The sequence below is a fragment of the Prorops nasuta genome, unplaced genomic scaffold (genome assembly GCF_024137725.1).
Source record: "Prorops nasuta isolate Cenicafe-Biocafe unplaced genomic scaffold, Cenicafe_Pnas_1.2 PNAS00002, whole genome shotgun sequence".
NCBI classification, from domain to species: domain Eukaryota; kingdom Metazoa; phylum Arthropoda; class Insecta; order Hymenoptera; family Bethylidae; genus Prorops; species Prorops nasuta.
The window spans coordinates 6,017,340-6,581,157 of NW_027116799.1; the positions used below are offsets into that span (position 1 = coordinate 6,017,340).

General features: G+C 39.2%; 47 protein-coding genes and 4 long non-coding RNA genes across 107 annotated transcripts; 25 read left to right on the plus strand and 26 right to left on the minus strand.

The window, feature by feature from the left end:
• Window positions 1–667: 667 nt before the first annotated feature.
• On the plus strand, window positions 668–2,549 carry LOC136776763 (valine-rich protein-like). Its single transcript, XM_066732589.1, has 2 exons — window positions 668–695; window positions 806–2,549. The coding sequence occupies exons 1-2, from the start codon at window positions 684–686 to the stop codon at window positions 1,982–1,984; spliced, it is 1,191 nt and encodes a 396-aa protein (XP_066588686.1). The 5' UTR covers window positions 668–683; the 3' UTR covers window positions 1,985–2,549.
• Window positions 2,550–10,193: 7,644 nt separating this feature from the next.
• Cdc10 (cyclin-dependent kinase 10) lies at window positions 10,194–12,404 on the plus strand. Its single transcript, XM_066734644.1, has 6 exons — window positions 10,194–10,218; window positions 10,334–10,494; window positions 10,572–11,172; window positions 11,241–11,537; window positions 11,609–11,742; window positions 12,000–12,404. The coding sequence occupies exons 1-6, from the start codon at window positions 10,209–10,211 to the stop codon at window positions 12,033–12,035; spliced, it is 1,239 nt and encodes a 412-aa protein (XP_066590741.1). The 5' UTR covers window positions 10,194–10,208; the 3' UTR covers window positions 12,036–12,404.
• Window positions 12,405–12,607: 203 nt separating this feature from the next.
• Phk-3 (Pherokine 3) lies at window positions 12,608–14,067 on the minus strand. The gene is made up of 2 exons (XM_066734669.1): window positions 13,330–14,067; window positions 12,608–12,857 (listed from the first exon to the last, which is right to left on the minus strand). Exons 1-2 carry the CDS (start codon window positions 13,508–13,510, stop codon window positions 12,670–12,672), a joined length of 369 nt encoding a protein of 122 aa, XP_066590766.1. The 5' UTR covers window positions 13,511–14,067; the 3' UTR covers window positions 12,608–12,669.
• A 414-nt stretch (window positions 14,068–14,481) lies between these two features.
• Window positions 14,482–15,370, minus strand: LOC136778060 (ejaculatory bulb-specific protein 3-like). The gene is made up of 2 exons (XM_066734675.1): window positions 15,060–15,370; window positions 14,482–14,813 (listed from the first exon to the last, which is right to left on the minus strand). Exons 1-2 carry the CDS (start codon window positions 15,220–15,222, stop codon window positions 14,659–14,661), a joined length of 318 nt encoding a protein of 105 aa, XP_066590772.1. The 5' UTR covers window positions 15,223–15,370; the 3' UTR covers window positions 14,482–14,658.
• LOC136778081 (uncharacterized) lies at window positions 15,253–15,631 on the plus strand. The gene is made up of 2 exons (XR_010823366.1): window positions 15,253–15,358; window positions 15,435–15,631. It is a non-coding gene; the product is annotated as an uncharacterized lncRNA (long non-coding RNA).
• On the minus strand, window positions 15,612–17,338 carry Rrp42 (exosome complex component Rrp42). The gene is made up of 7 exons (XM_066734653.1): window positions 17,111–17,338; window positions 16,937–17,018; window positions 16,665–16,861; window positions 16,335–16,500; window positions 16,071–16,265; window positions 15,847–16,002; window positions 15,612–15,768 (listed from the first exon to the last, which is right to left on the minus strand). Exons 2-7 carry the CDS (start codon window positions 16,991–16,993, stop codon window positions 15,664–15,666), a joined length of 876 nt encoding a protein of 291 aa, XP_066590750.1. The 5' UTR covers window positions 16,994–17,018; window positions 17,111–17,338; the 3' UTR covers window positions 15,612–15,663.
• Window positions 17,339–17,505: 167 nt separating this feature from the next.
• On the plus strand, window positions 17,506–18,627 carry ND-B17 (NADH dehydrogenase (ubiquinone) B17 subunit). The gene is made up of 4 exons (XM_066734663.1): window positions 17,506–17,648; window positions 17,849–18,173; window positions 18,241–18,342; window positions 18,429–18,627. The coding sequence occupies exons 2-4, from the start codon at window positions 17,874–17,876 to the stop codon at window positions 18,561–18,563; spliced, it is 537 nt and encodes a 178-aa protein (XP_066590760.1). The 5' UTR covers window positions 17,506–17,648; window positions 17,849–17,873; the 3' UTR covers window positions 18,564–18,627.
• A 60-nt stretch (window positions 18,628–18,687) lies between these two features.
• kcc (solute carrier family 12 member kcc) lies at window positions 18,688–82,336 on the minus strand. Of its 6 annotated transcripts, none has more exons than XM_066734598.1 (15): window positions 81,208–82,336; window positions 72,478–72,525; window positions 30,094–30,197; window positions 28,496–28,759; window positions 28,052–28,237; window positions 27,736–27,971; window positions 27,422–27,615; window positions 27,112–27,273; window positions 26,297–27,020; window positions 25,522–26,236; window positions 25,343–25,450; window positions 25,087–25,146; window positions 24,271–24,569; window positions 24,007–24,146; window positions 18,688–23,935 (listed from the first exon to the last, which is right to left on the minus strand). In XM_066734598.1, the coding sequence occupies exons 1-15, from the start codon at window positions 81,299–81,301 to the stop codon at window positions 23,844–23,846; spliced, it is 3,426 nt and encodes a 1,141-aa protein (XP_066590695.1). In that variant the 5' UTR covers window positions 81,302–82,336; the 3' UTR covers window positions 18,688–23,843. The 6 variants fall into 6 exon arrangements, with proteins under 6 accessions (XP_066590695.1, XP_066590730.1, XP_066590726.1 ...); XM_066734633.1 differs by lacking the exons at window positions 72,478–72,525; window positions 81,208–82,336 and adding exons at window positions 63,450–63,623; window positions 66,541–66,632; XM_066734629.1 differs by lacking the exons at window positions 72,478–72,525; window positions 81,208–82,336 and adding exons at window positions 63,450–63,664; window positions 66,541–66,556.
• On the minus strand, window positions 75,998–79,105 carry LOC136778069 (uncharacterized). Of its 3 annotated transcripts, none has more exons than XR_010823364.1 (3): window positions 78,229–79,105; window positions 77,557–78,013; window positions 75,998–77,472 (listed from the first exon to the last, which is right to left on the minus strand). It is a non-coding gene; the product is annotated as an uncharacterized lncRNA (long non-coding RNA). The 3 variants fall into 3 exon arrangements; XR_010823363.1 differs by having other exon boundaries at window positions 77,557–77,914; window positions 78,014–79,105; XR_010823365.1 differs by having other exon boundaries at window positions 77,557–77,675; window positions 77,758–79,105.
• Window positions 82,337–83,177: 841 nt separating the features above from the next.
• Window positions 83,178–88,021, plus strand: Brd7-9 (Bromodomain containing 7/9). Of its 4 annotated transcripts, XM_066731698.1 has the most exons (4): window positions 83,758–84,050; window positions 84,613–84,712; window positions 85,417–87,099; window positions 87,182–88,021. In XM_066731698.1, the coding sequence occupies exons 3-4, from the start codon at window positions 85,527–85,529 to the stop codon at window positions 87,835–87,837; spliced, it is 2,229 nt and encodes a 742-aa protein (XP_066587795.1). In that variant the 5' UTR covers window positions 83,758–84,050; window positions 84,613–84,712; window positions 85,417–85,526; the 3' UTR covers window positions 87,838–88,021. The 4 variants fall into 4 exon arrangements, with proteins under 4 accessions (XP_066587802.1, XP_066587777.1, XP_066587795.1 ...); XM_066731705.1 differs by lacking the exons at window positions 83,758–84,050; window positions 84,613–84,712 and adding an exon at window positions 83,178–83,263; XM_066731680.1 differs by lacking the exon at window positions 84,613–84,712 and having other exon boundaries at window positions 83,747–84,050.
• A 7,939-nt stretch (window positions 88,022–95,960) lies between these two features.
• Window positions 95,961–148,479, plus strand: LOC136779413 (uncharacterized). 3 transcript variants are annotated; one of them, XM_066737000.1, is made up of 5 exons: window positions 95,961–96,280; window positions 140,614–140,852; window positions 142,125–142,600; window positions 142,685–143,023; window positions 143,467–148,479. In XM_066737000.1, exons 2-5 carry the CDS (start codon window positions 140,685–140,687, stop codon window positions 143,936–143,938), a joined length of 1,455 nt encoding a protein of 484 aa, XP_066593097.1. In that variant the 5' UTR covers window positions 95,961–96,280; window positions 140,614–140,684; the 3' UTR covers window positions 143,939–148,479. The 3 variants fall into 3 exon arrangements, with proteins under 3 accessions (XP_066593097.1, XP_066593105.1, XP_066593114.1); XM_066737008.1 differs by lacking the exon at window positions 95,961–96,280 and adding an exon at window positions 96,305–96,791; XM_066737017.1 differs by lacking the exon at window positions 95,961–96,280 and adding an exon at window positions 126,467–126,654.
• On the minus strand, window positions 132,365–135,509 carry LOC136780487 (outer dynein arm-docking complex subunit 4-like). The gene is made up of 7 exons (XM_066738870.1): window positions 135,325–135,509; window positions 134,665–134,892; window positions 134,269–134,364; window positions 134,087–134,111; window positions 133,944–133,973; window positions 133,278–133,813; window positions 132,365–133,172 (listed from the first exon to the last, which is right to left on the minus strand). The coding sequence occupies exons 1-7, from the start codon at window positions 135,507–135,509 to the stop codon at window positions 132,365–132,367; spliced, it is 1,908 nt and encodes a 635-aa protein (XP_066594967.1).
• Window positions 136,486–139,501, minus strand: LOC136780494 (outer dynein arm-docking complex subunit 4-like). The gene is made up of 5 exons (XM_066738882.1): window positions 139,246–139,501; window positions 138,867–139,142; window positions 137,732–138,158; window positions 137,254–137,517; window positions 136,486–137,113 (listed from the first exon to the last, which is right to left on the minus strand). The coding sequence occupies exons 1-5, from the start codon at window positions 139,499–139,501 to the stop codon at window positions 136,486–136,488; spliced, it is 1,851 nt and encodes a 616-aa protein (XP_066594979.1).
• Window positions 148,480–149,427: 948 nt separating the features above from the next.
• On the plus strand, window positions 149,428–152,024 carry Rift (Riboflavin transporter). Of its 2 annotated transcripts, none has more exons than XM_066732624.1 (3): window positions 149,428–149,676; window positions 149,753–150,298; window positions 150,362–152,024. In XM_066732624.1, exons 2-3 carry the CDS (start codon window positions 150,087–150,089, stop codon window positions 151,443–151,445), a joined length of 1,296 nt encoding a protein of 431 aa, XP_066588721.1. In that variant the 5' UTR covers window positions 149,428–149,676; window positions 149,753–150,086; the 3' UTR covers window positions 151,446–152,024. The 2 variants fall into 2 exon arrangements, with proteins under 2 accessions (XP_066588721.1, XP_066588731.1); XM_066732634.1 differs by having other exon boundaries at window positions 150,374–152,024.
• Window positions 152,025–152,166: 142 nt separating this feature from the next.
• ATPsynB (ATP synthase subunit b, mitochondrial) lies at window positions 152,167–153,629 on the minus strand. The gene is made up of 4 exons (XM_066732655.1): window positions 153,469–153,629; window positions 152,989–153,150; window positions 152,530–152,882; window positions 152,167–152,461 (listed from the first exon to the last, which is right to left on the minus strand). Exons 1-4 carry the CDS (start codon window positions 153,494–153,496, stop codon window positions 152,285–152,287), a joined length of 720 nt encoding a protein of 239 aa, XP_066588752.1. The 5' UTR covers window positions 153,497–153,629; the 3' UTR covers window positions 152,167–152,284.
• Window positions 153,630–154,661: 1,032 nt separating this feature from the next.
• Prosalpha5 (proteasome alpha5 subunit) lies at window positions 154,662–156,805 on the minus strand. Its single transcript, XM_066732645.1, has 3 exons — window positions 156,653–156,805; window positions 155,337–155,897; window positions 154,662–155,235 (listed from the first exon to the last, which is right to left on the minus strand). Exons 2-3 carry the CDS (start codon window positions 155,895–155,897, stop codon window positions 155,068–155,070), a joined length of 729 nt encoding a protein of 242 aa, XP_066588742.1. The 5' UTR covers window positions 156,653–156,805; the 3' UTR covers window positions 154,662–155,067.
• Window positions 156,806–156,861: 56 nt separating this feature from the next.
• LOC136776804 (uncharacterized) lies at window positions 156,862–161,297 on the plus strand. 3 transcript variants are annotated; one of them, XR_010823151.1, is made up of 6 exons: window positions 156,862–157,470; window positions 157,547–157,728; window positions 157,817–157,910; window positions 157,976–158,135; window positions 158,346–158,476; window positions 158,561–161,297. It is a non-coding gene; the product is annotated as an uncharacterized lncRNA (long non-coding RNA). The 3 variants fall into 3 exon arrangements; XR_010823152.1 differs by having other exon boundaries at window positions 158,717–161,297; XR_010823150.1 differs by lacking the exon at window positions 158,561–161,297 and having other exon boundaries at window positions 156,868–157,470; window positions 158,346–158,549.
• A 74-nt stretch (window positions 161,298–161,371) lies between these two features.
• Window positions 161,372–241,694, minus strand: sano (serrano). 4 transcript variants are annotated; one of them, XM_066730215.1, is made up of 6 exons: window positions 241,479–241,694; window positions 220,397–220,443; window positions 180,573–181,955; window positions 180,063–180,490; window positions 179,776–179,978; window positions 161,372–161,821 (listed from the first exon to the last, which is right to left on the minus strand). In XM_066730215.1, exons 3-5 carry the CDS (start codon window positions 181,878–181,880, stop codon window positions 179,786–179,788), a joined length of 1,929 nt encoding a protein of 642 aa, XP_066586312.1. In that variant the 5' UTR covers window positions 181,881–181,955; window positions 220,397–220,443; window positions 241,479–241,694; the 3' UTR covers window positions 161,372–161,821; window positions 179,776–179,785. The 4 variants fall into 4 exon arrangements, with proteins under 4 accessions (XP_066586312.1, XP_066586295.1, XP_066586304.1 ...); XM_066730198.1 differs by having other exon boundaries at window positions 241,186–241,694; XM_066730207.1 differs by having other exon boundaries at window positions 241,486–241,507.
• Window positions 241,695–252,720: 11,026 nt separating this feature from the next.
• RpS11 (ribosomal protein S11) lies at window positions 252,721–254,207 on the plus strand. The gene is made up of 5 exons (XM_066731459.1): window positions 252,721–252,820; window positions 253,111–253,236; window positions 253,314–253,519; window positions 253,710–253,858; window positions 254,084–254,207. Exons 1-4 carry the CDS (start codon window positions 252,809–252,811, stop codon window positions 253,831–253,833), a joined length of 468 nt encoding a protein of 155 aa, XP_066587556.1. The 5' UTR covers window positions 252,721–252,808; the 3' UTR covers window positions 253,834–253,858; window positions 254,084–254,207.
• A 152-nt stretch (window positions 254,208–254,359) lies between these two features.
• Window positions 254,360–255,879, minus strand: LOC136776089 (lysM and putative peptidoglycan-binding domain-containing protein 4). The gene is made up of 3 exons (XM_066731447.1): window positions 255,688–255,879; window positions 255,399–255,609; window positions 254,360–255,271 (listed from the first exon to the last, which is right to left on the minus strand). The coding sequence occupies exons 1-3, from the start codon at window positions 255,735–255,737 to the stop codon at window positions 254,762–254,764; spliced, it is 771 nt and encodes a 256-aa protein (XP_066587544.1). The 5' UTR covers window positions 255,738–255,879; the 3' UTR covers window positions 254,360–254,761.
• Window positions 255,880–255,981: 102 nt separating this feature from the next.
• LOC136776104 (cytochrome c oxidase assembly factor 5) lies at window positions 255,982–257,024 on the plus strand. 2 transcript variants are annotated; one of them, XM_066731472.1, is made up of 4 exons: window positions 255,982–256,227; window positions 256,329–256,461; window positions 256,702–256,803; window positions 256,884–257,024. In XM_066731472.1, the coding sequence occupies exons 1-4, from the start codon at window positions 256,217–256,219 to the stop codon at window positions 256,950–256,952; spliced, it is 315 nt and encodes a 104-aa protein (XP_066587569.1). In that variant the 5' UTR covers window positions 255,982–256,216; the 3' UTR covers window positions 256,953–257,024. The 2 variants fall into 2 exon arrangements, with proteins under 2 accessions (XP_066587569.1, XP_066587578.1); XM_066731481.1 differs by having other exon boundaries at window positions 255,986–256,204.
• A 59-nt stretch (window positions 257,025–257,083) lies between these two features.
• Window positions 257,084–263,073, minus strand: LOC136776080 (uncharacterized). 2 transcript variants are annotated; one of them, XM_066731436.1, is made up of 6 exons: window positions 262,492–263,073; window positions 260,347–260,555; window positions 260,026–260,187; window positions 259,352–259,589; window positions 258,980–259,273; window positions 257,084–258,899 (listed from the first exon to the last, which is right to left on the minus strand). In XM_066731436.1, exons 1-6 carry the CDS (start codon window positions 262,529–262,531, stop codon window positions 258,685–258,687), a joined length of 1,158 nt encoding a protein of 385 aa, XP_066587533.1. In that variant the 5' UTR covers window positions 262,532–263,073; the 3' UTR covers window positions 257,084–258,684. The 2 variants fall into 2 exon arrangements, with proteins under 2 accessions (XP_066587533.1, XP_066587522.1); XM_066731425.1 differs by lacking the exon at window positions 262,492–263,073 and adding an exon at window positions 260,869–262,453.
• A 5,906-nt stretch (window positions 263,074–268,979) lies between these two features.
• Window positions 268,980–308,494, plus strand: LBR (lamin B receptor). 6 transcript variants are annotated; one of them, XM_066742677.1, is made up of 10 exons: window positions 268,980–268,995; window positions 302,234–302,383; window positions 305,450–305,610; window positions 305,683–305,908; window positions 306,064–306,371; window positions 306,454–306,793; window positions 306,867–307,165; window positions 307,241–307,491; window positions 307,580–307,704; window positions 307,779–308,494. In XM_066742677.1, exons 3-10 carry the CDS (start codon window positions 305,464–305,466, stop codon window positions 308,072–308,074), a joined length of 1,992 nt encoding a protein of 663 aa, XP_066598774.1. In that variant the 5' UTR covers window positions 268,980–268,995; window positions 302,234–302,383; window positions 305,450–305,463; the 3' UTR covers window positions 308,075–308,494. The 6 variants fall into 6 exon arrangements, with proteins under 6 accessions (XP_066598774.1, XP_066598783.1, XP_066598809.1 ...); XM_066742712.1 differs by lacking the exon at window positions 268,980–268,995 and having other exon boundaries at window positions 302,305–302,383; window positions 306,064–306,222; window positions 306,298–306,371; window positions 307,779–308,493; XM_066742686.1 differs by lacking the exons at window positions 268,980–268,995; window positions 302,234–302,383 and adding an exon at window positions 299,202–299,603.
• LOC136782879 (monocarboxylate transporter 12) lies at window positions 269,856–285,592 on the minus strand. 6 transcript variants are annotated; one of them, XM_066742628.1, is made up of 13 exons: window positions 284,525–285,592; window positions 275,689–275,843; window positions 275,501–275,630; window positions 274,552–274,756; window positions 274,342–274,482; window positions 274,044–274,232; window positions 273,728–273,971; window positions 273,446–273,650; window positions 273,158–273,334; window positions 272,841–273,063; window positions 272,485–272,724; window positions 271,833–271,958; window positions 269,856–271,560 (listed from the first exon to the last, which is right to left on the minus strand). In XM_066742628.1, exons 3-13 carry the CDS (start codon window positions 275,615–275,617, stop codon window positions 271,403–271,405), a joined length of 2,025 nt encoding a protein of 674 aa, XP_066598725.1. In that variant the 5' UTR covers window positions 275,618–275,630; window positions 275,689–275,843; window positions 284,525–285,592; the 3' UTR covers window positions 269,856–271,402. The 6 variants fall into 6 exon arrangements, with proteins under 6 accessions (XP_066598725.1, XP_066598733.1, XP_066598707.1 ...); XM_066742636.1 differs by lacking the exon at window positions 275,689–275,843; XM_066742610.1 differs by lacking the exons at window positions 275,689–275,843; window positions 284,525–285,592 and adding an exon at window positions 283,942–284,504.
• On the minus strand, window positions 286,694–302,240 carry LOC136782851 (monocarboxylate transporter 9). Of its 6 annotated transcripts, XM_066742553.1 has the most exons (12): window positions 302,090–302,240; window positions 301,715–302,017; window positions 291,658–291,958; window positions 291,405–291,548; window positions 291,121–291,326; window positions 290,823–291,051; window positions 290,262–290,695; window positions 289,953–290,181; window positions 289,696–289,871; window positions 289,382–289,604; window positions 289,037–289,284; window positions 286,694–288,929 (listed from the first exon to the last, which is right to left on the minus strand). In XM_066742553.1, the coding sequence occupies exons 2-12, from the start codon at window positions 301,802–301,804 to the stop codon at window positions 288,780–288,782; spliced, it is 2,430 nt and encodes an 809-aa protein (XP_066598650.1). In that variant the 5' UTR covers window positions 301,805–302,017; window positions 302,090–302,240; the 3' UTR covers window positions 286,694–288,779. The 6 variants fall into 6 exon arrangements, with proteins under 6 accessions (XP_066598650.1, XP_066598658.1, XP_066598685.1 ...); XM_066742561.1 differs by having other exon boundaries at window positions 290,262–290,715; window positions 290,825–291,051; window positions 301,715–302,240; XM_066742588.1 differs by lacking the exons at window positions 301,715–302,017; window positions 302,090–302,240 and adding an exon at window positions 299,721–300,124.
• A 436-nt stretch (window positions 308,495–308,930) lies between the features above and the next one.
• On the plus strand, window positions 308,931–310,725 carry PSMG1 (Proteasome assembly chaperone 1). Its single transcript, XM_066734840.1, has 5 exons — window positions 308,931–309,648; window positions 309,764–309,843; window positions 309,920–310,083; window positions 310,153–310,348; window positions 310,537–310,725. Exons 1-5 carry the CDS (start codon window positions 309,560–309,562, stop codon window positions 310,722–310,724), a joined length of 717 nt encoding a protein of 238 aa, XP_066590937.1. The 5' UTR covers window positions 308,931–309,559; the 3' UTR covers window position 310,725.
• A 53-nt stretch (window positions 310,726–310,778) lies between these two features.
• Window positions 310,779–313,112, minus strand: CycK (cyclin K). Of its 2 annotated transcripts, none has more exons than XM_066734818.1 (7): window positions 313,033–313,112; window positions 312,730–312,961; window positions 312,487–312,618; window positions 312,263–312,426; window positions 312,019–312,191; window positions 311,680–311,826; window positions 310,779–311,318 (listed from the first exon to the last, which is right to left on the minus strand). In XM_066734818.1, exons 2-7 carry the CDS (start codon window positions 312,946–312,948, stop codon window positions 310,918–310,920), a joined length of 1,236 nt encoding a protein of 411 aa, XP_066590915.1. In that variant the 5' UTR covers window positions 312,949–312,961; window positions 313,033–313,112; the 3' UTR covers window positions 310,779–310,917. The 2 variants fall into 2 exon arrangements, with proteins under 2 accessions (XP_066590915.1, XP_066590924.1); XM_066734827.1 differs by having other exon boundaries at window positions 312,730–312,979; window positions 313,033–313,079.
• A 389-nt stretch (window positions 313,113–313,501) lies between these two features.
• On the plus strand, window positions 313,502–314,581 carry Srp9 (signal recognition particle 9). Of its 2 annotated transcripts, XR_010823383.1 has the most exons (4): window positions 313,502–313,645; window positions 313,916–313,984; window positions 314,080–314,303; window positions 314,383–314,581. XR_010823383.1 is itself a non-coding variant. In XM_066734858.1 (3 exons), exons 1-3 carry the CDS (start codon window positions 313,574–313,576, stop codon window positions 314,173–314,175), a joined length of 237 nt encoding a protein of 78 aa, XP_066590955.1. In that variant the 5' UTR covers window positions 313,502–313,573; the 3' UTR covers window positions 314,176–314,318. The 2 variants fall into 2 exon arrangements, 1 of the variants encoding a protein (XP_066590955.1); XM_066734858.1 differs by lacking the exon at window positions 314,383–314,581 and having other exon boundaries at window positions 314,080–314,318.
• On the minus strand, window positions 314,271–365,682 carry LOC136778184 (band 4.1-like protein 4). Its single transcript, XM_066734808.1, has 17 exons — window positions 365,387–365,682; window positions 364,416–364,758; window positions 359,956–360,169; window positions 335,872–335,976; window positions 335,194–335,333; window positions 328,400–328,497; window positions 319,813–319,933; window positions 319,477–319,564; window positions 319,275–319,391; window positions 318,657–319,169; window positions 318,350–318,570; window positions 316,877–316,952; window positions 316,708–316,793; window positions 316,192–316,344; window positions 315,100–315,370; window positions 314,590–314,696; window positions 314,271–314,410 (listed from the first exon to the last, which is right to left on the minus strand). Exons 3-17 carry the CDS (start codon window positions 360,067–360,069, stop codon window positions 314,374–314,376), a joined length of 2,247 nt encoding a protein of 748 aa, XP_066590905.1. The 5' UTR covers window positions 360,070–360,169; window positions 364,416–364,758; window positions 365,387–365,682; the 3' UTR covers window positions 314,271–314,373.
• Window positions 365,683–366,786: 1,104 nt separating this feature from the next.
• Window positions 366,787–393,154, plus strand: LOC136783282 (thyroid receptor-interacting protein 11-like). The gene is made up of 13 exons (XM_066743326.1): window positions 366,787–367,078; window positions 367,289–367,368; window positions 368,667–368,741; window positions 386,222–386,374; window positions 386,447–386,554; window positions 386,643–386,922; window positions 387,007–389,718; window positions 389,792–389,895; window positions 389,960–390,059; window positions 392,025–392,106; window positions 392,176–392,365; window positions 392,433–392,528; window positions 392,596–393,154. Exons 1-13 carry the CDS (start codon window positions 366,958–366,960, stop codon window positions 392,746–392,748), a joined length of 4,254 nt encoding a protein of 1,417 aa, XP_066599423.1. The 5' UTR covers window positions 366,787–366,957; the 3' UTR covers window positions 392,749–393,154.
• A 68-nt stretch (window positions 393,155–393,222) lies between these two features.
• Window positions 393,223–394,093, minus strand: LOC136783285 (protein lethal(2)essential for life-like). Its single transcript, XM_066743336.1, has one exon. It carries the CDS (start codon window positions 393,958–393,960, stop codon window positions 393,358–393,360), a length of 603 nt encoding a protein of 200 aa, XP_066599433.1. The 5' UTR covers window positions 393,961–394,093; the 3' UTR covers window positions 393,223–393,357.
• Window positions 394,094–395,262: 1,169 nt separating this feature from the next.
• Window positions 395,263–396,407, minus strand: LOC136780279 (protein lethal(2)essential for life-like). Its single transcript, XM_066738556.1, has one exon. The coding sequence runs from the start codon at window positions 396,173–396,175 to the stop codon at window positions 395,459–395,461; it is 717 nt and encodes a 238-aa protein (XP_066594653.1). The 5' UTR covers window positions 396,176–396,407; the 3' UTR covers window positions 395,263–395,458.
• A 323-nt stretch (window positions 396,408–396,730) lies between these two features.
• Window positions 396,731–397,653, minus strand: LOC136780302 (protein lethal(2)essential for life-like). 2 transcript variants are annotated; one of them, XM_066738588.1, is made up of 2 exons: window positions 397,516–397,653; window positions 396,731–397,444 (listed from the first exon to the last, which is right to left on the minus strand). In XM_066738588.1, exon 2 carries the CDS (start codon window positions 397,432–397,434, stop codon window positions 396,868–396,870), a length of 567 nt encoding a protein of 188 aa, XP_066594685.1. In that variant the 5' UTR covers window positions 397,435–397,444; window positions 397,516–397,653; the 3' UTR covers window positions 396,731–396,867. The 2 variants fall into 2 exon arrangements, with proteins under 2 accessions (XP_066594685.1, XP_066594695.1); XM_066738598.1 differs by having other exon boundaries at window positions 396,731–397,441; window positions 397,516–397,629.
• A 139-nt stretch (window positions 397,654–397,792) lies between these two features.
• On the minus strand, window positions 397,793–399,276 carry LOC136780287 (protein lethal(2)essential for life-like). Its single transcript, XM_066738567.1, has one exon. It carries the CDS (start codon window positions 398,587–398,589, stop codon window positions 397,954–397,956), a length of 636 nt encoding a protein of 211 aa, XP_066594664.1. The 5' UTR covers window positions 398,590–399,276; the 3' UTR covers window positions 397,793–397,953.
• A 603-nt stretch (window positions 399,277–399,879) lies between these two features.
• Window positions 399,880–400,936, plus strand: LOC136780291 (protein lethal(2)essential for life-like). Its single transcript, XM_066738578.1, has 2 exons — window positions 399,880–400,354; window positions 400,443–400,936. The coding sequence occupies exons 1-2, from the start codon at window positions 400,021–400,023 to the stop codon at window positions 400,691–400,693; spliced, it is 585 nt and encodes a 194-aa protein (XP_066594675.1). The 5' UTR covers window positions 399,880–400,020; the 3' UTR covers window positions 400,694–400,936.
• A 1,014-nt stretch (window positions 400,937–401,950) lies between these two features.
• On the minus strand, window positions 401,951–402,919 carry LOC136780312 (protein lethal(2)essential for life-like). Its single transcript, XM_066738610.1, has one exon. It carries the CDS (start codon window positions 402,802–402,804, stop codon window positions 402,205–402,207), a length of 600 nt encoding a protein of 199 aa, XP_066594707.1. The 5' UTR covers window positions 402,805–402,919; the 3' UTR covers window positions 401,951–402,204.
• A 925-nt stretch (window positions 402,920–403,844) lies between these two features.
• LOC136779912 (protein lethal(2)essential for life-like) lies at window positions 403,845–405,706 on the plus strand. Its single transcript, XM_066737860.1, has one exon. The coding sequence runs from the start codon at window positions 404,148–404,150 to the stop codon at window positions 404,787–404,789; it is 642 nt and encodes a 213-aa protein (XP_066593957.1). The 5' UTR covers window positions 403,845–404,147; the 3' UTR covers window positions 404,790–405,706.
• A 92-nt stretch (window positions 405,707–405,798) lies between these two features.
• Window positions 405,799–407,607, plus strand: LOC136779896 (uncharacterized). Its single transcript, XM_066737824.1, has one exon. It carries the CDS (start codon window positions 406,161–406,163, stop codon window positions 407,112–407,114), a length of 954 nt encoding a protein of 317 aa, XP_066593921.1. The 5' UTR covers window positions 405,799–406,160; the 3' UTR covers window positions 407,115–407,607.
• A 237-nt stretch (window positions 407,608–407,844) lies between these two features.
• Window positions 407,845–410,628, minus strand: crim (QVR superfamily protein crim). The gene is made up of 3 exons (XM_066737898.1): window positions 410,404–410,628; window positions 410,159–410,293; window positions 407,845–410,080 (listed from the first exon to the last, which is right to left on the minus strand). Exons 1-3 carry the CDS (start codon window positions 410,456–410,458, stop codon window positions 409,800–409,802), a joined length of 471 nt encoding a protein of 156 aa, XP_066593995.1. The 5' UTR covers window positions 410,459–410,628; the 3' UTR covers window positions 407,845–409,799.
• Window positions 410,629–410,708: 80 nt separating this feature from the next.
• LOC136779921 (inactive phospholipid phosphatase 7) lies at window positions 410,709–411,830 on the plus strand. The gene is made up of 4 exons (XM_066737872.1): window positions 410,709–410,904; window positions 410,991–411,116; window positions 411,204–411,303; window positions 411,361–411,830. The coding sequence occupies exons 1-4, from the start codon at window positions 410,887–410,889 to the stop codon at window positions 411,753–411,755; spliced, it is 639 nt and encodes a 212-aa protein (XP_066593969.1). The 5' UTR covers window positions 410,709–410,886; the 3' UTR covers window positions 411,756–411,830.
• Window positions 411,831–411,916: 86 nt separating this feature from the next.
• mRpL23 (mitochondrial ribosomal protein L23) lies at window positions 411,917–412,788 on the plus strand. Its single transcript, XM_066737885.1, has 3 exons — window positions 411,917–412,079; window positions 412,179–412,458; window positions 412,535–412,788. Exons 1-3 carry the CDS (start codon window positions 412,066–412,068, stop codon window positions 412,682–412,684), a joined length of 444 nt encoding a protein of 147 aa, XP_066593982.1. The 5' UTR covers window positions 411,917–412,065; the 3' UTR covers window positions 412,685–412,788.
• Window positions 412,789–413,285: 497 nt separating this feature from the next.
• On the plus strand, window positions 413,286–415,496 carry TTLL1B (Tubulin tyrosine ligase-like 1B). Of its 3 annotated transcripts, none has more exons than XR_010823686.1 (9): window positions 413,286–413,681; window positions 413,770–413,901; window positions 413,979–414,044; window positions 414,125–414,303; window positions 414,348–414,534; window positions 414,600–414,801; window positions 414,864–415,084; window positions 415,178–415,287; window positions 415,356–415,496. XR_010823686.1 is itself a non-coding variant. In XM_066737798.1 (9 exons), the coding sequence occupies exons 1-9, from the start codon at window positions 413,608–413,610 to the stop codon at window positions 415,486–415,488; spliced, it is 1,314 nt and encodes a 437-aa protein (XP_066593895.1). In that variant the 5' UTR covers window positions 413,286–413,607; the 3' UTR covers window positions 415,489–415,496. The 3 variants fall into 3 exon arrangements, 2 of the variants coding, with proteins under 2 accessions (XP_066593895.1, XP_066593904.1); XM_066737798.1 differs by having other exon boundaries at window positions 414,864–415,094; XM_066737807.1 differs by having other exon boundaries at window positions 413,286–413,517; window positions 414,864–415,094.
• Window positions 415,497–416,691: 1,195 nt separating this feature from the next.
• On the minus strand, window positions 416,692–425,187 carry arr (low-density lipoprotein receptor-related protein 6). 2 transcript variants are annotated; one of them, XM_066737725.1, is made up of 8 exons: window positions 424,778–425,187; window positions 420,129–422,091; window positions 419,767–420,051; window positions 418,080–419,701; window positions 417,830–418,003; window positions 417,491–417,715; window positions 416,924–417,361; window positions 416,692–416,824 (listed from the first exon to the last, which is right to left on the minus strand). In XM_066737725.1, the coding sequence occupies exons 1-7, from the start codon at window positions 424,845–424,847 to the stop codon at window positions 416,988–416,990; spliced, it is 4,713 nt and encodes a 1,570-aa protein (XP_066593822.1). In that variant the 5' UTR covers window positions 424,848–425,187; the 3' UTR covers window positions 416,692–416,824; window positions 416,924–416,987. The 2 variants fall into 2 exon arrangements, with proteins under 2 accessions (XP_066593822.1, XP_066593813.1); XM_066737716.1 differs by having other exon boundaries at window positions 417,491–418,003.
• A 196-nt stretch (window positions 425,188–425,383) lies between these two features.
• LOC136779866 (germ cell nuclear acidic-1 protein-like) lies at window positions 425,384–428,760 on the plus strand. Of its 3 annotated transcripts, none has more exons than XM_066737777.1 (9): window positions 425,384–425,492; window positions 425,635–425,773; window positions 425,839–426,867; window positions 426,935–427,136; window positions 427,203–427,749; window positions 427,818–427,930; window positions 427,999–428,106; window positions 428,181–428,404; window positions 428,640–428,760. In XM_066737777.1, exons 2-9 carry the CDS (start codon window positions 425,710–425,712, stop codon window positions 428,645–428,647), a joined length of 2,295 nt encoding a protein of 764 aa, XP_066593874.1. In that variant the 5' UTR covers window positions 425,384–425,492; window positions 425,635–425,709; the 3' UTR covers window positions 428,648–428,760. The 3 variants fall into 3 exon arrangements, with proteins under 3 accessions (XP_066593874.1, XP_066593883.1, XP_066593866.1); XM_066737786.1 differs by having other exon boundaries at window positions 428,648–428,713; XM_066737769.1 differs by having other exon boundaries at window positions 428,181–428,749.
• Window positions 428,761–429,086: 326 nt separating this feature from the next.
• On the plus strand, window positions 429,087–437,237 carry yem (yemanuclein). 3 transcript variants are annotated; one of them, XM_066737740.1, is made up of 12 exons: window positions 429,087–429,386; window positions 431,093–431,212; window positions 431,314–431,415; window positions 431,542–431,799; window positions 431,896–432,064; window positions 432,165–432,648; window positions 432,720–432,881; window positions 432,949–433,029; window positions 433,173–433,208; window positions 433,473–433,589; window positions 433,682–433,858; window positions 434,553–437,237. In XM_066737740.1, the coding sequence occupies exons 1-12, from the start codon at window positions 429,195–429,197 to the stop codon at window positions 435,820–435,822; spliced, it is 3,168 nt and encodes a 1,055-aa protein (XP_066593837.1). In that variant the 5' UTR covers window positions 429,087–429,194; the 3' UTR covers window positions 435,823–437,237. The 3 variants fall into 3 exon arrangements, with proteins under 3 accessions (XP_066593837.1, XP_066593846.1, XP_066593854.1); XM_066737749.1 differs by having other exon boundaries at window positions 431,896–432,052; XM_066737757.1 differs by lacking the exon at window positions 433,173–433,208.
• A 20-nt stretch (window positions 437,238–437,257) lies between these two features.
• LOC136779901 (component of gems protein 1-like) lies at window positions 437,258–438,280 on the plus strand. 2 transcript variants are annotated; one of them, XM_066737847.1, is made up of 3 exons: window positions 437,258–437,847; window positions 437,916–438,050; window positions 438,150–438,280. In XM_066737847.1, the coding sequence occupies exons 1-3, from the start codon at window positions 437,258–437,260 to the stop codon at window positions 438,229–438,231; spliced, it is 807 nt and encodes a 268-aa protein (XP_066593944.1). In that variant the 3' UTR covers window positions 438,232–438,280. The 2 variants fall into 2 exon arrangements, with proteins under 2 accessions (XP_066593944.1, XP_066593935.1); XM_066737838.1 differs by having other exon boundaries at window positions 437,916–438,278.
• A 664-nt stretch (window positions 438,281–438,944) lies between these two features.
• REPTOR-BP (REPTOR-binding partner) lies at window positions 438,945–445,288 on the plus strand. 4 transcript variants are annotated; one of them, XM_066732356.1, is made up of 4 exons: window positions 438,945–439,134; window positions 443,104–443,212; window positions 444,072–444,193; window positions 444,464–445,288. In XM_066732356.1, the coding sequence occupies exons 1-4, from the start codon at window positions 439,096–439,098 to the stop codon at window positions 444,563–444,565; spliced, it is 372 nt and encodes a 123-aa protein (XP_066588453.1). In that variant the 5' UTR covers window positions 438,945–439,095; the 3' UTR covers window positions 444,566–445,288. The 4 variants fall into 4 exon arrangements, with proteins under 4 accessions (XP_066588453.1, XP_066588462.1, XP_066588436.1 ...); XM_066732365.1 differs by having other exon boundaries at window positions 443,104–443,197; XM_066732339.1 differs by lacking the exon at window positions 438,945–439,134 and adding an exon at window positions 439,597–439,849.
• Window positions 445,289–446,866: 1,578 nt separating this feature from the next.
• Window positions 446,867–476,387, minus strand: LOC136776636 (dipeptidase 1). Its single transcript, XM_066732328.1, has 11 exons — window positions 476,196–476,387; window positions 473,219–474,766; window positions 465,711–465,864; window positions 462,620–462,752; window positions 460,658–460,808; window positions 459,691–459,760; window positions 456,489–456,665; window positions 456,319–456,403; window positions 455,425–455,500; window positions 450,876–451,011; window positions 446,867–449,361 (listed from the first exon to the last, which is right to left on the minus strand). The coding sequence occupies exons 2-11, from the start codon at window positions 473,341–473,343 to the stop codon at window positions 449,248–449,250; spliced, it is 1,221 nt and encodes a 406-aa protein (XP_066588425.1). The 5' UTR covers window positions 473,344–474,766; window positions 476,196–476,387; the 3' UTR covers window positions 446,867–449,247.
• An 8,733-nt stretch (window positions 476,388–485,120) lies between these two features.
• On the minus strand, window positions 485,121–487,214 carry LOC136780500 (sarcoplasmic reticulum histidine-rich calcium-binding protein-like). Its single transcript, XM_066738897.1, has 3 exons — window positions 487,160–487,214; window positions 486,966–487,105; window positions 485,121–486,890 (listed from the first exon to the last, which is right to left on the minus strand). The coding sequence occupies exons 1-3, from the start codon at window positions 487,212–487,214 to the stop codon at window positions 485,121–485,123; spliced, it is 1,965 nt and encodes a 654-aa protein (XP_066594994.1).
• A 45,987-nt stretch (window positions 487,215–533,201) lies between these two features.
• Window positions 533,202–535,408, plus strand: LOC136783025 (uncharacterized). The gene is made up of 3 exons (XR_010824211.1): window positions 533,202–533,517; window positions 533,842–534,036; window positions 534,094–535,408. It is a non-coding gene; the product is annotated as an uncharacterized lncRNA (long non-coding RNA).
• A 134-nt stretch (window positions 535,409–535,542) lies between these two features.
• Window positions 535,543–559,623, minus strand: Mdr49 (Multi drug resistance 49). 8 transcript variants are annotated; one of them, XM_066742777.1, is made up of 17 exons: window positions 559,229–559,623; window positions 555,297–555,404; window positions 554,438–554,775; window positions 553,763–554,042; window positions 544,398–544,531; window positions 543,999–544,068; window positions 543,683–543,764; window positions 543,393–543,586; window positions 542,883–543,131; window positions 541,917–542,754; window positions 541,302–541,505; window positions 540,521–540,872; window positions 540,220–540,447; window positions 539,187–540,136; window positions 538,708–539,109; window positions 538,463–538,609; window positions 535,543–537,400 (listed from the first exon to the last, which is right to left on the minus strand). In XM_066742777.1, exons 5-17 carry the CDS (start codon window positions 544,507–544,509, stop codon window positions 537,197–537,199), a joined length of 4,032 nt encoding a protein of 1,343 aa, XP_066598874.1. In that variant the 5' UTR covers window positions 544,510–544,531; window positions 553,763–554,042; window positions 554,438–554,775; window positions 555,297–555,404; window positions 559,229–559,623; the 3' UTR covers window positions 535,543–537,196. The 8 variants fall into 8 exon arrangements, with proteins under 8 accessions (XP_066598874.1, XP_066598908.1, XP_066598896.1 ...); XM_066742811.1 differs by lacking the exon at window positions 543,999–544,068 and having other exon boundaries at window positions 559,229–559,619; XM_066742799.1 differs by lacking the exons at window positions 553,763–554,042; window positions 554,438–554,775; window positions 555,297–555,404; window positions 559,229–559,623 and adding exons at window positions 549,177–549,339; window positions 550,955–551,041; window positions 551,127–551,320.
• Window positions 559,624–563,818: the final 4,195 nt, after the last annotated feature.

A 563,818-nucleotide genomic window follows, 5' to 3' on the forward strand; every position in this document is an offset into this window, starting at 1 on the left:
CAGAGGAGGTTCCTGGAGGATGAAATAAGAGCAGAGATTGAGAGAATTTTCGAAGGATTATTCGTACGAGTGATCGATCGACGAATAACATTTTCTTCAAACAACGTTCATAGTTTAGCATAAAACAAGAGAATCTTCAAAGAAATACCGTTAAATGTTAGCGGCTCGCTTTTGCTTTCGTGGCTTTAATTATAATTGGAAACTTTGATGTTGCGTGTACAGGCTCAGCCGAGCGTGAATCCGAAATCGTGCGCGGTTGTACATTTTTCATTTTTCTCCTTTCGGCGCGACAATTGGATCCGCAGCAGAATTTTTACGAAGAATCCTGTGCCGTTGGGAAAATGTATTATTCGACTGGGAAACTGACTGCAGAAACGGCTCGTATGCCGTATAAAGGCGCCGTACATTCGAGGGATTTCCCAGGTATATACTGTTATGCGATATCCGCCGAAATTGGGTATGTACGTACGATCGCCTCTCATTTCCCGTATACGCAGTCTCCCAGACTGACTGGCAGGCGTCGTTTTTGCAAATGCAAACCAAACGCTGCATATAATATAAGCGCGAGGAGGTGCAGGGAAAGTGGCCGGCTATTATAGCGCTGGGTATATAAGGCTCAGCCTAGAAAACCAAGCGGTTCAGTCAGTGGTTAAAGCCACGTGAAAACACACGCGAACTCAAGAATGAACATTAAGGTAAGTGATCTCGATTGTGTGTGGATTATATATATATATATATATATATATGTATGTGGAGAGAAAGAGAAAGAGCTATGAGCAATAAGGGAAAATTGTGTTCATCACAGATCACCGTAGCAGTAGCCCTAGTGGCATTGACCTGCACAGCAGTGAGATGCAGCGAAGAGGCCGCGCAAGAGTCATCCGAGTCAGAGTCGAAGCAGGATTCATCGGCGAAGGCCGCGGAAACCACCGAGAAGAAGACGGAGAAGCGAGGATTGTACCACAGCTACGGGGACCTGGGTAGCAGCTACGGGGGTGGATACGGGGGTGGATACGGGGGTGGATATGGAGGAGGAGGTCTGGAGAGCCACGGGGGGGAGGAACATCACCACGAGCACATTAAGACCGTGACCGTGGTGAAGAAGGTCCCGGTACCCTACGAAGTTACGAAGCACGTGCCTTATCTAGTGGAGAAGCACGTGCCCTACGAGGTGAAGGTCGGCGTGCCTCAACCGTACACTGTGGAGAAGCACGTGCCTTACCCGGTGAAGGTGTTCGTTAAGGTACCGGTGCACGTGCCTCAGCCTTACACCGTTGAGAAGAAAGTGCCCTACGAGGTCAAAGTGCCCGTGGACAAGCCCTACGAGGTCAAGGTCTTCGTTCCTCAGCCCTACACTGTGGAGAAGCACGTTCCGGTGCCCGTGAAGGTTCCGGTACCACAGCCCTACACAGTCGAGAAGCACGTGCCCTATCCGGTAAAAGTGAAGATACCGGTACCACAGCCATATCCGGTGGAGAAGCCCGTGCCCTACGAGGTCAAAGTCCCAGTGGACAAGCCCTACACAGTGCACGTACCCAAACCTTACCCGGTACCAGTAGACAAACCCTATCCCGTGCCCGTGGAGAAGCCGGTACCCTACGAGGTGAAGGTGCCCGTGGAAAAACCATATCCGGTCCCCGTGGAGAAGCCTTATCCGGTACCGGTGAAAGTGCTCGTGCCTCAGCCGTACACAGTCCACAAGCACGTTCCCTATCCCGTGGAGAAACCCGTGCCCTATCCCGTCAAGGTGTACGTTGACAAACCGTACGTCGTCGAGAAAGAGGTACCGGTACCGGTTGAGAAAGAGGTACCAGTGCCAGTAAAGGTACCGGTACCGGTACCGGTGCACGTTAAACACGAGGAGCAACACGAGTACGGTGGTGGTGGTGGTGGTGGAGGCTATGGAGCCGTCGAATACTCCGGTGGATACGAGCATTCGTCCTTCTCCGACGGTGGACACGGTTTCTCCGGTTATCATGGCTGAAGCGGTTTATCCCATTCCTCCTTCAAAACATCTCCACTCCATTCACTCGCGTGCTCGGCTCATTTTCGCACCGAGAGAATCAATTTCCAAATATGCTCGTCTCTATCCTCACCTCCCAACATAGATCTCACTCGTCATATATATAGATATATATGTACCATATCTATATGATCCCTTTTTAATTTCTCTCTCTCTCTCTCTTTAAGATAAAAGTAATCATTCGGTAAACATACCATATAGGAACGAGCAACTATGAAATTCTTGTTTTGCAATTCTTTCTTTCTCTTTCTTTTCTATTTTTTCACTTGGTCGAGAGGATAGCTGCGCGCTCATTCTATTTATTGTTCGGAATAAATTGCTGTGGTTACGCGCGGTAACTATGTATATCGAGCGAAATCTATCTTCATTACAGAGATTACTGTCTCGCTTCAACAATTCACCTTTCCTTTTTCTCCTCTGCGAAATGGCTCGGGCATAGATCAGCGCCGAGTGGCGTCTACAACAGTTTTCATCTCCAAAGATAAGGGCTGATCAGGTATGTACATGCCAGACATTTTTGTACAGACCCGAACGAAGCTGGCAGTACGCATCGCTGTGAAACATGGCGCAACGAAAATCTTGTACCTAAATAAGTTATCATGTACGAAAGTCGACGAATTTTTGTATCAAAGACTATAAATAAATACTCATCTCTATTACAACCAAATTTTTTCTCTTTACAAAATACCTTTTCTATATATATATTTATATTATTACCATACCTAGAGAAGGAGGAAGAAGAAGATTATACCAGTTAATTTTTGCAACTTCTTTGAAATAGAAAAAAAAGAAGAAAACACGTGAGATTCAAACTCTCGTCAAGCTTCGAATTCCGTCGATATATTTCCGCATATATAACGAATCGTCCATCTTTGTTTTTGCTCGACGGAGAGTGGACTGCCGAAGACAACCATTTTTTCTGTCGAATTTCACGTATGAAAAATGAAGAGAAGGCGTTGCTTTCTCGCGCGCATTAATCTGCGGGGAATCTTGCGATACTTTCTCCCGCGGAGTTTCTGCGTTTCGAACCACATTTTTCGCAGCGTTCTCTTCTTCGGAAAAAAAATCTCGTGCGTGAAGCAGGAAGTCAATCGTCGATCGAGAGTGATTCGCGGATTCCTGCATCTGGTTCCGCTCGCTATAAGGAGAGAGGAGATATCGGGCGGGGTTTCCGGTTCCGGAAGTGCGTCGAATACCGGCGGAGGTGCGGAAGGTAATTCGTCACGGTCCAATGGAACTTCCAGGAAGACTTTCGATCAGAAGCGAATCTTAATCGTTATGGCCACGGAGCCGTGCCGCGGTAATTATAACAGCTGGCCGGGGATCGAACTCCGAAAGCTCTTGTGTACTTTCTCCGTTGCCCTCCGCAGTCAATATGGACGCGCACGGCCCGGCGCGAACCATAATATAAACATAGCTATAACTATATGTATATACAACAACCTCGCAGAGCGTTACCGGTTATTCAACAGTCTGGAAATTTCGAGACTCGCGGTCACGGCAGATTTATTCCAGATCCAAACGCTATACTCCCCCCCCCCCCCCTCTCTCTAATTCCCGGCTCGATCAGCTGATCCCCCCCTCACGGCGAGTCGTTCGACTCGATGGAATTCGAGCAAACGATCGATTTCTTTGGAAAAGGATCAACGCGAGATTCGATCGGTGTGTTTTTATCGGAGGATTTCTGAAAGTCAATATGGCGCTGGGAAAGTTGCGCAAGCCGATAGTTCCAGGCTGTCGCTATATTACATCTTACAATGTTTACTAAATTGCGAGAATCGTCGCAAATTGCCTCCCTTTCAAAACTGTCGGGCACGCGGCTAAAATGCCCGAGTTACGTAAAGCTTTTGCCTTACGTTCGCAGAATGTGGAATGAGAATCTCATTAGTCGGTTAACGTAATCAAATGGCGGAGGCACACCGATTGTCCCGATGAGTAATATCAAGTCCGAACGTGTTGCAAGAGGAGCAACAAGTTTCGCTTCCTCGTTATTACCGAGGCACGGATAGAAAACCGGAAGCCTTAAAGATACTAACGTAGGAAGGCAGTTGTGATATTTATGTATAAGGAGCTATAATTCACGCACGGTAGAATCGTCGCGATTTTTTTCCACTTTCTCGAAAGCAGTCGCTCAACAGCCTCTCCGGCGAGATGACCAAAACACGACGCCGTGGGGAGCGCGTGCTGCTTAACCGGTACAGTTCTCGATGCTGATGTACGTCAGCATCTTCGACTCCTCAGCCTTCTCTTGGCTATTCACTGTGTAATTTCATTTAGCGCCGCGTCACGAAGAAAGTTGCGCTTGTTTTTACGCAAATTATTCGCCAGACTGCACTGAGAAAAAGCTCCGCTCCATGTCCGATCAACAACAGTTCCTACACTTATATATATATATATATATATATATATACACACACACACATGTGTATATCGATTCGTTTCGTCTGACTTTTTCAATCTCTTGCTAATTGGAACGTTTTCCTTGACAAACCAGCAATAACCCTTCTACTTATGCATGCATATATATCAGAAAATGTAACTTGGTAATCCAGGTGTTTTTGCGTGTTAAGAGCGTAACTATAGGTTTAAAAACTTAATTTTAATTTTTAAAAAATAAAGACGATTATAATCGATCAAGTTTTTATTATTTGTTTTTTAAATCTGGAAAATATCATCCGATTTTGCATTTGTTTTTGCGTAAACATTGGAAGTGGATCTATGCAACAATGATTTTTCCCATAAAATTAGTTCAAAATTAGACCTTATATTTTTACTCAGGTTTATAGTGCAAGCATAAGAAGCAAATTATCCAATTATCGCGTTTCGCGAAGGAATCAATGATTGCAATGGGATTCGATCGAGGAGTCCAGTTGAAGGCATCGTTCGCAAGGGTATTGCATAGTCTCTCAAGCTGATCCAAGTGAAAGTACATAAACAGCGATGATGGTCCGCTGACTATGATGTGGTATCATTGCTGTACGAACGTTTGCTGAAACTAACAACTATCCATAAATATAGATCCATAGATTAGCATCTAACCGACTATATTAATTAATTAACTTCTAGCGTATTTTAATGTTTGAAACTTACCGATCGATAATCTCCACAATTACAGGGAATAAATTAAATTATCACTCTTTTGAAAGCATAAATAAAGCATTGCATAAATATTTAATAAAATAACAAAAATAATAATAATGACGTTTATCAGCAAGGTTATTTATCAAGACTACAGCAGGGACTCTTTTGTGGAGGAATTTAAAAATTTTGTGAGAATCATCAGAGGGATATCACGTTACGTTGGATCTTCTTAGTTGTTGAATCGTATCGCCGTAGATGATACCATACCTCGCGTATACTACTACACTTACTACGCATGGTAGGAATTGGTTTGTTTGCCCTATAGAGGACGGAGAAGCCTCTTATCCATCGTTGCGGGTGTGTCGGGCGCAACTGTGAAGCGAAGGCAATTATCGTAGCAAAACTTGAACGTTCCTGTGATGCGAGCAAGAGAGGGAGAGAGAGAGAAGGAGAGAGAGCGAGCAGCGAGTGTTTGGCGCCTGATACGACGGGTCAGGTCCCTTGGGATTCTCAGGGACTCAAACGGGACTATCCCGCCTCTCATTGCAGTTAATTACAGAGTCCTTCTCGGTCCTCATCCCACCTCTCCTCCTGTTAGCCTCAGCTAGGAAACACTTCTCTCCTTGAACTCGTGTCGCCAAAACTCCGCAGCAACGCCGCGTCCTGGCTACAACTCCTTATTATTCAAAAATCGATCACACCCCGCTCAACGTTCCGTATATCCTTATCACGACTAATATATGCGGAAGGACGTTAAGTTATGACGATATTTAAAATGTAACAAGGAATATTCTTGTCGGAACTGATATCTTGTCGGCTGCGGGGCGGCCATCTTGAATTTTCTCATTTAAAAGAGAAAAACTCGTATATACCTTTTATTTTTTTGTATACACATAGCTTTGATTACGCTTCGGTTCGAGTGGTTTTTTAATTAAAAGCGTGATAATGGAGGAAGAAAGCGGCGAGGATGGTACGGTCATAGAGATGAGTTTGCGTTGAATGCGCGTATCCGAAATCAATAATTAATTTTGACGGGTTGCCTGGGACGTCGAAAGCTGCTGGCCTGCGAAAATAACTGCAGGATGACGTTCGGCACTGCGATGCTCCGATAAAACGTCCCTTTTTATCCCGTTCTCTCGGCTGCCAGATTATTGGATATTATTCCATTTCAAGCGTTCAATCCCGCTACGATTCGCTCGCTTGGATTCCCACGGGGGAATCCCCTTACTCTCGTTGATTGTGGGAGGAGCTTAAAATATACACCTATACTATATATATCCTATAGAATTACGTATACACGTTTGTAAGTGTATATATCTGTGTATATTTTAAACAGGAATTGACTGGATCGCTTCACCAACCGCTCACCACATTTTGCCAGTCAAAAGTTGCGTTCATGCATCCATAACTTTTTCAGTCGAATCCAATACCTACCTTAAATTATTCAAAAATAAACTTTTCTATTTTGTTTTTATAGGATTTATTATTGTTGCTTTAATGTTTATTTTATCTTCGTTATACTTTCATAAGCTTTTCCATATTAATCGTTATTACTCTTTACGGTGATATTTTGATTTTGAACATTTGTTTTTGAATTTGCGTCTCGATAATGCTTTTGTAGATTTCATGAGTGTTGTACAATTACTGCTAGTAGTTTGAAGAAAACTGCGTGATCTTTATTCGCGGTTTTTTTTAAATTCCCATTGTTATCTACGGTAGGAAGTGGCAAGTTAAAATTTCAACTAGAGGTAATATTATCACCTACCTTACCACCGGAGGTTTTTTTCCCACGGTACCTATTGAGTTTCGCGGTGGGTAGGAGAATGACCTTTAAAGGATAAAATGTCCTAACGATAAAATGACCTAAAAACGCTAACTTCACGTTGGTTAAAAGCCGGTATTGCAGATTACCGACCGGATCGTCCGAATTTCCTAAATTTGAGTAGCTGGCAACGCTGGACTGTCAAACGTCAGTAAATAGAGACAGAGGTTATGCACAGTAGGGAAAAATTCTGGATCTGTCAGATAAGTATTTTAAATGAATAAATGAAAATGAATGAATTACTTTGTGGGTATTTCTTACATTTTACAGAAGAGCTACGAGAGGAAACATTTAAAATATTATGATGTCATGGAAGATGAGGAGGTATTCATAGAATTTGCTAAGCAACATATTTTGAAATATTTAAGAGCCGAACCACAATAGGATTATTTGTTATCCACACTGACAGTCTTTGGATAAACGAGAGAGAGAAGGTTATGCTACTCGAATAATGTTAGGATATTAATACTGTGCCTGGATTGCATATTGCTGCCAAAGAGTTTTTGGTTTAGCAGCCTTCGTGTTGAATAATGCCTATAAAGAAGGCATGTTTTCAAGAGGTCTATTATATAGGGGAGATCGTTTTTCTCGTGTAATTTTGGTAGTGAGTATAAACTTAAAACTTTTCAATCTGGAACAAGCTTATGCAGAATTAATGCAAATTACTTGTATAGTTATTTGAGCAAATAAATTCTTTTTAGAAGCTCTATCAAACATATACCTTTTGCTTGGATATAATGTTATATGTTTTTTGTAGATTTGTTGAGAAGAAAAGATGTGAGATTACCTTTCGAACAGTCTTTGGAAACTGCAGAAGCTACCTGACAAATATGTTTGCAATCTCACTGAGGTAAAAGAATGAGATATCTTGGTGAATTTTGTAAAATACAATTCTATAGAAATGTCCCAGTTACTTTTGATAAGAAGAAAGACCAATTAATTTTATTGAAACAATCTGTGTGTGTGTGCTATAATATTTATTACTTTTCTTAGATACAATGATGAAATAAATTTCTGATTGCCTGGCCTCTATTGTGGAGAACCTGATTCAGAAATAACTACTACTAGACTCGAGGAATCGAATATAAACCTTACTAGAAGAAATTGGAATATTAATGTAAACCATTGCATGCTGTGCATTTCTCTCAAATAGAAATTATTCATTCTATCATGATAAATACTTCATAATTTTAACTGAACTTTGTTAAATGACTGTTTCAATTTTTCATATTATTCTGTAGATTTCACAATTTACCTGATGGAAGAAAAATATGATTAGAGGAATTCTAAACTACTAATAGAAGCATTATAAATTTCCAGTGCTATTATTACACGAATTTTCTGAAATAGCTGCCTATAATTGGGGATATACAGAGTGTCCACATTTTAAATGTTGAAAAATCAGGAATTTTTGGTTCGAAAGTAATGACTTAAAAAGACCCTCGATTAAAAAATACATTTTGTGCATTAAGTGGAACTTAGAAGAGTGTTTGCAGATTAAATTTAAAAAACGCATGTTCCAATATTTATAATTGCGGTGTGGCAAATTTATGGTCAGATATATAAGAACCTTTGTGTCTTTTACCTTCATATATATCTGACCATAAATTTGCCACACCGCAATTATAAATATTGGAACATGCGTTTTTTAAATTTAATCTGCAAACACTCTTCTAAGTTCCACTTAATGCACAAAATGTATTTTTTAATCGAGGGTCTTTTTAAGTCATTACTTTCGAACCAAAAATTCCTGATTTTTCAACATTTAAAATGTGGACACTCTGTATATCCCCAATTATAGGCAGCTATTTCAGAAAATTCGTGTAATAATAGCACTGGAAATTTATAATGCTTCTATTAGTAGTTTAGAATTCCTCTAATCATATTTTTCTTCCATCAGGTAAATTGTGAAATCTACAGAATAATATGAAAAATTGAAACAGTCATTTAACAAAGTTTAGTTAAAATTATGAAGTATTTATCATGATAGAATGAATAATTTCTATTTGAGAGAAATGCACAGCATGCAATGGTTTACATTAATATTCCAATTTCTTCTAGTAAGGTTTATATTCGATTCCTCGAGTCTAGTAGTAGTTATTTCTGAATCAGGTTCTCCACAATAGAGGCCAGGCAATCAGAAATTTATTTCATCATTGTATCTAAGAAAAGTAATAAATATTATAGCACACACACACAGATTGTTTCAATAAAATTAATTGGTCTTTCTTCTTATCAAAAGTAACTGGGACATTTCTATAGAATTGTATTTTACAAAATTCACCAAGATATCTCATTCTTTTACCTCAGTGAGATTGCAAACATATTTGTCAGGTAGCTTCTGCAGTTTCCAAAGACTGTTCGAAAGGTAATCTCACATCTTTTCTTCTCAACAAATCTACAAAAAACATATAACATTATATCCAAGCAAAAGGTATATGTTTGATAGAGCTTCTAAAAAGAATTTATTTGCTCAAATAACTATACAAGTAATTTGCATTAATTCTGCATAAGCTTGTTCCAGATTGAAAAGTTTTAAGTTTATACTCACTACCAAAATTACACGAGAAAAACGATCTCCCCTATATAATAGACCTCTTGAAAACATGCCTTCTTTATAGGCATTATTCAACACGAAGACTGCTAAAGCAAAAACTGTTTGGTAGCAATATGCAATCCAGGCACAGTATTAATATCCTAACATTATTCGAGCATCATAACCTTCTCTCTCTCGTTTATCCAAAGACTGTCAGTGTGGATAACAAATAATCCTATTGTGGTTCGGCTCTTAAATATTTCAAAATATGTTGTTTAGCAAATTCTATGAATACCTCCTCATCTTCCATGACATCATAATATTTTAAATGTTTCCTCTCGTAGCTCTTCTGTAAAATGTAAGAAATACCCACAAAGTAATTCATTCATTTTCATTTATTCATTTAAAATACTTATCTGACAGATCCAGAATTTTTCTCTACTGTGCATAACCTCTGACTCTATTTACTGACGTTTGACAGTCCAGCGTTGCCAGCTACTCAAATTTAGGAAATTCGGACGATTCGGTCGGTAATCTGCAATACCGGCTTTTAACCAATGTGAAGCTGGCGTTTTTAGGTCATTTTATCGTTAGGACATCTTTAGGTCATTCTCCTACCCACCGCACGCTTGAGAATTTTCACATCGTTGTTGATTTAACCGGGTTTTAATTTTTTTAAAGAAACTAACGTATTTTATAAAGTTTTCTCTTCTGACCATAGGCAGTTTTATATTTTTAATACTAATATGACGAAAGGTAAGTATTTCTTTTTTTAATTGGTATAAACGATTTTCAGTTTTTCTAGGTTATGTTTCAGCCGCGTTGTATAAACGATGCAAAAAGGTTATTTTTCGATGTTTTTAATTTTTAGACGAGAGTATTGGTATAGAAAAGCAGCCAACGGAATCTAATGACACAGATAAGAAAGCCTCATTAGAAGCAGGGCCTGATCCTACAGCCCCGATAACTCGGAAGGGAATTCTAACATCATTTTTGACTGGGAAGCCTATGGAAATACCGGAAGAAGACATTGTAATTAAACTCCACAACGATATTCATTAGTAATTTATTTGTTTTATTGAAAATTTCAAATAATCATTCTTTTCCAGCTTGGAAAGTGCCGGTTTGTGTCTGAATTTGAAAAATTAAATCGTATTGGAGAAGGTACTTATGGGATTGTATACCGAGCAAGAGACACTAAAAATGACAAAGTTGTAGCTTTGAAAAAAGTACGAATGGAGCATGAAAAAGATGGACTACCAGTCAGTGGGCTTAGAGAAATTTCAGTTTTACTATCTTGCCGACATGAAAATATCGTGCATTTAAAAGAAGTTGTAGTAGGCAGGAGTTTAGAGAGCATATTTTTAGCAATGGAATATTGTGAGCAGGATTTAGCTAGCTTATTGGATAATATGCAAACTCCATTTTCTGAAAGTCAGGTCAAATGCATTATGCTTCAAGTACTAAGAGGGCTTCGTTATTTACACCATAATTTCGTTGTTCATAGAGATTTAAAAGTATCTAATCTCTTAATGACTGATAAAGGCTGTGTAAAAATTGCTGACTTTGGATTAGCCAGATGGTTTGGATTACCTTTAAAACCAATGACACCTAGTGTCGTAACTTTATGGTATAGAGCCCCAGAATTATTATTACAAGCAAAAACACAAACCACTTCTGTTGACATGTGGGCAGCAGGCTGTATTTTAGGTAAAAGATCAATAATGCAGCATGTTATGTTATACTCATAAGATAAAGCAATGATTATACTTTTATAGGAGAACTACTGGGACATAGGCCACTTTTGCCAGGAAGATCAGAAATCCAGCAGCTAGAATTAATTGTAGACCTCCTCGGTACTCCAAGTGAGGCTATCTGGCCAGAATTTAATTCCCTTCCAGCCTTACAAAATTTCACATTGAAGCAACAACCATACAACAATTTAAAGCAAAGATTTCCATGGTTAAGTGCTGCTGGTTTAAGGCTGCTCAACTTTTTATTCATGTATGATCCAAAAAAGAGAGCCACTGCAGAAGAATGCTTGCAGAGTAGTTATTTCAAGGAAGCACCTTCGCGTATGTAGATAAATTTTTTCTCATAATGAGCATAACTCTTTTTTCAATGTTTTAATGATATTTTTTTGTAGCTTGTGATCCTAAACTGATGCCTACATTCCCCCAGCATAGAAATATGAAAAAAGTAAACCAAACCAAGGAAATTCGTGAACCCGAAGTAGCAGCTCCTGATCAAACTAATAACCTTCCTGCTATCTCAGATCTTGTAAGTTTAGATTCCTTTTAAGTATATATTGCCACATTTTTAATTTACACTGTATGATTTATTTAGCTTTCCGACTTTTTTCATTGATTTGTTTTAAAATTGCGTAAAAATTCGGATTGGCAAGCAAAATTTCAGAAATAAGTTTCGTCAGCTTTTTTAAATAAAGTGCACGTGTTTTATTTGGTTAAGTTATGTTTAACTGATTTCACGAGCTGTAAACATTGTTTATTGCTAAACAGCACGATTTTCTTTTCTAGCTGGGATCTCTAGTCAAAAAGATGCGTGCGGACTGATCAGAGGTTTCAGAACCACAAACATTTTCAGCGATTAACCCTTCTCCGACGCAATCCCAAATTTCGTGCTTAGACTTTAAAAGAGAAGATAATGTATAGTAGTTACATTTATGGATATAGGTTTATAAGTTTTAATAATGAGAGGCATGCCCAAGGATTACAAAAGAAATACCATCATTAATTTTCTACACGCGTTACACAATTTAATATGCATCGCTATCTTAACGCTGTCGCAGCGAATAATGTTTACGAAGAATGTCATTGATTCAGTTCATAAAATATTTCAATAACGTCCCTCGTGTATAAGGTTGGATAAATGCATTTTCAGTATTGATATAGCTATTATATATTAATAAATCACATTTGACCATGGACAATTCTGTCTATTCAATTATTATAAAGATGATGCTTAGTTAGGCTTTGATTTTTCAGAGTTTTATCATTAGAAATTCATTACGTTATAAGATTTTGGAGGATGATGATAGGAACGACGACCAATGCTGATTGAAAAATTTCTAGTGAGATTTTTCTCAAAGAATTCTCGAGGCTTATTAAATAAAATTTGCTAATATAATTTAAATATGAGATTTATTTGTAGGCCTTAATTCTAAGATATAAATACATTGCTTATTTCCTAAACTTTTTTAGCAGTCAAGCCCTCATAACGCTTTTTATATTCGCCTTGTGGGTCGTATTTTGCTACTAGCCGATCCCAGTCTCGAGGTCTCTTACTTCGAAGGTGATTAATTACTTTCTCCGCCGTTTGTTTTTGTTTTTCGTTACATTTCGAGCAGCCACTCTGGAGAGCATCAGGCAGCGTTTCTAGAAATGAAATCAATTAAATTAAAAATCACTTAATATATATTTGGTCTAGGGTAAAGTTTTTATTAATTACTTAAATTAAGGAAAATTTAATACAAAAATCTACTTTGCGTTAAAACATTCTTTTGTTATTTTTCTAATGAACGTTCCATTGGAGTTTTGGGCGATTTAATGGAAAGTGTTAGTATAACTGTAAAAAGAGAACTATTTGACTAAAGAGTGGTTGGGACGCGAGAAAGTTAAAGTCACTTCTTATGCAATCAAGAGAGTGTGTTGAACTCTGTTGCAATCACCAGCAGATGCATATACGAGCTTCTCAAATGAAGAAATTGTGCTAAATTGCATAATCTTCATAATTACTCCAAGCTCAACAAATGAATGTCTAAATAATGTCCCAGTTTGCCAGGTGAAATAACAAGAGCATCCTCGATTCAAGTTGTTGATTATTATTGATGAATAAAGGTGTGCTTACTTTTTAATTCTCGCCCCTCGGCAGTGCAGGAGCCTTCATCCAACATGCATTTAATATAGTTTGTTAAGACTCGTCCATTCTGCAGGATGTTATCAACGTTAACATCATCGTACTTGCTAGGATACTTTTCCGCTGCCAGTGTCACTGCCACGATAGCCAGGAAAATTATCATCACCTTCATAATGACTCTTATTTTTTTTTAATTATAAATAAAAAAACAAATTCGTTTTAACAGAGTAACGTTGACTGAAAGTAACTACGGATATACTTTTTTTAATGTTGCACGACAGAAGGTACGCGTTAAAATGACATCGAGGCGAGTTTGTCCTTTTATATTAGTCGAGGGAGCTGGGGGGGTCTCGACTTTTACGGGTGTCTGACTGGATACACGAAAAATACTCGGAATCCAGTAACCCGGAATTGTATCTTTATTTAAACAAGCTTTTCAATATATTGGACCGCCGTTATCTTGCGTCATCATTTTGTAACAGATCAATGGAAGGTTTTCTTCTGATAATTCCAATTTTCGTTTGCCATGAGATACGAGATTCTTTCTTGATTCTGGCATCGTTAGAATCGCTTAGTAATTGATATGTGAGGTGCATCAGGACTTTGACCTACTTTGTCTTACACTGTAGGAGAGTAGAAACTCTTCGTGAAAAACCTTATCAAAAATTACCTTGGATGTTCCTCTCGATCAAACCTGCTCGAATGTTATTTTTAAAATGTTTTGAGTGATAAATGTTACTCACGAGAAAATTCAGTAATTTCACTGAGAACATTAATAATCAGTTTTACATTTTTTTGATTTAATTGATGTAATCTTGAGACGATCATTACGCAACGGTCACTACTACTATTATAGTAAATAACGCAGAAAAATCTACACGGACTATTAATTACATGAAAATGAATTCCATGAATCAGTATAATTTGATTGCTGCAGAGATTAAGCTTGGCAATATTAGTATTTACAAGATTAATCAAAATCTCGCAAGCCTCTCTAACGATGTATGAGTGAAAGTGATTTCAGTTCTCCCAGCAAGAAAGTATAAGAATTTTTGGCGAGAATATTCGACATTTGATAGAAAAATTTCAAAATACGAAAGAATATAAATTAGAGAGGGGATTCTTACACAAGTAAAAGAGATATTATCTGACTCAAATAATTTATATTTTCTGTAAATACAATCATTTTTAGAGTTTATGAATTGTTGTCAAAACAATATATAAATTACATAAACTGCGGAAATTTTAATATCATCGTCTTGTTTTTCAGAGAATTTTCTTCGTCAATAATATTATGTTAAATAAATAGTTATTTTTTTTTCAATAATAACGACGAGGATTGGTATACATTTCTACTATTTGATTCCATTCGATGGGATGTTGACGCTGCATGAATTCAACTAATTTACGTGCATTTCTTGCCTGTCTTTGGGTGCAACGACGACAATCATTGTTCAATACTTCCGGCAGGAGTCCTGTAATTAATTCATTAAAGCCCGCGTAATTAAATATATAAAACAGCTGTTTATTTTTACTAGAAATGAATTTTTTTTATGTTATGAAATAAAAGGTCTTTATGAGACCTTTAATCAATTGTAATAAACCGTACGTTCTCTTTGTCAATTTATTTAATAATAATTTTATGATAGTAACTTTGCTAATGAAGACTGAACTTTCGCAGTTTATACTATGCTTTAATAACTTCAGTTTGTTTCTCTCACCTCTGATTTGCCTGCCAATTGCGTCACAGTGTCCTTGCTGGAGGACACATCTAATTTCCTTGGACACTAAGCGCTGGTCCATCAGTAAACCAGAAACATCCTGGGATTGGCAAAAGCCTGCCAGGCCGATAACGAGTAAAGCCACGAAAATCTTCACCTGCATGTCGATAATTTTAAAATTCTACTTTAACCTTGTAGCTTTGTGTGCCTACGAAGGACTGTGACTCGTATTGTTCCTCACCGTCCTTTTATACTTGATATACTTGTCAGTTAGTTATTATTGTAGCGTGTAAACACAAGTACGAAACGAACTTATTTAAATGATGATTTAATGCGACGGTTCCCTTTGGAAAGTGAATTCCTAAATTGTTTCAGGTGCTGCTAATATTGGTTTCAGTAATTTTACTAATCACTTTAATAACGGTATAGAAGCGCCTGGATATTATACTTAACATGTTGCCCTATACTAAAATACTTTAAAACATATTACGAAAATCAATTAACTTTTAGGAGCGTAAATGTAACGTATAAGGAGAATTAAAAGTAATAAACGGAAAATATATTAAAAATTATTTTTTTATTTTTGATTTATATAAAAATTCTTTTACCGAAGAAATCCAATAATTGGTCGTTTTGGACCAAGTTCTCTTTCCTTTTTCAATGCATTCATTAATCCTAAATTCAATTGTTTTCCTACTGCACTACCCATCTATTGAATCAATTAATTATGTTAATATTAGTAAGATCTTGTGTTCTTATACAGGCAATCTTATAAAATATCACTTACCTCGAATACTTTTTCTAAAGTAGATGGTTGTAAACTAGAGCTACCAACTTTAATTACCGATGTAACTTTGCCATTTGGCATAACTGACATGACGATACTAGCTGAACTACACATTTCCTCTTCTGTTGTTGGATCAACCACAAGATTATCTCCAATCTAGAAAATGTTGTGATATAGTCAAAAGTTTCTGTAATTCCTTTAGTAATTTTACTAATGATACCTACTTTACAAACAGTCACAATAGCTGGGAAATTAGTGTCATGAAGAGTTATGTTGTCATAAGGATCATCAGACAATTGAATATCTGCTTCACCACCATCTAATGTGGCTGCTGTTATTCTAGGAATCTCTGTACTGTAAAGACCACCTTTCACAGCTGCTCCAATAACATCATACAAATTACCACCACATTCTAAAATCTGAAATACATTTGAGAAATGAGTCCACCTGTGTCTCTTATGATAATTTCAACAAAGGTATCTACTTACTAATACATCAATATACATTTTCCAACATTTTTTATGTGATATTATGCTTAATGACTTTAAATCAAATGCATAAGGGGATTGATAAGCTGATACAAGAATATTACTTATCTCTGTCGCCAGATCATCTCCACCTTTTCCTTCAAATTGAGGAGTAGCATTAGCAGAGCTAAAATATATTACAAGAACTTTTTATAAATGGTTAGTTTAACGTTAAACCTACTGACAAATGTATTACATGTGTGTATTTACATTTAAAAAGGTTAATTTGAATGCTCAATGGTAGGTATATTGTTAAGTAGAAAATCGTTAAATAATTTTTTATTAAATTACCAATCAACAAAAAACTCTAATTTTCCTTCGTGAGGTCTCTCTGGTATTGGTGTATCAATCTCTAATTTGACGCTCACCAATACATCAGTATTTCCCATGCGTATCCTTGCAGAACCATTAGCTTGTGGTAATATTTTTGTTTCTATCTCCATTGATCTATACTCACAGCGTCGCCTGCCATCATTTCTAAAGTCAGCCTAAAATTTATAAAAATTATGTTGTAAGACATTTATAAAATAAATTGTAATATTTAATCCTTATACTTTACTCACATCTAAACCATGAAGAATAAATGTTTTTTCTGCTAAACTCAAGGGAATTTTCGCCATTTTAACATGTATCTATTTACATTTACTAAAAAGAGACATTTATCACATGATTAATGTAATAATAATTAAGTTTAAATTGAGATCTTCTCTGGTTATGTTTATAATTTAAAAACTCACGTGTGATACAGTGTTAACCTATAACTTGTTTATTTTGGTTTGTTGGGTTTGGTTAATCATAAGTAAGGGCTCCGCTAAGCAAAAGCTGTTTACAGAACGCTGCAGAACGCGCCGTGTATAATTTCAGTTTTTTGTCACGATGTTTGCCATGAGTGTCATGACAGACAAAGTGTAATTGCTTTTTGACAAAGGAAGTAAAGAGAGATGATAGATTTGACATGCATTCTGAAGGGCCGTTTTTAAATTCTTTATTAGAGGTGTTTAAAATCTGCCTATATATAGTTGAGTAAAATTTAGTTGCATGCAATTACAGCTAGTGATGCCGCAGTCCGCTAAATAATTTTCAAAATTTACTGAAATGGACCAATCATGACACGTATTTTACTAAGCAGCGCTTAATTTATTAAGCGCTGGGTCGAGTTGCTGATGCCCGCTGAACTCCGCTGAAGGTAGTCAGCGTAAGTAGTGCAAACAGACAACCAGTATGTGTGATGATGATTGTGATGTAAGATTATAAAAAATCTTTGATTACCAAAAGGTTAGTTGCTCAAAATATTAACAGCATTTAACATTAATTTATAAGTATAGATAATTTCTCTGTATGTATGAATTATGTTCAAGAAAAAAATACGTTCCACTTAAAAAATAGCAATTATAATCAGAAATGAAGGTTATTTTATGAGTTAAGTAATCGCAATTTATCATATAATTTAATTGTTTATATGATTATCTTTGTAGGAGTAGTTTTGTTAAATATTCAACTATGGGGGCAGATTCTTCAAAAGAGCTTACAACTAAGCAGGATGGCCCAAAATGGGTATCATCATCTAGTGGAGGTGTCGAACCAAGAGGCATTGAGGGTCGTGTGGCCCACCAAAGAGAAAGATCCTTTTATATGACAGATTTAGATCGTGCTTGGCGTAAGAAATGGCTGCAAGACCAAATATTGGATCCTGATGAGCCAAAAGTACCAGAAAATTATTATAAATTAAGGTACAACATAATTAGAAGGTTTTACAAATATCCAATGAACCAGTTTGAGACAGCATTAAGTAAAGTTATGGTAAGTCTTACATAAAAGTAGTATAAAGGCTTTGAGAAGATTATTTTTATTTTAAAAATATTTGTAGTCTGCTGATGCAGCAAAAGGAGTACGATATTGCACTTCTTCAGCCATTGGTACAATTTTCGCTGCATATGCTATTCTATACTATTATAAATATAATAAAAGGGTAATTATACTATTATTTTCTTAATTAAGATTTATTAATATGGCTTAATATTTTTTAACTGAAATCCAATTATCTGATATTTACAGACTTGGGACAATAATGGAGTTGGTTGGGCTATAACGATCTCACCTACAAGAATGTTTCCTGATGATCCGAATTATCCAAATGTGAAACCTGTAAAGCAATATGCTACATTTGGTTTTGAAAATTCTCCTATATAAATATGAAGCTTTTGTTTTACGTAGTTGTAAATATTAAATTAATAAATTATATGTTAAAAAATGAGCTCGACAGTAATATTATTAATAGAAATACATACCTACAGTAATATTTAAAAAAACATGGAATGCACTCGGAATTTCAAAATACTTTTGTTTGTAGATATATTATTTATTTATTTAACCACTTTTGCGTAGTTTTACTTTTTTTCGTTCATATACTTCATCTTTCTTAATAGACAATTACAAGTAATTCCTATTAACTAGAGGTGCATAGGTAGATAATTCATAGGTATTTCACAGTATTGACTCTATATTCTATTTTAGATGACTAAAGACTTTATCTACAAATATATTATTTTTATTTTTTATATATATGTATATTAGGGTGGCCATAAAAAAAGAAATTTTTTTCCGGTGCTTTTATTTTGTTAAGAATGATGCAAAAATAGGAACCGAATTTTATTAGATTTTTTTGAAGCCGTTAAATGGTGCCGATATCGTTTTTAAAGTTAAAAATCCGATGTTCTTCCACTTCTTCGAGGTTAGATGTAAACCAAAATTCCAATAAGCTTTTAATTTGTCAAAAATTATAAAAAAAAAGAGATCCTCGAATTTATAGAATTTTTAAAGCCGTTAAAATGTGCCAATATCGATTTTAAAATTAAAAATTTAGATTTATTGAAAACGATTTAACGAAATTATAAATTAATATTGTGTTTTGAAAAGTCCTTTAGTTAAATTACAAGAAAATGTAATAAAAAAAACATTAATCCAGCACAATATTAATTTATAATTTTGTTAAATCGTTTTCAATAAATCTAAATTTTTAATTTTAAAAACGATATCGGCACTATGTAACGGCTTCAAAAAAATCTAAAAAAATTTGATTCCTATTTTTTCATCATTCTTAACAAAATAAAAGCACCGGAAAAAATTTTCTTTTTTTATTGCCACCCTAATGTATATATAGTATATATATATAGTATATACGGAGTCCGCGCCACTTAAAAGACCTAAGAAAACGTATATCCCTGTAACCATAAGAAATGTTAAAGTTTTGCATAGGACCTTTCCGAAAAATTTTATTATTTGCATTCAAATAGGTCTTATGCAACATTATTATATCTTTAATAGTTCTACTTTAATAGATAAATCTAAATGTTTCCTTACGTGCATGCTTTGCGCCGTTTTAAGTGGTGAACCTTACATATGCTGAATGCAAATAGTAAAAAGTTTCAAAAAGGTTCGATGCAAAAATTTAATAACTGTTATTGTTACAGGGAGACATACATCTTTATGTATCTATGCTCTGGGGCTTTTTAAGTGACGGACCCTGTATATACATCTTTTTATTTATATATTTATATACTGGAGCGTCCAAGCAACTAGCCACCGGTTGTGCGCTAAACATTTATCGCATAAACGCTTTTTGCAAATGAATCTGTGGACTTAAAGACAGAAAGGAAAAATCCAGTTTAAAACTATAAGATAAAAGAGAAAAAAGAAAGCGCGTATAAAGATACAATTTTCTATTAATGATAACCCTTCAATTTTGTCCAATTTAAAACTTTAACGTTTTATAGTTTGAGAATTATTCTTGTGAATTGCAAAATTTACTTTGGTGAAAACAATAAGTCACTGAGAGAATACGCTACAAAATTCATCACAATATTTTGATATAAAATAAAGGGTTAAAGGGACAAAATTGGTAATACTCTAAGTAATGAGCGAGGAGAACTCGAATAAAATAAGTGCTTTTCAATGCGACAAATGCTACGCGCGCACTCGATGGCTATGATTTTTCTTAGACGCTCCCATATGTATACTTTATAATAACATCATTGTTTTTTTTACGCTAGAATCTCATTCCGTATGGGAATCATTAGATCATTCTTCTATCCGAAGTTAAAAGAAACCACTCGTTTCTGCAAGTGAATGCAATCTTGTTTTTTTTTTAATCTTTCTTATAAGAGGAGCTTTGGTAAAGTTTCGATTACAGACAAGTTAAAAGTATAGAATCTTCGCTTGATTTGACACATGAGATTTGAGGTTTTCGAGCAGAACTGGCGCTTAGCTCGCAATTCACAGCCTAGTGGTGATTTAATTTCGGGATGCTGCGCGTTTTGAACGAGCAACATTAAATGCCATATCTTGCGATCGCGCATCCACTGCACCGCCAAGCTCGCAGCTGTTTGTTATATATTACATTAATTTAATAGAACTTTCTCTTCTTTGTCTCTAATTTTTTTTCCTACACTGTTGGCCCAGACCAAGCGCAGCTTCCCTCTCTCATTCCCCTATGAAAAACACGATAATCTGATGAATTTTTATCTATCTATGTTTTTTTATATACAATATAGCAACTTATCTGCGGAATAGTGTCCTCGCAATAAATCTCTCATACCCAACATCCGTGGCATAAACTATCTCTAGTCAATGCCTATTAAATATTATATATATATAATATATATATAATATATATGTAATCACTAATCAGTAACATAGTCAAAATAATAAAGTAGATAATCGCAACATCGTAGACATTAGATGGTAATAAGTTTAAAAATCTATCGATTATTTCCTAATGCCAGCTCCGTATGAAATATATATGGTTGTGTGACGATGCAGCACAGTGTGAACGTTATTCGAGTCACGTATATTGCTTATATTTTTTCTTGTTTCTTCATCTCGCGTTATGTTCTCTCTCTTTTTTCCGCATCAAGGTTCGAGCTGGTCGATTATAAGTACTACGTTGGTGTTAAAAAGTTGTATAACAAAAGGTAAAAAAAAAATGGGTAAAACATCTTCGCTAATTGCAAGTCGCGTGTAAATAGTTCGTCGTGCTTAAAAGTATAGCGTGAAATCCTCTTTCCCCCCTTCTCTCCACCGTGCCATCTTTTCTATCCTACTTAATCCAGCTTTCCTTCGCACTCGTTATTCTTTCATTAATGTACAATGACGAGGAGGTAGATGAATGATAAAGACAGGTTCAGCTCGAAAAAGGTACTCGAATGCGACAGAATATCTCGTTTACGTAAAAGGATCTCGCTGCGGAAATAGATATAGAGGGGACATTGGGGAGCAATCGTCCCTGCAACGGACAAAGTGTTCCCCGAAACGATCCTTAAACTATCGTCGTGCAAGAGAAATCTTGCTTTAAGTATCCCTATGAAGGACCATGATCAGTCACGAAAAGTTCTTATAATTAATACACTTTCATGTCATATTTTAATGCTGCATAGTTCAACGTGTGCTTATCTATTTACTATTGCCGATAGAGAGAGAGAGAGTATGTGTTTGTATATTATATATAATACGTTTGTGTGTGTGTGTGTGGGTGTGTTTGCATACGCGCGTGAGCATGCATTTTGAAACTATCCTCAAAATTCGGGGGGTCCCAATTTTCCTCACCAATCACAACGATTCATCTGGAAAGTTTGCAGTAACGTTATTAATGTGATTATAGTGTATCTTTGTGTTTTTTTATTTCTTGGACACCGATTAAAGTAGTAATATACGCACAGATAAGATTAGACTTTCCTCTACGAGATTCTGTAATCATAGAATTATCATTCTTCCCATGTACAAACTATTATTTATTATTATTGTTGTTATTATTATTTTTTGTATCATTAGATAGTACCTAGCTAAAATGATGAAGCGTCAAAACATTGTCGTGTCAGATTTCACGCGTACGCAGTAATATGCCTTAATTATATAATAATTATAGTTTTATATAATCGCAGTATAGAAATCTCTTAGGTATATATAATGCAATTATATATAATATGTATATGTATGTATATATGTCGATCGAGTTACAAAGTGTGCCGGAATGGGAATGAAAATTTTAGCGTCAAACGATTCTGCACGGTCTCCTTTTATATCCAATTCCGAAACAAATTGTAATAATTGTAGCAATAAGATTCGATGAAAGCCGATGAGAGTTTGTAAAAGGCTTTAGACATATATTCTCTTCCTTCAAGACGCGTCAATATTGTACGATGTAACACTTGGTGTCATCAATTCGCAGTTAAGACTTGGTTTACGGACCAGTATAGGCCATGGACAGTAAAAAAACGCGAGCAAATTATTACATACTTTTTACTTTTCCCTTTCATCCCTCCCCCACCCCCCTTTTTATTTCATTTGAATTTCACCCACTCGCGAAAGTCAGTCAGAGGAATTCGCTAGAGACTCAGTCCCGAAAATCGTTTTGAGCTCTCAGATTTTGCTCCTATATCAAATACAGAGTGTATATCATTATCATCATAATGATAATAATAATAATGATTATAATTGTAATAATAAATCGGTGTACTCTAGCGGACTTTAATCTAGACTACTACTATAGTTCACCTAAAAGCGGTACAGGATCATCAGTACTAATTCTAGAGATCTAAACGACGAAGCATGTAGAAAAATGAGCCTCTCGCGTCTTTGGTTAAACGCGAAGCATTTAGAAAGTATTCTGGCAGTGGTTTCGTAGATGCTTCGACCTTAGCCGCAGACCAAAATTTTGATTTCAGCTTCCTTCTTTCCTCCCGACGAGATTGCCAGGGACCAGAATTTATACCAAAAGTTTGTTTGCTTGTGTGCCTATGTAAGAGACGAAAGGCGCTGTCCGGTACTATAAGTATACGAGTGTATATTGACACAGTGAGAGAGTGAGTGAGTTTTCTCCTGAATTTGGCGAGATCCCCGATCGACGCATTCGGCCAGTCCACTATATACAATTCGAGGAGCTCGAGTAGGTTCAACGGAAGAGGCCCGAACAGGGGCCCAAAGGTATGATCCACGGACCATGAGAAAATGCGTTGAATTTAATTTCTCTATAGGTGAAATGTTGCTCGACCCAATTTTCTATAGTATACTCGTTGCAATAGCTATAATATCGTACAGGATTCTCTCGAAATTCAATCAAAGTAAATTTATCCTTTGGCATGTCACTTTTGGCTTTAAATCGTTGCTGGCCTCATTCCCAAGGTAAGCAAACCTCCTAATGGACTACGCATCACGCAGGTTTCTGGGATTCTATCTTACATCGGACTCTCCGCTAACTTTCATCAAATCACTTGGTAAAATTGTGTTAGCTAATTCCCCCCACCACTCGAATCCCTGTCATCCTGAATTTTATAACGCGTAACGCAATTGATCGCGCAGAAAATGGCACAAAAGTAGCGTGTTCTTGAAAGTGAAGCCGTGCAGATCCTGAAGAAGTAAGGTAGATCTTCCGTGCTTCTCGGAAACGTCCTTGACTTCAAGCTTTCTCAGTTCAGTTCATGAGTAGATCGTGATTACCTCGCGTCCTCCTCCCTTCACCATTAATACCCTTTCCAATCCCTCGGTAAGCACCTCCAAGTACTCCATATCTGTGTATTGGTTTTCGTTAAGGAGCACTGCGATCGATTGGAAAGAATTCTTAAAAATTTCAAAAGGATACAGTTTGACTCGCGTTCCAGCTTCGTCTCTCGCGGGGGTCCTGGCAGGTTCAATATGACCAGCTGAGCGTCATGACTCTTATTGACAATCACCTGATTCAGTTTGACCGATGTGTTCATTCGTCTCACGACTCCTTCGTCTCTGTAAATTAATATTATTAGAAAATCCAAAAAATTTGAAAGGGAGATGGGAAGAGAGAGAGAGAGAGAGAATGAGAATGGGGAGGGAGGTAAAAAATTATTTAATTTTATTATGTTGAACGCACGGAGTGATCGCTGGCAGTTTCTTAGCTTGGGCACTCGGAGACTTGTTATCCGGTGGATCATCATTTTTCTCCGTAGTCTCCTTATCAGTAATCTCCTTGCTTTCCTCTTTTTTCTCCTCTTTTTCTTCCTCCTTGGCATCTCCAGAACTCTCGGATTTCTTCTTCTGCTCGTCGTCTTTAATGAGCTTTTCCTCCGCCTCGTCTCCCGCGCTCGGAGTCTCGCTTCCTGGCTCCTCGAATCTAACCTTGGTTGCGACCTTCACGTCGACGTTGTGATGATGATCCACGATCGCTTGTACCTGGTTCACAAATAATCCCTTTAGTTTACGAGCGTACTGACAGCGAAATCTTCTTCTTCAGCAGCAGCAGCAAAGAACAATTCAAGTCATATACGACCAGAAATATTAGCCGAAAGCATTAGGTCTGTCTAATTGAATAAAAAAAAAAATAAAATAAAAAAAGAATTCACATCTATAAAAGCATTCGAACGGAAGCTTCATGATGAACGTGCTAGTCAAGCCGAAACGGGGTGGAGTGGGAGTTCCACATTTAGTGAGAGAAATGAGATAATCGGTGAATATATCGAAACGAATATATATATATATATATATATACTATGTATATATGTATACATATTAATTTGTGAGGCATGAGAATGACGATGAAGTTTTGCTTTAATCGATTTGCAATGAGGTTACGATGGATGAGTATTACGACATGTTCATGAATGATTTTCGGATGCACATTGAAAGAACAATATGGGTATTGAACAATCAATTTTGAGAAGACATGGAACTCCGGGGTGATCTGACAAACCAGAGGTAATTTTTCTTCGCCAGGTACCTCGTTGAAGTCCGCCAATGTTTGTCCCTTATCCTTGACAAGCACGAAAAAACAGACACAAGACCAATCAGTAATCACCCAGGAAAAACTGTAGCTTACATTATTAATCTCAGACAGCGGTTAAGAATTTTGTCAACAAGTTTTTCCTTTTTCTATTATTATTTACAGCCAATTTTTGCAGAATATCAATAGAAGGGACTATTCGGGAGTGATCGGTACTAGAGCTTACCACGCCCAGGCTTTCCCTCTGGTTCAGTCGCAGCTCTCGAAGTATTTGGTTTCTCTGTTCCATTATGAGTGTACGTTCATACGTGTAAGCTGAAATATCCTTGTCCATCTTAAAACAGATAAATAAAACTTTAATATTTTAATAGAATTAAGGCGAATTATTGTAGGATATCTGCTAACCATTTCTACAACTTCGACTTCAGCTTCGATTCTCAAGTCGTAGAGGAATTTCTTCAGATCCTTCTTCATCTGAATAGAGTTGTCCTCCATCTGTGCCACGGTGAAAATCCTCATCTTGCAGTTCTTCCAGGTCCTGTGTTGCTTCAGCAAGAACGGTAGGAGCATGAGGAGCCCACCGTCGTGAACGATCCACCACACGTCAATATTGCCAACGACCTTCTCGGTGGAGTCGGGGAAGAAGTTGATGCCCTTGGGTACTAGAAGAGCCATTCTTGCAGCAGTCACGCTTCTCACCGTCTGCAAGAACACTCTCCAACTCCTTTCGTCCTGCGACTGTCTCCAACCATATGGCCAGCCCAGGATCACAGTGTTCGGTTTCATCCCACCCAATCCGGTGGTCTGTATTAGACAGCTCAATCCATCAGCGATATTTCTCGTGACCAGAACATCCACAAAGCCCTTGACTTTCTCTTCTGTAATGGTCTTCCGGAGATTTCTCTTGGCTGCCAGAGCTTCCCCTGAATTCTGAGCATAATCTCCACTGATGCAGCTTACAGATATCGTCAAACCCTTGCCTGCTTTAAGCTGACTGGCAAAAGCAAACTGTTTTCTATATTTCGGTACCAGATCGTCCGTTAGCTTGGCCAGGATGAGAATCTGAGGACGCCAGTTTTTGGTATGCGGTGGACCCTCTTCGAGTCTCAGGAGAGAGTATCTAGGAAGAATATAAAGATAAGTCATTGACTATTAAAGAAGAATATATTTAATAAATTACCTTGCTGCAGAAAGAGCGAGACCACTGATTCCATCTCCCCATTCTTTTTCAGCACCCCTGTACTCGATGTACTTGTAGATGAGACCAGCCATTCCCATGGCCAAGAGAGCGTAATACCAACTAGTCATGAACATAATGGCAATGCACAAGGATAGTCCCAAGACGGAGAGGCTCCAGTGGTAATATTTGAATCTGGGCCTCCAGTTGGGTGTTCTGAGAAGGGTTTGGACGGCACAGGCCAGATTGACAAATCCATAGCACATAAGGAAGAACATGGAGAGTAGCGGGGCCAGATAGTCGACATTGCCTAATAAAATACCACATTGGCAGATGATCAGAGTTAAGAGCAAGGCTCTCCTAGGTTCTCCGGAAGCTGAACTAGCAGCGAAAGGAGAGAGGAAGGGGATGATGCTATCCTTGGCTATAGCCTGGAGTAACCTTGGAGCTCCTGTCAAAGACTGTAGGCCAGCTCCTAGGGTCGAAAGGAAGGATCCTACCAGAATCACCCACTGATTTGGCCAAGCTATATTGGCCACCACCAGTTTACCACCGATACTCTGACCAAATTTATCACGCAGCAGAAGGTTATCCACGGTACCTGCGAATAGCATTACACTAGAGAGGTAAACTGTGGAGGTTGTCAGGATAGCACAAATTGTTCCTATCGGTATCGACTTCTGGGCATCCGCAAGGTCACCTGATCTATTCGATCCGGCCATGATTCCTGAAATAATTCAAATCATGTTCTCCAATCAATTTAAGAACTATGTTTTTATAAATAGATTAATTTACTGTTTTTTTATTGTCAATCTCACCTGTGACCGATGGGAAGAAAATACCAATGAGAATGGTGAATGTAGTGGTGAGGTCGACTTGAATCTGATTGAAGGAACTTCCAGACATCTTGTCAACGTCCTTAGGATTCTTACCATAGGCGATGAATTGGCCTTCTTCTTGGAAGTTGCTCCAGATGTTTTCTGTCATAAAGATTAATTAATACAAGGTTCTCGTCGTTAATTAGAGAATATGTACAAACGAGAATCCTTGTCTACGGACCAATGATTATTTATCCACGTAGACGAGTCATGTTTTGTATAGGATTGTTAGATGGCTTTAAACTGTTACCTTTGAACACTCCACTGGCGAGACCACGAATACCATTGATGATGGTCAAGTTGTTCTGAAGGTAGTAAGGGTCGCAGTTTCTGGAACTCGTCGTGTTTCCACAATAGAGTCGATGAAGATGGCCACTAACGTTCTTATTACAGTCGTTCGACACGTCCAGATCTTTCAGTAATTTGTTGCCCAAAATGCACATTCTGAGAAGGAAAGCGAGTAAGAATAAATATATTTTGAGATAGATATAGATAGATAAAGAGATAGAAACAATTTAAGAAAAAATTGTGTTCTCTTGATGATGAGAACGTACGAGAACTCACTTGAGGTTTTCGTTTCCATTGATATTGACGAAGAGACCAACGTATACGGCTATAATGGAGCATATCACGCAGCCTAAGGCAACCGTGGCGAATTTGTTGACGAATTTTACTCCTACGGAGACGATAACGCCCATGGTACATAGCAATATTGTACCATAAACTCGAAAATTGTTTTCCATTATATTTGCATCCTTGGTGAAGTCACCGAAGATACTCAACGATGGCGCCATATATGTCTGAATAGATTGAATAGAAATTCGTGAATTTTCCTATTGTCCCATATTATTTGAACAATGTTTTATCGATTGGTCCTTACCAATACTATTTCAACAGCTCCGATAATGTACATGGCTGCTGCCAGCGTGGTACCAGTGTAGAACAACATTCCCACTGCGCCACCAAATTCTGGTCCTAAACTTCTGGATATCATGAAGTAGGACCCTCCGGCAGGCACCACACCGTTCGTGGCAATGGCGCTCATACTAATTGCTGTCAGCATGGTCTGAAATAGTCGAGCAAAACTTGTCTCAATAGAAATTATATACGCCTGGTATTATATTTGCAAACTCAATTTAAAGGAAGTTCTGTAATAATAAAAGTTTGGATCGCGGGAACAATGAAATTATACACGAAAAGTCCAACGGTAAAAATTGCACTCATCTCGAGTAGAAATTAAACTTTTGAGATGATGACATTGTGGAGGAAATTGAGAGAAGGGTCGAGGGTCAAACTTTTTTTCTCTTTCTCTGTGTAAACTTACAACGCAGCAGCAGCAAAACACAATTAGGAAGCCTTGAATGGCACCAGCCGTGCCAACGACCCACGTGAGACGAATGAAGAGAATAACACCGAAAATATTCTGAATGCAAGGTAGGAAGACACCGATGAGGGTTCCCATCCTCGCTCCGCCGGACGCGGGAGCTCCAGGTTTGCTATCGGGATCAGTCGCAGCTGGAATCGTGTTGCTGTAGTTGGCCAAACTGTTGATGAAAGTTGAGATCCGTGGCCGATCCTCCAATTCCTCCTGAAAAGACAGAAAGTAACGTGGAGTTTCGTCAAAAGCTTCCTTCTCTATACTTTTGCGCCAAGTTTGCTTAATCGTCGACCTATACCACTCGTTAGCAACATTTTAACCGCAACTGCGCTATCGAAACTTACAAAACGCGATAAATTACTTAGAGCGTTGTTAAATCCCGCGGGATTTTCCAGAAAGGCTTTAATTTTTAATGGGCAAGATGCATAATGGTGATTGTGCGATATTTGGCATACGGCAAATTCGTGCATTAGCAATTATTAATGGATGACGCCCGTGCAAGGAGAAGGAGGGGGAAGGGTTCTGTGCGTTGAAATGGCAATGCCGTGCTGACGGTAATCCCACAAATCGGATTAACACGCTAGCCAGTTTCCGCCTGCCGTACTGTGGAATCCCCTATATATATATATATATATATATATATATGTATATGTAGTATTTATATATAGTATATACATATATCATTACACCTTTTTTCCTATACAACCAAGCGTAAAAAACTATTAACGCTGCGCGAATCCCTAAGCGAACCGGAGTATTCTCCACAAAACTCGGGGTTGGTACTTGGGGAAAATGACGTGGAATTCAAAACTCAAAATGTTCAATTCTGCGGAATAAACTCTTTTTGAAAGAGAGAGATTTCTATAGAAATCTTTAGAATCTCATCAACGAAATGGATTTTTCAAGGAAGAACCTTGCAAATTGATTTAAATTATATACATATACGCGAATAAAGTTGAATTTATCTAAGAAATTTTGATGGTTTGGATTCCGTGAAGACTAGTATCGTTATGCAAGAAATTTCACAAATTTTCTCTTCTTTATACAATAAGTAGAAAAGATGGTCTAGAAATATCGTAAGGATAATCATTTTATTCGGCAAGTTTAATTGAAAACGAGATTCGTTATCATCAGAGTTAAGTCTAAAAATACTCTTCGAGTTGTGGAGCCTTTTCAAAGGAGTACAGGTATACGGTAATAATGGGCCGAGAAACAAGATGCTGATTCGGAGAGGTGAAACCTCGATTTAGCTTTCTCTCCTCTTATCAGTGGTATTCCGTTCAGATTCGATTTCCTCGATACCTACAGTTCTCGAGTATCGTATATATACTAGATAAGAAAACTGGAACGCGAAAATCGGTCATTATCGACAGGAATAAAAAAAAAATCATTCTGTCATGATTCTTGGATCGGTATGATTAGAAAAATGGTCTATTGCAATTTTAATTGAGAAAATTGCGAAGATTGTCTTCCCTTAAGAGCATATTTTGTTATCTTACTTTCAAGCTCCCTTATCTGCTGCAAAATATATTTTAGGTACTTACGCTGTAAAGGTAGAGATTGGTCTCATATCCAGACTTTTTCTCCGAGTTCCCGCTACCCACGCTCCCGATTGGTTCGCCATCTCCTCCTGCACCCCCTCCATCACCTGCACAAAAAACACTTAAATTTATATAGACGTAAAAACAAGAGAACTATATACTACGTGATATAATAAATATGTCTGCAAGGAAAGGAGAGCAGTGAAATAAAGCAAGTAGAGAATTTTTTTATATATAATAGTATAATTTATAATATAAGGTTTCGTACTGGGAGATTAACAAATCAAATATCAATTTCGTTTTCTGGCATGGGGAGAGTATCGTTAATACCGAAGGGGAGAAATTGTTGATAAAAGTTTGGTGGAAGTGACTAACGAGCGTGTGTGCCAGTTGGATAAACGCCAGTACTGCACGTAAATTCTATCAAAAGTTAAAGGTCTATCCAGCGAGAGAACGTATAATGTCTTAAGTTTTCCCCAGTGAGATTTTCCTCGAGTAATAATTGCAGCTAGTTACAGCTACTAACAGAACGAATTTATTTCTTATTTTCGCCTTATCACTCGAGCGCCAGTTTGAAGAAAAACGTGTATAAAGAGTGGAAATTCTAAACGTTTTAAATGCCTTTTGCTACTTTTTTCAAGAAACCAATAAAACTGTATTATCAAGTATTGTAACGTTATATATTTGCGAATACTGCAGACAACCTTTGAACGAGCTTAATACTTAGAATGTTTTCAAGGTTATTGGCAATGGTAAAGTGAAATACATTTTAGAAAAAATGACATTTTTGAAGAAATTGGCACTTGGAAAGTTTGGCATTTCCACTCTTTATATATACATATATAGTTTTATAGAGACTATCATCCAGTTTTATACTATATGGTGGATACTACACACATTGTGGATTTTCCAATCAGTAGTTTGGAAGTGCGTATCGTAACTGGGGCAATTCTATTATAAATTCTTTTTGCGTTTAACGGGACAATTAACTCAAGTGGGCGTTTTATTAGTTCACGTCTATCAGACCGAGCGAATCTCTTGTAATAATATCAAATGCAGTTTACGCGAGTACCAGGAACTATAATTCTGCCGTCCTCAAAGGATGATCCTTGTTTGCGATAATCTCTAACAATAAAACTCATCTATTCATATACCACGGGCTAAATAGAAATTGCGAAATGTGGAGAACTGCGACGGTGGATTAGAAATTGGTTTTTATTCGTCAAGATTACAGAAGTTGTAAGAGATTTGATCTTGAAGCAGCGAAGAGTCGTATAATAAGGTATTCGTTGGGCGAGGTAAAATTTTTTTGCAACAGCCAGAATAAAACTGGATCAAGTGGAAAAAGACGAAGCAAAAAAAGGGATGAGAGGAGGGAAGAGTGAGACAGATGAGGGGGGGGGGGGGTATTCGGATGAAACTAAATAGTGTCAGTAAATATGGTATATAAAAGTGAGTCTTTTTAACGAAGCAAGTATCGCACGTGGTATCGTTTTTGTCTTTAATGGCGTCTCCATTAATTTTTAATGACCATGAGAGAAGAAAAACTGCATCGCGGCTCTACATGTAACTAAGCTGGTAGCTATCATAAATGTTATTACTGTGTGCCTCCAACTAAACGAGAGCACAGTCCGCCATTATTGGCCAAATAATCGGGTTAAATTCTTCTCACGCTCATTCACTCCTAATTGTTCTCATTCGCTAATTTTCATTTTCGTCAAAACCCTTGTCAATATTTAATCATCGTTTCCTCGATAACAATTTTTCACCGACTATAATGATTGATTTCGCACGAGCTACCAGGCTCGCGCCAAGATCGGACAATTAAAAACAATTGGTTCGGTATCATTCGCTCCTGATTGTTCTAGCTCGCTAATTTTCATTTTCCCAAAAATCATTGTCAATATTTAATCGTCCTTGCCTCCACAAAAGTTTTTCACGGACTGTACTGATTGATTTCGCACGAATTACCGAGCTCGAGCCACGATCGGACGATTAAAACAAACATATAGTTCAGTATCATTTACTTCCGATCGTTCTCATTCGCTAATTTTCATTCTCGTCTGCAAAATCCCTGTCAATATTTAATCGTCCTTGCCTCGATAACAATATTTCACAGAAAATTATATAACGATTGATTTCGCAAGAATTCTCCGGCCAAAAGCCGACAATTAAAAGCGAATGGTTCGGTATATCGATTTACGCTTGACACAAGTTTTCTTAAGTTATTTTCGAGGGTCAAATCGAGTAGAGGATAAAATTGAGAGAAATGAAAGTGTATTGAGAAAACTTATGAAACTTGATATTAGCTGTTGTCGTTTGGAGTCTGTCGGATGACATAACTTGCGCGTGTTTGAGGTAAGTTGTAGCGAATGTTCCGCAAAACGATATTATTCCGTGCCCGTGGCCGCTGCGGTACTCCGAGGATTGGCTGGGGAATGTCAATAGTGTAGCTGCAACTGCGAAGACATCCCCAATTCCTTTTTATCGCCGCACCTTCCACACACACATACATATAAACGTATCTCTATCGCATTTTCCACGATAAAATCTCTCCACTTTCGCTTTTCTCCCTTGAATCTCTTATGAATAAATTATATGGAATTCCTCCTCCTCGCAAATTGCCCCCACACTTTCCCTGGCTAAGAAAAAATCGTATTTCGTTGAATGAATTTAAGGTAAATTAAAAAAAAAGGTAATTTATTCCCATTTCGATATCGGGATGAACATCGGTAATTCACTAATTTCTTCAAGAGGTTTCTTTGCCAAGCAGCGAAAATTCGATTTGTCAAAGGGAAATTGGACGATACAATCGATCGAATCCTGGTTTATTTCCATCCCTATATTTCCCAATGGGGATCGTATACTTTCACTTTTTTTACGCTAATAGATTTCCTTTTTGTTCTCGTCGACTCGAGGCTGAATTATTTATAGACCATTCTCAAACGTCTTTTATCATCTCGCGCGAAAAATGCTGAGCGTGTATCAGTGGAATGTCACCGTTTCCACGAAGCACAAGATTTTCTAGTAATAATGATAATGTAATTATCATTTGAGTCAAATACATAAGAATAGGGAGGATTAACGATACGATTGAATCGGATGAAATGATGAAGATAAAAAATAGCAATTTCGGGAGACTACGCGGTTCGCTGCTTTCAGAAGGAAATGACGTTGGCTTATTATCAAGATAATAAAGCAGGAGCGTGTCAGGAATAACAAGAACGAATTATAACCTGGTAGATAAAATGAAATAAATTCAAATGAAAATGTCATTTCTCGTTGGATAACTAAATAGCATAATCGCATACATTCCCCCCTCACTCTTTCTCTCTCTCTCTCTCTCCCTCTCTCCCTTCCCCTCTTTCACACTTTTCTATTCATCTCGGCCTGAAAGCTCTTGTTTCCTCATATGGGTCAATATAGGTCGTGCACAGCCAGTGGTCTGGAAATGTGCATTTTCCCATAAACATTGGAGTTCATTTTTGCTTTTCATAAAATTCTGCAATGTTAAAGGAGGACTGAGATAAATTGAGGAAGATGGAGTAAAAGAAACGATATCTTTCAAGCTAGACTCCAGGATATTAATAACAGGAGGAGGCACCACACATCCTCGAAAAGTACGTGCGTGCGAAAAACCTCAGTTGCTCCCATATGGCATGTTCCACTTTTGTATTTAACGTTTTCCTATGTATACTGTAGAGTGTACTACTGAAGGCACATCGGAGCATGGACGTAAAAGAACTCACTTACCTCCGTAGCACTAAGAGATATCATTTATTTTCTTATGACGTTTTTGAAGACCCAATTTATTTGCATTTGGAAAGGTCTTAGAAAAAATTTATATATCTTTTGTAGTTTCGACAATAAGTGAACTTTTACGTTCGTATTCTGGTTGGTTTTTAGTGGTACACCCTGTACATAGTATATATACCACCGTGAATTACTTATTCTTCCGGATCAGCTTCCTACCCTGTGTTGCATTCATTTGTTCTTGGAAAATTAAACGTGTACTTTCTACGCTATACAAGTACTAAAACAAACACAATGTAGCGAAATTGTGTAGCTGTAATCGTATACGAAAAAGTCAACCTAAAAGTGATAAATATTGTCGATAGAGATAGCGCTGCTAATACACATATGTATATTAGTAAACATTCTCATTAAATTGTTTGAATTGTACTTTCGTAGCGTATACCCACTAAAAACAACTTTCAAAATACCTCATTAATTACAGCTAATTATTTTACGTGCTATCTCGAAGAGAGATGAATTTTTTAGAAAAAATGTACGGAAGCTTGATTGAACTCATTAATCAGATATATACGGTATTAGGAAACGATACTTCCTTTTAAAAATGTATCATCGATTATTTAAGGAGCATGGTCTGCAAACAAGATATATTTAGCCCTCCTTGAACTCGTTGTTTAGTCACGATAATTATAGGCGATACTTACCGAGTGAACCCACATTATGCTCACCCTCATATAACTCACCCTGCAAACATCCTGCATGATCGGTCATTCAATCGTAATTTCGTTTCGCAGAAAGAATTAATTCTTGCATATGAATAACTTCTAATCGATTTTATTATTTTAGTGGATCTGCTTACAAGTATTTGGTATTTTCTAGAAGTCATGGAGAGTAATCAATGGTTGAAGGAGAACCACTTTCGATTGGTAAGTTGATGGATTAATCGAGAATGACAAGTAGAAAAGTATTGTTGGTTTTCTTATACTATGTTGTATACTATATATGTATGTGGAAGGAGGGACTTTGTGCTTCTAGTTCGATAAATCAAAAAACGTAATGTGCATGTAACAAGTCCTTTCAAACACAGTGCATTCATCCCTTTAGCATGTGAAAAATGAAAAAGTCTTGCTTTATTCATGAATTCGACATTTGCCTGCATTGTTATATAAATAAACCGAATTTGTTCCAATTATTCGTCGAGACAGGTTGAAAAGTTGTCAGCTCATTCTTGATTAAAACTAATTTCTCGCACGATCACTGAATTGGAATGTTTAGTTTGCTTGGCTCAGCCAGAGTTTTCGGATGTTTAATTCCTGTCGCGTAGTCTTTAAAAGAGACGAACAGAATCAGCACAAGCCAATACTTGCCAAGTCCCATTTTCATTCAACCCAACTCCTACAGGATTCGCCGATCCTTTTTTTGCACTCACTTTTTCCACCCAGCCAATAAATTCCCTTTACAGCACGCTTATTACTTTTTTCTCTCTCGCTTACGTGTACATACACGTGGAATCCGAAGCTCGTCCAATTGTCTTATTACACAACTCTTTTGAAATAAATAAAAAAGCATTAACCTTTATTATTCGCACCACAATCGATATACTTATCACAATTATATTAAAAATAAACTCTGTACAATCACGATCGATTATAATCCCCGACCCACCTACGTACAGCACTTGATTTATTGAAATCTCTTTTCTACTTTTCATTATACTCTGTCTCTCAAATCAAAAGGAGATTAATCGTCACTGTGTCGTGTTAATTTGAAAATTATTATTGGAATAAATTTCTATATCATAAATTTAACCACGATTATACATTACAAGTGCAATAGGGGGGGGGGGGGGGAGGTTAAAATGAACCAAGGTAAATTTCATACTGATTTTTTTTCTTCTGATAAACGTAAAAGCAACATGGAAGATGTAAGAGGTAGATTTTGGGGCCAGGTAAAGAGAAAGAGAAGAGGGTAGCACTTTGTTGATTCGACCAAATTTGGCGTAGAGTGGATGGCCGAGTTGCAATAAGAACGTGTCGCGCGGACTGTGCTTAAACGAGATTAGGACAAGGGCAAGCGGAGGGTTAAGTAGTTTCCATTGTAAGGATGCTCTGCGCGCGATGTGACGAAGTCACCTCCTCCAATCCCCTGCCAACCCTCTGACTCGCATACAAGCACCCCCCTCCCCTTAGGTCTTACGTAAGATCGTCATTTAGTCGAGCCGCACTAAGCGAAAGCGGTTTAAAACTCCCAGAGCTTAATTTTTTCCTCGGCTTAGGACAGTTAAACGTTCAAAATAAATAGCTTAATGCAACGAACGAACACGTCCATGAACAATCGTCGTTGTTTTATCAATTGAAACAGCTGAATAATTTCTGGTAACGAGGTAATAAAATTCAGTTTACGATTTTATGAGATGTATACATATACTGTGTACATAGTATAAATATCGTGTAGTAAAAATTATGCTCTGTAATAATTGAGCTACCGATAGAATTGCTAATATACAGTTTACAAGGTTTGGGATTAATTCGAGCTAAACAGAAAGCAATATTTAGATATTGTAATTAGGAATGAAAAATTCTTGTATAATTTTTGAATATTGTTAATATTTATCGAGTTACATGACAATATGTTTAGACAAGGAGTCTATAGAATTATAATGAAGCTCGATAAATGTTAATAATATTAACAAAATTCACAAAAGTTTGTAGTATTTATTACCATATCTATACAAAATTATTTTCCCTATTTTCAAAACTGTTAATATTTAACGAGCTGCATAATTTATGTAGGCTATCGACCTAGGGCATTCAGATCTAGACAAATTTTTATGTACTTTGCTTGAAAAATGTTGGCAATATGAAAACAATTTATTAGAGTTTTCCATCGTTATTATCATATCCACAAAAAGCTCTCATATATTTTGTTAATGTTATTAGTGTTTACAGCGATGAGCTGCATAATAATTTATGTATACTCCTGACCTAAACATATTTCAATCTAACTTGGAATACATTAAAGATATTGAAAAATTATACAAGACTTTTTTTACTTATTATAAATTTCAGTATCTACACATTGATTTCCAGTTGACGCGAATTAACCTCAAACCTTGTACAGGTTACAAAAATGGCGAGATATTTGATGATTGACATTTTCCTGCTGGATGGAGACAAGTTCCAGCGAGTTTTACGCTTCAATCGTTTCCACAATTGTCCATTATTTAAATTTCATCTCCGCAGTAGCTTTTACCCTGGATATCTATCTTCGCGAGAACTTCCAATTTCCCTATCGCGTATACCGTAGGACGAGTAACGAGAAACTTTCGTACAGTTTCTTCGACTTGTTCGCGAGAAATCGACAAGTTTTGCTAAACTCTGCGGGCTCCAGAGTATTGGCCCTGTTAGCGTAGAGAACTTCGTTAGGCTCAACAATATCGGTTCTTTTCACTTATTTATGTAGTTAATCAAATAATTCTTCTATATTTTTCTTGCAAAGAATCTGGCAATGATCAAATCATTTAATTGCTGATGATCAAGAGACGTGGTATATGTATAGTTTCCAAGTTATTGCAAGCATATACACATACATATAGTTTGTATATAGCAGTTAAAAATAATTGTGTTGATTTATCTCATAACAATAAACTATTTATATTACATAATGCGGAGAATGTGGGTAGAATGTGGGCAATTCTATAAAAATATTCCCTTTCACATGGTAAATTATGTGCAGTGGAACAATAATCGGCACCTGACGCCACCGCAATAAACTTTAATGTCGAATAATACGGTGGAGGTTGTGTTGTGCGTTGGTAAGTGCGCGTTTCTCGGGAATTCGTCGTAATTTATGGACGACCAGCATCGAATTGGAACACCATTGTTGCCACTGTGCTCTTAAAAACCGCTGGACGTTCCAGCAGCGTATATATATAGACCACTTTTTATTCTGGACCCGCCATTTTTCCTTCCAGCAAATCTATCTGCTCGATTTCACCATAAGTCGCGCACTCTATTGCTATGTGTAAGAAAACCCAAGTCCATTTTTCAATCTCTTCTCATGACTTCGCTTTAAATTTCGATCTTTCTCTGACATCTCACTGATGATTAAAACTATGGTTTTTAGTTATAATGCAGTTTTTTGTATATAAACCTCGTTTTTCTATCAATATAATGTTTTTGCAAATATTGCAGAATGGTTCCAGAGATAAATCGATATGACAAAGCTGATGATTGGAATTCTGCTAGTAGGTTCTTTCTTCGTGTGTATTCAGAGTTGACTGGGGAGTTGATTTGATTATAGTTACACACATTGTGAATACCAACGTAATTTGGTTTGCAAAGTGGACGGGTTGATTTACACGTTTATTCCAACGACCCATTGGCCCAGTGTCCAGGCCACCGACAAGATTTACCGGCACGTCCATATTCCAAGTGCAGCTTGGACTCAGAATACAGAGGCCATTGTGTTCGTCAAACCAGTGAAAATCGTTGCAATAATAACCCCTCCCCCCCCCCCCCTCACCCTCTTATGTCATCAGAAAATTATCGAGAACAATTGAAATATCCAAACGAACGTTGCGTTTATCTTAATTATAAGTATGAAATTGTTCAGAGAAACTTGGAAGTCAATAATTTAGCGGCTATAAGAAAGCAATATAAATACTTGATAAATGTAGAATAATAATAGGAGCTGTCTGGTTGAACAAATTTTGCAGACTTTTTGCAAATGTTCTTCCGCATCCGAGTGCAATAAATTATCCTCGGTCTTTCCATTTTCGCGTGCAATCTCGCGAGAATTCATGCTGAAAGCCTGGCAGAATCCGAGGTCTAAAAATTTCCTGTGGGATTACTGTCCTCTTCCCGAACAAATCTCATCTGGAATAACAGGAGGTGCGTCCCTGTGTAAAGTGTCACCTATAGTGGTACAAAACTGGAACGACGATTTGCCTCATCTCTGAAAGTCATTTGAACTCTATATGAGATAACTAGAAACTTATGATTCATTCAGAATAATTTACTTAAAAACGAGAATACCTCTATTCTCTCGCTGAAATACTTTTTTCTGACTGAAAATGCTTGGACGTCTATTAATACAGGAAGATCGATTGAGTCGTACAAAATCGAGAAATTTGGAAAGGGATGGAAATACGAAGAAAAATATTCTAATAAATTTGTGTTTTAACACCACTAGTTCAAGAGTAATTAACGAGTAGATTTTACTAATTGCGTAGGAGTCTTATTGGTCGGGATCGGTAGGTCGATCTGATTAGTTTGGTTAGGTGATAAATTCAAGCCAAAAGTTCTTAAATCGAACTAAGATGTAGGTCTCGATTTTCCTAGTAAACGTAAGTAGAACGTGGAGAACTGTGTATAACAAAATTCTACGTTATAAAAATGAAGGGAAAAAACATGCCCAAAAAAACTGTAATAATAAAAGTTTAACTTTTATAAATTACGCTAAACGTTCTAGCAATTATTATTAATGGATTGTCTACATTTTTATGATGAAAATATGTCCAAACACGATACATACACGAATATTGTTGCACTGAATCCACAGAGCCAATTAAAAATTAATTACACTAAAAACAATCGTATTTATGTCATGTTTGGCCTCATTTTCGTTGTAAAAATGTGTGCTATCGACTAATAGTACGATTTTAAGTTCGTGTAATGAAAATTGTATAATTTAAAACTTTTATTATCAGTTTATCTGAACTTATTTGAGGTATCTTTTTTTATTTGTTCAGTTACGGAATTTAGGGTAGGAATAGCCAACTGACCAAAACGATCGGATTGACCTACCGATTACAGACAATGGGACCACCTTGCTATTAGGAAATTTTGATCTTTAATTACTCTTGAACCAGGAATATGCCTCGAAAAAGAAATATTCGGATTTTTTCCATTAAATTCCCTTTCCTAGTTGTGGTCCTCGATTTTTTTATCAGAATTTAACCAACCACCCTGTATGATTCATTTGAAATAACTTTTTTAAAAACGAGATTGTTCCTTTTTTCTCGCTGGAGCACTTTTCATTGATTGAAAAGGTTTGAACGTCTATTGATATATTGTGACAGAGTTTTATATATCGCAAGTAATGTTGGGATTTGGATGGCGGGTTGCGTGAAAAGCAACTTGAAGTGGCCAATGGACGGTGGGCGGGGTCTTGTCTATAAGGCACATCGAGTATTGCTTTTAAGGTCACAGAAGAATTGAATTTTTCAAAATAAACCAATCTTACATCAGAGGAATACTGATCTGTCCGATTATATCGAAGATTAAAATTGACTTTCCTAGCCGCAAACTCACTCCGACCTTCCTTCTCCGAATTCTTTATCGGAATTTGCCAGGGAGACCGGAAGTTGGCAACTTCTTCTCCCTGGAGAACTTGGTCTCTCCCTCTCTATCTTTCTGTCTCTCGCAAAGATCCAAATTCCCTTATAACGTTATTAAAGCCGTTCAACTTTGCACGAATCTTCCTCTTATAATTACACCAAAAATCATCCCCTAACAAGAAACCTGAAATATCCTCCGCAAGATCTACCGTAAAATAACCAGAAGTTTCGCCAGGGTGTAATTTCAAAAGCAAAGTAGACTCGTCCAAAAAATGGTCCCTCTTTCGAATTTCGAGGTTGTCGTATTATGTAACAAATTACAAAAAAAACTAGCATCCAAATAATTCAGCAATGCTGAATACGTTCTCCAGAGGAAAATATAAACTTCGGGAGGGAATTAAAATTTGATTGCGGGCTGGAATATAAATTGAAAAAAACATATCGTACCGGCCTCAAGACGAGCTGGCGAGCCACCGGAGGTAGCTTTGCCAGGTGATTTCTGCTGCGATTCGCTCATGGTGCCCCGTCGTCTGCACTACACCAGGACTTTTCCTGGTTTTTTCTGACAGTCTCTATTTGAGTAGTAGTGTAGAGGGGGGGGGGGAGGGAGTGAGCCTCGCCCTCCAACCGATCCTTTCACGGCTAAAGAAAGGTAGCACGTGCTATCACCTGGCAGCAAGCCTCTCTCATCGGCCACACTATGATCGAGGATCCACACTGCTGGCCTCACTGCCTCCTCACAACTACTTCTTAACTCAAAGTGTCCTGGACACGTTGAATTGCCACGGTTCTCATGATTCGCTCAGCCTCCTCCCCGAGGAATAACGAAAGTTGCTGTGTTGGGGGTTTCCCTGAGAGTGGTCCAGTTGTGTTTACTATTCGTAGTACGTCGACCGAGTGTACAAGCGATTGGGGGTGCTGACGAAACTGCGAGGTGTAGGTGGCCAAGGGGTGGCAAGGGGTGGACGACCGGCTGCGGCTGTAGGTCAGCGTCTCTTCCTCTACGCTCGAATTTTGCTGCGGAGAACCTGGAGTACCCAGCCCCTCTCTCTCTCTCTGTCTCTCCCTCTCTCACGAAACAGTGTGGTGGTTTCACTCCCTAACCTACCAAAACCAATCACGAATTGAGCCGAAGCTTTGCTCCTCTCGCGAGGAAGACCATCTCAGGCACGATTAAATCTCTCCTCCGATATGAACACTTGGTGGAGGACACTGGGGAGAGCGCGAGGCACCGTGTGCACCGAATTCGCTTGGCACGCGTGATAAGAGGGTAGTTTCCCTCGCGGAAAACGAGGAAAGGTCGACTGACACCGACTACGCCTGGGTTGGAAACGAGCACTCCCGGCTTTCCCAGGGCTCCCTCTCCCATGCCAGATACAGCGCGCCAGCGCGCAGCCTACTCTCTTCCCTCCTCTTTGGTCCTCCTCGTCGTTTCATCCCTCTCGATCCAAGCTTTGCATCCATCTCTCTTTCCTTTTAGTCCTCCTCTTCGTTTCTCCCTCTCCCCCCCTCTCTCTCTCTCTCTTTAGTCCTCATCATCGTTTCGTTCCTCTCGATCCAAGCTTTGCATCCATCCTCCTCCCTCCCCTACTCTTCATCTCTCTTCCGTCTAGCCGAACTTTCCTCCCCTCGAGCATCCTTTTCCCTCATCTTCGATCCCTTCTGCTTCCAGTTTCCTCTCCTTTTACAATATTCCATTCGGCGCCCTCTTTCTCCCCTCGCTTCTCGATCTCGCTTTTCACAAAAAAATTCTCTTGCTTCGAGTGGTGCATGAGTTTTCGTGCATGGCATATCAGCTACTTAATATTTCTCATTCAGCGAGCGGCGGGGGTGGGAGAAGGGGGTAGGTGGTGGTGTTGGTGGTGGTGGGGAAATTACTATGGGGCGTAGACCCTTTCTTTCTTATCACTAGCACGCGCGATAGCCTTCTTTGGTTTTTTCTTTTTCGATTTCTCTCCCCCTCCCCTAATGCCCTCGACTCGCCCCTCTTGGTGCTCGCTTCCTCCCAAGTCCCGGGAGCAGCTCGTCCGCTTTTCCCCCTTCGGTCGCGCCTGCGTCCTTCGCGCGTTCAACGCTTTTCTATGATATCGTGCTCTGCCTGAATTTCTACCCCCCCCCCCCTCTCTCTTTCTCCTTGCCGAATACTCCTAGCACGAGGTCACCCGGACTCGCAGAGATCTCGCCGTCGCACACCTCCCTTTTTAATCCCCTCGATCACCAGACATTCAAATGCAATAATCCATTAATCCCCTTGACTCGCATTCTCCGCGCACTAAAAAACCCTCTCCAACGTGTTTTGCCTGCTTGGACCACACTCGGTACTTCTCACATGCAACGAGTTTTCTCGCTCGCTGATTGGACCGTGGAATTTTTCAGTCGACGAAAATTTTAGTTTCCTCCTAGTCACGTACCATGGGGGCTATGAAGATAAATTTTATCGCGCTGCCGCCGTTGTGGCGGAGCGATTTTTCAGACTGCTGGAAAAACCTTCTCAGTGCTGCGTACGAAGAATGCTTGAAGGGAATAAAAGGCGGACGGGATAGGTATCCTTAGCAAAAGCCACTGTCGAGAGTCCCGGAGTCGTCTGACTGGACTTCCAGACGATACAAATCAACCGAGAGTCCGGAAATTATATAATACTGAGTGTCATCGGCTCATGCTCCATTGTGTAATCTATTCGATCGATTTATGTTGTATATATTTATATGTTTATGCAAGCGATAATAATTTGCAAAAAAATATCGAAATGAGACGATCAAGATCAGCCGAGAGTTTAGGAATTGTATAATACCAAGTGTCATCGGCTTATGCTGCACCACCATATAAGCGATCCGATCGATATATGTATATATATATTCTATATATGAGCGTGATAATAATATATGAGAAAATATACGGAAGCAATTAATAAGGTATTGTGAAGAAATTTTGTTCTTAATAGTAATAAAAGACTGATGAGTTTATTCTGTATCTTCTTGAAACTATCACTATCTTTTTAAACTGTTCTTAATTACAATAAATTATAATTAAATTAATGAATATTCATTGTTTTTAATCACACGTTTAATTAGTGCCAAAAGATTGTTGGATTTGATTAATTTATAATAACTCTCTAATAGATTAATATTAGGTAATATTTCTCGCTGTACATATTTTACAAAATTAGTAAAATATTTTCTACCTTCAATTTCCATCTCCGCTTCTCATTTTTTATCATGATTGTGTCGTAGGCTGTGACAAAAAATAACGCTCATTGAAAGGTTGACGACGGAAGAAAATGCGAGTCGAGGCAGCCTTGTGTACCTTTGACGCGAATGCGGTGTGAAATGGAAAAGCAAATACTTCTGGTACTTGCACAGAAAGCATATCTTTCTGTTTGGCCCACAAAATAAAAATCAAGGAATGATTTAAACAAATTATTAGGCTTTCTGTGAAATGCCAGAAATTCCACGAGGAGATTTCACGACTGAACAATTTGCTTTAAACACCCGTACGGATTTCGCAATTTGGCGCGAATTCTCAAATAAATTTAACAAAGTATCGCGCAACTAGTTGGGAATAATATTACGTAGTACGGCTTAAAGCTCGCGAACTATGAAGATCTGTTAACGTTGACAAATATTTTTTACCTTTGGTTAAAATAGTGCAGAAAAAACGAAACCTTCGCTTATATAATGTACGCGAGCTATGAATCCCTGTGGGATTTTACAGAGACTGCGGAAAGTTTGCGCCAGGCTATTTTTCGTCACAGGTTATGAGCGGATAGTGGTCCCTTTCGAAAGCTCGCGTGAGAGGAAACGATGTGGAAGGCCTATGGCGGTAGCTAATGATGAGCTTGAAAAGTTTGCCTAGCCGACTAATAAAGTTGTTACGCGGAGCACATGAAATTTTGCAAGGTAAAGAATCACGAGATATACATAGAATAAGTTTATGAAAAAAAATTAAATTATCAACTTAACAAGGTAGTAGCTATTAAAACTACAAGGAGAATTTACGTAATAAATTATTAATAGTCAAAAAGAATTGAGTGAAAGTTATTTCAACTATGATTTTTCTTTTGGTACAAGCGAGGTATGATATATTTTCATGAATTTTTTAGAGCTTGAATAAAGAATTTTCAGATGATTTCAGAGTAGTGAATGAAGTAGAGTGAGAGGGGAAGGAGGGGGAAGGTTAGGTGGATCATGCAGGGCAGGGCAGTCCAGGATAGAAGCCGGTAGCAGCAGCAGCGGTATAACGGCAGCAGGAGAGGAGCTTACGGATCGGTGGCGTCGCTATGACGTCACAACCACCCCCCTGTGACGTAAAACCCAGGCAGCGTTACGTTACGCAAGCGTCGGCAGGCAAGGGTGCGCCGTTATCACCCACTGCCCTACTTTACCACCCCAAGTCTCCTCCCTCCCCACTCAACCTCTTCTCAATCTCTTTCGAAGCTTCTCCTGCTGCGCGACGACCCTCCTCACCCCTTCCCTACCTTATTATGGTACCTACACCTTCTCCATTTTTAGCTCCGATACATCTTTTGCCCTTTGGATCATTAATAAATCTTCTTGATGTTAAGTAACAGTTATTTCTCTCCGCAATGATAAACATAATGAAAGTTACGCCGATTTTAATAATTCTTTCGCAGGTCGATGTACAGGCAAATGCTGTATATGATATTTATGAGTAAAAAATATCAGACACCATATAAGAACTGCTTTAAAAGTTTATTTTTTGAAGGAAATAGTATACTCCGGTTTTTCTTTGATGTTCTGTTAGTATAGGGACCATGCATACTACAGTACAATTATTTAAGGTGAGACTGTGTAACTGTATACATGTACGCAAAAAGTTTGTCAAAAATTACAGAATTGACCAATGGACAGTGCTGGCTGTATGCAGATTTGGTACTTTACATTCTGGTTTCATTGTTACTGTATGGTGTGCACGGTTTTTGTAAAGGCCACCGAGAATTCTCTTCTCCTAATATAGAATGGGCTCCCTAGTCTCAAGGTGGACTAGCTCTTTCGTGCTACTTCCTAAAAAATTCTTTTTCACATTTCTTTCTATTTTTCACCCCCCTTCCCCTCTTTAAATACCCGACGATTTTTATTCTTCTTAACCCCTTCCCTCATTTCATTTGCACGTTTTTGTAAATCTAAGTGTATACATAAACTACAATGTATAGTGCAGAAAAGTTTCAAGTGCTTTTTACAATGGAAACTAAAGCTAACAGCTTATTCGGGAACGCGTTCATTATACACCGGTACCTATAACATTTAACAAAGTATCATGAAAAGAAAACACGTCAAGCTTTTTTACAATGATATAGTTTAGTTGTATTTTTAGCTTCCAGAGATCAATGTTCATCATTCTGTACTCACCCAGACCACATACATCCATTCCAAGCACCAGAAACGAAATAGAGCGGAATTGTTCAAAAGGATTTAATGTTTAAATTGAATGTCTTGTTGTCTACTATATATATAGAATAAAGTAAGCTAAGGTTGGCTTAATAGGAAGTGATAACGCAGTCATAGGTCTGCGCTAATTTTAGCTGGCTAGATTGACAAAGTTTAAAGTTTAGTCGTTAAATATTTACACGTATGTACAGTGTATAATATACAGTATATGTATTCAATCCTTCGCTTATGACTGAAATTGTCAATAAATAAATGAGATAAGATTAATTAAAGCAAATCCAGGGAGTAAACTGAGCCAAATTGATGTAGTAATTGAAGTAACGTTAATTGGAGGGGAAAAGTGGGAAGAAAGAATTGATATCGACTTTTGTTATTTATTTATTTCGTCGTTGAAAAGGGACGAAAATGGAGAGGCTTGGCGATTGAGCATTTTGAGCAGGAAATTGATTTGTGTTTTCCAAGAGGTTGCCCAGAATGGTTGTCGATCCACCCTCGAAAGAATCAAGGAATTTCAGGGAGGACAGCCCCCCGAGCTTGCGCCCTCATCTTCAGCTATTCAAGCGCCATAAAGCACTAGCTGCACCCCCGGGCCATCCGGATTACGGGCTCGCCACATACAAAAACCCTTCGAATCCCACCCTTATCTGGGTCAAAGATATGCACGCTTACTACCTTCCTACATTCCAATTTTACGTTCTGCATCGTTTTCCTCGGCCAAACCATACGCTAAAATAAAACAAACACAACAACATTCTACACATGGCTGTACAGGGTGTGCCACTTAACTCAACCCAGAGCGGGGACGTAAAACTTGATTTATCTTCGTAAATATAAGAGATATCGATTTTTTTCATAAGACCCTTCTGAAAGTACTTTCTACCTTAATCAAAAAAGGTTATATGTAAAAAATTGATATCTTTTATAGTTACGAAGGTAAACGAAATTTTACGTCCAACCTATATGGAAAAAATTAACTGACACACCCTTTTTAGCAACCTTTGCTAAAGAAAAGTTTTTTTTTATTTTTGCTTCGTTGTTTCTTCTTAACTATACATATATTATGAGATGCTTCACGATTCGTGATTAAAGTGCAGAAGATATATGAAGCTTCTCGGAAAAGAAAATTATTTTAATAGCAAAGACTATAACTCTTTCCGTAATTTATTATGATTAAGAGATTTTTAATCGCAGTTTTTGGTGAGGGATGTGACAAAAATTAGGAACACGTTTAAGCAAATGATTCTCGTAGTTAAGAAAATGGCTGGTGGGAACACGATGCCCCATATTTCTCAGAGAAACACGAGCTGTCTGGAGGGAGGGAGTAAAACTTCCCTCCGATAATTTCAAAGGAAGGTCAATTGGGTTCACGTTTTGTCCTGTTATGCACATACAACGATGTACTCGATCAACTTTAGCCCCCTCCCCCAGTCCCTTTTTCTAAAAAAAAATTTCTTCAATCTCTCTTCAACACGTGACGTAATCACAAATTAGGGAAGAAGGAAGAGTTTATAAAGTAACACGAGCCCCTATCTTCGATCTTTTTAAATTGTTACATTCAAAAAGGCTGTCAGCTTGAATATTTACCAAGAGCACAGGATTCTATATTGGGTCTGACCAAGACGATCCGTTTCTACTGGGGATTTCGATAAATTGCAAGGAGAAAAAATGGAATAAATCAATGAAAGCATTTGCCAAGTTCGTTAACGTTGCAGCCTCGCGTATAATCATTGAGCATCGGAGCAATTAATCTACTAAATAAAATCAGATAATTTTAAAGAAGGGATAACTGGACGAGCTGGAAAAATTAATTGACGTGCATTAATTATTGACACGACGTGACTGCTTATAAAAATTTGAAGCTTAGGAAGCGAACCTGAATAAAGCGGACTGTGCAATGATGTAATATGGCCAAGCCGAGACGAATACTACCGTTTATATTAATTGATAATAATGGCCTTGTAATGGCACCACTATTAAGTCGGTATGTATTTCTAACGAACCAACGTATATAACTGTCATAAGTGTAATTAGTCGTTAAAAAATACATCTTTGCAGGGAGAATAAATCGTTCGTCTTTCCTTAAGCGAATCTCAAATAATTCCTCTTTATTGGATGTATAAGAATTATGTTGCTCCAGTTACTCCATTGTTTAAGATGATTTTGTTCCTTCGTCGGATGGTTCGGAAGTATCGAAGAAAAGCTTTTATTTCCTGATGTATTTTAGTGCAAGCTTGGTAATATCTCACGGAACAAATTCCGTTCCGAATTCCATCGTTAGACGTAACAGACTGGCTAAGATTGCTTAATACACAGAGCCACGAAACGAACTACCATTGCGATAGATTGCATTTTTCTTTCACGTCTTCTTAGTACACGTTATTCACTTATATTCTTTGGTACAACAATAACATTTATTGCTTTCGCGATATCTCGCTAAACGATTGATAACCATTCCCGCAATTTTCTTCAAAAACATTCTCTCTTAATAATAAAACGAGTGTATATATATACATATGTACACAGTAGTATCGCTGCAAGTGCGGAAGACGCGTACTCGAAATTTTCCACGATTTTCAGCTTGCCTATAAATTTTCCTCTCGACTAGGATCCTTCGTGTTGGGATCCTGGCTTCTCCGTAGTTCTCCATGTAGGATCTAACAACAGGACACATTTTATGCCCTCGTTACGTAGCTTGCTTGTCGGTGAAATAAAATTTCATGACATCAACCACCAACCCAATCCACCCTGAAATATTCAAATTCCTCTGTGAAAATAATAGTCATGAAACGTAATGAGTAGGAATGCCTAGGGAATTTCTCCTTTATTATTTTTAAATATTTTTTTTTCTGTAATTAAATAACGTTGCAATAAACAACACAATAAAGCTTGGAAAATTCGCTTGACACCTTGTAAAGTCCCTAGAGGTTATTATATTCCATTTTCATTCCGTTCCAATCTTGTATCTCGGCTCTTCATCCCTCAAAGGGTCCTCGCGTTACGAGTGCCGCTACTTTCAATGTCAATTTTCAATTCAAGTAATCTCCTTGAAACGCCAGCTCGCTTTGGAGCACCCTGTACACCTGGGGAATATACCGGGTGCATCGTGCGGTAATAAAGTGTATATACACTACACACGCGGATTGGAGACGCAGACTCCGCTCTATCGATCCAAACTGGAAAGAGAGAAGTAGTTAGGAAAGCTGCGAGCCTGACGAAGACGAAAATGTAGCCGGAGAGAAGAAAAACAAACAATATGAAATTCATCGAGAGGGAATAATTAATTTCATATAAATTTCTCTCTTTTTTATGTGCTCCAAACTCTCTCTCTCTCTCTCTCTCTCTCTCTCTCCGAGCCGTGGCTGAGCTCGTAAGTCCTTCGCAATTTCACTTCCGCAGGTTTACAATCACACAACGTAAGCCCTTTGGTTTTTACACATGTAAACACACCGAGGGTTATAACGTGGAGTGTTCGGGACACGTGGACGGACAGAATTCAGAGGAAAAGGGATTTCGAACATGATTGGGATAATCTGGAGGAGATGGTGTAGAAAAAAAAGAAAGAGGAGAAAAAAAAACAAGCGGATGGGGTAATAGTAATGTAAATAGCCTTGGCTCTCCCTTAAAGGCTCTCGACTGTAGTTCCTCTCTCCCTGGTACCCCAGTCCCATCATCTCTAATTACAAAACGCTCTTATAGTGTTATTATAGGTATACTCCTGTATACCAATCTGTCAAGACTGTACAAAAAATATACAAGCCTCAGAGTTACCCTCGCAAGAAGTCTGACGAGCAGTGGCAAGAGTTCGATAATGAAAAATCTTTGCAAATTGAAGAAATTTAAGGGAGGGGGGGGGGGGGGGGTTGATGAGATTGTAGAAACGGATCGGTGAACGCGTGCAAGACGGTTGATAAAAATTCATGAGGTTCTCTCCTATGAGACTATTACTTCCGGGTGTCTTGGGACAGGGTGGTGGAAATGACCTTTGGAATTAGATCTGGAGAGGTCATGGGTCATACCTGCAGGTAAGCTTTTGCTGGCGCCTGCACGCGATATCATAGAGCGGCAATTAAGTTTTCACGATAAACGTGAGAGATCGTGTAATTGGAACGTGGAATTTCATGGTGGCGGTGCGATCGGGCGTCGAGTTTATCGGATATCTAAACCCTATCCGGAAGGCTACGCTCCTCCGATTACACGTCAACGCGGATAGACCGGAACTTTAAAGCTGCCTGATCAATTTCTCTAATTAGAAAAGCAACGCTTCACACTTTATACGTACCATTGAATTTCTCCTGCTTTTTTTTTTAATATTATCAGTGGTTGGAGCTTGGTTGAAATGAAGAGAAAACACAAACGTTCGTTAATTCTACAAAAGGTATAGAAATTTATGTGGTGTATGTGTGTGTATAATGCGTAAATCTGACGTAATGCGAGCAGATCTGGAGTAACATACTGCAGGGAATGATCGTAAGCTAGCTGGTTTCGATTGAAACTCGAGGGAAGCTGCGTCGTGAATTTGACGCGGTAAGGTTGGAGAGAGGAAATATCGAAAGTGGCCCGTTCGACTGCACGCGATTATCACCGGGAAGGGAGAGAGCGAGGCAAATTGGATTTAAAGGAGGATCTTTCCAATTGCACGTAAACCCGAATCCGCTATTCTCTGCTCACTACACTTTTCCCGTTTTCAAATAAATTCCACACACACACACACATATAAAATTCGAATCCCAATTATTTACTCATTGTTCATCAGAACAATGCTTAATTAATTGTTTTTCGAGCAGTTTAATTAACGAATCCACAGGAAATTATAATCGTTCGACCGAACGAAACTTTAGGGATGGGAGGAATTTGAATATCGAGGAGGGAAGATAAGATTCAACTGGACAAATGGGGGAATGCGTGTGTGCGCAAGCGATGGACTTCCGGTTTGCTGTGTGTAAATCTGGCAGAGCTTACGAAGCTGCAATCAGAGAAACTGCTGGGCTTAATGCTCCACTACACTTTGGCCCCAGCTGACAGTGTGTTTAATGACGATCGTCCATCGATCGTCCACCATATCCATCCAACCAATCTCGAACGTAGTATATATAGTACAGACTGCATTCACAAAATATCCAGGCACCGGGATCCGTGCAGCTTTTTCGTATTAACGATGAACGAGTGAACGAGGCGAGTGAGAAATGTTAAATTTTACAGAAACATGGAAAAGTTTGAATCATTGGTCGAATAAATTGAATTTCGACTGGCGTGTGTATTATACCGCAGTTGAGAACTGTCGCTAGACTCGTGTCCACGGAAGAAAACTTTAGGGATCGAGAGAGATTTTCTCGCGAGACCAACAAGGAAATCCAAATGGCGGTAAGGCGGTGGAAAAGCCAGGGAATTTTCCCAACTTACCAAGACAAACGCGATTGTTCAAGTTCGCACGTACAAACTTCATACGCGAAGTGGCTTAGTCACATGATGTGCTCCACTTTCCGTTACACTAACATCTCTACATCTTCCACGTATACGTGCTTCCTATTATTACGTCCATTATTTTCACTCGCTATACTTTAGCTCTCTAAGAACACCTGTGTGACATTGCGAAAGCTATAACGATTAGATATAGTAAATATTTGTTGTGGCAGATTTCTTATACGTGTTATGTATGACGAGTAAATTGTACAACTCGGTGCAAATCTTTCGTTCTATGTATGTGTGTGTGGATTCACTTACCGGTGCATTACTGTGGCATAGAACAGCGTGGAATGTAGTATATGGATATATAGGGTGTACTTTTGTCGATAGTCAATATTTTAAACATAGATTTCTTGAATAAATTCGGGTCATTAAACCTAATTTAAGTTTTTATTCATTGTGTGTAATTTTGGAGTTATTTCAGTTTTTGGTTTAGTAAATAATGCTGCTTCATACACAAAGGTAAAAGTAATAAACAAAAGTGATGAGGCGAGAGAGAAAAGCAAATATACACCTGACCTATTTGTTTTTCACATTGAAGCAGTGTTATTGGTTAAAACTAAAATATTATTCAATTATAAAACATGGTATGTAATGGAAAAAAATTATATTGGACTGATTTGGCTGGAAATATTCAAAAAGTCCCTGTTTAATATATTGAACATCGAAAGGTGTACACCCTGTATAGTTTAACTGTACATATATAGGGATAGTCATAAATAAAATTTGCAACTTCTTATAATCTTCGGCTCCATTTAAGTTTCGGAAAAATGCTGAGTCAGGTCAATTTTAACTCGAAAAGGGACCAAATTTTATCTTAGTTTCAAAGTTATTTTCACATCCCTCTGGAACCTAGAGCGACCCCTTCAAAAAATTTTAACAGAAAGAAGGGTCGAGTGACGCGTTATTTTGAAGCTACTTTCATTATTTATGATGATCTATGTATTTTGTTTTAATTTTTAATAATTTCTTTTAAAGAATGACAAAATTGCTTCAAGCTCATTGAAAATTTAAAAACTGTCAATCCTGCATGCGAACACTCTTATTCAAATTTTAAAAAAACTTTTTAGCATGCATGAAGTTTAAAAAATGTCATCTTATTCCACTAATGTAATTATTTTTTAAAGTAACAAAATATTTTGTCTGAGAATGATAAAGCTACCATCTCATAGATGGTTGTATACAGAATGAAAACAGTTTCATAATAATATTTCCATGTTATTATTTCATTTTTTAAGTGGCTCTGTTTGCTAAAGGGATGCAGAGAGAACTTTGCAATCAAAATAAAATTCAGCCCTCCTTCGCATTAAACCCTACCAGTCTCAGAATTTTTTCAAAACATAAATAAATTTGGAGACTTTAAGAAAATCAAATTTTAATTGGGACACACTGTATATAACAGAGATCCATTCAGCTTTATGCGTTGTACGTTTCACTATTTAGCTTAGCTTATTAGACATTTCCATTACCCTTGCATCAGAGTGAACAGTGCCAGGTGGATTATTCCTTTGTAAGGAACTCTCATTACTGAATCCACTACTCACACTTCATGACATTTCCCAAATTTCATTGGCTACTGGCTCAGTAATTTGCAAACTTTGCAAGCTTGTCTGTGATTTAGCATTTCTCTTGAAAAAAAGATTGAGAAATGTTTAATTTGCGTTAATCAGGGCGTTTGGTTGGTAAAGCTGGACCGAAAGAGTGTCAACGGGCCAAGGGTGGTATGAGGGACCATTAGAGATTCTCACTGATTGAGAAAAAATTAATCGAGTGACGCGTCAAGCTTCCAATTATCGATGATCGATTGTCATTGCATAGCAACTTGTCGTTCTGTTTCCTTACCCACGAAAATATCAGAGTACACGCTCGTTCGACTTTCTATTTTCATAAAATATATATATATACCGAGTCGTACTACCGCTTGTCAATCCAATTCAATCCCGATTGAATGGAAAGAAGCAAAGCTTCGAGTAGATGAGCTTTTGAATTAAAAAATATAATTAAAGTCCCTGACGTTAATTGTAACAAATTTCAAGCTCTTCGAATATCGGTATTCCATGACGAGTCGCCGAGCTTTCAAAGTATCAGCATTTAATTTATAAGCAAGCCAGCAGCGATCCGAGAAAATTCCCTCAAGGGAAAATAATTAACGAAATATTGATGTGGAATGGAACGAGTAGAAAGAGAGGAGTTCTTATATACGGAGTAATAAAACGGATTTTTTACTCGAAGGAGCAATAGAGGAGGAGGGGGGAGAGTTTTTCAATTTTTAAAAGTCACGAGAGTGAGTATAGCAGGAGAGATAAAACAGGGGTGAAGTGCAGGCGCTTCTCTCGGTCTGGATATGTAAATAGTGGAAAACTGTGGCGGAAAAGTTTTGTGTAAACAGAGAGACGTCACTCTTTGGCAAACTAGAGAATTTCTCAGACCTCGCTCGATCCATTATTTTACCTCACACGACTAATTTTTTTCACTAATTCATTTCCCTCGACTATTCCCATATAATTTGTTGCCAAACTTTTCATTAAGGTCCGTTAGCCTCCTCGTCCAGTTTTCCTTGAAATTCCACATCAACATACCGGAAAACAAAAGGGAAAATTGCGAAACATCGTTTAATACAAGCTTTGTGACAATTTAGGTCGTACTTTTCAAGCTTTGTGCTCATTATTCCTCTTTATAGAATCCTGGGTAATTCAGTTTTATATGATATTTAATGTTTTCTCTTCCTATCTCTTTCTCTCTCTCTCTCTCTCTTTCCTTTGAAGATCCAACTACACAAATTTCCATGTTTTCGTGATTAGCTTAATAATCTTGCCTTCTGAAGATTGAGTTAAACAGATACTTTCTAAACGCTAGGGCAAGTTTTAGGTTATCGTTAAAGTTGTAAAAAGAAAGAATTTTTATACAAGCTGTTCTGAGAAAAAATGTTAATTTTAATTGTTTAAAAAAATTCAAAATACCATGACTTAAAATATTGTATAAATTTGATAATTACTGTATTGAAATGTATGGGTTTAATTCTGTTATCAAATCTGACAAACTTTACGAAACTACTATAGTTACGGAGCAATATATTAGTTTTATGTATACGATTCGTGGCAGAAGAAGACGTGACGCTAGTAGATCATGAATTGGCATGGCTATCGATTCGAAGAACAAAACACGGAGTTTGCGACGTGACAGTACGAGTCGAAACAAGTGTTTCGATCTATTTATAAATACACGTTTCCAATGTGTGTGGCTGAGAACGCGCAGCAGGAAGAAAATTAGCGTCGGTTTTAGACAAAAGCTCGATCAATAAAAATCCTCTTTTTTCCAGCTGCTTGTTTGAGTACAACCCCTTAAAATCCATTAAAGTATAAACGCAATTATTTACAAAAAAAGAACAAAATAATATCTCGTTAGTTTATTTGATAATGAAAGCAGAAGTTTTCAATGAATGAATAATTTGTTAATTTCACATTGGTAGGTCGGTTCTAGAATTGAAAGATTTTGCAATGAAAATTCGAAGAGGGTCTCCCATTACCCTGGCAATATCCGGACGACCAGTGCCTACGAGAATCGGATCGAGCGGGAAAAGCCTGTACCGAAGCTCCTCCGAGCATGTTCTCCCCAACAAATTGACAAATTGAAAGGCAATCAGATCCCAATAGAGTCCAATCGAGATAACTGGACGATTTTTTCCACCTGCATCCTTACGACCAAGCTATATACTATAACAATAAGTACGATATACTGCTATTAGAAAATCCAATAGACGCAGTTATCGTACGAAGGATACAAAAATTTATCGTTTATAAACAGTTTGACTTTTATGTATTTGTATAATACATATATATATATATATATCTTTCTTATCAGTGCGATGCTTGACCGACCAGTTTGAAAAGGGAATCAGCAGCTTTTTAAAGAGAGCTCCGAGGTAATTCGTGCCTTCGCCTTGGCACAAGGTCAGGAAAATCAATAGGAAAGCAGACAACGAGGTAACGATGCCATGCACTGATAGTATACGTATACCTATACCTACATATATTATGTATACATACACTACCTGCTCTGTGTACTGTATCACACACCGTAAACTTCTCCTCTCCACTTTGTGCGTATATATCGTTCTCTTTCCGCTTCCTTCCCATAAAATATTCCTGACACCCCTCACCAGCCAACTTTTACAAATGCCCCATAAACTTCATTTATGCATATTACCCCTACTAAATTTAATCTCGAAAAAAAAGAAAAAAAAAATTCCAATCGAATCAACTTTACGATTCAATGAACTTTATGAAGAAATTGATGGAGTAATTTGTTAGGAATTCGCATCGTTGCAGCGAATAGATAAATAAAGCGCATATGCATAGATGGAATCTGGAATAGATCCGACGAATTTTCGTTGCTCTTACTTACGTGATAAATATCAATCGTGGGAATCCCTGAAATTTCCAATGGAGAATCCGGCATATGCGAAACTATGTCGCTAATAAACTTGACCCACATCGTAGCAATACGATATAATGAGTCATCAAATGCCAAGGATAGCCAGTGTATATATAATATATATACCTATATAGAATGGATAACCCCCGGTCATAAAGTCTAATTCGAAGAGTAATTATTGAACTTATACTTGAAATTGTTCCCTTTACAACGACATTACGCTACAAAGGACGAATATATAAAATATATAGTGTATTAGGCTGTAAAATTTGCAAGGCTCTGTTTTAATCACACGTTTAATATAATGACATACTAAATAATATAATTAATCGTAAATTTTTATCATTTGCACAGTCTCAATTATAATTGAACTTAAAAATGTGAAATTATTCCCTGTACAATTGCATTATGTCATTAAGGACAAATACACACTCGTAAAATATACAATATTTTAAAGCAAATTTCAAAAGTCCTATTGTAATGGCATACTTCATACAGTGCAATAACCTGAAAATATACGTGCTCGTAAAATTTTATCAATTGCACAGTCTCAATTAAGAGGAAGCTTCCGTTATTACGCGAGGGAGGGCATAAAGAAATCCGATATACTCGTATTGAACTGATGATATTTGCAAATAATATTTCTCTATGTAATTTGCTCATCCAACCGCCCGTCAGATGGGAAAAACTTATCGAGAGGGAAGTTGAAATTAACGGAAAGGTCGATTTGCCTTCGATCAATAATCTAATCACCGAGCGAAGCTAAGCGAGTCAATTTCGCGAATCCCGCGATCGGTTTTATCAGACAATTACACGGCTTCGTTAAAACAACGACCAATGCGGCATTGGCCAAGTTTGCGATCAAAATTCGCGCGTAGGTAAATTGCTTGGATGATTACGTGACTCTCCTAAGAGGAATTATCCTTAATTTCTGTAAATAAAGCACCTAAACTGCAGAAAATTCTCTAAATTGGCCAGGATCAAAGATTATCTTGTCTAATTATCGAGCAGAATCGATTTGAACTATTTTTCATTATTCAAAAATGCAGGCAAGGTGAACATTTCACGCTCCAGGTCTTCGGAATACGAGAATTAAAAGGGTCATAATTGCAGTAATTAATTAGTGCAGACGATAATGAGATAGATGAGCTTGAACTTTCGTTGCTCGAAGAAGGGAGAAGAATTAGTGTTGGAAGCTGTGGCAGAAATTTCAGTATCCCTGATGCAGCTCATTACACTGAGAAAAAATTTCAACCATTTTTCAACCGATGAACAATTTGTCATTACAACAATAATGAAAATTTATCTATATAATGCATAATTCGTTATATCAATAATTATTCATTGTTATAATGAAAAATGGTGGGAGATTTTTTTTCGGTGAATAATTAGGGTAAAATTAAAGTTGTGTGAACCTGGTAAATTTTTGTTTTCTTTGATAAGAGTGATATGGATGGATACCTTGGCTTCTTGAGAGACCAAGAAACATGCATCATTCATGAAACGTGAATAATTCAACTTGGACAGTTTCCCTAGTTAACGCTCTGGTCGATTGCTGCACCCAGCAGGAAATTCGAAGGACGAAAGTAAAGTTTCCTCGCACGTGCGACATATAGCATACCATCTGCAGCTCATTGAGAATACTGGAAAATATTCAATTCGAACGCTATTCCATAAATTACTTACCAATAAGGATTTACAGAGAATAAATAAAAATCCTTAATGTCCTTAGGAGTGTGATAACGAAAATATGTAAAAAAAAAAAACAGCATCTTATTTTGAAATTTGGTTGTAGTAACACGTGAATTTCTTGTGGTAGTTTTAGCAAAAGGAAAGATGGTTGGTGGATGGTTTTAATGAAGAGGAATCCTTAGGTGGCTTGGTAAAGAGGATTCTGGGAGCACAGCTCCTCTGAGAAATTCATTAATCGGAGGAGCAATTAGCTTTATCCTCCACCCAGTCCTCCTCCCTACCAACAATCATCCATTTTCAATTCAATACATAGGTACTACATTCTATGGAGAAGTTTACCCTTTCGAAATTTAACTCCCAAAACTTTATCAAAGACGTTGAGAACAGTTTATATATATATATATATATAAACAACGCAAAGATTTTCTTAAACCTGTAATTATATTGTTCTCGCTGAGTAGTAAAATTGGAAAACTTTGGAGGATCGAAAACAGAACAAATCGATTTTTACACAAATGTGTTTGGATAGTAGTTATCAGTTAACTTATTTAAACAGATGATATACTTATTTGAGAGCAATTTTCTTCGACAAAATCGAATAATTTTAAATTTTATTATGCATTTTTTCCACAAATTTCATAATTCATATCACAGATATTTATTTTAATAAATTTATATTATAATACACATTTTGTCTTATATCAGATTATAAGATTAGACGAAAGATGTGACACATACATAGTATGGTATCTATCATCGAATTGTCATTAGCATTATTACTATATATCATTCATTCAGGAAGTTTGGCCTGAAACATAAATCATAATTGATATTGCAGTGTATTTATATATAGTTCCAGCAATATTCGTGTATGCGTTTAAAGCTGCTGTAGCAGAAACTGAGGTAAGGATTAAAGTTGGTCGCGGTCGAATGTGAATAATGAATAGAGAGGGTAGAGGGTAAGATTTACGAGGTTTTAGCGCAGCGAGAAACGATAATGCACAGATGCGTAATTGCATAGCTTTCATTTAGGCCCTTTAGGACTAGGGATGCAAAAAAGTTGTACTCATTAGCGAATGACACAATCAAATAATTTCGTTTCTTCGCTTCTCTAAAGCCTCACTACTGCTTTTCACACTCGACCTCGTTTTAACTAAGAATATGGTGCGACGATAGCAGTGGCCTTCTATCGCTTAAAGCCGATATATATATAACGTAATAAACACGTGCGAACTTATTGCAAAAAAATAATTGCAAAGCTCATACAAAGCATTGTGAATTTATTTCCACTAACGAACAAAACCCCCCGGCCTATTTGCAACGTCAAATGCAATTAATGTCTTAATGCAGCAATATGAATGAAAATTGTTTCCTGAGCAGCACGTCATTCGTATCTGAAAAATCAGAGTCGAGCGTCAATTAATTCGTCGAGCGTTTGAAGCATCGATAACCATTCCAATATCTAGTTACATTTACAATCAGTCACACATTTTTTTTACCTCACTGAAAGATTCAATTGGTTTACAAGTTGAAAAATTAGAAATTTAAAAGCGTGATTGATGAATTGTTATTTCGATTGTATTTCAAACGTTTTCCTTTTAAATATTGGCATTTCTTGAAAATATCAAACCCTCTCTTTTGTGATTAAATCATTAAATAATTTCAATGTTTCTTTACAAAAGAACAAAGTTTAGTTGTTAGTACACTATATAATAGTTATGTATATATCTTTATTGTGGTTTGGGAAAAGATAGAAAAGATGGAGTAAAGAAAGGAAAAAGTGAAGTGGATTTGTTTGGATGAGAAGAAAGAAAGATGTCTTCGAATGGCTTATCCGGAAGTGGAGGCTTTTCTCCCTTTCAATTCCCTTTCGCTTTTCTCCTTTTCTTCGACCGATTTCTCGCCTAGAGAATTAGGCATACTTCAGCCTCCCCCCCCCCCTTTCAATCCTCATTACACAAAGACGCAAATGGAAGGACCGGATATGGTGAATTCGTTAATGAAACCTTCGAGGACGCCACTCCCACTCGTTCTCCCTCACCACCCCCTCATTTCCTTAAGACAGAATTTTTAATTAACACTCGGTTATACAAAAACTCGCATTTCTTATGATAAAAAAAGCAGAAGAAAAGAACCCGTTCAATATCGCGTTATAAAAATAGAATGGAGCATTTTTGAGGTTATGCCACGTGGCTTTAAATTTGGTAGGAACAGCTGAAAAGGTTGAGGTCGACTATCGGAATTATTTTCTACGGTTGGCCGCTTAAGATTAACGATCGACCGATTTAACTGGCGCCTAGCCTCCCGTCACGCGCGGCTGGCTAAACATATATCTGCTCCACTCGATGCCCGAAAGCTCCGTAGCGCCATATCCCTGATTTTCCAGTTTACAATTTCAACCCCCTTTAACTTGCTTTAATTCACATTTCTACTACTGACACAGTATATTTTCAACTTTCATTTTTCATCACGATAATTTTCCAATTAAACTCATTAGCACTGATTGGTCGTTTCTGTCCAAAGTTTCACTATACACACTCGCATCCCCTGCCGTTCTTAATGTTTTCTTCCCTTAAAAGCAACGTAGCGTTGTATGTATCCCTGATTTGCCAACAATCTATAAACATTCTTTTTAAAATGCTAAAATTCACATTTCTAATACTGACACAGTACATTTTCAACTTTCATTTTTCATCATAATAATTTTCCAATTGAACCCATTAGCGCTGATTGGTCGTTTTTATACAAAGTTTCACTACACACGCATCCCCTGCAATTCTTAATATTTTCTTCCCTCAGAAACAACGTAGCGTTGTGTGTATCCTTGATTTTACAATACAATCTGAACTTTCTTTAACACGCTTAAATTCACATTTCTACTACTGATATAGTACATTTTCAACTTTCATCTCCCATCAGGATGATTTTCCAATTGAACACATTAGCCACCGATTTGTCATTTTCATCAAAAGTTTCGCTACACACTCGTATCACCTGCACAGTTCTTTTTTCTCACTTCGAAAGCTTCGTTTTTTTATGTCGATAATACGTCATTGAATTTCCTTAAAGAGCTAGCTCCTCGTTAATCAAAGCGATCATTAATATCGGGAAGATTGAAAGCACTCGCCAGGAAACTCCAAGTAGGCCACCGAGTATTTCCCAAGCTCGAGTTAAAACTTATCAAAATTTAATTCCCTATTGAAAAAGCTAAGCTCGAAAGCTCTAACAACGGAATTCCAAAGTTCATCTCACGTTCGCACTTTCGGCCAGAACTTTTCATTCGAGAAGTCATGCAAACTGGACGAGATCGTAACGGCCCTAATATATATTATATATCTGTACGTAACAGCAGAATATATAATATAAAAACTGTGATCTAAAAAAATACTTAAAACAATACGACATGAGCTTAAAAATATGAGCCAATCACTTTTGAGAATTTCAGAGATATTCGTTGAAATTTTTAATGTAATATAATTAGTTAATTTTTTTGTACTTTTTTTCCAAACTTTTACTACTTTAAATATTTTCGTGTGCCATATAACCATAACTAAATTTTAAATTTCACGATTATTGCCAAACGTCAACGATATAAAATAATTCTGATCGAGACCAAAAACTTTTCTTGCGCAACATATAAATCTCATCGATCCAATTTTCTCGAGAGGAAAAATTGCTAAAACGTGCTGAGATATACGAGTGATTTTTAATGTGTGTGTAGATGTTAGAAAGGTATAGATGTATCTCTCTCCTGTATCTTGTCGTATCGATAGAATTGTTCGAGGATAGGATTAAAAGTTAAAAGTAGTAAAAAGCTCGAGTCTGACCTCGCGATGGCGGCACGGTTGTTTCCAACATTTGAAAGCTCCGCAGAAGCGTTTGGAAGCTTTGCAGGGATGGACAAGAGCTGGAATATTTTCCTTTCACTCGGGGGGAGGAGGGAGGAGTGTATGAACAGTTGTAATCCACGGATTTCTTCTCGCAGAATTCCACCATTGTCCTTGGCTTTCCACGTTTGCACCCCCTCCCCCTCCCCCAGGCTAAATCGAAATCCACGATATTCTTTCATCCACCATATATATATATATATATATGCATGCCACACCCAACCAGACTGTTTAATTAAATCATATCAATCTTTTCCCCTTATCATGCTTCCGAAAATTAAGCGAAGCTGCGTATACAACATCCCCATTATTTATACCAAGTATATTACGTTAAGAATTAAGTAACAAAATTAAACTGATTAAAAGAATGATTATCGATTTCTAAATTTACCATAGATGAAAAGAAGATCTAGCCGAGTCGAAAAATAAAGTTTATCTTCGAATTAAAAACAGATGAGAGCCAGGTCAAAAACTGAATTTTTAGAACTGGTTTTGTCCTGATTTGGGACAAACCGACGGAAAATCAGGTTTTATTTTTCGACTCGAGTGAGAAATAAAATTATTAGAAGGATTGGTCTTGCAAGAGTTGTGGAGAAATTTGTTCGAGTGGCTATTTTCGTAAAGTGAGATTTGCTAGTGGGGTCGGGAGAATTTCATACATATATATATATATATATATTGTGGTTTATCTGGCGGCTCGCGCGATAATCGCTCGAATGGTTTTCAAGTAGAAAGCCGACTGCAGAAGCTGATGGAGGCTGCTGAAGCGAAAGAAAGTAAGGCGACACGGATTTAGTGCAGCGAGGAAACATTGAGATACGAAACCGTAAAAGCGACTATATCTCTCCCAACGGATATTTACGAGCGCCCTCGAGAACTCGACACTCCCAGCTTGCACGATTCTTTTCATTCTGCCTTCGTTACCTGATAATTCCCATAAACTCCATCGCGCCAACTGCTGGCTCACTCTAACTCCATAAGCATTTATTTGCTCTCTTTCAATCCGATCGATCCACCTTTATCAACTTGTCTCATAAATACATTCTCACAATTTATCTCACCAGTTACTCACCTTCGCCTGCAGTTTAACGGCTAATTTAACTTTGCCTCGCCAAAAAATCATCTTTGCAGAGTGCCATTATTTAATTTCCTTATAGATACAGGCATATACTTATAACACACACACACACACACACACAGCTTAAAATCGATTTTCATCCTTCCTGCCAAAAATGTTAATATAATTTATTTTAAGCTAGATTGACAAAGTTCACCCAGGGCGCTTTCTAGAGGGTGTCAAAAAGTTGGCATGGAATTCTACATTGTAACGTATAGGTCAAGTTATGGTGAATGCTCGCTAGCTGCAGCCGAATACGAGCGAAATGTACGTCATTTGGCACGAAATCAAAAAATCTCGTAGAGCGTGTCGAGCTTTCGTTTTGAGAGGGAGCAAAGTTAGCGAACGCGCTCGTTTCAGACCAGATTAAGGCGTAATTGGGAAAAAAGGTGGGAATATTCAAAGCACCGAGTGTCTTCCTCCCCTTCTCGTTTTCTCGTTCCATCCCTATTAAAGTTTCGAGAATTCCCCTCGCTGCGGATCTCGGCCTATCCTTCGAGAACAGCTCTCTATTTGCCAACCCCTTAAAAATTTTTTCTTCCCACCCAAGGCTCTCCTAAAATATATCCTATCGATTCAAAAAATTCTTCTCATTCTTTTATCATACAGACTCGTTAAATTATCTCGCTTGACTGGTTTGTAAAATCAATTGGCAGAACTGTTTCGTTGGGAAATTGTTTAATTCTAGGAGGGGGTGGGGGGAGTGAAGAGCACGAAGGTTAATCAAAGTTTAGATTTGTTCCTTATTTGCGATTTAATCTTCAACCTTGAGCTGAGCTGAATTATTCTGCTATACTATATATATACTGTCAGAAACATATGAAATATGCACTTGTTTTTGTCTCCATCGCGTATTATACAGGTGCTTTTTTTATTGCGCAACACACAGCTTGGCTATAAGAAAAACTGCCTCTGTGGTAGAAATTATATAATAATAATATTCGAAGAGAGCACACAGGCACTTTACGAGATTTTCATTATAATTCTAGAAAGGATTGCTCGAGCATTCCATACATTTATTTATCAAAATTCTATTCGCCTTAAACGATTTTTCCCATGCATGAATTTATGTACCCACTCGCTGCATTTCTTGTTCCTTCCATGCAACGAGCAGAATATAGAGATAAATAATCGGTCATTCCCTCTATTCCCTTATTTCTCTGGGTTTGATCCAATATGCGAGTAATAAAACATGAGTAATAATACAGATCCTTCATAACTTTTTCTCCAGCGTAATAAACGAATAATATACGTATGAATATACTTGCCTTCGAGGAGGTCCTCGTTCTTCACCAGGATCAACGGAATCGCACCGGAAACACTCATTTCCAACTCGCAAGATTTTCACCAGGAAATATCAAACGCAGGTACCAACATCCACAAAAAAGACTACCGATCGATTTGTAAATCCTCACTTTTTGCCACAATCACAGCAAAGTATCCTTGGAAAAACAGAAATATAATTCGCACAGGAAATATCCTCCTGAAATTTTTAGCACTCCGATATTCCTCGGGGGATCAATCAACGACTGATCATTTTTCGTTGAGACAAGGATACTGTGGTAATACTAAAAAAAAAGGTTTTTCCTTGGGGAGGTTTTTGCTATAGGAGCGAGCCTCTGGCAAAGAGGGAGAGGTATAATTATCTTTAATGGAAGAACAATTTTCTCGAAGCACCGAGAAACTTGATGATAAAGCACGGAGATTCAACCGATATCTGGCTAATTCTGAACGATTTCATTAGTTTCCTGCGAAACTTGTAATTTTCAATTTGTAATCGATCTGGTTTACCTCTGCCAACTGATATTTATCCTTTAATTTACACCCAGCTTTCCTGCACTCTACTCTAATACATATTTTTTACCAGACCTTATGAAAAAAGTTTCAGATGGTTGGAAAACTTGACGAGATTGGGTCAATCTGGCTCTCCCGGAATAATTTCATTCCAATCACTGCACGATATTGCATTCGATCCTCATCGAACTACGATCGGATCGATGCGGAAGAGAAAATTATCAAAGAAACGCAATGCTCCTGTGTACAGAGATATGAAAATTATTGCGAGTTGAGCGAATAAAAGAAAAGATGAAAGGGGATGTGGTAGAATTCAAGGTTCAACGAAACCGATCAGTCAGTTGGAAGTTCGATCGGTTGGGAAAAACTCGAAGAGCACAGGAGTCAGTGAGTATTCGGGTCAAACGTGACGCGCTACGTGTCGTCTTTTCTACGCACGATACGTTTCCTACTGATCGAAGGAAGCTATTCGATCTCCCACGCACTTGATCGATTTTTAATTCCCCCTTCCCCCTTTTCCACGTGTAAAAAGCCGTCGTGCACTAGAAATGCTGAGCCAACGCCATCAGGTATACATAATCGTCATATAATAAATAAATTAAACAAAAGGAACCAATGAAAATTGTAGTTGGAATTTTTTATCTCCCTCCTTTAATCTTATAACTAAATATATATATATATATATATCCAGTTCTCGCTGGGTAAGAAGAATAAACCTTTAGAGAATATATACGAGACACTTAAATATTTCTATAATAAGAGGAAGAAGATTAGCTTTTGCTTTCACGCTTGCCAAATTGAATTATTAATGGTTAGATAAGGCTAATATTAGTCACGAGAGTGCATTGGTGTTATCATCGCGTGCCGCGTATATATTTAGGCCGATCCTGCATCTTTTAATTTTCATCTTTCATTTTCCATTAGTAGGTACGCGAGTAATTTTCTAATTTAATATACCCCTGAGAAAATATAGGAAAACGGTTATAAATAAATTACAGAGATTCTCGAATGATCCAGAATGATTCAATGGAACTCGTTCCTTTTTAATCAGCGCGCTTTCATTCGTTGCCAAGCAATGCCACTTGAAGGAACTTAGTAAGCCGCGTAATTCAACTTTCAGCAGCAGCAGCAACAAGTTGATTAGTTTTGGCCACTTTATGCGCCCGGGCGAGCTGAATGCGCTCAATTCCGGCCGGGTTAAAATCATTTCTCCCTCGCACGCCGTTCCTCCAACGGCGACAAGAGAGAATATTAGCCGCGAGTCTAGCTCCCTAGGATCAAAATCGTCCCCATGCGCGACTACGTCTCTCTCTCTCTCTCTCTCTATCTCCGGTCGACGCGAGACTCCTTCCTCTTCAGCAAAGAATTTTATTAATAGAGCATAAATAGCAGCGAGAGAAAAATCAATGCCAAGTACACTGCACTGGATATTCGAGATCCTTGTGTGTATAATGCACTAACACTGCTGGAGATGTAGAGTGAAGAAAGATATGAATCACAGATAGAGAGAGAGAGAGAGAGAGAGAGAGAGAGTAATATAGTGCAGAGCTGCAGGAAATTAAATCAGACTGGAATGTAATTTTTTGGAAGAAATAAATGTGTAATGAAGAATGTCGAAAAATCACTGGTTATAGTAGAATTCGTTGTAAAGGGCCGAGGATGAAAGAAAATATTAGTCACGAGACGAGTTTTCTAGGATCAAAGTTTTCCTTACGCGTGACTGCGTCTCTTGAATCGACGAGTCTTTTCTTCTCAGGAAAGAATTAATAAAGCATAAATAGCAGCGAGATAAAAATCAACGCTGAGTACACTGCACTGGATATTCGAGATCCTTGTGTATATAATACACAAATACTGCTGGAGATATTGAGTGAAGATAGATATTAAAATCACAGGGTAAAATAGAGGAGTTATAGGAAACGAGAGAAGGTTGGAATATAAAAATTCAATTTTTTAGGGAAAATAAATATTTAATAGAGAATCGTGGAAAATAAACATAGAATAATCAATTGAAAAGTAAATATTAGAGGCGCGAGTTGAATTCTCTAGGATCGAAAATGTCCTTACTCGCGGCTACGCCTCTCGAATCGACAAGATTTCCTCGCCAGTAAAGAATTAATAAAGCATAAAAAACAACGAGATAACGATCAACGCGAAGTACACTGCACTGGACATCCGAGATCCTTGTGTATATAATACACAAACACTGTTGGAGATGTAGGGTGAGGAAAGATATTAATCACAGGGTGAAATAGTGGATCTATAGGAAAGGAGAGGAGGCTGGAATACAAAAATCCCCCTTTTGTTTCGTTTTTTTTTTGGAGGAAAGAAATATTTAATGAGGGTTTTAGCGTAGGGCTGAAATAACGAACGTGAAAGGATAAATGTCTCGTGACGTAATTGGGAGGGTGAAACGCGCGAAGAATGGGTCGAGAATTCAACGAGGAACCAGTGTAAATATTGAAAGGAATAATAATAAACCGGTTGGAAAGAAAAATAAGGAGGGAGTGTGTGTAAGGGGTGGGGGGTGGAAGTGCGGAAGGGGGTTGTTCGGGGCAATGATACCTCGGGTGAGCCGCGAAGGGTGAGAGGGATGAAATCAGGTGAGAGATTCTGTTGGCAGAGGCAAAGAACGGCAGACGAGCGGGCAGGCAGGCAGGAGACCGAAGCACGAGTGGTTTTCGCGTTTTACTCGGCAGGCCAGAGGGTTCTGCCCCACTCACCTGGTATCCGCGTAGGGTGCGCACCTACTACCACCTTCTCCAGCCTATCTATCTACCTAGCAGTGTAGCTACTCCGCCAGTGCCGCCCACTAAAAGCCACCCCACCAGCAGCTTCACCCTTCGTTCGCCCGTTAGACACACTTACAGCACCCCAACCCCCCCCCCCCCCCTCCCCCACTTTGCTCCGCCACCCCCGACCTCTTCGCCTGCGAACCTCTTCTCTTCTCTTCTCTTCTCTCTCTTCTTTCTGCATATCGACCACGCACGCTTCCAACTCTTCGATTACCAAGCCCCTCGTCAACCTTCATCCATATCCACCCCCTCCCTCGAGACTTTCTTAAAAAAGCAAATAAAGAAAGGCAAAATCGTACCATAGATATCCAAAAATAAAATTCCTATACACTCTCTCGAATCACTAGAGAATTCCTGTATCCCTCTCCTCTGTTCTTCTATCTGTAAATCGACCACGCACACTTCCAACTCTTGGATTACCAAGCTCCTCATAAACCCTCGCCATCCACCCCCTTCCTCCCAAGTTTGTTAAAAAAAAACAAATAAAGGGAAGAAAAATCATAGATATCCAAAAATAAATTTCCTGCACACTCTCTCGAATCACTAGAGAATTTTGATCCTACGTGCTGTGAATTTTTCACACGGTTCTCCCTCGCCTCTCCCTTGAACGCTCCAAGGTATCGAGGTCGCGACTAGTATATATCCAGGATTGCAGCTGATGTGTGTAAACGTGAGATTCATATACGTATAGCTGTACTTCGGGATGACATCACGTGTATCACGTGACTTCTGTCAGTACCTGCAAACTACACGAGCAGACCTGCCAGGAATATCGAATTCCAGTACATAGAACCGCGTGGAATAAAACACAAGCCCTGATATAGCATGCCCACCCCCCCCCCCTCTCCCTCAGTGAGAAACCTTGCTCCAAACGGATCTACCCTTTCCTTCGACCACTGATCCATAAATCATCGCAGTCATTACGCGTAGTTAGTATTGTCTCAACGAATCGATACAACAACGATGTTTCTAATGTCGTTATGAACGAACGGAGATCGAGATCTACAACGCGTGGGATTATTATTGAATCAAAAAGAAAAGCTTCGTCGTTATGGATAATTGTATTCGTCTTGTTTAGCATTTTACGATAATGCCTGCAGCGGTAATTTTCGATATTCAGAGGGTGATGAAATTAGTTTGGCAAAGTGACAAAAGGAGCAAATCGGGCGGGCGTAAAATCGTTTTGGTGCAGCTGCTCACGAGCATACACTCCCACATACACGTGCATGGTACGTACGGAGAAAAAAGCAAACGTGTAAATTTCGCCGCTGACTTAATTCAACGATCGATCCTGCCTGTGACGACTGATGTTTTCATCGTTGATCGCAGCTTTTAATTCATTCGACGATCGCCTTCAAGATCTTCCGCGGAATATAATAATAAGGCGAGGTAGAATTTTAAGGCCTGCATGATCGATCGCATAAAAATCCTGTATAATCTCGCAGCTTATATAGCTTGTCTTCGAGTTTATTTTTTAACCAATAGCCCCGTTCGTGCATTTTTCATAATTCCCATAAAATTTCATATTTTCGTTTCTCCTTTTTTTAAAGGTGATCCTGAAACGATGCGTATCATTGGCTGATATCGGAATTTCTGAAGAGTACGTCATGTAACCTATTCCCGCGCGACTATCGATCATATATTGCACACTAATGCAAATGATGATAAAATTCAGGTTAATTCTTTCCCACCTCCCGGCACCTCGGTCGATGAGAAAAATTACCAAATCCATTATTTTCGGGTGGAATTAATTTTTTCATAAAACGCGTTAAGATATTCAATTTTTATCAATTTTGTTGCAGGTGCAAGGATGCAGGCGTCTAGTACATATAGGTTTTGGCCATTGGTAGCTGTGCAGCCTCTTCGAGGGCAAAGGCTTTTCACGGCTCTCATCAATTCTCGGGAAAACGATTTTCAATCCTCGTTGGCTTCGTCGAAAGTGGATGTCACGGAATTTTCTGGTAATCCTTTTCACTTCGTTTTGCTTGGAAAATGAACCGTGTTTTGCGAATGGTTACTAATATGAAAACGAGGGGGGGGAGGAGGGTGTATCGAGAAATAAATAGAAATTTTTTGTAATTAATCATTTTTATCGTAACTCTATTTCTTGCATCGTCCTGCGCTCTGAAAGGAATCTATGAAATAAAATTCCTAAATCGCAATTAAAACGTTGATTGCACAAAATCAGAATAATCTTAAAAATACAATTCTTTATTATCATTATAAAATTAAAAGATTCTATAAAGCAATAGAATGATTTTCTTGATGGATTGAGTTAAGTATTAAAAATTATTTAAAAAATCAGCTGTCTTCATTTTTAGTCGGAAAGCTTCTATGGCCTAGTATAATCGATTTGTGAATATTCTAAATTCGTGTATTACTCTGCTTTTGCTGTCGGTGCCCCGATTACTCTGGTACGTTTGAAAAGGGAAATTTAGGCTAATACGAATTTAGAATTTTTTCAAGTTCTAGTCTAGTTTATAATACGAAACATGAAATTCCTCTTTGAAGCGGCTCTAGTCGCGTTAGACAGCTAACTATACACAATAAACACGAATAAACTGATGATGCATGTGAACAATAGAAGCCTTTGAGTCTATAATACGTTAAACACACATACAAGCACATAAAGAGAGAATATACAGAAATACTGTAAAGATCTGCAGGCAGGAAAATTCACTAATAATCATGAATCTGAAATTGTATAATCCTGTAGTTTTCCATTGGAGAATCATATAATAACCAGGTTATTATGGTCCCTTGCATCCCTGGGATATTAATAAATCAAGCTGACTGTTGATTTTCTAATAAATTTAACATGGAACAAATTTACGTAATTAGAGAAGAAATAATTATTTAATATAAAAGCTACCGCGAGTGTGTTGCTGCCAGAAATTTTTAATTTCCAACGAGTTAGCAGCGAATTATAATTTCCCAAAGTTTCCACCAGACTCTCGCGTGCGATAGTTTTTTATTACACAATTTATTACATTGGTTAAGAGGAAGAGAGGCCGGCCACCCGCCCACATCGAGCTGTTTTGTTTTTTCTGGCGTCGTGTCAGTCACGTGACACTGCAAGGCCCTGAACTGGGCCGAGGTTCATTGTCTGTGACCTTAGTGTGCAGCCTTATTCATAAATGCAGAGGCCTCGATTGTTAACTGGCCGGCAGCATGCAATCCACATCCCCACCGATATACCTTTCAACCCCCACTAGTCCCATTCGATCCCCAGTCATACCTGCACCTTCCAAGCCCCGCAATCGTTTATAAGCGTCACGCCACATGGAAAATGTCTCATCCCCCTTCCAGCAACCCTTCCAACTGGAATATCTTCAGAAATTCAACCTGCTGTATACCAGAGTTGCATGAAAAAATAATTATAGGACGAAAGGTTAAAATAGCACGAAAAATTCAATTTTAATGAAATATTTCAAGGGAGATTGTGGCGAGATAAGTCTTGAAGAAAAATGAATTTTCCGAAGCAAGAGAAACCCTTGATCGACCCTTGGATTTTAGAAGGTTACGGATGATCCGAAATTAGAAAGAGGATCGCACCCGCATATTTCATCAAGCGAAGATGAAAACGATAAAGACTGTCTTATAGCATAAGTGAAGCACGAAGGTCTAGGGTATTCGTTGCGTGCTCTACTCCTCTCCCTCCAATTCCCCCTACCCCCTCCTCTAACCTTAACTATGCTTAAAATCTGCATTCGCTCCGACCACCATTCTTCCCACATCTCAACCCCGTCACTTTAATCTCCTCCAAAAATTCACCGAGACAGTGAACTTTCCCCTCGACGAGTCACAGTTATCTTTGCCGCACGGTCTCCGTGAAATTTTAACGAGCAGCCCCAATTAGCCCCCTCCCCCCTCCTACTACACCCCGAGAATTATTTTCATTGCTTTGTCAACCCTCTCCAGCTTTAATAAACACGACCGTAGAAATTTATGCGGATGACATCTTTTTCTTTTTTCCTTGTTTCTCTACCAAGGTAATACTCAGTCGAGACGTGATTAAACACGACACGAATTTTCTCATAAATTAGTGATTAAATGAAAAATAATTACCAAGGTGAAATTAACGAAGGATGGGAGATGAATAATGCGAAAGTTGAAATTATTGGAGGATACGATTTAAATTTGTGAAAGGATGGAATTTGTGATTGGTAGATTTAATTTTGCTGCTTGGACTGGAGGCTTAATTTTGTTGGAGAAAATTTAATTCGGTGAGTGGTGTCGTGGTTCACTGCTCGAGGACAGAGGTTTCCTCGCTTTGTCTCTTTGTCTTTCTTCTCAGGCTAGACTTTCTTTCTCTTTCTCTTTCTGTCTCTAAAAAGAGAACATTCTCTCGAAACAAGCCTGGTAACGAATCAAGCTAATAAAATTTCAAGATTCATTCAACCTGTAACATATCCCCCGATCAAACGATAAATAATGCTTGATTAATTCAATTATTATAGCAATTATTCGATTAATTGTCAGATTTTATACTCCAACGATTAACGCGGGTTTCTACTCGATATGAAATTATCGCACTGGAACTAAGGATGGCTGTGCAGGACTGTTCCGCTCCATTTCACTGGGTCATTCATAGCCTCCATAAACGGTACATTTACGGTACATGTCGTTACTCGTAATTATGAATAATTATATATAACATGGCTGCAGAAAATTGGATCAGTATCTTTTGACGTCCTTATAAATTATTAACAACATTGTCCGGTGCATTCAGTATCTTTTATCAGCCTGATGAGCAAAGTCCTTGTAACGTAATTCAAAATTTACGAGGAAGTATTTTCCAACAAAGTTTTACCTCTTTCACTTTTTTATAGCTTAGAGAAAGCGATAAAAATTTCACGATTAACGTTGATGCAATTGGATGTTCGGTGGGCAGTCGATTACGCGATAAGCTTCGATGCAATTTATCAAAATGACGATGGAATCGGGGAAGAAGAGGAAGAGAAGAGGGCGAGCTGAAATGTCGCGCTATGCAAACAAACTTATACGTTGCTTTTATCGTGATGCTTGGTCGAAATGTCAAAGGACTTTTGGAAAGAGGCAAGAAAGCAGGAAGTCAGCCCCGCACGTATTATCCAACGGGGCATAAGAATGCACTTTGCTCCAATAAGTAAAATATCATAGCAAGAGAGGAATTTCTGATAAAAAAAAAACAAAGACTGCAGTTTTAAAATTATAATACGCCTTCGTAAAGGACCTATCGTTTTATCTATTTTTCATCGTCATATATATAGGTAACATGTATAAAATTATTAATAAACATTCGTAATTTCCTCCATCCAATTAACTAAAAATTGTTAAATTTTTGAGCTTTAAGTCTATCCGCGAGAGGGGGGTTAAAAATTGGAGGGAAGTTGATTTTAAAGAAGATAAAAAAGAAGAAGAAACTGGGTCGAGGGTACAAAACCGACGCGCGCCAATTTATCGTCAACGACGACTGAACAACAATCGGTGATTCGGGTCAGATGCGACTCATCGCCGGTGCAACCGGAAGTCACGTGGTCTCAAAGCCGTGATATTCGCAAAATTTCACTTCTCTCCCTGTAAGATATATATATATATATGTATATAACTATCAAAAGTTTTCTATTTAATTTCAGTTTCTTTATTTCCAAAAACAGAACGCTGCAAGAACTGTCGGACGCGCGACTGTGTGCGAATATAATAATTTTTCTTTCTTATCACTCACAAGATTTGGAAGCGACGAGAAGTTCCAGCTGAGTTCCATTGACTGCATCTGCAAGAAAGATATAGGTAGGATAATTAACAAATTAAAATTCACTGATATTATATACCGAATTATATTATCGCTATAAAATTTAATATTGATAATTTACTATAGCAAAATTATAAACGTTCTCTCACGTGGGTTTCTTTGCAATTATGCTTTTTTTATATAAGGGTTGAAAATCGAGGTGCGTATAGGGCAAGTGGCGATCTGTAGTGGATGAAGCAAGGCCTTGAAAGAGCCATGTAAAGAATGTGCACGTGTGTGTGTGTGGGGAGATGTGAGGTGGTAGGGGTGAATGTGGGTGAAACGCAGAAAAAGGCCTCGACAAGAGCGAAGAGCTGCTGACGCGCCCGTGTATAGCTTAACTTCTGCACCCCGATAGGTCGATGAAACCCTCCCAGTGAAATGTGCACTCATCGATGCGCCTTAAACCATCAACTATAAATATATACTAAGCAAATGCATATATAAATATATTATGCAATACACTTCATCAACAAACACTTTCCTAATTCTTAGCGAAGAAACTTGGAAAAACTACAACTTTTTACTTACCCAACTTTCTCACCTCCATGAAACATTCATTATGTTTCATATATATATGTATACATATGTCGTTTGTCGTACGTGTGTATATTGCCACAATGTTGCATAATTTTTTTGACACTCCAGCTGCAGTGACGAATATTGAAAATGCTTGACACTTGAGCTGCCAAATTTTTAGGGTACCTAGTTTTTCATCCCCCCACCCCTTGCTTCATAAACTAGTGCAGAATGTCCCACATAAGTCATCGAGAAATTTCCCTCCCCGAAACTATTTGGAAAATACAGTGGAGATCGATGGACAATCGGCTGGCACTGTGGGTGTTATAATTAAATTTGTGGATTTGTCCATTGAAATGAAACCGACCCAATTAAGGAATCACTCGATTTAATATAATAATGGCATTGCGATTATTTAATATAAACTGTCTAGTGGTGCAAGGTTCGTAAGAAAAATGGTATTCCAAATGAGAATTACAAATTGCTTTAAAATATCGATTTGTGACGAAGAGTTTTTAAAATTATTTTTCGAGAGGGAAATTAAACCGATCCAATTAAGAAACCACTCGATTTAATACAATATAATGACATTGAGATTATTTTATATAAACCATCCATTGGTGAAAAGTTTGCAAGATAAATGGGATATTCAGAATGAGAATTAAAAATTGCCTTAAAGTATCGATTTGTGAAGAGTTTGAAATATTATTTTTCGAGAATTCTACTATCAAGAAATTTCTCTTTTGTCAAGTGGGGACGATCGTGCGATGCATTGAACAGTAAATCTTGCCAGTGTCTTTTCTTGGTCGAGTGATCTGGAGCAGTCGTTATTCAACGTTCGGAAAACTGATAAGGATCCCTCCAGAGCCACGAAGTTTAATACAGTTTGCTGATGGTGAGCAAAAGCTGGGAATCAACGAATACTGTATTTTGCTTACCATCAATTTTTAAACTGATTATCTTACGTTTCCCTGCTCACCCTCTCTCTCTCTCTCTCTCTCTCTCTCTCTCTCTCTCCCGTTGACTACTGCACTACAGCCCCTCATAATTTTCATAATAATTTCTCCATTCCGAATGCATTAAGGAATTAGGAATAAAATTGAATGCATATTTATAAGCTTTGCAATCCTTGCAATCGCCAAGTGATACGAATAATCGATATTGCAAATTAGGACAAAGAAAAGAGAGCAAATGAAATTGGGATTTATAAACCGTCTTAGCCTTTGATATATAGTCTCTTTTAAGATATTTCTTCCCTTACATGAATAATCCAAGTGGATTAATAAAACTTGCACAAAACTTATGTACTGTATTATTGATTTATTTTACATTACTTATTTTGAATGTTTAACGTCAAATGAGATAATAATAAGAGCAGAGTTTCCAAGAAGATGACATGATCAAAATATACAAAGGAGAGGGGGTGGTATGGTTTTCAATCATCCCTTAATTATTTCGCAAGAGGGGAAATTTTACGAGAAAAATATGGCAAAATTATCGCAGAGTCGACAGTTTACTGCAGGCGAAGATAGAGATTGGCTGGTTAATTTAAGGATGAAGGATGTAGCGGTTTATGATGAAACTTGGAGTTCTGGTTCGTTGCTATTGCAGGGTTTTCTAACGAGAAGGAGGAGAGAAACGCGCGGTGCATCGAAAGGAGGCAAGTTTGTAATTTGCGAAATCAAAGGGCAGTGCGACATTGGGCAAATGAGAATGGCGGGAACGGCGCGTGCACGCTGGTAACTTTCAGAGAATCAAGCGGGACTCTAATTCGACACGGATCTCTCGCCAATTGTAAGTGGATGAAACCGGTACGTGACGCACCAATTTCTTCCAGGATTTTCTTTGCATCTTTCCTCGACAAGCCGCGAAATTTCCAACACTTAAAAATCTATCCTCTCTCAAATCAATTTTCTTAGCTCAATCGGATTTTAAAATTCTATTTTTACTATTATACAGGTTTTACAAGTGAAAGTACAGTAGAGCCTGGTCGTAAGAACTCGTTTTCTCGGATATTGTAACAGATAAACAATTTTTTATTTACAATATTTTAAAATACAAATAGAAAGGGCGCTTAAAAAAGTAACCAATGACAAATATAAATTATCACATCCATGCTTCATCATGCATTTAGTACGATACACCCTGTATAGCTGCATCATTTTTTCATTTTCAAGGTTACAGGAAGAAATAATTAATTTCGTGTTACACATTCACAGAACTCTGCAGAAATACCAAGGTTTAGAATTCAAGTTCATTCGAAGCTATATATTTTGATACATATAGCACACTCGTAAGGAAAGATCTGCTCCAATTTGATTGCTTTGCAGCTCGCCGATGTCTTCTTGATTCTCCAGATTACACGGTATACCTCTTCCTTCCAGCTGAACCCTATATACAGGCTGAATGCGCAAGGACGAGGAGAGAGTCTGCTGCTTTTACGCATCCAAGGTCCTTTTTCTAACTCTGAGAAATTCCGACCACTAATGCCAACTCGCATTAGCCAAGATTATGCTCAATTTGCTCGCATTCAGTCTTTCAATTTACTCCCCCCCAATCAGAGATTCTCCGTCTCATCATTTATCTTCAGCATCCCCCGATGCTCTCAGAAATATTACAAAAGGTGCTTTCACCAAAAAATCCTGCATGCTGCCATAATCCAAAGGATGTATTTTATCGATCGAACGAACGAACGACTATATCGACTTGGACCCAGCGTCTGTTCCAGAGGCTGACACGAATTCCACACTGATGCGTTCCTCTATAACTATTCGATTGAACGTGTCACCGCTCTCCAACTTTGTTCCAAACTTCCCTCTCCGACAATCGTACATCTCCCATCAGTGAGTGCCGAGCCGTCGTTTCCTTAGTAAAGTCATCGGACTCGTGAAAAGCGTGAAAGACAATTTCTAAAATGAAAACTCTTATTGGATTTTTGAAAATTTATTTATTGCCAAATGTTTATCGTGTTACAATTAATTTGCTTTGTTAAGTGGTAAAATTGATGTCTGGTTGCAGCTGTATCAGAACGATACCGGAGGAATTGACGGTAAAAAGATTAAAGTATAATAAGAGATGTTTGAAACGCCTGGCAACAGAAACGGTTTTATTATTGGTTCAATTACGACGCTGTTGTTTTCATTGACACTCCTGGAATGATCTGGTTAAAGTGGCTCGGATTGTAAATATTATTGGGATGATTCAACCGACTGGATTTTTGCGTCCAACGCTCTCTCGCCTTAGAGGCGACGTAACCGTTTGTAATCGTAGCACTCTAATCAGTTGTTTGTTCAAAAGTAACTCCTTCTATGAGATAATATTAACGCATTGCTCGCGTGTACACAATACCAACCCGTATGTATGTATATATATGTGTTTTACCGAATATTTTTATTCATTGATCTCATATAACAAAATTGACCATTCACGAACTCAGCCTGATTGATAAAGAGCGCTGTTATATAGACTTGACTGAAAATGGCAAGTAAAATTTGTATGTAAGGCTGTCAATGGTCTATAAGTTTCTGTCTCTGCCGAACAATCGTGAATTTGTCATTGGAGAATCGATAAACGTTGAATTTCTATTGTTAGTATAACTATATAGGGGAGAGGGGGCAATAATAGGTGAGGGAGAAAGAAATGCTTAAATAAAGCATCGAATAAAGGAGGAATAGCATTAGGCGAAGCAAATGATAAGACAAATTTTAATTACAGACCTTGCTGAGTCAATTATTATTATATATAACTACGAGAGAATTTTATAGAGAGGAAAATTGTCGGGATACTTTTGTGGAATTTCCAGTAAGAAATTCCTGATTAAAGTATGCCCGCAAATCTAAGTTCGAATCAGGAAAAGAGCATCAATATTTATGAGAGCCGTGTAGTTGTAGGAATATAGTATAATATTATTAACCCTCAATGCTGTAATGAAGAACAGCGGTAGAATTTTAATTAACGCTAAAACTCATTTTTACGTTTTGTCTATTAATTATTATTAAGGATTTTTTCATTTTCCAATAATCGCATGACGAACAAGAAGTGACTGACGATTTAAATGGAGCTCTGAATCATATTTTAAAATTCAGATAGGTGAGACTGCTGGTCTTTTATTTTCAGCCATTTGGAAATTGATGTCAAGTATTCGGTTCCACGGAGACTGTACAAATCAAGGTTGCCAATTTACATGACAATCGATATTCAATGTTCGTGTTCGAAACTACACGGTTTTCAGGAGTATTTGTAATTTGGTCCAATGATTTTTCTTAGGATTTTTTTGTAAGAAGAAATCCTAAAAATACTCTTAATGCTTCGTGCGTTGATAGTGCGTTGACGTAACTCTCTGTTGACAAACGTAGGCACCAGCTTGTTGGCGAACTGCCAGATAGTATAATCATGAAAGATCGCTAGTAGCTGGAAGCGAAAATGTGTAGGTTCAAACAACAATTTCGCCAGCAATTCTGGATGCAAAGAGATTCTGAAATCCGTCTCATTTACCTCGAGACCAGACTGTTAGAGGGCTCTTACCACAGGGATCTCTCGCATTTCCTCGGAATGCACCTCGAGTCTTGAACCAGATTTATCTTATGCCTCCACTTTTTTCCAACCTCTGCCTTCTGCAAAAAAGAAATAAAAACAAAAGAAAAATACTCAGATTTAAAGCTCGCTCAGTCACGAACAGGATGTAATTTATCGGACCACTTCGTTTGAAAGGTGTAATTCCATTGTTTTCATTGTAACACAACCAACATTACCACTCGGAGATCGAAGCTTGTGAAAAAGCTCGCCTCTTCCATCAAAAGGCTGTACTAATATATTGCGATAATCGTTTGGGCGAACGGTACGGTAATTCCGGCTGGAACATTTAATTGAAGTTAGGTGGAGTGATGAATATTAGCAGTAGCCCACGGGCCCTGGAATCGATGCGGAATCGAAGCAGCAATTTTATTCTAACCTAAAAAAAGAACGTTGAACAGACGAAGAGCAACAAAAATAATGGCTGCAACGTTTTTAATGATAGCTCGTTAGTTTTAAACGGGGAGAATGTTGTGCTCGAAGCGACGAGACTGAAACTTTTGAAATGAAAGAATGCGTTCGTCAATAAATTCCGCGAACAGTATCGTTCAGATGACACTGACAATACTGGCATTAATTATCGGCTGTACGTACGTTTCCGAATCGCAAACTCTCTGAAGGGACTGTAGGGGCTTTTGCAAACAGCTGATCGTGTAAGAAACATGCATTATACCAAAATACGGACCATCGCGATAAGAGCTGGCTAATTACGCTCTTTCAGTACCAACCCACTCTGAGCACTTAGCGCGAGACTTTCATCGCTTTTATTATGGGTCCCAGTCAGCCTGCTTAATTCTCGAACCAAGGACCAGTAGGCAATTTCCTAGACGGGTAAAAAAGGGCTTTTCTTGTTTATAGTTCGCCTGACGCGCGTCGATGGCGCCACCAATCTCGGATCCGTTTTCTTCCACCCATATGTATAATCTACGAACGCTTAGATTTTGCCAGATCAACAGAAGCTTATTAGGTTATGTATGTAGCAAATGGCAATCCGGACCAATCAGACCTTTGCTCGGCTCGTAACTTGAGTTACATGACGCGTTTAATGGCAGAGCTACCCAAATCGATTTCAGTCAACTCATGCATGCATTATCAAGCAAACAGCAGTGTTTGCTTATAAATGTATGTATGAATGTGTCGCCACTGATCAAGTCGCTTTCTCCCACATTTAGATACAATACTGCACGAAGTAAGGAGGAAGGAATGGGTATGTGTGCGTTTGCATTTTTATCAGTCGAAAGAGTGCTGGTTTGCTTACAGTGAACTGTGGTATGCATATCGTGGGACGTATCCAGACGTATCGGTAAAAGCGTCGCGCTACGCCACAGGTGAAGGAGAGGGGAAATTTCAAACCATTGGCAGTTGGCAGGGGGAAGCCTGGGGAAGAGCACAAGCTTAACGCGTGTACAGCGGGAGGGGACGAAAAGGGGTGCGATTATCGACCTCTGCCACACCGACCTTTGTAGCTACTGGGCTAGGATGCAGCTGCCCCCAAGTTAGCTTTCTCAAACTCCAGCTATAAAGGTCCTCATCAAGAATACAGTATATATACTCCATTACTACGTTTCTTTTACCATCTATGTTTACTTCCGTAAAATGACCAAGTTTTTGTTACCTCGCCAGATGCGCGACATCATCCATCTTATGGATGTAAAAACGAAATTTACGCAAAAAGGACGGTAGTCGAGAGTTTGCTTAATTCCACCCTTTGTTGAGAATTTTATTTCGGTCTAGTAAATCAGGATGTCTCGTTTCGTGAAACTTTCAGGTATAAAGCTGATAGAAGCCTTACAAGGAAACTTAGCTAATCCCAGCCAGTAATGTAGAGGAGCGAGAACTTGTATCCCCGCTTGAATTTCTAAGGGTAGACGAAGTAAAGTTTATTTTCTAGTGAAAATATTTCTTGGTTTCTCTAGCACCGTTGGCCGCGTAATCGAATGTTGTGGTTACAATCTGACCTGAGAGCCTCTACAGGCTTTTTTTGGAAAATGCGATAATAAAATCAATGCAGACTGAGAAATTTTATTGGGTAATTGAAGTAAGATGACGAGGAAAGCATCAATATGATATATGTATATATATGTATATATATATATATATATATATATATAATAATCGATGTGTACGTTGCGATCATTTTTTACGAATCCTTCAACAAACACAATTTATACTATGTAATCCGCATCTTAAAATAAGGTTCAAGGCTAATCATTAAATCCGGTTACAAGTTCATAGATCGGTCTCCATAATCCTGAATATCGGATAGATTTATAAATTATATATGAAAATAAAAATACTGGTAAAACTTGAAAAACCGAGGAAAATGAGTTGAGCTGCCGCGACGTCGTTTTGACATAAATTCAATACTTTTAAGAGCTGGTTGCATGGGCCTAAAAATATTGCATGAGTCAGTGGATGAAAAAACTGAACAGTTCGCAACCACGATATTGCGTTAGATTGAATCTACGCGCGACCAAGAAGCATTCGGTTTAGCATGTTCATCATTATTATGAACAGTTGTCATTGGCAGATGGATTCTAATGATGTATTGCTCTCTTGTATATCGGCAGTTTCAGGTTATTACAACTAGAGCAGTAAGCGGTTACTGTCAGCTACCCTGTTGCATCTTAAAGCCATTTGACAAGCTATTTACAAGCACGCGTTATGATCTTCATTGCATCCGAGCGAGCCCGTTTGCTTAGATTTATTTTTACATATGTCCTAAAGAAGTAAATAACCCTGTTTTATTTTTTACTTCAGGTGATTTATTTTGATTCAACTTAATTGTTTTTAAGCGATGCGAATGCAAATTGAATTTGCTACGACATATTCGACATATTTTACTGTCATCGACGAATGAAAAAAAATTCGATCATAGTTCACAAACTTTCCTGTGTCGCTTGAAATTATTGGAACCCAATAAATGCACATATGCATGATGTGTATGTGCGTCACGATTTATATCGCTTGGGATGCGACGCTGCCGAATTTTCACGTCAGTCGAATAATCGATTATTACGACCCTGAAGCTGAAACTGGTTATTACCAGCCAATCAACTTTAATCTTGATACTTCTTATTCAATTTTCTTGTCGTGCCACGACAAGAAGAGATTGGATCGAGTCAAAAATACCATTTCCATCTAAGATCGGTATGAAGCTCGATCAATAACCAATTAACCCTTTACCCTTTGCTTTCTCTCTTATCGATTACTTCAGTGCATAAATCGTATCATTCTCCGTTGAACGGAGCGCAGACTTTGCATATCATTAAATATTCTTAGCTAAATTACATTACTTACAGCTGAGAACGAATTTAGCGTGCTGAAGCCTCTTTTGAATGCTGTGTTATTCTGTCAATGTTGACAAATTGGTAACAGCTCATTAACTTAATTCTAATGAAATTACTGAAACTCGGTTAAAGCTAACGATTGTTAAGAGCGTTTAAATGTAAAATAAAGGCACGGAAGGAATTACGAAAGGAACTTCATGATTCGCTGGAATGAAACGTAAATGTTTACGGTTTAGGGTATTAGTGGTAGGATGAAAACAGTACCTCTCCCACTAATACTCACCGTAGTCATGCACCGGTGACTGTTGCTCTTGAAAATTTTGTTGTTCGTAGGGTGGTGACATTTTATTGGCAGGCGTGACTCTAAATCGTTCCATATTTGCGCACAAGTTTTGCCTGGCAAGTAGCAACGTTAAAAGCTATTAAACACCACCGGCAGCGACACCTTCACAAAAACACTGTACTTGTCAGCTCTCTCGAGGAAGCTTCGTTCAGTCTTTTAGTTCCAGGCCTAGCCACACGTCACAACACTGCACTTTCCAGTACTGCGATTGGCGAATACACGCTCCATTCGCCGGCACGGTATCAGAAGCGCGCCGACCAGCGTCGCAAACCGCTCTGAAAATCCTAAAGAAATAAAGATATAACTCGGCCGTGAACTATACGGGCTTCGCTTGCGATCCTTTCTTCTTGTATGTAAACAACAGAAGGAGTCTTCTAAAGTCTTTGTCCTTCGTGAGTCGCGAATGTTTCTTTCTCTACCGATTCACTTCTTTCACTATCACTCTGTTGAGTCACGTTGCATTTGTTTCTCTTTCTCCCCACTACTCTGATTTTCTTTCTCTTACTCTCCCAGTAGTCCTTTCTTTCTCTTGCTCTCTCTCTCTCTCCCTCTCTCTTCTATCTATCTTACTCGCACCATGTGATACTAGCGCTTTGTGGCTTTCGAATGTCACAAGCCGGCAAAGATTATTTCTCATTAAGCCAGTTATAGTTAAACGATACACGCCGAACGATCTGTCAACTCCTAGTAGAAGCGCCCTCGGAGGGAGTACGATGAATCAGAACACATCCCGCTCTTTCGACAAACCTTTTCAACGAATGACCACGTGTCTGCTAAATTGGCTTTAATTCTCTTTACTTTCTCAAATTTTCACCAAAAATTCCAAAGATTCCTGAGCTTCATTGAGAATAATGCGACTATCTAGACTTTCCACAACTTTATGAAAGAACAGATGAGCTTTGTATGCGTTTTATCTGTTTCTTTGTCTCTCTTTCTCTTTCTCTCCCTCTTCTTCCCATGGTGCACGCCCACTTGTCAGTCGGCCTCCTCGTGCACGCAAACTAAACCAGACCACGTGTGCGTGCATCGCTTCCACGAAACACATTCGTGTTTTTTGTTTAAATGAAATTTAAAAATCTAAATTCCAAGAAATTTAAATGTAACATAAAATTAAAAAATTCTTAGTCTTTCCAGCAAGCCATTTTTTTTAATTTATAGATAATTAGACGTGTTTGTATTGCTGGATAAAGATCAATTGTTCTAGAATTCTTTCAGTTAATGTAACGGAGCTCGACCAGCTGCTTGAACAGATACTGTTAATACACCGAAAGGTAGATATTGCCGAGAAGGTACAATAGGGTGTTTGCGAACTACAGCAATTATGCCTGATGCCAACTGACGGAGCTCCATCGGTCACCTGCAGTATCCTGACATAGAGGGCAGCAGGAAACGGAGCTTCCCTTGGTGAAATGGAGAGAAAACCCTTTTTTTAAAAGAATCAAATATTTTTGAGTTCTAAAACTATGTTTATCTATTAAGATAAAAACAAACAAAATACACTATTATTAACTGCTTGTAAATAATTTTCGTAATATGATAAATACCAATTTTTATACCTATTTTGCAATTCAAAAATTTCAAAATGTAATAAATAAAGCAATGCAAATTTTTTAATACTTTAGCTCTTTTTATTAAACGTCTCTGAGCTTTTTCCATCATTCTTCGAATTTCTAGCTTGTTGTATATGATACTGGAATTATTGACCATTTGGAGATAACTCCATATATGTACAAATATTGCTTCTTAGAAACGCATTACAGTATTTTCCATCAGTATATATATTTTAAAACATCTCCAAGATAAAATTTGGAGTATACCTGCAATAAGCAGAGAATATTCGTGATCTTGTGTGCAAATATGGCCGTGTGTGAGTATGCACTTCCTTTTTTTTTTAAGTCAGAAGAACGCATTTCTCTCGGCGTTTCGTTTCGTCCAAACAGCTGATCGACGCCCTGTTTTTAATTACACTTCGCTTCGGTTCATTGTTACTACCGAGGTAAGTTTCATAAGATCCAAAAAACTCCAGCAAAACCCCTGCAATCCTAAAATGCTTCGGTACATTAACTTGGTTCAGAAACTGCAACAGACGCTTCTTACAATTTCTTTCGAGTACCTCATCGTCCATTGCACATAGTCCCATTGGCATATCACGTACCTTTTGTAGGTTAGGTATTCCGGTACTCCTTTCCTGAAATCTTCAAAATATTTTACCAACTTTCATCATTTTTCCAAGCTTTTTTAAATCGTTAACTCAACATACTTTAGGCTAAATGCTTGCTTACGCTATTTAATTTTGTTTAACATTGGGTTTTTTCATTTGCATTAAAAATTTTCATACAAGGACGAAACCGAACATCGATATCATTGCGATTTGGTCTCCTAAAACCTTTCTTAAAATAACGGTCATAGCTTAGAGATCTTGGAGGCTGTATTAAAAAAGACAATTGGAGATTCTAGATCTAATCATTTTGAGAGCTTTGTATCGCGCGGTTTCTGAAGGACGCGCCGCCATTTTAACTTAGCATCTAAGGAGAAGAAGAGACAGAAATAATATGGGAGAGTGTATCCTGGGTAACGAAATCTTCAATGGCCGTTTTGCCAGACTAGAAAACAGATCACGGCATACTGATCAGCCTGAATTACAGCCACATTTTAGACAATTATTAGCGTGGAGACTAAGATTATTTCGATTTATTCAGTGATTTTAATCGTCAAGCTGTGGCCAAACGTGAATAACATGGGCTCCAAGAAGCACAAAAAACACAAACGTGAGAGGCATGAAGGTGAGAATCAAAAAATTAAACGAAGCAGCACGTAACTCATATTGCATTTATCGACAATATTCTGGATTTCGTAATAAAAACAAACGTGTGATACCTTTTCCTTCTCGTGATTGATACTGTTTCATTCTGCTGCTCTCATTTCTGCATTCCCTCATTTCATGGCGAATAACAACTTTCATATATTAAGTAAATAAAATATTTCACTCCATCAAAGCCAATAAATTATTTGTCATGGAGTTAACTCCACGTGAATTTATTCCCAAGAGATATTAAGCCAAGAAGGTCCAATTAACTATACTCATAGAATATTTCTATTTAATGCTGACATATATCACAATTCATTCGTTTTTGTTTCATTCTGGTTGTGTTGCTTTCTTGTATTTGGCTTATGTTATTTGATATCTTTAAATATCATTCTGACTACTTTAGGATTCAAATGAAAGTGCATTAATGTTTCTGCTTCTCACTTGCCTGTGATAGGCAATGATTTTAATAGAATAAAGTGCAAAAATTCTTTATTGTTTTCATTCGAATCCTTCTCATACTCATAGTTTATGCACAGGAATTTTGACTGCGTTTTCACCATGGACAAACTGAGAGTGAGGTTGGAGTAGAAGTGAGGTGGATTCTAAAGGTTCCACCAAGGAAGGTGCGACGTGGAAGTAAGTGACGTGTAACTACGGACCTAGACTGGTTGCACGACAGAGGCTAGCTGTGCTTCCATAATTATACATTAGTCCCAGCAAAATTCCATTTTTGTCTTATGAAGAATAAAATTGAAGTGCAACACGAAGGAAAAAATGCATGCTCCGTTTAAAAAATACCAGATGGGTAAAAATTCATTGAGGAAGTACATGTGGATAATGAAGATCTGTTGCGCTTCAAACATAAATTCCTGCCTGTTATATATAATGGCATACAGTTGCCATAAATGCTTTGCTTTACCTCTATACAAGGTATTTAAATTTCAATTTTTGCTCCCTCTTGATTACTGTGACAATAAAAGTTAATTTATTGCTGATTTCTATTAAGGTTTATTTAATTTAGTACGAGCTACTTCCATCTCGCTTCCAGTTTGTTGTATGTGAAAACAAGGTCACTGTCCTGAAATATTATCATATCTACATTATCATTCAAAGCATTCCTACCCTCTCTTTAATACCCAGTAGATTTCATTAATTTCTATTGCAGACAATCAAATACATTTGTGTTTCAATTATGCTGTATCCTGCACAGTACATCACTTGAGCAATTTTCTGTTTGCATGCAGCAACATTTACAGCTTAATGCTTCCGAATTAAAGTATATAAGAGGTCAAGCAAACCAATTAAGTAAGAAAAGACTAATGTAAGATTATCTTTAACAGAAGGACAATTTTCAACAACGGATCGGCCTCCGACGTTAAAGCTAATTTTGAAAGTAGGAGGAAGTAGTGGGACACCTGAATACGGTAACGAGTCGCCCAATCAAGCAACAATGTTGTCCCAGCATTATCAGCAGCAGCTAGGACTGAATTATTCAGTCACCCAAGGAGAATCTGAGTACGATAGATACATGGGCCACAAGAAATTGAAGAAGAAAAAGAAGAAGAAGGACAAGAGACACAAGCACCATCATAAGGATAAGAAGAGGAGAAGGGAAGAGTCCAGTCAGGAATCTGTTGGAGATGCCGATGAGAGTTTGGCCGAACCTCCCAAAAAAATTCCAAATCAGCTAATGACTGCCAGACCAGTCAGTGCTGAACACAGGACTCCTAGCCAGTTGAGCTCACTTTCACCACACCGAGAGCCAAGGACTTGCGTTCTAAGAAAAATAGCCGAACGAACTCCTCTGCAACGATTATTGGAGCATCTGCTGAGGTCCATGGAGAAACGAGACCCTCAGCAATTCTTTGCCTGGCCAGTGACAGACAATATTGCTCCTGGCTATTCTCAGATCATCACGAATCCCATGGACTTCAGTACGATCAAACAGAAAATAGACGACAACAATTATCAAAACTTAAATGAATTTGTGGACGATTTCAAATTAATGTGCGACAACGCTACTACATACAACCAGCCAGACACTATTTATTATAAAGCAGCTAAAAAGCTATTACACGTTGGTTTGAAAATGGTCACGCCAGAAAAATTGAGACAACTGAGGCCAGTTTTAACATACATGCATGATATATCCAAGGAAGAGCTGGGGTTCGAGTTGGGTGTGGAGGATCCGAACAATCCAGATTTGTTGATAACGGAAGAGCAAATAGAGAAGGAGCGAGAGCAGGAGGAGCGAAACGAGGAAGCTGAAGAGTTGAGGAAAGAGAACCAAAGGAAGATGAGATTGGCCAATTTGGGCAAATTCGAAGCGATACCTGACGACCTTACTCCGGAAGAAATTCTGAAGCAAGCTAGGAGCGCGGCTAAAGCAGCTGCGGAAAAACTCAGTTTGAAGAGACTCAACTCCAAAATGGGCTTCCTCAGACAGAAGAAAGATGGAACTACCAGTCTTCAGATTATCGTACCAGGGGACGGTGTTATTCCCGGAACGAATCAGAGGCCGGTGTCCCTAGGTCAGTTAATTGGAAAATTAAACCATGGAACTGGTGCCTTGGCAGGTTTTCGCGAGGATAGAAGAAACATGTCAAAGCCTGTTAAACCATTATATTACGGAGCCTTTGGCTCTTATGCACCTAGCTACGACTCTACATTCTCCAATTTAACAAAGGAGGAAACTGATCTGGTTTACCAAACTTATGGGGATGAGACAGCGGTTCAATACGCCGAATCCATTCTGGACTTTGCCAAGGACTGCGATTACACGTTAACGATGGTGGATGATTTGCTAGATATTTTAACTGGTGGGGACCATCGAAAGACGAAGAAATTATTGGAGGAAAAGAGAAGACTCAAGGAAGAGGAAGAGAAGATCAAACATCTTCTGGAGAAACCAATTCAAGATGTTAATAAAAACAATGCGCTACTAGACAAAGTTAAGGTTGATATCGATCAACTTAAGACTCTCACTGACCTCGGCATTGATGTAAACTTTTTGGAAAATTTAGGTAATGTTGAGAAAATATTTATTCTTAATATCTTTTACCATTTGTGACTAATTTATGTTTTTTTGTTTCTATATACTTTTAGAAGAAGAGATGAAATTCAGCGAAGAACGCACGGTCCTTCAAGGTCGTTTGGATGATACAGCAGATATGCTGGGAAGATTAAAGCAGATTCAGCACTCTCGTCTTTCGGCTCCGCCACCAGCACATTTGTCAAATGTTCCCAAAGCGCCTGAAGTGGAAACAGCTCTAGCGGATAAGATAACGGATAATTTGACGGAAATAGCGAAGAAGCTTCCTCCTTCCGCAATTGCTCCAGTAGATGGACTAAGAAGAGCGATGGGCATTGCGCCGTTAGGTGGTCCCGAGCCCATGGAAGTAGACCCTATCACTCATAACCCAACAATCGTCACAGAGAACAGTCTATTAACGCAAGACACGGCCAATCAAGTCCCTGGAAACTTACTCAGCGATCAGTCGGCATTGCAAGCCACAAATTTGCTGAGTCCGGCTACTCCGCAGACACAGATGGCTCTGAGCTCACAACTAAACCCTAATGAACCACCGATTCAAATCCAGATCGGTATGAATCAACCTCAGACGCTGTTAACTTCCACAGAACCTTCCGGCGTTCCTGATCTAGAATCCGAGCTTCGAGAATTCCTCGAGAGCGATCCTACATTAGGGCACTCTCCGCTTCATGATGACAAAACTCTGGAAGATATTTTGTCCGAATCGTAATCTTAGACTTGTATTATTTAGAGGAGTCCTATTTAAAGTAATAATTGCAAGCAATTGTACATTTTGCTACTGTTCAGTGTAATTTAAATCAATATTGTGTTTAGAATGATTAAATTAAATGTAAGGATTAAAAACTTTATAAAAATCCGTTGTAAATACATGAAACAAAAGCTATTAATATAAGTAGTCCTATCTTATTTATCGTCTTATTATTTAACCCTTAAGTGGCACACTATCTCGGTAAAACGTGAGTGGAATACTAAGACTACCACAGAGTTTAAGAAAAATAAGGCATTACCGAAGAAAAAGCACTACCTTGAGTTAATTACAAAAAATCTTGAGTGCTTTTCAAATCTGAAATTCGGTTAAGGAAACTTTTTAAAGTCAAAACTCAATTTTAAATACTCTCTTGCAAAAATTCAGAAAGAAAAGTTATTATTAATCATGTTAGTAATCACTAAATTAATGTTAGAATCATTTTGATCTCATATGCCATGACGGGTTAATCTCGTTGATAATTGGATTTCAATGCGAAATCATCGTTTCTCATTTTATCGGCAATCGAGAACCAAATTGAAGCTTTCCAATTTTCTCGCGGAATCTCACTAATTCGACTCATATTCTGAGTGCGCGGGTTCGATATCGGATAAACGAAGAGGCAAAAAAATAAATGGACAACTTTTTTCCATCTGGTAATGGAAGGCCACTCGTATCTGGAGCGTGTCGAGTTTTATTTATTGTTACTTAACCACAGTCAACCTTGACTTACCTACTGATGATAAATTAATCCAACCCCCCGGAGCCGGCGCAGTCTCCCTTGGATCAGTTTAGAAAACAAATTACTGTACGAATGACAAGAGACACGAGAATTTTCACGAGCCATAATTTATAACTCATAAAAAGATAGTGTTTTGTAATTTTCTTCAAGGCTTTTCCGAATTATTGTAGGTCTTATCTTTATGGGGTAAAAGTGGAGATGAATGTTGTAAAAGTTGCAGCAAGTTTCGTTTATGATGCTAGGAGGGTACGAGTTTAAATATTGAGATTATTTTATACAAATAATTTCCCTTGTATATTGCATATGGATACAAACATATATTCTACTGATTTATTATATTTTATTAATATTGCAAACTGATGTAAACTTTTAATCTTTTTAGGTAACGATAACTCATCATCCAATTAAGTTATACCTAAGAACAGGATGTCGTACAGATACCTCAAGATCATACCCATAAGAACCTGCCAATTGAGTGACGCCATTATGAAAAAATGAAAAAAAAAATGCGCATGCTGAGAATCAGTTTCATCTGCGGCAAAAAAGATAAAAATCCGCAAATCCTTTACCAGGGCTTCACCATGTTGATCTTTTTTGAACGTTACATAACGTGGAAATAAATGGACGGTCTTAATTAGAGCGCAAATCAGTAAAAATGATCCTTATCTCAAAGCGACTGGCACCCGACAACTTGATTTTCTGAAAAAATACCTGAAATTTAATGCTCAAAGTGACAGTGACGAGTTAATTAAATGAACGATGCTACACGCTCATTTTAAAAGTCTTTTTTTAATTTTTCTTTGAATTAAGAGAAAAAGGATAAAAGTTAGCAGATAATTGTATGCGTGAAATTCTCAAATTGAATTATTCGATACAACCTATTTACCGAAAGAGATTCTTCATCCGAGTGCATCGATTCTGTAAGCCCGCTGATGGAGGCTAACTTTATTGGATCGTGTATTTTCATTTGCGGTCTGGAAATTCTGCATCAGGCAGCATTGCGATTGCACAATTCAATTTAAGTATGGCAATTTCTTGAAAGATAATGGTAATATTTGTAATTTAAGAGGATGCTTAGTTAGAGAAATTTAAATCGAGTTTAATTTTCAGGACCAACGAGATGGGGGCTGTAGGATTTTGCAGCTAATATTCCACTTTCTGTGCAGACAGGCTCAATGAGGGAAAGAATGGTCCACAACGATAGAAAATGACTAGCAATTTCTCAATAGATTTGTTACAGTATACAAGAGCTTTTACTCTTAGGAAAAACACTTCCTCACATTTAAAAAGATTTCCTTCGCAATGTTCTGCTTTAACTCGAAACATCTCGATCAATCTCGTTGAAATATTTATCACGCTGAAAAAGATTAAAATATTATTTGTGAATGTTGCTGGATTCTTTTGTGGTAAGAGATCTGATTTGAGTTTCATCAAGTTCTTTTGAGTATTAATCCCTCTGGAGAGTGCAGATGGTATGTATCCTAAAAAATTTAGGAGCAACGCTCCGGTTGCCTGGAAACGTAGAATAGCTACTGCGAGATATTCCATGGTCACTCAGTATAAACCCGAGCGAACTCTAATTGGAGAATGATGTATATTGAGCATGTGGAATCGATCGCCGGTAAATTGCTTGCAGCTCACCTGGACTGGCCGAAAAAAGAGTTTTACCCTCCACATATATAATTATCTCCATCCGCTGCAAATTTGTCATCAACCATACTCCCACTTTCGACCCAACAGATCTCGCGATATTAACCCTAATGAAATTTCCACGATAAATTAATTCCGTAAAAATAAATCGTTTGACCTAAAAATTTCTTATTTGCAAATGACAATTCTGTAATTTTAGATTATTTTAAGAGGGCGCGAAGCTTGGGTAAATTATTCCAAGCTCCTTTCAAAGAAGCTGACTTTTCCATGCTTGTTAAAATACCCCCCTCCCCCCCCCCCTACACAAATTTTCTCCATCATTAACCACGTTTTTGCGTGTTTTTTCAGTTACTCCGTGGTTCGGCAATTAAAAAGTTTTACGTTACGTTTTAAAAGTTCAACGCTTAAAGAATGCGTCGTGTGAAAAAGGAAATTCTGATATGGCACCCAGCAGAATCTTGAAGAGGAGAAATACCGATTTTTTGAAGCAGAAGATATGACAAGAATGTTGAGGAAATTATGTCGAGATATAAACGATAACCTTATACAATTAGTTTAATTTCTTAACGAGGCTGCAATGCCTGATAAAGACAAACTTGAAGCTGCATCATTCGAGGGAAATTAATTAAAATTTTATACCCTGCCTTTGCCGATAAATAACATTGTCTTCGTAAATCGATCAAACGAATCGTTATCCTGCGAGACAAGAACCAAAGGAAGAATTAATTGTGAAGGAAATATGCGAAAAGACTGAATTGAATTGAATTTAATTCAATTCAATTGAACGGAGAAACCGAGATATTTGGAGGAGAAAAGAAAACAGAAAACAAACTCGCGATTTATTTGTAGCCATCGACGCACCGGTTGTATGGTAAGTTGAACTAATAATTATTAAAAAGTGCTCGGTAGCTGGCACATAAAGCGAGGCGTTGCTAATAATAGCGGATGTTTTGGATACTGCGAGAAACTAAGAGAAAGTGGAGCAGTAATAAAGCGTGTGCAGAAAATCTGAGCAAGTAGTAGAAGCAACCTGTCTGAGTCAGACGGAGAAGGTAGAGTATTTTCCCTTGCGTTCCTTTCTCATCGAATAAAAGCTGGGAACGAGGAAACTGTTCTCGAAATTGAATGCCACACGAGGAAATTTTTAACTTTCTCTTTCTCTGATCAAACTCGATCGAACTTTTTCACTTTTCTCACTACATTTACATCAATTTGACATTTCATCCGCAATTTGCCAGGCCGGTTAAATATAGCTGGCTCGATTTCAACAGCAGTGTTACGTCATTTATGGCCTGAGATTTTCTCATTAAAACAGGCGTTTTGTTTTTCCCGCAAAACCAGCGAAATTTAGTTGCGACCCAATTCATTTAAGCGCCAACTAAATTCTCCCTCGGGTATACATGTGTATATAGTATATATAAACTATATGTAAACCTCTTTCATTTAACATTACCCTCAAATCCACCGGATCAAATTAATCTAATTAATCCCCTAATCAGCTTTCTGGTGCATTTTCATGGTTTACCTGAGCAATTCGATTAGAAACGATTTCCGTTCGTCATTGTCGAAGGAAAAATGGCACTGTTGTTCGTGGTAAACATTGAATAAAGTGTACACGTGGGAGTGAATGTTGTGATAGCGAATAAATCGAAAGCTGGAAGATAAATAATTGACTCGCGCAGGTAGCAGGTGCGAATTGCGAAACTGATCATGGATTTGACAGTGTGGAAATAGTGAAGCAATGTGTGTGAGTATAAATGTCAAAAACTAGCCGATTTTTTTGGTTTACTCTAGCGATAAAAGCTGCAATTGAAATCATTTTTTTTAATATTGTTCAATTCCTTAAAACTATCGGTATTCTCAATCTCTCCCCCCCCTCTTTTTAACTAATTTCAAACTTGGACTATACTTTTCGATCCTTTATCTTTCGCTCTTTATCACAGCTACAATTTTGCTGAGAAAATTTAACGCTTCCCAGGGAAATACAGACTTCTTTAGCATAAGAGACAGTGTGGAAGGAATGGACCTATGTATATGTAACTAGTCGATTGTTTAGCTTCATCCTAGAAATAAAAAGTTGAAAAAATGTTTTTGTTAATTTCGATCAAATTCTTAAAACTATCGACCTTCTTCGACTACTTTGAAGTTTCGAGTACAAAACTCGGCCCTTTTTCTTCAGCTTCTCGCGAATTACAGTTTTGTCGAGAAAATTTATCGTTTCCCTGGGAGGTGTAGACTGGATTAGCAAGAAAGAAAATGTGAGAGAAGTAGACCTATATATATATATATATATATATATATATATCTAAGTATAACGCCAAAAACTAGCCAATTTTTTTCTTCGTCCCAGCGATGAAAACTATACTTCAAATTGATTTAGTTAAGTTTGTTCAAATTTCTGAAACTATCGTCTTTCTTCGACCCTCTCACCCTCCTTTCGACCACTTCCAAGCTTCAAGTATACAACTCGATCCTTTTTCTTCCGCTTCGCGACAGACACAATTCTGTCGCGAAAATTTAACGCTTTCTTGGGAGATGCAAGCTGGATTTAATATTAAAGCTGCTATTTCGTAGTCCAATGGTTCTCTTCAAATGTAAACACACGTTTATAAAAAATCCTCTATACATTTAGTGTTAATATGAGAGACTGTGAAAGCAGTAGACGTGTGAGTATAAAGCTAAAAATTAGAAAATTGTTTTATTTTATCCTAGATATGAAAGCTGTCCTCCAAATTGATTGTATTAATTTCACTTAAATTCGTAAAGTTATCGTCACTCCCCCCCCCTTCACCCCACTTTTCGACCACTTCCAAGCCTTCAATAAACAACTCGATCCTTTTCCTTTCGCCTTACACGAGACACAATTTTGTCGCGAGAATTTAACGCTTCCCAGGGAGATGCAGGCTGGATTTAGCAGGAAAGCATGACAGGCGTGCATAATTTCGGGAAATAATGCATGAAAGGGCTGCCAAGGTTCTTATCTAGCGAAGCACATGTAAATAGCTACAATGGAAGGTAATTTTTTCTCCTAGTTCCCATCAAGCCCCAAGGTAGTCCTGCTCGCTATTGTAAATCAATGCACGCCTTTGTTATCATCGGCTTTGCTCGTTCTCCTTTTGTTCAGGACCGCAGGATACGCCTTCTGCCTGAAGACAACGGTCATCAAGAAAAATTCTGAAAAAAAAAACAAAAGAGCTCACAAAAGGTAAGGAAAACAATATATTTACCGTCAGTTCTTCTTACTCGACAGTTATTGCTAATAAGACTTTATATAATAAATAAAAAATTCCCTTGCATTATTCTGATTCTCATTAAAAATGTTGTAGGTTTGTTTAACAGTATAATGAAGAGATGGAAAATTCAAGGTCCTCTCGTATCAAGAGACAGCTCCAACTATGATGCTATTCCTTTTCCTCTGTTATTCCTGCAGGACGACGTTAAATAAAATCGATAGCTATTCTCAATCGAGTGTGCATTCCCTTTTATTGCACGGCCACTGTGGAAATATACCTGATGAGCGACACAATTTGCCTTGATGAAACTCTCTACGTCACTCTGATTTCACTCGATAATTATTTTCTTATAACGGCAAACTTGGCAAATTCGAGTTATTCTCCGCGAATTCAAAATTTGCAAATATATTTTAACGAAAAAGAGGAGGGGGTAGTTTATGAAAAAAGAGGAAAGAGGAAATGTTTGTATTTGTGCTTTTGCCGATAGTTCGGGTTTATTTCAAAAAACAAAACTTCGGTTTTACACTATATATGTGTGTAATATATATATATATATATATATATACGTAGAGTAGTGTTATTAAAACCGCGAGTTGGAGGGATACGTACACACCGTCGCACCGTTTCAGTTTTTCACGATGAATATCGGTTTTTTTCACACATCGCGTATCTTTTCTCCAGGCGCAGAAAAATCGCGATTGCCGCAATAATACTGACCTTTAAACGAACTGAAATAGTCCGAGCATAAATATTCCTGGTGTAGGGGTTGGTATAACTCACTTCTATACTAAAACTATACATCCTTGCTCAAAAATAAGCTTCTCAATAAATTGACTAAAATCATAAAATGCAATGTTTTCTTAACAAAAAAAAGCCTTAACTCCAGTCTTTGTAATTTTCTTTTATTGTTGCACTGTATTAGACACATACAATTTTAATCCTTATTATCTTCTTAACTATTCAAGCGGTACCAATTTATTGAGTAAGACTTTTGTGGATGTGTATCGAAAGAAATTGCAAACTTCTTAATATCTTTTATGGAGTAATGAAAATAAACAGAATTTAACGACCATGGTCTAGGATAATTTTAAGTGGTACACCCTATATTATATCACGTTACGTGTAGAGCGCAGGTGTATTGTTAAGCAATGTCAAAGTTCGTGGTCCCTATATAAGAAAGGTTATTTGAAAAGAATTAGCATCTTTTTATCAAGATTTTTCGTGGTCTCGAGGAAAGGATACGGTATAGTAATATGGAGAATGGAGAATCATTGGAAGATAATGCATTAAGAACAAACTAGTATCGAATATGAGCAAGATTCTACAAGAGTCCATTCCCATTTCAACGTCTTACCTTAAAGGGGAGCCTTCTCTCCACTTTCCTGTACACTTCCCATTCCGGCGTTTAAAATCGTTTCTACCCTTCGAATGAATGACATAAAATTCACAAACGACATAAGCAATTTAAACCACAAAATGTACAAATTCGATTGGTTTTTAAGCAACCCTTAAACGCAGTTATACAATAAAAATTCAACGAGCAATAACAATCGCGAATAAAAATATCCGCTTGTCACAAACGATAATTGCATGTTCTCTCAATTGGTTTGAAAAAGTTGATAAAAAATATTTTTTCACGAACAAACCAATTTCTGACCAATATCTATTATTATTTTCTTGATGAAAATTGAGCAAACTGTTTCTCGAAGATGGATGGATATTCATAATGGGAAAGCGAGAGAATGAAGAGGAACGAGAAGAGCTGTGTACTTTTAAAAAGGAATTGGCTTGTTTATAAACAGTGCACGGTTTAACAGTTTCTACTTCGTTGTCCTTATTGCAATACAGCGAAGGTGTTCGTCGCGTCAGTGTAACCGCCTTGCACAGGGTGAGTTTTAAAAAATACAAGCAATAACAATCCTGAATATAAGCCTCACTTGCATCACAGTTGTTAATTGTCTACTGTCTACTCTCTTCAGCAGTTGCTTGGAAAAGTTGATAAAAGATATCTGCTCCCAAAAAAATAAATATTTTAACACACTTATATTTTTTTTATATTCTCACCAGCATTTGGTCCGAAAAAGTTGATAAAAAATATCTTCCCCTAAAAAAATCAATTTCTTAGCACACTTATTATTTTCTTCAGGAAAATTGAGCAAAATGGTTCTCCAAGATCGATGGTTATCCTTATTAGAAATGTGAGAGAAAGAAGCGTGATGGGGAAGGGGGGTGGGGGTTAAAAAGGAATTGGCTTGTTTATAAACAATGCAAGGTGCAACAGTTTCTAGTTGGTCGTCCTTGCAATGGAGCGAAGGTGTTCGTCGCATCGGTGTAATCGGTTGCAGGGGGTGAGTTTTACCTGGATGACGCCTGCGCGGTTGTAGGCAAAAGAGAAGGGGGAGCGAAGACCTGGCCGGGTCGAGGCGTCGGGACGCTGCCGGCCGTCAGAGTGGCGTCGCGTGGGTGCGTCGACGGAGCCTCGTCGACGCCAGTCGCGATCCTCCGCGCGCGCACCAGGTGTCCATCAGCTGGCACGTCTCAACACGAAACTTGTAAAATTCCTGAATCACAATAACACACTCTCCCCCCTCTAATCCTATACCAGTTTCACACGCCACAGAATTCAAACGAAATTTTCCAAGCACCAGTGAAACCTCCCAAAGAAGTCCGGGGAGCGAGTCCTGTGAAATTGGCAGTTGGCAACCCTTGCAGGATTCCCATTGTGAACTGAAATTCTCCAATATCCAAAACTACCATCAGGGATCATCCTCGTTCGCACGCTGTAAGATTTTTTCCGCACGGTTTTCGTACTTTCCCAGCTGCACATAGAACCTCGCAATATCCTGGAATAATAATGTCCTTGAACCGCGGTTGCTTCACCCCGAGACTCCAAAATCTCCAATTTATCGCGAAGGTTATTTCGCAGTATCTGCTGGCTGTGGTTCACGTAGGAGTTTCCTCAAGACATTTTCTGCGAAACTCACCCCCTCCACCCTTTAACGTACTGTATCGTAAACACCACAACGCGTTTAATTAGGAATATTTTCTCCAGTATAGTTGTATAATAACTGACAGAATTAATATATCGAGGGGAAAGAATATTCAGGAGGCGTTTGGTTCACCAGGTCAATAACCTCGATTGATTCGTATATTCTGAAATTCCTTGCGGAGGAATTCCAGGAGTCCGTAATTTTGCGTCGCTTGAGCGCCCCAAGGACTATTTACATATGAGTTTCGCAGGAGTCTCCTGGTCTTGGCAACGCGGGAAAGAACGCCGTGCGGTGGCGTAACAGGTATGTATAGGCTAACGCGCATCCACAGGAATCTACAGCGGTGTCCTGACATTATCGGATTACCTTGCCCCTGTAATCGCAACTGTAATGGGCTAAAACTAAGTCTAATCTTTGATTACATGAAAATTGTACTAATCCACTTCAAAACGCTTGACTCGTTGCTTTATACGTAATATATTGGACACGTTAATATATTGAAACAAAAAGCTCATTGTTTATTAATCGCTGGTAAACGCAAATTATTTAAGCCGACCAAAGCTAATTAATGGAAACAGGATTAAAGGGAATAGCATCGAGGAATTGTTTAATTGATTTGTATAAACAAGCAGAAAGGGTGCACGTACCTGACTGTGCATTAATTTCTAGGAAAAAGAACAATGGAGGAAATTGTTTCAGGAGAATTAGAGGATAAATAATCTCTGATTAGATACAAATTGCAATAAACTCTTTGATAACGTTTGACTCTTTGCTTTATATAATATATTCATATTTATTGAAACTAAAAGATAACCATTGATTACTCTCTCTGATAATCGAAAATTATTTTAACCGACCAAAATTAAATAATAATAAGATTAAAGAGAATAGTATCAAACAAATTAATCATTGACTGTTGTGAAAACAAGCAAAACGAGTGTACATATCTGTTTGTACATAAATTTGCAGGATGAAAAACGATTGACAGAGAATAGTTGTGGGAGGAGTAAGGGATGAAGAATGTTCGATTAATGTGGAATTGGTATATAAATCGGTATAAATAACGCAGAATTTATGCAGGGTATACATGCATACATATATATATATATATATATATATATATATAACGTCGATTGAAGCGAGGGTGTAATCTATCGGAGATTTGACTGTGAGCTTTGGCCAATGAGCTATTATCATATCGGGGCTTGTATACGATCATCTGCACGAATTATCTGGCGGTCCACAGATGTCAGATAAAACTACAAGACCCAAACTGCTTTTTTATGACCAACTGTAATCAAAGAAACGCAATTAATTTCCCAATTCACATTACCAGATATTTATGAAGGGCGTGTGTGTATATATATATATATATATATAACGTCAATTAAAGCAAAAGTGTAATTTATCAGTAATTTGACCATGAGCTGTGATCAATGAGCTTTTACCAATCGAAGTTTGTGTACGATCATCTGCACGAATTGTCTGGCAAGCCACAAATGTCAAATATAACTACCAGACCTAAATTGTTACTTTACGTCCAATTATAATAAAAAGTTATTCGATCAATTTCCCAATTAACCATTACAAACTAGCTGAATGCGATCGTTCCTCCCCCTCTTAAATCGATGCGTTATAAAAGCAACGTTCTTCGATAAACGTCGATTAGAATATTCAATGCTTCATCATACTGTCACCAAATTGCACCTCGTCGTCCAACTGTTTGATATCGAGAAAACTTTGACTAGTCTTCGAATAGAATAAAACTTTTTATCGCGCATTGCGTCATGAATTTCCCACGGTAAGCTAGGAATGATCGCCAGAGATTTTTATTATATACATATATAGCGACGAAGATCTGAATAAAAGCGTGCAAGCAGGTAGAGATCAAGCGAGCTTTTTATCTGCCAGATTGTAATAAATATATACCCTATTTTATAATGTTGTTTCGGCTGTTTACGACCGAGACGAGTCCAATGTATGATGCAAAAGTACTCGCATTTGTTTGCATTTAGGTCCGTGTAGATTTTATATCGAGATACTCCGTGACCAAGGCAATTCCATTGGCCACGGACTGGGATAAAGCACGCTATGTATATTAGCTCGACCAAAGCGTTACGACACTTTCGCACAATGAATGGATTCGCCACGAGTGATATTGTGCGATTTCTGCATGCTGAATAAATTTTGTCCAGACAGAAATCGTAGAGGCAAAGAACTGGAAAGTTTTAAAGCTGTGTACTTTTAAAGCGGCTACTTTGGAAAAATATGTTGGCGGTTTGGTTAAGCCCCGATATCGTAAAATAAAGGAAATCTTTTGAAAGGGTTACACGCGCGGTTGTAAAGGGGGGATGAATAATCTTGTATCGAAACTCAATATTTTACTTGCAAACGACAGGATAATCTGGGCTGAATTTGGAGTTTTTAATTATTGACGTATGCGACGTATGCAATAATGGTATGTGAGGTTAAAAATAGAGAACAGAGGAAAGTGGGTCGTTTGATAATCGAGTCAAGGTAGGCAAGCGGAGACCACAACAGGTTAAAATTGACAATTGTGGAGTATGAAAGTATTCGACGCGGTATCAGTCATGAAAAATCTTTGCAAGTGCCGCGCTGGGTCTTATGAGGGAGCAAATGACAGTGGACTAGGGTATTTCAGGACTTGATGGACGTGTGCAATGGCTTTAAGTGCTACTAAACTGGCGGAATACTTGTTGAATGGCGGAAACAGTGGCTCGGCTCGATAGGGTCTCCGCATACACTTTACAATGTCGAATAGCGAGCAACCTTTAGCTTAACTACGTGCCATGAATTTCTCACGCAACCCCACAACCTTTTTAAGTGTGTGAGTGTGTGTGTGTGTGTACCAGAGTCCGCAAACACCATTCCGAATTATAATAACGCACCCTATCTCACCGAAAATATGATTTATATCTCTCCTCTTACCCAGCGTGTCCCGCAAAATGTAATATTTATTTAGAGGACTTGCTTTATTTATTCTCAACATACATTTATTCATCCTTCTGGCAACGATCGTGAAAATTAATTATATGAAAGTAGAAAAAGAGACGTAACAATCCTCTTAAAAGAAAATTAAACGGTTTATTAAGAAATAATTTAATTAGTTCGCTATAGACTGATTTTTTTTAATTAATAAATTAGCTGCTTTCGTGTGACGAGTAATCCTTCGTTTCTCGAACAAGAAATAGGAGAATTTTGTAGCCGTTTCTCATGATCATGATTCTTTAGTATATCTTGAAATCGGACAATTACTATCTTTTGAAAGAGTGATTTTGGTTGAAATGGTTCGGATAAATTTTACGGTCAGTTCAGAGTTGGGCTTACACGTTTTATTTTATTCACGTGGCACTCCGTTCCAGAAACGATTTCGGGCCGTGGTGTAAGGCATTTTTCCGTGACTATTGATTTTTTAGGGGGGTACTACCGGAAGTGTAATGACTACGTAGTTTTATGTAGCTTGGCTTACGACTAGAGTTACTATCATCGTTACGGCCTATACAATACGTGTCCCTCAGTACATTATAATATCCTAGGCTTCTTACTTCAGCCGCAGCGTCCTTCGCCGTGGTTTTCTTTTTCTTTCGCGTTAGTATAGAGAGCGCGACATTAATTGGATACGATATTCCCTAAGGCCCCCCCCCCCCCCAGTCATCCCACCTAGCGTGGAGCCTCCCATAACAAGACATTTCCCTGGAAAATCCGCAATTTTCTCGTACTTTTAAAGAGCTGCTAAAATTTTTCTACGACATTTCTCCCCCCCCCCCCCCCCTCCCACTCTTTCTCTTGTTAACAAAAAGATAACCCCTTCATTCATGATATTCTCTGCAAAAATACTACTGCTGAAATCCTACGGCGAAAAAAATCTTTTCGCAGAGTCGAGATCGCGTATAGAAATTGTAAAAGTTCGTAGAAGAAAATTAAGGAAGAATTTTAGGATTGTTTGAGAAGCGGAAGAATTTTTTTATTGCCCGAGAAAAACATGGCAAATAAAAAGGGGAAAATAAATGTAATATAATACAAAGGATGCTGGGAAATGTTGGAGGAATTTCGTAGGTGTCGCGCAAGAATATGCAGGATCTCGTAGGAGTTTAAAAAATGGCGATAAGAAACGTGAAATGTCGAGGCGCTAGAAATTTAGCTTCTAAATTTACTTATGGAATTATGCGAGCCTGAATTTTTTCCTCTGGCGAGAGAGCTGCATATTTTATTATATTACACCAAGGAAAAGAAGTACTGCTAAAGTTTCTTCTTCCACCTCCTTTCTTTATCTCACTTCTTCGAGAATCTGTGGATGAAGGTTTTCTTTACTGCAAGAATTCGAATCTTTCATTCCGCGTATCGTTAAAGTTTTACTAAAAGACCTCAAATCTCTGAGGAAGCAATGAAAATTTGTTTAATCGATCTATATAATAGTTCTTGAGAAATGAATACGAAGCATATTCTTATAAGTAGACTTATACCGCTAAAGGTCTTTATTGGAAGAATTTGAATCTCTCTCTTATCTCGTATCGTTAAAGTTTTATTAAAAAAACCTGAAATCTGTGATGAGAATTTGTTTAATCCACCCATATAATAATTCTTGAGAAATGAATACGAAGCATATTCCTATAAGTAGACTTATAACACTAAAGGCCTTTATTGGAAGATTTTGAATCTTTCATTCCTCCCAATGTTAAAATGTTATAACTAAAAAGCCTCGAATTTCTGAGAAGCATTGAAAAATTGTTTAATCGATCTATATAACAGTTTTCGATAAAGATTTACGAAGCACATTCTTCGGAGTAGATTTATAACAGTATAAAAATGTCCTTTTATTGGTTACGAGATCGATTACAATTTCTCAGGGGCACCAGGGGGATTTGGTTTCTTATCCTATGACTGAGAAAGCGTATAGTATAGGATGAAAAAAGAAAGAAAGAAAGAAAGAAAGAAAGATCTCTTCGGGTCGTGCTGGCACGTGCCAGGAGTTGAAGTAGTATTGGCAGCGAGGTCCATGTCGAGATTTCTTGTTGAAAGTAGCCAGCCTTTGAGTTATCGTGCAGCATGCTAGCCCTCTGGTAGAATATACAAATCTCTACCAGTGTGCATCACCGATGGAGAAAAGTGGCTACCGTACGGAAGTGGAGGACCTGGTCAAAAGCTGGCTGTGATCTCAAAAGCGAGGGTAAAAAATCGGAGATAAGAGGAAGCCCAACGAGGGAGTAAAAGGGATGTAATAAAAACCCGAAAAAAAGCGAGAAAAAAGAAAGGGCACTGGAGTCGCGGAATGTACCGGAAGTGGTGGGTTGGAAAATGCAGCTTAGACAAAAACCTGGCCAACGAGGCTCGCCGGGAGAAAAGCAGACGAGTAATGGAAAATTCTCGCAATATGAAACTCGAAACAAGAGCAAAGGGCGCGAAAGCAGTGGTAAAATGCACCGGAACTTGAGGACTTCCGGTCTGAATAAGAGAAAACAAAAGAATCCTATGAAGTATGATTGTTTGTATATAGGAAGAAACTAGCTATGATTAAAATTCATAATGTGCCAGCGAATTATTTATTAAAAGAAAATGTTTATTCGGCGAGGAGATGCATGGGATTTGATCGTGAAAAATAAGAGGGCAGGGTCTTAATAATTTTTCACGAGATTTTCATCGAGATTATATATATAGGATACATATATAAAGATTTTTGTTCTTGAAGATATTACGCGTGGTTTTGAGTACTCATACATTTTACAGGGCACGTGGTCTACGTCAATTTCGAGCGTTCTCGCAACTCTCTTTCGTGAAGAACGTGACAGCCATTGTTAGAGGTTCTCAATGTGGCTAAATGCACGCCTAACTTTCCTCAGGCTTCCTTCAAAGAGCTCCCAACATATATCCGCCGCACCATTTTGCATTCGCCACGACTAACGATGCCCGCATTTCACAAAATACCTTTTACTATCCTAAACTATATGACGAGTTACAAACGTATCTCGGAACAACGCTCTCTTATTTATCAAATAAGATCTGTTCTCCCCTTTTAAAATTGTCCTTCTTGCTTTTTAGCTCCATCCACGTTTTATTCATTGCAAATGCATGGTTTCTGCTTACTCGATTTAACTACATTAATTAAATTACTAATTTTAATTGTAGTTGGTCGACAATTTCACAATTCGTGAGTGGAACTAACCACTATGTTTATGCGAAAACGTTAAAATTCCATTATTAATGGTCGCTGTTATTTATTAAATAAGATATCCCCCCCCCCCCCCTTTATAATTGTCCCTCCAATATTTTACCTCCATCTACGTTTTATTTATTGCAATTTCATGGTTTCTGCTTACCCAACTCGCCAACTTTAAATTACCAGTTTTAATACTATAAGGTATACGATTCCAAAATTCGCGTAAGTGGAACTATATTAAGTGTTTCCACGAAAGTTAAAAAATGTTGTTATCAAAGCATTCTATTATTTATTAAATAAGATATTCTCTAGTTTTATTATTGTTTTTCCACCGTTTTATCTCCACTTACATTTTATTCATCACATTTGCATAATTCCTGTTTACCCAACTCACCAACTTCAAATTACTAATTTTAATACGAGGTATACGATTTCAAAATTCGTGAGTGGAACTATTAAGCGTTTCTACGAAAGCTAAAAAATTTCTTTATCAAAGCCATCTATTATTTATTAAATAAAATAAACTTCATCTTTAAAATTGTCCTTCCTCCATTTTCCCTCCATTTACATTTTATTCCTTGCAATTGCATAGTTCCTGCTTACCCCGCAACTCACCCCAACTTCAAATTACTAATTTTAATACGAGGTATAGATTTCAAAATTCGTGAGTGGAACTATTTAGCTTTTCTGCGAAAGCTAGAAAACTTCGTTATCAAAGCTTTCTATTATTTATTAAATAAAATAAACTTCACCTTTAAAATTGTCCTTCCTCCATTTTACCTCCATTCACATTTTATTCATTGCAATTGCATAGTTCCTGCTTACCTAACTCGCCAACTTCAAACTACAAATTTTAGTACGAGGTATACGGTTCTAAAAGTCGTGAGTGGAACTATCAAGCGTACGCGAGAGCGCAAAAATTTCTTTATGATTGCAGAAGATCCTTCATTTCCGGTGAATAAACACAATTAATATGAGGGACGATACGATCCGATAAAGTTCGTGACCAACAAAGTGAGAGTTTATTTTGCTGCGGGAGCAAATATTTGCGAGAATTTCTCGAGGTTCGCAATATCGGTACCTTCATTCCTGATTCCACGGGGATTCCCCTTTCCCTCGTCCCTCGCCGCTCTGGTGGCGACGCTCCAACAATATACTTGCAAGACGAACCTCCAGGATCCTTCGGGAACGTCAGATGGCTATTAAAATCGAAAGCACGTGTCGCCAAAGGGACACGAACCCAGCAGCCGGATAAAGCGAGGAATTTTCTTCAATTCACCGTCAATACAGGAATTCAATTAAATTTCGACAAAAGTTTATTATCAACTAATTTAAAATATTATTCTTCTGATCCATTGAATATTATTCTTTCGATAAATTGATTGGTGTGTGTGTGTGTGTGTGATACATTATATGTATTTATATATATATATATATATGTAATGAGAAAATATAGCACTTATCTCATTATCTGAAAGGATGAAAAAGTACAAAGTCAGGAATTTTTCGATAAAACGCTTTGCCAGTCTCTCCCTTTGAGGTGGCTACCAAGTTTCGCCGATGAAAAACTGCTTTCCGCTTGTGCTAGTCGGATTAATTTTTCAGAATTTTTCCTCAATAAGTCTCTCGATCAATTTCCCTATCTGATAAAATTCTCTATAATAAATTCTCCCACCACCAACTTTCCTGCGCTTTGCCGATAAATCTCGTGAGTAATTATCGTTGCGAATTTCTCCGAAGAACTTGCTAGAATTTAATTAATTAATTTTCAGGTCGATTATTAATAAATATCCGAAAAATATATTTCGCCATATTAGACAGGACAAATTTATTTATGCTCGTGCATTGTAAAATTAACTTTTTTCCCCGACTAAACAACTTGAGAATCCTCACAATCACGTATATTAACAACTTTCTAGGGATAATTTATAAATGATATTTATAACATTTTCAATACGTTTTGTGTAATCTTGAAGAATTATTTCCAAACTCGTGATTGGAACGGAATGTTTAGGACTTGGCTGAAGTTTACAACAAGATGATCTCGGCGCAAGGCTGAAAATGCCATGAAGTCCTCGAAGTACTCATGCGGCAAACTTTGTCACTTGGTGATTGATAAGTGCCATTATGAAGCTTCTTATCGTCTATTACCAATCATTAGTGGCTGTAACAATGCTAAATTTCCACAACGTGGATCCAATCTAATCATGGATGCAAATTAATAAGCAAACACGTTATTGCAATAAAGTTCCACGTTGTCTTGAGGACCAAAGAATTATTCTTCTTAAAGAAAATAATCAGTTGAATTAAATTAAACTAATTCGCTGTACACTGAAATACTAATTGATAAAAAAATCAACATGAAGTTAATTAATCACTGGATATATACTTCGATAATACGCTCATGAATAACGATTTTAAAAGTAATATAAATCCCGTTTGAAATATTTCGAAAAAAAAGCTTCTTACCAGGTGCATTTGGTATATAAGATCTACGTAAAAAGGATTCCAGTCCGGCTGAATATCCTTGGGACACGAGACGCATATTTTCTTAGAAGAAAATCAGGTATCGATTACGCGAACCACCACCAGCGCTGCATTAGACGTGTGTGTATTGCATATTCAAGCCCTGTGCTCTGGAAGAGCATAAAATTGGCTACATCAGCCCGCAGTATTCGTAGAAAAATTGGTAGGACGATTTTAAAGCTGACCTAGCCAGACTATCATAGACGAAGAGGTAGAAGAAAAAAAATCATAATAACATATCTCGAGTCTCGTATCGTACTACTTGTATTTCTTCTTTATTAACCTCGTCTCCAATTGATTCGAGAAGTACATGGCTTTTATTCCGACTAAAATTGTTATTGTATAAATCGATCGAGAACAAATTTCTAAATTGTAGTTTGCTTCGAATAAAAGACGGGAAAGCTTACATACTGTTTTGTTATTAAAGTGGACAAAGCTTCGTATGATTTTTGTTTTAAATTGCTGAATAGTAAGGGAAATAAATTCGATTTCAATAATGTGACGTTACGGTGAAAACATCCACTGCTGGTGCGAGCACTAAAGTGCAATTGCAGTTGCAACAAAAAGCTACGATCTTCCAAGTTCTAGGAAGCAGAAATTGTCTTGGTAAAAATCCCATATGCCATATACGTATAATATATAAAAGAGAGTACATAAATTTTATTGAAAAAATGTATTTTGGTTTGTGACCAAATATATGTATTTGATTTTAGCTTCAAGAGAGAATGGTCTTATTTTGCACGCGAGATTGAATTTTGAATATAAATGGAAAAGCTTCGATTTGCAGGTTAAATTTCAATATTTATAGAAAAACTGTGATTTAAAATTAGAGACGCGAAATGTACAGGTGTTCCACATATTGGAATTTTGAGCGATTCTCTGACTTTATAGCGGTATCGTCGGCATAAGTGTCTGCTCTCGCGCAAGGTGCTATCACTTTTCGTTGAAAGTGTCAGGCAATTCGTAAGGAAATCATACTCTTAAACGTAGCAGTCGTTGGATAACCTAGGTAATCGTCCCCGAGCGTTTTCTTACACTATTGCAGCGTGAACTTCGACCTAGTTTACCTCCTGGAGATCCATTTTCTATTCATTCATGCCCTCTTACGACTCTCTTACATCCCTCTAGCAGTTTGCAAAAATTCCACCATCGATTCTTCAAAATCCTCCAACTTTTATCAGCAATAGCACTCTTTCCAAAGCATTGCCATTAAAATTTCCACGAAATTTTATTAAATAGCGAATATATAAATATGACAAAACTTTGAATTTTGTAGACTGCATGAACAGTAATGATCAACAATTTTCTATTATTTTCTCTTTTAACCAATTACAGTATATAGTGTATAAAATGAGAAAAAGCATAGTTTTAGAATGATGAATTCAGTATTTTATGCGTTTCAGGATTTTAGAACCAAAGACCTATTTTTTACGAAGCAATTCATAATATATATCTATTCTATGGAGAGTAGTTAACGGAGTATTTTTCAAAAGGTTCGTTTCAAATCGGTTGTATTTTTTAAAAGATATAAAAGTTTGAAGTTGTAGAAAAATAGCAGCATTTCACACGAGAAATGACTAAAATCTGTGAAAATCACTGTTTTTGCTAAACTTCAAACTGCCATATCTTCTAATATTTACAACTGGTGTTGACCGAACTTTTTGAAAAATACTCAGTTAATTACCCTTAAAAATGATATACCTTGCAGTGCATAAAAAAATTGTCCTTCATTTTTAAAAATGGCAATTTTTTAAGTCGTTATTTTTCTACTAAATCACTTCTTTTCAAAATGCTAATACACGTAAACTGGTAAATCGTTATTCTAAAATTACATTCTCCCATTTATTTTAAGCATTATTTGTGGGCGTTTGGTTGAGCTAAGGGTTGTCAAAAAAAAAGCGATCGATTACTGCGTAAATAAAACATTTTTCAACGTAGTATAATTTCTATTGTCAGTGCGATGGAAATCTATCGAATTTCAATATTTTCTGCACTTACTAACATTTTGCTTGAATTTTACGGTTGGAAAGCAATTATTACTATAGTGTTGCATGGTAGCACAGAAGCCACAGATATAGCCAATTCAGCCAGTTATCCGCAATGGATCTGTTAGAATGTTTCATTGTGGGGAGTATTTTGGCACGTGAGCTATGTAAACACAGGATCGAAACACTTGGAATCGCCCAGGGCAAATCCATTGTAGGAATCTCGGCAATCAGTCGCCAAATACCTAATAATCCCGCTCCGATTGATCGAAACCCTGCAAAAAATCTGCTATAAAACTTAACAGCTAAAAATTACTCACTTTCGATCGAATCAATTTCTTACGACCTTGTGCTAACTACCATAAATAGCAGAGAACTGAATAATTTTAAGATTAATTAATTAGGTATGAAATTATGCCGGATTTTTTTTACAAATTATAACAAAACCTGTAATGGATTGGATTAAGTCTGGAGAAATTCAGTAGATGGATAATTTATTTTAATTTAATTCGCCAATTTAAATTATCAACACATTCATGTGAATAATTGATTAGTGAATAGCTATATACTTCACACCAGTTACTATGTACATATATGTGTGTGTACATTTGATAAATAAATTATTTTAAATTCTAGCCCTTATAAAACGTTTACATTTTCTCGTTTCTATACTATTATTATTATTATGAAGTTTGAAAAGTCGTAAAAATAAGAAATAGTCGATTGAAATACGGTTTCAAAAGCTGGTTATTGAGACGTGTGAGAGGAATAATGAATTTTCATCATTGTATCGCATCGGAAGGTTAATGGGCCAAACATATTGGCCGATCGATATAAATTTTATGTTGGCTGTTTTATTGCCAGCCAAAATTCTTCTGATTAATGGGAAAACTCTTTATTACGTACGTCACACGCTTCAACCGATATTGGTAGAATGTGCTAATAACGCCTTCCTCCAACATTATTTTCAAATCGATGCATGTTTATAAAAATAAATAAAAACATGCGCTTTTTTGCTTTTCTTAATTTATAATATGGAAGTGTTTAATTGACCTTGAAAGGTCATACGAAGGTGAAAACGATTTTTCCAAACACAAACCCCTATATTTATTTAATGCATAATCTTGTAGCTTATTTCAAGAACTTTCCAAAACTCTTTCGAATTTATCATTCCATCCAGTCGTTTACGAGATATTACGATTTGACATAGCACATAGGTGTGGGGTTAGCTTAAGTAGTGTGGGTTATTGCTAAGCATACACGTATACTTATTCGATGATTCGCTCACCTACTTATAATTTCAAATCGAAATATCTCGTAAACGACTGGACGAAATGATAAATTCGAAAGTGTTTTTGAAAGCTCTTGAGATAAGCAACGAACGTGCAATAAAAATAAGAAATAGATTATATACATTAAAAGGAAATCGTTTTGACCTTTGCGTTATCTTTCCGTGATCTCCCAAGGTCCAATGGTTACTACCATAATACAAATAGTTTGGAAAAAACAAAAAAAAATACTTTTTGTAATATAACGTATTGTTTTTAAAATAACGTGGGTAGGGATTTTACAAAGATTCTTTTGTTCTCTTTTCACTGTACCATATCAACAGGTTAGATATATTTTATTGCGTGTTAGCCACATAAGCAGTAGAAAAAAAATCCGAGTTTTCAAAAGGGAAACTTGATAACCAAATTCTACAAAAATTATGTTTCAACCTTTATAACGAGGAACTTTGTATTTTACGTATATCGATTTACGATTCCTTTGTTTCCTTTGAAATTCATTTGAGATGTGTAGTATTTTCAAGGGCATCTCCAGTTGCCCTTTGCTTCGCGATACTCAGTGAAAATTCCGTCGCGTTTTTGCATGCGTTTTGATTACAACTGGAAATAACAATAAATTCCGGTTACAGAGCGAACGAATGTAAATACAATCGAACGTTGCACGAATCCTGTTTGATTCCGAGCTCTGGCATTTGCCAGCGGATAAACTTTGCGGAATGATTTTGTTTCGGCTTTCGATAAGAGATCAATTCCAGTATAATTCTTGTAAAAAACAAGATTGTAAAGTCAAACTCCCTTACTACGTCGTGTTTATTGGATGGAAGATCGACTCGGTATAGAAAAATATCGATAAACAAATTACTGCAGCAGCATAGAATACATATAAAAATGGAGAAATTATTATTATGGTTTTGTGGAGCAAAGTTGAAGAGAACTGAGAAAAGATATTATAAAGAGGAGAAGTCTGCAGGGGATATAAAAATGGAGAAAAATTACGAGAGAGGGGAAAACGTGGAAAAAGTTTGTCTGCAGAGAATCGAAAATCATGCTTGAACTGGTAAGCTTTTTCAGAGTAACAAGGCGTCGCGATTCGGCTTCGCTTCTCTCTCTCTCTCAGTACTAGTGTTATAACAACATCCAAGTGTCCGAGAGGAAACTATAGGAACCTGCGAAAAGTTGAAGAAAAACTTGCCGCTAACTCGATGACATGGTCAGCGATTTAGTCGAAACTCTCTGAGACGCGAAAATAAACGGCTCGTTTCATCTTTAACCCTTATGCTACTCGTTAGAAAAGCATTTTTATCCTTTGGCTTTCCTCACTCGCAGGAGAATCACATCGTATCTCGTAGAAAAATTTTAAAGGAAGATATATAACAAATATTTGTGCAGATAATTGAGCCACTGCTCGAAATTGAATGATTCGATAAGTTAAGCTCAATTTCTCACTGTAGTTTTGATAGAGAGCCACTGAAATTCGTGGTTTTTGCCAATCACTCGAGTGTGGCGTTTACCTTTTACCCTTATGCTCCTCGTTAGAAAAGCGTTTTTAACTTTTAGCCTTCGACTCTTAAAGAAGAATTATATCAGCTTTCGTATTAAAAACTTGGAAGCAGTTATTTAACAAATATTTATACAGATAATTGAACCATTACTGGAAATGAAATGATTCGATAAGTTAAGCTCAATTTATCGTAATAGTTTCGATCTGGAGATTGGACAGAGATACCGAAGTTTGCGGCTTCCACCAATCTTTGGAGTGTGACATTTATCTTTAACCCTTATGCTGCTCGTTCGAAAGCATTTTTGCTCTTCAGCCTTTGTCACTCGCAGGAGAATCACGTCAGCTTTTGAATGCAAATTTTAAAAGAAGAAGTTTAACAAATATTTGTACGGATAATTGAACCACTTCTCGCAATTAAATGATTCGATAAGTTAAGCTGAATTTGCTGCTGTAGTTTTGATAGAGAGCCACTGAAATTCGCGGTTTCTGCCAATTGCTGGAGTGTGACGTTTCTGGCTAAAGTGCTTGTACAAAGTTCGGTTCTGGAGCTAACGATGTTCTCGTCATACGTTAATGTGTTGTGTGTGTGTGTGTGGGCTTGGTTTTGGTTATTTATTATATTTATATTCTCACTATTTACGTTCTGCAAAAGTTATTACACTATTTGAATCAACATTGTAATACTTATATTTATATATATGTATATAGGATTTTTGTAAAAAATTCTATATATGACGTAGATTTTATTTTCAATTTGCTTTCGCCATGAATGAACGGTCCATTATCCGAGATAAAAATTAAATTTCAATTAAAAATCGCATGTCTATAACTATAATAGTTTCATCTCAAACGGCTGGAACAGTTAAAACGAAAAGTTTCAGGTTGCATGAGTTTAAACGGAAAGTCGAGAACAGGTGGTGTAAAATTAAGAAAGCTACGGAAGCGAATGAAATTTTACTCTTCTATGTGAAATTTTCACGCAGCTCTATTCAGAGTGTGGGGAATTTAAAAGAAATGCGGTTTTAAGGTGAGGAGAACTTTTGAAAGGGGAGGTGGGGGAACTATTAAGGGAATATGTATCCCTTTACTCACAAATGTTTCTCCTGTTCGTTTCCCCATCCGGTCTTCAAAGTCTGTTTACACGCCGGGTCACAAAGTGATATGAGATATATAACAGTCTACCTATCTCTCAGACACAGACCTATTTCGAAATTTGATCTCCTCTAAAAAATTAAATTTTTCCATATAGTCTCAAAGCTTATCATATCTCTAAAGACTCGACAATTTTCTTTCGACCAATTTGACAATTGGAAAGGATATTTCATGGTCTTCGATGATCAATTTGTTGTTGGGACAAGTGTATAGAGCTTTGAGATAAGATCGATCTTTCGGCTCACCTGGCCAATTTGATTCTAGCTTACCGCGTGTAAATCTCCCTAAGACTTTTTCGTTTCATTGCTTTCAATGGTCAAACTGGTCGAATAGCAGTTTTTCCAACAAAAGCTAAGGTAGCTTTGAAATATTCTTATCTTGGGAACTCATTTATCTTTGCGTTTGCTCGGGGGCTCTCAAATCTTTCTTACGCTTTTGTTTGTCTCTATAAGCTTTCGTTTTGATACTCCCCCTCGTCCCTCTTTGTGAGAATGGAAGAGGCTCGTGAAAGAAATAAATTCGATCAGCGATAATGTCGCACGAAAAGGACAAAGGATTCCAGTCTCGGAGGAAACTTCACACACAGGCGAGCTTCGAGCTTCACATATTATAGTTCTCCTCGAAAGTAAGCCCAGCTTGATCATCCTGAATTAACGAAAATCACATAGTACATATTTAACCTGTTTAGATAAATTATATAGTAAAATATATATTACTATAAATTATAGAACTTTTCATTCTAACTTCTTAAAACGGTTTAAAGTAGGGGTTTATATAGTACGTAATAGTGTTGGAGCTGTATAATGGGGAAGTCTAAAATCGATCAATAACCAATTCTCTTTCCACTAGAAATGCCTGTAACGAACGAAACAGTTCGTTAGGCCAGAATGGCGAGGCTTGCCTATTCGTGGTGGATTTAATCTGACAGAAAAAGGAGAAGAGGAAAAACGTGGAATCGCTTAATCCTATATATATATATATATATATATACAAACTTGACCTATACCAACATTGCTTATTTTTTTATCAATTTTAATTCAATTTCTCCATTCCCCTCCCCCCTAATTTCTTGCCAATTAATCGTCGTTGCTTTCTATAAACTTCACGTGTTATTTCATTATACGAATCGTTCCTAAGTAAAGTATAATGGGAACCAAGAAGGACTTCCCCAGGCTGATGGAAACTTGGAGAACGTATCCAGTTCTGTCTAAAGTTGACTTGTTTAGCTTGGAGACTTTGGTAACGTAACAAAGGGAATGAGTTATTTGTATTCGGTAGCATAATCGACCAGAATTCCTTTGTTTACGTGACAATCGACGATTTCCTCACATATACAGTTGAAACTCGCCATCAATGAACTCCGAGAATTTTCCAAGTTTACGAAGCTCATCAAAACTTATGACTACGCTAATTTCGTATAGAGTTTCCTAATCAAGTTGAAACCTGCGCCTCTTCCACTCCCTCCTATAGACACCGTACGAGAAACAAATAACGAGGTTCGTAGTCTTCAGTCCTGAATCGATTCATCAATTATTTCTTGAGTCTCGTTAAAGCGTGTACCTTGCACGCTTCGAGTGGAGGACTTTATATTTCATCCGCAACTAGCTACACCCCCCCCCCCTCCTTATCCCGCAACTTTAATATATTATTATCCGTATTACGGAATTTTCTAGCAGACTATTTTTTATTCCTTGTCCCACTACACAAAACGACTTTTTTACAGCAAAGCAACGAAGCTACCATTATTCGTGTTGAAAATTCGAGAAAATAAAAAGCATTTGTAGATCGCACTGTGAATATATAAGCGTTACGTACGACGTACCTCGAGTGCGCTCGAGACGGAAAACTTGGTTCTTGAAGAATAAGCAACTAAACCCCGGGCTAGAGTTCCCTCGGGAAACAAGCTGATGGGCGAGCCCGGAAAATGAATCGCTTCATCCTCGCAGTTTGGCTTGTTGGCTTTTGCCACGACGACTCGTCAACGACATTTTAGCGGGAAGATGGAAACGTGTCAAATTTTTCTTTCTCTCTCCCTGTAATTGTAATGATAATGTTTGGAGGTGGGGAACAAATTGTGCAAATGGATATGCGTTGACGCGATGGAAGAAACTAGAAAATAAATTGCTTCATCCTCGCATTTTGGCTCGTTGTCGTTTACCACGACTCGTCAACGACGATTTAGCGAGGAAGAGATAAAAGCGTTAAATGCTCCTTTTTATAGCGTAAAGATAATGACAATTTTTTATGATGGGAAAAGAATTCTCCTATCGGATATGCATTGATGCAATGGAAGAAACTGAAAAATAAATTGCTTCATCCTCGAAATTTAACTTTTATCATGATCCTTCATTCACGATTTAGCCAAGAAGAAATAAACGCGTTAAACATTTTTTTTATTGCTCTAATTATAATGATAATTGGTTCTGATGGGGGAAGAATTTTCCAATTGGATATGCGTTGACGCAGTGGAAAACTCGAGCGGTTACCGTATTACCTTCTGAAATTAGACTCTGCAGTGGCGACTCGTGACGTGTCAAGGTCGAGCGCGAGTGACCTCGGAGAAACTTGCGTAGGTATATACTCGCCAGTCAAGCTCAAGACTCCCTCCCTCCCTCTCTCTGTCTCTCTCTCTCTTTTGCTCAAAACTCTCTCTTTCTCGCCCTCCCTTTTTCATCCAGCAGCTTCGTTTCACTCCGCGGCTTAAGCCATAATCTTCGCGAGAAACCTCCGCGTATTCCAGATATCTGCAGTTGGATTACCGAGAAACTTTACCAATTCGCACCTGTAAACCTCAATTACAATCGCGCAGAATTAATCTTGATTGGTTAATCAAGAAAATATCGAGGAAATTGCTTTCAACGAAAATTGATATTTTTTCCTGAAATTAGAAATTGAATACTCTTCTTCGGGGTAGAATTACCTTATGAATTTTTTTCTCAATGCTCCTTCAAGATTATTCGCTCTATATATGTCCAGTCTTTACAATATCTGGTTCTAATGGAAGTACCAACGTGATACGTATTATCTACGATACACGTATATATATATATATATATATATATATATATATTCAGGTTCTCTTCACTCCAGTAGCCTTAAAAATGAACTATTGCGCTTGCGCGATACGTTTGATCCGTTATTATTATTTTTCTTTTCTATTTTTTACCCTTTCAACATTCTATGATGAATGACTTGCACAGTGGTGCATCTCTCTACGTCACTTTGATTCGAAGTAAATCACTTTCGGTGGACGTTACTTCCTCTGCGCTCACACAATGAAATTCCAAAATCTCTCCATCTCTCTCTCTCTTATTGTACCACTCTATCGTACACTCTCAATCTCCCGACCGGACGTGGCAAATAAATGATATGTTACGCGAAATGAATTATTCCGTGCGATATTCATTCACCTAAAGAGGCCATGAATCTTACATGACTCTTGCGAGGACGCCAAATGGATTGTACTAAAAACTTTAGCGAATTACGTGGAAAGCTAACGGAGTCGCAAGACTTGTAATTCAAAACGACGAAATCTATTCAATTTTTGTGCTTCTATAATTGTTTTTATATAGACTCTATTAACAAAATAGAAGAGAAGAAGGAAAATAATTAAATTCTTTCGCCAAGTATGATTTTTACGACGGAATAATAGCTATAGTGCAATGAGGTCGAAAGAGTGGGACTATATTAACACTTTTCAGGCTAATTGTGATACCGTCGAATAGTTTCCTAAAGTTTCTACTCTCTCGTTCGGTGGATGGTTGAAAAAGCTGAAGCGGCCGCCGGTTGCACAGCACACAGGCTTCGGCCAAAGAAAGGTGAGGGTAAAAATAGAGGGTGGGACGAAATTGCTCATGGAGAATCCTCAAAACTTGATAAAACGTTATTACCTGCTTGCGAAAGAAAGTAAAAATTTGCAATGATCTACCAGTGAAAATTCGCGAAGAATTTAAATTTCTTCTCTCTGTGTTGGGTCTCCATGGAGAAATAAAGGATGGAAATCAAGAGAATAAAGATAAAAAAACCTGGATGGATGGTGGAAAAAACTTTAAAATGAGTTTTATATTATTTTGGATTGGATATGGATGTAATTGGTGAGGGTGAATAGAAAAGAGTACAAAGATTAACTATAGTCTATATATATACAATAGAGGGTAGTGTGGTCTAGAATGGGAATATTTCGAGGACGAAATTATCTTTGGACAGGATGGAAATAGCATTGATCGCGCGAGTTCATCAGAGAACAGCGAAGTGGCGCGGAGTGCAACCAACTGGAACTGGGAGGTTAGCGTAAGGTGGTGGAGGCGGAGGGGGAGGAGGGGGGTAATACGAGTGGAATTGGTGGGAGGAGTTTAGGGGAAGTAGAGCTATGGCAGGATATGAAGAGGAACGGCTTGCTAGGCCAAGTGCAGAACCACGAAGAACGCGAGCCACGCATTGATCCTGCGGCCATCCCCCTTTCATCCCCCTTTCAACCCTTCCCACCACTCGCTGATTAAACGCTATTAATATCGCTGCTATATCAATTTTTCTCAGCCTCTATAACGATACACCGTCATCAGTCTTCCCATCATTTGTCACTCTTTCATTATTCCAGTGACACTCGACGAAATTTTTTCTAATCGAACAATCAATCTGCCTTATTTTTTTCTATCGACGAATTACGTCCTTTTAGGAGAGAGAGAGAGGGGGGGGGACCAATGAATCAGTAATGGAATTTTTGACAGCTATGACATTTTCACTGCGTTTTTTCCCTCGCATATAATACTGCAGGTATATTTTCGATGCGGGAAAAGCCTGCGTCACTAGAAAATTCGAGGTCAACGCGCATGTATAACGGGACAGTGTTATATGTATGTATATATATATATATAGGTACTATTTACCTGTGCAAATACGACGTGATTTCCTTATCAGTATTCAATTCGATCGATACACTTATAAATTTTATCATTCCCTTTAGATTCCTCGAGAATATTATAATTTTTTTGAGCACTTTTTTTCTCTTTTTTCTCTTGCTTTCCAGTTAATGAGATTTCTCAACAACCGTAGTCCTCGCGACAAGGAGCTTTATTTAACTCGTGGTAAATCAGGGATTTTCAAGAGCGCGCTGATTTATCTGGAAGAGTTTTCAATCATTCTCCAGGGAAAGTCGATTTCACCGGTGGAATGGGACAAATGAATATTGTGTTTATTAAAGGTTTGCCATGAATGTTAAGTCGGGACTTAACGCGAGCTTTCGAGCTTCCCAGTTGCAGATCCGACATCCATCTTCGGCTTAAAATCTGAGCTTCGAGCGGAAGCACTTCCATTGTGCAAATACCCTGGCTGCGCAGGCTAAACAACCTCACCGTGGAAACGCATTTGCATTCACTGTTGAAAAACCCTAATTCGATTCGAAAACAATCCTAAAGGATTTCGCCTTGAAAGCATCGAAACCGATCGATGTACAAGCGTTTTAAGATACCTATAGAGCATATACCGGGTGACCGGTTGGTTAAGACCAAAGGCAAAAATTAGGATGGCATAATTAATTGAAAAAAAAACTTTTTTTACAAATTTTAAATCTAGTGCCTGTCGAAGAAATTACTAGGGAATAAAAAATACTTAATGTAAGGCTTCGTATTAGTTGAATCATCATTCGTGAAAAATCTGACCAATGGGAGAAGGTCGTTGGTTTGTTCTATCAATAGAAACTGTCGAAATAAATAATGTTTGATCCTCGATAACTTTTTTACTAAGAGTTAGTTTTGAAATCATCCAAAAAAATTGTTTCTTATAATTATTCATATTACCTAAATTTACACGAATGACAATAGTTAGCCTCTCACCCTGTATATATATATATATTATTATGCTTTACCATATAGAATCGAGTACTAATTGCACGGGTAGCTCTCGATTTCGAACCAAGGGAGAAAGGGCTGATGGGAGAAAAAGAATTTGCTGCTGACGAAAGCAATTTTTCTATATCTTGCATCAATATCGCAGTTTCTCGGATTTCACTAGACCGTGTACGGAAGAGGGTGGCTCTGCAGGGGGGTTGAAAGCAATTTTCTCGTGCGGCGGCGTACGTAACGACTGGGCGACGCATCGCGGAATCGAACGAAAATGAGAATAAACGCGGAGTCCCCAAAGTGCATCCGGACGGAGATACGGACGGTATTTGGAAAAGTTGCGGGCTGGGAAAGGGTTGGTTGGGGGGGAACTTGTGTGTAGAGAAAGAAAGAAAGAGTCGAAGGGAGACGAAGGGAGAGAGCTTACAAAAGGTAAAGCTGAGCCGGAAGAAGCCTGCCTGGGAAAGAGGTATAAGAATTGGCCGTAGAGGGGGTTCAGGGGGTTTAGAAGTCTGGGCCGATGGGATGAAAGCGCATCTCAGAGACAACCCATTGGGCCAAGAAGGCAAAGCTGCCTGCTTGAAAGATGCTGGGACGCGCAGATCGATTATGGCCGATTCAACTATACAATTCTACATTATACCTCGAATCTCATCCGTCTTCCACAAAATTACCTACAACTACCTACAACCGATAACAATAACCACAATATAACTGCAATAATGCCAACTCGAACTATATTCCAGTATTTGCTCGATCAAAGCATTTCTATATATATATATGTAAACACGACCAATTTTTACAAGACCATTTTCCCCCCATCCTTGCGAAAACCTAATTTTTATGAACTCGTTTATTATTTCTAAAGGGAAATCAATTTTTATGCATTTTTTTCTATACCTAAAGGTAGTAAATAGAGTGCGAAGTACTGCATCTTTCGAATATGAAAATGGCGATAGAAATCGGTAGTTTTAGTCTGGAATTATAGTCAGTCGTAAAACCAGGTTAGTGTAGTGAGACAGCTACCGTTAAACGAGTAAACTAATGCATTTTATAGCACATGACTCGGTTATTTTGCATGGGATACCGTCAGAATTTAACGCGAGCTTTAATTAATTTTAAATTATCGCAGGAATTTCATTAGGATCGCGTTGAAGCAAACAATTTCAACAGGGACGGTAATAGAAATGATAATGGGACAATTGTAACCTAAATTAGCTATAGCGATTGCAAATAATGAGTACACGTGGCTGTGCGAAATTAGCGGATGCCGAAATATAGTGTGGCCTGTACCCCAGTCAAGTCCAGCGCGTGGTTGTTCGTGTTAGGGTTGATGATTATATCATTATATATCGTAGGAGGGCCCTTGACGGAAGCGCAACCCATGTTATTAACCTTAACTTCTGTAACGAGCAGGGAATTCTCTTATATTGGTGTAACTACCGTATAGGGTACGTGTCACCTACGCCTCACGAATTTTTATTGTTAATCAAGCGGAAATCGCGAAGAAAAGCATGCATAATATTTCGCGACGAATAATAAGCCGCAGAATTAATTGGGAGATGAGTAGCAACCCACAAGTCCGTGCCATTAATTTTTCCACGATTTAAATTGCATAGGAAAATATGAAAGTTTAGCAATTACATGACATGACCATGGATGAAGGGGCGGTAGTTTGATAAAATGGAGAGATATTCGACGAAGATAAATAAGGACTGAAAATTCATCAGAGGCCATGTTTGGAGTAGCCAGTCACGAGTAAACTGCATTGAGACAAAGAGAGTGGCCTGGGAGAAAGCACTCGCAAAATCTATATTTGCTCTTTACATAGGAAGCTGCGGTTTAGCTGTAAACCCGCTTTGATATATTTCTCCTATATAGCATCCGAAATTTGAAAAATAATTTTTAGCTTTTTTATCTTTGCTTTTTCATGTTATAAGCCTCTTCCTCTTTCTCGGATATTATAAAATAGACGATTGGCACGAAACTTCCGATAGTTGCGTTATTAATAATAAAGCTCAACTTAAGGGAATATCATCCCACCGAGTCTATCGAATATACAAGGTGTACCATAAAGGGTGCAGTTGAGTATGAACGTAGGAATCACAATTTATCCATAAGAAATACGTATTTGTTTTACAAGACACCTTTTAGAAACTCCTACGTATTTGCACTCCGAAAGGTCGTACAAGCAAAAATAGATATCTTTTATAGTGTCTCGAAGATAAGTAAATTTCTATGTAGGTGATTTCATAGACCTAGAGTGGTACACCCTGTATAGGTTGAATTTCCACGCCATAACTTTCCACCTTGCTGCCTGCATTAGCTCCAGAAATAAATCGTTCGAGTCAGAACCCAACGATATTGAGAAAATACTTTCTGTGCGAGTATTCCAATCAAATAATTGCACGAATCTCGAGATAACGGGCTTAATCTATTTGGTAGATCTCACGAAATCCACTTCTCATGATTTTAAGATCCAGCCTTTCTTCTTAAACGCAATTAATCGTTTCCGAGAGAAGCCACCGGATAGATAAAATGGCCAAATTTAATTGGGCCACACGTTCGCCTCAAATTACCAATATAATTGTATCGATTTATTTTAAATCGATGGACGACAAAACGAAGCACGCAAATTGGCATAAACCGCGTTGAAATTTACTTGGCATCTCGTTCCAACGCGAATCCACGCTGGATTTCCGCGGGGATATGCTGCATAATTGGAACGTACTATAATACGATCGACTCTACGCTATTGGATATTAATTGCAGGCTTCGTGAGAATTTTTTCCTCCAAAATTATTATTATGTGCATGGGATATTAATCGATAAAAAGCCAATCGATTTGTGCTGTTTAAATACGGATATCCGGGCCATCTGTTCTGATCGCCAGTCCGTCCTATATAATATCCATAAGTATCTCGGTAAACAATCCCGTTAATTCAGTCGTCGGATCGATAGTGACGACAATTGTCAGCGCTCTAGAGTCATCAAACATTCATCAATATTTATTACCCTCGCTAATCATCTATGCTAATGTAAGCGGGACTGCTAAAACGTTTGGATTATCACTTATTTTAATGGCTTTTCCTACGCTGCTGGATCCCTCGCGTCTCTTTCACTTAATCGTCATAATAAATTTTGAAAATCCCTCGAATCTTCAGCTCGAAACTCGTTCAAACGCAATTAATTCGTATAGAATTTCTTCTTAGAATCGAATTATTTCTAAAAGACATCTTTTAGACAGAAAATGTTATATATATGTGTAAAAGATATAAAGGGTACTAAATTGTAGGAAACTGCTGAGAGAGTTTTTACGAGTGGTTTTAAAGAGAACTTTCTCGCGAGAATTCTTTCAGAGGTGGAATAATTAACTTGTCAAATGCGCTTGGGCCATACGTTCTAGTTGAGAGGAGCATACCTCGAGGAATTTAAGCGACGCGACTGCTTCAAGATAAGGGCCCGTGCGAGAGGAGCGTTCTTGCATCACCTATATGTGTGTGGTGGGTACTTGCTTCCTCTAACAAGCTGAAGAATTTAATTTGTCTAATGGCAAAAGATCACCAGTCCTATATATATAATGTAATGAGCTCAAATTACTTCGAAGCATTATCCTTACTATTTGCTCAAACCTTATTACGACAAGTGTTTTTTCAAATGGACTATTTTCAAATTCTCAACAATTCATTTTGTTAGTAACAATAGACTCTAATTAAATCGCCTTTGATAAGTTTTTATTATATTTTGAGTGTAAAGAATTTAATATTTATAAAAAATTAAGAATTAAAACAAGCGTTCTTTATATTCCGAAAAGCGTTTTATAGTTGAAATTAGTATACTTTGAGAAAACATTTTTCAGAAATATTCAATGTTGCATTATTATACGTAGGTCAGTGGTTAAAAGTTTAAAAGTTTCGTAAGAACATGAATAATTCTTGGTTTGTATTTATTTTCCTATTATGCATGAAGGTATTTTCATTTACGAATATTAATGGAAAATGATTAATGTATTGATCATCGGGCGTTCAAACGCGTTAGGCTTGATTGAAAGGATTGAGGGGTCCGATTGAAATTTATCGATTAATTCGTTTGAAAATTGGAGCAATTTGGAATATAATTAGAGTGTCATCGTGCCCTCTGCGATGGTATAGGTTTAACTAAAAAAAATATCGTCATTAGTAGGGTAGTACCTACCATCAGCCAGTCATCATCAGTTTGCTCAGGCGTATTAACAGAAACGTTGCATTCGATGATAAGGGGATGAAATCATCATTAGTAATGTCATCTGTGGTAACCTCGTTAGCATATCTCGTCGGTTTAATTCCTTAATTTATTCCAGTATAAGCCAAACTTTCTTAGCGAGTCACGATTAGTCCAGCCGAAACTAATACTTCATGATGTATATATATATATATATATATATATATATATGTGTGTACAGAGAAATATAATATTTTAAAAAATTCTTTCCTGTAAATATTCTATAGAATTCGATTAGAGTTTAGAAATAATTCATTCGAAGGCAGCTTTTTGTATCAAAGTTGAAATTCACGAAATTTCTGTGAAAACATTGCAGACTATCGGCTTTGAGAAAGCGATGAATCCATCTTGTAAGGGAGGATTGATGATATTTCCACGGATTTGATTAACGAGGCCGGAAGTCATAGCAAATAGGAAGCGCTGAGTTGAAAACTTCTCATCGTCACAGACTCACCTGGTGCAAACCAGCAGCCTTGAGTTATCGATCCAAAGCTCGAATTACTTCTCACCCTCTCTCTCTCTCTCTCCCAAGTAATAATAATACAACGCACTCGTTTTAAGACTCACAGATATAGAAATGTGGCTTTAAATCAATATAACTGTGGAAATACATTATAACAGCTATATAACTTATATTACTCGAGAAATTTCACAGTTTCTACTTCATGAATCATGCCAATTTTAAAATCTGTTTTTTCAGAATTTTATATATCAAGACTACAAATTTACACGACAAACTTAGATAGTTCTAACCTTGAATTTTAAGCTATTTTTCTTGTATATTAATTGAAGTAACAGTGGAAGAATTATTACCATTCGTTGTAAGATTATCCTTAATTACTTGGACATTTTGAAGATTTACACTGGTGCCTTGACGATAATTCAAGGGGATGCTGAGTAGGGCAGATGATAATTTAAGCGCATTGCGCCACTAAACTGCTGTATACATATATATATATATATATATATCAAAATGGTTCATGATTCCCTTTTAACGTTTATTGCACTTTCGTTAGAGGTATATACAACTGCACTTTAAAAATTTCCTTTTAAAGCAAACTTTACACTTCTAATTCGTAAAAACCAGAATTATTAAATCGAATGCTCCTAACTCTAATTATCTTTAAATAATGATACTTCAGATCAATTACGAGTATTTTTTACACTATAAAAGTGTACTTTAAAAAATTATGAAATATTACACTTTGATTTTTATTAATTGTCTCTTCTTATAAACATTTATTGTAATTAACTCATTTGTTGCATTTTCTTTTTTTTTTTTTTTTAGAGAAAAGATGACAAATCAATCGTGTTCATGTGCACAAGTAGAAACTAGGACAGTGCTGGTAAACTGTTTCCTTTTATTCCGGAAAACTTTCATCCTTGATGTGTCACCCATTGACTCTATCAAAGCTAAACGCTAGAACGTGCAATCTCATGAAAATTTCATTAATCGAGCGGTAATATAATCTTCCAAGTTTCTAAAAAGTGAACCATACCTCGTCTATTTAACTGCAAAAAATGGAAGATCATGCTGCCCATTGACAAAAAGATCATTGGATTCTTTCATAATTTCTTACTTTTTGAAATTACGCTGCTGGCTTATTATGTTATGGATGGGAGCTTTTCATTAATTTCTTCTCAAACGAAATGCATCTTCGCTTTAATTAAATGATTTTAATCTTTTAAAGACCGAACCTGAGTAAAAAACTTGGACTAAAGTATTTTCCCTTCTATTTTCCCTTTTTTCAGAATTATAACCAGCGATGGAGCTTTCAGAGATTATGCACAGAGACTATAGTATAACGTTACACTTTGTGCCGATAAATTATCAACACAAGTAGGTAATTCGTACTACGAGCTTTCTACTTATTTATCGATTTGTCAACGTCTGGCTGCTATAAAATACAAGTGTACCAGCCTTTGGCTATTTTATAAAACTCAAGAAGAGAAAACTCTTCATATTGTGTGCTTCTGATTTATTCTCGAGCAAAAGTCACTTGGCTGGACACTCTCCAAGGCTGGGAAACTTTAACCCAGTCCCTATTTTGTCGATAGAAAATTGCTGTGTGTTCTTTATCCAATAGTCTCATTATAGTTTACGAAGTGGCTTTTATATCAAACATAAAGCAAACGTTTATCGAATAACGATCAAATTGAAAAGCAGTGTACGTGATAAAAGTATCATGAAGATTTCCGGAGTCTCGGATTGTTCGAGGCAAGCGTAAACCATGCAAAGCAGCTAAGACGATTTTTTAACGAGGGAATATTTTCTCTCAATGATATTTCTCGCACGTGAGACATTAGGGAATATGATTCTACGTTGACGGAGATTGCATTCAGGTGGCAGTTGGATGGGAATTTCCTCATATCCCGGAGGACACGACGCAAACTTTCTTTTTCGAAAGATTCGCAGACGGTCGACGCGTGGCAAAAATATATATATATATGTATAATAAACATGCAAAACGCGCACAACGCCATGCAGGGTTTTTACACAAGTTTTGCGAGACACTAAGGGCCTGTTCGTCCGGGCTAAAATGGCCAACACAGATATTCTCTCAAGCTCCCAGCACTCGCACCCTCTCCCCTATTTTGCCAATGACTTTTTGCTATTTAAGTTGCGAATAGTTTGACCTGCTTACCAATAAAAATTAAAGGGAAACATTTGGGGCAAACTGTGCATGTGGTTGTGAATAATTGAAAATTTTTATTGGGGAGTTTGCTGAAAGGAGTTGTGGATTATAGGTTGTTCCAAAATGGCGTCCAACTAGTGGACATGACGTTTGATCTTATAGATCCCAAAATAGTCCCAAAGGTCCATTCGATATAGCCTGTTGCTCCCCTCCTGGCAGCAGCAGCATTCGCTGCAACAGTTGGCTAGAATGAGACTCCTTCTGTGTGTCCTGTGCCAGTTAACACCCAACCAACTTTTCTTCTCTATTGTCTCGCGGCTATAAAATCTCCCCTCGTACCATCCCCTCCAAACTGTATTTTTACACTCGTTTCACTAATTTTCTTCCCTCCATTAAACACTGCATCCATCTTCTCTCGTTACACCCTCTCACACATAGAGACTGCTTTCTAAAAGCAAACGCTCGCTTTGGCTACACTCTCGCAACACTCTTTGAAAGCAGAATATCCAATTTTCCAAAATTTTCAAGAAATATTCTCGTATATTTTTCAGTCGAGTATAAAAAATTCTATTTTATACAGAATTTTATATATTACCATAAAATTTCTCAGTAAGCAATTTACACGACTAAGACGAAGCAAGTGCAGGACAGAGGAATATTGATCTGCAGGTTGTCAGAGAAGTTTCAAACGATAGAAGGTTGTAAAAAAGAAAAAAGGTATGGTCCCACCAAGTTTAATTCATGGCTTAATAAGCTGGAAGTAATGAAGAAGGATTTATTGCTGATGAACTTGACGAAACTCTGTATATTAATAAAAGAGTTTTAATCTAAAAACATCCAAGAATTCAATTTCGCTGCGCACTTATAGCTTAAAGCTCTGATTTGCGAAACGAGGATTATTGAACGTTTGAATTTTTACTCAACCATATTGCAGAATTTCACGAGGCAGCGTTAAGTATCTCGTATATGCATAATACCAAACGAATCTAATTAGACTCGAGTTACCATACGCCAGTATCAATTTTGCAATTTAACGTTGAAGGCGCCAGGAATTATCCACACGCAAACACTTAAACACGAAGGAAAGAAACAAAGAAACAAAAACAAAAAGAAAGAGTTGTATAAAACCTAACGTGTTACTTTGAGAGCCATGGAAAATTACACAGGCTTCATTAGCTTTCTACGTTTCTCTCAATGGGCTTAATTATATCGTAAAAAGCGTCGACGGCAGTTACAAGGTTGACACTTTGACACGAGCGAGGAGGGAAGATTTTGTTGACAAAGGGTGAATAAAATTTAGGGGGATTTTGGAGCTCCGAGGCACGTCATGAGCGAAGAGATTGGAAGTTTTAGGATCGTGGAGCTTTGAAAGCTGAAACACAGCACCCCGTTCGGAAGGTTTCGAGGTCAGCGTCGGCAGGACATCTGGCGCGCGGACCTGCTGGTTCGTTGATTCGTACGCTATTCGTCCCTGCACGCGCTGGCGATCAATACTCACCTGGCCGAGACCAGAGCACATGCTGCTACATTTACTCTCCTTTTTTCAATATCAATTCCTTCACTCATCTCATTCCCCATCTCCATACTGCACTGCGCTCGTAAATTAACGGGACTCTAATTCCAGTCTGAGAAATCGTAAATTTTCCTTCGAGAAGACGAATAACCTCAAAGCTAATGAATCCTTTTGAGATCGTACGGCAAATTTTTTGGAATTCTCGGAGGGAAAATATAAAACAGGTCGGAAGGCAATTTGCGGTGCTGCATCATTAAGTAGAAAAATCCGCAATGTCCCATAGGTAAAGAGTGGAATTTGAAAAAAGAATAGTTTAGTGGGAAAAGAAATGGATCCTGCACACAGCTTCGCGAAATATAGTAAATCCATCCTTCATTTATATATATATATATATACATATGTATGTACTGAGGGATGAAATGGCATTGGAAGTATTGTAATCTGCACTATCTGCAAGGTAAACTAACTGTGTTATACACGTGTGGAAAATGGGGACCACCTGCGGTCACCATTTCTTGTGCATCGTCCCTTATTGGCTGTACTGGTACGAGATAATCCGAGTTAAAAATATGGTGCTTTCTTATTTCCTGTACAGCCTGTTGGAAATTTTCATGCGCATTAAATTGACAATAATTTTCAAAATTAATAATACACTATTCAAAAAGTAGCTTGACTGTTTAAATATGCTATACTAGCACTGGAATAGGTAAATCAGTGGGTTTTTAATGAGATAAAACAATGACCTCCTATAGAGCCCTAATCAAAAAGTTTCGAGCTAGCATATATATAGTATACCAGTAATTTTGCAGTTGCAATGTTGAGTGAAATTTGCTACAGCTACATAAGATTCAAGGAGAAATACAAACGTGTTAATAATTGTACAGGGAGGTAGCAAGAAATGTTAGAAAAATAAATGCAGGAGTAGTTCTCTAGCTTAATGTTGATTGCACAAGTACAAATGGGCCTTTGGAAGGCAATAGGACTGCAAGTTGTAAGTAAGTATAGGCTCTAGTAGTTTCTGAACATTCAGCAATTCCAGAAAGGATTCCAGGCCTCGATTATCCGGAGATTGCTCGGGTACCATTTTCACCTGAGCACCCTCATCAACCAACCATTTGTTCTTACTAAACCAAATCTGAGGTTGTCGCTCATAATTAACTCTGATCACTTATCCATTGGTATAAGGAGAGGGGGGAGGGGCACCAGCAGCAGCAACCCTACGAGCAACATAAATTACAATATTCATCGTTGTGCAGGCTAAAGAAAACTCTCGAGGTCGTTGCAAAGTAATCCAAGTAGTTGTTCCTCATTTAATAATCAAATCGTGCAAAGTTAATGTAGAAAAATTCGACGATATTTTTGTGATATGAATTTTTAATTAAAAAACGTCGATCCTTTATTAATAACCATAGCCAACAATAAAATTTTAGCTGGAATGGATATTTAAAAAATTTTTGGGTCAAATCGATAAGCAAACTATTTAGCTTTACTATATTTATAAGCTAATCATTTATAATTCATTAACGCTTGTATTTTTTATTTATCGTAGAAACAAATCTTTTATTTTGAAGAGAGGGGGGGGGGGGGGAGAAAGAGAGAGAGAAAGACGTAAACATTGTGATATATATTTGATAAAATCTATGCGTGCGAGCTTTCTAGCCTTGCTCCAACACTTTACCTGAATCTACAATCAGATTTTTTACGATGGTGTTACGGTGCTATAATAGGCTGAAATTATTAATAAAACTGAATATAAAAATTGCTAGTTATCTGCACAGGGCGCGATACTGTAATATTGTTCTTCCCTGTAGAATTAGTGTAGGTAGGCGTACGCATATATTTTTATTGCTATTAAATAGCTAAAGTAATGATGATATTTGATGTGCTACTTGCAGTAAAAAACAAATGATTTTAATTATTATTGCAATATCTTTCTATCGTAAACTTTTTCACCTTTATATTTAAACTTTGGAGAGACGAATCATTTCTGACACTTTTTATATAATTTCATAAAATTTTTAAAACTGTTAGCAATAGTTTAATGTTACTTACACTACGATATACAAATAAGATAAGAGTACTTGGTACGTGAACAAAATTGATGCGTGCACTTTTGTCCACAAATAGAAAAATTTTAAAAACCGATGAATTTAATAGGATGTTAAAATTGAGAGTGTTTTTTAAGCTGAAATAAATATTAGAAAAGCCACAGAAAAGATATCCGTTATTGGCTGACCTATATTAAGTACAGCAAACTTTTCCTCGCAACGAAACTTGATGAACTACAGAGCCTTCGGTTATAATGTTTACATCAGGCTTCACCCCTCTCCCCCTCTTCACACTAAAACAATACAATATAACTATATATCGCGTAGTTCTAATAGCGAGAGATTCAATTTCTAATTAAAATCCGTAAAAATACGTTTAAATTCCCTCTCCCTGAACCGGGAACTCCACCACTGAAAATCTGACTATAAAAACCAGCTAAAAACTCCAAGTCCTGTAAAACTGTAATTTTCAGTAAATTATTGATGGTCGCATTTTGTCCTAAGTCCAATTAAATCCCGTATTTAAGTACGGAGGTAGAAGAACGAGACGAAAATTTATTAAGCGCATCGCAGTCCTTAGTATATAGATAAAGGAAATGTTTATTTTCCGAAGAAAAGCGTCCGACAAGTCTTTCTGCCTGCAAGCCTATTCCGCAGGCAATTTGACATAAAAAAACAGGCTATGCGAATCTCGTTTCGCCCGAGACTCCGCTTTAGCTTGGTTTACCGTAGCAGCTTGAGGAGTCCAGAAAACAGATGATAGGGAAAATACTTATGGGGGATGAAAGTATACGAGGGGTGGTTAGGTGGATGGGTCGAAGGTCGACAACGAAGTTGAGGTCAAGGGTGAATTATGCAAGTTGGGAGACATGCGTATCACACACTGCGGCAGATTTCCATGTTTTTTATTTTTTCTTAAATATCGTTACATCTTTATATGGTCTTTAAACCCGTCGAAGTTAGGAGAATTTTGCTTACAAAGAATACCATCATGCTTCATCCTATTTTACACCGATATTCGCTCTAAAATTCTCTTCGCTATTGCAAGATATATCCAAGACACCTTTTTCTTTCTTACATCTTTTCGGTTTATTTAATTTTCAAAATTTATCCATCCTCTCAATATATTTTATTTTTAGATATATCCTTTTTTAGAAAGACAAAATCAAAGCTATTAATAAAGTACTAATAATTAACTCTACAATTCTTTTTATTAGTGTTATCCAAAAGGACTTTTTTATCTTCATTCTTAAATCTTTTCAATTTATTAAATGAACTTATTAAGAATGTATCAAACTTCCCAATACAATTTATTTTTAGTTGTCCTTTTCTAAGAAGAAATAATAACAAGATTGATAAAGAAATCTTTGTCAATTGGTCTAGGGTTAGTTATATCTAACATGGAACAGAAAAAGATAAGGAATAACTGTCGTTGTGCTTCGAGAGGGTTCTACAGGACTCGTTGAAAGGATCAGCTTTGTGTGCTTAGAAGAAAAAGCACCACTTGAGAGGTTCAAGAGAAAAGACACGAGAATCTTTAAGGAAAAAGATAGGAACAATAGGCCATGTGTTATAGTATAACTGTGTCCTCGAACGACAAATTAGGACTGATGAAGGATCGAACTGCTAAAGGAGTATCCAACCAGCGAAGAATCCCTCGCGAGGATAATTAAAGGATGTATCAGAGCAAACTGTACAACAATTGAAAATTAAAGAGAATAATCGACGCGGGTTCGGTTTAAAAAAATACAAAAATATAAAAGTTCAATACACGAGGCTGAAAGTTATCGAAAATAACGAGGACAGCGTTGAAACTCGAGTGGGCTTCCACAAAATCGCGGAAAATTAGTTGAAAGGATTCGGCAAAAGTTTCGTTAGTCCAGTTCGCTCCATTTACGGCTAGGATCGATGTAACGAACAATCCTAGTAGCTTTATGTAACACATAGACGCGCAGGGAACTTGGCATAAATTTCTCTGCCAAACTTCCGTCCAGCGAAGCTCGGTTCCGCTGATACCAAGCGACTATAAAATGCAAATGACGACCACAGTGTATAAAAGTATTATCAAGCCAGAGTCTGGAGTTCTGACGAAGCTGAAAAAAGTGGCGAAGCATTTTGGGATTGCAGGTTCCATATTTGCTCAGCCATTTTATTCTCAATTTCCCTCTATTCCACATCCCTTTCGCAAAGCCCTTCGAATCAAAGACCACTAATCCCTATCGACTAGAATTTATATAGACACGAATGCGATTAAAATAAATAAAACGTGTATATATATATATATATATATATATATATTGTACAGTGTATATAGAATCGCGTGAAATGGATGTGAATGGTTGGCGAGAGTAATTCTCTTATTTATCGAAAACATCCCTTGTTATCTCTAAGCTCCTTAGCGTCCGCGATACTTTCGCCAATAAAGCTCGCAAGCTCGCACGCTTTGAACTTTTAAGTTACGACGTTCTTCGTTTTATGTCAATACACTGGATGCCAAGGGCTCTCCGTTGCGGATCTTTTCAATATATTTGCCACAAGAATGGCCACGAGAATAATGGAACTGACGTTAATACGCGCAGTTTTATTCAACGCGTCACGTCAACCACGCCATTAAATCCTTCATGCATCTTTTCTCCCCCTCGATAAAACCAACGATTTTCATATTTATTCCTCCACTCGATATTAAATGCAGCGTAGGTACTCATTGCTACATACTTTTCCTCGAATAATGTACAAAGTATACGTCTATATACCAACCCAACGCGAAAATTGATCGTTCACGAGTCGTCGGTCTTACGAGATTTATATCGAACAGGATATTGTGTCTTACATGACCAATGTGTAATACGACGAGGAATTTGTAATTCGTGTTTGAGGCAATTGTCCAATTTGTGCTTAATGTGTGGTGTAGCATTATACGCGTTATAACCTCAATTAAAATTGATCGTTTTAGTCTTATGTCCGTTATATTGTGTGTATCGTCGCTTGTCTCGCCGTATCTAAGTCGCTCGTAAATTAAGAGGGGCTTAAGAGAAATTGCACGTGTCAAGATATACGTAGAAAATTCCTTCGAGAAACCGTTACATTATCACGTCGTAATATCCCCGGATCATTTACCGAGGCCACTATTTTCTACAAAGTTATTTCAAACAATTTTAAGGGATCTTTATGCTTCGATGTACTTTATTCAATTTTTTCATGAAACATAAACAACGTATCTCTTGAAAGCTCGATGGACAGGAAAGGAGAGAATTTTTTCTTCCTTGGTAAAAAACGAAATAAATGTTTATTTTTTGCCACATTTTACTTGGATTATTACAATAAATTCATGGTATGGACTTTTCGATCAGACTGTTTTAAACGGTTTAATTGCCACGTACACTTGCCTCGCTGATTAATCGATGAAACAGGATCAGCAGTTGTAGTAGCTACTTGTCAATGAAATTAGTTGAAAACCCTATCGAGTCAATTTTGCATTTTAGTGAATTACCGCACGATAGAAACGTGTTAAACGCAAATGGAATTGACGGGGGTAGAGTTAAAAGCCACCGTAATGGAGTTAAACTATCGTAAGAATTTTTAATAAATCACCGAGTTAATCGGTGGCCTGTTGATATGGAAACACATTGCATAACAATGGGCTCAAGAAATAAAGTAGCAATATAATAAATTAAATTTGCTAGGTTTGTTCGATCAATAAACTTCGGACAAAATAAAATTAGTTTATTCATGAAAAATTTAATCATTCAATTATTATTTAAATATATGTATACCTACAAATTTATTATCGTTTAATGAAAGAAAATCAAACGAACCTCGAGTATTTTTCCATGAAAGCTTCTTCGTGTTTTTTCCTGCAGAATCTGTCTACGAGTGCTGGCCATTGTTAAGCTCTATCGGTCAGTGATGGTTGACTGAATATTCATTTTTATTCTTTAGCAGTGAATATCCAGACTACTATTTCTATATCCCTCACTCATCGTTTATCCTTTTCAAAGTTTCTTTCTCTATATATTATAAAATTCATCCTGCACAGGGTACTGTTTAATTTTTCGCACGACCTGGAATCAAAGATAAATCACAATTAGCAGCACTACCAGAGGAAGTTGAAAAAAAAGTGGACAAAGCGGGGGGGGGGGGGTGAGCAATAAGCTCCCTCGAGACTTTTAAGAGTTTAATTGATCTTTCGTGTTTTATCAATCGCCGTTTTATCAAACGTCAAATTCAATGCCTATCCAATAATGATATGGATCTCTTTTAATCGAATAATATATTATTAATCACAAACAATATTATAATCATATCACTCTTAAAAAGTACTAAATCGAATTTTCTCGAATGATTATAATTTTGACAAACGAATCGAGGGGACTTAGCTTCTCCGCATCGGTGATTCAGGGGTGACGATTCTACGTACAAGGAATGGGCGGTTTCAGCCTCGTACATTGTGCAATCTGCAACCGAATCAGGAACGAATTTCTCGTGACCAATGCAGGAGGACTTGGGAGCTCTAATTTCCTAGTGCACATTCAATTTCGACGCTCTAGCGGAGAATAATGATTTTTTCCTCGGGGAGAAGAGCGAGTTTTGCAAACTGACGAATAAATCGCGATCCTCTTGATGGATATTAGTGAAGGCTGCTTGCACGTTGGTTTGATCTTGGAGTGGCATTCAAAGCAATATAAAAACGGAATGAAGCAAATAATTTGTTTCTGTCCAGGAATAGATTACAAGTAAAGAGATATTTCTGAAAGAAATGTTTACTACTTTTTATTCTAATAACATTTAGTTATTCAAAATATGTAAAAATTCTAATCAGCTAAATACAAATCCAATAATATGTATATTTTTATAAATTGTTTCATATACTTGAAAATAACAATTAATATTCGCTCATTTCTAGTAATGTTTTTTATTTTCAAATAAATACAGGTTTAAATAAATGGATTTCTTTAATTTAAGTAAATTTTTTTTTCAGTGTATTAGAGTCGGAAATTATGTATGTCATATTAGTCGTGGAGCTTTTGAACGAATCCACGCTTGGCTTTTGTTCTAATTGGGCCTCCCTCGATAAACGTTCCTTATCGTCCTTGACCAAAGTCCAGGTTCTTCCTGTCTCCACGCCCGAGAGGTAGCCAGTGCATTCTGAAAATTGCAGATCCTCCATTACTAATGTCGATTTACCACCAGTCAATTTCACTTTACCCAGGTCACTTTCTTCTTTCCCACTCTCATCGTCCTCCGAATTGGATATTGGATCGTTCCAGTATTTCATGCTACCGTTGTAATCTAACATGGCCAAGGGCGGCTTCTTCGACGAGATAAAACTGCTCATTTTCTCACAGGTCCTCTCGAAATCATTCTTGTACTTAGAGATTAATGCAGGCAATGGCGAATCATCGCTGAAAATCCCCCTGGATTTTTTCCAAGACCTCCCTGTCGTGATGCTGGATTCTCCGCTCTCGTACAAATTTTCCAACGACTTTCCCTCGCCAAAAGTCCTCTTTTTCAAGAAATCAAGAACGTCTTTGGTCAAATCAGTGATGTATGTTAATTTTTCTTCGTCCCGTTCTTCCAGGGCTAGTTTAGCTGATATTTTCAAAGGCTCCACTGCTTCTCCTAATCTGTTTAGTTTGATTAAGCTCTGACCACGAAGAAGCTCCCCGTATATACTCCATTTTCTCGAAGAAGCTTCCTCCGCCATTTCCAAACATTGCTTTCCCATTTCCAAAGCTTTCCCATAATTTCCAATCTCAAAGTGGCATCTAATGGCAGAATTAATGAAAATTTTTTCCTTGTTTCGTTGAACTTAAAATATTTTCTTCGAACGATTAATGAAAGATCAAGAATATTTATATATATATAGCAACCTTCCAATATCATGCAAAACCCAAGCTTTGGGAAGTGGATGCGATAAGGTAGCGGCCATTTTATTCAGAACTATGGAAGTTGCATGAAAATGTCCAAAAGTTACATGAATTTTTCCTAACGTGACTATGGACAGGCAAATCAGAGCAGGATCTTTCGAAAGCTTAGCCATAAAGGCCATTTTGGCAGTGGAATTTACAGCTAGATCGTGTCTGGAAAGTGCCACGTGGGCCAAAGCCTGCAAGCGCAGAGCTTTCACGTGGAATTTCAGCTCCAGCAGTGTCGTTGATCGGGATAGAAAGTCCTTGGAGCTTTTCAAGACCTTCCACATATCCCCTGCCTCAAAGCTTGACTCCAGCTTCTTTAGTGCCAACGAGGCCTCGACTTTTCGTCTTTTGCCACGCGAAACTCGAGCTTTTACCGGTGGCCCCGAAGTTTTTGTCCTCCAATAGCTCTTGTGATCATCGAAATATCTGCAAAATAATCTGCTCTTAACAATTTTCTTTTCATTTTTAAAGCAAATCTTTGACGAACAATGCTATTTCAAATTCGTATATCACCATTGGCATTTCTCGTTTTTCAAATCAACTAATAGCATGTCGCGTGAAGTAGGGAAAGCATATTTAAATTATGATAACGACGTTCCCATTATCTGACTGTACTATTACTCGCACAGTTTTTCTTTTCCAACCTTCAATCTTTAATCAACATGATTGAATTAAAACTTGTTTAATGCTATCATGGCGGAGAGAAACTTTCTTTAAACGTTATTTAATCTTCTTTATTTATTGAAGCTCTTCATTTAAAATACCACGCAATAATTTAATAAAGCTAAGCTATAATATTGTGATAGAAGTTTAGGATTGAATAAGCTTTAATTCAGCTTTGCTTATTAAAGATTTATTTTTGGAACATAAAATTGCTGGGAAGGAGAGATTCAATTTAAAAAGCTCAATGTGAACTTCGCTTAGCCCTCAAATTACAGAATATTACGCGTTTCCTTTGTGAAAAAAAACTTTAATTTGAATAATATTTTCATAAAACTTAATTTCCAACAAATATTTCAAATTGTCGTTTAAATGAGATACCCTGTGTGTACACGAATATTATCACGAAAAAAACAACGCAAGATTTTCTAAAATAACTCCCATCGCAACGAGGAAGGAATTAAATTAATTGCAAAAGAGATAAGGATTTTTCTAAAAAATATTGTGTTATGAGAATAAAAAAGTTGGAGTTTTGATAGGCCCAATCGAGTTGATTGGATATTTTTACAATATTTCAACTTTTAATGGGGCAGGAGTTAAGCAGTGGCGCTACGGAGATAAAAGCCGGAGCTTTCGAGAATGAAAGTTCGACACAAAGAAATGTTTTTATTCGAGAGGATACCTGAGGACGTCGGAGACGGTGGACGGATTGGGAGATTGCTTCAGTCGATTCAGTGCTTTCAGAGCTGTCAATTCGGGCCGCGAGCTTTCAGCTTTCCCAATAGAACTTAGATCATTCCAGGAGCTTATTGCTGCCTCGGTTTTCCTCGCTGCCAAATTGTGACTGCCGTCACGCGGGTATACACTTCCTGCTCGATGATATAAAACCAGAGCACCTTCCAAATCTCCCCTACCACATGTCAACATTATTTTTCTTACGTTTAAACATTTTCTCACATTTATCACGAATCGACGAAATTCGATTTAGCCTCGAACGAAACATTTCGTAAATAAAAACTACCCTCTTCAAGATATTCCAATTGGAAGGATGGATGTCGAAATTATAAAAACTCCATAAAACTGCAAATCGCAGCTGCAGGTTAGAGTTTATTTTCCTGCAGTGGAATTTTTATGAGACTTGCTCGAGCTTTATTTGCTACGTCCACCCCCCACCCTCTACAATCCTATCATCTATTATCAGACCAGACCTTTACTTAATTAAAGTGTTTAACGACCCAATGGTGTCACGTTCCGAGAAAACTCGAGTGTTACAAAAACTATATATAGTGACGATTATATTGCCAGCCGTGTGTTTTAATTCGTTTCATCCTAAATAACTAACCTCTGATAAAGCTCGTCAGCCTCGCGATGGAGGGCTTTCGAAAATATTCGATCATTGGTGCTCCCACCTTTGAAGTTTTTATCCGTTTGGGCGTCTCTGGCACGAATTTCAGCGTTCTCGACTAGTTTTTTCATTTCTTCGATATCATCCAGCTCCTTTTGCAAAGCTTCGTTCATTTTGCCCATTTCTAATACTTTTCTGATTTCCCGACCTCCGCTGCAAAATAAACTACAAATCGATGTAAACTAAGTCTTTCTTTCAACGTTGACTTTTACCACTGCGAGTGAGAGAGAAAGAGAGAGATGGAGGTCTCTGTCAATTGTTTTCCAACCAATCGATACAAGTGAAGAACTCTATCAATGGAACACGTGTTAAAGTTTTCAGACAAATATGCTTTTTATTCAAATTAAATTCCACTGCCTTGTAGATTCATGTATTTTTAGGAGATTATTGGTGGAGGGGGGAGAGTTAATTTTAGGTTACACAGTTATATCGTTCGTATCGATCGATCTAGCAATGATTACAATCCTACTACTGTATTACACATTACACGTTACCAAGAACAGAAACTGATCAGCTTCTATGGTCTTATAGCTAAACAGAAATTGCAAGCTCGTGTCCTGTGGCACAAGGCCAAGGATGAACCTGTTATTCTAACTAGCCACTGTGTACCACTACTACACTACTACTACACAGTGTTGTGTGCATTACACCCCTGTTGTGTTCCACACAGAAATGGTTTGTTCGTATACAGCCCACTTGATCCACGCTCAGTCGAATTCACAAAAGCTCATCCACATAGGACAAAAGCAGCGATATGCAAATTTTAATAACAATATTATAAATTCATCAGAAACCTCTCCTCCTGCACTGCTCCTTCCATTTCATCAATTATTATAAAACACCTCTCGACTCGAACAAAAAACCAAATTTAAATCATTCATTCATAAATGATTCATAAGCATCACAATTCTCCACTTCCTATATACCATGCATATGCTGAATTATAATGAAAAATCAGACACACGTGTGCAAATAAAGCTCGCAACATACGTTTAGGACACACAATAACATATTTACATTAATATAAAATATAACCAATTATAAATAATTGACAGTTATTTGACAAACGTGTTGACTAATTCGTACGAGCTAGAATAATTAATACTTGTCGAAATCAATGTAACCGAGCTTTCTCTTTTTAAGAGAATCGAATTCTTTGAACAATGCTAATCGAGCTTTCATCTGTCGATCCTTGGGTGGTATCATTTTAATGGATTTTCTTTTACTGGGGAGCTTAGTTTCGTAAATTCGTGGTTCGTAGCCAGGCATGATCGACATCCTCCTTTCAGTGGGCATGGAGTTCATAGCTCGCAACAAAAAGTCCACTTCGGATTTCATGTCCTCCGGCATCAGACGTATAATCATTTGCTGCCTGACCGAAATTCCGTCGATTTCCAAAAATTTGTCAATCTTCGAGTCTTCGAGCATCTTCACTATTCTCTCGTAAAAATCGATCAGAAAATCGATCCCCAATTTTTGTGCACAGGAAAGAGCCAATAGCGCGTATTCCTTCGCCTCGTTTTTATTACGTTGATCCATCTCCATTTTCATCATCAGGTGGTGAGAGTTCAATGCCCACTTGACATTTTTTGCCAATACCGCTTTTTCCAGTGCTTTCTTTGCGTAGAATCTGGCTAGGTCGAAGCGTCGAATCTCAGTGAGGTACTTGGTGAACTCGTGGAAGAGCCAGGCTAGCTCCAGGGGTCGATACGCCATTGCTAATCTCCTGAAATTTTATTTATTATATTTATACGAATTTCTATATAGAAAATTAGATCTTGACTATTCGATGAGCTCTTGCCTTGTAATTTATTAATTATTTAGACGAGAGGAATAATTAGTGTAAATTTGTGTAGTCTTATATACCTTTTGAAGACTTTCATGGCCTTCTTCTTGTTCGCGGTTCGTACCCATGCAATATCGGTTTGTCTTGGCAATGACGTCACATGAATTCCCAGATGATGTTTGAGGAAGATATCCTTGGAAAGTTCATCCTCGAAACACGTGACGTTCCTCGTGTCAACGTACACCCGTGCGACCATTTTATACACTTCATCCAGGCATTTGTCTCGTTCAGGAAACATTCGTTTTGAATAGGAATCAAATTCATCTTTGATTCTGTCGACTAAACTGCAAGTTGGCAGAGAAATGACTGAAGATGATTAATAAATTCCAAGAAAAAAGATTGAACTCGTGACGAATGATGTGTATGTATGTGTGGGGAAAGGGAAAATCGGTGAGTGGTATGAATTGCTAATGGAAATCTGAAGAATCTGAAAGAGGAGTGATAGAGAATCTAATAGAAGTTTTCTGAGTGGTTCGCTATTTCAATTTCAGATTTTACCTGAAAAAACGAATGTAGTCCCTAGTCATTCTTGCCTTGAACAGCTTCCTCAATAAGAAATCAGCTTTTATCACGATGTTCTGTTTTCTAAGATTTTTATCATAGTTCATCCTGCATCTGTGGCCAAGGGGGATTTTTCTCTTTTCGAAAATCGACACGTAAAGTGGCATTCTCGTCCGCATAATATCTTGTCTGTAGCAAGATTTTTTATGCGTCCTGGCCACGTAATATATCATCCAATCCCCTGACTCTTTATTATGCGATTTCAGGAGATTTGGATTGTCCATCAAGTATTCTGCGAAAAACTTGTCCACTGCCAGTTCACCCAAAATTTTTGTGGCGAATAGATGATGTAATTTTTTCAAGTAAGCTTCACGCTGTGCTTCCTTGTCATTCACCTTAAATTTCGATTCGTCTTCTCCGATACCTGCGTCAAAGATTGCACTTTTCCCTCAATTGCTGCGATAATACATATGTACAGGCTCTACCAGGTAAAAGGTCCCAAACCATGAATTTAATATTCCTTTTATCTTTGAAACTAAAAGAGATATATGTTTATTGTATAAGACCTTTCCGAGTGCAAATCAAAAGACTCTTCAAAAAGGTCTTACACAAAAAATTGATATCTTTAAAGATAACAAAGTTCAACAAAATTTTATGTCCTGGCACAGGATCCTTTTATCCGGAGGCCCCTATATAGTGCACAAGAATCAGGAATAAAATTGGTTTGAACAGAAGCATTTATCGAGTTAATTTATACGTATATTTAACGTAAAAGTTTGTTCTTGTCAAACTCGCCATTATTTTCGTGGATACAGGGAACCGGAAGTTGGATGAAAATAGATGTGAAACTTGTCGTGTGAGAGGTAAGCAAAGGCTAATTACATCCGTAGGGGCTGAAGAACACAAAGTTCAATCCTGCTTTGGAAAGTGGATAAAGTTTCGCGATAGGAAAAGGATTTCTCATCCCAACGCCTACCACCGGAAGTTGTTTCGGTGGAAAATCGACCGATGACAAAAGTTGGCCCACCCACAAAGTCAATTTGCTAACAGGCTGACATTGTACTACACTTATTATCGGAGTGACTCCCTCGTTGATTAAAAATCAATTTGGATTAACGAGCGAAAGGTTCACCTTCGAATTCATCCTCCTCCTCGCCGAGCCTCGAAATCAGGTATTCCCGATGTTCCTCGAGTTTTTGGATCCAAGGATGAAGCAGCCAAAGTGCGACAGGGGATGTGTTTTTCCCCACGCAATTATTCACTGCTTCTATCGCCTGATAAACGCCCCATTCGAAGGGCATTTTACGTTTCCTCAGTCCATCGTGCGAATGTATCAAGCTATATCCAAATTCACCGATCTTGAACAACGTGTGGACTTTCAGGAATTTCACTTGATAGTTGTTTGGTGCTGAATACGAAATGATAATATATTTTATTATATTAAATCAGCTGATGTAATAAAATAATATGTTATACATATAATAACACAGTAGGTTTTTTGGCAATAGTACCAATATTTAAAGCCTTTGTTGCAATCTCATTCGCCTCGATGTACCTAGTAAATTCTGACAGAGCATTGCAATATCCCACAAGTGTTCTGACGTCATCTTGCTTGGCGAATTTCAACGATTTTTGGAAAACTCCGATTGCATCGCGATATTTCCCCAAGTGAGTGAGGCGAATCGCCCATTCCCTGTAAACATTGGCATCCTGGAAACCCTCCTCTGCCTCCACCTCTTGTTTCCCTCCTATCCTCAGCAGCAACATCCTTTAGCTGAGATACAATTATAAAGGAAACCAAAGCAAACCACTCCAATTTGCTGCTTTAACCTAAAGAACAGTGTACCAGCCTTGTAAAATCTAATTTAGCCACAAGCTTTTTGCAAATTCTTACCTGTACTACTTGTATTGTGATTTTGCGATGAATGATGATTGACTGAAAAATTTATAGCCGTGGGGAAAATAACGAATGGAGTATTGATCTAATTAGACTGAAAATTTACACTGATTCGATCACACGCCATTGCGAAATAATAAATAATAAGAGTAGGCAACTTCTCATTGTGAGTTGTAGAAATGTAGGTGGAAAGAGGGGGGGGGGGGGGAGTGTTGAGGGAGGGAGAAGCTTGCATAGAGGCGTATTTCAAAGTAAGTTGGAAAGCTCGCGCGCGCAAGAGAGAGAGGCTTTCGCTAAAAGCGAGTACCGATTAATGCCATAAAGGACAGGGTGCATCAAATATTTAGCACATCAAAGAGGATTATTATATAGTTCAGCTTAATAATTTCCACTGAATAATTATTTATGCATATTAAAAGAGATATATGCATATGCACATTCGCAGCAATTCTTTCACCAGAAAACTAAATTATTAGGGCCACAGCACAAAAAAAAACTTAAATAAACTTAAGCATTGAGATAAAAATGGACCACAACCACAATTTAGCCATTACTGAAATTCTCAACTATAATTTGCCCGTTTTCATCTCACTGTTTCAGTTTTGCTTAAGATTTTCTGTGTGCCATATGGTCCTTACTTGGCAAGTGCTATTCGGCTATTTGTTATACGTGTATATATAAGTATGCTAATACAATAGTATAAAGATAAGACTGTGTAGTTGTGTATATACATACTGTGTCAATACTATACCCACCATTTAATTTTGTTATATTTTCTTGGATGTTTATTCAGCTACACATTCTTACTTTAAATATTAAATTTGCATTGTTATTAACCGAGCGAAGCATACATTGTTAATTAAAGTAATTCGAATAAAACATAAACAGGATTTTGCAGTAAAATTTTATTTTTATACATATCGATTTGAGAAAAACGCTTCAGTGAAATCAAACTAACATAAATCATGTTTTTCTTTTACAGAAATTCTCTGGCCAGTATCCAAAGTATCACACTGTGAGGAAAATAATTAACTGTATTTACGGGATGCGGTGATGGCGCTGCTTTATAGATTCGCGCAGTTGCCAGACCGCGGTGGCACGCGAGTCTTTTCCTTCGTGGTTACGAGAAGCGTCGTCAGGGATCCCGAAAGGGACGTCACCAGTAAGGAGTTGGTCTGCGGTTTTCAGAGATGGGCTGTGGCGTTTTCCAGAGGCGACAAGGTAAACTATGATAATATTCTGTACATACAATGTCTTATACATACACTGCCGGTCAAAAGTTTAAGACCACTTGAGAAATTTGGCTCAAAAACAGTTACCTCTTTAAATGCCCATAACTTTTCAATGAGAAAAGATAGCAGAAAATTCAAAACACCATAAGAAAGGTGATGAAATTCTACATATGATGGAATTACTTTCATTCGCCAGAAGCTTATAATTTACGAATATCCATTAAATGAAATAGGTGTAAAATTTTTAATTTTTAATTTTTTGTTTCGCAAATTCAACTGCTTCTACCACTTACAAGAATTGTGGTACGTATCTGAAACTTTGGTGACATAAAGCTCAAAGTTTTAGCTTTAATTTGAGCCATCAAACGTAACGATATTCATCGTATTTCCTTATTTTCATAACGTTTTTCTGAGTAATGTCGAGAAAAATTGTTGACCGAAAAACAACTGCCCAAGCATTTAAGACAATTTCAGATCGAAGAATCCGTCGGTATTAACGACTTATTCTACTTATTCCATATTGCACTTTTATTCAATTAAAAGTAATATGATAATTGTAAATCTTCGAATTAATAAAATATATTTGGTTAATTATTACTCTACATTTGTTGATTTAATCTAAAATTGAATAGTGCTTTGTGTTAATTGAATAAAAGTGCAATATGGAATAAGTAGAATAAGTCGTTAATACCGACGGATTCTTCGATCTGAAATTGTCTTGAATGCTTGGGCAGTTGTTTTTCGGTCAACAATTTTTCTCGACATTACTCAGAAAAACGTTATGAAAATAAGGAAATACGATGAATATCGTTACGTTTGATGGCTCAAATTAAAGCTAAAACTTTGAGCTTTATGTCACCGAAGTTTCAGATACGTACCACAATTCTCGTAAGTGGTAGAAGCAGTTGAATTTGCGAAACAAAAAATTAAAAATTAAAAATTTTACACCTATTTCATTTAATGGATATTCGTAAATTATAAGCTTCTGGCGAATGAAAGTAATTCCATCATATGTAGAATTTCATCACCTTTCTTATGGTGTTTTGAATTTTCTGCTATCTTTTCTCATTGAAAAGTTATGGGCATTTAAAGAGGTAACTGTTTTTGAGCCAAATTTCTCAAGTGGTCTTAAACTTTTGACCGGCAGTGTACATATATATATATATCATACCATTATACATAATAAAACAGTATTTTTCTCCAAACCTCTTTTTCTTAATAATAAAATAAAAGAAAAACAAACTCTCTTCTCGAATTTCAGGTCCTCGGCGCTTATCTGGTTTGGCGAGGTGCATCCCGGGATCTTCGAGTATACGTGGACTTTACGTTCACTCTACTGAACCGGGAACACTTCTCCATGAACGAGGGCTTCTCCGGGAAGCGCGTGAAATTCACTTACGAAGCTCCTGCACAGGGCAACCGTAACTACATAGCAGTCTCCGATCTGTACAGCCGCAACTTTGCAGATCCCAATGGTGAATTCCAGCTGGAATTGTCGATGACGAATATCCGGACGGTCTATATGGCCGAGGTACGAATGCCGACTGGAGTTTTCACGGCTGGCCAATCGAAGCCCCAGAAACTCGAGACCGGATACTTTACCTTCGGGGGCTTCGACTGGCACTTGGTCATCTATCCCCATGGGAACGTGGAGTCCGAGGGATGTAGAGCCCAGGAGGGCAGACTCAGCGTTTATCTCATGAGGCTCACCGGCTTCGATCACCGTTGCAGGGTCAGGTTGGTACAGAAAATTGTCTGGACGGGGAAATAATCCAAGAAATTTCTTCGGCTATGTGGTTTCACACACAAACACACACGCAGGTACAGCGTGGCTCTTGGAGAGGGAGACAGAAGAATCGATTCCGGTCAGATAGACGAGTTGTCCGATGCGGAGGGTCGTGGTTACGGATGGCATCCTCGGGACAGGTGGTCGGACATCGCTCATAAAGGTGTCCTTCGAGTGTCCTTGGAGATGGTGGAGGCCCGCACGATATCGGAAGTCGCCGTGCAGACAATGGGCGGCTCCTCGCTGCTACCAACTGCTCCCTGCTACGACAGGGACAAACAGGCTTGGGCCATTCGTGCCGACCTTCACTCTGACACCGTCAGACTTCACCTGGTCTACAAGGACATCCACAACGTTCCACGAAATCACCTGAGGTCACTTGGAACTTTGCGCACAGTATATAATAGAGTGAAGTGGTTGAGACGTCGTGGAATTGAAACATTTAAATTCATTTGTTTATTTAATTATAGATACGTCAATTTATTGCAAGATCTCTTTGAAAGTAAATACAAAGGAGCTTTAAAAATTTTCTATAAAAGAACATTGATATCTATCATAGTCACAGAGATAAAAGTTCTTTTATATTTGTATATGTGCTCCGGAACGTCTCAAGTACTTCATTCATCCCTCGTAACAGTTATAGTGTCAGAAACCTTCCTGGACTCAATTTGACACGTTGGAACGTTTTAGAAAGGTTTTCGGTACATACACGTTATACGAGACATTATCGCTGTTCTTCAAGTTCTCCGAAATGGGAACACTAGTACGCAGGGATATGACAGCACAATGTGTGTTTATTATTTACAATTACCTATAGGTACGTGAGTTGGTCGGCTTACCTGATGCGAGGCGAGGAGCCCCACGTGGAGGCCATAGGGCTCCCCGGGGCACCGTTCAGTCGTTACTACGCCCAGGAATCCACCGATGAGGGGATCATCATGGAGACAAGTTTGGGAGTGAACGAGGTCAAGGACAACCAGTGTCCATTCCTCACGGACAAAGGTCAGCTTCGGATCCGTTTGGAGTGGAACGAGAGCCACTTGCTGTTCCAGGCGACTTACCACAAGTACGACGACGTTTGTCGAGTGCACAATCAGCAGATGCGTCGAGAAATAGCGTCCCTGCAGGCTGAGAATTACAGCTTGGAGCGGCAGCTCTTCAGCTACCAGAAGAGTCTCGCGTTTGCCCAAGCACAGCAACAGCAGCAGCAGCAGCAAGGTCAAACTACTCAAGGTCACGCAGCGGGTCAACTGGAAAGATCGGCGTCGACGGACACGGAATACGCCTGACAAGTGGATTATTACGCGGAATCCTTACCAACTGGTTACAGACGTCAACTTCCGGTGGTCCAGGAGAACGATAGCAGGGTTCACCTGAACCTCGCGAGGATCATGGACAGGAGGCTGAGCAACGTTCAGTTGCAGCAACAAATGGTCCAGAGGAGCGAGAACAGCTCGCCGAGGCACAGCATAGGTCAGGAGTCGAATAACGCGAAGAGCATCGTTCACCAGCCTAAGTCTTCAAGGTCGAGCAGGGCGGACAGCACGTATTCGGAGAGGGATAACTACGCCTACGCTCACTATTATTACCCGGCTTACCCGGGAGGTCCAGGGGTCCACAAACGACGCAGGACCACCTTCTGGGAAACCCTCACGGGGTTCGTTTGTTCCCTTGGTGCTCTCGCCACTAGGGCTGCCAAGATGGCCGCCAGAAAGGGCGACGCGCTTTGAGAACCGTTCACACGCCGATTTCTCTAAATCAATTCCACCTCCCCCCATTCACCCTTTTAGTACGTGTGCTACGACCGCACACACGTGACGCAATTTCCTCTTATCTCGAACCTCCTATCGACCATTATCGCGGAGTAGCCTGTTTCGCTCGCTCAGAAACTGGATAAAGAGCGAGTGCGAGCGATTTTGAAATTCATATGTAGATTATATATGCTGGTGAGGCTGTTATTTTTTTTATTTTTGATTACTAGATATACCTTATACACCTGTTTATGTATACAGTAGTTATGAGATAATCGTTCAAAGATTGATCCTTATACTACTTTTTGTTTTGTTTTTATGCTGTACCTATATAATTTTTAATTCGTAACTCAAAGTTCTGCGGTGGGTTTGACGAATTTATTTGTGGAATTTTTATCGTTATCCCGCGGAGAGTGCAACGCAATATGACCCGGAATCCCCGCGAATTGCCAAGCTGCTCAGGACGCGACGAGAGTTGATAATGCAAATAGCCAAGCTTAAACGGCTGGGTACATAACTTTACTTTCGTCTACTTGCTTCTTATATAGAACCAAAGCGGGATATAAGATTGGAGCATGGCATAACTAAAAATGAAAACTTGTGGGAACGTTATTTTTTATTTTGTTCTTTTGAGAAAAGTTGGAACTGGCGAGAGAATTGTGCTATATGTGCAGTGGAAAAGGCGAAACTTCTCTAGCAAAATTGTATTAGTATATTACAATTATATTATAAATATGGTAGAGACGAAAATAAAACGTTTCTCTCCTATTAAACTCTATAAGAGCACACCGATACACACGCGTACTACGACCAAATTGATTGAATTGATTTTTTCTCAGACGAGATGACATTTGTTCATTGAATTGTTTTAAATTTATTTTTAATTATTTTTTTCGTCCTGTGAGAGTATGGGAAAAGGTATATACACACCATTATACTGTTTCTATCTACTATCGTCAATCTATACCCTGAAGAATATTAATATTTTCGTTCAAAGTTTTTCTCACCTTCCTATTTTGCTTTGACTAAATAAAATAATCATAGGGATCGGTTTGTTATTCAGCATTGGGACGCAGTATATACTATATTATTCACGAGAAATATATGTAAATTTAACAATATTAGAGATACAGTTGTTATATATAGATAGACGATAGGAGAAAATAAAATTCTTTAGAGTGTGCGAGATAGTTTCGGCTAAATGACCAGGTAACACGAAACTATTATAAATTAATATTTTTGTTTTAAAAATTGCTCTTACCTTGCGTTGCTAATTTTATCGAACATAAGAACGCGTGGATACCCAAACAAATACTGTCTCCGACTATATCTTAAGCAATCGAATAAATAAATAATAGTATAAAATGATTATATATATATATATATAGATAATAAAGAATAATTAAAAATTATAAGCTTCGTGAAAGTACACAAATATCTTCTATGACATTATGTATTTAATTTAATTAATTAGTTAATAAGGCAATGGGAATGTGTGTCTGCGAAATATATTATGCAATAATGAGAACTCTCATAAATAATATGTAATCTTAGAATTGGATTAATGAGATTAATTTATCATTGATGCCGAATGACTTTCCTCCTAATCTCAACAGAACTAATACTATACGAAGTAAGCACTGACCTAGCCAAACAAAAAACATATCCTCGCTAGAAGTTCACAAAGATTCTGTATAACTTTGTATATATACGTGTACTTACAGAAGGAGAAGGGGAATCAACAAATTATAAGATGGTGAGTGAATTATAAAAATTTCAATTATGAATCTTTCTGCGAATTTCATCTGTGTACCTGTATATGAGGACAAAAGTGCTGTACCTACTATATTAGTGAGATATATAAGAAAAAAAAGACAAAAAAATTACATTTATCGCACGCATTAATATTATAATCTGCTTGTACAATCCACCTATCGCAATGAGAGCGCTTCTATATTTTCCAGGCTTGGACGCGCAATTCTATTAAATAGTGTTATAGCAAAGAATATTTGTATATAGCTCGTTGATTTTCAAGCAGTTCCGTATATAATTATATTACCATATAGTGCAGATATTTATAGCATCGTTACGTCGCTGTTAAATTATACATTTTAACAGGAATATATTTTGCAAGTCAAATAGCAAAAGTTATACACTTATATTATTAATTAATAGAAAGAAAAAATGTATTTCAGATAAGTGTCGTTAAATTTTTAAAAATATACCTAGATAAGATATCTTTTATGATTTTTAAGTCTGTTTTCACTCGCTACGATTTTTCAGGAGAGCCTTGTCCTAATTTGTCTTATATATGATGTTCACGATATTTACGATGATTCTTGTAAAGAGAGGTATTAAATGGAGAATTTTTTCAAAGAGGAAAAGAGAGATTTTATCATTTGTTTGCTAATATAAATTTCGCTGCTGTACAAAGCAAAAATTTTCTACTAATATCTACTGATTATTATGATATGTTTACCAGAAGTATTGGTAAATTAATACTGTTTCTTCATTATCGAGAAAAAAATCTGTGCGATTATGGTAGAAGCTGTGACAATCCTATAGCTCTCGCTATAAAATGAATGCGTATATATATATATATATATATATATATATATCAATGCGACTTCTTCGTTTAACCCAAAAAAAAAAAATAAAAGGAAATAAGAATCACACAACAAAAATAACTTTTCCTTTAACTGTGACACATTTTTCCTGATAATATTTCCAGGAACAGTGAATTCCCAATTTTCTTTTTCTTTAACCTTTGACTGTATACCGACGTGATAGTTCAGCGATGCACCTATGAATTTGTGTGTGGTCTGACATAAAACCATAAAACACACAATCCTGAAATGATAATTTTTTCTAATTATTTATTCTAAAATATATAGCATGTAATATCTTTTATACCACATCAGATTAATAAAATAGATCAAACTCCGATGAATAACTGAAAGGAAGAGAACAATGCGATCATAAGCAAAAATATAGAGACGTCATTTAAATAATCAAACAAAAAATCAATAAGTTGTTCCCAGCTGAGTCTATCGGACCACCGTGTCGATAGTTAAAGATTAATTAATGAACTACTGTTTGGGGCCTTGTGTCGATAAGGCAATGCGGAAGTTGCACTGATACATAGCAATATATAATAATTGCGAATTACGCAAAAAGTATTTTTTTTTTCTTATTTTCGTCCACTTGTCACTTTTATAGCGACGCAATGCTTGTTCGATATACGTATGTACTATATATATTAACAAAGCTTTTCCTTGATGTGTATGTACAGTGTAAACATCTGTACCAAAGTGCCATTGCTGTTCTCAAATTATACAAATATTTATAACTCGAAAGAAAAAGAATATTCTTATTCTCACAATCGTATAACGACGTATTGTACTATCATTCATTCGTAATCAAAACTTACAAACTGACTCAGCAATGGTTTTGTCGAGCTCGTCATTTAAATTGTCATCACGTATCAGATTTATTAGAGAATAGTTTTCTTGACTTTTGAGATACAGGCAAGACCGTACAGTAGTCAAAATCACATGCGAATTTGTAATTCATTAAATAAAACAGATTGCAATTTATTTTGCGGTTAAGGTGGCCAACTTTGCTGTAAATGTACACGACAGTATCTCGACGGAATATATATATATATATATTTATATATATATATATTTATATATATATATATATATGTATATATACTTGCCGTCGAGACACTCTACTGTGTCTCTTATCATAAACTACGATACAAGAACAGCAATGGCCCTCCGGTTAAGGAAATATAATAATAATGAAAACTATCAATAAAGAAGCATATATTAGATAGTTCAAGAATTAATATTTCTTGCCTATTAAATAGGGAACTCTTTTTCAATTAATGTACTTTCATACTTTCTAAGCACACATATGTAAACACCTTTGGCGACCCTTTTTCATCCGTGTGAATCCCTACAATATGTGAACATATAAACATTTCTCAACAATTTTGAGACACATGCTAATATAATGTACTTAAACCATCTGTGAGTCTGTCTCGTCTTTTATAAAGTTCTTGCTATATTCAATCTTTGTCTATATTTATTACTCTGTTTTTTATCTCTTATTAATTTGTATCCTCTCAACCAATTCTCATTAGTACCAAAGTTTGCAGCGTATCGCTTTCAATTTATCTCTTATTGGCATTTAAATAATAAAGATCACTCATTCACTCTGTCTGGATTCGCTCATTAACTGCACAAGACTGGCAGTATGAAAAAATCTATAAAATGTTATATAATATTAAATTAAAATTTCAAACCTATCAGTATACTCGCGTTGATAAACGAACGTGGTTTCTATGAATAGTAATATGATAATTATTATGACGTCATATAGCGTGTAAAAAATTTGTACTAACAATTCATTATTAAGGAGGTCTCGATCTTTTTTTCTTATATAAAAACTCTAATTATCCAATTTTACTCAAAACAATGTATCATATGTGTATATATCAATTTTATTGGTGTGTTTAGCTTTGGGAAAATTTTAAAATGATTCGTCATCTAGAATTAGAGATAATTGACCAAACCTCGGTATGTCTGGCGTCATAAGAGTTCATGTAAAAGTGCCTGAAAAATTGGACATTTTATAATCAATTATCTTTATTTCTGGCCAATCAATCATTTATAAATTTTTTCAGAGCTAAATACAAAATTAATATTGGTGTCTATTAAATTGTTTTGTGTAAAGTTTGCACATTAATTGTTAATTTTATAAACGAACGAATCTCCTTAATTAAAACAAGAGGCATACAGTATAGCTGCATGTGTTAATTGCCTCAACTGTCATACATGTAATTTTTCTTATCTTTAAAGATCTAATTTTATTGATAGTCACTGTCTGTAGATTATATAAATTGATCAATGAAACTGCAGATTAAATTTGATGTATTTGTGACTCTAATACATATAAACTGATATACTTGATTAACATAGCATCATAAGGGGGGGATTTCAATTGATAAGTGACACGTATGCCACTGTGCCAGCCATTGAGCCACTTGCATTTAGTAACTTCGTTTTAATATTTAGTTTAATTCGGCCAAGTGTACGGTGCGGAGGTAAATTATCATCTAGACAAATTGTCTATTTTTTCGAGAATTATATAATTGCAATGAGAATTTAAGATTCTTATCAGTGAGCAGATAAGCATTTTATATACTATATATATCATCACAAGAAGGTTCAACATAAAGTTGTTTGAATTTTTTTCGAGACCAAAATGTGAGAAACTATCAATTTTTGATAAGTGAAAAGTATTCTTCTGATGGATTATTAGTTTATAATTAATTTTCCTTAGGTACGTAATGATTTGACATCGCAATTGGAGCAATCGCTCATCATACGAGGAGGTTATGGTTAATCCATCAGTAAAAATTACTGAAATGATTAATCCAACACTAGTCTTTTCAGTTTTATGATTAAAATAACAAAATTTGGTTGGATTAGGGCAAATTAAGCAATCTTAATGTTTATTAAACCTTCCTATTTCACTTTTAATTTTTATTGCCAAAGACTTGATTACTAATTGCATTCCATGGTCATTTGCTTAGCCAAATTTATATAGTTATCATAAACAGAAACATACTAATACTTAATTGATAAATGTATGTAATTGATTGATTAATAAAAAAATGCTGAGCAAACGATTAAGCAATCGAAGATTGACCGTGGACGTTTTGGCACTAATGTTTGGACTCAGTGCCTGGATAGGAATCAATGGTATTTATGTTCAGTTACCATTAATAATTAATACTGCTCCAGAAGGATGGAGCCTACCTGCATACATGGTTATGCTAGTTCAATTTGCTAATTTAGGTCCAATATTATATACGCTTTATATAAAGTAAGTATTATAAAATTGTAGCATATTATATAAACATTGATCATTTGGAATTAATTGATTAAGTTCTCTTTGCAGGTATACCAATTGGGCTCATGATAATTTTATAATTTATGGGCTATTAGCAGCAGCTACAACAACAACGTTTATATTAGCATTTCTTTACACAAGAACATCAATAATATTTGGTGGTGAACATTCAACTGCTCTACTTTCTTTGATGTTCGTGACAGCCATTGTAGGATGCACAAGCTCAGTTTTGTTCATGCCATACATGAGAAATTATCGAGAAATATATTTAGTGTCTTATTTGGTAGGAGAAGGATTAAGTGGGTTTATTCCAAGCTTAGTAGCTTTGATTCAAGGAGTGGGAGGAAATGTTAAATGCAATGATATTACAAAACCAGGGTCAGATTTATTAGAATTTGAGTTACAGTATCCTGAACCTATGTTCTCAACCTTTGTATTTTTCATTTTCCTTGGATCCTTGCTATTCTTAAGTTTACTTTCTTTCGTGGGCTTAAACAAATTACCAGTTGCCTTGGGAGAACTTGTGAAATTACCTGGAAGTATGGAAACATTACCGACAGACACAAAAGCACCACCCAGCTATAAAACTAATGCTGGGTGGACAATGCCAAAACATACATATTGTTATTTATTAACTTTGATGGCAGGAGTTAGTTGCTTGGGCCATGGAACACTTCCAAGTATACAATCTTTTTCGTGCATGCCTTATGGGAATTTAGCATATCATTTGACAGTAACTTTGTCAGCAATAGCTAGTCCATTAGCCATGTCTTTAGGGTTCATTATAAAAAATCCTAAGATTAATATTTTAAATGGCCTCACATGCCTTATTTTAATATTCTCTGGATTTATTTATTATTTAGCGCTGAAGTCTCCCACCCCACCTTTGCAAGATAGCTGGCTTGGGCTATTAATTGTTGTGGTTTCTTGGATAACTGTTAGCGGTCTAATAGGATTTGTTAAAATGGGTATAACGACTCTTTTCCGGCCTGACCCTGGACGAGGTCTTTATTATACTGGTGTAGCCACTCAGGTTGGTTCCTTGATAGGCGCGGTTACAACTTTTGTTTTAGTCAATCATGTAAAACTATTTCAATCGTATTATCCTTGCCCACATTAATGGGCCAGTGATATTTAATGTTTTTCTGTACAGTTTAATTTCCTTGTATAAAACACAGCATACAGTTAAACTTATTGTGATAGAATAGATAATGGCTCATTAGTTTTATTACTTTTATTCCACGCAATCAGTTTTAATTATCTATAGAAAAGCCCATGAAACAAATCCTTTCAGGGATTTTTTTAATCTAATTTAGAATATTTTTTATTAAATAAAACACGATTGAGGCCTAATAAATACAGATGAATATAATGTATATATGGATAGAAGAGGTAACAGGAGATTTATATTTGTACATATTGGAAATGTTGTGTAAAGTTAGAATATGAAAATTTTATAAATATATAAATTGGAAATATGAATGCAGGTCATTCATATTTATCTATTTGCATTATGCAAAGTCTACTGGTTATAAACTGTTGTACTTAAACTATTGTATTATATGGGTTTTACTTATTGAATTAAACTTGTATTGTGGTTTCAACAAATCTGTTCAAATCGTTTGATTTATTGTTTGTAGCAAATTTAACTTTTACATATATATAATAATAAATTATATCGTTACTTTCAAGTTATAATTTAATTATGCAACAGTATTTTAATGAACTTTATTTATTAGCAAAGCAACTATTTTCGATGCAATATTTTTTTAAGGTAATCCTGACTGTTTTAATAGTTATAAATTGTACATTTGTTTTCAATAAAACAAAAGTAACGATAATTATTTTTGAACATAGTATTTATTGAGTTACTCATTAATTCTGGTATAATATTTTACAAATTCTTGCAATGAGTTGCAACCAAAATGGTGTATATTTATGACTATTTAATTTTCCATTTTAAGCCTTTTGGGATAGAGCATCTAAATCTTTAATACACTGCTGAAGATTAGCTTTCTCTTGATCAGGGGTAATAGCTTTTAAAACATTACTGATGACCCATTGGACCATATGCTTATGAGCAATTCTGCGTTCAATAGTTGCAAGTTGCAATTGGTAGTCCAATCGTTTCTTAACCTGTAAACACTTTTGTAAGTAAATACAGCAAAAACAAATTAGAAAAAGGTACTTAATTTTCACAGCACCTCACTGTACACTTTGTTCAATCTTTCTCTATAAGCAGCTTCCAATTGCATTTTAATATTTTCTCTCTTAATATCTAAAATCAAGAACTGTAAAGCACTCCTCTCTTTTTCCTTATTTTGTTCCTGAATAGAGTCTTCTAATGATTGAAGTTGAGCTGTTCTATTTCCAGTATAATGCTCCTCAACGTCTTTAACTTCCTTATCTAAATATTGTTTCAGTGATGGACCAAACTTTTTAATCATAACTACTGATATAAGCAACAATGACAATGAGTTAAAAAACTCATGCTCTAAAATGTAGATTTCCTTGGAAAGCAAATATGTGGCTAGACCACCCCCGAAAACATAAGGACCTAAAATATTATAAATTATACATATAAAAATATATCTCTGGTATTATAATCTTCACTGTGATATTTAAATTTAAATATAAATATGGTAAAAAGAAGTTTGAATTACCAGTTACACCAGTTTTTGGGTAAAAGAATGTAAACCATTCCTCCGGAATAAACCCATATCTAACTGGAGAGGGATCAATCAGGCGTTTTCGTCTTTGATATAAAGAGGAGGTGGCAGATGAACTGTTTTGAACCGCACAAGCCACCGTAGGCAGTGCTTGGGCTGAAAAAATGAAATACATTACATAAATGAACACATAACCTAACATCGTTCATAAAAATTATCTAATAAGCAACAAGTATCACAATATATTTAACTTAAATAATTATTTAAATAATGTATAAGGGTCAACTAATAAGTCCAGCATTTGCTGGTAATAATTATTACTTTTTAATTTACAAAATTTTATTACATAATAAAGAAAAAGGTTTGAAGAAACAGCACGATGACAGATACTTGCTACTAAAGTTTTTATTGTATGAGATTACCCAATGATTAAATTTTAACATTTGGAATGAAAGGTCAATACTCTTTACTTACTATTTCGCAGCGCTAATCTGGATAACATTTTTACTGCTCTTCAATTATCCAAAAGTTTCGTTAAATTTTCTCTTACTGTATATACCTAATGGCCACCACGGCGCAACGCAGCGCGCAAGCCATAAGGATTTTTATCGTCTTTTACTTTTAGGTTGGATTCAGTCGAAAAGTAATCCTATTGGTCCACTTTGTTCGTTGGTGTTATTGTCTGCCCTATTTTGCTAGTGTCGGCGGTAATTTTGAATTTAAAGTATTAAATGCTTCCTTTTGTACTCGAATTGTATTGTTCGTGAATTTTATTTTGGATACTGTTTTGCTTTCATTTTCCAGCGTGGCCAAAAAAATAGTTATATGAGAAAGCTATGCGTTTATTATTTTAGGAATCGAAGATTTTGTTTGTTAATAAATACAAGTTAAAAGAGCTCTATCTATTCGCTATGTGCACACCTACACATTGGTAGTCAGGTAAGAATGTGTAGTAATGCATATGCATAATATCAGCGCTGACTGTCGGTAAATTTTGTAATTTTTGCCGGACTTTTTTTGTTTATGTATATTGCTACACATTCTTACCTGACTGCCAACGTGTAGGTGTGCACATAGCGAATAATTTAGATGAGAGTTTATGTGTAATTATTTAGATTCGTCCGCATTTATTTTCGACATTTATTCTACCACTGATATAAAAATCTTGCCATTGAACAAAACACTTAAATTTTAAGCTTATAGGAAATCGGCACTATTTTTAATAATCTTTAAATCTAATAGTTCGCCTTTTAGTTTTAATGCCTTTTTTGTTTTTTCCATTTATGATATTTCCAGAAACAGCGATTACATCATTTTCAGACCCATCCACGAATTCGGGAGATATTCTCGTTTTTATATCGAGTTTTGTATTGCGAATACCTTAAAAAGTACGCGAAGAACGGAAAACTTGTTCAAACAAGTTTTTCGCATCTCATGTATCTTTGTAGATATTCGCCTGGAGTACTTTGTATAAAAATAGTCTAAATATTCCGCGAACCGTACCGCGGATAAATTTTGATATTCGAGGTATGGTCTTATGATGCAGCAATAATTTGAAAGCTCAGCTCTCTTAGTAAAGATTGCTGCACATGTTTGATTATATAGAACATTAAGATTATGAATTTCTCCAAAATTAATAAAAGTGCCAAATAACAAAAAGCAAATAATTTTATCCATATGCAATTAGTTTATTAGCTAAATAAGTATGGATTTAAAGAAATTACAGATTACAAGTTAGTGTGCTAACAAATGTATGTAATTGGTTAAAGATTATTTGATGAAGGCGGATTTCTTGGAATGGGATGGGGACATGCCAGAACTGAATCCTACTGGGGGTTCTTTCGATGGTTGGAGATGGTGGACAAGCTAAATTTATTGATTTCAGAATGTAAGTACAAGATTTATTATGAGTATCGACTGCATTACCTATTAATGCTAAACTATTTAATATTGTATTTCAATAAAAAGATGAAAATATTTAAAAAATATATAAAAAAATGTTTTATCAAAATTTTAAAGTTTTATTCAATATCCCATATACTAATCTTAATTTTGAAAATTTTACATTAAAAGTTAAGCAATATCTTTGATCACCTCTTGTAACTCAGCTTTTGTAAACATATGAAATAGTTGTCCAGGTGTCATTGTCATAACTTCAATATTTGTATCATTTAGCTTCTCTTCCATCACCTGCTTTAATATTGTAAGTGCTGCTTTAGTTGCTTCCTTTAGTGTCATAGACTGTTAACAAATTAAAATAAGATTATATATGATTAATACAAAAATATTCTCTCTTGTCACTCTCTGAATATATAAAAATTAAATTAAACTAGAAGCATTACTTTGTGATAAATTTCTTGAAGATTTTGTTGAGCACCTTCGCTTCCTGAACCAATAGCTTTAGCATCAAATTGAACAAATGTACCCGAAGGATCCATATGATAAAGTTGAGAACCCTTTTCATCAATACCAGCGAAAAGCATTGCAACACCAAATGGTCTTGACATGGCACTACCATCATCATCACTATCACCAAATTGGATAGCCAAATTTGATACTGCCTGTGCTGTAGATTCTACGCTCATTCTCTCATTGTAAACAAACCAATGATTTTGACATTCAACACGAGCTCGGTCAATCATTGTTCTTGAATCTGCCATTAGGCCAGAAGCTGCACAACCAATATGTTTGTCAATCTCTACAATTTTTTCAACAGTTGTAGGCTCCATCAAGGGTGAAGTTATACGCTTTTCTACTGCTAAAATTACACCTTCAGAGGTTGCAATTCCAATGGCAGTGGATCCAAGTTTAATAGCTTCTATAGCATATTCGACTTGAAATAACCTGCCTTCAGGTGAAAAAGTATTAACACCACGATCATATTCTGAACGAGTTAGAAACATCTGTAAATTAAAGACATTTGTGCTTATATAGTGCATAATATAAATTTTTTTATATATTTTTCATATTCAATGTGAAATGGTTAAATGTAAGTTATATTTATGGCTAAACATACAATAGCCTTTTATTTCTAAGATTTGTATTTCATTTTTAATAATATTTTAAAATAACAGTGAGCTACAAAGATATAAAGCAAACATTTCTTAAAATACGGAAATAAATCTGCTTGTAAGATCTAAGTTTTGTAATAAAAATTTGTATTTAAATATATTTAAATCATTTATTAAAGACTCTTATTTTAAAGTATTAAAAGAATCTTATAAACCACTACTGACTTAATTAACATAAACTCTACCAGTCTCATATATCCAACATCTTTAGCCAAAAAAGAAAGCAAATTAAATTATGTTATCAACTAGAATTTACAATTTCATGCTGAATGAAATCAATGATTAATGTGATTTATTCAATTTTTATTATAAATTATACTGTGATAATTACTACCAAAAAAATTTAACTGCAACCCTTTTTACTATATAGATTTCAAAATTAAACATAGTCTGGAGCATAAAACTTGTCAATCTGACCGGTTATAAAGTTCCTTAAACTGATTAATTATTAAGCTCAGAAAGATGAAGCAGGCAGGTATTGGTAAATTCATTATTACAAAAATACTAATTTAACTTGAAGTATCAGTTGCATTTATTTTCTTTAATTCTTTTAATGCAAAAATAATTTTTAAGTTTATTTGACTTACCTTTGAATTTTTTCTTACTTTTCAGATTCAGGGTAAATCTATACTTAAATGATGAATGTTTAGGTTAAACCAACGTTAATCATCAAAATGGTAAGTTGAATTGAGTTGAATCAGAGGTTAGGGTTGCATTCCGATTCCGAGCCGAGTCACGTCTAATGCACGTCATGTTTGCATGGTGGTGGGGGTACGATTCCTAAATGCATAAAAAAAAAGCAGGAAAGTATCCACTTTTCTCATATGTAATGTGTTATAAAAAAATAATGAATAAACAAAAAGTATTATCAAATCTGTGTATGTAAGCAACAAATTCAAAAATTGTTTAAAGAGGATGCAGGGATAATTCTTTCTACGTAAATGTATGATGGAATCTTAGAAGGAGAATGTGAACGTGTGTTTAAAACAGAGAATATAGAAAATATTTCTCCAGTGAATAGTACTAAGAACAATAACGGAAATTTTTTATTTATGGATACAATATAGCGAAGGAAACATCTGAGTTTCCTTCAATTGATTTAGATGTTGTTAAAACTGACATGGAATCGTTTTTGTGCCAATGGGCTACATTGGCCGTGTTTCAAAATTCACTGGCAGTAGTACTGTCAGTACTGTCATTTCTATGTAGATATGTGATAAAATGTAGAAATTTCAGTGCCGGTAATACTAGCACTTGTCAGTGGATTTTTTTAAACACAGCTATTCTATGGAATACCACATAATGCATTAGATTTATTATTAAGAAAACTTAGAAACCACCAGTGCTTCGAGGATTCACCATTGGATGGGAAAATGTTATTAAATATACTATGTAGAAATCAATCGTATGTTATTTTATTATAAATAATTACAAAAGCTTATTAATTTATGTGTCTATTAATCAATACAAAATATTTTTAGGTTGTGTGGATCTTTGAGCGATATACCAGGAAGTTTAAGGCAAGATGAAGAGAAAAGTATATCTAGATCAACCATTCCTAGACCAAGTTAATATGGGCATTGATTAATTAAAATAATTATTTGCATTTAGATTTTAAAAGTTTTATGATTAGAAAAGTGATAGAGATGGATATTAGACTTAGGTCAGTAGAAAAATGTTTAAACAAAGTAATGAAAACTGAAATAATGATATACAACAACCTAGTCATGTAAATATTGTACATAATGCAGACTTTAAGAAGGAGTTTCCAATTGGGACTGAAGAGAGCAGTTGCAAATATTTGAAAAAAGATTAAAGGAGAGCCAACTATATAAGACTGCATTGGTAAATGTCTTATATTTTGTTATAACCTTTACAAGATGTTTGATCCATTATTTCAATTTGTTCAGGTTTTATACATATCAAGATTAATAACCAATAGTCTATCTTCATCAGTGACTGATATTTTAAGAACAATGTTTACCAATAATCTTGCTAAAAAATATTGTTGGTTTGTAAAAAAGCAAAAAGAGGCTTTGAAAGATCTGTATATTGGAGAAATAATATTAGGTTTGTATAGTCATAAATAATAGAGTTAAATTGTATTAATTGAATGGGGAGTTAGGTTTACTGAAGTATAAAATAGCTTTTGTTCTAGAATTTGAATTTTTTAAATAAATTATGATAATTGTTTTAGATATCCATTAGTTCATCTCACAGATTGTACTATGTATTAATTTACTTAAAATTAAATAATTTTTAATATCACATATTTTTTAGTTATACTGTTGGATAAATTTCAAAATACCATAGAAACTGAAATTTTAGCACCTATTAAATCTTGGTTGGTGCATGCTTCTGAAAGAAAAATTAAAGAAAGCAAATAGATTTACGTTTTTGTACTATGATCTGTAAGTATTTTCCTCATGTTATCTAGAATAAATGTAAAATGATTATATACTTAAAATATAATTTATACATTCTGAATTTAATAGTCATCAATATAGATTTTACGAGTATAACATCTTCCTTTTCTGTCATTTCGTGAACAAAATTGACGTCACATTATCGCTCTGTGCATGCGTGAATGATCATTTTAAAGCGCTGATTATTTAAATAAAAGAGTACAGAACGTGCTGGGACTGCTTTAGGTTAGGACGATGATATGCCACAGTTCCAGGTCAGTTCAGGGCCACTTAGCGCTGATGCAAATTAACTGAATTGACCAATAATGACGCGTACTCTATTGAACGCTGGGTTGCTTAAACTCGAAGATTACGTCAACAGAAATGGAATAGGCTGGACTCGGTTAAAAATTTGGCACCATTTCGCTGGCAAACTTTGTAGCTGGATTCTGGAACTTATTCTGCAATGTTTCTTTCTTATAGAATGTTTGTAGGATATTAAAAATTCAGGAAGAATAACATTTTTCTTTCATTGTAATTTTTATTGAAACACTTTTTAGAGTACATGCACTATCCTAAATAAGCATTAAAGAAAAGTATAAAAAATGAACAACTGCTTATAGAATCACAAAGTGGATGTGTTTACTCATAGTTCTTAAATATATCAACGTACGTTCGAAGGCACAACGATCCTCGACCCTTACGTATTGTGCATCTTGCCAAAAAACAATCGAACTGTTACAATTTTATAAAGTTAAATGAAGAAAGAAAACTCGTATTGTTAACGTTAATATTTAAAAATTCGTGGGAAAGTATAATTGAATTATTGATAGCTGAGTACTGTCAATTATTGCAGCTACCACCCGAATAAAATGAAACAGTTATGAAATGCAAATGAAGGAGATACCTTTAAAGGCTTAATTATAATGTCATGGCAAAATTGCACTGGTCAGAAGGTCTCTGTACGGAATAATTATTCAAATGGAATAATTACAAAGCATATAGAGTCCCATCGTAAAGGGGACCGAGTGTCTTCTTCAAATTCATTACACAATACGTTTATCATAGTAATAGAATGTATCAATCTGAATGTATAACAGCTAAAACTTATTTTACAGAGCTTATTTATAATTAGGGATTATTAATATAAACCGATTAGAAATTTTTTCAAGTGAACAATGCAGAAAAATAAGTAGTAGTAGTAGAGTAAGAAGAAGATGAAGAAGAAAGAGAAGAAGATGAAATTGAAAAACAGTTTTTAGCATTGATTTCGATAGGTACTCTTACGTGGTAATATTTTTAATAAACGGACGTCTGAGATAAGGCCACTTTTGAATGTGTAAATATTCGAAAAGTAATATGGGCACTGTATTAACCTACAGCTGACATTTGCTTATCGTTATCACTTTTCTATTTTCTCGTAAAAATAAAGCACATGTTTAAAAGGCCATAAAGTGTACTGAGCTGATGTAAAATTGTAAAATTTCTAGCCTATACTATTGCAATCTTAAAATGTACTTAAATAATAATCACAAAAATGAGACCTAGGTCCAAACGCGTCCTTTGGTTAGGATCATTATAGCCAAAAGGCGGTCTCGAACCTGACTTCTGATCAGAGTGTAAATGATAATATTTATAAGTAGAGCGCTGAAACACTGAGACCATTGAATATAAATGCAGCAAAGATACGTCTGTAAAGTACTTTTCAACATGCTTATAGCCTGGCATGAGTATTGAAACTTATAAATCGATAATCAACATTGGTGTAAGTATGACAAGCTCGATGACTGATTGGCACTGCAGCGTTTAAGCATGAAGAAAGAAGAATTACAAGAAGAAGAGGCGCTTATGCATTAACAACGAGCAAACGCGTCGATAAATCGTGCTTGCCCGAGCTGCAATGGATTATCGCATTGAACAATTTCATCATTCGCGCCTAAAATCACTCGAGTCATGAAAAATCTATTACACTATCATGATTCAGCCAATCATCGACTGGCCTACCGTAAAATCTCTTATTGCCTGCAGGCTTGAAACTCGCGAGACGCGTGCAACTTGAACGAAATTCGTTTGATTAAGACCTTTCCTTAATGAGATACAAAGTAACTTATATCACTAATTAATAAACTAATGCGTAAGGTATGACTTAAGTACAACGACAAAACTTGGTCATTATTATGGCATTTTTATCCTTAATTACAGCGCGATTTGCGGGATAAACAAAGAGAACGCGTCTGCCTTTAAACGTCTACTACTACTCCGCGAGACTTTAATATTTGATCCTGATGTTCGCACATCGCGAGATGGCCTATTATTATAATCATATCGTTATTTCTATCAATGTTAATCGTATTGTTATTATTCTTAAGATTATAGCATACGCAAGGAATAAAGAGAGATGAATGGCCGAAAGGCGCTGTCAGCATCGATCTTTAGCGCCGAATCGTTGGATTTTATCCGTTTGGTTGAGCAGGTGTTGGTGGTGGTGGTACGATAAAAGAATTCGTGCGCGAGTGTGTGTGCGTGTACGTGTTGCGTTCTTATCGAGCTTTCTCTCTCTCTCTCTCTCTCTCTCTCTCTCTCTCTCTCTCTCTCTCTCTCCTCGGGATGTTTCCACTCTCCCCCAGTTATCCAAACCATTCCGCGTAACGTATACAAGCGGAGCGCAACTTTTGGACTGCGCGTCATCGATTGATTATCCTCATTCTTATTATTCGTGCGAGTCAACGCGGCGCAGAGAGTGCAGCTTGCACAAACTCGTCGCGCGCACCCTCGGCGTGCATCCTCGTTGACCAATAGCGTGACTCACGCAGTCAAAAATGCGCCGTCAAAGAGAAACTTGCTCCCTCCTCCCCCCCCTCCTCCTCCACCTCCTCTTCCCCAACCCCCCCGAGAGTAACCTGGACCAACGTCCAATGTACACGCATGCACGCACGCACGCAGATCCAAGCAAGCACTCATCCAACGAGGCACGCGTCACCTTTTTTATTCCCCTTTTATATTTGCCTCAAATTACACCGGACGACTCTGCCAATTCAATTACCCAGGCTGAAACACCTATTAAGACGAGTCAAACAAGTTTTTCACAGCCCACTCTCCTGCACTCTTTTCTCTCTCTCTCTCTCTGCCCTGCAATTATATTTTCTACAACATAATTTTCATTCTCCTCGATTTCAGTTGAAATTCTATTGTTGCGCGCAGCGAAGGAAAATGGCGTTCACGGGGTTAATTAGCTTGGGAGTGATCGACCAACGAGTTCCTCGTCTTCCTCTCCTGCTTGAATTCTGCTGGCGAAATTTCATCGCTGGAAGATGCCCGATCCGGTCTCTTCTGCCCTTCGTCGCTCGGAATCTGAAAGCAAATTGATGTAATTTAATAATCGTCGATGTATTCGCGCAGGAGGTTGCCCGCAGTTGTTATTAGCTCGTTATATAGATATAGTTTCACCGTATCTCCTCGGTGCGTATAACGACGATACGCCTGATCGCCGACGACCATGCAAATTTTGTATATATATAGGTGTATGTAACGTGGGTGTGCGTGCCCCCTATACAGCGATATAAAAATATTTCCATGGCGAACAGTGAAAGATTTGAAAGAGCACTTTAAATATTCGAGCTTGTAATCAGCAAAATGCCTCGTAATTCTTTGATGCTGGCGCGCGGCTATTGCGAGGGTGACGTTAACCATAATTGCGCAATAGTCGTAACTTCGGCCCACTAAAGCGGCTAAGTAAGAGAGTCGCTAGAAATTTCCCGTAAATTTTATATTCAGTCTTTGATAAGCACTTGTGGAGAGCGCGTCCCTCGTGCAAAAGGACGATAAAGTACGATCGATATTTCGCCACAGGAATCGAGATAATCAATTCTCGACCGTTCGGCTTAGCTAAAATTAATAATCGGTCCGTGAAACGCTCGTAATTCTTTGTTCCTCCTTCGCGCTACGTGTAATATATATATATATATACAACGATATGTTGTATTATCCACACGGTATAATCACGATCTATTTACGGCCGCTTAAGTGGAAAAACAAATAAGTCGAGGCGGGACTCTAGCAATGGCTTCGTTAAATTGATCGAATGAAAAATGCGAGGCACATAGCTGGGCTCCGGGGACTCGTCGGGGTCAATGACCTTTCCGTACGTTCACGGCCGAAAACCGAAAAGACCCCCGAGCCACTCTCCAAACGCTCGCCAGGAGAAAAATACGTGCTGCGGCGTACAAACTCGCCGAGCGGGCCTATAAAGCGTACTTTATGCATGCATGGCCGCGCGGTTCCTTAAGCCGCGCAGGATCCTCGATGAAAGAGTGGAAAAAAAGAAGAGCTTGTGTAACGAAACAGGAATTGTATTAAATATTTTCTTCCGCGTCGCTGCCATGCAAATTTAATTATAACACTGAAAAACAGTGGGAAAGCAGTTGCGAGTTTGGGATTTGCAATTTTTTTTTATCTGGATAAGAGGTTGGGACATTCGGTGGAGTCTGGTGCAATGACCCGGAGTTTGCTTTATACTTAGCCCTTTGAGTTATTCGGTTGCGCTCTAAGTACGAGTGCAAACAGTTGCGAGTTGAATTTTAAAAAAATTATCAAAGCTTACATCATTTTACGGAGAGGAAGTGTTAAGAGTTTGTTTTATATTTAGCCCTTTATCTGATTGCACTCCTACATACGAATAGAAACAGTTGCGAGTCGAATTTTAAAAAAGTGATCAAAGGTTAAATCATTCTGTGGATGCTGGATGGGAACTATCAACAGTTTGATTTAAATTTAACCCTTTGAGTTATCTGGTCGCACTCTAATAAGGTCGGTACCAACAAAAAGAATTAAAACTCAGTACGGTCTTGGCTAAGATCAATTGTCTCACTTTAACCTTCGATACAACACTTGACTCGATCTTCACCTTAAGTATTTACTATGCTAAAATTCGATAGTTTAGTTTATCGAAACCCTTCTAAGTACGAACGTAAAAAAAGTCCCTAGACAAAATTTAAAAAAATGACCAAAGGTTAAATGATTCTACGCAGGAGAACTATCAAAGGTTTGTCTTCTTTCAGTGATCAGGTTGCACTGAAAGCGCTGGTATAAAAACAATTGCGAGTAAACCTGTAAAAAAGTGGGCAAAAGGTTAAATCATTCCGTATAAAAGGGGGGTTTGGTGCAACGACCCTGCAGAGTTTGCTTTATACTTGGCCCTTTACGTCCGGTTGCACTCTACGTGCGCGCTGATCTTTTCGAAAGCAGCACTTTCCTTTCTCTGAGCTACCTTCCTGCAGGACTAAGCTCCTTCTCTCCCACCGAGAGTTTCAATATAATGTTAACGCCACACTGAGCCCGAAGAATTTCACTTGATATTCTCGGCGCGTCCTCGTAAAACAGACCTCGACATAACATTATACTCGTGTAAAGCTGAATAGCTGCAGCAGACAAGTATGTACGAGGGACTCGTCTTAGTCTCTTTCTAAACGAAAATTTCAGAGAGGAAAGAAAAACTCGGTGGAGAATGGGCGGTGATGATTTCATGGTTGCGATAGTGCAGGTGCTTGTTGAACGAGTTATCGCGTCACACGCGTAACTATATGGCGTCTTTACAAAGTCAGCAGGCAGTGTGCGTTCGAACCAACGGAGAAACGAGTCCGTCCAGCATATGTTTTTTCTTTGATAGATCAAGACGAGTCGATCGAGAAATATCATAGGATTATGCGCCAATGATAAAATATTGGCAATTGCTTCTCCTCGAGGTAAACTCCAGTCTCTCGGAGAGATGAAGGAAAAAGTGGCTGGAAAAAAGGGGTAGTAATTTTGTTGCTATAATTCTTGAACAACTTATGACGTCACTCGTGTAGCTGTATACAGTCTTTGTACAAAGTTGGTAGGTAGTACAGTTTCGGCCATTAATCTTGCGTCAGGCGAGGGGAAGTAGAAATTAGAGGGGTGAAGGGATATCTAGGGAGTTTGTCCGTAGCTGTCAAATGGCGCGATTAACCCTTAATTTTGGATTGTAAACAAAAGTAATGTTTTCGGAAAACGATTGCGGAAAAGAAGGAAGAATTTTAATACATAACAGAGAAGAAGAAATATATCAGATGAGTATAAATTAATAAAAAAAATGAAAATTATTGTGAATTTTTAAGAAAATATACTTTGTGGTTTTTTTATTTTTGTTACAGGTGAAATCCTGTTATGATGGCTTTCTATTAAGGAAAAAAGTTCTTATAAACAAATAAGTGCAAAAGCATTAAGATATGAAGCATTTCTTTGTGGCCCAGTCATTTCGATAATTGTGACTTAATGTTATAATAGTGAATGTGTAAGCGATTAGTGTATATACAACAAACTCTTATTGTAAATTTAATAATCTTGTATGACAGTTTTAATTGCTATTATTTTAAATTAAAGCTAGTTTAATTAACATATTATTTTTATTTCATCCCTTTCTCAAAATTCTAAACACACATGGTAATTACCTATTCTTGTAGTAGTCATATATTCGTTAAAATACTTACAAAATTACAACTGTTTTATATTTGTAAAGCATAGCTTTTTGTTGCAATGATTTTTATTATTCAATGTGAGAAAAATTGCATTGGGTTTAGGTAAATGTCTTATTTATCCGCCACATCCTTCCATATCTTATGCGACATTTATTTGGCTCTGTTACACTATTTTCTTCTAGTCTACAACATATAACATTAATTTTTTATTCATTTATACATACACACAGATCTGACAATACTACTCCTGAGTTCATCTTGTTTTCAGCTTCAAATAGTTTTCCAACTACACGCATGGATATCCATTTTGAATATAGAATACTTATTTCATTTCATCTATTATGATATTGTTAAGATTGATAGAAAGATATCAATTCTTTGCAAATGATATTTTATATATCTAGTAACTGGATTAATTAAGGTTTTAGAACAGATAAATTTCACAAACAAATAGGACTAACAAAATATGTATTATATATTGAGGAAGGATATCCAAATGTGAATTATTTGAAGCTAAAAGCAAGATGATTTCAGCAGTATACTTAAATGTACTGGAGAACAACATCCTCTCAAATATAAATCCTATGGAAGAGATGCCAAACATTATAAGTAAAATAATTCAAGTGTTCATTCTTCAAATTTAATAGAACAATGGTTTACCAATCATCTTGACATTTATAAGATTAATTATTCAATAGAATAGCCATATCTGAGTGTATATAAAAATAGCAAAAAAATATTGGTATATTTTGAAAACTAAAAGAAAGAACTAACAAGGCAAATAAATATTACATAAGATATGGAAGGATGTGGCGGATCAATAAGACATTTGCCTAAACCCAATGCAATTTGTCTCACATTGAATAATAAAAATCATTGCAACAAACAGCTATGCTTTACAAATATAAACAGCTGTAATTCTGTAAGTAATTTAACGAATATATGACTACTACAAGAATAGGTAATTACCATGTGTGTTTAGAATTTTGTGAAAGGGATGAAATAAAAATAATATGTTAATTAAACTAGCTTTAATTTAAAATAATAGCAATTAAAACATTGTCATACAAGATTATTAAATTTACAATAAGAGTTTGTTGTATATACACTAATCGCTTACACATTCACTATCATAACATTAAGTCACAATTATCGAAATGACTGGGCCACACAGAAATACTTCATATCTTAATGCTTTTGCACTTATTTGTTTATAAGAACTTTTTTCCTTAATAGAAAGCCATCATAACAGGATTTCACCTGTAACAAAAATAAAATAGCCACAAAGTATATTTTCTTAAAAATTCACAATAATTTTCATTTTTTTTATTAATTTATACTCATTTGATATATTTCTTCTTCTCTGTTATGTATTAAAATTCTTCCTTCTTTTCCGCAATCGTTTTCCGAAAATATTACTTTTGTTTACAATCCATAATTGAGGGTTAATCGCGCCATTTGACAGCTACGGACAAACTCCCTAGATATCCCTTCACCCCTTTAATTTCTACTTCCCCTCGCCTGACGCAAGATTAATGGCCGAAACTGTATGCGTTAAGAATCTCTTCGGCAATTGTTTTTTCTTTGATAAATCAAGACGAATTTATATCTAGAAATATCATAGGATTACGTACCAATGATGAAATATTGGCAATTGTTGATTCTCGAGGTAAACTCGAGTCTCTCAGAGACGAAGGAAAAAGTGGCTGTAAAAAGGGGTGGTAATTTTGTTGCTACGATTCTTAAACAACTTATGACGTCACACACGTAATTATATACAGTCTTTGTGTGTGTGCACAAAATCAGTACACAGTACTCGTTACGAATCCAGAACCAAACCTCTTCAGCAACTGTGTTTTCTTTCATAAATCGATACGAATCGATCTATAAATAACGCAGGATTAAGAGGCAAATATTACAAACGAGCGATCGACAATTTCCAAACAAACAAATATCTGCCCAAAGACAAAAAACAAGTCCAGAGAAAAAAGGGGGTGGTAATTTTGTTGCTATGATTCTCAAACGAGTTATTACGTCACGCTACTATAAACCAGTGTCATTAGAAACTGACTACGCGATGCTGCGAGTTTGACTCGTTTAGCAGCTGTTTCGCTGTGACAGCCGATGAATTTTTGCTCGGAGATGAGAGAGTAGATGAACTGGTCGATCGAGTATGCTCGGATTATGAGAGAGTCAACGATCCATCGAGCGAATAATTCTTTGGAATAAAATGGGAAAATATTTAGCGATCGATTGTATCGGAGAGTAGGGGGCGCGAGGGACTTCCGGTACGACCTCTGCTCGGGAAACAAGGCCGTGGAGGTCGTTGCACGCGTGCAGCAAGTGTTCTACGTCGATCGCTCCTTCCGTAAAAGCGTTCGTACTCGTCCACGCACGGCATAGCATGGCCAACCTCCAGCCCAGCCCAGCCAACCAAGCAACTCCTCTGTGTCGGATAAACGCAGGCTAATGAGTACAGGAAAATCGACTATCGGTACGCTTGCGAGTCGAGTAGTCAGCATGGTACAGTCCATCCCAGCAAACTCTTGTTTTCCTTCGGTGAAAATCACCATTGAGCTATGACGAGTCGATAGGACTGAATAAATGTTAGGTGAAAAATGGAACAAGGAAATTCTGTAGTAATTAAACGACTGTGTGTGGAAATTTAACGTACAGAATACTGTTGCAGAGGCGAAGAGTGCGAAGAAATTATCTCGTTTCAGATAAAATCGACAGGGAGCGTCGAATAAGAAATAATTCAATAACGATATACTTAATTGATCGAGCTTTGGCAATAGCGATATATTTTGAATAAATTTATTGCTGCGAGCGAAGCATCGTAATTTTTGTCTTTCTCTATACTTTATATATATATATATATATAAAAAATGGAAAAAAGTGTGGAACTTGTTCGCGCATTCTCGTTAGGCGCAATAAATTAACAATATCACACGCTTGCACTCGGTGGTAATTAATTTAATCGGTATAATAACGACTTTTGCAGTGCTCGCAAGTTACATTATCCCTTGGATAGAGGTGTAGGGTGGTTGTGTAGCTGGCTGGATGGTACATACTACGCGAGGCGACCAATATAATTATTCCTATACGGTAAGTGTCAATAAAGGAGAGCTGCTCTTGTAATGGAGGTGACGCAAGTGAAGAACGTGCTTCGATCCAAGCGTTCGTTTAACTTTTGCTCGCATCAGGATCCTCCGGATAAAGCGAGATTCGCTACCAGAATAAAGAGAATTGCGATTGCATGCAGCAGCAGTCGATCACTCGAATGTAGATTAACATGGATCGTCACGACATTCGTATATATATATATACACTCCTATATCATTCTTATTTCCACACACAGCTGTAATTTATGTTTTCTTTTATCCTACATTTCATTTGTATAATCACGATAAACCTGCACGTTTCTCTTTCTCTCGCTTTTCCTCCGAGCTGCACGAACATTTCTAAATTGCTCGTGCGTGCGTTTTCAGGTCGTTACAAATTTCCTACGATTCGGTATATTAGTGTACTATATGTATGGATACAGGGGACAATTTTGTTATTGCAACTTTAAAATACATAGACAGTTTGTGTATATATATATATATATATATATAACGAAGGTCACATTTAATCATCCGGCAGTTATGGTCGCTCGACGGCGCGCCGGTAGACGAGAAAGAGATGTTTCGAATTAATTACGGGCTTCCATTTCCGCTCTAAACTAAAGCTTCGGACGCTAGCGCGCGTTTACGATGCATAAATTTGCGCTCGCTGAACCTTTCGGCACTTGGCCGTAACTCATTTTTACGACACTCTCTCCTCTTATCTTTCCAGAACGCGCCGCGATTAGATCTGGTATTATTGAGAGGAGAAACGCTAATGCGATCCGTGCTCCAGCGACCCATCGAAAACCAAGATTTACGGACTAATCTATATTTTCCCGAACAACGCCTTCTTATATTCCACTATTTCAAATCTATTTACACCTTTGCCATTTAGCCTTCTAACCTGATTTATTGGATACTCAAATTCTTCTTTAGAAAAATTATACGAGACAAATTCTCTTATTGTTGCATATATATAATATTATTCTGTGATAATAAATAACTATTAACAGCAATAATTGTCAATTTATTCTTTTGCAAACAACATTCGATATATATCTCCAAAAGAGAACAAAAATGATATATATATATATATCCTACACAATACAATAAATATCACAAGGATTGCCAATCTACCACCTAATATATACATCCTACCTACATAATACATTCTGTAAAAAGGACGATTCGCAAAGCGTCGTGTTCTCGGTAACTCGACGAGGTTACGTCAGTCAGGATACTCGTGACGTCACGTGACGCGGTGGAGCGTAATTTCACGTGGATCGTAGGTGGCTGCGCGACGCGAGTCGAGTCGAAGGGAAAGCGGGATCAAAGCGATCAAGTACGGAGCGGAGAGGAAAGGATATATATATATCTCTCTCTCTCTCTCTCTCTTTCAAGAGAGAGAGAGAGAGAGAGAGAGAGAGAGAGAGCGCGCGCGCGCGCATTGGTCCCATTCGGATAATAACCTGCACGGACGATTTGACTGAAATGGCAGAATCGAATTTTACGCTCGATATGCTGATTTCTCGAGTTACGTTCGATCTCCGAGCACGATACTGCGCCAGAGCGCTGAATCGGCTCGCTCGCTGTGCGGTTGAGCGGCCGAGCAGCTTTTCTCAGGGGAATCGACATTTGTGCCAGTAATTATTCTCGTGCCAGTGCGGCAGGGTTGCTCGAGGGCGTAGCGTAGCGCGGTGAGATCACGCGAATATCGCGTATCTCCAGCGCGCGGCGCGCGCGAGAGAGCAACGTCGCGAGGTCACGTCGATAAATAGAAAAGCGAGCGAGTCAAAAGATTGGCTAATAACAGTCATTTAGCTCGCTGAACGCCAGCAACTATGTTTCTTATTGCGATCGGACAAATGTTCATTAAAGGAACTCTCGCGGTTGACCGAGAGAGTATAAGAATCTCCAGAGGCCCCAGCAGCTTCGCTCGTCAATTTCTTTCATCCCTCTCTGCGCCAACCGTAAAATCTTCCACGCGCACAACCTATACTATAATTAGCCAAGCGTCGATGTATTATTCGGCTGTCAATAAATTATTTACTTCAATGCTCCTGTCCGTTCCTTATCTCCAAGGATGTTTCATTTAAAATATGGCAAATTCTATTGCGCTTCGCATTGCTCCAACCATTTCTCTCTCTCTCTCTCTCTCCCTTATCTTGCTTTATCACTCTTGTTGGTGCGTGGGAGTAGCTGCCTCGTATAATTATACATTTGTCAATGCGTCGTTTAACCTCTGATGTATGTTCGTGGTGGTCAGAATCGATTGGAGAACAATAAAAATTGTTGGTATATATATATATATATATATGTAAAAAGCTTTTAAATTTATCGATAATGATTTTAGTCTTATTAAGTTTTTTCGCGAGAAATTTGTTGCAATTTCTTCTTTTTCTCTATATAGATTTATAGAAATACCTAATTGCGTTTTGATGTCAATACTTTTCTTAAAAAAATAAAGTGTATTTTTGCGAGTATCATATTGAACAATTTCAATTAATTTCCCATCTCCCTCGCGTTATTTTCATAAAATATCTGCTTTTCTTCCTTATTTGTCTCTGCATAATTCGCGCTTCAGCTTTATTATCCGTAATTACGATTCTTCCAGATTCCGTATTGATTTTCTTTGACGGCGTTACGTCCCGTTAAGAATCTCTACTTTTTACCAGCGAAGAATCTTCGCCGGAGATTTCGGTTAATTTACTATGGCGGCTGCTGATTGGCACTTAATTATCGCTGATCGTTCGGTAAAGCGAGCGGGGTCGTTTCATAAAGGCGGTTTTGTCGATTTGCCACGAAATTCCGCAAGATCCGGAGTTCCACTAGTGGCTGTCGGGCTGACGAATCGGCGAATTCCACGCGGTATTGTTGCGCGCGGCACGCACGCATCTAACGGCATTTACAGATTCTTCCGGAGCTCCGAGCGTCGATGGATTCCCGTAAAAGGCAAATTTTCGCATACGCCCGTGCCCTTTTCCTTCCGTACAACCAGAAAATCTTCTTGGGATGCACGAAAAATTGTATTCCACTATGTACCGGGTGGCAGATTAACGCAGTACTCGAACCTATAAATTAGTATAACAATAGAATAAATAATTCAAAGAAGAAATAACTTTTCATACACCATTTTTAGAAAATTCTTTACTGAACGAATTATTGATATAATTAACAATTGATTACTTCGAGATTTACACTGATCAAATAACGAGCATTTTATCAAAATCTAACCAATAGGAGAGGATCACTAAACTCTACCAATAAATAAGCATTGCGAATTGAACAATTTTATCATCAACCAATTTCAAATTTGAACACGATATATATTTTAATTTATAAATTTAACTATATATAGTTAACCATCCACTCGGTGCAATTACGCGCAAAAAACCAGTTGCAAAATCTCCCGAATACGATAATATCAATTAATGGCGAGAGTCGAAAGATTTCTGCTCGGTGGAATCTTTCCTTTTACGTCGACGCGAAGGAAAATGCGCGATTTTGCTTTCCGGCGTGATCCGCGGCACCTCCCGTATGATTGCATTTATATAATAATATAGATTTATGGGAACGTTGGGATACCGAGCGGTTGAATAATGTATGGGCATCCGTCTCCCGAGGGCGCGGCTCGCGCGAAAAACCATCGAGGAGGAAGAATAAGACGAAGAGGAAGAGGAAGAGGGGGAGGTTGCAGTAGAAGACGAAGACGAAGAAGAAGAAGGAAACGTGAATTTTTTCACGAGGTAGAAATTCCGGCTATAGACCGATGCAATTCAAATGCAATTCGTGAGTTGCAGCAAAGTGATTTGGACCAACAGTACCTGTGCACCCGTATCTTTTTCACGACTCGTTATCCCTTTAAATCACTCTGCTGAATCTCGAGGAAGTCGAGAGAAAAGGGAGCTCCGTGTTCTCCTTGTTGGGTAGTTGCAGTTAGGACTTTATGAAAAATCGCTGCCTTACATCTCATCGGTTCTGTAGGCTTAGCGTATATATACAGTGTATATATATATATATATAGCAGTGCAAAATATCTGCAACCGAGCGCGGAAGCCGATGAACTTTGCACGATTCGCCGCGAGCCTCCATGATCATGCTCAATATTGATATAATTCCCAAAGATTAATATAACAAGATCTTTTGTTTCGGTATAACGACTCCGACTTCTCCCTCTTCATCTACGATAACCAGCGGAAAGAGGAGAATTTGATTCATTAAATTGAGATTTGCCTCTGCAGCTCGCTGCATGCACTCCGCGAGCTAATAAAGCGAGGAACATTGTTTCGCCCTCGCTTTTACAGATGAATCGATGATGCTGAGACTTCCTCGTGACTTTGTCGAGCTGTATTTACTCCGTGGGACGATTTATCCACGCCTCGACGCGAGATAGGAACACGTCCCGTTATGAAGAGGATATTACGTCCATTGCTGTATACCCGAGGCGTCGATTAACCGATTAGACTCTCGATTAATATCGATGAGCTCTGCTCTGCTACTATCGACGGTACGTTTCACTCGTCCAGTCGGTAGCGAAAAGTGTAATCTGCCTCGCGTCGTTTATCAAGCGAGGCCTAAACGTGTGTTTTAATACGGGAAGCTTTTGATTTTCTGTATTGTTTTTAAGGTAGTCGATGTTGAGTCATGGTTTTAATAAGTGAATTCAGTCTCTTCTGATAAAACTCTAAAAGGTTTTTCAGATTGCAATATATCGATTAATGCAAAATTTCTGGACAGAGTACAGTGGGTATTTTTTTTGTTTTTTTGGATTAGAGAGAGACAATAAATTTATTAATAAGATAAATGAAAAAGAAACGAGATATAGTGACGTAGAAAGACGTTGATCCTCCTCTTAATACTTTGACTTGTCGAATCAATATATATATAGTTATGAAACTGAAATCTATCTGACGTCGTTTATCGAAAAAAGCCTAAGGACACATTTCAACATAGAAACCTTTCGATTTTCAATACTGCAATGTTCTTATTCCCGATAAAACACAGCTGTAATAATTGAATTAAATCTCTGCTACCACAACGATAAGAGGTTTCCATGTGTGCAATCTTGATCAATGCAAAATCTCTAAAGCAAAGTACAATAGCTAAAGAGTAATTCTCGAGATTAAAGCGAGGCAACAAATTGATCAATTAGACCAATAAAAGTGGAAAGCGATACTATCGATACGTTTCACTCCTTGAATCTGCAGTTATAAAAATAAAATTTATTCGACGTTGCTTATAAAAAAAAACATCAATACACATTTCAATATTGTATTATTTCTATTAGCCACGAGACACACAGTTGTATATATATATAAATAATCGAACAAAACCTGTACTATTACAAGAATAAAAATTCAGTAAGTGTTCAATCTCGAGTAATGCAATATCTCTAGGCAAAGCACAATAGATATAGAGTAATTTTCAAGATTAAAGCGAGGCAATAAATTGATCAATTAGAGCGATGAAAGTGGAACGCGACAGTGACATAGGAAGGCGTTCCGGAGTGCGTATTGAGATTTATCGCTTTTATCGCAAGATCATCGTTACGAAAATAATGTGTGTCGCTCAGTGGATAGAAAAGGTATGCTTGGAATGTGGTAGTTGGTAGTTGTAGCTGCGTCTGAAGTACGCGTGGCGTTAAGATAGGTCAGTCAGCCGGACGTAGATCAACGTGGATGGCTACTTTATATATCTATATATGTACACGCATATAACACACTTTCTCCTATCCCCTTTAAATCCTTAATTTTAATTCTCGCAGATAAATTGAAATCAATGAAGAGTGGAGCTGTTGGCCAGGCATTTTCAAAGCTGATCGTCTCGTTATTTCACTCTCCTATATATATATATATATATGTAATAGTTAAGCGTGTCCTGAAAGTGACGATACCCTAATCATTCTACAGGATCATCAATCAGGATAATCGTTATCGATATAGGTATATCGTACTAGTAATTAATTCGTCGCCTGCTAAGAGAGGCTATACATAATATCGATGAATATATATAGTATGCTTAATCCTGAAATTTCCTCGTGTTTCGACGCTTCTGCTCGAGAGGAGTGCGGATGGTTATATATATAAGAATCATAATCAGAAAGACATTGTAATTACAGATTAATCATTTTGCGCGAGGTACCCATAGCGTGATTATCTTTATCGATACATATCAAAGAAGTCGTCCGTTGGGCTTTTTACTCGTGCAGCCTCACGAAGACGAATGGCTGCTTCTCAAACGGCAGTTTTAGCAGTTCTTTTTTTCAGCCGTCTTACCGGTTGCGGATCGCGCCAGCTGCAACATTGTAATTACCGAAGAATCATTCTGCACGAATCGGTCGGCGTAATCGCGGTAATCGTCCAACACTGAACTTCAGCAGCTACTGTGTACTCGCTCGAGTCACGTGATGCCTCGAGAAAGGGAGAGTGAGAGAGAGAGAGAGAGAGAGAGAGTAACTCGATAAGAGGGAAGACGCGTATGTCGAAGGGATCAGGACGTGCGGATTTTCTGAAGGATCCCGTCAACTTCGACGTAGGAAAGATTCAAACTTGAAGAAACGTCTCAAAGACAAGAAAAAGAGAGCCTGAATAGGAGGACGACACGTATGTTAAAGAAGTTGAAAACGTATTGATTATTTCTGGAACCCCGTCGACATCCGTTGAGCGACCGAACCTGAAGAATTCTCACGAATTCGGCAGTTACCGTATTCTCGCTAAAGTCACGTGACATCTGAAACGAGAATTAGAGAGAGAGAGAGAGAGAGAGAATCTGAATATTCGGAGGACGCGAATGTCGAAGGAGATGAAAACGTATGGATTTTCCGCGGGATCCCGTCGACGTCGACATTAGCCAGGCAGGGTTGAACCCGAGGAACCTCGACGGGTCTTCGACCCGGTGCTAGGCACCACGGACTCTGGCGTGCAGCCACTTTGCCACGACACAACCATAAACATCTTTGAATGGAGACCACCCACCAGTTCATGTATACTTCTCGGAACTGCTCTCCCTCTCGCGCCTTTCAAAACAACCCGCCGAGCTATTCTTCCCCAGCTTTCTTCTTAATATGCACCTACACGGAAACACACCAATAACACACGCAGCTTCGGTATAAGCGTTGAACGACGAAAATTCATTACCGCGATGGAATTCCATCGGGGATCTCTATCGCGTTAACGAGGGCGTCGCGCAAATACACGAGTGAAGCGAAGCGAAGTGAAGCAAACATCGCGAGCCGCTCGATTTCACGCTCATTGTCAGTCGTAAAACGCGCGCGGCCCTAACCGAGATGGAACCGAACCGGAAACTGCATCGACGGAGAGGAAAATATATAAGTGTGGAGCGAGAAGCTTTTTTCTTGGATCGTTATAAACTTGATATGTAATAGGGGACGTTTTTGTGTTTTTCTTCCATTTTTTTCTCTTCTTTTTAATATATATATATATATATAGACAGAGAGGTGTATCGCGTTGGAGAGAGCGGAGGGCCAGGATGAATATCGTCGTAAAAACGAAAAAAGAATTAAGGAGGCTATAGAGGCGCTTGCGGTAATCGCAGCACGGTGAGTTCCGAGTGGATTCCTTCGGCGAACGAGCGAGAGAGCGATTTTGCGCGATTTTACAAGTGGTACACGCGGGCTTCGAGGAAAAACAAAGCTTCGTGCGTCTCGTCTCGATTTCTCGTGGTCCGTCGATGTGTCACGGACCCTTTACTCGAGTTCTCTCGGAAAGGGGCTGCGAGGGGGTCAGGGTGGGAAAGAAAAGGGGGAAAATAAAAAAGAGAGAGAAAGAGAGAAGTTGATGGCTCGTAAAGCACGCCTGAACCGGAAAACCGTAATTTGGAACGATTAAATTTATGTAATTTCGACGCACACCAGCTGATTTACTATGTACTGCTCTCGTAATACGTATACTTGTGCAACGTTGCACCGCCGCCTGCTGCAATTGGCAATTGAAGAAAATGGGCAATTTCAATTAGCTCGAATACACAGTTGCGCGAAAACAAAGTTTTCTGCTATTCTTCTTTCTATTCCATTGCAGGAAACTAGACGCAGTTAATTTTCTGTCATCTCGGCGCAGTTTGCACTTCCCGGTCGCAAGGCGGCTTCCCAGCAAAGTACCGCGTAACGGTCGACGTATGCACAATTTCTTGTACGCCAGTGCAATAAATCCTGCCTGATAGTGTATAAATATCAAGCGTGCGCACTCGACGGCCCGACTCGGCCGCTCTCGCCTCGCGCCGAGCCACTGAAACTCCTCCAACAGACTCAAACTCCCCTGTCGCGACCCTCTGTGTCGCTCGCTCTGTCCCTCTAGCTGCGCTCCGACGCGCAGCCCTTGCCAAGAAACGCATTGCGATAAGTGCTTTGCGTATAGAAAATTTTGAATTACCGATAAGAGCATATTTCCGAATATGTGCACTAATTTTCTTTTATCCGTAATATAATAATAATAATGTAATGAGAAAGAAAATCTCAATTGTACGAACAGAATTCTCAAACTAGTGTAAAGCAACCTTTGGCAGAGAAAGCATTGCGATACGATGCGGTAAATACTACACCTATATATATATATACTGAAGTATAGAAAAACGTAAATTATAAATAAAAGCAATACATCCGAATATTGATTGATTCTACTTCACGCGTACAGCATAATAACAATGCAATAAGCGAGAAGAAGAAAATCAATTGTGCAGACCGAAGGAGTTTGCGGTCAAAGGGATGCTGTTGAACGTATATATATATAGATAGGTACTGGGCATAGCGGGCAAAGATATGCAGGATTTCATCAGTGAAAATGTAATAAAGGCTGCATGAGGAACGGTACGGTGGTTGCTCGAGCGTTCTCCGATAATGCATATGGGGTCCGGCGAGCTGCTAAGAGAGCTTAGGAAGTTTGTACGAAGCGCGCACTGGTAATAATAAAGTGGTAGTGGTTGCAGCACGTCACGGTCCAACAGGCCGACCAACCGGCCGTGCGGCTAGCCAGCTACTCAGCTACTGGTCTCTGTGGTCTCCCATCTCCGCCCACCTACAAAACTCTCCCTCTCTCTCTCTCACACAGAAACACTAGCTTCTTCCACACCACGTGCATACTTTTGCGCATACGGCAAAGTCGAAGGAACAACGAGGAAAGAGAAGCAATTTCGAGATATCCGAGGAAATTCGCCTGTGAGAAACGTAAACATGCAGCTTCAACTTCGATTAAGAATAAACAGTAAAGATAGAAATCATTTGACAAAAGAACGTTTATAAATCCTCGAGAAGGCAATCTTATTGAAGTGGGAGGAGGGTGGTAGTACTTTTATTTTTTGCAATTTCCCAAGAGATTCTTATAGCTGGCCTCGGGCTACGGAGGTAGTGGCGCGGAGATTCCGCGGATGATCCACGCGGAGGACCGATTAATCACGCACCGGCACTCTTGCGTCTTCTCTCTTTCTTACTCTTTTCCAGGTAGATATATATATATATATATATGTGTGTGTGCCAAACACTTACACACAGTTGTAAACCAATTACAAATTACACGCACCGATACAAAAATAGACTACCACTCGATAAATGAGGGGAAGGTGCGGCGAGTATACGGGTAATGTCGCGCGTTAAATAAATAATTAAAGCTTTGAAATATAGTATTCTCATCTTTTCACAGCTTTGGAATTATTAGCGCAACTCGGCCGTTGATTAATGGCAGCTCGCTATTGACTCTTGTGCACCTCGATGAAATAATAAATTGGAAAAATGAGAAACGCATCTATCATTGCATCCGGTATCGTGTTGGTCCCATCATCGTTTTCACTCCTATGTATATATACATATATATATATACTATGCCCGAAAGCATATACATATTTATCAGATTACTATTCGCATTACATGCAAATTGCAATGCTGGAAGAGACCGGCAGCTCGTCGTTGTCTGTGGCCTCCGCGTCCTATTGTCTGCCTACGTCCCATCCTTACCCCCTTCCCTTAACTTTCCATTCTCTTTTACACACCGTCCGCATACTATACATCTTTACACCGATTCTCTCTTTTTCTTTCTTTTTGACGATAATAAATATTGTATACTGCGTGCGAGATGAGATGTATAAAAATTAACGTGTCACGTGGTCCCGTATCTATCAGGAATAACATTTTATTGAGTAGAACGTGAAACGAAGAAACGTGTGCAAGGTACATACTTAAGGTGAGAAAAAATAATTGAAACAAATGATTTCTCTTTTCTCAGTGTATTCTTGATTCTGGAATGTTTGAGGTATATCGACGCTTAACGCGAGATATAAAAACTGTTCTATATGAATTATTTACAATGACACTATTATTAGTTAGCCGAGCGAGTAAACCAAAAAAAAAAGTAGCAGTTCACGTGGTCCCTATTCAGACACAAGCAATATTAACTCGAGTAGAACATGAAACATGTAAGGTACATATACTCTCGTTTCTCGAGCGTTTGAGCTATCGACGGTTAATGCGAGGCATAAAAGCTATTCTATTTGCATTATTTACAAGAACACTAATACAGCTCTACCGAGAAAGTTGCATGGCTCTAGATATTAATCATCCCTCGAGGACGATTCCGACACTCGCAGCAGAGATAACCGGTAATTTTCTGCATGATAATCGGGAACGTCCTTAGCACGGCTAATTGCCAGATATACGCAAGTTGCCACGGCGAGGATCGATAACGGCAATCGTAAAAGTCGCTTTCCATTTGTGGCCGGCCAGCGAATAACTCGCCTCGTTCCCGGTCCCTTGGGAAACCACTGTCAAGGACGCGTACTCTCACCGAACCATGTAATTAATTAGTGGCGAAGGGCGGTTACGACGCTGCTGCCTCGTAATTTGCCAGATCGCGTTTATAGTGCGTCGAGACACACGCGTAACAAAGAATTCCATGCGCCCCTCTCGACAATACCATTCTGCAAAAATGGCGGATCAATTTGTCAGATCGGGCAGGGTCGACCTTGTTTAGATATGCAGCAGTATAACTTGTTTGTAAGCTTAATAAGGTGATCGGTATAGCTATATATACTTTGTATAGCGTGCTCGAAGAGACTTCAAAAATGTAGAGAGAGAGTGAGTAACCTGGCATTGGACTTATTTTGCTTAATTCCACTGGTTCAGCAGCTTCGAACAACCAGCAGGCTTATTATAGATCGCGCGGCAATGGTGAAGATGACGTTGCGCACCTCAAGGCGTTACCAGCTGGACCATGCTAATTTAACCCCTCGCGAACCCTCGCTATCTTTCTTCGCCAGGCTGCAGAAAAATTATCACTCCATCTTTCGCCATAATCGGCCGAGAGAACCCCCCCCCCCCCCCCCCCCCACTCTCCTTTACCTTCTTCTTTCCGTCCACTCAACACGGGATCTCACGGATCAATAAATTATTCATACTCGCCGTGTGTTACTAATTTTCTTAAATCTGATAGAGCGACCAGGATCTCGGAGGATGATCATACGAGGAGATTATATAGTCTGGTTTTTAATGCAAATGGACAGATATTTTTCACAGTGATGCTTATGACGAGCAAAAGTATGGAATCGGCCAGAGTGATCGAGAGCTACGTTAATCCCGTGAAGCAGGTCGAAACTGGTTTGACCATGTGGATTAAATATCGACGGGCATGGGAGAGATCAGCTGTAAAAGATCAATGGAAAAACACATGGTTATGAATTTGATTGGAGAAGAGAGAATACTTACGACGAACGAGCTAGAGGTAGAGGGTGCCGACACGCCGAGGTGGTACCACAGTGACGGCTAAACGTGGTCCACACTTTGCGGATGGTAGCGGTGCAGCCGTGGCTGGTGGCGGCGTTTCCGGTCTCGTGCAACCGAGGCCACTTCCGGCCCGAAGTTCCCAGACTAAATTGGTGAGCGAGCGTGGTCTACTTAAACGGCGCGATCTGCGAGAATCGCGACGAGATTATTAGGATAACAAGCGTTATGTAATATTACAATTAACGCGATAGGAAAATAGACTGTACTACCTCTTCTCAGGCAGCTTAGCACCGGCGCCAGAATCACCGGAAGTGCGGCCCCCGGAATGACTGGAGTCCAAAGTACCATCGAGTTCCATAGCCTGCTGAAGATTCGTCAAACTCTTGTATCTGATGTTGAAGAGCGGCGAACCACCTTTGTAAGTTGGCGGGGCCTCCTTCAAGGGCGAGGCGCTCTTCTGCCTGAGGAGGGGCCGGCCCCGCTGGGTACCACTGTTCTTAACGTACAATTTAGCCAACGGCGGCTTATCAATTTTCAGGGCCGGTGTTGTTTCCTTGACCGCGCGTCTCGTTCTCTTCTCCGCCTGTATCTTCTTGGTCGGTATGGTCTCGATGGGCGGTGGTTCCGGTCTGTCGTCCAGCAGGGGGGATGCAATGGTCACCGTGACCGGGGTCAACGGTGGGCTTGCCGACTGAGCCTGTGAAAGCAAGGAAGAAACTCTTTAATGAAGCATCTCTGTGCTGAAAAAGAATTCTACTCGCCCGAAGAATAAGAGAGACCTGAGTTCCGGTTAGCTGAGAGAGTCCAGGAGCCTCGTAGGGGGACCTGGCGCTCCTGGGCAACGGTGCGAATCCTCGAACGTAATCGTAGATCTGATCGATCTCGTCGTACTCTTCCGTGTATGCCGATGGAGGGACACGATTCTCGTCCCGGTAGGCCTGATGATGGTTGCTACCATGGTGATAGTGATGACGATGATGATGATGATGGGACGTCGCTCCGTTCCGATGGTATCCACAGGTGGGTGGAGGTACCGGTACCGCGCTCTGGTCGGAGCTGGCCGAGGACCTCCTGAGGAATCCCGCGGCCCCGGCGCTTCTGCTGTGACGCGTCGAGGATGCTTTACTCTCGCCCAACCTGCCGTCCAGGACATGTGCCCTGTCCGCCACGTCGGCCACGAGACGCGAGGCTCGTTCAACGAGCCTCGTGAACTCCGGCATCGACTGCAGTGACTCCTCGTTCCTGGCCTTAACGAGTTTCAGAGGTGCGGCTAGGGGTAACGCGACGACTGGTCCCTCCCGCTGCAGAGGCAGGGCGAACACGTGCTCCTCCTCGAAGGTCGAGAGTAATCTGAGTTCCGGTACAAATTGCGAGGAGGACTTTAGTCCCCTCGGCGGCTGTCCGTGGACCAATCTAACGGTCAACGGCAGCCGTTTGCTGAGCAAGGCCTTCGCCGTGTGGACCCCACTGATGTTGTCCTCGCGAGCCAGGGCGCTGAAGCGTCCCCGTTGCTCCATCGAGAGGAGGACGCTCTCGCCACGAGAGTCCACGCAACGCAGGAAGCGCCCTCGTCCTGGCAGGGAGACCTCCCCGGCTGGCACTATCGTCTCTCCGGAGGCCAGAGTTCTGCTACCTTCCGGTACCACGATCCCCGACTCATCGTCGACCTTGCACGAGATGCCCCTGAGCGACTCGCGCACCAGGGCTCCCTCGTCGGGGCATCTTCGGGAGAGTTCGCCAACGGACTCGATGCCCCTCACCGCTCGACCCTCCTCGCTCAAAATCTCGAAATAGCCACCGTACGAATCCGGAATGGCCAATCGTGCTCCAATTCCGACCACTCGACGTCCCTCCTTGATCTTCACGGCTTGGGCCACGATTTTGCGTCTACGTCCGGCTGATATCAGCAAGGCCGTGCTTTGGAGACCCGGTGCTGGTAGCGTTGGTACCCCCAGCCCTCCGTACTGGCCCTTCGTGATCTTGATCACCGCTGGTAACCGGTGCTTCGTCACGAACTCCCGCAGGTAGGTTGGTTCCTCGGCCCAACGGGCCGCGGCGACCACGATCTGCCCGTCCGTTGCGGCCATAGCGGCCTACCCTTATCCTTTCTTATTCAGTGCCCTGACGACTCCTCTTGCTACCAGTGTCGTCCAAAGATCCATCTGCAAGCACGAAGAAGTAACAGAATTTGAATAATCGTCGCTGAATACATGAATAATGGAGAAAACAATTAAAAGGATGACTGTTGACATATATATATATATATATATATAAATGAAAGAATCGAGCGAAGAAGACTTCCGTTGAACGGCTTCTATCCGCCGCAGCGCGGCGGACCTCCCTGGAAGCGTGCCATTATAAAATCATTACGTTCAAATCCGAGAATTAATCGCTTTTCCTGTTCGGTAGGGCATATTTTCCAGCGAACGACCTCTCGATAAAACTCATCGGGCTTATTATAGCTTGGCAGGGAACGGCAAGGTGGATGATTAAAGCTTGTCGATTAGAGCGCGTTTTGTCGGAAGTTCCGCTACCGCGTGGAGGCTCATGCAAATATATGGATCGAGCCAAGTGGATGCGAGGACAATGGCGGTGGAAAAAACTGATTCGTCAGGTTCTCCCGAGGAGGGGGAGCAGGAAGTGCATGGGAGGAGGAGGTGTAAAAGGTGAAGAAACGAAGGCGTTGCGAAGCATCAGCCAGTATGCTCCGTGCATGCGAGTCTCGAGATGACTCGCGCGCGGACAGTCACGGATAAGAACGAGGTGACCACCAATGACCCGGGGCTTCGTGACAGGCGCGCCTCTAGGAAGTCGTACATGCACACAAACACACGCGTGATTCAAACGCGCGCTCCGAATACACGAGAGAGCCTACGTCCTATCTTAAAAGTAGCTCCACTTCTCTCTCTTATAATTACGCAAACCAATCACTCGAGCTAATTCGCAAAAATTACGCATTGCGGAGTTGCTCACTGTGGCCTAGAATGCATTTCTTTGTTTCTGCGATCTTGGCTGGTTCCACGTAAACCACTTGGAATCTCTTGGAAACTGAATCACCGTGGTGTATCGAAAATGATCGTTGCTGCATATAATTAAGCAATTATCCGTTCGCAAGGGGGAAGTATCGAAGAGATCTCTCGAGTCCTTGGATTCATCGTGCACGATCGTTGCAATTTCAGTAATAAGACGTTTATTGATATTTGCAAATTGGTACTGCAGCAGTACCGTGAAATTCCGCGAGGTACACCGGTCAGTAGCTCGCTGCAACGTTCCTGGTATGTACACGCGGTATAAGATTGAATCACTCTGCGCAGGAAAGTTGCGCTCTACTTTGGTTGGTCCCGTCGTCGTGAGACAATGCACGCGTCAAATGCGTACACTCTATATATACACACATATATATCACCTTAAAACACGTCGACAAACTAAAATGGTCGACCGTTAACGATGCGTCACGTTATTATTCTCTCACCTCGCAGAACCGATCTATCCCGGAGTAACATTTCTATCGTTGGAGAATTCTTTGTTGATGAAACTCGTGCAGGTTGCAATTAAAAATTGATTCGAGGCAGATATAGTGGCACGTTGAAGAAAAGGGAGAATGAGATTCGATAAGGCATGGAAGGTAAGATAAATTACTCGAGGCTGAGTAATATATCATCCCTATTGAGATAAATCAAGTTAGCAGCGGTATACTAATTCTAATCAATCATAGGTAAGTTTAATAGTGTTCGATGTTCGGGATGACCATGGAAGAAAGGCTGAAGGATTAAAGAGAAAAGGAGAAGAAATATTGGCGTTGACGAGGTCTAACAGGGTGGTCGAAAATTTCAAGCCAGAGATATCTCGGGGTCCGATGTGATCTTGGCGCTCGGTGACAACGGATTCACCGGTATAAATCAGCTATATATATATATATATATACACACAGAGACTGGCAGACCCGATCGGATCGTCGAGAACTTTTCTCCCGATTGTTCCACGAACTTATCAGTCGCGTTATAAACTTTAGAAAGCGCATTTTTCGTGTGGGCTAATAGCATACCTACGCGAGTGTGCGTATTATATATATATATACTCACATACATATCTTTTGATTAGGAGACAAGAGATCTGGTGTTGAAACTCGGTTGGTTAAGGTGGAGGTGAAAACAAAAGGCGCGCGTCTCGGTGAAAGCAAGTCGCGTTATGCCCGGTCCGTTGCTGCTACGGCATATAATTCGACGGCACGTCGATAAATCAGCGCGGCAAGCAGCTAGACGGAGAAGTCAAACTACCCGCTTAACAAAAGGACCAGATATATAGAGAGAGAGAGAGAGAGAGAGGGAGAAGCCCAATTGCAACACCGTCTACTCATACTCGTAGGCGGCGAGATATCGTCGTCAAGATTGACGAGTATCGATAATAACAGGGTCTCGCACACGCATCCGGTACCGACAATTGCCGCTTGACTGCCCTTTTACCTTTCACCTCGAATCACCGCTATATAAGCAACTATATAGAATTTACCTTCCTCCGAGCTAATAATACAGCGTAACCAGAAGGAGCGAGATATTCGTGGCTCATTTTTCGGTAGGAATAATATATAGTTGTGGGGAGTTCGCTGGTTGGATAGAGTAAACTGTCGATGGGTTTGGATATGCAGAGTTATCGTTAAGGGAGGAGAGTAATTGTCCTTTCGTGTTCTTTTTTTTTAACTTAAAAAATAGTTTATATATACGTGAGATTTTTGTTGCTCGAATATAAAAATATTGCCACGAAAAGTAGAAAATTTATTAATTATTTTTTGATAGGAATAACAAAATGGTGAATAGTACAAAATAGCAAACAATGGAAGTTTTTAAAAAATGTAGAGACCCTTGAGTGATACAAGTATATAATTGTCACTCCACGTCCTTTTTCATCTCACTTTATAAATCACCAAGCAACTGTAACATTTACACAAACTTCGAGTTTAAGGACAACGCGAATCAACAGAACATTTCACGAATTATATTTTTCGGTAGGAATAAAAGCATTAGGAAAGAATTCGGTGCTACAAAAGAGCAAACGACTGAAGCTTTCAGATACGCGAGGTCCATTGTGGGATGCAAGTTTTTCTTCCTCGAAATTCCGCGGTAATGTCCGAGACGTCTCAATAATTGCTAATTGGCAGGTGCAGCGCTTGTTTAAAAAGTGGTCGCGCGTTGTCCATCCCAATGCGAGCCGCACCGCGCACGCTCGGCTTGAAAGCGAGCATCTTCTCCTCCCCCCTCCTCTTACCCTCCCCCTTCTGTTTTTAACATCTCCAACCATGACGTTTTGCAGCTCCTCCTGCTAAGAATAAGCAAAAAATTGCACTCGTCTCATTGCTATTCCCTTCATATATATATATATATATATATATATATATATATGATATTTCCTAGAGGACGAGAAGCTCGCAGGGCCTCGCGTCGTAAGCAATGCGTTCCGCTGGTCGCGAAGCTCCGAGTGAAATTAAGTATGTTTCGAAGAAATTATTGCTATTATAGTCATTGGCGTTAATTGAAAGGTCAAATGTGAGCACGTTCGAGAATCGCCCGCTACTAATTTAACCGATCCAAGTATTAAGTTTCCTCTCTATGCCATGCTTATATAGATAAGACTCCGTAATAGGAAAGCACTTTCCATTAAACGGCTGGATATTTTTATACGTCTCTTATTGCACGATGATTACGTATATCAATGCGCAGGAGAAATGCGAGATCCTCGCGAAGATTTTTCCTCCAAAAATATATTATACAGGACTTTTAATTTATACCGCGTGTATCCTCGTAAAACTGCGGCGCTTTCGAAACTGAACGACTGTCCCAGTGACATCGATGCGCGAGCAGAAAAAGTCGATTGTGTCGTATGGCGTATATATACACGCGCATGCGTGGTCTCCGTGCCGACATCTCCTCTCGCAAATTCGTTTATGGGGAAAATAATCTCACCGAGCGTTCTCTTTCGCAAGAAATCCCGATGCTCTTGGGAACAACGCTAAGGCCAACTCGTCGAGTTTTTCTTGAGATTCCTAATAAAGAAACTCGAATTTGCTATTTATCGCAAACCCTTCAGCGATATACATATTGGATCCTCGAGGAATTTCGAGCGATCGAGGAGTCGCAGCTTTATTCTCTTCTTGGCAAACGCTCTACTCGTGCTTCGTTCGAGCCTCCATGCAAAACTCTTTGATTCCTCGAATACGTATCGCACCGCGGGTGTAAAAATGGCCCGTTTGCTTCCTGGATAAGCAGACGTGATATTTTCGAACGAGAGCCAGTCGTGTGCATCTGGTTAGTTTCTTGGCTCAGTTTAGTCGAGCCTCGTAAATCGATTATAGTGAATAAATTATATTGCATAACGGGTGGATCGTGATAGTGCCGAGAGACTCGGTGAATCTCGCTGGGGCTTGCGCCTGCATGCCTCGCTGACTGACTGACTCACTCTGCACTGACGAGTGAGAAGAGCCAACTTTTACTTCCTTCGATTCTGTCAAGTACACAGCGTTACGTATATAAATCGTGTACACGCTTCAAAGATATATTTGCGCTACGACTGACCGGTAAGATCATCGAAAACACAAACTAAAAACCTTTCCAATTGCGCAACCAAGTTTTCCAGATGCACACTCGAAGCTGCTACCATGCGGAGTCTGCAGCTGACACCTCGTCTACTCGTGCCTCTGAGTCAATCTCAACACTACTCACCCTCTTAACCAGAGAGAATCGTTTCCTCGTTTTCTCTCTTATTATGCTTAGTCTCCATGCACTATATATATATATATATATAAATATATTATATATATAGAGAGGAGTATTATATCCACACACAGCCATAAAGACAATTGCTTTTACCGCAGGGCGGAACTCACGATTAGGATTTTTCGTTCAATTAATTGCACAGTGAAAGAGTGTAATGGAGAAGGCTAGAGTTATAACGCTTAACAAAGAGAAATTATCTCTATTAGAATGAAATTAATGCTGCAGCAGGGGAAATATATACACGATGAAGCTTGCTACATTGTGCAAAGGCGGAAAAAAGCTGGACTGTTACGGATTGCCGTGCTTTCTATTTCAATATTTCTATGCCGAGCTGCACCGACCAACGGTTTAGCTCTGACCAGTGCACCAATCGTGAGTTACTTATTATTTTGACGCGCGAGTCTCGCGTTTCCAGTCGATCGCTTCCTCCATTTCATTTTAGTCAGCCAGACGATACTCGCGGATAAACCGATCCAATCGACACGATAAAGCACCGAGTGCCGCGCCTATCGAGTCCTACGAAAGTAAAAGCGAATTAGCAACGCGTTACTTTCTTTCTATTATACATACATATATATATATATGTATCATTATATATCTTTTAATTTCCATATCTATAATAACACGCCAGTCGTCTCAAAAATTTCATACTGTATAATATTCTAGATTTTTAGATCGTAATCCTGTACATATAAAGTGAGTGAATTACGAAATGGAAACTGGAAAGCTTATAAATATTATTTTAAGCGTACAGAATTATTAATTATTATCGTTGCTATACGTTTGAAGTAACGCCAATTACAGTGCAAACGAGTAGATTCGTATTTATAATTATTGTTAGCCAGCACAAGTCTGTTTCTATAAACTTGGTATTTATTGCCATTTGTTCCATGCTGATAATAATTATCACTGCGAGACACGCTATCAATGAACCTTCTTGTGTCTATAATGGAGACGCGTGCTCTCCCAAGGCTATTATACTATATAGATGCTTGGCTAATTATCAGTTGAGATCGGAAAATTCTGTTATGAAACAAACGTGTCGTATTGGTTGGAAAAATATACTTCGTGTTTCTTCGAGAGAAAGAATGTTATATATTAATGTTGCTGGATATTTTTATCTCAACTTTGCAAATCGCGAAACAAAACAACTCGTAAGTGTTTCAGATTCACCCTTTGTGGCTGGGAGTGGTTGATAAATATGCAAGTAGTAAAGGTAGCGAGTTTTCAGACAATGTTCCTTGTACATAAAATTAATTTCTTCAAAAAAAGTTAAATTTCAATGGAAAATTGTTTGGTCTTAAAGGTTTAAGACCAGCGTGCGTGCGATTCAAATCTGGTTCGTTTAAAAAATATCGAGATGCAATAATTTCATAATAATTAATTAGAGAACTCTAGACGATTGATCGTTCCACTTAAATGAGAGCTAATTATATTTTATTTGGTTAATTGTCAGCTCAAATTGAAAAACTTTAGTTGGAAAAATATATTTAAAATGTCTCCTCGATTGAAAGAATATTATATTAGCATTATGAATGGATCAGCTTGGACAGTTCTCGAAACAAGGCAATTGGCAATTGTTGATAATTAAAGGACCAGCTCACGTGTGGCTGAAATCTGTTTCCTTCAAAAAATATCGAGATACTCGATGGCCGTAACACCATAATAAATAATTAGAGGACTCTGGACGATTGATCGTTCCACTTAAAAGAGAGCTGGTTACATTGTGTAATTACCAAGGAGAGTGATTCCTGAGTCGTTTACTCGCGAAAAACGAGAAGCTCTTGTTAAAATATATGTGCACGATCAAGAATGACAAGGCGATACGACGGGGAATAAAATAATAATAAGTCATTGAGACGAAGCTTGTTCTCTCGTGAAAAAGAAAAAACTGGTTTGTAATGACAAAACCAGAAAAAGCGAATGAATCTCCATCAATCGAATTTAATACGGCAAAATATTTAATTTGAAGCGAAATTGTAAATCGATGTGTACAGGTAAGCTAAATTTTATTCCATTGCAGGATGACGTTGCATAAACGGAGCTTTCTCGATGGTTGCTTCCTCGAGAGCCGATGTCTCGCGATAAATCGTGCCTTCGAAGCTGCTCAGGACGCAATTAAGATCCCAGAAGAGCGAGCGATGTTCGCCCGAGTTCGCTAATTAACGTGGCGAATCTTCCGGAGCTTCGGCATAATCATCCCGTGGATTTTCCAGCGACGGAAAAGAAATTCCGTCGAAAACTCTATATATATTCCGCTGATTAGAAAACTGCGAACGAGGAAAATGCCTCGGATCATAAATTGCTCGTGCAATTATAAATACGCGATAGGTCGAAGACTGCGATTGAGACTTTGAATTGTGGTCAAGAAAAATTAGGGAAGAAAAAGTATAGCTCATCCCGTGAATTTTCGAGCGACGGAAAGAAATCCGTGGAAAACTCTATATACATATATTCCACCAATTAGAAAAGCGCGAATGATGAAAACACTCGGATCATAAAATGCTCGCAATTAAAAATACGCGATAGGTCGAAGACTGCGATTGAGACTTTGATTTGTGGTCGAGGGGAATTAGGGGGGAAAAAGTACAGGAAGAAAGAAGAGCGGTCAGGATATTTTCCGCAAGAATGAGATCCGGCGGGGCTGGCTCTTAATGTGTGACAAGAAGAAGGGGCGCGGCGGTCCCGGAGCGTCGGACCCATGAAGACCGGACCAGAAGACTCGACGAACGGCAGACCCATCCCCCGATGAGTCCCCGAGCCGTTCCTCTCGAGTAGAGGCTTAAACGGTGCAGCAATTGAGAACGAGCGAGAGTCGAACGGACAGTCTCGGTCCAATGATCGAAAGTAAATAGAATCTTCTTAGAAGTGGCCAATGCTGAAGAACGACAGCAAGTAGGTACGGACGAAGCTGAAGAGAGGAAGAAAAGCAAAGAGACAAATTCTTGCGACGAATCCTCGAGGCTTCTTCATCGCGGTTTGTTCTCTTCGGCAACGCGTGCTGAAGAAAAAGAGCGCGTGGCCGGACTATCGTTGTGACGTACAAGAAGAAGCCTCGTTCTTGCGGTATATATATAGTCGCGGGCTCTAAAGTTGGTCCGACAGAAGTGCATTCTTCGACACGCCTCTTCAGGGTTGGTCGCAGCAACATTGCGCGGAGCAATGATTCGCGTAATGAAAGTTTAAATGGAACGGGACACGCAACGGTTGTATTGATCGAACGCAATGGCATATCGGGGAAATAGGTGTACGTAATATAAATTTAATTCTCCGGTGGTCCGAGTTAATAACGTACCAATAGAGTAATCGACTGGCTTCTGCATGCATGACTCTGCCGCTTACGTCCTAATGGATTATTAATGTTAATGCTGCTCGCATCCCAATGAAAAGGAACACAGCAGTCCTAATGTCTACTCCTGCCAACAACTTACGCTGGGACCTTACAATTTTCATTCAATCTCTCCCAGTTGCAGGCCGTAGCTCATTCCCTTGACATTATTCGCCACGCCAGCAGCGATCTTTCAATGAGAATGAAAATGACCGACTTTCCAGACTAACGAGAAAGCACAAACGAATCACTGCCTCATTATGAAATCGGTCCGATTCTCCAGCTGCGATCTCTTCATCATTATCCTAATTACAGCTTGCTACGAGGCCTACTGCGCGCTAACAACGGACGCATCAACAAATGAGCCACTCGAATGATCATCGAACGAGGGCACCGATTTTCCTACCAAACGATTAGCAATCTTATGCATATAAAGAGGCTTGATAAGATTTTATTGATTCATTTTTTTTTATTTTAATTGCTACTTGCTGCGAGGTTTATTGAAGCCTAACAATGAAAGTATCGACAGATGGGAGATTTGAACGATCATTGAACGAAAGCACCGATTTCGCTACCAATTGATTTGCAACACTGTATATACAGAGGCTTAATAAGATTTTATGTTTTCAATTTTTTGTTATTTCAACTGCAACTTGCTATGAAGCCTATGCTGAACGTTAATAATAAAAGTATCAACAAATGGGACACTCCAATGATCATCGAGCGAAAGCACCGATTTCGCTACCAACCGATTTGCAACATTGTATATACAGAGACTTAATAAGATTTTATTCTTCAATTTTTTTTTTATACTAAGTACAAAAAGCTAATACGATGCCTACTGTGCGTTAATAATGGAAAAGTCAACAAATGAGCTACCGAAACGATCACGGAACGCAACCCTCGATTTCGCTACCAACCGATCTACCATTTCGTACGTACAGAGTCTTAATAGGACTTTATTCTTCAAACTTTTTTCTGCCGGCAGAATCAGCGTGATTTGCGGGAAAATTCCAGAGAATAGATATTGCGCCATAGTAACATTATCTACACTGTTCTCTGTATATATATATATATATATATATATATATCCACGATAAAGTTTATTGCACGTCAATCAAGCAATTCCACGAATCAGCTTACTGGCGAATGCAATATTTTACCCAGAAGAGAAAAATCCAAGTGATTTGGTAGCAGCAGCGCGTATTTCGTAGATTTTGCAAGAGAGATCTGATTCACGTGGAATGTGAGAAAGATTTGCGAAATTCTCTGTTAAATAGGCTCAATCACGAGGAATTAATTGCACACACTGTATCAACAAGGTTCTTTGATGATTTTCGTCGAAGGTGGTAACTGCATGCTTATATGTATATAATAAAGGTGGTGGTTGTCGAGAGGGTTAATGTTTTTCAGGGTACGTATATACATACAGTGAAATAGGAGGGGGGGGGGGGGGGAGTCTCGTCCATCGCCTTGGTAGCAGCTGTAAAATCACGTGTGGCGACGCTACTTAACGAGGCTGACATGGACCGAGGGGACGATCCTCATCTCGGCCCAATTGAGGCCGCTCCGTCGATCGCAGGGAATCCACGAGAGGTTCGGAAAAAAAACAAGGAAGTTCCTGATGCCTTGATCGGCCAATTAAGAGGCCTCTCTCGATCGTCGGCCGATCGGCCTCGATGCTCCTTGCTTGCTTTGTCACGCGTTTCCTCTTCTTTCCTTTAGAACTGATCAGAACTGCCTCACAACCATTCTCTCGCTTTCCATCCACCACAAATACCATTCGCTACAATTAGACTTCTTCTCTTCTTTTTATCCCTGCCCCCCCCCCCCTTCTATTTTCCTTATCCAAACGCATCTTGTCGAATCGCGATCACTGCCACTATACTTCCGGTCTTATCGTAACTTAAATTCCTTGCCGTCTCGTGAGAAACCACACACGTACACATCAATATATTTCTCGATGAGTCTGATTGTAATTTGGAACTAGTCAGACGAATTCTTCGTACTCTTCGACGTATATATTTAATATATATTTTACGCGAGGGAAGAAGCACCACGAATCTAAATATAAAGCAAGGACATGCTTGTCCCAGCAGTATATTTTTCACACACATATATATAGTTCGATCGAAGTTTAGCAACTCGAATAACAATAAGACGAAAGAAACGCTCTGGATCCAATTCGCTTGATGCCTCGTCTTCCTCCACCGCCAAGCGTAAGATATAGCGCATCTTACGATGCCAAGGTCCTTCGCGGATGAGAGCTGATCGTAGATTTAGTTAGCGGTCGTTGTCGTCCCTCGGCATTTGCGATTTGCGGTCTGGGCCCACTACTATCCATCAAGATGTATCTTCTCTCGCGGCAGATTGACTCTCAATGGACCTCTCCCATGTTTCAAATCCTTAACAACTGCCAAAGGCAATAAAAAAAAAGCACGTCGCGTCATTAAGATTGATAAAAAAAGCTCCTTTGTTAATTCGACCAGAGTGGAGGAACGAAGGAGGTACCCTAATAAAACATTGTGAAAGGGCAATCCATATGGAAAGGAGGAAAGTATTTGAGGAGATAAATGAGATGGTTCTTGGACACGATCCCTAAAAACGTTTCGCGTGTACTGTGTACTGCTACGACTAGTATACTATATATATATATATATATATATATAGTGTAGAAAAAAGAATAATAGGTGGCGAGTAGAATCTCGCATCCCGCAGGACTTCTCACGGACGCGGACAGCTCGTAATCGTAAAAATGAATAATCGTTCTCTCCGGAGGTGGACGATAGAGGCTTTTGTGTCGATGATGCTAGATCCTCCAGCTGATCGATTTCATCGTCCGTCTCCTAACGGCCGTTCGCCATTGAATAACGGCGAACCGATGCCAAATGTTTATAGTTCGGAAACATCCCTAATTGTTCTAGCGAGAAAAAAGCTCGCTTGGCTCTCGCACGCATAGCGAGACGCAGCTGCCAAAAATTATGACTTTTCTGCACGTACTTAAACGTCGTTACGGTACCTCGAATTTTATGCACTCGCCTATACGACTCATAAGTATACAGTCGATGCCGAGCGTTCATGGCCCAGCCAGGATGCCGACGCCCTTCAACAATAAACCGCATCTTTTTTTTCAATCTTTCTTGCCAGCCAGCAATATTGCCCCTATGGAAGCGGCCAGAGTGTGCGTGCCGGGGAAAAAAGCGCGGAGGAGAGGAGACTCGGCGGAAAAAACACTGCTGCCTGTTTCTTTGCCCAGGTGTTTCTGCGCGAGGATATGCTTGGCAAAAAAGGTGAAAAACTTTGCTCTTTTGCAACCACGCGCGAATAATAAAGCATATATATATATATAAATGTGTATTTAGTTTTTGTGTACAAGTGTGTAGATAAAAACGAGGACACTTTATGAACGAGAAGGAGGGGGGGGGGGATTTAGAACGTTCTATATCGACTCGTGTATATTGCGAGTCTTTTGGCAATCATAATTAAAAACATGTAAAATTTGTTCAAGACTACCACCACCACACTTTTCGTTATAGGAAGTGAATTAATATTATAAAATACACACATATATATATATATATATATATATAAACGAGAAAACTTTGAGAATAAGAAAAGGGGGGGGGGGGATTTTTAACATCCAATAGTACAGCTTATTACATCGACCCAAGTGTCCCCTGCGAGTCTCTCGGCAATCTTAATTAAAAATGTGTAAAATTTGTTCAAGACTACCACCACCACACTTTTCGTTATAGGAAGTGAATTAATATTATAAAATATACAGATATATATAAAAACGAGAAAACTGAGAATAAGAAAAGGGGGGGGGGGATTTTTAACATCCAATAGTACAGCGTACATCGACCCAAGTGTCCCCTGCGAGTCTCTCGGCAATCTTAATTACAGACGTCTAAAGTTTTTCCAAGACCGCCACCGCCGGTAGCAGCACCTCGCCCCGCCGCACTAGCAAACGAATTACAATCGCAAAAAAGTGGAGGGTTTCGCATCGTGACGGTAATTCGTGTGCGAATACGCGCGCGTTACATAGGTATATAGGTGCGCTCCGTGTCGCGGGTTGCTCGGAAAGACGCGGTGCATCAGAGGATATATAGCACAGAACGCGGACGGTCGAGCATACGCGTCACGAGTCACAATTAATTCGTCAGCTCGAGGGGCAGGAAACGGTCTAGGAATGACTTGCGCCAGCAGCGAGAGCGCCTCACTTCGTTCTTATTCGCTCGACTCCTGTTACTTTTAATTAATAGTCCGAACAATTATTTCTTATCGGCGAAACGGCGCGGTTCGACGGGATTCTTGTCCCCACTCGCATTCCCATCGTTTTTCTTCCTACCTCCTATATACCCTACAAAACTATCGCGATCATGTCGATTTTAATCATTAATCGCGACGCAGACTCGCTGAATCTGTATAATGCTTCTTCGACCATAAAAGGTATATATATATATATTTGATATAACAATTTGGTGTATGATTTAAAATAAAATCAATAGTTCATTCGTGTAATGAAAATTGCGATAAAACATAAACAAGTTTTTTTATTAGATAAACGTATATAGTAATGGCTGTAATACTAATCTTTTTATAGAATATACTCCTTTGATTATTTCTATCATAATATCTTTGTAATTGAAAGTGTCCATATGTTTGCATTACGCTGTTGTAACGCGTCAAAGTCGCAAGGGAAATTTGCTTTGGATCAGCTGCTTCGAGTCCTTTAACGGGACGCACGGCACACGCGTTTATATCTCAACGCTGCAAGAGAATAGTGTAAAGTGGTGGTTTGTGTACTATATATATATATACGATTATCGTTCCTCCTCTTATTTCTTTTCCTCATCATTCTCTTTCTCTTTCTCCAGCTCCGAAGCCGAAGGTGAATCGCGCCAAGCGATCTTGACGAGGCTCTTTGCGCATTACACACGAATTATTACCACGATTTTACTTTATCTTAACGCGCAACTCTAAATTTTGCCGGCGTATCAAGCGACGACCATAAGCGCGCGGCTGCTTCGCCGAAAGCTTTGAAAGAGCCCTCGCCAATTCGATGCAAATTCGCGGCACGCACGCATAATCGTAAAATAGCTAACTAAACTGTAATGAATGAATTGAAAAACGTTAATGCCGCGACTTATAACAGCTGGACAATAATTTCCCTCTTTCGCCGCGGAAGACCAGAGAGTTTCTGCAATGGGACACCGCCGCAACGCCGCGTACCTCCACGACGCTGATCGATATATACCTGCATTTGCTTGCGAATGCTAAATATTGCGAGAAAAATGAGAGCGTGCGAGTGGGAACGGGGTTACGAGAAGAATGCCCAAAGAAAACCTCCGCAAGAACAATGAGGAACGTGCGAAGGACGTGAAACCAGAGTTAAATGTTGTTCCCGTGGAAATTGCCGGGAAGTTGAAGTTTTTCCCGGGAAATACGTTGGAAAAGCACCGGACAACGCGATGAGAATGTTTAACTGCGATCATCCAACTATTTCAATGCCATTATGGATTTCTCTTCTTATTATAATATTATTATAGTCCTTTATAACGTGCAGCTCGATACTATTAGATTTCTCTTCTTATTCTATTATTGTAATATTATAGCCGAGTGACTTGGATAATAATAGAAAATACAAATTTAATGCTTTTTATCCAAGGTATGAGAGAGAATAAAGAGAGGTTTTCTAAGAAATGTGTACATGTGTGTGTGTAATATATATATATATATATATATATTTTCTGTGACAATGGTGGTATGGAGATTTAAGGGTCCAGCCAGACTCGTCAGGATATTTGATGCATTTATTTGGTATGACAGAGAATGCAGAGTGATTTTCCAAGAAACATCTACATGTGTGTGTACAATATATATTCTTGACGTGACAGTAGTGGTATGGAGATTTAAGGGTTCAGCCAGACTCATCAGGACTTTCGATGCGTTTATTCTAAATCTTGTTATGACAGAGAATGCAGAGTGATTTTCCAAGAAATGTATACCTGTGTGTGTGTGTGTGTATATATTTGAAACATATATTCCTGCTGTGACAATAGTGGTATGGAAATTTAAGGGTCCAGCCAGACTCGCGAGGACCCAGACTCCATCGAGCAGCTACTTACCAAGGTATACACGTGAACGACACTCAAGCGTCTCCTCCTCTGGACTCTGACTCTGCCATGCAGTTCCTTCTCGCAAGCACTAAAACACACGCTGACTGTATCGCACTAGCCACTCTACTGACTCTACTGTGGCACTTTTCGTCTTTCGATTCACGATCAGTGTCAGGACACCTGCGAATGCGTGCTGCGTGCGCCGACCGCACTATACACTTATATATACATATATATATAAGGTCACGTTCACACGAAACCGCAATACACTGGCTGGTATATCGAATCGCTAATTCAAATTAATATTATAAAGCTTTGCATCTATCCTCTCTACACACACACACACACATAAATTCCCTTGCAAAACCACCACAAAAAATGACAATCACTCGATTTACAATCACACAGCGAAACTTGAGTTTGGATCCGACGAAAGAAGCTTATTTTTCGAGTGATCGATTAGTATCGAGCATATATAGGTATAAGTGAGCAGCTTTTTGCGAAATTCTTACGAGTTCTTAGTAGGGCATTACCACGGGGCCTGTTGGGTCGGGGATAAATTTACTCGCAGTCGCGCGAGCACAGGCTCGTCCAGATATCTCTCGCTCGCAGCCTCGGCAGCACACCACCATCAGCCATTACTACGGGACGTACATTTATTTACGCAGGAATTCAAGAACGGTTCCGAGACATCGTCCTTGTCAGTATAGGTAGGGCTATTTATATATAGCGACACGTCGATCGCGCATCCTTGCCATTTGCGGTAGTCGTCGGAGGGTGCTTTCAAAGGAAACGTTCTCTTCTGCCGGCCGCCGCTCTACGGTCAGCAGCCCACAAACGAGAGCTGCCTTAAACTTTCCCCCCTCCCCCTCCTATTTATACTCGTCGATAATATCATCGTCCAATTGGCTATTTTCCTCTTTAATTTATCGCAACAGGAAGATAATAGTCGCTCGAATATTCCGTAATAAACGCGACGTTCTCTCTCTCTCTCTCTCTTGTAAATTAGTTTATCGTCGTCGTTGGAAGATTCTTATTATTGTATAACTATAAGTGGCTGTGCTTTACGAGGTGCTACGAGTACTCGCTTGTACGTGGCTCTCTTACCAATGCTTGCGATTCTTCCGAGGAACTTGTAACCATTCGGATGTCGGGTCCGTTATGCGGAACGACGAATGACCGGATGTCACACCGTGTCACTTCTTGTAATCTGTATATGTATGTATGTATGTATGCTTGCTGATGCAGGTAGCGTTGCCAAGCCCACTTCCCACATTTGGACTTTCGAACACGTAACAGCCATATACATTCTCGTATACCGGAACCTTCGTGGTACTTCCACCGGATCTAGTCCGATCAAAACGTTCGGCTTGATTTATGATTTTTATTATATCGCTCGCCCTGCTTTCTAATACAGCACGCGTATCGATGTGTTCTTTATTAGGGCTGAGAGATAAGCATACGTTTTCTATACTACAATAGTGATGGTATTGTAAAGAGAGATTCGAAGAATGAATGTATGGAATTATGTATAAGATATAGATCATAGAAAATATGTGTGGTTATAAATAAGTTCTAAAAATAGAACTAAATTAATTTATGGAAGTTATACTAAAAAAAAAAATGCAGTTTTGAAACTTTTAGTAACAAGATTAAGCAATGAAAGTATTGATAAAATTTGTTGATGATAGAAAAATCCAGATCAGGAATTTTCAAATCAATCAAAATATGATTTCGAAGCTTCCAAGAAATTATGATAATATAGTAAACATTTTCCAATGTGTCTATTCCAAAAGACGACGATCATGACCAGAGTTTCCACTCTCGCGACACGTCTGAGAGTATTGTCTCCTTAGACCATAATCGTAAAAAATAAGAACATACAAAAAATAGTGTTTGCAGAGTAAGGAGGAAAGTAAGATGGATCTTGCAGAGACAAAACGACGTGGCATAAGCTCACGGGTATAGGATGACACACTGGTTCGGTTCGGGGCGCTGATCGGACTCATTCCGGCTAGGAGGGGAGGGAAAAAGAAAACCGGAGAAGAAGACGAAGAAGAAGGGAAGGAAAGCGTTCGGCAAGTTTCGTAGGTAGTCGGATGATCCCGTCGACGCTCGAGCAACGCTCGAGTCGACCTTGGAGTCTTGGACGCCTCTATGGTATATGCCACTGACACGGACCAAGGACGGGGCCTCATGGTACCGGCCTGCTGTTGTCCCGAAACGCGGTCGTGGAACTCGCACTGGAAAGTGTTCGCCGATGGCAACTCTTTTTCGTGCTTCGTGCCTCCTCGCGTCGCCATTGGCGTAGGAACCAGCCTGCATCTTCGCTGCATCTACCATTTTCAGCGGTGCAACCAAACTGCTTATTTCTTCGAGCCAGAATTCCAATTTAATATTTCAACGTCCGAAAGCTTCCCTTTCTTGTACAAAATGTACTTTGAGTAGTCTTGGGTTATAAAATTTCGTAGGAAAACTTTGATAAATCCTCGTTAATTTTCCTATGTTATATATATATATTCCGTTTATTATACTATACATGATACGAATCAATTCTAATACACCCCACAAGTTTCTTCCTTCCTAACGTGCAAAATTATAGGAAATCCGGTTAGCGATAATAATTTTTTTTTTTTTTAATCGATCCAGCAAAATTTCTCCTTGACGTTGCAATCGAACGTGATAAGATTTATCGAGATAAGCGTTGGGGGTTATTATGCGTAAAAGAAGCGATGATTGGCAGAGGAGAGCGGTGTATTGTTGCTGCTGTTGCTTCTGCTTCCACTGCTGCTATTCTCTGATGGCGAAGCATGGCTTTGGCCACGAAGCTTATCTGCGGGGATGCGAAGGGGTCAGGGTTCGCGCACTGGGGCAAGAAACGCCACGTTGTCGGGATGTTTTCTCCAAGGGCCGTTGCATGCTGTTGTGTCAGTCGTGATGCATCGGTATATATATATATATATATATATAAAAGCCATAAGCGACGAGAAGTGTAGGGACAATGTTGCTCGTTATCTTATATATACATATACATATATATATATATATATATATATATATATATATATATTTATCGAAATATTTCCAAGGCGAAGAGAGTCGAGTGGAAGAAAATCAAGCCGTGTCGAAATTGAAAGTTTATTGGATTGCGCCAATGGGCGGCCTCGCCTCCGCATATGAAAAAAGGGCCAGGAGAAAATTGAGGAGGGCTGGGCGTTGGCCCTAAATCTAACGAAATATACACGAGCGAGCGAGTCGGGCAGCGCTCTCGGGGACTATAATGCATCTTGTGTCAGCATTTTTATTCTTCCTTTTCCCTATAGCACTCTATGCCCTTTTATAACTTTAATTTACACTTACAGTCGTGCGCAGGCGATTAATATATATCCCCTTGATATATTAGTTGCCACACGACTCTGAGAATGTTCAATTAATCCACGTGGCGATGCAACGTCCTTTTTTTCGCGTTCTTATTTCACGCAGAGAGGCACGAGGAAAATAAGGTATAACATTTACGTATATGCCAAATAAGCTTAGCGACCAGTTTAAAGAGCATACACGTTGCAGGATGCGTCGCTTTAATATTGATCATAAATCAACTGAAAATCTTTCGTAAGACGTTGCATCACAAACACGCACGCACACACCGGAACGCCAAACGTGTAGAAAACCCGACGAGTTTTATTTATATGTATATATATATATATATATAGTTACACAGGCTTTAATTCTCCTTTCGATATAGTGGATTAAAGTCGAACTCTACGAGAATTAGAAATGCTTATGGAAATGAGGAATCTCTTCTGCCTCGGTGGCTTTTTTATTGCGTTCAAAGTTGTTCCACGATGAGAGTAGGAGGAGGGGGGAGGGGGAGTCTCCGAAATCCCGTCGTTGATGAAATTGCTAAATTATTCATGGCCGAGGTTAAGAGAAGGGCAATGGCTGTTCCTGCTTCGACGTATTTGCTCGCGTGAGACGAGGATTGATGCGCGTCTTTGACGATTTTTCTCTTTTTTTTCCTCTCGTCCTCCTCCTCTTTTTTCCCCTTCTTTCCTCAGGACGATGCAACGAACTTCGTGCTAAAGTCATGCTGCTCCTTTTCAGCCTCTCGTCTTAGGATACCTGGGGAGAGCAGGATGGGACCAGTCTCGGATGAAATTTCGCTCGAATAAGCAGACCTAACAGGATCCCTTCCGGAGAGAGTGAGAGGGACGAGGAGGAGGAACAAGAAGAACAAGAAAATGATGATGAAGAAAAAGCACGACGCAATTTATCCTTTGTTCTTAAAGCTTCTACGAGGCTGCGAAAGATCCCTAAAACGATAGCGCGCGCGCACCTTCGATATCCAACACGAAAAATGATTTAGGCGCTGAATAAAAAGGTGCATCCGCTCGATTTCCGTGCCTCGATAAGACGCTTTGAATAATCGAACCACGCGCTCGTTTTTTCCCCAACTTTTGTTTCGTCGCTTTCAACCCCCCCCCCCCCCCCCCCCCACTCCTCATCCCTCGCCACGCTTCTTTCTCCCGGCGATCCTCCGACGAGCGATTCTCGCTCGTCGAGGAATGCCGAAGGTTATAGACCGGCGTGCGAGGGGAGAAACGGTGAATAAATATGGAATAGGAGAAAAAAGTGGAAATTTTGTGTATAAGTATATATACGGACGGATGAAATCACTGCGTGGTGCTGTGCTCTTGCTCTATGGACGGTGGAATCCTCTACGTGGGGATCGTATAGAGAGGGGGGGGGGGAGGGAGGGGGACCCTACTCATCACGAGCTAATGCAAGGGTATATACACCTGAGTAATAGCGAAACGCAACATTGTACGTTTCGTCGAACCACCAGATAGCAATCAAAATGGAAATGATGAGCCTTCAATTTGTCCTTCCACGCGAAAGAACTGCCCTGTTCGCTTCTATACGCGCTGGAAAAAATCCTTCTGCATTATTAATTAACGTACTCTCCGTATAACGTAACGCGCTGTGTCCGAGAAAGTTCTTTTTATCGAGTACGCGTGTGGTACTTGACGTCCATTTCTAATTCCTCGATGGACCATCCTCGTTTCGTCATCGAACTTGACTCGAAGAGCCAGTCGATTTTTCTCAACCCGAAGGAATAATCCGAGACAGGCGTCTAGACTCCATAAATTTCTTCAAGTTTCTCTTTTCCTTTAGGTATGTATATATATATATATGTAATTAGATCAATTTATATTTTCTCAATTAAGCAAAATTCATCGAACACCTGGTTTTCTAGTTAGTTTAACACAATTTAGTAATTTCCTTAATTACGTCACACCTCGGAGTCTTAGACTACATCGTGCGCGATTCGAGTTTGAATTATTAATAGGTCGCTGCTTAAAGAAACTCGAAGCAATTATCACAGAGATTTTCAAGGAATCCTACGGTACAATCTTTATTCCAGATCTATTATAATAAGCTCTGCAGACGGTAGCTGGTAATTAGGTAACTCGGGACAATATTAGAGAGACGTTCGCAAGGAAACAATGTGCTCGGTGAAATTGCATAAAAGATTCTTATAGCTTAATTGCACCCTGCCACGAGTCTCTTGGTGTACTCTGTACGTGTTTATATATTTGACAAGGAACCATCACGTGACTGGTGGAAACTTTGTTATTCGGTCCCTCTTGTCTCTCTGTAAATAGTTTTTTTTGTCGAGAGTTCGGTGAAATTCTCATTTGCCCATTATCCTTTCAGGCGATTGTTTGGGACCGTTCGTCGTAGCGTGACCGTGTACATAGAGGATACGCGGGTAAGTAAACAAGCTAGGAAGCGATTAGCATCCAATATCCGTGCACCGGTGTAGCCTCAATTTTCAGTTGTATTTTATTTTTTGTACACTCGCTATAAAAATCATTCCTAGATGCCGATTCTCTGCAGCAACCCATTGATATAGCTAGGAGGAGTAAGGAAGAGAAGAGCGAACGGTCGCCGGAAGTGGCGAGTTATGGAAGATGCAGACTGAAAGTGAAGATCGGTTCTTCAATCTTTCGCGTTGTCGATTTTCAGTCGAACTCTACTTCTCGCAATTACTATAAAATGTGTTCCTAGACGCCGATTTTGCAAACAGCAGGTGGAGGAAGAGCGGACGGTCACCGGAAGTGAGTTGTGGAAGATGCAGGTTAGGAACACAGATCAGTTTTTGAATTTTACGTTGTCAATCTTTATTATTCAATCTACTTTTCGCAATTGCTACAAAAATATTCGTGAACGCTGATTTTGTACAAGACAGAAGCCGAACGATGAGCACCAACGAAAGAAGAGGAAACGGTTACCGGAAGTAGCGAGTTTCGGAGGATGAAGGTTAGGAAGAGAGATCGGTTCTCGAACGTTACACTGTCAATGTTTACCTTGCAATTAGTATATAAAAATATTCGTGGATGTCGATCTTACAAGAACTCGTTGATGTAAGAAGGATGAGGAGCATGAAGAGGGAAGGATCACCGGAAGTAGCGAGTTATGGAAGGCGCAGGTTGCGGAGCAGAGCAGAAGAGAGGAGAGCAGATAGTTGGAGATCGGCTGTTGGATCGGTGGTTGTCGCTGCGAGAAAAGTAGCTACGCCACGGTAGCCGAGGCAAAGAGGCGACTGAAACTGAAACTGAAAGGATGACGCAGTCCCAGCAGCTGAGCAGCTGAGCAGCCCCGATCCATTCGATTGCCCCTGCAATTCTAACGAGCCATCTCCTCTCCTCCCGTACTGATACAGAGTACTACACTATAGAGCACCAATACCATCTCGCCATCTCTTCCGGCTCAATTAAAACTTTTTCATCGACCATCCGCATCGCTATTGACTTTTACACGATCCAGCAACGTCAGAACAACAAGAAAAAGCCATCTCCAATTATCCATCCTATCAAAATTAACAGGAATTTTCGCTTATCGGCCAACCAATATAACAAGATGATGCATTTCGCATGAGACGCTGTAATATTATCATATATCGATTAAATTTCATCATGTTAGCAGTTACGGTAGAATTTTATCAGTGAATTTCCGCTATTACCATAATTCTCCAATCTATCGAACGACCAATTAGATAGTCGTGAGAGAAATCCCCTCGCGTTTCTCTCTTTGGTCTCGTTGCGGAGAGGTAAATTCGATTTGTCCAGCAACCTTATGAAGAAGTCTCTTTCAATTACGCTCGGGGAGCCCTTCAATGATGATTTATCAAGTCTGGTGCATGGATTGCGGGAAGCCGCCAGTTATCGTCAGCGGTGCTTTTACCTTCTCGCTTTTCTCTCGTGCTCCAGTCATAAGGTGTCTCTGCTCGGGCTAATCAAGATTGGACGAACAACGGAAGAATGAAAAATGAGAGTGAAAATGGTGGTGACACACGTGTACTACCTTCTGATCTCTCGTGGTTCTCACAGATCGCGTGATCCAGATATTCCATTTCTTGTGACAATCTTTTCTTGTGCTATATATATATATATATATAATATACATGTATCCCGAGAGATCCAAGAATTCTCAATGCAAGGTTATTAAATTATTTGTGCTACCTTGTATACGCACCACGATTACTTTAATGAGCAGCTCACGTCCTCCAGAACGCATTCCGTTCCAGCAAGTGTTTGCATGGTACACGAAACCTACATATGTTTCGTGAAACACGCCTAATTTGATCGTTGCACATGTCGCTTTAAACTAGTTTACATTGTTCCGTAAAAAACATGACACTCGCTTTTAGATAACGTATCCTTTCTTCGATGCTAATTGCAGTCGATCTAAATGATGAGAATCTACAGTGACGCGTATGCGGTCTCTCTTCAACCTATTGGTTCCCTTGCATACTTTATACAGTAAGATCCAGGTGAGAATGTATAGTAGTGCATATGTGTCTTATCAACAACGCTACTTACCGGTAAATTTTGTAATTTTTCACTGACTTTTTTGTCTTATACATTTAGACATTTTCACGTCAATGTTGCTTTGCACGATCTCAACGCAAACAAATATAAAGTTGAAGGTTCAACATTATTTAGACCAAAATTATACTGTTTATATGCATAATGATTAAAACGTAAACAAAGTTTCTATGAACGATCCTTTGGGATTGGCACGTGTATTAAATAAAAATTCTGAAATAAAGAGAAAACGACGAATATCTGAAACAGTGGGTCGGTGCAAGATTCCTGGCGAAGAGGATTGGACAGTTTGACAAATTAAGCAGGCTTTTAGCCACGTTTCCCTCATACAGAGATAAACAAGCAGGTTTTGACCGTACGCGTGTAGTGGTGCATACTTCACGTACAACGGGTGCCACCATTTCCTGCTTCCTTCCTCGTCAGTTATCATCACGCTTGTCACCAACATTCGAGCGGAAAATCCACCAGCCTGCTCGAACCAAAACAGTATATCGTTCGTTCGATATCTCGACGTCGCGAGTTCGTGAACGTCCGCCGGGTGGCGCGAGAGTTGACACGGGGTCCACGGGGAAGCCCGAAGTCTGACGAAGCAGTACGGAAGCAGCCGATAAACTATTGTAAATTCGCATGTGGTCAAAGCGCTACAATTTGCCACTCTGCTAAGAAAACGTGATAAAGCCGGCATGCTAAACATTTGCAAAGCGTATTTCATGGGAAACGGCGAACCTCTGTTAAACGCTCCCTCACCGGAAGTACCCTCAGTGATCCTCATTTACGAGCTAGCTCTTTAAATTGCAATTAGATTAGATTTATCTTTCATCCGGCTTCATAAATACACCCCGTATATGTACATATTTCTTCTTTACAGTGTTGTTACCAAATTGGTTTGCCTCGGTAAAGTCATACGTCAGGTAGGTATCTCTTCTGAATATATTACGCGGACTCTATCCAATTATATTAGATGTATCGAAATATTGCTATAGTTTGCGATAAGAACTTTTTTCCCTTTCTTTTAAAGCCGGTTTCATTATTACTGGCTCATTCCAGCTGTCGAAAGACCGTGAAACAACCGGGAGATGACACGGCAGGACAAATGAACGAGCCCCAGTGACAAGGCATTTCAAAGTGGCAGCTACAGCAATCTCTCTCAGCGTACTTGCCCTGTAAACTTGAAAATTATTCAAATAGCCTTCGGTCAATCTTGAGAAACAGATCCTATATAGAAATTACTGAATTATTTCAACACTGGTGTATCCTTTTGCATTTAAACAGAATTTTTTCCTCAATATTTTACCTCGCCTTTCTCACTGTACACGCCACTGCTATGAATAATATATAATGCATAACTAAGAAAATAACATGAAATAACTAGAACATTATAAAGTCTCGTGAGCTTGTAAATTGCTTCAATTTGAACGTTTTATTCGGCTAACTGTAATTTTTTTTTTGGATTCTAGTAACAGGATCTTGCGGAATAACCGTCTAATTTCAGACGACTGCGTTATGATTGAGCGTGTTGAATATAAGCATAAACCTATCCATTCCCAATTACATATACGCGTAATCTTATTTATTTTAACTTGGAAATTTATAGGCATTAAATTGAGTTCCATCCGTAGCCTGTTGGTCGTTGAAACAGGGACGGTTGCTTCACCAGCGAATGTCGGAAAATTGGTTTGAATCGCACCTGCGGCATATCCCTCTGCTGCTTGCTCTCTCACATACATATTTATAGAGTATATGCAAGAGTGTAGGGTGCGTACAATCGTGTGTGTATCACTGCCTATCCACCTACGTGTGCACCCAGGAGAACCAGTATCTAATACTCTATTCTGGTTTCCACGCTTGCCTAACAATTGCCCAATAAAAATGCTCATCTCGACAGTATTCAATTATGGCACCAAACAAAAAAATAATAGCTTTATTTACCATGCAATCAACTGTTGAAATTCATATCTATCGCAACACAGAGTTTCGAAGAAATTAGTGCGATACCGAACAGTTTTGAAATGATTTCTGAGAAATAAGGGAGCACGGAGGACAATAGCGCGTATTTACAAGCGCATGTGCGTGTGCTGGAATATGGAGTGGGAAGTGGGGAGGGAGGGGGGGGGGGGAGCCATCCTGGCACCGGCGGCGTCGCGCTCGGTAAACTATGACGAAGGTTAGGTTATCTTCCACCGTGGATCTAAACGTTTTAACGTACACTACGTACTAACACACTAGCTTTGGTATACCGGAGGGGTGGTACATTGTACCATTTTTTTTTTCACCAACACAGACGAGCCACGTTACCTCGACAAGGTAGCTGGAAGGGGGTAGTGGGAGTACATTTATCACTCATGCATTTAATTGCAGCAATTCAGACAACAATTCTAAAGCACTCTATCCATCCAACGATCTATCTACAATTACGTTATACTTTCGGTTAATGTATCATTATTTTCACTCGAAACCATTCGTTGTAACTCAAGTGCAAATAATTAAGAAGTCTTGTCTAAATCTTATCCTTTTATATCTTTTCCCGTGGTCATTCATGCGGTATTAATAACAAAATAGATAGTTCGGTTTAACGGTAATTATCTCGGAAATTATCCTCTTCGGAGTGAATACGTTTGCGTGTTTTGCCTAGGATTATCTCTCCTAGTGTTTCAAAGCAGCCTTTTCAACATTGATATTGATAAGAGAAAATTCTTGCAGGTAAGAGGGGCATGCAGAAGAAGAGTGGTTCGGAAGTGAATATAAAGAGATTTTGCGAGGCAAGGAGGTGGATAATAGCAAAAGAGGAGGCCAAAGATAATCGTAAGTTTATACCAAGTGTATACGCTAATTGGTGAGTAAACTTTTCCCGGAGGGCTCGCGATGGTTATCATTCTGATGACAGAGCCGGATGTGCTTTGACAGAGAAGGCGAGGCAAAAGGCGAGATTTTGCACTTTGCCCGACGAACTGTCTTCTCTAATGGCGAGACATCCGAGCTTTTTTTTCCTTTCATATATATATATATACCAACAGAACTGTTGCCTTTTATGGGACCGTATCCCAGTGGAAAGATTCTGAACATTGGTAAGTGTTAAGATACATTTTTAGGTTAGGTTTATATAGACGCGTTCCTCTAATTTCATTATATACGCACACATGTGTTGAATTGAGCTATCGCATCTAAGCTGAAACTAATTTATCTCGTTCCATCGTTGAAACTTTATTAAGTGTTTTGAACTCGGTTAACGAGCGTGGTACTCCCGCCTGGCGGTGTAAGTAACGAGGAAGCCTGGGGTGTACCGAGGCAAGGAAAGAAAAAAGCCAAGACCAAAACCAAGACAATTCGTATTATTCTCCTTCCGTTCTGCTTCACGCACTCCCGCCGCACGAATTATTCGCTGGAAAAGACGCGGAGAAGGTCGCCAAATGTCGCTCGACCTTCAAGCTACCTATTTCGCTTGTTAAAAAAAGACAATTTCTAAGAGAGGTTGGCGACGTCTTACGTTCGGTTGCTTCTGATGTAAAAGTTGAGAAAAATTATCAAGCGGAAGATTAAATAAAATGTGATGAAGAAAATCATAGAAACTTGTCGAATAGCGATCGAAAGAAAAACGCGCAGGCGCCTATTACGTTTAATGGCCGCTCTAATAAGGGTCTGATCACAATTAGAAGGAATAAATGCAGGTAAAGAAAACAAACCTTTAGGGCAATTATGTAACTATATTATCGACAAATATCGGTACTTAATGGTAAATGTATGTCTATATAAATATACAAAAATTTTCGTTAAAGTTACAAGCTAACAAGAACCGGTATCTTATTAGCTCCACTTTGCTCTCCGCACGTGGCGTCCTCTATGTGTATTTTCAGCGTTCTCAGCTATCAAACAAAATAAATTTAAAAAACAAAATAACACAAAATTCTACTATTATCAATAAAGCCCATTCAGTTTTCTTCACTCAGCGACTATTCTATAGAATTCTCGACGCTAAAAACCCAAAATGAACTCTTCGATCTTTATTCTGAATCGTGGTAGAGGTTAGGTGCGTTCGAAGATGAAGACAGTTGGAGACACTGTGGATACGTATTGTTCGGGAAAGTAGGATCCATAAATATCGGTGGAGAGTGTAATCGTGTGTAAAGTTTTTGCGTAGGTAAGATTATGCGTTGAATCATACATCGTTCTTTCGCGGAATAACTTTGTTAGAAACCTCGGCTCTTCTTTGGCCAGAGGGATTCGCACCGCGCACAATTAATCATCATGAGTCATCTCAGCAAGGCTTCCTTAATATGCCTTTACACCTTTCACACCTTTCTCCCATTATACTCGTTTGGTAAGTCGTATTATGTTAAGTAGCGTTGAGAACGATTATCTCTGATCCGGATGATTACTGTTTAGCGTGCAGGCATATTTCCGGCTCACCATTAAAGCGGCAGAGAGCCGGCCAATTGAGTTGGCATGGGCGGAATATTTTCCGAGGAAGAAACGATTCTCGTAAACAGCAATCGGACGAGGGATCAAAGTCGTTTCGCCAAATGTCCCGTTCTAACGATCGATAAGCTTCCGTTTAAAACGAGTTTGCTTTAGAACGATGATTTGGCCTTCTTTCATATATATATAAATATGACTCTATCTCGCGATTAATTTTATTCCTCTCCGTAAATATTTTGGAAAGATAATTTAATTTTGTTATTTTTTAGCATTATTTTCGTTATACATTTATAACTAATTTTTCCTTTATACCTAACGTTTCAGTTTCATCGTGCTTGGCTTACATCATTGGTGTGTCACTGGCTTAGAAACTGCGAGGACTGTATTATCTAATATGCAAGAGAAAATCTGTACCAGTGTATAACCTACTAAACCAGAAGGGGCAGGCACGAGGACAATAAAGCCAGAGTATGCGGTATGACTTGTGACTTGCGAACATAAGCGAGTGCAAGGATGCATTGCGGAGAAAGCTACGCTCGCTCGACAACGGCCCAGTCCACACAGTTCTCGCTTACACGTCAACCATTATACTTCCACATTTTCTCTGCTGACGAAGAAAAATGCAAAACCTCTCGCATACTGGCGTATCTCTTTAAAAACAGTCGTCAAGATTTTTTCATGAAAAAAAAAGTGTTCTCTCTTGAACTCCTTAAGAATTCTAAAGACATTTTCTGACAACGTAAGATTTCGAAAAGGAAAAATTTTTTCATTCACCAAATAAAACTGTAAAAGGATTCTTCGTGCCAGCTGGAATTTCAAGTTTACACGAATTAACCTTACGTGATCCGTATTTTATACTAAATACACAATGTTATACGCTTCATTGTCTAATATCTGCAGAAACTGGTTCCACACAGTAATATAAGCAGTAAAACGGATTAGTTTGTCAATGTTATCGGCCAGATGTTTTATCTAAATACACGATGGTATTTTATGTAAATTGCATTATGAGATCAATGATTGAAAGAGAGAGAGAGAGAGAGAGAGAGAGAGAGAGAGAGAGAGAGAGAGAGATGGTGGGAGGAATACAGAGGGCCTGGTCGATTCAATGCAAACGTCTGCATTAGTTGACCAACATCCCAGAAGGAGCGAGATGTATTTTCAAGGCGCGCGCCGCCCGACTGTTGGCCGTTGTGCCCGTGACTGCATATAAGCGAGCCTCGTAGAAAACAGCGACACGTTACCGCATTGTCGTCTCGCGGTACGACATTTGCCGCGTGTTCCTATTATGCAGCGACAGACGGACGAAGAAGGCTCTACCTGATTGCGATTAATGTGGGAGCCTGTAAGAGTCTTGCGCGGTCCGAAGAGAAACATATTACGAGACTCTACGTCCTTCAACGTTACTGGATGGATCCTCCATGCGATAACGACATCTCCACACACTGTACGTAATCCTAAAAATCACTGCTGGTACCACACGAAAGCATTTGGAAGTTGTTCAAACATACTTAAAAATTCTGATGTCCCGAGAAAAGCATATTTGTGACTTTGCTAATGCTCGGTACACTTTTACAACTCGACGCAAGAATACGAGTCTCCTGATTATTGCCACACGTGTGCGTTGTTACCAAGCGTGCAAGAGTGTTGGTATGGAGAAAGGTGGAGGGAACAGCGTTGTGGACGTAGAAAGGATGACCGGTGGACTAAAAAGCAGAAAAAAATGGTACACGTGGAGGCCGAGGAGAGTTTAGAGTGATCTAATGATGTAGATCGCACGAGGAACAAGGAAACGAAGCTGATGCTAGATGAGAAACTATGTTTGACAAAGATAAATATCGCTGCTTGTTATCGAGACTCTAACAAGTGGCTTTGACCCGATTCGGCCTTATCCGCGGTGTAGGCTAGTCAGTTCCATGTCAATATTAGTCTTGGGATACGTTAGAGATACATAGGTGCACTATGCGGAGAGTGCATTATGTCGTGGAATGAGGCTGCTGTAACGGTACAGATAACGTTACGTTATACGTTGTCTCACCTTATGTAGAACACTCTTACTATATTCCTCGTGTTTCACGCTGACGTCCGGCAAATCTCTGCAGACCGCAGCGGAGCATTATATCTCGTTCGATCTGCCGATCAAACTGGAATTCAACCTCTAATTGGACAATGAAAAACACTGGTCGCTCGGAGCTTTTAGCAGACGGAGTAAAATATGGCTGTGTGGACTGGTTTCCAGCGGGTCTATGGAAAATTTATTGTCACCGTTGGAAATAATAACTATGATAATTACAGATCTGCTTTCACCGCGCGAAACGAGCCGACGATGTAGTCGGGACTCGTCCGTTGCCGAATAAATTGTTCGGAAATCAATACGATCGTTAGCATCGGCCGTTAATTCGATGATTTATCGCATGCCGCTCGAATAAGCAAAATACGTCTCTGTCTTTCTTTCTCTCTCGTCTCTACTTCCCCGCGCCAGTTCCTCTCGTTCCGTGGCGTAACGTCGTTCCTTCGCTCCCTGATTTCACGGACAGTAATTTAATTAGTAGGAAAGATAGTGTTTCTCTCTCTCGCATCGTTTCGAGTTTGTGGCATGAAAAGATAGCAATTAGTAGATTTTTTGAAGCAAGCGCCAAGGCGCCACTAGCGTGAAGATTGCACGATAATCTTGGAGGCCGACTACTTTTCACTCGTCTCTAAGTTGCTTATATATTGTGCCAAATCGATGGACATATCCGATGAAACGGCGCTGCTAAATTGCAATGAGATAAAGGGTAAAGAACTAGTGTATATAGATATATAGGATATATTTAATAAATTCGAGAGAATTGTCAACTGCGTTGTATTTCTGTATGAAACACGGAATGTACAGGGTGATTTTTTACGAGTATCCACATGAATATTGAATTTTCCAAAAATGCGTCAATTTTTGCGTAGAGAAGGACATTAAACAATTATATAAAAAATATTCTAGGCATAGAGGAACATTAAAGTGGTGAAGGTCTCACCTTGACTCTTTTAAATGGAACCCTACATTTTTTATTATTACATATTCTTGTCGCATATCTCGAGAGCTTTCCAAAACACTATATTAATTAATCATTTGAACGAACCGTTCACTAGATATTGCGAATCGAAATTATAATTAAGTGTAGATGAGTGACTAAGCGTGTGCGTGCGTAACGGTCACGCACACTACTTTCTTGAAACCAACACCAATACACAATTTCAAATCGAAATATCTAATGAATCACTGAATGGAATTATTAATTAATAAAGTCTTTTGTAAAACTCTCAAGATAATCTCTAATGATAAGTAATAAAATTTATGAAGTTCCATTTGAAAAACTCAATGTGACCTTCATAACTTGTACATTCCTCCACCTAAAACATTTTGTATCTGATAATTTAATATCCCCTCGAAGGAAAAATTTATATCTTTGGAAAATTCATTATTGCTAATTTCCATTTACTCGGAACAGATACTCGTAAATATAAACACACATATATAAAGAGTAAGCAATGCAGCAGTGAAGGAGAGAAAGCATCGATCTGAAAACCTTGAATGTTGACATCGAAGCTAGACGGTCTGTCACTGTTCCGTTGCAATCGAGGTTTTCCGCCTGCGGCTAATTACATCGCGTCAGTTTTCGTACCGTTATTCCTCTCGGCGAGGAACGACTGCGCCCGGCTATGAGAATAATTAAGAGAGCCAATCAAACGCTCATTAGCTGGAGTAAATAAGGGATAATTACTATAGCGATAGCATAAGACTAGAGACCGGTAGAGCCGAGTGGGGGTGTGCCGAGCAATATCGTGCGTGCTGCTAATAAAGGTCCTCTCCTCTCGAGGGCCCTGTGTACAGTATAAACCTGTATAATATGCAATGTACTACACGGAAAAGTCGCCTTAAACCTTGAATTACTTCACTGCTTTATAACTATGCCACATGTGTATAGCTTCTGCGTCCCGTTAATCAGAATTAGACGAGAGAAAAAATGAGTGGAGAGACACGCAACTTGTATATAAATAGAAGACAACTTTTATCGATATCAAGCCCACGCCTTCTCTTTCCCCAGAAAACCATCAGTTTTTTTCCAAGTAATCTCTATCGAGCGTATCTGTGTAATATAGAGTGAATTAGAGAAACAAGGTGAGTTATATATATATATATATACTAACATACTGTAAACAGTCTCTCCAGAGGATCAAATATAAAGTATATGGAATAATAGTAGGAGTGTGTGCCGGGCTAGAGAAGATAGCGCGTAAAAGGAGAATAAGTATGAGAAGGGATGCTGGCTGTGGGTAATGTGAAAAATGGGATGAAAAAGTGTACTGGAGAGAAAGCGGTTTACGGCGTACAGAGCGGTTGCAGCGATTGTGGTATGGCTGGGACTCGAATAAAAAGGGCCATGATAGAACAGCGTATTATACATCAAGTATCGACACTATACCAGGGACTGGGCATTACGGACCTTTTAAGGGGCCGAAGGTGTAGCTGCGGCTTGCTTCTTTCCTGCCCACGGCACGCCAGCCGATAAGAGCCCCTCCTCCCTCTTCTCGCTCTCGCCGTAGTGTAACAATGCAGGTAGCAGCCAGCCAGCCAGCCTCGGTAATGGAAAGCAGAATGCCTTCTCTCTGCCTGCCTGCCTGCCTTCTCCGCTCTTCTCTCTTCTTCTCAGTTCTCTCCTATTCTCCCCCCCCCCTCCCCCCTCCCTCCCTCTCCCACCGCACTATTCTATCGCACGCGCGAGCAACCAACGCTTTATACTCTACGGCCAGCCAGCTCTACGAGTGCTTCAACTCGCCCGTCAGCCTGCCCAACCAACCTGATTTGCTTCCACGTATGCCCTAGCTCCTCTGGATCGTTCGTGTACATCCTTCTACTTAACGTTGCTGAGGCTACCTTCACTTTCAATCGCATTTTGCGAAACCACTTTAATAGCTTTAAAAACCTCACTCCTAGTGGTGTTCTGGTTTGAGTATTTTAATACTGTTCTATATTAATTTTTTAATGTTCTATTTGTGTTTGTGATAAATGGTAATTTGTTGTATATATTGTTGTAATTAATTAATAAATTATTGAGAATGAATTGCTGAGAGTTTATTAAAATGATTGGTTTGAAAGGTGCGTTTGATCTTGCGGATTGTCGAAGGTTAATGGATTTCAGGGTTGGAATAGAGGGGTGTGATTACCGCGTGATCCCAAAGGACATAGGGGAATTATGTACGTGCAATCTGCTGTGAATGTACCAGCTTACTTCTAGATACCATTAAGGCTAATCATCCGTGACTTCACCTCGCGACAGAGATTTATGAAAAATACCTCATCGGACAGCTGGATCGTTCTATCGACGAATTTAGCAACGTCCTCAAAAAGTCAAACTGATCTCGCAAGTCGAGTTGAAAGAGTCGCGATGTCCGCGTGCAGCAGCAGCAGCAGCGGCGGACCCGCTCGTTGACATTTAACTTTCGAAATTGAACACTGCGGAGAACGGTCTTATACAGCTCGAGACCACGGTAAAATACCATCGCATCGGTCGGGCATCGGGCAGATAGAACTCTAGCATTTAAATGCCAGAATTGCGCTTTGTAGAGGACGCGTGCCACCGTCAGGATGCGAAAGGGCTCTGTCCCCTTTGTCTCCCGTTTTTTCTCCCCTATCGCGCAAGCATAATAAATTGTCCTCGCAACGGCAATGATCCGTCCACTTGGAAAAATATATTGCCATAAAATAATGCTTAACCTTTCTTTAGGCTCTCTTGTCTTTAATCCTCACGCTTGCAAAAGTTTCAATTTACAAATGTCGCGTAACCTTCGAACGGCTCGTAATTCAATTTGGGAAATTTAATTGTCTTTGTGAAAAAAGTATCCGTCGACTAAAATAAATGTATTCTGTATAAAATAATGCTTGGTTTTTCTATAGTTTCCCTTATCTTGCATTCCAACCTTTGTAAAAGTTTCAATTTAGAATTATCATATAACTTTGGAGCAGTTTAAATTTACTGACATATATATGGAAAATTTCACGCTCAACTATGAAAGTCCTGAGGGCGAAGTTAATCGACCGATAGATAATTGGGTATAAAGGAAAATTAGCCGTTCTATCGATATACAGTTACACATTACGCTAACAAGACTTACTTCCGATTATAGTGAAGACCTCCATTGTTCTACGGAGCCAGTAGTGTACACTTTAGAAGTCCCAGCCTCCTTCCATTCCCCGACGGTACTCATTTATCTATCTATTCAGTCGTCCTGTATAATACACGATAGATTCTATATAATCTGGCGATACAATAACCTCAAGGGTTGCAATTGCCTCTTGAAACTTTTACCCCGTTCTTTCGCCCCTAAATACCTCATTTGCTCTTCCCCAACCACTGATAACTCGCAATTTCCTCGTTGATTAATTCAGAAACAATCGCTCGAAAATTATAACCCAAATTCGCATCTATCCTCCTATATGTATAAAACTAACAACGTATGATCCTCACTACCACTAGCCCATCCAATAAAAATATAAATTTTACTTAACAAGAAAGAAAACAACTGAAGAATTACCTAACAGTATAATATCCAATCAACCCAATTCCATAGAACACAGTAATCTTGCACAAGTATAGAGTATAAAAAAAACACAGAAATTTGGAATTCTCTCTACTGGACCGCAAAGCTTTAAAACAATCTACGCTACATATATACTATATATATATATACAAACTCAGGGTTTAGGCCAATCGAAGAATAAACAAATATTTAGCAGCAGGGGTTAAAAGTCAGAGTGAATCAGCGAGAATTCCCGTTGCGCGAGAATCGATTAACGGCTCAATTAATTCAGCTGGTTTGGCATTGGCCGCTGGCGGTTTTAGCCGCGGAGGATTCCCAGGAGCCACGCGTTTCCTCGTGCGAGTGCTGTAACGGATAATAAATCCCGACGTGTCTCTGGATCTGAAAGCGTCCGGAAATGTTGGGAGGGCTCCTGGAAGCTGGAACTTGTCCCGGCTGGCTTTGAGACGCGTTTCCGCGTTGGCGCTCGGGTCGAAGGTCGAATATTCGATAGGCGAAGGCCTGCTTAACGGTATCCACGTGCCAGGGCGCCGCGCGCGCGCGCGTGCTTCTTTTGACAAACCACGTCGCTGGTAATCGCGTCTCGCAGCTTTTGCATACCGTGCGCGATCCCGGGGTCCCTCCTGCATTGCCCCGAGAGAGTCTCTCTTCTCTCTTCTTGCCTGCCGAGCGAGCGTTCGCCAGGAAAAAGACGGAGAACCGAGTCGAGGAGAGAGAACGGTCTGGCTACCCGGAGGTTAGAGGGTGGCGTCCGGTAATCGGGCCACGAGGTCCGCGTACATTCAGCGTGAAGGCGTCGACGGGCCACGGTAATTTAGCATCGATGTCGTGAGAAAACCCTCTCTGTCTCTCTCTCTCTCTCTCTCTCTCTCTCTCTACTACTACTACCTTTTCTTATTTCAAAGAATTATTTTAAACATTATCTGTATATAAATATATCTGATTTTAGAAATATAATTTTTATAATTATTATATATATAGAACATTACTTTGAAAATTAAATGAAAAAACCGTTGAGCTACAACTGTTGCAACAATAGTAGAGCGTGAAATGTGCAAGTAATTGCGAATAACGATCGAAGCTTCCGCAGCGATAGCAATGGGACCAAGAGGACAAGGGGTTCACGGTGAATCTTTCATCGTTATACGATATCTGTCTCGTGAGAAATTTGATCGAAGGTTCGATGGATAAGAGTGGGGGGAAGAGGAATCAATAAATATTACTCATTAATTTTCGTTGGAGAGTTACGAGGGTAATTTGCCGAAGACAATGAGCAATTACGGCGTAATTGCGGCTGCCGGGGAATAAGGAACCACTGGAGGAGCGTTCGCCAGGATAACGAGTGGTTTTCGCTAACGCAAGCTGAATGGGCGCAATTAAATAAGCCACCACCATCACCAGCCTGGTCTCCGCTTATAAATGCAACGAATCTATCATCGCGCGGAATTATTATGCTTATGATACGATAACGCACGAATGGCACGGGTCCTCGCTGCAGGATCTCGCGGTTTTGCAGTTAAGTCGCGGCTTTGAGAGCATCTTTAGACTCGGTTTCTTTCCGGTGATGCTCTGGGTTTATCCTTTCGCACGGTGATACGCGGACTGGTATTGGATATTCGGTGTGCACAAGAGGACTGGTCATTTTCATAGGCGTTGTGGCTGCGGGCGGGTAGACGAGGAGAATCGAGAGAAAGCATTATATATATATGCATTTGTATATATATAGCTGGAGGGTGGTTAGGCAGCGTCCGGACGTTTATTTTATCCAGGAAGACGAGAGATGGCCAGTGGGATGTACGAATAAATGAAATGGCTAATCATTGCTATTTATCGTTTCGCACGGTGACGTATATATGTGCGGATGTACAGAGTGTGCAGTTATATTAGTCCACTCGGGGAAATTACAAAGCTGCGTCTTCATTGCTTTTCTACGTCGACTACACGTTGCACGTTATATATATATATATATATATATAAGCACGTACATAGTGTGTATATAATAGTATAGGTTCGTGCGGACCACTCCTTGAAACAAGCCAGCGGGCAAAAGCCAAACGAGAGGGGAATGAGCAATTAACGAGAAAAGAACGAAACGAGAGGGGGGAAGGGACAAAGTTAAGAGAGAGAGAGAGAGAGAGAGAGAGAGAAATGTGGAAGAGGATGCGTGAAGGATGAAAGGAGAGAAGAGGACAGAGCAGGGGTAGGCGAGCAAAAGAAAAATGAAAAAGTTGCCGCGATGCCATGCGAACGACGTGACCCCTCGTCAATGACCCCGTACAAGCCGCTCGAGAAGGAGAATGCCACATCCATGCCACGTCCATGCCACGTTCATGCCATATCCTTGTCGTTAAACGCTGATATCCAGGAATACCTTGTCGAAAAAACCGGGCATCGATTTTCTTATCCGAAAATTCATTCCGCAATAAAATATATATATATATGTATATATATATGTTTTGATTAAAAGATTGGTGGGTTTATTAATTTAATTGTTTATAAAATTATTACACGGGCAACGTTAATTATATTCGCGTGTATCCCTGATGCAACTCTCTAGATGCTCACGATAATTGAAGGGGAGTACTCTGGGTCGATAGAGCAGAATCAGTCGACACGAATCTTTCCAATTCGTGTTCGTACTCTGCCGATGCCTTTTATGAGCCAAAGCTTGTTAGCGCCTTTCCAGATTAGGGAGAAAGTTGCGAAAATCCTGGTAAGATTAATGTCAAGCATATTCAAATGTGTATAGCGTATTGGCGAGCCGGATGAAGCATGTAGGATCAGGACGAAACGAGAAAAGTCTCAACAAACGAAAATAACGGAGTACTCGATCGTTGTCAAAGAATTCTATATATCATGCAATTAAAAATTTGTTAATCACTTAAGGAATTTATTATTCTCAACATATTCGAACCACATAATCATCAGATTAAACTTAAAATTTCCATAAGTCAAGGCAGGAAAATTCCAAGTATCAAACCGTTACGATTTGTCCTGGTCTCCTCTATAAATACTGCAAAAGTCGCAGGAACGCACAACCTGCACGAAAGAAAAAAAAAACGATTAAGAAGCATGTAAACTTCTTACAACGTTATTTCCATAGACGACCGTTAGAGTCTGCTGAATTCCAGCCGAGCATAATATATCGAGTTACAATATGTTTCCTGTCATTTTAATGAATTCCAAACATCGATAATCGGAATTGATTTAGCGCGGGAAAATATTCCGAGCTCTCGAGGAGAGTTTACCGGATAGGACGTTCGACCGTAGAATTGACCCTTGCGGTACCAGCGACTTTGGCTGCGACTGCGACGTCGATGCTTTAATTACGACGGTTACACGATCTCTCGCAAAAATCTCTTAGGTTATTGCGGCCATGCAGCGTGGCGTAGGTCAGTACAGTGCAAACTTCCCGCTATGGAACATCAGAACTGATCAGAGACCGCGTGTACCGTTTGTCTACACAGTAGCAAGACCCTCCCCCCTCCCCACCTCTTCTATCTTTTCCCCCTCTTTCTCGTTGCCTAAGAGCAACTAGCAATTAAACCACTAATTACCATTACACACCTCTTCAGCGATTACCTTTCCTCGACTCATTGAAATTCCTGACCAAATTTCGCCCTTCTTACACTTGACTCTCCCCACAAAATGATGAGTACGACCAAGAGACACATATGAGTATCAGGAGATATAAATTAGGAAATATACATCCGTGAACTCACTCAATAATAAGCTAAAGATCCTCTCCCCTTTATTTCTTGGTTTTTAAAATCAACCAGCAATTAAAACACTAATCACCATTGCACATCTCTTCGGACAATCATCTATCCTCAGCCAATTGAAATTGCTGATAAAATTTTATCGTTTTACACTTATATAATTCTGCCATAAACTGATGATTACAATCAAACACACATGTAAGTCTCAGGAGCTCAATTCAGAAATATTCATCCATGAACTCACTCGGCAATAAGAAAATTCTCTCTATTTCTCATTTTTTAAAACCAATCAGCAATTAAACCACGAATTACCATTACACATCTCTGCACACAATCACCTATTCTAAACCAATTGAAATTCTTGATAAAATTTCAACATCCTTACTCTTAACTCTATCACAACTTGATTAGTACAACCAAGAGACACATTTAAGTATCAAGACTTGATTCGGACAAATTTGCTAGTGACCTAACTCGACCTTCAAGCTTCTAGTAACTGTCCACTGTCCACATCCAAGAACATAACGCTGAATTGACCCTTGCGTTAATTCCAGCAGCTGCTTATGACCACAACGATACGATGCAACAATAATAGCGAGTCCTAGTGAGAAGAGAATATCATTCTCTTCATGTTGTATATATACTATATATATACTAATGTGAATCCAAGAAAGCTGTATATCGACTTCTCTCGCTAGGCAGTAAGATCGCTCAAGCATCTCTCTTATACCTATACATTAACTAAGTAAATGAACCTCGGAAGAGAATTACCGCGGCTAAAACCATGCGTGAAGTCGAGACCCACGTCGCTCCCCCGTGAACAGGCTCATCGTTTTACACGCTTCAACATGTACATATACTGTCCAACTGAATGAAGAAACTTCGCACCTCTTTATGGAAACGCCTCTATGGAGCCAAGACACGTTTCTTCCTTACAGAATATTCCTTTCGTATATAATATGTATAAACTGAGAAAAATCGTGAGAAATAGAAAAGCTTCTTTTCATTGAATGACTATATACATATATACAGCTGCTTCTTGACTATACCGATAAAAGTGAATTGGGGTGCCAGCTTCACATTCTATAAAATTCAAATGCTTATATCCTTTAAACTAAAAGTCCTATCGATAAAATCTATTAGACATAGTTATAGAACTCTTTAGGATGCCACATCAGAACTCTAGTTAAAAATCGAAAAATCAAAAAAGATTTTTTTTTTAATTAACGATTTTTAACTAGAGTTCTGATGGCACTCCAAAGAGTTCTATAAATTTGTCTAATACTTTTTACCTATAGGACTTTTAGTTTAAAGGATATTAGCGTTTGAATATTAGAGGATGTGAAGTTGGCACCCCAAATCATCCTTTTATAGTTTTTCGAGTTCAATCTGCAGAACTTGTCCGGACGCTACTAGAACTGTTTGGTTTTTTCCAGTTTTAAAAACCGGGGTCTTAACTTGACACAGGTCAACTCTCTTCGTAATATCCTTTAAAATTTACTATTACTACATATATACTATTCTTCTTGCCACTTTGTATTTGTACACATATACACAACATCCATCCAATCAAAGAATAAAAACTCTTCAAGTTCACGCTCGACTATTGGAATTTGAAATTTTCTTTGCTTCTCGACTATATATATAGTATATGCATGAATATATATCCAGAGTTGCCCAACTTGGAGATCGCGTGCATCAAGGGGAAAAAGTGGGAGTTCTCGCGGACGTTGATTGGTGATCGATGACTGGATGAAATCGAATTGGAAGATGTTGCAGGACTTACCGATATGGTTGCCGTCGTAGATGCTTGGGCGCCGCGGAGAGCCTCGTCTGAAACAGAAAGGGAAAAAGAGGATGAATTTGTGCTGGTTGGATCGATCGATCGATCGATCGATGGAACGATCGATGATGCGCGTAAGAAAAACGAGTGGACCGTTGTCGGGGAATAGATAGAAAACAACGTTAACCACCAGCGTCAAGCGCAATTGAGAAGCCATTTAGCCGTAGCGGTTAAATGGGACCAACGGCTCCAGCTCGCAGGCTTGCTCGCTTATCTTTCGACCAACTATCTGCTTCGTTTGAGGTCACCGATCCTCGCTCCACTACTACCGACACCCATCCACTCTCCCCGAACCTTGCGAAACTTTGCATATTATGTGATTCTACGAAATATTATCAATTAGTGCATGTGCACTGTGCTGTTTATGTGTAGATATATATATATATATATAGTACTACTTCATTTTTACGAGTTTGACCAACTTTCTTTCTTCCGACGCGGTAAAGTGACCGGATAACCGAGTGTGTCTGTGTGTAGGTACGTATGTGTGTTTATGTGGAGTAGAGCCACGTGCGTGCGTATGGAAAATTGCATTTGATACGGTTTCGGTTACCTAACCTAACCGAGAACTACTCAGCTTCGGTTTGCTACGTTGCATCGAAGCGACGCTCTGATTTTTAACTCCGTTTGCTCCTAAAACGACTGATCGTAAAACACTCTGGCTCTTGTAGAGGCGAATCATGTATATACGCGGTCTGGTAATTGCTCTCGCACGAAAAACAATTCTACTCGACGAAGGTTGTAACTGGAAAAATTTAACGTCGTAAATCGAAGTTGCGTGGTTTCTGTGTTGTTTTCGTGAATTTAATTAATTGTACTGTAGGTGCTGATTTTAATTATTTATATATAGAATATTATGACGAGACTGGATAATATTTTTTAACATCGTTAAAAGACAAGACACCACGAATGTTGTATCCTTAAAAATGACAAAATTACGCTATTTTTCTCGCAAGAATTAACCAATGAGAACAATACCAGCATTGACGTACAAGAACCAAACGCATCGCAATAATCCTACGATGTTAAAAAGCGTGATAAAAATATCATCCGTAATTAATTAAGGAATCTCATCAGATTTCGTAATGAGACATCGATCATTGTCATTATCGCAGCTACCGACTGCTAAACCGCAGGCTTAAGGTAAAGGATCTTCGCGCTTATTATCTATTAAGACGTACAGACTTGAATTTCTTACAACGGACGCAAAGTTTCTCCGATCAATAAGAGGGAACACGTTGCACGTGAAAGGTAATCATCTCTCGAAGACAGAAGAGAAATTGAAGGAATGATGGATCAGGCAATACGGGAGCTGATTAGTCTTTTCATAATGAAGCTCGTGCAGTCGTTAAGGTAATCTCATAGGGGAATTATGACTTTTATACAATTATCTTACTAATATATATATATATATATACCAACATAGACCCTCTTATACACTCTCCACTGATCAACTAACACACGAGTTACTCCAATTTAGCATTGGACGAAATATCGGACGAAAGGACTTGGTTTAATCGGTTCGAAGCAGCAAATGGATAAACACGTTTGTAATTACGGCATTAAGGTTTGCTCTGGCTAAATGCTGTATTACATACATATATATATATATATATTCTCCAGAGGTTGAAAAGAAGTGGAAAAGAATAAGAGGAAGTGGAAATTAGCTTAGAGGAGATTATGGTGTTGTCGGCTGGTAGGCCATAAAGATTGCACGCGCTGCGTCGGTTATCAGCCGAGAAAATCGGAGCAAGCCCAGACTAGTTCGCCCCTCGCTCGCACAGAGTCCCTTCTTTACGAGGCTTTGCAAACGCGCGTGCCTCTGACTCGGACTCGCAATAATCGCCACGAAATTGTCTCTGTTCACCCCTCCTCGCTTTATTCTCGCCTGCCTTTTAACTCGTCCTCTCTCTCTCTCTATCTTTACACATATATATAGTGTATGTATGTATATATCCACATGTTCACGCGTTCTATAGCGCCTTTCCCTTTCAGCATCGATTCCTATTCGGAGGAATTCGATTCAGTCAAGCCTATCGACACCTTATTGCGGAACCATTTCCGGATATTCAATAGCAGAACCAAGCGAGATACACTAATGCATTCTCCATTCGCCATTTTGGACTACCGGTCTAAAGTATTTATTATTAAAAACCTTACATTGCTGTTGAAAAATTTTATAAACGATAGAGAGAAATTATGATGGAAAAATTTAACATGCAAATATATATAGGATGTACAACTCGACTTTGTCTTTTACTTTCACTGTTTTCTACATAAGACAGTTGTTGGTATCATATATAGGTAAATTCAAATGGCTTCTTTATGTTCTACTAAAGATTACGTAGAGAGTCCGAGAGAGCGTCTACGACCCGGTTATCGTGGTGGAAAATCGGCCCATATAGGCCTATACGCGCCAACTATCGTCCTTCTTTATGAGCCGGTACCGTCCACCTGGACGTATACGACGATAGTGGCCTCCATCCAGGTAATTGCGGCCCATTGCCTCTCTCTTTCTTTAAATTTAACTTGACCACTTTTTAACTAGCGTGCGTATGCGTAAGTAGTATTACACTACCACTAGCCAGCTGTACAGCCCTTCGTGAGATCTTCCCTTGCCCCCCCCCCCCCCTCCCTCTCCTGGAATGCTAATTTATACTAACTGTTTAATTTTACTGTCTTCCTTTTGCAGACTCTCCTTTATACCGTATACGCTGCCACATATACATATATATATATACCGAGCAACTCTTACCTCGGTTCAACGGCCCATTGTAAACGCAACATTCTTCGTCCCTTCGCTAATGCCTTTTGCAAATTGTGCTTCGATTCGTAGTATATAATAACAATTAGAAATATAGCTGCAATCGAAGCTTATTTTCGTCCACGTGAATCACGAGGAATGTAACGCCTCGGTATTAACGTACGCGCGTATCCAACTCTATAATATAACTAAACGCTTCTCGCTATTTTCAGCACGGTGTAACTTACACTGCGTTAGTCGCGGTTCGATTTGCGATAAATGCCCGGGTAATTGCGCTCGAGTGCCTTACCGATCCTCGACTGCACGCCTCGCACCCTCGGTGTATTATTATTATGTTCGTGTATTTATGTGTGACTCGACTGCATTATTTGCATTATCGATCTTTCTGCTTGGCTTATATATTTGTTTACAGTCCGTTAAACCAGGCCCGACTCGCACGAGGGACGCCACCGTCGTAAGCAAATGCCCGGATTTCCTTTACCTTTCACCTCTCACAGTGCTAAATGTTTACTATATATATATACATATATATATATAACGATTATCGACGAGAGAACGAGCATGCCGACACTTTTATAACCAGTGTTCTTCAATGTCCGCTTTCCAATTTGCAGTTTCCTCATCCGTTATGCTTTACTATCCGCTCTATTGCTGCAATTAGAAACAGCATTGTCCAGCTGCTTATATATATATAGATGTATATTTAGAGCGAAAAAATTAAAGACCACCGTGACGTTTGCAAGCAAGATTTGTTTGTTAACCTGTAGGCGGCCGGCATTTTGGTGAGCGTGGATAAGTCATACTTTGAATTATTTTTCTATAGAAAAAGTTCTCAATGGACCTGACATAAAGGCTTAACCTTGAAGTGTGCCGATCGGCACTTTCCGGCCGCCTGCAGGTTAAAAAACTGAACCGAATATACATAAAAATTTAATTCCAATCCCATCCCTCTCGATTTCCTCTGGATATGATTGAAAAAACTTTTGACTTCTTATCGAACAAAGCTTCGTGACCCACTCGCGTTCCCAACATAGTCCCCAGGCCCGGTCCCAGAGTTTTTCGTGAAAGGAACTCGAAGAATTCGAGACTCGGGACTCTCCACCGAAGCAGACTAGTTTTTCTAAGCTAATCTCAGCGTTCCATTCGAGACTATTTAGGAATTGATTCTGTTGACGAGCAAAACGACCTAGGCATCCCCCCTCCTGATTTTTAGGTGGTTCTAAGATTTGGCGAACCGAGCAAGCACGAGGAGTGGAATAACGCTGAAAAAGTGAGTATAAGGATATAACTGTTGAGTGTACAGTGGCAGCTGAGTGCTTTTAGCGTGTAATCAGGAGGACTTGGGTGCGACGTGGCTCTTGGTTCTGTTTACGGTACGTCGCAAAGTGGTACGGTTGCGATGACAGTAGGGTGTGCCAAAGGGTGCGCCTGTCACCCTAATGAACACGATAGAGCGTAGGTCGGAAAACAAGTGGAATAAAAAGAAGCAAAGAAAACGAGTCTAGTGCTCCTCGTTATATTCCTCCCGCGGAAATTAGCGTGAAACCTTTCAAGGCTACGCATATATATATATGTATACATTTCACGTTACATTTAACATTTTGCAAACATCCTGTACGTATGTGCGCTGTTTGCATTCGCAACATTGTAAGTCTGAGCAAACACGTGTTTTATTGGAAACTATCCATCCTTCGAGAATATACACCTATTTACCACGTGTTTCTATGTATCAGTGTGTTATAGAAGGTACGCAGGAACAAGGATTTCTGGCGGTTGGGCAAATGGGCGAAACTCGTGTGTGTACGTGTATGAGGAATGATGGATTATATATATATATATATATATAGTATAGGAATAAAAAGGACCGTCGCAATTGACTGTATCGCGCACGACTGCCCCGTTCCAACCAGCGACCAAGCCACTATGATCGTCTATACCGTGCGGCATTTACGACTTTCCATTGGCTGATCGGTTTGAAATTTATGCCACGCTCGTATAACTTGAGACACGCGGGCGACGGGACCCGATTCAACGTTGGCTCATTAGGGATTAAACTGTTCGTTGAATAGTTAAGACAAATATCGCTTTCAAATGAGTTACTGCTCCCGTTGAGGAAAATCAACGAGTCAGATCGACTATCATAAATTAGCAGATCTATTGTGCAAATCATAATGGAACTGTGGAAGATGAGATCTTGTTTGATCTACGGCATGTTAACTTTATTTATGATCCATCCAACTCGAGTTTTTCTCAAGGTGCCGGTGGTGCAATTATTTATATAAGAGTTGCAAGTTATTAGATTATTATAGATGGGAATTTTCATTGGAAGGGATTATCGTTAAGTAAGACTTTTTTTAACGTAAAAAATATACATAAATTTTATCGTTCGACAGTAAAATCCGTTTGATGGATTCTCGAGTCGAGCAATCGTACGAAGCAACGATTCAGCTTTGGTGATGGAAGGGTCGAAGACTTTTCAGTCGGTTTCCAGTCATTTCACTCGACCACGTCCCAACGACGACGACGACGACGACGACGACGACGATGATTCTTTTCCCTTGAAAATACCATGCAACGAATGCCAATCCCACGTAGTACGTGTCCTGCTGCAGGACAAAAAGGTAGGAATGACTTTCTCGTCACGCACAAATAACGCGTGTCACTATGTCTTCCCAACTTCCTTCCAACTTTCTTTATGAAGATGCGGCGTGACTCTCTCATTTATTTACTCATAATTGCGCGGTACTATTAAAAGGAAAGATTAAAAAACCTATGGTCTCTTAGCTGCGCAAAATTTCCACGGAATCGGTTTTATCTTTCTGTGCCGTTCATAATATAGATTGTACTTAAATATGTACTAAGAATTATTCCGAATTACGTGATACCATTATAAGGAATGAAATAAAGCAATGTTTTTAGGTGTGCCAAATTTCAGAGAAATCGGTGGTATTTGTTACCGATCAAAAGAATTGCACGTAAATTCGTACAAAGGATTGTTCATGAACACATAATATCGTTAAAGAGAAAGAAAAAAAGCGACGATCTTAGAATGCGCAAAAAGATCGGTATATAGTACATAATGTTGACTGCACACGGAAATTTTTTCATTATATAAAAATAAAGAAAATTAATTGATACAACTAACAATATTGTCCACATTTATATTAAAAAATTGTATACATTGCCTAAAAGCTTTCTCCTCAGTGCATTACCGATCAAAGCGAATTCAACAGTGATACAAAGAATGAACTAAAAATCATGCGGTATACCCTTCAAAAGAAAACAAAGCGAATCTCTGAAATGCATAAAATTTCCACCAAATCATTGTCCATTGCTATACCGATCGCAATACCGATCAAAACGACTGAATATATATAAGAATTCCTTCACGCGGTTGGTTCGAATGTCGGTTTATTGGAAGGACGGATGATTCTCGGAAAAGGTCAGTCGGCGTTAAGAGCGTCGAGACGTGTGCATCAAATGCAAATCCCACACGCGTGACGAACAACGTAACAAAGGATCGAGTTGTCACGCGTGTGTTGCTGAGTACGACGCTACTTCCTCTTTCTTTCAATAGCTTATTGCATAGTACTATAGCGAAATAAAATGAAATACGTTAAAGATGATCGAAGCTACGCGTGTGCCGAGCAAAGATCGGTATGGTACACTACAATGTAGACGTTATTTTTCGTTGGCTCGAGAAGCTGGAAAAGTGTTTAGTCGGGTTAAAAACAATAAGGCGAGGTTAGATATATAGGGGCATAATTATGGTCGAGGAGGAAACGAACACTAGTGCACATCAGTGCGTGCGTACTGCGTTAGAGTCCGGCACAGCAAGCACACACCGAGCTAAGCGAGCAGCGAGCGCCGAGCGCACGTAGTATAGGAGACTCGACGGCGGCGTACCGCGCAGGACGAGCGCGTTGAACGATGAACTTGACACCGAGGCGAGGCGAGCCGAGCCGAGTCGAGCCGAGAGACGCTGCTCCGAAAGGGAAGGGGCACCGAAGAGGGACTACGACCTCTCTACCTACCGCCTACCCGTTTACGTTTCTTCTTCTTCTTCTTTTTCTCTTTTCACGAGACGAACAACTTCGTAAGTCCGCCCTTGCTTATTTCCCCTCCTTGCTCATCCTTCTCCATCTCCCTTCCTCCTAAATCTTACTCAAGCAGAAACACACTCCACGAGTACAGAAAGCAAAAAAATTGCATAATAATATTTTCCCATTTCTTTTTCCACTCGCTGAGAAATAATTCTGCTTAAATTTGTCTTTGTGTTCGATCTGCATCGTTTAAAGCGGAAAAATATTTAGATGGACGCAGTTTCCCATTCGGTAGTCGTCGTGTTCACAGTTTCGTCGAAAATCTTGCAGTGCTGTACAACGAAGTGTGATGAAGGAGAGGGCTCGACAGGCCGGTAAAGCGACCAACTACGGCATGTGAAACGGATGCTTGTGCACGTCCGCATAGCGTCGCACTGACATATTAAGATCGCGCAGTGCAGATAGAAGTGGTGCACTCGCGTCGAGTCATAAAGATACCGTGAGCTCCACACTTTCGTTCCAGATTTCCAGCGAGGAATTACAGCACCGCGCGCGCCTCACTTTTCTCCTCCATCGTAAGCACGAATTCTCTCTTATTCGCTTCTCCACACTTGCGCTCGTATCAATCTCTATCGTAAAGCTACACTCTTTAATTTTTCGTGAAACCTCGTGTGTGTTGCACGCAAACTTTAAGGATTTACTTGATTCTTTTGGCGTAAATTATTTCATACTAAGTGGAATTATATATTATTAAAGTTTTTATCGTATATATTTGGTATTTTTCTGCAAATAATTGAATGATTGTATATCAATGAGCGAAATAAATGCTGATGTCTTAATTCTGTCTTAATAACTTCTTTACATTTCTATTCGTAAGATTCTCTACTATAAAAGAAAGCCTTTATAAGTTTTACAGAAAAAAATTCAAAATTTCACTCGATTCTTTAGCCAGTACATCTATATAGTAAATACAACTATTTAAAACAATCTACCATTATTATTATTTATTTTAATTTTTTCCTAGTCAAACAATCGAGTGACGCGTATTGGTGGGCAAAATAAAATCAAATCTCTGTATAGCAAGACTCGTGAACGCATTGACGAATGTCGTAATGGCCAATTGTATGCACACGTAGAGTATAAGTTTACCGATGAACGATAAGTGCAGCAAGAATTGCTCGCTGTCCAGCACGAACTGTATAGTATGACATTCTAACCTAATAGAGTCTTTGGGGAAAAATGTAAATATAAGAAAGATTATCGCGATGTCCTTTGAATCATATTCGTTGCTAGAGTTAGAGATCCTCAACAATGGATAAGATTAAACCTGTTTCGCATCTTTAGACTGGCCTATATTCTATTATTAACCGAGATCTCTGCATGTTCCATGTAGAGGCATGGAAAAATTCTATAGAGCCGCCCCTCTAATATACATTACACACACATACACACACAGAAAATACTCCACTGTAACAGAATTTCGATCAATCAGCTTTATGCTAATGGAAAGGTGTAAATTGATGAAAAAGGATGGAGATGGTGTTATAGGGGGAGAGGGGGGGGGGGGGCTAGCTCGACGGTAACTGATTTTTATCGTTGAGACGTCACGAGGAGACTATATATATATAAATATACATATATAGTGATATGCGTGTGTGAAGCAGTCCATGAAAGAAGACAAGCATAAAAGTGCGATATGTCGAGAAGCAAAGAAAGCAGGTACGGGGGAGAAAAGAAGGAGCGAGTGGAGAAAAAAGGAAGGCCGGGATGCAAAAGAGGAAACGAGAAAAGAATGCATGGCTAAGTGGTATGCGCCGTCCGCGTCGTGGAGACCGGATGCGTTTTCTTGTCCGTTCTTTATACAGACACGAACGAGGGGGAAACAGTTTAATGAAAAGTATGAAAATGACGACGAACAATGCCTTCTTCGACGGGATAGAAACGGACGTGATTACTGCCCCTATGCGAGATCTCCTATGTTATTTGCAAAACTGCGAAATTGCAAATTCGCACTATGGACACGTCAGATTTCTCCCGTCACTCACATTTTAATCGTTTCATTGGAAAATCCACGATTAACAATCGAGATAACCAGACAGAACAAACATGGGTGGTGAGTTGCTTATCTAGGCCTCTTGTTATCCTTGGGCTTAATTCTCGTGTAATAATCGATGTCGTACTTTTCTTTCTAAATTAATTTTTATCGATAATAACGACTCGATTGGTATTTGTAATCTGGACTCTTATTGAAAAAGATCAAACATATAGAAAAATCATGAATGGAAGCAAATGTTCGTGATATTCGAGCGAACGTTTCGATGAATTCGCCTCATTTCGCGTTTATGCTGTAATGCTATCCCTTGATAGGTAAATTTGCAATAATAACAACTCCAATATTATTTACTCCAAATTTTTATTAAAAAAGAAGAAAAAAAAATTATAGACGCTAAAGTGTCAACGTCGACAACATTTTGGTGAACGGTTCGCTAAACTTTCCTCATTCTACATCCACACACTACACTCCCGTCATAATTATATACGTTTGTAGTAACAACAAGAACTCCAATATTATTCACTTTGAACTCTTATTAAAAAAAGAAGACAAAAAATGGATAAATCGTAGATGAAAGTCAATGTCGACGACATTCGAGCGAACGGTTCGACGAACTTTCCTCTTTCTGTGTCCATACTGTACAATCCCCCGGTAAGTTCTAGCGAGTACCTAAAGTTGGCTAAGCCAAGGTAAACGCGTTACCAGATACGTGCTGTGCTGCTCTCGCGATACCTAGAATTGTAACGAATGTACGCACACCCTCTGCAATCTTTTTACGAGCATTAAGAGAGTTTTAATCGCAGCCGTTATTTCGCGTACCTTATGCTCCTCGCGTCTGTTATAGCGTAATAGTGCGGGCTCTAGAAATAATTGGAGAAGAGAAAAATTCGCGCACACTATATATATATATATATATATATAATACAATATAATATATAGCGTATTATATTCAAGAGACTGACTAATCCACGAGGATCATCGGTGTTATATACAAGCAGTCTTATCAATTGGCCGGTCGTTCTCTCCTCGAGAGTTTTGCCAAGGAAAGTTTAATATTTCCGGCAATGCTTACGGGAAATCAATGTCATCGTCGCTGTTGGATCACGCGGTTCGTCGAACTTGATGGTCGGGTAAGAGGGAGTGTCATAGGACGACCTGCGGTGGTGGAAAAGGTGGGAAACGGGGGAGGGGGGGAGGGGGGGGGGGTAGGTGGAGAGAGAGAGAGAAGAGGACAAGGCCCAGGGCCCAGGGTGTACAAAGTATAAAGGTGTATAGCCTAGCTCGTACGTGATGTCACGTATTTATAAATAATTGTCAGTACGGGAAAGCGAGTATCATCACGTTCAATGCCATACGGGCGTTCGTTCGCCGTCTTGTAATTTTATTCTCGGCTGGCTGGAATGGTATTCCTGATGACGCCAACAGCGAGGCGTCCTTCAAGGATACGCATCCTTCGTTCTCTTCTACTCTTCTCTCCCATCCCATTTTATCCTATCCTCTTCTTCGTCTTGGTCTTCGCCTTCTTCTTCTTCTTCTTCTTTGCACTCGCGCTCTCCTTCGCTCTCTCATTGCCCGTGTAACAGTAATTCGCTTAAGCGTGTAATTTGTACACGTTGCTGTGGACGGGACAGCGATGAGGAAAACTCTATTTTTGCAATTAAAACGGAGAAGCATTCGCGTTGATTCTCATGGAATCAACGAAATTTTTTCTTCCATCTATACATGCAAGCTTTGTATATTTATGTAGCACGCGAATGTTATTTATATGTGTTTGTGTGTGTTTGAAGGTATTGTAACAGAAATACGACACTCGCCAATCGAAATCAGAATGATCGGCCTGCGAGATCGTCAATTACCCTCCGAGTCCTCCGTTTATAACGTATACTATATAGAGTATAAATTGGCACGCTGGAGTCCCGGACGACGACGTTTCCACGTTGAGCAATAGCGGACTGAAATAGGCGACCAGCGAAACTAGTTTTTACCGTAAATCGACGGGTAAAAGGTGGAGAGACTGGCCAAGTGGGCACTCCTTGTCCCGTAGCCAGCTCAGTCCCTTATTCCCGTGTGCGAATATACTCTTAATCAATTGTAAAATAACTCGGCCTTTTCCCTCCACCCGTTTCGCTGCTCGCTGTCCTTTTAAATTTCAAATAGTACCTAGAGTTATCTACAAGTGTCTGCTATACGAGAATTGTATTACTATTTTATAATTATTCGTGGTTTTTTAACGTGACTGAACGAGAGAAATTAGAAATATTGTAAAATAACCTTGAATTTTTGCACCAATAAATTCCTTATTTTTACTCTCCTTTTGAATGCTAAATAATATAAAAAGAATTATTCAAACATTCGCAATGCACTGTTGAAATTATGATTTAAAACAAAGTAACTACAAAGCCTTCCAAGGCGACGGAAGAAGGAACACTAGAGTCATCTCGAGTTCAATACTAAATCGTGTATTATTGCTATAAATAGTGGCAGTGAGAAAATTGTTGAAAGTTTGCAAGTGGCGGGGCTGTACAGAGGCAGCAGCTTGCACGGGAAGCGTGCAAAAAGGTAGAAAGCAATCACGGTAAGGCCCGAATATGGCGAGTAAGGTCAGGGTGCGAACACTGCGAACGTAGCCGAGAACGAAGAATGGCCATTACGCGCGTTTCGACGCCGCCGCGGCGCAGCGCCGCCGCGTCGCGTCACGTGGCCACGCCAGTTTACGACGAATGCCGAACGAGCGTCGTCCTGCTCTTTTCATTGGGATTTATGAGCAGTCGCGCGGTCAAACTACTCGATTTTCCATCTGCTATATCTATCAGCTGTGAATCCTCTCGAGCAGTTTCTTTGTTGGTGGGAAAAAAGTCATTACTGTTTTTCGATCGGTGAGCAACGGGTTAGGTTATAACGCGTGTGTATATATATACATACAGTATAAACCATGGGCCGTAGCGCGAGTGCAGACTGTGTTCTCGAGCGGCATGCATCGCGATGCAATGCAATGCAATCGAATGCGATGCAATGCAGCAGGCAGCATAAAACAAGCTGCCATACATGGGGCGACCGTCAGTCGACTCTGTAGAGTCTGTAGTCTACTATAGCAGCACGGAGGACGACGAGAGAGCAGCAGCACAGGACGCAGGAGAGGACCAGCTCTCTCACCACCACCGTGTGCCTTGGATCGACTCGGTTCAGCTCGGTTCATCTCGGCGCACCTCGGCCAACGCGGCCAAATAGACTATATATATATATATATATATATATATATAGTATATTTGAGAGCAGCACAACAAGAGAAAAAAACATCGCGAGGCGTACACATAAGAAGGGGAACGAGCAGAGGAGAGGCCTGTCCGCGCGATTCGTTCTTCAATTTTTTTCCTACAATTTGTCTTGTTTTTCTAAATCGCTGAATTAAACAATTTTCATTCCAATTGCAAAAGACTAAACAGACGGACGGAAAGTGCTCCGGAATCGATTAGAGCTAACAGAAAAGTTAATAGAGTAATTTCTTTAATGAGGCGAATTAGCAGAGATCAATTAATAGACGCGGAGAGATTTACTCGATTAGCACGGAGATAAAATTACGCGAGGAAATAATTAATATTGGATTGCTGTGTGATGTTGATTGCTATATATATGCATATACGTGTGTGCTGTAGGGGGTTTTCAATAGGAGGGAGAAAAGTAATGTTAGAGTTGGCTAAAGAGCGAGGGACAGACCGAATCCTTCCTGGCGATCGGTATACACCTTGACAGGAGAGATCGAATTCCCTTAACCTTGTAAAGCGCCGCTTACAAACCGTTATACACATCGTCCAAGGTGTCAAAGGAGCGTGGCTACACCTACGTGCAAATCGAGAAATGAAGACCGATAGATTATACTCCTCGTACACGTTTCTTCCTCCTTGCAAAATTATCAACGTCGCTTCAACGTTGCAAAATCCACTTTGCGATATGTATTATTATTTCATTAACGCTATCTCTCAGCTGTAATTTTTCAAAATACCTCGTTTTCCCCACTTTAAAATTATTTCAAACGCATTATCCACCCGGCATCTTGTTCCACTAGCTATATATATATATATATATATATATCAATTGCATTCTAACGATACCACTGCTCCACTGTGACCTTGACATTTTCTCTCCTAACGTATTTACCGTGTATATATACACAGTACGCTATATGATCTATCATTATTTAGCCATTGTGAACAAGCACCGCGAAATGTTTAACGTACCGACGCGTTATTACTGTGCAGTGTGTGGTAAGGTAAGTTTTCATTGAGAACAATTACGTGGTACTCTTATACGGTAGAATATGTACTGTCAAAGTCCACTGGCTTCTTAATTGCACGTAGTACAATACAATGGAAATTCCAAAACAACTTGCATTATCTCCTCTTCCTCATTCCTAGATCGGTCTCTTGTAAAAGCTTACACATTCTGCCAGCGGAGTAACGTTTGCTTTTGTAAGCCGAGGCGAATAATTGCGGGTGCAATCTGTAAATGAGCACGCTGGGAATTAATCAAAGTTGTGCCAATCTTATTCCACGTAGCGCTGTAAATCAAGCGGAGAGATAAAAAGAAAATCCGATTTGCAGCAGTTAACCGCGGATTTTCAAGTGAGAATAATGTAAGAACGCTCCGCACTTTGCAATCATTATCGATGCTTAATTACGAATAATTGCGCGGAGGTGAAAGTCTCTGCAGCGTTTTATATTTTGCAGTGTGGATGTGGATTTAGTCATTTTCGCGTAATCACGAGTGACGTGCTTTTATATACATATATATATATATATATATATACACGAACAAAGAGTTTGTCTCGATTCAGTGTTGCGTTGAGCAACGTTGCTTTCACTGTCGTCAACGCATTCATTAAACACTCCTATCGGGTTTTTCTCTTCGCGACTTACTTACCCATAAAATCGAGCATAAAACGTAACGAAGTTTCACGACTGTACACCACCTTTTTGCCACGATCCCGATCGAACCTTTTGTCTAAAATGGATGCTAAATTTCTTCCTGCGCAACTCTCCACACTCGAGAGATGTTTTTATCAATAGTCGCAGGCACGCTCGCTTTGCATTGTCGAGCGTTATCCTCCACCTTTCCTCAGCCTCCAATCCAATCCCTCGGATATACCTCGACTTTCGAGCGCGATTGGAGAACGCGCCGCGCGAACCACTTTAGCACCGGTTTTAGACAAAAGGCATAACTCCAGCGAGTCTCTCGATTATATCATACCAGAAAATTCCTGCGTTTCTTGTCGCCGGAAAAAACTGGGGATATTAAAAATCAGCGCCGAAAAGAACGATGATCGTTCTGCGGGAGAATGTCTCGGGGGCCGATTTTGAAATTAGTGAAAAAGTTGGAATAGTTGAGAAAATCACTGTATTTTTGTCGTTGATTGTACTCGTGTTCTCTATAGGAGGAGGGAGAAGAGGAGACGTCTAAATGCAAGCGGAGAACTATTAATTTGACGCAGAGGCATAAGTAGATGGCTTTCAGCTCCATCATCTCTAGCCCGAGCAGCAGTGAACGGCCTTCTCCCCGAGCATCCGCCTCCGTTACGTCACGAGTGCGTATCGTCCAATCGTTCCATTGTGGCGAGAAAAAAAGGAGCGAAGCGGATGATTCCGAGGGGCATGGAATTTCGTAGTCGCTGGATGCGTTTCATCATGGGATTTTGCAGCTCGACTCTATAACCGTTAATTTAATCTCGACCCATATCTGGATAAATATAGCATATCATACCGGACCGACGGTCTATTATTAATAAAATCTTCCAATCCTATATATATATATATATATACACATATATATCCACCACCAGTGTAACTCGGAATTATGTGAAAAATGATCGAATATCAAGATTCGCTTAAGTTCGTGGGACTGTACCCCTGTATCGAGGAAAGCATTGAGGTTAATTTAATAATAATTAAGGAGAGGAATCGTGGGTTTTTAGAGAGAGATGCTTGGCATTGCACGATGATATTACACATTGCGCGAGGGAGACAGGGAGGGGGGAGGGAGGGTTAGGTTGGGGAGAGGGAAAAAGAAAATAATAAGCACAGAGAGGATTCGCGGCTGTGCGAGCTCGACAATGGGTAACCTTGAATTTAGCAGAGCAGAAACGTTGCCTCTATTCTGCCCCCCCCCCCTCCTCCCCATTACCCTCCTCGCTCTACCTAACCGCGTCTTTCTCCATCTTTCTCTTACTCCCCCCTCCCCTTCCTCTAATTACTTTCTCCGTGACCGTCTATCGGCAGGATCTGTGAGAATGTATAAAGCGCGAAACTATATATATAGCAACACGTATGTGCGCTCTGCGCGTGACGTAACAGTAACCTACTTCCGCGAACACTCTTTCACGCACGAAAACGGCAGGAAAAAATAAGAATTATCTCTCCGTATAACGCTTCGTATATATACGTATACGTGTAAGAGACACGCATGAAACTCTCGGAATCCCTCGATCTGACCTAATTTTTCTTTGTTTACACCCCCCCCCCCCCCTATTTAAACACACAACAGTCCCACGCGATTCAACGAAACCGGAATAAAAGCCGACGAAAGTTGGGAGAATTTTGCAGCTCGAGTCGTCCGTTGCTGCACGCGCTTTGTGGTACATCGGAGAGGTTGTTAAACGCGCGAGCGGTCTGCTTGATGGAAATTGATTTACAGGAGCGGGAAAAAAGCTTGAGGTTTATAGTGAAAATAGATAAGGTCCGTGAATGCAAGTTCCCCGGAGGAATTTTATGATGAACGTCGGTCTTGGAGTTATTAGCGAAGAAAGGTAAAAGGATGAGGATGCAGAAGAGGGTATATGGAAGTGGCCGCGCAGAGAGCCTGCAGCAAATAACGACGGCTACGCCATAGAGTATTTGCGCAGATCGAGCGCACGATCGTTCTACGGTCAGCGCGTAAATCGTTTTGACTAACGATCGACACTAATAACGAAAGCTCTCTGGCTTTTCTCGCAACATTATACGCATAGCTTCTTTTATTTCTGACTAGACTCTGCAGCGAATAATAATAATATTAACATCCAACATTCTGCGATTGGTTTGATCGGTTTCTCCCGAACGAACCGTTAGCCAACACGATCGATCAATAATTTATTTATTATATATGTGTGTATACTTTTAATCCCCCCCCCCCCCCATACACATTCGCGCATTATTCCAAGCGCGCATGCGCGCGAGCATTTTTGCACACTGTCATTGTTGCGCTGAGAAAAAACTTTGCGCGAGATAAACTGCGTTGGCTGCGAAACATTGTGGCTAGTTACGATCGATTATCCGCACGCAACGCGTAACAAATCTTTGCTCCTTGCTCTGACACCTTTTACAACTATGAATCTGCAAGTATACGTCGAGAATATCCGCAGCAGAACGAACAATAGAGCGATATTACGTTCGTTGCGAAATACGGTTGACATTTCTTCGCACAATCAAATAGTTTCTCCCCGACGGAAAATATCGTTCCACTTTGTTGCAACGCCTCGTGTAAAATGCATGTTCCGATTAGAAACTGTGCTCAGCACGTGTTAATAGATATCGATAATGTTGCGTTTCTCGCGAGAGTGTTCGTGAATAATCCAATTCAAAATGTAGTACACATATCTCGTTACGAAACACGTTTGTTCAATGGCCAATTATTAATTGCACCTTTCGTCTGGTAGAAAGTATAGAGTGTTATCTCCGCGGTGTACCAAAGATCCGATCATTCCTCATCGTGGTAACGAATCCCACTGTTCTCCTCCGACAAAAAATCCAAAGCGCCCAAATCGTGTTCCTCCGTTAAGTAACGACTATAATAACAATGGTATAATGATAAAGAGAGATAATGGAGCTAATCAGCAAATCGATTTCGATAAATAATTCCAGCCAAGGATGAAAGGAGAGTATACGCGTCGTTATCGAAATTCGTTTAAAGAGACTCGCAGAAACGCTGGAATATTTCTTGCGCAACGCTTTAATTGCGGAGCTCGCGAAAAAAGGAGGAAAAGCAGCAAAAAATTCGCTTATTATTATCGCGGGGCTTTCTGGGACCGTCTCGATGATTTATGGACGTTGCAAAGCTCACTGGGACGATTAGCCAGCTAATGCACTATGACTGTCCGTGTAATAAGCACTGTATATATATACATGCGTATTTTATAGTTTCAGCGGGGAATAAATAATAATCTCTCGATCGACCCTGACCCTCCAGTCGGACCGTCTCTTTTTTTTCGTCCTCAGCACTCGTCTCTCCCAGAAGAAAGTGTGTCACCGCGCGCGCAAAGAAATCTGCGCCCGGAGAAGATGGAGCAAAACGGACCGTAACACTTTCGATATTGATGTTCTTCCGCGATCGCGCCATGTAAAGATGCTCGCATGCTTGATTGAGTCATCGAGTCGTGAGCAAGGGCTGCTATATAGCGTATACCGTGCTATATTCCAGTGATTCCGTTGGGTGACTCGATGGAATCTGCTAGGGCGTAATACGAACATTATTCTTAGCGGCTGAAAAAATATATGCCGTTGGCACGCCATAGGAGAATCGATGCCGATGCTTCAGCGCGCGAGCACAGGTGTTACAAGTGTAGCCTCATTCCGATTCCTCTTTGTGCTATAAATTAAATGATCGAAGGGATCCTCGAGATTCTTTTGGCCGATGCTCGATCGTTTCGTAGCTCGCCAAGGTCATAAGCTTACCTCGCTTCATAAATCAAAAGTATCTCCTGGAGAACTCTCGACTAGTCTCTATATATATATATATATATAGTTACTCTCTCTCCCTTTTCCGTTCCTCGGATTGCTCCCACAATCGACAAATCTCAACCGCACGGATACAGCAAACCTCCATCCTTAATTTAACCCACGATGTTGCTCCTTCTCACTTTTTCTCACTATCAATAAGCACTTTGGCTCTATATATATGTATATATATATATGTATGAGTTTGACCTTCCCAACTTTCGTGTCGGTCGCCTTTTAGATTGGCGACTCGTTTCTAGCTTCGACTACGCCCACCTGAGTAAAAAACGAAAGCGCAAATTATTGCTGTATATGTGTGTGTGTGTGTGTGTGTGTGTAACATGGGCGTTACCCATCTAACCCTGTTCACTGACTAGGTCAGACCATAACGCGGGATTCGTGAAAAACGACGAAACCGTGAATAATCCCGGCCTTCGAGTATCACACTCGTTCTCCATTTCGGTGTACTCCTGAGAACTCTTTGGGGTCAATGAACTCTCGATAAGAGATACACGCTGGAATTTCGACTGTCGCTCTCAAATTTATTATCCTACTACCTGTTACAAGGAGTCGCCAAATCTTATTCGAATTCTACGAGGTTTAATTTTAATTTATGTGTATATATATATACATCTACTGTGAGATTTGGTGCGTATCTTTGGTAATAGAAACTGACGAGATATTTGACGGGAGAATAATTCGTCGAACGAAGAGGAAGCACAGAGAAAAATTAAATTTTTTATTCGTACATTCAACGCACAACGATACGAATGCTCGTTGCTGCTAAAGAGAGTATTCTCTCAAGGTCGAGTGGCAAAAGAATCGCCAGCGGTGTGACAATGTGAAATCGAAACGAGGACACCGTAAATCAGACACGGTAGCTGCGCTTCCCTCGTGTAAAAAGTTTCAAACAGACCCTCGTGAAGAGATTCCGAAATGTAACGATTTTGTTCTGGATATTGCTTCGCGAGGGAGGCTCGCTAAATTCGAAGCCTCCTAAATGCCAGTTCTCGGTAAGGAGTGAAATAAAAAATGCGGTAAACTGTTTCTCGGATATAATGGTCGTAATGGGAAGGAGGAAAAGAAGAAGAAGAAGAAGAAGAGGAGGAGGAGGAGGAGGAGGAGGAAGAGGAAAAAAAAGAAAAGAGGATCGGAGGGTAGTTGAGCCGCTGTTGCATCGTTGCTTGTGAAATTTTTAGAACCATCCCGAAGAAATTCGTACCCCCACCCCTAGAAAAAAAAACAAATCAACGCTCAACCAGACTCTCCGAGTACTTGTTATTACGGAGCAGAGAATTTTCGAGTAAAAAACTATAACGAAAGCGGAAGTGCGGTGAGATTTTCATTTCGATATGGAAATAATTTATTGTCAATGCTCGAGTGGTGGTTAACGCAAGTCGAACGAAGAAACTGAGATAGAGAAAGGATCCAGTCAGCTCGCGCTGCTCGATTATACACGCGCGGCGAGGTAGACAAAAGAATAAGAAAAGCCCAGTCTGTCCCGGTCCCGGTCCCGGTCGGTCCCGACTACATAATACGCAAAGCGCATTTACATCTGGAAATATTCCAGGAATAAAAAACGAAGCTAGCGACCCAAACAAAAGATGGAAATCTCTCGTTTGAGAAAATCACCGTTTCCCGTATATAACGATCGCTGGAGAATACTCGAAATTAAAGCTCTCGCGCTTATACGTGCGAGAAACGCAGACTCGGACACAATTTCTTATATTCTCCTTTTTTACAGTAGCTAAAACTTTATTCAATCCACTACTCGTGCTATACTTCCTATCCCACCGGCTAAAAAGGGACGAGGAACCTGTTAGAGGGTATATAAAACACCAATAGTATAATAACGATCATGATTTCTTAGCGGTAAATGTATTACGGCCATCCACATAATAAGCAGAAAAACGCTTGGGTTACCGGTCGATAATGAGCTCGGCGAATGTGTGGAAATAACGCGAGAGGAAATGATAATTATTCGGTGAAAATGTATAAAAGAGAGAAACGTGTGCGTGGGGGAGAAAGGAGTGGACGGGGGACGACGACGATCGATTTGGCGATAAATTGATTTTCATCCGGACCGTTGCACGGAGGCTCTTAGGATATAGTTGCTTTCCGTCCCAAGATCCTCTCTTCTTGGAGAGTGAGCAGCTCGGCCGTACCGCAAGGAATTCGCGCATTATATCATTACGCACTATTACCTCGTTACACTGTCAGTGTACGTATATATACGTGTATATCAATGCAGTGCATTATCAAGGCAACTCCTGGACGACGAAAAAACTCGGATTTCTCTCTTTTAGCACTGATGAGCCGAGAGGAGAATCATTACCATAGTGCCGCGTGGTATATACGTTATAGCCATGTTCCTGCGCCATCTAATATAATTGTCGGCTAAATAAGCTCGGCGAATTACGCGTAGTATACGATGCTTAACGGCCCCGCTGATCGGGGACAATCTCGCGCAGTTTCGACACTTTGCGTTTTACGACGCGAGAGGGAAGAAGCTTCGGACCGAGCGTAATTATGCCGACTTCCGTCGTAATAAGCCTCGCGCTTCGGGATTATCGGAGAATAATTTTTATATATACTATATACATATATATGTATATAGTATATATATTATAGAAAAGTTAGCACTCGCGTTGCCGCGTCTAATTTCGATGCTAATCGATCCGTCTACGATGAAAGATGCATGAGAGAGGCGAGAGCGAAGAAGAAGAAGAAGAAGAAGAAGAGAATCGGTGTGTACCGGTTTCGATTTTACGATCGTCTCGCCGCGAACAAGTCGAGCTCCGGCTTGGATTCCATCGGGTTCGCTGCTTATCAAATTAACGATCGGAACAAACGTCTAGAAGCTCTCTTCTCCCATCTTCCTATAATTTCTCAAATCGGGCTTTTTCGCTTTTGCCTCGGAGAGTCCAAACTCCTGCCGAGTATATCCAAGGAGTCCGAGACTGCCTGTCGGAATGCAGGAGTTGTTCTCGCAGTGCAGGATCGAGGTCAACGAACGGCCGACACGCCACTCAAAAACGAGTCCTTTGCCTCTTTTCGCACTTTTCCTTCTCTACCACAGCTACATACCCTGGGGTTTTAGTGTATTCTCGCTTGATATTCACGCTGCTCACCTGAATTAAAACCTCCCTCTCTTTCTCCTTTTCTTTCCTTTCCTCTCTTTCTCACTCAATCTCCCTCTCGAGTAAACTCCTGAAACTTTTCTGACGCACAACACAAGCACTTGTTGTGGAATAGGGCGACAGAGAGACGAGTTTGACAGTTGGAAGAGCGCAGGACGAGTGGACGAGGACTAGGAGGAGGAGGGGGAGTAGGATGAGGAGCAGGAGGAGGAAGAGGAGGAGAGAAGAGGACGAAGAAAAAAACACAAACAACAAACGCAAAATGGTCCTGCTCCGATACAGACCACTGACCAATTTCAGTCGAGGACTGACGCGATACTGGCTCGGGCTGGCTGGCTCCGCCGCTGGTTACTCGGCCGCTTGGCGGCTGGCGCGGTCGGTACGTCGCTCGCAATCGTTCGGTTGCGGCTCGGGCGGCTCACGGCTGGCGTCGCCAGTCGCGGCGACCGGCCGAGGAGGCGAGGAGCGAGCCAGCGACAACCGGCTCCGACTCCCCTCGGCTATCCTCGGCTTCCCTCGGTCAGCCTCGCGCAACCACTCACGGAGCTGAGAACCTACCTATATACATAAGCACGTACTATCCCCGTGCAGAGTATAACACTATATATACTTAGCGAATACGGGTCGTGGGTGTGCGAATGCATCAACAGACACACGCTACGGAGTCACAAATGATCCTCGAGGACGAACAACGAACGATTGTTGACAAACAAGTCGAGTTTTCGGGAAATTTTCTTAGTCAAAAGCAGCTCCGTTGAGTACGGATTATGACTATTCTTGGTTTTTTGCCTCGGTTAATTTGTCTCGATATATTTCTTAGGATAGTTGGAAAATTGTTGCTTTATGGAAGTTGCTATAGGGCCATTCCACGTCAAAACAGACAGATTTCGGAGTACAACACCGATTTTTTTCTTAAAAATATGTGTTAATATATAAGAAAATACAAGACTTTTGGCGCTAGTTTGAGTCAAAAATCTTTTTTCGTTTCGGAGATACGAGCTGTCAAAGTTTGCAGTTTTACTGTTTTTGGTAAAAACACGTAATCTTTAAAAATTTATATCTCCTAAACGAATAAAGATAGAAGACTCTGGCTGGAACGAGTGTACTCAGAAAGAATCATACTTTATTAGAAAAATATAAAAAAAGACAGTTTGTTTTAATTGGTTAAAACTATTAACAATTAAAATAAACATTTGAATTAACAAATGTGTTGTCATGCTCTGACAATTATAAAAAAATATCAGGAATGTTCCTTGGAATGTCCTCTACAAAGAAAAAAATTAAAACGCGTATACTCTCTTGGTGTTCATAGTGAAAAAAAATATTTTATCACGACGCGCTCGGCCAGAAGCGTCGTTCGAGCGGCGTAAACCGGTGAAGCGCATGCGTAACTGAGCGCGACTAGTCTCTACATGTCGGAATCCATCAATCTATGAATAATGCGAGTTAATAACATGTTTTAATTGTTTGTTTATGTTTTTATAACTGTTATAAATTAACAATATATTTATTATTATTCTGCTTTATAAGCAGTCGTTATCTATTTACAAAATAATTAGCAATAAGACATTTGAACATGGCATTGAATATACAAATTATATACTAATTTATATTTACATATTTTATTAAATTATGGCAGAAGAAAATATTATGAATATGAAATTTCTGTACTGAAAATATTTAACAAACTTTAACAATTGTATTAATTATCTGATCGAGGAAAAGCTTTAGTTTGTAATTGTGTCTTTGAATCTATCGTTAAAAATGCACGATAATTTCAAGTTACTTTAACTATTTTCACTTTTCAAAAAAATCTCGTACGAAGTGTTTTAATAAGCATTAAAATAATTTAAACGAGATTTTTTTGAAAAGTAAAAATAGTTAAAGGAACTAGAAATTATCGTGCATTTTTAACGATAGATTCAAAGACACAATTACAAACTAAAGCTTTTCCTCAATCAGATAATTATACAATTGTTAAAGTTTGTTAAATATTTTCAGTACAGAAATTTCATATTCATAATATTTTCTTCTGCCATAATTTAATAAAATATGTAAATATAAATTAGTATATAATTTGTATATTCAATGCCATGTTCAAATGTCTTATTGCTAATTATTTTGTAAATAAATAACGACTGCTTATAAAGCAGAATAATAATAAATATATTGTTAATTTATAATAGTTATAAAAACATAAACAAACAATTAAAACATGTTATTAACTCGCATTATTCATAGATTGATGGATTCCGACATGTAGAGACTAGTCGCGCTCAGTTACGCATGCGCTTCACCGGTTTACGCCGCTCGAACGACGCTTCTGGCCGTGCGCGTCGTGATAAAATAATTTTTTTTACTATGAACACCAAGAGAGTATATGCGTTTTAATTTTTTTCTTTGTAGAGGACATTCCAAGGAACATTCCTGATATTTTTTTATAATTGTCAGAGCATGACAACACATTTGTTAATTCAAATGTTTATTTTAATTGTTAATAGTTTTAACCAATTAAAACAAACTGTCTTTTTTTATATTTTTCTAATAAAGTATGATTCTTTCTGAGTACACTCGTTCCAGCCAGAGTCTTCTATCTTTATTCGTTTAGGAGATATAAATTTTTAAAGATTACGTGTTTTTACCAAAAACAGTAAAACTGCAAACTTTGACAGCTCGTATCTCCGAAACGAAAAAAGATTTTTGACTCAAACTAGCGCCAAAAGTCTTGTATTTTCTTATATATTAACACATATTTTTAAGAAAAAAATCGGTGTTGTACTCCGAAATCTGTCTGTTTTGACGTGGAATGGCCCTATACTCCCTCTCGTCGCGTGGAAAGAGTCTCTCACGGCCCAGATTATACTCTCAGCACTCGACGGATAGGAATCCACCAGGTTTTCCTGAAACCGGCTTTGGTAACGAGAGCAACGTCGTTTTTGCAGCTTGCGCGCTTATTCTTCTATCGATCCTTCGATCGCTGCTTTAAAATACAATTAAGTTTTTAACCGGGCCCTTGATAAAGCAGCACGAAAATCTTTGGTTATATCGTTGCTTGGGCGTATCGAAGCGAAGACTCGCAACGGTACAGCGGTCCACGGTCGTGAGATAATTATGGAAATGAATTTCGATCGGTATGGGGGCGTGGGGGGATCGGCCCCTCGTACCACCGTCACACGACCTGGCCTCGGCCCTCGACACGAGCGAACATCATTTTCCCCACAATTTTCGTGTCTTCGTGCACTCGGCCAACGGTACGCTGCGAGACCTAGTATGCCCCCGCTCAACCACTGTATTTATACTGGCGATTCTCGATACTGCACTCCATACGCCACCACACGGAATCGCAAATTACACACGGGAGTCCCCCAGAGTCGAATCCTCCGAACACTCTATGACGCGCAGCCCTCCCTTATGACCTCGTTTAATCTCGCGTAGTCACCTGTCATAGGAGCATAACTGTCCACGACACGACGGAGAAACCTGTTTCTCGTGCATAACCTCTTTCTCCACAAATATATATTGTAACGACCTCTGCAATTATAGTTGTTCTAATAATAGCGATAGTAGTAGTTTGTCTTTCAAGTATTCAAACTCTCAAATATTTATTCGTATCGTCGAATGTTATGAAAAGTTTCTGGTAACTTAACTACCGGATGTAGGGATTATCATTTTTCATTCGTAGCATAACATCGACGTGTTTTTGCAAATAACCATACTTTCTGCAACGACTGAAATATCCAGGCTGGCACGTTTACAAATTGACATGCTGTATATATGCGTTTCTTCTGCGCGCAAACTGCAACTGGCGCTCCAAGGGGAACCCTGAAGAATCCGTAAAAAACGTTTGAAATTTGAAAAATAAGCGTGAATCGCGAGATGTGATAAACGGCGTACTCGCGAACGACTTTATCCATTGTCAGTAACGAGCTGTCGCGTTCGAGCTTCCAATTGGCTCTCTTGGAAGCTGCGCGCGACGCCAGCAGACGACATACGCCGAGCATGCGCCAGCAGATCCCTATCTGATATTTATTTATGTGAGTAGGCAGCCCCTCGCACAAATCAAACAAATACTGGCTCCTGAGGAGGCAACATAACCACCAACAGCACTCGTGTTCCTCCCCGCGTCATTTTTAACTCACCTTCTTCTCGCGCATTGTCCAACCCCTATTGATAACGCGCGTAGTGTCAGAAACGTTCCTAGAACGTTCCTAGAATCAACCTAGCACGTTTAAACGTTTCGAGAAGGCTTCCGACACACTCCTATGCAATATCAAGGCTCGCAAGAGGATTTCCTCTGCATGGAAAAACCTATTTTTTATCGTATTGTGCGTGTGCAACATTGTCTTGGATCTTCTCTACTCGGGTGAAGAGCTGATTACCAGAAGGCAGGGAAAGTTTCGGAAAGGCGGTGGGGTGCGGAGCTTATAAATAGAGAAATAATAGGCAAACTTATTTATGATACAAGCGGACAGCGGCAATAAACTCGTCAAGGCTTCAGCCGGAAGTGCAAACGAATCCGGGAAGCGAGTAAAATAGCATCTCGTAGAATATACACAAACGATTTCGCGGAAGTATTATCGAGACCCAAGTGACCAGTCTCACGCGAGCTGGGCCTTATATGTATAGGCGTCATGACCCGTGACCTTCGACCGTCGTCGATTACCCTGGCGAGGAGCGCACGCGAGTGACAGATTCACACGTCGAGCGCGTATCGATGCCTCGCAAAGATCCTCTCTAACTGTCTCTCTATAGCTAACTGAGCCGCGTGCCACCACCACTAATGCACTCTCTCTCTCTCTCTCTCTCTCTCTTGTTTTTCCTCTTCTCTTACAACACTCTCACGCACGCATCTTATCCTAATGCTCTCTGTCATTACGCGAAACCCTAATCACCAGGAGTTCGCTGCAACATAACAATTGAAAGTCCAATGTCAGAATTCCTTCAAGTTGTTTATTCCTCTCCACCGAGACGTTTACTTCATCAAAAATTCTTTCTTTTTTTCTTCTTTCTCTCTCTGCTTACCAAAAACGTTGGACCTTTACCATTCAGCCACGAAATCCGCATCCGCCAAAACCGATTAACCATTCGTTTAACAATGTGTGTGTATCGATGATGATACCAGCACCATGACCTTTTGGGTCAATGCCGAAGTTTTTTTCGCAATGCATAGACGGGGATCATCAATAGCGTCATCAGTCAAAATCAGGAGAAATACATCATTGATCATGTCAAATCACCTGTAATAAAGACGTAGCGATGTTTCTAAGACATATATATATATATATATATATGTATTGAGTTATTTCATCATTTTATCAAATGTACCGTAGCGAGTTCTGTGCGAATATCTAACTAAATTTTATATGTTGAAATACAGAGTGTCCCAACTAAACTTTGTTCCCCTAAAGTTTCTCGTTTCGTCCTAGTATAGAAAAATGATGAAGTGAATCAATTTCGTCGAAATTTGAATAAACTCGGAGATTTTTTGGAAAGTAAATCATTCTTTTGTGGATGTCATTGTTTCTACTTTCTATATATTCCTAATCTAATTATCTCGACAAGAAATAGATCCCATGCTAATTGTGTAATTAACAATCAATATCGAAAATATGATACATTTCCTTTAATGTTAACATTTAACAAATAAAAAAAAAAATAATAACAAAAACCAGTGCCAGAATTTCAAACCATATTCAAGCCAAGAGACCAGTCAGGAAACCTGATGCTTATCAAGGTCATCGAGACTCAGTATGCCTCTCTAATCAAATTTTGTAGCAACAACGTACACTAGATAGCACTGCAAGATAGAACTGTATTACAGTAAGTAGCACATATTGCACCTCGTTGCTGATGATACGCGGCTTTTATATAGGATTGCTTCTACCTAAACGGCGATCTAATGGTTGCTGATTCTCGACAACTGACCGCTTGTCAACGTCAGGCAGTCAAGGTTCGGAGATCGCTCCCAACCTTCTCACGTCGATTCCTATCGACATCGTTCCTTGTGCATCCTGCTAGACCGAAGAAATATCAAGAGACACGGTAGTGTCTCGACGACAAGTACATATAAAAGTAGATAATAACATGTCTATACCGCCAAGCACTACCATGTAACTTATACAGCAAGTTTAGCCGTCCCAATTTTCAAACCGATTTATTTCTATGAATGATCAATTGTCATGATTTAAGTAAAGCTTTACTTAAAATGGTTTTGAAAAACCTTTCATTTGAGCCCATAAACATTAAAATCGGTTCACGCAATCCAGAGATCTCATACTCTGTTAGCTATATATATGCCGAAGTTGAAATTCTTCTCCGTTCTTTCTTCCCGAGTTCTGCATGTCTCGGGCTGAAGCTGGTCGCTATGTATGTCCCGACTCCCGGGCTGATTCTGTATGTCTCGGGCTGAAGTTGGCCACTAAGGAAAGTGACGTCATTTTCACATCGCTTCCAACAAACTATACTCAACGACGAAACTATAGTTGTGAACTTGCAAATAAATCGAGAGACCGTGCACACCAACACAATGACAGCGAAGTGTCAATGTATAACTGTATACGTATAAATAAATTACACTCAAAAACTGCGAAAATTGACCGATAGTTTGCGCTGATAGTATGCATATACACCAATATACATTCTTATCTCACTGTCATTGTGTTAGTGTGCACGCTAATCCGGCGACTTGTTAACTGTCAATAGTAATGTAAGGTTATGTATATTTAATGCAGTGAGAATGTTCATTATCATGTTAGTGAATGAGTTTAATTTTTAAAATGGCAAATAAAATCGAATAATAATGACACAAGGAGTCGACAATTATTAGATAAGTATAACATTATATTTTACAATACAGGATGTTAGTATACTTTGTGGTACTTTGTGAAATTTCTTTTTCAGATAAATTAAAAAAGACCATTTCAATTTTCATTGCTGAGGATAGAGCTGACTAAATGAAGTAAGATTAACATTTACATATTTTCAACACTGCCAAGGAGAGAGTATACATTCAACGTTTATGTGCATCGGTGATTATCTGGAGCATATTAGTTGCAAGAAAGTATTAAGGTATTTGAAAATTATATGCTTAACTTCTAGGTATCAAAATCATTAACAAGATGAATGTTCAACTTTCTTTTATCTTTAAACTTATGTGGAATTTAACTGTCCGATAGGTTATATCATATATACAGTCAATTTTCCAGGAGACAATAAAACTCTTATTACTACGATTAAAGAAAAGTAGATGAATATTTGGTAATCGTTAAATAATATTCAATTATAATATAAAGAAGTATTAAAACCAAATATTTATCTACGCTTCCCACAATTCAGAGTAGAAAAAATTATTATTATCTCCAAAAAAATGATTCAAATTTAATTTTTTATAAGTATAACATTGAATTTTATAATATAGTATGTAATATATTTTTTGGTACTTAGTGAGATTTTATTTTAGATTGAATTATAATAATGTGTTTATTGTGTCACATTGTGCAGGCTTGAGCTGTAATATTAACTAAAAGAAGTCAGAAATGATACCAGTATGCCATAGAGTCATAATGCAAAATTAATGTTGAGAGTTAAACCTTAGGAAAAGGTGGAGAAATTAAAAAAATTGAAAGCCAATTCATGATAATGAAAGGCTTGTAGGTGATTTTGGGCATAAATTCTTTGAAATACATAAGTCAATTAAATAATAAATACAATGATAACATCATCTCGAAATGAAACAATGAAAAGAAATCAGCAATTTAATATTTTCCATGTGATAGAATATACAGTGAATAAATTTGGGAAACTGAAAGCAGTATATCTGAAAAAGAGAGGCTCCATTGCATTAATTTGTGTATTTTTCAGTTTATATTAATGAAAACAAAATACAAATGGCACTAGTTTGTTTGAAGAAGAGTCCTGATTCATAGTTGATATTGGGAGTAACAGTTAAGAAAACGGTAGATAAAGGGATGAATTTTCTAAGCAAATCCTTTGAAAGCGAAGGGCCTGTAGGTCATTTTGGGCATAAAATTATAGAAATATAAATCAAATAGTTAATGAAAACTATAACAATATCATATAGATCTGTAAATATGAAAAGAATTCATGATTGCAATATTTTACATGTGATGGGTCATACGGTGATTAAATTTAGGAAGCTGAAAGCTGTACATCTAAAAAGAGAGACTTCCATTGCATTAATTGGTGTATTTCCTAGTTTATATTAATGAAAGGGAAATATAAATGGCACTAGTGTGCTGGAGAAAGTGGCATAATGCAAAGTTGATATTAAGAGTGACAGCTAAGAAAAAAGTGGAAAAATGAGTCAAGTCATAAGAAAATCCTTGAGATTGAAGGGCTTGCAGGTGATTTTAGGTATACAATTATGGATTTAGAAATCATATAGTTGATGAAATTTATAATAAAATCATGTAGATGTGTAAATATGAAGAGATTTCATGATTTCAATATTTCACATGTAATAGAGTATACAGTGTGTAGATTCAGGAAACTAAAAGCAGTATACCTAAAAAACATAGGCTTCCATTGTATTAACTGATATATATTTTACAGTTTATATTAATCAAAAGAATATATAAATGGCACCAGTTTACCAAAGAAAGAGCCATAATAAAAAATAGATAGTGAGAGTAACACTTAAGAAAAAGGTGGATTTAGAGGTAAATTTAGAAGCAAATTTTTAAAAGCGAAGAGCTTTAAGGTGATTTTGGGTATAAAATGTTGGAAATATAATTCAAACAGTCATTGAATACTATGTTTAAAGCCTCTAAAAGTGTAATTATGATAAGAATCCATCATTGTAATATTTTGTATTTTATTTAATAGATTAATAAATTAATATTATGAACTAAAGCTTTACATTATGGATTTATGAGGACATTGGAAAATGTTTTGTTATATTGAATTAGTTAAAACAATTGTTTAGTTTTAATTCCTATATTCTTACAAAACGTTATAAGATCCCACAATAAACAAGCTTCGCTTGTAAAAAAAGGACGGCAAGTACATAAGTCGTCTCCAGCATGATTAATACAGTAATATAAAATAATTTAATTTAAAAAAATAATGAAATCCTAATGTTAGGCAAGTATAAATTTTTACCATGGCGAAAATTGAAATTTGGAAAAAAGTAAATAGTAACACAAAAATCACTTGCCCGGCCCGTTGTATGCAATCGTATTAAATAGCCGCATTTTTAACTTACGAGAAGCAACGCTTATATTGCAAGATAGCGACTTACACATGAATATTACGGGCCCGGCAAGTAATTTTTGTGCTACTATTTACTTTTTTCCAAATATCAATTTTCGCCATGGTAAAAATTTATACTTGCCTAACATTAGGATTTCACTATTTTTTTAAATTAAATTATTTTATATTACTGTATTAATCATGCTGGAGACGACTTAAGTACTTGCCGTCCTTTTTTTACAAGCGAAGCTTCTTTTTTGTGGGATTACACTTACACGAATCTATAATACGTATAATAGCTTAGCTCTATATTTATCGTTACTCTCTACCTCACTTACAGCATAAGCAAATTTCGTATTGTTAATTAAACAGTCTAAAATTCAATATCTTGCCACTAATAAACTTTTTTCGTTTTTAGTCTAAGTAAATAAACTACTTTATAAATATTGAACACCCTTTTTATCTATTTTTCCTTTTTACTATAAATGTAATTTTTATTTCTTTAAAATACATATTATTTGGAATCTGTATAGTGGATACTGCAACTTAACATAATACTAAAATTGTGCACTATTGCGAGATGATCGATACGGTCTAATTAATAAAAATAGCCTACTGGTTCAGCGATAGGTATATATATATATGAGCATGTAAGAAGTTTCAACAAGAACAGGAGCGATATAGCTTGTGGTTGGAGTTAATTTATCGTAGACAGTAATGCTTTATCGCTAATCCTATACCTTTTATAGGTGGACTTAGGATAGTAACGGTTAATTGAAAACAGCAAATTGTTTTAGGTCGCATTAGTAATTAATATTACTCGTACTAGGAAGTAAAAATAAATAAAAATAGTTTATTATTAAAAGTTGCACACGTCAGCTAATGTGGTTTAATATCCTTAAATAAATCCTACTTGTTCTCTTATAACTGTGATAAATATATAGTATAAGAAACTAGATATTAAGTAGTGTAAGTCTTGCTATGTATTTAACTCAAAATATATCATTATAAATTTGCTTATAAATATGCAGTATATATAATTTATAAAAAATTATTTTTCTTGTTTATGTCTTCCCGATCAAGAAACATTGTAAATAACAAAACCGGTTATCGGGAAAAATGGGCGTAGGAGGTCATGGAATAATTAGTTAGGAAGATGTGTGAGTTGAAAGGGCTGTAGTCTGTACTGCCTGTACCATAGGCAATGGACATCGGCATGGTCAAGTGGGCAGGCCCTTCTTGAATGGCTATCGACCGTATTTATAGTCATTACTCACACTCGTCTTAGGCTTGAGGAGCCTCGTGTCGAGTCTACTCAAATGTGAGAGATCCTTAATTATGTCGAGTCTAATGCTCAACTGTAAGAGAGCCTCTGTCAATAGTCATAAACCTGGATTTTTTCAGGTACCTGCTCGTTTTGATGGACGAATTAGAAAGCAGTGAGGATGAAAATCGTTGGCGGATGGATTTTTCAGGGTTATGTGGATCGTTAAATGGTTAGCGGTGAAGTTAGGTATTGATTATCGATGGTTATACTTTACGAGTGCAAATCATATGCAAAAGTGATTTTTACCCAATGTTAAATGCATACACTCTTTCATTTTCTATCGTTTATTCCTATCTGGTAACGCATTCGTAGCAAAGGTTTTTCAAATAGGAATTAAAGGGGACTCAAGAGGCAGACCATTTCCAAAAATGCATATTGCTCTCTTATCACACACGAAGAAAATGTGAAATTGATATAGATCAATCTTGCCATTTACCTGAAATTATACGCGATACTTTTTTCTGGATAAAAAACTTATTTGTAATGAAAACACTTTGTTTGATTACTAATAGAACAGGGATCAGCAGCGCCACTATTTTGGAACTAAAGTTTGTCTCTATTTTACCGCTAAATCAACAGAGATTATTGTATCTCTTATATTGTCGGTTCAAAAATCTTTTTCTCTCAAATTTATACAATTAATTATGCGTAAAATGTCAATTATTTCACTTCAAACAACAGATGTTTATTTTTGTCTCTATTGTTAAATCTTATTGTACGTGACTCTTTTTTAAATTTTAAACGTATAATACATTTTTAATAATGATAATGTAATCTTTTTTGAGGCTTTCGTTTTTGTCTTAAAATGAAAATTTGCAAATGGGCAGGTTTATACGCCAATTCACCTATTAAAGCCGTTTTATAATTTATGGCTTTTTCAAAGTTGTTATTACTTGTTATATCGTTTTAATTCGATAGATAAACCCAGATGGCGCCTTGTTTCAGTTATTTGATTTTATTAAATTGTTAACCCTGGTAGATAGTTATATTTGCTTTGCGCGAGTACCATGTTGGATAGCATGATTCGAACTGATGCAGTTTATCTTCCGGTTTCGATCGCTCTTTTAGCACAGCAAAATGGCTGATCAGGTATGTGCTCCTTATTATTAATGACAATACGTTGAGATTTTTCACTTTTAATAAACATATGATTCATAATTATGAAGATAATTAACTTTCCTATTTCGTGAATTAAATGTTCTACAAGTTTTATAAGCTTTTTCGTTGAAAAGAGCTTATAGGTTATGGTATTCTATACGCGTGGCACGTGGCTAATATTTGATTTTATTTGTTAAGTTTCGAAAAATATTTTCAAAAAATTATAATACTATGAACAATTGTTAATCAAACTGCTTATGTCGTTAACTTTATTTTTACAGACCGAGCGTTCGTTTCAAAAGCAGCCAACGATCTTTCTTAACAGAAAGAAGGGGCTTGGACCAAAGCGTAGGAAGCCTATGAGATATAGCCGCAATGTTGGCTTGGGCTTCAAGACACCACGTGATGTAATATATTTCTCTTTTATAATTTATCTTGACAAATATTCTATTTCCTTAATTATAAATTTTGAATACAATTTTAGGCTATTGAAGGGACCTACATTGACAAGAAGTGTCCATTCACTGGTAATGTGTCAATCAGAGGACGTATCCTTACTGGTGTTGTACAGAAGATGAAGATGCAAAGAACTATTGTCATTCGCAGGGATTATTTGCACTACATCCGAAAATATAACAGATTTGAAAAACGTCATCGTAACATGAGTGTCCATCTTAGCCCATGTTTCAGGTATAAGTTACACAGTGTTATTGAGCTTAATAATGTTTAATAATGGAAACTTAACATTAATGATGAGACTGACGACGGTCTTCTGAGTGTTATATGAAGTTAATCTATGCGTCTACTGATTCTTTATGAATAAGTAAAATTTTTTTACTTAATTAGTTTTCAAAAAATAACTAATGGTTTCTTATTACAGAGATGTCGAAATTGGAGATGTGGTAACTATTGGTGAATGCAGGCCACTCAGTAAAACAGTTAGATTCAATGTTCTCAAGGTTTCCAAGGGAACAGGATCAAAAAAGAGTTTCAAAAAGTTCTGAAAATTCTTTCATCACCTTTTATATGGTAATTTTCATTATTTCCAATTCTTAAATTAGGATGTTCGTGGATCTGTTTTAGCCTCAAAATTCATGTTAATATCACGTTATTTAAATTAATGATGATAACAACGACGGTCTTCTGATAAAGAATGAACGATATATTTTCTCACAATCTGAATGCTATAATGTTTCCAAAATATATGCCACTGACCAAAATTGTACGTTTACTAATTGTTCCTTGTAATTTCAGAACGATCATTAACTATCAATTAATAACAGCCAGGAAGAAAACAGTTATCATGGAGTAAACAGAAATCATCGTGATATAATCTGTTAAAACAAACTGAGAAAATAAAAGAATTTCTATGAAACTATTTTCCATTTGGTTGGTTTATTTTAATAACACAAAAATTAATAGGCATTATTCAAAAATAATTTTATTGTCATTTAGAAGGGAAGAATTTTTTAATTTACTGATAGGACATTATTAATCTATTTTACGAAATATGTATAAAAATTTACTTAAAAATAATTTATACTCAATAAATATCGGTAGTATGTCGCACGAATTATTTTTTTCAATATAAATAATATAAAAATGTATTTACTCTATAAGGCACTTGCTTGGTGATACTTTCATCTTCATTTGAACTAATGTTTAAACAATTATTTTTATGACATTAAATATCAGAAATATTATTTTATATTTATAAATTAGTTTAAATATTGTTAGCTTGCCATATATAATATGCTTAAAAACTCTACGTTTTAACATTTTGAATTAATAATGATTAAATTTATATATATATATATATGTATATATATACACTAATATCACATTAGTACCTGTAACACAGTATCGCTACAAGTGAGATTCTAGCTCTCGCAATTATTACGTTAAATTTCATTAAAAGTTATCAATGATTTATTATTCAGTTATATAAAAAATATAGTATAGAAGGGGTCCTCCAAACCCTAGAAGCAAGGAAAAAATCAAAAGGTGTACCCAAGATATGCCCCAGTTATCACCAGAGCATTTAAAAGTTCCTATTTCAGCTTCTGCATACACTGAATCTCTTTCTGCAGAAGTCAATAGCTGTTCAGATTCAGAGTTAGCCTCATCAACTATGTTGCTACTGCTGCTAAGTGAATTTATTGGTTCGCATAAAGAATTTAGTATTATTGTGTTAATTTCAGTATTTGGTTTTTCTGTTAAGGATGAGCCATGCATAAGATTATTATTTCCTTGGAGACTTAATTTACTTAAATGTTCTTGATGCGCTTCACAATCATTGCTTTCTAATGGATTAACATGAAGATTGGTTTGTTCTAAATTTTCTGTTAAAATTGAAAATGCTTTTACTGGTACTTTGATAGAGCGCAAAGCATATATTTCATTTTCTTTGTGAATTTTATTGATTCTCTTCAATTCAGATATCTATAAAAAAAAGCTGTATTCATTAATTATAATTTACAGATCTGTATTGTTTTACTACAGATTATATAGCATAATCTGTCATTAAAATACTTATTATCCACTATCTATACTATTTTTATTAACTTACAGTACAACTGTATCGAAGTGACAATGCTTGTAAGGTGTCTTCTGCTTTTATTAGAACTGTAATTACATCGACTTTTTCAGAAAGTGTTGCACTAGATTTATTTGTTTGCAATGGAATATGTTCCTCATCACCGCTATTTTCTCCATTTGAATATAGTATTTCATAATGTGGGGATCCTTCCCTTTGGCTGCCACGTTGATAAACCATTTGCCTGAAATGAATGATTAAAAAATAATATTCTTTTAACCAACAAAAATGTTATCTATTATAACCTAATTATTAAATATACCTTTTATTCTTTAGTTGATTATCCGAAATATATGTTGTTTTTTCTCGCATGCTGGGTATAGACAGGAAATTCGGTAAAAGTCATGTAATTTAGAGCAAATTTATGATAAATTAAGCCTTATAAGACTAAATATTAATTGTTTGGCTACTGTCATGTCTGCGCTATTTGTGACACTTTCAGAGCACTAGATTGTTGCGGATGTGGCAAGAGGAAGGGGATATATCAGCTGTGCTGAACGCTGAATGCTCTTCTACCAGTCTACCCCACTACTACCACCTCTATTTTAATGCAGTGATGGCAAATTGAAAATTGCAGTGTGCAATGCTTTAATTATTAACGGACTAGTGTTTTATGAAAAGTATAAATAATAGGATACATAACTTTATAGTTCGGTACAAGCTAAGTTTGGTTTCGGTTATTGTAATTTTTAGTCAGAAACTTGATTTATTAGCAAAATCAAATCTAGAACCAGTCGTCACAGACGTGCGGTGCGGGACGCGAGAGCACGAATCTTACTGTAATTAATTGCATGGTGTTTGTGTGTGTGATATTTACTTATTATTACCATTTATTACTCTCTTCCTTACTACTTGGCCTAACTATTTGCAATTAGAAAAAATTAATACGAGCTGTGCTTACAGAACATTTGATAAAAAGCCTTACAAAATAATGGAATTTTCGGAAGAAGGGGAAGTGTTAAAGGATAAATCAAGATGTGCAAATCTTCGAGCTAATTTAAAGATGTGTTTGCTTCGAACTGATTGCTGCAAAATAGTTAGCATTTTTAGATTTATAAATATTTTTAATTATTTTATTATATTAATTGTCTCTTTATAATACACATGATAACATTGTACTTTCTTTGACATAACCTCTTATGAGAACAGAAGGAAAGCCAAAAAGGTTCTAAAAAAAATAACTTTTAACTTGTCTCATTTAGAAAGTTCAATATTATTTAAAGAATCCTTCATATTATTTAAAATTATTTTAATAAATAAATTTAATGTGTTTTAGCATCATATTACACCCAGAGAATGCCTTGCAACAAGACACCCCTCAGTGCCAGAAGAATGTTTTGCTTTAAGGACCTCATTCTTTGAATGTAAACGATCTATCGTAAGTAAAATGGATTAATATTAGCAACAGCATATTTAAATAGCATAATGTTTATTTAAATTTATAAATGGTTGATTTAGATTGATGGAAGAAGAAGGTTTAGAGGAGTAAGGGGTTTAGAAACAACTTCAGCAGACGATATTGAGTAGATAATATATTTCTTGTAAATTGTTAATATAGTAATAATGAAATTCATATTTCTACTTACTATTAATAAAACAGAACTAGTATAAGAGAGGAGGATACTTTTAGATAAATAATCATAATAAAAAACATGTGATACGATTGTTAGAAGTGGTTTATTTTAATACTTTTATTCGTTGTACAGTATGTATTAAATAAAATGTTAAAGTTCAATAATCTACAAATCATTTCTTCAATGCATCTTATTGTAGCAATACCCTGGAAAGGCAAGCTCGTCAGAGCTAAAATATTTGATAATTAAATTGGCATAGGCAAAATGCATTCTATGCTTTTGTAGAGCTTAAGAAAGTTATGCATTATGTTATATTTCTTGAAACCGTCTCCAGCTTTAGAATCCTTACATAAGGTGCACACACAATACACGTGGAATCACAGTAAAATTTTATTTTTTGTCAACAATCATTGGAGTATGACCTGTACGACCCTCTTATATTGTATGATAATTTATAAATCATGATTTTATGTGTACTCACAGACACAAAACAAAGTACCACTAAATAATTTAAAAAAAAGGCGATAGTCTTATATTCTAATCGGTTCTGAATTTAGGAATTGCGACGATTATGATCAACTTTTTAAAATTTAATTAATATATATATTAACGAATTAATCTATTAAGATATTATAGGCGACGAAGATCGCGCCTGCGCAATCCTCCCAACTATTGTCTGTATGAAAAAAGCGTAGTATTGATAATACGTTGTTGTATGTACTACGATGCCATTATCTTGCAACTGTCTTTCCCCCTTTCTCTCTTTCTGCTAAAAAATTTCTACAGAAGGGATGTGGCACTTCAGAAGCTTTTATCATTTAGGTGACTGTATCACAAATTTTCCCGCAGGCGAATGGAAAACTGTGACATCGTCGTATTATCCAAAATTGGACATGCAATGTCAAATCTACGAATTGAGATAAAAGATTGGAGATAAGTTCTATTCTCGTACATAGTGTCTGCTTCAAGTTCTTTCGTCTATTGAACAACGTTTTAAGAAATCGCTTTATATTGTGTTATTGTATACGTTGTTTGCCGAATGGGATATCACAGTTCTTCAAGTACGATATGTGTTACGTTTATTTAATTAGCGTCGACCCATAGTCGTTGATATAATAAAAATGTAACAATGCGCATATCTATAATTATTTCGTATACCTTACATTATATCTCAAGCGACAGACGAAATAGACGACGATCGTTTGCTTATTAAAGGAGTTGTAAATTCAAAAATTAGAAATTATTATAGTCATAAGGTAACTATTATGCATAGCTTATCTACACTTGTATTAAAAACTGCGTTCCGAGTCATTCAGAAAGCACATGGCTCATGTTTAATTAAGCACTTACGGCTCGAAACGCAGATTCCCAAAAATTCCATAAGATTTGATATTTTTTATAAGGGCTTCAAATTAATCGTTCGTATCAATTTGATTTAAAATAATTCTTACCGATAAACGTTTGCATCTTTCAGAAAACACGTGCAATCTTCTCAATGGGATGAGATTTCAACTCTGCTATTTTTCGCTGCATTTTTGCACTAGCGCACACTAGTTCAATAAGTTAGAATGGGAGAAAACATATTTAAAATATGTTTGTCTTACTTCCACTAATTGCACCAGTTCAGCAGGGCAGTGAAAAAAAACATACTATTGATTTGTCTAGTCGATCAAATTGATGAGAAATCAGAAACATACGGACGGCCTGTAAAGACCTATGTAACCACACAGTCGAGCTCTGAGCGTAGGTAATAATATTGCCGCTGCGGACAAATCCTCTTGGAGCTGCGCGCATTCGCAAATTAGTAAATACATCTTATCACCTTGGGACATCGATTTGTGGAGAGTTATACGTCGCAATCCGACGGACTTTGGCAAATAACGATACATCATCCTAGCACCTAAAAATATTAACAGTGAATTGTTAACAAATGGTTTGACCGTGTACACGTCCAATAACCTAAAAATAGCGAGACTTTACCCGTCCAATAAAGCCAATTTTGCTCAAACTTGAGACGATCGTCGCCCTCGAATACTTTGAAGATTGACACTATGTAGCCGGTGGACGGAATCGGTGGCCTTCCACCTGGTGGTTCTAGAGGTGGTCTGGCTATGGTGGCGACCTCATTGAAAAGATCCAAAGTATGATTCGCTGCGTATCTCAAATCCCGTGGATCAAACTTTCTCAAAGCAGCGCATTGCACTTGATTATAAAATTCTACAGGGTCCGTGTTTTGTTTGTTTATCAAATAATACGTGATAAAGGGAAATTCGGCTGAAAGAAAGTTTCCATTTTTGTGTACATAACCTCAAAGAAAATCAAGAGAAAAATAGTATGCTCCTGTCATCTTACCATCTTTTTCCATATTCGTCAACAAAATACTTTGAGACGCAGATGGCGCTATTTCTGCCACCAATTCGGCTGCAGTATCGCGTTGCAAAACTAGTGGTCTGCAGACTGGAGATTCGACCAATGGATCCAGTGACTCCAGCGGCGTCATGAAATGTGCCAAAACGCATTGTTTCGGGTCTTCTACCTCCAAAACCGACAATGGACTGCTTGCCCGCTTTTTGTCAGCAATCGGCGCGTGCTTTGAACAAAAATCCCTAAATTATATCACAAGAAAGATAAAACAGGCAAATCTCTTAAAAGGAAAAAGAACGGTAATTCGTTATTTGCGTTTGTAAACACTCGTTTGGCGTGAATCCAAATCGCAAAATACGCGCGGTGGAACAAGTATATACGTTCAAGCCTGATTTTCATCATACGCACGTGCCAGTCTAGACCAACTTGGATCGAATGAGCTATAGCTAACGAACTTGCTTATTTTCGGGTATCTATATGACAAGGCTAAGAGCGTTACAAGATCCATGCCCAGCGTGTATAAATATTGCCCGCGCGATCCAGTTTGAGCAGGCATGAGCCTGCTTGCACGAGTTGCACGGTCATGTTTTTTTGGTTGTCAGAAAAAATTCCAAGAACTAGTATTCTCTGTTGTTAAATGCACAAATGGAAATGTACCGTACCGGGACACCAGCTGGTAGGAAGCGTTCGAGCGACGCGAGTGGGATGATAAAACAATCGCGATCCAAGGTAGCTAATGAGATTGGCTCCCCCCGTGGCGGACTATTTCCGGAAACCACTAGAGGCGTGTAGGTACCGGAAGTTCGATTTCCACTGAAGGATACCTGCGAACAATTGCTTTTAATCGATACATATCAAGCTAATGACACAGATAGCGTGAGAAACGTTTCTCAAACGTGTCAGGAAGCTTTCTGACGCCATGTGTGCTATACACGAGCTTTATATATATATATATACAAAATTAATTCTCTTTCTGTTCTTGCCTGCCTCGAAGCATTCGGAGTCGCCGGTTCGGACGGTTCTTTCGTTTGGCCAGGCTGATTCTGTTTTCTTCTCATTGGATTGTTCGATACTAGATTTGGTCCTAGTCCCGAATTTCCTCCCCATTTGATGACATGCGGTCCGGAATTTCTCCTCGGCGGTGGTCCCAATCGCTCCGATGGCTCTTCCGGTGGTGCGCCTAGTGCACCACCTATCATTAATTTTTTTATTATTATTATTACTGTTCTTCTCATCACTCCCCATGGATCCTCCCCAATAGACCAAATTACACACTCGACTTGATCCAATCATCCATCGATCATAGTTAATATTATTACTTGCAACGTATATATATATATATATATATATATATATTAGTTTATGATCAGCGGACAAGTTTGATTAGTGCTCAAATGAGACCGGTTAAGACTCGAAAACACATTGCAAAGAGAGTAGTTTATTATAATAAACATGTAGAGCTATAAAAAGGGAATTAATCGAGGTGAGACAAAGCGTGAGAGTACCTGTAGGTGGGGAGAAAAAAAGATGAGTTCGGTAGCCATGGTGTTCGTGGTCCGTCATCGAGGAGGATAAGAGTCCAAAGTCGCGACTACGTTTGATCGGGCCACGGCCCCCGCTCCCCTGACCAATCATACAGCGACCAGCGTTAAAACGTCCGCCGTGAGTTGTTCCCGTTGATGTTGTGCCCCCTGCACCCCCGTAGCTCCCACCGATCGTCAATCGACCCTCGATCCCCCCACCCCCAATGGACCCGCCAATTAGGCTCTTGTCAGCCGCGAAATTCTTTCGAAACATAAGATTCATGATTCCTATATTTTTTCGCGTTTCTTTCTAATCTAATGTACACTGGATGCTCTAATATCCACACACACACACATACACACACATAAACATACACAGAAAAATAGATTTCTATCTTGCAAGTCCACGTCGTCAAATTCTGGTCCTGCGCTCGCAGCTAAGGAGCATCCTCGGATAAACGACCCCCTCCTCCTCCTCACAGTTATATCGTTGAACACATTTTTTGTACCAATGAATTATTATCATTATGCCTTGATCCCCTTGTGCGTGTCTTTTGTATATTGTTGCATTATTTCGTGATTTTTGCTCTATATGTGTACATTAACGTATATATATATATCAGTGCGTATAGTTGTGTGCGTAACAGTCATAAAACTATTTCGCAGTTTTCCCGATGCACGTTTGTGTAAACACGCAGAATAAAACTCACTCTGGACGGACACACGAGCCATCTAAGTAACACACGGTATAGATAAGAATTTCATGCGCACAGAGTTGGTCGGTTGTCAACGATCACGTCATTCTGGTGACACGTGCGGTGCGCGCTACGAAGGCGTGTTTCTCCAGACGCAATAATGTTTTTCTTCGTGCATCATTGTCCGACGTCCACAGTGGACGATGCTCGAGCTCTGCACGTACATGACACGACCAGTCATGCAGCTAACGCGTATACGTACACTGTAATCGATCACGAGCAATGTGCATTGAGCAGTGCGCCTGCATTAGAAATAAAACGGAAAGTTTATGCGATCGCGAGCGAGCCGTCCCAGCTTGCTCATCCCCCCATCCCGTCTGAGCACCAACTGACTTCACTACTGTTCGCTTCCTCTGCTCCGTTCCGCTCCGTTCTACTGAATTCTACTCTGCTCGACTCGCCTCGGCCGACCACTCTCGATTGATCTACTGTCGCCAGAGCGCAAGGACTCCTCCGTCACGGTATTTGCACGCGCCACCCTCGGCTAATTAACATCCAACCACTACTTCAATCCGAACTTAATTCCCTATGACAATACACACACTACTCGCGAAGTCTACTCTACTTGAATTTCGAGTTTGTTATTGTTTCAATACTATACGAGTGTCGCAGCGCGTAATTTCAAAGTCTGCGTTATCCTTGGACGAATATAATATATCATTCAACACGCGTTGACTTTGTATATGCTAGTAGTACTGGTTGCGAATTGTGCGTACTCTCTATCGATACACAATTTATGCAGTAGAGTGCGTTGAGTGAACACAGAAAACTACGACTGAGTAAATTTAACGCGGGAGTTGTATAAAGTTTGCAATGTTTTCAATGAAAGAGAGAGAGAGAGAGAACTTACGAAAACGTTTCCTCGTAGATTTGTTAATGGTGTTGAACATTAAAGAGAGGGGGGCTGGAGGGGGGAAGATTAGCAGAGAGCAAAATGGAGTAAACCGTAGCAAAATGTGGCAGCGAGAGAGGAGAAAGGCGAGAATTTGAGCGAAAATTCGCCGGGGAGAGTCCGTGGCTGCGTGGCTCGTGCGAACGGATGGAAAAACGCGTGCTCGATTGGCGGTATTCGGTATTCGCGTACTCGCGCGCGAGACACGTGCTCGTTGGCGTCCGGCTCGATCGATACTTATTGAACTATTCACGAGGATAGTTGCAGCCTGCTGGCTAATGCGCGCTGCGGCACGATGTTACTCAAGGTCGCGAGCAAGGTCATTACTGTGTGTGGCCGCGCACCAGGTGCGTGTGTGTTGGTGCGATTATTTATTTCTCCATTTTTTCAACGCGTTTCCGCGTCCGACCGTGGCCGACGCTGTCTGTTTCCCCTTAAATTCCGGAGCTCGGGGGAATGCGAACGAACGCCTCGCTCGCGGCGGCTGCATGCAAGCTGCGTTGCAAGGTCGCGTCAGGGCTACACGTAAGTGGTACGAGTGGTGGTAAGTAGTACGTACGACGATAAATCAGCCTAACACCTGAACCTCCGAGGCCTGCGCGGTTCGCGCATCAAACCAGGCGCTTTTGGCGACGCTCGACAGTCAAGGACACGGACGGACGACAGCTAATAAACCTCTTACGTCAGCATTGAGTGCTTCCAATGAGTGTGCTCGGAGCTTTGCGCTATACAGAAGCGAGAGATTAATGGCTATTAACTGCTCCCTACATTACTCTTTTGACAATTCCTCGTTATTTTGATCGGTATATACTATATACATATATAGTATACTTGACGAAGATAAAGTTTATAGCTTCGATTCGGACGAGATCGCGAGTTAGCCAAGGTAGCTGGCGTGACTCACCTTGTCTAGCATTTGTATTATCTATATGCTATATACATAAATATTCTCATTTATCTTCAATCGAAAACTCGATCTCTCCTATATCATTTTTACGTTATCTTATCGTTCCCCATCTTTCACGCTAAACTAATATACTCTCGTGGTTCTCGTACGCGAAAACGTTCGTTTTATGTACTCGAGTCTCTTCGAACGAACTTTGCACATATACTCGTGAATGAATAATGTTTGTCATTTTTTTTTATTATGTGTATAATACTCGCGAGTCAAAAGCTGTCGTCGTATAGTGTTTTCTTGAAAAGTTGATCGTCGATCAAAAGGAATTGGTCGAAGGTGTCAAATACCGAGTCGAAACTTTATTTACACCCGTCAGAGAAATCCGGACATTTTGCCTTTGGCATCTGTTTGAAAGTTAAACTTAAGCTGGTTTATTAATAGCGTACTGGCGCGATACGATAGCTCTGCGAATACTTCAAGGTGTCTCGTGGTCGTCTCTGTCGCATCTTTCGAATAGTTCGCGAAAGCCTAAATTTTTACTCGTTGTGTGTGTGTGTTTTACGATAGCTTTAATCGCAATCATGCTCCTCTTAATCGATATAAGAGTTTTATTCGATATTTTATTAAAGCGGAGAGCTTTCTAATCGATTTACTTCGTGCAGCATTCGTCGTTGAAACTTTGTCATATATATGACGAATGGCATGTTTATACTTGAAATAAAGCTGCTTTCACAAAAGGATGACGATGAAGGGGATGCGAGCTTTTCAAATATATATATATGTATATATATGTGTGTGTGTGTGTGTGTGTGCTACTCTCATTCAGCTTTTCTCAAGCGTTCCTCCAAAGGCTTTTTCCGAATACAATGAAAATGACACGTTAGCAAGGCTAATATTTCTAATGGAAGCTTTGTCAGGTGTGAATGATTACTTTATATAGATATAGATCATTCTCGTCAATTATGTTTCCGAAGAATTAAAGTATATGCAAGGTCTAATAGTGCTAGCAACTTCTCACAATGCGATACAGTATAGCCAACGAGTTTTCTATTGTTATCCTGAAACTTCAAGTATAATTCTAAGTACAAGAAACTTCCATCGTATTAATGCTTGCCACCGAGTTTAAAATTATTATAGCTTTACAAGAGCTTTCACGGAGTTATGAAAAATATTTATGAAATTTTAATAAGGGTGAGAAATACGTTTAGCAAAATCGATTTTCTAATAACTTTATTTCCTACATTTTTCTCAATTGTAAATCTCTACTACTTTTTTTTTATTGCTTATTGCAATAATGGAATTGCATGTACGTGTGTGTGCGTGTGTTAAGTTATTTTCCTACGACCATCGATTAGGCTTTCCACTGGGCGACTTGAAATAATCCGCCATTGTGCTCTATTTCCGTTTTTGCGTGTCTAAAAGGGATAGCTAGAAAAAGATAGCATCACTGTGTATGTATTTTTCTACTTAAACCCACGCTATATTCACAGCGTGCATAAACATTGCTTTAAAGAGATTTGCGAAAGTACGGGTCGTCAATTTTCAAAGTTGAGCCGGCTGAATCACATGGATTTTTCTACTGTTAAATACGTTTGCAGTGATTCAATAAACATCCAAGTCAGACGCGAATATACTATACAGTCGTGTCTGGCGAAAAAAGAAGACATAGTATTATTTATTTTTGCGATAACAGCACTTCTTTTTATTTTCTCTTTTATAAGTTTTTCTTTTTTTTTTTTTTATTCAAAGCAATCATTATATTAATAAGGAAGGTGCAAAAAAATTGCAAAATATTTCAAGGATTGCTAAATTAAATTGAAAAATTATCCAAGCTTTGATCGTTTAATAATGATGCATTTTTGAAAAACTGATGAAAAAGTGCAGTTTTGTTTAATATAAATAAAAAAATTGCATTTGTGGAGGTTGATTTTTGCTAGTGTGATTTTTCAATAATTACGGTTTTATATTTAATTAATAAGGAACTTTGACAGTTTGTTATTGCGTACGGTGAACGGGTACACGCGATGCGACAGCATATGACAGATATCGAGCTCCTCTGGGAAATTCTCGTCCCCAGAACCAAAGTTTCGAGCCAAACCAAATGTTCCTATACAGATTCTGTGAATAAATTGAATAACTGTGCAAGTAATACGGCAGTTCGCTTATTACCACGATTACTAATTATTTAAAAAGTTTACAAAACACATCTTTTTTTAACGAGCTAACTGCTTAACATTATATAGAACTACTTTCTACTCCCCATTGTTGCAAGTAAAATTCGCATGCAAGGCCTGCGTTCGATATTGCAAATCTTCGGTGCTGCATCAAGGGTGTATAAAATCACGATTACTAGCCGGTTTCTACTCGAGTGAAACTTCATTTATTTTGTTGTTTCACATAACAACATAATTTCCATATTTATCTGAAAGCTTTGCAATATGTTAATGAGACAGCGGTTTTTCCTGGAGTTTATTTTTAAATTAATTTCACTTCCTTTAAAGCAGTGGTTACTGTAATACATATTTCAAATCTCGTGTACATTAAAATACCATTAATATTTCATTATTCCTTCGTGATTAGCTGGAAAAAGTATTAGAATTTTCACAACGCACCGATAGCAAATGCATTGTTTAACATTGATTGGACAACAAACAGTCGTTCGTGTAACAGAAAAAGTTACAACTGTTATTATTTCAGTTTGAGTTGACAATTGAAAGTAGCGTGTTGAATTTGCACTGTTTTGTATGTCAGCAGATCATTAAACTTAACGTTCACAGTATTAAAGAACGATATATACATATATATAAATATAAAGTTAAGTTGAAAATGTATTTAGACTATAAGGTAAGTTAAAGAGATTTAGGTCCAGTTCCACACTTGTAAGATTAGCCAACTTTAAGCATAAATATTATAGTTCATATAACATATATACACTATTTTTTAACTAGAGTTAAACTAATCAAATTTCAATTAAACAAAGTTGTGGAACCAGGCTTCAGAGTATATATACAATATTTAGTGCAAAATTATAAAATTTAATAAGAAAAAAAAACAGAATGTCAATGAACTCACCAGATTCATAAAGCGGACAGGGCATATATCCATATCGGTCCTCAGGGTACACCACCGATTTGTTCCTCTGGCCGCTGGTCATCGTAGCGAACTTTGTCACGTATTGCAGTAGTTTGTCATAGAAGAGGAGGATCGAAGTACGAATGATAGTAACCGGCTGGACCGGCGGCACGCTGCTGTCTGCCAGGATTCTCAAGAGTCAGGATGATTGCGCGATGTAAAATTAATCCCCCCCTCCCCCCTTCACCGTAGCTCCTGCGCCCGTTCTTCGTGGTGGTGCTGACCCCTCTTGACACGATAAGACACATCGAAATTTCAAAAGCGCCAATTAACCAATTAACGCCAACCGCTGCAACCAACCTGCCAATTATACCGCCGCGTGCTCCACTATTCTCAAAGGTTGTGCTTAATTAGAACCAAAATAGCCACGAGACTTCTCCCCGTCCACGACAATTCTTATCCCTATTTTATTCCTTATTAATTTACTGCCCAAAATTCCCCCCTTTTCTTACGTATATATACCAAATAAGGGACTTTTAAATTTGCCAGCTTAAAATTGCAATGTTCTCCTTAAAAAATGTATCAAATTGTGTATCGAGTAATTATGTAGTATAAGCGAAAGAAATACAAATATATATATATATATATATATATATATCATAAGTGCCTATAGCTATCTAGATCAGTTTCTCTTGCTGATGTAGTAATCGAGTGGCTCTTTGCGAGAATCCTTCTCTCGAGTGTTTTGGGTACGGTTCTATCAGTTTCCTGATACTTATCTATCTTTCAAGTCTATCCTTATAATGCTGCTGGAACGATGTACGAAAATTTATCATTTTTATTTACGACGCTCTTCAAAACCTCATGCAACTCCTCTCTCGCTATAATATTTATAAGAATAACATTTGCAATTTTTTAATTTAATTTTTTTTATTGGAAAACTAGAATTGACTGTTTAAAAATGTATACTCAGTATAAGCTATCAATTGTAAATAATTGCAAATACTAATTTCTATTCTTCGAGCATTTAAAACTAAGAGTTTTGAAAATTTCTTGAAAAATAATGAATAAACCGACTGCTACCTTTTCCTCCACGAGTGACATTGATTTCTCACAGGGAAATGCTCAAGCCAGTCTGTGTCAAAACAACTATTACTACTGCCGTTCTCTTTTTAGCATGATATTATAATGTCTCGTGTATAATTGCACAGAAAAGAGCAGAAATTTAGCAAAGCAACATTTTTCTCCGCTACTAGCGAGTGTAGAACAATTGTCCAAGCCACGTGGCGTTGATTTGGCACACGAAGTTGATATGATTGCGATTCGCAGGATCGAAGTAATTTTTACACGCGACCCACGAGTCCTACCATTGAGTAAACAGTGCTTGGATCGCACGATGCACTTCGACGCACTGGACTGTGAAACGAACGTAGAAAAACTGTCCAAGTCACGTGGTTAGGATTTAGCGTTGCGTAGGCGAGTGGCGTGTGGATTATGGGCCGACGATTCGCGATCCAGCATATATACATGTATATTTACAATATACATATATATACTATATAAATAAATCCTTGCACTGCTCCTCGCTGCACCGTGCTGCGCTCCGCGAGGCACCGCGAAATACTGGACCCTGCTAACAGAGCTACGAAAGGTAAAATGAACGGAGGGAAGTACCGTAAGGGATGCAGAGGGGAGGGAGGGGGGATGGAGGGGTGTAAATAATAAGAAAAAATTTGGTTCCACGTGTAGATCCGAGAAGAGGGGAAGATGATACCGAGTAAATGAAAGGAAGAATTAAAATAGGTAGTTTTGGTTGACGTGAGAAGGGTGGAAGAGGGAGAGGAGGGGTGAGAGACTGTAAAGGGGTGGGAGAAGCAGCGGGGTGAGGGATGCTGCGGATGTGGAGGAGAGGAGCGAGCGAGTCTCTCTTGCTCCGAGCTCGCCGCAACGCGTTTGCAAGCACCCCCTCTATCTGCCTCTTACCCACCACCAGCCACCGTCCCACGAAACCCCCTACACTAACCTGACTAACCCCCGCCTCTATGTCGCAATGTATCCGCAGTCGGAACTCCGAACATAGGCTCGCCACTTTCTTCCAAGATCGCTGTGCCTCTCACCTATTTCCTATTTTCTTGCTCTATTCCCTCCCCCCCCCCATCCCCCTTTCCCCTTCCCTTTATACCTTCACCCATCTCATTTCTTCGAGCTGGCCAAAACTTTCGTGGAGAGGCTATATATATATATATATTATATGTTCATTAATTATTACAAACCGCCGTTTCGAGAAGATTTTCTCAAAGAATGTAAATAAGATTATCTTTTATGTCCTTGGATCTTTTACAAAACGCCCAACGTTTCTTTGTAACGTGATATTATATTCCAACTGAAGAAACGAAGGCGCCAGAAATTTTTCGGTTTTCGTCCTAGATTTGCCGCAGTACAACCGCAGTCAGAAACAAGAGTTTTCTTTTAGGATGAGCTGAAAGAGAAAGGTCAGTGGATAAAACTGGCGTGTTTTTACCAACCCCTCGTGTTATTGATTCCCAAGCACATTTGCACAAATTTTCACCTGGAAATAACTCGAGATGTTTTCGCAAAGACTGCACGCTAATTATTTGCAAACTGTTAATTGTAATACTCCTCCTTCTTTGGCTGCATGAAAAGCTCGCAAGGCGAGAGTAGATTAAGGGGATCCATTGCGCGTCGAGAAAGTACTTCCAAATTATCTTCTACATATTTAAAAATTTGAATATATTCATAGGGACCAAATTGGCTCGTATTGATCTGCTTAATTAACGTAAAGACTTATTTTTTGGATTAAAAAAAAAATTTTTTAAATCGGATATTAATAATAATATTTTATTTCCCATCAATAATTTCGAAAAAGGGAGCCTTTACGACGCTGCGCCAAACTTCAACGAGTAATTTAAGACAAACAAGAAGCAAATATTCCCATAAATGTTGAAGATTTTTTGGAAATATTTGCTTCTTGTTTGTCTTAAATTACTCGTTGAAGTTTGGCGCAGCGTCGTAAAGGCTCCCTTTTTCGAAATTATTGATGGGAAATAAAATATTATTATTAATATCCGATTTAAAATTTTTTTTTTTAGTCCAGAAAATAAGCCTTTACGTTAATTAAGCAGATCAATACGAACCAATTTGGTCCCTATGAATATATTCAAATTTTTAAAATTCTAGAAGATAATTTGGAAGTACTTTCTCGACCCGCAATGGATCCCCTTAAGGATACAGCTTTATAGTATATAGTAGTAGTGGATACGTACCGTTATGGTCAGACAATTTTTGTATGATTGGATAATAAACGATGATAATTAAGAAGTTAAGAAACAAATAATAGAAAATAATATAATCTGTAACAAATATATTGACATTGATTTTTAGTTGTACTTTGAATATGTAATATATATAAAGGGTATTATAATTCTAAACATTTTTGTTTACATGTGTATACACTTGATAATTCTAATTTTGTTAAAAAAAATAATATCTATTGTAAACTTGAAGAGATAGGGAAGCTCATAATCGAAAGTTAATTCCAGAACGTTGAAATACACGCGAAAAGTGGTATGTGTATAGCGTATTTTGGTCTACTACACGTGTATTTAGCCGACAATTTGTGGTGGGAATGAGAAGACTTAGTTTTGTAGTCCTATAGTTACTAACTATTCTCAGGGACTTGCAAGAATTTTTAAAGAATCCAAGCTCAAATCCGAGCCCTTCCAGTATACTTATTTCTCTCTAATCTTGCACAATAATGACAAGACTGATTGAATAAATTCGTTTGATTTGATATTATAAAATATGATAATTCTTTCCTATATAATAAGAATACATCTATACACTAAAATGAACAAGTGTTCTCCATAATATAAAATCTTAATATGTAAGGTAATCTCGATATTCGGTATATTGGAATATCAAAGCTAATATCTCAATGCACTTAATAATAAATCCAGGATCTATTTACATTTGTAGCATGATATATATATATATATATATATATATATAATATATAATATAATAATAAAATAGTCAAATGCTCGCGATTTTGTGTAACAAAGCGAGCATCGAATTGTAAATACCATACGAAATATATGTAAAAATATTAGCTTCTAGAAGCACAGTAGGAACGAATTAACAATATATTGACATTGGCAGAAATATTGTTTTACATTGAAATTGTACGCATAGGAGTACATACGCCATTTGACTTTGATACGTGTTTACTCATTTTCGTATAGACATTATAATAATACGTCTATACATATTGTGCAAAGTGTAACAAGATAAAGATAAGATACTGTCAAGAAAATCTAAGACATACACGCTGTACTTGTGGCAGTTGACTTTTTAAAAGATTCAATTACAGCTAGCTAAAAATACACCTCTGCTTGAAAAACACTCGCCGTGTCAAATATACATACACATTTTTTCCATTTAATTTACATATGACATTCAATTGTTATCTAGGGGGATTTAAACAATAGCTCGCCGCTATTTGTTCAAATGGGAAGGCACTAGGAAAACACGCGATGTTTAATGATCTCGTTTAATGATGACGAATGTTGGCGCATCAGGCTTTAATTGAACTTCTTTCTCATTCTTAGTCTAAAAATTGCCCAGTATTCACATGCTCCATTGATTTTAATCCTCCTGTTCGCCAGATGAAAGCCCAACGTAAATGCTGATGACTTTTCAAAGCAAAAGAAACAGAAATATAGCTCACGGTGGAAACTAACCGACTCGTATTCCAAAGCCAATTAGACGTCAGTCGACCATTCGCTACAAAATCGCTTACGCGTTTCAATGACTAAGAAACGCGAGATATTTAATGACGAACAGAACTTCTCCTAAACGACCTTGAGCATTCAATTTTGATCAGGAATTTATCGTGGTCTGCATTTTACTTTCTTGACGTCTCTTCTCCCACTGATTGATTCTCTTCAGAGGATAACAGATCACAGCCGAAATAAGAATCAACGAACCCGAAAGATAAAAGGATGCATCGTAGCTTCCGGTTCTGTCCATAAAAGCTCCTGAAATTAAAAAAATAGATTCCTCAATTTTCCCTTCTAAATTTTTATATCGAGAGACTCTATAAACACTCTTTGTACAATTTAGTGAATATAATAACAGCATCTATACAAAGTATTTAGTGGCAAAAGTGACCAAAAGTAAAAGACATATATCATATTGAAAAATTTAATTGTCATGTAGTTGGGACGTAATGGTACTTGAGAAAAATTTTACTTGGTCATTCTTGGCACATAATACCCATACGATATATCACTAGAAAATAATTCAATACCCGCAAGAGGCGCTCCAACAGCTGCTGCGATGCCTTGGAACAGAAGCAGTAATCCAAAAGCATTCGTCAAATTCTCCAGCCCCACGAGATCCACTACGATGATCGACCTAAGCGAGGCAAATACCGCTGAAAAGAGTCGTTAAACGAATAATGGTTAGTTCAAGCATAGAAAGTAGCAGAAATAATGCAAGGGCGATAAATATAATACACAACGCACCCAGGGCAATTACAAATGATAGATACGAGAAGAATAATGAATAACCATGTGCTCTTATATATATATTATCTCATTGTTTTTCATTGTTCGATGCTGTCGGAACAAACGTTTAAGCACGTGCGATATATCTATATATGCTATACGAATGAAACTTTTCCTTCTTTGTTCTCGACCAATTCCACTTCTGCCCGTTTGACGTTCCGATAACTGTATCTTAAATAATGGTCAGCGTTCCTTATCCACTTCTACTTGGTTATCAAGCAATAACAAGTAATTGTGCTCTATCTTGTTTCTGTAAGTTTTGGTCTAACGATAACCCAATTCAACACGACCTGTTTTGATGAAATCTCAGCGACCGAAGAAAGATCGCCTTTCAATTTGGCAATAGATACCAGATCCCCAGCGAGATTTACGAAATTTATCGTTTACACTTACAAATGCTTAGGCCAAAACTAGCTGCATAAAAGAATTGGTATTCTTCGGTGAGCGAGATTCCAGAGAGAATCGTGGCCAATCCACCAATACTTATGAAAGTATTGTTGACTACAAGTGCATCCACTCCTGGTATACTGCTGGCTAAGCCACAAACAACACGACCAATCGTGTTGCCAATACCGATCACAGACACCAGGAACATTGCAGTGGATGGGTCGATTCCAGCCATTGTTGAACGATCTATTGTAAAGAAAAGAGGAGAACTTTTATTTTTCTTATTTTCTGCACTTTTACCAGATCTAAATCGCTCTAAGATACATGTATACGGCAGTTAGTATAATAATCACGCTAAATACCTGGAAGATACATAAAAGGTGTGTAAAATCCCATCATGGTAAGTCCACCGGAAATGGCCAGGATCACGAAGGATGGACTTTTGAGGAGGCTGAGATCGAGCATCGTAGTCAGAATTCTTCTCACGCTTTCGGGGCAGAGGTAGCAACTTCCGCTTTCCTCTTCAGCTACATCAGTTGCCGTTGGTAATCTTGTGACCGACATGTGATAGCCTACCGATGATTGCTACGGATCAACGGCATTAAAAAAACCTCCTTTTAATATGACGTTAATTAATATCACACAGCTATATACTTGTATCTATAAAATTCCCTTGTACCTGCGATCTATAATGAGGTAGTCTGTTCAACGAGCCACCATAGAAGATATCGTCTCTGTAGAAGGGCCTCTGATGATCCTTGTTAACAGGACTCTTCTTGTACGTGATTTTCAGGGATTTCTGACTGCAATCTGAATCAGCTCGCAATCTTCGACCACTGATCGTATGCCTACGGATCTGTACTCAACAATAATTTGAATCATTATATAAATCTCAATAACTCCTCAGGATCAAAACCAAGCAACGAAGAAGAAGAAGAAGAAGACCAGAGTTCTATTAGGAACTTACCGTTGGTACTTTTCCATTAAGCCTTTCCAAATCGCCACTGAGCAAATTGTTCTCCTCCTCGATCGATTTAATCTCTTCGTTGCTGACAATGTCCAGTTCCGGATAGATCGGTACCGATAATCTCTTCTCCGAGGTGCTCAGTTTTCTTTCCAACGTGGCTTGGTCCACGTACACCTTGTGCAACGAATGCAAAGACTTTGAGGCGCTGTAAATCGTTACTATCTTTAATCATAGACGCGAAAGCAGGGGAAGTACGTAAAGAGACGATGATCAGATTCATACTTGACTATATTGGGACTGCTGCCCAAGAGCTCAGCCGCAGTGGGGTATTCGGTATTGTTGTTCGTGCCAAAGATACCACTCCTACTGGGTTGCACGCAGTGCAGCGATGCAGTCGATACTCCTTTCGACATTAAGGATGCTTTAGCCTCAATAGCTGCATTCTCTTGGGTAGCTTTTACCTTGATGCGAGAGGGCTTTAATGGCCGGAACATTGCGCCGAAAATTGCACAGTTCAGCAACATACCTGAAGAGAGAATTAGGGATTATTCGGGAATGGAGCTATTAACGTGCTGAGGTCAATGACCTCGATGCGAACCTCCGTGAAAAAGCAGCGTTTCTCTCCATCCAAAGTTTTTTATTAACAGATCTGTGATCGGTGCCAGGACGAACGCTCCGATTCCTGAGCCACATACAGCAATACCAGTTGCCAAAGCTCGCCATCTTTCAAAGTAAAAGCCTGTCGTTATAACTGCTGGCACGTAAATTAAACCCACTCCAATGCCACCTGGATAAGAAAGAGAATTCATGGTTTTCAAGTTTTAAAATTCATTTCAACAGCTTGTGAATGCATATATATCTATCTATCTATATTTATATATAGAAGAAAAGCTTACCAAGAACACCGTAGGAGATGTAGAGGTACTCGATGGAGGTGCTGAAGTAAGACAATGCAAAGGCTGCACAGCTCAAGACGCTTCCTGAAATTGCCACCAGCCTAAATCCGTATCGATTCGCCAGGGCCGATACAAAAGGACCTGTAAGAGGAAAATGTCTTGTTTTTTCCATTTGCCATTAAAAATTAGGGTGAAACATGCATGACTGACCCGCCATTAAATAAAATCCTGTTTGAAGCGAGTTCACCAGAGCGACTCTCGCTTTGGAAACTTGAAAAGCTTCGGCGATGTTGTTTAAGAAAACTCCAAAGCTGAATATGATACCATCGACGAAAAGGTTGCACATGAAGGATGCTGCTACGATTACCCAACCCCAGCCACCGTCGGGGGGTACGACCATCTCCACTTCGATGGCCTGCAGAAATTATTTTATTAATGTATTAATTAATAATACATTCTTTAATTAATATCGAGTAAAATTGATGAGTCCTATAATATTTTTGGCTTATCCTAAAGTAATATTGTTTATAAAGCAAACTGTCACAATTACCCATTCATAAACATCTTCAGGAGGCTTCGACATCACGCAAAAGTCATCTTGTTAATTAATTTATCAACATACACATTAATTAACATCGAATAAAATTAACGAGCCCCTATAGTATTTTCTCATCATCCCAAAACAACACTTTATATATAACAGGATTACCAGGTCTTAACGACCTTCAAAAGGTACCACAGCACCTCTCCTCCAACGCCATACAAAGATCATCGTTAGTCGCTTGAAAAAACATTGCAAAAACCTTGAAACAGCTGATGAATCACGCGATATTTACGGATTTTTCCGTTGATTCACTAAATAGCGAATGAAAAATGAAATCGTTTGATTAGGACGATCAGCGATTGCAATACTATATATATGCACTGTGGGATAAGCGATAAAAGACGAAAGGGAAAAAAAGGGGCGCAAAACTTGGCAAAGTGAGCGATCTGCCCCTGACCCACAACGAGACAACGCGTTTATCTATAAATTATGTCGCAAATATAGCGATAACGCTCCCTCGTTACGTATTTTCGATTATTATTGCTTCAGTTTGCCCCTCGGTCCATTCTAAATTCACTCGCGATGCACTTTTATGCCGAATTTCCATGAACGAACCTCATTGTTATTGTCGTTGATATCCTGAAGAGGCAGATCCTCGCTTTTGTTGCAGACACCGTTTGGCTGCTGATTCCTGGAATCCCGTTCACTGGCTTTGCACTCCGCCGACGTCATGGTGACCGGACGACTGAAACAAGTAAAGTCGTTGCACGACATTTAAATAACACACGAAGAAACAGTCCCACCTCCAGCCGAATCCTCAGTCCCGAGTTTCGTTCAAAGTGGTTCGCGATATCTTATACTTTCGGTCTAATTGAACAAGGCTCGATCGAAGCTGATGTTGGACAGTGTCCCGATAACAGGCAGGAAGCACTTTTAACACTGTGGCTCAAACCGTACACTATATATCACAAAATTTGTCAAACCGTGATGGCTATAGACTCAACTATATATATATATATATATATATATATTAGAACCGTTTCCCAGCCCCATTTATTTTCACTGCATCCTCGCTCAGCGTCTGTTTATTGAAAACGAAAATATTTTTAAGAGCTCCTCTCGCTCGACAAACTTATCTGCGAGAAACGAGTGATAATGAATCTTGCATTGAGTTGCTTACAAAATATCGACGATTCGACGGAACAATATTAGCATCTATATATCGCGAATAATAGAAAATAATTATTATAGATGACACAAGTGCTGAATCAACCTACGTTGCGCGACGAAAAATCGCTACTTATCAAAAGCAGCACGATTTTCGAGGACGTATCTGTGAATGTGGGTTTATGATTTTCATACGAATGGTCCGTCGAAAATAGCATCCATCTGTATACACACGAGCGAGTGGTGTTAATTAATGAAATCAGTGTAGAAAAAAACAATCGATGGGCCCACCTCGTAAAAAGTTTATCTACGTAAATATAGTAAATAGATTTAGGTGTAGCTACCAGCAGACGCTAAATTCGATTGATAATCAGTACACGTGGATCAAGAGTTGGCTTTGAGCAATCTTGTTTTCCGCGTTAACGAATCCCCCCCCTGCGTCAAGAGTTACTTTCAGTCGAACGAAGCCAGTCAGTCACGAGTTTCGTTTTCAATGTAATAAGCAACGGTATTTTCCGCATTCGCCTCCCGAAAACACGTTCCCACAACATTTTCTCCACGGATCGCGCTCCAAACTCCCTATAAACTTTACAGCTCTACATCGCGCGAGGTTTTCGTAAAAATAACCAAATTCACAAACTCTCCAATTTCTTTCCAAGATTGTGCAACTGCGTCGGATCGTTAATCTGTTTTCTCGTACACGATACGTGATTTAATATTGGCTAATGGAATTAGCATAGTTTATTTAAGAACAGTATTAATTTTATCGCGAGGATGATGTACAAAGCTAAGATTGTTATGAAATGTATTTGTTATGTCTCGTTTAGTGACTTTTTCTAATATTACGTGCAAGATAGTATAATATTATTGTTCGGTCGACGGTACCAATGGAGCCATCGTTATAGAACATGTACAAACACGTTGATTTCGTGTATTATTTTTGAGGAATAAGTCGTGCGACGTTAAATAAATTTTTTAGTAAAAACCGGAGGTTCGAGGATGAAGGCCCTGCAGCACGCGTCGTTCCAGGCAAAGATTAGGCCAACCTTGACCTTTCGCAAGCATCCTCCCTGACCTCCGTTTATCCGTTACATTCACCTCTCGGATAACGTGGTCCTGGAAACCGGTTGACAGGAAATTTTTTCAATGACCGAATGAGCAACTGCAGTATATATAAATACGTGTTACTCATACTGTGAACGATATACTATATATAACTGCGTGCTAAATTATTAAGAAAAACACAAATGCATTTGAACAAAGTGCAAGAGGCGAGAGAGCGTCGAGCGACGATGAGGAAATGCAAAAAATAAATTTAGCAACGAATGCACGGTCGCTGTACTATATAGTCACGTGTTTATACATTCCGATTTATACTCTTGACCTTGGACAACGCCCTTTCCAACGAGATACTTTTGGATTGACAGTAGTTTGGAATTTGTCGCTCGCATTCTTTTCTTCGTCACCTTTGCATCCCTAGACACACGGATTCCTGAATTTCGAACCGTGCTCGCGCACTCCTTACGCGTATCTATACGCATGTGTATATATATACTACTTGTACCGACGCAATCTTATCTTATCTTAATTTAAAATACATATCTATGTATATCGAATCAATCGATGCTCTTATCGAAGGTTCGCGCTGTTGGCATTTCAATCAACTTATAAGCGCCCAAGGTAATTAAGGCAATAATGACTCTCGATATAAGCCTCGTATTAATTAACTTGTGTACTTTCAATACTCTCACGCATGCGACGAATTAGAAAAAGCGTTGTAATAACACTGAAATTCAAGTATGTGTACTATATACACACAGGAAGTATATACTAGACATATATATATATATATATTAAAATTCCTACACAGAAGAATCATTGTAGGATCATGAACGTTTCGACAGGTGTTAAACGAGCCACCAATGTTTCAACCGAATAATGAGAAATAGTATTTGTACAAGGAGAACTCTTCAGCATGTATAGCAACCAATGAAAATTGAGACGTTAACAGGTTGGAGAGTGAGTGACAGGAGGTTACCACCAGTTGATCTTATTTTCTTACTGCAGCAGCAGTTTTTAGTACGAGTGACCAGATGAAAGTTGTTAATTAACGAATGAGTAACCACGCAAGGAATTAATATTTTTATACTCCTACGTTGCTAGTAGGCCAATTGCAGCATTGCAAGATCTGCGCGGGACTTTGCTGCAATTTCAAATGCTCTCCTCTTCTAGGCCGTCCCCTCGCGACTGTTTCTGTCAGTTGTGTCAGCACCAACTGCTAAGTACATATAATAGCACGCACGAGCTGCCGTGAATAATGACATATAAGCGGAATTCTGTAAACTCTGTCAATTGATAACTGATTCGTCATTTATTTTTAGATCGCGTCACACCAGTTTGCTTCTGCTCGAAAATGATAAGATACGCAATATATGTGTTATACAGTATCTTTATCCCCTGTCCCTCTGCCAGCTGCAAAGTTTCAACTCCGAACAAAGCGAGATATCGCGAAATTTACCAAAAATGCCATCAGCCTAAAGCAATATTGAACTTGTCCCGAAGAATCGTTCGAGGGGTCGTAAATAACGTCGTAAATTGTATTACATACCTTGTACGATAAACGCCTCGAGCATTGAGGACTGACTGATAACTGTGGTACACTATATATATATATATATGTATAGATGAGAAGGAGTTATCTAATCGATCTAATTTACTCGTAATAAATCATAGTAACTTTGTTGCTGATTATCCGCGACCTAACACGTACAGTCATAGTTTTAAAGATTCATTCAAAGAAATATTATGAATGCTTGGAGGAATCCGAGCTGTATCCAAGCTTTCTTATCTCTAGATAAAGAGGAAGACGAAAAAAGCAAGAAATAACAGAAAGAGAAAGTTTATAATTACCAGTGTCATTACTGTATCTTCGAGATACAAATATTCTATAAAACACACAGCGAAATCATAAATATTCTTTTTATCTTTGACAGGACTCCTTGCGCCTGCTAAATATGTACCTATACGTGTAACACGTGTTGAAAGTTCAGTTTATTTGCCATTTTCACAATTTCGCCAATAAAAATCAGTCGTTTAATCGTGAACACAATATTAGTCTATGTATTTTACAAAAGTTAATTAACAATTTTTATTGCAAATAGCGATTATGCATGAATAGATAAGCGAGTCACAGTGGACGTAACGATAATCGTAAATAAAAGGATAAAATAAATTGTACTTTCACACTCATCGTTGCATCAGTGATAGATTGATGACTGGCTGCAAAATTCTATTGAAGTTTCAAAGTTAATGAAAAGGAAAAAAAAGACGCGAGAGGGAAGAATTTTCCATAGCAAAAAAGTATAAAAAGAACAAAATTAGCCTAATAAAAAAATATATTATAAATAATTATATGTAGTCAAAAGCAAATACGAGCCAGATACACCAGAGTCACGTTTGTGTGCGTGTGACGCGTGTAACTATCACACTATAAATATATACATACGAATTCTACTACCAATTGTTTACCAACGTGCGTCGAAATACGCAGCACGAAGTGTAATACTTACGCATTGATCGGTAACCCGAATGTAAGTGAGAATAGCACAGCTTGGCCCGCCGAATGACCACTTCACTGAAGGTCTATTAAAATCCCACGAGGGTCATTGCTCGGCGCCTAATCTTCACGCGGAAATAAATGGTGCTAACAACGAAACCGACAGTGGCTGAGCGTCCTCGATCGATCAAAACGAAAATAAAATGAAGGAAAAAGAATAAGGCGAAAAATTGGAAAGGCCTCCGGAGCAGCCGAAGGCACAGTGCCAGTGATGGTAATAATGGTGGTGGCAAACAAAAGCGACTGGGAGATAGCGGTGGAGGAGTATTGCTTATTATAAATGGAATAGGAGGCGTGGAAGAGGAAAACGACTTATCTTCTTAGGGAAAGAAAAAGCTATTAACGCAGCACTACGCTATTTACAAGAACAACTCGCACCGTCGTCGCTTTGCCATACTGCCACTCGCCGACGAGGCACCACTCCGCGACGTAACCCAAATTTCAGCCCACTGCGTCACACTTTACGCTTCCGCGGATTATTTACGTATCGCCATAACGTCACGACTGCCAAAGTTTCATCATCCCCCCTCCCCGCCGATCCTGATCGATCGTCGTCCAATAACAATCGAGACGCAACTCCGTTGCACGAACGCTTCGCCCGAAACCCGACAACATTGTGGCGTCACGACGAAAATCAGCCGCGAGTTGAACATAACCTAAATAGGTTTCGCCGAAAAAATCCACGCGAGGCTAATAAAAGTTGGATAATTTGGGACCAAGGTGAGCAAACTCGAGAGAGTATCGCACCCGTCGCAGAGTTTGTATCGCTTGCCAATGATTCTTCTCGGTGGTTTGTGATGGTGACGATGATAATACTGTATAGCAGGGCTCGTTTAATTGGACCATGCTAACCAATAAGTTGTAGAGCAAAACGTCCATTGATCGAGACAATTCGTTCTTCGAACGAAGATAATTGCTGTCCTACCGCGTAGTAATCGTTGTCCTGTTCAATTAAAGCATTCGTTCAATTGATCGATAGTATACAATTTGCAACGGACCAATATGCTTCGTTTATAGGCATTCTCTTTTAATTGATGAGAAATCGCTCTAAGCACGCTTCTGTCCCTACTCGAATTCGTCCTTCTGTATAAATCGTTCGTATTGGTATTTATATTTAATATATAGTCTAATAAAGATGTCGAGTTTTGCTTTAAATTTTTATTTAAAGCACGTGGATATTTACTACGGTGTACACTAATTATAAGGAAGTATTTCCCTTCCAAGGAAAAAAATATTATAATTCATTCTAATGAAATCTTATCGTACACACCACGCGCACTCACGTTCATACTAATTGCTACATTACACAAAAAATTTAGTAGATAAAACTTGTCTCGATTGATACAAACAGTCGTTTGCAGCTATAAACAATTCTTTATATATTTGCTATATATGAATCTATATTTATGAGCAGTCTTAACGTACATGATTCTCTCCTCATGGTCGTGACACGCCTATAACGTTCGTTCGTATACATTATAAAGTTGTGCTGATACTTTTAAGCATGGCGTTCAGATTTTCATTACGCCAACTGTTCGCCTAGCTCGCTTCTTTTTTTATGGCTTCCGTCTACTCGACGTATTCGCTTTGAATAAGTCGTCGATTGCAAAAGGAAGCAGAGTGATATAATTGAGAAACCGAATATCTTCTCAAATTGCAGCTATTTTTAACATTCTTACTTTCGTCTCTTTCAATCGAGAGAGATGCTATTGCTACGATGTAGATTAATAAAATTATGATGGGACTCGTCAAACGACTTAATTACCTGCTTTTTTCGAATAGTTCGGATTACGCAAGGAGCAGCCCGATCGAAGCTGCTTAAAAAAATTATAAGCAATAAAGACGATAATTCAGTTTCATTCAACGACTTTTCTCGCTAAATTAAAAATCTAGCAAATTTCTTATTGTTCATAGGAATTATGAAACAATGTAAAAAACGGTAAGGGTATCATTTTTCGCGAAAGAGAAGACAGGGAAACTGCAGTTTTTATACAAGGCAAAATTTGCAATGCTTCGTACAAAAGTATGTATTATTAAAGATTATAATAATTATGTAACGCGGAGTAAAGTTAAGAACGCTTTTATAAAATTTCGGCAACGTGTAATTCGATCCACCATTCAGCATAAATTGACTTTTTACAGTCTTGTCATTCGCATAATTTCTGCCGAAAGTCTACCATTTATTATTGCTATAGCTATATATATTGGTTATTTCTTGACATTGGGTCGAGTTAATAATAATACGTGTAAGACGGGTCAACCAGTGAACTCGTTAGTCTAATGACCGCATATACCCAGCCGTTACATACATTATATACTATATATATATATATATATATATATATATATATATAGCATACATTTTAAGGTAGGCCTCGGTCAAGAAACGACTGACGGAATACAAATGTTTCTGCAACGGAGCTTGCTATTTCACAACGATAAATCGTTATCGTGAATGAAACGTCAAAAACATTTTTCAATGTAATAGAAAAAAAAACTGATAATTCTTCAAATATCGCATGAAGAAGTTGAAGAAATTGAAAAAAAAATTGATTGCCAAGGACTGTACTTTATATACATAATAATAAAATATTATTTTACAAAATAAAATTCTTTAAGCACGATAGAGAAATTTGTATTTTCTTCTCTTGTTCATTACTCTTGTCCCTATGGAACGTGCGTACACGCTCGTTGAGGATCCCGGTCGGGCGATCTGTGCACAAAGAAAATTCGAGCGAATTTACAGGCTACTACGAACCCCATTGTGTGACTTTGTGGCATGAATGACGCGTATATACAGTCAAAGTTAGAAGCTTGAGAGACACGCGTCGCGAGGCAGCAACAATCGATGACCAAGGCTACTAACCACGTGCTAACTGTACAAAAGCCCAAAGTTCGTACTCGCGCTATCTCTTCTGGCGGCAGCCTGTATTTTTATTTACCTAAAAAGTCTTGGACGAGTATCACCGCGATGCGACCGCCGCACCGGTTCGATCGTGTTTCATCCCGTTCATATCCTTTCTCGCGAGCCTCCTTTGACCGTTCCGGCCAGGCAAAATTGTCGAAAGTGTAGCCGAGCACGGTTCTATCACGAGATCTTCGCGCGATAATCGCGTAACACGCGCTATGCAAATTTTCCATTAGCCGCGAGAAGCGAGCTTAATGTAGAATGGAACTTGTTTTGCAGTAAATAAAATAACATAAAGTGTGATTATGCTAAAAACATGTTGTTGACGGTTCTAATTCTGTACATTAGAAAACTTGCCATTTTGCATTTTACAATTCTGATATACGTTAGAAAACCTGCTATGCGATACGCTGAATTTGTTCTGGACGCACGACTCGTTGCAACACTTTGGAGTGAAACTGACGAACGCAAACATGCTCCATTATTGCAGAAATTTTCCATAGCTGCAGAAAAAAATTGTTTTTCGAGATCGCTGCGCCACTTTATCATCTCGCCAGCGGGTATACTAATGACGCGCGTTGTATCCCGTGACGAGTACAGGGAAGAAATGGAAAAAAATAGAGGAATGGTCGACGGCGCCGCTCGCGAAGCCCCAATTGACTTTTAAATATCCTCAACGTAATCGCAAAGTACGTACGCGCGTAAATGCTAATAAATATATGGTATACACGTATGTGTACCTCAAACCGAATGTTAATCCTAAGTATTTTTAATTACCTCGATCGAGCTCTAAATAAGAGATAGGTACGCTCTTGACATTATTATAAACACTATGAGATAAACATATTTGCACGTCCACAGGTATTTTCTCCTTTCAGCTATCTCTCGAGAGAAGCTCATCGATAAAGTATTGTCCCGTATTCACGCGTAGCAAGATAAATTTCACCAGTGGCAGGAAATTAAATTAAATGTTAACTCTTATCATCCCACAATTATCAGATTCGTCCCGCTGTTGAAAGGCGGAATTTCAAGTATCCGTCGTGATTAGATGCCCGTGCCAAGAGACAAGGAGGATTTCCTTGGAAAAATGAGGAGCTTCTTTGAAAAGGGCAGATTAGAAGGAAAGTCGGAAAGAACACAGACATGCGTTTAGTTATTGTCTCTCTGCACGACACGATGATGAAACGCGAAAGAAAAATGAACACGTGCTCACGGCCACGTGCAGAGAATTGATTAGTGCGCATGCGCGGTGGCTCCGGGGACCGGAGGAGCCGGGACCGGCGGCGGGACCACGCGGGAGCCTGGCTTACGTACACACGCACACACATTTCTACAGCGCTTGAATTAACGAAAGTGCGATGTTACCTGGTTGGTAAGAGTCACTGTCACCGACTATCGAAATTCCACAGCGACTATCGCAAGGAGTTGCTTGCCGAACGGTGGCGGCAACGGAACACGCGTGTTCATGCGTCGCTACGAGCGCGTGCACTGATGGCAGGCGGCGGCGCCCCGGCTGATCTGATGACCAACAACCAAACCAGCGGAGCCAGACAGACGGACGGACGGAGGGACGCAGAGACGCGCGAGCGAACTCTCTTTTTTCGTTACTTCACGACCCGCTCCACCCGACTCGGCCCATTTCAAACTCCAGACACACTCCTGCATGTTAGCCTCCAGCGTCCCCGGATCCACTGGACTCTTCTCCGGAGTTTAGCTCGCTTGTTTGTATATATATATATATATATATAGTTGAGTTTTAGAGCTTCCAATTCTGCTCGCTGGGACAAATTTACGCATTTGTGTTTACATATGAAACGTTTCGTATCGCGTGGAATCGAGTGACCTCCAACGGTCGATTCGACAATGGGGGTTACACTTTGTTATGCGTTATGTTGTGTATCGAGTGAGTATTATATTTATTATAGCGTTAGAGTCAACATAAGCGTACCGTGTGCGCGGTGAATTTGGTGCTCGATCGGTGATAACAGCTCGGAACTGCGGCGACTAGCCGATAACCCGTTTGCGGGGACGTGTCTTATGTATATATATATAGTATAAGTGCGAGCGCATATATACACTGGCCACGGCTTCCGGGACTTCGGTACAAATCGTACTGCGGCGAAACTTTCTGACGAGTCTCGAGCGACCGAAGAAACGTAATCTAACCGGTGCGGGGATATCGTCTATATACTAGCTATTAATTACTTTCGTCAGGCTTAATCGACGCTTATTTAATTAAGGTTATGAGAGATGATGCGCAGAATAGGATCTCTATGTATGGTAGTAATTTTTATAAGAAATTTATACTTTCGGGTCAGAGTTCAGGTCACGGGTATATATACGGCTTTAACGATTGTTTCTATAATTAATTAATAATTTGCATTTTTATATTAAAAAAATTAAAGTCTCGTGAATAAAGAGTAACGAGCACCGTTTATTTAGGTGCTCGAGATTAGTCTGTTTTGTACGTTTCGCTTCGTCGAACTCGTTGTTCGGCCTATTCAATGATGATGCGCTTCTTGGTACGCTTATACGTAATTACGCGTTCATTATTTCATTGTTCATGTACCCTTAAAGCGCAAACAGGTTTCTTATATTTTTTTATTAAATTGATATCACATTTTTGTACGTAATTTCTTAATTATTTTTTGTGCTGAAGAAAACGTTTAATTCGAGTTACTATTTTTTTTTTAATTTGAAGTTATGTTTGCACATTCAACTTTGAAAGGTATAACGCTTGAAGCGAAAGAAAAGATATTTAAAATTAGCGCGAACTGGTAGAATTAATTTCGATTCGCTTAACAGCCAGAGCGGGAAATACAAAATGAATCACCGCGGAACAGTTTAGCGCTGCGTGTTACTACTACTGGGAAAAGTTTGTGTAAGCGGCACTGTGTAGAGTCTTGCAATTGGTCATCCCTTGTAATTAAAAAATTAAGTAAAACCAGTGTTATTATTTATCTTGACAGCAGGCTGTCTCTTAAAAAATCTACTCCCCCTCCCCCCTAGACTGAAATTTTAATCCGTAGTTTCGTGGTGTTATTAAAATTTAATGAAAATACACTACCTTTTGGATTTTTCTTAAGCTTGTTAATAAATTACATTAATCCGACAAAACAGCGACCTAGTATAATCTTTCCTTAGATCCAGTTTCCTTGAATGAATGTTTTCCAAACTTGTTTGTCAATTATTCATATTAGCAAATTAGAAAGACCAGTCTTGGATTTTAAATGAACACTTTATGATACAGGAATAGAGTTAAACTAGTTAAGCTGTTAACCAGTGTATGTAGCACAAGCAAACTGCTAATGTTATTAAAACTGTTAATTATACTCTTTAAAGTTTTTATGAAATTTTAATTAATGACAAGTAAGTTTGTAATTCTTCGGAACTATTTTGAAATATTATATAAATGAAGAATCAGTTGCAAATCATCATCCAGAAAAATCCAAGTAGAAAAATTGATTATTCGATTAAAATCATTCATCATAATGGTCCTCTAGCAGCTTTATCCTCTGTAGGCAAACCGGAAGTCTATTGAATATAAAACGATGACAAGTTTTGAGACGTCGTTAAGTAGCTAAAGATATTGTAGCTTCAGAGCCCAGCCTTGCTAATCATTTATCTGCCTTCTACTTGTAGCACAAGCTTGCAAATTGGTAAAACATTTTTATATTATTTCGTTTCACATACAGAGTGTTTTTCTAACGATAGCGTATCGGAGATTTCGTGTTATTTTATTATACCACTCAGTACTACTATCTCCGTTTAGTTTAGCATTAAACATAATAAGCGAGACTAATTGAGAAAAAAATTATATTTATAATTTACATCTGAGGAAATTGTTAAATTAAGAAATCAACGTTCTAAAATTTTATTAAATTTAATAATGTGTACAGAAGTATAAAAGCGTTATCTACAAATAACGATTCTTTATATCACCGTTATGAAAAAACACCCTTTTTTTAATCGTATTGGAAAGCAAAAATCTCTCATAGAATTTAAGTCATTAAAAACGATAGATTTATCCTCTTTGTGAGGTATAAAAGCTTAAAATAAACAAATTATAGATATATTACATGAGGGATATGAATAAATAAACGTGAAATTTCAATAATAAAAATTCATAATTGCTCTTTAATTTTGACTAACGCCACTAATACATTTGTCCTTCTTTGTACCATATCTCATTTATTCATCATATGCACGTGACAGAAGGCGCACGTGTATATGCTTGTGTTTCAGTGTTTTGCAGGATGCACACACCGTAAACATAGTTTTTTTTTTATCTAAAATCTTGCCAGTCCAATATCATATATACATGGCACACACATGTACAGACGAAATGACACAGGAACACACGCGTCGTCAGTACTGCGCGAATATAATATAATCTAATTTAGTATATAGTATTCTAACTATGTTGTACAGCGCGCGTGCTCGTGCATGTACTTTAAGTGAGTAACATGTATATCGCAGTAAGTTAAGTTCATAAGAGATATTTCCCTGATACACAACGATCATCAGAATGAAAATGAATATTGTTGCAGTCGCTTTTACAATAATACGTTTTACCGTGTAAATGTGAAGATGTATATGATATTTTGTATTTGTATGTGAGAGAACAAAAGGGGATTGTAGAGAAAAGAAGCAAGCGAGATTTTAAATTGCAATAGCACTAGTTGGTTTTTAGCGATAGCAACAATTTTCTTAACTCAAGTTACACATCAGCATAGTAATTACAATAATCTTATATGTATATAGTATATATAATATACAATGTACATAGTGTAACGTTGGTGTGATTGATGTTTTCAACAAGACTTATAATAAACATTTCTCACATACACATATCTGTATATGTATGCAATTTTATAGAAATAGGCGTGTATACATTATTTGCAATATAGTATAATAATAATAATAATAATAATAACATATCACCAGGATCAAATAGATCAAATGATACTTCTGTAATATTTGACTGATTGCCAAAACTTATCGACGTTTTCTCCCAAACAACAGTAGTACTTTTTTTATATTCGTGCGCGTTGTGGCACAGTACTATAGTCACCATTGATCTTCAGCTTGTATCGATTTTGTGCTTTATCATAGATTTTTCGTCTTTTATACAACTTTTTTAATTGTATCAACTGAACAATTTAAACGATTAATTTACATAAACCAGCTTTAGCGCGGACCAGATATTTATACATTATTGAAACAATCTATTCAAGTAATTAATATATTAATTAGTCTCTATCTAACAATTGTTAATTATTTGTTAATTAACATACTATTATAGGAATCTTTAAAAAGTGATTCCAAAACCAAATTCATCATTCTTCTTTGTCTATATCTATATTTCATAATTTCTATTTTACAATAGTCTATGTTTTATTTACAATTCTTTCCGTAACAGCAATCTAGTTGTAGAATAATAATAAAGTCGTGTTCCGTCTTCCTCGTTTATGTACATTTGTCGTGTTTATGCAAGAAAAATATTTCTCGTATTCAAGTCAAGTTATATCTTTGGATACAACCAAATACAGCTTTAAATAACAAGTCAAAGGTGGGGGGATGTCTCTTTAAGTAAGAATGGTCAATTCTTTCAATGGTTAATTCAGTATAAGAATATCTTTATTTGCTATATTTAATGAAGTACTTTAATATTAGATAATTATAGTAAATTGCTGTTTTTTTTATTTTCTTTTTCTTTCTTATTACAATAATGCTTAAGTACTGTACGTATAATATATAATCAGTATTTTAATTGACCATTCTTAGCGGAGATATTATCTTTTAAATTATTCAGATTAGTCATTTAATAAACATTCGATATGCACGTGGGAAAGCGTGTTTTTATACGTATTTTCGTAGCTTTTTTCTCTTTTATACTGATTAATCGATACTGATTAAATTAATGAAATTTTTTATCAACTATTATTGACATAGGCAAAGAAATAGCTCCATGCTTGATGAAATTTTTGTACTGTTTATGTGGTCATTAAAAAAAGGTGAACTTGTAAAAAGCTGAGTAGACGAAAAATTCCATCAAGCATATTAGAATTTGTGCTTTTATTTATTATCAGCTTAACAAAGAAATACCTTTTTTGTTAACCTTTCCAAACTAATAGCCCTATCACAGTGTGGCTCGGAGAGAAGGCATTTTTCTGTTGAAAAAGATCAGAGCTTTTGCATGTTTATAAAACAGATTCTATTTGCTTTATCTCTTTCTCGGGCTGATCTTGGGGTGATGGGGCGGTTTCCAAAATTTCGGGAATATCCTCTTCGTTCTCTTCTTCGATATCTTCGTCAATTGGCGTCAAAGTATCTAATATCACAGGTTGAGTCTGAAAAATCAGTTTTTAATTTGGAAAAACTACTACTTTGAATTCTTCCTATGCACACATTTTTAAGTAATATAAGTGCATGACTCCTGTTAGAGGTTCTTACACACCTGTGGCGTAGTGCAACGCTTCATAGCCGGTGCCATAAAGCTAGTAATCGTGCTTATAAGAAAGAAGAATCCTGCCATGAAGAATGGAATACTGTAACTTTGAGTAGCGTCATAAACAGCTCCTGCTAAAGGAGATCCTACGATTGCTGCTGCTCCACGAAACAGAATAAGCAGACCAAACGCATTCGTCAGTTTATCGAGACCCAATAGATCCACCAAGATAATGGACGTTAGAGAGATATATCCAGCTAAAACAAGGAAACGGGCAAATTTTTTAGAGCATTGTTATCATATTCATGGGACCATTATCAAACTCCGATACATAATGCGAAAACGTGAACTTACAGATCGCTATTCCAAAGAAGATACTCATTGCTATGTAAGCTTCATATGAATGGCAGAATGGCGTGGCAGCTACTGCGATTGTGGATATAATTAGGCAGATATTATTTAATAGTAGAGAATCAACTTGTGGAAAGTCGGCAACGTAGCCACAAGCAACACGACCTACAGTGTTAGTGATACCGATTATAGACAATAAAAATGACGCAGAGTTTGTCTCAATTCCCTGTTAATGAGAACAAAATTAAAATTAGTAAATGTGCAAAAACTCATGTTTTTTTTTTCAATTGACAAGATATTTTATTGTCGATACTTACATCTAGGATAGCAGCATCTACTAAGTACACAAAAGGAACATATAATCCTGCCATACCGAAAACATTACTTATACCAATTAAAAGAAACACAGGATCTTTCAATAAAGACATATCCATCATCGTAGCCAAGGCTTCTTTAAACGATTCGGGTAACACCAAGCATGGACATAGTGGTTCTACAAATGATTAATCAATTATTTGTTAACTTATTAAACTTGTACTCTAAATAAATATCAAATTTTAAGGGCAATACTTACGTTGTGGTGCCTTTTCGATATCAGTATCCTTAATGTCTCCGCGCATTGATTTTGGCAGAGAAATAACACTTTGACGATAATTAGCGAGAGATTTCTGACTTTGATATTCGGGTAAATTGAGAAGACTACCGCTGTAAAATATATCCTTTCTCGATAATGGGCGAACGATTAATGGTTTTTCTTTTGGTAAATTTGGTTTGCTCGTTGTGAAAGTGATGCTTTCACCATCCTACACAAAAGAGCATAGAAATAAGAACGATTGAATTTTAACTAATGATAGTAATCTTCAAAGACATTTCTAACGCTTACATCATCTGCGTTATTGTTTCGTGATCCCAACACGCTGCTGGTAGAGAGTCTTAAATGCAAACTTTTTCGTATATCACCGTTAGAGTTTAGTGTCGTTCTTGAATTCTTGATGGCGCTCAAGCTGGGTTTGTAACGTTCACCAGTACTGGTCTTACGAATCCTGTCGAAAAATGGTACAGAGCCATTTTTAGGTAAGCCTTGCACGTGAGTAGTAAAGGCCGGCTGCGAAGCATTCCTTGGTATAACAGACTTGTTGAACTCGTTTTCAGACTTATCGGCTACTTCCTTGGTATCTTTGGTATCGTCTAAATTCTTCTTACTCTTCGTCGTGATGCTCTTTAAGTCCATGCTTCCACTGTTGCTGGTTGCCCCGCTTGACGAGTGCTCTTGCACCTTGACTTCCGAAATGGTGGGCAGGGTTGGCACAGTTGGAACTGATATTAAAGGAGTTCCATTAATATTATGTTTACACTTATACTACTATTATATCTACTAAATATTAAAACTTTACGCAAATAATCATATCGAAAGACCGGAGATTCTGATTATTTGCTCTCTTACCAGGCACTAATTGGTCTAAGTTAAAGCTTGAATGTACACCGGGATCAATATTAATTGGCATTTTCAATCTTTTTTCCATTGATCCGTCAGGCAGCTGTACCATAAAATAAGAGCCACCTATGCTCCCACGTTCCATTTGAAACCTTTTTTCTTCAGCCATTCTCTGCAAGAGAGGCTTAACCGAAGAAGCTTTGGGATATTCCAAAGGTCTCATCATTGCACCAAACACCTAAAATATCAAAAAATGATAAAACTCCTTTTAAATAATTTTTCCTCCTTAAATTTCCCACTAACTTACAGCACAGTTTAAAATAAGACCAGCAAGAATCAAATTTGCTCCTTTCCAGCTATATGTCTCTAGTAAAAATGTAGCTAATGGGGCGAATGCAAATGTACCGAATCCCGAGCCACAAACTGCTATACCAGTGGCCAAAGACCTTTTCGTTTCAAAATAATAACCAACGCAAACCACCGCAGGTAGATAAATTAAGCCAAAGCCAAGACCTGGAAAAGAGGGCGAGATAAAAGATTACAATGATCCGTATTACGAATAAAGTAGTACCGGGCAAACTGGAAACTTACCACCCATAATCCCGTAAGTCATCATCAGCATATTTACGCTCGTTGAGAAAGTTGAAAGCACGAACGCCGCAGCTCCAAGAAAACTACCCGCCATACACACAGCTCTACAGCCATATTTATTCGTTAAAGCACTAACAACCGGACCTATAATAATAATAATAATAATGATCAATACACACGCGCGCGCGTTTACTCAATAGAATAATTACAAGTGAATAAACTTGAATGAGATATAAAACTCATAGAAACTTACCAGCACTAAGATACATTCCAGAGAGCAAAGAACCAACCCATGCTGTTTTTCCCTTTCCCTCCCCAAAATAATTAACGAACGCCCCAATGAATATTCCAAAGGTATAGGCAATTCCATCTACTATCATATTACACATAAACGATGCAAACACCACCACCCATCCGTAGCCACCGTCCGGGGGTGGTGGCATATCATGGTATTCGCACAGCGAGCCTCCGTCATCGTCCGGAGATGCTTCGTCGACGACTCCATCGGTTCCAGTCAATCTCGCTTGCTCCTCCACAGAGTATTCACTCTCCGTCTGTAAAACATCATTATCATTATTAATTTTAGATTAACGAAACACATCATAGTGTTTACAATAATTCCAATGTAAATTGTTTTGTGGACACCGATTTAATAGTAATCGAGTTTAACATGATTTAATCTATCCTTTTTTATTTTTACAAAATATTAGTGTGCAAGAGGTAGTTGAAACTTTATAGCGACGCATTTTCAGCATTTCAAGCTGCTACTTCAGCATTTGTGGCTATCTTAAGTGAGATTGCAGTTCACCTTGACAGCTGCAGGAAAATACCTCCTTTCATTTGAGCACAACGCAATAAACACATCAGCGCTTGATTATTTGACATTATTTGTTAGAAAATTTCATTATCCTCTCGGTACACCGTTCCTTGGAAACTTAACAAACTAGTGCTAACGAACGTGTTATGGGTATTACGTTTGGCTTTATTCCAGTAATCGACTTAATCGAGTTCTCTTTGTTTAAAGTGGATAAAAAAATGTAAAGCAATTTTTTAAAGCTTGCGCAGCCGTTCGAATCAAGTAAGCCTGTAAATGAAATATCAACGTTGCATCAGTAATATGAGAACAGAAGACCGGCTTGTGCTTAGAGGTGATCTCATAGCACAAACGCTAGCAAATATTAAACGGCTACTGTGTGACTTAATCGATCCCTAAGGTCGTATTTAGTCAAGGTAAAATATAGCTTGTTTCGATACACAAGAAAATTCATGGGAAAACAGCATAATGACCGGTCATACAAAAAGAAAAACGCTTTGTTTTTGTTCTTTTTTTTCCTTTAATTCGATTCTCTTCTCTTCCGTCGTCCTGTTCAATCCACGCTTTGTGCAAGATTCATGGAATTTCTTGACATTAATAAATTCTGCCGCATATCTTGATTATTGACTTTGAAACTGAATGCACGGTTAAAACAGAGTTATTCTTTACGCTTTCAAACGTTTAATGTGGATCAATCATTTAAAAAATAGCGAGCGTGTTAACCTTTTAGAAATGAATCACGAGCTCGACTCGTGAACTGTTTTGTATTATTCATCGCGTTGTTTCGAGTTATTAATATGATAGTTCGTTTATTTGTCTCAAACAATACCTTGCTCATAAAACTCTTGAATGAGAGGCTGACGAATTAATTATGTATGTAAACTCGATCAATAACGCGCTAAATCACTTGAAGTAATTTCGTAGAAGGGTCCACTTGTATATATGAAAACACAGCGAAGCGTGTTTTGAAGCGTTGAGAGGGTACTCGAGTAATTCGGAATTTTATTGTTTAGTATTTTTGTTCGCTGGCACGTTTTACTCAGAATTTCATGAGAGCAGGGAGGTTGGGTGATGGGAGAGGGGGGGGGGGGGGGGAAGGATGGAAAAAGCGTGGATAAATTAAAATGTTATTCGTCATTCCGGTGCGCTCCACTGACCGCGTTGGTTCAAATGTTTATGGAAATTGGAGGTTGTTCAACGACCTCCCCAATAGGGAGAGTCATTCCGACGAAACAAAGTCGATTATCACTTGGCCGAATGGAAGGTTCAACAATCAGAAGAGGAAAACGATCAGCTGATTCGATGCAATTCGCACTGCCATAGGTGCTCATTGTGTCAGTAGGTGTTCCGACTGCGCGCCGCCAAACGGTTTGTTGCACGAAGCTTTCGAGTCTTGAGCCGTTTTCGACCTTGTTTCGTTGGACGACCGCGCTTTAGATTCTCGTGGCCACGCGAATCGCTCCGCGTACCTATACAAACACTCTCGTTTATACGCGCTCCACGGACAAATTGCACATACCATTGTAAACATTTGCGTGTGTGCATACGCACGCGCGCGCAAATCGTTTAACACCACTGGAAACATGTACGACGTAATCGCTGTAAAAGTGTGAGCGGTAGTGTATGGTCAAGGCTTACTTACGAGTACCAATATTTAGAACAGAAAAATAATTTAGGCAACAAGATATATTGCGTATAGGATATAGATGGTCGAGGAACGTAAGATTGTGTAGGAAAAACGATGGGATATTCCTTGTTTATTGTAGAAAAAAGCGTGTATAATGGTGAAAATTCTTAAGAGATGAGATAGGGCGAGAAACGTACCGTACTGATCTTCCGCACGCGACGCGAGCCATACTGGCTGTACTGCGACTTGTTGAGTGACACGCGCGACATTCTATGATCGTTTTAAAAACACTTTACCGGCACGAGCTCTTCTTATTCTTCCTTCACACAACTCTCCTCTCTTTTCTCTCACCCTTTCTCTTTCTTTACCCAAGGAAATGCTATTTTCGTAAAGCGCGCGCGGCTGCGCACACAATTCTTAATGGTTACTGTTCTGCGCGTTTTTCTTCGATCGGTTTTTCTAGTTCGGCAGTGCTCGGCACGACTCGGCTCTCTCTTCGAGATCACCAGTTGCTGCTGCACTCGTCGTAATCAGCTGCCATATCTCTCGTGTCCTGCGCGTCTCGTGCCAAAAACCTCCCTCCGACTAATTGACCGGTTAGGACTGTCATCGAACGCGTCACTCCCCTCTGTCTGTCTGTCTCTCTTTCTCTCTCTCTCTCTTACTCCCTCTCTTTCAACTCTGTTCTTCTTCTCCTTCTCCCAATGTCTCGGATTCAAGCGCGCACCGTATATCCCTCCGTGATAAGAGCTACGAGCCTCCAAATAAACTTGGCCGCGCTAAACTAACTAATGTAAAGCCAGTCGACCGAGCACGTTCTGTTCAACGCACTGAGAAAGAGTAGGGGAACGACAGCAACGGAGGTGTGCACAAGAGCTCAAGGGGAGAGTTGAGAGAGGTAGGAGAGAAGGAACGACTTGGCGTGAAAAAGAAAAAGAAACCGGAGCTGAGCTGGTGTGAGCCGAGAGCTGAGTTTTCTTCTTATCTCGCTGATCGTGACGCGTGTGCCAATTGTCAAATAAATTATAGTCGCGATATTTTATAAAAATAAACGCAAGTATGCGTGAAAAAATAATTTTCCGCTGTGTAAAAGTTAGCCGATTTCATGACAGCTCACCGTTTGAGACTGCCAGTTTCTTCGCGCTCCCCCCTCTCTCCCTCTCTTTTTCTCTTACTCCCTGCTTGTGCTAAACGGCACCAAACAAGAATCTATTTATATAAGCTGAAACGGTTAAACGTAGATGCGCGTTTATGCAGATACTAACAGTGCTGCTCTAAAAACCCCTTCGAATAACGTTGAACAAAGCAATGACTAAAAATTTGCTTAGCGAAAAAGGAATGTCTTTCTTGCTGCTGCCATGACGCACGGATAGATATCCCCACCAATTTACGGGATGGATATACGGGTTTGCTTGGTTGTTTGTTTGCTTTCTTGCTTGCTCGCCTTCTCTTTCTCTCGCGTCCTCTCTTTCTATCTCTCTCTCTCTCTCCAATCTCCTTCACTTGCCCAATGCTTACGTCTGTCAATCAGTCAAGATATGCAGTCTTGGCAGTACGCACTCAAGTGACAAGCAAAGCTTAAATTTCTTCGAGTTTGACACGTACGTAAAAATTGAGAAGCAATTATTGCGAATAGTGAAGGATTCCGCTGTTATTCTCAATCGCTATCTAAGTATACTTAAGGTTATGTTTTGAAGATTGCGTTCTACTTCTCACACGTTTTTGTTAGCAAAGTAAACTTGATCGAGCAGCACTGAAACATGTCCAGTACACGAATTATCGTTCGTGGATATTTATTCAACGCTTGTCAACGAGACGACGCGTAACCCACGTTGTGAAAGAGTACTGAAAGCGATCGCTGGTGATCGCCTGTGCACGAGAACTTAACCTATAAACGCAACGCGTCGTACAGTTGCACGCCTACCCCCACTCCTTAAAAATTATGTGGCGCTACTCTACTTCCTTTACTCTCATGACGTACTCTCAACTCAAATATACGATTTGCAATGATACATCAAAAGTATTATTGAAAGCTATCAATAACTAGGTAATATTTGGCAAAGTTTTGAACTCTCGTAATATCAGAAAGTGTTTTTAGAACTCTTCAGGAATTTATAAAGCATTCAAGAGAGAATACTTATCTTGCTTCATAAAAAGAGCTCCATGCTTGTTTTAAAAGAATTTTGTTTGCTAGCTGGAATAACGTTTGAAAGTTTTACCAATGCCCCTCTGACCTGACTCTGACAGTCTCTCTCGGTTCTCTCTCTCTCTCTCTCTCTCTCTTTCTCTTTCTCTCGGTCCTCTTTCTAACTGACTGAGCTGAAACTGATTCGAAATTTGAATTTGATTCTATTCACTAGGATGGGCCACAGAGGGCATTACTGGTAAAGCACAGTAGCGGACTCTGCAGTCGACACTGCGGTAAGCAGTTTCGTGCGTGTTGTGGCGGTTTCTTACACCTATTTCTACTATACCGTGTAATATTTTCTATCGAGTCACTCCTAACTTTTTTTCGATTAAACGCATTGAAATTAAATGATCTGACGTGAAAATGTATTCAGAGAGCCAGCTGCTGCTTTTGTTCGAACGGGCTTCGACTGGTTATACAAGGATAGAAAATAATGGGAGCACAGCAAAAACAACGAGTGCAATACCAGCCATTACCAGCTACCAATCGCTGAATGACTCAGCTTGCGCCTCGCACTTCAAAGATTCCAAACTGACTCCTTCTATACATACTTTGTAGTACTCATAATATTTGCAACATCAAATTAAACCTTACTCTGATAGCACACGATGTTCAGGGAGCTTCCTCAGTATGTCCACTGGACGTGTGGGTATATTTGGAGCATTCTAAGGGTATCCTGAGGGTATTTATGCTATTGGGGTAGGTAAGTCAGTAAATAAAATAATATTATGTGAAATTCGTTATTTTACACACAATTATCTTTTTAATTCGGATGTCAAATCTACAAGAATTAGAAACATTGTTGCTAATTACTTAATCTACAATTTTCTTATAAGCATGTAGAAGGAAAATTAAATAAAAAATAGAGCAATTGCTTGTACTTTCTAATAGCGAAAGTCGTGTTTAAGCTTCAAAGATTTTACCCCATTTGGAAATATGTGTAGCGACCCTCTTTAAAAATCAATGATATAAAATCAAATATTTTCTGTATCATGAACTTTCAGAGTAGAACGATGATAATTACATAAAAATTAATGAACTAAGAAATTATTCATGACAAATTGCGAGTTTAATTCATTCGATATGCGCGTAAATTAACCAACCCTTTCCGCCGCCTATCGTTTGAAGTAGAAGTATAAGAAGGAACTGACTATATAAACTTTTAATCAGTAGTAAATAATGTATCTGTATAGTATAGACTATAATGCGTTTCCGGGAAGCATGTAATAAAGAATACAATACATATATCTATATGTATAGAACAGATTCATTTCATTTTATCAAAGCTTTAAAATTATTTAAAGGTTAACCATTAACCGAGATCTTTAGAATTATATTATATTTATAACTTACAGCTGAAATTCTGGAGATATTGGAGTCGCGCCGCGAGGTTGTCATAGTATTTATATAAGGTGATAAAACACTTTCAATAATTCTTTGATAGGTTGATTAAGATATAGTGTCTAAAATTGTTCTCACAGTGGATTAAACTGTAGAAATTGTGATACGGATTTAATAAGATAATGAATAATTGATAATCTATCGTATAAATTTAAACATAACATAAAGATATATATTTAAGAAAATTTTTTATAGAAATTTAAAATTTAAATAAAAAATTGGAGAAAAGCAGAAATTTAATCAATTTATTATAGAAACCCGAGAATATTTATCCATTTACTCGAAGAATATCCTATAAATTCTTTCTTATTTAACACAAGACATTCTTCATACGTAGCACCGTGGCACTATAATAGAGTATAAGTAAAACAGAAAGTCTCACTAATTCCAAGAAAATGGAGCATGCGAAGAACACATTGAGGATAACGAAAAATAAATTTATACGGTGCAATGGGAGTCGTATGATATTGATTTTTCCGTAGGTTGTTTTTTGTCGCGAAAGGGCCAGGAATAAAAATGCTGCATCCGTAATTCTCGGTCACGCAAAGAACTGTGCGGTTAGAACGGCAATGTTCATGCAGTTGATGACGCTTATGAATTAATTAGATAATAACCAGCGACAATTAGACTGGTGGTATGGGCGCATGAAAACACCATCTGCTTCTCATCTCTAGAGAAAAATTGGTAGTAAAATATCACAATGATTCGCGAGTAGGAACAAACGTACGGGGTATTCATCGAGCAAACGATAATTGTCTGCTACTGGAATTGTTTACGTTCGACCGGGTCTCATCGCTCTAGTTTACTTAGGACCATTATACTTGGAAACGAGATAAGCTTTGCGTGCATTTTACGCCAAAAGGAAAAACAACATTCTCGACCAGCTTCGATGAATCACATCATCACCATTGTCAGCATACAAATTCCAATTGTCCTCATCTCAACTGAAATAAACGAGCTCTCGGTATAATATAGTCTTATTTATGTGTATATATATATGTATATATACAGAACACTCGCAGAATAAGAATCTCTCGAACCAATTGCAATTCGTGCGTACAAAGCGTCGCACAATTAATCGCTCTACATGTTATTTATATCTTAGTCGGTATTAATAATACGTGACTGTGGATTTTCTAGAAATGGGCAAAAAATTGAAGGCAGAAAAATTGAGCTTTAGCAAAGTTACCTGTCGGGATACATTTGTCGTTGATAGAGATTGATAACGGACCCAATAAACACTCAAGAGATAACGTCGAGCGCTCTCTAGCAACAGAAAAGTATATAGATCCTGATCTCGGGATCACGAGCTGCTTCTTCTGCCAGTCGTCACTTGTATCGAGCATGCAAGCGAGACATAATAAAGGGGGAAGGGGGGGGGGGGAGAACATTGACTAAAATTTCTGGTGAAAGCTACGGTGCTCACTGGCAGCACGCTCAAAATCAACATTCTTTCCCAATAATCTTCCGATATGCAATGAAAATTCTTCTGCTCGGTACTGTACGTACGATATAAACATGAAATGTGATGAATTTCCTTATTTACCGGCCCTGCACGTAACCCACTTTCACTCGTTCCTTCGGTGATTATCGAGTGTTTTATTATTCACCTTGAAATTCTCCATAGCTGGTACATTATCGTGCATCAGGCATTTTCTGGACACAGGAATCGCGAGGATTGCAGCTTCTCTGTGTTGTGTATGCGCGAGTGTTATGTCATTTTCCATGGCAATATAGTACGTGCATTGTATAGATCTCATGAATTTTGTAATATTCGAGTCGAGGTGGAAGATTCCAGCTGCGTTAGAAAAATGAAATTGCTACAATTGAAAATAAGGTTAGAATCGTACACGCCCACGGAGCAATCGGCTGGCGTCGTGCATTATCGGTTAATTTCGAATCTTCATGGCCTGCAGCGTACCAATAAGGCAAATCGAGAGATTTGTGACCACGCGCACAGTCACAATTACCACGTGGTGCGCATCCTTTAAAAGTAAATTGTTCAATCGACCTATACGCGCTATGAAAATAGCCTTCGCGACTGCAGTCGCAGCCCCCGTCGGCCCCGTCGGCTCCGCGTCTTTGCATCAGTTCTCCTTGTGATTACAGATCGGCCAGCCGTCTACATCTACATAAATGATTTATCAAACCGTATTATCTACTAATCGCGTAAGTACCAGACGCTATGGCAAATAAATGATACGCGCTGCACGGAGGAATTTTTTCACGCTTCGTCGATAGTTTTAACAAAAGTATTTAATAACGACGCGTCGTTGCACAACATACCTTATTTTTCGGTGGCATTTCGATGAAAAATTCCTGGCCGAATAGCACCCTCGCGCGTTTAAAAATGAGCGGCTGATGCGCACACGTGAAAAGGGAAAGAGGACAACAGTCTTTGCGGGGGAGGTGGGGGGGGGGGGTACTAGAAAAAGTTAAAAATGTAAAATTAAGCGGAGAAAGAGAGAGAGAGAGAGAGAGAGAGAGAGAGAGAGAGAGAGAAAATGGGGTGGTGGCCGGACAAAATAAGAGAGGAATGGAAAAGAGAGAGAAAGTGAATGTACAGAGCGTGCTGCACCAGCCGAGTGGACCGTAGCAGCGAGCAGCCGTCCGACCAGCTGGGACGCGCGAAACGAACAATATGAAAAGGCGGTAATCGCCAACCGTTTGACTTATCGCTTCCTGGACAAGCTCGACCCATCCGATTCCCCACTCTGTACAACTTCAATTCTGCTGCTGCGTCTCGCTTCTGTCTTGTCACCACTGTCTATCGTTTTCTCGCCTTTATGATGCTCGGCCCTCTCCACCGATGATGTGCCCAACGTTTCATAAGAGAGTGCGCATTACTCACTCTCCACCTATACCATACCCAGTCACGACAATCGTCAACAAAGCCCACCATAGCGGCCGACAACCCACGGTACAAAGTACCACTCGAAAAGATAAATATTTTAAAGGATATCGTGCGTATATTCCTTCTGCCTTCCGTCGAGAGCTTACCCTCCCCTGCACATTCACCAATACGCAAACCCATCCACGCATTCCACGCCAGTCGATAATCTCATCGACGTTCTTCCAAGAACCCCCTCGATTTTTTTCTCAATAATCATTCGCATATTCTGTATTTTGTTTTCTAATTAGACTTGTAGATTTTGCACATTGCACACATATCAGTTTCAGAAACGTTTCTGAAATCCTCCCGGAATCAACTTGACGCGTTTGCAACGTTTTACGAACGTTTTCGACACTATACGTGTGCTATGTGGCCTGTTTATGTTTTCACAAGGCGAACACGTAAGTGGACCGCTGGCTCGATTCAAAACTGAGTCCTCTGAGAATTACTTAGCATCGATTTATTGGAAACGATGGATATATGTATATTATACTCTGATACATCTTGGCTAATGCTTAAAGTGCTTAAAAAAGCTTTTATTAATTTGCCACAAAATATTAAACTCAGAAATAAGACAATGTATTAGTACAGACTCTTTTGAACTAATGAAAAATTCTTAAGGTCGCTGTATACTAATTGTTTTATTGTTGTTATCCGTGGGAGCATACGGGCTTATCGATAGATGTTGGGAAATATTGTATCAAGATGATAAATTAAGGCGAAGGTTAAGAGGAACGAAGGAAATTTTTTTAACAAAAATTAAACATTTTTGTCCTTTAGAGAGCCTGTTTAACCGATAATCTTTCAGAACAGAGCGTTTAATTTTGTTACACAGCTGAAAAGATACAATATCGTCAAAAGTTGTAATAAAACTTTAAAAAATTCTGGAAAAAAAATAAAAACAAACTTCCTGGAAAACAATCAGTGAAGCTTTGTTGAATAAAATTTAGACTTTAAATTATTTATCCCTTCGACTATGGAGAAATACATCAACCTGCAGTAAATGATCCTGTGCTTTGTTTATATCGTATGTTTTATTTGAAGAAAAGGATGCTTTTGGTAATTTTTTTACTCGGAAAGTGTACTTGGAATCTCGTGTAAAGCGAGAGTTTTCCAGTAAATACTTGTTACTGATTTGTAAAATGATAAGTATGCGTGACAGGACGCAAGGAAATGTCACAATACATACGTACATTCTGATATTACGGTGAGATTATGTGCAACGATACCAATTAATTAATTGCACGCTGTGCAAACTTAAAAAAGTGCTGTTATTATGCTTTTATTGTACAGCGTTGTCAACGACAATGTTTACAATAATGAGAGAGCATAATGATTGAATTTGACGAAAGCTTGAATGAAGCTATTCAAAGTAAAGCGGACTCACGATATTGTTAGCCGAGGTTTTGGGGTGTATCTGTAGGCCATCGTCGTCGATCTGCTCGCCGATTTGTTCTCGACTTGTGGCGGGGCCCATTTCAGCGTCGCGGCGCCTTCTTATCGGGCTAACCGATGACGCTTTTGATAAAGCAAGTCTTGGCGAGGGTTCGCGACGAGAGGATTATTGAGTAGAGGGCGCAACCAGGAACCGGTGCAAAGCCTGTTCAAGCGCGCCCTCGTCCTCTACAATTTCCACTGAATCAACTGCTGCTGCCACCTCATCAGCGTCATCGCTGTCCTGGATCACCAACTTACGGAACAGCAAAAAACAATTTTACCTTTGCTTTAACACATCGATCCGCGTAGATATATGTCAATCTACCCTCTTATCCTTCACCCTTCTATCCTTCCTCTCACTATTATCAATATTCTTTAACTTGACTGTCGGTAGCTGAACAACCAACGAAGATCGAACCAATAGGTTTTCAATATAGTAACAAGTCTTTCCTTTCCTCCTATGTGGCAGAATTGATCGAGGATTCAGTCTAAAGCTCGTGACACGAGATTCGTGCTGGTGTAGCGGCAACCCCGGATATCGTCGAAGCTCGCACTAAAGGATTGCACAGTGTTTCCGCTTTCGTGGGCTCTCCCAGGAGTGTGAAATTGGCGTATGAAGGTAAGTAAGTAATAGGAACCAGAAAATGCACTTTTATAGAGAGAGAGAAAGAGAGAGAGACTGGCGTCGTATGGAAATTCTTGGAGGCGATCCCGCCGCGGGTGGATAGCGCCGCGGCGCGGCTCCCCGGGATCAATAAACCGACCACCCGGCCGTCGCCACTCGCCTTCCCTGAGCCTGGCGTCCTGCTGCCTGCGGCTGCTGATGCCAGTGGTGCCTGCCTGCTGCCTGCGCTTGCCGCGACCTCCTTCCTCCCACTTCCGCTCCCTCTTCGCTGGCGCCGGACGTCGCAGCACGCCCGCGCCACCCTCCCCATCATCGACGAACTTTGCAACTTCGGCAGATGCACCACCAGCGCCACTTTCTACTCGCCACCGACGACGCACCGAACTTTTACACAGTCGTACACATTTATTCTTACCTGCGAATCAATGCTCCAACTTTCCGATCACGCCATTCTTCCCCTAACGACGGTTTAATTGTCCATATTATAGTACAAGCGAGATCTGCCAAGGTAAAGGAATAATTCATTGCGAGAAGCTTCAACGCCCGATTTTCCTACGCAAGCGTCGATGCAACGATTTGCCACGCGCGCAACCCTTCTTGGTTACGTTACGTCACTAGATATGGCCTACCACCACAACTAAATATATATAGGGAGTCTTATCCGCGCGTTATATCGCACTTCCTACAATGCTACAATTGCAATTCGATTTACGACGCTCGTCAGTTTTATGCTCTCTTGTCTGATGATTATTATAATTATAAGCTTCAGTTCTGTAACAATAATGCAGGGAATTATGACTTACAAATGATTATTAATCAAAGATCACGATAATATAATGACTGTGCAAGTAAGATAAAATTTCGCGAATCTTATCGCTCTTCCTTCCTATAGCTATACCACAGAGCTCTTTATGCATAAGTACTAATGCTTATTTGTATTTTCATGTTGGATAATACGATTGTCAAATTAATGAGGTTAAAATAAAATTTTGTGTGGTAAATGGTTGCATTATTTTTCATTTTAACTCTTCAAAATTTAAAGAATTTTTTCTTTTATGGATTAAATTTTTAACGTTGTTTTTTGTTAAGTAAACGTAAACGCCATGCAGATTAGATAAATAAAGCGATACGCTCCCACTGATTCTTCATATCTACCATATTTAAGATATCTTTTATACTTTATCAAATACATTCTTACGATAAGACTCTCAAAATGGTATTTATCGGGGCTAAACTAATTAGAAAATTATCCCGAAAGCAAATATTATAACTCGCTTGCAACAGCCCAGCTTGTATTGTGTGTACTTTGTTAAAGCGATTTAAAATTAATTATTTTACATCTTACGAGCTGCATATAAATCACTGCTGCATCTCTTATAAATTAATACAAGAGCTGCTGGTGAATCAAATTGACATCGAAACAATTCCATTACGGACGTTAACTTTTGGACAAGGGAGAGGGTCGTTGAACGAGCTCTAGCCATTATTCGAATCGTTTAACTGGTAATAAAAATTATACGAGTGACAAATGATAATGATCATAGTTTCATATATTTTATTTTATATATTCCTTTGATTTGACTTAAGAGGAGTTCCACCCTTGGGACCTAAAAATTTATCGAATTTATGGGGGTAAAATTAAAACTGATATTTAAAAACAAAATGGAGCATTTTACTATACATCTTTCTTAGATTTGTTTCATCCCACTCAAACCACAAAATGACAATCTCTAGGTCAATTACGGAAGCGCATTGCTAGACAGGCTTAATATGCATAGTTCCGGTTAAACGGTTCAACTATGTAGGTAAAATACAAATTCATTAGCACGCAATATGCAACGATGCGATAATTATAATAATTAATGAATTTGAAAATAATTTGTTACTCTTCTATAGTAATTTCATTCTACAAATTAATTCGGGATTTTATAAACAGAATTTAAATAATAAATTAATAAACTATAAAAATAACCCAAGTCGCCATCTGTATTTAATCAACCACAACGTAATCTACCTCCGTTTGATTCAATCAGAAGTGCTCACTACAACGTAAACTTAATGAGCTAAAAAAAAGCGAGATTATTTCTATTGTTATGAGATATACAATTTTTGTGTATAACGTACTAATATTGTGAGCTAATGGTGCTTTAAATTTAATATTTTCATGAGTTTTTTATTAGGACTAAAAGCTTATAGTTTTAAAAGTAACTTACGTGAATATAAAAAAAGCGCGGGGTTTTTTATTTTCGAAAGGTTTACTAATCATTGGAATCGTTAAACTTTTTTGATACATAACATGATTACAACCCTTCAGTACATGTAAGATATAAAGTTTTCGAAATTAGCTGGTGTGTGAATAAAATTGCTCTACTACTTTATACCTAAGTCCTAAAGCAAGGCGCATAGTATTGTCAGCACCCTCAGCACTGATAGCAGCAAAAGCGCGGGGAACGCAGCAAGTGTTCATATCAGTTCAAGTTGTTTCAAATAATGGTCAGCCCTTAATAATTCTTTCCACTTTAAATTATATTGCCTCGCAGTTATCGAAATTGATCCAAATTATTACCTTTCGTAACAATCAAAATTAAGCAAAAAATTTAAAAAGTGACGCGACTCTAGCGAGCATTCATAGTTACGTTACTGGCAGTTACTGGTTGGCTGCGCGTGGCCTCTCTTTCTCATATTTCAGAACACATAGTTTATATGGTGCATATCGCGCGTCGGTGTTATGATGCAAATAATTGCATTCAACTTAATTTTACGTGCAGTTTCAATGCTGAGTATAGTGCTTACTTTATAGTACAACGAACAACTACAAAATAAAAATATTGTAATTCTGGATTACTAGGAAACAGTTTATTAAGGTAATTAGAGTGAAATGTAACTAAAACAAGCGTTAGTTTGCCAGCGTTCCTTCGTGTTGTGTTACGCTTCAACGAATTTTTTCACTTTTAAATTAAACCTTCCTAGAATTTAAGTTTTAATGAATGTTTTAACTCAAGATTTGTCAATATGAAACTATTAATGAGTTTTATATTAAAATGTATCATATATTTTCAGTATAGAAGATAAAGATGTTCAGTGTAGGAGAGGATGTTTATGCAAAACCACCACAAAGCTCAGAATATCAGAAAGGAAAAATAATAACTTCAAAAGGAGATAAATATAAAATAAAATTTACAAATGGAGCTGAGCATACTGTTTTAGAATTAGACATTACGGTATGTAAAATACATCCTATTGCATAATCATTTTACTTTCAATAAATGATTTCCTGTATTAACACTATATAGAGAGGAAGGACATCAAGAAGCAGCACAAGAGCAAATTTAAGAAGTGGACGAAAGAGCCCTTCGCGTAACTCTCCAAGTAGAAGATCACCAAGTAGACGTTCTCCTGCTAGATCACCAAACACTCGCAGTAGAAAGCTGCCAATGCGTACAACTCGTGGTGGCAAACCCTCCCATCCAAATATTGAAAATCCTAATGGTAAGGATATCTTTCCACGTGTTTTCTTGAGTAAGTAATAAAAATAATAAAGTTTAAACAATCTGGATATTCATATTTTATATATTATTTTCATCATTATTGCATGTACTTTATTATTTTTGGATCAGCATTACTTTCATGTATATCAAATTGTATGATTGTATTAAAAATTTAATTCGTCTTAGTCTTAAAACTTATTTTTTTAGATAAAATTGACGACAATGAAAAGCCTGAACTCAAATTTGAGGCTGAAAAAGACAGCTCTTTTGAAAGTATTCCTTCACAGTTTCAAGTTAAAGATCAAGGAGGAGCAACAACTCGTAGATCAGCACGTATCATGGCTAGTACGTTAAAATCTGAACAAGAGCATAAGTTAAATATGTTAGCAAGAAATATTGATAGAGCTGTTTCTCTTCCAGTCGAACGTAAAAGTCCTTTGTACGATATTCCTCCTGAAGGAAAAGAGAGAGGATTTTCAGTTCAGAGGGATCAAGTAAACATTTTATTTTAAAGCTTATCTAAATTTCATTACTTGATATATTTTTAACCTTTACGTATTTAACTATTTTTTTCAGGATTTTATAAAAAAATATGAAGATAAATTAAATTCTGCTGCAGTGCAGGATGCGCATATTGTCAGTGAACCACAGGAGTGGGGTGGATGGCTCGGAGCATTTGTCCTTATATTTGTATTGCCACTATCCATCATTTTGCCACAAATTACATGCACAATTAATAATTGCAAAACCGTTATTCCTAAAGTATCAATGAACTGGCGATACTACTTAACTTTAAAATCATTATTAGCTTACACTGGATTTCTCTGTTTAGTAACCCTTGTTTCTATTCTGCCAATTGGTAAACTTGTCGACGGTCAACAAAACAAGAATGGACGACTACAATATCGTCTAAATGGTAAATCCTAATAACATTATTTTATCAATGAATAAAATTTAAAATATTATCAATTAAATATTTTTTTTTTCAGGAATTTTTTGTGCTATTATATGTTTATGCATTTTTGGCTTTTGCCAATACAGAGGGCTGGAAATTTGTGAATTTATTTTGCGAACCATACTCCAGTTATCAATTAGCGGATGGCTTCTTGGCACAATTTTATCAATTTCCCTTTATATAAAAGGAAGCAAAGCACCAGTAGCTGATCTAAATATATATGCATCAACAAATAGTAAAATTTATAATTTTTTTCAAGGGAAACAAATAAATCCAAGATTTGGTCCTATCGACTTTAAAATTGTATTGTGGCGTACATCGGTAATTGGAATGGTAGTTACATTTTTTTCTAATTATTATTGAACTGCTATATTTGTATCAAATTTATAAAGATTTTCATTCTTTCAGCTTATTATAAATGCCTCCATTTTAACTAAAGCTTTATCGGATCTTAAGGAATTCAATATTGGATCACTTAACTTAGCAATGATTACATCAACTTTGCAAATATTTTATGCTCTAGATATGTTAATTTTTGAATCCAATCTTTTAACTTCGTTCGAAGTGATGTATGAGGGGTCTGGATACTTGCTCTGTGTAGCACATTTATTATACCCATTTTTTTCAACCCTTGTAACACGTTTTCATCTATTTAACAAGTAAGAATTAGATTTTTAATATTATAATAAAACATTAACTGATTAAAAAGATTATAATCTTCTATTTTTTGTGTTAATACTTTTTTAGATTGCTAATTACATATCAATGCGGATTTTTTGTCCTAAGCTTTTTTGTGGGATATATTTTATATAGACATAGTAATTCATTAAAAAGTAAATTTCGTACTAATCCTTTTGGACCATCATTTACACGTGGGTATATTCATAATCTCTAAATAATGAATGACAATATTTTGGAAAGTAATAGTTATAAATGTTTTTTGCAGATTTGGAAACCATTTTAACATCTCGAGGGAAAAAGTTGATTGTTTCTGGCATTTGGGGCTATGTGAGACATCCAAATTATTTAGGAGATATAATTATGCAATTGTCTATAGCATATGCTGGCTTGACCATTTCCAGAATAAATGATTATATACCATTTTATACATCAGTATGTTGTATAATAGTACTAGTTTATCGTGCCATTAGGGACAATGCACGTTGTAAAAAACGTTATGGATACTCTTGGGAGCAGTATTGTTCTAGAGTAAAATATATGATTTTTAAGCATGTATTCTAAATTATATAAAATTTAGATGCTAAAATCGGACAAAAATGTACCTTTCATTAAAATAAGATGAATCTGCTCACTATTTTATCCAATCACGTAACTTCTACAGCACATCTATGATGTGTCCAATAATAATTACCATTTTATCACTTGCACCTAATTTATAGTAAATAAGTTAATAGTTTAGAGAGTAGAAATAGTAAAGATGAGATTACCTAAATTTTTTATATGAAAAATGAGGATAATTGTAACATTTTAAAATTGACCTGATGAATTATATGTATCATATAATTATTCATAAACATAGTATAGTGAGAGTTTTAATATGCTCGTACATTTAAAAAATTTAAATGTGTAGCATATTTGTTGATAAAGATATATATATATATATATATATATAAGTATAAATGTGTGTGTAGTGTAAAATGTTACACCATGACAAAATATATATAGTGCATAAAACTTTATACTTTTTTACTACAAAATTTAAATTTAAAATAGAAATAATAAATAAGTATTTTAAAAAAGAAATAATTGTTTAAATAGTTTTATTCATAGGTAATATCATAAAAACATAAAATACCTTTCAAATGTGTAATACTCTTTGGTAATACTATATTAAGATTCTATGTGTAGTACTCTCACTTCTATGCAAATATGTAAAATGTAAATATTGGTATCTGTGTAATATAAACTGTAATTATTAATAAAATATTTATTTTAATCACACTTTTATATAAAACTTGGTGTAATGTGTTAAGATTTGCCCTATTATAACAATTTATATTTAATTTTCTCTTATAAGCTTTGCAAATGTCATTTATTGATACTTTAACTAAATTTTAACAAATTTGAGAATATGTATACCAATTTATACAACTTATGATATTCATTGTACTTCAGAGCTGAGCTTCTCCCATATGTATTGACTACTGAGCATTAGTATAAAATTTTCATACCAAGTATATGTATGAATGGTACTACTGTAGCATACTTGAGCATACTTGTAGGACTAGCACCATTATACAAATGAATGTATTATTTTTAAATTTTCATAAAGCTTTTTCATTTATCTACCAATCACTTCTATTTCTGAGGTCTGACTGAACTCTATTAAACAATATTTTACTTGAATTTAATTCGGTAGTTTGATACAACTTTTAGACAAATGTAAGGACTGGTTAGAACCATAATAGCATAACCTGAATGACGTGCATTATTTTGTTGCATTAATTACCTTAACGTTGATCTATTCAAATAGCAATTGTCATCTGTAGTGATCGTGATACTGGTGTACAGGATACATTGGTAGAGTAATAGACTACAAAAAGGCAAGCTTAAATATAAGAAAGAAGTGCAAATTGCGATCGCGAAACGAAAATATATCTGTTATTAAACAAACTACCCGTGAAAAGGTTAAAAAGTATCTAGCTATATCAAATCTTATATTGTTTATATCAAATATATCAGTTTTAAGTATATCGACTAACCAAAATGGTTAGCCACTTTGGTGAAGTAGTTTATCCAGTTTCGCGAGCATTTTGGGGGGAAGAAGATGAATTGGAAGATTTACATTTAAAAACGTAAGTTGACAATCGACATAACCTTTTGATAAAATGTATTTACTAATATAAAAAATAAAAGGTATAATTAATGATTTTTGAAAAAATTCACAATAAGAAATTCTTTTATTTGTAGAAAAGTTACACCTCAGTGGTTGGACGATATACCAGAGAAAATAACAAGATTATTAATAGTTGAAGGCAGTATTGTAAATGGTACTAGTTATTAGTTTATAATAAATTTAGTATATAAGTATTTTTTAAATTTTCAGTATTTATTTAAATTTTTCAGAGTTTATTAATGAATCGTACTGTCGAACAGCAAAAACAGTATGCATAATTAATAATGAAAAAGCAATCAGCATCGCAACTTTGTATAAGTACAATGTAGACTTATATGTGCTTCTAATTTCTTCTGAATTTGATTTAAAATATACTGGGGCATTTATAAAAGAAGTATGACATTTATTATTGTCATAAAATATTTTATTTAAAATTTTATTAACTTTAATTTTTACTATTTAGATAGCTGATATATTGTCTAATACATACAATATAATTTTAATCAATTCGTATCATATATCACAATTTAAAGGCATTGATGCTTCAGAAAAATTATCATTTTTAAGAAGTTTAAGAACAAAAAATGCAGGGAAGGAAGATTACATTGAGATAAAATCATTAGAGCAACCAAATATTGTTCATGGGATTGCAGCGGGAGGTAAGACTCTATGATCAAAAAATACAATAATCATATTTACAAAAAATTTAACAAATTTTATCAAAACAAAACTCTTTTACACAAAGATTACCCACTATAAAATTGTTCCAAATTTTTAATATAATTTGTTTTAAATTCAATTATTATATAAAATATTGTTGCATTTATAAATATTATTTTTCTTTCAGTATTAACATATGCTGAGATAATGAACTTATCTGCAGTCCTATATATTTTATATGCAGATAGTTTTACTTTAGACTCTGTTAATGCTGAACCCTTAATAAGATTGTTTTCAAATTTAATGCCCTTTGCCAATACAGAGTTTAATTTTGGAAAGGATAAGTTTTTCAGTAAAGGAAATCTTTATATGTAGACTAAACGGTTTATCTATTCTGCTTAATTACTATGAATACAATTATGCATCAAATATCATAATAAATTTTATATATTTACAATATATACAATGTGGCAATCTTTAATGCAAACATAAATGGTTATAATTTAATACTTATATAAGTTCACTTACAAAATACCACATGCAGTTTGAAAATAATTTTTTGTTATACCTATGGCTGTGGAGGAGGATAATATGGACGTTGAGAATTTGCTGCTGGTACTGGTGGATTATTTTGAAAATAAGTAGCATTGGTTGGATATGGATATGGTTGAAATGGTGGTTGTGAATTAGTTGGAGGTGGTGGCGGCGGATTACGAATCGGTGCTGCAGCACCAAGATGATGTATTGTTGGTACTATATGGTTTAAAGTATTGACTGGTGGTGGTGGTACGGTTATATTAGCTGGTGGAAAAACTGGAGGGTATGATGCATTCCCTGGTGTAAAGTTAGTTGAATATGTTGGAAAATGTTGTACATCAACAGGTTTAGGGCCATCAGTAACTTCAGATGGTGGGCAACCATTGGCAGAAACTGGAGCTACTTCTACTTTCGTTGATTTTCCTGGTGTCACTGTGGCCAATAATTTAACTTATTAATATAAAATAATAATTGACAAAGAATAAAATTATGAGAAATCTAATTCCCAGCTACAGCATTGAGTTAGAGTAAAATAGTGTTTCTATGGAATTTAAAATCTGGAGATTTTTTGTTTAATTTTTTTTAAAATACCTTAGGTACCTATACAATTAGTGTTTTGGCCTATTCCTTCCTTTTGCCTATCATGTGACTTGCAAATTAAAAAAGGACTTCAAAAAATTCATGCATAACATCAATGGATATATGCTATTGAAAATAGTGGGTTAGTGTAATCTGTGCGCTGTAAAATCGTAACTCGAATACACTGCTACAGCTGATAATTAATAAAACCTACCATTTGGAGTATTTGATGATGACTCTGCAGTACTTGGTACAACAGACCTGTCTTTAACTGATTGGTTTAATGGTATGATTGGAGGAGAATCTGGGGGCTTTGTATTATTTGCTTGAGAATATAAATCAAGCACTTGATGACAAATATCTGTAAAAAGAAAAGGTAATGTTTATTGTTGAAGATTAAAATTATAATTTATATCAATCAATCAGCAGTATGAGAATTCATATATGATTCATGCAAAAGTTAATAATAATCAAAAAGTCAAAATATAAATAATTTACTTTAAAATTTTTTTCAGAAAAACCTATTAAATCTCTATATAAAAATAAGATTAACCTTCTAACAGATCCATAGTAACATTTTCAACAAACATATCCCACCAACGTAAGTGTTTTGGTTGTCGTCCATTCCAATCAACTACCTCAAATTTACTTAACTTTCCAGCTAAGTACATTAAAGCAACAGCAATAATTTCTGGCTCCCATTGCAAAGACAATGTAGTACATAAGCTAAAATAAATATTCGTTTTACCATATCCTTCATAATATTTCTTTTTATAAAAGTAGCACTAACTAGATACCTGTCATTAACAAATGTCCAAGCCATTTGCACCATCTTTTGCAATTTATTTTTATCTCCTTTAAGGCATTTGGCATACTTTAATAAATAACTATAAGGGTGCTCTACTTGTAAATCAAACTTAATAGTTTGTAATAATATTCTTTCTAAAGTCATTACTTCCTCCTAAAATTTATGTTAAGTAAACATTGCTAAATGGTATATAAAAAATTATTAATAAATTACCTTAGGATCTTCTCCAAATGTTAAAAACTTTTGATCACTTAACAAAGTTTTTGCTGTTCTTATAACATCTTTACATTTTTTCGGTGTTTCTTCAACTTTTCCTGCTAAGAATAAGCAGCAACAAGCTGTCACCTAAGATACATTTAAACTTTATGAGAATGGAACAACTGATTCTTATTTTATTTTTTTTAAGATATTTAGCATCAACAGAAATTTTTAAAAATTGCTATAAAATATACTTACGTAACGTGGAAAACTTTTGAAAGAGTGGAACATATAAAACCTATGAAAATATACAACGCCAGTTGCCATTGTATTATAACCCAAATCCATTTTTGTGCCAGTATCAATAATGAAGCGTGCACCTTCTTTTCGATATCGACATTCAGTTTCATAATCAATTCCATCTTGTATGGAAGGTGTATTTCTAAGTTCTTTCTTTTCATAATACCAGAACGGCATTTTAACTATTTTGCTAGTAAAATAATGAAAACTACTTCATTATTAGAAGTTTTAAAATATTTTTAGCTTATTGATTATAATTACCAGAGCAGAGATCAAGGCATATAGATGTTGACTCGGAGAGGTGATGAGTCCATCGAAGTCTATTTCAGGGGCCCCCTAGCGGTCGGTCGTATACACTTAGCGTTGTCAAATAGTGACCTCTAGAATAATTTTCTACACAGCGTATTTTTCGTTATTTATATAATTTATTAATATTCAACAAATTAAAATTACCATGGAATATTAATAAATTAAATCCTGAAAAGAACTTAATCTCCAGAAACTGCATGAACACTCACAAAGCAAAAAAAAAAGATGAGATCAATCAGAAGTAATACTTAAAATTCAGCTTCTTCACACTAGATGACGCCAATTCAAATCATCTCGAAACATCTCGACCAGTCGACTCTCGAATGGAAGATTTTGTCTGCGACTCATGCAAGGCGCCTGCGCACAAAGTAGAAACAAACACTATTACACTATAAATTACAGTATACAAACGATACAAACGTCCATGTCCGCTGATGTCCGTGTCCTCAGCGTCCTCAGTTAATAAGCAATCTCTCCTGTCATCTTTATTACTATGACTTATATAAATTCTTGGGAAGAATTTGAAAAAGGAGCTGAAAGGTTGTACCTTCAAGATCCAATGAGCGTAAGTTTTTGTTATAAACATAACATGACAATTTTCCATAAGCAATGTGTATTATCTCAGTAAAAGAAAAGCTTCAACTGCCTACCACGTAACATAACCTATGTTATTTTTAGGTTATATCTTAATATCATTTGGCTTCTTTAAACAATAATATAATATAAATTCTATTTATTGGTTGTAACAACCTCATAAATTAAATTATATCACGTGTTGTTAAACTTTATGCTTTTATGTCGAGCCTACTTGATAATAGATATATATTTTTTTCAGACTCGCTATAGTATGAAATATTGCCACAACAAAGGAATACTTTGTCTGAAACTTACAGATAACCGTACAGTAAGATCAACATATTGAAATAGAATTTTCTTGTATATGAACTTTATTCAACTTTTTATTGTTACATATATAATAATTATTTTCTTTGGTTACAGTGTTTACAGTATAAAACAGAGATAGCACAGGACCTTAAGAAAATGGAAAAGTTTATAGGAAACCTCATGAGGCACATGGCATCAAAAAGTAGTTAGATAGGACTGATTCATTATAGGCATTTATCCTAAATAAAACTACATTTTTATTTACCTCAGTAAAGTTTATGTTTTTATCTCATAAGATTCAGTGACTGGTGGGATTATAGATATTTAATATTATCGAGGTATAAAAATTTTCTTAAATATACATTATGTGCATGAAAGTTTGTGCCACAGAAGCTTAAAGCTTTATAATCATTTCAGACGGTTCCTTGGCCTCCTTGTTAAAGTTCTGAAACAATTTCAAAAGATTTTTGCACTCTCACACAAATAAAAGTTATTATAAAACTAATTACAAAATTTGGTTAAAAAAAGTGATTAAGATAGAATTATGCTTGCAGAGGTTTAAATGTATATCATACAAGTAGAATAATATTAGAAAAGCAAGAAGCAATGAAACAAAGCACTTACGATATAATTGGCTGAAGAACAGCATCCAGAGTAGTATCAACAGGAGGGTAGATGTCTCGATTTGAAGGCAGTTCATAGCGCCCCTCTCCCCCTATTTGCAAGTGCGTCTATACCAAAGAAAACTATTTTACTACTTGGGGATTCTCAGCTGATGAAAGCATTTCATTAAAAACAACAGTTTGAAAACTGCTACTGCTGTTCCGCAGTTCAAACGGAAGTTTCGGTAACGAAATGTTGACAGAAAAATAAGTGTGAAACCTTAAACCTTTTCTCACAAAGCCATAAGTGATTCTAACAGGCTGTAGGTGGAGATAAATAATCGAAGTTGTGCTAATATTTTAAAAGCAAAAGCTTTATCTACGAAAAAGCGAATAATGGTACCCTGTAGTTCTTACGTTATAAAAGTTGGATAAATATGCGCTCGATCGTGTATCGTAAGAAGTATCGGGTTCCATTTAAGAATAACAAACTGTTGCGAAGAGTAAGAAAAATGAGAAATGAAGTACGTACCAGACGAGGTGGTTTCGTACTATCGGCAGAGCTTGAACAGCAGCTGGAAAATTCTTGTGGCGTGCTTTCCCCAAGCCCACTGTCCACGTTACTTCCTATCAATATTCTGCTGTTACGAGTGTAATAAAAGTCTCTTCTGACATTGTACTCGTTATTCCTGGGCTCGGGATATTTAGTTTCGATTCTTGTTCTCGTTGGTGGCAAATTATAGCTCGCCTCGCGACAATGCTGTACCATTCTTCTGTCTCTCTTGCCAACCGATCCGTTAGCTCTGAAAGTTAATCCTTGACAATCTTGGAATCCTACATCGTCTTAGGATATTCCTTTCCAATTCCCTTCTTCTCAAGCAATACATTTTTAACATCGACATTCGATTCTCACTACATTAGAATCTGGTTAATGCAGACTACGTTCCATTTATGGGGGTGCAAACTGTTTTATTTACCAACAAACACATTTACATACAATAGTTTAAATACGAGCAGCATTCTCAGTTCTCCCCTTCCTCTTTCCCTCTCTTTCTCTTTCTCACACACATACGCACACGACAAACACATGCATAAACACACTCACTCTCTTTCTCTCTTCATTTGCTCCCTACTTTCAAAATGGCATTCACGCGTTAGAAAATAAGAGAACTTAAAGTGCTTGGAAAATTCATACCAGAGACACATATTGAGACTACGGAGCATATCTCGCTCGCAAAACAGGACAAACAAATAAAGAAAATTCCTACAGAGCACACACAAAAACTCTGGACACACACTACTTAAAAACTGGGTATCGATCATCATTCTTGAGAAAGCTTCAAAGAGAGTGCCAGCCAGGGAAACGATGAATAAACAGGTGCGTACAAGCTTGTTAATCTCAGTGATTTATTAAGGATAACTTCATGCTTTCAATAAATAAAAAAAGGTGTCTTCTGGGACCATGCTTAAAAAAAAGTAGATGATCTACATGCTGAGGAGAAATAAATAAACGGATGGTACATGCAAAAAAAATCACGTTCAAACAATGACTACGGAGCCAGTGTCATCCTCCATTTGAGGATGATGACTGTGGATGAGGTTTGCAGCGTTGACATCATCGTACCTATGCTGAGACGATGTCTCATCGTCCAATCTGGGATTGCTAGACTGTATGGGACATTGCTGTACAGATTGTGACTGAACCACCGTGTATGGGATTTCTCTGCGTTGCTGCTCGCTCATCCCTGTTGTATCGATTAGGCCAAACTCCAAGTGTCTGCAAAAGGTTGCGTGCGTTAAGCGTTAATTCGTCACTTCGAAAAGCCTAAACCAATTTGGTGGATAGGTCAGTGTTAGTCCGTCCAGTTATTCTCTTCGGTTTTATCTCATCCCCGAAATACCAATCGCGCGTATCGATGCATTTATTCCTGCGCTATACTAATCTCTCCACAATTCGCTTAAGAATATACCCTAAGGATCGTTTGTTCTTAAGAATAAATCGTTTCGATTCGTCAATTCTCCATCAGTCTGGACCGTTCGTCAATTTATCACACGTTCCTTCGTTCGTTTAATCGGCGATCGTTGCTTCGATGGAATTTTGCGTATGGAAAATCACACAAGGGTTATTAATCTAACGTACTTCCTAAGTTCGTCCGGTAAGTGCTGCTTTTGAGAAGGACTGCGGTGTCTACTCCTGTGTCTTCTTCTGGGTTCCGTGTGGCTCACCTGATAAAAGTATAGAAAGATCATTATTTTATCCCACTCGAGGCTTTTCCTCTCGACCATCAACAATCCAAGAAAACACTCACCACTGCTCTTTGTACTCCCTCGCCTTTGCGTTTTTGGGCTTCCCTCCACTGTGGCTCGGAGTCCACCAATTCGTGCCTGGAAAAAATGGGGATAAGTTTAAAAAGCTCGAGCTGTGCGAATGGTGGAGATACGCGCGAAGAATGGAGGAAGGTTCTTGCGCGAATGGGAGGAGAACGGTCTAGTCTTGGACGAAATGTGTATCATTTGTTTTGAAAAAAGAAATTTTTCCTTGCGCCGGAGGAGCATTGAGGTTTCGAAATCTCTCCGTTGTGCGTGGTCGTGGATATTCCCAGGCGCGTCGTCATTAAAATAATTATCTCCTTACGCATTTTATGTATCCAACCGTGAGAGTATAATGAATACGAGGGATCTTTTTTCTCCAGACGGGACGGGTCGATGAACTTGGCCAAGATGTTACGGCCAGTTGTATCTTTGCGCGCCATCCCATTAGGAGCTTTTCCCCATTGATACTTATGGTTGGAGAAGGGTGAGGGGGAGGGAAAGCGATACGGAAAGCTCCGTACTAGAACCCCACAAGCGTGTATTGCCAAGGAACCTTTAGTTATTGCCCCCTAACAATGCCAAATCTTCGCGATAAAATAACGTAGAAATTCGTCGATTGTAGGATTCGTAGGCTTGAAAATCGTATGATATTTCCAGCGATGAACCAATCGGATAAATCGATTAGTGTTAGGAGCTTTTCTGTATTGATACTAATGGTTGGAGGAGAATGCGCGAAAGAGAGAAATCTATATAGGAAGTTCCATTGTGGAAACCTATACATATACGTATTCCCAAGAAATCTTCGACTATTACTCCTTAACAATGCGAAAACTTGAGGATAAAATAACGAAAAAATTCGTCGATTGTAGGGTTGAAAATCGTATGATCTTTCCAACGATAAAGCAATTGGATAAATAGGTTAATATTGGGAGATTTTCTGTACCGATACTAATGGTTGAAGAAAGGTAAGAGAGGGAGAGAAAGCTGTAAAGGAAGCTTCATTCGAAACTTCCTTACACACGTATTATCAAGAAATCTTCGGCTAGTACACTTTAACTAAAGGAAATCTTGACGACAAAATAATGTAAAAATTTCCGAATTATAGCATTTGTCAGGTTAACTATTATTTCATATTATCAATGATAAAGTAATTGGTTAATATTGGGAGCTTTCCTGTATCGATACTAATGGTTGGATAAAGGTAAGAGAGAGAGAGAGAGAGAGAGAGAGAGAGAGAAAGCTATATAGGAATCTCTATTCGAAACTCCCTTACACACGTATTACCAAGAAATCTTCAATTAGTACCCTTTGATAAAGGGAGATCTTGACAACAAAATAACGTGAAAATTCGTGAATTATAGGATTTGTCAGGTTAACAATTGTTTCATGTTACGAATGACAAAACAATTTAGCAAAACGATCAGTACATTGATCACTCGCAAGGGATGAAGAAAGTGTGCAATAAACACCTGGAGGATCTAGAGCTTCTGTGCTTCCTCCGATGTTTCCTGTGACCGGATCTTGTTTCGGATCCTCTGGAGAGTTCCGATTCGCAATCCGAGTGTCTACTGTGCCTCCGGTGACTGTGACTGTGACTGTGGCTTCTTCTCCTGTGTCCACCACGACTGTGACTGTCCCCGGAACTCTGACTCTCCACGGAGCTGCTTCTACGTTGCAGTCTGTTCAGAAGCTGAAAAATGAAATGAGTTAAGTTTTTATTGTTATTTGGGAGTGGCGGAAGTTTTGCAGAAAAATTGATGAAAAATGTGTCCTTACAGGAGGGGCAGTTCCAGCAGATCGAACGGAACGAGGACTAGAAGAGGTATAGAGACCCCTAGGTTGGCTTTGAGTCCAGGGTGCACTCCGGATGCTCCTAGGACTGGAGGATGCGACTTGCCTGGTGTTTTGGATGCCGCACAAGAGTCCTCCGGGAGGATTGCTCGGCTGACTCGGGATATGATTGGCCGCTTCTACAAAGGGTCCAGCCATTTCCTGGCCCTCGACTACTCGTCTTTGGGCCCTCCGGCTTGGCGTCCGTTGGAAAACCGGCTGGGGATTGCGTCTTATCGTTGCCGAGTGCTTCTCGGAACCGGAAGTCGCCGGACTGTAGGAGCGGAAACGCGAATACGGCGATAAAGGCGGTGGACCGGCAGCCATTAAGCGGAAAAACGCTTGGTGCTCCTGGCAACATTTCCACAAATGCCTGCAGGCACCCTTCGACGGGGTCTCGAATCCGTGCGTTCGCTCCTCCGAATTTTTCTCGCTTACCCTCAGCATAAAGTATCTACCCTGAAATTGCGAATATTCTTGCGTCATTCGTGTTGGAATAAATTTTAATTGCAACAATATAGTTACATGTATATACATATATTTGTATACAGAATACAGCATTACCTTATAGTAAATCTTATTGATTCTCGGCCAGTAGTAATTTCCAACTTTGGTTTTATTGCGAAGTAGAATAATCCCGCTCGGTGTGAGGCCCAAAAAGTACTCGACGCCGTCCTCGCCCTGACGATAAGGATAATTCGATGATCGGGACGATTATGGTTAGAGACTTTGACAATTGGCTTCCTAAGCTAATGCGAATACTCACCAAGACGGGATGCAAATCGACTCCATACATTTCCAGCCACTTCACCTTATCCAGATAATTTAGTTCTGCTGCAGACGGCAATTGTCCCCTGGAAAGTGTACGTTTCCACTGTTTTAATTAAATTGCCAACAATGGATCTCTCTACCTACTAAAACCTTCCTGTCGTTTAGCATGTTATACGTATACTCCAGAGTCTCGATTGCTTCTTCGTATCCCCCCACAGACTCTTCTATTCCCTTTAATATTTCTTTTCGTTCCTCAAGAGAGACTCCGTAATACTTTCTAAACTTTTACCCCCTCGCACACAATTACCAGTAATTTTTTCCCCTCACTTACACCAAAGTCTTGTGCAGCTCGACGATTCTATTTTCCAACTCCATCGTTTGATTGGTGAGAAACCGGAACTCCGTCACGTAACCGATCGAATGCCTCCTTGGATCGTAGTCCCCGAGTTCCGCTGGAAAAATTCCAAAGAGAGTTGTTATTCGAGGGTCGAACGCGAATGCACGAATAAAGCATACGCGACGTTGGTGATTTTTGCACGTTGAGAATTACGAGATTGTCGTGTCATTTATTTACAGAATATTAAATTAATCGCTTTGAAGCGTTTACTCCGAGGGAATCCCGACCGGATGCTCGCCTATATTACCTCCCCTCCCGCGCTCAACCGACCAATCCAAGGGGAGAAAGAGGAAAATAGCTGCATCCTGCAATCTTCTTACGCTCACAATGTGAAACCTGATTTATACCTTTTTCAATCCCCTCCGCTCCTTTGCTCGACAACTAATTAACAATCTCACAATGGAAGCGTGCAATTAAGATTTGAACGATATGCAACAAATTAGTGTTTACAGTATTGATAATTTGCACGATGACTATATTTTTATTCGAGGGTAAGCAATTTATCACGAGGAATTGCGAAAATCCCTCCGAAAGATAATTACACAATTATTAATATTGATTCTGGACAGTCGATTTGAAGAACGTTCGAAGGACTATTATTATTTCTGCAGCATAAATTTCCTCAAGTGCCTGCTGTAACACTCGACAGGAGAGAAGCTGCGGTAGTTTATTGCAATAATTTGTTAAAAAGCCCGGCAGGCTAATTATTGAAATGTTAATATTGGTTCTGGGCAATCGAGCTGCTGAATTTTCCAAGAAATTTTCGAGGGTACAGCTTTAATTAAGCTTACCTACAATTAATCCAAGTGTAGTCGATGGTCACGTGGAGAGAACGAGCACCTCTCGTTTTCTCGTGGCATCGAGTATCGCCAATGGGTCAATGTAATTAGAAGTGCAATAACGAGCACGAAGTGTCAGAATGAATAAAAAAAAAAATTACCAGGCTAAATCAGACTGGCGAGGGAAAAAACCATCCCTATATATATACATATATATAGCGCAAGAAACTCAACCTGGATAACTCATTCGGCAAATCAAATTAATTTTTCCGCTGAAAAAGTGCTCGAAGAAACCTCGTTAAACTTATTATTTGCACAAATCAGCAAGGTCGCTGTGGGTAAATAGGGGTCAATGAACTTGTTCCTGGTGAGAGTGTGGGGGTCAGCAAAGTTCATTTATCCTTGAAAGTTGGCGTCCCGCGATTGTTCCATTGGCAATTAGTGGTATAGCTATACCTTGACCCATCAGTATCGGCGAGATGCTCGGGACCAAAATGGCCGACCCCACATGTTAATTAGCGAGCCAGCAAGTTTAATTGACTTGAATAAACTCGCACTTGTAAAGCTTCCGTTTCTACCTACAAACTGTAACTCCAAAGCGCTATATATATATATATATATATATATATATATTTACAACCGCGAATAGCCCGATGGTTGCAAGTTGCAGCGTTTCTAAGGTCGATGAGGCACGTGCGAAACTCACACGCGAATTACCTTCGACCCGCGCTATATGGTAGGATCGTGGCAGCAACGAGAAAAAGCGCAATAAAATAAACGAACCTCGCGCGGCTTCTTGGATTTCGCGAATTCTCTCGCGAGTAGAGTTCTCGGTCAATGACCCCAAGGTCGAGGAGGCGAAACGATCCACGCGTATACGCGGTGGATCTCTGTAGCAATTAGGAAATAATCCAATTAATCCCTTTATTAAAATTAATCCAGCGGGAGGATTTAATAGCGAGGCGGAATAGACTCGATTGGATTGAATCGCACGGTGAGTTTTGGGGCTGCAGGAATTCAGCAGGATCGAAGAGCGCCGGGGGAATTTTCTGGTGAATTTATGTCTGAAAGTGTAGCACGGCCTCTTGGTAATTCCGATCCTGTGTGTGCGAAGTTGCTTTTCCAAGGACCAATTAATTGGAGAGGCGATCGGTGAAGATACGACGCACGGTGCACAGAAGGGGGAGAGCGAGTGGGTGAAAAAAGAAGGTGCGTATAGCACGAGGAAGGAAGGATGAGGAGAGAATTCTGGGGGTGTGCGGCGGTGGTGGTAGCAGCAGCAGCGCTGCTGACGCTGTAATGGTGAGAAGGGGGGTTAAAGAGGACGTTAACGAGGAGCGTTCGCACTTGGCAGTTTCGTCTGGTATTTGCCTGGAGTGCGTACTTTCGTGCGTTCCAACCGATTTCTTACCAACGTCCCATCCTCAAAGGCCCATTCTGAAAATCGTCGCAGCACTTGCTTAATTGAATCGTTGACTTTGATGAATATCGGCCCAGGCCTTGCAGAGGGAAGCACTTTATTTCCCGGCTTCATCTCCTCTTTTCCATTCTGCCACAGTGCTAGGGAAAAAGCTGTAGGATAAAGGCGGGAGGTGCAGCCACTGCTGGAAGGACTGATAAATGAGCGTAGGAAGGACGAGAGGTGGGGGGGGGGGGGGGGAGGGAGAAAAAAGCCAAAGGATAAAAGCCCAGGGGTAAGGATTCATAAACGAGGAGAGGAAGCTAACGAGGGGAGGACGGAGAGAGAAAACCTCGCGAAGGATTCTAAATAAGTCAAGGTAAATGATGTAGGCTTGACAAATGTCTATAAGAAAGGTGGGGGAGTCTTGCTTGTATAATCGAGAAGAGGCTATTGATAAATAAATCAAAATCTTCCTATGCAAGAGATCGTTGATTATTATAAGTAAAAATAAAATTGCTGATAAGAATATTCGTATCTAAACAGTGATGATATAAGCAGAGCTTTACAAGTTTATTGTTAAATAAATTGGGTAAGAAAGGTGAGGGAGTCTTGTTTACAATCGAGTCGAGGCTACTGATATGTAAATGAAGACTCTTGATGAACGTCGATTAATAAATAAAAATAAAAATGCTGATAAGAATATTCGTAGCAACGCAGTGATAATACAAGCAGAGCCTTATAAGTTTGCTACAAAGAGGATTAAAAAGGGAGGGGGAGGGGGGGGGGGGCGAAGCTTGATAAAGGAGAAAGAGAAAGAATTAACTGGTAGGCAGATGATATCTTCAAAGGATTCGTGAGCCGGAAAAGGATGCGAGTAGAAACTAGGAATGAATAATAAATAAGCGAGTGAAAGCCTGCAGAGGTTAAACGCTGATAGATGATCGAGGGTTGAAGAGACTGCACTATAGTAAAAACTGTGTGGAAAAAGAAGATGGTAATCTGAGGAAGCGAAGGACCCTAGGATCATAGACGAAACGTACGCGAACCAAAGAGGAGGGGGGAGTGTTATAAATAAGAGAGATGGAGGATAACGAATGTGGGAGGATTCTCTCAAGAGGGAATTCTATTGATAATTGAAAGGAGCAGAGACAGGGCTGTGATAAGGGAGGGTCGATAATAAAAATGTTGAGGAAATAATAGAGAGGACGTGAAAAAATGTGGAAACAAATGGAAGAAAGGAACTAAATGAGACGGAGCAGGAAGGAGATGGAAGGAAGGAGTGTGGAAGGTAGAGAAATGACGTAGGAGGGGGGAGAAGTTGGAGTCGAAGGGGGGAATACTTGTCGTCGGAGCCTTCTCAAGTTTACTCGCTCGTGTAATTATATGGATGAGAAGCCGCGAGTCGGTCGGTGGGTCGCGAAACGACTGGTTATCGTTGTAGGCTTTTCACCTCCTTGTAAAAGTCATTTCCACCCTCTACCCCCTCCCCCCTCCCATCAACACCAAAAGAAATCATCGCTGCGTGCTGCTTTACAATTCAGCGTACCGGCGCATTAACCGTAAATAGCGAAGTTTAATACCATCTCAACTTTACCTACGAACCCTTGGAAAACCTTATCTCTGGAAGATAAAAAACGCTAGTATATATATATATATATATAGAACCCCATACAGCCCACTGCCATGTTTCGTTTTAACGAGAAACGCAGGAAAGTTTTCCAAGATTAACGAGTGGTTCTCGGTGAAAAATGGATTGTTGATTTTAACCAGTTAATTGGAGCAGTTTGCCCAGAATTTTTTTCTCCAATTTCGCGAGGTTTTCTTTCGGTTGGAAAACTCGAATCCGAGTCCGGTGCATTCTGGATCTTTTCTTGGGATGTTAGTTTGCCTCTACGAAAGAAGAAAGACCATTCATTTCATATCCCTTTTGACGCGCGATGAGACGCAAACATGGCCATATCTGACGCTCTCTTCCTCTATTTGCACGACTTTGAATCTCGCAAATAGATAACTAACGTGTGGACCGTCTCCCGCAGCCAGGCTAAGGGCGTATCCGCGTTTCACAGCGACTGATACCATCTTGGAAAAACCACTACTGCCCCACCCCCTCTATTCTCCTTTACTTTCTAAAAATCCACGGGAATAATTCCTCGCCCACCTAGAGAAAACTTTAATCTCTAACGTTGTACAGACGCCATTTGAAAATTTTCTAAGATTATAAATATAGATTCCGTTTGAAAATATTGCTCTCAACGCGATTTGTAAATCTTGAGAAACTGGAGTGACTTTTATTTTTTACGAATGATTTTAAAAATCTTCAAAAATAGTTTCTTAATAGTCGGAGAAAAATTTAATTTAAATTGTTATATACACTCCATTTGAAAAATCTTTGAGGTTATATACAGACTCCGATTGAAAACATTGTTCCTATCTCGAAATATCGAGCGGTTTGTAAATCTTGAGGGACTGGAGTAACATTTCTTTTTTACGAGTGACTCTAAAAATTGACGAGAATAGTTCCTCACTACTCCAAGAAAAATTTAATCTTAAATGTTATGTAGACTTCGTTTGAAAAATCTTTAAAATTATAAATATAGAATCCGTTAAAAAAATCTCTAAGGTTATAAAGACTTCGATTAAAAACTTTGTTCCTATCATGAAATGTGGAGCAGTTTGTAAATCTTGAGGGACCAGAGTGGCTTATGTTTTACGAGTGAGGGGAATTAAAGACGAGGTATTTCCACGAGTAGAAAATGCAGTGAAGTTGATTGTGATGCGTTAAAAGGGGAGGGATTGGATCGGAGTCGTGAATAGGCCAGCGAGTTCTTTTCGCAAACGTTGAGGCAGGAGCCGGTAGGCAGTGTGTTTCTTTCGCAAACGTGGATAAAATCTCGAATGAAAGCCCATATCCCGATGGGATCTGCCGCATAAAAAGTTGGCTTTTTGCGATTTTGACTAGGCTACTCTCTGGAATCTCCTAAACGAATCTCCTGTTCTCTCTCACACACGCACACTCCCCTCTCTCATTCCCTCTCGCATTTTCGCACCAACAGAACGAGAAACTCTGATGGGAGGCAAGTGCAAACTTTGGACTGCCATTTCTCTTCTTTCCACCCCCCCCCCCCCCCCCTCTGACCATACTCGCGAGATAACCGTCTGGAAAAAGCTGCGACTCGGAGTTTGCCTCGAGTATTCACCGCGCAAAGAAACAACGTCCATCCCGATAACGATCTATCACCTTGTTTCCTCGTACCTCGGCAAAATCCCAGCTAATTGGAAACACGAAAAATAATAGTCAAAATTAACATACGAAGGAATCAAAGGAATTGGAGGAATTAAAGAAATAAAAGTAATGAATGGGGAGTTTAAGGTAAATATTATTGGAAGAAAATCGATGGGATACGTATATAGCGTAGTCTGAGGTAAAGAAAATTGAGGATGTGGGGAGATTGATGAATGGTACCTATACTATATATGGGAACGAATGGATGTGTGGATGTGGGGGAAGATCGTGGGGTGGGCTTGCAAATACAGCGTTATGTAGTGGCACGGATGAGGGGGGAGTGGGAAGTGATACTAGTTTAGAATTGGAATGCAATGTTAGAGAGTGGGGGGGGGGGGGGGGATGAGAAAATTCTTCGGATAATGTAGCGAGTCCCGTTGGTAGAAACTGGCTAGAAGCAAAGTTAAGCCGAAACGTCTGTTGCACGTTTCGCCCCCCCCCCCCCTCTCATTAGATATGCTACCGTCATTCAAGAAAATGACATATAGCATCCCTTTGTTATTCGTCCGCGAATGCCAGCTATCCCTTTGCACCTCGGAGTTGCTCGGCCACGGCAGTAAAACGTCAGAACTCGTAATATATAATGATTGCCCGAAGAATATAGATCCCGCAAACCACCTTTATGACCACTACCCCCCCCCCCCCCCTTGTTTCACTGTTCACCGTTTCTCTTACCAGACCCCACTACACTCCACCCCCCCCCTTCTGCCTCAACGTATATACTCCACACACATAAAATTCCACCCCAATCCCTCCATACCGTCCAACATGATTTACCTCCCAATTCTCCACAGTTTTCAACTGGACGCTCCGATAATTAGCTCGTTACCCAAACGAAACGAACGACGTTGTTTCTGTCGAAAATATCTGTTTTCCTGTATTGCGAAATGATCTCTGCTGGTGGAATTAAGTTCCGGTGAGAGGGAGAGTGATTTAACGAGATTCGTTCGGAGCCAGATTTTTACAGGGTTTTTAATCAACTCCAAAGTGTCGATGATAATGTGTAATATATATATGTATGTACAGCAGATGCAAATGAAATACGTTGGAGAATATTCCAAGCTGGTGCGTTGCAATGCAATTTTCCGTAGATTCTTCGGGGAAATACCTTTTACCAGCATCCTTGCAGGGCGTTATCCGCACAATTTCCCAGAGTTTTCGTACGGACCGCTATCCGGAAAAATCGTTCCGCGCTAAGTACATTAGGCGACGACTCGATATGGCAATGGGATTCCATTGGATCGTCTTGCGACAGAAAAATAGTGGTCCCTTATCGCGAAAACACCCTCGTACTTTCTATCTTTCATGATCCGAGGTAGAGCGCGTTATATTTGATGAGGCGAAAAGAGAGATTTTCTTTTTATGCCTTATAAGTATAATAATAATAATGGACAAAGAGGAGGACTGAAATTATTAAATTTAATTAGAGTCGAGCGAACGACGTCGTTGCTCTTCTTCATCATTCAAGGGTTTATAGTTATGATTCTTGTTGCTGCTGAATTTGTTTCAATATCGTAAAAAGAGAGTGAAATTATTGAATTTCATTAGTTAAGCAGAGGACGTCAGCGGTTCTCGATCATTCAATGGTTTACCGTTGCGATTCTCGTTGTTGTCATTTGTTTCGATGACGGAAAGAAATGTGAAATTATTGAATTTCATTAGCGAAGCGCATTACGTCCGTGACTCTTAATCATTGAACGGTTAACCGTTGTAATTCTCGTTATTGTCATTTGTCTCGACGATGGCAGAAAAATGGAAATTATTGAATTTCATTAGTTAAGCACAGTGCGTCAGTGATTCTCAATTATTAAATGGTTTACCGTTGTAATTCTCGTTATTGTCATTTGTTTCGATGATGGGAGAAAAAGGGAAATTATTAAATTTCATTATTCAAGCACAGTGCGTCAGTGGTTCTCAATCATAGAACGGTTTACCGTTGCAATTCTTGCTGCCGGCATTTGTTTGAATAATATATATAGAGAAAAGAGTAAAATTATTGAATTTCATTGGTTACGGAGAGGACGCGAGTGGCTCTTAATCATTCACGGGTTTACCGTTGTAATTGTTGTTGCTGGCATTTGTTTCATAAAACTATCGCCATCTTGTTAGCGAAGTCTAGCGTGCTAGTGGCATATAATTAACGCGAGATATTATTACCGCTCACAATGGTCTCTACACGAAGTAGTATCCGTTGCGGTAGATCGAGTTCCGTGACCTTGAAGGGATTAATGTCTCAGTCTCTAATTACAGAGTCAGTTTTAATCAAGACGTTGATTAAAGAGCATAATACCCTGTCGTATTACCGGTGAGAAACGTGACGGAAGGGAATTTTTTTATCCACCGGTTGATCCAATCAGACCACTCAGCGTCAAATCAATTAAGAGAAAAAAATACCGTGGGCAGGGTAAAAAAATTGCAATTGAACGTGAAATCCCATGGAGCGAGCGAGGAAGAACGGAAATTTCTGCTTCAAGCGTTTCTCGTTTTAATTTGTTTATCGTGCAAGTTTCGCGGTACGAGGTTTCAGGTAAATTGGAGGATTTGGGGGGGTGGGTGAAATAGGAATTCCGCGCGTTGCTACGTCTCTATTCTAAAGCTAACAGGATTTCGGTAGCCGTTTACGAGAAGTTGACCCACGGAACTGCAGTTAAGTGAAACACCGATCGTGAGCATTTAATGTTTATGGAAGCCATTACTGAAATGCTGACACCGGATAATAGCAGCCGCGATAAAGCCAATGTACGCCGAGTACCACAAACTTTCAATGAAAATAATATGCTCGTACGGTATAATGGCGCGCCCTGGGATATTTCTATTTTATTTGCCATCCGTAAAAAGGAGTCGTGGCCATAAATATGAGCATTTATTTTTATTTTCACTTTTTATTTATGGTTCCAGGTTACGAGCGGCCTGGAAAAGAAGAGGAACGGAGAAAAAGTGTGCGTGTAGGAAGGAAACACGTGTTCCTGGCACAAGAGAAAAGAGAGAGGATAAAAAAGACGAGAGAAAAAGGGGGGAAGAGACACGTGAAAGACATAAGCATAATGACACTCTTACATTGAACGACGTAAGCGCCCAGCTCGGCAGCCAAGTCGAAGGACACGGGCAGCCTACCCTGCAGGATGTCCTGTTTCACTTGCAAGAAGAATTGGTACCTGCGAACAAAAACTCATTATCTGCATTTTCAAGCAAAACGACATACATCTTGCATTACTTCCACTTCCAACTAATTTATTCCTCAAAAAGCTCGCAACTTTCGACACTTTTTCCTACCGAGGAACGAGCCTCTATTAACAATTACATTATATTATATATACACACATATATATACAGGGTTGAAGAGATTCATTTTATTATCCAGCCATATCTCTCCTCTCCACGAATCCTGCTTTGGAAGGGTTATCCCTGCCTAAGCCTACTTGACCCTCCCTACATATACATATACATACACTTGCTCCTGGTATCCACCTGCCTATTCCTTACCACTTACGTTCATTGCCTTTAGCTCCTATTTTATTCCCCCCCTTCCATGCACGAGCATTCTCCCGCGAACACACGCCAGCCATTTATATAAAAGCCACTTCTCTACTTAACCCCCTCCCCTTTCCTTCTCATCAACCACTTTACCACCAGGCTAATTACCAGAGGTCCATTTCCAACACCTCTTCGTCCGGACGCTCGAAAAAATTGTCTTGGAAGCTCGTCGTTGGATGCAACAGCATCCTCGCGGTACCGATAGATGTTATCGTACGAGTTTGTCGAGCAAATGGAAGAAAAGGGAGGTAAGTTGGTAGATATAGAAGAGGTGGTAGAGGGGGGGGGGGGGGGGAGGTATGGAAAGGCGAATATGAGATCGTCGAGGAAGAAGATGGCAAAGCCGCTGGAGCGTTCCTCCGGAGGACTCGGAAAAACGGCGGTGGCGTCCACCGCAGGCTCGATAATGCGGGTAATTTTCGCGCGACGTCACGCTCTCGCATGCGAATGATCGTTTCTCCTGGCGGCCGTCCTGGAATTCCTCTCCCCGGCCAGGCTGACTCCTCGGCGTCGAGCGCGATCGAGGTTCGAGCTATCGGAATTCCGAGCGCATCGATATTGGCCGTGTCCCCGCGACACGCCGCGCGCTCGCGAGGGACAAAAAAACCTCGACGACTCCTCTGCGCGATATCCGCCGAGCGAGAGAAACGCGCGAGTCGATCGATCCAACGATCCAGACTCGATCGCCAAACTTCCGTCGATCGAGACACTCCCCGAAATATCTGCTTCGCTCTGTGCGTGTGTGTGTGTGTGTGTGTGTGATTCTCTCAATTTTTCCCCTGCGATATTCTCTGAATGTACGTGGAATTTACTGGCAGATAATGTAACGAAATATCGATCGATCGTTCGTGTATATATATATATATATATATATATATAATGAGACTCGGTATAGAGTTGCAGAGCCGCGATCTATAAAATTTATCGCTGCAGGGATAATTAGAGTCGAGATAAAAGTGGTATTGGGTGGTTTAATGGGGAGAAATTGGAGGAGAACTGCGCGCCCGTTTGGATTAATCGTAGCGATTTACGTCAATTATAAGGATCAAATTCTGCGGTGACCTCGGGAGTAACATGGCTGAATGGTGAAACGTACTCGGGGAACTATGTGGAAACGGCGCGCAGAACGGTCGGGGACAACGTCTTATCCCCCCTTCCCTTACCAACCCCTCCCCACCCCTCCCCTCACCGTCATCAGCAATCCCGAGCTCGAGTTTATGTCTCGCGGTCCACTCGCGCTGTCTGCATCTCGTATCCTGTTATATTGTGCCAGCAACAGCCGCGCTTTCCATCCTTTATGCGGCCCTCACACCGACTGTCAACGTTTCGAGATTTACTGCAATCCTCTGCTCCCCCCTCCCCCCTCCATCCTTCTTCCAACGACTCTCCCGCCATTTCCCACTTTGCAGCGCGTCCCGACAGATGGCGCGCTAACTTTATCTAACCTCAAATTTATACTTATTTTTGATGTGTCTGTGATATTACTGAACAAAAAATGCCGTTGAATTTTCATCGTCGATGCAATTGAATAAAAATTAAATTTTCTTGTAGCAAAATTATTGATTCTAATGGAGGGTCATTGAGAATTCATTGAATGTATTTGTTTGAGAATATATACAGTTTGAATAACTGCTACATGTAATTGGAAAGATTCTTAAGGAAAAATTATTGGAGCAGCTTCAAATTTAGTATATTCAACAGCAATTTTATTCACTGAATAAATTTATCGTTACTCTTGTCGCAAAATCGAGATTCGTGTAATTTTATAGTTTAGGTTAAGAATATAGGGTAGAATGAAACTTCTGGTTGGAGACATTAGATATTTGCTGTAATTGAATAATGCGGCTTTATTGTATCGTGTATCGTGGAAGTACTTCTGGTTGTTTTCCGAGGAGATAGCGTGGGTGGTAAATCAGATGTAGGAGTCCTAATAGGAAATTATCTATAACCACAAAATTAGTTATTTTCAAAACTACGTTTTTCCCAATTTTTCTGTCGAAAAATCGAAATTCGTGCAATTTTATAGCTCAACTTAAGAATATAGAATAGAGAATGAAACTTCTGGTTGAGACACGAGATATTTGCTGTAATTGAATAATACGGCTTATTGTATCGTGTATCGTGGAAGTACTTCTGGCTGTTTTCCGAGGAGATAGCGTGGGTGGTAGATCCGGTAGGCGATCTAGTCGAACAATAAAAGATCTGGGCGTACAAAATCGCGGCGTTAGTACGGACAGCCGGTAGTCGTGGAATGTCTTGATACCTCTGGCGTTCGTTTATGGTTACTAATGTCCACCCACACAAGGAAAAGATCGTAACTCGCATGGTCGGGGGCTCCGAGGGGCTCTCCTAGTGCCCGATAAAGTCCCACGTGCGGCTTTTGTTGCTCCTGCTTGTCCCGGTACAACTCGTATTCGAGCCTTCCCTCGCGCCATTATTGCTATTATTGCTGAGTTAAGCCAGCCACGTTGCTCCATAACGGAGCAGCGCGACTCCGGAAAAGCCGCTGCAGCTGAAAATCATTTCGCTGGCTAGAAGCTCCTTGTAAATCTGCTTAAGTGGAAACATCAAAACCCTTTCAATGTCTCGCGGATCCCCTTAATCCTGATATTTCTTCGGAACGTCTAAATTGAATACTCCGGTGCTAACGTTGAATATGATAAATTTCTAATTAAAATTTAATCTCCGGAACACTTATTACCCTATTTTAACAGTGTTGAAGGGAAATATTTTAAGGACTCCATTCTTTATCACGCGTGACGTTAAATCGAGGAGCATCGAAGGGTTATAGGATTTCGCTGGCAAGGTTGAAGCTTCTCGGAAGATTGTTGGGGATGAGTCATTGCGGAATGGTCCTGGATCGGATATTTTGTTTGGGATCGGTGTGAATGCAATTTGCGAAATTGTTTCGAGAGCGGGTTGGCGGCACAGGTCGAGATCGTAAATACCTTCGGTCTCTCGGAGCTTAATGTCTTGATGCTGTCCGTCTAATGTGGGCTTTACCGAACCGGTGGCTGCCAGACGGGAGTATCGGGCCTCTGTAATCGAAACAGAAACCACCCACCCCCTCCAGGGGTGGCTCAGCGTTGTTGGAGAGGCTCCTCCTTGCTCCCAACAAGTAACTTCCAACTCTCCTCTATAGATTATCCCGTGTTTGCCCCGAGGCACCGACTTCGACCCCGGGACCCTAGCAATTAAGCCCCGCGCACCAATTATCCCACCGAAAATGTAAATTATAGACCATCTTCTCCCCCCTCCCCCCTCCAACCAACTCATCCACCAATTTTTCTAGCCATCCAGATTCCAAATTTTATACCCACTTGCAAAAAAGAAGAAGCCTTATATATATAGTACCTACATCGAAAGAACGTATTCCTCCTTAGCATATATCATTCAATTCCCCGTTTTCAACGAGCTTCTCGAATTACGCTCGTCAGTATTTTCCGATTGAATTTCTCATCCCCCCTCCCCGACTGAAAGTCGACGTCTGTCTTAAACTTTGCTATAATTCCACACCATTGTACCGATGACTTACCGCCACAATCTCTCGTCGCCGTTCTCTCCTCGGGTACAACTCGAAGAGTAGCCGAATAAACTTTTGAATCTGCTTATGGTAATTTCGGGCGTTTCCGGATTTTCCGCTTTGCTTCGGCCGCCGTCTTCGGCTAAGTGGGTCCTTCAGGACTTTGCGAAAGTTTCGCGTCGTTGGTACTCGGTGACGACGCGAATGGTCGATTGCAGAGAGAAAATAGCGATAGTCGCTAAACGACTGTAGCGAATGAGTCGAGCTGGATGAGAGGGAGAGGTGAAAAAAATGGCGCGTCTAGAAACCAAGTCAATCTATATGCTAATGCGTCCATCTTTTATTCTGGGAATAAGCAATCGATGGACGTCCGTATATATATATATATATATATATATATATACGTACGCTCCTCATCAGAATGCCACTTCCAGCTTATTATAGCAGCGAGTTTCTGCGTTCCTAACAGCATCCGGCTACTGCGGCAACCCTCACCCCTATTCTTACCCCCCCCCCCCTCCAACCTGCTCATTACCAACCGTCGATAATGCCTCCAACTAATCCGAAATCGATGGAAAAATTGTTCAGCCGCGTTAAATTGGCCCACTTACGTTTGTCCGAACCTTCGAGGACTCGGGAACCGGTAAATTTCTGATTGGCTCTCCGTAATAAGCACTCGGGCACTTTTGAATCCGAAGAAATCCTTGAAAATGGCGGGAAAGGTCGGTTTTTCGCGTGGATCGGTGGGGATGGAGTTATAATTTTTTCCAATGACTGTGCATCGTACGGTTCCATTATGCTCGTTGGGGTCATTAAATTTGCCGCGAGCGAGGCGTTCGACGCGATTAGCCGGCTCCGAACGAACGGGAAGAGACTCGGAGGAAGGAACTGGTGGTGAGTCGTTCGAGCTGTGAATTGAACCAGTCAATTGAGAGTGCTGAGTAATAACAATAATAATAATAATGGTTAGAGGAGAGGGAAAGAAACAGTATATATCTACCGGTGCGATGGTTGGATGGAAAAATAGGAGCTTCTTTATGCTAGGGAGTATAAGAGAGGAGGGGGAGGGGGGGGGAGGTCTCCCGAAGTGGAGGCGAAAGAAATATGGAATTTTGCGGAAGAGCGAAGAAAAAATTGAGATATGAAGCTCGGCGTTCGTAGATCGTGCAACGCGCGAGTGATCAATATCCAAGACGAGGGAAAATGGCCCGAAGGAAAATTCTGCTTTATCTCGAGCGAGTGGCGAAGCTTAAAAAGGCTGACTTTTATGAATCCCATGGATATCGACGATTGGAGGAGATGAAAGGGATCCCGCAGGAACCTCACGAAGACGCGCTCCCTCAAGGGACAAGAAATCAATCGGTCTGGTTTATCGGTGACAAGCTCTCAATTTTCCTTGAACCCCTCGCTAAACGACCGTACCAACCCAATCGTATATTTAGGTGATTTCTCACCCAAGAATAAGGATCGAACACTGCGCGAATATCCTTCGTCGTCAAACGCCTTCCGATCCTTGCCCCGAAAATTCACGCAAATCAAATTTCTGTCGAAATGCACCAATTTCCGTTATTATTATTATAACTGTCCGTGTCTCTGATTATATTCGATTAAATTTAATCGTCTGTTTTCAATTTAGGAGTTTGGTGAAAAATCATGTTTTTGGCCTTGAAGTAATAATTTAAAAAATTCTTATGAAAATTTGGTAAATTTGCAGATAAATTTCTGGATATCGCGTAAGATCGAGCGAATAAGGCCTCGAAACGAGTAAGAGAGGGGAAAAACAAGAAGAATAATTTGGAAGTTTATTCACCACGCATATAAATGGAACGGAAGAAGATATCTCGTGGACGGATGAATGACTTAGGATGTGGAGTTTCTCGCCTTATTATTCAGTTCTCCGTATTTCCTTGTCCCTCCCAAATGTCTCGTTCGCTTTTCGCATTCCTAATGAGAGTTTTGAGTAAACGTATTTTTTATTTTCATCTCGACTCGAACTCACCCCTGTCCGTTCGCTGGGACCGTGAAATTTCTTATCGCGAATAGAAAAATGATCCTCTCCGGCAGAAATATTATACGAGATGCGAGATATTAAGAAGGAACTTCGATCATATTTAAAATCTAAATTGAGGAACGGAGGGATTAAAGGAGAAAAATGAAGCAAAGAGAAAATTAAAGTAAAATTAATATAGAGGAGAAAACAGGATAGCTGGAAATTATTCAGTCATTTTTAAAGTCAGGTGTCAAGAGGGGGGATCGGCACAATTGGTCCAATGAATTTAGCATAATTAAGGTGAATAAATTTGAAATTCCAGTGGGTTTCTTGTAGAGGAGCCGTAAGGATAAAAAGATTTCGTAGCGTGTGCATCGAGAATTTTAAGGCTGACTCATTAGGATAACGAGACAAGAATCCAGTGTCTGTGACTATTGCAACGTGTCTTTTATACACTTGTATACATTTCCCATGTGCACGTGTGTGGACTCGTGTCTGTTTCTCATTCCTCTTGGATAGAGAAAGAGGAGGGGGGGGGGGGCTACAAACGATATACTATGTACATACGTTACACCGTAGTATTCTTCGCTATTAACACCAAGGCTGATTGAAAGATTACGAAATTTATTTTGCAATCCCAACGAGCCACTCGCAGTTTCGCGATAACGAAAACAATACATCTCTCGATAGTTTTATCAGTTTGGAATTATTGACAAAATGAATATAAAATTGTTTTTTTATTCAAACTATTATATTTAATTATATACACGAGATTTTCATATAGAATTTTTAAATAATTCTTACCTAGTGATCTCCTCGATTAATTTGCAAGGATCAGCAGCGTAGAACTTCACCCCAAAGTACAATGTCCTCACATCGGCGTTCGGGTCCCCCTTTTGAATTTTCAACTGCTTGCCGATTTTCTTGCTTGGATCCAGCCATTGCTAGAAAAATATAGAAGGTTTATTTTCAGCATGATAAAAATTTCAAAACGTTAATCATTAGTTTTATATATATATATATATATATACATCCATAAGGAATATTGTGTTAAAAAAGTGGATCGAAGGTTTGTATAAATTAATCGGTTAACAGGTTACCAGTAGATTTTTCTTGTATCGCGAAGCGTTCGTTTTAAATTATAGGAACGTATTACTTGAAATTAATTAATCCCTGATAACCGGGCGTGACTGGAGCTGAGATGGAGGATCGCGCGAACCGGAAATTGCAGCAGCTCGACATTTCCCGTAGATAATAATCCTATCCATAGGTGCCCGGGGGCCAAGACACGAGAGGGACACCCTCCAGGCATCGTTTTATGAATTCTTAATAACGGGAATCTCGCTAACGATCGGCCAACTTGGCTAACTGATATAAACTTGTACTACAACCCAAAGACGCGTACTTTACATGAACCTTCCACTTCTCGAATCATCTCATCCACTATAGATAAAATAGATTAAATTCTTATTAAATTATTACCGTTTGATTCTCGTGGTCCAAGTATCTCAGTCCAAAATAGGCAGTTTCCACCAGATTCAGGTGCCTGAAGACCCTGTCCAGTAGTTCCTGGCCAAGATTCGAGCACTGCGATCAGAAAAGTTACATGTTAAATTAATCAGAATTAATTATAAAAATTTTCTATAATTTTTGTATTATGTTTCTGAGAGAGATTTATATTCAAATTCCAATTATGTATGAAAATTAGTAAATCATTCTGTCATTGTCCTATTTATGATAAATTAATAAAAATTAATTACAAAAATTTTCTACAATTTTTGTAAAATATTCTTTACGGACATTTATATTCAAATTCTACTCGAGTACACTAAGGAATCATCCTCTGTCATTATTCCATTCATCTTAAATTAATAAGAACCAATTAAAAAAATGTCTATAATTTTTACAGAATATTTCCGATCGAGATTCACATTGGAATTCCGCTGGGGCACTCGCGAATCATTCCGACATTGTCCTATCGATGACTCGTCACGCGTCAACGGATAAAGAAATACACTTACACAGACGCAAACACAAACAAAAGGGAATTACCAGTTGAGAGATATTTATCGAGAACGCGTTGCGTGGGTTCGCGATGGCCAGCGGAGCGTGGAGGAGCGATTTAAATCTGAATCCACACGCGTCATTGGCCAGGACGCTGCAAACAGGTCGAGCTTAAATGTTCAGTCAACAACACGACGACAATCGCAATTTTTTCACCTCATTTGCATAGTGCATATCCCGTAGGAGCAGCAGTTCATTCCCCGTAACGGTTATATCCCTATGGATCATCATTTAGATTAATATCAATTTTCCCACACATCGAAGGGAAAATAATTGACTCGCTGCTTCTTCTTACGCAAGACGATCATCATTTTTATCGCGCTCTCTTGCATTGTTACCGCGTTACACACGTATATATATATATATATATATATACGTTTCCGTTCTCCAGCCGCAAGAAGCTGCCTAATTATGGGGAAACTCATCGAGGGGACAGCCTTCCGTGCGAGTTTTCTTGTCGATTCCAAAGCTAAACGACGTATTTCTGGTAAGCCGAGCGAGCGAGCACCTTATATTCCGAAGAAGGTACAAACGATCGGGCACGAAAACACGCATCGCGGGCTCCGTTAGTCTACCCCGAGGGAAACAAACGAGCGTCACGGTTCGCTTGTGAGCACTGAGAACCGGAAACCACCGATTTCAATCTCAGTCAGCCGGCTCGAGACGAGAGCCCCAGCACCGCTCGATTCCAAGCTAAATCAACATAGCGACACCGAGCACTCACTTTCAGCCTTTTAACTCTCCTTCTGACAAATCTTGCCAACTTGACGAATTTTCCCCAAAAACGCCATCTACTCTCTTCTATGCGATCGACGAATCGGTAAAAATGGTGTATTTTTGTGGTTTTTGTAAGAACTCAAAGTAATTCAACAAAGTGACGTCCAGCACTCATTTTTGGCCTTTTAGCTTTAGTCGTGATAAATTTTGAGAACTTGAAGAATTTTTATGAAAAATGCGATCTACCATTTTCTATGTGATCGACGAAATATTAACAACTGAAGATTTTCTTTCTACAAAACTACCTGAGCTACATCAACATAAGAACCACGAGCACTCTTCGCGAGTTCCTTAAATGAATCGAAAACGCATTCTACGCAGTGTTCCGCTGAACGAATCATCAAAGATTGACAAATTTTCGTGCCTATAAGCTAGCCTCGTCGATTCTCGGTTGTTAACGAGTTCTCCGGAGGGGGGAGCGATTTTGGCGGATGATGTGTGGGTTTAGTCGGAGGAGGAATTGCGTGGGGAGGATCGCGGGGTCAACGGATTCGAAAGGAGAAGCGAAGAGACCGGCCCCCACGGCGGGTGTATCTGGATCGTAGCGTGAAATTTATTGTGGGTGCCGCGAACCTATCTGCTCCCGGCATCTATCCTCCCGTTGCACCTGCACTTTTACCCTTTAGAAACGACTCGCACCTTCTCAACCAACTTCCATCCACTCACAAAGTCATCCCTGATTCATCATTTTACCATCTTCCTCCTCCCCTTCCCATGAATCATCCGAGTCTTTTGTTATTATTTTTACGTACAATACTTTGTACCAACGCATCGAGTCACCTATATATATATATATATATATATATACAACGTTTTGTCATCCTTGAAAAAGCTAAGAACATTGTAGCACGTTGATGACTCTATCGATAATGACGGGTTGGTATAGGATTAAAGGGTAAATTGAGTTCTTTGAAAGAAACCAACCGAATCCCTTGACAAGATCAGGCTTGGGTTCGCGAAAGACACCAGCGTTGATGGCCGGGTTCTTGGGGGAAGATGTTCTGGTATCGGTCCCGGAACCCTCGAGTCTCCCGGCAACCATGTGTCCAGCGTGATCCGTCTATCCGCTGGAGGAACGTGCCCGCAGACCCTTACAACTCTATCCGTTTCTCGGTTCCTCCATCGAGATTCTCTCCCGTCTAATTATACACCGTGGCTGATAAGAAACCAAGGACGACTTGGGTTTTATTATACATATATATATACTCTTCAATATAAACAGAATAATTATCCAAATGCACGTATCACCGGTTCCAACGAACCTTCCTGCGACCTCATAGAAATTGGTCCCGCTTCGTAGTTCCGGAGGAATCGTGTGGGGTGCGAGGAAGAATGTTAGGGGTGCAGCGCAGCATTAATTGGAAGGTAGAAGTAGAGGGAATAGTTGACGTTGTTAGTTGGCAAGGTGTGGTTTGCGCGAGATCTCTTGCAGATATATACTGTTGGGGGCCCGATCCTGAAACCGGAACAGAGCGTTACGACTCGAGAGGATCTTGAAACAACGGAGGAGGTTTCTGCCAGGCGAGAGACAGAAAGGAAACAGGCGGAGAAAGAATGTTGAGAGAGAAGAGGAAGAAATGGCCAACGGCGATGGTTAAAGGTTTACTGCCCGACCGGTTACTCCCGCGAGTCCTCTTAAATCTCCGTAATCTTTGTGCCCGGCACGGAGAGATCGAAGCTTTTTCGAAAATACTCGAGAGTTAAAGCCCCTTCGACTATGGCCCACACACGCTTTCTTGTATATTCCATCAACGCCTGCTCCGTACTTTCCTCGCCTCCTCAAATTTCCTTCATCTAATTTTATCGTCCCACCCTTATATATTTTTCATCCTCCGCCTCCATTACCCCTCCTCCCCCCCCCTGCTCTTTAAAACTCCCACACTATTTTTGTTCAATTTTCAGCCTGAGATTTCTTCCGTTCTCCAATTGCGCCGCCATTGAATCATCTTCGATCGATCTCGTTCTTCTTAGGTCGATGCGTTCCTAGAGAGCATAAAGGGAGAGGGGGGGGGGGGGGTGGTGGTGGTGGAGTAAAAAAAATAATCCTTGATCTCTCCAACGGGAAAGCACTGGTAGCCAGTGGTCTCTGACGTCCCGGGGATCCGATGCATTCCTCGTACGTGGCCCTCGCGTAGCTTCCGTGCATCGCCAATTTCGGAGATTACTTGGGATTCCTGCTGAATCCCAAACGAGACGCGGAATAAAATTAAGCGTATTCCACGGAATAAATTGCATTCTATTGCCTCCCCCTCCGATTGCCGGTCGAAATTCAATCTGCCGTCAGGAATCGCCGTGATCATAAAGCCTTCGGGTCTCTGCGATTGAAAACAATCTTGGATAATTTCCGGGAAAATCAGCGAGAGCTGCTCGACCCTCTCCGGGGCAAAAAGCGTGTTGACAAAAACACGGTGTCCCGCGTAACTGGCGAGCGAACGACGGAGCAACGAGACGAGTGAATATTATACGTGTATAGAGAACGAAGAAAAAAACCAAAACATTGGATTAGGCGAAGAAAGCGGTGGGTCGAGTGGATCGGCAGAGCAACGGCGTGTTTATATACAAATGAACGAGGAGAGGGGATACTTGGAAGAAGTCGGATGGCAGTTTAGCGATCGGAGAATGGAATAGAAAGAAAGAGCCGGAGGGTTCAGCGCGCGATGAAAATAGAAACGCCGTGACAATTGTTGATTTTTTCCGGCACTTGATCGAGCCATCGTTCATTCTCTCGCCACGCCAGAGTTTTTCTCCTCGGTCGGGGCTGGTTGCATTGTTTTCAGGGTTTTTTTCCCTGTCGGGAGAGCTTTGGGTGTACGAGCAGGACGGTTTGGTATTGTCGGACGTGTACGCGTACATATAACGGAGCGGGGGTCTATGCCCTGATGCTCCCAGGGACACCCGGGGGGCAGGAGGTTCCGGCGGTGGTACCGGGGGGCACGGAGGACGCGAGAGAGTGGGAATACTCGATACAAACAGTGCAAGTGGGGGTACTCCGAGGGGCCTTTTTTCACCTTTTGCTTACATAATGTATTCTCAAACGTGTACATACGGTCCCCTCAATCTCTCGTCTCTTTCTCTCCCGTGGCACAGCGCTAAACATTTCTTCAACATTCTTGATACCTAATGCTTTCATCAAAACGAATATCGCTTCTCTCCACGTGACAACGCTTTCATCATTTTAGTCGGTTTCACCGTGTAAACATGTCTCACGAGCGTATATTTGCTTTCCTTCCACGCGACACTCGTCTTCGCAATAGCTACCATAGACTCACGCACGTGCACGCGCATGGTTCGTTCTCCCGTGCCCCGTCGACGCCGGCGTCGCCGTCGCCGAAGACGCAAACGTGACGCAGGCGTGTCACATCGGAATACAAAAGGTATTATGGCCACATACCGATGTCCCTAACTCATACCTAGCGGCGAATACCAATTCCTCCAGTTGTCGACTCTCCTCGTGGTTCTTCCTCGGCAACAAACTTCCATCTTTGTATATATATACCAACACCAAGCCAAACTCTTCGCGCGCGTTTATTTTTATCTCCATACACTGTGCAATATAACACGCGCAGCACACTTAACTCTTATAAGGTAATCATCGAAGCGAGGCGTTAAAATTCACAGTATAGGAATTAGCGATTATAAAAGGGACGAGGCAAATTGATAGTTTTTTTTTCTGTTTTTATTTTAGAGGAATGATGACGGTAGCCGGTCCTTAAGAGGCCTTATCTCTCATGCGACATGTCGTTCATCCTGGTTTACAGTAAACGTACAGTTCTACAAGTACGGAATAGCAATCTTCGCAGGCACATTTATATCTGGAGAACGTATCACGCGACTAGAGTCATGCTCGTGCAAGAAGATGGCCGTGTGTGCGAGTGCTCGAGCAGAGGTTGAAAATGAGTCGGAGCGAGGCTACGGCTGGGATGAAAAATGAGACTGATGGATTTTGCTGGTTATAATCGTTCATCGAAACGACTGCAGCTTGATGTTTACGGTAGCGAGTTACTCGAGATGCGTTGTCGTGGCTTAGGCCCCCGTCGGAGACCGTTTATCACTTTTTCCCAAGGTCCTCCAGCTCGGCAATAACGAGGAGTCGTGTAAAACAACGAGGTGCCTCGTAAAACAACGCGAGGCAAAGTTTATCTAGGTCGTGGCGTGTCCCTATCGCAAGCTCGGAGTCGCGGAATTACGGGGAGCCACCGGGAGCAACCGGGAGGATCCATATGCGAAACGAGGGGGAGCCGAGCGAGGTCCGTAAAATAACGCAAGGCCAATTTTATTCAGGCTTCGAGGAGTCTGCGAATTTTCAAATCGCCACGCGACACGCGGGTCGAGCCAATTTTCTCGAACCTTCGCAGTCCTCTCGAGGTATATATATATATAGATCCAAATAAAATGACGCAGTTGATCTATGATTTCCCGTGGCGAAAGTCGCGGTTCGGCGAGCCTCGGTCGCTTTATCGCTCCGCTGCCTCTTATTGTCTTGGCTGCCACTTAAAAAACGCTTATGGAACTATGTCGAGTACCCTTGAAGGTTAAACGCGATACAAGACAGTCATTCCGGAGGAGGAACTCGACTATGATCAACTAGCCATAACTATCAATTATCCGGAAACACTTTCTCCTACCGCAAATGAAGCAATGCTGGAAAAAAGTCTGTTGGAAAAAAGTGATAATTTCTAATAAGACGTTTCTAGTTTATTATTGCTTTATTGGTGTGAAAAACGAGTCGTTTCAGTTGAATAATAATAATAATTCTCGTTGGCGAGTGTATAATTAATTTATATAGAGTTTATTGAATATAACTAGGGCAGCGTCGAATTCTGATTAATTTTAGTATATTAAAAAGCGATATTCACGCGTGCAGCGGGGATTCAAGGAGTTTTCTCTCTCCGTTCATTTTCTCTCTTTAATTATTGCCCGTAGGAACCTCGTCAGTTTTGTATCCTGCAGCCATTAATTTTCGTAGCCCTTGACTCCCCTTGACTCGGTTAAACAGTACTTCAACTTCTTAACCGGCTTCGGTACCTCTCCATATCTCTCCTCTCTCTCTCTCGATTTTGCTCCGCAGTTCTTCTCTGCAGGCCGCACACACGCTCGTTTCATTATTTTTAAACGCTTCTCTCTCACTCTGGCTCTCTCTCTTCTACGCCCTCTCGTTTTCCAGACCTTAGGAGAGTTTTCCTCCAGCCCCTCTTTGCCATTCCAACGACATTGTTTTAATTTCTTGCTCCCCGTGGCGCTCCTCGAGGTCCCGGGTAAACGTGGGATGCCAAGAAAATCGAGAAAATTACGAGAAAAGGAAAAATAGGCGGTACAAAAATTGTCCACGAGAGCCACTTATCCTCGTTATATGAATTTTTCTCTTTCATCCCTATTATTCTCTCGGCCCGTTCCATCCCTTTCCCCGGCTACTCTTATCATTCTTTTTCGCGGGTCCAAAAAGAAAAATTGCCTCATCGATAATTCCCCTTTGAAAAGCGTAGTCTCATTTCCTCCCCCCCCCCCCCCCTCGCTCCCCGACCAATTTCCGCGTCAAAATTCGCCACACCGTTCTCCGATGCTTCACGGAGGATTGTTGAACGCGAACTGGTGGAGCGCGATGTGCATATATATATATATATATATATATATATACATATACATATATATACATCTGTAGAAAGAGGGGAGGGGGATTAAGCGAGGGAAAAAGATTGGAGCGAGGAATGCTTGATCGAGTATCGTGCAAGGGACAGGATTCTTGCAAAGGAAGGTACCGCAGAGCTGAAAACAAGAGCGAAGGTTGAAGTAATAAAAGTGCGTGGCTTCTAAGGAGCAAGAGGAGGGGAGGAGGGGACGAAGAGGGAGAAATGGTCTGACTAGCCCGGGGGGCCACTGGACCCGGATAGGTCCTGGAGGCGGGTAATCATCTTTAGCTTGCGTGCGCCCAACGATCTTTCTTACTCGCAGCTCCCCCCCCCCCCCCCCCACTCTTATACTCAGCATCCCAGATTTTCCCCTTTCATCCCCGCGCTTTATCACCCTCTAATACGCCTCGATCTCTTTTTGCAAAGTCCTCGAACGTTTCTTCTTTAATTTTTCATGCACGGCCAACCGTTTATTTAGGCATCGCTGCCTCCAGCGCGCTACCACCCCCCCCCCCCTCAGCAAAGGGCCACTCGGTTTGTCGTGAGAATCGGAAAGCCAGCAGCGAGAAGTCTCTCTCTCTCTCGCACATTTAACTACTCGTCTCTCGCGATCGACAGTTTCGTGGCAAAAAGTTGCATACGATAGGTGCCCTCGGGGGTGCAACATTCCCTAGCGGGGATCGTCAGGATCGCATTATCCCGGCCAATGATCCTGCCGGATCTTTACTTATGTTAGTAAGGTGCGTAATTGCGCGCGAGCCCGAGATGTCAGTGCTAATGATACGCCTGGCTCCCGATGAAAGATCGTCGTAGCATTGCAGAGGCCAGTGCGCGCAACCGATACTCTCTCTATCTCTCTCTCTCTCTTGAAAGAGAGAAGCGATCGTTCCTCAGTGATCTACGAAATTAAGACCCTTTGCCCTCCTTTATCCGGTTTTTTTCGTCGAGAGAAAAAGCTTCGTTTCGCGAGTTTGCAAGCTCCTCTCGGCACGGATTTTTACAAGGATGTATACAGCGATGATAATTATGGATAAACGCAGCGGCTCATTTCAGTGTGTACCAATTTTCGTCGATTATCTCGGGCGTTGGTAACGATAGAACGGGCGGTCGACCAAGTGGGATTCGCGCGCGGTTTGCGCCGGAGGTTTCTTTTTTTTCTCAGTTTTCTTCCTTTCTTTTTCATTAATTCCGTTGGACGATGACGAGCCCCGCGAACTCATAACTCGAATGAATGCCTGCGCGAACAATCGGGGCCGCTCCTCTTCCTCCCTTTTCTCGATCTCTCTCTCTCTCTCTCTCTTTCTCTCTCTTATTTTTAGCCTTAGGCACGGTTAACCAAGGTGGCCGTAATTGGTGTCAGGAAGAAATTACCGGGTCCGAACCTGCAAGAATTTCGTGGAAAGTACCGATCGGCTTCTGATTCTCTCCAATCTTCACATATATATATATATATATATATATACACAAAATATACGCATGCTATTTCAATCTGTTTAAAATTTTTTATTAGTCTCGTTGTTGAGAGACTCGATTACGAATCGAGGCTTCGGAAGTATATGAGATAACGTCGTAATTAAGATTGATACAAATATATAGTAGATTGATGTAAACTTATATCGAACTGACGGAGAATCGAGTCTAAAGATTGTCTTCAACACTGTTTTATACATATGCAGAAAATATTTTTTATGCTATAGTTTTATTATTGAGAGTCTCAGTTTCGAATCAAAACTTAATCAGAGTTATCTTAATTAGAATAATTAAGATAAAAAAAATCCGAGATTGATACAGAATTATCAAAATCAAACGATAGCATTTTCAACGTTTTTCTCCACAAAAAATGCTATCCCCACCATTATTTTTCTTGGCATATTAAATCCATAATTTATCACGCGTGTGTTGATGATTTTTTTCGAATAATACAGAAGTACGAGATGAACATGTTTTACCCGCAGAACCAGATTCCAGCAGATTGCACAGTTGCATTTTGCAAGTGCTGGCATTTGTCTGGATCTCCAATTGAATTAGCATATTATTTATGGATATCCCGCGGTGCTAGATACACAGTGCTGGTGGATCCTCCAGGAAAGTAAAACTGGAACGTGTCGCAAATCGAGATAACCCAACCTTGCTGCAGGGATGTTTAAATAAACAATAATAAACAGCGCTTTTAATTCGACGAGATTTATCTTAATGGAATTGGACGTGTACGAGTGATGCGCGAATAAAATTAATTAGCTGTTTAAGATAAACTAAGAAATTCGCTGGAAAATCTCTCGAGAGAAATGAACAATACGCGTGATTAAATTCAGTTTTTCGCGTTGAATTAATTTTTTAAATACCTTGAGAAAGAATTAAAAAGAGTAATTTTTTAACGAACAAAAACACGTATATTTTTCAACACAACAGGATGAAATTGTTTAAATTAGGAGTATAAAAAAAATTGCTGATTTACTTTAAAGATAAAAAAAATTCTCGAGAGAAAACTCTTTTTTTTTATCTTAATGGAATTACCCGTATTACGGATGATGCGCGAATAAAATTAATTAGCTATTTAAGATAAGCTAAGAAGTGCACTGGATAATCTCTCGAGAGAAATTGACAATACGCGTGATTCGGAATGTTACGTTCAATTGTTTTTACAATACTTTAAAAAAGAAGTGAAAAGAGTAATTTTAGGATGAACCGAAAGACTCGTATATTTTATAGAAGGCAGGATGAAATTGTTCGAGTTTGAAGTGTGGAAAGAAAATGGCCGATGAATTATAAAGATGGGAAAAAATTGTCGAGGGAGAACTCTCGTTTTCCTTCGAAGATCGCGACGTGCAAGAAAAGCCGGCCAAGCCGGGAGTTATTAAGGTTCTACCGGGTAGGAACGGAGTTGTCGTGGCAGCTATGCGATACTTAGGGGCCATTTCTCGCCACCGATACCCGCTGCTTTTCCATCGTCGTCAAACCAGTCCCGAGCATAGGAAGAATCGCAAAACACCAGATAACCAGGCCGGATAAGCTCGACCCTTTCCGGCATTAGCGCCTTATTTACGATTTTACTCGCAGAACACTCGCGTGACGCTAAAAGGTACCGTTGCTCAAAATAATCGTCCACGCTGTATAGTCTGATCAAAAGTGCACAGAAACCATGCAGACAAATTTTGTTTTACACACAAATTTCCTCATTTTATTATCTCAATGTATATAACAGTGAAAATATCCTATACTTTTTATGTACAGAAAGATCCAAAAATGAGTCTCGCAAGATTTCAAAGGCCTCGCTTCTTTATCGACCGATCCAAAGTGGCGATGGTGGATTTGATGAAATTACGAGGATGATTGAGTAAAAGCTGAGGTAAAACAGCTGCGTATATTACAGCATGCTTAATAGGTAAGTATGCGGAGGGAGAGGCTCGATGAAAACGAGATGATAGATGGAGGAACCTCCAGTGCTAGGATTTCCAACTGGGGAATTAAGGGGATCCTTAAGTGGCTCGGTCGGTAATCAGTAATAATCTGTAATTTAGCCTCGGCTTTCATGGAATACGAGCAAAATTAAAAGTACATTAATTTTCCTTCGCTCGTTCCATCCACACTATTGATATTTTTCTTACCTTAAGGCGATCTCTAATCTTCGCGTTAACCATTTTACGATCCCCTTAATCGCTCTTTGCTCGTTACCCGCAATTGAGATTTATACTCATTCCCATGGCCAAATCCCAAGTTTCCCAATAAGAGTCTCGGCAGTCATCGGGTATTTTTCAATATTCTCGCAAAGGAATTTGCGTCTCGCGTCGAGTATACTCATTTTATCTCCCGGGAGCAATTTCCCACACGCAGGAGGAGACGTGGGATAACCACTCGCATAATAATACATAAATTTTTTGGTAACGAGCGACAGCTCGGAAATGTTGCAGTCGAGTTTTGCGGAGTAAACTTTCGGTCGGCCTCTTCGAGGTCGGCCGTTAGATTTTTCGTGAGGGTATCGTTAATCGGTCAGCTCTCGGAGGATTCTAAGCAATGTAATTTCCTTGCTGCGTTCGGTATATTTGTTTGTGTTTGTGAACGCCCTTGGCCAAAAACTCATAGTAGAGTTTTGTATATATACTATATATATATATATATATAGGTATAGTGTGGCAGGAATCTGTGCAGGAGTTGCCAGAGGGGGTCCTACCGGGAGTCGAGGAGCGGAAAGGCTTAAAAGCCGCGCGAATTAGCGTGCCCTCCGGAGCAAAGGGAGGGGGAGGAGGTTCCCCGCCAATTTTGGTATATCGCCTAATAACAGAGCACGCCGTGCCCCGGGTACCACCGCGGGATACCTACGCCCCTTCTGCGTGCCCATAACACACCGCTCTCTGCCCCCACTGCAATTTCTCTCCAACCCTTCCGAATTTTCAGAGAAATTCGAACAAAAAATTATCTCCACATTTTTGAATCTTTTTAAAAGGCAAGTTCCTTGCATTTTGTTACAATTTTTTCTCTAGGATTTCTCTCATCATCCCTTTTAGATTTCGAATTAAATTTATCGAGAAAATATAGTCTTCAAGTTCTTGGATCTTTAGGAAAAACACACTCGTATTTTTCCTCTCAAATTTTTTTGAGACAAATTCCAAGAGAAATAAATTAACTTCAATTTTTGAAATCTTCATAAATGGCATGTTTTTTAAACAGTGTTCTATTCTTCTCTAGGATTTCTCTCATCAACCCTTTTAGATTGCGAGCCACATTACAGAAAATCATGTCGAAAACTTTGAATTCTCGGAAAAAGCAACTTTCATATTTCCACAAATTTCAACCAATCACAGAATTCTCTTGAAACGCGCTAATCACCTCGTTCGTCTATTTACACGTGTGCGAACTAGTGGCGTTATTAATCTTGAAAATATAACTACGGTCCCACACCGTCATGGAACACAGTGAAAAACAAAATTAGTCGGTGCAAAAGTTTAATTGGCTCGATACAGACAGGAATGGAATAATATTTGCCCGGGTTAAACCTGTTGGAAAGTGCAATAATCGATTGCGAATTTTCGAAAGGATCGCGGAATGTTTTCAGCAGCCCCACTGGTCGCTGCAAGCACGCGAAATTCCGCTAAAAATTTATATAAAACTTTTTTCCACCTCCTAATAAAACTCACTAGCCATACATATATATATATATATATATATATATATATATATATACATTGAAATACCATGGATATTGCAAATAAATAAATAAAATTGCAAAAAGAATCATGAAAAAAAAAATGCATTTCACCCTAGCTCCCCTAATTAATCGGCTCGATTAAAGTACGAGAACGAGGGTGATGTATGTTTGTGAGTGCTTCGATATTCATCGAGGGGTGGGGGTAGTGTTAATTCGACGTTAAAAGTCAGTGGGCAATGTGTTTCCGTTGGGGTGAAGGCTCGAGGATCGTCGAAACTTTGCGACGACCCGAGTTTTCGGATAGAAAAGTGAGGGGATGAAGCATAAGGGGGACACGAGGGAGAAAAGTGAGAAGAGGGGGGAGGGGGAGAAGGGTAAAGGACGAAAAGACAATAGAAACGTCGTTTTGCGACTCGCGACTGCAAACTTTGGAAGCGATTTTCCTCCTTTTCCGTTTCCGGAATAAATCGGCTCTGCCGAAAGTTTGCCCCGGCTGAAATTGAAACCAGTCTAATTATATTGCAAATCGCTGAGATCCATTCTCGTAGTTCTCTCCCCATTGGGTTTATCTCGCGTAGAGAGCCAGCTGCAATTATAGATAGTATTCCGAGTCCAGATAATTGAATTGTATCACGTTCGTACAGCCGAAATTGAGAGAGAGAGAGAGAGAGAGAGAGAGGGAACTGGAAACTTTTCGCATGCACAGAGGAGCAGCGCTCGACTTCCGGTTTGAAAGGTACCCGATTACATCCGGAGATTTAAATCTGCCACGAAGACGTTGATGTTGCACCGTATATACGCTGATCGCTTTGGAGATGGGATAAAGGAGAAAACAATTATGTACACTTTCCTCTCTTTTTTCCTCTTATCCTATCCATCGTCCCTCCTCTTTTCTTATCCCAAGAGCGAACCGCGTACGCCAATCGATTTACACCGATTTACTCGCTCCGAGCTATAATCGGCAGGTAAGATTTATTTATCATTAAAAGCTCGTAAAGTCAACGAGCGATTAAGCGAGCCTCGCGGGCTCCAATTGTGAGGCGAACTTTCGGTTGCGAAAATATCGCTCGGTCGGTAAAGTTTTGGCGCAGAGTTCGAGAGAAACCTCGTAAATCTCCGTGTGTTTGCGCGTGTGTGTGTAGGGGCCTTGGATGAGCGATGGCCAGGCGTAAATCAATCGAGAGGAAAATTCTGGTAGAATCTTGCGGTGAGAAGCGCGTAAACAAAATTTTTAGGACAGTTACCGACCGAGCGAGCTTCGCGATCGCCTTAAGGTTCGATCGGTCGATAAGGAAGAGCCTCTCCGCCAATTACCGTCTTTCGTTTGTGTGTTTTCGTCGTGGAGCGTTTCTTTTCCTCGAGTCGGAGTGGGCCTCGCAGAAATAAGCGTTGCGTGCAGTGGCGGTGCTGAGGAAGGATAAAGAAGAAGAAAGAAGAAGAGGAGGAGGAAGAAGAAGGAGCAGAAAGGATGAGCCGTAATAGATAGTAGGCACGGATCTTCGGGGCTGGGAGCGGCCGTAATTGGAATTAATTAGAGACGTTTTGCCTGCCGCGGGCTACGGTCCCTTTATACCGTACCAACCGCAAAGAATCCCCCGCCCTTTAAACCCCGTATTGACTCCTTCAACGATTTAATCTAATTTCTCCTCTCGTGTTCCACCGTTTATTCATTTCCCGCACGAAAATCACGCAGAAATTTCTCCCCGCGTCTCGAGAATAATGCCTCGTTTTCTTGGGATATTTTTTGGCCGGCGACTCCGTCGCCGCGTACCGGTTTGACCGATTTATCAAATTTATCGTCGAATTCGAGTGATTTAACCGCGTCTCCCTTTCCCCGGTGAATTCGAGCAGGCTCGATTTCCCCTTATCCCGAGAGCTCGGGAGTCGCGAGGATGTTGAAAAATGTTCGATCGGAGTCTCGAGTCCCGATTTGGAGCCCGGACGCCGGCGGAAATTTCCTGCGGGATATCGGGGATCGATCTCTCGCCAGGCTCCCTGTCAACGGCTCTCCCGCGCAGCATTAAATCCTCGATACTCCCAATACGTCCACCGAGTCCCACGGGAATCCCGAATAAAGGCTTGTACCTCCTCCAATTAATTTCAATGACAAATACCTTAAAGACAAAGAACTCTCTCTTATATACATATATATATATATACACAACAAACTTTTCAACAAAGTCTCGTTAGCCACGATGAGTTTCCATGTTTTTTCAAACAAAACATGAAATTAGACAAAAATACAGTAAAAAAAAACTTTTATCCCACAGTTTGTCAAGATTGATAATAAATCGGCGAATCGTTAATAAATCAAGACTATATTAGGGTAGCATTAAGCGTCCCATAACTCGGCGTTGATTTATAAACAAACGGCTATTAATTAATTTTCAGGCATAATACAGTATATATACTTCCGTGTCAAAAATTGCTATCTTATCGGAGTCTTAAGGAGCTTATTACAGAGTGCAAGCGTAATATCGGTGGAACGAGCGAGGTATAAATTTCGCAATTAAGTGTATTATGAAGTTTACTAATTACGCCGGAGCACGTGAGTGGTCGCGCGATTCCAAGGACAACGCGAGTTCACACACATTTGTTTGTCGCATTCTGCGCGCAATATAAAGATAAATCGGCTCGATTTACTATCGGCCCTAAGCCGCTATAGGCTCGAATAGTTTAATTAACGTTACGCCACAGCGATAATTTACAAAATCCCTGGGAGTAAAATATAATTAATCGCTCCTTTCATTATTCACCGTGTTTGCTCCTCGCCCAGCCTCCGCCATTCTATATCCATTTTCGCAAGTGCGTGTCGTTAGCGTTGTGATTTATAAGGTTTTTTCCTTCGCGATAAATAAATCCAAATAGGAATAACAACGCGAGCTAGCTTCCCTCGGTGGCCGGTGGAAAACTTGGGGAAAATGATGAAACGAGGGGGGAATAGGGGGGGGGGATAATAAAAATGATAAGGAGCGAGAAAAGCCAAAGGATCCTTTTAATTGGAAGGATAATCTTGTTCTCGCGCATTCCTACGAGACACGGTTTGCACGTTTAAGTCGTTTAACTTTGCGCGTCCTTCTTCATTTTTCCTTATTTTATTCGCCTCGTGGTGAACGGCCATGCCCGATCGGAAACGTAGAAATGTCCCGATAAAACCAACAGGATTGCTATTGGAAATTATTGAAATATCTGATACAACTTCGAGAGAGATTGCAAAACGGTATTTCAGAGGCTGCAGATGTACGAAGGAATCTAAAATAGAATACCACAAATTCTTTCAACTATAAACTATTCGCATTTCTCTTATCACGATAAGCTTCTCTCTACATCAACTATTTCTTTTCTTCTTCTGTGTATGTGTAGTCTCGATTCCTTTCAACTTTCGTCGATACGTATTTGTTCGATGAGCTAATTTCGATTTAACCATGTATTCTCTTGTTTATATATATATATATATATATATATATATCTAAGGTAAAACGTTAATATTTATTTAACAAATAATCTGAATTTCGATTCTCAAGTTTATCGCTCAAACTGGAATTCTTCTGATATGAGTCAGTCGAATGCAGTATATATATATGCACTTTATTAAAAAAATATTCAATCAGAACTCGTCGATGAATAAATCATTTCCTTCATAAAAAATTTATCTCGATTCGAATTAACGCTAAATTTGTCAGTTTTCGAATGTTTTTTCCTTCTTTTTACAAAGCGATAAAAAGCTGATGCAAATAAGTCGGCACGCCAGTCCTCGAAGAGTCTTTCGTTTGATTCTGAATAATGGTAATAGCAGGAGTGTACAAATTGAGAATCTGTCGGTGGCTGGATCATAATCCGGAATTAATCGGTCGTTCAACGAATTGTTTCTCTTAATTATTCACGCGAGGCAATAAAAGATGGCGCGCGGTTCTGCAGTTGCGATCCTCCAAAGATCTTTTGCCATAAAATAATGGTAATTGCGCGCGTTCCTTAATTTCCCCGGGACCTTCACGGTGGCTCATTGTTTTATGTGTTCGATGAATTAACGACCACTTACGGCCCCGGCGCGCAACCTGAAATTTATCGTCCGGTGACTTTTGGAGGTTTATGGCACGGCGATAAAGCAAAACGCGTCATTCTCTCACTCTCCCCCTGTATTTTTTATTCCCGATCCTCCGCGAACAAAGAACAACGCGAGATATAAACAGGACTTTAAACGACAATTTTTATGAATCGTTAAAATACAGCCCGCTACGAAAATCAACGCGAGCTTTAATCGAACGAGAAAAGTTCGCGAGGACAATCGATGGCTCGTGTTTAGAAATTCTGCGCATTTTTCGGCTGGAATCAAGAGGGAGAGAGATGAAATTATCGAGAGATTTATTGGAATGGCGCGAAGAGCTACAAGATCCTGAATTTATAGAGGGCAAACTTATCTTGTCCAATTTGTAACCCACTTTATCATTCGTGACCGGTGTTTAAGTGCTCTGCCATTAATAGATTAATTAATGATCTTCTTCTTCTTCCTCCTCGTCCTCCTCCTTCTCTTCTGTTCCTTACAACCGAACGGTAATCAATTTTCTATTAATAGCAGATATAAACTTTTTTCTTCCAACACCGAACCATTTGTTTCAAAATTATTCCAAAAAATTCACACTGGATTACAAATAGTCAATTCGTAATATTATCAATTTTAAAAAATCAATATTGCTTCAACAAAAAAAATAAAATCGAGGGAAAAATTTTGTTTCTCGAAATTTAACAGAGTTAGAAATAGCAATTTATCGGGATTGTTTCACACTAAACTATAAATATAGTCAACAAATAATGTCACAAGTTAAAAAAAAACAATCAACAAACAAATTAAAAGCGTGGGAAAAATTTGGTGTCTCGAAAATTGACAGAGTTAGAAGTAGCAATTGATCAGTATTCTTTAACACTAAACTATAAATATAGTTAATAAAAATAATATCACAAATTAAAAAAAAAAAACAATGTTCCTTCAACAAACGAATTAAAAACGTGGGAGAAATTTTGTTTCTGGAAAGTTGATCGAGTTAAGAGTGGCAATTTATCGGGATTGTTTCTCCATCAATGGACCAATTAATTGACCCGTCATCGGGGTCTCTATTGGGGGATTCCAGAAACGATCCGTGTGTACATAAAATTGATGGATTGGCCAAGTGAGATAAAAAGGTAGCGGATAAAAGCGAGAGAGTGGTGCATGGATGCGGAACGGTACCATTTGTAAGTTGTTCCCGAGATTGGGAGGAAGTGTCCGTTTGTCAAAGGAGGTCCTGGGAGGATGATTCCCGAGGGATAAGGGGACACGCGATGGCATCAGCACAGGGATAGCCTATACTACCGTCTTACACATCCTAGCACACGATTCTCGACCTTTCACGGTGTTCACGGTAGACAGTGGCTTTTATCCCCGTCCCAAGGTACTATTATTAAGCGCACGCGAAATTCCCTTCCATAACTACTTTCTCATCGCGATCACTCAAGGTCATTCATAGACTAGCCGCGAGACCCACGCTCGATCCTCTGTGTACCTAAGCTATAGCTGTGGATAATTATTCATCCACGCAGGAATCAATTTCTCTTCTATCGACGATGGATGCTCCACGCTCCGTTCTTGTACCGCGTGACCTTGAGAATAATCTTCTCGGACGAGAAGAGTGAAGCCGAAGATTCTCGGTTATTATTTCTTTTGTAATTTAATGTGGAATTATTATTTTTTTAAGGAAGTAAATAGATATAAAAAATACCATTATGAAGTTTTGAAAATTGTGCGAGAGACGTTGTTTGTGTAGAGGAAGGTTGGATTTTCTCAATGCTCTTATTTCGACAAAATTTCCTCGTGACGAGGATAACTCTCAAGGTCATTCATAGTTTATCCATGAATCCTAGACTATAACTGTGGATAATTATTCATCCACGCTCCATTCTTGTACCGTGTGACCTTGAGAATAATCTTGGACAAGAAGAGTAAAACCGAAGAATCTAGACAATTATATTTTTCTGTAATCACTTGAAATTAGTCTTGTAAAAAATAGTGTCGAAAATTATTGTGCGAGGAATTTTCTTGATGCTCCTTCGATAGGATTCATTCCTCGTGCAAAGGATATCTCAAGGTCATTCATAAACAATCCGCAAAACTCACAGACCAAATGTACACTCAAGCTCATTCTCGATTATTATTCATCCACGCAGAATCATTTTCTACCCCACCACAAGGATGGTTACCAAACACTCTGCAGACTTTTGTACCGCGTGATCTTGAGAATAATCTTTTTGAATAAGAAGAGTAAAAGCCGAAGATTCTCGATAATTATTCCTTTCGCAATGCGGCTGGAGAATCAATCTTTTTACAGCTGTAAAATAACCGTAAAAAGTACGATTATGGACTTTTGAAAGTTGTTGCGCGAGAGGCGTCGTTCGAGGGAGGTGAAATTTTCTCGGTGCACCTCGCGTAGGGTTTTCTCGTGACGAGGATGACTCAGGGTCGTTCGTGGTCGGTCGTAATCGGTGCTATGGACAGCCACGACCGGCTATTAACCCGCTACTGACTGACGTCCAAGGATAATTCGGGCCCCGGGCCACTCGTCCTTAGAAATGCAAAGTGCGGCTAGCTCAACCATTTTGGCCTCCGCCATATTTATGTATATAATTCACCTCAGCGACCCTGAAGACGCCTTCTTCTTCTTCTTCTTCTTCTTCTTCTTCGAAGTCTTCCTCTCTGTGTTTTCAAAACTTTTTTCTTTCTTTCCTTCTTTCTCTCTTTCGTCATCAAGAATCCATGGTAATATTTTACAATACTGAATATACTTGGAGGAATCGTGAAAATTTCTAAGAATTTTAATTTATTGAATTTTCAAAATAAAATTTTTAGGACTTTTCTGAAGGGAGAAGGAGTTTTGGTGAACAAGAAATTTGTAGGGATATGTTACGATAGTGAATACACTTCGAGTTATCGTTTAGAATATGAGAGAGATATTTAAGAAAAATTTTATTTATCAAATTAAAAAAAATCGTAAGGATTTTTTATGAAAGAGATGGAGGGGAGTTTTTGGTGGAACTTGGATTGGTCGTAACGAGTTTTTATTATAAGTGTTTGGATACATCGAGAGAGATGGGAGGCGGCCCCTAACTGGCTATGAGGCACCATTAATGCCTACGTCGGTGGGCAATTACGATCGGTAATTTCAGATTTTCCGTTCGTATCCTCGGTGGTCCAATCCAAAGGTAGCCGGGCTGACCCAATCGTTCTCCAGAAAGAACAAATCGATTCTCTCCGCACATTTCCATCTTCCAAAAATTCTTAACCGATTCTTATTATTCTATACAGTCAAATTTATCACAGAACCAAAGTAGACCACAAAAAAGGATAAACAAAACGAGATAAGATATTTTAAAACAAAACACGTAGGTTAATTAAAGCCATTAATTAAAATTTATCAATGTTTGATCGAGAATGATTTAGGTAAATGTAATAACGCACAACAGGTTCTAAACGATATTTCTAGTATCACGTAACGATAAGAAAAATTTTTACTATTATTTATACTCTGAAAACTCTCTCTCTCTCTCTCTCTCTCTCTCTCTCTCTCTCTCTCTCTTATCACAGGATGGAAACTGGACTAAAGAAAAAATAAACAAAGCGAGATAAGATTACATAACGATGAAATACGTAGGATAATTAGAGCTATTAATTAATATTTATCAATGTTTGATCAAGAATGATTTAGGTAAATGAAATGATGCATAACATCTGTACAATACTAACTGTAACCATACACAACGATAACAAAAATTATTAACCAATTCTAATAAAAATGATCACAGAATGAAAACTTTACGAAAAAAATAAAAAAAAACAGATAATATTACAAAACGAAACAAACATAAGTTAATCAAAACAATTAATTATAATTTATATCAAACTCGATCGAGAATGATGTGGATAAACGAAATGACGCATAACATCTGTAACTCACTGTAACAACAAAAATCTCAACCAATTCTAACACTAAATAAGATCACAGAATGAAAACTGGACGAAAGAAAAGATAAACAGAGCGAGATAATATTACAAAGCGAAGCAAGCATAGGTTAATTAAAACAATTAATTATAATTTATATCAATGCTCGATCGCGAATGATTTGGGTAAATGAAATAACGCATAACAGGTTCTGGAGATACTCCTAGTAACCACGTACGGTTATTACAAGTATCGGAGCGTAGAATGAAGAGTTTTGCTAGGGGGAATTGAGTGAAACGTTAATGCTTGCTAAATCATTCGGTTATCGCTGGCTGCTTGGGGGGGATTGGATAAGAAAAGCCAAGCTGAATCATCCAGCTGATAATTCAGGATAAGTTTAACGATCATTATGGGAGTGGATATAAGGCTTGTTGCGCCTCGTGGAATTGTGTTTAACGGTGGTCGTGCTTGTCAGTGTGTTTCCACCATGTGTTTGCTGGATGGAGTGGCTGAGTATGGAGAACGTTCGCCAATGCGAGTTGCCACTCGCTCGAATGAGCAATGTATCAGAGCCAGTCGGTGCTTCGAGAAATATTTTCCAGTCTCGATCTTTCCGTATGAAAATAATATCCCACTTACATATATATATATAGTTATATCTGTTAAACAGGAGGAGCAAAAATCTCTGGCCTGGATCACGGTGTTATTTTTCCGTCGAACGGTGCAGAATTCGCGTTGCTGAGCGAAGCGTGAAAATCGTCATAAATCGCACGTCCCCGAAAGCGAATGAGCGAGCGATCGTAAATTAGGAGGAGTTGATGTTGGAAATTTGGGGTTACGCGGTATCGAATGCTGCGATGGTCATTCCGTTAATTGGTACTGGCTGTCCGGTCACCTCCCCCCCCCCCTTCTTCTCGTTTCCTGCAACCCCTCGGTGGTTCACAGCATCATCGTGGAGGTCCGTACACGCCCGGCCGTTCTAGCCTGAGGAACTCCACGAAGAGAAACAAATCGCGTCCCATTCATCAAACACGAGACTCGACTGTGTTTTAACCAACCGGTACAGTGCAACGAAACGATTCGTAGCGAGCCTTAATTTCCTATTGTCTTTATAACTATATATATAAACCAGTTTCAACATTTTTTAATTCTAACGTAATAGCAGCAATGTTTTCAGATTTTTAATATTAGATCGAATAAAATTTCTTCGGATCGATAGATTTGCAAAGATTTTGATTTTGATAAATTTTTTTAAACATTCGATAAATTTGTTTAATTTTTTATGGTATTTATAAACAGGGTGTCCCACGAACGAAGGCCATGCCAATACCATCGGATAGGGGACAAAAATCTAAATAAAAAAGTTCTGAGAACTTTTTTGGTAGCACTATTGGTTAAAAAGCTATTTGCAATTAAAGATTATCGATTAAAGTAGCCTTCTTAAAGAGGAAGATTGTTTTGGTGGCCAAAAATGCTAAAATTCTGTGAATTAGAATACTAAGAAAAACATAAAGCCAAACATCCACTTGAGCCTGTGGTGTGTTTATGTTTTGATTGTTTTTATGGCACTCGCACAGCCGATCGGCCTTGAACCACTACAATAGTCTCAAGTGGATGTTTGGCTTTGTGTTTTTCTTAGTATTCTAATTCACAGAATCTTAGCATCCTTATAATGTGACCAAAACAAACTTCCTCTTAAAGAAGGCGTACTGTAATCGATGATCTTTAATTGCAAATTACTTTTTAACCAAGGGTGCTAGGAAAAAAGTTTTTACAACTTTTTTACTTAGATTTTTGTCCCCTATCCGATGGTATTGGCATGGCTATCGTTCGCGGGACACCCTGTATAACTATATATATAAACCAGTTTGAATATTTTTTAAAAATCATCAAGTAATCCTAATATAATACCTATAATCTCTTCAGATTTTTAATATTACATCAAATAAAGTTTTTCGGATTAATAGACTTGCAAGGAGCTTGGTTGAGCTCGGTGTTTGCCAAACTTTTCGTATATGGGATTTTTCAAGCAAGCTACATATACTTTTTGCTGCTATCATTAGCCAAGAGTCTGGCTGGATACTTGGCCAAAGCTTTTTATTCCTGTCCTTATAGCGAGGTTCTTGTTTTCCCAACTTTTTATCGAACCTCTTACCTGGGTACTTTGCTTCGCGATCTTGGCTCAGTCTTTTGTAAGGAGATTATTCTCTTTAGCTGTATATACACGCGTTGGTCTAGCTATATAGTATACAGTTGCACACTCCAGTGGTTTGCAACGCTCGGCTTCTTAACTCCCCCCCTCCCCCCCCCCCCTATTTACCTCTTTCCACCAAAGAGATTCATAAATGGATTCACTTGATCGAATACCTCTCTCTCTCTCTCTCTCTCTCTCTCTCTCTCTCTCTCTCTTTCTCCCTCTAAAACAACGAAAACAAACGCTCGAAGATTAAATGGAAGGCTATGTAAGAAAAATACTTGATAATCGAAATTCGTCTCATTTTCTGAATGGCGCGTTTCTTCGAGGTTGCTAGGGCGAGGCTCGTGAAAAGAACTGTGCCAAGGGTTCGCTGGAGCCGTCATTTGGCAAAATGTAGGTTTCTATGACGTTTCTTGGTCGCAGGGAGAGCCAGAGGGACTTATGAAACTTTAATATCGAGTATTAGTTGTATTGAGCTGCTTTCGTTAAAATGACGTGGTATTCTACGAGTCATCTCGTAATAGTAGGGAAGAGGTCCCTCTTCGGGGCGCTTTGAAAGCTTCTGAAGAAGAATGCACTGTTCGTGCTTGCGTTCGTCCCCCTCCTCCTCTCTCATTTTCTCTACTCCCCCCCCCCCCCCCCGCTCCGCTCCGCCGCCACCAGTATACCACCATCAGCACTCCTCCGCTACGTTCATTTCGTCGAGTGCTCGACTACTCCGGTCCGAACTGACTCGAAGCCAAGCAGCATCGGTGCTCGTGCTCCATCCAACCGCCAAACGACTCGTGAAAACTCAACAATCCATTCAAGTAAACGATCCTACCTCGCGAATCACCTGATACTAATTAACGAATAAACGCGACTCTTGGCGAATAATCCTTTGAATAAATCATCCACTCCGATGAAATTGCCCTAGAAAAATATCCACGCCGCTCGAGAGAATATCAGACTGCGCGTCTTGCATTGAAATTGGTCCGAGAGTAGATGGCTCGGATCGAGAGGATTTCCGAAAAATAGGAGAGATTCGTTTGGAAAATAAAAAGTGCGGAGTACGAGGTAATAAGATCGAAACTGAAATGTGTATGTATGCAAAAAGAGGCGGTGGCATTCCACGCTGTTTTTTCAGTCGTCTCTCTCCCAGTCGCTCGTATCGAGGCAGTGGCAATGCTTGGCATCACGGAAAAGGTAACGCGAGACGCTGCTTATCAGTGGCGAGATAATTCGAAACGCGCGACGAAATAAAAGCGTCCTTTCGCGAACGAGACAAAGATACTTCGCGTGTTGAAAAATTCCTCGCTGCGTTCGAGTTACGCGTTTGAGTTTTGTTTACTCTCCCCCCTCTCCCCTCATCAGATTTCAAGATGGCTCGGAGACTCCCCACTCCCCTCGCCATTCAACACGGCCAGTAGTCACGAGTGTTTCCAAAATAGGAAACCGACGCACGGAATTGGACAGATTACACGCTGTGATTGCAGGAAATTGCACCTGCGGTTTTACCATCCACTACACGCTATTTCTCCTACTCGCCATTTCCATAACGAAATTTTAGTGCCACGGTGAGTATTTCGTATCGCCTTGGAGAGCCTGTTGAGTTTTAATGGGTCTCTGGGATTTTTTAATCAACTCCCATTAATTTCAGGCAGTGGGGAACGAACGTGAGGAAAATTCGAGTTTCGAGTAAAAATCGTAGGATTAAAATCAGGCGGAAGAATTTTTTTACGGCCGATCGTTAACATCGCAGTGGTATGTGTGTGTGTGTGTGTGTGTCGTGTAGAGTTTGCGGGGACTTACCAGGACGTCTTGGAGGAGTTCGTGCTCGTCGAGGAGGATCACCTTGCAGTGGAGGAGACGGGGCCTTCGGCTTCCGGTGGGCCTCAGTCCGGGACACAGCCACTCGACCACCATGGCTTCTCCTTTGACCGGATCTTTTCTTTTTTCCCCTCCCTCGACCCCCTTTCGTGCCTTCCTCGACTCACTCCTTCATCCGCTATCACCTTCGCGCATCCTAAAACATGCGAGAAAAACTCCTCAGTATATGCACTCACACGTGCAAACGCGGATTTGGTTTCTCAAAGCAAACAACGCCGGATTAAGTTCACGTAGGACGATCCTTCTTCGGGAACTCCTCGAAAACCCATCCTGACTAATTTACCTCCCTCCCCCCCCCCTTTACCCTCATTTTTCATCCCACTCCGATTCAATCATCTCGCTCGAAGCATCCCTTTCATTCGCTCTTGTGTTCTTCGACCCTGAAGAACTCGGTTTCATGAACGATTACAGTCTCTGGATAACGATAGTTTGTCGTTTTTTACGATTCTTCGGAATTGCTTAATCCGAATTGCGATATGAAAACGATAATTGTAGGCAATTTAATAAACGTTTTGAGTTGAGATTTTATAATATATATAGGAATACAGGAAAGAACTTGACAGCGTCAAACTTTTTCCAGTCACGTGGATTCTCCATTTGGAATAAGAATGAATTGAGCGTTAGAGGGTAAAAGAAAATAGCAAAGGTGTCGTGAAAGAAATGTATGGTTGCGTCGTTGAACGTTCGCGTTATGGCAAGGTCAAAGGGACAATTCGATGAAATCGTTAATCGACTGAGTTTCTCTCGCGTGTCTCGCGATTGGACGCTTTAAGGTAGAGGAATATAAGATAAAAGTGAGGGGGAGGGGATCCAACAGGAGGAAGAAGAAGAAGAAGAAGAAGACGTGAAAGCAAGCTTGAATTATCTAGATCCGAGCGAGTCTCGTCAAGCTGGACAGGCAAGAAGAACACATCGATTGGTCCATTCTCGCAATTGATTTCATGATTTATGATCTCGAACAGCATCTAGTTCCACTTTGTTTTTGCCACGTTCCGCAGCAATACTCCTCCCCCCCCCCCCCCCTCCCTAATATCTTCCACTAAATATTTATTCCCACTCGAACTACTTGCATTCGAACAGCTCTCTTCTTCCCCACGCCAGACCAACAACACCGATCCTCAATCATAAACTCGATCGCCTCCTTTTTGTCTTTGTTTACTTTTCTCTTCCTAGTAAAACCATCGAGCACTCGCGTGGATCGTTTTCTTAACGCTCATAGGAGCCCTCAAAATGAAATTGTTTTTATCGCGTATGATGTTCTCTCATTTGGTTTTATCGCTCGCTTTTTTTTTCGCCAGAGTAGTCGTAAGAAGGTACAGTGGTTTTCCTTTACTCTCAATTTCAAGTTGCTCTCCGAGTCGATTGGATCCGGTAAATAATGGCGAATTTCTAGAAAGGAGCTTCATACAGTTGGTTGGATTAGCGAGGAGCAGGTTAGAGAGATTGCCTAGAGGGCGCTAGACTTCATTGTGGCATGAAGAATCTTACGATCTCTCGATATTACAGTCCCCCGGTGATCGGGCCACGTCCCGCTTGGTATATAGGTATATACCCACTATTCTATCCCAGAAATTTATAACGCCGGGAGGAAGTATCTTCATAAAGCGCGCGCTCGGCGAACGCGACTCGATCGCGAAACGAGTTTATGGCTCGATCTGTTTGCCCACGACTAGTCTTATTTCTCTCTCCCTTTTCAACCTTGACAATGATTCATCAGGCACGCGCAAACATTCGCGCACAAAACTCATCGCGAATCAAAAATAATATCGCTTTCCGACCGAAGACAAATCTTCTAACCTAACTTTACCAACGCGTTGTGGTCAAAATAATCTCGAAGGAAAAATCTTTGGCAATTTCTCGTACAACCTACACACTCTTCCATCGACATTTCCCAAACGATTCGGTTCTGGCAGATGGAGGAATTAGACTGTCGTAAAGATAAATTTCGTCGAGGGGGGAGGAGGAATTTTTTACGGATGAGTTTTGTACTGCTAGATCGCGGTGGTATTGCACGTGGCATCGGAATGTTTTACGACGTTTCTCGGTAGCCGCGATCCGAGTCCCGATGTTTCTAATGTAGCAAGCACCGTAACAGTTTTGTTGGTGCGACGGCGGTGAGGAGGAGGTGGTGGGGGGGGGGGGGGGGGGGGGGAGCGGAGTATATAGGAATAGTGAAAAGAAGAGAGGGGAGAACGGGACGATGGTAGTTCGGATGAAAGTATTTTAAGTGGCGAGTTCTTTACATGCGGGTGTTACTTCACGGGTTATCCCGTAGAGAATCACGCTTGGGAAGGGGTTTAACGGTAAACACAATGAGATGCGTTACGTTAATTGCGAGAGAGAGAGAGAGAGAGAGAGAGAGAAGAAAAGAAAAGAATGGCGATTTAAACATATACACATTGGCTATTTTATTCGCTATACGACTTTTGCTATATCGTAGCACCGTGGACTTGGCAGGAGTTTCCTTTGCAGATGGGGTTAACGGTACTCGACTCGGTTGCTCGACTATTGCCTCGAGGATGCTAAAAAGTGTCGTACGACCATATATCAGGGGTGGTAAAAGTTTCTACGCGGTCGATGAATCGTCGAGAGAATGAATGGCTCGTTCCTCGCATTCTCGGCAGAAGTTTTGAATACCGAATCAGAGAGGTTAAGAGAGAGAGAGAGAGGGAGAGTAGAAGGAGAGAAAGAGAGACTATAGCTAGCGCGCGTGTGCTTGATGGGCAACGGTGAGGAGGAGAGACGGAGAAAGAGAATTTAATTCTCGGTACACCAGAGCAAAGACCAATCGTCGCTATACTTTCGCGTTTTGTTTATCAACCGTTCCACGAATATACGGAAAATACGTAGTAATAGATCATTCGGGGAAAAGTGTGAGAAATTAATTCTCTCCACTACGAGGAAAAGTATAGGATATCGAACAAACTGTGAAAACGTTGAGAATCGTAACCATCGCGCGCTATAGATGATCCGACGCTAACGGTTCTCCTTCAAAACTCAACTGGCGGAATTGTAAGAGGAAGATGAAGAACGAGAATGCAATATCGCGGGAGAGATGTATGGAATGATGGAAATCGTTGATGAACAAGCGCGAATAATCGGGATTAACGCGACCAGATTACGCAATAATAATAATCAGCGATAAATCAAAGCCACGAATGAAACTTCACTTTAATTAATAAAACTATAAATTTTTATCGTTGTGTTATTATGATTATCTTGTGGAACGTATATAACGAGCGGAAGAAGGGTGAAAACGGAATGGAATCGAGTTTGACGGAGAATCGCGTGGTGGGTGTTTGACGCGAGCGAACGAGGGAAGCGATAGGGTGTCCTTGCTTTTGTTTAAAATTGTCCGCTGATTGTGCCGAACTGGCGCAAGTGGCATTGAACCCAAGTGCGCGAGAGAGTAAACGCGCTGTGAAAACAGGTTTCCAATCCAGAATCTCTGAATCTGTCTCCAGATAATAGAAACTGATGGACCTTAATAAATTACAACATTTAACTCACATAGCAGAACTAATTGCCGCGTCTTGCCTCTCCCACTTATAAATTAAGCCAACGCGCATTTTATATTCCTCCGCCACGCACGATGGATCTCTTTCTCTCGGAGGAAGAAAAAGTCTCGGCGATATTATGCCCCATCCGCGTCTTAAAACTTGGATTAAAAGCATCGCGTCTCGCTGCACAACGAATATCAAGGGGCTTCGTGCAATTTTTTAATTAAAACCATTTATCTCTGCTTTGTTTCCTTCGTCGTTGGTCCTCCTCCTGTCTTTTCAAAGACGCTCCGCTGTGATTCTTAGTCATCTCCTGCGTGTGAGATGCTCCTCGACGCTGGCCAAACACGATTTTTCTCGAATCGAGGAAAGATCGGCTCTAGAGGAGTATCAGGTATGACGGTTTTTGGAGAAGACGTGGATGGAACGCTCCTGCCACCTCTTTTTCTACAATAGACAATGGATGGAAGGTTGCAATTACGCGAGGCGAGCCATCGCTCCTTTACCGTGACGCTAAGGGCAAATGAAGAATCGTGCATCGGACGTACGCGCGACTTTTTGCGCGAACCGGATCAAATGAGAGCTCCCAGGACAGATGCGGATGAAACCGGAAACTGTCTCTACCTTATCAGAAAATCGCCTTGATCCTACTTCCAAGACTTCCAACCAACAGGCTCTCCCGTCGCTTTCAATTAAACTCGCTAATTTCTCAAATAAACATTCTCGTCGTGCCTGTCAATTTTAACGCAGCAGCTACAAAACAATATTGTGATTTTTAATAGGGATTCGAGTAGCCGCACGAGAGTCGAGATCGAGCGCGGTAAGAAAATTGATAAGAGTCGCGAGAAAAAGAAAAAGTTGCAACGAATCGGTATTACGTACCTCGGACGGTTCTGGATGAGCTATTGTGCGCGTTGTTGACTCTCGGGGATGGAGGAACCAATATCACATGACACTCTGTTTTCGTTCGCTGGCGAATCACCTGGCAGTGCGCACCTGCGAGGATTCACTGATCGCGAATGCTCCAAGTTAAACGCGCCAACTGACTCTCGGCCGGGCCTCGTGTTTCCTCGCTGACATGTCAGGTGGGTCACGTTTTCACCCCAGTCCGCTACAGCGCCACCGTCAACCTCTCACCTTACTCCATTGAAAATTCCAAAACGAAGACACTTCCGTCGCCAAGAATCGCCACTTTCGACCGATCGGTGCAAATTTCCATGCGAAACTGCAAGAATCAACCTTCCTTCTTTTAGTGCCCTCCTGCGTCAGCTGTATCTCCCTCTCTTCCTCTCGCTCTCCCCCTCAAATACACACACATACACACACCCTCTCGCTCTCTCAACCGTTCCACCCCAATCACTTCCGATTTTAACCCCTCTCGACCATAACGCTAACCGGTGAAGAGACCACGTGATACTGACCACCGAAGAGTACCAGCAACTTTTTACTAATAAAAGAAATCTCGCGATGACACTTTTAAGAGATTCTCGCCAACTCGATGATCCGAAAGTGATCTACTTTGTACGAGATGAGTGAAATTATAACTTGTCCCCGGTGAGATTTCATTAGTAAAAGTATCACTGCTCTCTACCAATTAGCGAGACGAAATAATTTTTTAATGAAGCACTCGAAGATTCGGAGAAACTGTGCCTCGTGTATTTTTTAATTATTGTTTTTCAAAGTAATATTATAGGTAGTGTCAATGTCACTGGGAGAGGTACGGGGGAAAAATTGTGAAAGGATGGAAAAATTGAGGTGAAAAAGAAAGTGATAAATTATTGTGTTTACGCGGAGTACGATCAGTAGCACTTGGTCTAAGGTAGAAGAAGAAAAATTGGAGAGTAAAAATTTACCATGGAAAAATGCGGGAAAATTCGAGTAAAAGTTGAGAGAGCGGAGCGCACGGGTCTAAATCGCAGCTTGGCTCGGATCAGACTGAGCCGAGTGAAGCGAAGGATTCAGATATGTCTTTACCTCGTCCGCCTTCCTTTCCTTTCTTTTCCTTTCCTTCGCCTTTCCTTCGTTCTCCGTCTCGCTCGCACGTCCGAACGCCTCATACTGTTCACTCTGTTAATCGTGATAGTATGGCCAGTGACGTAGAAACTACGCACAACCCTCAACCAAGTAACATCCAACAAAAATCACGTTTCCTAGCTCCACTCCCCCACTCTATTCCTCATTCATTTCTTCAATAATTTACGTCACTCGCTCCCACAACACAAATAAACATAGTCATTGACTGATTTTTTTTCTCGGTCTTTAGATGTAATAAATAAATATATGTATTACAATTGATATTAAGATAAATTTTGTAGAGTAATGTTAAAAATTAATAAAAATTATCAGAAGATTTAATTGAACAGGGCCCTGGTGAATTTTGTTACAGCATTGGTGATATCCCTCCCTCAGCTGCTATATACCTTCCTCTGTCGTGGACCTCCCTTTCGTGCCAGTCATGTTTCCTAATACTTTATAAGATGTAAATGAAAAACTGACACGATATAAATAGCATAATTCATCCCTATTGGTTTAACGACATTATTTACTTTTCTCTAGGGCTGCTCGGACAGTTGATAATTAGTTAAAAAAAACAACGTACTTCCGGATATAATTTACGATTTTCTTTTCATATTCTGTTTATGTATGCGCGATCTTTCATCCTAAAGGTAAATATTTATATCCTCTTTCACAATAGCCCATTGTTCAAAGGGAGATTTTTTTTATAACTATACCATTCATGAGCTCAAGAGTTTTATCGAGTAATGCAAATTACCTCATTTATTCGTAAAAGTAATATAGTATTCGTCATAAAAATGATGGAAATTAGTAATAATTCGGGATCGAATAATTTAATTTATAAAGTTCTTTTTTAATCGTTTTAAACTGAGACAGTAGCAATTATATTTGTAATCCCATTTGAATATATATCGAGAGCCCGCAGATTACTTGTGCGAATTACGATATTCTTTTGAGAAAATACTGTTCGCAGTCTCCATCTTCAGGACAACTTTGGAACTACGTTCGGTCGGTATCACAGATCCCGCGATAGAATCAATTAAACTTTTGTATATTTAATTTTCCGTAAGAAATACTAAATTGAAAGAATCGACAACACTGTGAAATATATTTGAAAATGATGAATTTTTAGATATACGCATAATTTTACGATTAATATCGTATACTAAAATAATGTTGACGTATTCATAAGTCTGGTATTTTCCCACGTGACGTTGTCAGCCATGTTCAACTGGATTTATGTGTATTATGCGAAGGTTACTACGTGGTTCTCTCAACTTTGTTTTCATAATTTTCTGCTCACAACTGTATTATGATTTTTAATGATATGTTATGTGCATAAACATAATCAAAAGTGCTCAATTGAGTTTTACAAGTCACGTTTATTTTGTAAGTGTTGACGTGTAATATGTCGTGGTTCGAGAAGAGGTTGCCCAGTTTATCGGATTTAAAAGATCAAATCTCTAATGTCACAAATGTTACGAAGGAAGGGCTAGCAGCATTGAGCGAAGGAATCGTCGAAGAAACTGGTAAAGTAATAATTAAATTGACTGGCTTAAAAATAAAAAAACACTATCATCTTTTACTTTCGTGAGAGGTTATTAACGACTGTCAAAATAAAGGTCTGTTTTATCGACCAAGCAGACAGTCGTTTTTCTTTATCCCGCCAAATTTAAATCTCATAACAATATCTTGTACCTAACAACTCTAGTCCAAACGATTCTTTTTTTCTCGTACAGATGAACGTTCCATTGCAGTGCGCGAAGCAACCGAAAAATGTGTTCAATTAGAAGAAGCTTTAAAGAGTAAAAATGCAGAGGTGAGTACCACTACAACTCTATTACAATAATTCTTAACCATAAAACGAACAAATTAATCCGACATATTGAAACACAATACCTTCGATCCTTTCAGTAAACAATTCCCACAGAATCCTTTTATCCCCACATATGTCCGTTCCATTGATAAGGAAGGATGCGATAGCAGAAAATTAGTTCAGCATATGCCGCTTTCCCTAATAATTATTATAGAGAGTAAAGTAAACACATAGCTTATATTTTCACACCACTAGGTCCTTTCAGCCCTTCTCCAAGGTTCTCATCGATCGACATAGACTAACATCAATCAAGGGGAATATTGAAAACTATTCCAGGGGATTTTTCAAGAAAATTAGAATCGATTAACGGATAAAATACAAAATTAATACTAACAAAGTCCTCAAAGATTGTACAAGTTCCAAGAGAAATGATTAAACTTAGGTCATTGAAATTCTCGCAACATAAATATTATTTCCGGTTTGTTATCGCAGATAATTCGTGAATGCGCAAGAGACCAAAAACAGTCCAACGGGTTTGTTGATGCTTTTGTCGTTAGCCTCGTTGCATACTCCCCGTTGTACGAAACGTTCCTAGATAGCGATATCAATAGCTATGGTCTGCACTAACAATACTACCCGTTCAACCTCTGTTTCCTTTTGAGATTCATACCTTTTCATACATTGACCGTACGTGTTTTGAAAGAAATGTGTCAGGCGGAAACCGATAGACCAGTAATTTAGTCGAATCGCTCGGTTTCTACAATTGCTACTTTTGCAACGATAATTTTCCCTCGAAGAGCTTGCTGCTTCTCAATGCATAAATCGAGAGAATAATCTCGAATATTTTTTCCCAATTCGAGCACCAGGTGCTAGAGAGTGCAGACGGTTGCATCGGGCAACTCGACGGGTTTCGGGGGTGCCAGGTACAGCGCAGAGATGACTTTGTGCCGTCGGAGCGTTGTGGGGGAGGGTAGAGGGGGGAGGGGGGAGGTTTGGGTTATCGCAAAGCAAACCTGAGATAAGAACAACAAACAGAAGCGTGCATCGCTTGGTTCCAACGAACCTACGACGCGAACCACCACCGGACTTCCTCTCCCGATTATGCCTACAATTTTTAAAGCCTGACACGAATTTTCTAACCAAAATTTCCAACCTCCCCCCTTCGCAAGATAAACAAAACGCTTTTACGACAATATCTGCATCCCCCTTGCTTACAAAACACGTAAAGTTTCCCCCTGCCACCTCGAAAACCACAAGGCAATAATTGATCCATAGCGAATAAAAAAACTTTTTGTCCTCAGATTTCTCTTCTTCAGCGGCAAAACGCGGAGCTGCAGAAAACAGTTATTGAACTTCATAAAAAATGTCAGGATCAGGTGAGTCTCAGGGTTTTTTTTCTACCTCGAACGATTAATTTTCTATCGAGATTTTTATGGCTCGTAATAATGGTAAGAGCGAAAAGTTTCTCGAGCCTGACGAAGCCGGCAAGAAGAAGGCTTACTTTCTTACTCAGCAGTGTTTATGTGCTGACTGGCAGACGACGTTATAGATATAACACAGCTAAACACTTCCCCTCCCTCCTTTCGCCTTTATCGCTTTCATCCTCCTGCTGCCAAGCGTAACTCGTCCACGTATGCATCTAAACGCGATTAATATTTAATTATAAACGAATTTGCCTCTCGCGAGCGTTCACCAGCCACACAGTCACGATAACTATTTGGAACTCCTTGCGAAACGAATACTGGCCTCTTCGTTCCATCATCCAGGCTCCTCCGCGGTGATTTTAATAGATTGCAGAGTTCCGGAATAAATCATAAAATATTCTGCAACGATCCAGCGGGGTATTATCACCTTTTCAGATGTAAGAGCAGGTTGTGGTCGCTCGGCCCACAAACCGAGCCTCGACTATCACAATCCCTCCCCCTCTCCTCCTTCTACACGTTTCTCACGAGCGTTCGGAAGACGCGATAAAAGTCATTGTTTAGTCCATCGCAATAATAACCCAAATGACTCTCATTATACGGACTTATGGAGTCTAAAGAAAGGTGACTCCCGCTTGTAATTAACTCTTTAATTATACTAATTATCCACAATATAATCCTTCGTTCTCTTCATATATTTTAAGCTTATTATTCAAACTGCTCATGCTATCCTCGTTTGATAATTTTCAAGGGATTTTAATAAATAGAAAATAAAGAAATGACTTTCTGTTTGTTTCTGAAATGGAAAATACTTGTTCGTTTCCTTTGGATGACTGAAAAATTATTTTCTGGCTCGAATAGCGCGTAGCGTGGTACGAACTCTTGCTAGGAATTTCAGATAAGCCAGTCAACATTACCGCATACTCTATTCCATATCTTGGACTAACAAAGGAACGGTCCTGTGTAGCTTTAAGCGACTCAGTTTCTCTCACATCCGTCAAGAAAAGCATTTATCCTCCGATATTTTATCATTCCACGAGCCCCAATTAAATACTCGATATTTATAAAATATTAAATTTCAGTTTAGAGAAAATTCTTCGCTTTTTAATTAATTGTTGAGTAGCCACGAGTTGGTTTACAGTGCGTTGTAAAGAAAGTGGGGAGTAGGTCCAACGAGACGTGATTATTATTAATTTTCAAAACAAATACGAAAATTGTTTCAAGTTTTTTCCATCTTTCATTTCGAAAGCATTCTCGATTACATGCTCGATATTTGTAAAATATTAAACTCCAATTGACAAAAGAACTCGTAATTGTTTAATTATCAAGTATTAACGCGAATGCACTCAGAGGTGCAATTATTAGTTTCTCAAAGGAATACGAAAATCATTATTTTTAATTACCATGAATTTTATTATAAATTTGTTAAATTCTTAAATAAATACTCTTTATTCGTACAATAGTGAATTTTCTATACAAAAATTCTTAGTTGTTCAATTAATTATCCAGTAATAACGATCGAGCTCATAGTTCGATGAAGAGAAATTCGGAAGAGGGTCTAACGAGATGCTTATTGTTATTGGTTCCCGAAAGGAATACGAAAATTTTTGTTTCCAGTTTCCTTTCTATTGTGCGTCTGAAAAGTGTCGTCAGCACCGGATGTGGTTCGCTCGACCTCCTGCACTCTGCTTTTACCAAGTAATAAAGTGTCGAAGTGTGACTCCATGGTACCGTTTACACGCGGGATAAAATGGCACTCTCTGACTCATCCAAACTCCAAATACGATCGATTCCACTCCCGTTTTCACCTATCGCGATAATCGCGCGAAAACTATTCGACCTCCTTCTTATCCTATCTTGACAATTATCACGTTTTTTTTTCAACATTTCTCCTTGGTAATATTAAAATTAAATACTCTTAATGACTCTCGTTAAGTAATTATTCCCCCACCACTTTCTAACAATTTATTTCTATCGTTCGCCAAAGTTTGCTTCGAGGCTGAAATTTAAACTGTGATAGTTGGGGCGGGGGGGGGGGGGGGGTGGAAATCGATGTATCACAGATGTTCGAGGATTTTAATTTCGTTGATAAGGAGCCGCCTGTCGATAGGCTGAAAATCTGGCACTTTCGAGGGTTGATAGTGACTATGACTACCCCTGCGCAGGGGGTATATATACTCAACCACATCGAGCTTTTCTTCCTTCGCGTTGATTCTTCTCCACCCCTGGCACACATTCTCAAAGTGATTTTCGCACAAGGTTGGTAACCAATCTCTTATTTTCCTAATCACTTCACTATAATTTTCTTGAGAAGAAGAAAATAAAATTCAACTGTTTTTTTCGTTAAAGTGTTTTTTATATAGCTACTGACTCGCTAAGATTTTTTCCAAAAGGATTTTGAGGGGGGAGGAGGGATTTAATTTTTTGAAAAAATTCTCAAAATTGGTTCCGGATACTCGGTATCAAATCTCTTCATCTTTGTTCAACTATAATTTTCTTGAAAAAAAAAGAAACTCAATCGTCTTTCGACCAAGTGATTTTTAGCTACCGACTCGTTAAAATTTATTCAAAAAGAACTTTAAGGAGGGGGCTCGTTTTTGGCAGAAAATGTCAAAATTGGTTCCGGATAGTGAGAGAAATGCGTGTATGGTTGAATACGAAAGTGTCCGGGTTCGATTTCAATGTAAAAAAGAGGAGTGGACTCGACCGAAAGGCGAGAAGCGTTTTAGCAGATTTCTTGGCGAAGCGCGCAAGGCCCAGACACGACAGGCAGTGCAGGCAGCCGATTCATGAATAATGTAATTAGGCTAGCTGCTACCTTTTCCGTTGCCACCGTAGCCGACTACGAATGTACAACGCGTCGCTGTTAAACGCCAGGACAATTTTTATCGGCCCCTATACGCGTGGCTGCTGCGGGCGCAGCTGAAAAAATTCGACAACACCAATTTTACCCGACTCGCCGCACCTCCATTTTCCTTCTTCTTCATTCCGATGTAATTCCTAATAACCCGGTATATCGCTCCTTCGAGAAATGCGCGAAATTGCAAAACTCCTATTCCCAATCGTCGCTTATTCTTCCTGGATCATCGTCATTCGATTTAACTTTTAATAACGCGCTACTATTTTTTTTCGGAATTGTAAAACATTTGCAAAATTTCTACTCCCAATCGTGACCTTTTCCGCGTCATGTCTTTCCGATATAACTTTTAATAGTTTGGTACTGTTTTTGCAGAAATGCAAAACATTGCTAAATTCCTATTTGGAATTGTGTCTTTTTCTGCATCATGGCCTTCCGATGTTACTTTTAATAATCCCCTACTCCTCCCTCGGGAAATATAAAATATTTGTCAAATTCGTATTTGAAATCGTTTTTTTTTTTTTTTCATAAAAAAAATTGTTTAACGAAGCGAGTGTGACATTTGTTAATCTAAAAGATAATATAAGCGTATATTCCGAGCGATCGTGCGCGGGAATTAGAGTGATCGAGTCGGAGCGTGGATGACCGCGGTACTAGCACTGGCGAACGTCAGGCGACATTTTATTGTGTATCGCGAGCACACCTGAGCAATGATCCTCTCGCGTTTATGGCTGCGCAAACACGCAACGTTGCACACGAACAACCAAATGATGGATCGCGATTCGTGAAAAGTGCACCGCGAAAAACAGAAAAATCAACTCTGCACTCTGCACTCTTCCACTCAAACTCACCAAAGGCGCGCATTTCTGTACGTAGAGAAAGGCAAAAACAACAAAATCCCACACCAAACGCGTATCGAGCTCCATTTACGACTCTTCAAAAAGAGGAAAAATCCACCAAAGATAAATTCCTAGAACAAATATTAATCCTCCGTGAAAATCGGTAAAAAAAAAATAATAAAGAAGAACTCTTAAGAAGGAGAAAACTATAATAATTGATATTAAGCCGAGGCAAGAAGAATAGAGTATTAAATTTCGTTCTTTATCCTCGAAAAAGGAAAGAGCTTGTTTGTAATGTTAATTCGGTCGAGGAGGCTTTTCCTGCTTTGGGAGATAATTTTCTCGGTTGGGACAAAGTTTGACCGGTTCGAGGTAAGGATGATCGGTGCGCAGGTGTGGGTTTTCACACGCGAGCATGGGCTCTTTGGGCGATAGGTTGGTGCGTCTGTGTGATCTGCGGCCTCCACGTGCGTGCTTCCTCCTCTTCCCCCTCCACCGCCAGGGATCGTTCGCTACGTGGTGTCGCGGTGCCCGTGGTCGGTGGTGGTAGGACCGAGAAACGTCGCAAACGCACAGTCGCCTGCCGACCGTCGCACGGCAGACTCGTCAGGACGATTTTCTAGTCATGCAACAACTTTTGCTCGTTGCTTTTGCTTTTGTGCAACCGCCAACAACCACCCACACTCCTGCGAGACGTCAAAAGTAAGCCAAACACTCTTCTCTCATTATCCTTCTTCTTGCATTCTCATCATAATTTTTATTCTCTCTCCGCCCACTCTCTCATTATAGTTCAATTTCTCTCTTCTTCTATTTCTTCTGATTATCGCTTCTTTCTCGCGTGCCACCGCAACGATAAACACTCGAATCGATTTTTAAGTCAATTGGAAGGTTCAAAGTTTTTATTATCATCTCTGGTCGTTTCTCCTAGACTGCCAGTGGAACTTTGCTATTCGTTACCAAGTTTCTTCTTGCAATAGTCCCCAGTAATCGCTAGTCGACAACGTGCAATTTCACTCTATAATTCGTGCTTGCAAAAAGTGGCCTGTAATTCCTAGTGAAAACAGACTTAGGGGGAGCCTCCTTTTGTTTATTACAAAACTTTGTGCAGAGACGTTGAATGTTTATTTCTTCTGTTTTTTTTTTTTTTTTTATACGGGAGTAAGTTTGAGTTTTCGTCGTGAGTATCATTAACCAGGGGGATGCGTTGTTTTTTAAGGTTAGGTTTGGTGGTTTAGAGGATCGAGTCTCGGGAGAAGAGAGCTTGGGGTTTCGTTTATCGGAAACCGTCGACGCGATATCCGGGGGGACTTTGAGAGAGTTCGGCGGTTCGTAGGGTTTTCAAGGGAAGAACTTTGCCTCGTGTATCAGAAGCCACTGTCGCGAAATAGCTTTGATGCTTTGGTGGTGGTTCAAAGGGTTTTCTCGAGAGAAGGGCTTGACCTCGTGCATTAGAAACCGTCGTCGCGACGCCCAATAGCTCGTCGAGACGACCTCGACGCGCTCTTTCGATTGTGCAAAGTGAAAATCCCACGACTATCCTCAACCCCGTTTTCCACCGCGGCTGGAAAAGGCGAAAAAAAAAAACATTTAATCCACTAGTCGATTGCACAATTTACAAAAAAACAATAATACTTGAAACTGAATTAACGAGAAGCCAACGCGACATCTCGATACGATCCATCACTCGCCACAATTAATCAGAGATAAAAGTAAACGATAACGGTCTGCCCGAACATTCCTTGCACCGCGATGAGAGACTGAGAAAATCAACAAAACAAACACGGGGCGAGGAGAATACGCGTTAAAACTTCGAGTTGGGCGAAAAATACGAAAACACTGAAAAAGTATATAAACTAAAACCTAATAGAAGAGAAGTAGTTTGTAAAGGTACTCGAGGTCTATTTCGAAACTCGATATTGAGAGTAGAAAAGAAGGAAAATATATAACGAGAAGATAGTGGCGAGTGACTGTAGTAGTTTGGGTTGGTTAAGTAAATATCTCGAGAAAAGCCTGTAAAATAAATAACGCGGGCAGATAGGACGATCGGTTTTCGTTGAAATAAAATTTGGTGTGTGAAAATAAGGGGATCGTTGCTGGTAGGTCCACATCGAAGCTGGTTAAATGGGAACAGTGTTTAGTCGTCGCGAGTTAATATCAAGCGTAGTGTTTATGGTGGGTTATAATGCGAGAGCTGCATACGCATAGATCGTTATGCAGCAGCTGATTGGCAGAATGTTATCGTGGCACGGAGGCAAATAGCCCGCGAGAATCGCTCGGGGGGCCCCTCGAATGGGCCGAGTATGGCGCGACATTCGGAATAAAACCCGAGAGAATCGACTGCGTCCAGAACGAAAGAAATTCCCTGTAGTCGCGACCAATCGGATTTATATAGCCGTTCTCGATTATCGCCCGCACGTACCGAGATTATATTGTTTAAATAATTTCAGTGGATCGTATTACGTCGCGACGCTGAGGAAAATTGAGATTTAAGCCTATCCAGAAGCTACTCGTTCGGTAATTCGAGACACTCGCTATTTTCTCACATTTTTCTCCCTCCCGGGGCGCCCTAATGGGCCATTTTAATTGGCGAACGTACGCGCTCGAGTTACGATAGCCGAGTAATCGACTGGATCTTAAAAGGATCTCGATGCGACTGTGCTCGGTCGGTAAAACGTTCTTTCCTTTTCTACTCTTGTTACTGTTATTGCGATTTTCGTCGTACGAAAAGATATGCGTTATATTGTTTTTTTTTTCTTATGCGGCTGTAACTATATTTTTAGCCTCTTTTTTATTATATACTTAATCGAAGAGAACGAGAACTGTTTAAATGCTGTATAAGCTTGTTCTACTTGCACAGGAAAGCAACTTATCGATAGATAGTGGATGAAGGACGAACTTACATATGATTACTAAACTAACATAGTGCGCTATTACCTGCACACGTACCGCTAGCTAATATCATTTTCGTTGTAAAAGTCAACATGTCAGTAAATGATAAAAGCTGTAAAGTCTCCTTATCTACCCGCAATAATGCTTGCGCGCATATCGATACGTTGCGCTAAACTTTTGCATTTCTTCGCGGTAGCCGCCTCGCTCGCGAAATATTCGTGTAGAAAAAAACCGAGCGGCGATCCGTTGGAAAATTAGACAATTTCTCGAAAATATCCTGCGCGATACGAAAGATAAACGGAGTAATATTTTTGTTCGCGAATCGGATTATCTATCGAATAATATGCTCGTATCCAATTTTTTAAACGGAAGATAGCAAAGTTGGAACGACTTTGTAGTACCGTGTATAAATTGTAGAGTGAACGAGTATGAAAAATCGCTCTTTGTTTGGTATCGCTCGAGATTACTGATCCTAAAGGCTGTAAATGGATTAAGAGCCTCTCTCTCTCTCTCTCTCTCTCTTCTCTCACGTGCAACTTTAGCGATAATGAGATATAGCATTACGAGCATTATAAACAGCCGCGATCGAATCTTTTTGTAAAATTGCAAAATTCTAATCTAATCGTTGTTATTGCAAAATTCACGTCGATCGTCGAATCACCTGCGGATCGTTGTGCAATTTTTAAAGAGCGATCGCGCAGGAAAAAAGGAAGGGGAGGGGGGAGAAAGAATGGCGAGAAGCGTTCGATTTTAGTCGAGCCGAAAAAAAATGAGGGAAAACAATTACATTACAATACACGTTGGCAATCTGCACATTGCGTAGCTCAAAGCTAATTAAACCAATCCTTGTACTTTAACCTCGGAATGATGGTTCTCATTCCGCACCGACGGTTACCAGCACATTCGCGCGACAATTATACGACTCTCCGCTTCACCTGGACGGATTTCACAATGAAGCACTAAATCCTGAAAATAGAGAGCTCGACTCGCGCCGAGTTTCATACGGATTAATCGAGAGGGTCATAAATTTTCCAAACGCTCCAATTCACCGTTTATCGACGTTTTCTACAGAAAAATCGATGAAACATCGATGAAAAATCAAACGAAGCAAATCGCGTGTTCCAAAAATTTGCTCAGTTTGACGATCGCTATCGAGTTTCGAGTCTCGATATGCGATTTCTCGAGTTTGGCCATCTAACGGACGAGACACGTGACCCACGCTAGAATTGCGCAATCCGATTGGCCGTCCTTGGCGGGATCCGCATTTCCGCCAATGAGCGTCGAGCGCCACCAGACGGAAGCACCGGCGCGCGCCGACCAATCAGCGCCCTCCTCCCTGAATCAACCTAACGTCAACAATCCTTGACAATTCGTCAAAATCCCCCCTTATTTATCCTCGGATTCCTCATTCCAATTCCACAATCTCCTCTCTCGAACCCAGCGAAACGAAATTTCCTCATTTGCAGAATTCCATCGGACGCCGCTATTCGGCGGCTTTTCCTCTCGTTTCCCTCGCAAGAATTTGGAGGTTAGGATATCGGACGATAGGTAACTTTCACCGATTATATAGCTACTTTATTATTATTTTTGACGCTATGGCATATAGGTGCTCGGTAAAAGATTCAGCTATCCAGGCAGCGATCGATTGCACCGTCGAGCACGGACAGAAGCTGACCGATATTGGCTACGAGCTTACGTGATGCATTGATAATTTCACTCAAAGTTCTCTCCGATACTACCGTGAAATGCTAAGAACGCCGCCGATCGATTTCTTTCCAACTTCGATTGGTTGTGTACGTGTGTACGTTGAGTCCAAACGAGACTCGAAGCCAGTGGCTGATTCCTCGCGTGCCACCGATGAAAATTATCCTGCACCCCCCCCCCCCCTCCCCCCTCCTCCTCTTTCAGTAAAACAATCCATTCCCAGCCGAGAGAAATTAAATTCAATTTAACTCGTACGATGAAATCGATATGATTCTATTCGAGCGAACAATTATACAAATCTATTCGATTAATTATTAGAATTTTTTATCTAATGCAGATCGCTGGATCATGAGGGTAAAAAATTTCGCATAAACTCTTTAGAATAGGTATCACTCGTTGCAACACATTCGCGGCTGGTTGATCGTTTACAACGAATCGTTTGCCAATCCGTACTTGGAACACCCGAGCGGAGATATCGAAAACAGAACAATTTTCAAACTAGATCCGTTTGCGCCATAATGTTTTTCTCGAAACTTGTTAATATCGTAGGTACAAATTGATTTTTAGCAGGAAATGTATAACGTGACCGGTGGGGTTGGAAAATAATAGATAGGACAGTTCTTTGGTTATTTCAAAGGCTGCTTTTTCTGCTATTTATATATATATATATATATATATATATATATATACAGGTGTAACATGGAAAAGAGGAACATGTCGTTTGTGGTTTCAAGTTGGATCTAGAAGTTGTCGAGTCACTCTTCTGGATGTTTTACTATATTACCAGAGTGAGAGGAGAGGGGAGGGTATCCATTAAAAACTATTGGAAACTCAAACAATATATGTAATAGATATAAGTATATGTTATATATACGCGGCTGGTGATCCTTGGCTTGCAACAGTTTATTTGTCGAGAGGTGACGAGCCCGTTTCGAAAGATCCTTGCGAAATATTGGCCAACGTTACGTAAATTTTTGCTGCACGTAAGAATTTATACTTTCAGATTTTTTTGCAAATCATATTTTATTTATGCGGCAGTATCTATGTTCCTCTCGCATTATTCTCCATTCAACGCAAAACACTTTGACGAATCGTCGCGACAGGCAAATTAAACTGCGAAAGGAACGTGGATGAGAAACGTTTCTGTCGAAAGGGCCGTTTAGAATGAGTTTGCTATTTGTTATTGTCATAATCCATTATATAAACGCATTTAACTCATTTATCGTTATTTCATACGCGACTTTATATTTACGTAATGCCGCATCATAATAGTATAAATATATATGCTATATATACTGAAAGTATATACATAGTGTCCGTAATGGCGATAAAATTTGTCCCAGTTGCGTGCAAAGAAACGTAACACTTATTACCTATGCCAAACCTATCGAGAGTTACAATAATTCTTTTGCGCAATAACTATTTGCGTCGCGTGTAATTATAATTTTCACGTAGTAACGTAGTTATCATTGACCGGCTAATTTCTTCTTCTCCTTTTTTTTAAACTAGATCGCCAAGCGTTTTAGATAACGATTGCCACCCGTTGTTTTCGCCACGAGGAATTGACGGATAATTATTGAAAAATTCAATAATTTCCATAATTTCAGATAAGCATTCGACAAATATAAGCCAACAGGCAAAGTCGCTTTGTCTGAAAACGGAACGACAACTAGGCAATTATTTCAGCAAGGACGAACAATCTTGCAAATTGATGGCAGCCGCTTCAAATCGACATGGAAAATAAAAACAAGACAACTCGATAAGAAAAATAGCTCTATATTATTTTCCACACTCTGGAAAGCCTTAGTTTTCTTCTATTTTTTTCCTCTCTATTTGCAGACATTTATCGCCCTTCGAAACCCAACGGATAGGCGCATTTAGACAAGAATAAACTTAGTTAGGATCCTTTTTTCAACCGCTAAGCTAGTTTCTTTGTAAGCAAACATAGATACCTCCTAAAAAGGTACTTAGGAATTCTCGTCAATGGGAAAATGCTCGGCCACTTTTGGGAATGAATTTTTTTGCCCTTGCTTGTGTGGTGAACGTGACAGAAATTTTTGCACAATTATATTATATATATATATATATATATATATATATTAATATCAGATTTTCAGCTGTCGCCTTGTGCCATTTATACTTTCTCGTGGAAGAGGAGATTTTCTTTTGGTTCGCCTCAGTAAGTTGACCAAAGATCAAGAACAACCGGTGACATGTACATAACACTCGTCCCATGCCTTCTGCAATACTTCACTCTATTTGCAATAGCCTCTTACTATTTTCAAACAAAAAAAATCCTCTACCCAACCTCGTGCCATTCTCCCCCTTGGTTACACAGCATAACACAGCGTACAACAATTTGCAACGTTGCGATAAATTATCGTCCAGATTCCAAAAATTGTCCAAATAAAATGGTGACTTTCGACGCGTGTATTTTCAAATGGGTCTCGAAAAAACCGCCTCCTCCTCAACTTTTTTTAGGTTCTTCACACATATATCCCTCCGTGTTTGTTTTCGGGTCCGTTGTTTGCCGAGGAATTACGAAAGGTGCACGCTCTTCGCTGGAAGAAATAATCTTCCTGTACTACCTCTCTCTCTCTCTCTCTCTCTCTCTCTCTCTCCTCCTGACCCACGTGTGCGTGCATGTGTACAGTGTGGCAAATAAAACGGGCCTAGCGAGAATTTGCATCGAGGAAGAACGATCGGTAAAAAGAGTCTACATTATTTTTGCGTTTTTCCTAATGGAACGGGGCGCGTCGCGAGATCGGCTCGTCATTGGTCACTGTGGCAATGGTACGCCGAGAAGAGCGGCCAATCGCAGTAGTACCTAACCTGTACATAAACAAGATGTGTTTACCGACTAAGAAAAACATTCTAGCGAGTTGCTGCACGGAAAATGTAGAATAGCGGTATAAACAATTCAATGAGGTGGAAGGTTCGTGAAAGTGTTTCCTTGCGATTTACAGAGAATCGATTATCCGAGATCTAAGCGAACGTTGATTAGTCAGCGTAGAAGCAGCTCTAGCGTCGAGTCAAGTAGGTACATTGACGCTCGCGCACGCGCGTTCGCGGATCTTTACGTTTTTCTTTCGGTCCAGCCATGCGTTATTAGCTTCTTCTCCTGTTTCGTTTTGCGCACTAAAAGACCTCGTGCACTCTCCTCTACAACAGGATATTAACCACGACCAGAACAGAAAGTTTACACCCTGTCTCGTGTTGGCTACTCGGAATTTAATGTTCAGCGCGTTCCTGCAGATAAGAGCTCGCTTCGGTTCTTTATTCGTGCGCTAGAAACCGCACGGGAACCAACTTAAATGCTTTCGTTTATTCTTATAGCGATGGGGGAGGGGGGGGGGGGGAGGTGGAGAGAGAAAAACTTAGTCGGCATATGCTCATTCGAGCGATTAATGCTGTTCATTGAATCGATTCGTTGGATATTGATCGATTTATTTGGTTGACTTAATTATTATCGCTGTTATTATTGATGAAAATGCCAATGTTTGATTTATTTACCGAGGCAAGCTTGTTCGTAGCGGTAGTCTCGTGAACTGGAAGGCTATCCCGGTCGGGGCGCGCAGGAAGAATCGAATCGAAGACTATGCATATTGCATGAAGTCAGAGCGATCGGATGCTTTTTTCAGAAAAAGTCGAACAATGTGTGACGTATCTGGCGTCAGTGGCACGTGAAAGGTTAAAAGATCGCGTTTTTGTATTGTTATCGGTTCCCCTGCACGCAGGAACGCACGAGGATTCCTCCATTTTCAACCAAAATGGCGGCCAGACCGGATGTTGTCCTCCAATCCAACGGCCGTTCTTTTCTGCGTACCGCAACTCTGCGTCTCTTGCTGAAACGGTCGATCTCTGCGTATCGTCAACTCGATTTATATAATGGATCGAGACCTTCTCGTCCCCCTCCCATTTCTTTCTATCTCTCATACCAGTCATTTAGATGTTTATATTTCATTTATACAGCCATATTGTAATTACTCGCTGAAGCCTGAATCGCCATTGTGAACTTACGCGTGTAACACGGCTGTATTACGTCACGGGCGTTATTACACACGAAGACACAGGTATATACTACCAAACTATAGTATATGTGCAATACAATGTGTCGTCCAGTGTGTATCAGCGAGTCCGCGTGCCGACCTGGAAAACGCACACACTCGAACGTCGGACGCGACGTTTCGTAACGATCAGCAAATTTCATCCACATAGGATCCTCGCAACAATAATCGTATAAATTCTTTCGAACCTCTCGTAAATTACAATTTTTATTACATTTCCCATTATAACGGCTATTCCAATTAGAATCTCTATTCTTCTAATTGTAATTAAAATGTAAATTCTGACTTTTAGTGCGCGCGGTGCTCGTATTTCTTCATTCAATTTGCTTTTCTTCAATTCGGTTCACAGTCTCTCTCGTCGCAATATTTTCTACGAATTGATCGAGAAACGAATTGATAGATGAGAAACGTTGACGGTAACACAGAGTGGAGCTGAATTTCATTGCAGGCTGTGTTGACACAGCTAGTCTTGTCTTAGGATATCGAGTGCCATCTGTGCGATATTAAGCCTGACCAAAACGCCACGAGACGCTCGCATAAGCTGTAAAACGAACTAAGCCATTGGATACTTCGTTATAATACCGTTGAAAGTTATTATTATATCTTCAAAAACTTCTATCCGTCTCCTCGGCTTCTCGAAAGAAATTCTATTGCTCTTTATTTAGGACGAAAATTAGTAGGAATTTGACGTTAAAAGAAACACTTTAGTCTCCGATCGAAAGCTCAAAAAAGCTTTCGTAGAACCGGCTAAGCAGGGAAAGGGAATAGTAAGAACGATTTGTCAACAGAGACGTGCCTGTGAATTCGTTTAAAATCTGCGGAATAATCGTCATACGAGAAAAACCGTTACACGCATACGAATATATAATACCACCTGAAGAGCTGTTATGCACTATAGCTACGTTATTTTCAATGACGGAGAAAATAGTAAAATTGAGCGTGGTTTCAGGTCACGGCGTCCGATAACAGCTAATTATTGTTGGCTGAACGCGCGCGTTACGCCAATATCTCTTCGAGCACGATATATAGCTACGACGGAAAATTATATTTTTTGAAAGACAACCCCCTTCCCCCCTCATTTCTTTGCAGCTTTTCAATATTTGCCAGATAGCCGATGTCCGTACGTACGTTCCACACTGGCCATTAGGTACTTTGTTTTAGCGATGTTTACACTGGCGATAAATAAAGTCAGGAGGTTTCCCGAGTTTTGCCATTTCTTGGAATAACCAGGGGGAGTGACGTAAGAACATGCGAAACCAAAGAAACTCGTCAAATGCCATTTTGCCAGGTAGAGATCGTACACGGACACGGCTGTGATAGCGAATAAAGTGAATAATGGAGATTGGTGATGAGCTTTGAAAGTCGTCAAGGGAAAGGTGTGCATAAACGCGTTTTACGAAATTGCTTTTCATTGCGATTCCAACGTCCCACTTCTTTTATCAACGTTAACGCGAGAAAGTTACGCGTCCAACGAAACTTTTCAGCCTTTATCGATCCCAGTGTCAAACGAAAGCATTTCGATTCTTGAAAATCCCTTTGAATATCGATATAACAGGCGCTAGGATTTTATCAGTAAAGAATATTTATATGACGGAGCTTGGATGGCCTGAAAATTTTTAGGTTAGGACTGTGTTGCAGCGAATGGTTGATCGAATCGGAAGTACGCGACGCGTAGTGAGGGACGTCAAATGTTTATTTTGAACACAATGTCCGGTGTGTCTCGATTCTCGCCCATGTATTCAACGCTTCTTATTTTTCTGATACTCCAGTGGAACGATGTATTTGTGCACAACACTCGACCTCTTAGCATCATAACCTTATTTGACCGTTGTTCCATACGTTCCTACATTCCTCGTTCCTTCGTTCAGCGACGCAATTAGGCAGCGCCCTCGCACGAAAACTGATCCAACTTCGTAATTGAATACTCGTTACGAATAACACGCCAGTTTTGCCGGACTTATCAGTGATTCGTGATAATCTTCGCTAATTCCGTTTCGTGGAAAGATTATAATGCCACTCAAATGTATTCGCGAGGCGTTCGATAGGAACTTCCTTTCCCACGTTCGCTATCATGACTAAACTACCTGCACACTCTTATCAACCGTTTGATAAGTCTAAAGGCAGTCACGTGACTCGTCCAGAAAGCGCGTGTATTGGTCTATACGGGAGTATTCGTGAATTATACTTTCATATATCGAACGGCGTATCGATCTGTTTATACCTACCGGCTCAACAGGCTGGCTTCCTAAACTTTCGATGTTACGGAGTTTCTGTCGGTAAACGATAAATAATTAATTATAGAAGAACTATTTTTAAGAAAGAACGAAGGTATGCAGGAAATACGTTTTTGTATATTAAAATTAAGGAGCAAGAATGTCATGCGGAACGGTTGGAACGTGTCAAGCTTTTCGTTGTGGTTCGTTTAGTTTCTTGGTCCAAAGCTGTAGCCCCATGATCCTAATGAATATGAAAGGGGAGTTGGTTGGGTCAGGTCAAGGAATAATGCATCGTTTGACTTGCATACGGACGGACGACAAAAGTAGTCACCCCCTCCTTCGACAATATCTCACTTTTCTGTTCGTCTACCTCACCTTGGGCGCTCCGCACTTTCTCACTGAATGGACATTTGTCCCACTTCAAGTTGACTCAACTCGTCCTCTGTGTGTTTACTCTTCTTCTCCTAGACCGTTCACGATTCACCATAAATGAATTTCAATTCCATAACGAGACTCTTCTATTTTCCAACTTTTCTATTCTATTTTATTCATTTTTTTTTCTACAGAAATTTTATAATACTTTTTATTCGACGATTAATCAAAAGTGACGTGTTTTATTAGATAGTCATTCGCGAGAGAATAGGTTATTACGCTTTTGTATGGAAAATTAGAAAAAAAGTTTTTATAAGAAATTATGGGGGTGTAACGAGGTTTTTACAACTCTTGCCAATGTATTCGCACAGAGGTCCTTGAAGCTTTCGCTCGCGAGCCCTCGTCTCTTGTATTTTTTTTTTCTCCTGAAATTTAATAATACTTTTTAGTCGACGGTTGATCAAAAGTGTCTTGTTTTATTAGATGATAATTCGTGAAAAAATAGGCTATTACGACTCTGCATGGAAAATTAAAAAAAAAATAATTCTTATCAGAAATTACGAGGGTGTAACGACATTTTGTACAACTCTTGTCAATATTCACGCAGATCCTTGGAGCTTTCGAGTCGTAGACTCTCCATGATCACTATCTCGAAGGATTCGTTGTGACGTCACGCGTGATCAGCCGAAGACTCGGGAAAAAAATCCAGCGGTAAATAAATGACCGTTTCGATGCATATCTATAGATGCAAGGCTTCGATTTGTTCTATTTATAATAGAAGAATAAAATTTTAGTGTCTCGTAATAAAATAGCCTAACTGGTATATGGTGGTCATTTATGTAAATTAAAAATTGTGGTATGTTCTGCAATTTAATGAGGTAGGACGGATATGGAAATTGAGGCAGGGATGAAATTAACATTGGGATCCAAGGGGAAATAATCAATTTTCTATATCTGGATGATGCGTGACGGGGTCGAATAGATTATGGCGATACAGGAAGTTGGAAACGGGACAGCTGAGCCCTCCGAGTTGGCGCAAGAAGATGACCCTTTGACTCCGCGGGCAGGACGCTTTATATTCCTCTTCTCCGAAGAACCAATTGACTTTCAGATAAAAGGATTTTGTATTTTTGGTCGGGTTAAATGTTACAAAAGGCCTGTCTCGGGGAATTCATTAATTATCGACTATTTCAGAATTTCATTTGCATCCACTAACCCCCCCCCCCCCCCCCCCCTTAACTACACATATAACGATTTTGAGGAATTTTCGAGTCACTCCGTAAACACTGAAAAATTCAGGGGAATTCTCGAGACTTCTCAAGAATCGGAGAAACAAGGGACTTCGCGTACGCACCATTGCTTTCGACATCCACCGGAGGCCAATTAACGCTAGTCCAGGCAAAGTTGAGGCAGGATGTATCCAGCGAGCAAGCGTATTATTAGTAACTCAGTATTGTTATGCGCGTTTACATAAGAATCTCGTGTCGTGAACAATGCACCTAGCATGGCGTTGTCCGGCTGCAGACTCGCGTAAAAAAAGGAAAAGACACTTATGCAATTGAAATTATGACTCTTTGCTCGCGAGACCCACTTCTCGAGAGGTCGACTCCTCGAACCATACGAGTTTTACCGAAATTCGAAAAATTAGAAAATTCGATGTGGTCTGGTGGAAGTATACAGGGTTTTCGGTGCAGGAAAAGAAATTTTGGCTTCGGTACGAGAAAAAATTCTAGATAATTTTGGATAGATCTAGAAATTGGTGAAAAAAAAGGAAGAGACACTTGTGCAATTGAAATTACGATTCTTTGCTCGCGAAACTCCTTTCTCGAGAGGTTGACTCCTCGGATCATACGGAATTTACCGAAATTCGACAAATTATGAAATTTTTGATAATTTTGGAAAAATCTAGTTGATGAAGAGAAAAGGGGAAAATATACTTATGCAATTAAAATTAAGACTCTTCCCTCGCGAGGCTCGGTTCTTGAGAGACTAGATCCTCAAATCATACCGCATTTACCGAAAGACGAAAAATAAGAAAATTGGACTTTTTTTTCCGGTGGAAGAACAAGATTTGGTGCAAGAAATAAATCCTGGATAATCTTGGATAATTTTAGACGAATCCTTGAAAATTCTGCAAAATTACGTAACCGCCTCTCGTGTCTTCTATCTGTATACGCGTTTTGTTACGGTTATTTCATTCGATATCACGGCCACTAAGCGAGCTAACCTTCAGCTTTCTACGTCAAAGCGTTCAAACTTATGCACTGATCGGTTTGCGCAAGAATTCATAATAATAGAAAAAAGTTTTTCTGTGACACGTAAGCAACACCTTTTTGCACCCTTTTTTCAGTACCGACGTCATCGTTTACTTCATATTTTCTCGTTACTCCTGTACTTACTGTTTGTAAAATTATCAGTAATCTGATTTACTGTATATATAGCAAAAAAGGATAAAAAAATAAGTTTTTAACTATTTTTTGTTTTATTGCAGAATGATTCGTGCCAGAACGATGAAGGGGGAGGGTTCTTTTGGGACCCACCGCTACATAATAAGAAAAGCAAAGTTCAGTTACTCCAGGATCAACTGGCTCAGGCCACCCTGAAAATTCGAGATCTAGAGATCGAGCTGAAACAAATGCATATGGTAATTCAAAATTTAAAATAAATGGTATTTAAAAGCAGGATGAATTTTTCTGATTTTTAATTTAATTTTAAGATTCACAGTACGAGTAAGAAAAATGAACTCCTGGAGAACCAGCAGGACGCTGAGATGTTAAGGGCGAAACAGGATATGGCGAATCGTATTATACAAATGGAAGAAAAGGTAAAGCATTTTTATAGCTTATAAAGCTTCGGTAATATATTGCTGTCTTCATATGCTTCTAAGATTCGATGAATTTTCTATAAATTAGAGAAATGCGAAGTACTCGTTGGACGAAAATGCCCTGGTCGACGAATTTCGATCTGTAATCTCGAAATTGGATTCGTCGGAGAAACGGGATCTGGTGAGAAGTGCCTTGAAGGCTATAGATGTGGAGAGTGGAAATCACACGGTAAATGGTCAGGAATGTGCCGAGGACGAGAAGTTGAAGAAGCAAAAGTTATTGAAAAAGATCGAAGAGCTTGAAGAGGAAAAGAAAACTTTGCAATTCAGTATGGAAGAGTTAGATGATATGCATAATAAGTCTACTGGTAATTGACTACAAAAATAGAAAGATAGATTTTATAATATATCAATCACCATTTCGTGCATCATAAACAATTCTTCTTTTGCAGAGAAAATACTTTCGATGATGGAGGAGACCAAATCTAAGCATGAGAAGCTTCAGCAGGCTTACGAAAAACTGTATGTGGAATACAACGAGGCGGAGAGTAAAGCTAGTGGACTGGAAAATTTAATTGCTTCTATGAAACTGAAGGATAATGGTGCCAAAGATAAAACTACGGTTTGTCAATCGTTACAAACAAACGAGGTTATCAGGGAAGAGAAGGATATTCAAACGGAAAGAGAGACGGAGAAACCAAATGATAATAAATTAATGGAGGACATGGCTGAAAGGTTGCATGAAATTTTGAGAAATTCCAATATAGAATTAGAACCTGACGAGACCATTTTCGAAGGCGTCGCGAAACGATACCTGGAAACAAAATGGAAGCTAGATGTTTTGGAAAAAAAATTAGTGGAAATTAGTAGAGAATTAAAGGATTCCAATAATTCCAAAGAATCTTTGCAAAACGAGTTGGACAATATGCAGGATCATCTCGACTCATTGGCTCAGGAAGTGGAGCACTCCTATCTGTATTTGCCATCTATCCCTGAAGCAAGCGACGAAAGGAGAGCCACTTTGGAAACTGAATTAGAATCCTTGCAGGAGCAGATCAAAAGTCTCGAGGTGGAAAAGAAAACTTTACTGGAACAGAATTCTAAACTCTGTGCTTCACCAAGTTCGACCGATGGATTGGAAGCTGAAATGAGGAATACGAAAGAGCAGTTGGAAATGGCGAAGAAAGAATTGGACGGGGTATCGAAAAATGTTGAGAGCAGTGAGAGTGCTGTGCATAATCTGACGATTAAATTGCAAGCAGCTTTGGATGAAAATAGCGAACTTAGAAGGAAAATAGAATTGATGGAGAGCAATGCGAGTCAGATGCAGGAACAATTGAGAATGTCCTTGGAGAAGTGCAAAGGGTTGGACGATAATATAGAACTAATAGAGGAGCTTAAACTTGACCTTGACAACGTGAAAGGTGAATTGAAAGGCTCGATAGCCAGCTCTAAGCAGTTGGAAAATTCCATGAAATCTCTACAAAGGGAAAAGGAGGATCTCGAATGTGAGAATGAGTATTTACATAAGAAATCTGAGAAATTGGAGGACGAGCTTCTAAAGTGGCGAGAGATGAGTGATAGAGAGGACAAGGAGTTGTTGAAAAAAATTCAGGAAGAACTTGAGTGTGCTAACCAGGAGAAAGCGGATCTCGAATATGATATTTTGAATATGAGAAAGGAGTTAGATAATGCCATGGGGCAAATTTCTCATCTGAATCAGGACAATGAAAATCTTATTGGAGAAAATGCTTCTTTAATGGAGCAATTAACGGCTGTTCAAAATGATTCTTCAGACAAAATTGAACTTTTGGATACTGAGAAATCCGTGCTTCAACAAGAATACACTGAAATAAAACAGGAATCTACAAAAATTAAGGAAGAACTTGAAGAAACGAATAAAGAGCTTCTGGATATGAGACAGAAATTCGAAGGAGAGAATGAACTGCTAAATAACAAAATACAGATGCTCCAAATGGAAAATAAGAAACATCAAACTGACGAGACTAAAGTCGATGAATTGGACAAGGTTTTGCGAGAGAATGAGGAGTTGAAAAAATTATCAATCTCGTTCCAACAATCTATGGATGAAAAATTACAGACTGCATTGGATAATTGCCGGCATTTGGAATCGGAAATCTTACGATTGCAGAACGAGAAACAAGATTTGACGAAACTTGTTTCAACTCTGAAGGAAAAGATTCAGGAAAACAAAGAGATTAATAATATTAATAGCCAATTGAAGACTGACGTAGTAGAGATGCAAAATAAATTGCAGATCGCACTTGATAATAACAAGGAGTCCACGAGTATGGCTAAGGAAACAATCGAAAGTCTGTCGAATCTTATTAAAGAGAAAGATAATGAAATTCGTAATTTAAGAGACTCAGCATTGTCAGAATCATCGGAATCACAGGACTTTATAACTTTGAAAAATGAAAGGAATGAACTGGTGAAATTGGTCCAGATCAAGCATAATGAGAGCTTGCAGTATCACGCGGAAATCCAGAGGATAAAAGTTCTGTTAGAGGAGCAGTATGCTCAAATTCAAGCATTAACGGCTGAACAGGAACAAAAATTGAATTTGATCAAAGAAAAAGATGAGATGCTTTTGTGGCTGCAAAACGAGTTACAGGTGGTTCGACAGCGTTTAAAAAATATGGAAGAGACTGGAAGTGGCGAAACTTGTGGCATTATGCAACATTCGACTTGGGGTGCGAATTTAACGATTATGACAGAGAAATGTAATGCGTTGGAGGCTGCCTTGATACAAGAGCAGACAAATTATAGGATTTTGCAGAACCAGTTGGTAGAGAGCCAGCAAAAGGAAATTACTGCTGCAAGAGAGTTGGATAGACTGAGAAGCCATTTGGTTGAGCAAGAATCAAACTATACCGAGGAAGCTTTAATAGCCGAAAAAATGAGGCAGGAATTAGAAATGAAGTTGATGCAGGCTGAGGAAAAACTAAAAAATAGCTCGACTATATATACGTCGGCCAACATTAGAGCTAATCAGCAAGTGGAGACTCTACAGCAACAAATGAATCTAATCATTCAACAGAGGGATGATATACAAAATAAGTTATCCAATGCCGAGGATAAAATTATGTCACAAACTGCAGCTTTGACCAATCTTCAAATAGTTTTAGAACAATTCCAGAGAGGTGAGAGCTTCTCGTTTTTATATAATCTTCATCATGAAAAATATTTTGTTATATAATAAATTGTTTTTTCCAGATAAAGAGAAGGATGTAATAGAAGCTACAGCCAAAATTCAGCAAAAATTGAATGACTCGTTCATGAAACAAAATGATTTATCTAACGAGATATCAAACCTGAAGGTTTGGAAAATCTTTATATTTGATCTTGGAAATTTTACGGATCTAATGGTATGTGTTTTTGCAGGAGCAATTATTGGAAGCTAAAGAATGTTTACAGGCAGCTTCAAGACTTAGCGAAGAGCTCGATAGAAAAACAGAAAGAATCGATCAATTGACTCAAGAAGGTATTTGCTACTACTTTAATTTATATTATTCAATATTTTCACATTTCTAATTTGGTTTGCATTTTGCATTTCGGCTCTTGCATGATCAATGTTTATCTAGCTCAATTTTTTATTAATAACAACAACAAAAAGCAAATTAAGCAGTTGTGAATCACATTTTGTACTATGATAGTATTTGAGATTGTACATGTAGCCCTTTCGATTATTAGGAGTATTTGATTTATTGAACAGTAAGTAAAACAATGAATGAAGAGAAATCCAGATATGGGTGAGGGGCACATGTATAAAATAGCGCAAACGGACAATCCTGATTTGCTAAGAATCATGCACACTCGAAATTGAGATCTATTTTTTACAATCATCAATTCAGTTGTGACCTGTGACTAATCTGCAAAAGCAAACACACGCAATCTGGTACGTGGTCAAATATCAACAGGTAATTCTGGGATTATAAAAGTACCCCGGGATTCTTGTTGGTATCAGGCCACGAGCCAGTCCATCGCATTTGCATACTAAATTACAAAATTGTTTGGCTCATGCATTGTCACCGGTGCTGGTTTTTTTTTCTCTATTTTATTGAATGACTTTTTTCCCGTATATTTTGGTGGTATGCCTAAGACATTAAAATTGTTATTAACACATTTTTTTTATCTATTTTATTATTAATCTTTTCCACAATATGTTATTCTTAAGACTATACACAGCTTCTTGATTTATACCACGAGCATTTAGAAAAATTATTAGTGCTTTTATCACGATATATGCCTTTTTAATTGCTAAGAATTCTGTTATTCTATATTGTTAAATTAAATTGATCTGTGTCCAATAGGGAAATATTAAGATGCTTTTTTATTACGATAATATTTTTGGTTTAAATGCTGAAGCTTATGCAATTGTGTCATTGATAAGCATGTATTATGGTAATGTATTATTGACTAGGTAATGCAAGGCTTTCATAGGAAGCCTTGAGAATTAAGCATCAGTTTTTCGTAGAGTCCTCGCAACTCACGTTAATTAAGTGGCAAATTATTCTTATTAAAAAAATACATGCCTCAGAGCACGATTGCATTTCTCAATTATTGCATTAGCAGGAGAATAACTCAAATAATTATGTATTGCCAATTATTTTTGCCTGTCAATTTTTAACAAAATCCAGAAAAAAGTGAATTTGGAGTGGATGTGCAATTTTAGTTAATTAGATAATGAGAACAGATTGATAATTTGGTAACTGCAGTGGGTAATCTCATGCGGTAACTGTGAGCGTGTAGTATGTAGAAGCTCATATTACCTCGTGGGGTTTCCCACCAGTTACCATTATCCTACAAAAAAAAAATTATGATGAACACGTGAAAACATTCGTATTCAAAACTTAGCTTAATTATAAATTTAATCTCATACTTTAAAAAGAAATGTAAAGGAAAAACATTCAGCATTTTGAAATTCTATATTTGCTAAACTAATTCTCCATATTGATAATTTTTTTTTATTTAATAGTTGATTGTTTTTCCTGTAAGATGACAATTTTTATGTGTACATATATTTTTTTTGTATTACATATATAACAAATATTTTATTTTTCTTCAGAATTTGAACAGTCGATGAGAGATATAACGTATACTTTTGTGGATATAGCTTTACCTAGATAAATAGTGGCATGTGAAAAGGTAGTTTGCTAGAACGGCATGATAAACGAAGAATGCAGCATGAGCAATTAAGACGTGGGTGAGAGTATTGCATCAGGTACTGGTGTATTGTGAAGGCGACCAGTACTTGTGTGATACTAGCACTCGTGCCTTTTCAGTCTGCAAAACTACGAATTTTACAACGCCGGGACACACTCATTAAATTTATACGTAATTTGTAATTTAATTGCATCTCTGGCAGCTTACCTAGAATTTCGTACCTAATTTTTATTGAGTTATAAAGATTCTTAAATATTAAATTAATTGTTTTTGTAAATTGCAGTTGACAAACTAAAAAAACTTGGAAGCACCGCAGATCAGAGGGTAGAAGAAGCAAGGCAAAGTGAGGAAGGGAAAGTAGATAAGTGAGTAGAGAAGAAATTTCTCTCAATTAAAGAAAATTAAACAATCTAATGTTCTTGGATTTTGTTTAGGGATCTAATAAAAAATCTGTTGCTGGGTTACTTATCCTCTTCAGCTGCTGATAAATCTTCAGTTCTCAGAGTATTCGCCACGATCTTAGATTTTAATGATGCAGAAAAGGATAAAGCTGGATTAAGCAACGCGAATGCTCATAATAGTTGGTTTTCGAGACTCAGTGGTGGTAATACTGCCCCATCAAAGGTAAGACAATTAATTTAAACAGTAGCCTTAATGCAACGATAAATATATCATTTATTTACATTTTTAGGAAATGGAAACTTCATTAGCCGCTGCATTCGTGAAATTCTTGGAAAATGCGTCCGAGCCTAAACCACAACTGCCAGCTCTGCCAATTTCAAACTCGGTATGCTAATGTTTTGTTTTATTCAAATATTGCATTAATTACTAATTGTAAAATTGTATTTTTGCAGCCTTTAACGAGACCAGGGCATAGTCGAACACATTCTTCCTCATCCACGCAATCAACCTTATTACTTTCAAACGTTAATCTTCCAACATTCCCTGATTTTATCCCTGCTAGAAATACAGGATCTATCCTAAAGGAAGTTCTGAAGGATAGTTGATATTAAACTAACTTTTATTTACAAATATCTCTTCTAACCGAAAATATTCCGTTAAAGCTTAATTTACTTCTACAATTTCTCTTTTATTAAAATTATTTTTCAAACAAGCAAAGAGATATTTTTCGATTTTTAGGTAAAAAAAATGGTATTGGTTGTAAAGGATAAAAACTGTTGATCAGTCTTAATTTATATCAATCGAGTAATGATTTCAACGAATATTGTTAATTATTGAAATTGTTGAAATTCGTGAATTCAGTTAAAAGTATACTATATCTCTTACATAATATATCTATTTCATATGTAATGTATAATTCAGATGTACAAATTTTATAAGATATTACTAAAATAATAACTTGCCTATTGTACAGAAACATGGTGGTAAGAAATAAAACTTCAACTAAAACTAGACTTATTAAATTCTCTTAACAATGGTACAGGAAATGAGGTTATGAAAAAATAAATAATAAGACAATCTATTTGGAACAGGAACTTTATTATTTAAAAAAAATACTTAAAATAATTCAGTACAAAGAAAAATAACAGTTAAGACAAAACTATCATGAACATAGTATATAATACTTTAAATGGAAGATAATTTTACAGGTCTTTTTACTTCTCCTCCTTTTCTTCCTTCTTCTTTTCTTCCTTCTTCTTTTCCTCTGGTTTCTCAGCAATAGCTGGTTTTCCAGTGTGTTCTATTTTGATGGATCTCTCGTTGGCCTTGGAAGGAGAATCTTTGCGAGGTGCCGTGATACTGAGGACTCCATCGGATGAAAGACTAGAATTGACCTGATCAATATCACATTGTTCAGGAATCATATATTTCCTAACGAATTGTCTGGAGATCCAACCATGTTCGTCGCGCTTCTCCTCGTGTTTTCCTTCGACCACCACACATCTATCCACCACCTTCACATTGATCTCTTCAGGCTTGAACTGTTGCACATCCAAGATCACTTGGAATTTATCCTTGTCAGCCTTCACCGTTGAGGTTCCACCTTGCTCAGATTTGCGAATTAGTTCACCCCATGGTCTGTAGTACATCACTGGGCATCTTGCTCTTCTCTCAAGTGGACGTATATAATCTTCCATGATGCTCGGACTTAATAACTGATCAGGACGCAGTCCAAGGCCGAAATTCTGATCCAAAATCTGATGTGGACTATCCAGATCCTCCCACCAGTTGGAAAACAATAGTGGCACCAGAGACATGTTTTATAACCAAACTTTTATAAACTTTAAATACTTTAATAATAATTCTTCGTTCACCAGGAACAAAACTCCCAAACTCTTTTTGGCTTCTCAGTAGTTTCTCTTATGAGTGCTTTCTGTTAACTGTGCTCCTGGCTGGCAACCGCCCGTATTTATAGTATGTACCAGCACTACCAGCTGGCAACCGTCTATTACAAAGAGTGGGGAGGGGAGAGTGATACGTCCAGAGCTTTCTAGGCGGCTAGAAATTTTCGAAAATTTTCGAACTATCTTCCTATAATTTAACATACCCTAGCTAACAAATAGCTCTAATTGACGAATATTGAATCTTCCTACTATGAATTAACCTTTCTACCATATCGCTAACCTAAAATAATATTTATTATTTTACAAAGCGACCTCGTCGAATTTTCGAGACATTTTTTCGAGTCTTGCAATTTCTTAACTGTATATATGTCTTAATTATATCGCTGATCTGGATGATTCTATTTTTTGATCTTGCAAGAATCTAAACATTTGACAGCTACTGGCTATATATATGCGCAACTTTGTTTATTTACTCATTCTAATCGTAACAGAATTATTAATTTATTTTGTTTCGTTCGTATGGTGTAGAATAAATGTTTATCTTATTATTATCTCGATATAAATTTTAATCTAAATTACATTTAATGATTAGTTGACGCAAATATTCGGTTTGCACAAATAAACCGTGAATTTTTTCTATGTTTAGAATTGATTCTCCTCGTTACTTCTCAGCGTTTTTTAATGTTTCAGATTGTTGGCTATAAGCCACACATATGTCTTACTTACCTAACAGTTCACTGCACTCCAGAACCTTCTTAATTTAATTCGCACCTAAATTAACGCACATTACAAAGTTCAACTGTCACATCTTTATATCTGTGTTTACATTTTTTAAAACTTTCAATTTTCGGAGTTTTTGGGTGGCAATAAAAATTGTGTTCTGATTACAATGCTAATCCAAAGATGCATTTTTAGAATTATCTAGAATGTTCTAAAGTTTTCTAGAATGTTCGAAAATATTGTAGAATGTTCTAAAATAATCTAGAATGTTCTGAAATCATCTAGAATGTTCTAGAAATTTCTGTAAAATATTGTATGATTTTGGTTTAATTCAGTGCATTTAAAAAAGATAATTTTAATATTTCACACACATTTCCTCTTATAAAATTATGTAACTCCTTTAATTTTTTTTAATCAGATTTTGATGAAATAAGATAAATCAAAAAAACAAGAGCAGAAATTTATGATAAAGGGTTTAAGAAAATAACACGTTGATTAATTATAAAAAGAGTAATAAATTTATTAATACTAATTATTCAATACAAGCGTATTGATTTCGTATGACTGAAATAAATTATTTATATTATAATACATTAAGGTAGGAACAAAATAAAAATACGTTATTTCACGAAAAAAAAAAAATTATTAATACGTTTATAACGACCAGTCTAAGTAAGAAAAAGAAGTCTTTTTAAGCTCTCCTTCTCCGTCCACCTTGCTCATGATGAACTTTTTGTTCTTGTTGACTTTTCCTCGGTGTATTGTCATGATTGTTAGTGCCATTGTAACTATTTGGAGCACTTTGAGAACTCTCGCTGGCCTGCTCGTTCTTGTCTTTTCCGTATCCAGAATTCTCCAAATTCGTGATGGCCGGCTGTCCAGTTAACTGGATTTTGATGTTCCTCTCGGTACCCTCTTGTGTCAACATCGGCTTCTTCGGGGCAGTTATGGTCAACACACCATCAGAAGATAGCGAGGACTCTAATTTGTCCACGTCGTATTCTTGCGGTAGCACATATTTTCTCACGAACTCCCTGGCAACCCATCCGTGTTCGTCCTCCTTCTCCTCGTGCTTTGCTTCAACGATGATTTGTTTGTCCACAACTTTGACCTTGATCTCATCCGGACTAAACTGCTGAACATCTAAAGTAGCCCGGAAACTATCCTTATCGATACCCACAGGTTTGGTATTCTTGCGGTTCTTGAGAGCGTATTGCAAAAATGGATGGAACCGATTCATCAGTTTCTTATTCCTTGGTCTGTAAACCAAAAGATTTCTTCTTGGTGAATCAATGATATCCAGTATATCCTCATCGTCCACAGATTGACCAAAATGTTGGTCAGTAAGATAATGGGGCCTGTCCAAATCCTCCCACCATTTGGAAAACAGTAATGAGCCCAAAGACATGTTGAAGATTAAATTTTAATGGGAATATTATCGAAAGAATTTCAATCAAAAATTGCAGTTAAAGATGGCTTGTAATACTCTAGCCTCTAGGTTGTTTTGGCTGGCGCTGTAACTCAGTAAGTCCGACTTGAGATGCGCAACGATATCTTTATATATATATATGCGTCGCGCCGGTACAGTGGTGGGGGTCGACTATTCTCGACCTGTCTGGAACGACCGAGAAATATATAACTGGCTTTGAATTCTACCATTTCTACGTTCTACCCCATGTACGCACTAGAATATTCCAGAACGGTTGCTTGGCGCATGCGCAAGTTGAAAGTGAAAATATGGATTATTTTAACGGCTCCCTGAACAACAACCTGAAAAACCGGCGTTTCTCCAACTAATGGAGGGGGTTAAAATCCTGTCTGGCGAATGTCTAGACTTCCAAATGAATTCACGCACCTTTTCCTCCTATATAGATTTGCTTACCATTAGTCGATCTACAATTATCAAATTTTCTCAAACAAAATAGACAAAAAACAGTATAACAAAACATGAATACACAATCAATAAGTTTCAGAAAAAAAATTCTTTTTATTCCTTCACATTACATTGACCTTGAGATGATAACCAAAGTTAAAAGATTTTTTTATGCGAATGACGATGATTTTTTTTCAACATGCACAAATGAACGATGTAACTTGAGTTTAGTTGGTGTCCATCTTGTTCTCTTTTTTGGCCTCGGCGCTCTCGCGAATTGCAGGTTTCCCAGTGTGCTCGATGTTGATAACCCTTTCGCCCTCGACAGCATCCTTTGGCTTCCTTGGCACGGTAATTGACAATACCCCGTCAGATGATAGTTTAGAAGCGACTTGATCAATATCACATTGCTCCGGGATCATATATTTTCTCGAGAATTGTCTGGATATCCAGCCGTGCTCGTCTTGCTTCTCCTCGTGTTTTCCCTCAACGATTACGAATCGATCGACGACCTTCACGTTGATTTCTTCCGGTGCAAACTGCTGAACGTCCAAGACCACTTGAAACTTGTCTTTTTCAGCCTTAACCGTTGATGATCCACTCTCGCCTTGTCGCATAACCTCACCCCAAGGTCTATAGTATCTGGATGTTTGCTTCTTATTCTTAGGCAAAAGCATCCCATAAACTTGCAAATTCTCCGGAGAAATTCCCATCCCGAAATCTTGGCCCAAAACATGGTGAGGGCGATCCAGATCCTCCCACCAGTTTGAGAAAAGCATTGGTAGTAAAGCCATCTTTGACCTACTTGATTTTCCGAAATTAATAAGTAAAAATAAGTTTTCACAAAAAATCTTTGAAAGAAACCTGACAAATACCTGATTTATCAGAAAATTAGCAGTTGCAAATTTTCACAATGAGAATACAGATGCGTTTGGCTGGGCGACTGTCACTTGTATGCAAGTATAATCGAGATATACTATACCGGCCGGCCGGCAAATAATCGAAACTCGAAGTATCTCGAAAATTCGCAAGTCTCGAATCATCGAGAAACATATCGATTTAACCTTTCAATTCGACCTGTTTTTAATCAAAATTATTACTTAAAACTTAAAATACATAAAACAAGATAGATTAAACTTTTAGGGATAATTTAAAAAAAAGCGACAATTTAATTTGTAACTATCAATTTATTGTTTGTGTATAAAAAACAACATTACAAACAATAGCTTATTTGTAACTCACGCATACATTAAATAGCATCATCATTGGCACAAAAATCAATTAATTAATTAAAGGAGATTGCAAATTCAGTCTTATTTAATTGGAGTGGTTGGAGTAGTTTCTTCTGTTTCAACGGTGACTTCTTCATCGACTTGGTTATTTTCGATCTTATCTTTACCCTTTTGCTTGGAATCATCACGAATGGCCGGTTTTCCAGTTCTCTCAATAGCAATAGTTCTCACATTTTCCGGTGGGACCTCTTTCAAAGGTGCGGTAATTGTGAGAATGCCATCTGAGGAGATGCTGGAAGTGACTTTATCAACGTCCACCTGATCTGGCAGTATGTATTTCCTAACAAATTGCCTGGACACTGTTCCATGTTCGTCCTTCTTCTCTTCGTGTTTTCCTTCGACCACTAATACCCTGTCTACCACCTTCACGGAAACCTCCTCCGGCTTGAACTGCTGTACGTCCAAGATAACCTTAAAAATATCCTTGTCCATGGAGATGGTCGACGTTCCACCACCATTCTTCCTCATCAACTCTGCCCATGGTCTGTAGTACAAGTCGCTGAATCCTGGTGGATAGTATCTCTCAAGAATACTTGGGAAAACCAACTGATCCTGATGTAAGCCGACTCCAAAATTTTGGTCGTTCAACCTATGAGGTTGGTCAAGATCTGCCAACCAGGCAGAAAACAATAAAGCTGGCAATAATGGAGACACCATCCTTGCTTGATTTTCTCTCTCTAAGTTTATTGACACTTGAAAATACTTCTTCTGTTTGATACTTGTCACTTGTGTTTTGAATTTTTGTGCGACTCAGCTTGGCGCTGCGGCTTATATGCGAAAGCTTACCGTGAGTGGTGGGGATGAACACCGGTCGCGAGTCTTCGAGAATTTACTGACAGATAATACTGCAACACGTTTATACGTTATTCTTTTTGGTCCACGTCAGCCATTACCATTATGATTTGAGCCACGTGTGGACCAATGAGAACGAGATACGATTACGATGTACCTTTTTTTTGAGCAGACGAATCACCTTCGTGCAGAAGTTACTTGAACCTAGCCCGAAATTGCATCATCCTAGAGGAACAAATAATAATGCTCTTTCTCCCTTATTCTCTCTCATTAGCATGCATCTATGATTCTATGCCAATATTTATATTGAAAAACATGTAATTATCTCATACACTTTAATTTAGAACATTTAAATATACTTTCATCGAAATTACACTCGATAATAGATTGTGAAGACTCGTATTTTTTTGTTTATATGATGACTAATAATGAGGAATAATAAAAAATATACATTCTTTACATCCTCAATATTTTTTCTATAGCTGCGTGAATCACATTTGGTGTTGAAGAGCATGATGCAAATTTTATCTTTTTAATTAATAGTAAACATTACAGTGTAACAAAAATAATATTATCACACTTACTGTCTTATCTGTCTATATTTATACAGTGAGTGATATCGTATCAAAGTTGTGAGCGCCGGAAACTTTGACCAGTTGCATTTAATTTTTTTTCTCGATCTTTCGATTATTTGGCATATGTTAACCACCTGGACTTATTCACAAAATTAACATTGACGAATGAGAAAAAATCTTTGTATCTAGAAAATTCTAGAACTTTCTACAAAATAAAAATTTTTAGGGGAAGCTTGTTATATATTCTAAAATTCAATTATCTTTTCATCCTTTAATTCCAATATACTCTGCCGATTTATTAATTTTACTATTTGTTAAAACGGTTTGTTTGAAAGAGGTCATCATCATGAAGAGCGACAGGCGTGCAATAAAAATTGAGATATTTGATCATTTTATCTGTTATTTTTTTTTTAATTTCTTGAAAGAGGGGGAAAAAGTGTTGATATAGAGATTGACAAGTATTTATTTTTATTAAATAATTTTTAGAAATTTCTAGAAGAGTCAAGTGCTTTCTCGAAAATTCGCTGCTCTTCTAACGTTTTCGGTTGGAGGATCGACGCGCGCATATAAAAGGTAGCCGGCCGGCGCGAGCGGCAGTACAAAATTACCAGGCAAATAGAACGCATCTAAGAAGACTTGCACTACCGGAAAACGGTTTCGAACTTATTCCCAACATTGAATATTTTGTTAAAGGCAAAGTATTAAGTATTTGTGAGTTCAAATGAGATCAAGAATGTCGATAGTTCCACGTTTGGTTTCTCACTGGTGGGAAACTTTGGATCGTCCACACCGACTGATCGACCAACATTTCGGCTCAGCAATGGACCCCGAGAGATTATTCAATCAAGTGGAAAGAAGGATAAACCAGCTCAATCAACCGTTCTACTCGATGTTTCCTTATCACAGACCATGGGCAGATCTCATGCGAGAGGAAGACAGTGGCTGGTCCGTTGTCAAAAACGAGGATGACAAATTTGTTGTCTCCCTTGATGTACAGCAATTCAAACCCGAAGAGGTCAACGTAAAGGTCGTCGACAATTACATCATCATCGAGGGTAAGTCTCAATTTCCTATTTTAAAATTAACAAATCCTAGCATAACGAAAAAGCTAACCTAACCTAACTTCGTTTTTGTTTTTTACAGGGAAACACGAGGAGAAGCAGGATGACCATGGAATAATATCTAGACACTTTGTGAGGAAATACTTAGTCCCAGAACAATGCAATCCTGAGATGGCCACGAGCACGTTGTCTTCGGATGGTGTTTTAACCATTAGTACACCTAGAAAACCAGAAGCTCTCGAGAACAAAAAGGAAAAACCCATTAAAATTGAACATACTGGAAAACCAGCGTTGGAGAACCAAGACGAGGAAAAGAAGAGGGCTGTGAATTAATTGATTTCCTTTTCTAATGGCTTAGATATTTTCTCATACATAGTTCATAATTTTTGTAATTTTCATTACTTGAAACGTGCATCGTATTATCGTCTTTAAGTGCCATTATATCTCGTCATGTTGATTAAAGATACTTACTGTGTAATTTGTTTTTGTTATTTTCTGGGTAGTATTAGAACCCATTTTGTACTTTGTAGAAGTATTGAATTTTTAGTAATAAAATAAATTCTAGTTGAAAATATATTTACTTTTTTCTTACTATCAATCCAAAGGTCATGGTACACGAAAATACTTAAAGCAATAAGGTTTGAGTAGATAAAAAAACTCTATAACAAAATCTTAGCCATTACCACTGAAATTTTCGACTGTCATTGGTTTATTTTCTTAGGCTTGTTATTGCTTTCAATAATTTCGTGAGTCATGGTCCTAGCTTTTATTCATTTGAAATTAAGTATTTCTATTTTGGAAATTGAATCATTCTATTCATTCCATGATTTAATAATTAATTTTGATTGGATTTTACAGTATACGTAAATTTAACTGAAATATTAACGAATCAAATTTTCGAAGTGTGTAACACACTCTAATCTAATAAAAGTTTTTGGAGTTTTTCTAATCGCGAGTTCAGGTACCTGTAATAGTATGCATAAAGTATATGTCAATCCTCTGCATTCACATTAATAATAAAAAATTAGAGATACTCAGTGCGTATCAGTGTAGATCTTCGGACTCAGGATTAATTTTAATCGAAGAAAAATATGAGATTCATTTTGTTAAGTAATTATCAATTATGTTACAAGAGCATGAGTTTCCTTTTTATATTTTCTACACTTAAAATTGAGATTGAAGATGCAAAATAATCTTAGTAAAAATATATCGATTTATTCATACTCCGTTAATCTTAAACTTATGGCTGCCTCGTCGTGCGTATCACGCGTATTAAATAATAAAATGACGATGAAAAATTATTTGGATGATCAAGTATAACTTAAAATGTAGCCTTTAATTTAGATAAATTGCTGTGAACCTATTTGGTCATATCTCAAATAAAAAACTATGATGCTACTCGAATTATTGTTTGACACAAAATGAATTATGATAATTAACTAACTTCGATACCAAATTATTTTATCCCCCGCGTAATTTAATTTTACACCTAAACGCGTATTAAATTAAATTTATTAAGAATGTATTTTACAATTTATCAAGCGCCTACCAGTATACACAAGGGCATAGAAAGAACACAAAACCGTCAAATTTATTATCACTTGAAGTTTATTTAGAACAAAGTTACTGAAATGTGCATAGTTCTTAGGAAACAAAACCATATAGTTTATAACTTACATCTACAACTTCAATACTTTAAAAGTTGAGTGAAACAGAAACTTACAACAAGTGTCTTAAGAAATAATTTGCAATAAAAAAAAATTACAATGAAATGAACAGAAAGAGTGTAAAAGGAATGAGATTGGTATTTGGAAAGATCACATGACTATTATATCAGTCTACTTCTACTTCTTCTTCTCCTTTTCCTTTTCCTTCTCGACTTCCTTGGTCTTCTGTGGCTTCTCCTGGATAGCTGGCTTTCCAGTATGCTCAATTTTGATGTTCCTCTCATTCTCTAACTTAGGTACGTCCTTCCTGGGAGCTGTGATAGTCAAAACTCCATCGGACGATAACTTCGACGAGACTTGCTCAATATCGCACTGCTCCGGGATCAAATATTTCCTGCTGAACTGACGGGAAATCCATCCATGTTCGTCCCGTTTTTCTTCATGTTTAGCGGTTACCACAATGCACCTGTCCACTGCTTTTACATCAATCTCGTTAGGCTCGAACTGTTGTACGTCCAAAACCACTTGGAACTTATCCTTATCAGCCTGAACAGTCGATGATCCTCTTTCCTCGACTTGTCTCAACAAATCCGCCCATGGTCTATAGTAAACCAATGGGTTATTTCTTCTTTCCCTTGGATAAGCATACATCTCCAGCCTGCTAGGTGTCAAGAGTTGGTCAGGTGTTAATCCTAACCCGAAATTCTGGTCCAATAAACGGTGTGGTCGATCCAAATCTTCCCACCAGTCAGAAAACAACAATGGTACAAGAGACATTTTCTTTTAATTCGACTTGTAACTATCAGACTTTAAAGAAATTACTCGAAGATTTTTCGCTTCTAGCGAGATAATAACTGTTCGGTTGCTTTACGAATACTAACCGTCTCGTCGGCAACCGGCTGTATTTGTAGCAACGCAGTTGCCTAGCGAATAATCTGGAATTTTCGCGACTGATGGCGCTGGATTCTTCCCGAATAAACCCGAATCAAATAACATTTATAACAATATCATCTCTTAATTTGGTTATATCTACATTGAAAAGTTAAAAAAAAAAAAAAAAAAAAATAGTTTCTGCCATTTTAGAGGCATTATACATCTTTTAGATAAACTTTAATTTTAATTTTGTTAATCGTATGAATTTGGCAGTTATGATTTCATATCGCTTATTTATTAATTGATGTATTAATGATAAGAATAATAACTCTTCTTTTTTTAATACTTTCCTTTTTGATAAATATTTTAAACCAAGATGAAATTATATATTCATCTTATAGATTTTTTTTTAATTTTGTTATTAACATCTATTCAATTTAATCCTTTATTGATAAATGTTTTATTTTTACAAGGAACTTGATTTATTAATTTCACAAATGATTTAATATTAAAATGTAGGAATTGTTAGTTATATTGATAAATAAATCTAGAATAATAAGTCCTGTGAGAATTTTCTATATTTTGTATGTTTGTTTCATTCATTTATATTCAGAAAATTTCAACAATACTGCCGGTTGCCGGTATTCCATCATAAATTAAACAAGGAAAACAAATGAATGTTAAATTAACTTTGTTTTCACAAGTGAATTGAAATAAATTAATGAATTAAAGCATTATTTCAGCACATATTGAAAGCATCGTTTTAAATTACTTAAAAAAAATAATATGTTCAAGATCGTCTCTGATAGAACATTCTGTTTCTGGATACTACGAAACTGTTCGAGAGTAATCGAGTGGTGCCAGAAAATTCTGGATTCACCGACTGTCATTTCGCCGTCCTACTCTATCCCCCACCATCCCCCACCACCACTCTATCCGGCAACCGGCATAGTATATAACCTCGTACAACAAGTTAACAAGTTATAATACAAGCGCACTAAGCTTATTGTCACATATCGAGCGCTATACAAGTAGAAAGAAGGTAAAAGATTGAGCCACGAAAATTCAGAGCAAGATTCCAGATGGTTTTTATAAACAACTGTCTGTTGAATGACTAAAGTCGAATTTAAAGTTTTGGAACAAGATTTAAGTAAAGTTACATAGTGAAGCCATTAGAAGCAAATCATCGAATTAACCACGGAAATATTGTCTGAATTGTTTTGTTAAAGAAACAAATAAATTGAATCATGTCTCTATTACCATTACTGTTTTCCAACTGGTGGGAGGATTTGGATCATCCTCATCGGCTTCTCGACCAACACTTTGGTTTGGCATTAAAACCTGAAGATCTTCTGTCTTCGCATGCACTGTCATCACCAGAAACTGAAGTTTTTGTGCTTAGACCTGGTAAAAGAAGCCTTCAGCGATATCAACCATACGAAAGGAGTCTGAGAAAATCTTCTGGAGCCTCTACTGTACAAGCTGATAAAAATAAATTTGAAGTCACACTTGATGTACAGCAATTTGAGCCAGAAGAAATTTCGATTAAAGTGGTTGACAAGAGTGTTGTGATAGAGGGCAAACATGAAGAGAAACAGGATGAACATGGATGGATCTCCAGACAATTTACTAGGAAATATTTGGTACCTGAGCAATGTGACATTGAGCAATTAAAGTCAACATTGTCTTCCGATGGAGTTTTGACTATCTATGCACCAAGGAAGGAGGTAGAAGCACAGAAGAAGGAACGGGTCATTCAAATCCAAACTACTGGACAACCAGCTTTAAAAGAAGCGTCAATAAAATCTGTTGAGCCCCAAGGTTCTCAGAATCAGAAGACTTCACAACTTTCTCAACAAAGCCAAGAGAAACGAGTCAAGGCGGCTTAAATTTAAAAAAATTTTATTATATCAGTACTTATAATTCACTTATTGTCATTTCACTGTAAACTTTCATCTCGTCTTCTACTTATAAGATTTAAATTTATTTAATTTTAATGGTCAAACCATTAATTTTTGTGTTCAAATGAAGTTCCTTTTTTTTGTATAAAAATTATTATTTGTTAATAAGTAAAAAGACTATTTGTAATAAATTACTTTTTTTACTTAACAATAATGTTTATTATTAGTACCCTCCTGTGTGTGTAATTTTTTTGTTTGAATATAAAAACATTGATGTAAAAGCTACTTAGCTTTATGTCACTTGTAATTCTCCCCAAAGCATGAACATAAAACTTTGTTTATCCCTGCAAATAAAAAACTTTCAATTTTTGTAAGATCTTCCTAAAAGTGATTTCTATCTAGATACCAAGAAGTAAAATATTAAATATTTATATCCCTTATTGTTACAAACTTAAATAAACTTTTATGTTCACTGTATGAGGTATAAATTAAGTGACATATTATTTAATAAAACAAATAATATATTAGCATATAGTTTTTTGAGCTATGATAAATAAAATATTTACTTATTACAATTAGAAATACAAAATCTACTGTTTTAAGTTTTGTCTTTCAAATATATAAATATATAACTAACCATCCTATTAAATGATATTCACATAACACTTGCTTTACTTTGATAGAGGCAATAGATGACACTTCTCTCTCTTTCATTATTGGGATGACCTTCAGTGGTATACTGAAGAAAAGGTAAAGATCACCTTGAAAATACTTTGAATTAGAACCCTTCATTTTTTTATTATGGATAATTGTAGCTGGCCTCAAGAGGTTTCCGAAATTTTTCTTTATTTCATCCATTTATTTACTTTACATGATATGGCAATTTCAAAGTGTAGGGATTATATACACAGCTAGAGATGACACAAAATCTATAAAAATAAATTTTTTTAAATTTTAGACGGATATTGTATATTAAATTCTTATGTGCTATAGTCCAATAATCTACAACCTGAGTTAGAGAAAATCCCTATTTCAAGTATATCATTATAACCGTATAATAAACAAGTTTCACAACTACATACATCATGATGATCATGATACATCCCGGTAAGACTGAAGGCAAACTCAGAAAACTTCAAGCAAAGTTCCAAACGAAGTTTTTACAAATGGTTATCTATTGAATTTTAAAATTCCAATTCAAAGTTTAGGGATAAGATTAATGTAAAACAAAACAGTTGAGGGTATTAACAAAAAATCACTTAATTGTTACAAAGTGCCTGTAACAATAATAAAGGGAATACATTATTGCAAGCTGCTGTTGCTAATAAGAATAAGAATATTACAGGTAAATTTTTCAAAATGCCAATAGAGCCAAAACAAATTCAATCACTGTTTAGCCCTGACTGTGAGTTGGATAAGCTTCAGGAGTTTAAAAGTGCTATAGAGAATTTTATTCAGGATACTAGAATTTACTATTCTATGTTAGTAGATTATGCAGTAACAAATATATCAGAGGAGAATATTTTTCCTTGGAAGACTCTTAAGGATGGTTCTTATTACCTAAGAGAAGTATATTACTTAGTTGAGTTGTGCAACCATATTATACCTGGTACGATAAAGAATAAAATCATACAATCAATAATTACTTTCCTAGAAGAATTAGAGTTTGAACCACATCACATATCAGAAGGGTATACACCGGAAGCTTATAATGGGATCATTAGAGACTTTGTTTCCAGTGGGAAAGATACCAATTATTATAAGCTCTTATATAGTCAGGACAAGAAAGATATAAGCTTGTTCATAATAATGATTTGCATTAAAATTGAAATTCCTATAAGAGAGTTTTTAATGTCAATAAATCAGTCATACCATGAGAAGATACTAAAGAAATCTTCTGGAGCTGCTACTGTACAAGCTGATAAAAATAAATTTGAAGTTATACTCAATGTACAGGATTTTGATTCAAAAGAAATTTTGATTAAAGTGGTTGACAAGAGTGTTGTGATAGAAGGCAAACATGAAGAAAAACAGGATGAACATGGATTGATCTCCAGACAATTTACCAGGAAATATTTGCTACCTGTACAATATGACATTGAACAGTTAAAGTCAACATTCTCTTCTGACGCAGTTTTGACTATCTGTGCACCAAGAAAAGAAGTAGAAGCACAGAAAGAAATGGTAATTCAAATCAAAGCTACTGGAGAACCAGCTTTAACAACAGCATTAGCACATTCGGCACAAGCTTCCCAACCCCAAGGAAATTCGAATTTACTTAATGATTCAGAAAACATCTACAGGGCTTTCTAAAAAATTTTATTATATCAGTATTTAATTCACTTATTGTCATTTCACTGTAAGCTTTCATCTTATGTCTGCATATAGAATATAGAAGCTCCAAACTTAATTTTGATGGTCATACCATTAATTTCTGTGTTCAAGTGAAATTATTTTTTCTTTATAATAATTATTATTTGTTACTAATAGGTAAAAAGATTGTTTGTAATAAATTACATTTTTTTATTTATCAATAATGCTTATCATTGTTACCCCCCTATGAAATCCTTTATAAATTTGTAATCAACATATTTTTATATAAAGGTTATAAAATAATTTAAATACTATGGATTTCTCAGTTGTAATAAATACAATATCTACATATCATAACTAGATATAAAATAATTTTATTGTTGAAGACTTCTGGTCAGAATGTTACTTAAACGGACAGAGTAAATTTACCATCATTTGTAGTACATATAAAGATGCTTTAATTAAACTTATGTACTTTTTATAGCTAAAAATAATTAAAGTTACATTAATATTTTTACAAAATTAAGAAATTTATCAGTTTAAAGATTAATATCAGCAGGTATTCAAATCATTACATTAAAGACAAAATGATGTGTGGAAGCAGACCTTTTTGATAAAGGAAAAATATTTATATTTGCCAATCGCAGTAGCCCTGTCCCCACTACCACCCTTTGCGGCTAATATTTCTATTATGATAAATCATTATAACCGTATAAGTTGTAATCTTGTAATCAGTTAACAAGCTTGAGAATTTCGTATACGAATAGAGCCAGTAGAAAACGCAATATATTCACGACTGAAATTCCAGGTGAAGTCTTTATAAATATATACAGTTACATACTAGAACTATGAAATTTTGATTCCAAGATTTGGAAAAAGGCTTAAGCTTTTAAACAATGTTAAACATTTAAAATCATCAAATATAAATAATAGAATAATTACAAATATCTGTAACAATTAAATAAAGAATATACATTATTGTTAATTGCTGTATAGTTATATACATGCACATAAGATTATTGTAGGTAAATTGTTAAAAATACTGACAGAACCAGATCAAGCTCAGTCACAATTTATCCTTGAATGCGACCTGTATAAGCTTCAGAAATTAAAAGAAGATGCAGAATATTTTATTCAGAGAACTGAAGTTTACCTTATTATGTTGCAAGGTTTTTCAGACCCACCAGGTTCTGAAAAAAAAACTTCTCCTTGGAAGACTCTTAAGGAAGGTTCTTATTTCCTAGGAAATGCACATAACTTAATTAAGCGTTACAAAAACCTTGTACCAGATCTAATAGATATAAATATAAAGACAGTAGATGATATACTGGTAAAGCTAGAATTTAGTTCAGATCACATATCAAGAGGGTATACACCTGAATGTTATAATGGTACAGTTGAAGTTTTTGTTTCCAAAGGGCAGGGTACCAAATATTATAAGTTACTGCATAGTGAGCTCAAACGAGATATAAGAATATTCATACTTATAGCAGAATTAAATATTATCAAGCCTATATAAATGTTTATAGAATCAATTAAAAATCAGTTAAAAACACTATAAGATAAGTCTTAAGAAATGCTCAGAAGCCTCTATTGTACAAACTGATAAAAATAAGTTTGAAGTTATGCTTGATGTAGAGCAATTTGAGCCAAAAGAATATAAATTTCGATTAAAGTGGTTGACAACAGTATTGTGATAGAGGGCAAACATGAAGAGAACAGGATGAATACGGATTGATCTCCAGACAATTTACTAGGAAGTATTTGGTACCTAAGCAATGTAATATTGATCAGTTAAAGTCAACATTGTCCTTTAATGGAATTTTGACTATGTACCAAAGAAGAAGGTAAAAGCACAGAAAATGGAACAGGTCATTCAAATCCAAACTACTGGAAAACCAGCTTTACAAGAAGCAACAACAAAACCTATTAATGTCTAAACCTCTCAGCCTCAGAAGTCTTTCAATAATGTGAACAGAGTTAAGAAATATGATTGAAGGTTGTTTAATTTCTAAAGGATTTCAGTTTATTAATATTTAATTCACATATTGTTATCTCACTATAAGAATAGTTATAATAACTGTTTCTAAGAACTTACTTTTCTACTCATCAATAAAATTTATCATTCATGTATGTTTTTCTGTAAATCTTTACAATTTTTTTTAATAAAAATATTTATTTATACAAAAATTATATAATACTACAAATAGTATAGTTTTCACAATTGTAATAAATACAATATGTACATATTATAACTAGATACAGAATAATTTCATGGTTTAGAGCATCTTCTGGACGGAATATGTTACTTTATATGTATGCACAATTTAAAATTATTTGGTATACCTATATAAAAATGCATTAAATCTACGAATTTTTATAGTTAAAAAATAATTAAAAATGCTTCAACATTTGTATAAATTTAAAAAATTGATGATAAAAAAAAATTTGACCACACCATCAAAAGCATTTAAAATCTATATTTGTTTATAAAAAACTAAGTTCTGATTAAGGCCACAAACAAAATAATTGTTCAAAACTGTATTAACAGACAATATGTCTCAACTGCATATAACTCTAAGGAAACTGAGAGATTACCATCTTTAGTAATATGTGACCAAACTATACCTAACATTATTTTTGATGGATATATTTTTACCAATAATATTAAATATTAAAACTCTCCTAAAGCACCAATTGATGCAATATTAAAAGTGATGTTAACAAAGCAATTGAAATTTTAATGCTAATGGCACCATTGCATCTATTATCAAAATAGCAAAAACACCATGTAACATTGTCGTAATGGTTACGATATATATCTAGCTCATCTATATTATTGAATACATAATTTGAGAGATGAGGATCTTTTGCAGCAGGCCTACAACCTTCATACCGATCAGCTGGAATGTCTGTTCGAAAGCCTCTCAAAGAGCTCAAACATTCTCTTGTAATTATAGTTTCAGCTGGAACAATATAAATTTAATAACACAAGATTACAGTTCAGTAATGTTTCACTGAAATATAATAATATTAAATCATACCTCCTTTCCTTTCAACGAGTTTTACACATTTATCATCATATTCTGGACACGTTTCTCCCCAATACCATAACCAATTGAAAGGAGTGCCACACCCTGGCTGATTACTATTACATCTGTAACAATATAAACTTTGTCCTGAAAAATAAAAGTTATTTTGCGATAAGTTTGCATTAAAAAATTCGAATAATATTTAAATCATTGGATAGTTTTAGTCAAACCCTGTAAATTAATACAAAATTATTAACCTTCCTTCATTATCAAACTAAGTACGAAAATCACACAAATCACTTTAAATGACATTTTCGTATATTTTGATAAACAATGTGAACAAAATTTTATTCTTTTTACTTCGATAAAGAATAAGCAAACAACAAAAACAATGTACGAATAGTGTTTAGCGTGGTTGTTGGGGTTTTGACTGTTTGTGACAACATTCGGTGATGGAACACACCTTACATACCACCCACAACACACCACCAAAGTTCCCAGCTCTACACCGACTACACCTATGTATATTGTATGTATACATACTACTTATAAAGTGTTTGTAAGTTGTACAGACTCAACTGAACTAACCTTAACTGAACCCTGAGAGTTTATGACAGAACGAAATTATTGTATATAAAGAAGCATTATCACTGGAAGATTCTTATCTTTTTAATCTTATCTAGTACTTTTATGATTCAACACAATTTATAATTATATTTCATATAGTTTTAAAAGTTACCATGGACAAGCCAGAAAAAGTAATAACACAATATCTGTTATTTATAATCGTAATAGTATTTTATTATTAAACAATTGAAATTTATATTATATTATTTAATTTTAGAGGGAACTGCCGTCCTTTTTAAAAAAGCTTCTAGTTACTGATGTCTATTTGACAAATGAACTTGTTGCTGCATCTGAAAAATGTTTATCTATTAAACAATTAAAAGTACATTACAAGGCTTTAGAGGTTTACAATCTATTTCTTAAATATTTAAAAGTTATAATTTTATGTTAATAATTATTTTAAGAAAATAACATTATTAATTTTAAACAGATATCATGCCATGGTATACCATGGATTGCTGGGTGGTTAGCATTAATTTGGATAATGAGCAACAGAGATCATTATCAAATGCAAGTCAACATGTTAATAGGTATTATACAAGTAACATATCTTATATTGTTATTATATTGATATTTTTCTCTTTTAGGATTATTATTTGACATAGTGGTTGTTGCTGTTTTAAAAGCTCTGACCAGGAGAAGACGTCCAGCAGATAACGATGATTGTTTTGCTATAGGTCCTGATAAATATTCTTTCCCATCTGGCCATGCATCACGGACTGTATTTATTGTATATTTCTTTTATTACCTTTGGCCAGTTTCTACTATATTTATACCGTCTCTTTTAGCATGGGCATTTTGTGTATGTTATTCTAGAATTTTAATGAAAAGACACCACATACTTGATATTTGTGGTGGAATAGTTTTAGGTATATTTGAAGGGCTCTTTATGAGTTGTATATATTTGGATAAATCAACCTGCATTAATTTAATTTCTTGGCTAACTGATGAAAAAGTGGATGGTCCAGAGTATGATGTATAAAATAGTATATGAAAATTTTATGATTTATTTTTTCTTCAAAGTAAATAGATAAAGGAAATTTTTGAAAAGATTGAAGTACAGTTTGTTCCCAGTTCCCAAATATTCCTAATTCCCATCCTATCCAATAAATTTCGTTAGCTTTCAAATGTAAGCACTAGATGGTGCATTACATGCCTGCGTTTTATAGGTTAAGAAAGCAGTTAATCAACAGTATAACAAAAATTAATAAAACTTTAATGTAATATAAAATACATTTTGCATAAAAAAAATATTGTATATACTTACGATATTTCTTTATTAATAGTGTAAAATGTCAACACGTTGGTAAGTAAAATGTTTAAATTAAGACTATAAAATAATTGTTATTTATTAAAGCTTTCTTGAAGTTGAATCAAATTTACATTAATATAATGGTAATTTTAGGTATCCCATTTACAACAGAGGAAATCCGCAATTACGCGTATTCCTACCAAATTTTTGGTTGAAACTAGTAAAACCTGAATTTAAACAGCCTAATAATGTGGTCACATTCCATTGCTGCATGCAGATGACAAAATATGATATTAAAAATTATTTAGAAAAAATTTATAAAATACCAGTGGTGACTGTTAGAACCAGAATTGCTATGGGTAAAACGTATAGACATTCTATCGTTAAATATGTTGTTAAAGATGATGATACTAAAATAGCTTATGTAGTTTTAGTAAGTAAAAATAGTTTTTCTAATTTTGCATACTTTTATAAGTAGTGATTTTTACAATTTGATTCTTGGTTTTTAGCCTAAAGATGTGAGTTTTGAATTTCCAAATCTTTTCCCTGAAAATAAAGAAGATGATCTTGAAAAGGAAGCAGAAAAAACATCCAAAGAGCAAAATAAATTGTTAGAAAGTAAAGTTCGAAATCCTGGTCTAATGCCTTGGTTTAATTAACATAGTATTGTAGTCAATTTAAAATTAATAAATACTGTATAATAAATGTAAACAATGTTATATTTATTATCTATTATTTATTACAATGAAATAGACTAGTCATAATAATACGAATATTTTTATAGTTCTGACATCATATATTCATAAGATTTACACTGCGGACATTGATTAATATCACAAAGAAACACCGTCTACAATAAGAATAGAAGCTTATAAATTGGTAATAATAATTAATATAACAAGAAAGATTATTTGTATATACAAACTTGAGGGTGTGCGGGACAAAAATAACGTAAACGGCCCCAAGCATAGAAACCACAAATATTACAAATTATATTAGTGTGCGGTCTTGTACAGAGGCATTGGTCCGTCAATTTTGTAATAGAGCCCCATGTTCCTCTTCCCCGTCCAGCTTGTTTGATAATCTTTTTATTCTCCATTTCTGAAGTTTGTTAGAAATGATTAGTCACATGCACTTTTTTATACAGTTTAATTACAAAATCCTGCTGTTTCTAATATATGATAATACGCACTTGCGATTACAAAAAGCATACACATGCGTATAAAGGAAAATGTGGAATAACAAAACACTTACTCGCTCAGGCATTTATTCCAATTATCGTCCTTGCCTCGACAAAAGCCTGTAATAAACTAAATTTTGTTGATAGTATGTACAAACTACAAGAGAGTTAGCTATGGTTTTTCAAAATTTTCTAGTGTTCTCATTGGTTGCAGTGTTTGTTATGATTCGTATTCCGCCACTGAAAGGTTGACGTTGATCTACTGCGACGCCAAAGCATATAATAATCAGAAAAAAACAACATGGCTAAAAGGTAAGTAAATATAAAATTCTAGGCGAAAAATCTAATACGAATTATCGATCAAACAAAGACCCCTTTTCTCATTTCGTAACTGCAACAAAAATGTCGACAAGCACAACTGTTATAGACAATAAACGTGCGGGTAATAATAATTTAATATATTCCATTCATGGCAGGTATGAAATAATAATAATAAAACGAGAATGTAAGAATTAAGAAAATATTATTATTTGGCCTATAATATACTGATTGTTTTTATGTTAGAATACCTGCAAGTGGAAATGACAAAAATAGAATAACTTTCTGCACTGATATGGAGAAATCCGTTATTGTTCATAATTTCGAGAAAAGAGGATGGTTGCAAGTGGGTCCTGATGACGATTGGAACTTTTATTGGTAATATTTCGAGAAACTTTGAAAAGTAAAAATGTGAAAAATGTTCCAGCGTTGTTCATAATGGTATATATGTACAGGGCTGTCACACAATCTTGCAGAAATATTTTTAGTGTTGAAACTGGATATAGAATGGGAGATCACCAGTGAGATTTATTTAACTTACAAAAAAAAGAGAGTAAACAAGTGCATATAATTGAATAATTATTATCGACCAATATTTCAGAACGATCAATCATTTTCCAAATCATTATGAGTTGACACGCAAAGATCTTCTCGTAAAAAATATCAAACGTTATCGGAAAGACTTGGAGAGAGAAGGAAATCCTCTTGCGGAACGGGCTGATGTACCAGGGAAATATTTACATCTTGACTTTATACCAGTTACTTTTGTTTTGCCTGCAGGTAAATTTAATGAAAAAACTTTCTCATTCATTCTCTCTCGTTAGATTATAATATGTTTGTCGAGGAATACCGAAAATCCCCCCAGAGTACGTGGATAATGAAACCCTGTGGGAAATCTCAAGGTGCAGGGATTTTTTTGATTAATAAATTGAGCAAATTAAAAAAATGGTCACGTGAAGCGAAAAATCCATTTAATCCTAACTTGACCAAAGAATCATATGTCATTTCTAGGTAAGAGCAAAAAAGCATGGAAAACTTATACCAAAAGAATGATACACGTATATTGTTTAACGCAGGTATATCGATAATCCTCTGTTGATCGGTGGAAAAAAATTCGACCTCCGCTTATACGTTCTTATTACATCGTTTCGTCCACTGAAAGCATATTTATTTAAATTAGGATTCTGTAGATTCTGTACAGTAAAATATGATACTAGTATCCAGGAACTTGATAATATGTACGTTCACTTGACAAATGTGTCTGTACAAAAGCACGGTGTAAGTAAACAGAAAATCAACTCGAATGATTTTTACTTAAAGCACTAAATTGTGAAATTTAGGACGAATACAATAGTATGCATGGTGGTAAATTGAGCGTGCAAAATTTACGTTTATATCTTGAAAGCACACGAGGGAAAATTGTGACAGAAAAATTATTTGATAACATCTCTTGGTGCATTGCTCATTCTTTAAAAGCGGTTGCACCGGTAATGGCAAATGATCGTCACTGTTTTGAGTGCTACGGTTATGATATAATAATAGATAATAAGTTAAAACCTTGGTTAGTTGAGGTTTGTGTACTTTGTAATATTAAATGATTTTAATGATATGTGAAATTTGTGTATGTTTATTGTTAATGTAATTGCGATTTTAGGTTAATGCATCTCCTTCCTTAACATCGACCACAGTAAATGATCGGATATTGAAATATAAACTGATCGACAATATAATTTCTGTAGTGTTACCACCGGACGGTGTACCTGAGTAAGTAAAACACTGTATTCTCTTTAACACATTTTGTACTAAATAAAACTCAAAACGTCCCTATTTAGCGTGAGGTGGAATAAGTGCCCATCAACAGAATCGCTGGGAAACTTTGAATTATTGTTGGACGAAGAATTGGCAAGCCAGGACGAGAAAGATAATCCTCAAAAATACCGTGGAGGATCTTGTAAATGGAAATAAAGTTAAACAATATTTAAAATACAGTAACAAAGGTCTCATTTTATTTTTACAAATATGTTACATATGAATGATTACATTGATGCAATTGTAAAAAAAATATAGACATTAATTTCAGTCTTCAAGGCTAAAAAAAAAATTTGCTAGTTTCCTCATTCAAGGCAGTTCACATTGGCAGTGTGAGATAAAAATATTTATACAATTTGCCTATTTGTACAAAACTTGACAAGTTTTAATATTGTTGTCTATTATTAACATTGAACTATAAATTTATGGCACAGTTGTTTTTAATTATTACGCAGCTAATCATGTTGTATGCATTTCTGTCATTACCATGTCATATAATTTTAAAAACAGTACAATTTATTCACAGCTGATGTATAAAATTTTGATTTAATTATTTTGCATAGCAACTTTAACGTGAATTTATATATCCATAAAGGAATAACGATATAACATTTTGTAGCGCGATGTTTAATTAATATTAATTCTCATATTATCAATAGACAAAAAGCTTAAACATAATTTGTTCCATAAGTTTCTAAAAATTATTAATAGTTACAATTAGTCTAAAAGATTTAAAAAATCTATACATGCAGTTAGCTCCAAAATTTTTTGCGCAAGTATTTGCTCTAATGTATCGAACAAATGATCCAATAAGACGACATAATTATAAACAGAGATCATATAAAAACGATTAATGAAATATTTGATGCAGCCTTTGGTTAAATGCCGCTTCAATTAAGGAACATAAAATATACATACGTTTAATAGCGATAACGATTATATATAATAATGTTATGATATACTTTATATCACAAGTAACAGAATGAAGAGAAAGGAAATAATGTTAATTTTGATTTAAATTAAAGTATGATGTACATATTTTACAAGAGTACGAATGGGGAATTCGCTCTATTAAAAATATTTCTCCTATCGTTTGTACATTAGCCTAATATTTACATTATTAAAATTTTTTTAAAATTTCCACAATCTGAAGTAAAATTAAACTATAAATATAAAATAGGCACAGTGGTGTGAGCTTTTTTACACGATTAAATCAGTTTTACACAAGACAACTGTTTGCATTTAAATGTTATATAAAATGTCAGTTATAAAATACCAATCTATAGATCCATATGGAGCTAATGATTTTAAGATAAAAATTTTTAGGCAATTTTTTAATCTAACCTTTGAGTAAAAATTCTTGCTTTCGAATTCCAATTAGTCTATGAATTGCCCAAACGATGTCTAACTAATAAAAGTAGGTCATCAAATAGTTCTACCAGTAGAGTGTCTCAAATTGAAGGGCTCTTAATCCATAACAATTTTTTAGTGGCTAAATAAAAAAAATTTAATTTTATCTTTGAAATAATTCATTTGGTTTGAAAATATTAGTGTAGCATAAGTTAACTAAAAACCTTATATAAATCCTTACCTTTTATTATTTATTCAGGTTTTTCAGTGATTGATTGTTTAAGGCAGTATTAATATCAATAAGTTTATGGTACCGGTGATGGTGGTGGTGGTAAAGGACTGAAATAAGTAGAAGATCGCGAACTTGGAGAAGGAGGACAGCTAATAGCTGCATCACTGTGATAGATAGACCTGGGCGTTGGTGGTGGAGGAAAGGGCTCAGTTTCATAACGATAGCGGACAGGATAGTTACTGTCAGACTCGTCACATACATCTGTGCTACAAGGAGTTGGTGGTGGGGGTTGATTTATACTCCTGTAATGTCTGTATGGCTTGTAACGAGAAGCATTGCTACTTGAGCATCTCGTCGAATTTGCTGTTGTTGCTGGACTAGGCGGAGGATTTAAAGTCTCTTGGGGATATCCACCAGCCGAACTTCCCCGCGTTGAACTTGACGCACCTAAATGTTTCATTTGAATTGTTTTAATATAAAAATTCTTATTGTTATATTTTCTTAAATTTTTATATTGTACAAATTTATATGACAAAGATATATAAGTTAAAAAAATGAAATAGAATACGAAGCTACCTGTTATATGACTGCGGTCATAACTGGATCCAATACTGCTACCGTTCAGCATTGACATTCTCATAGCCTCCATTCCAGCTTTCAGATCCTTTCTGCCGTTCTTTTGTGTAATCATTGGTTTTGCTAACCTGCCAGGTCTCGGGGACAAAGGATCACCGGCGGAATCATGAAGTATATCAGGTAGTTCCTCGTTATTGGCCAGTTTTCTTCGACAATAGTAAAAACCTAAAGCTATGATAATTATAATGGCTAACCCAACTAGCACTGCTACTATGTAAGTGCTCTTGCCCGTCTCCGAGCTTGGCCCAGAATCCTGTCGATGATTATTAGCTGACGCACAGACTGGAGCAGTTTCGTCACTTCCATCCGCACAGTCTTCCCAGCCATCACAGAGATTTGTACGGGAGATGCAAACTTCGCTCCTAATGCATTGAAATTCACCCGGCTGGCAGCAATTAGCTTCGTCGAAGCCATCATGACACTGTGGCGTGCCATCGCAAACCCAAGACATTTCTGTAAAAATAATCAAAAGATTAGTCGTTGATTCTTCAAAGTCAAGTGTATGAGTATGTATGAAAATTTTCATTACCAATACAATGGCCACTTTGACACTTAAACTGATCCCGTGTACAAGCGGGACATCCTAGTTCGTCGCTCCCATCTGGGCAATCTATTTGATCGTCACATTTCCAAGATGCAGGAATACAGTTTTTTTGCAGTCCTTTGCTAGGTGTACAGGTAAAGCGGTCATCACCACAAGCTGGAGCAGTTCTACAAGTATGCTCATCCTCGGACAAAACCAAATCCTTTGAGCACGAGCAAACAGAGGAAGTTGTTCCTATGCAGAAATGCGAACATCCGCCAAAATTGTGGAGTGGACTACAAACGTGGGACTCCATCACGCTGTCATCAGGTGTTCTGACGGTAATTAAATCAGTGAGAGAACGATTCATTAATGTTTTTCTGTAACTACCAGTGATTTTATCAACCCTCTCTATACTCGAGGTTTCTCGATCAAACCAGTAAAGATAGTCGAAAAGGATTGACAGATGAGCTACAGATCCATGCTCAGTGGAAACTAAAATTTTTCGATTACTTCCATTGAAACTTGAGAATTCGATAACTTTACTATGCGCCCAATAGACTACGTTCGACACTGTGTCAACTGTTAAACTTGTCGGTTGTTCTAAATTGGAGGCAATAGTAGTTCTATCCTTCCCATCCATTTTACTCATCATAACTCTCATCTTGATTCCAGCATCTATCCAAAACAATAATCTTCGCTCTGAATGAATAGCTATGTTTCTTGGTTTTTCGCCATCTTCTTTGACGACTACTCCTAAAATGGACATATTATCCAATCTGGTCACATTAATTACATTGTTTGTTGAGCACGACCAGAATAATAATCTGCCAAGTGGATCAAGCGCCAAATCAAATGGGTGCCCGTGTCCAGCGGGTATCACTACATCGGCGTGAGTTTTATTTTCCAGAGCCTTTTTAATTGATAAATTCCTTCCATCAATCCAATAAATATGTTGAGTTATTGGGTCGAATTCTATGGAGCGAACATTTTTCAATCCTTGTATTCTCAATACCGTGTCTGGACAGTCATCAATATCTGGTAATATTCGACCCATTGCATTTCGCAAGCTATAAATCATAAAATGACTTGGCGCTATGCAAGTTTTATTATCTGGTGCTAGATTGTAATGAGTCGGACAGGCACATTTGTGTGAAGTAGATCGGCCACCATCCTCACCAGGTAGCGCAATGCAGAGATGACTGCACTCTCCGTTATTATTGGCGCATGGATTCCAACCGGATTGTCTCGACTGATGACAGACTAATAAATCTGTAACTTCCTTCAGTTTATTGTGAATTTTTATCCTATCAGAGCCAGTAGTTTTATTCGCTCGCTCTACTTCGCCAGTATTCCAATCTGTCCAGTAAATATAATCTTTGTATTGCGTGATACTGAATGGATAAACTATCCCCTGAGATATGATCGTCACTTTCTTCTTCATTTGTAAATCATAGCTATCAATAGCAGGAGTAAAAAGATCTGCCCAGTATAATTTTCTTGCAGTATGATCTATCGTTAGACCATTGGCTTTACCGACAGACGATAAAATCACTTGACGTTGATATCCATCCAAACCGGCTCTTTCAATACTTCCACGATTTCCCCATTCAGTCCAATATATATGCCTAATAAAATTATTAAATGGTTGATAAAAATCTATAAATATTTCTATTTCACAATTGATAATTACCCTCTTTCCGGGTCAAGGGCCAAGCACGTAGGCTCGATAAGGTTTTGCCAAACAAGCACTCTTCTGCTGCATCCTTCCAGTCTGACCATTTCTATCCTACGAATTCCCGTATCGCTCCAATATAAATTGTGAGCGATCCAATCAATAGCCAGTCCACCTGGATTCTCCAAACCAAGATCAACTATTTTCTCCACAGCAGAACCATTCATGAATGCACGTGTAATAGCTTTCACGTTGTTATCCGTCCAATAAATTCGTTTGCTACCAATATCAAAGTCCAAGGCGCTAAAAATTAATTTTTATTAATAAAATTAACAAGTAAGAACATTTTGTATATAACACATAATTTAAGAGATCCTTACCTCGCATCTTTTATACCAGTAACAGGAATAATATTATCATGATTATGATGTTCTATACTAGCCCGACCAATACGATCCTTCCTGGCAAAAAGTAGAAAAGCCTCTGGTACCACGCACGTTTTATTATCGCTGACAAGCTCGTAGTCTATCTGGCAAGCACATACGTATTTATTTTCATGTCTGTTGAGACACAATTGACTGCATCCACCATTATTCCTAGCACAGGGAGTAGAGCTGTTATACTTCCCAAGACGAACAGCCTTCAGTCCCATGACGTTTGGTAGCTGATCAATGATAACTTCACGTTCACCACCAGTCAACTTATGAGCTCTGTCAATGCTGCGCCTCTGCCAATCAGTCCAGTACAAATAATCACCTAATAAGCTAAGACCAAAAAGATGAGGAAGATTGTCAGTGATGACCTCTCTCCGATCCGTTCCATCCATATTACAAACTTCAATTTTATCTGTCTTAGCGTCGCACCAATAAAGCTTCCTCTTCTCAGTATCCAAAGCTATTCCATTAGGCCAAATAATATCCTTTGTAATTAACACCACTCGAACGGTACCATCCAAATTGCTCCTTTCAATCTTTGGCTTCTTTTCGTTCCAGTCTGACCAGAACATCCAACCAAGGTCTGGTGCCAGAGCAATAGCTCTGGGCTCGATCAAATCCTCGTTAACCAGCACTCTTCTGTGAGTGCCATTCAGCCTAGCAACTTCAATTCTATCAGTCCCAGTATCAGTCCAGTAAAGATTCCTAGCAGCCCAATCAACAGCAATTCCATCAGGACTATGAATCTCAGTCGTAAAAATATCCTCCTGACCAGATCCATCCAGGTAAGCTCTTCTAATCACATGAACCGATTCATCAGTCCAATATAGCATCCCATCTATCGGATCAAAGTCAATAGCAATCGCATATTTGATTCCAGTCAAAGGTAAAACAAAATGCGTGTAATCCGGTGAGTCCAAGGACAACCTGCATATTTCGTTTCTCTGAGCGATCAGCAGGAGCTCCGTGGGACCATCGGCACAGGTAAAATTATCGATAAGTTTAACACCTGTGGGACAGGCACAGGTATAACCTGGCGGTTCAGTGCTCAGTAAACAAAGATGCGAACAGTTACCATTGAACCTTTTACATGGATGATCGCCCAATGGCTGCCTTCTAGCATCCCAAACTTCGATATCTCCTGGTATATACATTCCGTGATAGAGTTCTTTAGGCCGTGCTGGTACTTGGGTCTGCCTGACGTCGTGATAATGAATTCCCCAAGTATTCCAGTCCGTCCAATAAAGTCGGTGCTCGAAAAATGTGATGGCAAAGGGATACTCGAGACCTTGATTGATAACTCGACGTCTGTTCTTACCATTGTAATCCATAACAGCGATAAACTTGAGACGTCCATCAGACCAGTACACCAGCTCCTTGTCGTAATCTACGGTGAGACCATTGGGCCAGAATATGTCATCCGACACGATGACCACTCTCGTTTTAGGGTCACCGTTCATTGACGCTCTTTCGATTTTTGGAACGTCTCCCCAATCGGTCCAAAAGAGATAACTCCTCATGGGCACCAAGGCTATAGCTCGTGGTTGGTAAATGTCCGTCCAGAAAAGAACTTTTCTATAGAGGCCATCGATGCTTATCACCTCTATTCTATTCTTTTCTCCATCGGTCCAGTAGATTTTCCCGGTGTACCAGTCGCAGGCCAAACCATCGGCCGACATCAGACTGGAATTGACGATGGTCATCGTTTTGCCAGTGTAACTGCCATTCGACTGCATGCACAGGATCGTCTCGTTGTTGTTGTCTGACCAGCAAACTAAACCTCGCTCGTAGTAGAAATCCAAAGCTGCGTTCACTTCCAGCTCCCTGACGATCGTCACGATTTTGCTGGATCTGGACACGTTCGCCACACGGATGTCCTTGTTCGTGGCGAATAATAATAATGGTGATCCTGTATTCGAACAAAGACATAGTGTATTTATTGAGGAAAGTAATTATTTTTTTTTTCTTAATAGTTATGCTGTTTGTGTAATCTTTTACCAATTTAAGGGTACTCTAGTGTTTTTCACGAGGGTTTTGTTGAAACATCAGGTAATAGTTTCTAATTTCTTTGGGAATCATGATAATATGTTAAATAGGGATATAGTTTGATGGTAATTTTAGTGATAATTTTGTCGTATTTGAACTCGAAAATAAAAATAAAGAAATAAGAAGCAACAAATGTTGATGTTTGAATTTAAGAGTTTAACATTTTACACTTTTCGCAGTAGGGCTGTTGATAAAAAATATTAGACGATAGTATTCGATGTTTTGAAAGTAGTTCTAGTGGAATCGATTAGTTACTAATTGTGTAAAAAATATTTAATTGATTTCTTTAATTACATAAAGAAAAATAAATATTAAATATGTAGGATCCTAGTTTACTAACAAGGAGGACGAGACAAGTGCGCAGACAGACAGTTCAAGATACATAGTTGCTTTTTGTAATACTTTGATGAAGACAGTCCTTAAAATAAATACTAACTTTAAGTAAATATATCGTGAACATTTTTTGATTATCCTTATATTTCCTACAAATATATTTAATAAGGCTTGATCGACCCAACCGTAACTTCGTGGAGTTATCTTTGGAGCGTAGAATATTATCGACTGGTATTTTTTAGTAATTCTTCGAACTCTGGAAAATGGGAAATGCTACTTTTAATTTAAAGAATGAACTTTTGGCGGTAAATTCTTAAAAGCCAATTTCTAAACTCAAGCCCGATAGAATTAATTTTAAAAATAACCTAAAACTGTACAACAATTCGAGGTGCGTTCAGAACAGTAGTTTTTTTTAGGAAATGCTGTGATTTTTGGTATGAAATTAGCTACAGCTCATTTTTTAAATTCTTCATTCTTGCAAAATAAAGAGAATTATTGCTAAAAATAGCATAGAACAGAAGAACTACGGAGAATACTATAAGGACTCCCAAAACAATTGAAGATGCTAGTAAGTGAGATACCAGCTTTGCACTGGTCTTTTCTTTTGAACGTAGCTAGTTGAGATGCTGCTTCGAGTCTCTTGGAAATGTTTTAACGTGCTTAGAATAGTGTACACCTCGTCTAATTAGAGATTCGTCAACAAAGGCCCTCCTCTTCACTAATCGACGTTGAAAACGCATTTGCATTACTTGGAATTTCATTGTTTTGTTTTATCATTTCTTTCTTCGGCATGTAAACACTGGGGGATTTTTAGTTGCGACTGTGGAATCGAATTTGTTGCATTAGTAAGAATAGATGGGAGAAGAGAAACGCAGTGGGTTCGGTAGTGGATCCCGATTACTCACACTTAGATAGAAAGGCTATTGGTTGGGTACAGCACAACAACACTAGGGCAGCCTGAGGTTGTTAGAACGGCAAAGCAAGCGAAGGCCCCCTTCCCCCTCTCAAAGAACCGGTGACCTCCACACACCATCTTCCCCCTCCCCTTATTGGACCCTCCGACGTGATCTTTACAACCATGTACCTCTAACCATGTTTCTTTGACTCCCTCTTATATTCTCGTATACGCTCTCCTCTCCTACACTTTCTTGTGCCAGTGTCTTGTTAGCGTACGTTAGCCCGAACGCTCGAACCATCCAGCATCCTCCCAGGCCTATTTCGTATATCTGCATGGCCGACGCACGCAACCCCTCCCCCCTTCTCTCTTCTCACCACTCTTCCACTTACATTTTAGTCCTTTTTCATTTCAAATCCTGACATAAATTTGGTTTCAGTCCTTAAAATTATTCCAGCTCCACAAAGGAAAACTTACTTATCCAAGAGCGTGTTTATTTTTGGTAAAACCATCTAACGAGACTTATCAAGCTAAATGTTATTTTTGCATACAGGCAAATGTTCGATCCGTTAGTTTAGAATATATCAAAGCTAGCTGTCTTTTGATTTCTTGCAATCTTATGTTGTATTTCTTGGTAAACTGGCAATGTTCTGTTTACGAGGTTGCGATTGAATGGAGGCAAAGAAAGAGAGAGTGAGAGTGAAGGGAGAAGAAAAACCGCAGGAAAAGAAGAAAGCCAGCTAGCAAGCAAACAAGCAGGCAGTGGAGTAGAGTAGACCCAGCAAGCAGACTGGGCATTCGGGAAGGTAGCGAAAGAAGGATCTACATTCCTGAGGTTTAGTTTATGCTGCCTACGGTAGCGAAGCACAGAATTATGCATAATTTTTTTCCTTGTAAAACCCTGCACCAGCTCTCAGTGGATATAGAAATGCTTTGTTATACGTTTGTTGAGAAGTTAACAATCCGTTTTCGCATTGACGAACCAACAAATTGATAGGGTCTTGTAAATAATGTATATCAATAATGCAATGACAGTAAGAAATTTTATGACAGTAGCTATATTAGAGAATAGTATGTTTATAATATGTAATTGATTGTATTCTTATTTTTGTAAAGAAAAAAAAATTAAGGAAACGAAGTAAATCTTTATTGCACAAATAAAAGTAGTAGGGAGAATCAACATGCGTTGAGATAAACGATTTAAAAACATGTAAGAAGCCGACTGTTTATGGCGGTACATAAATTATGAAACCTATTGGAGTGATACAAAATTAAGTACTATTCTTCATCATAAGGCTTCTTATTGAAGTTTTCGACTCACCATTGCAAGTAGCAATGCTACCGCTAAGAAAGCAAACTGCCAGGATGATTGAAAGATTTTCCGAAGCCATCTCCTAGGACTTGGATGAAACGCTTGTCCTGCACATTTTGCTCACGAAAATTTCTTTATTAATTCTGCACATTGCACTTCGTCACTGCCGGGATTCATTACTTTTTTAAGCGTTGTTTTTTTCGTAATTACACATTTAGGCTTCAGTTTATCACGACTTGGGCTTCAACTGGGCTTCCCAACACACCACAAGTACTGCCCATTGCTGCCCATGCTTAATGAAATGAACTGGTCACATAGCACAACACACTACGACTACACTCTCTTTACCATCTTTACACACAACACCACGAATCAAATACTGACATAGAAGAACTTTCGGTGTTCCAAAGTTCCGGACAGTCCGGTCGCAATGCTTGCTGGTTGCGTTGGTTGCGTTGAATGCGTTGTTGTTTTTAGCGCGCGCTTTATGATGCGATGCGACGGATGCGACGCTAACGACATCGTGTGATTTTTGCTTCAATCCTTAAGAAATTTCAATGTTGTCCTCCCTCTATATATATATTTTTTTAATGCTTCAACGGTTTTAATTCAAACATTTAAGTTGAAATCGTAAACAAAAATGGTTTGAATAGTTTAAACTTATTTTGCAAATTTTTTCTTCTTAATGAATTAAGCTTTAAAAGATGTTATGCAAAAGTTAAAGGTAAATAGCTGTAGATACCTTAAAACTCTGTTACAAGCAAAAATCGTAAACTAATATAACTATTTTGTGTTGTGACAATGCTATGTTTACATATTTTGCATTCACTGAGGTATATATGTATTTTTTTTTTGTTTCCCCACAGATATAAAGTTGAAAGTCAAACTACTCAAACTCAGTACTCAATAGTTACTGTTCAAACTATTTCTACATTAGAACCATGAATGATCACAGTATGGATTTAGAATCAAAAATTGATTATTGGAAAAGCAGATCTTTAAGAGGTAAATCAAGTAATATTTTATCATTTCTTTTTTTGAGAAAAATATTAATATCTATTATTTTATAGATGTACAGTATTGTTTAAATTCTGACCATAACATCAGTGAAGACATTGATGTGCCTACATCCCAAGATGTTGTATTAAAGCTTTCCGATGATTCTATGGAAAATGATAGAGTTGATAATTTTATTACAAATACATATCATTATAGGCAAAGCAAAGAAGCTATAATAATTAGTGATTCTAGTCCAGAATGTGATAAATTTAACAATGTAGCCTCACTGAAAGTTACCAATGAAGATGAACTGTCTGTTCATCCAGCTATCACAGACGATTCTGCATTTGTTAGAAAAATAAAAAAATTTAATAGAATCATTAATGAGACAAGTTCTGAATCAGAACTAAATATTGATGAAACTTCCAAAGAAGAGTTATTAAATTACAAAAGTAAAATTATAAAAGATACCAATAAGGAATTGCTTGAAACTCCAAAATGTAATTTGTCTGAGAGAAAAAAAAAACAAATTTGTAAATGGCTGGATAATAATTCTGTAGGATCTTGTAGTGATGATTCTATAAGTTATATACCTCCGAGTCAGAAAAACAGTGGAAGTGGCAATAGTAGCTTAGAAAGACTAGAAAAGGACTATGAAACACCTAATAATAGAAACAAATTTTTTAAATATAAGACACCTTGTCAAACAATTGATAGGTTTCCAGAAAGAAGTAAGAAAATCAATCTTTCTACTCCTAAGAAAATTACTAGTTCAGGAAAGAAAAAGAATTTGACTAGTTACCATGCACCTCCACCAGCTAGTTCAGGAATTAAGAGTCATACGGATACTTCTGCTAAGGGAAATCCAACCAATCAATCTTCTCTGACTCAAAATTCACCAACTAATGTTGATGTTAAAGAATATACAGACATTTTAGATAAATTATATGGTAATGTTTGGAGAGAAAAGGCTAACTTAATATTCTCAGAAAAGAAAAAATTACCTGTTCGTACAATTGATAGAGCAGTTCAAACTGAAAAAAAATGTACAAGATCAAAGACATGTATTTCAGATTTGGAATCTGATACATTTTCGAATTGTATGTATTATTCTGTTAAGAAAATAGTATGATTTCATTATTCTTATATTATTGTGATTTTTTTTAGTTGCAAAGGGTTTGAAGCCACAATTAAATTCTACAAAACGTACTGACATAAGTAATCATAGAAGAAAAGATAGTTTTATCAATGACGATACGTTAAGCGGCGAAGAGACGACAAGTATTTATCACACTGCTTTAACAGACATAAAAGGTAGACGAAGCCCGGAGAAAAATACTCCTAGAGCATTACCGAATTCAGTTAGAAGGTATGGTATTATGAATTATTTTTATTTTTCCAATAAGAAGAAATGATTTTGATATTTGCATTGCAGAGTACTTGCAATCTGCGACTCTGACAGTGATTCTGACAATGAAAGAGTTCGTGTATACGACAAAAACTGTATACATGGACGAAGATTAAGCTTTGACGAGGATGAGACTAGCTCAACCACTAGTGAATATGACCCAGGGGATATTATTCCCCGGAAAGAAACTGACAATAAAGAGAAAATAAACACGGGACAAGCTAAGACGTATATCACTCCGAAAACTGTCAAATCAAAAAATAGGGATATAAACAACTATGATTTAAATAAACCTAAAACATTTTTAGAATCCTTGTCTAATAATGTGCCTATCGAAAAAGCTCATCCAGATGCTAAAAGATTTAGGATTGATTTTAAGAAAACTAGAGAGGAGCTTTGTAAATATTTATTTAAGCTGTTTAATGAAAAAGTTTTTGACAAAAAATTACCGTCCGATCTCCCAATGGAGTGGAGTGTTCGTATGACAGGAACAGCAGGATTCTGTTACAATAAAAAAATCGTTAAAACCTTAAGCGGGATTATAAGGTCGTCAAGAATAGTTTTGTCTACAAAGGTAATGTTTTAAACAATAATTATATAAGGTTTTTAATGTCTAAAATATTGAAAAAAATTCTTATTTAGGTTATAGATACGTCAGATAGATTAAGAGATACTTTAATACACGAAATGTGTCACGCTGCGGTTTGGCTATTAAATGGAACTAACGATAATCACGGACCTCTTTGGAGATCTTGGTAAGATCCTATTTTAATGATTTTTTATTATCTGTTCTACTTGTTTTATACTAATTGCATTTTTCTAGGGCTACCAAAGCTATGGAAGTATTTCCAGAACTTCCTCGTATAAAAGTATGCCACGACTATAAAATCAAGACAAAGTTTACTTATAAATGTACAGGCTGTGGATACAGGTATGTTTTTCAATAGATATGTGCAATATTAAATACCTGTTTACATATATGTTAAGCTAAAAATATTTTTTTAGTATTGGTCGACATTCCAAATCATTGGATACGGAGAGAAAAAGATGCGGCATTTGTTATGGAAAATTTGAATTATTAATAAATCGGACAACTAAGTCAGGAAGAGTAGAATTGAAAACACCCGGTACAAGAGGGCCGTCAAAGTTTGCTCTTTATGTTAAAGAGCATTATAGTACTGTGAAAAAAGAAAGAAATGTCAAGCATGCAGAAATCATGAAAATCCTAGGTCAGCAATTTTCCGCTTTAAAAGTAGTGCAGCGGAATGAATTAGAGAATCAATCAAATTCTTCCAACTGAATCTTTGAATAGCAGCGAGCTTACATACATTATTAAAGTTTTAACGTTAATTGTATATATGTATACACTTCAACAGTTCATGATGCTGGAAGATAATTATTAATCAATTATATTTCTGTTTTGTACATATAGAGTATTTCTTAAATATAATTTTCATATTTCAGGCTATTAGAATAAGAATAGTGCTACGATCTATGCTATACCAATTGCAGATTATACGATTATTTTAAGTCTAATTTTTTTAAATTGACCATCAGTCTTGTAATCAAATAAATAAAAGATTTCATGAAAACAAATGTGGATTTAAAAAAAATATAAGGAGAACCATATCTGAAGTAAAAGTGTACGTAGCGTAAAGGAATTCGGAGTCTTTTGAAACGAAAGGGACGGCTACTGTGTTGACTGCTGTGGAAAAAGTGCATTTTGAACAAACGAGGCTTGAGGACTGACGCGCCGGCGCAGAGCAGAGAACGCGGATAAAAGTTCGTAGTATGATAATGGCGGCGAGATAGCAGCGCGGCAGGCGACATAACGGGGATAACTGGTATTAAATCAGCAATCAGCAGTGTAGCAGCAGCTAGCAGCGCACTCTAAAAACAGTCGAGCCGAAGATGGCGACATGTGAGTGGCGGTGTGGAAGCGGTCTTTAGGAGAAAGGACCATGTTGCAGTGTCCGCAGTGTTTCAGTGATCCGTTTTGAGCCCGGTGCAAATGTAGGAATGTCAGAGGCAAAACGAATACCTCTGCAGACCCTGGAGTTTCCGGAATCCTTGGGCCACGCGGCCAAGAAGGAGAAAAAAGGGGAAAAGGGCAATCTCGCGCCCTCCTTCCGCTTTACACTCGCCCTACCGGAGTCCAACGAGAAGGCATGTCCCGAGTTCAACTATGCTCAACTTCTCAAGGCGGCCGAGGTCAGTTTCATTCAGCCATGACGCTTGAAAATCTGTCAGCCGAGGAGACAAGATCGCTTCGATTGCACGTAGCCGTCCGTTCCGTCGGACGGACGCGCACCGGTATCCCGATCCCGCTCCCGTTCCTAACGGCCTCATCACCATTTTCGTCAAGAATATCTAGGAATTCGCGATGAATTCCCCTCGCTCCCGAGACCCCTACCTAAAGCAGATTCGCCTGCATCGTCAACCACAATTGTCACGCGTCTCGTGCACATATTTTTTCTTTGTCGACTATTTCTCGACGCTGTCCTCGTCACAGTTATCTCCTTCAAAATTCAAGTACATCTCCTCAAGCCACATTTCTCTTTATATGTAATGAGTCTCCTTTCCAGCCTAATAATTCAGGATGTAGCGCGATGAAAAGGAACACGATCGATTTGTAGAAATTGACGCGTGATGCTTTCGACCGCGACCGACAGCTCTGCTCCTTGCTCGTTGTTCAATTTGCCACCACGTTGTCATCAAACTACATCGAAATTTTCCACAATTTTCCTTCAATTTTTTTCGAAATCCCTCTATTTCACGTTAGAGTCGCGTTACGTGCGAGTCTGCCATCGGGCTGTCAACATTTTTTCACGCATCAAAATATCCTCTGTACGTTTTTCTATCGTCTTATGCACCAAGCGTTGTTTACACTTCCAAAATTACTTCCATCACTGTGTTTACTTTCTATTTTTTCCTCCTTTTTTCTATTATTATTGGAAAATCGATATTATCGCGATCAAACGACTGTCCAGTTAGAACACGTTACGCGCGAGCTGTCCCAAGCATATGTCAGGCTTTCGCAGACATCTTTTCTCCTTACCGAAGCTTCGATATGCTAGTTTATACGTTTCATTGACTTTCGCTAATTACTCCATTCCCCTCCCCCTTTCATTATTTTATTTTATATTTTATTCGTTTATAGTGAGATTCACTGTTGTTTGATCAGTCGTTGTTATTGTTTTGACTTTTTTTTCAATAATTTTCTAGACGCGTATGTTAACAATCGCGCTCGTCGCGTGAAATGCGAATCGGACCTGCTGAACCAATAATTGGCACGATTGATTCTGAAAGATTAATGGAGAATTTTAACCGCGCTGAAACCGATATAGTCGCATTTTGGAAGTGCGCATTTTCATTCATCCGTTCACATAAAAGTGAAAGCGCGCATGAATTCTCTATATTCAATTGTTAGTTCTGCTTTAATAACCATTGGATAATTTTTGGCGCTGCGTGAACAATTTGAAAAGTATGTTATTTATACGAGACGGAAAGAAGTGTGAGTGATTGATGTGGAAAGGTAACATTTTTAATCGAGATAATTTGACGGTTATCGGTGAGATTGGAGATTGTTTAGCCATTAATAAATTTCTCGTTCTTGAGAACGGTCACTTCGTGCAGCGTCCCGGTATCAGGAGAGCAAGAGACATTAGAAGCATGCGCGTCTCAAACGGGATGAGCGGGAAACTACAAGGAGCGCTGCTTCTGTTCGACACATGCATTCCTAGTAACTACAAGCATTTCGCACACCCTTTTGACAGTTAGAGCGACATTTTTTCTCAACGCATGTTTATCGATCTCGCAGCTCCTAACGTACACTGACATTACAGTGTTTTTTACTTCCAGGAAAAATTCACCATCTTTATTCGTTTTCCTAACCTCACTTATTTTTTGTCGAACAGAAAAAACGCAAGAAGGAAAATAAGCGAGATGAGAATACCACGAATGGACTTGATCCTCTCGACGACGAAGAAGACGATGCCAAACTCAGGGATATGGCCAGACGATTCGAGGCGAAATATGTAAGTAATTATGATAAGAGAGAACATTAATTTATATCGAGTGCAGTGCAGCCATTGTAAGAGAAATATCGATTGATTTTATTAATTTACTTTTGTTTCAGGGAACGGCCTATAATAATAAAAAGAGGCATAAGAACGATGCTTACGTCGATGTTGGTGCTGGATACGATGAGAACGATTCTTTTATCGACAATACTGATTTTGTAGGTTGCAAATAATCATTCTTAGCGTGCATCGATATTTCTGTGTAAATGCACAAGAGAACACGATTAAAGTTTAATCAATGATTAATAAGTAATTATTAATACTGCGCTTTTGTGTTTCATTAGTACGATGAAATTGTCCCTGAGGACGTGACTACCGCCCATGGTGGATTCTACATCAATTGTGGAGCTTTGGAGTTCAAAGAAGCTGATGGACAGTCGTTGATCAATCTTAATGATAACAATAACGACGACGATGAGAGCAGCTTAATCAGCGAAAATGATACTGAAGGTGGAGATAGTCCCAAACGAAGGAATAAACGTATTTTGAGCTCTTCCGATGACGAAGATATGGAAGAGAACGCTAATGACCAACCCCGAAAAGTATAAAAAGAGCTTTGTAGTTTATAGAGATACCAATTGTTTTTTTAAACACGTACAAAAGAATTACACACAGACGCTGATCTTTTACTGTTACAGAAACCAAAATTGGATGAGAATGTTAAAAAGAAATCAGCTGATAATGTAGTAAAGAAGAAAAAATCACACCACCATCCACCCTCGGATCAACCAAGACAGAATTTGCAAAACGATCAGCAAAAAATTGAAGCGGCCAATGCAGAAGGTGGCGGCACGGGTATACACATATGTATATATTAAAAACCTAGATTTATTCTAAAGTCAAACAAACAAACAAACAAAATCACAAAAAAGATGAAGAATGATGATTTTTCTCAATGTCGATTTAGCACTGGAGGATCAGGAAGAGAGGAAGAAACTGGATAAGGAAAAGCTGAAAAGTAAAACTAACATGGAGAAAAAGTTCGATATTAAGAAGATTGAGAAAAAGTTCGATATTAAGAAATTGGAGAAAAAGTCGTCGTCCAGCAATACCAATGGGTTTGACGCAAAGAGGATCGAAATTAGAAAAGTTGTCGTAAAGGACAGTAATGTTGATAACGCAATTGAAAGAGTTGTTAATGCAGCAAGGAGAGTGGAGGATGAGTCGAGCAGGGATACTTTGGATTCTCCTATGTCCAATAGATGCGCTGGTTCTGAATCGGAAGCTGAGGAAATTGACAAGGAAGATGGTAATAAGGATCAGGCTCCCTTGCCCGATTCATTACCGGAAGATATTAAAGAAATCATTAATAAGTTAAAACTTTACGCGGAAACTTGCAAAGAGGGGAAGAATAAATTTATCAATCCTTCGGTTAATTCTTCCTTATTTAGGTATTTACATTGAACAATTTTGCTTTTTTTAAAATAATTAAATTATCGATTTAAAAGATGGAATTTTACAGTTTAGAGAAGAAGTTGAGGCTGCCGCATAATTTAAGCCTGAGAACACAAACCTACTGTCATCTTGCTTCTTTTCTACCTTATAGTAAAGCAACTTTGGCTAGTAAAGCTAAGAAGTTGTACCTACAAGATGCTGATCGTAGAGTCTTAAAACCTGTGCAAAGGTAACATAGTTTACTTTTCTTTTTCTAACCGATATGAGCCAATTAAAAAATAATACTGATAATTTAGGCTTGAAGCGCTTATCGAAAAGGCTGTGCCTTCTGTAATGGAGAAGTATCAGAAAGAAGTTCAAAAAGTCGCAGAGGAAAAGTGAGTATAAATATAAATTTTGATCATCGATATTGCATAGCTTTTTTTTTTTTTTTTTTTTTTACGATAAGAGCATTAAAGGTAGAATGAGCAAGTAATATAATATTTTTATTTTTAACTTACTGTAATTTTCTATTTCTCAGTCCTCAATTATACTGGGAGATATATCGGTACTGTTGGTAAGGTGGCCCTCGTAAGAGGAATCCCTATCTATTTTCGCCTTTCCATTTTTTCTTCGGTATCTTAGTATTCTTTTCATTACGGGGCTTTTTATCATCAGTATCAATGCTTAGTTCGTCACTAGAATCATTGTTTTTTTCTTATTTCATTAATCTATCAATTGTGATATCGATAAAGAAGCCTTTGCACCAAAAGCAAACCATTAGTTTCAATTCTAGTTGCAAGAGTTTCTTTCAACAATTCTAAGCATTGTTTATTTCCAGGGAGTCCGTTGAACCATCCGCAGTATCAGGAAGCTCGGACGAGGAAGAAACTTGTTCGAAAAATCCCGAGAAATCGAAGCTTCCGAAGAAGAGGTGGCCGTGGACGGAGGAGATGAAGTAAGCATTTTCAGTTGTCTTATTATTCATCATATCCCATTAAGGTAAAGAAAGGAGGAAAAAGCTTACTCTGTTTCTCTTATCTTCAATAGACAACTAGTCCACGAAATAGGTAGTGCGAGGAGGCAGTATTTCAAGATCTTGAGACCGAGAAAAGAGACAATAGATACCTTTGTGGCTAATTTTATGGATTTAAAAGTGAAACCTCTTTTCCCACCGGGATTTGTACGATTATCGACATTATTGAAATACGCTAATCTAGAACCAGTGTAAGTAGACAAATTTTTTCAAATTTCGCCAGTCATTCATACAATTATATTTATCTTTTTGTACTTTGCTTAGCGCATGGAAATGATCCTGTTATTTTCTAATTTTATCGCATGCATTATAGATAGATTAACTCCTAAATGGAGGCCTACGAATCACCTCATCATATCGATCCATTCGCATCAAAAATCCAACATCGAGAAAATGGCTACCTATTTCTATTTGGCCATTGTGTGTTTTAGGGAGGTGATTGAATTGGATTAATATCACGATTTCCTCTTCTTGGAAAAGATTCAGTAATGGGGCCTTGTATATTCCTAACGTACTATTGAGAGATAATTATTTCTACGCTTTTTTTTAATGTACAAAGCATATTAATTTAATGATTGAAACTTTCTGTACATTTTTTTATATTTTCACTATCTCTCTCTATCTATCTATGTATTTAACTTTTTTTTTTTGTTAGCTGAAGGTATTTATTTTGTAATTAATGTTCACTGTGGTTAAATTATTGCGTAATTGAATATATTTTTTTTTTAATTTACCCATCCTCTATCAAACGCTTTAACACTGGGTGATGCACTAGTTTTCTCCACAATGTATACACAGTACTTAGCATTTCATGTGTGCATACTGAATTTTGTAAATTTCGTAGTTTAGCGAGAAATGAAGATCATGTTTACTTTGTGATTCTAGTGCGAAAAAGAAGCCGAAGAAGCCAAAGGAAGCGTTAAGTAGTAATGATCAGGCGCCGTCTGGAAATTCAATGCAAAATTGTACAGTCAGACTGGAAAGTAGCACTGCCATTGAGAAGGATAAAGTGTTCAAGAGCTCCAAGAATGGTAGCACCGTAGGTGAAACTATAGGAAACAGTTCAGCTGTGGAGGTGATAAAAATACACGATGGCAATGAAAAGAAGCAGCAAGTTTCTAAATCTAAAGAGACGAGGATCAAAGAGAGTTATACCAGCCAGCACGAAAAGCAGCAGCAGCAGGAAAGTGCACAGCAAGCTTCTGCAAACAATTCGTCAGTAGGAAAGATTTCTTTGGTTCCAACGTCTCAGTTAATGGCGCAGAAACCCAAAGATCACGTGGACAAATTCAATTTAATGGACCTGACGAGTAGTTCCCTTTCGATAACTCGTGTCAGTGATTGTCACAAGATCTCCAAGATTCCTGAGCCGAAAAAGGATGTAGTGTCGATAACACCTTATTCCGAGTCGTTGCACATCTCATCTAAAAAAAACGAGATCGCCTCGAGTGGACACTTGCAGCATAGGCAAGATTTATCATCGTATTCCACTTCTTCGAGCTATCCATTATCCGAGGACAAGGCGACGCACAAGCAAGTTTCCTTGAAGCACAGGTTGCCACAAGAAGCCGACTCGATAGTGGAGAGGAGGAACGATGATAAAGATATTGACAAGCAGGAGAAGAGGGATAAAAAAAAGGATCGTGCCGGGGAAAATAAAAGTAAATTACAAGATATTAAGAAAAGGAAGAAGGATCACAAAGAGAGACTGGAGCAGACAGGAGGAGGAGGTAGTAGCTCGGAAGGAATAGTGCCTATACCACAGTCGGTGCCCTCATTATCGAAAGAGGAGCAAGAACAAAGGCAGATAGAGGAGACAGTGGCTGCCACGAACTTTTTGAGCCAGATAATAAATGACGACAGTTCGGCGAGACATATATCTGACAAGCGAAAAGATGGGGAGGCAATAATCGATGATAATATCGGACTGATGCAAGCTACCGAGCAGGAGAAGGACGTTCAGATGGTTATGAGATCGGTAAAGGAGCTTCAGGAATTGCAAGAGATGATGTATTCCCCTAGTAGCTCGCCGATTGGCGGGATCCAAAAGCCTAACAAATCTGCGAGTCAATATCTCAGCTATCAGGACGACTATCAACGATTGTACATCAAGAAAGAGGACAATGCTAGGTCTAAGGATGAATCGCATTGGTGAAATCAATCAAAGTTATCGTACTTCGGACACTGGCGTATTATTGCACTGAGCTCGGTACTTGAACAAAAAGACATTAATCAACTCTGTCGATTAGGGGAGAGAACTAGTATTGAATGAAAGCGCGTTACTCGAGAAAAGCGTTCTTCCAATATTACGAGTAAGATTATCTCTGTCGAGAATAGGTCGTTATAGAATGCTCTCCGTTGGGAGGAAAGTCGCGGGCATAAAGATAACAAAAGTATTTTAAATAATCGCCAAAACGTGTAAATACCATATAACAATAATTTGCTATATGCTAAATTCGAGCGTGTACAGAGTAAGTATAAATTATAAACAAAAATTACTTTAATTCAAGAAAACCTTGTACATAGGTTAGTATCCTATTGGTCTCTCTGACTGGGATGATCAAAGTTCTTTTATTAATAATAACCTCAAGATTGATCCGTCGCTTTATGTATTTCGCGCGTATATACGTTCTTAATTTCTATTATATCTTTTTATTACAAGAGCATGGTATATAAACGAAAAGTTGTTCGTTCTATTCTCTACCTTCGTGTAGGTAGAGTAAATCTTATAAAGTAACGTGCTTCTTTAACAGTATTTCCGACTATTAGTCTGTGCTCACAGATGCTTGTGCGAGAAATGAACTGTTTGCGAAAAAGTTGCTATAGTTATTCTTAAGATGAGAAATTGACGACTAAGAGTGCAAGTTTTAATTTGGAATATTCGATATTTATGCGATAATTACTTATGACTTTAAACAATATTCTATCTTCCATTGAACGCTGTTTGATACTGTATTTTAAGAGGGTTTCGTTGTATTATAATCCATTTTTTTTACTGTAAAATTTGTGTGACTCTTGTGTGTGATTCGACTGAATGGTAGTAGAAAGAAATTGTGCGAGTTTGGCATTTGTGGACACAAGTGAACTTTAAAAAATGTTAAGAATATTTTTGAGTGGGATGAATTGACACTAGTACAAGTAATCCACTTCTCCTAGTTTCATTTTTCGACACCGAGATACAAATACGATTGAGTATGTACACATTTACATCTTTAAGGATGATCAGTAAGAAGGCATAAAATATAGGTTGTCAATATTTTTCAAGTATATGATGTACACGCCTCTTTTTGTCCACTCCTTTAAATTGCGGTCTTAAATAATTTATTTCCAAGGCCCGTTCAACTAAGGTCGTATGACTGCTTTAAATTTTCCGTGCTTCCTAAAGAGAATCGTTGACATTAACACCATTGGAAATGCACAGTAACAATGGATGGGGAAGGGCGAGCTGCATACAGGATGCATTTCGTTTTGTCGCTTTGGCAAGGACATTGACTTTGTTATAAAAGTTTCCTATTGTAACTATTGTTCAGTATACTGTTCAACTTGCTAATGAAACACTCTTGTAGAATTATTGATCATTCGTTTTAAGGATGCTATTTATGATCAAGAGTATAGTTTTATTTTTAACGGTACAACAGTGTACCTCAGCAGTGCATCCAATTGTTTCGAGCACTCCTGATACATCGCACGAGTTTGCGCAAATAGTTTCCAAAGAAAATTCGGATGACGGAAAACAGGTTGCAGTGGACGCTGGTCAAACAAGTATGCACGAGAGTTCTGGTCATGAGAAGGGCGAGACTGAGTCCCACAAGCAGCAGAAAAATGTAGCAAATTACAAGGATGAAGATTTAACGCAGAAAGGATTTGACAAGTCCAGTCAGAGCGATGGTCAAATTGAATCGTCGAAGCAAGGAAAAACTGCTCACCAACAACATGAAAGTGCTAATTACAAAAAAGGATATCACAAAGAGGGATTTACTAACAATTATCATAAAGACGAGTCTGAAAATAAGTCTAGCTTTTACGAGGACAGCGATAATGTTAAGGGACATCAATCCTATAATACCGGAAATGATTATCACGGTGAGAAATCACAAAATTCTTACAACGATGATCTTCTGGATAAATCTCACATTGTGAAAGATAGATATGGTCAGGGTCTTTACGACAATGCCGAAAGGTAAAAACATAATTAATCTAATTTACCATATAAAGATGTGTTCGAATATTGTAATTTTTTTCTTTCAGGTACAACAGATACCAGGATCACTCTCTGGGTCACGATGATAATCGATATTACGATGATAGAAGAAAATATTACGATAGAAATAATAATCAAGCTTATTATTATAAAAGGGAGCCTGATTATCCTAATTATTCTGGGTACAAAGAGCGTTATTTTACACCATTTTATACCTATGATTATGTTTATCTAGCACCAAAAAACTCTCACGTTTATTATTATCCGGAAAATTATTACAGAGATCATTATAAATACTACCCTGAACGAGAAGATCTTTATTATCGACGAGATCACCATGGAGAGAGCTATCGCAGTTATTAAATGTACATACTATATACCATGTATATGAAAGTGACAAAAATAAAGTACATATTTTATATTTATAATTTATAGTGTATGTGTGTTTGAGAATCTCTGTTTTAATAATTTTTACAAACTAAGATATACCAGTAAATCCAAAAGAGTCATAAATATGGGATACGAGAGGAAATCTGAAATAAAATGAAAAGAAGGATTTAATTACATTAGGTTTTTTTGTGTATTTCACTTGACTTACGCTCATCGTCCAGCTCTATATTTACTACACTGTCATAAATCATTAGGTGTATCATAGTTAAATAAACATTGAAGCCATTCATTAGTGTTCTTACGATCCATTGATATTCCGGGTCAGGATGAGTTTCCTCTTCCATGATGAATTTACCATTGAGATTATAATTTTGACAGTTCGAAGGATCATTGAGGGATAGGGTAAGTAGCTCCAGGGGTCATGACGAAAGAAAGGATATTGAACACTGATCATACTAGGCTGAAGGACGTCAATAATCAATCATAAATTTGTTTGATTTCGATAGCGCGGGTAATTTTTGCGTAGCACACTTGGTAAATTTGAAATTCGAGCGGGAAAATAACTTGTGGAATTAACCGTTGATGTCGCTAAGAACAAGCGAAGAATGACGTAATTGCGATATTCACTTCCACGACTCGAGAGTAGATTGTAGATGGCTGGGGGGGCCTGCTGAGTGTAGTGTGACCTTGCAGTGTTTGTAAACAGACACACGTTGCCGTTGAGGAGTGCTGCAACAAAAGAACCAAGAAAATCGTGATATCAAAACAAGTCCAGGCTGCAATCCAGGTTAAAGAGCATTGCAAAAACATTCAGAAATCAGCGGCCGTGACAGAATTATGGAGGTTGAGCAGATGTGTATCGCGGAGAACGAAACGGTGAGTGATGATTTTGAGATGGCATAAGAGAAAATGACAATGTGTCCGTGTGATGCAAACCATTGCGGAAAATGGGCAATGTGTATATACTATGTATGTATTGATAAGAACAAGAAGACTGGATGACAGCGCATGTGGCGGAAAGAGGGCGCGCGATTAATCGAGAAATTATTAGTTTTATTTCATGCAAAAGTATACAAAGGGCGTTTCAAGGATTGGGGATGTGAGACACTGCGCGAATGTCAATGCAGAGCCAGAGAACGGGGGTGTTGTTTACTCGCGCATGGGTGTTTTCGTTCGGTGTATCCGTTTACCGTCTAGCTGGCGCCTGATGTGTCGCTCTTTTATCCCGTCAGTTTAAATTTTTCCGTCGAGATGTCGTTGAAAGCACGATCGGAACTTTTCGACCTCTCCGATAAGTGGCGCCACTTGTGCTCTTTACGTCACAGGCCACGTGACCCTAGTGACGACGATCTTAAATCCGAAAATTGTCTCTATTACATACGAAATTTGAGTAAAATTGGCGCGAAACGCACAAGTGAAGCATTCGGAGAGTAGGAATTGATGATGAATGTGCAAGTGTAGGTTTCAGCGAACTTGCTAGAAAGTCACTTGCGAGAAGTGCGATTAGCGATACTGTTATTACGCTTTAATGCCTATGGGCTGCATGTGCAAGGCGAGGGTTCCGCTCTCGGTCAGCTCGTTCCTGAGTCAGGTAGGCTTTTAGTCTGTGAACTGCGCAGTTGACGGAGCACGGACGACGCGTAGGACCGGTGAGTTCTTCTCTCTCTTCCATTATTCAGACACTTTTTGCGCGCGGCGGAATATTATACTTCTCTCACGATCCACATAACCCCAAATTCACGCACACAGACGCACGGAGCAGCTTTCCTACTAGCAAAAATTGTCACTTGCGCACTTTTACCGGCATTCTAGGTCGCAAAGGCTCGCCTTTTATCTGTCAACTGGTTAAACTCTGTATGCACTTTTTACCGGTACTTGGTGAAAGTATACCTCCCATCCGTAAGCCTCGTTACTTTGACCCGAAATTCTATCTCATAAATAAGTCGAGCAATCGCAGAGACCTCGTTCGTAGGTTATTATCTGTTGCTTCGCACACACTCGCTCAGCCGTTTACTGCGCAATTTCAACATTTTCAGCAGCAGTAGCAGCAGCAGCAGTGACAATAGCAGTAAGGTTTAAAGATCATGTTTCTCTCTTGCTCCTTTTAGCAGCTGCTCCACTGTGAATAGAGAGAAGACCAGGCCGGTAGGCTCCGCACACATTAGCAGTAATAATATTAATAGAGAGTGCGAGCGAGGAAGAAACGGGATTAGAGAGATTCGTGCCCGTTTCGCGAAGCCATTGAGAGCGACGACATGTGACGCTTGGTTACGCGCGAGTACCTGCACTAAAAACGCTTTTTAGTGCTAGTGGTGAAGCTCGGCGTAGGGCCTGACAATCTAAACGAAAACGCGTTCGACCAAAGAGATTTCACGAGAACGGCCATTTAATTCTCTTATTAGGTTATCTCTCACACATTCTCTTTCTCTCTCTCTCTCTCTCTCTCTCTCATCCCTCATCTCTCATCTCCTTGCAAAGCCACGATGGTCCCCAGTGCACGGAGAGACTAGATAATTGCTGTAGCTTTCCTCCTCGTAAATCTCTCGCAGCTGCCAACTGATACGTATAGATATATACGTTCAGAAGCTCCTACCCCTCCCCCGTCTGCCTTCCAAAGACTAGCAAAATGCTCTTTGTATATCCTTATCAATGTGCAAGCACCAAACGTTCTCCCAGGCTCTTATCTATCGCTGTATTTTTCATCCTATCAGTCCCGCTCGAGACCGTGCGATATTTCTCCTTGGCAAACGACAAACATTTCAGAGAAGAGACGAATGGAGGCAAAGTGCGTCAGTTTTTCGGTGGTTTTTTATTGACCAACGGGAGCCGAGCAGCAAATTCATAACGCAGCAGGCAAATTTATGCGTCGTTTTTTGTCGACGCTTCATGATTCTCGCGGCTCGGCCTATTGTTCGCTACGTTCGGCCTATCTCCCTCCACCCTCATTGTTATCTATAGCGCTGCTAGAGCGTCGCTGCAAAATTACCAGACGACTTTCTCTCTCACCCGCTCTCTCGCTAGTCCAGTTTTTTCCCAGATGTCACCACAGTGCCTGCCGCCCGATCGCTACTTCCGATTCCCGCTCTCTATTCTCTACATACACATATACATAAACAATTGAATTCCGATCTTTCACTTTCTCACCGTTTATCACGTATTCCGGATTAGAATATCGTTTTCATCCAACGATTCGCCTTACGTATCTGTCGCACGTAACGAAACGTGCTGCGAATAAATCAGCTTTGCTCTAACGAATTTTTACGCAAAACGAGAAAAGCCATATTGACAGTTTAATCCGATTGGAATTTATGCCGTTGCGTGCCACAGAACGATTATGGAAAGATTAAAAAGGTAGTAGTCTGTGTCATGGGGAAATTGTGTTATAGCTTTGCAAACTTTAAACCGTCGACATATTGGATTGTTTTGATTTGGTTTCGTGTAAATTGGCTTGTTTGTAAAAATTCTCTTTCGATGAAATTGGAATTGGAACGAGAGCTAGAGAGAGGTTAGGTAATTACGGCGAATATGGCGGATATTAGGAGAGCCTTCCATTTATTAAAGAGACACACATAGAGGGATGGAGAAACGTAGAGGTTAGAGTGGCGGGAAGAGTGGGAGGGGGGGGGGGGGTTACGCGTGTACATGACCTACGTCACTGCAAGCTTTCCGCAGGGCGCTTCCGGTGGGGGTTTGCGTCTAAAACGATGATGGACGATTTTCGGAAGTCGACGATCGTTTCTTGGACGAGCGGATGCGCGTCTATGGCCCCGGCTGCGTGGATCCCCTTACTCTGCAGCATCGAGAGGGATGCGAAACAGCCGGTTACGCCTGCCGGAAGTGTCGCTGTTAGCTTACTTGCCCGACAGCTTCGCTTCCGTTCAGCCTATAATACGACTATATATATATATGCACACATAGCGAGTCTGCGCGAATTCAACGCGCATCCATCCCATGAAAATATCATTTTAATTTTCTAACCTATCATACTATTCGTTTGCTCGAATTCGACATTAAAATGTATGGAATATTCGCAAGGAAGTTTAATTATGCCAAATGAATATTTTATGTCACTGGTGTACAAGTCTCGAGATTAGCATTCGCAGTTCCAATATTAGTTGCGGATTTTCGAGCATTCTGGGCTACGCAAAGGAAACGTATGATGGAAGAGAGATGGCAAGCAGGTTGCAAACACGCGTCAGTAAGCATTCTCGCACCTCTTTGCCCTCAGCAGCTACTCAGCTTGCAAAGATGGGAAAGGCCCGTTTGTCGTGGGAAATCAATTCCATTTTCCACGACAGCGTATTCGCAAAGGACCGACTATACAACATATATAGATATACATATATGTATATATATATATATATATATATGTATGAAAAGTGAGACGAAGCAGTGGAGGACGCTTGCTGCCGCAAAGCATCCGGAAGTGCACTGGCGATTTAATATCAGATAGGATTGAGAGGAAGAACAGCTCCGGGGTAAACAGTCCCGTGAAAGAGGAATTTGTATTTTCTCACCCTCGCAACGTATGCATACGTAAAACACTATACGACAATCTTCAGGGATCTGCAAGTTTTAACCGCAATCGCACAGAGACTCGAGGAAGACGACTTCCCGCGCAATTTTCACGTGCTGCAAGATTATTCCAAAATAAAGGACCAGTCTTCTCTTTTCCATCCATTCTACGCGGTTATTCGCTCAAAACTGTAAACAAACGCCGTTCCGTTTGTTTATTACGCAGCTAAGATTCGGGGTATATGTTTATATCGTAGTTCTCCGAAGCGATCCGAGTATCGCAAAGAATATTTTTGAAAGAGTTATAACGAGAATTTCTTTTATGTGCAGGAGGGATCACGGGGTGACAGGAAAGAGGGGGGTAAGCGTGGGCGCAAACCTGGAAGGAAAGCGTCCGATAAGGCGGACATGAAAGCCAAGCTCGGTAAGTTCGTAAAAGGTAAAAGCATCGCTCAATTTTATATTAATCTAATAGACTAAGTTCATTGTGCAACACGCACTCTCTTAACCGCCTCCTCCCCAAAGACATCCTTTTTTCCCCCCACGAAACTGCATCTCACCCCTTATAACGCTTTGTTCGGATCTCAGCTTCATGGAAGATAAATGCACAGTCTCGCTCTCTCTCTCTCTCTCTCGCTTCTTTATTGTTTATTTTCTTTCTTTCCCGCGTTTTTTCCACCTCTCAACGAGAACGATAGTGTTTTCCGCGAAGAAAGACGTTGGATCCGTTGAAAAATCGTTTCGCGGTGTTGTACGGTATTTTGTCCGTGTGTGTGAGTGAGTGTCCAAAACGCGCATTGGTGTTTGGGAAACTTGGCGGACCAAGCGCCATCATTATACGACCTGCGAAAGCTTCCTAAGCATGACTGTAGATTTTCTCATCGTTTCTTTTTATCACTGCTCCACTATCTTACCCCCCCCCCCCTCCTCCACCTTCCCCTCCTCCTTCTCTTATTTCCTCTTTTTGCACAGTTCATGTTTGCAACTCGAGGAATGTTTCGACGAACAGCTTAAAATTTGCTGTTTCGTAAACGCTCACGCTTCACTGCGCGCGTTCTGGAAATACCACGAAAGCGTACTTGGAAGAACCTTCGAGTCTTGTTTACGAGTGGCGAGCACATTGGACAGTGAGAGAGAACGACACCTTGGGTCCCCAACTGGTACAAACACGATGCTTCTTCTCCGGCTGGCAAATATGAGTCCATTTATCCCTTCCCGTGTCTCAATTCTGTTGTGGTTTACTCAATTATTTCCCGTTATTCTTGCATCGTTAACGTTATTTAAATTTGACTTTTTAGAACGGAGTCGACAGAGTGCGAGGGAGTGTCGTGCTCGCAAGAAGCTGCGATATCAGTACCTGGAAGAGCTCGTTGCGGATCGTGAAAAGGCTGTGTTGGCACTTCGCAAAGAACTCGATATGGTAACGTATGGATCAGTTTCTTTCGCGAAAAGCTCTCCCTCATGAAGGAGCTTTACCGCTTAACTGGGAGAGGAAAACGAAGGGTGATCCTGCGAACCAGAAGAGAACAATCCTATATCCCGTCCCACTGGATCCTATCCCGTTTCTCCTACGAGTTCCTGCTGGTAGTCTCGATTCGACAAGTATACACCTGCAAGATATTGCATGACCAGTTGCTTTGACCCGTGATGGAGCCTAAGCCCTTCTAACCGTATGTTCCTTTCCTTTCAGTATCGTCAGTGGGGACAGGAATTGGATGCTGGTCGAATACCCGACGGACTACAGGCGATGCTGGAAGAATTGGGCACGCTCAAGCGAGAGAACAACAACTGAACTATACGCCATCTCACCGAATACACCCCCATTCAACTTTTCCCAACTCCACGAACATTGAAGAATTTTTAAGAAGCCAAATCAAGCTCACTCTGCACTACCTCCGTCTTCTTCTACGCTATCACTCGGCAATTATCTCTCGTCTAGTCCTGGCCAGACTACTTCTTTGCCACTGGCAAAGTCCACGGAGCTGCCTGTGTTTCGTCGGACCCCTGGCTCTTACTACCCCCCCCCCCCCCCTCCCCTATTATTCCCCCTTGTGTCCTACTGTTGTTGAAGCGTCATTCGATCGGCCCACGTGGCCCGATTCGCGACAAATGTACCTTATTCATAGACGCTTATATAGTACTTTAGATGATAATATATTATATATCTTTGTTGAACGTCGAGACAGGAAGACTCTCGTTGTGTACCATAATATAGAGATCTATTCAGTATTTTTCTCGTACAGACGCGTAACTAAAAGAAAAGAATTCATAGTGAACGTTGCGAGAGCCAATCACTTTACGCGATTCGTCGCTTGAAGATGCTCCAGTTACCTTGCTTATATAAAAGCTCGTGGCACGCCTTCGGAACTACCAAGTACCTTCTGCAAAAAAGGGTATTTTTATCGAGAGAAGTCTATTATTTTGTACAGATTGCTACAACCGCTACGGATATATCTGTTCGTAAATACAAAAGAGAGACTCTATTATCTTAATAAAATGATTTTTGCAATAAAAACAGTGTTCTATTTTAACGAGCATTTTTACATAAAGTTACAGGTGACTTTGCCGCTCAATAATGGAGGAGCTGCGCAATTACATTTTTCACGAATAGCCTGGAATGGAGCAATTACGGTGGGAAGAAAAACAGTTTTACGATCGGACCGATCACAACTTTTTTCCTGGATTTCCCCCTTTTTTCCGCCAGTGCACTAGGCACGCAGAGCACGCACTCTACACGCCGCCGGCATTTCCAAATCGTATTTTTGACATGACGATTTTGCACCAGGCACTCTCGCGGAATGCGAATTTGCATATTTTCCCGTGAAATACGGACGACAACGGAATCCCAGCTGCGATTTAGCCAGATTGCACTGGCCCCACCCGTGATATTATCTCGTGGCTGGAAAATGTTTCGGCGCGAATGTGCAAAAGGAAAGAAGCTGCGAGGGGAAGGACCAATAATATAAAGAAGAAAAAGTGGGATTACCCAGTAGCTTTTAGCTGCTGGAAAGCTATCCGGAGGAGTTTAGCGTGTCACGCAGGGAAAGAGAGCGACGATAATTGTGCGAAGAAGCTGTGCGAACGCGTTCCCTCTGGAGGACACTGCGCTGGCACATGTTAAGCGAGTATCGACTCGATGAAATTTTCTCTTTTAATAGAAAATATTAGAGTCTGGGAAAAATCGATTGACCTGAATGACAAAAATAAGTTGGTTTCGCACAGAATAGGCTGCTGCTCTCTCGCGTTACAGCAGGCCGGGGGGTGTTGAGTCGCGAACTATGGGCTTTTCTAGCGAGAGATAACGACACGCGTTTCTTCGGGTCATAAAGCGCAGGGTCATTGAACTTTGTTTCCAGGAGGAAGTCTGCGTCGAGTGCGCGTAATAAAATACATTGAACGGTGATAAAAGGGGATGGGCTGGAAGATTAGGAAAGCCGCGTCACTCTGGATGGAAAATTGTTTTCTTTTGCAAATGAAACTCGAGTATTCTCCGCGTTCATTTGGCATGTAATAATCGCGTCTTTCGGTTTATCCGTATTCTTACCGTTTACGAGAGCCCATCTCTCATGATCAGACCCGAGGGAGTTCAGAAGGTGGGTGGATCATTCTTGGCGAATATTAATTTTTTCCCCAGCCTCGCACAGACCAGTTTCATCCTTCCTTCTCGTTATTCAACTCGCGCTTCGAACGAGTCTTTCGGGACAGCTTGTTGTTCAACAAAAGCTTAATGAGCCCCGTTACCCTAGCACAATACGCGCCGCTCATAAACTGCCGCGTACTACCAACTTCATGAAAATGTTATCTCATTAAACTGCGGTACAAAATCCCAATCAGCTACGCTTGAAAAAACTCCACTTCCGTTTCATGCATCGTTAATAAGGTCGATGCACTCGTTACTTCCTCTCCTGATTATATTTTCTATGATTGTGCTGTGTGTAGCGCGTGGAGTGGTGTGGTGTACGGTGAAATGAATTTTCGAGTGAAAGAATTCCAAGGTTATATATATATATATATATATTATTGAAATAAATAAACGGGTATACATACACGTGTACCTAAAAGGGAAGGATTAAATAAATTCAACTTTGGCTAATGACGCAAATGGAATTTTCAATTATTTATTTGTGGATATCGTTAATTCTCAGGGAAATTTCCGACCATAATCGTGTATTCCTCGCTACGTTTGATAAATGAAAATTTAGTATTGGCGAGTCGTCGAGTCGCCTGGAATAAGAAAAAAGTCGAGCCAAGTTGACGGCCTTTTTTACTGAAACTCCGTGGGGGATGGCAGGAAAATTATTGAAAAGATTTCTTTAATAATGCAGAATACCAGATTCTTTTTATCAATCTGCTAAAAGATTTTCCAATCGGCCGCCAATTTGCCCTGCGTTGTATCCACTCGTTAAAGTTTTCGTTAGTCTTAACGAAGACTCGCATGAAGCACGATCCTCGGGAGAGCCCCGAAGAAATTATAATCTCGCCAACGAATGAGCTTCCACTCGAAGAAAACACGGGGACACGTACCTGAAAGGAAGACTCGCAATACAACAACAACAAAAAAAGTATTATTTTCAACGAGAAATTCAACAAATTGATATGGGCCGATTTTTCTTTAACGCTTCGCTTCTTTAAATAATTATTCTTTTCTTCAGGTACCGCGTGAATACAGGCTTCGACTATTCACAATATTAAATCGTAGACTGTACCACCGCTCATCATTGCTTATACGAATTATACACGGTTAGGTAGAAGCATCGTAAAACTATCGACTACGACGACGACATTTTGGTTCCTGATTCGACGAAGATCGCTCGCGTATATAAACGAATGAATAAAACGTCCAAGATGCTCATAGCTATAAGATCGTTAAACACACATTTATACAAACATATTGTTGGTCTTCGAATCGCAGTGATTCTGGTATTTTTCCACTAGCTAGAGTGAGAGATGAAAGGAAATGGTATATGGACAACAATGATAGAGTCATGAACGCCTTAACGGAATGGGATAGCACCTTGTCCTATCTCTAAACGCGCGAATCTACGCAATTCGTCGGTGTTGTCCATATAGCAGTCGTGTGACTTAGATATTTTTATAAAGTATTTACAAAAACGCTGAATAGCGTATAACAATGACTCGAAGTTTCCAAGGCTGGAAATTGCTACACTCGGTGGCTGGAGAAAGAAGTCCCCTCGTTTTTATCGAGTCAAGCCTCCCTCGCGTCCTATCAGTGACGTCACAGCGTTGTTGCAGCGTTCCCATTCTGCGTCCACAGCCTCATTGTTCGGTTTGTTGTCTCAGCGTGGACCTCGACGACACGGAGTTCACCCCTAGAACTTTGCCAGTCACAGGCGTTTTCTGCTTATCGATGACGTCATTGAACGGTTTGGATGTGGTTGCGGCACTGTGTCCCATCTCAACACATATACATATCGAGTTTTGTCCGTATAGCAGTCGTGTGACTTATACATATTTTTATAAAGTATTTACAAAAACCTGAATAGCGTATAACAATGATTCGATTTGAAAATTTCTACACTCGGTGGCTGAAGAAAGGTGTCTGCTCGGTTTTATCGAGTCAAGTTTCCTCGCGTCCTATCAGTGACGTCACAGCGTTGTTGCAGCTTCCACTCTGCGCCCGTAGTCTCATTGTTCGCTCCGTAGTCAGCGTGGACCTCGATAACGCTAAGTTCGACCCTAGAACTTTGCCAGTGACGGGAGAAATGGAGTCAGCCAGTTACAGGCGTTTTCTCCTTATCAATGACGTCACGTATAGTTTTCTACAGCGTTGTTGCAGCTTCTACCCACCGCCATTGTTTCTTCGGTATCCATCGCGACCCCTGGTTCACCCCCTTGGTAACTTTAACCGCAGTGGGGACCCTCACGATCCTGCAGCAATTCTCTCTTGGACCGTTGAACTTTGACACAACGAATTCCAATATCCACGGTTTTTAAGGTTTCACCCTCTTCAGATTGTAGCAACATAATCACGATCGATTATATCCTCGTTTGGAATTCCCTTCTACAGTAGCCAATAAATTTCGTAACTGACACTGCTAGTGCCAATATCCACAGTTTTTGAGGAATCATCCTCTGCGGATCTCAACGACAATAATCATCAGAACCTATTATGTCCTCGTTCAGAATTTCCTCGTTCATTGGTTTCATCTCTTCAGCGGTATTAAATTTCGTAGCTGACTTGTCAATATCCACAGTCCTCGAGATACGATCCTCTTCAGGTTGTAGCAAGATAATCAGGACCAATTATGTCCTTATTTGGAATTTCTTGCTCCAGTGAGCATTAAACCTCGTACCTGACACAGCAAATGCCAAAATAGCCACAGACTTCGAGATATCATTCTCTTCATGCTGTAGCAACACAATCACGGCCAATTATGTCCTCATTTGGAATTTCCTCCTCCAGTGACCATAAAATTCCGTAGCTGACACAGCAAATGCCAATATCCACAGTTTTTAAGGAATCACCCTCTTGAGATTGTAACGACAATAATCACGGCCGATTATGTCCTCGTTCGGAATTTCCTCCTCCAATGGCTCCATCCCTTCAGCGGCCATCAAATCTCGTACCTGAAACAGATCAACGGAGCCCAAGTTAATACCTCTCGCAGTCACTCTATCACTGTAGTATAGTATAAGTCTTAAAAAAAGGACGGTTTTACGGGTAGCAATGAGAAACCGTTTTCAGGCCAATCTGCGATTGGTGGATTGAACGATCGCGGGTGGAAATCAGTCGAATCCTAGTATCGAGGGTAGACAGGGAGTCGCTGCTTGAGTTTCCACTCCATTTGCAACTGTAACGTTGTAAAGTGTCGCCGGCGTACTGGGATTTCCAATTAAACGAGTGTTTTACTGGTATAGGACAGGGTGGATTGGGGGATCTGTAACGCAACAGGAAAAGGAAATGAGTCTGCGACGTATAGCCGAGTAGTACCGGTTCTAATCAAATCCACCTTTATTGTCGCCTTCCTGGCCTGCCGCATTGTTCCACCAACGAGAAATGTCGCGCTAAAACATCGTCCACCTTTATTAAGCTCAACCATGGTATATATAACATCGCGCAAACGACTTTCCTGCAGGGATTTTCATCCTCAAAAAGTGCTCTCGTCCCTGGAGAAATTGAAAATTGCGAATAACCCGAAGCTTAGCTCGTTTGACGAATTCGTTAAAAACCTGGATTGTCGATCTTGCTGCAAGAGTTTTTCCAGGGTTTTTTTGCTCCTGACATTTGTACATCCATTTATAACTATTTATACAAATACATATAGAAGAACAATTGGATTTCGAAGGAGCACTGCATTTGTTGCAGCAGTTTGTTAGGAACGAGACAGATTCGGTCATTATTTCAGTAATTACCATGCCACTTTCCTCGTAACAAACAATCTGCCAGTGAAATTGCTCAAGCATTTAGCAGCCCTGCTCTCGACGATCCGTTTTACCATGGCTTGCACCTAGCTGTATATATATGTATATACAATAGAGAGAATCGAGAAACGCTAAGATTCGTGTCTTGCCACGCCAATGGGGGAAAGAGTTGGATATGTAAGTGTAGTTGCTAGAGTTGGGCAATATCGCGACTTGGGAGAAGAGGTAGTCGTCGTGCTGCACAGTTGGAGAAGCCAGCTGGTTTCGGGATTGGCAGGGATCCAAGCGAGCAAAAATCGTGGAAACTGCCAGTCTCCAACAGCAGTCTAGCCCCGTTTCTAGTGTGCAGTCGGATGCATGATTTGTGTGCTTTATTAAATCCGATATTGGTCGAGTCGGCTAACCGGCCATCGGTTATTCCATACCAGAGGGAGCGAGAGCTACCTAGGCCTTGTTAAAACCACCTTCAACCCCATACAGTAGTTCTGTGCATACCACAATAATTATATTTTTAACTACCTAAAAATCCTACAACTCACTTGCCTCGATAGTTCTGGAAACTCTGATCAAATACAGGCCAGCCAATTTCTTGAATTATTTCATTTTTATCTATCAAAAAATTCTAAAACTCACCTGTTCCACATTCCTGGAATCTGATCAAATTTAGACCAGTCTTTGTAAAGAATTTTACTTTTAACCCGATAAAATCCACGACTCACCTGTTCAACGGTCTTAAAAACTCTGATCAAATTCAGGCCAGCCAATTTTTGAATGTCGTTCTCGGACCAGCCACGAGCCAGCAGTTCCGCGAACAGCTCCGGATACTTGCTGACGTCCTCCAGGCCTGTAGGGGTTCTGGAACAATGGCAAGATTTCAATGATTATTTTCGAGGTACTTTGTAACGCAATTAAAACGTTCGTGTTGGGGAACGTCATTGTGGCACGCTGCGATTACAATCAATGCACGGTTCTCGTTACTTTAATTGCGCTGACGCGAGAGGGGATGACTGGCTGGATGGAGAAGCACGTCTGCCAGCTGAAAGCAACCCATGCACTGACAATGTTGGGCCAACAAGAGTGGTTACGAACTTATTCATAGCGTGTCGCGTCGTGTTTGAATCCTGGCTGGAACCGACGGTTATATCCAGCGCAGCACGCTGTACTGCCGGGGACTACTCGTTTGTCTCGCAAAAAGCGCTAGATTCTATCTGTGCAGGTGTGTATATGTATATATATGGAGAGATATATGTATATTGTCTCCCTTTTTCTCTGCGCTTAATGTATCAATCGTGCAAAATCCATCCCATGGTCTGTTATAGTGCATCGGACAGATTTATTCCTGACCAATTACAACTGAGATGGCAGTTGGGTCCAATCGTTCAGCCACGTCTGATGGCTGGTCGTTACTGGTGCGCGCACGGTCAGCATCCGCCCGCCAAATAGATTCCATCCGCCAGTAGCGTGTGATTTACACAAATTGATATCGCTCGAATTAGTGCAAAAACTGGCACGTCGCGACCATGAAATCGATGGAAAAGGAAAACTTTCCTCGTGGCTTTGGCTGATTATGTCGATTATGGCGAAGGAAAGTGGTTTAAGAATCGGTTTGGGAGTTTTAAGTAGTAAATACTGATATTGGTCAGACACGAACGTATCATCGAGGTGCGCGCGCGAATTACGCAGATTGATATTATTCGAATTAGTGTGAAACTAGCATGTCGAGTTGATGAAACTGATGGAAACGGAAAATTATCGCCACTATTTTCTTTGTAGTAAGAAAATATTTGGAAACATGACAGTGGTGAACTGTCATATTGGTCAGACACGAGCGTATCATCGATTTATGCGTGCGATTTACACAAATTGATATCGATCGAATTAGTTCGATGATTGGAACGTCGAACTGATGAAACCGATGGAAACGGAAACTTTTTTCCGCTATTTTCTCTATTGCAGGAATAGATTTGAAAATATGACAGTAGTAAACAGTGATATTGGTCAGACTTGAGCACACAAACGACTTATGCATGCAATTTATACAAGTTGATATCGTTGAAATTGGTGCAAAAATTAACACGTCTGGTTAATAAAACCGATGAAAATAGAAAATTTTCCACACTGGTTTCTCTATTATAAGAAAAGACTCGAAAATATGAGAGTAGTAAACAGTGATATTGGTCAGACATGAGCGTATCATCGATTTATGCGTGCTATTTATACAAATTGATATTGATCGAATTAATGCAAAAACTGGCACGCCGGGCTTATAAAATCGATGGAGCAGAAAACTTTTTCCACCACGATTTTTTGCTATAAGAAAAGATTTGAAATATGACAGTAGTAAACAGTGATATTGGTCCGACATGAACATATTATCGACTTATGCGTGCAATTTATACAAATTGATATCGATCGAATTAGTGCAAAAACTGCCACGTCGAGCTGCCAAATCGATGGGACAGAAAACTCTCCCCACTATAGTTTCTTTGCTGCAAAAGCAGATTTAAAAAAAACAGTAGTAAACAGTGTTATTGGTGCGACACGGACCCATGACTTATTCCACTTGAAATTATTCGTTGGCGAGACTGAAGACGTGACGAGGGAGTAAAGTGCAATCGTGGAAGGGAAACAATTAAAGGTAATTATCGCGTTGGGGGGAACGTGACGTTCGCCATAGTAACGGGCCAGCCCCCGTGAGAGACCCGCGCATTATGATAATACGAATTTTAATTCCGCTTGCGACTGTTTATCGAGCTTCTCGGTCGCCTTTCAAAGTATACTTCCGCGCACCGCCAACCAGGCCGACTAACGAATAACCCACTTTCAGAGCCAGAAATAATTACGTTTAACTCCTTCCACCCTTCCAGTGTCAGATTGTCCCCCCCCCCCCCCCCCATCTCCTCCCCACAAACGGTCCGTAGCACAAGCGAAGCTCGAAAATAGTTAATACGTTTTCACGAATTAGCGGCTGATTCGACGAAGACGTAAATGAATGAGTCGAGTACAGAACCAACGACTCGTCGTTATAAAGCGATGACGTCACAAGCCTCCAATCCAATGATAATGGGTCAGGGCACGTTTTCAGTGTTTCCAAGTGCTTCCAATCCAATGGTAAATGGCGAGGGCACGTTTTCACCGTTCCGATATAACACGAGGTTGGGAAAGGGATGAAGGGTGAGAGGGAGGGGGGGAGGGATGTAGAGAAGAGCTCGCGTTTTCTTCATACGTTTACAGGAATAATCGGGTGATTCGAGGAAGACGCAAATGAATGAGTCGAGTGGAATCTACTACTCATCTTTATAAAGCGATGACGTCATAAGCCTCCAATCCAATGACAAAGGGTCAAGACACGTTTTCATCGTTCGATATAACACATTTCATGGGAGGAGGATGAAGAGGGTCGGATCGTGGAAGGGATGGAAAATGAATGGATGCGATTCTGTGTACGAGGATGAACGAATGGGAGACGCGTAACGATCCACGATTCTCAAGAGCGGCGTAAAATTTAATCCAAGCATCGCGAGATTAGTTCTCCCTCCTCCCCCCTTATCCCAGGCTCTCCCAACAGAAAAGAGATGAGGAAAAATTGCTCGCAAAGACAACAAGTACGATTTTACGATTTAAACACGCGCGTGTTTATACTCGTTTTCATCGTACTGGTGACAAGCCTATATTCGTTCTAATGGTGAGCGTGTCTCATCGGCAAGTAGTAAATACCAGCGCCTAGGCAGACTGAAAAAGATCGAGCGTAATATTTTCGCAGCTGGAAATTGCCACGTCACGTCGATTTGCAGCTATTCTCTTCTGGAAATCTGTCTCGAATTTTTCCTGTATTTTTCCCTCTAGCACCCTTAATTCCACAGTGATGAAAATACAAGTGGCGCGGCGGCGTAAAGTTCGCTGTCTTGCGCGTACAGCTTTAAGCAGCGAGCTGTCACATCGGATATTAAAAGTTGCTCTTTTCCTCGTGCCCTGGCGTGGAAGAGAGAGAGAGAGAGAGAGAGAGAGAGAGAGACAGAGAGATAACTGCAGGAGGCATTGTTTTCCTTCGAAATCTTTTTCGCGATTTCTAGCTCGCGCCTGTCTGACTCTGTCAGCAGTATTTCCCTTAGACCTATTTTTCCTCGACAGTCGACGCCTTTCACTCGTCGAATCAAGCATCGAAATATAAATTAATATTCCGAGGGTTTTATAATTTTTTGCGAATACGCAATATCCCTGGTTACACAATTTTTCAATCCGCCTGACAAGTCTCGTCCGTTTCTACTGGCCGGACAAAGCAGAAATGCATTAGAGACGAAGGGAATATAAAAATGTGCAATATTGCGAGAGAGAAAAACAACAGTGGCAGTCGGTAGAACGGATTCGAGGGAAAATCTGGCTCGATCGTGAAATGTAAGCAAATTTCTAAAGGTGCGCGCGCGGTGCTGAGCGGAAAAATGAGGGAAAAAATAAAGAGAGGGGTGGGTGAGGGGGAGGGGGGAATCGTAGTCTACGCTTTATCGTTCAGCTTGCAAATCACTCGAGGTTCGCTCGTTTCTCTCTCTCTCTCTCTCTCTCTCTCTTTCAGTCCCAATACGGCGTGCCTTATTTTTGCCCGAACAGACTGCCACTGTATCTACTTAAAATGAGGCTGGTGAGGGACAAAATAAGAACAGACTTCGATGTAGAGGGGGGGAGGGGGGGGGGGGTGAGTTTTCAATCGCGCGACTGGGACATTTTTTGTCGGAACATACTGGCACACTGTATCTACTTAAAAATGAGGCTGGTAAAGGACGAAATAAGAACAAACGGGGAGACGGAGAGGGGGGTGGGTGGAGTTTTTAATCGCGAATGGCGTTCGTTTGAAATGTTCGAAGAGGGTCGTGTTTGGGGAGATTCTGGTCGTATGCGCGATACGTTGAGTATGGTAGGATGCGCGCAATTTGTTTTCCTGTCACGGAAGTTACGAGAAAACGACCTGCAACTTCCTGATATTCCCGATGCTCGGCAATCAGAGCCACGACCGTAGTAGAACGGGGAGGGGAGGAGGGAGGGGGAGCTTACTGACTGCCATGCACGTTCGCCTGACAAGCACACGCACACACACACACACACATACAAATTCTACACGAATTCCCCGAGATTCCGATCGTGCTCGTCCAGCCAGACGCAAATTCTTCCCTTCCAGCAAGAATTTCATCCCCTAAATTTCACCGAGCTGCAAAGCGGTCGAATCATCCACTTTTCTATATCCCGATGATCCCCAGCCAAGATAAATAAACTCACAGGTTAATTCCGTCGTAACCGGCGCCGATTCCAACGTGGTCCACACCGGCGATCATTCGTATGTGATTGATGTGAGCTGCAACAGTACAAGAAGAAGGGAGAATTTAACGTCGTAGAGAATTTTGTTTCTTCGAGAACTTTCATAACCGTGGTTTCCTTCGAAATTATATTTTTTTCTCCTCCACCGTATCCACCGAAGAGTTTTATTCGTTCTCAAAAGCACGAGAATTACAGAGGCTTGCAGGAGTGGGAGGGAGGAGGGGGGGGGGGGGTGGTGGTGCGCGAGGAAGATTCGCGCGATGTCGTAGGCCAGGCCAACGTACAATAAGGGATGAAAGAGGAAAAGGAGGAAAGAATGAAACTGGCTGCAATATCGTGAAAGAAATTGCAGACTCTCCTGAGAGACATTTGGGGGGATTTCTTCCATTTCCTCTGTTAGGTGCGCAAACGCGAGTACATCCTGTAAAATATTTGCTTGCTGGCGGCATATCTCGAGCTGGATGCCGTTCAGACTTAGCGAGAAAATCACGGTAGCTCCGAGGAGGAATCGCGAGAGCTTTCGTATCCAGCTCACGTTAGAATTCGAAAGCTACAATGCACTTCCAGTTTCGAAAGACTCCGATACGGAACTGACAATCGGCCGAAAATCGACTCTCTCGTCAAACTGGCTGCTCTTAAAACCTTGAAGAGAGTGGGTGATGAAGAGCAGTAGGAGTAGCGGGGGGGGGGGGTGTAGTAAATAACAGCGATCGATGCTGCTACTGCTTTCTATTCTCAATTAGAGTTTATCCTTCGGGATACGGGTTAATGGAAATGCCAGCAGGGGAAGAGAAGGACTATCAGAGAGTTAGATGCTTGATAAGATTTTCTTCCAGGATGAAAATCAGCGCTCACCTGCTACATCCTCCAGCGTTGATTTCTCTCCGCAGCTGATGAAGTGGGGATAAAAGGATACCATCACTATACCACCGGTTTCGGCCTGAAACGATAAGAGATAAAATAGTCTGGAGTGTCTTTTGTTTTCGATGGAATCTTGTTATATATATATATATATATATGCTTACCAGTAGTCTTAATGCATGGTCAGGCACGTTTCTAGAAGAATTGCAGAGGGCGTGAGCACTGCTGTGGCTGAAAATCACTGGAGCCCTCGACGAACTCATGGCATTCAGCATGGTAGGCACCGATACGTGAGACAGATCCACCATCATACCCAGTCGATTCATCTCTAGAACGATGCTCTGATTCCAATAGAAATTCATTCAGTGAAATTTATTGCTCCTTAAAAGCATTCGTTAAGTTTTTCTTTGCTTCTTCTAGTTTTTACGCATTATACAGTATATTGTGAGTTAAGGCTAGTATAACTAAGAGTTCACGACTCGTCTCGCGTTTTTCTTAACGTTCCGTGATAAATTTAACGTCTCTAGCGAAGTTTGGTGGATGAGCCACGTTTAGAGGCGGACTCGGGCAATATTTTTCAGCCGGTAAACATTTTTCATCGCAATAATGAGCGAATGTATTAATTGATATAATGCACGGTGAATAATTCCATTATGCGAATAAATTTTGTTCAATATTTAATACCAACTGTTTACCATAATTGAACACATTTTTGGAATATAGGTTAGAAATTTAAAAAATTAAAACAAATAAATTTTCTCTAAATATGCTAATTGGATATTTTGTGACTCTATTTTCCAGAACTCGAAAAAATCACGAAACATATGTTTACACAAACACCCGTTCGTTATTACAAGTGTGAAAGGAATCTACGTGCGAGAAAAGTTGGTTTCTGATTGGACAAGGGCATCGATCGTTGCTTCTTTTCCCCGATAACTTGAGATACACTGGCAGCGGTCTGAGACATTGTCGTCCGAAGCAACTGGAGTTTGCGAAACTAACAACGGAGCAGAGCCTCGCCTATTTAGAGGCAGCAACAACTTTTGCGAACAAGCCAGCAGATGGTCTCAAAGGGGTCTGGTCAGCCTGCGGAACGCTTTGGAAAACTTATCGACCAGCTGCGCCGCCATATTGCTAACTTGCTTCTTCCACCCTACACCTATACACACATGTATGTATATATATATATATATATATATATATATATAAAATATATACAAACACGTATACAAAGTTCCAAACTAAAGATTCCAAGAAGAAAAAAGTCAATGAAAAACGATGAAGCTATATTTACAAGAATCCAACACACACGCATTATCACTCCATCCATGGCAAGAAACCTTCCTCACCTCATTTTAACACTCGCTATAAACTATTAACGGTAATCGCTGGGAGCAAGCTGAAACAAGCAGATTTCTGCTTATTAAATTTACCATCTCTCTCTGCACGGTGCGAGCGCGAGTGCAAAATACCTCACGGTATTTATAATTAAATCTGCACGATTCAGGCATGCCACGTTTACACTATATATATAGCTACACAGAGACCAGCAGCTATACGTACACGTATCGCGACCGAATGAGGGAAATTGCCGTGGGATTATCATTATAGCGTTGGGGAAAAAGCGTTAATTAAACGCCGATACTCCGCAGGAATAAAGCGAGGTTGCTCGAGAGTGCGGGAGGATAGCTCGGTGGTGTGCTCGCCGTTATAAATCTTTCGGGAGGAATTTCGAATTTCTATCCTCTCCAAGGCTCGGAAGGCTGTTTATTGCTAGTCGTCTGAGAGATAGTCGGGATATTGCGAGGAAAGTATAAAAGAAAAGTGCGGGATCTTATATTAGATACTTGGCGGGCGACGGTGGCGGAAGAGACGAGAGTTGGAAAGTACCGAAGTAGTGACGGAACAAAGTATGGAGTATCTCTGCACGGAGAGACCCTACCTCCCCCCACCCCCCCCCCCCCACCCCCCTTAAAGTGTCCAACTTGCGGACTCTGCCGGGCTGACAATTATCATTGGGCGAAACTCGGATATTCGCCGGCCAAATTAACCACGAGAATTGAATTTATTACAGCTTGTACATTACTCGAAATTAATTCTCCTCGGGAGACCTTGAAACGTATAGAAATATGAGGAGGAATCTTCCATTCGCGGCCGTTGGATAATTTTTGCATATAGAAGAGTCTGGATAGCTCCGAGTGGCTTCCGGCGGAAACATCGGCAAATTAAATGGAAAAGCAGCGAAAGCACCGGCTGTAAATAGTTTAAACGGGCTCCCGCGCTTCTTCATGTTGGTCTCGAAACGCAACGATATTGACCTCGGTTGGTCTGCGTTAGATACATAATGGGATTATTCCGGAGTGCTCCTTCCAGCTCCTCCCGACTCGCACCGTGGGTGGATGTTAATCGAGTAGTGCGAGTGTAGCATCGATCCGGCAATGAGGAGCCGAGCGAAAAAGTAAGCTTATTAACGCGCGGGCGGATCGAGCAAGCCGCGGTTCCTCCAACGAGATTACACAGCTGATGCACGGCTACTTTTCGGGAGCTTACTCGTATAGGCCGAAGAGCGACGCCGAGTTTCCCCGGAATTAATCCAATATCGAAAGTTTGTTTGCGGAAAACTTGCAGCGTTGGTAGATCCTTTCGTGTCGCGTTTGCCGCGCGGCAAACACGCAGAGGGAAACACAGAGTTTCGAAACGTTTGCTAATCCTGAGAATGCCAGCTTGAAAACACGTTCCGTCCATTCCCGGTACTTTTGCAAAACCTACCGAGGACACTCTATAATTCTCCTGGAAATCTCAATTCTCTAATGTGATTATGTCCTCTCGTTTCACTTTTCTCCTCGCAATTATCAGCGTGACGCTTAATAAAATTCTCGAAACTCGATTTTAGCCCCGTGAAGCACGTTTTTATATACGGGTCCTTTGAAGCACCCTCGACCGGGCTGATATTGCGATAAGGTATATAAAAAGTAAGAGTTAAAAAAAAAATAGAGCCTCGCGGAGCTTAATTCTAACCTCAAGAAGGGGTTTTTATAGATTCTTTGAAGCATTCTCGACGGGGCTAATGTTACGGAGATAAAAAGTGAGGGGTTAAAAAAATAGTAAAGAAATTTATCATAGGGAAATGTAAACAGGCCATAAGCGTTGGGATAACGTCCGCTAACGCTTTATGCGTTTAGTCGCGTTATTAACGTCCATCCACCAATACTAAAAGCAGCTGTTACTTTTTACTCGTGTACCGCATCCACCTCCGTTGTCCCCACTACAGACTTTAATATCACTTTTGCGATAAACAAACGTAACAGTCCAATTTGTGCAATTGAATAGAGTAATAGAATATTTTTTTCAAAGCTTTTTACTCACCCTGCCAAAGTTGGAGAGGCCGCCGATGTGGGGTACTTGACCAGGTTCATCCGCCGTGCTGCAGTCTGCCCTAACGAACCAACAGGTCATTAACTCAGTAACCTAGATTCTCAGTTATTGCTCTAGAGAGAGAGAGAGAAAGAGAAAGAGAGGGAGAAAGAGAGAAATAATTGATCCTGACGATTGACGAGGTGAAAGAGAATCTCTAAAAAGTATATTCTCGGAAAATTCCGTATACTGCGATCGCGGTGCGTTTGATATCTCCAACGAGTCGCTATATAGGTGGGAAAATAAAAACTTGAATCTCTTTTCTCCCCTTGCCACGACAAGCGTGCCGTGGTACACACGGGCAAGATGGAAATATGTGAAAACTTTATTCATGGATAACGGGCCACTTGGCAAAACACGTTTGAGTTGGCGCGAGTTTTTATTGCGTCGCGCAGCCGGCGCACCGTAAACATTCTTCAGCGAATTCGTCCATTGTTTATCGGTGAATAATATTTGGTTGGCGCCAGCTGCGCGCCACCACTTTCTCACCATCCTGCTATATATATTTCTATTATATATATTAAATAATAATAATAGTCTTCGACTCAATGGTTAGCCTAAAACTGTGCTTCGAGGAACGATAAACGATAATTGTGAGAGTTATTGACATTTGCTAAGGTTTGTGGTACTTGTGGTTCGTTACCATGTATGTATATGTGTGAATAATAATAATAGTCTTGGACTTATTTGTTAGCCCACAACTGTAATTCGAAGAACAATAAACGATAAGTGAGAGCTATAGACGCCAAGTGTGATTCATTACCATGTACGTATGTGTAAATAATAATAATAATACTCTCGTCTTATTAGTTAACCTTAAACTGTAATCCAAATAATAATAACAACTCCTCGGATTTTATCAGCCAGCCTAAAATCGAGCTCGAAGAGCAATAAGAAGGAGCGAGTTGTAGACACTCACCAAGGTGTATTGCACGTGTGGGTTAGCGTTAGGTAGCGAGCTCCCAGCTCGTACAGCATCCTCAAAACTGGGAGGCTAGCACCTACAGCGTGGCCACCCTCGACCCCGATCAAACTGGCCAGTCGACCCTCCTTGTGAGCCTTCTCTATCCCTGTAATAACACAACTCAAACTTTTTCAAACTATCCTGAAGAATCCCAATCTCTCCTGCAGGAATTATATATATATATAAAAGTTCAATAACGATGGATTGAAAATTGAGCGGATTATTATCGGTCCGTTATGACTCGACGCATCTGAGCAGGTGAATCAGCGCGAGGATAGCGAACCGTGCGATAAAATCTGTAATTGGCGAAATATTCCAAGTGAGTAAACGCTATCCGTGGCGTATGCATAATAAACAGCGAGAGACGTCGAAATAATTGCATTACATATGCGCATAACTGATGGAGATTTTAATTAAATGAGATACGGAATAGCCGTATTGCTGCCGGATTGCAACTGACCGAGTCTGTTCGTTTAAACCTTGATTTTCGCACATCGATCGAGTAATCTTTTAAAATATCAAACTATCAACCTCCTTTCATCATTTTTCCTCCAATTTCTGCCGCTTGCTCGGTTTGTATCGTGCACTTTGGCTCGCGCTACGACCGCGTGCGAAGGTTCTATATATATATATTGGTGAGGTTAGGTCTCGGTTTCATTGGTATTCGATTAAAATGCCATGTAGAAACCGCCCGTTAAGAGAGCAACGCTATCGAGGGAATTCCCCTGATTGGGAAACACGTGGTGGTGGTATAAGGTTGGTACATATACATATATATATATATGTAGTATATACACATGTATATATATTAGTACTCCCGTGCGGTGGGCGCATTCGTCGTGGTATCCTTTTTCCAATAATCTACCGACGATTACCGAACGTTAATCCTTGATAAAAGCGCTAAAAAGCTTGTTATTGGTGCGTCTCTCATTTTTCGAGTTGTTGTATATGTGAGTGTGTGTGTGTGTGTGTGTGTGTGTGGTTGTGTTGGGTGTATAGAGGTTTTTCCATACAGAGGAGAAATATTGCGAGGAAGAAACTGATGAACCTTTGTACGAAAAGATAGTATGGCTTTATAAATGTATAGGGGTCCCGTGTATTATACCGATATTTACATATATGTATGCGAATAGAGACGTGCAGTCGCCGAGGTTATCGAACCAGCCACACCGAGCTGTGTGTATACAGGCGTGGAAGATTTTCCCATTTCTCCTGGAATTTCACAGCCGCTGCATCTCCGACAGCTTTCACCCTTTTTCGATCAAATTCATGTCCCATCCAAACATACCCGGCCCACCCACACCCTCGCACACACATACACCGATACGTGGCATACCTGCTGGCACTCTCTGTTAATGCAGCACGCAACAGTGACACATCTCTCGAAAATCCGAAAAGCCACGCCCGCTCCGCGATTTCGTATTCAGCTCGCGAGAAGTTGGCGAAAAAAAACAGAAGAAATAAACAAACGGTCCCTCGGGCAAAATTTTCTGCGCGTTGATGCTCAGGGAGTGAAACTTAAGAGGACGCGATTTGCTTCGGAAGAGGCTGGGTGCTCCAGTGGATCCTGTGTGTGTGTGTGTGTGTGTGTTAGAGTGGGAAAAGTGGGAATAAAATAGGTTACAGGGTGTTATACCTTCACGGGAGTATTGAGACACCCTGTATATCGAGGGAGGTCGGTGAAAAAAGGGGGAATAAACAAAATGGTCCCGGGGGCAAAATTTTCTATACGCGTTGGTGCTCGGCGAGTGAAACTCGAGAGGACGCAATTTGCTCGAGGAGTCTTAAGATATTCGAGTGGATCGTGCATGCGTGTGATTGGGGTGTATTAGTCCTAGAACAGGTTCCGGGGGTCCTCTTCGCAATGCGTTTCGTTGCTAAAGAAACACCCTGTATACTACGAAAATTCGCGCGTACCTTCCGCCGAGGTAACGAGGACCATGCTTTCCGGATGCTTGTTGACCAATCGACGAATCAGGTCAATCTGCTCCAGAGCCAGCTGCACCGAGTCCAGGTGTTGCGACGAGCACGGCACGTAAGCCGACCAGAACTGTAACACACACACACGTACACACACATATATATATATATATATATATATAAAAGATACGAAAAAATTTAATTCCGCATGATTTTCCTTAAACTTACAACTCGAATTTATTTAAGCTTCCTCCTGATGGAAGCTTAAGGGGGGAGGGGTTAAGAAGAGTGTACGTTGGGTAAGGGTGGGGGGAGAGTGATTTTCTCTGCTCTCAATTCACTCGACGCGAATTGTCGAGTTGCCGGAAGAGGTAAATCCAAGTACTTCCGGAAGTGGAGCCTTAAGGCTTGAGCGAAAATACGTGTCGATACGAAATCGCATGGTTCTTCGATGTCTACGTCTAACTGCTGCGCGAATCTCGCGAGGATCCACGGATTCCCCTGGAGGGCCTAAAACTTGTCGGCTGCCTCGAGACAACCCCCGTCGTCGCCATTAACTCAGCCAGCCGGCCCGAGAGTGGAGTGTGGAACGGAGTACTCCCAAATTGGAGAACGATTTTAACGTTTTATACCGATCGCTCGAGTATCCATTTGCCCTCGAGTTCTTCCCTCCGTCATATTCTTTTATTCCTCTCGCTGCCTTTCATGGAGAAAAAATAATAATAAAGGGTGCTTCGCACTACGAACACGTTTGTCGGATGAAATATCGCGAAAGGAAAATGAAACACAAAATTAGAAGGAGAACAAAGCAGAGTGGTCTGCGTGTAAAAGGGAGCGTGACTAAAGAGTCTTTGCTGAGGCTCACTGTGAGGAAAAATATAGAAAATTTAACGGTAGTGAATCAACTAATTGAAATTAGAGTTCCGAGCACTCTTACGTTGAAGGACGATTTTAACGCTTTGTAACGATTGTTCGACCCCCTCCCACTTATCATTCTTCTGCTTGAAAAAAATCTAACAAAGGGCCTTCGTGTACTGGGATGAAATAGCGACGATAAGATTAAAGATGAAATTAGAATTTACTGGTGAGGAGAGGGGGAGAGGGGGAAAGAAAGAAAGCGGAAGGTTAACCGAAAAATTTGTTTGTTTGTGTAAACGTATATAGCAGGGAGAGTACCACTGTGATGGGTCAGAAAGCAAAAGCAGGCAGCCAGGTCAGGACGAGCGTGAAATTCTAGGCACGCTGGTGCATACTTGGTATACGTATATACATAGAGTATAGTTTAATGAATTTTCCGGCCGGTTGGGAAGATAAAAATACAGCAAAGGTCTCTAAGACGAGGAAGGTGAAGAAATTTTTGCAAGAAGCGGAAATTCGGCACAGATGAGTGAACACTGTGCTGAGTAAATGTATAACGGAGGTAGTATACCGAGAAAAATAATTATTTGATTCAAATAAATCTTGAGTGAATATATATATATACTACCCCAATTAAATTATTTACTCCATTTCAATAATCCTTATTAAAATGGATTAAATTTGAGTCTAATTAAATAATTATTTTTATTCAATAAATTGTTTACTAGAGGCAAGTAGACTGAATAAATTATAGTTTATTTGGATTATTCGAGAGACGATTTATTTGAATGAAAAACAATTTTCTCTTTATTGTACTCCTGTGATGAGTCAGGAAGGAAAAGCCACGGAATCAAGACGAGCCTGAAATTCTAGGCACGCTGGTGCATACTCGGAATGTATATACGTAGAATATAGTTTAATGAATTTTCCGTCCGGTTGGAGTGATAAAAATACAACAAGAATCTCCAAGAAAATGAACGTAAAGAAATTTTAGTATACGAGGCTGAAATTTGAAATGAGTAGGATGAGTCTTGTGCTGGTCTGCTGGTAGAAGAAAAAATTGTTTCATTCAAATAAATTGTGTTTTGAACAGATCCAATTGAATTATTTACTTGTTATTAACAATTTTTATTTAAATCAATTCTTTCTTCAGCGTACGAATGTGATGGTTTAAAAAGAAAAAGCCGCAACACGAGGACGAGCCTCAAATTCTACACAGACCAATCGATGCTTACTCGGGCCAATACACAGACCCATAATTTATCAAATTTCCTGGCTGGTTGATGAAAGAAAAATCAAAGAAAATAAATGTAGAGAAATTTTAGCACGAGGCTGAAATTTGAAACTAGTAGGAGGATTCTTGTGATGGTTTGCTGGTATATAGATATAATACACTAAGAAAAACACTGTTTCCCTCAAATAATTCGTATTCTGAACAGATCCGATTGAATTATTTACTTGCTGTTAAAAATTTTCATTCGAATCAAAACCTTCTCCAACATACGATTATAATGAACCAAAAAGAAAAAGCCTCGAATACTACATATACCAACCGATGCATACTCGGACCAATACACAAACCCATAATTCAAAAAATTCCCCAACCATTTGAAGAAAGAAAAACCCAAGTAAGAAAATGAACATAAAGAAATTTGAGCAGGAGACGGAAATTTGGAACAATTGGTTGAACCCGGTACCGACACACAGCACAATTGCTTTGTCAAAACAAGCAATTTCGAATTCTGTGAAACTTCCGGTTTGAGTTTGGGCTCCTCGCGCGTAATTGCATCAGATTATGGAAGAAACTTGTGGAAAGAAGCGATTAAACTGTCGGTGAAATTTATGCTCGAGAAGAAAAATGAATTGGTAGATTTCATCTCCACTTTATAATTAACCGTCGTTGGCTCTTTGATGAGGGCTGGATGAGGATCTACGCGAGATACGGTTTCATCGTTGCTGGAAATTTCGCCCCGCGAATCTTTTATGCATTCTCGTAAAAGAATTATTCGTGATCGTTGACAAGGGAAGAAACGCCAATAGATTTGCCGGCAGTGGTGGTATATATATTTCTTCTGTTCTACATTTGCGAGCTTTCCGCCGTCGAAATTACACGGCTGCCATTTTTCGTCGGAGCGGCAATCAGTTTCCGGCTGCAGCAGGGAAAGGGGAACTACTACTAAAATGGCAGATTTTTTATAGTCCTGTTTTAGTTATTTAGGTTGTAACTTACTTGAGCGGCAACCATGCCTTCCTTTAATCTCCTGAGATCCGTGTGGCTCCAAGCGCTGTTCGACCAGGGATGGGCATCCCCGAGGTCATCAAACCTGAACTCCCTCAGCTGATTCTTCAGGAACTTCCGAATGTTCCAAGGCAGATCGTTGTGCCTGGAAAACCAAGCGGAACAAATTCTTAGTTCAATCCTAGCCTATATAATCTAATTAAACTTGCACTTCTACGATCCACTGAAAATTTCATTTTCCGACTTCCCAAGCTTATCTCGAGAGTCCCTCTTTGCCAGATGTTTCATAATCTTTTAAATATATAAGTCGTTGGGTATTTCAATCTTTGCTTCTTTTTTCTCGAGAAATCTATAGACTATGGTTACACACACACACACACACACCATATACACGGCTATAAAGTTGTAGAAATGAAAGGAGAGGTGTTTTTAAGGGTAAACGAGCTTGCGTAGCGTTGCGAGCATTCTCCCATGATACTTTGATAAGGAGAGGGGGGGGGGGGGGTAGGTGGGGTTGGAGAACGAGAGCAAAGTTTGCCTCTTGCGATAGAATTAGGGAGGCATTCAACTTCCTTCCCGCCCGTTAGTTGCTACTTCCTACTAATACTTATACCTGTGGGTGGTCCAACTTGTCTCGAGGTTAAGTAACTCTACGCGGCACACGCTCTTATTGGGTGTCAGCTGTATACCGCGTCTCTAATATCCCCCCTCCCCCCTCCCCTTTCCCATTCGAGCTTAAATATTAACCATTGCACGCCGGTACTCATCGAAGGCAAATGGTTCCTGCGTACTGGCGCACCTCAACATCAAGCATTTAGTGATTCATAAAAATATTAGTACCACCGTATAACTGGCTGACAGCCAAATCGCTCTTTTCCAGACATTCGTGGCAAATCGTCCATAAAAGTCCGAGTGTTTATTGCTCATTGTTACGAGGCCCCGGCAACCAATATGACGGTGGTTTGCGAATCAGCTTTGATCTACTAGCATCAATGCCACCGCACGCCTCTATAAATCACGCTAGATCCATGAATAGCGCACGATGCTTGACAAAGTATCGCTCGGTCAAAGTGGTTAAATCAAAAACATCTCGCTCAAACTCGTCCATCGCCCTTCGACCATCAATAATCTCAACGATATTCTTTCTACGAATGCGGACTGGAATTATACGAAAATGTAGATTTTTTTTTTTTTTTTGAGGTTTTTAATTGATGTTTAATGATGGTAGAGAGATATTTTTGATTAAGTTGGATTTAGAGTAATGAAGGTTTATTCTAATGGGATTGTAAGTGGAGATTGGGGAAGGGGTGAATCTCTCTTCTTACATATAAATTAATTTTTTGCTAAAACAATAATTAATCACTTCCATTAGAGTGATATATTGGATAAATTTAATTTAGACTCGTGAATTACTCTTTAATGCTGGCAGAGAGATATTTTGGATTAAGTTGAGTTTCGATGGTGAAGCTACCAGTGCGAAGTTAGCACCCCAAATTTTAAAAATGGAAAGAAACCAAAGAGTTCTAGTAGCACCCGGAAAAGTTCTATAGTTCCTTGCTATTTCTCAAATAAGTTCTGCAGATTGAACTCGAAAAACTATAAAAAGATGATTTGGGGTGCCAACTTCATGTTCTCCAATATTCAAACGCTTGTATCCTTTAAACTAAAAATCCTATCGATAAAAACTAATAGACATAGTTATAGAACTCTCTGGAGTGCCACAGGAACTCTAGTTGAACATCGAAAAGGTCAAAAAAAAAATTTTTAATTTAAAAAAAGATTGTCAAAAAATCTTTTGACAGTTCCGGGTAATCTCGTGGGAGTTCTTATGGCACCCCATCGAGTAGAAACGAAAAGTCTTATGGAACTTTTCGATTAAACCAGAAATGACCAAGCTACAGCTGTATTCAAAAGTCAATCCTCGAAAAACAGCTGCAGCTTGGTCATTTCTGGTTTAATCGAAAAGTTCCATAAGACTTTTCGATTCTACTCGATGGGGTGCCATAAGAACTCCCACGAGATTGCCTGGAACAGTAAAAAAAATGTTTTGATCATTTTTTTTAAATTAGAAAAACTTTTTGTTTTTGAAATTTTCGATTTTTAATTAGAGTTCCTCTGGCACCCCAAAGAGTTCTACAACTATGTCTATTAGTTTTTATCGATAATGGTTTTTGTTTAAAGCATATCAGCGTTTCAATATTAGAGAAAGTGAAGTTGGCACCCCAAATCATCTTTTTATAGTTTTTCGAGTTCAGTCTGCAGAACTTTATTGAAAAATAGCAAGGAACTGTAGAACTTGTTCGGGTGCTACAAGAACTCTTTGGTTTTTTTCCATTTTTAAAATTTGCGATGCTAACTTCACACTGGTGGCGAAGCTTCGGGCTAAAGGGGATGTTGTAAGTGGAAGTTGGGGAGGGAGGGAATTTTTTCTTATGTAAAATTTTTTTTTGCATATAAATTAATTTTTTGATAAAATATTAATTAATTTTTTATCTATTACAGTGATATGTGTTGGATTAAGCTGAGTTTCAGCTAGCGAAGATTTGGCTTAAAGGGGATGTATAAGTGGAAGTTTAAATGGGAAGTGAATCTTTTCTAGGAAAATTTTCTTTTACAAATAAATAAATTCATTTTCCAAAACGTAATAATTATTAATCTCTGCTATCAGTGCAAATGTAAAGGATTCAGCTAAATCTAGATTCGCGAAGCTAAAATCCTCTAAGGCAATAAAATTAGAGATTCAAGGGAAGGTGAATTCTCTCACGTGAAATTTTCTCTTAATAATAAATTAATTTTTTTCAAATTATAATAATTATTAATCATTACTACCACCGCAAATATAATGGATTAAGTTGAATCCAGACTCGTAAAGTTTTATCCTAAAGGGGATATAAGTGGAGATTTAAGTGAGGGTGAATTTTCTCACGTAAAATTTTCTCTTACAAGTAAATTTATTTTTATTCAAAATATAATAATTATTAATCATTACTATTACTGCGAGTATACAGGATTCCGTTAAATCCAGCCTCGTGAAGCTTTAACCTATCAGGGGGGTTATAAGTGAAGATTTAAATGGTAGTGAATTTTCTCGCGTAAAATTTTCCCTTACAAATAAATTAATTTTTATGAAAAATATAATAATTATTAATCATTACTACTACTTCGAGTATACCGGTTAAATCCAGTCTCGTGTAGCATTATCCTGTAAAGGGGATGAAATTAGAGATTCGTATATAAAAGAAGTGAATCTTCTCGCGTAAAATTTCCTCTCACAAATATAAATTACTTGTTTTTAAATTATAATAAATATTAACGATTACTGCCACAGCAAATATAACGGATTAAGTTGAATACAGACTCTTGAAGCTTTATCCTAAAAAGGATAGTAGTGGAGATTCAAATGATGGTGAATCTTACACAAAATTTTCTCTTGCAAATAAAAAATAGTTATCCAAAATATATTTATTACTATACTAATGCAAGTATACTGTTTTCGGTTAAATCCAGTCTCGTGAAACATTATGCTATAAACGGGATAAAATTAGAAACTCGTATATAAGAAAAGAGAATCTTGTCAGGTAAAATTTTCTCTTACAAATAAAGAAATTGTTATCCAAAATACATAATAACGATTAATCATTGCTAATACTGCAAGTATACTGAATTCGGTTAAATCCAGTCTCGTGAAGTATTATCCTGTAAGCGGGATGAAATTAGAGATTCGTATATAAGAGGAGAGAATCTTCTCACGTAAAATTTCCCCTTACCTATACATCCCGCTTTCATGCAGAAGCTTATATAAGAATGTTTATAGTCTGGACAGTTTTGCGGGGGTATATATATGTAGACGGTAAAGTTTCGGGTAGGAAATTCGCAATGGGACAGAAGCAACGGGGTATCCGGTGGTGGAAGTTTCGTGGTTCGTGAGTCACGTCCGTGTTAAGTAAGGGCCAAACGGAAGGGTTGAGATCCGATTTCGAGGAGGTCACCGCGACTACGCCTTCTCGGCGAACTCGTGAATCGAGTTATATACATGCACTACCACGATCTCATCCACTCGGTCCCGGCAGAAGTTAAAGCTCGCGTTGGAATAACCGCGCGCAAAAACAAATCAAGCACCGTAGAAAAACTTGCCACTCGAAGAAGACTCGTCTCGTGGAGAAGGAGCACCCGGTAGACGCGTGTAACGAGAACTTTTTCAAAGAGGACCGTGAGATTCTCAATCTCGCCTCGTTATAGCGCGGATTACCGTTTAGACTGTGTACGCGCTTCGGAAGTGTCGATCCTGGGAACGCCGAGTAGAAACAGCCTCAGTTTACTCAGCCTTGATCAAGCTTAACTCAAATTATTAGCCAAGTACAACATTTTCCCGCGATTATCCCATGTCAACGGATGTACCATGCTTGCCTAAATTAATTGCAGGATTTGTAGAGCGGTCTATGGGAGCGAGAGAACAGCAGCGTCGTGGAAGAAAGCGATTCGAGACGCGCTCTGGTGTTCGCTTCTTCGCTCCGTCCCCCCCTCCCTACCTCCCATACTATTCCCCCACCCTCGGAATCTTAAGGACTCCGCCCCACAGTAATGGATTTCACTGGACGCGAGGCGAGCGAGCCATCGACTTCTTTCTTTACTGGCCCCGCGCGTACAATAGCATCTAGGATTATGAACGTTGAAAAGTTGGATCGTTATCTCGAGCTCCCTTTTCCATATACATTAATATAACGAGAGTGTCCGTCATTTCATTTATAAAACTTTCCAAGTCCGCAGTCTTTCACGTTGACGAAGCTATTAGTGGATGTTGCACCCTGAAATGCATTAAACCGGTCATCGTTTATTGAAGAAGCTTTTAGCCGGAGAATTTTTAAGCTCTCATAATTGTACGTGTGCCGAATGAGTGTTTTCTCCAGGTTTTCACGGCTGCTCGCTATATGCTTGACCGAAGTTTCGATGCAGCTGCAGCGTAGCCTAATTGTTCCACGAGCGGTGTTGCCTTTAATGTATTTTCACGCTTGTGCCATGGTGGATGGAAACGTTTGGTTCAGCTTGACTAAACTAATTTGTCGCGTCGACCGTACTCCTACGTTATTATTGCATCAAAATTATCTCCTTTCACGTGCACCGGAAATACCTGCAAGAAACGCTCTTGTGCGCAACCCAAGCTATTATTAAATTGATTAACGCCGACTCTCTCTCTCTCTCTCTCTCTCGCACGCGCGCGAGTTTCTAAAATTTTAAATATAACCCAATCCTCTCTTTTTATTTTCCCTTAAAAGTCACAATTATGGAAGCTGAATAAGTGGCACTCGGACCGTTCTGGCGAAAGAGATTGAGAAGCGCTATCGCTTTATCGACTCCGAAGGATCACATCGAATAGAATGAAATTTCACGAGTTCTTCGTATTCCCGATACTTGACGGTTCGATCTCCTTTACCCAACATCGTTCTTCCATCATTTCTATTCGCCCTGTTAATCCCGTGTCTCGATGTCGAATAGAAATGAACTCCTTTGATCAAGCATCGGAATGAATGTTTCCGCGCGAATAATTTTCAATGTGCATCGATCGACGGGGCGAGTTGTTTTTTCTTGCCGTTGAAAAGGAGGCGGAGAAAAAAGGTTGGATTTTGGACGGGAAGCTCTCCTTTTCCACGTGGTCGATTCCTAAACCGAACGGTTCCGACCAGGCCCGTACAACGAGCGCGGTAATTTAATATTTCCAAGCGGGAATAAATGCCATCAGCGCTTGACGACGTAATTACGTGGAGTTTCCCTCGTCGGCTATTACCGCACCGGAAAGTGTTTCGCTAAAATAACGCAACAGAGTCAAGAAAACTCGCCAGTTAAATCGTCGTTAACATTTTTGCCACTGGCGTCCAAAGTAAATGAGGCACAAAGCCACACGGCCTTTCCGAATCTTTATTATCAAACTTTTATATATATATTATAAGCGCCTGATAAAATGCTTGGTTGGAAAATTGCTGGCAGCTTGCCGAAGAAAAATAATTTCGCGTGGTTCTACCGAGGGTGCTAAATGTCTGGAAAAGTTCTACCCGCTAATATAACAGTCGAGATAAATATTAAATGCGAGAATTGTCCAGAGTCGAATTTTAATAACAAAAATAGTAGTCCCCGTGTGGAGGGAAATAATCGTGTGTGGTTCGAAGAAGTTGGAAACATGACGCTGGCGGACGAATTAGTATGTATTTATACGCGGACGTTCCCGAGTAGCCAACGAACGAAAACATTCGATTCGGAGAACAAAACGTTTGGTGCTCGACACTGCGACTCGAGCAAAGTTCTTCGAATTATTGATAAATACGTCTCTCGAGTGTTTGGGGAATGTTACAAGAAGTGGTTTAGCATCCACTGTAAACAAAAGGTCGGTTAACACGAGTTCCTACTTCTGCCACTCTGCATTTAAAGCGTTCCTTTTCTCTTTTTATATATATATATATAACGACCTCGCAGTGATTTCAATTTTGCGAAGATCTTTTTGCGACGATTAATCCCTGCGGTGTTTGCTCCTTTGATAATATTAGGACTTTGATTAATTACATTTTTTGGTGTGTGGATGTTAAGAATTTTGGACCAACTTTTATCAATACTATTTTTCGCTGGTAAACATCATTAGTATTAGCATTGATTAAAAGTGCTTGCTCAAATATTGATTTTACTACTTCTTTAGTTGCAATATTTTGTTAAAAGAATTATTTTAATATTATTTGACCACGTTTAACAGGATAATACTGTTTTATACACGGATTTAATGATGCTGCTTTTAGTATGATATATTTTAGTAAGATTAAAATTGTTTTTTAGGTTGCGATACCTCTGGCACGCTGTGTGACCCCAAAAAAAAACCTATAAAGCGCTCTGTATATATTTATATAATCGATCCGTTGCTCATTGCTATTGATACTGCTGTCTGCTTTTATATTTGCCACGACTCAGCACGAAATCTATACCTTTTCTATCGAGTGAAAGCGCCTTACGTATAGCTTATTTTTTTCCGTCTGTTTACACTAGCTTTTTGCACAGTTCCGATCTGCTTCTGGCATATCGCCGTTATCCGAGTTCTCGGTAGAAAGAGAGGATGGGTGGGGATTGAATCGACAAAGCTATAGATGTTTGTACAGCTATAGCGGCCCATTTTCAAGAAAAGGCCCCCTCGAGCAATAACGTTGCAGGCAAGAGTCTCGAGTTAGCCTTCGTTATCCAGAATCGTATAACTCGTACGCCGGACCGTTGAGAACTGGCGGCTATTTGCCGCAGCAGCTATCCGGATCTGGATTGTTCGAGAGACCGTTCCAATTTGCAGCAAGAAAAGCTGAAACGCCAGAGAAGCGGCTTTCGTATCCGATAACCCATTTATCGAGAGATATTGCTGGGGCAAAGTCGATACAAGGAACGATCAAGGACCATTCCGCAGTGTCTTTGTTCGGCGAGGAATATATACAACGTCGAGTTTTTAGAAACAGACTGTAAACACGAGCAGGACTTACCCGTCGACGAGGGGCACATCCTTGAGAATGCGTCGCGCAGCGGCTAGCCGATCCCCAACGTGGGCCGCCAGCAGGATCCTCGTCAGGAACTGACCCAGGACCATCACACCCACCACCATCCTCATCCTCCTCCTCCTCGCTAGACTGGTCGTTCCCTCTTAGCACTCTCCTCATGCCATCACCGTCGACCAACTGGCTCGCTCGCAGGACCCTTTACGTCCTTCCTCTTTCAAAGTTTCCCTTTGCCAGCCACCCTCGTCGCAGAATCACTCACCCCCTCCCCCTCCTCCTTTAAAGCCAAAGCAACGATTTCACCGTCACGCGCAAAACCACCACCTTCTCCTTCACCAGCAGCAGCAGCGGCAGCACTTCTCCTCCTCCTCCTCCTCCTTCTTCTCCTTCTTCCTCTTCTTCTTCCTCTTCTTCCTCTACCACCTCTATACCCTACTATCCCTTTCATCGGCAGTCCACCAACTCTCCACACACACACTCTCTTTCTCTCTATTCACCACCTATATATAGCCATATGATCCTCCAACTACAACACTCTCTCTCTCCGTTCTCCTCGCCGATTTTACCTCGGACATTTCTTCCACCACTTCCACTCCCGAGTTATCGCCCCAGTTAACCAGGACTCCCTTCATGACCATTTATAATCGACTCCTGAAATCGAGACCACTTCTCACCTTTGGTCATCTATATAGATATATATTCCACGTTCTCGATCACTATAATCCCGCACGATCCAAACGAATCTCTCTGCCAGGATCTTTATCACCCACAACTTCCGGTCCCCACTGTGCGGAGTAACGGGTTCTCTCAAGGGTTCGCAAGATGGAGGAACATCCAAGTCTCTGGATTTTTATTTGGAAAAATTTGCATTATTATCGAGCTGCGTACATCATCGTTATCCACTGCACGCTCACGCCACGCTTTAACGAATCCGTTCGATGGAATATCCTGAAAGATTTTTCCGCGCAGGACGATCCTTATCTCACACACGTGACAGTTGGTTTCTTGCGGAATAACGAGGTTCACGGCTCGGACTGCCACGGTGCTCTCCTCTTATCTACCGGGTATTCGTCTTCACACATCTTCGAGAGCTCGCCAATTTTTCAACATGCCACAGATCGTTCCGGATCCAATCCCGCCGGTTATTCCACTTTAGCCTTGACCACTTTTTGTCGACTTCGCTCGACGGTCCTGTATAGGTTGTAGTACGTAATACGGTTAGCCGTGTACTTGATTAGTTTAATTAAGGTGGGTGGCCTAAATAGCGATGCGTTTTTCCTAGCAGAATCGAGGCATTTCCTGCCCGGTTACTCATTATTTCGAAGGTTCGAAGGCGCGCTATAAAAGGACAGGCTTTTAAAGCGAAATTCAGTCTTGCGCGATTGATCGCGTGCTCGTGCGTCCTGCTAGATCACTAGTGGCCCGATCACGTTTACGATTGCACGGATTGCACTCCCTGCCACACACGACACGTACCAGTGTCATTCGGCGCTAATGGATCGCCCCTTCCCAACGGACGGCCACTTTTCCGATCCTCTGAAAGGATTAAGCTCGTTAATGTCGCACGTCCAACATTCCCCACTGTGGAAATATTTCCCCCTCAAGCTTGCCTCACCCACTGTACTCACTCCCGTGCTATATACCTAATAATCAAGTTTCATCAATTTTTCTATCAACAAACGCGCCGGATTCGATATTCATCTACCGGTGATAATTAATTTGTGATTTAACGAATCGCCTCCCTCCCCCCTCACACATCATTTGTGATCTCTCGATTGTCGGCTCGCTTGTCGGAATTAACCTAAGCTTTACCACTGAATTTATCCGATTAATTTTTATTCGTTCTTTTTTTCATTGAAATTTGCGAAAATTCGACAGACTCGATATTCATCCACCGGTGATAATTAATTAGCGATTTAACGAATCTCCCTCCTCCGCTTACGAGCCCACCATTGTCGACTCGCTTGTTAGAATTGATAGGAATTTTCCGCTGGATTTACCTATTCAAGTCTCATCCATTTTTTATTGGCTCATTCTAAGATTCGACATTCATCTACCGACATTCATTAATTAAGGATATAACCTTTAGACTACTGGATGCTGCTATTCAAGAGCCGGGAGCCATATTTTCACGACTCTTCATCATAAATATATCGTTAATAGTCAAAATAGTCGTAGATCGTGTTTAAAAATTCACTCGGAAAAAGCACAAGCGGTCTAATGGTAAAGTTTAACCAATATTCCCTTCATTTATAACTTCTCCATCGTCAATTCACTTGTTGGAATTGACTCGAGCTCTACCACTGAATTTACTCGATCAAGAGAGTTTCATTAATTTTTCTGACAATAAATTCGAAAATTCGACAGATTCAATATTCATCAAGCAGGAATAATTAATTAACGTTTAAACGAATCTACCCCTCACTCACGACCCCCCAACGTCACAATTCGCTCGTTAGAAATGACCCAGGCTTTGCCACTGAATTTCTGTACGCAGGACCCTTCTTAGTTAGATACATCCCCATCACCATGATATTTCTTAGTCGTCCCTCCCATTTTTCACGCGTGCCACCTCCCGACGGCTTTTCCTGCTGAATTTTTCATCCTTCCACTGTCAAGCTTTTACGCGTATCCGCGCGTAAAAACTTCTCACGATCCACCTTGCACGATAAACAGAAAAGCTAGGGATCCACCCGAAGCGCTCTCGAGGCCGACGAACACTCACCGGTTAAACTATTTAATTCCTAGATACTCCCGACAACAATGCTGTCTATACACATTGTCAGCCCGATCCGAATTCAAAGCTACCGTATAACACATTGTAATATCTACATAGAAGCATTGTTAACGCGTCCATTAACCGCAGTCTCCAGAACTTGCAGGACGAATCCAGCGAACAATTTTCCCGTCGCTATTATACCCCCTCCGGCACATTCCGAAACTCGACAGAAATTGTCAAAGTTACCCTCGATCTCCTTATATTAATTTTCTCCCAGCTAATTCGACCGAGGTTGACTTCAGATGACCTTGAACTCTTGAGGAACCAAATCGGTGAAAGTTATTTCCACAGAGGAGATTGATGAATTTCGTGCAAGTTTCCGCTCGCGATAGGTGTGGTGTGCTTTGAATCGACACGCGCGGGAAACTTGTTGGCGGTTCAGAGTTGCAGGCCCGACTGTTTGCTGCTAATGGGGAAATGGGAAGGGAAGAGAGCGCGCAGAATACGCGGAGGGGTCGGGGGAGAGCGCACGCGCATTGCCAATTCTATACGGGGGATCTTCGTCGGTTCCCCGTTCGTTGTTCTCGTCGGTTTTCAGCCACGTCCCCGCCAGTCCCGCCACATCTGACTCTTAGTCCCTTCCCGGAATCACATAGTGTCGCCTCGCAAACCTTCCGGCTATGTATACCTTTTCACGCTCCACTGCATCCATCGACGAAGCTCCAATGTTATTCGCGGAGTACCATCCTGTAACGCTGTGCTTCCGATGAAAAATAATTATTCAACTTTATTTTCGAGTTTACTTTACATGGTAACTTTGTACCATCGCTTGGAAAAAAACATCAAGTACTTGGGAGATTCTCAGGCTTCCTACGTGCTTCGCTGGGTTCAACAGCGACGTCAAATGTTATTTTCGACATGCACCTGTATATATATATATATATATATATATATATATATATATATATATTAATAGTGTACTTGGAACAAAAATAATTATTAAACTTTATTACAAACTTTTCTTTATGTATGAACCCGCAGACTCCATACCATTAGAGAGTAGAAAATAAACTGTCGATCATTGGCAGCGATAACATTCCTTTTGATGGAACGATCGGAGGGGACTGGCTGATGGAAAAACTCTTAAAATGCAAAATCTTTCTTCTTTATCTTTCTACGTTTGTACACATCACCAAAAGGCGTTTTTTGATTTAATAATAATAATAATAACATGCAATACAGCGAGGAAAAGCTTTGCACCATTTAAATTTACATTATCGGCGTCCACCGAATTTCCAAAGTTTCTTCATACGTGCGAGAGGCGACAGGAGCGGAAAAGCTTTTGCGACGGGAGTTTCCGATATTTCGTCCAGCATAAAGAAGTGGTAAGAAGTTCCACACTCGGACTAGAAAAGGGATCTGTTTTGTAAATCCGTTCGTGGGACAAACATCCGGCGGCAAATAAACTTAGGAAATTGAATTTTTCTTTACCAAGCTAACGCGTGCGGCTGGACTCGGTTTAAGGGATTTGGACATTGGCGCAAAAACCCATACACATAGCCGCTACAGCCACAAACACACAAGCACGCGCGCGGGAACGCTCGACAAACTATTTTGCCTCGGGCTTCGTCAACATAAACCGATAAATTTTTTCCCCTACTATTTACCATCTTTCGGTTCATTTATCATCCTGGATGAAATTAGATCCGGCCTTTCAAATGATCCATTATCGCAGAGAGTATACCCAGTGGCAAATTAAAGCAGATAAGAACAAGCTCTCGGAATTATATTTTTAATTTTCTCTTTCACAATCACACACGAATTGAAGCAAAAGGGCTGATCGCTAACTTGTTTATCTCATCACGGGAAATTCCTCTCTCTCTTTCTCTCTTTCTTGTCCAGTTTTCTAACTGTACCATAAATCAAGTTAACGTTAGCCACGTTCGTCCGGCAGAAGCGTGTATTCCGCGTACTCCACGAACGTGTAACGTGTGCCAATGTGATTTTTCTTGCTTTTGTCCTGCCTCGCCATGTTCGATTCGTTCTATCAGTTGTATTTGCAATAATACAACATTACTCTTGAATTTTCTCCATATTCACACACACAAACACACATTAATTAAATTATATATACCAAGAAAAAGACGCGCGTAATTCGCATACTCCATAAAGGTGTAACGTGTAACAATGTAATTTTTCTTGCTTTTGTCCTACCTCGCCATGTTCGATTCGTTCTATCAGTTGTATTTGCGATAATACAAAATTACTCTTAAATCTTCTCCATATTCACACACACAAACATTAATCAAAATATATAAACCAAGAGAAAAAATACGTTACAGAGTTTCTTACACGCGCATGCCACCAAGACTATCGGTACCCGAAGAGAGTCGATTTAAAGGTGGAAGAAGTTTCTTCGGTTATTTCTCGATCCGAGTTTTTCGCTGCTCAATTTGGCAGAGAGTACCGCGTGTCCTACCACCAGTTGTACCTGGCCCCGTTCCAACAAACGTAGGCGCGTGCTCCGACAGAACTACCCTATTCGATTACCGAGAGGCCAGCCTGGAAAATATGAACAAATATCCGCTCGATATAATAAGAACAATGGTTCGGAACGGACAGCTTGCCACGGATATTGATAACTGTCGCGGTGTGTAATCGATGAGCATTCAAAGCGTAAACTTCAAAATATAGAGTAAACTATTGCAGGGAATGCGACGCGTTCGCCGCGTTTAAATTAACTTTGCACCCGGTGCAATTTTCATTGACGGTATACACGCATCGTGAATATGCAGAGGGAGAGCGCTAAAATTTGCAAGAGAATTAAGAGAAGCGCGTGCTTTTTGCACGTCGATAAATTAAAAATGGAGAAAAACCGTTCCCAGAGATGTTACACATATAAACATATACACACAAAAGGATAAAAAGTATGGAAAAGAAACTGTGATTTCCGATTGATCTTAATTTCCGGTAACGGTCACGTGGCTTTTGCGAAGTTTGTCCATCGACGCTGGGATGTAGACGTTTGTACCGGTGCCATGTGGGTGAGGCCTGGAAAGCTTTCTCTCTAAATTGCAGCAACGCCCAAAGTGGCGATCCGCAGCTAATAACGATATCAAGCCCGTTACGCGATACACACCATTAGCTACGCTCCATAGTATCGATTTGCTTGACCCTTTTCACCCATCCAGAGTCCAACCCCCCCCCCCCCTCTCCAATTTCCCCCTTCGACACACAACGGCTGAACAAAATTCTCCACCATCCATTATATTATTCCAGCACTCTATATTTATTCAGACTATTAGAGCTCTTCGAATGTATACGATTCCAGGTTCCTGTGTCGCTCCGAAGGATAAGGGTGCTCCTGCACTCGCAAACTAACGGTAGCGTACTCTTTGGTATTATCTGCCGAGGCATCCACGCTTTCCGCTGCCGGTGTACCTCGCGTAATTAAAGTATTTGCCGACTGAATTATTTATGAACGGGCGGAGAGAATAAAGCGCTCAAACTTAGCCAGCCCCGGCACGATGTTGCATTTCCTCCTTCACAGCCGTCCAGCCACGAGATCGTGCCTTCTCCTACCTGGATATCCCCCCCCCCCCCACCCCACCCTATTCTTTCTATTTCTCTTCATCCCTTACTTCTACAGAGCATCGACGCTCCGAAGCGTTTCCTCTACTTTCGACGAACTTTTGGCGAAATTAATTTTGCTTTCGTATATATATATATATATGTATGTATGAGAGTGGAGATTTTAATCCTAGAAATTTAATTAATTTTGTTAAGTAACCTGGCCCATTTCGATGATCGCTCGATTGTACCAGATATGGATCGCACGATTTACTTTCACCCCGTGAGCTGGATAAGAGATTGGGATGGTTTGAGACGTCCTTGTGTCTTTCGTAATTTTTAATAGAAACGACCTATCTGGGAACATGAATTATTTATAAACGAAGGAAAACAAAGATTCACGAGGAGTCGTTCCATGCTTCCCTGCAGTCTCCTTTATGATCGTTATAGCGACGAACCGTTTCTCTCATATTCTTCGTTCTTCTGGTATTCTTCCGATTCTTCGTGTTGACTCGACTGCTTTCCTATCCTTAGGCAGGAACATCCGATCAAATTAATTTTGCAATTCCAACGAGTCTTCTGTTTTTCACTCGAAGCACCACTCATAATACTATAGTATTCCACGATATCTCACTAGATAGTGTATAATAAGGTATATATTATTGTGTATCGGTGGCAATAGTTCTACTTTACTGATAAACTTGCTGAAAGAACTTTTATCAGTATTGACTAGCTTACCACTTATTGGTATCTTGTTAAATTGTCAGTAACTCTTTATAAGTTGATCCGATTGCTACTCTATTCAACCAAAAAGTTTTTTAAACAAATATAATTCTGTTTATTTTTATACTGGGAGAAGTGTTTATTAATGTAACAGCACGATGTATTTAGATTTAAATAACCATTGGACAGATTTTATCAAATATACTCAATGATATTGCGAAATCAATATATAATAAAGCACATATTATTTTATATTGAAAAAGTAATATCTCTATTTTAGTAAAAACTTGCACAAATAGAACGTTCATGAGTATTGAATGACTTACCACCCATTTGATATCGTGTTAAATTGTCAATAATTCCTCATAAGTAGCTTTGGTTGTTATTCTGTCGATCGAAAGAATTATCGTAACAAATCTAATTCTAATTGTCCTTGCACTGGGAGCAGAAGTTTTTACAAATGGATCAGCACGGAGTCCCTAAATTTAAATTACCATGGGACAGGTTTTATCAAGCATGCTACGTTTACGAATGAATTTACTCCCGAGAGAGGAGTCCCTGAGAGTAGTTTTCGTGAGTTTCTTCTCGTGAGAAAGATCGGATTCTCTGCTACGTGTCCTCTCTTACTCTCTCTCTCCCCCCCCCCTCTTCACCACCCCCTTCGATCTCGCTTTTTCCCTCTACCGGTCTCTTTTTGTCAGGTCTGCTGTGTTCTCGAGATTCTTGGCGAAAATTCTTAGCAGTGAAAATTCACTGTTGGCGTAAAACGTCGAATGCAGTTGCTCGAAATTAGATTGGACGATATCAGCGACAATCCCTTTATTCCACTAACTTTTCTTCCATTTCTATCCGAAACCGAAAGACAGAGAGAGATTCTTCTTGGGTTCGGAGTTTTTAGGACCGAGGGAGAAGAGTATCCGCAGAAAGCATGATCGAAGCGAAAATAATTTTCAGTGCAAAATTAGTTGGAGGAGTCAAAGTTTGTCTTGGACCATTCGATAAAGTTGTCGTGGAAAATAGAAAGCCAAAGTTTGTCCTTATAGTATTGTTTTCCCCGAAGAGTCGAGACAGAATTGCTTCATACTTTCCGGGCAAACTTACATTTTTTTATTGTCGTCCCCTAAACAATACAGCAGCAACAATATCTCAGATGTTAGTCTAGATCAAGAGACACGGTAGTGTCTCGACGGCAAGTACATAAAAGTAGGTATAGACGTGTCTATACCGCCGTCCAGGCACTACTGTATCTTATACAGCAAGATTGGCCGTCTCAATTTTTAAATCGATTTTTTTCCGTCAATGAAACACTGTCATGATTTCAGTAAAGCTTTTCTTGAAATGGATTAGAACAAGCTTTTATTTGAGCCCATAAACATCAAAATTGGTTCACGCAATCCAGAGATCTCATAATCTGTTAGCTATATATATAACGAATTTAATTTCTTTCCGTCATCTTCTTCTTCTCCAGCCAGAGTGTATGTCTCGGGCTGAAGTTGGTCGCTAAGAAAAATGACGTCATTTTCACAACGCTTCCAACATAATATACTCAACGATCAAACTATGTATGGTTGTGAACTGTCAATTCGGCGACTATATTGAACTGTGTAAATTGTAATGTGAGGTTATTTTTATTTTAATGCAGTGAGGTTATTCATCGTGTTGCGATATTGCATCTGTTAATTTCTACAATCACAAATAATTCAATTAACAGTGACTGAAGGATTCGCGAATTAGATAAGTATAATATTATATTTTACAATACAGGATGTAGTATATACTTTGTGGTACTTTGTGGTATTTCTTTTTGCAGATAAATTAAGACAGAATATTTTCATATTCATTGATGAGGATAGAGCTGACTGGATTAAATAAAATTAATATTTACAAGTCTGTGCCAATGAGAAATATACTTTCAACAGTAATGTGCATCGGTCATTATCAGGAGGATATTAATTGAAAGAAATTGTTAAGGTACTTAATAATCATATGCTAAACTTTCAGGTATTGAAATCATTAATCAAATGCATGTTTTGCTTTTTGTTTTCTTTAAACTGATATTGATTGTAATTATCCGATAGGTTATATCATATATATATAAACAAATATTTCAGATTAAATTATGGCAATGCTAATTTGAAAGATATGAAACATTCCAAAAAATCTTTATTTACGTAAAAAACAAGTTGACCAGTATTTGGATTTGAACAAATTATACGATAGTAGATGTTTACAAAAGATGCGAAGACAACCAAATATTACAGAAGTTAGGTCAACAAGCAATAAAGAAAATGGAGATGGGGCAAAATCAAATACTGGTAAGTAACTGAGATGTTTCATGTTCCTTCAAATATTTATTTTCTTTGAAGATTAAGATTGTTAAATGATGAATTTGATTTCAGGCTTACGCATAGTGTTATCATTTAGTATTTTACAGTCACTGTGCAAGTTTATTATAGCAAATAGTAATACTTGTGCTTTGACTTAAATACATTTGGTACAATTGAATTAGAAAACCAAGGAAGAAGGTTCGCTCACATACTGACTATTGGAGTTGAATCAAACATTGGGCTTTTCATTCCTGCATTCTGGTATTTGAAACAGGCAAGGATGAAAGCATTGAAAGATTGGCAAAGTAAGAATAAGCCAATATTCCGATAATCGTCATCCATTGCTCAGCCATAATTTAAGGATGAGATTCATTGGATGAAATTCTGTAAAATTGAGTTAATAACTGTTGATTGTTTTCCTCTGTTACCTATGCTAGTATTCTAGGCCAAAGGCAGTATACTAGTCATTGGTATGCATGAAAAAATGCACGTTTATTCTCAATTGAAACTCAGTCCAAAAATTAATGGTTTCCACTCCATTTTGCAGCACCAGAAATCCGACCAGTTTCAACAGTGTATAGAAATTAGCGAAACGAACATTTGAGGACTCTGGCACAGGAAATGTTATAAGGACGACTCGCTAATATATCTCCTATATCACCTTTGTCAAGAATTAGCAGCATAAATGTGATAGTAACTGGTGCTAAAAAGAAACGTGGTATGCAAAACGACATAGTCAGCTTTGAATATATGCTTGATTGTAGCTTATTCAAAGCTTTGCGAATTGCTTGTCTAGTCTTGCCCCAGTATCAACTCAAGTAGTTGATGAAACTAGTGAAGTCTGGCAAGGTCAGATGGTGGTAAAAGTCAAATGTTGATAAACAGAAAATGTAAATTAATTAAAACATACATTTTACTTAATTATTTTTATATGTTGAAAGTATGTTTATTGATTATGAAAAATTTAATCAAACTTTTATTATAGTGAAACTGAAAACATTAAACAAGTAGCCGGGGCATTAATTATGAAGTTCATTTATGCAGAATGCATTACAAATATCAATAAACTCAATGCGTTGACTGTGATATTTTTTCAATATTAATATATATTATTTTATTAGTTAAGCTCTGCTGTTTCAAAAAACGAGAAGTATGGAAATTTTCTTTAAATTCTGTAGAAAAATTAAAAGAATTATTTAATTTTTTAAATATTATACTCTTACAAAACGTTATGAAATCCCACAAAAAACAGACTTCGCCTGTATAAAAAGGCGGCAAGTACATAAACCATTTAGCATAAATAATATAGTAAAATTATCCAATTAAAAAAAGTAGTGAAATCCAAATATTAGGCAAGTTTATTTTTTCACCTTAGCAAAAGTTAAATTTTTGAAAAAAAAGGAACAACAAAGTTACTTGCCGGGCCCGTAATGTCCATGCACAGTGGGAAATTGAATCGTGTGTGAGATTCAGCTATAGCGTAGTATAGCAAATGTCATGTTAAAATACAGAGTGAAGTTAGCCGAAACACAGCGATTCTATTTCTCACTGTGCATGGACATTACGGGCCCGGCAAGTAACTTTGTTGTTCCTTTTTTTTCAAAAATTTAACTTTTGCTAAGGTGAAAAAATAAACTTGCCTAATATTTGGATTTCACTACTTTTTTTAATTGGATAATTTTACTATATTATTTATGCTAAATGGTTTATGTACTTGCCGCCTTTTTATACAGGCGAAGTCTGTTTTTTGTGGGTTCTGTATATAGGGCAGAAGGTGAGGAGCATGCGCGACATTTTTCGATGGTTTTTGAGATCATATTGGGAATCTTTTGATTTTCTTTGGCCGGCCGTTTCTTACGCTTGGACGAGAGATAATCCTCTGATGGAAGAACGCCGTTCGATCGTCCCCTTACCCTTTCTCCACTGATGTGCTATCTCTTCTTGCTACTTCAACTTGCTACTCTTCTTTCCCTTTGCCCTCCCCGTTGCTGGTATTGTCCTCCCTTGCCTCCATACTTGCAAACACCTAGGCTCTCGACTCGGTTCATTCACCAGCGCAAAACTTCCGAAGAAAGTTTCTCGAAACTTGCAACCCCCCCCCCCCCCTCCCCTTCCCTCCACTACCCCCTCCAAGGAAAGAGGATTAGTTGCACGATAAATTCTTGCTAAATCGCTGAGATATTGTCGCGAGTGGTATTCCTTGTATCGAGGTATTATCTTGTTTGCCAAAGAACTGTACCGCGTTTTCTCAATCTAACTTTTTTCCCATTTACTCGGAAGCCTCAATTAAAAAGATCGCCATTACCCTGGTCCGGAACAGCGGCATGGCTTGATAAGATAAAATTTTATTGTCCATTATTTGCGTTGGTGGTTTCCGGCTCGCGCAGTCAGCCTCGGCTCCGGAAGGAAGATACGAAAAACGAGGAGGAACAGTTACGAGACACACGGGGATAGGTGAAAAGACTTTATTTCTCGAGGGTGTTTAACAGGGATACATACAAGAGAGATACGTTTGAAAAAGAGTACTTATTGACGGCTGGGTCCGTTCGGCCTAGATCTGGATCTTCGTAGCGAGTTTAGGATTGGCTAAGAGCACTTCCGGTATCTTGGAAATCTTGCGCGAATCAGCTCTGACCTTGCGAATTTCCGATGTTCCCGTTGAGACTACGATGGGGGCTGTGGCTTCCGGAAGTGCGAACGTTTCGTGCTTTTGCGATGCGTCGAAATCGAACATCTTGTGATGATGCCCGTGATGATGATGTCCGTGATGATGATGGCCGTGATGATGGTGACTCTCGTGATGATGGTGCTCCCCTTTGTGATGATGCCCGTGCTTGTGATGGCCGTGATGATGATGCTTGTGGTCCTCGTGATGATGATGATGATGATCCTCGTGATGACCGTGATGATGTTCCTCTTTGTGGCCATGCTTATGCTCGTGATGATGCTTGTGACCGTGCTCCTCGTGATGCTTGTGATGGTGGTCCTCGTGATGATGATGATGATGGTCCTCGTGATGATGCTCCTTGTGGTCATGGCCGTGTTTCTCATGATGGTCCTCGTGATGCTTATGATGATGATGCTCGTCATGATGCTCCTTGTGCTCGTGGCCGTGCTTCTCGTGGTGCTCCTCGTGATGACCATGATGATGCTCCTCGTGGTGGTGTTCCTTGTGCTCGTGACCATGATGATGATGATGGTCACCCTTGTGTTCGTGCTTGTGATGCTCCTTGTGCTCGTGACCGTGATGATGGTGATGGGTCTCGGATTCCTTGTGGGAATGATGATGGTGGTGCTCGTTCACGTGATGATGCTCATGATGATGGTGATGCTCGTTATGATGATTGTGCTTATGATGGTGGTGGTGCTCGGCGTGATGCTTGTGCTCCTCGTGATGCTCGTGCTTGGAGTGATGATGGTGACCGTGATGGTGATGATGCTCGCCGTGATGTTTGTGCTCCTCGTGGTGCTTGTGCTTGTGGTCATGGCCGTGATGATGCTTGTGCTCGTGACCATGATGGTGCTTGTGTTCCTCGTGATGCTTGTGCCCGTGGTCCTCGTGATGTTCCTCGTGATGATGATGGCCATGATGATGTTTGTGGTCTTCGTGGTGCTTGTGCTCCTCGTGGTGGTCATGGTGATGCTTATGGCCGTGATGATGATGGTGCTTGTCGTGGTGGTCATGATGGGAGTGATGATCGTGATGGCCGTGGTGACCGTGATGATGATGGTGGTGGCCGTGATGATGCTTGTGATGGCCGTGCCTGGCCATATCGCTGTGGAACGAGGCGGAGAGTTGGCTGTCACCTACAAAACTACGTCTCTGCTGCGCCAGGCCAGGCGTCACGAATGCGACGTGGTTCGCTGATGACGCCACTGCCTCGTGGTTCGCCCTGTTCTCCAGAATCGGCTTTATCGCATGATTGCCGGAAACTGCCAAGTTACTCCTTAAGTTTGACCCGAACGTCGAAGCCTGCAGTAAGGACGGCAAGGGACTCTGGACTATCGGAGATAGTGTCTGGCCCAGTCCTTCGAAGGATATGCCTTCCGCATTGCCCAACTGACGTTTCTGCGGATTCTTCGTGGCCGGTATCGTCGGAACTTCCGGCACTACTTTCGTCGCCTTTGTAGCAGCTCCCTTGGACTGTCCGCCAGTCGAGGGCTTCGTCGTCGTCTCTATAGCATTTTTAGCCTCGGCCCTCGGGTCCTGACCGACCGCTAGCGACGACGTCGACGTCGCCACCAGGAGTAGGCCAGCCACCGATAACCACGCCTGTAAATTTGTCCACTTGACGTTATTCCCATAAATACACCAATACCCCTATAAACCAAACTTTCTACTCTCAATTCTCAACATCCCATCATCCACGCCTCTATAATTAATCTCAAACGTTACGCAGATCCAAACTTTTATTTCACACTGAGCAACGACATCCACTGACCGGTACACCCAACTTCCGTCGGAGTTTAATCTGCCTCGGTCGATTAACGTTTCACGCCGAAGAATCGCCAAATAGCGAACTGCTTCTCGAAGGTCTTAAAAGCTCGGCTTAATTAACGTTTTTAATTGGCTGCCACTCGACTAAATACCTCGACAAATTACAGTCACTCGGAATCTGATACGAACCTTTCTCTTGCTGGACATTTTCTCCTTTGCCCTTTCCGCGTCGATTCACTTATAAATTCTCGCTCTCCCTCTCTTTCACACACACACACACACACATACACACACTTTTACACCAAGCTTTCATTCTCTCACTCCCAAGGCTCATTACCGTTTCCCCAACCAAATTATTTATCCCAACTATATTCCTATTTGATTTTAGAGTAAAGTTTTGAAAATTGTCCTTCACGCACCGTATTTCCGTCGAGGTAAAATGGCAGAGTGCCTCCGCAGCGTCTTGACTCGTATTATACTTTATACACTCCTTGAAATTCAAACTAGAGTCCGCGTCGGCGTCCGCTTAATAGCTTGGAATTTAATCAAGGACAAAGCAATCTATACAAAAGAAGCTCCGGGAGCTTTTGTCGTCGGACGGGAGTCGCTGTGGCCGTCGACTCGTTTCGCTCTTTCGTCATCGTCATCCTCGTATTCGTCCTCGTCGAGGCTCTACGGCCAACCGGAAGTGACTGTTTGCGCGCTCCGTATCAGAGCCGCCGGCATCCATTAGTAAGTTCGAGCGCGTTTAAAGCTGCATTAATGCGGAGCGCGAACTAAATATACCGGGCGGGAAACTTGGCTAAAAGCGGAATCTCTGGATGGAGAAGAAGGACCAAGCGTCTTAATGGGATTCAACCGGTGCGCGAGTCTACCGGGACGCGAAGCTTTCCGATCTCTCCTCATCGGGATTATTAAAATAACGATCGTCCACTTACCCACGTAGCCATGTCCTCGCGATTTCGGCTGCAGCCACCAGTCGACTGGATGAGGGATTTTGCTCGTTGCCTACTTTTATAGAGAACATAATTCCTCCGGCTACTTTCTTCCGTGCTAAGCACCATTGTCGTTTACGACGAGACTAATGTTTTAATTGTTGTCATAATGTTCGGCCAAGCGTGACCAGGCCTAGATCCTTCCACTCGGAATTTGCGACAGTTATATCCCAATCTCGCACTCTCGCAATATCGATATTTCAGACTTGTATATATATATATATATATATTAGAAATATGACGGAGGATTGCAAGGAAGAATCCTGGTACCCCCACCCCAGATCTAGATTCCCTACTCATATATATATGCTACGTGACCTTATTCGCGTGGGTCCTCTTGCTTAGGACGTTTTATCGCACGTTTACGCACCCTTCGATGAAATTTATATCTTCCCCCCCCCCCCCCTTATTTACACCAGAAGGTCATCTATTTACTCCTGCGAGTATACCTGCGAATTCCCCAACGGGGACCAAGCAGAAGGGACTCTCCAATCGTCGTCTTCGTCGTCGGAAAATTTCGTATCGCGAATAAAGAATCGAGCGACGGAGTGAAATATTTGCGGAGATTTTCTAGGTTGGAAAAAACAACGTTGGATGACCTTGCATTAAGGGTAGAGCTTGTAACGAGTCGATTATTTATGATCGGCGCCCCGTACAATGCAGCGCATAAATAAGCTCGTGAAAAGAAGCCAGCTATACCATTTGCCTGTCGTTGGGAGCAACGTATTCACGGGATTTATCGAAGAATATCTAGTTTTAATGGAACGCTAAATAAATGGTGCTCGCTGATTTATGAAAGTCCGCGTATGTCCGACGAAATATCGTTTCCATTTCTGCGTCCGGTGAGTTGATAAAGCGTGGCCAATGAAATGACGGGATCATCATATTACCCGTTGCTCGGTCGACCATAAAATTCTAATGCATTCGTTGGACCAATGAGAGAGAGGCTATCGTACCTGTTACGTTTATTATTGTTATTAGTGTCGCGATTTAACGAGAAAGCTTGATGTTAAAGTTAATTAATCGGTTGGGATCGGTCCAATTGGTGTTTGCTTTTTGCTTTATAGTCACGCCGTATCTTCCAACCGCATCTCCATGTAGGTTTGGGCGCATATAGATAAATATAAGAATACAGAGGGCGCATACCGATTTTCCAGTAAATGTCTCCTAACTCGGTACACGCGTGGATAACACGGTAATCCTGGACTACAAAATTAATATTTGTTCGCTGATATGCGAGCTCCAGGGAATTTTAGGATTTTTAGTGCCGGCCATTGAAAAATATATTTTTCCCTTTATTGTTATTATTATTGTCATAATTTATGGAGAAAACTGTGTTAAATGTAATTGATTGTTCGTCATCGGCCTAATTGGAATTTGTTTTTTGTTTTATAGTCACGCTGTACCTTCCAATCGCATCTCGATGTATTTTGGGCGTATAAATAAATATAAGAATACAGAGAGTACATCAATTCGCCATTCAATTGTTTCCTAACTCGATACACGTGGATAGCACAGTACTCCTGAACTACGAAATTAATTTTTGTTCGTTAGCACATAAATCCTCTGGAATTTTAAGATTTTTAGTGCTGATCGATAAAAACGATAGTACTTTTACCATTATTATTATCAATGTCATAATTTAAGGAGAAATCTTTATATTCGATATGACGAATCGTTTATCATCATCCTAACTGGAATTTACTTTTTGCTTCAAAGTCGTCCTTCACCTTTCGATCGCATCTCCATGCATTTTTAATTATATACTATATATACCTACATACCTATATTTACACACACGTAAGAAAATAGAGCGTACCGATTCGCCAGTAAATGTCTCCTAACTCGATACACGTGGATAGCACGGTAGTCCTGGGCTGCAAAATTAATCCTTGTTCGCTAGCATGTAAGTTCTAGGGAACTTCCAAGGCTTTTAGTGCTCGGCTTTCCCCGATTACTGCTCGTAATATTTGTTTAATGCAAAGCCAGATAATGCAAGTTGTTGGAAGTGCAGCGATGGGAGGAACGGAAAATGAGAGACAAGATCCTTCGCAGCGACTACTTCCTTTGTCGTTTTCGTCGTCAAACATCTTCTGCCAATTCGAAAATAATAATAATAAATAACGATATTTCCTCGAATTTATAACGCGAGACAAAGCAACGAGTTGAGAACGTTGATCAATTTGGACATTTTACAACTGTACTTCCTATTGTTTTATTAGTGTATGTATGTATATATACGCGGTGCTTGCATTCCTTCGTCTTTACACCCTGAACATATATATGTATATTGTATATTATACAGCATCGCGTTATGGCAGTATATACGCTATGCTAGTTGCATCCACGGAAGCGTCTATCAATCACCGGAGCGCTTTCGTGGGTTAATAATGCCAGCTTTAACGATAGTTTCAAAATTGATTTTTCCGCTCTTGCGTCAACGCGTCACTGACCCCCGTAATTCTCTCTCTCTCTCTCTCTCTCTCTCTCTCTCTCTCTCTTGCACCAGCTAAATTCTATAGGATCCATATACACCTACACATAGACCCTGCCGACCGATATGCATCACGCGTTGCCTCGCAAAATTAATAAATATTGTATTTGCTGCTCGTCCTAATGAAATTATATTATAGAGGCTTGGTTCATTCATAAAACATGTTAACAACAATGGGGATCCAGGGAAATTAATCAATTTATCGATATCCGATTCTAATCAGACTATGATATCCTAGCGATATCGTGTTCTTCCTAAAAGATTAACGCTAATCCGATGCGCTAATTATAAAACTCTCTCGCAAAAGCATTTCTAGCATCGGTCATTATGTTAATTAAATCATACAGGCCATTGTTCATAAAAGATTAACGATTGGACCTAGTGAAAAATCAATATACTTGTACATATATACTTTGCACGTGCGTCGGTGTGCACCATTAGTTTAACGAAATCTATTTACGATTAAAAGCAGCGTTAAAAGTCAATTTACGAAGGATGCCGGTTTTTTAGAGGGTTGGGGTGGTGGGTGACGCGTGACAGGAGAATGAAAAATTCCCGTGCTTTCGCGGTTCCATTAATAAACGATACAAAGGTCCTCGATCCTATACAGTTATACACCGGAGCGTGGGTCAAGCAACTGCAATGGGATGCTTGAAAAAGTGCAAGTCTATTGATACTTGCGATGTGTACACGTTTCATGCTCTTCCAAGGAAGAATAAATTAATGCAAATGACTGTAAGATGCTTTCATCCTGGGACATTTCGTTTGCTCGTTCACTCAGACTCCTCGTGGATTTTGTAGCTTCTAGCTTTATCGATTTAAACATTAGCGTCCCGCTGTACGATAATAGAGAAGCCGTTTATGTACACACGGGTTATCTGCCTCGTCGCAGCATCGACTATTAAACGAGTTTACCTATACCACTTTTTTTTCTTATTTTTTACCCTTTAGCCCATTTTCGATACCCTCCTCCGAAAGCGTGGCGTCGCTGACCATTTCGAGTCTTCCGGAGGACTCTGAGGATAGACTTATATGGGAGATGATTGTGGTGGTTTGGGATTTTTGGAAATTGAGATGTAGTGTTAATTGTTGACTGTTGAATGAATTTTATTTAGTGTGTTTTTTTCTTTAGACTATTTTTCTTAGCATGCATGGTTGATCTTTTTGAGTCTTCCGGAAGACTCTGAAGATAGACTTATGTATAGGAATTGGTTGTGGTGGTTTAGGATTTTTATAACAAATCAAGATATAGTATAAACTATTGGTGTTGCTTCATGATTTTTATTTATTTTCTCTCTTTAAGATATTTTTAAATATTTTAAGCAATACATGGCTAACCATTTTGAGTCTTCCGAAGGACTTTGCGAAGACATGCTTATCAAAGAAATGATTTTTCTAGTTTAGAATTTTTATAAACTCGAGGTACAATGCAAACTATTAACTGTTAAACAAACTTTATCGATTTTCTCTCTTTAAACAACTGAAAAATATTGTTCGACAAAGCATGGCTGACCATTTCTAGTCCCCGCAAGAGCCCCTCAACCCACAAGAACTTGCCACGACTATAATCGCGAGGAAGTTTGGAATTTTTCCGCGGAAACCAAGAAGCACCGAGAATCGTCTGCGGTATAGCAGTTGATAGATCCAGTTTGGCTCTCGCGACTTTGAAATTTGCATGACAAAGCGAAGTACAGCATTCTCTTCCGGGTTCGAAGAATTGCTCGCTCCGGTGCATATACGCGCGGCCCTTTGAGGAGCTCTGCCAGCTGCTTTCTCATTTCCGTATCTCCGGAATGGAATTTCGGTGATTATAAGGCGGCAGCCGCAGCGAGCAATTACACGGGACAATCGCGAATTTTCTTTTTTCCATCGTTAGCCCGCACCAATATATATAACGATTAGAACTCCTGTTAAATAGGACTGCTACGCGCTAGACGTTCCTGCGGATTTATGCACTTTTTTTTCCCTCGCTCGAAACTATGAATTTGTCCAAGTCCAAAGCAGTCCGAAAGAAATTACGAACACTCGCGGCGGCGTTCTTTCATTCAGTCCGTTGAATAAAAAGAGGCAAAGCCAATGTTTAATGGGAATTGTGCTAACGGCGATTACGGAACACCTTAAAACCATTATAGTCCCTCGCGCCCGCTCCAAGGAATTCTTTTAGCCGCTTGGTGTTCCTGCGGTGGCGTGGCTTAGTCGCCGAGCGAGAAGAATCGTGAAGGATGGGCATTCCTTCCAGGAGAATGCGAAATTCCACGGAAGGAGCTTATTTGCGACAGCGGACAGTTGTAGTCGGTACACGTTCGCAAAGTCACGTGATCGTTATCGTTATCTCACCCACTTACGATAAAATGCGTTAAAAAATTCGCATCCTAATAGAATCCTCGGAACGGGAAAAATAAAACCATCATTTTTTTTAAATTTATACTGATTTTAGAAATTTTCATTCAATTTTAATATCGAGTCAATGCAGTTTTATTTCATATGGATCTGTGTGGAATAAGAGTATAGTATACACAGTGTCTACTTTAAGAAATTATCATTCTTGCCAAATCTTCATTTTTTATCGATTTAAGTATTCGTTTTATGATGTTCGGATGTTAAAAGTGCACTTTGGACGATTTACTAATGTTGATTTTTTCTTGTAACGATATAACTGTTTTTATATCTTTATAAACTATAATTACAATAATTCAAATTAGGAATTTTGAAAATAATGGAAAACATGGAAAATTTTTTAAAAATCACTAGAAATTTATTTGTACCAATTTTTATTGTTCTAGGATGAAGGATATTCAATGAGACAAAATCAATAAAAATTACAAGTACTGTATCAATTGTTTAACGTGGAAGCGTTGTAAATAAGGTGAGAGAAAAAATTGACGAGGAACCAAACCCCCCCCCCCCTCTCTCTCTCTCTCTCTTTAGGAAAGTGACTGCATCGTAGAATTCTTAACAGCGTTGATTTACAGCCCAGCAAAGTTTTATCGAGCCGTCCATCAGTCGACCCCGGGGATCCCCGAGGATATCCTGCCTCCCACTCTACTTCCTACCGGGAGATTCTACGATTCCGCAAGACCGGACGTAGAAGGAGAAGGATCCTCTCGCTCCCACTTAATCCCACAGGGGACAAATTTACCTTCGTCCCGTTTATTGCCTGTATCCAGGATCCACAACATTCGTGTCTCACGTCAAATGAGGCTGTCATCAATTTTTCTTCGATCCATTATTTCCCCCCCCCCCCCCCCCCTCTATATACTTCACGACTTTTTGTTTCCTAAAAATATGAAAGTCCTTCCAGCAGCAACAAGCAAAAGCTTTCTCGTTCCTCCTCTTCTTCTTCGATTGCCGCCTCTTGAAACAAGGTCCTCCTCCTCTGCACAGCGACGCGGAATAGCGCCTATAATAAGATGAAGATCGATATGCGCGCTGGGCATTGGAAATGGATAATAAAAGTTCCCATCGAGTCTCGCCTTCCTTATCAGAGGCCCGCGCAAGTCGAACCGAGCAACCAATAGCCAATTAAAGTTGTCATTTGTCGGGGAAACTCGAGGAAGATACTTTCTAATTGGTAATTGGTAATTTGGCGGAAAACTTTAGCAGTTTCTTCGGTAGCGTCGAAACGAGCGTTGCATTCGGGGTGCTCTTGGGTTTGCTTTTGCCTCTAAGACTCGCCGGCCTGGCATCGGGGTATACTGTACCACTCCTGCGGGAATAAAGAGGCAAAGTCGTTTCTCCTGGCTTCGAATTGACCCGGACCCCCATCTTCAACCTCCACCAACCTCATAAATATTTAAATCTAATGAACTTTGCAGACCGTGTAGATTCAAATCAGAACTTGCTGTAACGTTCCAGCGCCCTCCGACCGGCGAGATAATGCTGCCCGCGGATCTTAATTCCTTCAGCATCCGCAACATCTTTGGCCTCCCCCCCCCCCCACCCCTTCTTTCTACTTCTTCCCTTCCAACATCGCCAAACTTTATCCCGAGCGCTCAAAGAATTCTCTTCTTCTTCTTCTCCTTCCACCCCTGCTTCTTCATCCCCTTTTTTTTCATCCTTTCACCACCCAGCAAATTCCTCCAACCGAGCTCATCTCGTCAGATTCCCAATTCTCCCGTTTCTGCGCATGCTCACGATAAAACTCGCCAGCTGTTTCCCTTCGTGGCTGCCAACTGTTTTCCAGAGTTTTGAATTACGATTGGTCGCCATCCCTTTATATATATATATATATGTGTGTGTGTGTGTTATATATATGGGAGGAGGACGGGCTTCCCGAATAAAAGCCCTAAACATTTCCGCAAAGCGACGCCGAGCTGCTTTATCAGCCGAGGAATTATCGCTAAATTTTCACCAGGAATTTCCTTCTCGTTTCCAATATCACTGGTCCCCACGCTTCTTTATTCAAAATATTTATCGCTCTTTCGAAAATCTTCCGGCTAAAAACTGCAATGTACAATAAAGTTATATATCTATATAAAGGATGCTGAAATTCTACACTTTTCCAATATAGGAACGTTCGAGATAATCCTATACGTTATTTTCGCGCTGCACGCTTTGTTCCCCATTTTATCTCGCTTTTAAAACTGCGAAATTTTTGAAAAGGGATCTCGCTGGTCGAATCCTCGCGAGTATTTACGCACTCGGATAGTCGGGGAAAAGTTAGAAATTCTTATATACGCGTTTCTGGACCAACATCGCGGAGAAGGAGAGAGCAGCGTGACGAGAATGGCGCTACTTTGCAATATTAAACTACGTAGCTCCGGCTTGTAATTAAAGCACTGAATTATTTGCCAAGTTGTTAAAGACGGCGCGAACCTCGTTAGACGACTGGGAGCATACCGTAAACAAGTATCCACCATAAGTTATGCATGCCCCAACCACAACTCTTTGCAAAGCTCATCCGCTGTCTCACTATTCTCGCGTCAACATTTTTCTTCGACCCTCCACTAAATTCGCTCCTCAGGGTCGCGGTCTAATTATTCCCACCGAATACTGCATCATTTACCAAATTTACCTTACCTCGCTGCTGTCCTCAGGGAATATTGCCAAGGGTTATAAAAAATGTCCTATTAATTATTCCTCCAATGACTCGTCGATGAAATTACTTGAATTATTCGCAGAAATTGATTTCGCGTAGAGCGTTCGAGAATGTTATTTTCGTGCTGAAAGAGGGATGGGTGGGTATATATATACCGGTTTATTTTTTCACCGTCATCCGCGCAAACCACGAGCGACAGCCACGCCGGATTCTACGTAATATTGACATACGAGCGTGTGGTACCAAGCGTGCTACGTGTGTGTGTATATACTATACACGTATATATATTTAATGGAACACGTATGCACTCTACATCTCCATGTTCCTCCACCATACACTCGTCTCGCCTTTAATATACACGCGTGCTTCGCTAATAATCCTGCAAGCCCCCGAATCCTTGCAATATCCATTGTCACGGTTTCATTTGGCTCGTACTTACCGGCGTGTTCCTGGTGGCCTTTTCAGGGGCAAACTAAAATTGGGAAGGCGTATGGTAAACGCACGTGTGCTGCTTATCCATTAGTAAATTCGGTAGATTCGCTTGGGGCCAGGAGGCAGAATCACAATCCTCATAGTGTATTAAGGTGTATTAGTGTTGACGTAGGTAAACCAGGGCACAGGATTGAGGATCTCGTTGATAGGTGATTTGGCTTAGGCATGGTTAGCATTAATTTAGTTTAGATTAATCACGAGCGGATTAGCGAGCAAAACTAGATTCCTCCAGCTAGTTTGCTTGAATGACCTCGGGGCTGACTCCACTTATTATGTATACATAAGACGCTGCCCCAGCGGTCCCTCCGCAGACCTCGCAACGGAACGCGAAAAAGAAACACTCGACAAATTCCTCCCTTGTTTATAGTTTTTCTGGAAGATCCGCGCGCTCTATTCCGTCGAGCAAGGAATTATACAGCTTGTTTGTACACAAGAGGCTTCGTTGGCCAGTGATCCGTTGCTCGTTCCTGGAAAACGCTAACTCCGATGGTAATATCGTTCAGCGACACATTTCGACATTTTTCCGAGAAAGGAATGTAAACTTTGCAAAGGTTTGATTCCCCGTTAAATTTACTTAAGCACGCTCAACGCGTACACACGATAATGACGCGTTATTCGAACGAAAGGAAAATTATCACCAGGGATAAAATGTTTTAACCAGTAATTCCACGCAATTTGTGCATCTCGCCATGAAATGATTTTTACGGCCAGCCAGCCAAGTGCAATTGTTTGTGTTTGAACGACTAGCTGCGGCAATATCGCGCAATATCGTACACCGTAGTTAAAGGAAACGAGGTCACTATAGACTCCTCGTCCCATTCAATTTTAAGAAACAATATTCACTTTCGTTTCGTTGCGCCAGTCAATCGACTAGGAATTCCGAGTTAAACTCAACAGCCTCTCGAGCCGCGCTTTATTTACATACACTCTGGATATTGTGGAGAATTTCTCGGAGACTGATGGTTCTGAAATAATACGCGTTATGCATAGGACTGATGTAAATAAAGCGATGTAACTTGTAAACATTGAAAGATCAGAGGTTTTTATGCCAAAAACCGAGTTGAATATCTTCGCTAGTGGCCATTAACCAAGTCTTTCCACCTCCTCTCCGGTTTCCTCTGACAGCGGAGCCCCTCACTCGCAAATCAGGCCTCTTCAGGGTCTCGGTGACGCTCCCTTCGCGAATCCCTTTTCGTCCTCAACAACACTTTCCTGCAAGCCCTTTATATCCACTTCTTGCTCGTCGTGGTACTTCCTGTCAGTTCCTCGCATTTGCATAATCCACTTTTTCGCAGGCCAACGAATACACTCTTTTTCGACAAACTCGTTTGTCTCCCCCCCTCGCTCTGCCCAGTAACTTCCGTTTTCTTCTCTGATTCGCCTATACACACACACACACACACACACACACACACACAGAAGCTTCTCGATCGAGGAACTTGACAATTTCCAACGTAGTAATTTTTTATCTCGCAAATGAGTTTCGTCACTACTGGAGCCCCCATGGCGGAAGTGGACATATCATAATCGTTAAAGTACAATCCTACGCGTGTCTCGTGATGTTTAACGCTGCGGTACTAGAGTTTAATCGAGTTGAGTTGGACTGGATGGAAGTATACTAGGAGCAGAGAGGACGACGTGAATCTTTTGGAGCAGAAGCGTGTCGGGAACAGGACGCGAAGCTATAGCTGGCCAAGCAGGTAAAGTTTCCAGCAGAGATTTGTGTTTGCACGACGCAAACAGGTCGGCCCGTATTTAATCATTCTCGCTTCCATGTGCCAAAAGAGTCCCCGATAACCAGCGGCGGAGCCATCCAAGGACGAGTTGGCGAAATTCTCGGTGGTCTCTTCTATATATTATAATTGTATTTATAGTATAAACATATATATATATATACAGATTATTGGTTAGAAACCTATAAACGCTTATACCACCGATAAATACACACACACACACACACATATGTATATATACAGCACATCTAATTAGCAAACTACCATATCGTTCGACGTAAATGGGACGTCCCTCTGGAAACCGAAGTAAACACGCGTACGTCGCGCACCGTGCGAAGCTCGGATCAAGGCCGCTCAGGGATCGAGCTTACAGGAAATTTTAATGACGTCACCTATCAGCAAAGCGTCCCGCGTATCGACGAACTAGCTCAATTTCCACATCATTTAACGGTCACCACCGTCCACTTCCATCGATGAAAGTGCATTTCCGCTTAATTTCACTCGCATCCCCCCCCCCTATACTATACAGAGACTATACTATACTATATATATATATATATATATATATATATATACACACAGTCTCCTTTTTTTAATCGCCGGGAAATTCCAGTCTTTTCAGGGACCAAAGGTTTTACCCAATGTTTAACTCTGGACCATATAGGGGCGCTCGCATCGATTTTCGATGGCCTTTTCGTTCCGTGGCATACAAATGCACGAGGAGCGCCGGCAAATCGTGGCGCTAATCATCATCGCAATTTCAGCGAGAAAAACGCTCTGCTCCGGCCGATAACGGACTGCCGCGCCCCGTTCGGGGACCGAAGGCGTCGAAATTCGACCAAGTTTAATTGGCATGTTAGAAGAGGGAGGGGGGAGAACCGGCCTTCACCACCGCTGACGATCGCTTCTCCCCCTCCTACACACTCTTATTCCTCTCAAGCTTTTTGCCAGACTGAAAAAACTTGATAGAAACTGCCAGCTCTACACTCCGGTCGACCGCTAACCTCTTAAATCCCCCCCCCCCCTCCTCCCTCCACCAAACCAGGTGATTTTGCAAAAACAAAAATTATTTCCACCATTCCTCATCGGTTTTCTCGTTTATATCTTTTTTAGCCCCTCTCTCTCTCTCTCTCTCTCTCTCTCTCTCTCTCTCTCTCTCGATGTCGTTCTCGTTTCTTCCTTTCTTTGTGGAAAATATGAAAACGGAAATCAGAGATTTAGAATAGTCTTCAGTCAGCTGTTCCCTCGACGATTTTCCCGTCCAGTTGCTTCCGCGTTATACAGTTTTTCGATTTCGAGCTATCCTCCTTCCACGACCTATTAAAAGTCGATTGAAATATCCAGCAATTTCCGAAAAATATTGCAGCACCTGTAGAGCCGAACAGGTTTTTCCATCGGGTTTTTATTTGCCAGTTGCTCTCCGGAACTGGAGAAAAAGTTGGCGGTGAGCGAGCGCTACGAGGAATTGGCGCTGCTATCGTTCGATCGGAAGTAAATTCTTCCGCGACAGAAACTTACTTCTGGTATCGGCAACTTTGCTCGGAATTTCTTAGGAGCGAGAGCTTCGTCGTTCGCGTCAAATCTGACCGGCTTGCGCTTATTTTCCAGATTTCCTTTTATTCGACGCAAACTTTTTGCCAACTTCATTCTTCCTTAATGAAATATAATGTTGTCGTGTATGGAGGGGTTCTCGAGTTTTTATCCATGCAGTGAATTTTTAAGGGAAACGCTTTTCATATATCATTTAGGGGATGAATAATTTTTAATTGCAATGAGTGACTATATTTAGTGGTATAATGAATTATTCATTATATTAATACAATTTTTTAATTATTATAACGAAGGTTTTTCTCGCTTTTTATTTGGAATATAGTACGATTCGTGTCAAATTTGATCAGTTGGGCTTATTTTGCATTTTTTTTTTTTTTATTAATGCAGTGATTTTAACAGGGCAACCTTTTTCAAACATTATTTAACCGGTGAATAATTTTTAATTACAATGAGGGACTAAATTTAGTGATATGATGAATTATTCATTATATATTAATGCAATTTGTTAATTATTATAATGGAGTTTTCTTCTCTTTTTCTCCATGGAGCACATGTCAAATACCACCGGTTTGTGCTTATTTTTCAATCCTTCTTTTATGTGAAAAACCTTGAGCAAAGTTAATTCTTTCTTAATGAGAGAACGCGCTCGAGCCAGAGTCAATGAGAGATAATGTTGTAGTGAATGGAGTCTTTGACAATATCTTGTTTAATACAGTGTGAATTTGCCTGCAACAGGGTACAGTTTGCGTCAAAATCAACCATTTGCACATTTTTCAAAATTTTCTTTTATTCGGAAAACATTACAGAAATTGAATTCTTTCTTAAAGAGAGAACGACCAAGAGTCGATAATAGAATTTTTTTGGTGAATGGAGTCCTTGAAAATTTCTTGTCTAGTACAGTGAATTTACATGCAACAGGGTACAATTTGCATAAAAATCGATCAACTTGCGCTTATTTTCAAATTTTCTTTCATTCGCGAAAAACTTTGAACGAATTTAATTCTTTCTTAATGAGAAAACGCTCGCGACCCAGAGTCAATGGGAGATAATGTTCTGGTGAATGGGGTCTTTGACAATTTCTTGTCCAATGCAGAGAATTTACCTGAAACGGGGTACAGTTCGCGTCGATAAACTGCATCTCGAGTGTTTGATCGATCGTTCTCGGAGCAGACACGAGCGAGCTCGACATTGTTCTAGGTGAGTCAATGCTGTCGACTGATTCAATCAGACGAATTGATTGCCGTGTGTGCGGAGAGCCGGAGGATGGGCTTGGAATAGCGAGTAAAAGCTGCGCTATGAAAGAGTTAAAGAGAAATTCGAGGATTATGAGAAGACACCATATGCCAATCGGTTAATAAAAGATCTTTAATAATTAAAGCTGAGCTTTTTGAATGGCAAGAGAAATCTGTACTGCGAAAGACTCGAGCCAATTTCGAAGATTCCGAGGAAACACCATGTGCTGATAGGTTAATATAACAGTTAGTTAATAATTAAAGCTGAATTTTGAGTGGCAAGATAAATTTGTATTCCAAAAGAGTTAAAGATAAATTCAAAGATTATGAGAAGCCACCGTATCCTAATCGATTAATAACAGTTCCTTCGTAATCAAAATTACCTTATAAAATATTTAAAGACAAATTCAAGGATTATGAGGAGACACGACGTGTTAATCGGTTGATAAAAGTTTATTAATAATTAAAGCTGAACTTTGAATTGCAAGAAAAATCTGTATTTCGAAGACTTGAAGAAAAATTCAAAAATACACTATATATACCAATTGATTAATAACGATTCGTTAACAATTAAAGTTACGCAATAAAATAATTAAAAACAAATTGAAGAATTATGAGAATACATTGTGTACTAATCGTGTAATATACCAGTTGGTTAAAACTTAAATTTATGCGATAAAAGAATGAAAGACAAATTCTAGTGTTATAATAAGACATCATATGCCAATTGCTTTATAATGGCTCACGTTAATAATTGATACCGAGCTCGGAATGGCGAGAAAAATCAGTGCTGTAAAACACTTAAAGACAGCTTGGAAGATCATTAAGAGACACCCGTATGGCAATCGGTTAATAATGGCTCGTTAATAATTAATGTGCTTTTAAAATACATCCTTTACGATGCTTAGTATTTTTTACTACAAAGTCACGGTTACTCAGTTGTATACATCGTTTGAACGTCCAGGGCAGCGAATTAGCCACTATATACAGTATACACAGTGTAGAAAATACACAATTGCAATTGGATGACAAATGAAACCACCGGACAAAGAACTTTATTTCCTTCGTTAAGTGAAAACTTTCCTCGATTCTTCGCGAGTCATTTCGCCTGCATTTTTCCACTCTTAATGTTTCTCTTAAGTTAAATCGCACTCGGCTACTGAAGCATGAATGAGATAGGAACGGAAAACACGGAAGTTTATCTTTTATAGGTTTGCGGAAGTGCCGACCGGTGCTTTCCCCCTCCCCCTTTGTCTTCATTTTTATTCATCGAATCTTTACCACACAAATTTATTCCCCCCTTCTGGATTCTCATCGGTAAATATACTTCTATCGATTATTCCCATCTCCATTAATATAAATACTTTTGCTATATAAACATTCAATTTTTATTTTTCGTCCCTCGAAGATTTTTCCCGCTGCTTGGGAAAACATCGTCGCTCTGTATATATATATAGTCTCTAACGAGTCAAAGTCCAAACGGAGTACTATATATATATAGGTGATTTCGCGAACTTATAGGGGAAAAGTGCAATTTTGAAAATTGCGAAATTGCACGGTTTCATCATGGTATGGTGGTCATTATCGAAAGGCAATTGGAGCGTGGGATCGAATCTTCCGTTCTGCCAATGGGCTCGTTACCATCTTTTGCTATGACCATAAGCATCACTGCTGGCCTCTCTTTATTATACCCCGTTACGTGCCGTGCAATGCGATTGTATTATTAGCAGGGAAAAACACGGGACATTTAAGGACGCGAGAAATTCTAAATGGCGTTTGTACGTCTGGAATTTTTCGAAAGAAACTTCTGGGCAAATATATAGTGACAGTTCGCGTATACAGCTATTATAAAATTCTCCGAGGTGGAGTGCTAATGGCAGGGAGGAGTGTGGGGTATCTCGTTAGCTGGAAATTTGTCGAGAGTCCAAGATACGATGTGCTACATTTCTAGACACGTGTATAAGTGAACGCTATATGTATAGAGAAGTGATGTACTTTCCTATTTGTGCAAGGTTACTCAAGGTCGCTTCTGCTGGAGGTAATATCAGATTTATTGTTTTTAATTTTAGAGTTCGACTGAGAGATTTTAATTTCTCTGCTATGTTTAAATATTTTTATTGAAATTTCAACATTTTATTTAAACAATTGCTATTCGGATTTTTCACTTTTTTTTTTAATTGTTAAAAATTATAGTTGGATATATATCAGGAAGTTTCTATCAATTATCGAGAGTCCGAAAAACGATGCCATGATTATCTGTCGTTTTTCTGCTTAAGCAACGTTACGTCAGATCACATTTCCTGGGAATATATAATATTAGAATTGTTTTTCATTTTTATCGTGTACTGGCCAATTTCTTCCCCCCTCCCTCTGTTTAAAAGTTTTTCTTCGAGTCTCGAGACTTCACCCCATCACCTCGTACTCCGATTTTTACTTCCTTTAAGATTATTAAAAATTATAATTGGATACACATCAGGAAGTTTTTTTATTAATTGTGGAGTCCAAAAAACGATGCCGCGATATTCCGTCGTTTTTCTACTTAAACAGCGTTACGCAAGATCGCCTTAGCTGGGGATAAATAATATTAGATTTATTTTCACTTTTATCGTTTCATGGCCAGTTTTACACTCCCTCTTCCACTGTATTAGAAAATTCTTGTCAAAATCTCAACAATACCCTTTCACCTCTTATGTCGATTTTCAGTTCCTTTAAAATTATCCAAAATTACAGTTGGATACATATGAGGAAGTTTTTGTTTTCTTCTTAATTATCGAGAGTCCAAAAAACGATGCCACGATATTCCTTGGTTTTTCTACTTAAGCAACGTTACGCAAGATCGCCTTGGCTGGAGATAAATAATGTACGATCTGTATTTCACTTTTCCCGTTGGCTGGCCAGTTACTTCCCCCCCCCCCCCCCCTCCTACCCCCTGCTTAAAAGTTCTCCTTGAAATCTCAAGACTCCACCCCTCACCTCCTATTCCGATTTTCCGCCACTCTTAAGATTATTAGAAATTTCGGTTGGATGTATATTACGAAGCTTCTATCAATTTTTTATCTCGCACGACTCCCGTTACCGTATCTCGCTACTCGGATTTTGCAGCTTATTACGATCTGGCCTCCAGTTGAGATTTCAGGCTGCGTTATATCCGCCGTAGCAAGAAAACGTGCCGGAAATACTACAGACTGCAATCTGAAAATTATGGCCCGCTACTCGGGATAGACCAGCTAGGTAAATTCAACAGACACGGCTATCTCAAAGATATTAATGCCGATTACTCTGAATTTTCCATTTTTCCACTTTTTCATATTACATTAATAATAAAAAAACTACAATAAAACAAAAAAATTAATAAAAAATAGAAAATTCAATCGACACACACACGATTTGCACCAAACATTTCAGTATTCTCGATTTCTCCTCCAGCTGATTATAATTAAGCAATGCGTTAATTACATGCCAATTGGATGAAATCAATTAGTCTCTAGATCGTGAGTACATATAACGAACCAGGAATTTGTAAATGAATCGTGGACAATTCTAGACGCAGGTATTGATTTAAGGGGATCTTAGTTCTAGCTCCTTGGCCCCTCTGGATATATATACGCGACGTATATATAGAGGATATCGATTATTGATTTTGTCATGGAGAAATTGATGAGATCGATGATATTCGAGCGATCGAGCTGTCGAGGAAGGAATTTGGCGCGCATCGCACATTTTAAATTTACATTGGTGGAGGGCGCGAAGAGACCGTGTGCAGGAACTTCTGTAATTACTGGAATTGCTCGAATGAGACTGCAGCACTCTCGTTAATCGCCAACCCCACCCCCCTCCCCCCCCCCCCACCATTCCATCTAGGTCCGTTTTCTCTTTGCTTGTTGGTAATACGGTAACGAGATAATACTGTGTAACTCAATTATTACAGATTTATTGACATTGCGTTACAGGTGCATATTATATCGCGCATCGCAAAATGGATCCTGCGGTTATTCGGTGTTATTTATTTGGAATGCATGACGAAGCTGCATAATTTTCACTAATATCTCCTAGGCGTAATTGAATATCATTTGTGCCTCTGCTTATCATAATATTCCAAGCTTTTGCCGCTCAGCTTCGCGTTGCATAATGGTAGGGTCGAGTGTACTCTATATACTCTATATATATGTATATATATATATATATATGTACACAGGTACTATCATTAAAATTCACAAGGGGAGTCACTAGCCGTTTGTGGAAAATTAGAGTCACGAGGGGAAAAATCTGGATCTCCATTGTTTTACTTGAGATCCGTTAATAGGTTTTTGTTCCGCGTTCCCTTAATCAGGTTTTCAGTAGTGCGAGTCTGCTCTTTTCATTCCACCCCCTTTCAGCCGGTTCTCTTCCTACGATTGGAGAGTGTGGAGAAACACGAAAGGGTGGGATTCTCTTGTCGAGAAGCGCAGTGTGCAGATAAGCTCGCTAAAGAAAGTGCTGCGTTTCTGTGTTGTTACTGGGGTGACCTTGCTCGCGTGAATACGGTATATTTTACAGGCGGTTTTAGATTACTGTGTATTGTACAGAGTGTTTCAGAATTCCAACGTTGCAACAAAGTGCGTTTTAGAGAGAGGCAGGAGAGTATTTATTAATGTGCGAAGATCACACATACACACAGATTGTGGAAGAAAGTAATGCGTTTCTATTTTGTTACTAGGGTGACCTTGCTGGTGCATATATATTTTATAGGCGGTTTTGAATTATCATTATACAGGGTGTTTCAAAATTCGAACGTTTTCGGTAAGTGCGTTTTAGAGAAACGCGGAAAACTATTTGTTAATGTGTATATCGGTTTGTTGAAGAAAGTAATGCGTTTCTGTGTTGTTGCTAGGGTGATCTTGTTGGTGTATATATATGCATACACTACTATACAGGGAGTTTCAAACGGCAAGTACGACAGCAAAGCATTTCTTCCATCCCCCGAACCGATTTTATCCCATTACCACCGTGCATCCTTTAAATTCAGTGAATTAGAAATCTTGATAAGCAAAAGTTTAGGAATGTTCATAAGAGAATTCCCAGTGGGCGAGGCTTGGGTTCTTCTGCGTTAATATTGAAACGTCCTGTAGATCGCTAAACGCAGTGCGCTAGTAAGCTGGCCAAAGAAAATGCTGCTTCTCTTCACTGCAACTAGAGTGACCTTGCTATTATATATATATATATATAAGGTATTATACAGGGTGACTCAAAATTCTAGCACCAAAGCAAAGCTGCCCTTCCATCTCCTGAATCCATTTTATCCCATTACCGCTGTGCATCCTTTAAACTCAGTGAATTAGAAATCTTGATAAGCAAAAGTTTAGGAATATTCATAAGAGAATTTCCAGTGGGCGGGGCTTAGAGTCTCGCGCGTTAATATTGAAACGCCCTGTAGAATAGGGTACGAGACACGAGAGAGGATGAGAGTTGGCAGCAGCCAGTGTAGAGAGAGAGACTGCGTGCTCACAGATAAGAATAATTCGTCGGGTAACGTAATAATACGGCTTCTAAAAGCCTATACGGTTGCAGAGCTTTTAGAGATCCGCACCATCCTGGAATTCCAGCAGCTGGACGAGGGTTCAGCCTGTGACGCTCTACCCTGCGTCACGGGCTGCTCTTTTCTCCATGGATGACTGGTCAACCGGTGGAGCCATCCACTGGATTCGCTCGACGCAATTTATCGCTGATCAATTGTTTTTCCAATTGCTCGGATTACGTAAAGAGGTGGGGGGAGGGGGAGAGAGGGAGCACGAACGATTGGCTCGCGTGCAAAATTGCAATAGGGTTGCAAGCAAGCGAAACGGAGAGGCACCGAGCGCTCGCCATTGGATGAAATTGCTCCGAAGCGAAAAATATATTGTATATATATGTAGGTATATCTTGCAGAGGTCCGCGATGCCAATTGGAGGAATTTGTCCCGTTCACGCAAGCCAGCCGCCGTGTTTCGGCCTGCATCCAATGCCATTTGACAAATTGAATCTCTCTTGTCCTCTTTGAACATTTTCAAAATATCCATACAAAGTCTCGCTTTACCCATGCGAAAAACTCTTTTAGGCCGATTGTGTTATATCGCAGAGTGCAGTGTACCACTGGAAAATTCTACGATGCACTTTGGGTCTTCCTAGGTCGAGTAAAGAATATTCATGGACGTTGCCACTTAAGGGAGCCCTATTGCGGTGGGTTCTTGCCGCTCGTAACTCATTTGCTATTATGGCACGATAAAACATTTGTTCTGGCTCGCCGGAGGATAAGCCGAGATTTAGCGGATTGCCTTGTGTGGAGACTAATTTTTTTACGAGCAACTAAATTACTCCCATAAGTGAGCCTTAAAGCGAGCCTGGTATTTCAAAGAAAAATTTGCCCGACTGTTTAAGTCGTCGTCCAGGGTAGCGCGAAGCTAGGAGGGTAGAAAAGGTCGTATAAAGATACCCTGCAAGATTATGAGATTTCAGTTATAACGCGCTTACCCGAGTGACAGCGGGATACGTTTCGAGAAGGAAGGCCGTAATTATTCGAGCAGTCCTCCTATGCAGTAACCTTATAAATTGATAAGGGCTCTGCGATATTTTTTTCTCTCTGCTAAAATTTCGCCGGACTTATCCAGGGGTTTGGATCTGTCGACAATAAAATATTTATGGCGCCAGAACGTGGCTCGGTCTGCTCTGGCAAATGGGTATATACACTTTCGTTGATTCCTTTGATCCTGCTTGACCATTCCCGCCGATTCTACTTTCGACCTATTCTACTCGTTCCGTTCAGCTGCGTTTATTCCTATTCTATATTTGCCTTATACATACCCTGCTCTGTGTATATACTATATATATATATATATATATATATATATATATATATATATGTACGTACTATGTGTTCGCGAGGAGAAAGGAAGCTGGGAGAGAGAGAGAGAGAGAGAGAGTAGCTCGAAAACCCTTGGTTCTTCCCAAGGAATCCAGAGCATACCCCGCAACGATTCGAGTTACCAGATAAAGATTGTAGGTTTGCGACAGCCGAGCAAAAAAGCCACGAACAAAATCGACCGGTTTCTGATTTACAACCGGAGATTTGCTCCAGCTCGTTGTTTATTTCGCCCCGGCTGACCGTAATTTTTCCCCAACGACTTTGCCCCTCTTTCTCCTTCCATGGTTTCTTTACCTGATATACCGGGAAAGGGGGAGAGAGAAGCTGAAAGTAGCAGTCTGTATTTGCCCTTTCCATCCCCCCCCCCCCCCCCCACTCTTACTCTGCTTGTCGTACAAGCATGCTTTATCTGCGGAAACCTGCTAGAACGGTATCCCCTGTATTTACACACATTTCTATTTTCATGCTTCTCGCAGTCAACATAGCTGTATCAGCAGAAGGTAGAGAAACTGATATTCTCTCCCCAAACTGGTGATATTTTCGAAACTCGCTCTCGCAGCGTTGACCCATTTTGCCGTGCGAGAGCGACTAATAGTCGCCACTTTCTTCCCCTCGAAAACACACTCTAGCGACAGGATTTAAAAGCTTCCCTTCCCCGAGAACCAAAATAGAGAGAGAGAGAGAGAGACAGACAGAGTTAGGGGAATTGCATGCTAGCACGGATTCATTTACCATCGGCAAACAATGTGAGATGGTTTTCGAGACTAGCGATACACACAACTAACGAAATCCAATTGGACGTTGCAATGCACACGTAGAAATTACGACGGTGTGGCGAATGCCGTGCACGTGACGAGAGTGGCGTGAATGACGCGAGTGCCGCTAGGTGGCCGTGTGGGCCACACAGCGGCCCACACATTAACTATCTCCTCCACCTCCCGGCGAAACTTGGTTGGACCACTCGTTGTGTAATAATCGTAATTAGCGACGAACAGTTTTACCACCAATGTACCAGCGATTGTTCCAGCAGTCATTAGTCATATCTTCTCGCGTCGATTAATTCCTTTACCGAAAATAGCCAAGCAGACAAGCCATTGAGGTTAAGTCGCACGTGTGTCGTATGCGAATACGAGGATGAAGATTAACGCGTCTGCGCCAGAGAATCGTTGCGGAGAAACCGTGCAGGTTATAACGAAGTCATTTGCGTGTTCTGCCAAGTGAATCCATGTGAGTGGGCGAAGCCCGAAGGAGGACAAGGGAGTCGACTAATTTCACCCACCACTTCCCCTCTAGCAAATCACTGAGATTTCTTACTCCCCCCTTCCCCCCTACTTGTTTCTCGCTCGAAAATACTCTTGCGAACAGAAGAAACGCAAGAGAAAAATCTGCAGTGATCCCATATACAGTTTACCATACGTATATTATCGATTGGTGCGTTATCGCTCCCGCAGGCCTCGTTACTTGTAATTATTCGCCCGGTGTGATGGATTAATTTTAGATTAATCGCAGTAATTGCGGTCGTGTAGCGCATCACGCGTCACTCGAAAACCATACGCGTACGGATGACAGATTAGCGAAATTCGTTATTATTGCTGTACGCGTGGAATGATACATTTTGCTTTTGCGTGACTCGACGCTATAGTGTACCACATCTATTTTTTTTTGCTTCTGCTTTTGTGCTGTACCTTTTAGCTCGGTGCATCGATTTAAAGCTTATTTATAATCGAGACTGGAGCAATGATGAATGCAGCCGACGAGGTCTCGGAATACCTAAACAGGATCGATCGCTTTTCAGACAAGGCAAGGTAATTCCCATTAGCTTATTAAACACATTGAGATCGGGTTAAAGCCCAGGTTTGCATTGTGCTGCTCGAAGAAATAAAGACGAAGTGGGATAAGCATTTGTATATTTAAATAATGGATAGGTTATCGCGGTTACTGGAGATAAAGCTTGACTTTGATAGATACAGGTTAGATCGTTGGCAGTCGTGGAGTGGGCCAATTGGCAATGTGGATTTTGCGAGCAATCGCTTCTGCTGATGGGCAATTCCTTTGAATTATGCAAGGATATAATTGCGAAAGCGATCGGACGATCATTTTCGAGTCTGCTTGGCTATATTACGAGTAAATTCTGAGAGACAATGGCACGTCGGGCAAGGTTGGCTAGTCGGCCGGTAGATGGACCTCTCAAGAGTATCCATATAGCCTGGTCATATCGCGTCTGTAGGGTCCGGTGCTCACCGTAAGAGAAGAGTATAGTCTTCTCCAGTATTCTCCGCGGACTTCAGAGACCACAGCAAAGAATGCCTTCTCCATTTCGTATACTCGTTGCTTCGTACGATGTATACAGAGTGATACAATACTACTCACCGAACTGGTAAACAGAATTATTTTAAAACACTTTTGCAGCTTTTTTCATGAAACAAAAGAAGTATTCTCTCTCGAACTCTGTAAGGATTCTAAAGACATTTTCCGACACCATGACAGTTGAAAAAGAATGAATTTTTTATCACAGAAATTGAAATTCCATAAAGATTCTTCTTTTTATTATAGAATTCGACTCATTCTCCAGCTGAACTTGTACGAATATCTCGACTCCAAGCTTTCCCATCAAACACAAATCAATTACTATCTAACATAACCTAAAAATTTCGAACAAAGGGAGAAGCAGGGGAAAATAAATAACAAGCGTGGAGCAGTTGGGTAGTTGGCGCTAGTCACGCCAGATATAATAATGTAAAACGACGTAGGCCGATTATTATTATAGGATCTCTCGCGGAGCGTAGTACAGCACGAGACAGCATTGAAACTCGAGGATTGTAGCAGTCTCGCGCGCCTTATACACGCTTCGAGGAGTGGTAATGAAAAGGAGCGTGTGAAATATTATTCCACGCACCCTTAATTAACGAAGGACTATCGGATGGATTCTCGCGTCAAGTCAAGCTTCGCCATAGTAATTCTTGGAATTAATTGGACAAGTCTATGGTATAAATCGTGAAACGGACGCCGGCTGGGTTCGATATTGACGCTTTTTCTCCTCAGGCAAATTATCAGAATTAATTGGAACTCGTCTATATACGTATATACTACAGCATAATAGGAAAAAGCTGGAACTGCTTTTTGGAGGAGGGTCGATATTTTGTTTCGCGTGGGATCTCACGTGTTTCGCAAAAGCTCATTGTTTTTGCGATCTGGCGCGATAAGGCATTGGCGGCTCTCGAAAGATATTTGCAGTTTCGCTGCAAACTGCAAGCTGAATCCGAGGCTCCGTACGGACAATGGATACTAAATAACAAGCGGCTCCAACAATAAGCCGGATCGTATAGCTCGACAACTAGCTCTATACCCTCCGAGCTATCTCCACGACCAGGATTCCAGGGCAAATGCACCAAGTCGGAAAGCAACTTTCCACCCCATCCTCCATACTATAGCTTCGATTATTATTAGCTTAACCCATCGCTTTTGTTTATTCCAGATTGCAGTTAGACTCGAATCCAGAAGCGCTTGAATATTTCTGAGAGATCCTTCCGTAATGGGTGCAAGTGCATCAGGGAACTTGGTCAATGGTATTGGTAGACACGTACGTGTCAAATGGGTGCTTCCTTTGATATAAAGCCCCACACATTTGCACTTGATATCATTAAGGAGTGTACTCTCGTGTGTATATAGTATTAGTACATATATATATATATATATATATATATATACATGCATCCTATCAAGTAGATCGAAGGGTATTTTCTAGTTTCTATATCCTATTAATAATAGTTTATATTGCGATAATAATATTCATCACGATGTTATACCTAAGGACTTCGATAGAGTGCGCATGAAAAATCTGTCTGCATATATTATAATAAATTTGCTATGTCGCGTGTCGCTTCTAATTTGCTAATTGTGGCTTGTTTGCTGGTCTATTGGGAAGACCCGTGTTTGTACGTGCTAGCTACTAAGGTATATCCCATATAAGCAGCTGAATGTACGCTTGCTTAGATGCAATTATATGCTGCATATACCTGCTGTATGCAAATGGAGTTTGCGTTGGTCGTAGATGAAATTCAAATAGGACAAATGTAATGGGTCGATAAGTTTACACGATTCGCTCGATTATTTGCCTGTACTGAAAATTATATCTTCCAGGTACTAGTGAGAACAATTGATAAGGTGAGTGGATAGAAAATGGTCGTTTTTATACAGGATCTTTTCCTAACGGCGGGACATAGGAGATTTCGTGTTATTTGACTATAGTACTTTTTACTATAGTCAAAATACTATTTTCCGTTTAATTTAAGTATTAATCGAAGTCACCAAGATTAATTAAGTAAAATGATATTTATAATAAATAATAGAAGCAATTAAACTAAAGTAACCATTAAAACTTAACTATCTACGCTTTTATTAATTATATTAATGTATAGTAAGTGCTTAAATGCTATAGTCAAATAACACAATCCTATGTCCCGCCGTTAGGAAAAGACCCTGTATTGTTTTTTGGAAAATTAACTATATAGCTTACGTTTGAAGATCATTGGCTAGCTCTTGTCTGTCCAAGAACGACTGAAACTACTGAACTGTATTTTAAAAGATACGCAAGTTCTTTGAAGGTAAGTAATTTTAAAAAATCGATGGAACACTAATTATTTGTTACATTATTTAAATACTTATTGATTTAACCATATAGCTTATGAAGATCATCAGCCAATTTTTGTTCGTCCAACAACGACTTAAACTACTCAGTTGCATTCCAAAAGACAGAAAAGTGTTTCAAAGGTAAGTAATTTTAAATAATCGATAAGACACACATTATACTTTTTACGAGATATAAATTTTTATTAATTTACTTATACAGCCCAGTTACGAAGATCATCAGTCAATTTATGTCCGTCGAAAAACGACTGAAACCACTGGGATGAATTTCAGGAGACACGGAAGTTTCTCAGGAGGATGTAATTTTAAAAAATCGATGAAACATGCTACTTATTTTTTACGCAGTACAGATATTTAGTATTTCAACTTTATAACCTACTTATGAAGACCATCAGCCAATTTATGTCCGTCCAAGAAGGACGGAGACCGCTCGGCTGCATTATTAATCGCTGCAAGGCCGATAGTTTCGCCCCGGATGCTGTGGCTGACGCGTACAAATGTCCAGCAGTCGCGTCATTAGTCCACCGAAGTTGGCCGCACATCGCCGGCGTAACTTTTGTCAACCCTCCCTCTACGTCCCTCGCCCTGTCTACGGAGCCAGCCATCAGTGGAGAGCACCGAATCAAGCCAGACCAACGAGACCCGACCACTGCACTCCAATTATCACCCTTTGCTCTCTTCGATTAATTATCGAGCATGATCACACCTTAATTGCCTGCTTCATACGAACAGACTCGATTATAAAGCACTCGTGTCCAGTAAGATGTTAGCATTTCTTCATGACAAGAAAAAGAAAAAAAAAAGTGGTTTTATACCAGCACTCTTTTTTCTTTTTTTATAATATCTAATGGCTCGATCAAGAAGATTAAGCTAATCGTGTAACAACATTGTTACTGCTTGAATTAAAAAACTTTAATTTCTTACTTTGTACGAACAGACTAGATTATAAAGCACCCGTGTTCAGTAAGACGTTCGAATTTCTTCATGACACAAAAAAGAAGAAAAAGTAGATTTATATCGGAGCACTCTTTTTTCTTTTTTATAATATCTAATGGCTCGATCAAGAAGATTGAGCGAATCGTGTAACAAAGTTGTTATTCCTTAAATTAAGACTGTTTTGTACGAACAAACTCGACTGTAAAGCATTAGTGTTCGGTAAGACGTTCGAATTTCTTCGGTATACAAAAAAGAAGAAAGAGTAGATTTATATTAGTACTCTTTTTTCTTTCTTATAATATCTAATGGCTGGATTAAGAAAATTCACCAACTCGTGTAAGAAAGTTGCTATTTCTTAAATTAACTCTGTTTGTTTTATTAAAAAAAAACTTGACTTAAAGCACTCGTATCCACTAAGATATTAGAATTTCTTAATGATACAAGAAAAAAAAGTTTTAACCAGCACTCTTTTTCCTTTCGTGTAAAATTTAGTGGCTCGATCAAAGAAATTCAGCTAATCGTGTAACAATGTTGTTGCTTCTTAGATTAACAAACTTAAATTGCTTACTTGGTACCAAAGACTCAATTATGAAGCACTCGCGTTCACTGAAACGTTCAAATTTCTTCACGACACAAAGAAAGAGAAAAAAGTAGATTTATATCAGAACTCTTTTTTCTTTCGTACAATATCTAATAGCTCGATCAAAAAAATTGAGTGAATCGTGCAATAGTGGTGCTATTCCTAGAGACATAGTTCTTCGTTAGATTAATTTTGCAGTGATCCTTATCGGAGTTGGGATCACGCGAATCATTCCTTATTTCTCGTGGGAGGATGAAATGGTATAGGAGCTTCGATCGGACACTCGTTTCTTCTTGATTAAGTTGTGCCTGCACGCTGGCCTTTCTCCACGAGATATATGGATCCCTCATATACGTTTCTGACCGCAGGTAGCGCAAAACCTGCCAGTGGAAATTGTGCTCCTTCCAGCTCGCGAATAACCCTGTAACGCCTTTCCAACTCCCCTCCCCCCTCTTCGTCCGCACCAAGCATCCTGGATAGAGATGAGATATCGAAAGTTCACCGGAAATTCGAGCTCCGATCCGATCCGATCGGGAAAATTCCGTGACACATTTGCATACGTATGCCCTTTTCATTCGGTCTCTCATGAATTATGCAGCTACCCTATTAAAACTATCCGCAGCGATTGCTTCGCCCCTCGCGTGCAAGAAGAGACGAAAATGTGTGGGGAAAAACTACACGTATATTATTATTAGGGTTAAACGATATGTTGTTCTCTAGTCAGCACTTGTTTTTCCTTATACGTAACACAAATTTACAGGAGTGACTTAATATAGTTGTAATTTATTAAGTGGAAAGAAATTTAAAAGTTATCTGCAAAAATTCTTGTATTTCTGTTACAGATTAAACTGTATAGGCAACGTGTTACACAGTAAGTACTCTATTTCTGTCCCATATACAGAACACAAATTTACATGAATAACGCAATATAATTGTAATTTATTAAATAGTAAAGTTTAAAAATAATCTCGAAGCACTCTTTTTTGTCCTACACATAAAACATAAATTTTCACGAATAACTTAATATACCTGTAATTTATGAAACACCAAATTTAAAAATAATCTGCGAGCACTCTTTTTTGTCCCATACATAAAATAAAAATTTGTCCAAATAATTTCCTATAGTTACAACTTATTAAATAAGAAAATTTGAAAAACCTCCTGGAAAAATTCTCATATTTCTGCCACAGGCCGTACTTTGGGTCACGTGTTACAGAGACGAGTCCTTTTTTCTTCTTTCTTCGAGGGGACGTTCCTCGATAAACTTTTCTTCTCTTCGTTCCTTTTGTTGCTCCCTTGAGGTGCTCTCTTCCAGAAGAGATACATGAATCTTTCTTGCATGCTGCGTAAGAAGATATATAAACAGCCCATTAATAGTCCCCAGTGGCCATGGTGCTACGCTCCATTCACATAGAATTTCGATAAATCACGATAAAACTACTACTACCCCCCCCCCTCCCTCCTCCCCGTTACTTTCTTCGCGGATCGTCTCGTGGCGTTCGAATGTGTCTCTTTCGGTATAAAGTTTCTTCTGGAAATGCTTGGCTCACTCCTACATATATATACACAAACAATATAACATTACATTGTAAAAATATGAAGGTCCTTTGAAGATTACAGTATATATACAACGTTTCATAATTCAAACCGTCCATATAGAAAAGAAGAAAGGTCAGAAAAGGCAGAGGTCTTTTGACGATTAGGAGAAATTTCGAGGAAGTTTGCAGCGCGAAAGCAGCAAATGGGAATTGGTTTGAGGACATTCGTCGACGAATGAGGAAACCGAGTTGTCGAGACCGATGATGGGCTTAGGACGAGAAGCTTGCGACATTCCGCAAGGGACGCCGGGTGTCGCTTGTCGCCAGATTTCCCGTGGCGGTCGTACTTCATCCGAAATTACCTGCGAAGCACGTCCTCCTGGTTCATCCCTTCATTCTCTCTCTCTCTCTCCCTCTCCATCCTTCTTCGGCTTACCAGTACCAACCCCAACAACCCCCCACGCCTGCTGCATTCGAATTAGACGAATTAACCATTTACGCAATATAGCCACCAATTTGCACATGACCATCTTTCCTCTTTATTCTCGCGTGACGCAACTCTTCATAAATATATATGGAAAGGTGTGGAGAATTGACTGGGTCGTAGAGAGTGAGACAAAGGGTTGGGGGAGGGGGGAGGGAAAGTGTGTGTTAGAGAGAGAGAGAGAGAGAGAGAGAGAGAGACGTGCATGGGATATTTCTGGATCGACAGGATCGAGGAGGAAAAGAACCTATGGGAAAGGGAGGGTTAACGTCGACGATGGCCAGAGAATGGAGGAGTAGTAATTTATAAAAGTTTATCGGCCGCCAGGGCCATTTGGAAGGAAAGAAACGGCCTCGTGGTAGCCCGGCAGGTTCCTTCTTTGCGGCTAGCTGCACGTCCGTTTAAATCCAAAGAAAAAGCCACGCCCGTAGCGAAACTGTTTTGGAGAAATTGCACCTTCTCCGCCAGAAATGAAAATCCATTTGTCCTCCACGTTTTCCTCGGTCATCCATAGCGTTTTACGTTGCTTCCCGCACCGATCTATACGAAATCTCTCCGAGATATCGCTGGCATTAAAATTGCAGCGATTCGATGGATAACGCTGAAAATAATTGCCAGCAGATTTTTTTTATAACCTACCTATTGGTCGAAGCAAGAAACTTGAGTCGATAAAAATTTACGTTGCTTTTTAACGAACACTTCGTCTGCGGGATGTTGCTGGCATGAAAATTGCTACGATTATTTGAATAATACTGCGGAAATAATTGCCACGAGGTTTTTTTGTAACTTCGTTATTGGTTTGAGCAAGAAACTTGGAAAAGTAAAAATTTACATTACTGTTTGACAAAGTTTCGGCTCAGGGATATTGCTGGCACGAAAATTGCAGCGATTGATTGAATAATACTGGAAATAATTGCCACAAAATTATTTTGAGATATCGTCATTGGTTCAAGCAAGAAATTTGGGTCGATAAAAATTTGCATCACTGTTTGACGAAGTTTGCTCTTATTCGGAATATCGCTGACGTGAAAATTTCAACGATTAATTGAATAACGCTAGAAATAATTGCCACAATTTTTTTATAACCTCGTGACTATAGGTGAGGCAAGAAAATCAATTAAGCAAAAACGAACGTTGCTATTCAACGACGACTCTCATCCAGGTAACCCTGGCACGAAAATTGCAGCAATTAATAGCATAACTCTAAAAATAATTACACCATATTGTTTTATCCCCGCCATCGATTAAAGCAAGAAAATCAATTTTACAAAAACGAACGTTGCTACTCAACGATAACCCTGATCTAGATACCACTATCGCGAGAATTGCAACGATTGGTTGGATAAAACTGGAAATAATTGCCACTAGATTTTTTCGTATCCTCGCCGTGGCTTGAAACAGGAAAATCAGTTTTACAAAATTGGACGTAGCTGTTTCGCGATAAGTTTGATTAAGCGAGGAATTATGTAGAGACGGCAAAGGGACGGGAATATATATATATATATATATAGTATATATATATACATATATACTTTCCCCGTGCTTTATTCGTTAACAATGCACTCGGATCTGTGCAAAGCTCGCCTCACATTTCAGCGGAGCTTTGCCGTGTCTCTCGGCACAGCTTCCTTTGCAGAATGCAAGCTTCAATTTGGTCGAGTATATTATACAAGGTATGTAAGAGTAACATAGCGCGAGCTAGGTTTCATATCCACCCCCCCCCCCCCGTTCCCCCTTATCCCCACGGCTTATACCCAGGACCAAAGTCGAATTTCGACGAGAATGAGGTAAACGACAGGCTGGCATTGTCCTGGCACTGCAAAATACCCTTTGGAGTGGTCGATCATACGTGAATATATAGCCAGCAAATATTTGTGGCGTTTCTTTTTGCATCGTGCAACTTTTGTGTCGGGAGATGAAATTTTCGAATCCCTCGAGTGTTCCTTGAAAATCATCCCATATGTACATATATATATCGCACTGTATAGACGCAGCCACACATGCTCCCGAACGACGCAGGTGCTAAGTTGTTTTTGCACGTAGCGCGAATCGCGACTCAACGACACATATAGGAAAGCCATTTTACAACGTATATCGTATATATATGCAGGTGGAGACAGCAATGTTCGAACCGCCAACGCACAGTGGCGTTTCCTGTATTCCGCGTGCATTTCGTTGAATACCCATTTTCCACTCTCTTCCTCCCACTCTTTTTCTATGTATATATATATAGGTATATATAGTGTTTTCTCGTTGGATGGAAAAAAAACACGATGATCCCGAAAAATCGTCCGGTACATTCCAGGGAGCAGCCAGGGACCTCCTCAGCACGTTCCACTTTTTCAGGCTTGAATTTCTATTTGCCACGACGAGATCCAGTGCACGCGAACTTACCTTATAAACTTCGCCACTTCCATCAACTGTATTACACTGGATAACGCATTGGATTCTGTTCGCTACGGAACTTTCAGCAATTTCTCTTCCGCACTTGCAAAGCTTTATATATTTTATGCAAAAGCGCATCCAACCAAGGCCAAAGGGGACGACGCGACGCTACGGCGAGGGTAGTTGAGCATTCCGCGAAATATTCGTGAATGGCGAAAACTTTCTCGGGGGACGATTCCCCTCGAATCGAAACTTTCAATTTTTCCACGGTGGTTTCAATGAAATAAATGAAAAAAAAGAAAGAAAAAACAGTTGAAAGAAGGGTTGACGGATATATACGTATATAATCCCGATGCCAAGAGATTTAACTCAAACTCGCCTTGTACTAACTTGGGTGGAAAATCAAAGAACGCGTTCGATCGTCCCTTGCCATCCGAGAAACTGACTTTGCGAAACGATCGTTCCTATTGAAAAATAAAGTCCGATTCTCTGTTAAATTGCAAACGGTGCTATATCGTTTAAACAATATTAATGGTATGGGTTTATTAAAAATTCTTAATGTCAAACCTAGTGGACACGAGTATTTTTATTGTATAGTGAGAGAAAAATATTTTATTTAAATATATATACATTAATATGTATATTTTAATAGAGCAAATTGAATATTTATTTGAAATTCAAGAATTTTAATAAAACGAGTTATATTTAATTAAATTAAGTGTTTTATACGTATGATATTCAATCGACGATATTCGAACGTGAATTGATTCGAGAATAAAAAGATTATTTTCTCACCATACTATATATATTATCAAAAGTAATCTATATATAAGAGGTGGAAGGAGGGAAGACGAAGACCGTCTCGTTTCACGCCTGGCGAGCCGGTAAATATATAGAATGGAGTCCCGCATCGCGAGTCGCGAACATTATTATTCGTGGTACATCCAATCTATCCGTGTGTTGGAAAGATGAAGCGTGTGCAAATTTAACGGAGCACCTGTACTATATCTAAGAATGCCGGGGTAGCTCGCAGCACCGTAGACTGGAAGTGTTTCCATGTCGCGGAAATTTCACGTCGCCAACGGGACGAGAATATCGAGTGACCTCCAACCTCAAGGACATTGATGGATTCGCGCGAATGCCAAGTTTTCCGTGGGAAGAGCAAAAGGTGAAAAACATTAGGAGAGGAGGAGCCACGCCTAGCGCACGAACTGCAGAAACTCTCCCGACAGAATTGCGATTCCCCGCCGGCATAACTTCGTTTCTTTCGCTGTCAATTCAGCGGCTAATAAATCGCCCGGAGAACAGGTGCAACGTGCGATTTTCTCCTCTCCGTCTCTCTTTGTCTGGAAATTAATTGACAAAACGACCAACGCCTCGGTTGGAGAGAAGCTCCATCATCGGTAAAGCTCGAGAAGAAAATCTCTATCGGAAAAGGATTTGCTCCGTTGACGTTTCGCTTTAACAAATATTCCAGCCAGAAATTTCAGGTTAGACGCGTGAACGAACTCGACCAAGCGGGCTCCGGATTCGCTTTCCTCCGAGGCAGCCCGTGGCTCGTGTTATATAAAATATACACGCTCACACAGGTACGCGTGTACTCGTGTATTACGCTCGGATTAAACGCGATCTCGTCATTAAAGTTTTGCCCTTTGTTGCGTAGAGCGTAGCGTGTATTGTGTGTCTACCTCTGGTGGTAGCGAGCGCAACTGCAACTACAAAGTATAGCAGTGTTGTGTGGACGGACCATCCAACGACTCGCTGATTCGCCAGCAAAGTTCGAGTCTCGATTTACATGCCGCAACGCAACCTTCGTGATTCACCGAAGCCCCCATTAAAAGTCGAAGATCCAGTCGATTTTCTCGCAGCATCGCAGTCCCCCTTCCCCCTCTCTCGGAAGCCGTAAACTTGTAAACAGGCTCTGGTTACGCGTCGTTCAAGAATGACAAGTTTGCTCAGCGTTAACGCTGGTATAACAGGCTAGGCATTTGCATGTCCGAACTTGCCCGAGGCTAACGACCAATGCCAACCATAGCAGCTGCCTTCGATGCTAGTAGTACTTCGTATAAGAGAATAGTTTGGCTTAATTGGTGAACTCTGGCTAAACTCGTAATGCTCGGTATGTGCGCGTGGAAGTAAACATAAACAGAAGACGTCTCAATTACCGTAGGACGCAAAGTGGCTGGTCGATTCGACGACATTTTTTTCCAATGTTATTCGAGCTCCGCGAATTCTCCGGATTTAACGTAAACACGTGTATATATATATATACAAACTGGTGCTCGAGGGTAAAAGGTTTACAGTTTGCAGAGGGCCATCGCCAACGGTTTGACACTACATTTGCGCTAGCCGTCAACTGTTCTGGTCGTAATGGCCAGAGAATGGCACCGTTGCCGTTCGCCCGTTGCCTCCCCCCCCCCCCTCCCTCCCCCTCCTCTCATCACCCTCAGTAATTTATCTCGCGTATTCCGTGATTAGTCGTTACTGTCGTTATAACGCTACGCACTTCAGGTTCGCTATACTGCCTCGCAGTAGTACGCTGCTGATGCTACGCTCATAATTATCCCGATGTCACGACGCACGGTCCTCTGTCCTCCGCCTGTCTGTCCCTCTTCGAACGGAGGAGCAGCCACGTGTTTGCGCGCCGGAATATCAACCCTTCTCTGCAAATACTATAATTCTCATCTCCTCCTCGAAAATGGTGGGAATAAAACGATCATGCAATTTCAGACTGGAGCTTGTAGCATTAAAGAGATTTCAGTATGCATATTAGATGCATCCGGTACATGGGAAAGGAGGATGTTTGCTGGGACACATTCCTGCGATGTTCCGTGAATGTTCCGAGTGTCGCGTATGGCGTGGATGGCACGCAACGAGGGCTGTACAGCAATTTCGTCATCAAGTGCTCCTCCCCCCCCCCCCCTCTCTCTGCAACGTAGCAAACGCGTGTAGATTGGCAGTAAAGCTATTTCGCGTGCTGCAATGTTAACGAGCAAATCCACTTGTTAGACAGACACCTCTGACCTGGCCACCGATGAATAAAAGATTCAAGGACAAAGCGGCAAAGTTTTATCTCGCGGGCAAAGTTGAGGGAGGCAGCGTCACCGGAGCGTGAAGTCAATTATGGCGAGTCAATGCATACGGGAACTACTACGTACGATCTAAATTCTATTCGGACCGGCCTTTACGAGCAAATAGCTGGAACGGATTAAGCCCTTCGGGCCGAATGGCCCGGCCACAATGAACGGTTAATCTCTGCACTTGAAATGTTTAGTCGGCTCGAAATGATCGATTTGTTGCTGGCCACCCTAAGATACCCCGTTAGACGTCCATCTCCACCCACACCCTCCCCCCTCCCGTTCAATTTTTACAAACGTCGTTCAACCCCCCCACGGACCAAATCCGACCTCATCTAGCCCCGCAGCGAGAATATCGAATAAAAAATCACATATTTTACAGAATATTATTCTTCCGTACTTTATCTAACCGTTCACCGAAGCCAGCTAATTAAACTATAGCTTTTATCCATTACTCATCCGTATAAGTTGGATTAAATTTTGAGCTAGTCTCGCCTCGCTCCGTTTCCTCACTCAACCGCCAAGCCCCGAGATTTTTATCTCCGAGGATAGACGAGAGTAAATCGCTGGATGATGGAGGAGCATTAATTATTCCTGATGCAGGAAAATGACGGATTCGTCGGAATTCAGAGTTGTGCTCGTGACGGTGCACGGGGATAACAACCTTTTCCCTAAGATTCGGCTTTGCCTGTATAAACTCTACGTATACACACGCATACATTATATATATATATATATAGCAATAGCCAGCTAGGTGGCCATTGCCGAGGACTCCACCGGCGTAAATTGGATGGCAGTGACACTTCCTGTATGGCTGGGACACATTCCGTTGAGGCAGACCGACGTTCGACATTCTGGAGTGTCCCGGCCGTATAATTGATTCCCCGAACCGAACCAAAAGCGGAAATCGGCCAATGGAAAATTTACCAGGGGGGAATCAAAGCATCGAGACGTTGGAAAACTTTTCGATCGATAAGCTCTACAGTTTCGAGAGATCCCTCTTCTGCCGCGTGTACCAATGTTACATTCTTCTGTCAATACTTCTTTCTCTCTCTCGCTCCAGTACTCTCTCAATTTAGCAGTAACAATTGGAGCACTAGCTTCCTAGAGCTGCGAGTGCCACTGGCACGTGTAATGAAATTTTTCTCGCAGCTTTCAGTATATACCGAGAAAGAAGCATCTTTGTCATTTTATCTCCCCCCCCCCACCTACCCCCCACTCGATACTGGATACGTCAGGTTTCCAGTCTCGCGTTGCCCTCTCACCCCCCTTCGACATGGCTAGCGAGGAAAAAAATTGACCTCGACGCGCTACTGATCAATTCTGGCAGTCCCGACTCGAGTGTTTAATGCGATAAGCACCGGAGCGTGCTTTGCGCAATATTAACAGCGATATTGTATCATCGATATAATAAGAAAGCTCGTTGGACCACGTTTCCGTTTACCAGCGAGAGACCCTTTTTACGCGATGGAAAAATGTGAGACGGCGGCCCCTTTATGACCGCTGCAAGGTGATTCCCCCGGAACTGCCTCGTATCTCACTTATGCCGTTGCGCGATACCGGACTAAAAGTGGTAGAAAAAGAAGGCTGGTAAAAATTAATAGAAGGAGAAAGCGAGCACCGAGTCCATAGGGTTTTTACTCGTGTTTCTTCTTTTGCCAATTAACCAATGCCGAATGGATGCTATTTTATGGGGTTTTCGAGGCTCGGTGCGGCGGTTAGGGGTCGCAGGTTAGGCTAGGCGCTCGGTTGGTATAGATATCAGCACAATTGGAAGCAGAAGGTGGTGCTAGGCTAGAGCCAGGCGAGACTGCTCTTAAATTCCACTTAAATAAACGCGTATGTATGCCTTACTCCCGGGGAATTACGCTACTCGATCTTGCTGCCTACCTTGCTCCACCATGCACGCTTCAGATTTATGCCAAGGGACATCTGCTCCAAACTACCTCTTCCCAGGTAAACCTCAAACACACACACACACACCTGTGAAATTAAATCCTCACCTTTATCTTACTTAAAAGAGTTTTTTTTGCTATGGAAAAATGAGCTCTGCTTCGATACTACGTGAATATATCGAGATGAACGTTGTTGATACTGGAGGAAATTAGTAGATACAGTAAAAGGTTGTTGTTCAAAAAACATTTTTTTATTATTCTCTGCGAATTGCGAGTTTTCGTGTGCTTGCTGTGCGATATTTATTATCAATATAATTTTTCGCAAAAATAACGACGTGAACGTAGTTGATACCGAAGGACACTGGCGGATGGAGTGAAAGTTAGTAATAATTTTAAGTGTTTTATGTGTGTAAAGTGTAGATTTATTTGAGTTTTTATATAATATAATAATACTGTATAAACACACATAAATGAATGCAGTTGTTATACTAAAGGAAATTAGCAGGTGAAGTAAAAGTTAATTGTTCAAAATATTTTATATGATTTCCTGTGAATTGTAAATTCATCGTGTTTCCTATATATAATATTTATTAATAAAGCTCGGTAAACATAACAAGGTAAACTCTATTTATACCGAAAGAAATTAACAGGTGAAGTAAATGTTATTTAAAGTATTACACACATGTGTGACTTGCAGATTCATTTTATCTGCTATATAACGTTTATCAATAATGCTTCATGAATATAACGAGATGAACGCTGTTGATACTGAAGGAAATTAGCAATTGGAGTTAAAGTTATTTGTTGAAAATATTTCCTAAGTACGATTCTGTATATAAATAGCAAATTCACTATATTTTCTGTACAACACAACAATGCTTCGTAAGCACATCAAGATAAATACTGCGAGAACTGCAAGAAGCTAGAAACTGGAGTAAAATTAAATAGTTTAATTAAAATATTTTGTATCATTTACAAAATCGTTAGAAAACTTATTCCTAAAATAATACCACAATGCGAGGCACTGTCTTCGGTTGATTTTCTCGAATTTTTCGTCAAGTTTGCTGAAGCAAGGGAATATAGGGTGGGGGGGGGGGGTGTAGCAGGGATATTGGCGGGGTGATTACGAGGGAATTACCCGGGGCAGTATCAGAGAAGCTTCTCCAGCGATTTTCATCGGATTCCCAGCAATTTCAGATACGACCAATCTCCTTTTAATTGGTCCATTAGGCTTCCATTAAGATGGACACGCGTGCTTCCAGCTGTTTCCTCCTGGTACACGATGTCTACCTACTCTATATACCATATATATACACACACAGTTATTTTCTTACCCTTATCCCCCCTGCCCTCGTAATCAGTTTCCACTCGTATCAAAAAGTATAAGCTATATATAACAGTGATCGAAACGCGTGGCCTCAAACTACACCAGTCGCATCCATCATTGTGTCAGCAGCTCGCTCTTAACTCTCCAACAATACACCCTTCATCTTAGCATTACCAAAACGCGCGCGTTCTCCACCAAAAGGAAATTTCATCTTTCATTTTCCACCATTGGCAGAAAATATCTTCAGCTACTTCCCCATCCGTGCTGGCCATCAAATTTTCATGGAAAGCATATCCCTGCTAAAAGGAACAACCCAGCAAGGACTGGTGGAACGCGTGGAAGCACCAATGTTTTCGAATATTTCATTCCAATCCCAAAACACCATCGATTTCCCATAAAATTACCATAAGAATCGTGTCACCGGCGAACTCCCGTGTCTCGACGCCGCTGACGCCGGTCGCGTCTGTGACCCACTGCGAGGTTGCGGCCTGTTGCATAAAACCAACGAGCGACGCTCTGTTTCTATTTCAATGGAATATAATTTAATTGAAAGCTCGCGTTGGAAGAAGCGAATTTCTATGGTCAAAATCGATCCTCTTCTTGCACGTTCAATCGCAATGGTCTAATTATATCGGTATTCGTTAAATTTTGGTTAATTATCATATATCGAATGGTGATACGGAGTGTTTATATAGGTGATGGAGTGTACTTTGCTTTTATTATACGACAGAGGCGCGAAATCGATAGTGTTGGCTGGAGTGCCTCTAATACTGTTAATGATACATTCGATATAATTGCTATGGAGCTGAATCGAGCAGGGAGATGGGCCAAATTTCGGGGCTGCATTCGATCAGTCCTAAACAGGATCAGTGATTAACGGTGCTGAAACTTGAGATGTTACGTGTATATATTCCTGTATATATATATATATATAGAGAGAGAGAGAGAGAGGATTAGGAGATCCTCCCCATTCTTGAAACTTGTGGCCAAGTTGTTCAACTCGGTGATTCCCCTAAAATTTTATCAATATTGATTGTGCTCTTTGGCCCATCAAAATTTCACTGTAATTAAGGAGAAACGAAAATTATTCTCATTATATTGATATATATATATATATATATACGTTGATACAAATTTGGTTCAGAGGTTATAAAGGGTGTGTTAATAAATACTCAAAAGAGAGACACCCTTTTGCTTTTTGTTTTCATCGAAGAATAGGATTTCGTTGAATTAAATACGAATCAGCACGTATTCTTATGGCCACGAAGCATTAAATTTTTCAAATTGCACAGAATGGCAATTAGTTGGTGGATAACGAGGGAGGCTTAAATGGAAGCTTAAAAAGGAGAGAGTATCGACGATACCAAACCATTAAATATTCTCGTTAACGAAGTACAACGGAAAAAAGGATCCATGTAGCTGGTGATGCACGCACCACAAGAGCCATTGTTGCGTCATTTATTCTTACAAAACGAAATTCTATAGATTTCGATTCTCTTAATTGTTTTTCTATCATTTTTGTTATAAAAATTCGATTGCCAAATATTTTTTCGCACAATATCGCCCATCAGCCAAATTATCAAAATTGAACTCCAATTAGAAAAAAGGATCCATTTAACAAATGATGATTCACGCAACACAGGAGCCATTGTTGCGTCATTTAATTTTACTAAACAATGAAACTACAGTTTTCGATTCTCTTAATAATTTTTTTCAAACCAGCAAAATTATCAAAATTGCACTCCAGTTAGAAAAAAGGATGTATGTCAATGCAAGCACGAGTCATCGTTTCATAATCTAATTTCAGGCAATACAAGATAGTTTTTGACTTTTTAATAGTTTCTGTAGTATTTTTTTCAAACCAGCAAAATTATCAAACTCGTTCTCCAATTATAAACAAAAATTCACACAACTCCACACGAGTCATCGTTTCGTAATTTATTTTCAGATAATGCAAACAAGTATTTGACTTTTTGAAAATAGTTTCCCTATAATTTTGATCAAACCAGCAAAATAATAAAACTTGCCCTCGAATTATAAAAAATGATCCATATGTAGCTACTGATGCACGTCCCAGAGGAATCATCGGCACGTCATTTATTCTTACAAATGGCGAGTGTAGTTTTCGATTCCCTCAATTGTTTTTCTATAATTTTTGCTATAAATATTGGATGGGCAAATGATTTTTCGCACAATTTCGCACATCAGCAAAATGATCAAACTTGCGCTCCAATTATAAACCGAGCTGCGAAGCGTGTTGGTCTCTCGTGTGGTACGAGGGGATGTTGCATGTAACGACAATTGATCGGTTCAATGCGATTATTAATCATGCCTCGGTCTCCCGTATCATAAGCCCCTCGAGGCCATTCCCGCGCTTCAAACACGACGAGCCACGTTTGATCGGAATAACTTTTCACACAGTATTAGCCCAGATGTCAAAATTTATCGTAGTGTTCTTCACTGATACTGTGCTTTATCGTCGCACTTTTCAGTTCCCATGTAAATAGCTATACTGAAAAATCCTCTTTCAAGTATAAACTATATACAACTACACGTCAGTTTCATGTTCAAATCGTTCAACATATTTTTTCAAGTGTGTGCACTATATAGTCAATTTTATATTTAAATGGCATTTTTAATAATCGAAGGAACAATGGTTCAATATTTTTTCGATTAATTATCAATTCAGTTAATACGCCATATTTATTCTATTAGTCACTCGACTCGTTTTCAGCGATAATCTCCACTTAATGCAGCTCGGGGAACTATTAAAACACGAAGACCCACGTTTCATCGGAATAACTGTTCGCACGGTGTACGGGTATTGCCAGATATGGCATTCTGGTTTAGTACGCTTTTTATGCATACATATAACCTACATATAAGGTGTGCATGAAATATACCAATAAACTGGAATGTCATTTCTGCAGGTTGCTGTATGTATTTTTGCAGATGTTAAAAATTATATCGTGATACTCTTAAGTGATCCTCTGCTTTATCATTATATTTTTTAGTTGATATGTAAATTTACTTTATACTTGCACAGGAATCCTCCCTCAATTATACAGTATATGACTACACCTCTGTTTTTTTTAAATCCTTATGAATAATTAAAGCGATTGTTTACTGCTTTTTCCATTAATCGCGATCGGATCAGCGGGTTAATACGCGATATTTATTATATTTTCCCCTCGGCTCGTTTTCAGCGTTAACCTCCGCTTAACGCAGCTCTGGGAGCTATTAGAACACGAACATCTACGTTTCGTCGGAATAACTTTTCGCAGATGTTAAAATTTATCGAGATATTCTTAAATGTTATATTGCACTCCTTATCCTTACACTTTACATTACAGTTCACACGTACGTACACTATACCAAGAATCGTCTCTCAATTATGCGCTATATAATTACGCCTGAGTTTTTTACAAATTCTTATGAATAATTAAATCGATTGTTTATTGCTGTTTCGATTAATCGCGATCAGATCAGTGGGTTGATATGCGATAGATCCATATTTGTTCGGAATAATTTTTTAAAGAGTGTGCGTATTTTCTAATATGTTAAAATTTATCGTGATATTCTTAAACGTTATTTCTTGTGCCTTATATGTTTGTCTTACAGTTCACATACACAAATTTATTATACTCAAGAATCCCCTGTCAATTACACATTGTATAACTATAATTCAGTTTCATTTAAAAATCGCCTTGAATAATTAAAGCGATTGTTTACTGCTTCTTCGATTAATCGCGATCACATCAACGGGTTAATATGCGATATTTATTATATTTGCCCCTCTGCTCGTTTTCAGCACTAATCTCCGCTTAATGCAGCTCGGGGAACCATTAGCGAACTAACAAACTCGCCTTTTGGGAAAACGTTTAGCATTCATCTTAAGGAGATTTAACTGTTATCGCAATCATTAACGTCTTCGTGTATGCAAGAACGTCTCTCGTTTTGCCAAGGACGAAAAACCGATGGGTTAAACCTCGAAATTTGGCGACTCGAGGATATAATTGCAATTGTGAATCTTTTTATATATATATATATATATATATATATATAGAACAGTGCATGGAAAAACGAGGCTACAAGAGTGTAAAAAAAAAAAAAAGAGACGTGTTAGTGAAATAAAATCCATATCGAGTCTACGCATTTTCACGGTAAATTTTTACGATGAATCCGTGTGCGGCTAGGTGGCGGGGCCGTGGTAGGTAGAAGGGGGGGGGGGTGGAGGACTGTACATGGTTTTCCCAGGGGTAAGCTTTCACATTTCATGCGCCATGCGACAAAGCGTATGGCGCGTGAAAACTGCCGCGAAAATGCGTCACCTCGATCGTAAATTATGGCCTAAATAACGAAACGCGCGCGAAACCTCGTCCCGCTATATCCCCCCTCCCCCCTCTATTCTCGTTTTTACTTTTTTTCAGGAAATTGCTAAAAGCACCGGCGCCATTAAGTCCAGCTCCTATCATTTTTACATGCAATGACTTCCGACTCAAAACCCCAATTTTTTTTTCGTCCACGTCGCCGTTTTAAAAGACTTTAATCTTTATCGTAAACCATTATTGCCACTAAGAGTTTAAAATTCTTCCATAAAACGCTTATCCCTTTGGCGTCTTGCTTCAGGTATTTCTTTCGCAGTTATCTCAGCGCCGAGGAATCCACCAGCTCCAAATTCTTATATTTTATATAATATATATATAGAAGCTAAGAAATCTACATATATATCTACTTAAAAAAAAAAACAGCAAGAAAAATTATAATTCGCAGGAAAATTGCGCAATTTTTTAAGCACTGATGATAATCGAATTTTCCTTGCCGATGCTGATCCGTATCCTCGGCTTTTTTTGCTTCTATTCGGGGTTTGCATCAGCGGAGGCTCCCATCTATAGTCAGTGGGGGATGAAAAACGTACGCAGTCACACGCTGAGTCGAAGCAGTTAGAAATTTCGTTATCCACGATCGACGGTCGCACCGGCGATCGAGACAATTCCAGTATAAAGTTTTCGCTGGCCCGATTGTCGCTACGTTCGTTCGTTCGCTCGTTAAATCGTCGACGATTAATCGAATTACCAACCAGCGGCAGTCTGCTTCCCCCTATACTGTACTCCCCCCTCCCCCCCCCCCCTCCCCAGCCTCGACCCGTTTCCTCCTCGATTCCTTCGCGCGCGAACCCCAGCCAGCCGTGTTCCTCGACCTCTTTCAACGTTGAATTTCCCTGAAATCACCGTTGCGAAAACTTTGCTCATTTTTCGTGAAATTATCAAAGATATTATTCTGTCACTCTATAGCTCCGGATACGATAAAGTTCCGATCCCTTCGTAATTAAACATTTCCTTCTGCTCTCTGGATGTTTATAAGTAATAAATATGGAAAATCTGCTACTGTTAATTTTCGTGAAAAAAAAAGTTTTTTTTAGGTTTTGTAATGGTGCGAGCCAGTTGGCGCGAGGTCACGCGTCATTCTCATCACGATTCCTCAATCTTAAACACGATTTTACAAATAAATGGTTTTTGCTTGTTAATATTTAATGAAAAAATCCAATATTGTTATTTTCCACAAAAAGGCGAAAGTCTGTTTGATTTTTTCACACTTCCTAACGATACGAGCCAGTTGGCGCGAGGTCACGTTTCATCCTCGTCGCGATTCCCCAATCTTAAACATGATTATACCGATATTGTATCCCGACAGACCAGCAATGTTCAGTGTTCAAGCTTGCTGACCGTACCGGGATTAAAACCAATCAGTACTCGCATCACGTACATTCTATTCATTCAACGGATTATCGCGCCTTAAAATTCATCCTGCAAATGTCGTTATTTGCTTTACGATTCCCTCCGTACGACGCAGGAACAACGGATTTTCCTTTCGGCTCTCGGAAAATTCCTAGCCACTGTACTCCCATGGATAATAATAACACAGAGTCTCGCATATACATCTATATACATATATTTACCAAATCATGAGAGAAATCCGAAATTCACCGAGATGGAACGAGTCCGCGTTTGGACAGGAGAGTTTCGCATGTATAATTAAAATTAATACACTCTGAAATTGCAATAACTTTGCAGTCGTTTCACGAGAGAAATCCATCGATCGAAAAACGAACCTGGCTGGTTTATATACATGTGTGTATATATATATATATATATATATATATATATATATAGCACAGGAGTGTGCAGAAGGCATATCAGTCCATTCGAAGGAGACGAGCCTGATGGAAATTGCAGAGGGATCGTTGGTGCTTTGGAAATTTACGAGCTCGCACCTCGATTCCAGGAACGAGCTCGTAATTCTTGGACTCGCTGGGACGATGTCCGACAGGATGCTATAGAAAAATGGCGCGTTTCAACGCGTTACAGCGACTCTCCCATGTAAACTGCGTTGTTTAACCAATGGAGATCGCGTAATATGAACGATACGGGCCGGCAGGTGTTTTAGAGGGAGATCTCTCGTGCTAAAAAAATAAAAACATTATTATCGAGCAAGAGAACAGTTTTCCTGGAGTAAATGGGACAGGAAAAGGGGTTCGATCGGGAGCGAGCATCCTCGCTCGAACCTCGGCTCCAGAAACGAGCTCGTAATTCTTGAACTCGCTCGAACGACTTCCGGTTGAATATGCTATATAAAAATGAGTCTTATAACGAGTATCCAGTGTAAACTGATTTTTTTAACCAGTGGAAAAAGTGTAATGCACTCGGAGAGATTTTTGATGCTAAAAAAATAAAAACAAGATTGTCGAGGAGTAGAATTGTATTCCTGACGTAAATGGGACAGGAAGAAGGATTCGATCAGGGTAGGCATTGCGGGAACCAACTCGTATTTCTTGGACTTGCTAGGTGACGACGTTTAAATGAATTCTGTATAAAAATGCATGTCATAACGAGCCGGTGTAAACTGATTTTTTTTTATGCCAATGGGAAATTTGCAATATGAACGATATAGGACAGTGTGTGCTTTAGAGAAAGATTTTTTATATAAATAAAATAAACCGACGATTATCAAGCAGAAGAATTGTATTTTTGACGTAAATGGGACAGGAAGAAGGATTCGATCGAGAATAGGCATTGCAGGATCAGTTTTGTAATAATCGTAATTTTTGCACTCGCTAGAAGGACACTTAACAGGATGCTGTACAAAAATGCATGTTGTAACGAGCATCAAGTGTAATCTGATTTTTTTAACCAATGAAAAACGTGTAATGCACTCGAGAGGGATTTTTGATGGTAAAATAATAAAAACAGGATTACCACGCAACAGAATAGTATTTCTGACGTAAATGCGACAGGAAGAAGGATTCGATTGGGAGTAGGCATTGCGGGAACAAATTCGTAATTCTTGCACTCGCTAGGACGACACGTAACAGAATGCTGTATAAAAATGCATGTCATAACGAGCCTCCGGTGTTAACTGATTTTTTTAACCAATGAAAAACGTGTAATGTATTCGAGAGAGATTTTTGATGCTAAAAAAATAAAAACAGGATTATCACGTGACAGAATAGTATTTCTGACGTAAATGGGACAGGAAGAAGGATTTGATCGAGAGTAGGCATTGTAGGATCAATTTCGTGTAATAATCGTAATAATTCTTGCACACGCTAGGACGACACCTAACAAAATTCTATATAAAAATGCATGTCACAACGAGCTTCCTATGTAAACTGATTTTATTAACCAATGGAAAATATGTAATGTATTCGAGAAAGATTTTTGATGCTAAACAAATAAAAACAAGATTATCACGTGAAAGAATAGTATTTCTGACGTAAATGGGACAGGAAGAAGGATTTAATCAAAAATAAGGACTACAGGAACAAACTCTTAATTTTTGAACTCGCTACTAAAACATCAAAAAAATACTATATAAAAAATGACTCGTTACAACACGCTTCCATGTAAACTGATTCCTTCAACCAATAGAAAACACATAAAGCTATCGAGAGACACCTCTGTTGCTAAAAGAATAAAAACACGATTATCAAGCAAAAGAATAGTATTCCTGGCATAGATGGGACAGGAAGAAGGATTCAGGAGATAGATCGAGAGTAGGCATTGTCGGTAGAAATCTGTTCCTGACATAATTCCCCCTCCCCTCTCTCTCTCTCTCTCTCTTCTAATGCCACGATCCAATTCTCTCTCGTCGCTCGCTGGGTGTACTACAGTAAACAGCTGTAAACTCACAGCTGTTCCTTGTGTGCGTACGCGAGGATGTGTGTAGAGGTTTGGCTAAACGCGAGACGCATACCGAGTGTGGAATTCTGTATTGCAATTTATGCTGATTTATACGCGGTAGGGCTTGCCGATTCTCGCACATACAGCAGCCCTCATCCACTAGCATATCCCACTCTCTTCATATACTCGAGTCCTATCTTTCTCCTGTTAGAGTTAGCTGCCTCCATACCTATATCTATTTAACCGATGGACTGGTGCTTCAAGCGCGCGTTACACGCATTCTTCGACGCTAAAGGATTATATTCCACCACTGAGGTAAAAGCGGTTCATGCACGGGAGGATTCTCTCTCGTTATATTTCTGTGCCTTTGAAAAATCCTGTAGTTGTAGTGTAGCTAATGCTGGCAGATATTAATATATATATATATATATATGTATATATTGCATTGGATAATATATTTCTTGATGGACTGAAAATAGCGCATTGGCAGACTGCCTATTGGCTTGGGTTTACGATTCATCTCTAGAATAGCCAAACGTATATTAACATGCGACGTAGCGCCATCTATCAAGACTCGTGCAGGCGCTTGACAGGCTGCGAGCAGACATCCATTAAGCGGAGGGGATCTGAAAATCAAATGTTATTAGAATACATGTCGCATTTGTGTACATATTCGCGAATCAAGGATTTAAACTAGAGACACGAGTGGTAACTTGATAAGCTGTCTGAGAAGGGCGATTTCTTGGTTTCTGTTTTTTTAAGGTTAAGTAAAGATTTAATTTATTCTTTAGATTCTTTAATGTCGAGGATTGTTGATAATTTATTTATTGTTTTTTGAGTAATCGTTTCTGAAAGTAAATAAAAGTGTTTTTCTCACAGCTTGGAAAATCTGCCACTCGTGGCGCTGATTACAATAAGGAGCAATGTTCAGGGGAGTCCACTTGACGTTCGGATATACTAGGAACGTTCCAAGCACGTCTTGAGGATACATGTTTTATTTGTTGATTTAATCTTTGATTTTCGCGAATAACAGTGCATCGTGTATAATAGGTAAGTTAATCAGGGTTAAGAGAATTTCTCACTTGAGGAAACTTCAAAGTTCTCGCTGGGCAAAGTTGAAAATAATTTCGTGTGCGAGCAGCTACCAACAGTCACTAGCGCCACCACGGTAAATCAGCTTTCGCGACGCTGCAAAGTTGCTTGCCCCCTCGTGGACCCACCAAGGCCTTTGTCACATTTTCTCTTCGACCTATCACCTCTGACCTCTGACCTCTCCTTCCACCTCTGCTTTTACCTCGATTTTTACCTCCCTATCGTCACTCTTTTCCAAACTTTCCACGGCAAAAAAGTCTCAACTTTCAGATTTCTCCACAGAATTCCACTCTTCTCTCATTCCTCCTGGAGCCCTCTGTGAACACCCTCGCTCCACCATTTTCGTGCTTCCAATGGGCGCTCGCTAATACCACCGCGTGACCAACGCTTAAATTGGCTGAATCAAATTTTAACGAGGTTGCAACACGGACAAAAATCGCAGCAGCAACGAATTAGCGTGAAAACTTTTCGAGGCTCGTGAGTAGAACAGCTGCAACATCAAGCTTCTCAAACTAAGATTCTTATTGTTTAAAGTTTCCTGCCTTTGTGTACGTTTGGAGGAATAGAGGTAAAAGGAATAATTTGTGAAATCAACGTCGTAATAGTCGCAGAGCGATTTGTGTTACTTTTTCTACTTGCTCCCTGCGCTTTGTAAGGGGAAAATGATGGATTTGGTCAGACATCGTTTTTTTTCTATTGCAATTTTCCTTCACTTGCTAAACAGACGCTCACCAATATCATTACATGGCTAAAGCATAAATTAGCTTGAATAAAATTTTAACAAGGCTGCAACGTGGGAAAATATCGTAGCTGCGAAATAGCGCGAAAAGTTTTCGGCACTCGTAAATAGAACAGTTTCAACATCAACCTTCTCAAACTAAGGCTCTTATTGCTTACAAATGCATGCATTAACAAATATATGTATAGAAATGTAGATAAAAAAATAATTTGTAAAATAAACACCACAATAGTCGCAAAGCGATTTGTGTTACTTTTTCTACTCAGTCTCCGCGCTTTGTAAGGGAAAAATGATGGATTTGGTCAGACATTCTGTTTTTTTCTATTTTATCTTTCCTTCGCTTGCTAAATAGACGCTCACCAATATCATCACATGACCATAGCATAAATTAGTTTGAATGAAATTTTAACGAAGCTGCAACGCGGGCAAAAATCGTAGTCGCGAAATGGCATGAAAAGTTCTCGAGGCTCGCGAGTAGTACAGTTGCAGTATAAAGCTTCCCAAATTAAGATTCTTATTACTTACAAAATTGTGGCTATATCAACATGTATGTAGAAAAATATAAAGAAAAAAATAATTGGTGAAATCAACGCCATAATAGTCGTAAAGCGATTTGTATTATTTCTTATACTTGATCCACGTGCTTGGTGAGGGGAAAATGATGGATTTGGTTGTATATCGTGTTTTTTTTTTCTATTGCACCTTTACTTCACTTGCTAAAACCAGCGGCTATCCGGTGTAACCTAGCGGGATCCATCCATCAAGCATTCCTTTTTCCTTTAGTCCGCCATCTCCCTCGCACCTTTTCTTCCTCGCTCCTTCCTTTTTTCATAAGGAAACCACAACTGACAGCCACCATACGTGGAATTTTCTTGAAAGACCAAAATGAAATCGCGAAATCCATTGCTGAATAACGCCCTGAATATTTTTCCCTCGGAAAGAACAGTAGTTTAGTTGTTTCGCTGAAAAATTGTATTTCCTGGAGCGCTGGAGCAGAAACTTCCTGCTCAGCAAAATTCAGCGTTACACTCGCGCGCTCCTCTTCGTGATGGAAAATGTCGCGCCATTGAGATCCGCGAAAGCCCCGGTGGATTAATTAGTCGGTGCGAGGATAATAACGCCGTTTCGAGTGGCAGAGACGGGAAAGAAAGAGAAAACGCGTGTATGGTGGAAATAGTGTATAAGCTAAACACGCAACAGGAAGGAAGGCTCGTGTAAAGAGAGAATAAAATGACGAACAGTCCTTCCAATAATAAATCGTCAAGTTTTTCCTTATACATTTTTTGAGTTCATTTACCTTTATTCGTACGTGACAGACAAGTGTATAATTTGAACCGTCGCTAATAATAATAAGTATAATAAGAAAACGAGAAAAGACGAAAAAAATTAATACTTGCTGATCGTCATACTGCTAGTACATCACTGCAACGAAAAAATGTGTTCGATTCGGCACAGGATTCCTCACGCGCAAAGATCTCTGTCCTTAAGTTATAATGGCCGCAGCCTTAGTCTCGAGTAACGCTTCTGGAACGTTTCTTAACTCCTCGCCGTTCGACAGCGTTCTCTTTTAGAGAGTAACACAACAAGGGGGGATGGTGCTTTGAACGCTGGAAATAAGAGGGAGCCCCGGATAGCGCAAAAATGCATAAAATATTTTAAGAATATTTATAGAATATACAGTATGCTCTATACATATTCTTGGAATATTTCATGAACTTTGTGCTATCTTGTGAGGGATGGAGATAAAGTGCAAGAAAAAGAAAAAAAGTAGTAGTGGAAGAAGAAGAAGGGGAAAAAAGTTAAGTAAGCGTTCCTTGCGATCCACGTGTCGGCAAAAAGCACTCTGGCAATAGGCCCTCTGCTATATGTATATGTATAATAATGATTATTAAGATTATTATCTCACGTATAAGTGCGCCATGCATAAATCAATTCTCTCGCGAGTCTCTCTCTCTCTGTCTCTCTTTCTCTCTTTCACCCCTCCCATGACAAAAGAAACTTACTTTCCTCTATTTACTTTCCAAATATCCGATCGATCTCGTATACACACACCCACACACGCACGCAAACACACAGCCAAGTACACACAAACGTCGAAAAATCCAGCCACGCTCGGTTTCATATATGGCGCTCGAAGAACTTATGAAATTTCAAAAAGTAGCGAAGCGTTTCAGATCTGACGAATTTATCAAGGTGGATTTTCCTGTTTTCCCCCAAGGCCTGGTCGAGGGGTTGACCCAGCGCGCTTGAAAAATCATCCTAATGTTTTTCCCTCTCCCCCCCCCCCCCCCCTCCGTCCTCATACATCATCGTTAAACAGATAAGAAGAGGAAAAGAGCGACGAGAAGCATTATTAGCTCTAAGAGTGTTTGCTTATATGATACTCAACGATCAAACCATCCTGTCTAGTCTTATTAAGGGAAATAATTAGTAGCACTATTCTCCCTACCGATATAGTATAGAGAGACACGGAGCAAATATCTAATTATATTATAAGGCACGAGAGGTTGGCGAGACTGTGACAATTTATTACGTTCCCTACAGATGCCGGCAGGCACCAACGACTGAATACGTAATGAGAACCTGACAGTGCCTTCGTGTGTATTCGACGAATGATAATGAAAGCGGATGATGGCTTTACTGCTGTACCCTCTCCTTCACGCACGAGAAACACTTATAAATTTTTCATGCCGCGTCATTAGACGTCCCTCGGGTTACAAGGGGCCCATGACGAAAAAGAACGTGCCAGGGAAAAAATAACGTAAAAAGGAAACTCTCAATCGAGTTACAGTTACTCCAGAGTCAGATCGATCTCCTTCTCTTCACCGGAGAGGGTGCAGCGAGTAAGTATTGAGACATTGCTATGACGCAGAGTGGAAAATGCGTGAGATCTTCGATCTACTCGATGGCAGCTTCTTGGAGAGCGTGAAGATGAGCGTAGAGTCCATCAGCAGCGATGAGATCGTCGTGGGTGCCCATCTCTGCCACGGTTCCTTTTTCCAGCACGCATATAACATCGGCGTTTCTTATGGTGGCCAAACGGTGAGCTATGGTGATGCAGGTTCTTCCCTCCATGGCCTTGTCCAAGGCTGCTTGCACCACCTGAAAATTCACACTCTTTAGCCTTTCGTGTCATTTGGAAAGAATTACATTTTCTGGTTCATTCTGTAACCGTGTTTGTACGTGTGGACTATGTATACATCGTTGTGACTAACGATATTGCCGTGAGATTAACTCCAACTAGCCGTTTCACGATGGGACAACGTACCGAGGCACGGTGCTCGTAAACCCGAGTGTTTTCGACTGTTAGCAGCACCGATAATGACCACCTGCTGTTACACGCTGGATACAGACAGTAGACCGCGATTTCTACTTGCTAACCCACCCCTTTCACCCCCTAGACCAAACAGTGGTAACGCAACCGATTGTCCGACCAACATAACGATCCCTGTAATCCAAACCGATTTAAGTCCCCCTTTCTGTTATCCGAACCAACATCCCCCTGTCGATTCACTCGTGGCCCACGAAAATTCATTCAAACCTTTATCGACAACATTCCCCCTCTAAGCTTCCATTTTCTAGCATTCTGCGTATTTCATTAACAATATCCTCGCGCTGCGGAACGCGCGGTCCATTAATATTCATCACGCGTCACTCTCACGACTGGAGAGTTTTTTGTTTACGGACACACGTGGGAGGGGGCCCGGGAGTAAACTAATATTCAGGAAGCATCAAGTGTGAAATTGCTGGGATGCTTACGTGCCCTGTTTTTTTTTTATCCTTGGACGGATAGTTTGGCTACTTGAAAAGCCTCGCCAGGGACAATTCCCTAGCGCTGGTTAAAAAAGTGCGCTTCGCAAGCCCCATCACGCTTTTGTCATACGTTTATACGCGGTATAGTGTATAGTATAATATAACGACAGTGCAGCTTTCTTGTTTCCAAAGTATAGCTCCTTAACCCACTTTGTCGTTGTGAAAGTTTTACGGCCGGCCGCGAGCTTCCCGGAATTTTTCTTTTAAACTGGCACTATGGTTTTGCACGAAATTGCTTGGGAAATAACGATTTACATCGGTCCATCGATCCAGCCAACCGTTTGTAGTCAGAGGGTTGGGTAAATACGGTTAAGAGCCAAGAATTGTGTCTCCATTCATAGCCTGCAATACCTTTTCGCTCTGAGTGTCAAGGGCGGAGGTAGCCTCGTCCAGAAGTAGAATTCGTGGATTCCTCACGAGAGCACGTGCTATAGCTATACGTTGTTTCTGGCCCCCGGACAGTTGAGTTCCTTTTGATCCCAGTCTCGTGTCGTAACCCTGAGCGAAGGAATAGAAAGATTATATAGAGGGGGGATGAAGAAGCGTGTGTGCGGAGCATTAATGAGGAGAATTCGGAGCGATTATATGTATTATACCAGAGGTAGAGAGCTAACGAAAGCGTGAATGTTGGACTTTTTGGCTGCTTCTATGATCTCGTCCATGGGAACGTAACGAGTGTTGTCGCCGTAAGCAATGTTCTCGGCGATTGTACGGTCGAACAGCACCGGCTCCTGGCCGACGACGCCCAGCTGGGACCTCAAGGTTGCGAGGGAGACCGAGGAGATGTCACGCCTGTCGAGAGTCACCGCACCGGAAAGTGGATCGTACAAGCGTTGCAGCAACTGGATGCAAGTGGACTTTCCACAGCCACTCTGACCCACCAAAGCAACCATTTGTCCAGGCTTCACGATCAAATTCAATCCTCGCAAAATCTGCATCTCTGGTCGGGTTGGATAATGGAATTCCACTTTGGAGAATTGAATAAGGCCGTCTGCTTTCTGGGAAGAAAAACAATTTTATGTACATGTACAGCTGTGTAGAAGATTGGAGGGAATCAAAAGGAAATGCAAGTTACCCAATCAATTATTTGACCATGGGTTCCCGGTGGAGAAGTGATCTCAGGGACCCTGTCCAAGAGCCTGAAGATCCTACCAGCTGAGATTTTCGCTGTGTTAAAGTTTGGAGCGAAGGCGAGGGCTTGTCCAAGCATCCAAGAGCCGAAAATTAGAGCCTCGGATACTTTGATGACGTCTTGGTAGTTCAGGCCCTCCCTCGCGACCAGATATCCACCGTAGTAGAGACTGAGAGCATAGCCAAAGTAGGGTGTGGTTTGTCCGCAAGAGAACACGAGACCCCTGAGGCGGTTCCTGATCCTGGTGGCCTTGGCGACGTGCGCCAGTTCCGAGCAGTATCTGTCGAGGAAGGCCAGTTCCTTGCCTAGACTGGCGACGGTACGAATATTGGAGATTGCTTCGACCGCGATCCTCGTCGCGGCTTCCATCTTCTTCTTCTCCTGAAGACCCTGACCACTCATGATCCTAGCTTCGAAGAATACCGCTCCAAGCACCAACGGTATCGACACCACCGAGACCAAGGTCATTTTCCACGTGTAATACATGGACAACCCAATTCCCAAAACAAGGGTGGAGAGAGCCTGAAGAATAGCACCGATTCGAGTTCCGGTAGCTCCTTGAACAGCACCAGCGTCCGACGATAACCTTGCGCAAAGAGCACCAACGCTATTGCAGTCCTCGTCGTACCAGCCCATCTCTTGTTTTAGCATGGCGCTGAAGCTTATCTTCCTCAATCTTGTGGTCATTCGCACTCCGGCCAAACCGAACATGTACATCTGCAGGAAGGTACCGATACCAGTCACAATACCGACTATTATGAAGAGAATCGAAAAGTTGACGGTTTCTTTGCGGACTTCGTCGTCGTCCACCAAACCCAGTACGTAGTAGACTTCTCCGAAGAGAACGGCGAACGCTGGGAAGGAGGCACCAACGGTTGCTGCTGCTAGACATCCTGAGGAAGACAATATTTTATTTATTAATAAGATATGCAGTTTTATATACTATAATTATTCCTAAGCCTAAATTTTCGCTAACCGATCAAGTTGAAAGGCCACTCAGGTTTGTTCAATCCAAAGATCCTCATCATGGGTGCATCATAAGGTTTCTCGTGTTCCTCCAGTTGGTCCTCCGAGGTTTCGGAGCCACCGGCCAAGGACAAGCGATGCGAGTGCATCGACAGGGTGGAAAATTGTTTCTTCAATGGTGGTTTTTGTTTTGGTTTGGCTGCGGTGACGGTTTTGGCTGCTGATGCGGTTGCTTTTGCTGCAGAGGAATTTTAAGTTTAACAAATGAATACAAGTAAAAATATATAGTTGTGTAAGAGTGGTACCAGTACCTTTCGCAGTGGCACTAGCATCAGCTGCTACCAATCCATGATAATGATTGCCAAGAGCCAGCAGTTCCTCGTGAGTGCCTTGCTCCACCATTTGGCCATCCTTGATAAAAACTATACGGTCCGCATTGGTGATGGTGGACAATCTGTGAGTGACGATAATGGTCGTTCGTCCTTTGGACGCTGCGTCCAAGGCACGTTGCACCGTAGCCTCGCTGTGCAAATCCAGAGCCGAGGTTGCTTCGTCCAGCAGCAAAATGGCGGGTCTCCTAACTAGGGCTCGTGCTATTGCTATTCTCTGCTTTTGCCCCCCGGATAACTGCGAACCTCTCTCGCCTACTGGGCTGTCATAACCCTGAAAAAGAAGGTAAAAATTTCTTTTGTCAAATAGCTCTGAGAACTGTATAGAAAGAGGCTGGTCATGGTCTCTTTCATTCGAGTCTTGTAATACAATTTTAGTTGTAATTTCTTGCTTGAAACTTTTGGCGTACACTTCTAATACGGATTAATTAACATTATAACAATGTATATATATATATTATATATATAAGCGTCGCGATATAATTCGATAACGAACACCCTGCAACCTTGCGGATAATATTGTTTGCACTTGAGTGTTTGCACGCGGATTCTGCACTAGAGCAGGCCACCTGAGACTCTGCGTCGAGATTAACGTTTGGTCTGCACCAGCGTACGCGACTCTATAGGAGAGAATTTTAGAGATGGAATATAAAAGTGGAGAGTCTCCTGGAGGGCAGCGAGAGAGTGACACTGCAAGCGTTACCTCGGGCAGTTTGCTGATGAAGTCGTGAGCGTTGGCTTCCTTAGCCGCTTTGATCATCTCCTCCTCGGTAACGCTGTCATTTCCGTAGCGGATATTTTCACGAATGGTCGTGTCAAAGAGAACGGGTTCCTGGCCGACCAAACCAATGTGAGAACGCATCCATTGCACGTTCAACTTGGAGATGTCGACTCCATCCAGAAGAACCTGCGCACAAAAATTACCATAAAGAATCTCGGACTCGTGCAGCACTTCCAGCGTCGCCAGTTTAAATTTGCACGAGATTGCCTCCAAGTTGGCGAATATTTACGAGGTTAATATCGCAGGAAAGTTAGTCCGGAACAATTGGGAATATCGTGTGCCGAGACGCGCGTGAAAAGACCATTAATCCAGGACATTATATCAGGATAGATGAAAACGATACAGGGACCAGGCTGATCATAGTAGGAAGAACTGAGAACACGTGTACAATGCAAGCATTGTGACGCGTTCGATCCGATAAACCCCTTTATCCACGAGCAAGCCCTCCAACGTCAACGAGCGAGCCAATATCGTTAAGATTGATAAACGAGCGAGCATTGTCCTTCCAGAACGTTCTTCCTTGACGTTACTACTCACTTGACCTTGAAGAGGATCGTACAGTCGTTGGATCAACTGAAGACAGGTGGACTTTCCACATCCAGACCCACCGACCAAGGCCACGGTCTCGCCATGATTGATCTTCAAGTTGAGGCCCTGAAGAACCTTCACGTCCTTCCTGGCAGGGTACCGGAAGTGCACGTCCTTAAACTCGATCTCACCGTTCACGGCCTTGAGTTTGTGGCCTTCCTTGCTGAGGCTGTCGATGGTGGGTACACGGTCCAGGACTTGGAAGACCGCAGCTGCGGATCCTCTGGCCACCGCGAAGGCCTCCAAGTGGGGCGAGGTCAGTCCCATATTCTGGGCACCAGCCAGCACCCCGAAGAACACGATGACCAGCACAGCTGGCGTGTACTCCTTCGTCTCCTTGGGTCGATCGTCCAGGATCAACTGGACCCCGTACCAGAAGGCCAGTGCGTAGCTCATGTAAATGATGAACCACATGACACCACCCCCAACACCGGACCACATTCCTCTTCGAGTTCCGGTCTTGTCCGCTGGTACCAATTTTTGCGCGTACCTCTCAACCTCCTTGTCCTCCCCGTTGAAAGCGATCACTGTGCGTATGGCTCCGAGCACCTCTTCAGCAACGCTGCCAGCCTGACCGTAAGCAGCCAACTCCAGAGCGGTCAATGAACTTTGAACTTTGGCCACCACCGCCGTGGCTATAACTATTATCGGAGCACAGCTCAGTACCACCAACGTCAACTTCCATCCGTAAATGAACGAGATGATGATGGACGAGACGAACGAGACCATGAGGTACGTGAAAATGCCCAACTTCTCGCCTATTCCGTCCTTCATCTTGTCCAAATCCCTGTGAAAGGTAGTATAAAATTAATTTTTCAACCTGTTGATCGTCCTAGCTTTTTGTATACCATAGGTTTCTTCCACTTTGAATTTCGTACGTATTTGAAATTACACAATTTTAGCTTCTCAACTCACTCTGTGATTCTGCTGGCAAAATTCGTTGATGTGTTTGTATCGTACCAAGACATGTCCTGTCTGAGTACAGCCTGGAGAAACATTTTACGTAATCTGGCGATTTGTCTAAAAGCAGCCACATTTAGTAGATCGACTGTAAAAATGGCGAAGAAGAACTGTAAGGTGGACAGGGCTGCGCAGGATACACCAAAAGCTACCGAATCATCGTAGAGGGCGTCCATTCTCTCTTCGAACGTAGCGGTGGGTCCTCTGAGTGGTAACAGTAATGAAGAGATAAACTCCGGATAAATGTATACAGAACATAGATGAAGGGGTCGATTATTCGCATGAAAATTTGTAAATAAAATTTAACGAATCACTAATAAGTTATGTCATCTTAAATGTATATATAACAATTGGTTATTTTTAACAAAACTGAAAATGTTCGTTTAAACAGGTAATCGACCCCCAGGGTTGAAATTTTCTCGCTATATACATATATATATAGATATATATGCTGCATATACTAACAAGACCTTTCCACCACCAAACCACTCCATGATCAAAGTGGGAGTACTCGTCTGGTTCTCCATGTTACGGTCCACCAAGAGAGTGGTGAACTCACCATACTGTATCGTAGATATGGGAATACAAAGGCCAGTAAGCGTTCCCATTATCAAACCTCCGAAGACGAACATCAGCTCGCTGAATGTAGCAAATCGAAACTGAAAATTTCAAGGTCCACTTTTCAGAATATATTCTTATACAAATGGAAAGCAAAAAGTTAAAAATTTGCGCAATAAAGAATAATATGCATTTACCAGTCTGTAGTAAGGCACAGGGGGTAGAGTAGGCGCCTCTTGAGGTTTCTCATCCTCCTTGGTCTGTGGTGGTACAAATTCACTGTGGACAGAAAATGAAAATCTCAATCACGATTAGAGTCATCGACAGCAAAACTGGAAAAGTATTATCTGTGTAAAAATATCGAATCTTTGGTTGTGCATCTTGCCCCAAACCAGACTGTAAAGTTCAATGGATCTTCAATACGTTATACTATAGACAGTATATTTATGTGTTAAATAAGGTGTTACTCGTGTATCTCTATCGTTCGACATTCTGTAAGAATCACATTCGTACATTGGCAAGCCATTCTCCTGTAGCATATATTCAGCCTCCTGTTTATCCTTCTCCTTGTCTTGCAGTGTGTCTGAAATGAAATATATCAAAGGTACCATAGACCGCAAAATCGTGCAGCCTTTAAGTATGACACGTCCCGGTTGGACTAAAATTCTCGCTTAACGAACGAAGCTCTTTAAAAATCATTTTTAACGCTAAAGCTACGATGCTATTTTTTATAATTTAAAAAAAACAAACAAAAACGAAAATTGTTCAGTAATAATTCTACAATTGACAAAGTTATAAAACAGAGGAGAGTGTTCAAGGATATTGTTTAATTTGGCTGATATCACTCGTGCTTATTTATTTATATATATATATCACACATGATAAATCAACGTGCAGCATGGCTATACTTACACCTCGAGAGGATTTTTTCTCTTCGGTGAGAGTTTTGTTTTGGGGGCTCCATTTGGATATCCTGCGATGTCTCGCGAGGATTCGTGGACCACTGGTAGATTCGCTGCGTCATCGTGCATTCTCAATCAACAGACCTGCAATAAGAATACACGCTCGTGAATGCGTAATTTTGCAGCAGAGAGAGAGCAGCGATTGTATCGGATGCGCGTTTGTAAACAGCGTTGACCGATTAACACTGTGCAAAGATAACCGATACATCGATAACGGATTCCGCATTAATTCGCCCTGGTAATCCCTATATCGTATGTTTGTCGCCGCGATCAACCTGAATTCTATAGTAATCGTTTATACCCCATGCTAATTATTCCAATGTTCGCTAAATAGTATATACATGTATATAGGAGAGAGGCGAACAAAATGGTGTACTTAATGTTTAAAATGAAATTAAAAAAAACCTGAAATTTTGTGATTCTGGAAATAAGGATCATTGTTACATCATTAATTATTTATTAATGATACTTGAACTTATAAAAAAATAAACATTTTTCTTATATCGCAGAAAGAGCAAAGAAGTGCAACTTGTCCCGTTATGACTTTGCATAGGACAAAATGCGGTGATAATTTTAAGTCATATTTTTGTTACTAGATGCAATTTTTTCAACACACGACAAGAAAATTATTTACTAAACATCCACTTTTAATTGGTCATAATATTTTTCAATAATGATTTGACTTACTACAGCTTATACGTTGAAATTATTCTACGCTGATATTAAAACTGTGTGTACTTTAAACACACTTGTGCCAAGGTCATCGATTGTCTTACAACTGTCGATTTCTACCTTATTACAAAGGTTGTATGCGCGCGTTTGTACTATAATTTCGTAAACGTTGAGTAGATAAAGCTCTAATTGTGTAGAGAAAAAAGAGTACCCCGTTTTAATCTCGCCTATATACTCCGTGTTGCCCGTCTTTTCTCTATATGTACATATATACTAACAATTTTGATCATCGCGATGATAACTGGAACAATTTTATTCGAGGTCAATGAAAGGGCACAATTTTCGATGAATCTTTCCAATTTTATTATTTATTTGTAAATATGGTAATAGTTCACAGCCCTGTTAATGATTATACTGGTCGTAAAGTAGTACATATAAATGCATATAAATACACCTATAATTAGCTTATTACGATGATAAGAAATCTTTTTTAATCGAGATCAATGAAAAGGCACAATTTTCAATGAATCTTTCGAATTTTATTGTTTATTTACAAATATAGCAATCGTTCACAACCCTTTTAATTATTATATTATTCGTAAAGTAGTATATATAAATACACCAAGAATTAGCTTATCGCGATGATAAGTTGAATTGATTAAATTGAGATCAATGAAAAGGCACAATTTTCAGCGAAACTTCAATTTTTAATATTTATTTACAAAAGTTCCAAATTATTTCACCCTTGCTCCGTATATTCCATTTATCGTCACAATCAACCTGGTTGCTCTAATAATTGTTCATAGCCCTGCTAATTATTATACTGTTTGCAAACTAGTATATATATACACAAGTATAGCAAGAATTTCGATTATCCCAACGATAAGTTGGAAATTTGTTAATCGAGGTCAATGAAAGGGCAGAATTTTCAGCGAATCTCTCCGATTTTATTATTAATGTACAAAAAGCTTGTTGCAGTGTGTCATACACACACACACACACACACATAGTCGCAGCAGAAAAGCTTGCTTTTTCATTAAACAATTCAGTCTCCTCTCGCGATCGTTAATTTTACATTTTCAACGGCGATTCATTATTTGGCGAATGCCGGCCAGCAGCCGGAAACTCTGGTGGCTCCTTTCGCCCGAGTTCCTTCGCGCGAATTACGCCGCTCTGAAATTAGTTTTCGGCCTTAATGGAGTTGCTACCACGACGAGAGAGCCAAGTCGTCCACCAGCGACGAATGCCCCACGTTCGAGAACGCGTCCAACCAACTTTTGTAATTTTTACAATTAGCCGCGATTTTTCACCCCCTTCGTGCTGTTGCACATCGCGGGTAGGGGGGGGGGGAATTGCTGCGAAAGAAACTTTCTCCGAAACATCCCGCAGCAGCGTAGCGAATACGAAAAATCTGAGGAAAATAATAAACATACGTGCTTTCGCAGTGAGATTCTCAAGAAGAAACTAGTGGAAGTGCAAAACTGTATTAAGAGTAACTTAGGGAAAAGTGATTCACTGTAGGAAAATCGAGACTTAGACGTATATACATTAGGAATACAAATATAAAATTGATTAAAAATAGTTTTTATACACTCCGTTCGATGAAAGATCTTTTAAAATGATTTTGCGAGTGTGCAATAATTCCATTTAAAGTTGCGATATGAAAAATCTGAGGAAAATATTAACATACGTGCTTTCGCAGTGCGATTCTTAGGAACTAGTAGAAGAGCGCAAAACTGTATTAAGAGTGACTTTGGGAAATAGTGATTCACTGTAGGAAAATGGAGACTTAGAGATATATATACATTAGGAATACAAATATAAAATTGATTAAAAATAGTTTATGCACAATCCATTCGATGCAAGGTCTCTCAAAATGGTTTCGCAAGTGTGAAATAATTCCATCTATATAAAGCTGCGCTACGAGAAATCTGAAAAAACTAATAAACACATGTAGTTGCGGAACAAGATCCTCGTAGAAGAACGAGTAAAACTAAAAAACTGCGCAAGAATAAAAATTCAGAAAACAACGAAATACTATCGAAAAAAAATCGAAACACTCGTTTAAAAATCACGAGTACCCGTAAGAAAAGTTTATAGACAAGCTCGATCGACGGGGAATGAAAAAGGGTGTTTCACTGGTGTTTCTCGCAAGTGTGCAATTATGCCGCGCAAAGTTTCGATACAAGAAACCTTAGAAAAATAATACACTAGGAACAAGATTCCTTTGGAAGAACCAGTGAAATCAAAAACCTCGAAAAGAAAAAAACTGCCTAAAACCAACCACATTAACACCATAAAAAAAATCAAAAATCGCTCAAAAGAACCACGAAAACCCATAAGAAAACTTTACAGACAAAATCCGATGAACCAGCCGTCAAAAGTGTATATCGTGGTGTTTCTCACAAGTGTGCAATTATTCCGTGCAAAGTTGCGATACGAAGGGAACAAAGCGAGCGAGAGATTTTGCCAAATTCCTAGTATATATACATATACATATATATAGATACATATACGTAGGCGGTATATTTGGCGTTGATTCGACTAACAGCATTAAAGCTACATAGTTGGGGTGGTGACGGGGTGGGAGTGGGGGTTGGAGGGGGGTAGCGAGGGGGGAGCTCGCGTAACCGGATTTGATGGCCGACAAGTCGAGGATAGTTAGTTGGTGCGCTGTTGTGCCGTGGATTTTCAATCCTACTACTGACGAGAGCAGATAGCTGCGCGCTGCAAGATAATCCGCTTTGTTAAACGAATCTCCGTCGTGAGATAATCCGACAGGAGAGCCACGATAATAAAGTAACTCGCTGAAACCGATACGCCTTGCTATACTCTCTCTCTCTCTCTCTCTCTCTCTCTCCCTCGCATTCGAGCCTGCATTTTAATCCAGCGCGCAATCTACCATGTAGCTTCCGAAAATATTTCGCTATCTCTCATCGCGTCCGATTGCATTATCAGCCGTCGCCATGCCGCGCCGACGCTGGTCCTCGAGAGCAACACATTTTTTCGTAGATCCGATGTCTTAAGGTGACTCAAGCTCTTTGCATATTTCACTCTCCCCCCCCCCCCCCCCTCCCCTCTTCAGTCATCCATCAGATTCCTATCGCTCGATTATTCCACCGTATAAAAATTCTTCCGTCCGGACACCTTTTCCTTGTTGTTATGCGCTATATATATGTTTGTATATGGTTCGCCAGTGGAAAGTCATGGAGAAAGGTCAATGACCTCTTCAGCGGCCTCAGCGGATCAAACACAGGAATTTATCGAAAGCGCAAGACTCGGAGACTTTGCTGGGGTCTATTATCGATTGTCATCCTTCGTTATCGCGATCTTATCGGTAATTGCGCTTCTGGCGTCGATTCATAATGCGACAGGAAGCCGTTATTTCTGACCGCCTAATTCGACACTGCTCGGTCAAAATAAATACCAATTTTATCTCGTCGTGTATCCAAATATAGCCTAGACTAACCTCTTCGTCGTATATGTGTATGACTTAAGCTCGCTTTATAAGCTCGGTTCGAATTTTCGTGGAATTCCTTCTGATAAACGCTTTTTTGGGTTGATGATGCGGTTTCTTTTATTTTGTAGCATACATATAAATAGGTCAAAGAACACGCGAACTGTCCAGACTCGACGGTCCGTACAGTCGGTTGCTATTAGCGCGAGAAATGATATTTTTGGAGCGTTTATTGGCACGCTTTTGGAGGCTTATGCAAGAGCGGTCTAGGCTGACGAGATTCTCGCAAGATCTCGCTTATTTTGCAGCGACTTTTATTGATTTCTTTGGAGAGATTTATGGGACTGATAGTTCAGAGCTGATCTATATTGTTAATTAACATATATATATATATATATATCATTTCCAATTATAGCATACCCACACATATATATCGATGTAGTAATAAGAATAAAAAATAACGCCCAGGAAATTCGAACCAACAAAATCAATAATACCCGCAGTAATAAGAAAAAATTCCTCGAAGGATGAAGAATGAAGAAGACTCAAGGTAAAAAAAACTGGGAATGTGAGAAAAGCAGTCTTCCAATCGTTACCCACCTTGATCCTGTTACTGCTTCCAATCGATATCCCAAATATATTTGATCCGATAAACAGCGGGCTCCGGTAAAAAGACGGACCCCTTCATAAGTGTCCTTCGCACTTCACCAAATGTTCCGAATTACTTCACACACGAACGCCACGGGAGCCCGGTAACTCGTACCTAATATCGTGAATGATCAGCCTTGGAGGAAGGGGAGGTAGGGAAAAGAATGACGAGTGTTATATATATATGTGTGTGTGCGTGTGTGTGTGTGTGTGTTTATATATAGAGAGAATGAAAAGGAGCAATAAACGCGCCGTAAGAATTTTCGAGAAGGTAACCGTAGCGTGGGCCAATCGGAAGCCTGGAGAAGAATACCTTGCTTGGTCGATATACCAATTACTGAAGAGACCCGTCTCGACTTCACAGTCTTTTATACCGTGAAACAACTCCGCAAGATAAGAGGAATCCCCGTGTGTTAACAGCTTGCCTTTAACCCGCTAATGATGCGTCCCCTTCCTCTATCGTTGTAATCATTGTATAATATTCAAAATATTAACACGATAATCGTCTCTGGATCACCCCAGACGTGGTTATCTCGTTCCAAACACTAAAATCTTCCTCTTCATCGCGTGCTATATTAGTCCTTTCAAGTTATATATATATATGTATATGCGTACAATTTTAGCCGGCCTCTTCCGAATTTTCGTACAACACGAGTTAATCGCACTCGCGACCTTGCCACTCCGGTAAGCAGCTAGAAATCTCCACCACAATTAAGTTAAATACGAAAGCGGTGATAAGAATCAGCAGCACGCTCTCTTGCAAAACGTGTGTATTTTTCCATGCTTCCATAGGGTAAATAAACCCAACGTTGCGTATTATTGCGTCACTCCGGGGTCTTCGCTAGGGTTGACTCTTTGGGATGAGGAAGAGTAATTGTGAGACGATTGATGACACGCGATGGTAAGAATAGTTTTTGTTCTCATGGAAATCAGTCGGGCTTTGCGATTATGGTGGAAAGTGGGCGTTTGTGGTATGTGAGTAATTACGGTGGTAATGAGTGTGCAGAGGTGTAAATGGGTGGGTATGACTAATGGGAAAATGGGAGAGTTGTGACATCCGTGGAAAATTCTTTGGAACGTGGATGATGTTTACGTTTTGGTGCATGCGCGTTTCTAGAAACAGAAGCAACCGGGTCGTGGCCTTGGGACCGGGAGACAATTGGGCCAAGAGCGATTAACGACCTAGCGTCGTGTCTTCGTTCTGGCCGATGACCTCTGACACTGGCCTGCTAGCAGAATTGGTCATGAGTTTGAAGTGACCCAAAATTTGGTCACGCTCTTACTTGATTCAGTGATCAGTTTTGTTGCACTCTGGTTACTAGTCACTGGGGAGTCAAGGAGAAGATTGAAAAATGGAAAGAACGCGAGTGATGACCCAAAGTTGACCTTGGCCCCAGTCAATGACCTCTTGACACTGATTTGCTAGCAAAGCTGATCACACTGACGCAACAGTGACCACTTTTGCTAAACTCTGGTATTATTCACTGAAGAGCTCTATCTGTGAGATCAGGGTGGAAAAAGTGGTCACGCCGTGAACACTTCAAAATTACCAAATTTCCTTGCGAGAAACGATGCGGAAAGAAGTGAACGACGACCGAAAGTAGGACTTGGAAGGGGTCAATGACCCATTGACACTGACCTACCAGCAAAACTAATCACAATAACGTCAGTGTGACCCAAAAAGTGGTCACCTTGACAGAATTGCGACCACTCTTGCTACACTCCGGTACCAGTCACTGTCCGATCAACGAGACGATCGAGGGGAGCTCCGGTGATGACCCAGAGTCGACCCTGGTCCTGGTCAGTGACCCCTGAAACTGTTCGATAGGAAAATCAGTCATAACGACGTCACAGTGACCAGGAATTCGGTCACGATGACGTCATTGCTTTGGGTTTTCCTACTTCAGTGCCGGTCACTGTCGACGGACAACCTTGAGACGACCTTGACCTTGATCCACTCAAGAGGATATCGAGGTCAACGACCTTGTCGGGATTCCAGGAATGGTGCGAGTATGATAAAGAACCGGGCTTAAACGAGAGGCTGATTGTTTTTATGCGCGCAAGCACCGCGAGGCTTGGAGATTTGCGAGAGACTGACGCCGAGCGACGGCGGACGTCGAAGTTGCTTACGCAACGGCGTCGACGTCCACACAACCCCCCGGCCCCTGTCACGAGCCAAGGCGACCGTCCAACGAGACGTCCTTACGCCGAAAAACATCGACGAGAAACCAGTTAGGACCGGCGCTGTCCGGAACTCGCTCGCACTTCTTCACGATCATCCACCACGTCCACATCCACCAAAGTAGTGTACTCTTCCCTGACGTTCCACGTTCGACCCACATTTACTCCAGCTTCCGATCGTTACTCGACGAGCCTATTATTATTATTTACATCCCTCGTTCACTCTTCGACAAATCGAGAAGCCTTCACGGTTCTCGCTGAAACAAACCCCAAATGGAACCACATAGTTATCCTCGGTGAGGACCAGGAGTCCTCTTCTTGCACGTTTACTTCCGGGAAGCGCCTCGACGGACTCTATTACATCGATCGCCGTGAAATTTCGACTGAAACCTCGAGACAACGATGTATCGCAAGGTGGACCGATTAACATGGTCGAAAATAAAGCGCGCAGGCTTGGCAAGGTATAAATTTGGGTTGCCGAAGCAGTGTTAGTTTCATGTATAATATACTCTAACACTGGATGGTAAATAGGGCCTCGGGTGATTGTGGTAAGTGCACGTTTGGACGTAAAAGAAGAAGATTGGTTCTGATCCTCGATGATGAGGTTTATTTTATTAGCTCCAAAAGGTAATAATAAGGCTGGTATAAGAAAAAAAACGGAGCCGAAGAAGAGTAACGGAATTACAGTATGCTGGAGGGATGATGTTACAGAGGGTGAGATTTTCCGGTGAAAATCGATTCTTTCAATTAAGAAACGAGGCTGGACGGGGTTTCCCCGGTTGATTTAAAAACTAATTCGGGAATAAATCGGCTTTCGCCGCAGGGAAAGAAAGAAAGTGCAATATGGGGGTATCGATCTCCTCGGGGCTCAGCATAATTGCGTCCCTGACTATAAGGAGCTAGATTCTTAATCAGGATCGCTTATTCGGGTCACTCCGACTCATCGGAGCGTCCTGCTCCAATCAGACATCGGGCAAGGCCTTCGGAGCAGACTCGTCGAAAAGTCAATTTAAAGATAACGTTGCTTCTATTCCACCAGTGATATTTCTTTGATAGCTCGTAGTCGGGAAGGTGTGTGCTGGGTAGATTCCAGAGGACGATATAAGTTTCTTGATTCTCGGTGGATGATTCCGCTGATTCGACAAACAACGGGACTGGACTCGAGTGGTCGACAGGAATTTGCTGCAAGGTTGTAAATTAGTCGAGACTTGGTTGTTTGCCAGTAGCAGCCAGCAAGCGAGAGCTTTGGCAGTAGCAGTCGATTATTGCGGTAATTGAGCAAGGTGCGGGAACGCCAAGGTCCGGCAGCCTTGTCTGGAACTGAAACTGAAACTGTGGGATAAGGGTTGGTTGTATCCACCGGTGGTGGAGCGCTGGCCCTTCTCTCCCACTGATCACTGAATTCTAGAAATAGTTCAGTGAGATTTAATCGTCGCTACCAATTGTTGCTTATTAACAATTGTTGTGGCCAATGGCTTTGTCTTGCTCTACTACGTCTGGCTGCGTACTGAATATATATATAGAGATAATTGGTAGAAATTGTGAATTTAGAATTGCTCGAGTAACAGATCCAGAATTTCATTGTGGATGGAGTTAAACTTGTGTATGACATATATATAAGCCCATTAATGGAAAGAATAGAGGATTGTTTACGAGGAAAAGTCGGTTCGCAAATAACCAGGCTTTATGTCAGTTGGCAGCAACCCTTGGCTGAGCACTGATATCTCGGAGCGCCTGAAGCTCGAGTGCCAAGGTCAACAGACGACAAAAGTAATTCTTCTGCATCCTTATATATCTATACCCACATATGTGTATATGTATATATATATATATATATATACTCGCTTTTACTCGGCGTGAAAAAATTAAAGTTGGACATTGGAGGTCGAAGCGATAAAGCTAATAATAAATTTCATGAGTAATAATAAGTCTTTCGCTACTACAGAAGTATCATTTTTAGCAGGGCTATTCTGCGGCATATCCATTAGGCAGAAACCAGTTAGTGCCGGTTCGGATGGTATATCGCTGCTAATTATTCTTGCCGAACAAGCGCACCGCTTAATCGGTCGCAATGGAAAACACGAGGCTCACTCGAGATATGAGAAAACGCTGACCTATGTGAGTTTTCCACGTGGTTCAACTAAATTCTCACTAAAATCCCTCGTTATACGAGCTCCGCTCAAATCCAAATTACCTCGTAAATTTATCGATATACTATACCGTTCTCACCTACTTCCCCCCATTAAACCGACTGGAAAAAAAGGAAAATCTGCCGAACCGTTTAGAGAATTATATTTCTCCTTCTGGCAATCTTAAATTTCTCATAGGTTACAAGAGAGAAAATAGCGAGTACTTACCATGGTGAAGAATCACTGCCTTTACGGCACAGGATAGAAAGAAAATAAGTTTTCAATTGGGAGCACCGTTCACGGTGCTCCTTCAGGGCAAATCTTATACTTTATGGTATATTTTCTTCCACTACTTTTTTGTCCACTCTTTTTCTCTTATCTCTCTTCTTAATGGAGTCAATCGAAAAATGAATACTATGCTAAAATATCACTTGGCTAAACTTTGGTTTTTCGCCCTCTTTCCCTCTCATAAAAATCCTATAAATTGATCAACGTGTGTACCTAGAATCTGCAATACCATTATTCATGATAAAACGGTCATGGACCGAGTTTATAAAAGTCAATCGGCTGATGCATGGAAAATTACGGGAAATTGCTATGCGAAGGCAAAAAATGATACATTCAAGATTCTCTCAGAAGGCAATCTTTCTTTGACGATGGCTGCAAGCGTGCCAGAGTCATCCGGTGACTTTCACTGCATTTTGCAATTACGTCTCTCCGTGACAAGGACAAAGTACTATATGTTTAGTGCACTACAATGCTTTTAAATGAAGAAAATATTCACGATCGAGAGTACCGGCGTACTCTATGAATTATGCAAGCAAAATTACAATCAATTTGTTTTCTGAAAAGCGAAACTCGTAAATTTCCATCCACGCAGCCTGCTGGTTGCATAATACTTACATCAAAATATTAGAACAAAAAATGTGACAGACAAATAATGCCACTTTGGTCGAATTTTTCACAGAGGCGTTCCAAGCCCCTCTCTCTCTCTCTCTCTCTCTCTCTCTCTCTCTTACTCTCTTTCTCTTAAAATTCCTCAGAGTCGCGGAGGATCCGCATTCAAAGTTTCCGCTGAATTCCCCAACGAAACTCATAAATAAGCTAGAAATTTCTCCAAGTCTTTTCCTTTAGATTATCGTCCAAAATAATTACAAGTGTTCCCGTATGTTGATCATCTTGTTATTGGTATTACCGATAAACCTCCTCTGCTTCACCATATGACCTCCGGTTAATCTAACCTGAAAAACGATACGAACATTCCATTAAAATCAGTAAATGTAGAACAATCTAAAAACCTCTCTATTACCCATTACTCTATATGTATGTATAACATTACGACAATATTATTATAACGACGCGTAGGGATGAAAATACTAACAAAAAAATCTTAGAGTTCACGAGGAGAAAGGGATAAAGAAAACGATTAAAAAGTCCGCTGACGTAATCGGAATTTTCACTGGGTTTATGGATCCTCATTAATTTATATGGGACGTTAGTGCGCGAGGTTCCAAGTATACATACATATATATATATATATATATATATATAGGAGTGTCGAGAAAAGGAGGAGCGGAGAGTCGATTGGGTTTAATTCGCTGGAATCGTTTAACCCGATCGGGCTAACACGCGCCACGAGCATCAAAGAGACTTTTTCGTCGGAGCTTCGTTCGATTGGACGAATCTGCCGTGACTCATCCAACTGATAAAATTCAATGCTCTGCGGACGGTAAGATTGAATAACATAAAACTTGATACTCACACTCATCGGGTACGCTCTGTGTTTCTGCACTGGCAGCTTCACAAAACCTTTTTTTCCCGCCGATTCTTCCAGCTTACAGTATGCCCATTCACCGAGGTTCCACGAAATCTAGATAAACAAAGAAAGGAAAGAGCTATATATAATAAAGGCTGAAAACATGAAAAACTCATAAAGCGTCGAGACTCGTTACGCGATCGGATGTTTTCGGTTTGGCGTGACTCTGAGTTTGTGTTTCTTATAGGTTAGTCCTGCCTACTATACGTATGTTTACATTTCAATCGCGTGGTATTCGAGCCGCGGTGAGTACGGTGATGCGTCGCTCGCGACTCCTATGCATGAATTTTATTTCGCTTTCGCGTTTCGGTTCTACATGTACGCTTTACGCGCGTGTACGACGTTCGCTCGCTGCCATCAATCATCCACGACATCCCTAAGAAATCACCGTGCCATCCCTTATCTTTCCAAACGAGCAAAAAAAGCACGCTTAAAGACGGGAAAGCTTCGTGAGAGATGGAACGCTCCTTTAAAACAACTGCGCCCTCTGGGGAGAGTAATATATAGCGACGAAAGAAACAAAAATTAACAGCTAGGCGTCCGTTCGCTTAATTAATCGACGCGATTGAAATTAATGAAGGTTGGACTTTACAGTGTACAAGAATGATTAATTACTGTTGTTGTTGTTGTTGTTTTAGAAATATCTATTTTTGGTGATTTTGAAAAATTCTGAGTGGCAGGAAAGTCGGATCAACCGTCTAGGATGCCGTCACGTGTTCGTAGAGCGAGTTGAGAGAGCAAAGCTTAAATATCCAATTGAGTTGTGAGACACACGTTTGTTCGTTCGTCGAGCGACTCAACTACGTCCAACCGGCGCAAATCCATTTAGAGGCACAGCGTGTCGTAGTGTAGGCGCTCTCGTATAATCAGACGTATTGCATAAATTAAACAACAACAATGAAAACGACGGCGACATTAACAGTTACGATAAGCTCGCTCCATTGATTAAATTACATGCGTATAATGTAAACGTGGGTTAGGTTAGAGTGGAGAGGGAGTTGTAAAATTAAATTGGAGATGGCGCTCCATCATTAATTTCGCACAGTTTGCTTTTAAATCGAGATGGGATATGGATTAGTTTTATGGTAGTGACGGATGAGGAATGACGTTAGAAACTTTATGATCCGTCGCGAGGACGATTTCGCTGACAGAGATATATATATATAAAACTATGGCGCCGGGTGAAAAGTGATTTGGCGAAATTTGTACAAATACTATTGATCCGCAATCGATTACCGCTTGTCGGTATCAGCGTTTTTTCAATTTGTATGAGTAAAGTCGACGAGAGCACCCTCGATTGCTTCTTTGCGATAAATGGGTGTTTATCCAACCTCCCCTTTCTACTCCTTTTTTGGCGTATAGTTTGATTTTAGCAAACGATCGACCGCGATATGTCTGCGATAATGCATGATAAAAGAGCTCCGTTACTCCGAATATCGATCGATGCTTTGATATAGCGTTCTTATCACCGCGTCTGAAATTTATCTGAGCACACTGGTATAACGCTTAAACTCGTGTACATTCCGACCTCGTGCGATTCGTACTAACCGGTCGCAAGCACGCTTCGTTGAATTCGATACACAAAACCATAATATATACGAGTAGTTTATTATTCCAGGAAAAATTGTCGTAGCCAAGCATTGATCATCGATCGTGTACAGCGTCTACGCTATAAGTGTTTGTTTCGTAATAAACGGTGAACATTCCTTTGTTTACATTTGTTTTCAATAGGCATAGCGAGAATCGTGAAGTTGCTCCATCGTTCCATATCTATTGTACTAGTCAGACATGCGTTAAACGTGAAATAAACAAAGTTTTGTTTTCTGATCGGCTAAATAATGCTAAAACATCAAATAACAGTCGAAACACAATGCACGAAAAAAGTATTCCACTTTAACATTTGCTTCGAATGAAATTTTATTACCCGTACTTTTCCACTTTCTTTGTAACCTTAATACTTTTCATTAAAAACTGTTTTTTTGTATTCGGTTTTATTTCCTGAAAAGTCATTTTAATCGTTGAAATAATCGTGTTTCAGTGCTATTTGTTCAATTACAAAGGAAAACTTTATTTCATATTGAAAACACGTCTGACTAGTATAGTAGATACGGAACGACGGAGTCACCTTAAAACTACGGAGAGTGGCAGAGGTCGCCAGGCAGCGTTCTATTTTCGTCGATGGACGGGAAGAGCGAGAATATTGCGAGGGCTTCTGGAAATTTTCCAGGTCGCCTGATATTTCGTAAGAAACGCCCATCGAAATTTTTGCCACGCTACGCTATACCTATTGGAAGAGTTGGTGCGGTCGTCGCTTCGCAATTGCGAGATTTGCGCTGATTAAAATGCTCGATTTGCGATCGAGAGTGGCCAAGGCTAAGCGCGAAAAAAACGCACTATCATTGACCTCCTCGCGTTTGTGTTGAAACTCTATGCAATACTGTGAAATACGCAACGAAAGCGATTAGTAAATTCTACTGCTATCTAGCTTAGGAAAACCTCTCAGCTGCAGAGATCCGAAGGCACCTTGAGGGAATCGTGAACGAGAACGAGTTGATTCTCGAGAGAACGCGAAATTTCTAGAGAGACCGTCTTCTTTGTGTTTGTATACATATGTACATATATGGTATACTAAAACGCGTGCGCAATCACCGACACAACGTGCCAGCTAAAATCGCAATTCTATGAATCGTTCGCTATCATCGACTACGCGTGCGCACTGACAAATGCATGAGTCAAAATCGGAATTCCTTGAGTGGTTCAACACTTGACGCTTGCGTACGAGATATTCGTTGTTTCTTACATTGATTCTCGATCAGAAAAAATTCTATTTTTAAATAAATATATATACATACATGAGTTAAAATTGCAGTTATATGAGTATTGAGGATAATTAACGTTTGCCAACGAAAAATTTATAATTTCTCGCATTGATACTCGATCGAGCGAAATTTTTGTTAGATACTCGTGTGCATATATAGTATAACGCACTATATATACGTGAGTTAAAATCGGAGTTCTATGAGATAGTCGAGTATTATCGACGCTTACGCAGGAGAAATGAATAATTTGTGGCTTTCATTCTCGATCCGACAAAATTTCCGTTAGTGCACATGTATATTACATTAAGCTATATATATGTAGTTTAAAATCGGATTTCAATAAGCATTTGAACATAACCGACGTTTACACAGGAGAAATTAATATTTTCCCAGATTGATTCTTGATCAGGCAAAATTTTCGTTACTATACAAATATACATAAAATAAAACAAATTCTATGTACATGAGCTGGAATCAGACTTCTTTAAGTATAATGGAGTACGATGAACGCTTGTACGAAAGGAATACAGAATTTTTTACAGCATAATTCCCCATCAAAAGCTGGCTAAGAATCCTTGAAAGATGATTGTAGAGTGAATCTTCGGCATTGGTTGGTAGACTCGAAAAATGAGACATCTACCAGAGACTAGCTTTATTACGTATTACATAAGGAAGAATCCATGTGAATACGAAGGCACGTTCGAAAGCATAGCGATATGCAGGAAACAGCTGTTCCACGCGATAAAACTCATATACACATAAACACTTGAACACACACATAGAATCGCGTGTGTCACGGGCGTCGTACCACTGTTTCTTTTCCTCTTTCCAAAACTTTCCTATATACATTCTCCAGTACACTACATATATGTATATATATAATGTGTATATATATATATATATACTTACACGTACAGAGAGAAACATTTCCTAACAGTGCGTCGCGCTTATTACCTCTATTCCTTTGTCACGCCAGTTACCTCTTTAACTTTCCGTGCTAACGATCTCTCTTTAAATTCCACACCGTGCATATCTCTCTTCGTTCGCGTGTCATTTTACCTTCTATTCCCACGCTGATTCGGCTGCTTGACGCCAGAAGCAATTTCTGCAACGAAAGGGGGAATGAAGGATCGTTATGGGAGTTGCAGATGTACCGAGACTCCCGTGACGTCAGACGATAAAGCGTTGCAGGCACGTGGAGAAGAAGGCCGGTTTGGCAGAGGTTAGGTGCCCCTAATCCAGTCGAGTCCGTCTGTCTCGCAGGACGGCACGAGCGACGGTTTATCGTGTTCGACACGCCGCGGGCAAAAGGCAGTTTTACACTGGTCCCCCCTCGACACCGGCGCCTCTATGTATAGCAGAACGGAAGAGAACAGAAAACGTTTACCGTACCGTCTACCCGGTCTCTGCCTACCGTCTACGTCCTGCCACGGTTGCCACGTTGCTTACAGCGCTCGCTCGGCCTCTTACACGCGTGTGTACTGCGTGTTTACACGCTCATAAGTGGCCGTATCTGTGTGACCCCCACACGAACTCGAGTGTCTCCCCGGCTCAGCACGCTTCACACGAGCCCTACTCCCGTCCTGTTCCCTGCGTTTTTTTCCATTCTGTTGCTCCCTCAGACTCAGAATGGAGTAACCTTGAACAGCTGGCAGAATCGTGCATCTGCAGTGAACGCTGTAACAGTGACACCGAGCGTCCCTCTATCGATTAATCGATCGATCAAGAATCTTCCAGTCGGTACAAGTGTTTCTCTCCCTCTATATATATATACATGTATTGTTGGAAAGTTTCGAACGCTAGTCCACGCTAGTTGGCTGTTGGCTGCATGGCTTGGTCGTATCGCGTTCCGCGTGGCTTCAAATTGACGACGAATCCATTTGTGCAGCGATCGCTTTATTACCGAAACCGATGCTCGCTAACTCCGACTAATCGAATTTACGAAATATCGTGCAAACTATTCCCCGTCTATTTGCTCATTAATAGCAGTATACATCGCGACCGCTTTAATTCGATACTCGCGAATCAATCCGCAGCAAAGCTCTCTCCATTATCCACCAGAGATTTGATTTCAACCCTCTGGTGGCTACTGGTTGAATTAAAAATAGATGTCGCGTCGTTCTATTATTGTTTCCCTTTCTGATTCGCTTACGCGTGCCGTACAACGGCGTCATTTCGCTCATAGACACTTTTTGATCTTGGAATATTCGAGACGACAGTAACAAGTTATCTTTGAACAACTAGGAATCATTGATAGTAAAAAGGAAGAAAAAACGTTAGAAATACAGTCGTTGGGAAAAAGAATAACAATTGGTGTGTGAATGTATGCGGGGGACGTATATGAACCGCTTGCTCATACCTCTCGTTGGATCCAGTTATATCTGGTTTGGTTATCGAGTAAAAATACTAAAACAAAAAGTCACCAACTACTCGACTAACGAGAGAAACAGTTTCATTAAGAACGATTATACAATATACGCGTAGGATATAAGGAAGATGAATCGAGGTTTTTTAGTATTCTCTGAATGTCCATTAATTTGTTAATAGTGTAGAAAGAGATGGATAGATAAATATCGAGAGAGACACAGAGTTGTGTAGGGTGATTCCAGAACAAGACAGAGTACACACTACTAAAGGACCCGTGGTGGGGGGTAACAGTAACAGCAGCAGCAGCAGGTTTATTTGGTCACGTAATCGACCGAAGGATACCTAACGGAATACATTAAAACAGGATAAACGTCAATTTCCTACCTCTTTTCAATTTCCAATTTCTTGCACGATTTCTAGCAATGGATATCCTATGCAATCCCTGCGAGATCTTTCGTCTCGTAATTTGCATGCGATTAATCTTGATCAGTTTCTTCTCTCTCGAATAGTGCTTGGTCTCCGAAGCTCCTCTTGGCGAGAAGGAACTGGTTAAATGGCGAACACCTCTCCTGCACCCAAGCAAGCCTGCAGGATCGTTACGTATTCGCTACCTCCTCCCCCACCCTTCCTATCTATATATACTCTACTTTAACCTACAAGACGGATACCATCATTCAGATTGATCCAATTAGAGCAACGGCCGATCTATGAGTTCCATTCGTACTTACACATACAAACTACACGTCCCAGCGTGAAATTCGATGCTTTATCATTGAGAAATAAGAAAGCATTCTACAAACTTCTTATTAAAACTCGATTAGTAGCTTTGCAAACGATTATGAAACATCGTGCGTGGGCTAATGTGTTATTCAAGAGGAAACCAAGTTCCAGTGGCTCGAAAGTCGAAATTTTGCATTATTAACGAGTCACTATCACAGCACTTTCGTTCGGTTATCTTTGCTAGGACAGATAATCGCGGCTATCGAATTTTCCATATGATAAAGTCATTGGATATTTTCGAAGAGGTGTATATAATATATAAGTGGTAACGATATAGTGAGGAGTAAAGGTGTGTGAGTGGGGAAAGATGAATAAATTCGAGCCGTTTCAATTTCCGATGGTAATACCGTCGTCGTCGTCGTCGTCGTCGTCTACGTGCCTATATAAAACGACGGGGGCACGTTTATCCTCGTTTCGTTCCGTATGAATTATTCGTACGGACCAACGATCTCGCCACCATAATTTTCATTTAGTCCTGCCAAGCCACCTGCAAGGCCTGTAAGCGCCATTCCCTTCCTACATCGTCGAAAAACCCCATTTGCCCTTCCATTAACAAACTAGGAAATCCGTTTCAGCCAATCCTAACCTAGCAGAGATATTTACATTGCTATATATATATATATATATATATATATATATAAACATACGGGATCCAACTGTGACTGAGACTTATATCGCATCTCTCTATCTCTTTCCTTGCATCTCCACTCTCAAAGAAGAATGAAAAACGTTGCGTGTGCTTATTATATCGATCCGACAATCGCAGACTGGGCGACACGGGCTACTCTCTCCAGCCAACCTTACAAAAATCAATAGAGCGAATAGCTAGTTTCTTCCTGATGCGGTGATGGTAGTAGTACCTACGAACTATCGTATTCTCTGAAATGTATAAAAAAAACATGGTATTAAAAATACACTTGTAATATCACATGTGGAATAAGTAGAAAATATTCATTTCTAGACTCAACAAGTGTACATTACGGAGGTCCATTAAGAATCTCATTTGGAGGTTAACTCTCTCGATAGTTTCTTTCTAGTGCGGTAGAAGTACTACACATATACAGACTGTCGTACTCTGTAAACCATACAAAAATAAAAAGTAGAGAAAATGCACTTGTAAAATCACGCGTGGAAAATATTCGATTGTAATGCAACAAGTATATATTTATTGAGTGCATTAAAATACACATTCGAAGATTAATCCTTTCGATAATTTCTCCCTAATGCAGCAGTATGAAGAACACCCTTGTAATAAAACGTATGAAAAGAGCCGTGAAAAATATTCGTTTTTGATGCAACAAGTTTATATAATGAATGTGAATTAAAAAGCCCACTCAAAGATTAACCCTCTTGATTTATTCGCGAGATTCAAGCTTCACTCGTTTACTCGTACCTTCGAGGGATGTTGAAGCTTGATGGAGAATTCGCATTCGAGAGAATAATCTGTGGGAGGCTACAGGGAGAGGGGATATAGTATTATATATAGATTGTCGCATCCCGTAGGAGAGCAGAGCAGAACGGAGCTACGGGCGTGCCTAGCCATCCGGTGAAACTCAGGCAGACACCGTTTTCCGTTAAATTGTCACATGATCCAGCGAACGCGACATCTTGCAGGGAACCACCTCTTATCTGCAACGACCCAATTGCGAGTCTCTCGATGATTACGAGGAGAATAAAAGGCTGGATGCTGAAACACAGCGCGTCCTAATTCGATCGCTGTGTTGGGATGAATTTTCCCGAGTCCGTTTCGTGGGATTGCTTGGAAAAGCTCACCGAGGGAAAATAAAGGACGTAGCGTCGTATTGGAGCTTGGCGCACCTGCGAGTGACAACTGTTCTTCCCAACTTTCCCGCAAAGTAAAGAGCAAGCGCACCTGCGAGAAATTCCAACCTTCCCAGAGAGACGCGATAACCGCTATGATCTAATAATCCCACGATTCGGCATCGTGTGGCCGAGGGACGACGACGCAGCCATCCACGTGGATTTATGACGTAGATGAATTCGGGTTTGGATTGAAAATTTCTTTCGATAATAATAAACGGTTCGGCTGAGGTAGCGTATTCTATCAGCCTGCAGCAATCGATCCAAAGTTTTCAGTCTACGCTGCGGTGGTAAGCCGTTGCTCTTGTTTATAGTAACTAAGTTCTTTGTCTCCCTCTCACTCACACACGTAAGCACACACATGTATACACTGTGTTATCAAACAGGAACGCTCCGTCTCCGTGACAAGCAGGTCCCTCGCTGCTCGCATACCAGAAGGCCCGACCGCACGGAAATTGATGGTGCTGGATCGCTGTCATTATGGCACGCGACTCTCCCGCCTAATTGATCGATCGTCCATCTCGGCAACGTCGCTCAAGTTGTAGTTCCGGAAGAGGGAGCCAGAGGGAGGCAAGAAAGCAAGCTCGCAAACTCAAACTTGGCCTTTCCGAAGGGAAATTGCAGACATTCCTCAGACCGGAATCTCCTCGCGATGGCTTTGAAAAAACAATCGATGGGTCG

Bases quoted from the DNA above. Each gene is read 5' to 3' on its own strand.
- Cdc10 (XM_066734644.1), top strand. The intron at 11,173-11,240 runs GTAAAAGATCAA...ATACTTTTATAG, and splicing joins GGCAGCAGGCTGTATTTTAG to GAGAACTACTGGGACATAGG. The intron at 11,538-11,608 runs GTATGTAGATAA...ATTTTTTTGTAG, and splicing joins TTTCAAGGAAGCACCTTCGC to CTTGTGATCCTAAACTGATG.
- Phk-3 (XM_066734669.1), bottom strand. From the start codon at position 13,510: ATGAAGGTGATGATAATTTTCCTGGCTATCGTGGCAGTGACACTGGCA. The intron at 12,858-13,329 runs GTAAGCACACCT...TTTCATTTCTAG, and splicing joins CGAGGGGCGAGAATTAAAAA to AAACGCTGCCTGATGCTCTC.
- LOC136778060 (XM_066734675.1), bottom strand. From the start codon at position 15,222: ATGCAGGTGAAGATTTTCGTGGCTTTACTCGTTATCGGCCTGGCAGGC. The intron at 14,814-15,059 runs GTGAGAGAAACA...AATTAATTACAG, and splicing joins AATTGGCAGGCAAATCAGAG to GACTCCTGCCGGAAGTATTG.
- Rrp42 (XM_066734653.1), bottom strand. From the start codon at position 16,993: ATGGCGAAAATTCCCTTGAGTTTAGCAGAAAAAACATTTATTCTTCAT. The intron at 16,501-16,664 runs GTAATTTAATAA...AATATATTTTAG, and splicing joins TTAGAGTTTTTTGTTGATTG to CTCTGCTAATGCTACTCCTC. The intron at 15,769-15,846 runs GTAAGTGATATT...TTGATTCAATAG, and splicing joins CTTTAGAAAAAGTATTCGAG to ATGGGTAGTGCAGTAGGAAA.
- ND-B17 (XM_066734663.1), top strand. From the start codon at position 17,874: ATGGGGGCAGATTCTTCAAAAGAGCTTACAACTAAGCAGGATGGCCCA. The intron at 18,174-18,240 runs GTAAGTCTTACA...AAATATTTGTAG, and splicing joins CAGCATTAAGTAAAGTTATG to TCTGCTGATGCAGCAAAAGG. The intron at 18,343-18,428 runs GTAATTATACTA...TGATATTTACAG, and splicing joins ATTATAAATATAATAAAAGG to ACTTGGGACAATAATGGAGT.
- kcc (XM_066734598.1), bottom strand. From the start codon at position 81,301: ATGGAACGATTTAGAGTCACGCCTGCCAATAAAATGTCACCACCCTAC. The intron at 28,760-30,093 runs GTAAGTACCTAA...CTGTCTTTTCAG, and splicing joins CCAATCTCTACCTTTACAGC to GAGGAATTGGAGGATCGGCC. The intron at 25,147-25,342 runs GTAAGCTCTAGT...GTGCTTGTCAAG, and splicing joins AGAGGGAAAGCCTGGGCGTG to GATAAGGGACAAACATTGGC.
- Brd7-9 (XM_066731680.1), top strand. From the start codon at position 84,005: ATGGGCTCCAAGAAGCACAAAAAACACAAACGTGAGAGGCATGAAG. The intron at 84,051-85,416 runs GTGAGAATCAAA...TATCTTTAACAG, and splicing joins CAAACGTGAGAGGCATGAAG to AAGGACAATTTTCAACAACG. The intron at 87,100-87,181 runs GTAATGTTGAGA...ATATACTTTTAG, and splicing joins AAACTTTTTGGAAAATTTAG to AAGAAGAGATGAAATTCAGC.
- LOC136780487 (XM_066738870.1), bottom strand. From the start codon at position 135,509: ATGGGCAAAATGAACGAAGCTTTGCAAAAGGAGCTGGATGATATCGAA. The intron at 134,893-135,324 runs GTTAGTTATTTA...GACATGTGGTAG, and splicing joins GCTGACGAGCTTTATCAGAG to GGGAGATTTGGAAGGTGCTC. The intron at 133,814-133,943 runs GTAATAGTACAG...AATTTGAAATAG, and splicing joins GGAAAAGAAAAACTGTGCGA to CATTGTTCGTCAAAGATTTG.
- LOC136780494 (XM_066738882.1), bottom strand. From the start codon at position 139,501: ATGTTGCTGCTGAGGATAGGAGGGAAACAAGAGGTGGAGGCAGAGGAG. The intron at 137,518-137,731 runs GTAAAATCTGAA...GCCAACTTGCAG, and splicing joins GACTACATTCGTTTTTTCAG to TTTAGTCGACAGAATCAAAG. The intron at 137,114-137,253 runs GTATATAAGACT...ATAAAATTTCAG, and splicing joins GCCATGAAAGTCTTCAAAAG to GAGATTAGCAATGGCGTATC.
- LOC136779413 (XM_066737000.1), top strand. From the start codon at position 140,685: ATGGCGCTGCTTTATAGATTCGCGCAGTTGCCAGACCGCGGTGGCACG. The intron at 140,853-142,124 runs GTAAACTATGAT...CTCGAATTTCAG, and splicing joins CGTTTTCCAGAGGCGACAAG to GTCCTCGGCGCTTATCTGGT. The intron at 143,024-143,466 runs GTCACTTGGAAC...AATTACCTATAG, and splicing joins GTTCCACGAAATCACCTGAG to GTACGTGAGTTGGTCGGCTT.
- Rift (XM_066732624.1), top strand. From the start codon at position 150,087: ATGCTGAGCAAACGATTAAGCAATCGAAGATTGACCGTGGACGTTTTG. The intron at 150,299-150,361 runs GTAAGTATTATA...TAATTGATTAAG, and splicing joins TTATATACGCTTTATATAAA to TTCTCTTTGCAGGTATACCA.
- ATPsynB (XM_066732655.1), bottom strand. From the start codon at position 153,496: ATGTTATCCAGATTAGCGCTGCGAAATA. The intron at 153,151-153,468 runs GTAAGTAAAGAG...TCATTTTTTCAG, and splicing joins CAGATTAGCGCTGCGAAATA to CCCAAGCACTGCCTACGGTG. The intron at 152,883-152,988 runs GTAATTCAAACT...ATAATATTTTAG, and splicing joins CCCAAAAACTGGTGTAACTG to GTCCTTATGTTTTCGGGGGT.
- Prosalpha5 (XM_066732645.1), bottom strand. From the start codon at position 155,897: ATGTTTCTAACTCGTTCAGAATATGATCGTGGTGTTAATACTTTTTCA. The intron at 155,236-155,336 runs GTAATGCTTCTA...ATTTGTTAACAG, and splicing joins TTCAAGAAATTTATCACAAA to TCTATGACACTAAAGGAAGC.
- sano (XM_066730215.1), bottom strand. From the start codon at position 181,880: ATGGCCGCAACGGACGGGCAGATCGTGGTCGCCGCGGCCCGTTGGGCC. The intron at 180,491-180,572 runs GTCTCTCTTATT...TTGCTTTCACAG, and splicing joins CTCAGCTAACCGGAACTCAG to GCTCAGTCGGCAAGCCCACC. The intron at 179,979-180,062 runs GTAGTACAGTCT...CGATTCTCGCAG, and splicing joins GCTAAGCTGCCTGAGAAGAG to ATCGCGCCGTTTAAGTAGAC.
- RpS11 (XM_066731459.1), top strand. The intron at 253,237-253,313 runs GTAATATATTTC...ATACAATTTTAG, and splicing joins GCTTCAAGACACCACGTGAT to GCTATTGAAGGGACCTACAT. The intron at 253,520-253,709 runs GTATAAGTTACA...TTCTTATTACAG, and splicing joins CATCTTAGCCCATGTTTCAG to AGATGTCGAAATTGGAGATG.
- LOC136776089 (XM_066731447.1), bottom strand. From the start codon at position 255,737: ATGCGAGAAAAAACAACATATATTTCGGATAATCAACTAAAGAATAAA. The intron at 255,610-255,687 runs GTATATTTAATA...CATTCATTTCAG, and splicing joins AATCAACTAAAGAATAAAAG to GCAAATGGTTTATCAACGTG. The intron at 255,272-255,398 runs GTAAGTTAATAA...TTTTTTTTATAG, and splicing joins CACTTCGATACAGTTGTACT to ATATCTGAATTGAAGAGAAT.
- LOC136776104 (XM_066731472.1), top strand. The intron at 256,462-256,701 runs GTTAGCATTTTT...AATGTGTTTTAG, and splicing joins GAACTGATTGCTGCAAAATA to CATCATATTACACCCAGAGA. The intron at 256,804-256,883 runs GTAAGTAAAATG...TGGTTGATTTAG, and splicing joins TTGAATGTAAACGATCTATC to ATTGATGGAAGAAGAAGGTT.
- LOC136776080 (XM_066731425.1), bottom strand. From the start codon at position 261,169: ATGAATCTTATGTTTCGAAAGAATTTCGCGGCTGACAAGAGCCTAATT. The intron at 260,556-260,868 runs GTACTCTCACGC...AATTAATGATAG, and splicing joins TTTTTTCTCCCCACCTACAG to GTGGTGCACTAGGCGCACCA. The intron at 259,274-259,351 runs GTAAGATGACAG...ACTTTCTTTCAG, and splicing joins GACGAATATGGAAAAAGATG to CCGAATTTCCCTTTATCACG.
- LOC136782879 (XM_066742636.1), bottom strand. From the start codon at position 275,617: ATGACGTCGGCGGAGTGCAAAGCCAGTGAACGGGATTCCAGGAATCAG. The intron at 273,335-273,445 runs GTAAGTTCCTAA...TGTTGAGTACAG, and splicing joins TTAATGGAAAAGTACCAACG to ATCCGTAGGCATACGATCAG. The intron at 272,725-272,840 runs GTATTTAGCGTG...TCTTTACAATAG, and splicing joins ACCTTTTATGTATCTTCCAG to ATCGTTCAACAATGGCTGGA.
- LOC136782851 (XM_066742561.1), bottom strand. From the start codon at position 301,804: ATGGGCCCCGCCACAAGTCGAGAACAAATCGGCGAGCAGATCGACGAC. The intron at 291,959-301,714 runs GTGAGTCCGCTT...GATGTTTTACAG, and splicing joins AAACCTCGGCTAACAATATC to ACGGAGAGTGAATACTCTGT. The intron at 291,549-291,657 runs GTAAGTTTCTAT...TTATTATTATAG, and splicing joins TGGAATGTATCTTAGTGCTG to GTCCGGTTGTTAGTGCTTTA.
- LBR (XM_066742677.1), top strand. From the start codon at position 305,464: ATGTTCAGTGTAGGAGAGGATGTTTATGCAAAACCACCACAAAGCTCA. The intron at 307,492-307,579 runs GTAAGAATTAGA...ATACTTTTTTAG, and splicing joins CGTTTTCATCTATTTAACAA to ATTGCTAATTACATATCAAT. The intron at 307,705-307,778 runs GTGGGTATATTC...TGTTTTTTGCAG, and splicing joins TTTTGGACCATCATTTACAC to ATTTGGAAACCATTTTAACA.
- PSMG1 (XM_066734840.1), top strand. From the start codon at position 309,560: ATGGTTAGCCACTTTGGTGAAGTAGTTTATCCAGTTTCGCGAGCATTT. The intron at 309,649-309,763 runs GTAAGTTGACAA...TTTTATTTGTAG, and splicing joins GAAGATTTACATTTAAAAAC to AAAAGTTACACCTCAGTGGT. The intron at 310,084-310,152 runs GTATGACATTTA...TTTACTATTTAG, and splicing joins CTGGGGCATTTATAAAAGAA to ATAGCTGATATATTGTCTAA.
- CycK (XM_066734818.1), bottom strand. From the start codon at position 312,948: ATGCCGTTCTGGTATTATGAAAAGAAAGAACTTAGAAATACACCTTCC. The intron at 312,192-312,262 runs GTATCTAGTTAG...TATTTATTTTAG, and splicing joins TGGACATTTGTTAATGACAG to CTTATGTACTACATTGTCTT. The intron at 311,827-312,018 runs GTTAATCTTATT...TTCTTTTTACAG, and splicing joins TACTATGGATCTGTTAGAAG to ATATTTGTCATCAAGTGCTT.
- Srp9 (XM_066734858.1), top strand. From the start codon at position 313,574: ATGACTTATATAAATTCTTGGGAAGAATTTGAAAAAGGAGCTGAAAGG. The intron at 313,646-313,915 runs GTAAGTTTTTGT...TATTTTTTTCAG, and splicing joins ACCTTCAAGATCCAATGAGC to ACTCGCTATAGTATGAAATA. The intron at 313,985-314,079 runs GTAAGATCAACA...CTTTGGTTACAG, and splicing joins AACTTACAGATAACCGTACA to TGTTTACAGTATAAAACAGA.
- LOC136778184 (XM_066734808.1), bottom strand. From the start codon at position 360,069: ATGGTGGTCGAGTGGCTGTGTCCCGGACTGAGGCCCACCGGAAGCCGA. The intron at 315,371-316,191 runs GTACGATGATGT...ATTAACTTTCAG, and splicing joins GAGACATCGTCTCAGCATAG to AGCTAACGGATCGGTTGGCA. The intron at 314,411-314,589 runs GTAAGTGCTTTG...AAATTGTTTCAG, and splicing joins GTTCTTCAGCCAATTATATC to AACTTTAACAAGGAGGCCAA.
- LOC136783282 (XM_066743326.1), top strand. From the start codon at position 366,958: ATGTCGTGGTTCGAGAAGAGGTTGCCCAGTTTATCGGATTTAAAAGAT. The intron at 367,369-368,666 runs GTGAGTACCACT...TTTTGTCCTCAG, and splicing joins TAAAGAGTAAAAATGCAGAG to ATTTCTCTTCTTCAGCGGCA. The intron at 389,896-389,959 runs GTTTGGAAAATC...GTGTTTTTGCAG, and splicing joins ACGAGATATCAAACCTGAAG to GAGCAATTATTGGAAGCTAA.
- LOC136783285 (XM_066743336.1), bottom strand. From the start codon at position 393,960: ATGTCTCTGGTGCCACTATTGTTTTCCAACTGGTGGGAGGATCTGGAT.
- LOC136780279 (XM_066738556.1), bottom strand. From the start codon at position 396,175: ATGTCTTTGGGCTCATTACTGTTTTCCAAATGGTGGGAGGATTTGGAC.
- LOC136780302 (XM_066738588.1), bottom strand. From the start codon at position 397,434: ATGGCTTTACTACCAATGCTTTTCTCAAACTGGTGGGAGGATCTGGAT.
- LOC136780287 (XM_066738567.1), bottom strand. From the start codon at position 398,589: ATGGTGTCTCCATTATTGCCAGCTTTATTGTTTTCTGCCTGGTTGGCA.
- LOC136780291 (XM_066738578.1), top strand. From the start codon at position 400,021: ATGAGATCAAGAATGTCGATAGTTCCACGTTTGGTTTCTCACTGGTGG. The intron at 400,355-400,442 runs GTAAGTCTCAAT...TGTTTTTTACAG, and splicing joins CAATTACATCATCATCGAGG to GGAAACACGAGGAGAAGCAG.
- LOC136780312 (XM_066738610.1), bottom strand. From the start codon at position 402,804: ATGTCTCTTGTACCATTGTTGTTTTCTGACTGGTGGGAAGATTTGGAT.
- LOC136779912 (XM_066737860.1), top strand. From the start codon at position 404,148: ATGTCTCTATTACCATTACTGTTTTCCAACTGGTGGGAGGATTTGGAT.
- LOC136779896 (XM_066737824.1), top strand. From the start codon at position 406,161: ATGCCAATAGAGCCAAAACAAATTCAATCACTGTTTAGCCCTGACTGT.
- crim (XM_066737898.1), bottom strand. From the start codon at position 410,458: ATGTCATTTAAAGTGATTTGTGTGATTTTCGTACTTAGTTTGATAATG. The intron at 410,294-410,403 runs GTTAATAATTTT...TTTATTTTTCAG, and splicing joins TAGTTTGATAATGAAGGAAG to GACAAAGTTTATATTGTTAC. The intron at 410,081-410,158 runs GTATGATTTAAT...ATATTGTTCCAG, and splicing joins ACTCGTTGAAAGGAAAGGAG to CTGAAACTATAATTACAAGA.
- LOC136779921 (XM_066737872.1), top strand. The intron at 411,117-411,203 runs GTTTACAATCTA...AATTTTAAACAG, and splicing joins TACATTACAAGGCTTTAGAG to ATATCATGCCATGGTATACC. The intron at 411,304-411,360 runs GTATTATACAAG...TTTCTCTTTTAG, and splicing joins GCAAGTCAACATGTTAATAG to GATTATTATTTGACATAGTG.
- mRpL23 (XM_066737885.1), top strand. The intron at 412,459-412,534 runs GTAAGTAAAAAT...CTTGGTTTTTAG, and splicing joins AAATAGCTTATGTAGTTTTA to CCTAAAGATGTGAGTTTTGA.
- TTLL1B (XM_066737798.1), top strand. From the start codon at position 413,608: ATGTCGACAAGCACAACTGTTATAGACAATAAACGTGCGGGTAATAAT. The intron at 414,802-414,863 runs GTAAGTAAACAG...TGTGAAATTTAG, and splicing joins TGTCTGTACAAAAGCACGGT to GACGAATACAATAGTATGCA. The intron at 415,288-415,355 runs GTAAGTAAAACA...GTCCCTATTTAG, and splicing joins CCACCGGACGGTGTACCTGA to CGTGAGGTGGAATAAGTGCC.
- arr (XM_066737716.1), bottom strand. From the start codon at position 424,847: ATGGCTTCGGAAAATCTTTCAATCATCCTGGCAGTTTGCTTTCTTAGC. The intron at 422,092-424,777 runs GTGAGTCGAAAA...GTTCGAATACAG, and splicing joins TAGCATTGCTACTTGCAATG to GATCACCATTATTATTATTC. The intron at 419,702-419,766 runs GTAATTATCAAT...TAATTTTATTAG, and splicing joins GCCCTTGACCCGGAAAGAGG to GCATATATATTGGACTGAAT.
- LOC136779866 (XM_066737769.1), top strand. From the start codon at position 425,710: ATGAATGATCACAGTATGGATTTAGAATCAAAAATTGATTATTGGAAA. The intron at 425,774-425,838 runs GTAAATCAAGTA...ATTATTTTATAG, and splicing joins GAAAAGCAGATCTTTAAGAG to ATGTACAGTATTGTTTAAAT. The intron at 428,107-428,180 runs GTATGTTTTTCA...ATATTTTTTTAG, and splicing joins TGTACAGGCTGTGGATACAG to TATTGGTCGACATTCCAAAT.
- yem (XM_066737740.1), top strand. From the start codon at position 429,195: ATGTCAGAGGCAAAACGAATACCTCTGCAGACCCTGGAGTTTCCGGAA. The intron at 431,800-431,895 runs GTATAAAAAGAG...TTACTGTTACAG, and splicing joins CTAATGACCAACCCCGAAAA to AAACCAAAATTGGATGAGAA. The intron at 433,030-433,172 runs GTGAGTATAAAT...TCTATTTCTCAG, and splicing joins CAAAAAGTCGCAGAGGAAAA to TCCTCAATTATACTGGGAGA.
- LOC136779901 (XM_066737838.1), top strand. From the start codon at position 437,258: ATGCTATTTATGATCAAGAGTATAGTTTTATTTTTAACGGTACAACAG. The intron at 437,848-437,915 runs GTAAAAACATAA...TTTTTCTTTCAG, and splicing joins CTTTACGACAATGCCGAAAG to GTACAACAGATACCAGGATC.
- REPTOR-BP (XM_066732339.1), top strand. From the start codon at position 439,787: ATGCCTATGGGCTGCATGTGCAAGGCGAGGGTTCCGCTCTCGGTCAGC. The intron at 443,213-444,071 runs GTAAAAGCATCG...TTGACTTTTTAG, and splicing joins GCTCGGTAAGTTCGTAAAAG to AACGGAGTCGACAGAGTGCG. The intron at 444,194-444,463 runs GTAACGTATGGA...CTTTCCTTTCAG, and splicing joins TTCGCAAAGAACTCGATATG to TATCGTCAGTGGGGACAGGA.
- LOC136776636 (XM_066732328.1), bottom strand. From the start codon at position 473,343: ATGAGGATGGTGGTGGGTGTGATGGTCCTGGGTCAGTTCCTGACGAGG. The intron at 465,865-473,218 runs GTAAGTCCTGCT...TTGGTTTTCCAG, and splicing joins GATGTGCCCCTCGTCGACGG to GCACAACGATCTGCCTTGGA. The intron at 455,501-456,318 runs GTGAGCGCTGAT...GTACTGTTGCAG, and splicing joins AACGCTGGAGGATGTAGCAG to CTCACATCAATCACATACGA.
- LOC136780500 (XM_066738897.1), bottom strand. From the start codon at position 487,214: ATGTCCAGCAAGAGAAAGGTTCGTATCAGATTCCGAGTGACTGTAATT. The intron at 487,106-487,159 runs GTATTTAGTCGA...CGAGCTTTTAAG, and splicing joins AGTGACTGTAATTTGTCGAG to ACCTTCGAGAAGCAGTTCGC. The intron at 486,891-486,965 runs GTAACGTTTGAG...TTTGGTTTATAG, and splicing joins AAATAAAAGTTTGGATCTGC to GGGTATTGGTGTATTTATGG.
- Mdr49 (XM_066742777.1), bottom strand. From the start codon at position 544,509: ATGACGCAGCGAATCTACCAGTGGTCCACGAATCCTCGCGAGACATCG. The intron at 543,587-543,682 runs GTAAATGCATAT...TGAAATTTTCAG, and splicing joins CTGTGCCTTACTACAGACTG to TTTCGATTTGCTACATTCAG. The intron at 542,755-542,882 runs GTGAGTTGAGAA...TACCTTTCACAG, and splicing joins TTTGCCAGCAGAATCACAGA to GGATTTGGACAAGATGAAGG.